A 441,044-nucleotide genomic window follows, 5' to 3' on the forward strand; every position below is an offset into this window, starting at 1 on the left:
TCCCTTTCCCTTATGGGGTACCCAAGAGCTACACAGACTCCTATCAGTAGGAGAAAATAACAGAGGCCAACCCGAGAATTTTGAGAAGCAAAGCAGCAAGTAAGCCTGATCTTTATTGATCTGTTGCAACAGGGTCCTCACTCACCACATGAAGGAGGGAGGAGGAACCCAGAACAATGGTGTGCAAGCCCTTCTAGAGACTTTTGAAATTGCCCACCTTGTAGCTCAAGACCCCCCCCCCCCAAAAAAAAACACATCATACATACATCACAGCAGAATTCCTGTCTGGCAAGAAACCTGTTAATGGGTTTACCTGGACAGCCTGACCATTCTTTTGATGAATACTTAATTCCTGAGTCCAAGTCACAGGCTCACCCTATTCACCCATAAATGTGCCCTTAAGGCAGGATTTGTAAGCACAGAGACAATGGGGAGGCTTTTCCCATTTCCATCCAAACTGCAGAGGAATATTTGAGGTCACTGAAAGAGTAAAAATGGCTGTTTCCTGTACTGTTTTCAGACATGTGGTTTGTGCGGACAGGCGGAGACCCCCCCCCCCCCGACCCTGGGCGACACCCACATGGAATAATGACTCAAGACATGTTATGGGATTAAAATTTGGCCTCAACTTTACTAAAACTTCAGATGTACCCACCTTGGCTTAGGCATTGGGCGTTTATCCCTCCTAGTCCCTGGCCAGAGACCTGGAGAACATAAGGGTTATCCAGGATATGTGGGGATTGGGCTGGCTCTGGAGAATGTCTGTTCAAGCAGAGAGCCTGCCCCCCATTTCGCCACCGTCACAGGGGAGAGCAATGACAACCTAACAGCGTATGGCCAATGCCTCTCCTCAAAACTACCCCTTTAACAGGGAACCCTGGGATTGCCGCCGTGGGGGGGGGGATGGGTCACCACTTCATGCCCCCAGCTATATCCTCACTCTAGAAGCTCTGAAGCCGGCTGAGAACTCCCAGGTAAGTTCTGCCCACTATTGTGTGGGTTGGGTGATCCCTCCCCTTACCTGGCCAACTCTCTCCTGGCAATGCCTCCCCAGCTGGGACTGGGTAACTGGCAGAGGTAGGTAGCTCCCTCTTGGTGTACAACAGCGTATCCACGCTGCATGGGATCGGGGTGTGTGCTTGCGCACAACCTCGCAAAAGGCGCCCCCCATTTGATGTGGGCAGCGGTCATTATATATTTATGTATATAATATATAAAGAGTATTGCGGAAGAACGATGCCAATCAACATTTGATGATCTCCTTCTACCGGTCAACAATAGAAAGTGTCCTTTCATACTGCATCACGGTGTGGTACGCTGGTTTGACATCAACTGACAGGAAGTGCCTACAGAGGGTGGTGAATACAGCACAAGATATTATGGACTGTCCCGTGAATCCGCTGGATGACATTGTGGAAGAAAGTTGCCTCAGGAGAGTGAGGAAAATTCTCAGGGACGATTCACACCCTGGCCGGCACTTTCTTGATCTCCTGCCCTCAGACAGAAGATGTAGAAGCATGATTAGTTGCACCAACAGGGTAAAGAACAGCTTCTATCCGTGGGCTGTTAGGCTGCTGAATGGAAATATAACAACAGGGCAACTGACTTTCGGGTTTGGTGTGTGTGTGTGTCAGTAAACGAGGGGAATTAAGACTAAGAGAGCTGAGAGGGGGTGCTCATGTAATCTCACTGTATACAAGTTGTTGTTGTTGACCACCTGGAGGTATCCCTTGCCAGTTGCAGATACCCTAGATCTATGTCTATGGCTGGCTGCGTGTATATGTACTTATTGTTGTTGTTTAGTCATGTCCGACTCTTCGTGACCCCATGGACCAGAGCACGCCAGGCACTCCTGTCTTCCACTGCCTCCCCCAGTTTGGTCAAACTCACGTTGGTAGCTTCGAGAACACTGTCCAACCATCTCATCCTCTGTCTTCCCCTTTTCCTTGTGCCCTCAATCTTTCCCAACACCAGGGTCTTTTCCAGGGAGTCTTCTCTTCTCATGAGGTGGCCAAAGTATTGGAGCCTCAGCTTCAGGATCTGTCCTTCCAGTGAGCACTCAGGGCTGATTTCCTTCAGAATGGTTAGGTTTGATCTTCTTGCAGTCCATGGGACTCTCAGGAGTCTCCTCCAGCACCATAATTCAAAAGCATCAATTCTTTGGCGATCAGCCTTCTTTATACAAGTTGTACAAGTGACAATAAAATATTTTAATTTCAGTGTATGTGTTTGCCTGGTACATTTATGAACATTTATTTTATATCTTAGACCTTACAATTCTCATAACAGTTTTAAAAGAGAATTGGACAGATTGGTGGAGGAGAGGGCAATGGGAGGCTACTAGCCACGATGGAGGCACAGTTGGAGGCAGGAATGCTTATGAATCCCAGTTGCTGGAAACCACAGGAGCGGAGGGTGCTCTTGTGCTCGATTCATGCTTGTGGGTTTCCCACAGGCATGTGGTCAGCCCAGTGGCGTAGCGTGGGGGTGCAGGGGGGGCCAGCCGCACCGGGCGCAACATCTGGCGGGGGCGCTCTCACACTCTCTGCTCTCTGCTCTCTGCCCCTACCTGGCTCACTCACTCTCTCTCACTGCAGTGCTGGCTGTGCGAATCTGATCGGAGCCGCTGGGTCGCCGCCCACTGTGGAGGGGGTGGGTGCCAGGCGTGCAGTGCGGAGAGAGAGCGAGGGACTATCTGGGGGAGGGACAGTGCAGCGGCCGCCCAGCGCAGCGCTGAGCGCGGGAGAGAACCACACCAGACCAGCCCAGGCAGAAGCAAGAAGAAGCTGGCAGCGGCGGCAGGTTAGGGGTTAGGGGGCACAAATTACTTGCCTTGCCCCGGGTTAGGGGGCACAAATTACTTGCCTTGCCCCGGGTGCTGACAACCCACGCTACGCCACTGGGTCAGCCACTGTGAGAACAAATGCTGGGCTAGATGGTCCCACCGAATTACAACACAGGTTATTTAGGGGAATTGAATCCTAAATTATATTCCGGAAACGTGGGAGATTTCAAGGGGTCAAAAAAAATGGATGTACAGTGGTACCTCAGGTTACATATGCTTCAGGTTACAGACTCCGCTAACCCAGAAATAGTACCTCGGGTTAAGAACTTTGCTTCAGGATGAGAACAGAAATTGTGCTCCGGTGTTGTGGCAGCAGTGGGAGGCCCCATTAGCTAAAGTGGTCTTCAGGTTAAGAACAGTTTCAGGTTAAGTACGGACCTCCGGAACGCATCAAGTACTTAACCTGAGGTACCACTGTACTGTGCTATATTAGATGCAAAAAAACTTGTTTTGATGAATTGGAAGAGCCGCAAAAAGATTCCATTGAGCACATGGATTGATAATATGGACAGATTAGCTACATGTGAACGAATTGCATGTCGACGCAAATTAAGAATGGATAAATATGAAGAAATCTGGAATGAATATTTAAGCGATAAGGCAGTGGGAAGTGGGGAGAGGAGAGAGAGGTGGGAAAATAATGTTAAAAGGGTGCAGTCATAGGTATATCAGTGTATTTAAATCTGAATTGTCAAATTGTGTTATTATTGTTATTATGGTTTTTGTTGTAGTGTCTTGTATGGTTGTTGTTTGTATTGACAAATAATTAAATAAATTTTAAAACCCACAAAAAACCCACAGGCAATCTACAACCAATCGCCCCGAGTGAAGGACTCTCAGGTGCTAGCTTCTTCTTCAGCTGAGCTGTTAGGAATATAGAAAGCTGCCTTATACTGAGACAGACGGTTGGTCCAGCTAAATCAGTATTGTCCTACACTAACTGACAGCAGTTCTCCTGAGTTTCAGGCAGGGGCATTAACAGTCCGGCTTGGAGATGCTGGGGCTTGAACCCGTGACCTTCTGAATTTAAAGCAGTAGTTCTGCCATTGAGATACTTCTCATCTAGTTCCCTGTCTGAGGGTGGATCTATACACAGGGGGAAAATGCTGTAAATAAGTCAGAAATTAAATTGTTATAACAAAAGAAAAATAAAACGCTATGTAAAATTGCATAGGAAAGGTTTTTGCTCTACAGCGCTGTCAGGGGTTTAGGAGCAGAGGCACGGGCAAGGGAGGAAACAGAGAGTGAAGGGGAGGAGGCAGAAGAAAAGATGAGTGATGACGACGACCCGAGATCTCCTAGTCTTTCCAGTGAATCAGAGGATTCACAGAAAGGAGCACCAGTGGCCAGGGCAAGGGGGGAGTCTAGGGGGGCACCCCAGGAAGATAGAGCCAGAGGGGACTCAGGGGGGAGCAGCTGGAAATCGGGACCAGCGTCACCGCCAGGAAGCAGGGAAGAGGAAGGGAGCCAGGGGGGAAGCGCTGGCAGCTCACCACAGGAGGGAGGGCATGAGTCAGGAGTGGCCACACCTCCATCGGGGAGCGAAGAAACGGTTAAGAGGAAAGTGGAAGGTTGGGCGCGCGCGCCAAGTTCAAATGCAGAGAAAGGCGGCGCAGTAAGCAGCCCCGAAAGGGAACCAGGTCCTAAAGCCCGGCGCAAGGAGGCAGGAGGGTCCGGGTCAGCGTCAGAAGAATCCCGGAAGGAAGAAGCCCCGGGGGGTAGAGGGACCAAGAGGAGGACAGTCAGGCGGAAAAGGTGGAGCAAGGCTAGGATATTAAGTTGGTGCACACGGGGCGGAGACTCAGACGGAGCTTCGCCGATCTAGCTACTAGACGTAGAGTTGCGCGCAGCAGCGTGAGAATGGAAACTGTAATTCAATAAAGACTTTTACTTAATGATCGCTGGCTAGCGTGATCCTCTGTGAGCTAGGATCTTCAAGCAGCTCTGACAGTAAGCTCCGTCTCTCGATTGTGGGCATCTACAGCCTCGAGGAGGGGAGAGAAACAGGTGCCTACTAGCGAGCTCACGAACGGCAGACGATATGACGGCTGAGCAGCAGATAGAGGAACTCAGAAAAGCAGTAGCACAACTGAACGCCGAGGCTCTCGCATCCAGGAAGAGAGAGGAGGAGGCAGCTGCCGCCTGCAGGGATCTCCAGGTCAGGTTAGACGTGCTGACAAAGCAGACACCCCGGCAGGAGGGAATTGGGTTGGCGAGACGGACAGGCGGGCTGGTCTCTCACTTCGATGGGAACCTGCAACAGTATCCCAACTTTAGAGCCGACGTACTGTGCGCACTGCAACTGCTGCATAAAGACTTTAGAGATGAACAAGAGAGAGTGGGGTTCATCATGTCCCATTTGCATGGGGATGCGAAAGCATGGCTACGCAATTTATGGAGAGATAAGGATCCGGCGCTCCAGAATGCAGATGCCTTTATTAAAGCGATGGATGGGTGTTTTTTATCAAGTATTGACGTGGATCTTGCACGGAAGGAGGTGCATGGGCTGAGACAAGGGAGGGCCAGCGTCAGGCAGTATCATGCCCGCTTTTTCGCCTTGGTCAGTGCCCTGGAATGGGACAGAGATTCGGTTCCTGTAAGAGACCTCTTTTGGGAGGGGCTGCACAACTCGATTAAAGATGAGATCGCGAGGGGGGAGAGACCCCGAACCACCCAGGAGGTCGTTCAGAGGGCACTGGCAGTGGGGGTGAGGCTGGAAGACCGTCCGTGGAGCAGGGACGAAGGGCGTGGAGGGCGCGAACCAGCCAGGGGCCCCTCCTTCCTTCCCAGAGAAGCAGCGCGGGCGCAATCCACGCCTCCGCCAGGAGGAGGAGCCGAACCTATGGAGGTTGGAGGTGCAAGGGCTCAGTCAGCAACCAGAGCCCTAGCACCGGCAGCAGTGAAAGCGAAGCCTCCTAGAGGGAACAGGAAGTGTTACGTCTGTGAGGAGCCAGGGCATATGGCAAAGGAGTGTCCCCAGAGGCTCCACAAGCTTACTGCAGCCTCGGCAATGGTGACTGCAGCACCGCAGCAAGGGGGACCACAGCAGGGAAACGACGCAGTCTGGCTGGAGGAAGAGGCCCTGGGGCCCAGCCAGACGTGTTAGTGACGCAGTCCCCAGAGGTTTTACAGCCCGTGAACCCCCTCCCGCCCAAACCAGTGGTGAGGCTCACCGCATCTCTCCAGCTGCCCAATGGGATCACCACTGACGTGCCCATCACAGTTGACTCGGGCAGCAATGCGGACTTTATAGGGCAGGACTTTGTCGACAAGCACGCTATACAGTTGCTGCCGGCCACACTGCCCCTGCAGGTTGTCACGGTGGATGGCAGGGAGTTGCTAGGGGGGCAAGTGGTGAAGCAGACGCCGCCCATGGCGATGCGACTTGGAAATCACAAAGAAATCATCAGCTTCAATGTCACTCAACTATCGGATACGCCCATTGTATTGGGAATGAGTTGACTGGACAAGCACAGCCCAACGCTGGCTTGGTACCAGAGGCAGCTGATCTTCGGCTCTTCCTTTTGTGCTGAACACTGCATCGTGCCCCGGCAAGAAGGAGAGGAAGAGGAGTCACAGCTGCTGCTAGGCACGCTGCAAGCGATTCCCCACAAGTACGCAGAATTTTTGGAAGTTTTCTGCGAGAAGGAGGCGGACAGGCTGCCCCCTCACAGACCATATGACTGCAAGATTGACCTGCTGCCGGGGGTGGCGCTGCCTAAGGGGAAACTGTATTCCATGTCAGAGGACGAGCTGCAGGAACTCAAACAGTTCATAGATCATAATTTGGAGCGCGGTTTCATCCGAGAGTCCAAGGCAGCGGGGGGCAGTCCAGTATTCTTTGTTAAAAAGCGAGACACGCCCAAAAAAAGACTGGTCGTGGACTATCGCATTTTAAACAATGGGACCAAGCCGTCGGACTTCCCCATGCCCCGAATCGACGACCTCCTGGCGAAGGTGCGGAAGGGAAAAGTGTTCACCAAGTTAGACCTGCGAGGGGCGTACAACCTCATTCGTATGCGGGAGGGAGATGAGTGGAAGACGGCCATGTTCACGCCACTGGGTACCTACGAATACAGAGTTATGCCCTTTGGATTGCAAAATGGCTCCCACGTTTTTCAAGCTTTCATGCATCACGTGTTGGCGGGACTTCTCTACAAGACGTGCGTCTGTTTCTTAGATGACATCCTGATCTTTTCGGAATCGCAGCAGGAGCATGACAGACACGTCAAGGAAGTGCTGACCAGACTAAAGCAACATAGGCTCTACGCCAAGCTGGAGAAGTGCCAATTTGACGTGACGGAGGTGGATTTTCTGGGCTACAAGCTGTCTGACAAGGGGCTCGCCATGGACAGCGCCAAGGTTCGCGCGGTATTGGATTGGAAGAGTCCACGCAACCGGAAGGAGGTCCAGAGGTTTGTCGGCTTTGCGAACTTCTATCGCAAGTTTATCAAGGGCTTCGCGATGCAGACAGCGGCCATCACAGACACGCTTAGCTCCAAGAAAAAGAAGTTCGTTTGGACAGAGGAGGCGGAGCAGTCCTTTCAGGCACTCAAGCGTCTCTTCGCGTCGGAAGAGCAGCTGCTTCACGTCAACCCCAGCAGGCCAATGAGGGTGGAGACAGACGCCTCGGACAGAGCCGTGGGGGCGGTCCTGCTGCAAAAGGACCAGCAGGGGGTGTGGCGACCGGCAGCGTTTTACTCCAGGAAGCTCAGCAAGTCCGAGCAGAACTACACCATCTGGGACAGGGAGTTGCTGGCCATTCATGCAGCGTTCAAAGCGTGGAGGCACTTCCTGATCGGCGCCAAGCACACGGTGCAGGTTTGCACGGACCACAAGAATCTGGAGCACTGGCGCACGGCACAGTTCCTAAACCAGAGGCAGATACGTTGGGCTGAGTTTTTTGCGAACTTCGACTTCCGCATAGAGTATGTCCCGGGGGACACTAACATCATGGCGGACGCCCTCTCCCGTAAGCCACAGTATCTGGAGGACGCAACGCCAGCGGCCGCCATGCACATCTTCGCACCAACAGTATGGGCGTGCGCCGCGGCCACCGTGGACCTGGAGGCGGTGCGACGAGCGTTGCAGGATGACTCCTTCGCGCAAGCAAAGATGGCAGAGGTGCAAAGGGGCACGGCTGCGGCCGACGGTTTCCAGCTACGAGATGGATTGCTCATCCGTAAAGGGGCCATCTACGTGCCGGGAGACGACCTTCGCGCCAAGGTGCTGCAGCAGCTGCACGACGCGCCCACGGCCGGGCACTTTGGCAAGGAGAAGACGGTGGAATTAGTAGCCAGGGATTTCTGGTGGCCTGGAATGAGAGGGGAGGTCGCAGACTACGTGGCGAGGTGTGACACCTGCCAGAGGGCCAAACCAGTGCACAAACCGCCGGCCGGACTGTTGGAACCGCTGCAAACTCCGGTCGAACCTTGGGAAAGGGTGGCCCTGGACTTTGTCACGGATCTGCCCAGCTCGAGGGGCAAGACGGCAGTGCTGGTGGTGGTGGACCTGTTTTCCAAGATGGCGCATTTCATTCCGTGTGCTAAGGTGGCCACGGCGGAGCAAACCGCCAAACTGTTCATAGACCACGTGTTCAAGGTTCACGGTCTGCCACGGTCTATTCTGTCCGACCGGGGGCGGCAGTTCATCTCGAATTTCTGGCAGAAGCTGATGGGCTTCCTGAACGTCAAGATCAACCTGGCGTCGGCGAGACACCCGCAGACCAACGGGCAAGCGGAGCGGGTCAATGCCATCATGCAGCAGTACCTGAGATGTTATGCAAATCAACAGCCTGCGACGTGGGTGGATTACCTGCCGCTTGCCGAGTTCGCCTACAACAACACGAAGCACGTGTCCACGGGGGTCACGCCGTTCTTCGCCAACAACGGGAGGCACCCCAGAACCTTCCCGGGACTGGAAAGAATGGGGGAGGGGGAGCCGCAGACAGCAGATGCGTTCGCGTCGGAGCTGCAGGAAGTCCACGATCAGCTGAGGCGCCACCTGGAGCTGGCCAAGCACGCATACAAGGTACAAGCAGACAAGCACAGAAGGGTTGGAGAAGAGCTCCACGTGGGAGACTGGGTTTGGTTAGCAGCCCACGCAGTGCCGGCCAGGTCGTTGGCCAAGAAGAAACTAGGGCATAAACAACTGGGGCCCTACCAAGTCGAAGAGCAGGTCAACCCGGTAGCTTTCAGACTGGCACTTCCGGAGGGTTCCAGAATGCATCCGGTATTCCACAGATCGGTGCTCACTCCCTACAAGGCACCGCACAGGTTCCAGGAACCCGGAACGGCGCCGAGTCCGGTCAGAGACAGAACAGGGCACGCGGGAGTGGCACAGAAGGAGCGCATCAACGAAGTCACGGAGATTTTGGACTCCAGATGGGGGGAAGAGGGGGTAGAATACTTTCTCGCCAAGGAGGGCACCCCGGCCAGTGCGAACAGCTGGGTGCCGGGCTACGCCTTGGACGAACCTCTGCTCAAAGACGAGTTTCATGCCCTCTTCCCACATAGACCAATGCCAGCAGACTTTTTCGACGACTGGCTTTTCACGCCCACGCTTTCGGCCAGCACGTTCCGGGGGTTCGACTCGGACGAGGAACCGACACGAGACGTCCGTTCCCCGGAGGGGTCACCCTCGGGATCTGCCTCAGAACCCTTGTATTGGTGGGACGATAGGCCAGAGGAGCAGTTCCGCAGAAAGTGGCTGGAATGCTCAGGACGAGCAACGCCGCCAGGAGGAAGTGAGGGAGAGACGGACATGGACATTTTCGGGGACGACCCTGGTTTCGAGCACGGCGGCACAGAGATGGAAGCGGAGGTGACCGTCGTTGACGAGAGCAGGGAGGAAGACCCGGGAGAGTTCAGATGGAGGCCCGCCACGGGAAGCGACCGATATCCGACGTTCGTCCCTTTGCAACAGCAGCCCCCAGCTCCAGCACCGGAAGGAGGGGAGGGGGGAATGGGGGGCTTCGAGGGGGGGATGGATGTCAGGGGTTTAGGAGCAGAGGCACGGGCAAGGGAGGAAACAGAGAGCGAAGGGGAGGAGGCAGAAGAAAAGATGAGTGATGACGACGACCCGAGATCTCCTAGTCTTTCCAGTGAATCAGAGGATTCACAGAAAGGAGCACCAGTGGCCAGGGCAAGGGGGGAGTCTAGGGGGGCACCCCAGGAAGATAGAGCCAGAGGGGACTCAGGGGGGAGCAGCTGGAAATCGGGACCAGCGTCACCGCCAGGAAGCAGGGAAGAGGAAGGGAGCCAGGGGGGAAGCGCTGGCAGCTCACCACAGGAGGGAGGGCATGAGTCAGGAGTGGCCACACCTCCATCGGGGAGCGAAGAAACGGTTAAGAGGAAAGTGGAAGGTTGGGCGCGCGCGCCAAGTTCAAATGCAGAGAAAGGCGGCGCAGTAAGCAGCCCCGAAAGGGAACCAGGTCCTAAAGCCCGGCGCAAGGAGGCAGGAGGGTCCGGGTCAGCGTCAGAAGAATCCCGGAAGGAAGAAGCCCCGGGGGGTAGAGGGACCAAGAGGAGGACAGTCAGGCGGAAAAGGTGGAGCAAGGCTAGGATATTAAGTTGGTGCACACGGGGCGGAGACTCAGACGGAGCTTCGCCGATCTAGCTACTAGACGTAGAGTTGCGCGCAGCAGCGTGAGAATGGAAACTGTAATTCAATAAAGACTTTTACTTAATGATCGCTGGCTAGCGTGATCCTCTGTGAGCTAGGATCTTCAAGCAGCTCTGACAAGCGCCATCTGGTGTTGCATGTTTATAACACATTCAAAAAGCTGTTTTTTTTTACTAACGTAGCTGAGTCCTACGTGTTACTTCAAGGGAGGCGCAAGCTTTTACTCCTTCCCTCCACCATATGGATGACTGTAACAGGGAAAGAGAGTGAAACAAACGCAAACGATTTTTATCAGTGCTGACTGCAAAAAGGATTCTTATCGCCGAGCAAAAATAGTGCAAGGACTTTTATTTTGCTTTTTGAGAGAGGGGTGCTTATTGAAAGCAGGTCTGGCAGCCTCTGGCAATTGGCAATGCAAGGATATAAAATGCAGAGATTAAAAATGGCTCGCCAAAGAGGCGGCGATGCTAGGCGCAAATTTGATGGGCTCCTGTGGTTTAGCACCCTGTGGTGCTGAGAAAAATTATGGCTCCCATTTCTTTATGTGTTTAAATCATGTCCCCTTCCCCTCCCTGCTGCCGCTGCAATATGATGAAGGTTATAAAAAAAAGCATCATTGCCAGTCATGCAAGGTACATTCCACATAATTTATTAGGGTGCTTTCTGGGAGATGTTCTGAAGAGGCCAGTATCTCTGTTGAAGAGCTGCCATGCATATTCATAATCGCTTCAAAGCGGCAGATATGCAAATTGGCAGCAGAATTGCTGGCTGGTTTTTAATTAGCACGGCCAGCCGTAGATCCCAAAGGAAGCTGTGCGCGGAGCACTTGCTTTTCTCACTGCCTCCCCCCTCCCAAAGATCCATTTCTATTGGGGCGGCATGTGCTTAAATCATTTTATGATGCATCCTCAATGAAGAACTCTGCAGATGGCAGGACTGTTGGTCTTTGCACTCGCTATGGTTTGTGGGGTGGTGGGGTCAATCCAGTTTGCTTTTGAAGGGAAAACTCCCTAATTAGCACTTTCGGTAACAGCATGAGAACCAAAACACGGTCATCCTTCAAAATTTGCATGTCTCCAAATTTTGGTTCTCCAACCAAACGACTTTTACAAAAATTGTCATATGAAGGGGAAATGTGCATAGAAATGAATGTATTTGTGAAAATAACATACAAAATTGCATTCTAGTAGGGGAAATTATTGTTTTTGAGGGCGGGGGGGGGTATTGCATTACAGTGGCACCTTGGTTCTCAAACGCCTTGGTACTCAAACAACCTGGAACCCAAACACTGCAAACCCAGAAATAAGTGTTCTTCTGTTTGTGAACTTTTATCGGAAGCCAAACGTGCTCCGTTTTGAGTGTTACACCTCCAATTTGAGTGCCACACTTCCGTTTTGAGTGTTACACTGATGATTTGAGTGTAACACTTCCGTATTGATTGTTAAGCTGAGGTCTGTCTGTTTTTGCTATTTATTTTGTGTTTTTGTTTTTGCGGCTCTTTTGTTTTGTTTTTGTGACTGTTTGGAACTCAGTTCAGCTACTGATTGATTGATTGTGTGTGTGACTGCAGCACATGGCTTATTGCTTTCATTTTATGGATCAATGGTCTCATTAGACAGTAAAATTCATGTTAAATTTCTGTTTTAGGGGTTGTTTTTAAAAGTCTGGAACGGATTAATCCATCTTGCATTACTTTCTATGGGAAAGCACACCTTGGTTTTGGAACGCTTTGGTTTTAGAATGGACTTCCGGAACAGATTAAGTTTGAGAACCAAGGGGCCACTGTAGTCCAAAGTGTATGCAAAAACGTGTTTATTAGGTGACACTCACACTAAAATGCAGATGAATTTTCATGAGGATTAAAAATTTATATATATCTCAGATTGCTGCCAAAATGTGGTGCAATGAATCTCTGAGAGGCAAAATGAAAAATAGAGAACTAAAACTGACAGGCCTGCTCATCCCCTTCTGGGGCTGATAGGAGTTGTATCCAAACAACATATGGAGGGGATCACATGGGCTACAGCAATTTAAACTTTTGGGGCAGAGGGAACTTTTAGATTCACCCCCCACCAGTCTTTGCCTTCTCACCTCAATGGCAAGAAAGGAGTCTTGGATCCTGCCAGGGAACTGCCATCGGCTCAGGAGCGAGAGGGGAAAAGCCAGATGGATTACAGAGAGCCCCCAAAGATCGTGGGAAGCAGCACCTCCTCAGCGGAGGAGAGTAACCACGCCTCCAGCGTAGAGGAGCTGCAGGGCTCGGAGGAGGCGAGACAGTGCCAGGACACCTTGCCTGGGCAAAACGGGGAGGAGAGAGGTCCTCTGTTACCCACGCCCTCCCTGCGCAGTAGGCTTCCGTGCCGAGAGGGGAGGCGCAGATTGGGCGTCAAGAAACTACTCTGCTGGGGAAGGTTTAAGGACTGCCCACTCACGGATTCTGCCAGTGAATGAGCCAGCCACGGGAGAGTGGCGCTCTGCATGGTGAAGGGTTTTGGGCACCAATAACGAGGCTTTACAGCCGACCAGGGAGGCATTTACCTGATTGCTCTCGAGTAACCCCCTGATATCCTTTGCTTGCCAAATGTGTTTATCCAAAGCGCACACAGAACAAAACCGTCGACCACATGGGATGCCCCAATAATTTCAATATAGATAGTGGATATGCAGAAAACACACACAATTCAGTTATACAACTATAATTGATAGCTTGGGACCAGATATTTTTGAAAGACTACCTTCTTCGGCATGGACCCATCCACACCATTCATTTAAAGTACTATGATATCACTTTAAGCAGTCATGGCTTCCTCCTAATCATCTTAGGAAGCATAGTTTGTTAAGGGCGTTGAGAGACTCCTATCCCCCCCCCAAGCTACAATTCCCAGAGTGGCTTGGCAAGCAATCCCTCTTTCCAGGGCATGCTGAGAATTGTAGCTCAGTGAGGGAAATGGAGGGTCTCTTAACACCTCTCAGACCCCTTAGCAAACTACAGTTCCCACTTCCCATGATTATTTTGGTTCAGTCAGAAATGATATTATAGTGCTTTAAATGTTTGGTGCAGATGTGGGCTATGAGTCTGCCCACCCACTGGGCTCATCACTGAAGGCCTTTCAGAACCAGTGTTGACCCAAGACATTTTTCTGTTCTTGGAAGAGGACAAGGTGATGCCTCCTGTCCATACAGAAGGAGACTGGCCTCAGAGATGAAACTTAATTCAACACTGCTGATGATGGTACAGCATCTTCCACCTCTGCTAAGGCTTAGGGGATGCAGAGCTACCCGCTTCTCTGCCCTCCAACACCTTGCTGCTGCTCCCTGTCCCTCAGCATCTGTGGCCTAAGGTGGCTGCCTCACCCCACCCAATGGTAGGACCACCCTGTCTTGCTCTGGGCACTTTTGCCTTTAGAACAGAAGTGGGGGACCCTTTTCACATTCCATTCTGGGTAATCTTCTGGGGCAGGAGGCAAGGCGTGAATCAGGGCAGGTGGGGAGGATGTCCCTATTTTCATTGGAGAAACGTTGGAAGGTATGGGCTACTGAGGGGTGTAACTCGGTGTCAGGAGGGCTGAACTGAGGGAGGAATGATGGGAGCTCCCTCCCTGCTCCTGATCAGTATCCTGAATCTTCCCAGGAGCAGGAGGGCAGTATAGATTTGGAACAGTGGTTTGCAGAGGGGCATAGTTCAGAAGGCAGAAGCTGGGAATACTGGGTGGGGAACAGCTAGGAGAAGCAGCACTGGGAGAGAGAGGGTACCAAACTCACTGTTGCTGGAAGGCATTCATCAGCTCTCCCCAAGGTCAAGGAGGGCAGATAAGGTAGCAGCACAGAAAGCACAGTGGCTGCGAGATCAGGTTGCAAGGCGCGGAAGTGAAGTGGGTGACTAGGGAGGAAGTGGGTGGAACCCTTAATTGGGAGCACCGCTATTCCTAGGACAGGGATTCTTTGTTCTCTCTCTGTGATCATTAAAATTTCTAACTGGTAAGAGACTCCTTTCGCTTTGTTCTGCTTATCTACAGCCAAAATGGGGGAGGAAGCCGAGTCCCTGAAGCCTGACACTTGGGAGGGTGTATGGTCTGGGAAGAGTCAAGACGACTAGACAGAGATGCCTGGGAGTGGGTACATTTGGCCCCCAGGCCTGAGGTTCCCCATCTCTGCTTCAGAGGTTCGGCTGGCTTGGGACCCATGACAGAATCTTCTCAGTAGTGGTGCCAAGGTTGTGATGCTCCTTCCTCTGAGAAGCCTAGCTGGCTCCTTCTTTCTTCAGGTGCCTGAAAGTTGTTTTTCCTCCTGCTGTTGTGGTTTGTTTTGCTGAAGCTCCTAAATCTTTTAGTTTTCTGTCACCAGTGTTATTTAATTGTGTATTGAGGGCCTCGTTGCAGAAAAGGGAGTGGGTTTATAATTTATAGTTAAATATATAGAACACACCACAACTATTAAGCAGAGAGGACCCCCTATTTTGATCCCAGACTCTAAAAGAAACACAACCCCTAATTTGTCCCTATTTTGCTGGGGATGGGGGAAAAAATTCTTAGTGGGGAGACTGCTTTCCGAAAAATGTCCAGTGTAGTTGTTGGGTTTCTTCAGTCCCCACTGCTAGCTCTCCAGATTTGAAATCTCCCAAGTTCGCTAGAGGCCTTCTGACCTTAGTGCGCACGCATGTGGATACAAGCACATGAGCAGTACAGCGCCATGTAGTGTGCATGCTGCAGCTGGCAAGATTTTCTACATACAGTAATCAACCATGGAACTTGACTATTGTGGAGTAAATTAATGCAACACGCAGGAGGGAGATAAGAGCTTTGAGCCACGTACTTGGTGTCAAATGCGGCGTAGATTCCCAGTACACAAGACCAATGATCTGATACATGCATGCGTATATTCCATACAGAAAGGGTGTTCAGGTTTTTTTTCCTTCATTCTTTGACATGAATGGAGGCAGCTCTTACACCTGTAGTAAAACTGTTACTGTGAAGTTTATGATCTACATGCCACAAAATTCAGTAGTGAGAAACCACGGCCCATCACAATGGGAACAAACCTGTGCAAGCCTTGGGCTTGTGTACACTGCCCCTCTTCTCTGCCCCAAAGGAATTTTCAGTTAAAAAAAATAATTAACTGCAGGTTACTGTCACATTGGGACTCAAAACTGTGATTAATCCTAGCTACGGATTTCAGAAACAAGGAGTCTTCAGAACAAGCTGGGATGCTTCAAACAAACCACATAGGATTAGCCACGGTTTGCTGGGTTCGGCCGACGTGACAAGCCATGGTTGATAAGAAAGTGGAAGCCATCCTTCTGAGCTCCTTTGTGGCTGTGCTGGAGGAGAGGAGTGGGCAAGCGCATGAGCCATTGGCTGAAATAACCATTGAGAATGGACATCTTCCTTGGGTGCATCATGTTGTGGCGAGGTAACATGGGGCTCCCTCTTGTCGACTTGGGTCTCTATTTATTCTTTATTCCTAATCCTTTTTACTAACAAGAGCATATAAATAAACACAATGAAATACAGCTGGAAAACCTCATCTGGTAGCACTTTATAATAAATGGACATGAATTAATACTAAATTACAATGAATTTTCTATGAAATTACATATTACATTCATGCCATATCAGTATCCAAAAAAAGGGAGCTTTCCTGCCCACTGATATTCCAATACATTCCCAAGGAATTATCATCGATTCAACCCTTAATGTAAAGCGATTGATCAAACCTCTCAACTCCTCTAAGAGCCAAAAGAAGGGGCAAGCTGAAAAACTGTGCTTCGTGAGGGAAGAATTGGAAGAGACAAATAAAGCTTTAATGGGTAATCAAAACATTAAAATTGGGGGTGGGGGAATTGTTTTGTCTCGGAAGTTTGTGGTTTGTTCGGCTGACACATTGAGGAAAGGAGTGTGGACCATTTGCAAGGGTTTGCGTGTGGCAGGGCAGATTGTGCCTTGCTAGGAAGGAAGACGAACCCCTAACTTTGGAACAGTGAGGTTCATTGCAATGACAGCATAGGAAAACAACAACCCCATAACAGATTGCTAGGATAACACAGATTATAAATAAGATTATTGGGGTCCTACATCTCTGTTGAAACAGCAGCTCCCTCCTCCCAGGCAAAATACATTCATTTCAGGGACATTTGACCACCAGATAATCCAGAGGTCCACAAACTGTTGTTCACAAGCTGACAATCCAATATTTTTTTTGTACACTGGAGACATTTTCCTGAGCACAATGTACAAAACAAAATAATAAGTTAAGTGACGATAGGGGCAATGATAACTTAGGAGCTTTCTCTTGAAGCCCTCTTCAAGTGAGAGCCAGTGTGGTGTAGTGGTTAAGAGCGGTGGACTCGTAATCTGGTGAACCGGGTTCGCGTCTCCGCTCTTCCACATGCAGCTGCTGAGTCACCATGGGCTAGTCACATATCTCTGAAGTCTCTCAGCCCCATTCACCTCACAGAGTGTTTGTTGTGGGGGAGGAAGGGAAAGGAGAATGTTAGCCGCTTTGAGACTCCTTTGGGTAGTGATAAAGCGGGATATCAAATCCAAACTCTTCTTCTTCTCTTCTCTTCCATTTAGTTCTGGGAAGTGAATGGAAAGACTGAGTGCAAAAGTTAATTTTCGATTCTGAGAAATTCGCCCCTCCTAGATTATCATTTTCAACGTGGTAGGGGGCCCGTTGAAATAACATTGCCCAAGGGCTCCCCCAAACCTGGACCCAACACTGACCAGCCCCCTACGTGGTTGGAGCCAACGTACAGTTCTTTAGTAGCCATCCTGAGGTTTCTAGCCTTTCTGATTGGTCTGGGTTGCAGGGAGACTTCAACTCCCATCAGCCACAACCAGCATGGCCAATGGCCAGGAATTATGGGAGCTGTAGCCTGAAGCAACATTGGCTTCCCCCTGGTTGAGGTTGATTTGCATTGGTGCCTGCAGAAGTCACGTTGCACATGCTGTTCCATTAAGCATTCTGATTATTTCTGCCCAATGCGGCATTAGAAGTTACAGTGCATGCATTTGCCAGGGAGAAAGTCTCACTGAGCTAAGTATGTGGGGCTTACTTCTGAGAAAGAGTTTAGGATTGGTGGTGCAGGATATTGGGTATGCACTGGATGTACACTGACCACATTTCCTCCTTTCATGGAGAAACCAGCCTGTGCTCCACCCTTGCCTCCTTTTGACCTCACTGCCAATGAGTGTGATGGAATGCTCTGACCCAGGACTGGTGCAACAGTACTGCATGCACGAATCTCAAAATGCAAAGCCTCCTTGGCTACGAGTTGCGCACTCCCCCCCTGAACTGCATGTTCAAATGTCATGCTCATTGAATGATCAGACGCACCACCTTCTGGTTTGGGAGTGTCTACGCTCCCTAGGAGAAAAGTGCAATCTGCTATATGTCTCTCTGTGGCGGAAGTATCGCAGGGGCTGGCTCCATGCGCAAATTCCTTTGCTGTACCTGCTATTTGAGGAGCTTGCATGCATGTGCTTTGCATGTGTTTAGGCTGAAGTGGGTATGTGCTGCTTGATGGCGAACTCCACCAGATTTAGGCAAACTTAACAGCTGCATTTCTAGGAACGCTTGTTGGAATTAAAAACGGCTGTTTATTGACTTACGGGCCACACTCATGAGTTTTAAGCGGCAAAAAAACAGCTTCGGAGACCAACAAGGCATTCTTACGGTTAGTGCTTATATCAACTCTGCTGCTTTAAAGCTCTGCCACCACAAGGCGAGCTGTTCATGTGTGGTGGATCCCCTCTTCCCCGGGTGCCAAATGGCTTTAAAAAAAAAAGATTACTGCAGCAGGATGGAAAATACAGGACAATCCACTTTTGTGAGCTACTGTGTGCCTCGTGTGGAGGGATTTAAAGAAAAGTCTGCCCAAAGGCCGTGAGTGATGGTGGTCAATGGGGGGAAGCTATTTTTCATCTTATCCTGATCCTGAATGTATAAAATGCATCCAGCTGGATGTTGTGCCTGGGAGACCTTTTCATTTGGAGGTTCTGGAGGTGGCAGAGACACAGGTGGTAAAAGGTGACAGGTGACGAGTTCCAGGGAAATGAGATTGTGAAAGGGGCATTTATCTCACCATCTGGAGAGCAGTTCCACTAAGCTCCAGAAAACCTCTTCTTTGCTCAGAAACCTGTGAATTCTCCAAGCCACTTTTTGCTTGGCCAGTGAACCTGTAAACGTTTGGAAATCTGAGCCTGCTCATATTCAACCAATGAAATAAGCCGTAATGGTTACATCTCAATTTATGATCCTCTAAACAATTAACATAATTATTCAGGGGCATTCTCTTTTGGGGGTGGGGGTGGGGGTTGTTGACTTTGCATCCTGTAAGCAGGGAATCAAACCAGGCATGTTACTATTATGACATTTCCATTCAGAGGGCTAAAACCTTTCATTTCCCCTTCCCAAATGGTTCAGATGGCAGTGTGGTATCCATTTCTCAAATTAACCACAATGTGGCTCTCTCCACATGCCTTGGGATCTGGCGCACTGAAATCCTGAAGACTTGATATCCACTTCTTCAGAACTAACCAGGAATCTACCTGGGTCCAGCATTAAACTCTCGCTCAACGTCCAGTCGTGTGGTTGTTGTTGTTTTTTGCAAATTTGCAAACTTGTTTTTTTTTCTAATCTAGATATTTATAATCATTACAGTCTTTTAGTTTCTTTTTGTAAAAACCATCAATCTCTTCTCTCTCTCTCTCTCTTTGCATCTATAAATCTCTCATAAAAGCCGTGAAAATGAAAACAGACTTGCCTCTCAATTGCATGTCACCAAAAGGCTTTGCATTAGAACATCCATAAAACATTCAGTCGTACAGAAAACAGCTTACCCTAAAAACACTTTTTGTTGTTATTATCAAAAACAAAGGGGAAAAAAGAAGAAATGAACTGGCCACAATATGTGCCTTGTAAACGTGTCTCCTTCACTTAAATAATCACTTTGCACATTCGGCAGGTCTCTTAAATGTGCATCATTCGTGTCTGCTCCTGCAACTGAAAGCAGGTGAGCCGGACTCGGAGTAAGGGCATTGTCGTTGAATGATCTCTTTAAAGGGGTGCAGGGCTTGTACGTGAAAGTTCAGGCTCTCTTCTCAGGCCAATGATTTAGGCAAGCAGCCAGGTTTCTCAGGAGGCGTATGCTTCACCACTGATCAGGGTCCTTTACTCAAGCGAGTCACTGTGCTCCAAGCCAAGGTCGCTAACATTTGTTGTCTGGAGTTCCTCGGTCTCCTCCTCCAGCTCCTCCTCTTCCTCTTCCTCCTCCTCCTCCTCTTCCATCTCGTCGTCCTCCTCATCTTCTGTCCCGTCAAGTGAGTCATCGTGAGCTGCTGCCATCATGGCCTGCTGCATAGCAATGGTGGCGTTATCAGAGGAGAGGGATTGCAGGTTGTCCATGTTTATAGAGCCTAGAACGGAAAAGCAAACAGCTGATATGGCGCATGGGCAAAAGCTCTGCTTATGGTACCACCACCGGGGCAGTGCATTAAACTGACCTCACTGAATTGTTTGAGGATAAAATTGAGGCGAACTGTCGCCCATGCTGAAGGAAATAGGCTTTCTTCAGTCCTGTTATTTATTTATGAAAGATTTCCATACTGCCATATAATATCAGTGTTAAAACATAAAACACCATTTGAAAAATGCATATACAGTAGCACCTTGGCTTATGTTACCCTTGGGTAAGGTAAACTTCGGGTTGCGAAAGCAGCAAACCTGGAAGTGTTTCACCGTGCACGCATGCGCAGAAGTGATCTACCACACCACGCGCATGTGTAGAAGCAGTCTGTTGCTGCACGCACATGCACAGAAGTGGTCCCTCCTGTTGCAGAAACCTTGGGATCCAACCAGAGCTCCGGGATGGATCCTGTCTGCAATCGGAGGTAGCATTGTAATCAAAATAAAAAATCAACAGCTGCATAAGAAGGTCTTTAAGAGACTCCAGAATGTCAAAAGTGAGGACGCCTACCAAATCTCTGCTGGAAGAGTGTTCCACCAGCATGGGACTGTTGACTCTTGGCTTCTAGTTGAGGCAAATTGGGCCTCTGTAACTCAGGGGATAACTTACAGTGCTCCTCTGGGTGATCTTAGTGATTAAGCTGGAACATAAGGTCTCAGGCAGTTCTTAAGGTATCCTGGACCCAAGTTGTTCAGGGCTGTGAATATCAACACAAGAACCTTGGGTCTGGCCTGGTACTATACAGGCAGCCAAGTAAAGCTGTCTCATGCTGCCATCTGTTGGCATTCTGAACTAGCTGGAGCTTCCAGACCAGACCCAAGGGAAGCCCCATATAAAGCGCATAACAGCCATGCCCTGTACATGGTCTTGGGGCAGGGGAGGGTCTCTGTTCATCTTCACATCCAAGAGGCTCTGTAGCGAAGGGGGTGGTCTTTCAGAAATTTGGGATCTAAGTTGTTTAGAGCTTTAAACGCTAGCTTCAAATTATCGGAACAGCAGGAAATGAAGCGTGGGCAAAGAGGGAAAGTGCAAAATCAGAGTGTTGCATGGATCCGATTCGAAAAACGTCAGAGGCAGAGAAACCTTATATAATATATCTAAGTAGTTCACCTTTGAAATGCTCAGAGTCAACAGCAGGTATAGGCAACCTCAGCCCTGTAGATGGTTTTGGGACTACAATTCCCATCATCCCTGACCACTGGTCCTGTTCGCTATGGATCATGGGAGTTGTAGTCCCAAAACATCTGGAGGGCCAAGGTTGCCTATGCCTGGTCAACAGAATCAAAAAGCCAACTGAGGGTTGCAGCCACACATCAAATTCTTACCATCAGGGTTAGTACCGGGGTTGCCTCCTTGTTGCTGCAGTACTCCAGCCGCAATGGAGTTGGGCCAAAATCTCTGCGTAGGCCGGTGCTGGGATTTGATCTTCTTGGCTTTTGGGGCAGGATCTGGGTTGCTTGCATCAAGCATGGGCTGCAGGATACGTCGCCGGGCGTTGATAAACCTTCCCACGAGAAGGGGAAAAACCAGAATGAATGGATGCATTTATTTACGTATTTGGACTATCCGCATGTCAAGTGGCATCATTTTTTTTTTTAAAAAACAAGACTTCTACACTTCTATTTCTTGTACAACTTGGGACAAGGTTACTTGTGAGATTGCCTTACTTCATATAGGTAAAAAGGAAAAGGACCTCTCCTGGTCTGCCCCTCAGAGGACCTTAAGGCCCATGAACAACCATAGTTCAGAGGTCCTGGGCCCTAAGGAAGTCAGACTATCCTCCAGCAGGGCCAGGGTCTTTTCAGTGATGGCTCTGACCTGGTGGAATGCTCTTTCCCAGGAGACTAGGGCCCTGCAGGATTTAACTTCCTTCTGCAGGGCCTGTAAGACAGAGCTATTCCACCTGGCCTTTAATTTGAATTCAGCCTGATCTTTTATTTCCCTTCCCTTCCCTTCCCTTCCCTTCCCTTCCCTTCCCTTCCCCTCTCCTTTTATGAAGATCACCCGCTCTGAGACCCCACAGCTAATTCTCCCTTGGTCTACTCGCTGGCCCAAGTAGGACCAATTCAGCCAGCTAGCCCTGGGGATTATCTAATGCTTATTTCCCCTAAACTGATTTTTGAATTTTATTGTTATTCATGTTTTTATACTGTATTTTATGCTGCTTTTATAATTAAGTGGTTTAAATTTGTTGTTAGCCGCCCTGAGCCCGGTTTTTGAACCGGGAAAGGCGGGGTATAAATAAAAAAATATTATTAATATTATTATTATAAAAAATATGCAGGCGCTGAAAGTAGATTCACACCATCTTGAGGTGCATTTCTGCTTTCACAGAAGAAAAAAAAGGGTTTCATTTGTAAATTATCTAACATGAAATACAAAATATATTAATGCAAACAAACAAACAAACGAAGCCCAAGTCTTTTACAGCAGGGCTGAGGCAGACCTCACGCTTGTGCAATTTACTTAATTCATTTGTTTTACTAGAACCACGAGGTTCACAAATTGGAACCAGGTACAAAATAGTCTCTCACATTTCAAAAAAGCAGGGCAGGCTACTTCTGAGTACCTGCTCAACCCAGGAAAAAAATCTGACTCCCCTCCCCCACATTCTATGTTTCTTAGCCCCTTAATTTAAGGTAGGGGGGGGAGCCTTTTAGAAGCTACTATTGTTAGAAAGCCAAAAAAATCAGAAAAGCTTGTTGATCTACTGCAAATCACCCAAAGATCTATCAGGGGATCCCAAGCTACCTGCTGCCCACCACTGTTTTACACTGCAGTCCTATGCATGCTTGCTCAGAAGTAAACCCACTGAGTTCAATGAGGCTTTCTCCCAAGTAGGGATGGGTGAATCTGCCACTTTCAGTTTCTCTCCTCAATCTTAAGTTAAGTTTTCCGCATTTCCACTGCAGCTTTCAATTGTTTTTCTGTTTTTTTTATACAAGTCCTTCATTAGCATTTTATAGAACATTTCTCCTTAATATACACATTTTTGAATGAAATCTTGCCTAATTTACACGTTTTTGCAATGCAATCCTCCCTAATATAATGCATTTTTGTATGTTACTTTCACTAATACAGTGGTACCTCGCAAGACGAATGCCTCGCAAGACAAAAAACTCGCTAGACGAAAGGTTTTTCCGTTTTTGATTTGCCTCGCAAGACGAATTTCCCTATGGGCTTGTTTCGCAAGACGAAAACGTCTCGCGACTTTGTTTCCTTTGTCTAAAAACAAAGACATGTTTTGTTTATAAAGTTAATTTATTTTCCCTTCAATTTTTGAACTGCTCTTTACAGTATGTGTGACTTTAAAGAGCAGTTAATAAACTGTTGTTGTACCAAATTTGGCTTTGTTTGGCCTTTTTTTGACCATAGGAATGCATTAATTGATTTTCAATGCATTCCTATGGGATTTCGTGATTCGCAAGACGAAAAATTCGCTAGACGACAAAACTTGCGGAACGAATTAATTTCGTCTTGCGGGGCACCACTGTATATGTGTTTTTATGCTTACTTTACTCTTGTTTATGCCTTTTTGTACACATTACTTGGCTAGAGAATTGCACTGCAAAATTCAGAGGAGTGTGACTTTTGAAGGAGGACTGTGTTTTGGTCCTCACATTGTTTTGAGAAGTGTGAGTTAGGTAGTTTCTCATTAAAGTGCAAATAAAATCGAATTTCTCCCTCCTCCTAGTGTTGTGCATGCGTGTTGCCAGAAATTGATTATTTAAGCCTTCTCAGCCCATCTCAATGCAATTAAGGCCTGATCCTCATGTTTATTTTTGACCTGGAAAAATTCCCATTGAAAGGAAGGCTGCCCATCTGGTCATTTTTTACCACCTACGTGAGATTAAAAAACTTTGGTGCATGTACGTATAAACATATCTGGGATCTAGCTCCACTTCTGCAAAGTGACATTTTCTTGTTATTTTGGCCTGGACTTCTTTTCGGAATGGGCCCTCATGTGGTGAGAGCTGGAATTTAGCAAACCCTGAAAACCTGCATAAAAGTATAACTCCCTCTCTCTCTTACACACGAGCACACGCGTGTATATGAATGAAGATATTATACACAAATGCCTTACATTAAGGGACGTGCCTTGCAAAAAGGCATACATTAGGCAGAAATGTGTACCAAAATGTGCGTGTTAGGAGAAATGTGCAAGGGTGTGTTTTTGTGTGTGTGTGTGTGTGTGTGTGTGTGTGTGTGTGTGTTTTAGAAAAGATTTGCAGACTGGTGCAGAAATGGGCAAACTGAAATTAAGACAGGAAAACTGAAAAACTGAAATTGGCAGATACTTTTGTCTATGCAGTTTATTTCTAGGCATTTACCATATTTTTCACTCTATAAGTCGCACCAGACCACAAGACGCACCTAGTTTTTGGAGGAGGAAAACAAGAAAAAAATATATTCTGAATCCCAGAAGCCAGAACAGCAAGAGGGATCGCTGCACAGCGAAAGCAGCGATCCCTCTTACTGTTCTGGCTTCTGGGATAGCTGCGCAGCCTGCATTCGCTCCATAAGACGCACACACATCTCCCCTTACTTTTTTAGGAGGGAAAAAGTGAGTCTTATAGAGCAAAAAATACGGTATTTGCTGGAAGAGGGTTCCTCACTGATCGTCTCCTTCAAATGTCCTCCTGCCTCACATAAGCATACTACTCAAAAGGGGAAAAGAAACATGTGGTTGGAAACCTCAAATGTGCTTCGTCACACGCAGTTCTGCCTGAAAGTTCCCCAGGACCATGTGGGCGAATCTTGACAAAGAATGTCTTAACTACAGAAGGACCAGAGGTGACGGTCAAGGCAGGATGGGCGTCTGCTTGCTCAAAAAATGATGGGTAGCCTTGTCCATTTCAGACCCAGGTTTTAATTTTTCTAAAAAACATGAAACCTCCTTCAGCCCAAACTTCTTCTACAGGCCTATAGCCACAGGGGAGGAGGAGGGAGGCGGGGAATAACTGAGGAACTTCCAGAGACTCTGCACAGGAACCTAAAGTGTTTATAAACATGTTTAATTGTATTCAATGTTAATAAAATCATTTACAAAAAATTGCAAACACAAATAAGCCTAATACAGTAATACCTCCGTGAACATCTGCCTCGTCCAGTGTCCATTCCGGCGAATGTCCGCGGCAAACCCAGAAGTACTGGAACGGGTTACTTCCGGGTTTGCTGCTTGCACATGCGCAGAAGCACAAACCACTCAGTGCGCATGCGCAGACGCGGTGCTTTGCCCTGAGTCCTTTTCAGGTAGCAGCTGGGATCCAGAACGGATCCCAGTTGCAAAACAATATACGAATGTACTTAACCATTGTCCTGGTGACTTTGCATTCATTGCCTGGAACCCTGGGGAAATATCATTTTCTCATTTTCTAACAATTCTATCTATCGGATAGAATACTGGCTGCATAGTTTTGCATATCTCCCCACAAGTCAAAGGGTTAGAGCAAGGACAGCCAACACAGTCTCCTCCAGATATTATTGGACTACATTTCCCATAATAGTTCCCTATTCTCACTAGTCAAGCTGGGTGGGGCTGATGGGAGTTCCAGCATCTGGAAGGAACCATATTGGCGATCTCTGGGCAAGAGGCTTACTTTTTTTATATAAAAAAAGGAAAGGAAACTGGAAGCCTGGAATATCCCTGAGAGGCCAGAACTTTCTACAGCTATGGCCCTGCTCTGCTTTGACCTGCGAACAACAACAACAACTTAAGACGAGAGGATAAGACGGTAGGTCAGAGAATGGCATCATTGGTGAAGAAACCAACCTTTCTTCTTCAATTTCCAAAGAGGAGGTCGATAATTCACTCACCAGTTGTTGACTTGCAAAAGCGTGAGGTTAGTCTGTGCTGCTATCTGCCTTTTCTCGTCCTCTGTCGGGTAAGGGTGCTGAAAAAGAAGAGAGAGAGAGAGAGAGAGATAACGGTATTGTTACACCACATGCCACTGCAGGGATTATCCAGAGCTCGTCCTCTCTGCGGAGATCTGAACTGCCGCGGATATGTGCTCAGCTCGCATGGCTTGTTTTCAGAATGGTTCTCCCACTCACTGTCCTTGTGGCATTGTTTCAAGTGGAAGCGCTCCTTGTCCTGCAACCTGGGACGTTCTGCATGCAAAGCATGAGCTCCAGCAGGGAGCCAACGGTCCTTCCACTACCTTAGGGATGAGGAGCACCAGATATTGCTGGACTCAGCTCCCAACTGCCCCATCCAGCACCACCAATGGTCAACAGAAATGGAAGTTGGAGGGCCACAGTTTCCCCATCCTTGCCCTGGGCAATGTGGCCTATGTGCCAATATGGGCACCCCAGGAACTGTAGCATTTGGGGGATCAGGGAGGGCTAGCCAGATGCACTCTTCAGTGCCATGGGGCCACTCATAGAGAAGCAGCTCCCATCACTGCACAAATTAGGCCAAGCACGGGGACCTGGAGAGATCAAGGCCTAATGGAAGACCCTTGTTTTTTGCCTTAGTTCATTATGGATTTAATGTATTCTACATTCAACATGAATATGGCTTTGACTGGCCTAATGTTTAGAAAGATGCTCTTCATGTTAACTGAGTTATTTTCTGCTTTGCTCTTAGCCACTTTGGGTTTCTCTTGGGGAGAAAAAGCAGGAGATAATCAGTGAAGGAAAAAGAAAGGCTATTTATGTATGCCACTACTGTGGCCTGTGTTTTGTTATCCCAAAAATGGAAAACCAGCGAGGTCCCAGCTAAAGAAGAATGGCAACTTAGGCTGACAGAATATGTGCAGCTTGCAGACTTAACACATAGAGTAAGAGAACAAGAAGAACATATGTTTAGAGAAGATTGGAAAACATTTACTGAATATATGGGGGGGGGGGAATTGTGTACACTTGAAAACGTTGGCAGCATTACGATAAGTGTAAATAAGTTTTGATGGATGCAATAATGGCTTAGTTTTTGTAAAATATGCAGGGATTTATGATATGCAAAATGAACCATGGAAAGAGAAGAGGGGAAGTCATTGGTATTTTAAGGATGTTAAATTGTGAAGCAGAAAATTCAATAACAATTATATACAACAACAACAACAACAAAGAAATGAAATGTCACAGCTTCAAGTCTCATCTCAACCATGGAGCCACAGCAGAAGCAGCCAATATTATGCCTCTGAGATGTTGCTGGACTCCAACTCCTATCAGCCTCAGCCAATGGTCAGGGATGATGGGAGCTGTAGTCCAGCAACATCTGGAGGATGCCATGTTCCCTATCTCTGAAGCAGCGTTCCTCGGAGCATACATAGATGGTGGAGCTGGATTGGGCCCACTTGTGTCTGCTGGACCCACCCTATCCCCACACTTGCATCGATTTCTGAAATAGCCAAGTGGGGATGCTGTTTCTCAAAGGCTCTCCAACCGTGCCTTTGGAGAAGGACCACAGCTCAAGGCTAGGGCATCTGCCTTGCATGCTGAAGATCCTAGGTTCAACTCCCAGCATCTCCAGGTGGGGATGGGAGAGGCCCTGTCTGAAACTGTGCTGGAGGGATGAGTGGTCATAGGATAAGGCTTGTATGTCCACAGGCTCTTTCGGACATTACGCTGGAAATGGTTAGAGCATGGGCCAGCTAGCACACTCTGACTGCCTCTCCGCATGCATTCAGGATAATGTTTGCACAATGCTTATCTCTGAGCTTCAGGCTCTCATCTGCAATATGTGGAATTAGTATTACTATCTTAGAGGGTTGTTTCAAAGGGATTATCGAAAGGATAAGGATTATTCATGGACAATAAGGCTGTCAATGGCAACTGGTCGCAATGGCTATATATTACCTCCCGTATCAAAGGCAGCATGGTTCTGAATACTAGTTGCCTGGGGAACAAGAGTAGGGAGAGGCCCATTGCCCTCGTGTCCCACTTGGGGGCTTCCCATAGCAGCTCACTGTGGGAAAGAGGATGTTGGACTCAATGGGCCCTTGGTCGGATCCAGCTGACAGGCTCTTCTTATGTCCTTAAAGGTAAAGGGACCCTTGACCATTAGGTCCAGTCGTGGCCAACTCTGGGGTTGTGGCGCTCATCTCGCTTTATTGGCCGAGGGAGCCAGCGTACAGCTTCTGGGTCATGCGGCCAGCATAACTAAGAGCAGTGCACGGAAACGCTGTTTACCTTCCCACTGCAGTGGTACCTATTTATCTACTTGAACTTTGATGTGCTTTCGAACTGCTAGGTTGGCAGGAGCAGGGACTGAGCAATGGGAGCTCACCCCTTCACAGGGATTTGAACCGCTGACCTTCTGATCGCCAAGTCCTAGGCTCTGTGCTTTAACCCACAGCGCCACCCGCGTCCCTCTTATGTCCCTACGAGTAAGTATATGAAATACTTTGGACGCTCCAGAAATTCTGTGTCTGTAAATGGGGATGGGAAAATCTGACAATTTTCTGTTTCTCCCCGTTTTCCAGTCTTAAGCTCACCCCTTCACATTTCCACATCAGTTTGCAATTTTTTTAAAAATTGAAAGTCCTCATGAAAATTCGCTAGCATTTTACTGCAAATTTCTCCTCTCTCTCTCTCTCTCTCTCTCACACACACACACACACACACACACACGTACGTATGTATGTATGCATGCAATTTTGGAGGCAAATTTCTGCAAATTAATTTCCCCTAACTTAGTGTGTGTTTGTAACTTATTTTCACAAATACATGTATTTTTACACACACTTTATGTCAGTATATTAATTCTGTGAACATTTTGGGGTTGCAATATTCAGAGAATTTCAAAGGCTGGCTGTGTTTTGATTCTTGTATCATTTTGGAAGCTGCAAATCAGTTAAAAGTGAACTGAATCAAATTTCTCCTCCATCCTTACATATAAATGCCAGGTACTTTTTCAGATTTTTCAAATGTTTTTCTTTAAACAGGTTTGTTCTACTGTTTAAGCAGCAGAGGGCAGCAGCAACCTAGCTTAGTGATGGTAGATGAACCCTTAATTCCAATTTTGCTTGCTGTATAGCAAGCAGAACCTTGATTTACAGCTTATCACCACAAAAGCTTCTGAATCACAACAGATTTTGGTTTTTGCTGCCATTCGTGTTTCTAAGTTTTAAGCGCTATGTGTGTAAAACACACAGTGCTATTCCAATTGCGTTTCTGTGACCATGTTCAAAAAGTCAAGTTGATGGTACTATTTACTCTACATAACACTGGAGAGTAAGTATAGATGGACCCAATGACTCCCAGGCAGTCCCAGTTCTACATGGGGACAGAAGTAATTTCATCCCATCCAGATGCAATGCAGATTTTAAAGGTAAAAGTCTTTTAAAATCTGCACAAAACTGTGAAGTTAAAATAAACAAATAGGAGGTCCAGTGGTTGCCGGATTGCCTCTGTCCTCTTAACTACATGAAGGTCCCACTATCCAAATGCTCATGATAGAAAATTCACTTATCCAAATGTGAAGAATTAGTAACCAAACCTCACTATTCACACCACAGATTCAGATATACGAAGAGCTGGACCTGTGTGTAGTACTGTAAACGAATAAGCAGCCTTAAATAAGCCTTACTTTTTGTGTTTTGCTGGTTCACACTGCCGTTTCACCAGAAACCATGATGGGAGGGAAGGTGAGTAGGAGAAAGGGGAAGAGACTGGACAAATGAGAGCATTTTTTTCCTTCTTAGTTTGCCTTTTGCAAGGATTCAGGGGGCTTTCCCAGGTTCTTTTTTGTCAATTCAGGGTCAAGATGCCATGGTCAGGAACGCATTAGAAATTCCCCCATAGGAATCAATAGAAATCGTTGACTCGTTATGCAAATGTTCGCCGAGGAAACAATTTCCTGAGGGGGCACCGTGTTTGGAGTGCAAGACCTGTGTGTAATGTGCATCTCTCTCTCCAATTCTTCTTTAAAAGACCGATGCCGCCATGTGCTTCTGTCACTCTCAGAGGAAATCGTATGGAAGAATCATGGCTGGCTCTACGTATAAACAAGGATCAGCCATGATCCTCTAAGAGCAATGGAACGTCATCAAGTGAGGGGAGAGACTCCATCAGGCAAGGCCTCCTTCCACCTGCCTTGCTCTGCCCTCTGCATCTAAATGTGTATTGTATTGTTTTATATACAGCGGTGCCCCGCAAGACGAATGCCTCGCAAGACGGAAAACCCGCTAGATGAAAGGGTTTTCCGTTTTTGAGCTGCTTTGCAAGACAAATTTCCCTATGGGCTTGCTTCACAAGACGAAAACGTCTTGCGAGTGTTCTGATTTTTCCCGCCCCCCCTTTTCTAAGCCGCTAAGCCACTAATAGCCTTTTAGCCGCTAAGCCGCTAAGCCTTTAATAGCCGCTAATCCGCTAAACCGCTAATAGCGCTAAGCTGCTAAGCCGCTAATAGGGTTGCTTCGCAAGACGAAAAAACCGCTAGACGAAGAGACTCGTGGAACGGATTATTTTCGTCTTACGAGGCACCACTGTACTGCGGCTTGCTGTTGTTTTATTGATTATAGTTTAGATATTATTGTAACTGTTGAGTGGGTTTCTGTTTAACTTTTATATGTTGATATTATTATTTTATACTATTCTAATGATTGTTGAATGTTACTTTTTTGATGGAGGTTGCCCATTTTAAAGTTATGTTTTATTATCACATTTTTGTATCGAATCAGATTGTTATAAGATGTACATTTTTTGTTTCTTCAGCTTGTAAACCGCCTTGAGTATTGTAAGATGGAAAGGTATACAAATTAAAAATGATGATGATGATCAAGTCCTGTTGCTCCCAGGGCGACTAGGATTTCAAAGTGCACAGAGATGAGGATCCCTGCGCTAGATGGATGATGCACATTGGAACTTTTTTAAAAAGAAAAGAAACAGTTAAAAGGATGGAGGTAATTCTGGGACCCTGGGACCACCTTCGTTGGAATCTGCTGGACTGCAGATTCTCAACATGATCTGATCTGAGTCTGCTTTTGAATCTGAGTTCTGTGAATTCTTCTCCCATCCAACAGGATCAGCGGAGGCTGATACATCAGGGAGAATGGGGCACTGCAAACCCAGAAGTACCGGAACGGGTTACTTCCGGGTTTGCTGCTTGCGGCATGCGCAGAAGCACTAAATCACATTTTGCGCATGCGCAGAAGCACAAACCACTCGGTGCGCGTGCGCAGACGTGGTGCTTTGCCCTGAGTCCTTTTCAGCTAGCGGCTGGGCTCCAGAACGGATCCCCACCAGCCTCAGTCTGCCACTAGCCAGCTCACTGTGGGATGTAAGAATCAGGTGCAGTCAAACACAACATGGCTAGAGTAGACATGAAGGTTATCTTATCCTCTAGCCGGAACTTCCTGCTTTCCAGGACTGAGACAAAACTTCCTATGTGTAACTTGAGATGGGCGTGGCCTCTCCTGAAGTAGAAAGAACCAGAACGACAGGTTGGCGACCAACTTGTCTCTCTTGTCTCTATCGATGCCATCTTAACAACAGCACTACTAAGATGCCCCCTTGGCTCCAGGCCAAGAGAAGGAAAGGGGGGCTTTCTCCCATAAGGAGATAGTCACCACATTTAAACTAAGTTCTAACCTTTTAAGTCTGCCTTCTGGGAACCTTTGTGTGAACAGATGATTACTTGTGAGTAAACGTTTTATGCTTTACAGAAGACTGTGTAGCGTCTTATTTTAAGAGGGATTAAACAGGGAAAATACCAGGAAATATTTACAGAGACTCTAAGGAGTCTGAGCAAGCTATCTGCTGTGCGTGTGTTTAGGAAAAAGTGGAATGTTAACTCTGCTGTGTATCTGAAGAAGTGTGCATGCACACGAAAGCTCATACCAAGAACTAACTTAGTTGGTCTTTAAGGTGCTACTGGAAGGAATTTTTTTATTTTGACTATGGCAGACCAACACGGCTACCTATCTGTAACTGGAACCATGGAAGGCACCACATTGAGCCGCATGAAATGGAAGTCCATCAACCTCACCAAGAAACTTGCACAGGTACAGACTGATATCTTCTTTCTTACTAAATGCAAGAACCTGGACATTATACCCAAGGGTCTTAGAATTAAGAACCCTCTACAATCCACGTATCCCACTGAATATGCAAGAAAACTATGCAACACTTTCTCTGTGTATCTGAAGAAGTGTGCATGCACACGAAAGCTCATACCAAGAACTAACTTAGTTGGTCTTTAAGGTGCTACTGGAAGGAATTTTTTTATTCTGCTGATTTTGTTGAACTTGCAAAGACAAGTTGGGATAGGATATCCACCTACTGTTGCCCTCCCTGCTTTCGACCCCACCAGTGCCACGGGGCACCAGGTGCTACTGCACAAGATGTAGACATCTGTGTTGGAAATGGGTGCATAGCTAGGGTAGCCAACTCTGTGGCCAAGGAGGACATCTGCAGGGCACAGCTTCACCACCCCTGGTGTAAGGATTCAGGTATGAATAACCTTAAGCAGCGAGACCCCACTTTTATTCAAAGCCACCTGCCTGGCCTTGGACTTTCCCTTTTTATTTTTTAGCTCAGATGCCATTTTCAGTAAGCGACTCGTACAACACACTGGCTTATAAAGAGGCTCTCGTTTAATAAAAGCTGCTCTGGATTTAAAGCCCTCGCGAGGAGCTACAACTTCTAAGCTAAAATCTATAGCAAGTGATATTGGAGCAATTTTGCTTTCCCAAGATGGTTACCTGATGGGTTATTTCTATCTAAGCAGAGGGGGAAAGTGCTCATTGGACATTTTAAGGCATTGCAGAGAGTGATTTCGAGCTATTGTCATAGTAAACTAAACTCAAGGACTGGAAGCTGAGAACGGCGGAATTTAAGAAATAGTACAAAATGCCAAATGTAGCTTAACAGGAAAAAGTTTTCCAAGGAAACAATCTGATGGTAGCTCCTTCATTAGGTTTCACTGGGGTATTGCCCAAAGCGGGGCTTTCTTGTGGCTGTGAAATAATTTTTGATTTGCCTTTACTGTACATTTTTAACCTTTTATTGTTTTTAAATAAAACGTTTTTGGTGTTGGTTTCTTTTGAGTCATGTTATAAGCAGGGTGATCTGGTTAGAATTTGGTGCCACCTGCCAGGGCATGCAGTGGCAGCAGAGCAGGTGGCGGCGGCAGGTATCGTGGCGGCAGCAGCAGCAGCGAAAGAGGAAACGCCAGCCCTGCCAGTAGGTATGATCCTCACCTGGGAAGTGTAGTTTGTTAAGCATGCTGAGAGTGTAAAGAGACCCCTATTCTCCTCAGAGAGCTACAATCCCCAAATAATAACAATAATAATTTATTACTTATACCCCCCCCCCAAATCTGGCTGGGTTTCCCTAGCCACTCTAGGCTGCTTCCCACAAAAGATTAAAAATACATTAAAACATCAGTCATTAAAAACTTCCCTAAACAGGGCTGCCTTCAGATGTCTTCTAAACGTCAGATAGTTGTTTATTTCCTTGGCATCTGATGGGAGGGTGTTCCACAGGGCGGGCGCCACTACCAAGAAGGCCCTCTGTCTGTTTCCCTGTAGCCTTGCTTCTTGCAGTGAGGGAACCACCAGAAGGCCCTCGGAGCTGGACCTCAGTGTCCAGGCTGAATGATGGGGGTGGAGACGCTCCTTCAGGTATACTGGGCCAAGGCCATTTAGGGCTTTAAAGATCAGCACCAACACTTTGAATTGTGCTCGGAAACGTACTGGGAGCCAGTGTAGGTCTTTAAGGACCCCAAAGTTCCCTGGCCAGAAGGCTTGGTTTTTGAACCACTTTGGGAGTTGTGGGTCTGCATGCTTAATAAACTACAGTTCCCAGGCTTCTCTGGGGGAATCAATGGCTGTGGTGTGGTACTGCTTTAAATATATAGTGCAGGTGGGCCCTGAATGTTGCTCTTGTTGAACTCAGAAGGGAGGAGGGTGGGGACAAACTAGACTTAGTTAGCTCTGTCTGGCATTGGCCATGAGGGTCTCTTGCTTCCCACCCTACCAGTCCCAAGGGACACCTCCTGCTGCCGAATGAGAGGGAAGTTGCCCGACACATCAGTGGCACTTGAGCAATATCTCTGAGCTTGGGTGCCTTCTTAGATTCCCACACGCACATGCAAGACCTCTACAAACGCAAGCAGAGCTGTCCCGCCTAGGAAGAGGTTTGCTCTTCTCCCCTCGATGGTGCTGCAATTTGTTCCTTCAGGCTGCAGGGAGGACACTTGCAATAAATCCTTCTGTTTTCAAAGCACCTTTCCCATTAATTAATTAAATTGCACAGCCGGCAAATCAGGGCTGTCAATCAGTTTCCATTGATTTGGCAGGCGGAATCAGTTCGGAGTTGCCCAAGGTCAAACTCTCAATCATGGAGAGATCCCAAATAGAGAACCTCTCGCAGACCTTCTCCCTTGGAGGTGGGGATGAGGAGGAGCTATAGGTATTTTAGCTCAAAGTAAGTAAAAGACGCGGGTGGCACTGTGGTCTAAACCACAGAGCCTAGGATTTGCTGATTAGGAGGTCGGTGATTCGAATCCCCGTGACGGGGTGAGCTCCCATTGCTCGGTCCCTGCCAACTGCCAACCTAGCAGTTTGAAAGCACAGTGCAAGTAGATAAATAGGTACCGCTCCGGTGGGAAGGTAAACGGCGTTTCCGTGCGCTGCTCTGGTTCGCCAGAAGCGGCTTAGTCATGCTGGCCACATGACCCGGAAGCTGTACGCCGGCTCCCTCGGCCAATAAAGCGAGATGAGCACCGCAACCCCAGAGTCGGCCACGACTGGACCTAATGGTCAGGAGTCCCTTTACCTTTACCTTTACACTGTATTAGTAGTATTGGTTACACTGACTGGCAGTGGCTCTCTAGGGCTCCAGGCAGGAATCTTTTCACAACTTTGCCTGGAGATGCCAGAATTGAACATGGGATCTTCTAAAGCTGAAGCCCTTCCACATTTGGTAACATGGTGAGACTGCCAACGGCGGAGGAAGCCTCTCGGGCACCTGGGGGCGGTGTGCCCAGGGGCAGGGCGAACTGCCCATAGGGGCAGCATGGCCCATGCCTTCCCTATGGGTGCCGTGCTCCCCGTCTCTATGGGCGCCAAATGCCCCATCCCATCCCTATGAGTGCCGTGTGGCGCCCTTAAGGAGGGATGGGATGGGGTACATGGTGCTCTTAGGGATGGGGCGCACTGTGGGGCCTCAGCCGCCCCACAGACAGCGCACGAGCCTGCAGGCGCCGAGACGCGTGGCTCGTGCACACTGCAGGCCCCACGGTGAGTGCTGCTGGCTGATTTGTCACCCCCGTCAGGGTGGCACCCGGGGTGGAATGAACCCCCCCTTCCTATGCCCCTGGAGACTGCTACCAGTTAGGCCTGAAAACAATCCTGTTTGGCTTTCATGGAATGTTGCATTTGTGAGCTTTTTTACAGTCACACATTACCATGCAAAGTGTTTTTCTGTAAATGTCCCTTTGGGCCACCTGTCTAGCAAAACAGGAAGATGAGAGCAAGGGAGGGCAGACTCCAGGCTTGTTGTTTTTTCAACTAGAACCTTGAGATCCCTAAGTGGAGCTGGGTGCAAAAGGCCCACTCTTGGAATGAAAGACCAGGTTGCCTTTGAACAGCTGTTGAACACGGTTGAGAGGCACCTTCTCCTTCAATCTGTTGTAAGGACCAGAACGGGACTGAGGGAGGCTGGAGGGACATTGCTGCTGCCGTGAGTGTTGTTGTAACAACAACAACAACAACAATTATTATTATTATTATTATTATTATTATTATTATTATTATGGTACTTCAGGTTAAGTACTTAATTAGTTCTGGAGGTCGGTTCTTAACCTGAAACTGTTCTTAACCTGAGGTACCACTTTAGCTAATGGGGCCTCCCACTGCCACTGCCACCGCATGATTTCTGTTCTCATCCTGAAGCAAAGTTTTTAACCCGAGGTACTATTTCTGGGTTAGCGGAGTCTGTAACCTGAAGACTATGTAACCTGAAGCGTATGTAACCTGAGGTACCACTGTATTATTATTATTATTATTATTATTATTATTATTATTATTTATACCCTGCCCATCTGGCTGGGTTTCCCCAGCCACTCTGGGCGGCTCCCAGCAGAATATTACTACTACTACTACTACTACTACTACTACTACTAATAATAATAATAATGATGTGATAAAATATCAAACATTTAAAACTTCCCTGAGGAAGACTGCTTCCTGCTGCATGGCCCATTTCCACCTGGCCTAGGGGGCGGGGCCCAGACTCACCTTGAACAGCTAAAAGAGACTCCTTGGTGGCCAGAGGGACATTGCTGGAACCACTCTTGGGTTGGGGCAGCTGGGTAAAATGTTTTAAAATGTTTAAAACGGTTTTAATTTTGGTTCCTCTGTTTTGTTTTTGTTGGTTTGGGGTTGATTAAATGTTTAGTTGGGGTTGGGCTCGCTTCAGCAGCACAAATACTAAAATTGTAACAATACAGAGAAGATTAGCATGGCCCCTGCGCAAGATAAGAACATTGGCAGGATTACTGTAATAACCAGCAGTTTTATAAGAATATATATTTAAAGCAGATGAATAAATGAGTAAATTAAGTTAATTTGGAACATGCAGAAAATATAAAAAATATGGAACCGCAGGAAAAAAATTAAGGAACTGCAGAAAGAGGGGGAAGGAAGTCGAGTTTTGAAATGTTAAAACAGTTGTAAAATTATTGAAATGTATAAAACTGAAAAATAAAAATAAAAATAAAAATAAATGTTTAGTTGGGGTTGGTGGTTATTTTAATTCGGGTACAACTGTATATTGATTATTATGGTTATGATATGATCTTCTGTTGATTTATTAGCTTAATTATAGTCTGCATAAGATATTCTGGTTTTTTTTTTAAATGTTTGATTTTTAAAAATGTTTTTATATATGCTGTAAGCCACCCAGAGTGGCTGGGGAATTCCAGCCAGATGGGCGGGATATAAATAATAAAAATTATTATTATTATTGAGTTCACAGCTCTTCCACATACAAAATCCATTTCTGCTCGCCTCTCCCCTCCCCATTTCAGTGGTGGGGAATCATTTTGTTGTTGCAGTTGTTAAACAATAAGGGGTCGGACACTGTTGTGGATCTACTGTTGTGGATCACCCAGGGGATCTGCCAGTAGATCTATCTTCTGCCATCCCTTGGGCTACACCTATGAGAAATGGTTGCCGCGTGCCGTGAAACGCAGCCCATTGAACTGATGGCTAAATGAACACCCCCACACCCCCACACCCCCAAACAGAATGTGAAAAACATTTAGATTAAAAACTGCATCCTAACGACCCCCCTCTCCCCCAAAGCTTCAGGGATAATTGGGACAAGAAGCCTGGAATGCCCCAGAGTCTCTTTCTAACAGTGCTAATTGCATAAATCTGTATTAATTGCTGTGTAAAATAGTGCTCTGGAAAATCTGCCAAATGCCTTTTAATTCTTTTGCAGTTGGAGCCAACTGTTGTGAACGGATGATGGGAAAAAACAACAACAACATGCTCCTCAAGGCAGCATCCTATAGGCTATGGCACATTTACAACAATGAGTCACAGAAAGGGCGATAAGATACACATTCAGCCCACCTCTCGTATTCCATGCAAGATTGCTTGCCGTGTTGTATTTTCCTGCCTTGTATCATTTTACAGGCTCCCAAGATCCCAGCATGGCTTTCCAGGCTTCTCCTAGAACTCGTCTCAAAACATATATAAAAAAGGATGTGCCCAGCTGTGTAAGATCAGATGTAAGATCCACTCCAGTGATCTGTTTCCAGCAGTTGCCAGACAGATGCCTTTCGGAGGCTCGTGGGCGGGATAACTGTCCCCCTTGTCCAATGTCCCCAGCATCTAAAGAAGGAGCTAGGAACCTGGACCTCACCAGAAGTTGTTGGGCTCCAACTCCCACCAGTCTTGGTCACATCGCCAATGACTAGGGACAATGGGTGCTTTAGTGCATAATGAGTATTGCACCAGGACCAGGGAGACCTGGGTTCAAATGCTCATTTGATCACAAAGGTGAACTTGAGCCTGTCACTCTCTCTCTCTCTCTCTCTCTCTCTCTCAGCCTCATCGCAGGGCTGTTGTGAGAATAAAATGGAAGCAGGAAGATGGGGACCATGCATTTTGCCTTGAGGTCCTTAGGTGAAGGACAGGATATAAATAAATCACATAAGTAAAATATAAAAATAACTAATTAAAGAAATAAATGATATAATAGACCTATCCTTTTCTAAAGAACTATCTGTGGTCTAAACCACTGAGCCTCTTGGGCTTGCCGATTGGAAGGTTGGTGGTTTGATTCCCAGTGACGAAGTGAGCTCCCCTTGCTCTGTCCCTGCTCCTGCCAACCTAGCAGTTCGAAAGCATACTAGTGCAAGTAGATAAATAGGTACCAAAGCAGCAGGAAGGTAAATGGAGTTTCCATGCTCTCTGGCACTCGTCATGGTTCTCCATGTGCCAGAAGCGGTTTAGTCATGCTGGCCACATGACTGGGAAGCTGTCTGTGGACGAACGCCGGCTCCCTCAGCCTGAAAGCGAGATGAGTGCTGCAACCCCATAGTCGCCTTGCACTGGACTCAACTGTCCAGGGGTCCTTTACCTTTTATTATAATATTAATGGTGCCATTATGCATTGTGTAAAGGAGGGCATTGCACTGTAAATTGCAAACATGTTGGGTGGAAATCAACGTAGAACAAAGTGGGGTACAGACATGGGGGACAAGGTCTGCTTGCGCAATGGGATTCCCCCCTTCCTCCCGCACATTCCCTAAACCTGTTCTAGGGGTTCTCCCAACCCTCCAGAGCAGATAGTCCTACTGAGAGAGCAGAGCATGCAACAATGCCATTGAATCCTGCCTAGTGGATTATAGCTGGTGCCAGTTCTACTCAAAGTAGACACACTGAAATTAATAGACAAAACTAACTGGGGACCAATAATTTCAGTGGGCCTACTCTGAGTAGCTTAGATGGAGACATCTCATTGCTAATGAATCACACTGGCTGACCCATCCCAGGTTGTAATATAAGGAGGGACACTCTCAGCATTAATAATTGTAACTCTACTCAACTGCTCCCCCCCTTGACTTACTAACATATTTTATTTGTAATCAGTTCAGCTTTCTATTTACTTACAGCTTTGTAACTGCAACCCAGTATAAACCAGGTTTACCCCAAATACATGTGTATCACCCTTAGCTTAACTTAATGAAGCAGAATTTAATGAGCCAAATTTAAAAGTTAGGGCTGAAGCTCTTTATTCTCAAAGTGCTGAGGGTGATATTACTTGTTGGGTTGCATATATATGTCACCTGCTTCCTTTCTTACCCAGTGATTAACACATATACTAGACGAACACGGCCATTAGATTCTATGTTGTGCATTGCTTTGTTTACATAACACAGACCTTGCAAAAGGGGTGACATCCAAGGTTTAGAAACATGAACCGACATGAATCATTCTATAGCTCAAAATCAAGCTTTCTGGTGTAGAATCCAGAAAAGGTCCCTGCATGTTTCTAGTTCTCAATGAGATGTGGGAACAGAGTCTTGTAGGAAACACACAAATGAGTGAAATGAAGGGAAGTGGGCAATTCCAGCTTCAGTCCATCATTGGAGAAGAAACAGAAGGAATACTGATCCACAAGGGAGGGGGTGGGGCTGAATAACACATGAGAATGAAGAGGCCTGAACCAGTCAAAGAAGCCCAAGCCAGTAGGATACATCTACAAAAAGGCTATTATGCCCCAAAACTCCTTATGAGATTGTGGGTTGGCATATGCATGTATGTTGGTCGTTGGTTGTCTAGCAAATCGGAATATATTTTCTCTCTTGGGCACTAGGTGGCAGCTATAGCCCTAAGTATGAAAGCATGTATTGCTTCCACATAGTGGTCAGTTTCCCTCTAGCCAATAATGTTGGCAAATAGGAGGGAAAATGCAAAGCATGGCTGAGCTTTCCCTCTAGAGGAACTCTACCATTTATTGTAGAATATGAACATATTCCGTGAGTTCTAGACATAGAGAAAATTGGTGCCATTGTGCAAATTGCTCGACTCCTCTTCCTTCCCAACTTTTGCAGCAGCTGAATATAGGCTGCTTGGGACTATGTTATCTTTGGCTGATCCAGAAGCAGCAGGCAGGCGTGACACACAGAATCCTGCCCGGGGGCTTCCTATAGGCATTTGGTTGCCCCCCCGTGAGAACAAGGGGGACTTTTGGTCTGATCCAGCAGCCAGGATCTTCTTAAAGTTATTGTTTTCAACAGGCCAAGATGCAATGGAGTGAGATGTTTTGCTTTGTGCCAAAATGCCACATGGATCAAGTGAGTGATGTTTTAAACATTTTAAAATAAGGGGTAGGGATGGGGAGAAATTTGATCCAGTTCACATTTGAACCTGAATTTATCAAATCTGTGCTTTCTGAATCAACAAGGAAACCCAAACACAACCTTCCTTCAAAGTCTGAATTTTGCAATGCAGTTGTCCTATCAACCAATGCATGTATTAGGGGGAAAGTTTGCATAAAAACATAGACATCAGTGGGACTAACATACAAAAAGCATTACGTTAGGAGACACTGCTTTCAAAAATGTGCACATCAGTCGAAACTACAAATGTCAAAAACTACAAAAATCAAAATGTAAGGATTTCAAAATCCAGATCCCCAGATCTCAGTCTGTGGATGTATGAGAACTCACATCAGTCGTTCTTTCTGACATGCTCTCTGCCTTTAAGCTAAGCCTACACCAAGCCAAATGCTGCCAGTCATGTCTTGTGGTCTGTCACATGCTTGACAGCTGCCTCTGTTTCCGAAGGCCAAAGAAGGTAGTAAGATCAATAGATTGATTGAATCCCTGATAGGCTATGAGATAAAACTCACGGGTGGCATTTGATGTGGAGGATTATAAGTAGGTCTGGTTTGCTTTAGTATGTGACAACTGTTCCACTGTCAGAGGCGCTAAGCTTCCGACTGCCATTTCCTGGATTCACCGGTGGGAAAAAGTGCTGTTGTGCTCAGCTTCTGCTCTCAGGCTTCCCAAAGACACCTGGTTGGTCACTGTGAGAGCAGGATGCTGGCCATGGGACTGAGGTCCATCTATATCTATATTCAGGAAGAAACGTGCTAAGAGGAAGGCACGCTTGGCAAATCCACACCGTGATCAACTCCCGCCCGGAAACCCATGTCCCCACTGTGGAAGGATGTGTGGATCCAGAATTGGCCTCCTCAGTCACTTACGGACTCATTGTTAAAACCGTGTTTATGGAAGACAATCTTACTCGGCTACAAGTGATAGCTACAAGAGGAAGAAGATGAAGAAGAAGGAGGAGGAGGAGGAGGAGGAGGAGGAGGAGAAGGAGAAGGAGAAGAAGGAGAAGAAGTAGAAGTAAAGAAGTATTTATTCAGTAGTGACTGGTGAGGCATATGGGTTGGGCACTCCTCCTGGCTTTCCAACATAACGGGTCGCTACCACTTACCAAGAGGGAGAGGAGAGGTGTGAGGCATGGGGTGCTTGGTGCAGTTTGGCGGAACCAGTCCAACACTACCGCCATGACTTGCTGAGCGACAGTGACCTGCTGTGCTAGGAAGCCGGGATGGCAGCAGTGCCTCACATGTTCTGCCTCACTGAATGCTACAGAATCTCTCTCTCTCTCTCTCTCTCTCTCTCTCTCTCTCTCTCTCCCTCCCTCCCTCCCTCCCTCTCCCTCTCTCTCTCTCTCTCTGTGTATGTAGTATACAGTGGTACCTCAGGTTAAGAACTTAATTCGTTCTAGAGGTCCGTTCTTAACCTGAAAAGGTTCTTAACCTGAGGTACCACTTTAGCTAATGGAGCCTCCCGCTGCCACCGTGAGATTTCTGTTCTCATCCTGAAGCAAAGTTCTTAACCCGAGGTACTATTTCTGGGTTAGCGGAGTCTGTAACCTGAAGCGTCTGCAACCTGAGGTACCACTGTAAAGGTAAAGGTAAAGGGACCCCTGATCATTAGGTCCAGTCATGACCGACTCTGGGGTTGTGGCGCTCATCTCACTTTATTGGCTGAGGGAGCCGGCGAACAGCTTATGGGTCATGTGACCAGCATGACTAAGCCGCTTCTGGCGAACCAGAGCAGTGCACGGAAACGCCATTTACCTTCCCGCCGGAGCGGTACCTATTTATCTACTTGCACTTTGACGTGCTTTCGAGCTGCAAGAGCAGGGACTGAACAACGGGAGCTCACTCCATTGCGGGGATTTGAACCACGGACCTTCTGATCAGCAAGCCCTAGGCTCTGTGGTTTAACCCACAGTGCCACCCGCGTCCCTTGGTACCACTGTATCTGTATCTATATCTGGTGGGGTTTTTTTCTGGGGAAACTCAAAGGTACACAGTACCAGTACCCTTTCCCCTAGAATAAAAGCACTGGTTAACAGTAGGCCACTTACTATAACAACTTCATGCTGAGTGGTAGCACCTTCCCCCCCACCAGAAGAAAGGCACTGACTATATCTGCAAGCGCCCATAGACATGTAGCTCAGTCTTGTTAGAGATTAAGAGTGCAGAAATTGAGAGTGCTACTGTATTTACTTTTTTAAAAAGGTTTTAAAAAATGGGTATTTAGCAAAAGCCTGCCTCCTGTTGGCTGTTTCTTTCCCAAGGGTTTCTCCAAGTATTTTCTCATGGATGATTGGCTGGGAACACCCATGTGACTAGTCCAGGGAGAGATGCCCCTGGCACCTTCACAATAATGTTTTCATCGAATACTGAAGATGCACTGCTTTACCCTTTGACCCTTGAGTTGCATATGTTTAGAAGCCACCCTAATCTTGCGATTATAAATTGTTTTTTAACGTTGTATTTTAAATCATTGTGGACATGCCCTGGGACCTTAGGGTGCTGGGCAGGTAATATTTGTTTGTTTGTTTTTACCCTCACTCTGAGGGCAATTGTCTAAGTTTACCCTCAGTAACGCTGCCCCATAGTCAAACCCGATTGGCTATGTAGTGCTGTGACATTCTATTCACTGATTGGTTAGGATAAATTGCCCAAGAAAACACAGCTTTAACAGGAAACAGATGAGCACAACCGCACTGAAGTTGGGAGAGAGAGGGGGAACAAACAACAGCAAGCAGGTACACCTAAACGGGTTTCAAAAAGGTGTTTCCAGGAAATATTTTAGTCCCGCTGAAAACAAGATTTTTTGCAAACTGAAACAGGTAAACATTTGGCACATCCTAGGCCTGGGTACAAAGGTGTTTGATTCTGTGCCGCCAGATGCACCTAATGAGTCCCTTAGAGCCTGAGAAGTCTGTCATTCTTTGGTACAGCGTAGAGGAAGAAGGCCTTTCCTGCCCTGCTTGCCATTAGTATGTGCATGCTTAAGCTGCGGCGGAAAAAGCCACTGCTTGCACCTACTGTACAGCTACTAAAGCAGATCCTTAGGAATGGGCTGCTTGGCTTTTTCCTCTAATCCACAAGATAAAGAATAGTGCACAGCTTCCTGTCTGCAGTCTCTTTCTCCGGCTATTGTGAAGATGTTTGTGCTTATCCTAGATAAGCAAGCCACTTCATGGAAACCCGGGCATTGAGCACCCTTTGGACTGGCTTCTCCTTAATGGGAAAACGATCCCAAGGGGTTAATCGCTCAGACACACTTGTTAACTCCTCTCACCATAAGATGCTGGAAGAGCCAGGACCGCATGATATTCGTGGCATGCTTCGGCAGGACACCTCGTTTGTTCTTTGACTTTTTATCTTCGCTGTCAAGAAGAGAGGTCAGGTCCAGGTTAACCTACGGGGCAGGGAAAGAGAAAGGGAAGCTTAAGCAACAATGCAGGTGAAAAAGGGGGGGGGGGAGAAAAGGGAAAGAGGGCCTAGGTTGCCATGGTGACACAGATCGCAACGTCGGTCCGATTTCACGGTGGCTCTTGCGAGGCTGGAGACGCTTGCGCTATTCAGAGAGGAAGAGAGCAAAACTAACTTAGGAGGAACACTTAGAAGCTGGGGAAGAAAGGGAGATCAGTAGGCTTTTCCGCTGTGCCAAAAGTTTGAGTTAAAAATAAATAAATCTGCTTATGAATGAAGATGCAAGACTGGAAGAGCCTTGCAGGGTCAGGCCAGAAGTCCATCTAGCCCAACACCCTGTTTCATAGCACCCAACCAGATCCCTATGGAAAGCCTGCAAGCAGTTATCTGAGTGCAAGAGAGCTCTCTCTACCTGGAGATTATTGATTTGTTTGTTTCCCCCCTTATTTTTATTATGTACTTTGTGTTTTTTATATTGTATTTTTGTGTTGTGAACCACCCTGAGGTCTATGGATTGTTTAATAAATGATGATGATGATGATTCTAGCAACTGACATTCTGGGTCATACTGCTACCGACATTGGAGTAAGAACATGCTACTCATCAAATTATGACCACACACATAAATGGCATGGTTTCATCATACATTTTCATCTGCACAGTGGTTTGGACAGGGAGTGACTTATGATCTTTCTCCTCGGAAAGCACCCTTGCACCAATGCTGGAAAGGTTGTGGAAAAGCTAATACATGGAAGGAATGATTTGAGCAAAGCTCAGGAAATCTCCTCTCCAAATGCCACTTTGGGAGTCGAGGCGCAGACTTGGGGAGAATCATAAAGGAGAAAGTAACTCCAAGTTTATCAGGTAGACCCCAAGCTCCACCCACAGCTTCTCCAGGTAGTGGAGGAAAGGCTCTGGTCTGAAACCTTGCAGAGCCACTGCCAGTCAGTGTAGACTAGACTGAGCTAGATGGAGCAATAGTTTAAGGCAGCTTCCTATGTTTGTGTTTCAAGGACCCACCACCCGCTTGAGGATAAGAAAGACACATGGACACGGTATATTAGGTTAATGGGCTAAAAAAGGCCACAACTTTATTGATTACAGCATGTGGGAGGTATTGGCTTAGGCATTGGATAAAACAACAGAGCGTGACTCCACCCCCTCAGGAAGGGGTGAGTCTATCAAGGGTTAACCACCAGTGGGAGGAGCCTGTTGATGCAAATACAACTGAAAGCTCCCCCTGATGTCACCGGGGGTCGTGCCATGGCCCTAGCCACCAGCAAGGGTGTTGGACAGGATCCACGACCGCCAGATTCCTTTACCGGAACACCCATAAAGAGGAGGGGTAGGCGATGGCCACACCCTGCCCTCCAATCCACAAATATATTCCAATGCCTAACCGCCAATACCAAAAAGTTGTGACTATTTGCTACGAGGTAGGCGAAAAACCAAGTGGCCGGTGCCAATTTGCCAGTTGGATAAAAATTCCTACCAGGCCCCTTGACCAACCAAGGTGACCAACCACAGGTCCATAGCAATGTCAAGAACCAAGCTATGAACTAAAGGGAGGGTGTGTGGGTGATCCGACAAAAACCAGCAGCAGAATAAAGGGGAAGCGCTGCTGCGGTCGCATTTGGGCGGCTAAACCCCGCCCCAGAGCCTCAACCTGATTGGTTGGCCTTTTATCTAGGGCTGGATCAAGATTTTAGAGGCCCCAAGTACTGAAAAACAAATGGTGCCCACCGTATGCAATTCAAAATTTGAAAAAAATACTAAACTGAAAAATAAAATTTGATTTTTCAAAGTGACACAAAACTTACATGTATGCTGAAATGAAATAGCGCCCCCCTCTCAAGTTTCTGAATGCAAAATCCTTTCAAACAGAAATTTCTCATATATTTTTTGGGGTGCCCCTGCCTTGCTGATGTCTGAAGTGCCTACTGGTTAATATGACGCTGCTTTGGCCTTTTTGATTTCCCTGTAAGTCACTTCCCAGTAAATAGCCTTAAAATACCCTTCAATCTATTAATCAGTGTTAAAATGTAAAATTCTCAATAGGATTCTTCTTAGCAGAAGAAGGTTATTATTATTATTTTTTAAGGCTGGCAGAAAAGAAGAGGAAATGCAAAGATCTTGGGAAGCAGGGGAAGAGAAGTTTTTAATGAGGTTGCAGGAAACTGGAATCTCAACGTCAAGTTAAAAAACACACACACAGACACAGACACTTTTTTTTTTAAGGTTCTTCATAAAAACATTTCTCCTGCATGAATTAAACATCAGGATGGCAGCCCTGTGTCAGGTATAAATGATTCCCCCAGGTACCGCTTGGGATGTATTGCAAGGTCTGGGCTGAATAAATTACCCAGGCAATACAGAAATAACATTAGGAGTGCTTGTCCAGGGCTCCACCAGTGCCACAATATTCCCAGCATACTTGTATTCAACAGATCTGATCAATTTCACTCTAAGATCTGAGCTAGCAACAGCTTTTACACATTAAATAGAATTGAGATTCAGGTTTTGTTTTCCACTCCTCATCCCCGAGCTGAGAGAAAGACGAGGAATTGGGGGATATGACAGGCCTGCCAATGCCTTTTCCAATAGGTTTTTATATTATTATTATTAAGCTTTAAGTAAAAAGGGGGGAAAAGGAAAGAAAGAAAAGCTCTAATGTAGAGAGAGGACCAGAGAGATTTTAAAGGAGCTCAGAGACTGATCGGGTGCAGTTGTGGTCCCGCCAGTGCTGACTCAGTAGGAAATGTCAGTACATCAATGCCTACGCTTTTTCATTATTATTATTATTTTATATAAAAAAGATCTGAGCTTATATAGCAAGCACTGTATGATTTGCTTCTCATTAATACAAAACAGGGCGGGGGCAGAATAAGTGGGACACATTTCAATAAGTAGGTAAGGATTTTCTGCCCGCAAAACTCTGATGGAGAAACTAACTGGGAATGCTATTTCCTACTACAATAAAATCTCCATTATTCGTACCTCTGTTCTCTGAATTTTCCAATTAGCAGAGTGATTTAAGTGTCTCCCAGGATGGAGATGGATGGTAGTGTTTTCTTTGGGGGGGGCGGGGAACCCACTGAAAATTGTATTTAGGGGCATGGCTAGATTCTTAAAGCATTTAGGGAACAGGTGCACAAAAAATTGCATAACATTTGCATATACAAATTAGGAACGAACAATTTCCTTCCAGTCTCTCATTTTTTTCAAACTTAGGGTTGGTTTGCCACATTTTTGCACATTTATAAAACCCCTAGTAAAAATTGATCAGCATTTTATCACATGATTCTCTAACAGATTCATGTTTGCATGCAATCTTGCTTAACATACACATGTCTAGAAAGAAATTTCACCCAGTACGATGCATTTCTGTATGTTATTTTCACCAATATATGCATTTTTACACCCACTTTCCTGTAACATATGCATTTTTGTTCACATTTCTTCAGTTGGCGGAATTTATTGCAAAATTCGGAGAAATGTGAATTTCACAGAACATCTGCATGTTGGCTTCTGTATTGTTTTAGGATGGGTAAAATAGGTAGATGTGCATTTAAATGTGAAACAAACTGAATCCCCCCCATTCCCAATGTGAATGGATCTGTACTGATGCCACTGGAAAATTAAAGTTGCGCATGGGTGAGATCTCACCAGCATTGCACTTTGCAGTGTCCAACAGATATCTTATAAATAAAGTTGTTGTTTTTTATAAAGTAAGTTAATTTTAAAACAGGGGGTTAAGAAGCAGGAGAACTGGGGCCAACTGCAAAAGATCCTGGGGCTGAGGCCACCCACCAACATCTCCCATGGTGGTATTAGAGAAACGGCTTGGCCAGTGGTTTGTACACTTCTCCCATTATCACCTTGGGGTGGAACTACAGGTCATGTTAAAGCACAGCATTCTTGCTTCCCTTCCATAATGGGGAGTTACAAATTATACTTTGAAGGCATATGAGGCCACCATCTTGCTAAAGCTATGCAGGCCTGGGCCTAGCCAAGGTAGGTTAAAAAAGTAAAGGGCCCCTGCAGGGTTAAAGGTAAGGTAAAGGGACCCCTGACCATTAGGTCCAGTCGTGACCGACTCTGGGGTTGCGGCGCTCATTTCGCTTTATTGGCCGAGGGAGCCGGCGTACAGCTTCCGGGTCATGTGGCCAGCAGGACTAAGCCGCTTCTGGCGAACCAGAGCAGCACACGGAAACACCGTTTACCTTCCCGCCGTGGTGGCACCTATTTATCTACTTGCACTGGCCTGCTTTCGAACCCCTAGGCTGGCAGGAGCTGGGACAGAGCAATGGGAGCTTACCCCATCGCAAGGATTCGAACTGCCAACCTTCCAATTGGCAAACCCAAGAGGCTCAGTGGTTTGGACAACAGTGCCACCCGCGTACCTATCCAAGGATCCACATTCCGAAACAGCATTTTCTACATATATTCAGTGGAAGAAGATCCTCTGCCAGGAGAGGCAGCCCTGCTTTGAATGTGGCAGCTTCATACCACCCTTTATGGATCTTATGCCACATTCTCCTCTTTGAGAGGATAGATCCAGATCTGTGAAGTCTTAGACTGACTTCCGTTTTGAATGCTTCAAAACAAACCAGATCCTAAGTGATCTCCTCACCCTCTTTGGTTCCCCAGTTCTCTTAGGCAGTTGGTCTTACCTGCGCGTTCTGGATCTGAATGGCTCCCTGTGGGATTGCTTGGGTTACCACCTGGCCCTGAGACGTTACCATAGTTACAGGCTGGTAAAGGGCTCCACCTGGCAAAGAGACAGGATTTCACAGCAGAATTTTAGGAAGACAGCTGAAATCTATCGGCAGAACAGAAAAGAGAAGAAGTTTCAACCAGCCTCATGCATTTGAATCAAAAGTTCAGTGGGGGAAACCTGTATCGGAAGGGATCCCCACAGCCATCTTCACCTGAAAGATCCCATAGGCTGTCCAGTGGTCTTAGAAATCAGGACCAGCCAAAACATAATGGATCTAAAGCCATTATTTGGATTTAGTATATTTCCAGAGAGACATGAGAAAAAAATAAACAGAATCATTTCCACCCTGCTAAAGCCACAAGACTTATCTTGCAGGATCCCCCACAAGAAGGCATTTGGAGGGTAAAGACAAATGTCACAGGCAACATTTTTTTTGTTTGCTCTTTTTAGCAAACCAGTAAGAATTTGCTTCTCAATGGACACAGAAGGATTTAGGATTTAGCCTTGATGGAGAAATTGACTGAACAAATACAGGCATTTGATGGACAAACACAATCAGACTCATATATTGATTGACAGATGCTTTACACTTATTTCTTATATGAACAATACTTTGGTATAGCATTTCTCAAATCAGCCTGTTTGTTGTTGTTTTGTTCATTCTATGACAATGTGTCTTAATAGATGGCAGTGCTCAGTTTAGCTTATTGCATTTTCTGGTCTTCTTTGGAACTAAGAAACTTTATTTTGTCTGATTCACTTATGTTCTTTCTTAGAATTTTTTTTTTTTTTAAAGACAGTTTAAGGATGAAGAGAAACATAAAGGCTTTAAGGTAGGAAAGGGAAACCAGAGACCCTTCATATGGTATTGATCTCCAGCATGCATCATGATCAATGGTTAGGGATGATGTGTACTGTAGTTGAACAACATCTCGAGGGCCACAGGTTTCCTGGCTCAGGTGAAGATGAAGGGAGATGTATCATTCTAAGGCTACAGTCCTATGGACACACACACTTACTGAGCTCTGCTGAACTCAGTGGAACTAACTTCTCAGCAGACATGCATAGGATTGCACTGCTAGTGTGGTGAAAGTAATATGAACACATATCCACCGCAGACTAAGCCAGTGTAGTGTAATGGTAAGCTTGTTGGACTAGGGCCTGGGAGACCAGGGTCAAATCCCTACTTAGCCATGAAACTCATTGGGTGACCTTAGGTCAGTCGTCGTGTCTTAGCCTAACCTACCTCACATAATATACAAATACAAATCAATCAATAATAATAATAAAAATCAGGGAGGTGAATGTGTCTCTACCCCCATCATTCTGCCCAGAAACTGAGGTCCAGTGCCGAGGGCCTTCTGGCGGATCCCTCCCTGTGAGAAGCCAAGTTACAGGGAACCAGGCAGAGGGCCTTTTCGGTAGTGGCACCTGCCCTGTGGAACACCCTCCCACCAGATGTCAAAGAGAAAAACAACTACCAGACTTTTAGAAGACATCTGAAGGCAGCCCTGTTTAGGGAAGCTTTTAATGTTGAATAGATTATTGTATTTTAATATTCTGTTGGAAGCTGCCCAGAGTGGCTGGGGAAACCCAGCTAGATGGGCGGGGTATAAATAATAAATTATTATTATGATTATTAAATAATTTCCAGGACATTTAAACTGATTGATCTGAATTTGGCTTCATTTTGATAGGAACGGAGAAGAAAGTGACAACACCTTTAGACGGGGAAGGGAGACTGCAAACCACCAGAGTCCATGCTCTGGTACAAAGGAAGATGTCATGTCAAGTGAGACCATCAGTGCGTCTTGCTCAATATCATCTATCTTGACTTGCAGAAGCTCTCCAGGATTTCAGGCAGGGGTCTCAATCAGCCCTACCTGGAGATGCCAGGGATTGAACCGTAGAGCTTTTGAATGCAAAGGAGATGCTCTGCCACCAAACTAGGTGGGATGGGATGAGATGGGACTGGGAAGAATAATCTGCTGCAGATACAGGGATGCTGTGACATTTCAGCAGGAAGTGTGTGTGTGTGTGTAAATCTGATTTGGTCTCAGTGACAAAGCAAAAGGCCTGATCCCGATCCATCATTTTCATGCCGGGAAGGAATATAGCAAGAATCGAAAGTGAGGCCCCTGTGTCACTCTCCTGACAAGAGAATGCTTCTTGAATAACAATTGCTCACTAGCCCTCTTCAGATGGCAATTCAGGTAAAGTCAATGTGTGGACAAGGGAGGGGGAAGCACAAACAGAGCCTGCACAGGGTCTATCCATGTGCAAACTGGATTCTCTCTGCAATCTGTACTATCTCTTATTGCAGGGAAATAGCACACGGAGGGGACAACGGGAACGATCCCATCCCACACATTGACTTGATTTGAATCAGAGCCATTTCCAGGCCCTGGAATGCTGCCTGATACCTATCAGGCCATAGCGGCAGGGTGACACTACTTACATGGTTTCCAAATTCTGGGGTCACTGTGGGTTACCGGAAGGGAGAGGGGCAAGGCAGCAGGGAGGCTGGTGTGGTATGGGTGCAGTGGCAGAGCCAAACCACCATTCCTGCCACTGTACCTCCACTGTGCCAACCTCCTAAACCCTCCCTTGGTAACCGGCAATGACTCTGGGACTGGGAAGCCATTTTAAACTTCCCACAGTCCCACAAAGTACCTTAATGTTGCTTTAGGGTGCTGTGGAAAAAATTTAAATAGTGGGGTGGGAGGAAAGGGGGAAGAGCAGGCGATGCTCCACAAGGATGCCAGCCGCCGACAGTGGGAAGGGTCTGATTTGCCACCGGAAGACATTCTACCTGTTTGCTCACCTCATTCATCATAACACTTGAGTGCATATGGAATTCAGGGGTTTCATGGAGGCATGGTTCTAACAGACGTGCCGACATCCTCAAGAAATGGTGGAAGGAGACCAGACGAGACCATTTTCTGGGAATCTTTACTAGGACCGTTGGTCCATCTTGCTCACTACTGTCTACAGTGACTGGCAGTAAGTAGGTCTTTAGTGTTTTGGGCAGTGTAATGGGAATTGTAGTTGCTTGTGTGTAAGTCACGAACTTCTCTGAACTGCTTGTTTGGTTAAACCTTTCCCTGACTGAAGTGCTCTCCAGTGCGTCTGCTTCAGTTGCTGGCAGAATCCGTTAGTGGGTGTTTCCTAAACTTTTTCCAACATAAGAATTCCTTGACAGCCAGTCTCCTCCTAGCCTCTCTGCGCGGAAGCCTTCTGTGCAGAGTAGGCGTGCCCAGTGGTGGTCCGGCACTCTCCCCGCTGATCTCACTGGAAGAGTCCCTGAGCCTTCCCTCCAAAGTGCTCTCCTCCCCTTTCTTCTTGGTGTCACCTTGATTTCCTTCCCCCTCGGAACCTCTCTCTCTCTCCTTGCTGGTTCCCTCTCCTGCACTATTGGGGCGACTTCTCTCTCTGTTGGTCTCCGATGTCAGTTCCCTGACAGGCAGGGAGTACCTCTCCGCCCTGTATGGAAAAGCCAGGCATTGAACCTGGGACGTTCTGCATGCAAAGCAGATGCTCTACCACTGAGCTGTGGCCCTCCACTGACAGACAGAAAGTAGTAGTAGTAGTAACAACAATAATAATAATAATGATGATTTATTTATACGCCGCCCATCTGGCTGGGTTTCCCCAGCCACTCTGGACAGCTCCCAATAGAATATTAAAAACACAATAAAACATCAGATATTAAAAACTTCCCTAAACAGGGCTGCCTTCAGATGTCTTCTAAAAGTCAGATAGTTGTTTATTTCCTTGACATCTGATGGGAGGGTGTTCCACAGGGTGGCCACCAATACTGAGGAGACCCTCTGCCTGGTTCCCGGCAACCTCACTTCTCACAGTGAGGGAACCGCCAGAAGGCCCTTGGCGCTGGACATCAGTGTTTGGGCTGAACGGTGGGGGTGGATACGCTCCTTCAGGTGAATGGGCCGAGGCTGTTTAGGGCTTCAAAACCCCTCGAAATATTACAAAAAAGCCCAACAATGCATGGTGAGTGATTTGTGTGTTAGAAGTTCTGTATTTATGTGAGAGAGACATCAGAGGGGGTCTGTGGGTGAATGGTGGTGGCTTTTAAGAGGGGAATGGAGAGTGCAATGAGAGGTGTGTTTTTTTACGCAGCCAGTTTCCCCAGGTTTTCCTCACGATTATGCACAATTCAAAGCTAACTATCTGAGGGAGTTTAAAAATACCAAGCATGCAAAAGACGCGACTAACATGGTCAGACGTACGCTCCACGCCTCCCACCTGACACAACTTGTGAGTTGACTGTTGTCATGGAGATGTTCCCCTGCTGCAGTGCTGATGCAGGCACCACGATTCCTTGGGGGTTGCCGGATACTGCAGTCATTGAGTTAGGAGAATTCTGCAGCATATCCTAGAGACAGACAGAGAGATCGAAAGAGAGGAGCTTAAAACACACGGTGCCCATCACAGGCCTCTGCTGCACTTCAACTCTGAAGACACCACAGAACTCTGCGGATGAGAATGAAGAAGACGTCCGCCCCACAAACAGCTGCATTATAGATGGCATGTATAATCTGGGTGCAGCCTGGTTGGCGTTGACCGTGACAGGGTCTTCTTGGTGGTGACTCCCCATTTGTAGAATGCTCTCCCTGCTAGGTGTATCTATCTACCTTGTTTTTAAAATTCAAAGGGATTTAAAAAAAACCATTCCTGTTCACCCAGGCATTTGATGGCTGAAATATACTGTTTCTGGCAACCCTGAAGTCATTAGCTGTGAGGGTATATGATTTAAGTTTAAACGTTTTGAAATGTTATTAGTATTTTTACATGTTCTTAAATGATTTAAATACATTTTTCATTTCATTTTAAATTGCATTGTTTTGTTATTGTGATGTTTGCCCCTGTGTTACTGTGGGAGAAAATGCAAGCTAGAAATGTAATAAATATTATTACTTATTTATTTATTTACTTATCTTTGTTTGCCACTTACTACCCCCCCCCAAAAAAGTCTCAAAGCGACTTACAATTTTTTAAAAGTACAAATACCAAATTAAAATACAGTGGTACCTCGGGTTAAGTACTTAATTCATTCTGGAGGTCTGTTCTTAACCTGAAACTGTTCTTAACCTGAAGCACCACTTTAGCTAATGGGGCCTCCCACTGTCACCGCACTGCCGGAGCATGATTCCTGTTCTCATCCTGAAGCAAAGTTCTTAACCTGAAGCACTATTTCTGGGTTAGCGGAGTCTGTAACCTGAAGCATATGTAATCTGAATGTATGTAACCCGAGGTACCACTGTACATCAAAAGATTAAAAAAAACTAAAAATGCTCATCGTGCCATAACATGCAAAGGATGAATGAAAAATGAAAAGATGAACACCAATTGTGAGCAAAATGTGTGGGTAAATAAAAATGTTTTCACCTGGCACCTAAACATTGACAATGCCAGGCACATCTCTCTGGGGAAAGCATTCCACAGGCAAGGAGCCACCACTAAGAAGGCATAGCCATGCATTGACACCCTCTACAACACCCCTGGAAGGGACACACAAATAAGAGCCTCAGGTGATGAACTCATTGTCCGGGTAGGTTCATGTAGGGGCAGTCAAAAACATCTGGAGAGTACCAGGTTGGAGTAGGACTGCAGGAAGGTCTGTAATGGTTTCAGAAATCTGTAGAAATGTCCCCTGTTGATGGGGGCACAGTGATGGTTTGCATGCACATAACTCTGTGGCAGAACAAATGCTTTGCTTGCATAAGGTCCCAGATTCAGCCCTCATCCTCTCCAGTAAAAAAAAAAGCATTTCAGAACATAGCCATCCCAATTAGTCAAATCTCTGCCCTAGCAACCGGGGGCAACCAATGGGGTGTTGTGGCGATCCAAAAGGTCCCGTCCCACCACAGGGAGGCAGTTTATGGTGATCTCACCACAACACATGCCCTCCATGATGGAGGACACGATTTGCCCCATGATGGGTCATAGCTCTCTCCTTTGCCCCTTTGCTGCCCCCTTTTACTTAACCCCAAATTTCTTTCTTGGGTGATCACCTCCTTTTGCCTCATGCTTGCAGGGCCACCTCCACAAAGTTGCCTTATTTCCATTTCTATCCCTCTGAATCAAGCTGCTCCAGCAGCAAACTCATGGAAAATAAAAACCTATTGAATGAATGTGTTGCAACACATTTGTCCTTCCATTTACTGAAACAGTAAATCCGTTGTGTTTGGCGGGCCAAGCATTTCTTGTAGTTTTAAGAGCTTAGTTAAAGATGCTAGCGGTGAACAAGGTCAAATGATAATCACGAATCCAGATGCTACATTTACTATTTCGAGAGAGGAGTTAAGAAAGAAAGAGTAGAGAAATGTGCATTGAAAAGGAATCTACAGTACAGGAGGCAGATTCAGTTTAATTCCTTGAACCTAACTCCTTTTCACGCCATTAGGGGTTCCTAATTTGTGGGGAGTGAAGATTCTAATCTGAATTAGCAACCCTGAGTCGCTGAACTATGAAAAATGGTAGCTATTCCAGATTAATTAATAAGGGATAAAATATTACTGCCTTATCTACATTCCCCTAAATAGTACTTGTCCTCCATTAGGTCTTGCTGACTCCCACACTAGTTTTAAGCTGATGCAAGTCTCCAAGGTCAGGTCTGGAAACTTAAACGGAGGGCTTGCGTTTTATTTTATCACTTTCTTCCTCCAAGGAGCTCTTCCTCTCCCACAATTTATCCTCACAACAATCCTGTGAGGGAGCTTAGGCTGACAGACGGCGATTGACCCAAAGTCATTCAGCGAACTTCACGTCTTAGCAGAGATTTGAATCTGGATTTTCCAGATTTGTAGTCCAACATACTGTACTGGCTCTCACATCCTGCATCGAGGCAACCCAAATTCTGTAATGTACATAACTTATGTAAATGAGGGTCACCTGAATATATTTACATAGTGTACTTTGTTCTGCTTTTGCGAGCAATAGAAAGGAGCTATGAAGAATACCCACATTTTGGTCCTAATGGTCAGAAGACCCATTCTGGCTTTTGAAATTTAATCAGGTATTGCCTATGTCTATGTCTGCAGTCTATGTCTGCAGTTTTAAGGTCTAGCGACTCTTTCTTCTTTCTTTCTTTCTTTCTTTCTTTCTTTCTTTCTTTCTTTCTTTCTTTCTTTCTTTCAACAACACTGATATTTTCCTGAGGTTGAACAACGTGCAACAGTACCAGTTTCTGTGCTTGCATGGTGCGACCATGGAAAGCTCATGACTGATTGCAGACTGGGGTTTATTACCTGCCGATTAAGGCTTATTTCCTTGCTAAGATATTCAGCTGAAGCCCTGCTCTGGGTGTCATTGCCTTCAGAATTGAGATGCAGTGAGGCCCGTGGCTCCTGGGGACAGGGCCTTCTCTGTGGTGGCACCTGGAGTTTAGAACATGATTGTTTGGCCCCTACAGTGTTACCTTCAAGGCACTGATTAAAGTCTTCCTCCTTTATTTGCCCAAGCTTCTGGGAGTGTTTTCTGTGCATAACTTACCAGTTGTGGCTTATTTTGCAATGGATCACTTTTGTTTTATTGCCAAAAAAATGAACGAATTCCCATGCCTCACAAATAACCCAGAGATGCATTTTAAATAAAAGGACACATTCTACTCATGTAAAAACACGCTGATTCATGGACCGTCCGTGGACCAGATTTAGAAGGCGATTGGGCTGGATTCGGCCCCCGGGCCTTAGTTTGCCTACCTATGCTAACGTATCAGGTATGCAGACAGAGTTTTAAATAATGAAAGAGAAATGTTAATTGTATGCCTCACAACTGATGTAGTACACAAGGCAGTCTAAAGCCACCCCACTTCCCGTAAGCTCAGGGTCTAAAATTACTTTGGTGCACAAAGGAAGGATGAGAAAGAAAGAAAGAAAGAAAGAAAGAAAGAAAGAAAGAAAGAAAGAAAGAAAGAAAGAAAGCAAGCTAGGGAAGAGAAGGAAGAGGCAAAAAAAAAAAAAAAAAAAAAAAAGGCTCCACTGCATGACATAGGATGATATTGGCTTTTGGCTTTCATTCAAAGCTGCCTCAGAAACTTATGTTGGTTGGGAAGTCAGGATATAAATGCTTGAAAGAGAGAGAAGAAAGTTTGCCCTCCAGGAAACCAAAGCCATTACACGTGTACTGAAAGGGCAACTTTTGTGGCACATTGCTGCTTAAAAAAATGCACCCTTCTTATTCTTCTGACTTCCACTGTGTCCCCACAATATGGCACTCGTGACTCAGCTTTGAGGCTTGCTTAGTCCATTGTGCAAGCCATCTGCTCCTTTTGGCTGCCACCGGCCTTGCCGGCGAGATGCGCCTCTTGCCGAGGCGAGCTAAATATACAGCGAGAAATTCTCCTCCGTGAGCTGGCGGCACTATCGGTATACAGCTTGCAGCGTTGGGAAAGCCCCAAAGCAAATGATGCAGAATAGAATTATTCAATTATTAAAGAAGACATTCTTGTCATTGTTTGGGATAAGAGGTCACCATTCAATTAACACTTTTTTGTCGCTGATTAAATATTTGCCTTATCTGAGTAAACCCATACGGCGTGGCATTACTTTCTCAACGTCGTTGCTTGGCGCACAAGTAAACAAGCATCAAGCGCCCAGAAAAAAAACAACCACACACACACACCCAGGAAAGTCTGAGCAAACAACCCAGCACAAACACATTGGGGGCAGATTTTTAATTTATTTTTTCCCTCTGAACTTTCCATGCATATATATTTTTTTTACAGTGCTGAGATCCTGAAGAAGACTTTTATTTTCAGCCTGGCTTGCTATTCCAGACCCCCAGGAATGTTTTGCTGGTTCATCTCAGGGCCACTTGGCCCAATCCAGACCCTGCAGTTGAAAATAGGGACCTGATTGTAATTGTGACTCTCTATTTAGTACTGTTCTCAGAGCGCTGTTGGTTTTTCTAGTGCACCGGTCACCAACAGGGTGCCTGCGGGCATCAGTGCAGCCACTAGTACAACCTATAGCACCTGATAAAGTAAATATCGCCTCATAAACCCTCAATACACCAGAGACTGTTAGCTCTTCCTGCTCAGTTCTAGTTTGCACTGTCTCAGCCCTCCCCTACATTGAAGTCATTGTGCTGCACACAACGGCAACCATTTTGAGATGTGCAGCGCCCCCACGGCAGCCATTTTGTGACTGGCACCCACAGCACTCTCAAATCCCCAAATGTGCTCACCCCCTCCAAAATATTGACAACCCTTGTTCTAGCACAATGAACTGAATATTGTATCAGTTATTTAAATACAGTCATACCTCATGTTACGTTTGCTTCATGTTACGTTCTTTCAGGTTACATCCCGCAGTGACCCAGAAGTACCGGAATAGGTTACTCCCGGGTTTTGCCGCTCGCACATGCGCAGAAGCGGCAAATCACAACCCGCACATGCGCAGACGCGCCACTGCAGGTTGCGCTCTTTTCATGTTGCAAACGGGCCTCCGGGAAGGATTACGTTCGCAACCAGAGGTACCACTGTAGTCTGTGGTTTTAAGTCTTAATGATTTTCCTAAAAAAGGCTTATCGGGCACACGAGTCAGGAAGCTAGACAATAACTATTATGTCTTACTCACAAACGGTATAGCAACTGGAAATGCCTGATTCTATCAATTCGCTGCCACGTCTTTCCCCGAAGCCTCACCAAGTAATTTTATGGAATGACAACTAATGCTTTCCCTGAAATGTGACCCAGGCATTTTATGAACTTCTCATTGTATAACAGTAGAACCGTAGAACGGGCTTTATTGTCTTTAGTTTGTAATGTTTTGCATTTTATTCTACCCCACCCATAATCCCCACCCCGAAAAGACAATAGCAATGTTGTGGTACATTCACAGAAGACACTGGGTTCAATCCACACCATGTCTCGGTTGCACTGGGAAAGACTTCTGTCTGGCACCCTGGAGAGCAGCTGCTAGTTAGTGTTGGAAATATTGAGGTAGATGAACCAATGGTCTGACTCAGTACAACCCCCCTCCCCAGCTTCCTATGTTTTGTTGAGATGTGGTTTATAAACAAACGAACCAATAAATTTGGCAATGAGCTTCCATCTGATGCTGCTGTTGCGGCAAACCAATTTTGAATGCAGAAATTGCCATAGAGGGGCTTATAAATAAACTTGACTGTGTTCAACTGTTAAAATTCCCATTCTCATACCAACGCCTGAGCCGTTTATTTCGTATTGCTGAAGGATCTATTTATGGAAATATTTATATGCCACAATATCATTTAAAAAGTTTAAAGTGGTTTACAATCTAATACCTACTCTGCTCTTTACTTTCACTTTGCAGCTGTGTTCGCACCCAGATCATATATGTTGCTTCCCCGCAAGAAACATGGGTACTATAGTTCACCCCACATAGCTGCAATTCCCAGAACCCATAACAAACTACAGTTCACAGGATTCTTGCAAGGAAGCCATGTCGTTAAATGTACTTTAAAAGTATAGTGAAATGTAAAGGTAAAGGTACCCCTGCCCGTACGGGCCAGTCTTGCCAGACTCTAGGGTTGTGCGCTCATCTCACTCTATAGGCCGGGAGCCAGCGCTGTCCACAGACACTTCCGGGTCACGTGGCCAGCATGACAAGCTGCATCTGGCGAGCCAGTGCAGCACACGGAACACCATTTACCTTCCCGCTGGTAAGCGGTCCCTATTTATCTACTTGCACCTGGAGGTGCTTTCGAACTGCTAGGTTGGCAGGCGCTGGGACTGAACAACAGGAGCTCACCCCGCTGCGGGGATTCGAACTGCCGACCGTGTAATTGGCAAGTCCTAGGCGCTGAGGTTTTACCCACAGCGCCACCCGCGTCCCCTATAGTGTAGTGTAGATGGCACCTAATGAACTTTGAAGAAGCTCTTATATTTTTGTCAGAGATCCACACTTTTGAAAAATTGTTTCGGAGGAAGCCCTTCTCAATCTGAGGGCCATATTCCGTTCTGGGCAACTTTCCAGGGGCCACATGCCAGGGAAGGGCAAAGCCAGAGGCAAAAAAGGCAGAGAAATGGATGCAGATTTCATCTTTGTACAGGAAGCTATTTTCTTTACTCTCAACCCCTCCCCCCTCTATCCAGGCAAGAAAGAAGCATGATCAGAATTCAAGGACAAATTCCAGCCAGGCAAAAACACTCAAAGCACAGCTGGTGAGGGGTGTGGCTGAGGAAGGGGTGTGTCCCAGGGAGAGCCCCAAGGCCCAGATAGAGTGGTCTGATGGGGTACACTGGTCACCTGGGTTTGAGGGTCCGCATTCCTAGGAAGATTATTTATTTGTTTATATCCAGCGCTTTCCCCCCAGCCAGGACTCAGTTCCAGCACCTCTCAGGGGGGCTCCATTGCCATTATAAGAGAACAAGGGAAGCATTCATGGGGAGTCCCAGCACCTCTTTCCCCAGAAAAATAGCACTATTAAAACCCACCTTTTTCCGCAGACCAGGACTCAAGATTGGCAGTGGTGTATAAAATGGAGGAAAGCTGATTTTTTTTTCTGGTACACTTCTCTGCTCTTGCTGATTTCCTCATTTAGGAACCCCATATAAGCTCCCAAGGAACTCCAGTGTTCCCTAGGGTGCAATTTATAAACACAGGAGGTTGATTAAGACTGAGCCAAACCATCATTCCATCTAACTCAGCATCTACACATGTCAGCCACAACCTGCTGCTCTCCAGATCTTCCTTCCATCGCCACTAAAAATTGGCCATGATGGCTGGGGAGCCGTAGACAAAACCATCTAGAGGACTCCAGGTTGGAAGAGGCGTAGCATGAGAAGAGTCTGCTGGATCAGGCCATCTAGGCCAGCATCCTGTTCCCACGGGGGCCAACTGGATGCCTGTGGGAAACCAGCAAGCAGGATTTGAACACAAAAGCACCCTCCCTTCCTGTGGTTTCCAGCAACATTCAGAAGCATTGCAGTCTCCATCAATTTATCCAATACTCTTTTATAGTCATAGTTTAACTTTGCGGTATGTGAAGAAGTCCTTTCTTCTATCTGTCCTGAATCTTCCAGCCTTGACACTGGTGGCATCACCCCAGGGTTTTCCAGACTGCCAGGAATGGGACCTGGGATCTGTGGCCTAACACTCAGAATGTAGGAGGCTTTCCTCATCAAGAGCTGTTGTTGTTGTTTAGTCGTTTAGCCGTATCCGACTCTTCATGACCCCATGGACCAGAGCACGCCAGGCACTTCTGTCTTCCATTGCCTCCCGCAGTTTGGTCAAACTCATGCTGGTAGCTTCGAGAACACTATCCAACCATCTTGTCCTCTGTCGTCCCCTTCTCCTTGTGCCCTCCATCTTTCCCAACATCAGGGTCTTTTCCAGGGAGTCTTCTCTTCTCATGAGGTGGCCAAAGTATTGGAGCCTCAGCTTCAGGATCTGTCCTTCCAGTGAGCACTCAGGGCTGATTTCCTTCAGAATGAATAGGTTTGATCTTCTTGCAGTCCATGGGACTTTCAAGAGACTCCTCCAGCACCATAATTCAAAAGCATCAATTCTTCGGTGATCAGCTTTCTTTATGGTCCAGCTTTCACTTCCATACATCACTACTGGGAAAACCACAGCTTTAACTATACGGACCTTTGTTGGCAAGGTGATGTCTCTGCTTTTTAAGATGCTCATCAAGAGCTACATGAACCTTTTTAACAGATGCTGGGGTTTGAACCTGGGACATTCTGCATGCGAAGCAGGTGCACTCTCACTGAACGATGGCCCTTTCTCTGTTTGAAAATCAGTACTGTAGATGCATCACAGCAAACTCTACATCAGAGGCACTGTAAAACAAAGCCCTGTGTATTCCCAAAGTGCTCTGTTGCAGTTGTATTTCTGCGCAGCTGGAGTTTCGCTGCTGCCTTCCCCTCCTTTTCTTCTTGGCACTGCACTAAAGGCCAGTCAGGTGTTTGCCCCATGTTCCTCTCAACAGTTAAAAATATACCTCGCCAGTTGTCGTGGGAGAGATGGGAGGCAGAGTGCCTGAATGTTCGTGGGCAAGAAGTCACATGCAGACATGTGTGCTAGGGGGAAAAAAATGGTTTATCTATTTTCTTCCACTCAGGGATTTTAACTTCCAGAGGTCCTGAGGAAGGAAAAGCTCGACCCTGACAACAACTTCAGCAACTCACAGTAACAATGGTTTAGCAAGACTTCCCCCACAAATGAAAAATGGTGCACAATCATAAAATTCACACAGAAACATATCATTGTTTACTTCAACTCGCTTGTGGGAACAACTCAGAGGCCGTGAAAGAACGAGGCTAACAACAGGAAGATTTAAAGGAACTATTGGAAATGACTATGAAAAGCAGTATATATATGAGATGATCAGAGCCCCCTCCCCCCCGAACTTGAAGCATGGGAAGTCCCAATAAAAAAATTTATAATTTGGCAGAATATTTGGATTATTTGATATGTAGATGTATAATTTGGAATATTTAATGTGATTTGATTGGATTGTTAAAATGGAAAACCTAATAAAAATGATTTAATAAAAAAAGAAAAGGAAAAAAATGGTGCACAGTCGAGGCAGGGGTTTATAAGGGACAGCTAGCAGTGAACAGGGACCACCTCTTCTAAACTGATCTTCGTTTGGTGATATAACAGCATGTGACTGGAAGGAAAGGAAAGGTTGTTTTAGACAGGAGCAAATCATCCTTCTCCTGCTTGCCACAGGAAGCTGGAATCCAGCTGTGAAGTCTTGTGCAGTCTCTGGTTCTGAAATGGATTCTTTCAGTCTGGTGGAGGAGGGAAGGATGAGTGAGTGCATGGAAGCAATATATCTAATTCCCTAAAAAGGCTTGCTAGTAAAATGTTCAGGACTGGGAAATCCAGGAAGCTACTAGATGACCTTAGACAAGCCTCTCGCTCTCAGTCTATTTGCAGCATGGGAACAATATTTGTCTACCTTACTGGATCGTTGTAAGAATTACAGTCAGATAATGTATGTGGAGTGCTCTGGGGTCCCCAGGGCACTTTATAAATAATATTTATTATAGATTTCAGACTGAAGATTGTGGCTCTGCACTTGTAAACTTGACATGAAATTTCCCCCAGCCCTTCCAAAATGCACATCTTTTCAACAAAATTTATTTAGGCGTCGTGCTTACACGAACCAATATGCTGTATTCTTGCAAATAATGTGCATTCACGCAAAATTTCAGACCTTTTGCACCGCACTGTATTAAAATTCAATCACCTATTTTCTTATGCTACTTTAGATACTGAATGCCAAACTGCCGTCATTCTTCTGATCAAACACAACAATATACTATATATAGATATAAACATATATAAGCATAGATTATACCAAGTCAGAACCTTTGTCCAGTACTGACTACACTGTCTACAGGAACTGGTAGCAGCTATCCAGGATTTCTTAAAGGAAGTATTTCCCAGCCCTATATGGTGATGCTAGAGATTGGAACCTGGGACCTTCTGCTACTGCCCTTCCCTGAAATATGATGCACAAGATGCACCATATGCAGATTGTAAACAACAACAACACCCCCACCCCCACCATGAGGCAGTGCAACTGTGAGAAAAGTATGCATACAAAATACTATCAAGACTTCAATGAGGATGAGAAATTGATAATACGGAATGAACTACTATGCAGCTATACAGTCCTCTGAAATTTAAACTGCAGATTCAATTTTTCATGGAATTCAAGTGCTGAAGATGGAGACTCACAACTGCAAAATGACATTTCCACAACTGTGTTTTTACGTTTGCCCATCCTAAACCGAGACCTGCAATGTAACATCTGTACAATACTGAAAGTAAGTTGTTTCCCTTATTTGGGTGAAAGTGACGGCCAAATTCGGAGTCCAATGTGAACGCACGTACAGAGTGAATTTAAAATTCTGTGAATGAACACACTAGACAAACATGCTTATTTAAATTTTAATGGAAATCAAACATAACAAGGCTGGAATCCCAGCCTTGAATGCTCTTGTGAAGTCCCAGTCTTTCCTATAGGGAAGGATTAACCCAAGTGTGTGCCTGTGTGAGGAAGAATCAGATGTGTATTGCATATATTACACCCATATTTTGCTTTTTCAATAATGAGTAGGACTTGGAGATTAGTACAATTCCTTTCATTCAGTTATTTGAGTAGGCACCTTTAAGTGATGAATTGTCTTTGTGTTATATTCAGAGATTCATTTCCTTCAATTCAGGGATGGGGACTCCAGATGTTGCTGACATCCAACTCCCACCAGTCCCAGGTAGCATAACAAATGGTCAGGTTAACTCTGATTTTCCTTGGACAGCAGCGTTCTTTTCTTTTAGGTTGTTACCCCTTTCTGTTCAAGTTCTGCCTGCTCTTATCAGTCGCATTTCAAGCTAACATCTGCCCCTTGGGGAATACAGAAGAGGATCTAACCTAAAGATGTCAGGCTCACTTCTCTTTAGATCACGTTTACACAAAGAACTAGAAAGCTAAATTTATTTTAGGCACACCTTACCATTGCTTCAAAATTCCAAATTTTTAAACTTGGTTGCAACACCTCCTAAAGTTCTGAAGTTCAGTGGAAGAGTCAACATTATCAGAACAGAGTACCTGGGCTCATTCAATATACCGTATTTTTTGCTCTATAAGACTCACTTTTTCCCTCCTAAAAAGTAAGGGGAAATGCAGCTGCACAGCTATCCCAGAAGCCAGAACAGTAAGAGGGATTGCTGCTTTCACTGCGCAGAGATCCCTCTTGCTGTTCTGGCTTCCAAGATTCACAATATTTTTTTTCTTGTTTTCCTCCTCCAAAAACTAGGTGCATCTTGTGGTCTGGTGTGTCTTATAGAGCGAAAAACATGGTACATTGATGGATGGATAGCTGAGAAAATTCTGCCAGAGTTGGGAGAGGTGAGAGAAGAAACACCTGAAATCATTCTTTCCCTTAACAGGGATGAAGGACCTATCGCTTCCCAGATGTTGTTGGACTACAACTCCCTTCATCCCTGACCACTGGCCATGCTGTCTGGGACTGATGGGAGCCCAACAACATCTGGAGGGCCTCAAGTTTCCCATCCCTGTTTTGGAAGTTCTTGCAGCTTCTGGATCTGGCAAACTGATGCCGTGAGAGCCTGTCGACAACTCTTGTGTAGTCACAGGTAGCTAGCTCTCTATTAGAATGTAATTGATGGACAGCCAAAGAAAAGAGAATCACGAGACCTTCAAGTTCATGCTGTTTGCGTGAGCCTCCTCAATTCATATGATTCCCAACAGATGATAAAACAGCATCCTTTTTTTTGTTTTAAATGCCTGTGTAGCTTCCCCAGTGTGGAATTATTAAAGCCCCCTTCTGCTTTCTCACTTCCTTGGCATGAGGTTTCTGCTCCAGCTGGGGCTGATAAGCTGACTCCTCCATTCCTCGTAGCATCCTAGTGTGAGGCACAATGAGGTCGGGGAATAAGGGAGGGGAACGATGGCGAGAAAGAGAGCCATGATTTTCTCTTGCCTGGCAAATGGGAGGCTGTTGTTAGCCAGGCAGAACTGCAGCCATTCCTAACCAGGCTAGTTCTCTGTCTATGTATCTCTTGACTGAGATTTTCCCCAGAAGTAGCAGAAAGGATCTCCTTTTTCTCTACCATCATCTAGACTGCATCTCTCAAAATACCAAGGAACAGAGCAATCACAATGATGCAAAACACACCAGATATCATGTCAAAGGTAGGAATGGACCAATCTGTCCATTTGGGTTTCTCAGGTTCTCACTTTTCCAGTCTGAAGTCCAGTTCTCCACATTTCAACATCACACTGCATTTCTTTTCAAAAGTCCTCATCAGCCTTTCAGTGCAAATTTCTCCTAACATATACCTGTTTGTACGTAATTCTGCACTATATAGTAAAGCGATTTCCCCTAATGTAACACAACTTGGTAAGCTATTTTCACTCATATATGCATACTTCCCCCTAGTATATGGATTTTTGAGCACGTTCCTTGGCTGGAGAAGAACTGCACTCCAAACTTTGGAGACGTGCCCATTTCAAAGGATGACTACTATGTTTCAGTTTGTCTGTTGTTTTGCAAATTGCAATTTGGGTAGGTTCACCTTTAAATGAAAACTGAATAAAATCTCTCCCCCTGCCTCCGCTTCTAGTCAAAGGTAAGAGAAACAGAGAGTGAGGTGGAGGCAGCACCCGAAATTCCTGGCCCCGATCAGTAATGCAGACTATGCTTAAATGCTTCATTCCAGTGTTGTAATATTAGATCCTTTGGGACCTAATATCTTGCATGTGACAGAGTAGAGGCAGCCCAATTCTAGCGTCGCAGTGGGGAGACAAGAGCCCTAGCACCCTGGAGCCAGAATTGAGCATGGGGTTTAATATTCATCTTTTTTTCCCTCCCAGAGACGACTTATTCCTCTCTCTCTCTGTAACACGAATCTGAGTAATTAACAACTTGAGAAAAACATTAGCAAGCTGCCTTCAACAAAGCTGGCAGCAGAGTGGAATTTTTAGCCTGCTGTATCATTTTCCAGTGGGGAGCAACCTCACCATGAGCACAGATGATGACTCTTCTATTTCAAGCTGCTGGGATTAATTCTGAACCATGACGAATTTCACACTCTCACTTGCTCTCTCCCGCTCTTTCTCTCTCTCTCTCTCTCTCTTTTAGAAAACGCATACTTAATGCCAAGTTGCTGTGGAAAAATCCCTGACCGGAGTTTTCCAGTGTTCCTACCCAACTCCTGCGAGATGTAGCCCTTTTCCGGAGCCCCCTAAACGCAGTTTAGTCGGCGAGTTTAGCTGAAATCGACCCCTTTGGCTTTAAAGGAAAACCCAAGAGCATCACATTTATGAACAACCCAACCTGCACTTTGCTGATTTCATGCAATCTGTCCCCTTTGCACTGACACTGCTGACACTGACTTCATGCTCCCTGCCCCGCCCCCCACTGCCTTCAGATTAGATGCGCAGGTGGAAAATTAGAGGAAGTACAAAATGTGTCTCTTTTTCCCATGCGCACTGAGCCTGCTTTGCTTTGTTACTTCCCTAGGTGTAAAAAGTCAAGAGCAAAACAGCTGCAAAACAGGCTATGTTATACAGCAGAACACTTCCATCTTTTCAGTAATAATAGTAACAGTAATAGTAATACTGTAGTAGTAGTAGTAATAATAATAATAATTTATTATTTATACCCGGCCCACTTTGGGCGGCTTCCAACAAAATATTAAAAATACACCAAACATTAAAAACTTCCCTAAACAGGGAACATGGGATTCACTTTTAATTTTCTTCACTTCACGTGCCCTTTCTGCCTATCACTTTCCTATGCTTCTCTTTCTTTCCCTGAGTTGCAGACTCCAACTCTCTCTTTTAACAAATAGCAATTTCTAAAGAAAAGAAAAGAAAAGAAAAGAAAAGAAAAGAAAAGAAAAGAAAAGAAAAGAAAAGACACAGTGAACATGATTAGGCTACTGGAGCGACCTGCTTTAGGTTGTGTGTTGGGCGGCGGTACACAATCCAGTTTATTTATTGCAATATTTTCATTTGAAGCCCCCCATTGGGCTCATCAGTTTTTTTCCAACTTTCCTAATAGTAGAACCAGGGATCCTCCAATGAAGCTAAATTATGGGATATTCAGGACAGACAAAAGGAAGTCATTCTTCCCGCAACACAGGATTAAACCATGGAATTCACAAACACAGGACTGGAGTGATAGCCATCCACTCAGACAACTCTGAAAGGAGATTCATGGATGATCGTGATGGCTATTATGCTATTTCCAGTATCAGAGACAGACTGCACCTGAACAGCCAGGGGAACAGGAGTGGGAGAATTCCTGCTGTCCTAATTGTGGACTTCCCATATGTATCTGGTTGGCCACTGTGTGAATGGAATGCTTGAGCACGGCTACATTCACAGTTTATCCCATTTTCACAATATCTCCACTGGGACATACAAATCAGGACGAATGCTCAATAACTGTTTTTAGTGCTTTCACTTCTTCTTAAAATCCAAATAATGCTATGTGAGACGTGCATGCTATTGAGCTGAGTTTTCTTAAGATATGTACAAGTGTCCCAGTCAAAATAATTTCCAAATGAAGCTTTGGGTTTCTTGACATTTAAGAACTGCATTAAGAGATTTTAACTTTATCACAGTTCTCTCCTAAACAAATATTTCAGTTCAATTACTTTTGCATACTGGACAAACTTTTCAATATTTGTACAGTATGTAATATTAACACGTTAGTTTTCAATTACTAAATGTAAGCCCTATTCAGCTTATATCCAAGCTGGACTTTCCCTGCCCCCAGGATGAACTGCCATCAGCTGCTTTGGGGAAAGGATCCTGATGACTTTTAACATGTGAATATTGTTTATTGTAGGGACGCAGGTGGCGCTGTGGGTTAAACCACATAGCCTAGGACTTGCTGATCAGAAGGTTGGCGGTTTGAATCCCCACGGCGGGGTGAGCTCCCGTTGCTCGGTCCCTGCTCCTGCCAACCTAGAAATTTAAAAGCACATCAAAGTGCAAGTAGATAAATAGGTACCGCTCCAGCGGGAAGGTAAACAGCGTTTCCGTGCGCTGCTCTGGTTCACCAGAAGCGGCTTAGTCATGCTGGCCACATGACCCAGAAGCTGTACGCGGCTCCCTTGGCCAATAAAGCAAGATGAGCGCTGCAACCCCAGAGTCGGTCACGACTGGACCTAATGGTCAGGGGTCCCTTTACCTTTACCTATTGTTTATTGTATTTTTAAGATCTGTTATTTAGAGCTACCTGTAAACTACCTTAGAAGGATTTGTATCATGAAAAGTCAGGATATAAATAATTGTAATAAATTAAAAGTCAAATAAACATGCCTGATCAGATCTCCATTGACTGGCAGAATCCCATCCCTCAAACATATCCCAACCTGAAATTTGTACAAAACGTAACGAAAACAAAAACAACAAAAACAAGCAATTCCTCCTGAGGACCCACAGAACAGGCTTACCTGACCATTACCACAGAACCTCCAAATGTCCCTATTTTCCAGGGGCAGTCTCAGATTTACCGATAAGCATTTGTTGTTTTGCATTGTACAGTCCTTTGCCTGGGATTTTCCAAACCACTTGTAAACAAAGAAAAGAGTTCTTAGTTCAGTGCCAGAATGTCTCTCCTCGGAAAGAGTTGCTGACACATATTTTAATTTCCTTACAAGAATGTTTGTTGAACTGGTTTTAATAATATTTATTAGATAGCCGTTTTGTGTGGGTCACCACTTTTGCTATATTTTCAAATATATATTTATCGTTGGAATTTCAATTGATTCTGATGGCACTTATATGAGATCGTGATGTTAAACTGTTAGACGCCACCCTGGGTAGCACATAGGCACTAGAAGGGTTGACACTGCAGTATCTAAATAAATAAATTGTACTATTTATTGTGGGTGAGTTCTTATTTTGTCATCTGTTTATTGGGCCAGCGTATTATATTTATTTATTTGTCTGGAGTACGGATGTGTGCTTTGCGCAATAAAGAGAGTGTGATTGTGAAACGACTGTGTAGCTCAAATTGCTGAGCTGCTGGTCTCTTGGGACTGGCACGGTTTCTCATTATTCCAAGCCTTTGCTCAGCACCCATCACTGGGAGTACCTCTGAAAGGTCATGTGGTTTTGAGAGGGAGTAATTAACATTTCCTAACTTTAATGATCAAATGCCCAGTGACCTCTTCAGCGCTGGGATTTTAAATGACAGAAGCAGAGTAAAATCTAGCCAGGAAGCTGAGAAGCGATATATTGCCAGGTGTTCCAAAGCTCTCATTATTAGAAAGTTACAGAGCAACCCATACTTATGACTACTCAGATGTAAGCTGCATTGATCTCAATGGGATTTACTCACACTGCTAAGTCTATACAGGCATTCCCACCCCCTTTATATGTGATCGACTTGTGCTCGACTGCATATATGTGCAGCGCTGGGAAATGATTTAAAAACTCAAACCCAAAAATGGTGTGCGGTTGCTGGAGAGTCCTTGTGGCTCGTAGGGACACCCCAGAGCCCGAAGAGGACATCGGTGGAGACCTGAGGTGCAGCAGAGCTTTGTTTACTCTGCCCAGCCTCTCCGCCTGACAGCAGATTTGCAGGGTAGCTCAGCAGCAGTGGCTGCTTCCCTGCGCATCGCCCAGTCTCCAGCTGACCCCAGAGCTTCAATTCTAGTTGTGGATATTTTCTGATAAAGTATTTTTGGTGTGGATTGAAGAGAGAGCGGCAGAGAGGGCATTTAAAGGGAGTGTAAAGGTAAAGGTAAAGGGACCCCTGGCCATTAGGTCCAGTTGTGACCGACTCTGGGGTTGCGGCGCTCATCTCGCCAGCATACAGCTTCCGGGTCATGTGGTCAGCATGACTAAACCACTTCTGGCGAACCAGAGCAGTGCACGGAAATGCCATTTACCTTCCCGCCAGAGCGATACCTATTTATCTACTTGCACTTTGATGTGCTTTTGAGCTGCTAGGTTGACAGGAGCAGGGACCGAGCAACGGGAGCTCACCCCGTTGTGGGGATTCAAACCACCGACCTTCTGATTGGCAAGTCCTAGGCTCTGTGGTTTAACCCACAGCGCCACCTGTGTCCCAAAGGGAGTTAAGAGGGTGTGATTTCACTTACGTGCATGGGGGCCCAGAATGTAACCCAGGCTTCCTCAACCTCGGCCCTCCAGATGTTTTGAGATGACAATTACACCATCCCTGACCCCTGGTCCTGCTAGCTAGGGATCATGGGAGTTGTAGGCCAAAAACATCTGGAGGCCAAGGTTGAGGAAGCCTGATGTAACCCCTGTGTAAGTGGGGAGACTGCAGCCTTGCTTTAAAAATTATTAAGCCAGTCCTGCTGTGCTGGGGCCCTGGACCTCTGCTCCATTGTCCTTCTTTAATGGCACTACTGGTCGACTTCCACCCATTAAACTGAAGGTTGGAATAGAGCTGACAGGGGCGTACAATGGATGTACAGTGTACGCCATACATCATAACACTGAGTAAGACCCTTGGCCCATCTGGCGCAGAATTATCTAATCGTACTGGCAGTAGCTCTCTGGGGTTTCAGGCAGGGGACATACCCAGCCTTCCCTGGAGATGCTGGGGATTGAACCTGGGTAGATGCTCTACCACTGAACTATGGTCCTTCCACATGTGTAAGCAGACCTTCAAATGAATCTGATCAGGAGCAGGGATGGCACACACACAATGCCACTTTTCTCCCTCTCCGCACTGAAGGATGAGTGTTCACTGGATGGCAAAATGGTATATTCCGAGGAAGAAAACTAAGTGGAGAGGCTCAGGACCCAGAAAGGAAACAGAAAGTGCTGGGGAGAAGGCCCCAGCAGCTTGCCCTGTGAGCCCACAAAGAACTCCTATAGTTTAGCTCCAATCTGAAGCCTCCAATCGCTTTGTCCTAATGAAATGAATAGGCCTTAGCCTCTGCTCTACAGTGGTATCTCGGGTTAAGTACTTAATTCATTCTGGAGGTCCATTATTAACACGAAACTGTTCTTAACCTGAAGCACCACTTTAGCTAATGGGGCCTCCCGCTGCTGCTGCGCCGCCGGAGCACAATGTCTGTTCTCATCCTGAAGCAAAGTTCTTAACCTGAGGTACTATTTCTGGGTTAGCAGAGTCTGTAACCTGAAGCGTATATAACCCAAGGTACCACTGTATGTGAGAAATGCTCCAGAGTTTGGAATGATCCAAACAGAGGATGTCTGTGCAAAATGGGCAAATTCATATACATCACATTGGGTGATGTAATTCATTCGGTGTACAGGAGCTGAGATTTGTGAAGTGGACCTTGGGTTTTCTGTGAAATATGTCCCCAAAGACCTACATTGGCTGCCAGTAGGTTTCTGAGCACAATTTAAAGTGTTGGTGCTGACCTGTAAAGCCCTAAATAGCTTTAAACCTGAAGTATACCTTAAGGAGAATCTCCACCCCCCATCGTTCAGCCCAGACACTGAGGTCCAGCTCCGAGGGCCTTCTGGCGCTTCCCTCACTGCAAGAAGTGAGGTTGCAGGGAACCGGGCAGAGGGCCTTCTTGGTAGTGGTGCCCTCCCATCAGATGTCAAGGAAATAGGCAACTATCTGACTTTTAGAAGACATCTGAAGGCAGCCCTGTTTAGGGAAGTTTTTAATGTGTGATGTTTTATTGTGTTTTTAATATCCCGTTGGAAGCCACCCAAAGTGGCTGGTGAAATCCAGCCAGATGGGAGGGGGAATTATTATTATTATTATTATTATTATTATTATTATTATTATTAATAATAATAGTCTGTCCATCTATACATCCAATGAACAGTCTGTCGATAAGGAAGAAATCCTTCCAAAAGAAGACCACTGCTGTAGTGTAATGATGAAAGCATCAGTATATGTATATCGTGTGCCTCACCCAGGGCTCCAATTAAGCCCCTTGTATAGTTGAGACTATGCAGACTGCTTCCTTGTGGCAACAGACAGGACTAGAGTGCAGCACACTTGGAATCATGGCTAATCCAGCCCTGCGCTTTAGACATACAGACAAAATGCCTATTTATATGATGATGAAAGCTGATATTGCTAAGCAGGGGGAAAACACCTCCTACATTTCTGTAGGGACAGTAGCATCAAATATTACCGAATGGATGGAAACATCACAAGGTGGCTCAAGATATAAATCCAAGGTATTTATAGAACGGTCCTGTTGCTCCAGCACAATCATTTCTATGTAAGTCAAGAATCTTTAGCTGTGCTAAGAAGCTAAAATTCCTCCCATTATACACAGGGACAAACAAAAATTCACCTTGACACTATCCTAAATTCTGTGCATTGATCACAGATATCTAGCTGGTGCACATTACTCCTTATGAACTTTTAATGTTCTATTAGGCTAGATTAACTCTTTCATTTTATTTATTTGAGGCTCTGCTAGTCCACTCTTCATTAAATCCAGTCCAAGAGTGGGGCATAGCATAACTCCCAAACATAATAAAACCTCATTATATATAAAATGAATATAACCTTAAAAGAACAACAGCAGCACGTTCATCAAGGGCAACAATAACCTTTTAGCTGAAAGGCTCAGTGAGTGAATAAATATGTTTATAACCGGTGCCAACAATTCCACCAGGGTCTTCATATCTCCTCCTTCTCCCCATCATCTATGCCCTGAGTTTCAAACACAGCAGTTGCTGGACTAAACTAAACTGGCTTTTAAACTCAATAAGTAATCTGGGTTGCAATCCATCTTCATTAAAAGCAGTGGGGTTTATTGCCTTCACTGGGCTAGCAAATATAATAGTCAATGGTACTGTTAGTAGCATCTACCAGCATCATTGTGCAAACTTCCTGTAGGCTTGAATTTGCATGGACTGTCCAGGTCTTTCTTTCTTTCTTTCTTTCTTTCTTTCTTTCTTTCTTTCTTTCTTTCTTTCTTTCTTTCTTTCTTTCTTTCTTTCTTTCTTTCTTTCTTTCTTCCTTCCTTCCTTCCTTCCTTCCTTCCTTCCTTCCTTCCTTCCTTCCTTCCTTCCTTCCTTCCTTCCTTCCTTATTCCTCCCAGTATTTTCCAGCTGGGATGGGGAGCCAGTGGCCCTCCAAAGGTTTCTGGATTCCATCTCTCAACAACTCCACAGCCAGCATGGCCACTGGTCAAGGGATGATGGGAAATGTAGTCCAGGAAATCTGGAAGGCCACAGGTTAGCACCCAACTGGCAAATATTGATGGAATAAGGAGGGGAGGCTAGTCAAAGGATAATTTCTGTCAGTACCTAGGAAACCCAAGTGAAGTCAACTCACTGGGGAATTAGTATTACAGACTATTATAGTTTTACAAGTTTCTACCCTTCCCAAAATAAATGTTGGCAAAAGCAATTTTACATTCTGTTCCAAATCAGCTGTAATGGGCCCTAATCTTTATTAGGGCCCAGTGAAATGTCATAAAATGAGCAGGCTTTTGATTTCACCAGAAACTCTTCCTTAGACTGAACTTTAATCAATCAATCAATCAATCCAGGAAGAAAGAAGGGGGCAGGGAAAAGCATATCATGAAAAGAAAATTGATGGGCATCAAAAGTGTAGTTTGTAACAATCTTAAGAGCGAATTGGAGAAGATGCTTCTCTTATCCATACCTGAAGCACAAAGTTCATAGGAGTTCACCAACTACTATCAGCAAGCCCCTTTCCCTTGGACTGGGAGTGGAGGTCCTGCATCTGGTGTTGAGCCAAAATAAATAAATAAAAATAATTTGCATGGAAATAATGACAGGAGCCATAATTTGGATTAAACTCAGAACTAAGCATAATCTATAAAAGAGTTACTAGCTTTTTTTGTCCAGCGGGACTCTTGGGTCATTAAAAAAACTATAGGGCAAGCTAAAAATTCAGCAGGTAAAACATTTCTCCTGGTCTTGAGATGAATGGTAAAGGGAAAGCTTCAGCTGCTAAATTTCTTCTCGTCATGCAGATGTTAAAAGCACAAGAGCAATCAGTAGATAGACATGCACTGTTCACTTAAACTGGCCAATGTAGTGAAAAACTGAACTCCTTGCTTAGGAAAATGAAGTCCTCTTGTGGTGGGACTGGGCTGAGCCCTCATAGGATTCTGATAGGTTATCCACCCTCATTAGGACCAGAGGCTAATAGGAGTTGCAAATGACGGCTCTTTTTTAAAAAAAATGTATTTTTATTAAAGATTTTCTTGGTTTACAAAAGTATGTGCAATGTCTCTTTTTTCCCAAGTAACATTTTTTACAGGTCAGTTTCATTTGTTGAGACATTAGGAAGAAGAGGGGGAAAGAGGTCTAGGGGGGTGAGTGGGGGTGGAATCTGGTGGCGATGTTTCTATTATACTTAATATATGTGGGGTTTGGTGTCAGCGTCACTTGTGCAGGTTCTCTACTATTCACCTGTGTTCCTTTGGTGGTGAGAGAGGTTGGAGTTGGCCTAGTGTGTGGTTGTTTGTTTGTGATTGGCTGTGGTGATCTTTGTTTTCATGTGTGAGTGGGGTGGGTGGGTGTTTTGGATCAGGTTAGCCATATTGATTTGTATGCTGTTGGTGGATTTTTGTCATTGTCTTGTTGGGCTGTGTATGTGATAAAGGGGAGCCATACTGGGGTGAAGGCATCTTCTCCTGTTTTTCCCCATGTCAGTTTCAGTTTATTGGTTAATTTTTCTAGTAAGGCTGTTTCCCATACTATTTGGTACCATTGGTCCATGCTTACTCCTGACAGGTCTCTCCAGTGTCTGGTTATGGGGTTTCTGGCTGCTGAAAGTAGGTGGGTTATGAGTTCTTTGTGGTGTAAATGGGCATTACTGCTCTGAACTTTGTGTCTTTGGCTCACATTATCCCAATAGTGATTGCTGTACAGAAAGGCAAGCATGAACACTCTTGGAAAGCAATGCCACACCATGTTTTGGGAATCTTTTCCGACATGTGCAGGGGCCCTGCTGTGTGAGGAAATAGCACTTGACAAGTTGTTCCCTTGGCTCATGTTGCAGCTTTGGAGTGCCAGCATACGCTTATAAAGCTTAAGGTAATGTGAGAAAGCCCGTTTGGACCCTGAACATCTGTCCTAGGAATCCAAAATCCTGACGCATCTTTGAGGAAGTACAGGAATTGTAACCTTGGTGGTGGAGGTGATAGGGGGGCAGCAGTTGTACATACAGTCATACCTCAGGTTGAAGTAGCTTCAAGTTAAGTATTTTCGGGTTGCGCTCTGTGGCGACCCGGAAGTAACAGAGAGCTTTACTTCTGGGTTTCGCTGCTTGCGCATGCACTCAAAATGATGTCACACGCACGCACGGAAGCGGCGAAACGCAACCCGCACAGGCGCAGATGCGCAGTCACATCTTACGTTTACTTCAGGATGCGAACAGGGCTCCGGAACGGATCCCATTCGTATCCAGAGGTACCACTGTATTAGATTGGATGGAATCAAAATGAACAGACCCAATACTAACCTACGTCCATTAACTGCAGTAGGTATACTCTGAGTAGAACTTAGCTGGATACAACGTTATGATTTTAAAATAGAACTACAATGCATCTCATAAGAGTAAGGGACATGACCAGGGGAAGTGTATGGCAGCTCAGACTACTGCTGAGCAGCTCATTACTAACAGCTCCTCCTGCTCTCCTTTCTTAAAGGTAAAGGTAAAGGGACCCCTGACCAATAGGTCCAATCGTGGCCGACTCTGGGGTTGCGGCGCTCATTTTGCTTTATTGGCTGAGGGAGCCGAAGTACTGCTTCTGGGTCATGTGGCCAGCATGACTATGCCGCTTCTGGAGAACTAGAGCAGCGCATGGAAACGCCGTTTACCTTCATGCCGGAGCGGTACCTATTTATCTACTTGCACTTTGACGTGCTTTTGAACTGCTAGGTTGGCAGGAGCAGGGACCGAGCAATGGGAGCTCACCCCATCGCGGGGATTCGAACCACCGACCTTCTGATTGGCAAGTCCTAGGCTCTGTGGTTTAACCCACAGCGCCACCCGCGTCCCTTTGCTCTCCCTTCTTAGGCTGCTTCATCTCTAAAGCAGTATTGGGGAAGACAGCCTATCAAACAGAGAACTGTCCTCTGCAAAGTAGGACACAAGGCTACCCCAACCTCAGCTCGGGTTGCTGAGTTTACATTCCTGTTTTGCCTGCCTCCATCAAACGCCATGCAGAGAAGATGCTCCATTGCTTGTTCCTTGATTAGATGGAGGATGATGCCCCCTCTCAAACTCCAACAACACATGACCTTTGCATAAGTCGATGCTTTTAAAACTAATTTTAACGGAAACGCGTGAACTTCTCCCCCAGCAGATAGTGGAATGTGCATCCTAGCAGCCTTGCAAGGGAAGCTAAACCATTCCTTGATGGTAGAATTCCTTGTAAAAATGTCAGGTTGAGGAAAAAGGGAGCGGGGATGGGGGGGTGGGTTGTTCAGCGCCTCTCCAAGGACCCGATTATTTCCAAAGACTTGTGCTAATTTTCTGATATGATCCTCACATCTTTGTGAGGCGCTAAATCCTCATTACTTTTCCTGACCGATGCATTCTAATTAGATCAACACTTAAAAAAAAATTCACAATAGCCACAGGACGGCTTTCCATCTCATTAACTCCTCACATATTATTTTCATGAAAATTACTGATAAAAATGTGCATCTCCATTTGCTGGGACTTGGAGCCTTGTCAGCTCATATCTAACATCTCTCTCATCGCCCTGGATGCGAGGCGTTGCCATGGCGACTCGCAATAATAGAAACTAATAAATTACAAACGAGATGCTCGTTGAGCAATTATTGTTCTCCTTTATGCAAGTTTCTTGCTAATTTTGATCATAAGGGAAACTACAATAAAGCAGTGAAGGAATATTAAGTCCATTCCTAGAGAATATTTGAAAACACAGACAGGCTGCGGTGGCGGGGTATTTTTTCTTGTTTTGTTTTTAGATCAATGATTAAGTGATTTAGATATTTCAGTATATCTAAATGGGAAATAAACTTTTTAAAAAATCTCCTCGCCTCTCCTTTTTCTCTTGCCAGAAACACTTTGGCATTTGGGCACCGTTGCCTTCATGCCGTATAGATCTGTGCTGCCGAGAAAGATGGATTTTAGATTATCACCTTAGATACCCTAAGCTGCATCGAGCATCTCTGAAATAATACTCCACGGTCAGACATCATCACCTGGCAAAGGCAAATGAGTGTTTGTGTCGCGCTCTGTGCTAAGGCGAGGCGGAACTCAGGCTGGGTACCAGGCAGGTTGAGGTAATGCTAGGTGTAGGATAGATCAGGCTGAATTTAGGGGACCAGGCTGCACTCTCAAACCACAAAGCTGCAGGGAACACACAGAGTCTCAGACCTATATAGCAGCAGCACAGCTGCCTCCTGTTTGAGAGATGCACCTGAACTTATAGGTGTTGCTTTGATTAAAGGGGCTGTAGCGATCACACAGGGGCCTCAGACGTTTCACCGTCTATTGATCCCTGTGCCACCACTTTATTTCTCGCTGCCACCACCCAGGCCCTACCTGGGACAATACTGAGTCCAGTCAGGGTTAAACTGGAACATAAACTTCTGTTTATTTATTGCAGTTTAACAAGTGTGTGGTTTCATAAACAGTATCGGTCAATTACATTCGTGGGGTGCCTATCCAGACCTATAACTTCTGCTACCTGCTCTCACTCACTAAACCACCTCTCAGATATTTACTTGTCTTCCCAGCCCCTAACTGTTCCTGACTCAGCTTATTTTGCTACACTAACTCAACCTACCCACAGACTCTATCCCAATTCACTCCCACTCCAACCAACCACCCAACTCCCAAGGAACCTCTCCCTTCGTCCCTCCCAGAGCTAGTTTTATAGTCCCTCTGACTCCACCCCCTGGATCCTGATTGGGTAACTTGTTTAACTATTTCACCTCCAGCACTCTCAAATGTTAACGTCACAGGGGCCCATCCCTCTTCATTAGTCTCTTACTGACACTGAGCAGGGGGAGTCTCTGGTCGAACAGAGTCCTGCATGCAGCCTTCCAAGACAGAGGGTGGAAGTGCCACTGGCTGGGGCTGGGGGGCTGGGGGGCAGGAGGGCAGGGGGGCACAGGCTACTCAGGTAAGTAACCCTTCTGAGGTGCGACTTTTGTGCCCCTCCCCTTCTGTTTTGGAGTCTTCTTCACCTGAAGAGGCCTCCGACTCCTGGACAGTTTGGTCCATATAACTAGAAGGCTTAGAGCAGTGGTTCTCAACCTGTAGGTCCCCAGATGTTGTTGGACTATAACTCCCATCATCCCTGAGCTCTGGCCTTGCTAGCTAGGGGTGATGGGAGTTGTAGTTCAACAACATCTGGGGACCCACAAGCTGAGAACCGCTGGCTTAGAGCATGGGTAGGCAAACTAAGGTCCGGGGGCCAGATATGGCCCAATCGCCTTCTAAATCCAGCCCATGAACGGTCTGGGATTCAGCGTGTTTACATGAGTAGAATGTATCCTTTTACTTAAAATGCATCTCTGGGTTATTTGTGGGGCATAGGAATTCATTGATTCCCCCCCCCTTTCAAAATATAGTCCCCCCCCCAAGGTCTGAGGGACAGTGGACCGGCCCCCTGCTGAAAGGGTTTGCTGTAGTCTAGTCCAACCCTTTGAAATGCAGGAATATTTTAACTGTCTTAAATATTGCATTTTTAGATTTCCGTGACCCCCCTCTGGGACCTTGTAGTGAACATGTGCTTTTATTTAAAATGTGTCTCTGGGTTATTTGTGGAGCATAGGAATTCGTTCATCCCCCCCCCAAAAAAACAAACAGTCTGCCCCCCCCAAGGTCTGAGGGACAGTAGACCGGCCCCCTGCTGAAAGGGTTTGCTGTGGTCTAGTCCAACCCTTTGAAATGCAGGAATATTTTAACTGTCTTAAATATTGCATTTTTAGATTTCCGTGACCCCCTCTGGGACCTTGTAGTGAACATGTGCTTTTATTTAAAATGTGTCTCTGGGTTATTTGTGGAGCATAGGAATTCGTTCATCCCCCCCCCAAAAAAAAACAAACAGTCTGGCCCCCCACAAGGTCTGAGGGACAGTGGATCGGCCCCCTGCTGAAAAAATATGCTGACCCCTGGCTTAAAGCCAGTGCTGGATTTATGTATAAGCTAAGCAAGCTATAACTGAGGACCCCACTCTCTTGGGGCCCCCCAAAAAATTAAAGGGAAAAAACCACCTGGATGTACATTTCCAAAATATAATATAAAAAACGAATAAAATAAAACCTATATACAGCAGCAGTGATTTGTGTTGTGTAGGCTCCTATTTGTTATGTGCAAATGGCTTTAGATACCGACTAGGTCCATAAATGACCATATAGCATATATTCAACACAAAAACAGCGGCAATTAATTTGTTGTTGACAAAGGACAGCTGGACATATAAGGGCCCCATTACCTTCAGTAGCTTAGGGCCTCATCAAACCTAAATCCGGCCCTGCTTAGAGTCAAACTAATCAAGGACATTTGTCACCTAATTTGCCATTGCGTCCCATTAAAAAAAATCTGGTACACCGACTGGGACTCTGGAGGTAGAACTGTAGAGTTGGAAGGGGCTATGATAGTCATCTAGTCCAACCCTCTGCTGTGCGGGAATCTTTGGGCCCAACATGGCACTCAAATCCATGACCCGACCCTGAGATTAAGAGTCTCATGCTGTACTGTGTGGGGCTTTAACCTACCACAACCCCAGCTAATATCCACAGCTGTCAACTTTTCCCTTTTCTTGCGAGGAATCCTATTCAGAATAAGGGAATTTCCCTTTAAAAAAGGGAAACGTTGACAGATATGCTAATATCAGGTCTGGTTGGGTCCTTAACTTGAACCAGGGCTTCAGTGCGCACGTATAGCTCTGGAACGTAAATAGAGGGTTTCATCCCTCCTCTCAAAACACCCATTTTTATTCTGCTCCAAGTCCAAGGAGTTCAGGGCAAAGCATGTAGATGTCTCCCACCCTGCTTCCTCCTGGTATTAGCCTCACAACCTGTAAGGAAGGCCAGGTTGATTCTGAGAGAGCGCAACTGCCCTAAGATTTTGATCAAGTGAAAAATTTAACCTGAGTTTGCCTGGTCTTGGTCAAATGCTCTATCTACCTCAAACTCAACCTGATAAAATATATATGTTGCAAACTATTTAACTGACATGTATTTACTTGCAACACCACTTAACACGTTTTTGCTTCTGTCCATCATGCATCATGGGACACGGGTGGCATTGTGGGTTAAACCACAGAGCCTAGGACTTGCCGATGAGAAGGTCGGCAGTTCGAATCCCCGCAACGGAGTGAGCTCCCGTTGCTCGGTCCCTGCTCCTGCCAACCCAGCAGTTCAAAAGCACGTCAAAGTGCAAGTAGATAAATAGGTACTGTTCTGGCAGAAAGGTAAATGGCATTTCCGTGCGCTGCTCTGGTTTGCCAGAAGCTGCTTAGTCATGCTGGCCACATGACCTGGAAGCTGTACGCCGGCTCCCTTGGCCAATAAAGCGAGATGAGCGCCACAACCCCAGAGTCGGTCACGATTGGACCTTATGGTCAGGGGTCCCTTTACCTTTACCCTTATCAAGTTTTTAGAAAGGAGAAAAATAAGGCAGTAAATGGCGCCATTGGTGCCCTATTCAAAGTCTAAATTTTGAAGTTTGTGGCTCACACCACTGCCATATCCCCCCAAAGCTATTTATTTGGTGCTGCTCTTACACTCTATACAGCAAGTTTGGGCAGATCCTAGTGCTGGAGCGAGGGGTTGACGCATCTTATGAGTCTGGCATTGGGACTGGACTACATAAGTGCTTCAGTCTGCAGAGTTTTCTCTTGAGGAGAAATGAGAGATACTCTACTTTGGGATAGCTACATTTACAAATGAGATTCGATAGATAGATTGCTGGATGTAAGCAAGAAGGAGAAACAATGGGATATTCATGAATTGCTACTACATGTGCTTTAAAAAGTATATTCATCTCTCCAAGCTGTTTTCTCGCTGTGCTGTATTTTTTTCCAAGAGGAACGTAAGGGGTAGAAAGGAAAGTTTGTTGTGTGTTTTTTTCTGCTCCTAAAGCAGTTTTTTTCCTTGCCAGTAACACGTAACAGAGATTTATTCGTATCTCCAGGGCTGAGAAATGAAACGCTGAAAAGCAAATTTTCTGCTTTGGAATGCACAGGTATGTTTAGATTTTTTTATTTTTATTTTTTCAAAAACCTCAGGAAAATGAAGCACTTCCCCCCCTTTTTTACTGCAGTAAGACTTTTCTTTTCTTTAAAAAGATTTTTAAAAGCAGCTTTGTTTTTGCCAAGTGTGGGAGAAAGTAGCTTTATGCTGTGATCTTGCACATAATAGTCTAGGAGTACACCCACTGCAGCAGCAAATATAAGAATAAAATAAAAAAGGAAGGCAACTTTACAGCTTGATCCTATGCATGTTTACTTCGAAGTAAGACCCGCTGTGCACATAGGGGCTTACTCCCATGTAAGTGTGCACAGGTTTGCAGCCTAGGATTTTGAATTTCCGAAATGTTGCCTCAACATGCTCCCCCACATGCCACACACATGCACTTTGGCAATCTTGCGTTAAAATGCACACGCAAGGTGGAAATGTGCCACCAACCACTGTATGTATCTGGGAGAAGCTCTGTTTGCGCACCTTTTGCACAGACTTCATAGTTTCCTCAGCCACATTACTTCTAAATTACAATAATGGCATTGCGTCAATGGGAAGTAGCAGGAACAAAGACCTTTTTTTTCTGCGTTCTTTGCTATTTCTCTCAACAACCTGTTTAGAAGGAGGGGGCTTAACTGGAGAATAGACAATAGAAAGGGCAGGAAAATTTTGAGCAAGGGCCCTCAATGATGGTGATGATGATGATGCTAATAATAATAATAATAATTTATTATTTATACCCCGCCCATCTAGCTGAGTTTTCCCAGCCACTCTGGGCGGCTCCCAATCGAGTGTTAAAAACAATACAGCATGAAATATTAAAAACTTCCCTAAACAAGGCTGCCTTCAGATGTCTTTTATAAATATGATAGCTGCGTATTTCCTTGACATCTAATGGGAGGGCGTTCCACAGGGCAGGCACCACTACCGAGAAGGCCCTCTGCCTGGATCCCTGTAACCTCACTTCTAGCAATGAGGGAACCGCCAGAAGGCCCTCGGCGCTGGACCTCAGTGTCCAGGCTGAACGATGGGGGTGGAGATGCTCCTTCAGGTATACAGGACAGAGGCCGTTTAGGGCTTTAAAGGTCAGCACCAACACTTTGAATTGTGCTCGGAAACGTACTGAGAGCCAATGTAGGTCTTTCAGGACTGGTGTCATATGGTCCTGGCGGCCACTCCCAGTCACCAGTCTAGCTGCCGCATTCTGGATTAATTGCAGTTTCCGGGTCACCTTCAAAGGTAGCCCCACATAGAGCACTTTACAGTAGTCCAAGCGAGAGATAACTAGAGCATGCACCACTCTGGCGAGACAGTCCGCAGTCGAATTCAAATTGCTGATGGACTTTGTCATCATGGACATTCAAAATGTCATAGCTCTTGGCAGAAGGTCCCAGGTTTAATCCAGGAAGGGGAGTATCCCCTGCCTGAAACCCTAGACAGCAACTGCCAACCAGTGTAGACAATATTGAGCTAGGTGGACGATTAGGCTGAATTGGTATACGGCAGCTTCCGATGACCTGCTATGTTCCTAAGACCTGATGTAGTGCAGTGCCCAAGAAACTATCATATTTGTCTGGATCTCACTTCTTCTACCATGACCTACCATAATCTCCTCAACTCAGTCAACTATGCAGTACAGTGGTACCTCAGGCTACATACGCTTCAAGTTACATACATTTCAGGTTACAGACTCCGCTTACCCAGAAATATTACCTCGGGTTAAGAACTTTGCTTCAGGATGAGAACAGAAATCGTGCTCCAGCGCAGTGGCAGCGGGAGACCCCATTAGCTAAAGTGGTGCTTCAGGTTAAGAACATACCTCCAGAACGAATTAAGTACTTAACCCGAGGTACCACTGTATATGCAAAATGGGGATATTGACATTGACCAATCTTACAGAGCTGTTGTGCACATCAGAACCTGACAATGCATCCGAAGTGCTTTGAAACCTGAAAGTGTTGTATTTCTATTACTAGTCAGGGATTGGACTCAAGAGGGCGAGATGGAGGAGGAGTGGTGGAGATCACCCCTCCCTTTCTCCTGACACTGCAAGAGAAAAGGGAGACAGCCTTGATTTAAAGCAGGGCTTTGAGGAAAGTTACAGCTCAGAGAGAGAAACAAACAGAAAGGTTGTGAAGTGTTAGAAGAAGGGGTGGGGACTGCAGCAGGGCAGCCAGATGACATGTTGTCACTGGAAAGTATTTCTGATCCCCCTTCTCCCAGGCCACTCGCTAGCGGGTGGCGCTGTGGGTTAAACCACAGAGCCTAGGACTTGCCAATCAGAAGGTTGGCGGTTCAAATCCCCGCCACGGGGTGAGCTCCCGTTGCTCAGTCCCTGCTCCTGCCAACCTAGCAGTTTGAAAGCACGTCAAAGTGCAAGTAGATAAATAGGTACTGCTCTGGCGGGAAGATAAACAGCGTTTCCATGCGCTGCTCTGGTTTGCCAGAAGCAGCTTAGTCATGCTGGCCACATGACCCGGAAGCTGTCTGATGACAAACGCCGGCTCCTTCGGCCAATAAAGCAAAATGAGCGCTGCAACCCCAGAGTCCGCCACGACTGGACCTAATGGTCAGGGGTCCCTTTACCTTTACCTATCAGGATTGAAGAAAACCCATTAAAAAAGGACTCTACCTTGTTTTCTCTGCTCTTGCTGCAACTGGGGAAGGAAAAGAAGAAGAAGAAGAAGAAGAAGAAGAAGAAGAAGAAGAAGAAGAAGAAGAAGAAGAAGAAGAAGAGTAGTAGTAGTAGTAGTAGTAGTAGTAGTAGTAGTAGTTTGGATTTGATATCCCGCCTTTCACTCCCTTTAAGGAGTCTCAAAGCGGCTGACATTCTCCTTTCCCTTCCTCCCCCACAACAAACACTCTGTGAGGTGAGTGAGGCTGAGAGACTTCAGAGAAGTGTGACTGGCCCAAGGTCACCCAGCAGCTGCATGTGGAGGAGCGGAGACACGAACCCGGTTTCCCAGATTACGTGACTACCGTTCTTAACCACTACACCACACTGGCTTTCCCAAAGCCTTGGCATTACCACTCCTCTTGCTCTTCCTATTGCAACTGCCCAGGTCTCTTTCAGGAGGATATAAATGCAATGTTGCTGTTTAGTGCATCTTTCAGAGAAGGATCTGTCATTGCATTGCAGGGAGTTGGCCTACAATTCTATGATTCTTATACGAGCAGCAATACCACATTGCAGCAAGCTCAGCACCCTTCTAGCAGGCTGTGTGATTGCTCTCCATGACTGGCCAAAGCTGGAGACTGGATCTCATTAGAACCTATGGAATTTCACGGCGGAGAACTGTGTTTACAGGCTGTGAGCCAAATCAACTGGGCTGATGAGTGTGCAAAGGAACTCGCACATAGGGATGCATGAACCTGTCAATTTGGGGTCTCTCAGTTTCTCATCTTACCAATCTTAGATGTTCACATTTCTACACACTGACACACACACACACACACACATATATACACACACACAGTGGTACCTCGGGTTAAGTACTTAATTCGTTCTGGAGGTCCGTACTTAACCTGAAACTGTTCTTAACTTGAAGCACCACTTAAGCTAATGGGGCCTCCTGCTGTTGCCGCACCACCGAAGCCGAAAGCACCAGCCTGAAGATGACGAGTAAGACCTCGTCGAAACGTCGCCTAGACACCCCAACTCTTACACGGGAAGACACCCGAAGACACCAAAACCTGCATTCCTGTACCCGTGAAAATCTACGAAAGCATATATATATATATATATATATATATATATATATATATATATATATCTCCTTGTGAAAATCTGCCAACATTTTAGTGCAAATTTCTACTAATAATCTTATTTTTGTATGAATGTTCATCCTATATACGCAGTCTGCAAACTATTTTCTCCTAGCATATTGCATTTTATGTTAATTTTAATAACATATGCAATGTAATGCACACACCATCCCAGTAAATGCATTTTGTACACATTGCTTGGCTGGAGAACTGCACTGCAAAATTCAGAGGTGTGAATTTTGAAGGATGGCTGCATTCTGGTTCACATATTGATCAGAATTTTTATGGAAATGATGTAATTTCTCCCTCACCCCTATGTACATGCCTTTAAAAAACCAAAACAAAACATAAGACACTTTTTAAAGGTGAGCATATATAGTAGGATTTTGCAAAGAAGCACCAAAGCCTATGCAAAGGGCATTTGAGTGTGGCTTTTTGTGCAGCAGAGGAGCTTGCGGTTCAAAGAAACACAAGCCTAAGATTGAAACTCTGTATTTACCTTGGAACACAATGAAACACAATAGGACTTACCACTGGGTAAACATGTACACAATTGTACTGTGAACCCTGTTGACCAAATATGATAGTCTTTGCACCCCCAACATTTGTAAACGGATGTCACTGCAAATTGCATTGTGCTGATATATTTGGACACACATAAATAGCACCCCTTACGTTTTCTAGTAAGGGCGAGGCCAAATTCCTAGAGCATGCATCCCTCAGGCTAATTTCAAAGACTCTGCAGACCTCTGACAACAGCAATGTTTCCCTCCCCAGCTATGTGCAGAGGAAGGGGAAAGAGGGAAGGAGGTGTCAGAAAGAGAAAGAGAGGGGAGTTGGCAGAAAGAAAGAGAGAGAGATCCCCCCCAGCCACTTTGGACACTGTCCCAAATTGCCACTGCTCTACTTACTGCTGGCTAGGGATGTTAGGAGGCAACACTTATCATCCAGAGATCATTGCAATCAGCACTGTTTCAGTTCTGCTGCAGTTTGGCTTCTGTCAAAGTCTACGTCATTTGTTTCACTATCCACTATAACCAAAACTAATATAATAAATAATGTGATTGATTTCAATGAACGTAAATGGAAGGGAAGTGTCAAAAACAATGCAGAAAATAACATAATTATATGCGTAGTCTTTGAGGACTATAATAACCCAACTACGGAGAACACTGTAAATATTTGCTTGTGCGACATGCCCTCTTGACCTCAGACAAATGTGCAAATGGTGTCAATTTCAGCTCCCATGTCCAATGGAAATGCAAGGCAATTCTTCAAAATCTCTACTGCTGGTGTGTAGCTCATGACAAATTACCCCAAGAGAATGTGGTCCTCCTTGCCAGGGTGAGGGTGGGGTGGGGAGGGAATACTACTCCTGGTATAGAAGGAAGAGCCCCAAAATTACAATGTAAAAATAATGATAGACATTTGATAGTGCTCCTCTTTAGGACTGAATACAAGGACAGGTAACTGCATATCCACCAGATCATTCAAATTAAGCTACTGCATTTCTGGGAGCGATGATTTGAATTAAAAAGGGCTGTTTCCCACATTACATGCCTCATTAACCATACTTGTAAGCAAGTCAGAAATAAGGCAGCATTCATGGGTAGACTTATAAAAGCATCGGAGTAAACGGTACTCAGGAGCAGAGAGGTGAGTTCGAGCTTTCATAATGAGAACATTCAGGTGATACCAAGAATATCAGGATTATAGCTAATATTTGTGGAGGGACCATCAGAGCAAGTGCTTCAGTTGCAGAAGGCCCTGGGTTCAATCTTCTGTTGTTGTTCTATGAACGCATCAGATAGCAGGCGGTGGGAAAGACTTCAGGTATAATCTGACCTGATATCAATTAGATTCCCATGTTCGGCTAAAATTCTGCTAAAAGCGCTGCAGTACAGATTGCTATGGGGCTTGTCAACCTGGGAAAGTAGCCTATTTAGGAAACTCTGATTCTAAACCTCCTCTGCCTTGGGGCTAAACTGATTCCCGAGAAAGAGTTTGGGAGTAAACCCCTAGGGAAAAAACCATATCTGCTGCCTTGCAGGACATTTTCGGGAGAAAAGGCTAAGGAGCAAACCCTACACAAATCCAGACTGGAGTCCCTAAGACAGTTGGATGGTGTCTTGTATGCCTCCTTCTGGCAACTCCTGCAGCCAAGCTGGTGCCAAGCATATTGCTCTGTTTTCCTTTGGACCACATCAGCAAGGCCGGGGGGGGGGGAGGTTTTATGATCTGGGGAGCCCAGGACCTCCAGACACCCTGCCCAGGCTTGTGCCCCAGAGAGGCCGCTTTGGTGCTGCTAATGCAGCAAAAAATAAAATAAAAATAAATGCAGGAGGCAACAGTTATGAATATCCAATCTCTGCAGCCCCAGCAGGCGCTGTGATTCTGCGGTGATTTCACTTCACCTTCAGAGGCGCACTCCATTGCCTCTCGAAACAGATGCCAGCAACAACAGCTAGTACAGGGAAGTCCTGTTTAGAAGTGCTCACATGGAATGCTTTTTTCGGGGGGGGGGGGGTACGCAGGGGTATGCACACCCCTAAACATTTTGTGAATCTAAGTCTGGCCTCATTGAGGGGCAGTATTTCAATATGAGTAGGAAAATGAGAGTACCTCTAAACATCTTTTTTTAAAAAAGCAAAAAAGCACTGCTCACATGTCAAAACAACATATGAGTGAGGAGCCAGGCTCTGTTGATTAACTTAGCTTCAATCCTATGCACATCAGCTTTCTCCCCCTGACATCAGTGCATTTTCCTGAACGCGGGCACTCAGTATCTGTGGGCAGGATGGCAGGGGTGTACGCACAAACACTTCCCCCAACAGCCCTGTGCATGCTCAGTCACTGGCTATCTCGGCATTCAGCAGGATAGATCTGCAAGATAGCTCCCAACTTGTGTTCTCTTGAACATGGGTAGAACCTTCCATGCAATTGCTTGCATTTCAGCAAATATGGGTCGACGCTTCCTGCAGATGTTTCCTGCTCGATGTAGCAGCCAGGGCTTGTGTGCAGCCCCCTATCTCTGCCCAGACTTTGAGTGTTCACATGTTCAGGTGAATGCCTAAATACACCAATGCTGTATGTGTCCAGACTTTCTCTCTGCACACATCTGAGTGATAAGGGGGCAGTGCAAGCTGGTGTGCATAATGTTGGTAGTGAAGCTTTGTTCTCTGATTGCATGTTAATCCAACATGTGAGTGAGCGTTCCTTCCAAACAGAGCTCTCTATGCACAGACAAACCTTTTAAGAACAACAGCAGCCAAAGCAGAATAGGGAATGGGTCATATAATGTTGACACTGTGAAAAATCGTACTGAAACATAACAGTGCTGAATTGAAGGCTTGTGTTGCACTAATCTTTTTCAAGGGTGAGCGTTAGTCCAAGGGAATCCCCCCCCTCCATGGATGTCCCATGCTATCCCCAAATCTGTTCTGGAGGACTAGCGGAACCCCATTAACATATTTAGTGGATGCACAGAGAGAGGATAGGGGAAGAACATTCCATGGCACATGGAAAAATTGGTGTGCTGGTGGAACCTAAACTGAATACAACCAGAAATGTCACATAGTAAGAGATCACCCCCTCCAATTTAATAGTCCAAATCCCAGGGTTCACAAGCCCCATGGGACAGAGGTGGACAAACATGGGCTCTAATTCTCCCCCTTTTTTTGCTAGAACCCCCCAAACCCACCAAATAGAGCCATACACGTAGAATTCAGAAATTCTGAGCCCAGGAATTTGTTTGGGGCACCAGAACTGAAGCTACTTTGCAGTCCTTTTACTGAAATATCCATTCTACCAGCAGATCTTAATCTAACACCTGCTGACCTCAGTTATAGTTAATTCTGAGATTCTCTGCTTTTCTCCTTCTCTTTTAAAGTAACTTTGGTTTGGGAAGTTCTGCCGGAAGGCGGCTGGGTGAAGTCTCAGAAGCTGGGGATAAGGCTGGGGACTCAGTAGGATTACCTGTGATCAGGGGAAAGCGCTTCAGTGCCCCTTCCATTGACTATCAGAAACAGAATCAATCCTCAGTCATAGTTACCCAATAACACTGCTCAGACCAGGGAATGCTATTTATACAGGTTGCATAAATCAGTTTTGGCTCACCCTGGTGCAGAGTTTTAAATACCATAGCTTCATTTCTCTGATGCCTGGAAATATCCACGTTTCTCTAAGATCTTTTGCCAGTCCACAAAAGAAAAGAAACAATGAAATAAATGCTAACTTTTCTACAGTAGAAAATACAGAACAGCTTGAAGAAACCCTGAAATTCTTTAAGGAGGCATGCTACATTGAACATTTTTCAACTATTACCTGTGTGTGTAGGTTTATGGAGGACTGGTTTGGGGAGTAAGGCCCCCCGAGGTCATTCCTGAGTAGGTTGTCGCTGTGCATCTTAGTTTTGAGGCAGGTGATGTAACGATTACAAAAGTCCTTGCACAATTCATTCACTTTCTCCAGCTCCAGGAGGTGAATTCTCAGGACCTGAATGGCTTTCACCATCTAGGGATCAAGAAGAAACCCAAGAGAGCAGAGGGTCAGTCCACTGATAGAAAGCATTCACCATCACATTCAAAAGATAAGCATAGCAACCAGGGGTGCCAAAACGTATCCATTCATTGGCTGCATGAAACAGTTGGAATATTCTTATGGATTAACAAGCCTCCCGCCTGATTAATTGCCTAGCAAATGGAATTTATTTGTTTCTACAACACAAGTACTGATAGAAACTGCAAAAGACAAGACCATCTTAGAATAGGTTCCCCCTCTCATGAGCAAGATAAAATGTATCTTTTATGAAGAGGCCTATTGAGGCACCTCAGTGTATCATCTTAAACCAAAGTATATAATTTTCTTCAGAACTACAGTGGTGCCCCGCAAGACGAAATTAATTCGTTCCGCAAGTTTTGTCGTCTAGCGAATTTTTCATCTTGCGAATCACGAAATCCCATAGGAATGCATTGAAAATCAATTAATGCATTCCTATGGTCAAAAAAAGTCCAAACAAAGCCAAATTTGGTACAACAACAGTTTATTAATTGCTCTTTAAAGTCACACATACTGTAAAGAGCAGTTCAAAAATTAAGGGAAAATAAATTAACTTTATAAACAAAACATGTCTTTGTTTTTAGACAAAGGAAACAAAGTCGCGAGACGTTTTCGTCTTGCGAAGCAAGCCCATAGGGAAATTCGTCTTGTGAGGCAAATAAAAAACGGAAAAACCTTTTGTCTAGCGAGTTTTTTGTCTTGCGAGGCATTCGTCTTGCGAGGTACCACTGTATCATTTTTCATAGGCAAATTGAACTAAATAAAACTCATGGTTATTTACCAATGTTTATTTAACCCAGTGGCAGCCCTACTAGTGACCTAAACATATACTAACAAGGATTTAAAAATAATTTTATAAGTTGTGTTTCCTGGCTTATTATGTTTTGTGGTATTTTATGCATTGTGACTTGCCGTTGTTTTTACTGTTTAGTAATTCTTTATTGTAATTGATAGTAGTAAACTGTTTAATTATTGCTTGCTGATATTTAATTTTACTGTTTACTGTTACAGACAGACCTTAGGAGTCGAATGGAATCCGTTCTTGAAGTCCGTTGGACTTCCAAAAAGTTTGAAAACCAAGGCGCGGCTTCCAATTGGTTCCCAATTGCGCAGGTGTGCCGGAAACAATAGGGGAAGCCACCCTGGACGTTCGGCTTGCAAAAAAAGTTTGAAAACCAGAACACTCACTTCCGGTTTTCGGTCGTTCGGGAGCCGGAATGTTAGACTCCCAAGGAGTTCGGGAGCCAAGGTATGACTGTATTTTTAAATGGATTGCTGAATGTTGCTTTATTTGCTATAAGTTGTTTCTTTTAAAGATATTGTGAGCTTTTTTTTGTATTGAATCAGATTGCTGCTATTAATGTTTGATGTTTTATTATGTTTTTATATGTGTTGGAAGCTGCCCAGAATGGCTGGGGCAACCCAGCCAGTTGGGTGGGATATATTTTTTTTAAAAAATATTATTATTATTATTATTATTATTATTATTATTATTATTATTATTATTATTATTATTATTATTATTATTATATGATGATGATGATGATGATAAAATCAGTGAACCAGGAGTGGGGAAATCTGTGGCCATCCAGATGCCTTTGGATTCCAGCTCCCATAATCTCTAACCATTGGTCATGCTGGCTAGGGCTGATGGGAGTTGGACCCCAACATCTGAACGGCCACAGGTTATCCATACCTGCTGTAAGGTATGCAGAAAGTTTCTAGTTTCCATAGCGATTTACAATTCTGGCATATTCCTTCCTCACTGATAGTTAATGTTTGTGACTCTAGGTTTGGCGAAATGCAGCCCAGCCACACTTAAAAAGACAGTGAACTTCACAAGCTAGAACTACGTGCTTGAAACCAAGGTGAACACTCTCTCATTCATAAAATACTAGTCCACTAAAAGGTACCATGAGGGGACATGTCTAACAGTGCTTGTAAAAGTTGTCTAGTGTTTGGCAACTCTCCAGGGCGAAGGAGTTCTATGGCTGCAAGACAACCACCAAAGAATATTATTAATACTAATCATCCTTATTTATTTAAATTTAAAATAAATACATTTATGAAAAACAGACATACATGCAAGTAAACAAACATACACTCAAACAAACAAATAACAGAAAAATCAAACAAACCACCACACTATAAGATATAAGAAGATTAATATAAAGCATCATATATACTCCTGGTATTGAACACAATTATAAAATTTATAGAAAAGAAATTTAAAACTGACTTCCAATTAATCTCACTGTACTTTGTCTATCCATTACTTTCTACCACAAAGTTACATATTTCTTATATAATATTCATTCATATTCATCCAATGCCCTTTTAAAATGTGGTTTTTTTGGGGGGGGGTTATTGGGTTGTTGCTTTTATTTTGATTATATATTTTGTGGTTTTATATTTTGATTTTGTTCTGTGAACCACCCTGAGACTTCCGGGTATAGGGCGGTATATAAACTCAATAAAGAAAAAAAACCAAAAAACATACCTTTATTGTCAATCTACAGTTGGAAAGTCTCTGAGAATACAGGTGCTGCTTTCAATGAAACTCAGTTAGGATTGAATTTGGTTGGTTTGAGTCAACTCCTTGAAGGCACTCTATAGAGTGCAGCCAAGATGCGCATAGGAGCAATCTGATCCATTCTCCGCAGTAGATTGCAAACGTAGGTGCAGTCACTGAAAAGGCTATAGATTGTATCCAATGCTAGTTGTAGACCTACTGAAGTTAATCTACATGGCTAACTTAGGTTCATTAATGTCAAAGGGTCTACTCTGAGTATAACTTAGCTGCAGGTAGGTAGCCTTATTAGTCTGACGCAGTCAAAATATATATAAAAATATAAAAAATCGGTATCTGAAGAAGTGTGCATACATACGAAAGATTATACCAAGAACAAACTTAGTTGGTCTCTAAGGTGCCACAGAGGGATGCGGGTTGCGCTGTGGGTTAAATCACAGAGCCTAGGACTTGCTGATCTGTGGACACCTGGGATCTTCTGCATGTGTTCTACCAGGGAGCTGTGACCATACTTCACAATGAACTAACCCTCATAGGATGCTGCCTTATCTAGTCCAGTGCTGTCTGTTCCAGTAGCAAATCTCCATAATCTCATGCAAGGCTTGGTTTTTCCTATCACTTCGTACGAGGAACTAAACCATGGGCATTCTGCATGAAAAGCATGTCGCTTGGCCAGCAATATATGGTATTGTTTATCACTGTGTACACATGCAATAGGGACGCGGGTGGCGCTGTGGGTTAAACCACAGAGCCTAGGACTTGCCGATCAGTAGGTCGGCGGTTCAAATCCCTGCGACAGGGTGAGCTCCCGTTGCTCGGTCCCTGCTCCTGCCAACCTAGCAGTTCAAAAGCACGTCAAAGTGTAAGTAGATAAATAGGTACTGCTCCGGTGGGAAGGTAAGCAGCATTTCCGTGCGCTGCTCTGGTTCACCAGAAGCAGCTTAGTCATGCTGGCCACATGACCCGGAAGCTGTACGCCGGCTCCCTCAGCCAGTAAAGCAAGAAGAGCGCCACAACCCCAGAGTCGGCCACGACTGGCCCTAATGGTCAGGGGTCCCTTTACCTTTACCTTAAGGTGCCACTGGACATTTTTTTATAACTTAGCTGGATAGCTACAATGTTTCAAAATGGAAAGGGGGGGCATTTGAAGGGCAACAAATACTGGAAGTGATTTATAATTTCCTAATTTTAAAATAAATTTTGGAAGAATCTCAGGGGACCACAAAAGCCTCCTGGAGGATTACATGTTCAGTCATCCCTGCTTTAAACAATAGTCAGTAAGAGCAAGCCAGAATCAAACCACGGTTTCTGACTCCAGCTGGCTCCTAAACTATAGCTTTAACAAACCATGCTTCCTTTCTCGAGTTTGGACATGCTGGGAGAATTGCACTTAAATTCCAGTTTAAAACTGGAAGCAAAGATGTTTGGCATGCGAAAGAGAAGGTAGGGGAGCGGAGAGTATGCTCTTTCATGGCTCCCTTGTGTGGCAGGCAACCATGGTTTCCCATTGATCTGAACCAGGTATTGCATCCATGTTTTAAAATGGATGTTTCTGTCGTCTAAGCAGGCCAAAAACACCAGAAGCTCCATTTGCAAAACTCAGCATCTCGCTCCTGGAGTGCTTTTGGGACCCAGCTGTAAGTGTTCTATGCAAAAGCGTCCCTGATTATTCTCAGCTGGCCACTCTGCCTAACAAGGCTGGAGTGTGGAAACATGCCTGTAAGCTCTCCCATGAGCAAAGCCTTGGCCTCAGTAAAATATACCCCACAAATGTTAAAAAATTTACACATAAAACATTCCATGCATGGAACTGAGACCGTACGTTTTACAGCCCCGGCTCAAAATCTTGAATAATATATAAAATCCCAGCTATTCACCACAGGGCAATAAATCTGCTTTTTTATGTAACAAAGAGTCTTTAAATTTCAAAGCACTTTTTCAACTTGCTAATTTTAGTGGCCACCTTTACAAACTATTAGTCACAGGCTGCTCATGGGTAAGACGACTATGCAAATTAACTTGGGATGGCCCTCTAGTCTGCTAGGGAGCTTGCCATGGTACAATTAGGGAAGGCGTCCAGCACAAACAGGGACACCCCCTTTTTGCTCTTTGCCAACGGGTGTCTACCCTCAGGGAAAGAAGCAGCGGAAGCGCTGGGCAGTGATGAGGATGACCTGAAGATAAGGAGGTGTTTTTCTCTCCTAATGCACACTGAAGGCTTTCCAAATCGAATCACAAAGACAGAAGGGAGGCAGGAGGAAAGGGCACGGGTGTGTGTGTGTGTGTGTGTCTGTGTGTGTGTGTATGGGGGAATTGACAAACACAGAAAGGCAAAAGGTTAATCAGAAGCATAGCAACCCAGGATCAGATAGGGGGCAAATTCCTCTCATTCCCTGCTCTACTCTATAGAGCATTGTTGAGATTAAAGTGATGACACAGCCCCCCCCCCAAAAAAAAAACCTCCTGGGAGTCCGTTGCAGCTGCAGCTTGGATGGGGCTTGTCCCTTGAATGGGAACTGCTGAAGCACTCCTGTACGCCATTGTTCATTTTTTACAGATGACAGGAAGGAGCAAAGCGACGCAGATGGGGTGAGCTGGGATGCCTTTGGCAGGATGTAGGAGCAGTACTAGAGGGACACGGGTGGCGCTGTGGGTTAAACCACAGAGCCTAGGACTTGCCGATCAGAAGGTTGGCGGTTCAAATCTCCACAACAGGGTGAGCTCCCGTTGCTCGGTCCCAGCTACCAGTTCAACCTAGCAGTTCAAAAGCGCATCAATGTGCAAGTAGATAAATAGGTACTGATCCGGCGGGAAGGTAAACGGCGTTTCCGTGTGCTGCTCTGGTTCGCCAGAAGCGGCTTAGTCATGCTGGCCACATGACCCGGAAGCTCCCTCGGCCAATAAAGCGAGATGAGCGCCGCAACCCCAGAGTCGTCTGCAACTGGACCTAATGGTCAGGGGTCCCTTTACCTTTAGGAGAAGTACTGCTTACTGGGCCTTTCCTATGGAAACCATGATAGCATAGTTGCCATTTTGGATTTTGGACGGGGAGAGCGTGTGAGCTCATGCGCACGCATGCATGTGTGTGATTCAGTTGTATGTGTGTACATGCGTGATTCGGTAGAAAGCAGGAAATGATGACTACGGGCAGGGCTTTTTCTGGGGGGCACATAATAATAATAATAATAATAATAATAATAATAATAATAATATGGCCAAAGCTGGGCTCAGAGCAGCTAACATCATATAAATAACACAGTATACATAAAAACAGGCATCAATTAATTAAAATACATCTTCAAATTAATTCAGACAAATTAAAATCTGGACAAATTAAAATCTGCAAGGGTATGCAGTACTGGCACCCCCCTCAAAAAACCCCACTGACTACAGGCCCTTTCTGGAGCCACATCCAAGAATCACTAGCTCACGGAAACTAATATGTTGTTGTTGTTTAGTCGTTTAGTCATGTCCGACTCTTTGTGACCCCATGGACCAGAGCATGCCAGCCACTTCTGTCTTCCACTGCCTCCTGCAGTTTGGTCAAACTCATGCTGGTAGCTTCGAGAACACTATCCAACCATCTCGTCCTCTGCCGTCCCCTTCTCCTTGTGCCCTCCATCTTTCCCAACATCAGGGTCTTTTCCAGGGAGTCTTCTCTTCTCATGAGGTGGTCAAAGTATTGGAGTCTCAGCTTCAGGATCAGTCCTTCCAGTGAGCACTCAGGGCTGATTTCCTTCAGAATGGATAGGTTTGATCTTCTTGCAGTCCATGGGACTCTCAAGAGTCTCCTCCAGCACCATAATTCAAAAGCATCCATTCTTCGGCGATCAGCCTTCTTTATGGGTCCAGTTCTCACTTCCATACATCACTACTGGCAAAACCATAGCTTTAACTATACAATGGTACCTCATGTTAAGTATTTAATTCATTCCGGAGGGCTGTTCTTAACCTGAAACTGTTCTTAACCTGAAGCACCACTTTAGCTAATGGGACCTCCTGCTGCTGCCACGCCGCCGGAGCCCGATTTCTGTTCTCAACCTGAAGCAAAGTTCTTAACCCGAGGTACTATTTCTGGGTTAGCGGAATCTGTAACCTGAAGCGTCTGTAACCTGAAGCGTCTGTAACCCAAGGTACCACTGTATTATTATTACTATTATTATTATTATTAATAATAATACCCTGCCCATCTGGCAAGGCTTCCCCAGCCACTCTGGGCAACTTCTTAACCTGAAGCACTATTTCTGGGTTAGTGGAGTGTGTAACCTGAAGCGTATGTAACCTGAAGCATTTGTAACCTGAGGTACCACTGTACAGATTTTTGTGGGCAAGGTGATATCTTTGCTTTTTAAGATGCTGTCTAGCCTGAAATTACTACATGGCTAATTATAAGTGGGTCTACTCTGAGTAGAGGTTAGCTGAATGCAACCTTGGATTTTTATCTGTCTGTCTCCCAACACACACACTTCGGTCTTATTCACACCATACACTGGGACTGTACTTTGTTAAGGGTGCTGGGAATTGCAGCTCTGTGGGGGATAAACTACAGTTCCCGGGGTTATTGTGGAGGAGGCGGCTTGTGCTTTAAACGTGCTTCAAAGGTCACCCTATGCACTTATTAAGAATCCATGAAATTTCACAGGTTGAGGCAAACTAATGTGTATTCGATTCGTTGCCTCCCACTTAGGATTGACACTAATGCATTGTCAGAAAAGGAAAGGAAAAGAGGATTTGTATCACCAAAAAAAGAAAAGAAAGGTAACATCAAGTTGTATAAAATTTGTGTATGGTTTTTTTTTTTTTTTGGTAAGCGTTATTTTAATTTTAATGATTACATGGGGAAATAGTCTGACCGATAAAGTTGGAGGGAAAAAACTGAAGGACCATCTTGCCCTGAGAGGAGTGGAGAAGAAGCAGTAGTGACAGCTTTTTCTGAACAAACAGGTTGTCTCACAATTCTATTACACACACACACACACACACACACACACACACACACACTTATTGAGCAAATTGAGTGCTGGACTGGAATGAGTGCTGGTTTCAAATCAGCAATCACCATCCTTCTACCCAGGCTTCCTCAACCTCGTCCCTCCAGATGTTTTGAGACTACAATTCCCATCATCCCTGACCACTGGTCCTGCTAGCTAGGGATCATGGGAGTTGTAGGCCAAAAAACATCTGGAGCGCCGAGGTTGAGGAAGCCTGCTTCAATCTATCCTACTTCGCAGGCTTGTTGTGAGAATGAAATGCAGGCCGGAGGAACCACAAAGGCCACCCTGAGCTCCTTGGGAGGAAGGGGCAAGATAAAAATGTAATAAGTAACATAAATGAATGATAATAATAAAAGTCCTCAAGGAATGCTCTGTCAGCCTGGCGCGTCCATCCAACTATCTGCTTTCCTGAAAGTCAGCATTCAAGGGCAAAGGCACGAAGACTTGACATATACATGTGTGTGTATGTAAAATAAATCTCTCAATTATCTCAGCTCATTTGCTTGGGGTCTCTCATTTTATGTCCCTGCTTCGCTGAGCAGTATATCTGTCCGGATAAAGAGTTACAGTCCGATGGAATACGTGCGCGGGGTTGTAAAAAATACAGATGCTGAATTAATTGACTGTGTGGCACTCAGCAGCTGATTGAGTTGATAATGGCAAGATCTGACCTTTTTCTAATTTCTAATTATGTGCATCTCGCCTGTGAGGAATACATGATTCTTATTCTAATGATGCTTAATGTCGCTGGCCTTTTCATCTCCTCTTTGCCGTCAGCAGTGGTGGACAATTTACATAGGATTAGTAGCATTAAAATTTTGTAGATACAACAAACAAACTTTGGGGAAAAACCGTATTTGCTACAGCCTGTCTTAGATGGAGCCATTTCTTGCGGAATTCCGACCAAACTGTGACCCAGCGGGAAAATGAGCCAATAAGAGGAACGTGTGATAGAATGATAATGATAAAAATATCTTATACTGAGTCTGCATAACCCAGTATTGTCTGGATTCATTGATAGTTAGGGATGGAGCGATTTGGTTCACTTTGCATTTTAATATGAACCTATATAATTTGTACTTCCTGAAAAAGCACGTGAACCAAAATACTGCTATCCTTCAAAATTCACGCTTCACCAAATTTTCTGATGCAACCAAAAATTTTGTACAAAAATGCATAATACTAGTCCAGTGTTTCCCAAACGTGGGTCTCCAGCTGTTTTTGGACTACAACTCCCATCATCCCTGACCATTGGTCCTGGGAGCTAGGAATGATGGGAGTTGTAGTCCAAAACCAGCTGGCAACCCAAGTTTGGGAAACCCTGTACTTGGGTGTGTACATAAAAGTGCACATATTAATGAAATTAGCACTCAGCATTTACTATGTATGGGGAAATTGCAAAAAATTATTTATATATATATATATATATATATATATATATATATATATATATATGTGTGTGTGTGTGTGTGTGTGTGTAGTAGTAGTAGTAGTAGTGCCTCCTACTTGAGAGGTCCAGAGGGTGGCAATACGAGAACAGGGCCTTCTCTGAAGTGGCTCCCTGTCTATGGAATGCTCTCCCCAAGGAATTTCCCCTACCGCCTTCACTATACACCTTTAGGTGCCAGGCAAAAATGTTCCTTTTTAATCAGGCCTTTGGTTGATTTGATTGACATCCTATGCCCTTTTAAAATGTGTTTTTTTTTTGGGGGGGGCCTATTGGATTCTTGTTTTTATTTTGATTATATATTTTGTGGTTTTATATCTTGATTTTATTCTGTAAACCACCCTGAGACCCCCAGGTATAGGGTGATATATGAATTCATTAAATTAAAAATTAAAAAATTAAAAATGCACTAAAACAGGGATTCCCAAATTGTCACCACCTGTCATCTGCGAGCTTCATTTGGGTTGTAGAATCAGTCTTGTAGAATTGGAAGGGAACACAAGGGTAATCTATTCCACCCCCCCCCCCATATTTCAAGTCTCATGCTCTACCAGCTCAGCTATCAGTGGCATGCCTGTCGATTTGTGGTTGAAGACCAGAGACACACACCAACCACACTGAATATTCACATTGATTTTTAACAGTATTTGAGCGGCTTCTCTCATTTTTTATACAGTGGTACCTCGGGTTAAGTACTTAATTCGTTCTGGAGGTCTGTTCTTAACCTGAAGCACCACTTTAGCTAATGGGGCCTCCAGCTGCCGCTGCGCTGGAACACGATTTCTGTTCTCATCCTGAAGCAAAGTTCTTAACCTTAGGGAACCATTTCTGGGTTACTGGAGTCTGTAACCTGAAGCATCTGTAACCTGAAGCGTATGTAACCTGAGGTACCACTGTACAGGACCAAGGCCATTTAGGGCTTTAAAGGTCAGCACCAACACTTTGAATTGTGCTCAGAAACGTACTGGGAGCCAATGCAGATCTCTCAGGACCAGTGTTATGTGGTCCTGGCGGCCACTCCTGATGTTTTGTGTACATCATAATGCCCTTTTATTGCTATGGCCAATGGTTAACACAAATAAAGTTTCATTTCAAGATCCCAGGTATCTCTATCTCAGGTATCTCCAGCTAAAAGGATTAGGAAGCTGGTGATAGGACAGACCTCTGCCCTGAAGAACCACTGCCAGTCAGAATAGTTCGACGACAACTCCCTTCATCCCTGATCACTGGCCAATGTAGCTGGGGCTGATGGGAGATGGAGTCCAATAACACCTGAAGGGCCACAGGTTCCTCATCCATGTTTAGACAATCCCGGGGTGGATGTATCAGTGGAAAGCAACTTCCTATGCAGAAGCTCAAGCCACATCAGTGCGAGTCGCAGGGAATGCCATTGCAGCAAGAAACACATGAAAACAACTGAGCTATTAGTCATTTTGTGGGATCGTTTTGCTTTAAGCAAAATACCATTCCGTCTCTCAAAGCTGCTCCATATCCTAACACACTGGTGGCGATGGCTGGACGGCTGTTTACTTCTGCAGAATCAATGGTGCTCAGTAAGGAGTAAGTGTATTTCCTATACTGCTAATGCTTCGAAGCCGAAGAAATCCAGGGTTGGTGCCTATGTCTTATCTCGAATGCCCTGGTGCAATGGCTGGGCATTCCAGGGGGTGCGAGAAGATGGGATGACATGTTTTCTAGGCATGGAAATGTTCAAGCAGCAACCTGGCAGGCTGGTGCCAAGGGCTTTCTCCTATTTATTGCATTTAATTATGTCCCACAGATGTATTGCAGCGAGTTCAAGTGACGGCAAGGAATGGATCCAGCCGGCCTCATGGGAAGACGGCAGCGCCTTGCAATGCTCCTGAATTCATTGGCACAGCTTTCACTTTGACACGGAATCCCTTGGATAAATGACACGGGATGCTGATATAAGAACGGTGAACTTTAATATAATCTGTGCAAAAATAGCAGGAGGCAGTCGCAACAAGCTGGTTATACTCTGCAGACAATCTCTCAAAACAAAGGAAGACAGAAGCCCAGGCGTTTAACCCATTGTGGTCTCCTCCAAGCCCCATTCCTGTCAATTTCACCGAAGGAAGCCTCCATACCACTGTAGCCTGGAAAAAATAACAAAATAAATAAACTGTCATATGCATCAAAATGAAAAACGGGAAGCCGAGAATGAAAAAAATCACAGCTGCTTTAAAATGATCAATGTTCTCAACGCACAAGAATATTACTCACCTCCTTGTCCCAGATCTAAGGATTGTAGGTCTTCTTTCTGGTTTGCAGGAAGGGCCAAGATCCTTCTGCTCATCACGTGCTTTGGATATGAAGACAAGAGATCCGGTGGCAAAGTACCTTCAACTGAAAGTTGCTCATCGTGGGTTGAAGTTGCAAAATTGTGGAATGCTCTCATGCTGCAGTTGCTTTCAAGATTGGATCTCTACAATGCGCTCTACGTGGGGCTTCCCTTATGCTTAATCCAGAAGCTGCGTTGAGTGCAGAACGCTTGCAGCACAGTTGCTGACAGGAGTGAGACCCCATCAGCAAATAACACCTGTGCTCAGAGACCTGCTGATTTCTTACCAGGCCAAGTTCAAGGTTTTTACCACTAATATGTTGTTGTTGTTTAGTCATTTAGTCGTGTCCGACTCTTCGTGACCCCATGGACCAGAGCACGCCAGGCACTTCTGTCTTCCACTGCCTCCTGCAGTTTGGTCAAACTCATGCTGGTAGCTTTGAGAACACTGTCCAGCCATCTCGTCCTCTGTCATCCCCTTCTCCTTGTGCCCTCCATCTTTCCCAACATCAGGGTCTTTTCCAGGGAGTCTTCTCTTCTCATGAGGTGGCCAAAGTATTGGGGCCTCAGTTTCACGATCTGTCCTTCCAGTGAGCACTCAGGGCTGATTTCCTTCAGCACTCAGGGCTGATTTCCACTACTATAGGAAGCCCTTGACAGCTTGGGACCAGTTTACTTGCAACATGGACTTATCCCATCCCTCATCTCAACTGCTTTGACCTGGCACTGCTTACAGTTGCCACATACGGTAATACTTGTTCCACTGAAATCAATCTTTCAGTGTGGCAGCATCCATACTTTGAAACTCCCTGACTGTTGACAGAAGGCATGTGCCTTCACTGTGCAGTGGTACCTCGGGTTACAGACACTTCAGGTTATAGATGCTTCAGGTTCCAGACTCCGCTAACCCAGAAATAGTACCCCGGGTTAGAACTTTGCTTCAGGATGAGAACAGAAATTGTGCGGCAGCGGCACGGCGGCTCCATTAGCTAAAGTGGTACCTCAGGCTAAGAACAGTTTCAGGTTAAGAACAGACCTCCAGAACGAATTAAGTTCTTAACCTGAGGTACCACTGTACTCTTTTCGGCGCCTGCTGATAACATCTTTGTTTAGGCAAGCCTATCCATAAATGTGGAATGTTGATGTGTATTCTAATCTAGTTCTTAGCTCAACTATTTCTGAATGTTTTAAATAGTTGTTTTTGACTCCTTTTACAGATGATTCCAGAGTTTTCTTCTTGTTGAGCTTGTTGTTGTTTTACAATCAAACGGTATGTAAAATAATAAATAAGAAAACACACCTGCTGCCAACAATGCCCACTTTTAAGCAGCAGGCAAATATGTTCCTGTTCTGCCAGATTTTTGGATATTAATGTGGGATAACCTGTGGCCCCTTCTGGCATTCAGCTTTTACTGGGGTGGAGTAGAATGTTTCCCTTGCCATTGATGTTGGAAGGGCAAATACTTTTAGCTTGTCTGCATTTTACTGTTTTGTCAATTTTATGGCATTTTTGTCTTTCAAATACTTGTGCAAGTCTCCTTGTATTTGTAAGTTGCTTTGAGACTCAGTTGTAAACAGCAAATCGCCACCACCATCACCATCTTCCTAGGAGTATCTGGTTTACCACTGTGAAAAACAAGATGCTTGGCTTGATGGATCTTGATCTGACCCCGTAAGGCTCTTATGTGCTTATTATGTGTCCACTTTCACTGCCATGACACTCTGCTCTGAATGTGGACATGAGCGTGACCAAATATAAGACATCTCTCGGCTCATCCGCACTCACCTTTGCATTTATTGGTACAGGTCTGGGCTTTCCAAGGTCCATGCCTGAGAGCCTTTCTTCCTGCCTTGGTGCTCCCCCTGCAAAAGTCTGTTCTTTAGCACTGAATCAGAGTAAAGAGCTATCCGCAGAAAACCTGTTTGCTCCAACTGCTGTTTGCTCCAGTTCAGCAGCAAAGAGCAGCCTTCCCCTGCCATTCTCGAACATGGACCAGGAAAGCTTGGGCTTGTGCCTAGAATGCACAGGGCAAAAGTTGAGTGCCCTCTAGGTAACGTGAAACCTAACAGAAATTTTGAAGAGAGTCAAGAGAAAAGTTGGGGGGGGATGATAAAGAATTAAGTGCTTGGTCATATTATGCAGGTTAATGCCTTTTCCCCCTTCTTTTTTTTTGCAAACTTCCTTCTTGGTATTTATTACTATTTAAAGTCCACTTAAGATTTCTTTGTGGGGGGTTCTTCTCCTAAAGGTGGCCTAGAAGCTGAGGTGGCAAATGTGCCGTCAGACCCTAAAGAGACAGAAAGGCTGGAAGACAGGATTATACTAGACAGTTAAAGGAATTATCAGCATATTTGCAGCGCGGCTACTGAGCCGTTCACAATGCTATAACTATTCAAAGCTACGTGCTCTATTTGGGTAATAATGGGGCTGGCCAATCACAATGCATGGATTTGCAAAGAGTACCTAAGAGAGATAACTATGCACTAATTATGCAAATCAGGCAGCCATTACCTATGTGCAGGGAACATCATTACTATGCGAAGTATCCCTTTGAATGCCAGTTTCGAGGTGGCAGAGTTTTGCTTCTCCTCAGGTCCTGCTTGCAGGCTTTCCATGAGAGTCTGGCTGGCCACAGTGAGAACAGGAAGCTGGACTAGATGGGCCAATGGCCAGAGTCAGCAGGATCTGCTCATGTTATGCTCTGGGTGGCACTTTTCAAGGTATTTATCACCCATACATTCCCCTTCTTCTGTCAATGAACTCAAAGCAACATGAACAGCATTCCCAGGCAGCCTCCCAACCAGGGACTGACCAGATGCAGACCTACGAAGCTTGAGCAAGATGCCTGCATTAGGTGGGGCTGTATTTTCAAAACCAGATGCCAGAGTCTTGCCCTCGTGGCAATAATCATGCAGAAGAGACACCATTATTTACATTTTTCAGCCATAACATTTTAACTGATATCACGTTATCAACACAATCCGACGTTTACATGGGGATCTGTGTATGCAAAATTATTGTCTGTGTGTCCTTTAAATATTTCTCATATCACACCAACCACATCACCCAAGATATGTAACATTTGCTGTGGAGTGGAGGGACGCTGGGTTTGACCAAGCAGAGCTTGATATTATGAAGCTGTAATATGGAAACTTAAGAAGATGGCCGACAGTTAACGTTAGCTTTGCTAGCCAGGATTTTCTGAAACCGTGAACTATTAGCATGTAAGACAGTGGCTGTAAATACCATTTTGCTGAGGCTAGGTGATTCTTGCCATTAATTATTATTACAACACCTGTAATAAGTACAGGTTCTTGGGAGAAAAGCAATGACAAACCTAGACAGCATCTTAAAAAGCAGAGACATCACCTTGCCAACAAAGGTCTGTATAGTTAAAGCTATGGTTTTCCCAGCAGTGATGTATGGAAGTGAGAGCTGGACCATAAAGAAGGCTATTCGCTGAAGAATTGATGCTTTTGAATTATGGTGTTGGAGGAGACTCTTGAGAGTCCCATGGACTGCAAGAAGAGCAAACCTCTCCATTCTTAAGGAAATCAGCCCTGAGTGCTCACTGGAAGGACAGATCCTGAAGCTGAGGCTCCAATACTTTGGCCACCTCATGAGAAGAGAAGACTCCCTAGAAAAGACCTTGATGTTGGGAAAGACTGAGGGCACAAGGAGAAGGGGATGACAGAGGACGAGATGGTTGGACAGTGTTCTCGAAGCTACCAGCATGAGTCTGACCAAACTGCGGGAGGCAGTGGAAGACAGGAGTGCCTGGCGTGCTCTGGTCCATGGGGTCACGAAGAGTTGGATACGACTAAACAACAACAATAAGTACATATACACACAGCCAGCCATAGACATAGATCTAGGGTATCTGCAACTGGCAAGGGATACCTCCAGGTGGTCAGTATTTTGTGGAAGGGACGGAAGCACATACTGGAACTTTGGGTTTGCACAATTAAAGTGGATTAAATGGCTCTGTCACCCTGGCAACGAAGAACTGGACTTTTTGTGGTTTTGCAAAGTGATGTGTGAGATGCACTGGAGAGTGGGATGCGTGGATGGCTAACAGGAAACCAAATATACACTCTGCAAGCAAATGAAGATGAATGCACACTGCCCCGTAAACAAATCAAAATGGAGGCTCAATAAAGGCTGGAGCTCATCTAACCTCCGCATAAGCTTTGTGCAAGCAAATCAGAATGAACGCTCAATACATAGGTCATGTGGAAGAGTCCATGGTTTCACAATCCCTTTGGGCTGCGAGGCTTCCTTAATGATTCCTTGTAATATAAGGCTATTCTCCAAAGGAACTATTGGTAGAGCTAAATAAATGCCAGAGGCGTTCTCCCTTTAGGCACAGATTGGCTATTTCCTTCTCAAAAATGTCAATTCCCAAGCGTAACTATTCTCCTAACGTAACTGATCCTATCCTCCCAAGAAGGCAGCCCCCATGAATGACTCCTGGTTCTTAGAAGCAGACTCTGTTATGCAAAAACAAGACACATGCACGTTTCCTCAAATGGCCTAACTTATTCCAGCAGCCCAACCTGAGTTTCCTTGGTGTTAGCCAAGCAGCACGGTCAGAGGTTTCTCCTTTTCCAAAATGGATTAGCTCTATTAAATGTACATACTGCCTCAAACAAAACGTCTTCTCCCTAACAGAGAGCACATGTTGCGGTGGGGGCCTACAGGCCACCCCACCGTTGCTGGGCGGATGTTTGGAGAGACCCAGGCAGGGATTGGTTAAATTGGGTCTCTGGGGAGATTTTCTTGTTGCCAATTTGGAGGAGGGGACAGAGATTTTAAATGCTGGATGCCCAGCTCTTGGCTGCTTGGACCGGATCACCCGCCCACCCTCCCTGAATTGGGGGGGGGGCGTTGTTTGCTTGACCTTGCTATGCCTGCCATGGGGTTGTCTGCTTTTGAGGCAGGGGCCTGGTAGGAATTTTGTCCATTTGGCTGATTGGCTGGTGCCATTTGGTTTTTGCCTACTGCATAGCAAATCGTCACAACTTGTAAGGTTGGCGGTTAGGCATTGGTTAAAATTGGTTGGTGGAGGCGTAAGTGCCTACCCCTCCAATGGTGGTGCTGAGAGGGAATTCCGTTAAAGGAATCCAGGGGCTTGCCATCCTTTTCGTCCTAGTCCCTGGCATTGGACTTGGGCAGTGCAAGCCCCCAGGAGCATGCGGGTGAGAAGTGAGGGACTGATGCCCAGCTTCATTTCTCCCCAATATTGTTTCCCTGACTGGCTTCCGCTGGAATCCGGAAGTCAGTTCTGTCCCTGGGGCAAGGACAGATAGTCGTAACCAATGCCTAAGCAACCACTCACATGTGTGTATTTAAATAAAATTGTGGCCAAAATCATACCAAAAACCTTAAACAAAATTGATGTGTGATGTGTGAGTTATTGGGGAGTGGCTTGGGGACCTCGGCGCGCAAAAGGATTCCTAAAGCAATTTAAAGGGACAACGCACAACATTGTATATTGTGTTCAACGTTGTGGGGCCAAAGCTGTGGATCTTCTGCCCAACTAAGTTAGGTGCCCTCCTTGCTGAACTTCAGGATCACGACTAAGGCTTTCTTATTCCAGCAGGCATTTTAATGTAGTGTTCAGGTTTTATGCTCAGTTTTATGATGATTTTTTTATAGTTTTATTCTCTGTGTGGTTTATTTTTATGTACACCACTTAGAAATGCTAATGGTTAATCGCCATATAAATGCCTTAAATAAATAAATGCCTATTAAAATGAAGCAAATGTACTAAAAGTGCTCGTCCACAAAAATCACGCAATGGCATAACTAAAGCAAACTCACCCCACTCCTCTCTTTCTTTTAAACAGTTTCTTCTGCTGCTGCTGCTTTCCCATGGCGGCTGGCAGCCTCCCTCCCTTAGGGACCATCTTGCCCTGCAATGCATCTGAAGGAGGACAGTAGCATCCTTCCTCAGATGAAATGTGGGGTGAGATGACCCGTGACAGAGGACTGCTGCCTCCATGGGAACTGCGGACAAAAACTGGTTAAGGCAGGAATGGCAGAGGAGTAATGTTTAAAAGTAAGTGTCTGCGCTGCTGTCTCTAACTGCTGAAAATTAAAAATAAAAGCTCTCTGCCTCTTATAGCGCCCTCAAAAGTCATCAGAAAAGTCAACCAAAGAAATGGCAGAACCTGCCAGTTTTCTGTTTCTCTTAGTTTCTCATTTGTCCATTCTTAAGTTCTGTTCTCCACATTTTGAAACCAGTTTGCAAATTTCTCGTGAAAATTCACAAGCCTTCCGGTGCAAATTTCTCCTTGCACAAATTTGCTTATATGCAATTTTGCCTAAACTACACATTTTTGCAAAGCAATTTCCCATAATATAATGTGTTTTTCTATGTTATTTTCACCAGTGTATGCACACTTTACTGTAGTGTGCATTTTGAATCAAAAGTCTCCCTCATATCTAGTTTTCCACTACCATTTTCCCTACCCTCTCTTTTTGCCCCACCCCCACTCTACCTACCTACCCATTGATCATCTATCTACCTATCTTCCCTTGAGAATGTTCAACACTCCATGACTAACTGGTCCGGGCAAAACCATTACCAGGTTGTCGAGCTCAGGGTCATCGCTGAAGAATGGTTTGTGCTCTTGTTCTTGCTGGTGTACAAAATTCTCAATGTCGACATCAAAGCTGGCAGAAGTGATGCACTCTGAGCCTTGCGTTGCCTGCTCACATTTCTCAAACAGCAGGGTCAGGAGGGGGAAGAGAGGATGTCTAAAGAGAAAAGGGAAACACAATGTCATTTTCACAGATAAACACAATTCACTTATGCTGTGGATGAGGTCCACCATTTCCTTTATTTCCACTGCCATTGATCATGTAACCAAAACACTGTCACCTGTGCTCAAGTGAGTGGCATTAGCAGTTTTGGAGCAATCCCAAGCTTTGCAGAAGGACAAAATAATAATAATTAGAAGGAACTCCTAAGGGGGAGGGGCCGTCAAAAAACTGACCAATGAGAATTGAACATATTGGCCACACATTATTGACTGACTGTTGAAAACTGGGGTCTGGAGAGGAGAAGGGAAAGGAACATCCTTGAGAAAAGTATCTGGCAGGGGGAGTGTAAAGGCAGATGCTAGCATGGAGAACTACATACAGGGAAACTGTGATGAAGAAGAAGTCCTACTCACACATCTGGGAAATGACACTGGCTCTTTTCATACGTTTGGGGAATGGGTTGTGTGTGTGTGTGTGTGTGTGTGTGTGTGTGTGTGTGTGTGTGGCGCATGGGATTGTGTCCTCAGTCACTGCTCCTGAGCTACACACATCTATCCTCTCCAGTCTCCATGTATACAAGTTTTTTTAAAAAAGAAATTTATTTAAAAATGTTTGCATACTACCCATTCAAAGAGCCCACACAAATTAAAAACAAGCAACTAAATGCAGCCATCCAGAGAGTAATACAAAAGAAGAGAAATTAAAGCCAAACAATGAAAGAACAGCACAAGCTAAGAACAGCAGCAATACAATAGGATGCTGTGCACAAGGCTCTGTACCCTCGTTCAGGAACAATGCAAAAGGCAGTATCTCTTTACAGCTGCCCAGATGCAGAGCTTCATTTGTACTTGCACAGAAAACACAGTGATACCTCAGTTCTCGAATGTCTCCGTTGACAAACGTTTTGGAACCCGAATGCTGAAAAGGTAAAGGTAACGGGACCCCTGACCATTAGGTCCAGTCGTGGCTGACTCTGGGGTTGCGGTGCTCATCTTGCTTTATTGGCCGAGGGAGCCAGCGTACAGCTTCCGGGTCATGTGGCCAGCATGACTAAGCTGCTTCTGGCAAGCCAGAGCAACTCACAATATACATTCTATCCATATTTAACATCCATTTCTAACATATACATCTTTTAGACTTCCCTCAGCCTATCTGGCAATTTTCCATATTATCACAATTACTCACATTTCTTAAATTTATATTGCGCTTTAACAATCTTAATCTTATCATATCTTTTAAGCAACATTTCTACCAATCATTTTCACAGAGCTTCTTGAAAGCCAACAAGCGTTAATTGCTCCTCACATAAATTTTTGATATACTCTGTAAATTTATTCTAGTCCTCGATGAATCTCTGATTGCGTTGGTTCCGAATTTTTCCCGTTAATTCGTCCATTTCTGCATATTCCATCAATTTCATTCTCCATTCTTCCCTCGTCGGCATTTCTTCCTGTTTCCATTTCTGGGCCATCAAAATTGTAGCTGCTGTCACTGCATACCTAAATAACTTCGTATCCTTCTTTTTAATTTCATTCCCTAATATTCCTATCTCCACTAACTTTTTAAAGTCATGAAAGTTTGACTCCTTCCCTACAGATTCCTCCCAGGTATCAATATCAACAGAAGATATCCTTTTGGTAGTTCCACTGATCTCAGATGGTGAGAGACAGCCCAGAAGAGGGAATTATATGTGGCAACCCCTAAGTGGTGGATTTCCTTCCCCATGGATGTGCACCTCACCTAGTTTTCATCGTAAGCTAAAGACACACCTCTTTACCCTGACCTTTGACACATGCATATTTGGGGCTTGTAATCAAAGAGTTGTAGAGTTCGAAGGTACCCCAAGGATCATCTACAATGCTGGAAGCACAGCTAATATCAGTTAATAGATCACAGAATCACAGAGTTGGAAGGGACTATGAGGATCATCTAGTCCATGGGTAGGCAGCCTAAGGCCCCGGGGCTGGATCCGGCCCAATTGCCTTCTAAATCCGACCGACCGACAGTCTGGGAATCAGCGTGTTTTCACATGAGTAGAATGTGTCCTTTTATTTAAAAGGCATCTCTGGGTTATTTGTGGGGCCTGCCTGGTGTTTTTGCATGAGTAGAATGTGTCCTTTTATTTAAAATGCATCTCTGGGTTATTTGTGGGGCATACAAATTTGTTCATCTCCCCTCCCCCCCCCAAAAAATATAGTCCGCCCCCCCACAAGGTCTGAGGGACAGTGGACCAGCCCCCTGCTGAAAAAGTTTGCTGACCCCTGTAGTCTAGTCCAACCGTCTGCAATGCAGGAATATTTTAACTGTTTTAAATACAGCCATACCTCGGGTTAAATATGCTTCAGGTTGAGTGTTTTCAGGTTACGCTCCGCAGTGACCCGGAAGTAACGGAACACGTTACTTCCAGGTTTTGCCGCTTGCACATGCGCATGCGCTCAAAATGACATCATGCGCATGTGCGGGAGTGGTGAATCGTGATCCGTGCACGCACAGACGTGGGTCGTTCACATCCAAAGGTACCACTGTATTGCATTTTTAGATTGCAGTGACCCCCTCTGGGACCTTGTAGTGAACAGCAGGTAAGGAATCTTAAATAATAATATTAAGAGTAAGAGCGCCCCCTCAGCAAGCATATTCTTTCCATGATGAGTGAACAATATTGGTCAGTATTGCTGTGAATGTACAGTATATTTTTTAAAAAAAATCAACTTTAAGGACCCTAGGCTGAGTAAAATGAGCCCTGATATTGAGCAGAACGCACTGGCGAATCCCCCCCCCATCTCCCTCCCTCCCTCCCTCTCTCTCGAGCCATTCAGAATTTGGAGGAAATAAATCTCTCTACACTAATTCAGGGAAAGTTTGATCCTCGTCAGCGCAGAACAAATAAAAGGGCTGAACTGGCCTGACATTTTACTGCAGAAGAGAGGTCGTTTTCAGCCACTAATAAAAAGGATTTGACACACGCTAATAAAGAGAAATGAATTCCTCTAATGGCCTAATTTAGCACATTCAGCACTGTTCTGCCTGCAAGTGAGCCAGGAGGGGAACTGCCAGGAGAGAATGCGGACAGGGGAGGGAAGGCTGGGGAGCGGGGGGGGGGGGATCAGGATTTTAGAATACCAGTATGTGGCTCTTGCTGCCCAGTTTCCCGTAAGGAGCAACAGATAGGGATATAATGTATGCCACTCTAAATTACAGAATTAAAATACAGCAAAAAAACACACATTAAAACTGTGATGTTGTGAAAGGTAAATAAAACCACCACCCTCTTTATTTATTAACAGGGTTCTCATTTCATACGGAAAGGGGGAAAGGATGCTCTTTGAGGATTATTAGCCCAGGGGCTGTTATCCTGGCATAAAATCCCATCTATACCACAAACAAGGATGTTGAGCATGCTTGCTGATTTATTTTCTGTCATTTGCAGGTCACCATGTCATTTTATGGAATCTGAATCCCATCCCCAAGAATTATCAGGCCTCTCTGTGTTCCCATATAATTAGGGCCTGAGAAAATTGCTTTGCAGGCCAGATTTGGCTCATGGGCCACCAGTCGGCCATCACTATTTTGAATAATTTCTTATCCCAGGAAAAAAAAAACCACCACAAGAGTCGAGTCAAGAGCATTTGGCAGGGGTTGTTGACTCACCAATCACCTCTCATATACCCCTTGAACATTGCAGCAAGCCAGAGGTTTTAAATGAGGTTCAGGGACTGTTACCTCGGGATAAATGACTGTGAAACGAGGTCTGGGAATTTGTAGGCCAAATAATGAATAAACTGCGGCCGTATTGCAGCTCAGTGTCCAAGCTGAACGATGGGGGTGGAAACGCTCCTTCAGGTATACTGGGCCGTGGCCATTTAGGGCTTTAAAGGTCACCACCAACACTTTGAATGGTGCTCAGAAACGTACTGGGAACCAGTGTAGATCCTTGAGGACTGGTGTTATAAGGTAGACTCTGCACATAACATACCCTCCAACACGTCGAGGCAAAAAAAGGGATGCTCTCCCAGAAGTCAAATGGCCTGCGTAAGATCATGGCCCACAAAGACCCACATTTTGGGGGGCCAGGCTCTCACATGAGAGCACAGCACCCAAAAGCATGTGTTCTAGGGCACCATGTGAGGTCGCAGCCCTGAAAAAGTGCTTTCTGGGGTCAAGATCTGAGTGCAAAGACTGCAGCGCCCAAAATGGCTGCTGTGCTCTTGCGCAAAAAAAGGGATGTCCCCGTTTACCCAGACAGTCGAATGGTATGCGCACATGCATTCTGATGTGAACGGTCCCTCTGTTTCAATATATATGATGAGCTTTCGTGAGCTGACCTTCTCCCTCCATAGCGAAGTAATGCTAAGTGACTTGCTTTTGCCAGGGCTGTTGGGACATATTTAACATCACGTATAACGCAAATAGGGTGACCATTTACATAGAGTCCCCAAAGAGGAAATACATCATCTAAAAAAAGGACAGCCATTTGCATAAGATTTGTGTACACTAATTTGTATGTATAGGTCAGCAAACTTTTTCAGCAGGGGGCCGGTCCACTGTCCCTCAGACCTTGTGGGGGGGCGGACTATATTTTTTTTTTGGGGGGGGGGGAAATGAATGAATTATTATGCCCCACAAATAACCCAGAGGTGCATTTTAAATAAAAGGACACATTCTACTCATGTAAAAACACGCTGATTCCTGGACTGTCTGTCGGCTGGATTTAGAAGGCGATTGGGCCAGATCCGGCCCCCGGGCCTTAGTTTGTCTGCCCATGGTATAGATGCATACTTCAGAACTAGTCACTATAATTTAAATAGGAACTATGGTACATCTCCACATGCTGTATAAAACTCCTCAGCCTTGTGTCTCGGTGCTCACTGTGGATGGACAAATTCTAGATGCCTCCTGCTCTCTCTTCTTAAGGATCTTTAATTTTAAACCAGAACTGGACAGGGCAGCCCTTCGAACAGAGAACTCTTTGAGAGATCTGTCCTATGTCAAGAAAGAGACAGAGCCCTCTTACTCATGAATGTCCATGACACAACTTAAGTTCAGCACCTTTTTCTAATCCTTCCACGTAGGAGAAAGAAATGTAGATTCGGGCTTTTATTTAGTTTTTGTTTTACATGGCAGGGGAGAAACCATTTTTATGTACATTTTCTGAAGGGAAAGGGACTCAAGTCTGCTTTGCAGAGGCTAAGAAAATAATAATAATAATACTAATACTACTACTACTACTACTAATAATAATCTTCACAGCATTTCTGTTCCTGCTTTGCCCAAACCGGCAAGGAAACCTCAGCTTCTAGAATATGAAAAGGTTGCGAAGAAGAAACCGTCACGCATGACGAAACTGAAAGACATCTTGCTGAATAGCGGGGCTCTGGAAACATGTTTTGTGGAGGCAGAGCAAGGGGGAAGAAATAATTTTGCAAAGTTCTTTTTATGGGTGATAAAACTCCCGACACACTATAAACCCGAGCAGTAACTTCATAGCCACTCAACCATTTTCTTCTGAGTGACCTTGGCCGGGAAAGCCGACCTCAATTAGAGAGCCAACCAACTGTACCGTGGTCTGACTGCCGGGCAGTTCTTGCCTTCCCCCATGAGCGACCTTGGAAGCCTCTGCCGCGTGCAAGGGACTCGGCGTTTCGGCTTTTACAGCCAACGCTAACAGACAGAAAAAATAATTTAGCAGGGCATTAACTCTGATATTTAGTTCGGGAGCCGAAGTTGTCTTTCACCTACCAGTTGCTTACTTGCCCCCCTCTCTTGCAGATCCACAGGACAGCTGGATCCGCACTGCTCATTTATCACAGATTGGCACAGAGGGATCCGAGCTGCTCCTTCTTCCACTATAAAGTGTGTGTGATTTGCATGACTACCACTGATAACTGTTTACAGGCACTGCGCCGTGTGGCAAAACCAAATGAGGTTAGCAACACAGACTGAAACCTGTGTCTCAGGCCTTTTCCATACCTGGATTACTCAAAGCTTGTAGCTGCAGATACGAGGGATTACACCTGGGATGTGAAGTCTACGCTCAGCCACTGAGCTATGGTCCCTTTTATTAAAGAGCAAAATTCATCTCCCCCCCCCCCCGCCCAGTGCTTGATCCTACCTGCAAGAAGGTATTATTTATTAAACTATTTATATTCTGCTGTTTTGGGCTTCCAGTTCAACACTCATAGCAATAGTCCTGGATCCAACTTGATGAAGAACTGGTTTCTACCAAAATATTCACCGCTCAGGTTGGTGCAAAATGCAGTTCAAAGGCACAGCAGGTGCTACATATGCCTATACAGTGGTACCTCTGGTTGCGAACGGGATCCGTTCCAGACACCCATTTTCAACATGAAAAGAGTGCAAACTGAAGCGCCGTATCTGCGCAGGTGCGCAGCGCGATTTGGCGCTTGTGCCCATGTGCGAGCGGCGAAACCTGGAAGTATCCCTTTCCGGTACTTCCGGGTCGCTGCAGGAAGCAACCTGAAAAAACGTATCATGAAGCAAACGTAACGTGAGGTGTGACTGCACAAGCCAAGACCCTGGTCCAACAACAACAACATGCCCCCTGCAAACACGACTTAGCGTGGCAAATGGTTCTCTTCTGGAGACTGGTCAAGCAACCGGGCATTTCTCCAAGAAGGCTGAACTGAAGGCATGCCTGTTGACATCTGTGTGAGGTGGTGATGGAGGATGTTGGCATCTCTGTGAGCTGGGTGAGGGAGGAGGTGTTACTGCCTCATCAGAAGTGGATGGGACAGGTGAGGTAAGGTAATGACTACCTCTGAAGAGGTGGGACTGGACAGGATTTCTGACAACTCTGGAGGCAGAGTTGGTGGCCAGACAGGCAAAATGGACAAGCCAGAGCTGGCCTCTCGGAAAGCCCCAGAGGTGGAGCCCATGCCTTGCACTGCAGGGACTGATGAAGGGATGGGACAAGACAAGGAAGATCCATCCACCCCCCCCCCCCATGGGAACTTCCCCATTATCCTTTCCCTTACATTCTCCCAACCCAGGTAGAGGCCTTCCCAGCCCACTAGATGCCTCCGCAGGGTCACCTGTCAGCCCCATTCTCCCTCTCTGTCCTGGCCCAGGCAGCCCCATTCTCCTTCTCAGGGTCTACAACAGTGACAACAACAGCAACAATGGCAAACAGCTAAAGGAACAACCTTAGCTCTTATTTGGGGAGCAGTGGGGCTGAATGGTGTGCCACTATATCCAAAGCTCTGCCACTAGCACCAGTCATGGCAGAAAGCTGGTGGTGCTTTATAGAAATTTAATAAGCCTAATCTTATGCTGGCTACTGCCAGTGGAAACACCAATGTCAGTAGCCTGTCAACAGCTCATGATGCCATGTGGAGGAAAATCTTCACTGCATCCTAACAGAGCCTCTGAGTGTCCCTATTTTTCAGGGCCATCCCTGATTTAGAGAAGCCGCCCAGGTTTCTGATTTGATCCTGATTTGACTCACCATGAATGGCTCCCTTGTCCTCTTATAATGGCAATGGCACCCACCTGAGAGGTGCTAGAACTGAGTGCCGGTTAGTTCTGGCTGGAAAAAAAAAACCCTGGGTTTTTCTAAGGTGGTAGTGAGGAGGAACTAAGAGCCTTGGAAGAGTCTTGGAGGGACTTTCAGAGCCTGGGTGCCACTACTGAAAAAGTCCTGTCCTGTGTATGTGCTGCAAAGGATGAAGTAACTTGGAACAGAACATTCCCAGAGGCAGAGGTGCCAAGTTGCCCTCAGCATTGAGGGAGGCACAGCATGTGTGTGTGACATCACACGTGTTGAGTGTGTGTGACATCATGTGTGTTGAACGTGTGTGATGTCACTCATGTGCCGTCACACCGTCTGGAGGAGACCGAGCCCTCTGGAGGAGCCAGTCACTGAAGCTGCGCCATGCTCAGCTCCACACTTGGCCTCCTCCTAGCACTATCCAGTCATTGCTCTTCTGCTGTAAGCTACAAACGGAATTGCAGCTGAATTTCCGGTTATTTTGGTGTGTCCACCCTGTTATGTTCTGTCTGCTGCTATGGGTATGGCACAGCTGTGAGGATGGGGAAGTCACAGTTCGCCTCAGCAGCCATTTTAAGGCTGATTTTTACAAAGCACTTTTTAAAAAATCAATAAATTAAAGCTCTGTTGAATTTTTTAATTAAAAAAAATTGTTTTTCAGTGTTACAAACTTTTCACGCAAATCCAAAGCTCAGAAATGATTGTGACCTAGAAGCAGTGGGGGTTTTTATAGATAAAAAAGACAAAATAATATATTTTTTAATTAGCACCATGACACTTTTTCATTTAAGCACTATTGTGTGATTCTTTTTTTAATGTAACCGAAAGAAACATATTAACTCTACTCTAAAAGATGGATTACACACACAGAGATATGTATAAAATGGCGCTTACTGGAACAGGAATAGTGAAGATGTTCCAGAGGTTACAGTTCACACCTCTTGAAAACTACGGCAGAGTAGCACTAATGTGATCTATCCTTGCGGTGATTATTCCATTCTGTCTAAAAAAGAAAATGTAAGTCTTTCTGCAGGCAAGGTGGGCAGGGGAAGATGCAAGTCCCACAGGGGGCAAGCAATGGCACAACAATTTGATGCCAACTTCATGCAGATGCCCCACAGAGTGAACAAAGCATGGCAATTTCATGCTAACCTCCTAGTGCAGAACCACCTTTAGTTAATTCATCACCATCACTGTTGTTGTTTAGTTGTTTAGTCGTGTCCGACTCTTCGTGACCCCCTGGACCAGAGCACGCCAGGCACTCCTGTCTTCCACTGCCTCCCGCAGTTTGGTCAAACTCAAGCTGGTAGCTTCGAGAACACTGTCCAACCATCTCATCCTCTGTCTTCCCCTTCCCCTTGTGCCCTCCATCTTTCCCAACATCAGGGTCTTTTCCAGGGAGTCTTCTCATGAGGTGGCCAAAGTATTGGAGCCTCAGCTTCAGGATCTGTCCTTCCAGTGAGCACTCAGGCTGATTTCCTTCAGAATGGATAGGTTTGATCTTCTTGCAGTCCATGGGACTCTCAAGAGTCTCCTCCAGCACCATAATTCAAAAGCATCAATTCTTCGGCGATCAGCCTTCTTTATGGTCCAGCTCTCACTTCCATACATCACTGCTGGGAAAACCATAGCTTTTACTATACGGGCCTTTGTTGGCAAGGTGATGCTGTCTAGGTTTGTCATTGCTTTTCTCCCAAGAAGCAGGTGTCTTTTAATTTTGTGGCTGCTGTCACCATCTGCAGTGATCATGGAGCCCAAGAAAGTAAAATCTCTCACTGCCTCCATTTCTTCCCCTTCTATTTGCCAGGAGGTGATGGGACCAGTGGCCATGATCTTCGTTTTTTTGATGTTGAGCTTCAGACCATATTTTGCGCTCTCCTCTTTCACCCTCATTAAAAGGTTCTTTAATTCCTCCTCACTTTCTGCCATCAAAGTTGTGTCATCTGCAATCAGTACTAATTTCCCTAGATTCCCACTTTTCTCACATGGACACATTGTTGTTTACCTGTATTCTCCAGCTTATTTATCCGTTTGCAATTCAAATGGATATTTCTAACCTAATCTGATTTTAATAAATTTTATAGTTCTTACTTAGGGGTGGGGAGTCCTGTTTGGATGTTCCAGGAATTCATTGCTTTTGGGCTGTCGAATGATGTCTGGACACTTAAGTATGCAAAACAGCATGGGTAGCATTAAGCATGTGAAGTCCTGCGGCCTTGATTTGATCCGCCCCACCTACATAGGGCAGAATTTCCCCTCCAGCTCTCGATTTGATGGCTTTTTGTTTAGTCCAGGTAATTATCCCAGCAGTAACATTTTTCATGGCCTTTTTAATCTGCCTCACTTGTCTTCCCCCCTCCAATAGTTAGAGACCATAATACCAAAAATCTGTCATCAAGCGTGATCAAGAATTCCCAGAGTTAGCACATATAAGTGCATTTACATTACATTAAAAGTCTCTTAGATGCTCAGTGACTCATTGTTTATAAGGCCAGCAGGGACATATACAACAATTTACTCCAATCTGTTGCACACACACAAGAGTGCACACACATTTATTGGATTCAGGCCAATTTAGTTGCAATCAGATTCTACTGAAATTGATAGAATTTGGGGGTTAGAGATCTCTCAAGAAATCAAGCAGGAGTGTTTGAGAAGTTCAATACCTCCTTCAATGTCTGCAAGAACTGGGGTGAGAGTCCAGTGGCGTAGCGTGGGTTGTCAGCACCCGGGGCAAGGCAAGTAATTTGCGCCCCCTCTGCCCTAGGGGCAGAGAGCTGCGAGCGCGAGCGCCCCCCCCAGATGTTGCGCCCGGTGCAGCCGGCCCCCCTGCACCCCCACGCTACGCCACTGTGAAAGTCACAGCCCACCTGAGTTTTCTAATTTCCTCCTCCCTCCCAATACATTTTCCTTTGGTCCTGTTTCTTTTTAGATATTTTGAGCGATCTGTAAGCCCCTCGAAGCCTTTTTATTTTATTTTATGGCTGAAGAGCAGGAGAAAAATTCTTTAAATAAATATGTAAGGTGCAAATTCAAAAATAATTACTCTAATGTAGAAAGAAATACATCCCTTCACCCACTTTTATTTCTCTATTTAAGTATGATATATGTAACTAATGATAAAAATAATGGGCATTGAATAAAAAAAAAATTGAATTGTTACTGGTACAAACTATTACTTGCCTGTGTGTCCACCAGCCTAAATAACATCAGATGTTATTGTACATCATAATGCAATGGCAATAAGTCTGCCATTCCTTCTCTTTCATAACTTGGTCTACAAGTTAAAAATGATATTATTTTGTAAGCCGATGAAAATGAATTTTTATTTTTTAAATCTTTTTTTTAAAAAAAATAAATGTATAAAAAACAAATTTAAAAAGAAAGAAAGAAATCCAATGCATTTCACCACAGAGGGCAAGACTGCACTGTACAACTGAAGCACTATCATGCCATTTTAAACAATCATAGCTTCCCACCAAAAAATCCTGGAGGCTGTAGTTTGTTAAGGCTCTTGAGAGATGCTAGGAGACACCTCTTCCCCTTTCAAAGCTACAATTGCCTGTGCGGTTCAGCAATCAAATCCCCTCTTCCATAAGGGAACTGGGGGCCTATTTACTCTCAGCAGCCTTAACAAACTACACTGCCATGATTCTTCAGGGGAACCCATGGCTGTTTGAAGTGGTGCGATACTGCTTTAAATGTTTAGTGCAGTGGCTCAAGAATGGAAGCAAGAAGAATTACCGATGAAAGAAGAATGAAGGGTGAAGTTGATGGACTACGCAGAATTAGATAAATTAACAGGAAGGATTCGTAACCTGCGGGATCAGAGATTCTTAGAAGACTGGTGTAAATATATGAATTATTTGAAAAGTAATTGTGATGAACAGATTACGCTAGTAGGATTGCAAGAAGTTTTGTAAAGTGGATTATTTGAAATATTTCAAGAAAGACTATGAAGAGAATTATTAGTTAAGGATAATTATATGTAATACAGAAAGTAAGAAATGCAGAATAAGGGATAAAAACGGAAAATCATCAGAGGTGTTGACGGAAGTCCAAAATACTGTATAAGATGAGAAGTTATGTTGTATGACTGTTGGAACTGATATGTTAAAAAAATCAATAAAAATGTATATATATAAAAATAAAAATAAATATTTAGTGCGGATGGGGTCTGCGACTGAGCCGTGTAACTGTTGTTTGCTGTCCAGGTGTTGTTGTTTTTTTACAGGTGGGCAACCTCTGGTCAGGGGCAGAGGAAGGGGGTGCGGTGGGGGCGGGTCACCCTGGGTGTGACCCCTGAGGGGGGTGACAAAATGCCAGGCGGCACTCACTGCGGGGCCTGCAGCTCACCAGAGCCACGCGTCCCAGTGGCTTGGGCGCGTGCAGGCTCTGCACTGCCTAAATGGTCCACCCGCTGCCTCCCTCCCCCCCAGCTGTAGGGCGACTGAGTGGGAGGAGGCAGGCAGATTCCAGAGGCCCCACGGTGCACCCCGCCCTCGCCCTGCCCCAAGGGCAGCTCACCCTGCCCCTGGGCACACCACCCCAGGCGCCCGAGTGGCTTCCTCCGCCGCTGCTTCTAGACCCCTCCTGCTCTCATGTCTAATGGTTGTTCATATTTAAACCAGGCTTTTTCAGACAACTGTCCTGTGACAGCCCTTCAAAGGCAGGGCTGTGCTCTGAAAAGTTCACCACGTGGCCATCCGAGTGCATGGGCTACAGACCCCATAGCACCACTGCTTCCTTATAAATATAAATATGTCGCATAAATATGTCTAGAAATAAAATTATTGATTATTGCCAACAGTGTGACGCGGCAGTTAAAAAAGCCAATGCAATAGGAGTATAGCATCTAGATCAAGGGAAGTAATAGTGCCACTGTATTCTGCTCTGGTCAGACCTCACCTGGAGTACTGTGTCCAGTTCTGGGCACCACAATTCAAGAAGGACACTGACAAACTGGAACGTGTCCAGAGGAGGGCAACCAAAATGGTCAAAGGCCTGGAAACGATGCCTTATGAGGAATGGCTAAGGGAGCTGGGCATGTTTAGCCTGGAGAAGAGGAGGTTAAGGGGTGATATGATAGCCATTTTCAAATACTGTATATAAAAGGATGTCACATAGAGGAGGGAGAAAGGTTGTTTTCTGCTGCTCCAGAGAAGCGGACACGGAGCAATGGATCCAAACTACAAGAAAGAAGATTCCACCTAAACATTAGGAAGAACTTCCTGACAGTAAGAGCTGTTCGACAGTGGAATTTGCTGCCAAGGAGTGTGGTGGAGTCTCCTTCTTTGGAGGTCTTGAAGCAGAGGCTTGACAACCATATGTCAGGAGTGCTCTGATGGTGTTTCCTGCTTGGCAGGGGGTTGGACTCGATGGCCCTTGTGGTCTCTTCCAACTCTAGGATTCTATGATTATTGCCTCATAAGTATAGGAGAGGCAGAAAGAAGAGCTAATTTGTCCATGGCTAGGGGGCGCAATCTGGATGGTTCTGCCAGGGGTGCAAGATCACCTAGCTACGGCTCTGATAAGGGGTAATCAGAAGGAACCATGGAAGGGAAGTCGATGTTTAATATACTGCTTTGTTTATGTGATTACAAAAATTATAAATAAAATTTATAATAAACTTTTTTAAAAAAAATTAAAAGGAATATCCTCAATTGGAAACTTTGGAGAGCTGCTGCCAGTCAGTGTATACAATATTGAGCCAGATGGACTGGTGGTTTGATCTGGCATAAGGCCTATGTGCCTAACAGTAGTTAATCCCCATAACTCAAGGCAGAATGAGGCATCAGTATGCTGGCTGTGTCTCCATTTGCTTTTTAAACAGTCTTGCAAATATGTCCACAAAAGTTACTAGCATGAGGGATTTTCTTTTCTTTCTTTTTTAGTGGTCTACCAAGAGATCACTAACGTGTGCTGCCTCGTTCGTGGCAAGATCATCCCTCCCATCATCCCTAGCTAGCAGGACCAGTGGTCAGGGATGATGGGAATTGTAGTCCCAAAACCTCTGGAGGACCCAAGTATGCTGGTAGGGTGAGGGGGGCTGGGTTGCGGGATGAGTTTACCTTTCTGTACAGTCAGCATGGAAACCAGGCAGACGGATGGGAAAAGAATGGAGAGATCAATGCCAGCAGCCCTCTATTGTCTGCACAGAATTCACGGTTGCCAGTGCCTACTAGGAAAATGGTTAAGTCTAAGGCTGTTTAAAAATCAAGTAAAAGAGAAGTGCAGAGGACAAAGTCAGGTGGACTTTATTTGTTCAGGGACTTGTTGCCTCTGATGTCTACCCAATAATGAAAGATTTAGCATTGCGGGGTACCATATTTTCCCGTGTATAAGACAATATAATTTTCTTAGAAGCTCAATAACTCTAGGCAATCTCCCCCCAAGAAAAGCTCAACAACTTTGGGCAATTCCACCCCCCCCATTTTTTCTTGCGGTCTAGAAAAATTAGGGGCTGTCTTAACACGGAAAAATACAGTATGTTGGTTGAGGAACTGGCCTGATTAAACACTGAAGCCCCCAGTCCTAGGGATTTTGTTGACCAAGGAGCTGCTTGACAGGCCCCAATTCATTTTCAGTTATTTTGTCCCACATTTTCTGTGCAAAATGTTAGTGCAAGCTTTAAAATAATGGGACAGTTATTCCATAAAACTTTGTGCAGGTTTCGGAATAAAGGAAGGCGGCGCTTGGACCCCTCCTGTATCTTCGAAGCATCAACAAAGAACTTGTAAGCAAGGTTTTGAGGTTTGTTGCAACCTGCACGAAGAGTTTTCCGCAGAATCTTTTTCAGCGGCGAGCAACCTCAAAGCCAAAGGCTCCCAACTGAAACATTTTATTCTATTGTCTCCAAGAAAAAAAGCTGCTTTTACTAGATATTAAAGGAAAATAAAATAGAAAATGATCCCCACGCAACTGAGTGAGTTATAAATTTCAGCACTAACCATAAATCTATCAGAAAGTGCATTTCTCTGGATGTCTACGGAAAGCGTAGAGTGCACTCTGGCAGAAGAAAGCTTCCGGATATAAATGGGGGTTCCGCTAAATGTTGCAATGACTGCACATGAGTTATGACTTTCAGGCAGCATCACTTCCACAACAGCCAAAAAACAAACAAGCAGAACACTTCTGTCCATTACGGTGAAATAGATTAAACCACTGTAGACAAAAAATGTGTTATCCTCAAGCAGCTCTTTAGAGTCCAAGCTGACTCACATCACCACTAAGCACATAATAGGTGCAAACCACTTAAGAACCATCTCCCTCTCCTGTGACATAGTGGTTGCCCCACAAAGGATTTTTTGTGGGCTGCCATATATGCTCAAGCCACAATGCCGAATGCACTCTTCCCATCATCACAGCTAGGACCGCTGGTACCACAAATATGGCCAGTGAAATAGAAAGGGCCTCATTAAAAGATGCAATAGCCCCAACTGGTACGTGAACAGGGATACAGGGTAGAGCAGGCATAGGAAAACTCGGCCCTCCAGATGTTTTGGGACTACAATTCCCATCATCCCTGACCACTGGTCCTGTTAGCTAGGGATCATGGGAGTTGTAGTCCCAAAACATCTAGAGGACAAAGTTTGCCTGTGCCTGAGGTAGAGCATCTGTCTACGCCAGGAATTGGGAATCTATTCACACCCCCCCCCCACGATATTGTTGCAGTCTAACTCCTGTTAGCACCAACCAGCAAGGACAATGTTCAGGGATAGTGAGAGATATGGTTCAGGGCTGTAGGTTCCTAGTGGATTACACCCATTGGCTTTCTTTGAGAGAATAGAGCAGGCATAGGCAAACCTGGCCCTCCAGATGTTTTGGGACTACAATTCCCATCATCCCTGACCACTGGTCCTGTTAGCTAGGGATCATGGGAGTTGTAGGCCAAAAACATCTGAAGGGCCGAGTTTGCCTATGCCTGGAATAGAGCCACTAAAGCAGTGTTTCTCAACCTTGGGTCCTCAGATGTTGTTGGACTACAACTCCCATCATCCCTGAGCTCTGGCCTTGAAGCTAGGGGTGATGGGAGTTGTAGTTCAACAATATCTGGGGACCCACAGGCCAAGAAAGGCTGCACTAAAGGCTTTCTGTTCAGGCGTCGGGTTTTGGGGAATCCAATCCCTCCCAGGGTGGCAGCCAAGAATCAGATAAACAATAAAAGTTCTTACCAAGTAATTTTATTCAGTATTCACAGAGAGAGAGACGAAGGAAAGCAGTCTTCCCTAGATAATGGCGTTGATCCAAGTAAAGTCCCACCCCCTACGTCTCTCCTAGTCTACATCAGTCCTGCGTCGGCTAATCTGAGCTTTCTGTCTCTGAGCTTTCTGTTCTACTACTCTCAACTCTCACCTGGTCCTGGGAGAGGAGAGGTCAGGAATGCTTTCCAAGGACACTGAGTCTGTCAGCTGTCTCTCCCCTGGTGCTTCTTCTTCTTCTTCCTGCTGTTCCTCTCCCAGTACTTCCCAGCTTCTCTCCTCTGCAGCCTCTGAACTATGCCCTTCTGCAAACCACTGTTCTGAATCTATACTGTCCTCCTGTTTTTGGGAAGGTTCAGGAGAAGGGGTGACGGCCCCCACCATTCCTCCTCAGTCCAGCCCCTGACATCAGGTTGAAACTTTGCTTGGCTCATGATAGCCTTTCCTGGATCTCAGCTTATTCTTGCTGCTCCTGGATCCTACTGTGGTGACTTCCTTGCTCAGCTCCGACCAGCGCACTGTTGCTGCTATGAGGTATGCCAGCTCAACGAAGGAGCTCAGCTAAATGAGAACCAGGAAGTAAGAAATGAGAATTTGGCTGTCGGAATTTAAGTTTCTCTGAAGCTGCATCTCCTGGTGTGTATCTCTTCCTATCCTTAGCTGCTTCTATGGAGCACACCGCTGAGTGTACACAAATTAGACACGTACACCAGTAATGGCCTTAAGTAATCCAGAGCATTTTTCAGGCCAAGGCACCAGTTATTAAACTGCCTTTACTTTGCATTTGGGAGTTACATGGGCCCTCCTCCACGCATTTCCATAGCAACTAATGTATTTCAGATGGGAAAAGTGGCAGAAGATGGAAGAGATCAAAGGCCAACTCCGTAAGTGGCATGAACAAAACAGGAGATGGGCATAATAAAGTGTGCCACAACTGAGTTTTGCTGTTGTCTCTTGTAGGCATGGACATACTATGCACTGGTGTGTGTAAGAAAAAAGAGACAGAAATGTTCCTGATATATCACTGATACACAGCCAGATTTCACATACGTTAATATTATTTTGCAATTAGCATCACTCATTATCATTCTTGTTAAGGTAAAGGGACCCCTGACCATTAGGTCCAGTCGTGGCTGACTCTGGGGTTGTGGTGCTCATCTCGCTTTATTGGCCGAGGGAGCTGGCGTACAGCTTCTGGGTCATGTGGCCAGCATGACTAAGCTGCTTCTGGCGAACCAGAGCAGCACACGGAAACGCCGTTTACCTTCCCGCCAGAGCGGTACCTATTTATCTACTTGCACTTTAACGTGCTTTCGAACTGCTAGCTGGCAGGAGCAGGGACTGAGCAATGGGAGCTCACCCCATTGTGGGGATTCGAACCGTCGACCTTCTGATCGGCAAGTCCTAGACTCTGTGGTTTAACCCACAGTGCCACCTGCGTCCCTATTACATACATAAGAAAGTGTATATAGTTTACACCAGGAGAAAGTTATTTCTTTAAGTTCTATATGGATACTAATCAACGTCAGGGAAGTCTAAGACATTTTGCTGCACAAAATGGCACCACCTCTCATTCCACATTCACACACAGACACTTTATTTCAGTCCAAAGAACCCCAAAAACAATTTCAAAAGCAAAATAAAACAGAAATACAGGGAAAGGGTTCCAAGGTGATCGCTATGTTTCATCCGAGCATGTAAGTTTCTGTTTCTTAATGCTTCTGAGAGGAACTTAGCCCCAATCATTCTTGTTACTTTAACTATTAAAATACTGAATTTTCTGTTTCATAACAACAAAACCCACCCACCCTCCATTGTTCCTACCCACCCACCCACCCATTCAGCCACAGTCAATGTCCCACTGACCAACACAGAACAATCATGTAGACAACAACAATGAGGATTCAGGAAATCTATAGGTGCTGAACAAAAATTAGGAGCAATGGCACTAGCCCTGCTCATGGGCTTGCAGTCTAGTAGACACAGAGCAACTGGAAAAGGGGATGGAAGGAGAAGAGTAAAATAAGGACACCCAGGTACCGCTCCTTATAGAGAGGCTCTCCCAAACTGTGTTGTACTTTGGCCAGGTAGCAAACACGACACTCCTGCACGTTCCATTCAGAACCAGGCACTTTGTCCTGAAGTTTTGGATTTGTGGAAAGAGATTATCTTTCCTAACACATCAATCACCACCAACACAAACTTACTGCTATCACATTCTCCTCTTACTGCTCTCTTTTAGCTTAGGCTGGGGGATTTGGCGCATCAGCATGCAGGTGCGAGACGAGAAATTAAGTGCCACATATATTTTTCTTTTTTATCTGTCCTCTCCAAGAGGAGAGCATAAAAGATACAGCTTAAGCCTTAATTTGAATTGAATAGGGCCTTGTTAAATTTATTGACATGAAATGAAAAATCCCCAATGCGGTTTTGAACTGTCATGCTACCCAGAGGCAAGAAATTTTAATTAAAAAAACACAAAAAAACAAAAAGAATCCCCTCTAGGCACTTGGTGTGATATACAAGGCTTCGATTCAAACACACTTCTTCTTCTTCTTGCCTTGCCACCCTACCCCACCCGCCACTGTTCTATCCTGCACCCCTTTTCTCGAGCTCCTTTCTTCACATATAAAACACAAATCTGCTAATATGCAGTGTGAAATCAAAAATTACAAAAGGACTCAAAATTGCAGGCTGCCTCACTCATGCAGCTCATCTGCAGAGGGATTTTTCACATAGCGCTGGCATCGCAGGTCCCCTTCAGGAGTGTTGACATACTCAAGCACTGCGCCGACAATTGGTTGCCCATTGGCAGTCGGCCGTGGGTGCAGAAAGCAAAGAGTGATTCCCCAAAATGAGTTATCACTGGTGGTGTTCAAGCAAATGAGTATTATATGCATGCAATCAATTACCACTGCTATTATGTCACCTCTGGTGAAGGCTCTTCTCTAAGATGTTATTTTTATGCTATTCATTTTAATATTGTTTTAAGTGTGCTTTTAGAGATCGACAAGTGGGACCAGCAACAAAACGTGCTCCTCTTCCAGGTTCCAGTCAGCCATGATTTCTTCCAGGATACTAAAAGATGGAAAGGGTTTTGGCACAGCAACTAATCCTCCTTCTCCCTCCTACAGCTTTATTTCCAACTGACAACCAACTTCCTTTGCACCTGGTGGCTCTGGAGAATACCTGTTTCTCATTTGGCTGCTTTGTGGGGTGTATAGCTGTCAACTTTTCCCTTTGCTTGCGAGGAATCCTATTTGGAATAAGGGAATTTTCCTTTAAAAAAGGGAAAAGTTGACAGCTATGGTGGGGTGAGCAGTGCTGGCTCCCTTTTCCATGTTCCTACAGAATGCAATGGAGCTTACTCCCAGGATAGAGGGATGCGGGTGGCGCTGTGGTCTAAACCACAAAGCCTCTTGGGCTTGCCAATCAGAAGGTTGGCGGTTCGAATCTCCGTGACAGGGTGAGCTCCTGTTGCTCTGTCCCAGCTCCTGCCAACCTAGCAGTTCAAAAGCACACCAGTGTGAGTAGATAAAAAGGTACCACTGTGGCGGGAAGGTAAACAGCATTTCCATGCACTCTGGCACTCGTCACAGTCCTCTGTTGCACCAGAAGCAGTTTTGTCATGCTGGCCACATGACCCAGAAAGCTGTCTGTGGGCAAACACCGGCTCCCTCAGCCTGAAAGCGAGATGAGTGCCACAACCCCATAGCCGCCTTTGACTGGACTTAACCGCCAGGGTGTTCTTTACCTTTACCTACCCCCCAGGAAATTTTTAGATTTCTTTAAATCAGGAGTCAACCTTACTTTTGAGTGCTCTGAATATGTCCGACCCCTAAAACTGAAGTGGTCTGCGTTCAGCCAGCGAGAATCAAGATGCATTTGCATTGCCAAAGAAGAAACGGATCACGCAGACAGGGCCCCTGAGCCATTTTCCCTCCATCGTTCAAAACATTCATTGCCACATCACCATTCTGTTGCCTGTAATTTAACTCCAGCTCCAACAAAGAAAGCAAATCTCTTTTAAGTCCTCAGCTTGAGGCTCACCTAGTTGAACATGCACTGGAACCTGTCTTTTTCAGTCTATTGACAAAGACGGCTAAGAAGCAGCCTCTGTGCAGCATCTCGCTGACAAGATAGCCCCAGGCCAGATTCCAGTAATATCTCAGCATGCCGCTACAGGGATGGGAAGCGACATTAAAGAGCAGCCTGGCAGCAGAATCCCTCTGTACCTGTAGACAGCTCGCTTGTCAGCCTCCAGTTGTGCCTGAGGGTCGATGGGAGTGCTGGGGATAGGAGTGTTGGCGGCTGCCGAAGGTGTGTTGATGTGTACTGGCTGGGCTTTGGCCGGCTGTTGCGCTGTGGCAGTCATCTGTTAAGAAGAGGACAGGAAAGCAAGAGGTTTAAAGGCAAAAGAAATCAAATTATGCACACGCAGTTGCTTTTGGGAGAAGCAGGGAACTCCACTAGCATTTCTACAGGTCGCTTGAAAGTAGGGATGTCAGAAAGCTCGGTAGGAAATGGAAATTGCCACCATTCTCACGTTCGCCCGAGGTCAGGAATGGAAATCACGCAAGTGAATGCAACTGATATTTACTAATCATTAGGGGGGTTTTCTTTAGTTCACCAGCATTGCATAAATAACCACATTGTTTTCTGCATTGCTTTTGACATTTTCCTCCTATTCGAAATGCATTCAGTTGCATAATTATGTCAGTTTGGGCCATAGTAGCAAGACAGATAATGTACATTTTAGCAGAAGCCAAACTGTAGCAGAACAGAAACAGCGCTGGTTGCAAGAATACAGGTTGGAACAGAAAACTGATGCCTTTTTACATACTTGCTTACAAGCATATCAGAGCGTGAAAGAACAACATTTTCTGTATTCCATATGGAAATTTCAGTGCCACCAGCCTACTTTCTTCTATATGTAGCTGTTGAACTGTGTTTATGCCAAAATGATGCTGGCATTTGTGGAGTTCCAAGAATCTTTTGCAGTTCATTGATTTGTTCTTGAAACATTTTTAATCTTCTCTTTAGTCATGGATGCATGTTTGTATATAAAGGTTTTTATTAAACACTGGAAACTCAAGCCAATGCTACACATGAAGACACAGGAGATATCTGAACAGAGTGTTCTATTTTAAAAACGTATGAAAGAGGGCCTCAGAATCAGATCAGGTTTGTGACACTGAGGAAAGGGATATTTAACCCCGCACATGCCATTTCCCCAATATAACATGCTTCCCCAGAAACTGCTATTTGACCCATGGAAGGTAAATATATATAGAAAGTAGATGAGGTCAGATGGCCTAACCTGTTGCAGCTCTTATTCTATACACAATTTTTATTCGTGTTTTTACCCTTGTCTGTCTCCAACAAATTCATTGCAGTATATAAACTTCTTCCCCACTTCTTTATCTTTAGAACAATCTTACAAGTTAGGCAAGGCTGACCCAAGAACACCCTGTGAATTTCATGGCTGAGTAATTTGAATTGAGCGCTCTACCCAACCTGTGTCCTCCTGATGTCGGACTACAAATCCCATCAGCCCAGCCAACACAGCCCATGGTCAGGGATGATGGGAGTTGTAGTCCAACATTTGGAGGGCACCAGGTTAGGGAAGGCGATGCTAACCACTACACTGGTCAGCAGAATATGAACTCCTCTGCCTCTTTTTTAGCCCTTAACCCAGATCTTTTAATAGTAGCATTTATTCTCTCCACCCCACCCTCTCCACCCATCAAAGTAGAATCAAAGATGGTATCTGTTTCATGCCTTACTTTTAGTCAAACCATACATGGAATTCTCCAGCAGAACCAGCACAGAAGTGGTTTGGCTGATGGGTACTAGGCTGGGCGCTCTCTTTTTGCATGTGGCTTTTGCTAAACTATTATTGCTCCTTGGAATAAATGCAATTATCCCCATGCCTAATGGAGTCCCCTGTTAATGTGCTACAGTGCCAAGTTTAAAAGAGAAATAAAGAGCAAGGCCCCTGTGCAAATACCTCGAGTAGGTAATGTATCTGTATAAGGTTTCCTGGCAGCGAAAAGGGATTCCATGCCTCAGAAGTAGATTATGAGATCTAAATGCCCTTCATGTATTTTGCAGCAAATAGACAGAGGTCAGGCTGGTTTCAAGCTATACCAATAATGTACTAAGCCTGCCTTGGAAGAGGAGACAGGAATGTGGGCAATGCAGAGGTCTTTCCAACCTATTCTGCTCAAGAAAGTCAATGGAAAGAGACTCTGTTGGAAGAGACCAAAAGGTCACAGCTAAGAGGAGCAGGATCACAAGCCCACTGAGTTGCTTACTTTACTCTCTTCAGGATGCAGTTCTATTACAGCAGGGTGAGGAACCTCTGCCTTTCCAGAAACTATTGAACTACAACTCTCATCAGTCTCAAGAAGTATGTACAATGGTTGGGGGCTATGGGAGTTGCTGGCCAGCAATATCTGGAGGGCCACAAGTTCCTCACCTGTGCGATAACACCATGCAAAGTGAGCCCTGGAAGTCTTGTGATACTACCAATCACAAGTGCTAGGTACCTGCTAAGTTCTGGTGTGAAAGTTTATTTTTCCCCAAGATGATCATAGGACGTGCCCTGTTGGGTGGTTCAAATCAAAGCCTCAGATGGCCCAGCATATTTTAATAGTGACCAGCAAGATGTCTCTTGGAAGCCCAGAATCTGAGCATTAAATCCCTCTCTTCTTGTTGCCAGCCACTGGTATTCAAAGGCATGCTTCCTATGAACATGGGACACGGGTGGCGCTGTGGGTTAAACCACAGAGCCTAGGACTTGCTGATCAGAAGGTCGGCGTTTGAATCCCCATGACGGGGTGAGCTCCCATTGCTCAGTTCCTGCTCCTGCCAACCTAGCAGTTCGAAAGCACCTCAAAGTGCAAGTAGATAAATAGATACTGCTCCGGTGGGAAAGTAAACGGCATTTCCGTGCACTGCTCTGGTTTGCCAGAAGCGGCTTAGTCATGCTGGCCACATGACCCGGAACCAGTACACTGGCTCTCTCGGCCAGTAAAGCGAGATGAGCACCACAACCCCAGAGTCGGCCACAAATGGACCTAATGGTCGGGGTCCATTTACCTTTACCTTTACCTTTGAACATGGAGATTCAATATGGCCAATGTGAATAGGACAGAATCTCCTACATACTTACTTGGGAGCAAGCCCCACTGACAACAGTAGGGAATGCTTCCAGGCAGACAGGCCAGAGTAAGAAATCGCAGAGAATAAAGCATATGGTCTCACGTCATCCTGAAACTGGTCACTCCCAAACATAATAAATGTGGACCATTTCTAAATCAGTACATGGGAGCCCCCCTCTCTAGGTTGTGAAAAATGTATTATTTCTGACATAAGGGGAAGCTATGGAAAGGTGACCTATTTCAATGGGTTTATACTCTGCTTCTTCCTCCTAAAGGGAGCACAGGGTGGCCAGCAAATATATAATTAATGCAGGGGTGTCAACTTGAATGTGGGGGGCAGGGGGAGAGGTAAGCCCCACCCCCATTATTGATCACATGACACAGCACACACACACTATTTGAATGGACATGCCATCAACTTGGTGGGGACGACTCCCTCAAATATTTTATTGACCTCAGTCCCTAGGAGTTGGCTTCTATGAATTAAAGTAACAACAACAACAAACCCCACTTAAAAAACCAGCAGGAACATATAAAACAAGCAGAACTCAACACCAGCAAGGTCAACAGGGAAAAAATTGTACATCCCAAAGGCCTGGTGGGATAAAAAGGTCTTCACAGCACACCTAAAAGTAGCCAGATTGGGAGACAACTGAACAGAAAGCAGACAGTGGTTTCATAATCTAGAGGCCACTACCAAGCATGCAACGTGTCACCAAAGCAAAGCAAGAAGAGCCCTGGAAACAGCTGTAGTAGCACTAAGAGAAAACATCTGGGTTGATCTCTGAAGCAGCAGATTGTATGGAGAAAAGGAGTTGAAAACTTCAGAGTAAAATAAAACAAAGGGTGTGTGCACACACACACACATATATAATAGCAATGGCAACAAGCTGAGAAAGAAAGGCACAAAGGGAGGGCTCAGACTAAAACTCCGAAAAATTCATGGTGCAAATGCCTTGTGGTCTCCATTGTTGCTGGCCTGAACAAGGCTAATGAATCACTATGGGCTTCCAAAGGGCTTTGGAAATTCTAAACAGGATTTAAAGCAATTGTATTGCCTCCATTGCTGCGGACTGAATGCATTTCACAGCCAAGTGACCAGAGGTCTGTGTAATGCAAGAGATTTTGGAGCTTTTAAAGAGATGAGAGGAATGTAAAGTGAACGTTAATGCATTTTAACAAAGTACCATTGTCGCCCGTTAACGCAGCTCTGACATGAAGCCATCCAGCCTGCCTTCCCCAGGTCACTTTCTTTGGACTTAATTAAACCAGAAGGTTGATGCTAATGATTGATCAAAGCACCAGCTTGCTGACTATGACGAACTCCTGTTGGGGAACGGTCCAAGGCTGCACTGGCTCACAGCACCTCTTGAAGAAGAGGCAAATATGAGAAGGTAAAATAAAGGAAGCGTTGGTGGCAAAAGAAGAAACTACAGTACCAGTATGTCTGTTTATAACTTGTGCATTTATTTACTACATTTATACTTATCTACATATTTATTTATATTGCTACTTTTCTTGATACCATCCAGGTTGGGCTACTGCAATTCTCTCCTGGTGGGACCACTGTTAAAAAACAGTTAGGAAACTACAACTGGTCCAGAATCCATTTTAATTATTTCTAAAAGATACGCCTTGTCTTTCATCGACCAGTTGGCATTCCCATATTAGCTTACCAAAGGGTAAAAAATAAAAATAAGCTACAAATATTACAAACGGAACAGAACAGGGTAAAAACTGACAGTGGCTTGGATTAAGGAACTTGAGTCTTCACCTGACATGGAAATGACAGGAAATGGGGGACAAGAGACATGATGTTCTGGTCCTCCATTCGCTTTCATTTCCATGATAAAGCGGGTTCTCCTTCATGGAGAGCACGTGTTGCGGTGGGAGCAACCATGACATCCCCTGTTGCTGGGCGGGTTAGTTTGGACAGCCATGAATTTGATTGGACACCTTCAATTGTCGCTGGGGAAAATTTATTGTTGCATTTTATTTGATTGATGGGGGTGCTATATATGTTCCCTGCGCGCAGCGGTGAGCTTCCTCTTTTCGCTGCGCACATCGGATTACCTGCTCACCCTCCCTTTATTTAGGGTTTGTTCGCTCTGACCTTGCTATGCCTGTCATGGGGTCATCTGCTTTGGGGCAGGGGCCTGGTAGGAATTTTACCATTTGGCTGATTGGCTGGCGCCATTTGGGTTTTGCCTACTTTGTAGCAAACCGTCACAACTTGTAAGGTTGCAGTTAGGCATTGGTTAATTTTTGGTTGGTGGAGGGGATGTGGTTGGCTGTGCCTGCCCCTCCAATGCTGCTGCTGCAAGGGTATTCCATTAAAGAAATCCAGGGGCTCGCCATGCTTTTGTCCGAATCCCTGGCAAAGGGCTAGGGCCAAGCAAGAGCCTATGAGAGCATTTGGGGAGAGGTGAGAGTCTGGTGCCCAGCTTTATTCTCTCCACAAAATTGTTTACCCTTACTGACTTCCGCAGGGGTGCAGTTGTCAGTTCTGTTCCTACCACCAAGTGGGAACAGATAGTCACTAACCAATGCCTAAGCAACCACTCACATACTGTAATTCAATAAAGTTGTGACCAAAATTATGCCAAAAACCCAAACAAAAATGATGTGTGAACCGTGTTTTTATTCAGGGGTATCTTGGGGGTCCTGGACACGCAACATGAGAAATGAGCATCAGCAGAAACATCAAAATGTATGCCTCATATATTTAATCAGGATAAGGTTTGTATCACCCAGACTCTCACTAGTCTCTCACTAGCATGAAAACACCTAAGTCAGTTTGGGGTATACTGCTTACTGCAGTATACAGATGATTCCACCCTTCTCAGTTTTACAGCTGTACCAGATTTATGTAGTCTTTACTGTCCTAGAGCGAAATACCAAGACACAAAATCAGAAAATAAGAGGCAGCAAAACAGTCTTCTTGTTCATCTGACTGACAACAATCAAGTGCAGTTTCACTGCATGTACTCTGATCACCGGGGTTCATCCGCAACACGCTTGGAAAGATATTGCATCTTTAATGTATGCGCTCACTTTTCAGGACTTTATTCCCTAAACTTCAAGGACAAAATAGCAGGGAAAGAACTTCCATTAGAGATGCTTTAATTTATTATAAAGCAACATATGAAGTGCAGGATTTTTATGCAGATTCCCAATTTTCAAAAGACAGATTCTCCTGTGTATTTGGAGAGATTATGCTCAATATTACTGGCCCCTAGCAGAACCAGAAGATTATTAAAGCAGTTTCTCTGTCCTCAAAGGATGTTTTTCCCATTGCTTCCTCTTTATTTTCATAAAATCCAGCCCTTTTATGACAGTCAGTTCTGTTGCCTTTGAAAAGCCCCATCAAGCAGCCTTTTATATGGTGGGGGCAGGGGGAGGGAATATTTATGCTAAGCTACTGGAATAGGAAGTCTACTTTTGCCTTCTGTCCGGGCTTTTCTCTAAAAAATGGTGCTTTCACACAAGGAACCCTTTCAGCAAAATCACAAACAGGTATGTTTCAGGAGAATCTAAATACCTTCCCAGGTGGGATGAGCGCCCACAATAACATCAGACATAAGACCTGTTTGGTGGGTTAAAGGCCGGGCAGAGAGTTTCTGCAATTCCCCAGCTGAGAGGTGGTTTGGGGCCCCTGGAGGTCTGAAGATTTGCATCTCAGATCCAAACTACGGCGTCTGGAATAAGGTGATGCTTCGTATGTACAAAATGTTTTTTTAAAAAAACTTACAGTTTGTTTGATATGTTGTAAACCCCTTTGGGCACAATTTTGTGGCACACAACTAAACAGGCTATGATGATGGTATGCTACAGAAGTGTGAAATCCGTAGGCCCATGGTACATTAGGAACCTCAATGGTCACTTAGTCCAACCTGAACCCAGAGGCAAGTTCATTATTCTTAAACACTCATAGGAAGTTCTCTCTTACAGGCCAGATAACATCTTTCAAACTAGGGCTATGCAAGGTCCCCCTGATTTGGTTTGGCGCCTGGTCCAGCATTTGTGATTAGGTCTCAGTTTGGGTTGGATCAATCTAGGGTGGTGGTGATGGGGCAATGCAGAAGAGACCTAACTCCTATTACATCAGGGTAAAAGGCTGTGGTGGCCCTTGGGAGTTTAAGGATGGCTCCAGACCACCAGTTTATTGAGCAATCATCCTGATTTGCTTGTACAAAGCTTGAACAAGTTAGACTGCCCAGGCTTTATTGAGCATTTATTCTAGTTAGTTTGCAGGGTGTTTTATATATATAACAGTGGACATTCAGAGGTGGATTTATGGCAGTCTGACCAGTTCTGCTGCACTGGGAGCTGGCTCTAGGGGGCGCTGCAGGGTGTTGAAACTGTGACGCAGTTAACTGAGCAGAATAGAAGCCAGGGGGTGTCGTGGGCGGATTCTGGCTCTGCACAGGGTGCCACTACAATTTGAAAGCCTGAAATCCTCATTTGCTCATGCAACATTTACACATCTTCCTGCTAATAGTTCATTACTCCTGCATTTTTCAGTGTGTTTCTCAGTCAATACCTAAACTCTGAAAAACCACTTTAAAAGGTTGGGGTGGACAGGGTGGCAGAGTGATTTAATCCACTTTTAACCGTGCAAACCTAAATTTCTGGTATGCACTGCCACAAATTTCTGTCTCCATTTCTGGTATGTAAGTAAAACTAAAAAGGTAAAGGACCTCTGGATGGTTAAGTCAAAGGCGACTATGGGGTTGTGGCACTCATCTTGCCTTCAGGCCGAGGAAGCCGGCATTTGTCCGCAGACAGCTTTCCGGGTCATGTGGCCAGCAGGACTAAACTGCTTTTGGAGCAACGGAACACTGTGACGGAAACCAGAATGCACAGAAACACGGTTTACATTCCCGCCGCAGCGGTACCTATTTATCTACTCGCACTGGTGTGCTTCCGAACTGCTAGGTTAGCAGGGGCTGGGACAGAGCCACAGGAGCTCACCCCATCACGGGGATTCAAACTGCTGACCTTCCAATCGGCAAGCCCAAGAGGCTCAGTGGTTTAGACCACAGCGCCACTCACATCCTTTTTTTCTGGTATGCGCTGGTATCCCTGCCACAAAACACTGATCAGAGGCAACCGTAGCTTCCCAAGGAAACTACAGGGAGGGAATGCAGGGAGAGAGTTCAAGGTGCTTGGCCAGGAAAGTATTTTGCGGATCAGGGTCGCTGGGAGGGATGGGGGGAAAAGCAACTGGAATCTGAACTGTTTCTGTGTTTGGGCATGGTGGTCATTCCTGATGGATTCGGGCAAGAGCGTCGGGGTTCTATTTCATTTTTAGCATCTTCTACTATTGCCCTTCTTTGCACAAGTAAAAAAATTCAAACAGACTTTGGTGGGAAAGTGTGACAGTATGATGAAGCTCTTCTAGTGTCAGAATCCACACACCCCCTCCGAAACTCCCAGTAGGAATGAACAGTTAACTACATTTCCCCGCTGCCTCTTCCGTCTCCAGTTTCAGCTGCCTAAGCAGGAAAGAAGTCACACTCAAGGAACAGCTAATGGGAAATGGAGCTGTGTTTTATAAAACACCACGTCTATTCAACTTAGTTCGTTGGAGTCGGGGGTGGGGGGGTGGGAAGAGAAGTGAAAGAAGGAACCAAGAGGAGCAGCGAAGCGAACAAACGATGACACAGAAGTTCCAAGAGCCATAAAAACCCCACCAAGGTATCATTTGTGCAAAGTGACCTTTCTCACCAGAGGGACACATTTAAGAGATGAGGATAAAGAGGCCCGTGTGACTTTGAAAGAGGCTCATAACGCAAAGATTTCACTCCAGCCCAGAAATCCTCTACGAGGTGGCAAAGTGGCCTTCGCAATGCAGGGAGCTGCACCTTGCCACATATCTCAGAAAGCCAGAAGCGAAACAAATGGGCTCTCGCGTTCACACTCTCTGTGTGTGCACAGAACAATTGCATTCCTTTTTCCACTCCTGCACCTACCCAGGGTCAAAGCCACTTCCTCTCGTATGTTGTCAGTGCTTGGAAGGAACTAGTTCGGTTTAGTGACATTTGGAAATATGTGAACTACACCTGAAAGTAGGTCTCATGACTGCCGGGTGAATAAAATGTGAATTAACTTCATTTTGGGGTATTCTAGCTGAAGGTGAAGGTGAACTAGAAATCATTCAAAGTTCTACCTCAAAATGAACTTAATTCACTCACTTCACTAACGTGGTTTTCTTTCTTCTTCTTTTTAAATGCTTTAGACTCTTTGGACCTTTAAGCCTAAAGATAATACTCAGAGGAGGCCGTTTGTATTAAAGGACACAACTAAGTTCCACTCATTTCAATGGGGCTACTGTGAGTAGAATTTGGTTGACTACAACCAATACTATCTAAAAGCAGTCAAGCTACTTTCACACCTGAGACAATAAATCCCACAAGCATGTTCCCTGACATTAAAAACTAACTAACCATTTCCTGCCCTTTTATGACACCCCAGATCGGGCATAGGCAAACTCCGGCCCTCCAGATGTTTGGGACTACAATTCCCATCATCCCTAGCTAACAGGACCAGTGGTAAGGGATGATGGGAATTGCAGTCCCAAACATCTGGAGGGCCAGAGTTTGCCTATGCCTGCCCTAGATCATTTGCCTGAGAAGGCTTCCTTATTCTGCCTAATGGTTAGAGCTGGCCCTGCTGCTGCACATTGAGTGAGGCACAGGTGAGGCTGATATGGCTGCTCTAGCACCCAGAAGCTCTTGCAAAAGGGATCAGAAAGAGCTTGGTAGGAGGCTGGCCAACAGTTCATATTATATTATATTATATTATATTATATTATATTATATTATTTTATTTTATTTTATTTTATTTTATTTTATTTTATTTTATTATTTTTATCTAGTACTGTACACATTTATTGCACAGGTTGCTCAGGTAGTATACATGCCTGCTCCTCCAATTTTATCCTTACAATAATCCTGTGAAGTAGGTTAGGCTGAGAGATGGCAACTGACCCAAAGTCAATTGCCAGTGAACCTCATGGCCAAGTGTGATTCAATCCCAGGTCTCCCCATGCCAAGTCCAATGCTCTAACCACTACGCCACAATAGCTTTGACTAACAGGTTCTCAGAGAATCGGGACAAGTGATCCCTAGAAGGAAATTATGCTTTTGCTTTTCTAGGATCTCTTATGAGCAAACACTCCCTTGGTTTTTAAAAACAATGGAAAGGCAGGGTCGGGAGAAGGCTTGCAAAGTTTGCCTTGTTATGGGGACATGGCTGTTATAAGCATGCTCATTTGCGAAATGTGGGGAGGCCGTGTGCCACTGAGAAGAAGAAGAAGAGTTTGGATTTGATATCCCGCTTTATCACTACCCTAAGGAATCTCAAAGCGGCTAACATTCTCCTTTCCCTTCCTCCCTCACAACAAACATTCTGTGAGGTGAGTGAGGCTGAGAGGCTTCTGTATTAAGTTTTTGGTTTTCGAACGTTTCGGAACTTGAACGGTCTTCCAGAACGGATTACGTTCGGAAACCGAGGTACCACTGTATTAAATTCTGTTCTCCACATTTTGTAGCAATTTGCTATAATTACTGCCTTAAAAGCCTCCTGAAAATTCATCACCATTTTAGTGCAAATTTCTCCTAATAAACACATCTTTATATGCAAAAAAAAGGGGGGGGGGAAGACGTGTGACTAGCCCAAGGTCACCCAGCAGCTGCATGTGGAGGAGCGGGGAAGTGAACCCAGTTCACCAGATTACGAGTCCACCGCTCTTAACCACTACACCACACTGGCTCACAAACTGGGCAATGAAATTTACAGCATATCAGATAGGGTTCCCAATTGTTCCTCTGCATGTGCTGCTCGCCTTTGACGCCATTTAAATTTGGCACCAAATGCCAGACGTGCTGATCAGGAGCCCTCAAGCCAGTGTGGTGTAGTGGTTAAGAGTGGTGGACTCGTAATTTGGTGAACCGGGTTCGATTCCCCGCTCCTCCACATGCAGCTGCTGGGTGACCTTGGGCCAGTCACACTTCTTTGAAGTCTCTGAGCCTCACTCACCTCACAGAGTGTTTGTTGTGGGGGAGGAAGGGAAAGGAGAATGTTAGTCGCTTTGAGACTCCTTCGGGTAGTGATAAAGCGGGATATCAAATCCAAACTCTTCTTCTTCTTCTCAAGTGGATCTGACCCTGGCAGCGTGGCTTCCATTCGGCACCAAATTTACATGGCACTGAGTTGCAAGGGAATGATCAGGGAAGCCGAGATTCTCAATGTGCAGTATTTTTGTCACATTATTTGTCCTGGAGGCTAGAGGTGCCCCATCAATGTCTTGTCCCCATGTGGACTCAGGATAAGCTAATAAGAATTACTGCCCAGTTACTCGCCTTCTAGGCATGTCTTCTCAGGAGTCACTCCCATTGAGCCCAATGGGATTTACAAATGACTGCTGTTCCAAGATTTGCAGCCTTCATTTACTTATTTGACAGGAATACTACTGTTCCTTCCCAATATGTACTGCTAATTCATAAAAGTAAACAAAGTATGAGCAAAAACAGGTCTTCTTTTAAAAACCTAAACATATATTTGACATCCCGTTTCTGTTTTTGTATTAAAAGAAGATTTTTGTTCATATAATAATAATAATAATAATAATAATAATAATAATAATAATTTATTTATACCCCACCCATCTGGCTGGGCTTCCCCAGCCACTCTGGAGGGCTGCCAAAAAAATATTAAAATACAATAATGCATCAAACATTAAAAGCTTCCCTAAACATTAACTTCCATTTGGAGAAGGTAAAAAAACACACCTCAGGACTCTTTTTTTATGTTTACCTCAAACCACCTCAGCATTTCAAATGCCAAAAAATTATGCAATATCTAGGGTTTTTACCCACTTAACTAAATATTAGTTGATAATCCTCCCCCCCCCATGATGACCCTTGTATGGGACCATAACTTCAACAATAGGGTGCCCTCTGGCAGTAATGAAGGAAGTGTAAAATCATTAAAAATGGGGGCGGGGGGGGGGAGCCACCATTCATCTTTAGAAGGAAAAACCATATTTGATGGTTCCTTTTTACCAGCTCTCTCCTGGGCCACTGTCCCTGAACTTCTGAGGGCAGTGGAACTACCAATCTGATCTTAACACGCAAGAGGTTCTGTAGGAAATGAGGCGGTCTTTCAGATGTTTGGGACGTAACAGCTTTGCTCCAAGGTACATAAATAAATGTGTGTTTGTGAGATGAGATGGCTTGGTTGTAGAGATGATTGCTTGCTTGGTGTGCTATTTTTATAACTTTGCAAAAAACAAAAACAAAACCCAAATCAATAAAAATGTAAAATGCAAAAAGAAAGAGAAGAAATGTGAAACGATCAGCATGGAACAAACTTTTCTGAAATGGATAACTATAGATAACTTTTATTTAGGCTAATTTCAGGAATCTTTAAGGAACCACTTAAATAATAAGTGAGCATCTGACAAAAGCGAACCTGTCAGTTAAAAGCTTCCATGAGGATTCCAAGTGCGTCAGGGCTATTAATATATACTTCTGTCCAAATCTGCAAAGCATCAGAGGACATGGCTAAAATCCAAAGGCAGAATTATGCAGAGAACAGGACTTTTACAAAAAATGCACAGAGACTGGATGCTCAAATGCAGTCGCTTTGTGGCTTCAGCAGACGTGTGCATTCACAAAGGAAGAGATCAATAGCATTTCATTGCCGTCCCAACCAGCAAAAATCCCTACAGATCAGAGGGCAGAAAAAGATGTCAAAAAGCTGGAAGCTCATTCCAATACAGTGGCGTAGCGTGGGGGGTGCCAGGGGTGCCGGCCGCACCGGGCGCAACATCTGGGGGGGCGCGAGTCCAGAGGGAAGGGACAAGTTCCTTCCTCCGCCGGGCTCCCCGCCGCCACCGCCAGCCTTGCGCCCTAGTGCGCGCGCCCCCCGCCGTCGCTGTGGCTGCGCTCCGCTCACTGCTCGCAGGAGGAGCAGCCGCTGCAGCAGCGCCGACGCCGCCACCGACGCCTGGCCGGGCACGGGCAGCCTCTGCACCCTGCCGCCGCCGCCATCCCCTCGGCCCAGCCACAGGCGGCGGCTGCTTCTGCCTCCATCCTCCTCTGGGCAAGCAGCGTTGTTTGCGCGGCAGCGCCAGCGGCAACTCGCAGGTTAGGGGTTGGGGGGGGCGCAGATTACTTGCCTTGCCCCGGGTTAGGGGGCGCAAATTACTTGCGTTGCCCCGGGTGCTGACAACTCACGCTACGCCGCTGTTCCAATAACACTATCTCTGCGGCTGATGCTTTCTTCCCAAGCACTCCTCTGTTAAGACTCTCACAGAACAACTTGTGCCTGCAACTTTGCCTGCCAAAGCCCAGGCCATTTTCAGAATTTCTGGGGTTGGGGTTAGGAGAAAGCCCCTCTTTCAAAGATTGGATTCATCTTTAGGAGATAGAATTCCCTAAGGGAACAACACTGATCCATGTTTCAGCACTGCTTCCGGGGGCATTCTTGGGGAGGGGTATGGTGGCTGGCCCCATAACTCTGTCCTCATGGAGTGTTCTGTCCAAACAAATAGCAAACTAGCCACTGCTTTTATGTGGCAAAAGAGTGCTTTTATTGCTGTAAAGAAGAAGATATCTTGGAACACTTCAACTTTAATGGTACCCCTCCGCACACCTGGAAGTTCTGAAAATTTGCTCGCTCCCACCCCCATTTGCTGATGTTCGCGGGGGAAGTGAATGGTCCCATTAAATTAGGGGAGGCTTTGGCTCAGCCATATTTTTATGGTAGATCTCTACCCTGAGAAACACCGACAATTGAAGGAAAGGGATTTTCTGGCCTAGGAGACATTTCCCAGAGGAGGTGCTGAGCCATGAGTTACAACGGTCAGGGAAAACCCACAGAGCAGCAGCCCAGGAGTTAAATCAGAATGAGGGATGGATGGTTGCTTAGTAGCAGGAGGTGCCAGAAAAACAGCTTCCTGAAACCATGGAGAAAGAGGTGGGAAAGCCACTTCCTAAAACTGTGAAGGCACTTCCTGCAACCCTGGAAGGCTACTGCCAGTCAGCATCCCCATTCTCGGCCCTCCAGGTGCTTTTGGGACCACTGGTCCTGATAGCTAGGGATGATAGGAGTTGTAGTCCCAAAACATCTAGAGGGCCGAGTTTGCCTATGCCTGGATAATACTGAGCTAGATGAACCAAAACATCCACTCATTATCCTATGTTGCTAGAAGCACATTTTGAAAACTGACCTGCTACTTCTCAGGACATTAATTACTTTGGTAATAATGAGATGATACATGAGATCTACAGGGAGTGACTGTGTTTCCATCAACCCTACCCAGGAGCCCAGTGCAATTAGTTATATCATACTTTCATCAAGTTCCAACCATGTCCTAAGGTTTTCCAGCGTGGTGAAAAATATTCTGCAGCACCACTGCCAAGCTGCAACAGCTTCTGGAAGTTGGCTAATGAGGACGTAGGAAAATACCTGCATGGCCAAATCAAGACTGCAGTGTGCAGCAAAGTAATGTCATGGCTACGTCAGGGTGTACCCCGAAATTCAGTCCTGCTGATTGACCCACCTTCAGAAGCATGTGAATCAACCATCAGGGGGCTTTCAAAGAAACTAAGCCACATTTCTCCAGAGGGATCACATTTCTTAACAACTTGAAATGCTTTCCAGCGATACGGATATCGCCGTAGATCCGGACTCTAAAGCCCTACTGCTGAAACATCAGTGCTGCTGTTTGGCAAATCCTTGGCCAACCCAGAAACGAGTGTTTGGAGCGCTGATCACTTTCTCCTGGGACATGAAAGCGCTTGGCACCATGACTAGCCATGGGGCCTCCTTTCAGCAGCTGTGATTTGTTAATCCACAGTATAATGTGAATTAAATTAGGCTCTTCACACTTAACTAACCCTCAATCTGCATTCTTTTGTAACTCCTGAGGTTTCCGATGCAGCTAACAGCTAATCCCTTCAGCCCTAAACTTCTCCCAGCTGCTGGCTCATAGCTGTTATGGAGGGATTCCAACAATTCAGGGCCAGTAAACTTAATCCTAAAGCTGTTAGGCTCTTCTAAAATAACGAGACCCACCAATTTAAAGCTGTTAGCCTTAATTAACAGGAAAGGAGGCATTCAGGTTACGTGCCGAAGCACAGGGCTTAGCCAGAAAGCCATGCTGCCTTGCTTATTCCCCAGCTTCCTTGTGCTCTCTGGCCATGGCGATACTATTGTTAGGATCTTACAGATTATAGTATAGAAAATTCTGGCACTTCCATTCAGTGTTAGGATGGGCAGGCCAAGAGGATGTGACAGCTTTGCTCAGTTGGCATTAAGAGATGGGGGATAGTTTCAGTTCACAAGGCAACTTGATCTAATTTACACTTTCAAAAAAATAAGAATTGCAAATCAAAACGAACCTGAAATTCGCATTCTCTGAATTTTGTAATGCACTTGTCTAGCTACACAGTGAGCCCCAAAATGCATGCATATAAAGAGTGCATATAAATGCATATATCTGTGGATATGACATACAGAAGTGCATTGTATTAGGGGAAATGGATTTGCAAAAGTGTGCCTATTAAGCAAAATTGCATACAGAAATTAGGAGAAAGTTGCACCAAAATGCTGGTGAATTCTCATGAAGATCTAAATAAAAAATAAAAAATTGCAAACTGGTATGGAACTGTGGAGGACTTAAGAATGGAAAAAATAACAGAGAAACCAAAATTGGCAGTAATCATGATTGCCGAACACCCAGGATTTCAAAATGTACAGGAACTTCAAAGTTGTTAGTGTTCTTGACTAAGTGCCTTTGTGGGGGGAGCAGGGCTCTGTTGCAATGGGTACCATTGCTAACATGCTATCTTCATATTGACATTTTGAGTCCAGCTGTGCATGGGCAGCACTGATAGTTATGTACCTCTATTTATAGCACACATATGTACAAGAACAATATTGGCCGAAGCACCCATTGTGAGGGATGAATGAAATAGTCTTGATATGGCCTGTGCCTCTTGCAGATGAGTAGACCGGAACACAAGGAATCCAGGAACATAAGGAGATGCCTTACATTCAGGCTATTGGGCTATCTAGTTCAGTACTGTCTACACTGACTGGTGATGGCTCTGTAGAGTTTCAGGCAGCAATCCCTCCCAATCTCACCTGGAGATGCCGGGGATTGAACCTGGGACCTCCTGCATGCAAGGCAGATGATCTACCACTGAGCTATGGCCCTTCCATGGATGGTCTACAAGGCCAGACTAAGTTGTCTGTGGGCTACTTGGGTACATGTCTATGCCTGACCTGGACACATTTCTCTCTGGAAATGGAAAGATGCTACCTTTGCAGCACCACATATATTTCCATACTGTCCTTCCTACTCATGAATCAACTCATTGGTTAATCTAGCTCATTCTTGCTACCTTTGACTGGTAATGGGGTTCTCCAAGGCCTCAGGGAGGGGTCTTTCCTTGCCCTGCTATTTAAATTTTTCTAACTAGAAGATTAATATTTTCTAACTGGGATCTTCTACAATCAAAGCATGTGCTCTGCTAATGAGCTACATATACATTTATGCTTAAAGGGCAATAAGGGTTGCTTGCTACAACAGGGTAAAGAATACATATCAATGGTAGGTATCAGGTAATTAACGGATGCAAATATATCACCCATCCCCCGCCCTGCCCTTCATGCATAATAGTAGAATGCAGGGATACCTGGTGAAATTGATTAGAGGGATCATTAGCAGCAAGAGTTAATTGGAGCAATCAGATTTGGAGGCAATATGCACGCAAAAGGGATGGAATATCGCCACTGCAGCCTTGCTTGCAAGCTTCCAGAGGCATCAACTGGCCACTATTTTGTGCCAAATACTAGGATAGATGCACCTTGGTTCAATCTCACAAGCAATTCTCATGCTGATGCGGCCAATTTCTAGGCCTCACCCAGAATTTCTAGACATGGTTCAGTGCCAGATCCACTAAACTAGAAAACCTGCGTTCTGTTCCTAAACGCTCCTAGACTAGCGAGTGTGAAAAGGAAGTTTGACACATGGCGACCTGGGAGCCTCTTCTTCACGTGACATCATGTCTTCTTCTTCTTTGGCGATCATGCATAGCCGAGTAAGACTGTCTTCCATAAACACGGTTTCAACAGTGGGTCCATAAGTGACTGTGGAGGCCAATTCTGGATCCACATGTCCTTCCACAGTGAGGACAGCTACACAGCGGGAACTGAGCATGGTGAGGGTTTGCCAAGCGTGCCTTCCTTACATGTTTCTCCCTTTCATTCTGAGTGTGATGGCCTGGGATTCCAAGTCTGAGAGTAAACCGGAGGAATCCCAGCCAGCACAGGAGTCCCCGCCTCCAGGGCCGGCTGAACTGGGGCAAGGCCTAGATGCTGAGGAGCCTGCACCTGTGCCAGATCCTCAGGGGCAGGCACCAGGTGAAACCATTCTGGCCCCAGAGGTGCTGGAGGACTCAGTGTCTACAGGTGAGCCTCCCCCGGGGCCCAGTAACCCTTCGGCCTCTCCTGAACTGCAGAGGCTTAGAGCAGAGAGGCGAAGGGAACTGGTCTCTCCCAGGAGGAGTGCTCGCCTTAAGGCCAGGAGAGGCGGGGCTCCTGGGGGCCGGGACCGCCCCCGGCCTTAGAAGAAGATAAAGGTCAGGCAGCCCGGTCCCAGGTTGCGGGAGCAACGTCGTTGTGGAGTACCTGCTTTTACCCAGACCTAGATCTGCACTCCCAGTGTGCCTGTTCCTCGCCCGGCTTCCTGCTTCTGACTCTCCGGTGTTCCTGTTCCTTGCCCGGCTGCCCGCTTCTGCCCTACCAGTGTTCCTGTTACCCGCCTGGCTCCCTGCTTCTGCTCTACCAGTGTTCCTGTTACCCACCTGGCTTCCTGCTGCTGCCCTACCAGCGTTCCTGTTCCCCCGCCCGGCTCCCTGTTTCGGACCTCGCGTCTCATCTAGTGATCGTCTACCCTGCTAGTGACTCTGGACTGAACCTTGGCTACGGTATTAGTACCTTTCCCCCCCGGGACCAGCACACTGAGTCTGAACATCTTCATAGTCCATGTATTCCATGCCTGAGACCATGCTATTTAAACAGGTTCTGGAGCTCAGGGCTGACTGCGGACTCCATCTTGCTAAAAGCTTGAGGACTTATTTATTTACAATGTATGTCTAACCTGCCCTTCATTTACAGTCTAGGTGAAAGGGGCATGCGTCTGTGTGCAAACGGATAAGCTGGGGATGTTGTGTGTATGTGTGCCTGAGTGAAAGGAACCGCGGGGGGTGGGCATGCTTACTTGTGGTTTGGGCTCCAGCCATTGCTGGCATGCCACCCACAACACGTCAAGACAAAAACACCCCCACAAAGTAATTTTAGAATTTTGGAATGTGATCTGAAAAACAACCCAATGTAAGGAAGGAGCCCTTCAGAGCAACTTAAAAGGCTACTCAAAATGTGTAACCAATATGCTGAGAGTATTTCAGTGTTCTTAATCTACAAAAATGTATATGGCTGCCTCTAAGGATGGATTAGGTTATTAACTTTTTTTTTTAGGTTTATTGGACTGAGAGCACAAAGTCAGCTCAGCATTTCCAACAGTCTCATATATGCACGGTAATCGTCTTGGTTCCTGTTTATCCCAGTTTTGTCTCAGTCAGGCCTTTTTCTTCCTGGGTGTTTTTTAATTGCCTTGGTCCTAGGGCTATAAATCCAGGGAGAAGGGAACAATTTCCAGAATGCCAAGCAGCGCTTTCAGCTCATAAAAAGGGGATTTGCCAGCCGCAGCCAGATTAACAATGGTATGGGAAGGGCCACATGCTGGGTGACTTCTGCAAAAGGATCAGACCATTGCTAACATCATTGTCACCCTCCCTCATTCGTTAAAAAAGTATTGACCATAGGAATTATTGCATTAGCACATTTGCTCGACAGAAATGTTTAGAGAGGGCCTCGTGCACGTGTACAATAATGGTGCGAGAGACACAGGGCTGTGGTGATCAGAAGAAGGGTAGGCAGTGGTGGCTTGTGCCCACAGACACTGGTGGAGCAGAAGGCAGAGAGCCCAGCAGTTGGTGGAACCAAAGCCAATGGCAGGGAGGGCTAACTAATGCTACTTTTGCCTTCCGCCTCACTGCTGAGTTCTACAACAGCAGCACAGAGACTACAGCAGAGGAAGCTGACAGCCAGGGCCACCCCCTGTAATATATAAGAAAGAAGCTAGGCAGCTGGGGACTGCCTGGAATTGGTGGAACAGCACCCCATTTGCCCTAGAGCAGTGGTTCTCAACCTGTTGGTCCCAAGATGTTGGATTACAAGTCCCATCATCCCTGACCACTGGTCATGCTGGCTAGGAATGATGGGAGTTGTAGTCCAACAACATCTGGGGACCCACAGGTTGAGAAACACTGCCCTAGAGGACCACCCACCACTGAGGACAGGGAATCGGTGGACCTGCATAGGTTGTCGAGCTACCACTGTCCATTGGCTATGCTGGCTGATGATGATTTGAGTTGGGTGTCCAACCACAACTGGGGTGCTACAGGTTCCCCATCCCCAAATTAAAAAATCAGGACCAAACTAGATGTGATGTGGTCATGTAGTTTGGCCTCTTTTTTGTTTGTTAATTTAACAAATAGGCAATGCAGGCCCCCTCCCCCAAGAGCCAGAATGGGACCATGGCTTCAAGGGGGGAGGGATTTAACCCTTTGCACATGTCATGGTCCCAATCAGAATCGCCCACTCCATGCTGGTGATTCACAACGAAGGGAAAGCTCTTGTTGTCAACAATGGGACTTTTCCTTATATTGCAAATCCTGGTTTGTTCTTGCTAACCATTGTCGCTAGAGTTTTGATGACGTGAGATACTATGGCTTGTTTAGAACCAGAAGTTCAAGCTGTCAATCACCTCTGTGAGGGAGACTGCGTTAGTCTGAGGCTATTGTAAACCATAATGGATAGTGTTGTAGGTATGATTATGATGGAGTGAAATTTTGCTCAATGGTTTTTTCAATGGTTAAGATTGCAGAAAAAAATCCATAATTGTAATGTAACACAGATATACTTTTTCTGGCATCTTAAAACACAACTTACAGTTGTTTTCAGCTTCTCTGCAATCTTTCCCACTTGCACTCCCACCCGCAAATGAAAGCTGAGATTCGCCTAATTTTAGCAGCTGGTGCGTTCTGAAAAAAATATCTAGAATCAAGAGAATTGGAAAGACTGCATAAATATGAAATATCCCTGGTATGAGAACTTGATCATGCAAGCTCAATATTTGCTTTCCTTTCCCTAAACAAAACAAAAATAATTCAACTCTCTGCAATGAGTTTGAGAAGTATAGGCTGGGGACACCTATTTTTCCATGGTGAAAAATATCTTGGTAAGTATTTTCTGTGATTTACAAGAATTGAGGCCTCTTTATGTGGCCAGTTATACTTGGATTAAAATAACTGGATTCATTTTTGACTGTGTTTTGTCTACGCCAGCTTTTTCAAACCTGGTGGTTTCCAGATGTTTTGGACCCCAACTCCTACCAGTTACAGGAAGCACGCCCAATTGGTCAGAGGGGATTGGAGTTGTAGTCCAACAACATCTGGAGGGCACAGTTTGTAGAACACTTGTCTACACAAACACAGGAATATAGGAACATGGGAAGCTGCCTTATATTGAGTCAGGTCATTGGTCTATCCTGACTGGTATGGCTCTCTGAGGTTTCAGAAAGGAGCCTTTCTCAGTCTTACCTGGAGATGCCAGGGATTGAATCTGGGGAGTTCTGCAAGCAGAGCATGGGATCTGCTGCTGAATATTGTGTCACCTCTGACAAAAACAGGTAGAAACACAAAAGAAAGAGTGAAGGGGCTTAATGCATGAGTATAAGGCTTCTGCACATCTCTTATTAATAAGCTGAGATATGATCATCTGAACTGGGCCTAGTGAGCATGGAGAGATCTGGTTTTACCATGTTCCAGAGACTCTGAACTTGAAAGAGACCCAGAATTACCCTAAGACTCTTGTTAGAATTCCTGCTCTGTGATTGCAGTCATGGGATTGTTTATCACATGATGGTATATGTTTTGACTCCACAAAGTGGGAAGTGACAGAGACACGATGTTTGTGTTACTGTGTTCCGTGAAGTGGGACAATTGTCCTTTGTTTTGTTTCTCTTTGCTGTCTGATGCTAGAGAAAGAGGGAGCCATGTTGCAGTGCTCCGTGTGTGTTTATATGTAAATAAACGTAGATTAGCCAAAATGCTGAGTTGCTGAGGTCTGTTACACATGATACGCAAACTCTGAGGATCCCTAAGTGTGCCGGTGTCTGTTGGCATCGGTCACTGTGATGTTTGGGCAGAAGAAAGCTTTTGAAGCTCCCGAACGAAAGACCAGGAGGGAGGGAACATGCCAGTTGGGCATGTGTCTCTGCCAGGGTCCTACTCGAGTGTAGGGCGAGCTCCTGACCTTGGCCTCTGAGTAAAAGAATAACAAGGGCTTAAAAGTCACTGGCTCAAATGTTAGTAGCCTAAGGGCTTCACCAGGATCTACTGGGTGTCGCGCAGGTACGTGTCCCAGTCACTGAGAGTCTACAGCTGTCTTTTATAGGCTTGTATCTTTTACAGTTCTCCAAGGAGAGCATTAACTTGGGAATGCAGCAGTGTCTCCTTTCAGCTGGCCAGTCTCCAGCTCCCCTCCTCTGAGCTGTTTCCTCTCAGGCAATGTAAATGCCAACCTAAGAAAGCTTTCCTGCTCATGCCAAGGTCTGGAAAGAAACTGCTTCTGGGGTTCCAAGGCAGGACTTACAAAAAAGGGAGCAAGAAAGTGTGGCTGGCAGTTTCGCAGAGTCGGGGGTGGGGATGGGAGGAATTAATTGCCTTTGAGTCTCTCTCAAGCTATTTGTGAAGGTGTGTGAATATTGTTCATGTGGGGCAGACTGCCTCAGAGCGAACGTAGGTACTATTTTGGTTTTTGCGGAATGTTCAGAACCATTATGTACATTTGATTCATTCGCTGATTTTGTCTATACAGTGGTACCTCAGGTTACAAACGTTTCAGGTTACAATCACTTCGGGTTACAAACTCCGCTAACCCGGAAGTAGTACCTTGGGTTGTGAACTCTGCCTCAGGATGAGAACGGAAATCATGCGCTGGCGGTGCGGCAGCAGTGGAAGGCCCCAATAGCAAAAGTGCGCCTCAGATTAAGAACAGTTTTGGGTTAAGAACAGACCTCCGGAACAAATTAAGTTTGTAACCCGAGGTACCACTGTATTATGATCATTTTATTATTTTCATTGCTTTAAAGTCCGGGTTGTTTTTTTAAAAAAATTCAGGATTTTTTGTACCATCAAGGTTTTTTAATATAAAAAATCAAGCAATATATAAATCAATGGGGCCTTCAACAAAATGTTGTAGAACAGAGGACTCCTGTTCAGGGTTCCAGACATCCAACAATGCCTCTTCTAAGACCACACATGCCGTTCCCACTCTGCCAATAGCTGGTCAGCAGTCCACACTTACTAAGTATGCTTCGTATTCATTGGGATGCTTTGCAGTCTCTCCCTTAGGTCCCCCCCTTTTAGGTCACCAAAAGCTTTGGGTTCCTCCAAGCTAGCTGCTGATATCCGTCCCCTGCTGGGTGCCGATTTGGCTCCATAAGGATCTGCATTTGCAGAGCTGAGTTCACTATTTGTATACACTGGTGGTGGAAGGGGGCGGGGGGAAGGCACCCCCCCGGCACCACAATCCCGGTGGGGTGCCATTGCGGCTGCCCCCCCCCGCGCTGGGCACCACGCCCCCTCAGGCAGCACACCACGCCCCCAGGACACGCACGCCCCTGTGGGTGGCACGCCACACCCCCGGGATGCACACCTGCCATGCCCCCACTTTCGCTCCGCCACTGTTTGTATAATAGTAGTAATAATAATAATTTTTTATTATCCCGCCCTCCCCAGCCAAAGCCGGGCTCAGAGCGGCTAACAACAGTAAAGTAATACAGCATTCTAAAATCAATTCATTCTAAAATCAGTTCAAAATCAAATTGATGGCAACCATTGGGCTAGATTTCTGTGAGGATTACCAAAGGAGGGGGTCAGGCTGTGCCTTGAACAAAGGCCTGGTGGAACAGCTCTGTCTTGTAGGCCCTGAGGAAAGATGCCAAGTCCCGCAGGGCCCTAGTCTCTTGTGACAGAGCGTTCCACCAGATCGGAGCCACAGCCAAAAAAGCCCTGGCTCTGGTTCAGGCCAGCCTAACCTCCCTGTGGCCTGGGACCAACAAGATGTTTTTGTTTGAAGACCATAAGGTCCTCCATTGGACATACCAGGAGAGGCGGTCCCGTAGGTATGAGGGTCCTAGGTCTATAGAGATCTGGTTCTTCTAAATGCTTAGCAAGGTTTAGAGATACCACTGAACTCCTCTGTGTCGATTTTGTGTAAGCTGCCTTGTGTATCTTTGTATAAAGGTGGGCCATAAACTGATAAGTCACCATCCTCTAGCGGGGATGTTTACAGAATTCTCCACAGCTCAATTTCTCTCCAGAGTCGAGCTTTCAAATACAGTGGTGCCCCGCAAGACGAATGCCTCGCAAGACGGAAAACTTGCTAGACGAAAGAGTTTTCCGTTTTGGAGGTGCTTCGCAAAACGAATCTCCTATGGACTTGCTTCGCAAGACGACAATGTCTTGCGAGTTCCTGCGGGTTTTTTCCTCCCCCCCCCCTTTTCTAAGCCGCTAAGCTGCTTATCAGCTGATCCGATAAGCCGATAAGCCGCTAAAAGCCGCTAATAGCGCTAATAGCGCTAATAGCGCTAATCCGCTAATCCATCAATGGGCTTGCTTCACAAGACGAAAAAACCGCTAGACGAAAAGAATCACAGAACAGATTCTTTTCATCTTGCGAGGCACCACTGTAACCTCATTTCGTTTACTGACCCATCTTACTTTTGCTTCGATTGCTAGTCTTTCTCGGGGCTCTTGCATATGTGCCTCATATTTTGGCTTCAGTTGCCTCCAGCTCATTCTCAACTCCCCTCTCCTTTCCACCTCAGCCACTTGTGAGCAGCGACAAACCATAACACATGGACACCCATGAAAGATTGGGTTGCTGCAATGCACCCTATATTTGGGACTTACCTTGTGCTTGATCTGAATTTTGCAGTTAGTGCAGAATGCTACAGCTTGATTGCTGACAGGAGTGAGGCCTGTCGGCTTATAACCCCCCCCCCCTTTGATCATAATTCTGCACTAGTTGCTAATTTGCTACTGGGCCAAATTCCAGGTATTACTGTTAGCATATGAAGTCCTGAACAAACTGGGACCAGTTTATTGCCTTACCCACATATTCCCATTCAACCGTTTCCATTGGTGGAACTGCCACATAATATCCATTCTACCCATTGTAAGAACTTGATCTCTTAATGTGGCAACCCCCTAATATTAATATGAAGCAATAATCTTTGCTGTACAGGCGTACCTTGGTTCTCAAACTTAATCCGTTCCAGGAGTCCGTTTGACTCCTGAAACTGTTCAAAAACCAAGGTGTGGCTTCCGATTGGCTGCAGGAGCTTCCTGCAGCCAATCAGAAGCCTCATTGGACTTTCGGGTTCTGAAAAACGTTTGCAAAACGGAACACTTACTTCCAGGTTTGCGGTGTTCAGGAGCCAAAACGTATGAGTATCAAGGCATTCAAGAACGAAGGTATGACTGTACTGTTTTTGATGCTTGCTAAAAACATTTTTGTCTAGACAAGCCTACCTAGATGTTCAGAAAGTTGATGTGAGGTTTTAATGTGTTTTTACTTCATTGCTGCTTTTAATTTTCTGAAACTTTCAAGGTAGTCAATTTGATTATTTGATTACTTTCAAGGTAGTCAATTTGATAATTTGATTGCTTTACCTTTTTTCCCTAAACCGCTTTGAGGTTGCTGTTTTTTCCCCTTACAATCAAGCAGCATATAAATTTTACAAAACAAACAGTAAGATGGGAGCAGGGCCTAGTTTTTGGAGAGAATGTGGAAATGCTAGACAGAAGGCTCCATAAAGGGAAGCTTCCTCGAAGGAGTCGTTTATATTGCCGGGCTAAAATAGCTGCTTCACTCTCTTACCCTCATGCTACATGTTTTGCATTCACACTGTGGATGTGGGAAAGGCAAAAGCCAATTTAAGCCTCATGTGTGAAAACTGCCTTAACAGTCTTTCAGTGCCAGTTTATATGGATCAAAAAATAGGGAAGATGTTGAATTCTCTAGTACTAAAAATTTGCAGCAGATTATTATTTTTTTTGAGTGCGAGAAGTGGGGTCCGCTTTGGAAAGAGTCCTGTTCCAATCGGGAACCCCAACTTTAGGGAACCCCAACTGCTTCTGCAAAGTCTGAATAAATTTTATGAGTTTCTCCCTGTTGTACTGTTTTATGATGTTGATGTTTTAAAGGTAAAGGTAAAGGGACCCCTGACCATTAGGTCCAGTCGTGGACGACTCTGGGGTTGCGGTGCTCATCTCGCTTTATTGCCCCAGGGAGCCGGCGTACAGCTTCCGGGTCATGTGGCCAGCATGACTAAGCTGCTTCTGGTGAACCAGAGCAGCACACGGAAACACCATTTACCTTCCTGCTGGAGTGGTACCTATTTATCTACTTGTACTTTCATGTGCTTTCGAACTGCTAGGTGGGCAGGAGCAGGGACCAAGCAACAGGAGCTCACCCAGTCGCGGGGATTCGAACCACCGACCTTCTGATCAGCAAGTCCTAGGCTCTGTGGTTTAACCCACAGCGCCACCCGCGTCCCTTATCTGATGTTTCATCTGCCTACAATTTTAATTTGGTAGAGTTCTTAATACTTGGGCACTCATGTTATTTTCTGTACACTCCCTGTGACCACGAGGAGAAGGGCATTATGTAAATATTTATAAGAATCAAATCAAAACAAAACAGGTTGCATGAGCTTATGAAGACTGCGCTAAGGCTTTCTGAGCCCTGCAAAAATGATGACAACGATATTGTCAACAACCTAAATGAGTATGTACTACATTTAGGTCCCCACCCCCAGGACTTCACAATCTACAACTGTAGCAAAGCAGAATTGATTTATTCTAGGGGGTCTGTAACATATTTTTTAAAAAATAAAACCCACCAGGTCCCTTATCTGTAATAAAAGTGAGGGTGCTATCATCTGTTTATTGACTAAATGTGGAGTTTTTAATCAATCAATTAAACTATTTCAGGGCAATAATTTTGGAGAATAAAAGCATGTTTTCATTGTTCTTTGATGCTGAGTGCATATATCTGAAAAGGCTCCCTGTGTGAGTGTAATGGTATATTGCCTCTTCTATGGCAGTGCCTTCTATCTGCATTCTTACATTATTATATTTAAAACAATTATTAGGTTGTGTGTATATATATACATACATACATATACATACACACACATCTATCATCTATCTATCTATCTATCTATCTATCTATCTATCTATCTATCTATCATCTATCTATCCATCATCTAATCTATCATCTCTCTATCTCTCTATCTCTATCTATATGTATGTATGTAGCCCAATTAATTAGGGATTCCGTTTAGTGGCCTTTTAATCATAGAATTGTAGAGATGGAAGGTTTCTAATCAATTGAATTGATCAAATCTAATCAATCGCCACTCTACAAAAACCCCCAGAGGTAAACACTGCCTGCAAATGTGATATCTGATCAATGAAAGTTGCAAATGTGCCATTAGCTAGGGATGCAAAGATCAGTCTATTTCAAGTCATGTCAGTTTCACATGTATTCATTCATAAATTTGTTTTGTTCTATTTCCACATAAATCAGTAATTTAAAGAACGTACAAAAAGTGTATTAAAATATGCACCTGATCACAAAAATACTATTTAAATACCCTAGTTTTCCTTGGGGAGGGCAGCTAGCTTGGGCTTTGTGCATCCTATCACATTTATTTCTAACTCATTTTTATTTGTGTTTCGGGCAGAGTATTATATTGCAAAAATTTAGGGATGGGAAAATTCCAAAGGACAGACCTGGATCAAAAAGGGGGGGGGGTTGGGGAGAGAGAGAGAGAATGTGTGTGTTCTGGGCAGCAGCGATGGCGCGGGGTGGCAAAGCCATATTCTGCATGGAATAGAGAGGAGAGAGGCATGTTGAAGCACATGCTCAGTGACCCCTTGTGTCCCAACTGGGTTCCCCTTATCAAAAGAAGTGGGTAGACTCAATTTTACTTCATGGTGGTGCTGTGAGTTAAACCACAGAGCCTAGGACTTGCCGATCAGAAGGTCAGCGGTTCGAATCCCCGCGACGGGGTGAGCTCCCATTGCTCAGTCCCTGCTCCTGCCAACCTAGCCGTTCGAAAGCACGTCAAAGTGCAAGTAGATAAATAGGTACCGCTCTGGCGGGAAGGTAAATGGTGTTTCCATGCACTGCTCTGGTTCACCAGAAGCGGCTTAGTCATGCTGGCCACATGACCCGGAAGCTGTACACCGGCTCCCTCGGCCAATAAAGCGAGATGAGTGCCGTAACCCCAGAGTCAGTCACGACTGGACCTAATGGTCAGGGGTCCCTTTACCCTTTACCTTAACCCATTTTGATGTGCAGGATCTTCTCATGAAAGCCCCTATAGGCAAACACTCAGGAGGAATTCACAGTCACCCCCGCCCCGGCAGAGGCGGATTTAGGGGAGCACAATTGGTTTGCTTGCACTGGGCATGGAGCCTTGGGGGCACAGTGGGGTATGGCACAACTATGACTTAGAAAGGAGTGCAAGAGGTGGGGGTGCTGAATTTTGGTGTTACACAAGGCACCCCTGAAATTTGAGACCCCAAGGTCTACTGCTGCCCCAAGAAGAGCCCAAAACTTTCAGGCAGCTGTTCATCTACTTTGTATATAAATTTATATATGGTGCCTGCTCAGGGCCAGATTTAGCTTTGATGAGGGCTTCAGCTACTGAAGGTAATGGGGCCCTTTATAAGTTCAGCTGTCCTTTGTCAACAACAAATTGTTGCTGGTTTTGTGTTGAATATATGCTATATGGTAAGTTATGGACCTAATAGTTATCTAAAGCCATTTGCACATAACAAAATATGTATTTTATCAAAGTAATGGTTGAACTGAAATACAATTAACAAGAACTATATTAATAGTGAAAAACAATTAAGAAGAAGTATATTTTGGGGGGCACCCCAAGAGAGTGGGGCCCTAAGCTATAGCTTGTTTAGCTTATACGTAAATCTGGCATTGCACCCTCTCTCTCTCTCTCTCTCTCTCTCTCTCTCTCTCTCTCTCTCTCTCTCTCTCTCTCTCACACACACACACACACAGACACACACAACAAACAACAAATAGCCATTTTAGTAGGATCCAGTAGGTTAGCAAAGCAAAGGGTGATGCAGCTGTCAGCATGCCAGACTTTGGCTGGGTGAGACCTGGGTTCACATCTCTGATGTTTAGTGGGTAATCTGTGGCCAGGCATTATCTGAGCATAGCCCACACTGCAAGGCTATTATTAGGAGGGAGAAGTGAAATGCCCACACCTGTGTATACCACCATGAGCTCAGGTGCTCTAGCAAATAATGCTATTGCTACTGTTCTGAAGAAAAAAGGAAGACCTGGAGCTGTGATCCCATTGCATCCTTCCTCTGCTACACTGCTGCTTAATGGTCTTCCTTCTTTCGCCAAATTTTTATTAGGCATTACAAATATAGCCATCATAAGACATTGATATATACATTTTAAAAATATATACAAGTTTTTAAAATACAGTGGTACCTCGGGTTACATATGCTTCAGGTTACATATGCTTCAGGTTACAGACTCTGCTAACCCAGAAATAGTGCTTCAAGTTAAGAACTTTGCTTCAGGGTGAGAACAGAAATTGTGCTCCGGCGGCGCGGTGGCAGCGGGAGGCCCCATTAGCTAAAGTGGTACCTCAGGTTAAGAACAGTTTCAGGTTAAGAATGGACCTCCGGAACGAATTAAGTACTTAACCCGAGGTACCACTATATATACAAAGCAAGAGCCATATAAAAATGCAATGATGGCGATGTTCATTGAGGTTTCTTCCTGCCATTCACCACTCTAAGAGATACTATTGACAAAAACTCAGTGGCCCTTGCAGTTACTTCCGGGTTAATGTCAGAGAGATAGAATCTAATATTTTCAATGGTCTTATGGGGGTTATGAATATCACTTCACTTACTGAAATCAAAAACAAAGTTCAGGTAAGATAAAATATATAGAAAACCTCTAAAAAAATATAGAAAACTCAAGCACTGCATTAGAATATTAACAATCTGAAAATTTATCCCCTAAGCTGGCTAACTCACCACATCATCTAGGCAGACTAACCCACTGGGTGAATTCTCCCTGACCAGCTTACATATAATTCCCCCCTCCCCATTTTACCATTTTAACAAGAAGAGCAGTTGGGCTGAAACATGTTTAGCTTTCAACAAATCTCATTGTCATCTATTGGTCCTATTAGGTCCTATTAGGTTGTTGATCAGGCACTGACCCACCTGATCAAGTCAGTTTGTTTTTGTATTTCAATAATTTTGCCTATATCTTAATATTCTTATTTTGGATTAAAGTTGCACTTAACTTTTCTATATAATTTACAAGCATTCTATATCTTTTATTCTCCAGCTTTGGCATCAGCATATTCTTGAGTGCAAAAATATCAGAAAGAACTATTGCCTTTTGCAGTCTCGTATGTAATATATAACTACGTTATTATTAGTTTTAATGCACACTTAGAAGTGACAGAGATGAACAAGCCCTTGCAAAGGTGAATGAGATTTGGTTTCTCAAGTAATTGAAAGGTTTCTAAAACTCCTATCTATTAATCCACTTGTGTAAGTAGATAATAAATGTGTGGGTCATGTTTTCCTTTTATCTGTTCACCACCCTCTGCTATGAACAGAAACACAAAAGATGGTGGACTATTCTATTCAGAACATGGACCCTTATAGGTAAGCACCATTCTGAAATTAAGAGAATTTCCTCCTGCTGAAATTCCTGAATAAGCATAACACTCCTGAAAAAGTGGAGTGTTGTTTAAAGAGTGCTTAAGCACTCCATTTCGCGCTGCTGGTGGGGAGGGACTTTGCCTTTATTGGATGAACTTGGCAATTGGCATTCACAAGAGCAGACCTAGCCAGAAAAGCAAAGCAGAACTCCTTCGACGCTGAGCGATGATACTTGACACACACTTCGCTCCAAATCACAAGATGATAACCTCCTCCTTCTTTCCCTAGTACAGTTTCACTTGGCATTTGGCAGTAATAGAGTTACAAAGAGATTTTATGCTAGTGCCGAGTGTCTGATTCCATCCCAACCTCCTACAAAGTTGCCAACCCTTTGCAAGTGGCAAAATTGGGAGGCGGCCATTTTGGCAAAACTGGGGGAAGCCAGAAGCAATGTCTATTCAGGCACTGTGGCTGGTGGTAGGCGTTGGGTTTCCTCCCGGCTCATGGAACCCTTACAGGAAGCCCTGCTCTCACACTGAACGGCTTCCAAGTGATGCCATGCAATGCCCACTTCCAAATCCAATCAGAGTGAAGGCAATTATTCCTGCCTCACTGCCAACCCCAAGACAGGAGTCCCACAGCCTACATCCAGTCCTCAAGGTCTCTCTATCAGGTCCTGGGGATGCTATGAGTGGAATAGCTCAATCAGTAAAGCATGAGACTCTTAATCTCAGGGTTGCGGGTTTGGGCCCCATGTTGGGCAAAGCATTCCTGCATTACAGGAAGTTGGACTAGATGACGCTCGTGCTCCCTTCCAACTCTGTGATTCTATGATTCCCAGGCCACACCCCTTTCCCATCGGCCATACCATCTCTCACTAGGCCACACACCCCTTGAGTGCTTTTGCCATTCTGGAATGTGCTATAATGCCTCTTCCTTACCTGGAATAAGAATTCAGAAATGTGCATTTGTGTGTGTGTGTGTGTGTGTGTGTGTGTGTGTGTGTACATCTTTTCTGTGACGAATTTTATTAAGACAGCATCTTGGAGGCCTTATGCTTAGAGCAGAATGGCAGGATACAAATATACATGTAAATAAATGCATGCATGCAGTACACACACAGAGAGAGACACACCCCACTTTTTCTGCTCTTTTCCTCCGCTGAAAAGCTGAAAAGTTGCTGTTGGAATGTTTTAAAGGGGCAGCAGGAGGTGAGGGGAAGAGTTTAACAGCACACTCACCTGTTGGGTTTCTTGATAAGGGGGAGGGGGCACAGTCTGTGTGGCCATCATTGTCAGAGCTGGCGCTGGGGAGACATGTTGCATCCTGGGGTTGATTCACATCTAGAACCTGTTGGTGGGAGAAAGTTCAACTTGGGTTAAGGAACCGCAGGAGGAAGAGGACAGAACGAAGCATGACACACATGCAAAAAGCTCAGGAAGACAACCGACAACCAGTGGTGCCGTGAGGTAATGACTGAAGAGTCTGAAGGGGCTCTCTTTGTGTAGTAACATGTATGGTGAATATGATAAATTGTGTCTGAGTGCCCTCCTGCTCTCTCTGCTGAGTAGGAACCCTGTAAATCTGCCCAAAAGACCTGTCCTGAGTGCCCCACTCTCAGCCACACCAAATTAACCCATCATGAAACATCAGAGGAAGAAGAAAGCACAATGTCAACATCTGCTTGTGGCTCTTAGGAGCAGCTGACCCTTGAAAGGTATGCAAAACTCAAACAGCAAATGCTCTCTGCATGAGGACATGCCTACAGGTAACAGCCCAAATTTAATCTAATTTAAAATATTTCTTCTGCAGGCACACATTTATTCAGCGATTCTCTGCCAACCATTCCATCATAACCACACACACACAATGAGATGGAGCTGCACTGATGGGTCTGAAATGGCCAGAATGGCATGGGGAGAGGATGCCCGCAAAGAGGAGCCTTCATAGAATGGTGCCCATAGAACATGTCCAGCAATGCCTCTGATGTTGCCATGCCCTGGAGAACATCTTCCTCATACCTCCATGCATTAGTTGGAAGGCCTGACAGTGAACACTCATGTCAAGGGCAAAGGTAAAGGTAAAGGGACCCCTGACTGTTAAGTCCAGTCACGAACGCTCATCTTGCTTTATTGGCCGAGGGAGCTGGTGTATAGCTTCCGGGTCATGTGGCCAGCATGACTAAGCCACTTCTGGCAAACCAGAGCAGTGCATGGAAACAGTGTTTACCTTTCCGCCAGAGCGGTACCTATTTATCTACTTGCACTTTGACGTGCTTTCGAATTGCTAGGTTGGCAGGAGCAGGGACTGAGCAACGGGAGTTTACCCAGTCGTGGGGATTCGAACCACCGACCTTCCGATCGGCAAGTCCTAGGCTCAGTGGTTTAGACCACAGTGCCACCCATGTCCCTTTTCATGTCAGGGGTAGGGGTAGGCTAGTTTCTCATTTAGCCAGCGTGGTGTAGTAGTTAAGAGCAGTGGACTCGGAATCTAGTGAACCGGGTTCGCGTCTCCGCTCCTCCACATGCAGCTGCTGGGTCACCTTGGGCCAGTCACACTTCTCTGAAGTCTCTTAGCCTCTCTCACCTTACAAAGTGTTTGTTTTGGGGGAGGAAGGGAAAGGAGATTGTTAGCTGCTTTGAGACTCCTTAAGGGGAGTGAAAGGCGGGGTATCAAGTCCAAACTCCTCTTCTTTCACACAGAAACCAAATATTTTTTCATCTCATCTGGATCAGAACAAATTCAACATTCCCAAAGATAAATCCACACTTGATGTCTTGATTACAGGTTAAGTTTTCACACCACATGAGCCAGATCTCTAGTGGTGCAGCAATAAAACTGCTAGCACATTTGTAAAGCTAAGCAGTGTCTGGTATGGTTTCAAATTGGATGGGAGACCATGTGAAGAGATTCCTGCATCTCTGGGTGCTGGACTAGATGATCCTTGGGGTCCCTACCCAACTCTACAATTCTGTGGTTCTACCTCAAACACAAGGCTATTCAGCAAAATCAGTTTGCTTGTTCAGCTGTGACTCCCTGAGTGTGTACCATGTAAGCAAGTGAAAAACATCCCAAAATATTTGGATGAGACCCACAAATTACTCATTCTGATCCTTTTTCAGCAGAATGATGGCAGAATAAAATATCAGGTCTTTATTGTCTTTCATCAACAAAGAAGAATTCTCACTGGCTTCCAAGGTCTGTTCTAATTAATATCTAGGGTACCAAAACTCTTCAGATTATTCCCTCAAGATTCCGTGTTAAATTATCTACTCTTGCTGACTCAAAGTTTAATTTTAGCTGGCGTAGCTCTATGCCCTCTTTTGTTAAAAGTGGTGAAAGGTTCCTTATTTCCACACAGTCTCAGTCATGAATCCAGAACCTGAGCATGTTCATACATTCAGGGCAAACACATGTGGGCTTCAAGTGGAGACCCAGCCCCATAATGTCCTCATGCACATAAGCTCTACTTCAGACCTTCTGCATTTGGCACTAAGCTTTGAAGGGGGATTCTAAGTGAGGAATGAGGAACCCTGGTAACAGAGGGTTCCAGATCATGGGATGGATTCTAGACACATCCACAATCCACCTTCACATTGAATGCAAAGGTTCTGAGTGGAGACAGCATTTGTGTGGATGTTGGCGGATGTTGACGAGCTGACCTCGGTGCCTGTTCAGTCTCCTTGTCCAGGTGCTATTACATCCTGGCTTCTTTCTTAGGGCATTTGATCTTTAATCTGGATTTGGACTAGGCAGTCTTCCAAGCAGAAGACTCCTTCAAACACAGGACATTTGGCTACCCTGTGGCACCACGATTCATGGGTGGCATTCTGCTTACCTGTTTCTGTTCTGATAATGGGAAGCAAGCTGCACTAATGTATAGATGGAGAAAGAACTAATGCAGGATCAAGCCCTGGCAGATGTGGACTTCAGGGCTCAGGAAACTTGATGGCTAAATAAACCCTCCTTGTTAAAGGCAGTATGACTCTGAACACCACTTGTGGAGGGAAGCAGCAAGAGAGGGCTGGCATTCATTCCTTGCTTCCCAGAGGGCATCTAGTTGGCTAACTACAAGGAATAGGATGCTGGATGAGATGGACCTATGGTGTGATCTAGTAGAGGTTGGCCCATATGGGAAAATGGGGCACTGTACCACCAACCTCAGCCTGCCCTCAGCCACCCCCCGCAGGCCTGCCTTCTTAATTACACTGAGTCTAGAACAGCGGTTCTCAACCTATGAGTCCTCAGACTACAACTCCCATCATCCCTGACCACTGGTCATGCTGGGGACCCACAGGTTGAGAAACACTGGTCTAGAGGTTGGCACGTTCGTACTTCCTCATCAGACCTTGCTGCTTCTTGCTTCTCATGACCTTGGACCCTCGGCTATCATAGAATCATAGAGTTGGAAGAGACCACAAGGGCCATCGAGTTCCAACCCCCTGCCAAGCATCTTGACCCCCCAGATCATCTGACTACGCGAATTGAGATATTCCTGACCTTAGGACTGGACTGGACCTTGTATATGGACTCTGCCTCCTAGCAAGTACCCCCCTGAGTCTTGGCTCGCTGGCTTTTCCCTCCACTAAGCTCCACCATGGCTGGCAGCAACCGAAGGAGACTGGAAACCCTGCTTAAGAAAGCTGGAGCCAGCTGGTTCTCATCAGGAGCAAGAAGACTGATAAACAGCAGGTGGAGTCACTTCGCCTTCTGCTCTTTCAGGCTGCTGCTCAGCAGGTGAAGCCGACTTCTGTCCCAGGACACCCTGCTTGCCATTGGCTCTGACTCCACCTTCTGCTGACCTGCCCACCTGCCAGCCTACCAATCCCAAATGGCACTAGGCATCACTGGAGTGAGCTAGCAGGGCTCCTCTTAAATTCCTTATAGTGCAACTTCTCCTGACATGCCTGATCCTCACATGACTTGCGAATTGTGTTTCTTATTTTAAAAATGGGAGTTGGATCTTCTATTTTTGGGCTGCTATTTTTGACCTCCCCTCCTCCCACGGAATACTGAAGTTTTCATAGCTTTGGTGTTGTTTTATGCCTTAGATGACGGAATGGTTTTGATTATTATTAATAAAGTACATTTTGAAAACAGGCTTGAAAAACAATGGGCTCATTAGAGAAGCATTCATTAGATCTTGTTGACATTAAACCCATTAGACCAATTAACATTCCATTAAATGGCACTGAGCCTTCCTCAGAGCACCAATGAGTTAATCTCTGCATCATGATAATTGCTCTGTGAGCATCTGAGAGGTGTATCCTCAAACAACGAAATTAACGACAGGCCCTCCCCCCTGAGAAAAATAAACCAGGACTAATTGTGAAGCCTCAAGACACTCAGGGTAGGCAAAACAACAGATCCACACCATCTCCCTAGCAGTGGAGCAAATGTTTGCTTAAATCAATGACTGTATCATGTGTGAATGTTGCATTCTCCTCCGCTTAGAGCCATGCTGGTTGAGGCAGATGGGAACTAGGAGTCCCACAACATCTGCAGAGCAATCTCTAATTTACAGGATCCAAAGTTTGTAGGAACATACAAGTTTGTGGGAACATGCAAGCAGGGGAGGTGGGGGGTTGGCCTTCAGAAGAAGAAGAAAAAATTACAATTATTCTGAGCAAAACCAGTAAAGTGTTGTGGCATCCTATATTCTTATTTAGGGTGGTACCACTCAAGGAAGCTTACAACAATCATCTAAAAATTACAATATCATATGAGCAAGTCAACCCCCCCCCCAGCATTGTCTGCTTCATAAAATAGAAGATTGCTGGAGGGAGGATGGAGCCAGCCACACATCATGGAGCAAGCTGCTCCATTAGCTGGATGCAGCCACCAAAAAGGCCCTGTCTCTAATCCCACCCAGCCATGGTTCCATCTTTGGCTGGACATGGAGAAGGGTTTCTGCTTCTCATCTTAAGAAGTGGACAGGGTGCTATGAAAGGAAGTGATCCCTATGGTATTCTGGACTTAAGACATCTAGGGCTTTAAAGGTAATCCCCAAAACTTTGAACTGTACTCAGAAGCAAGCACAACTTTTGCAGGGTCGGTGTAACATAATCCCAAGGGCAGGCACCCACCAGCATCTTTGCAGCTACATCCCGGACCTAAAAAATGAGGACATTTATTGTGGCACAAGGTTCCATGAACTAGAGTCCTCTTCATCATACGCATGAAGTTTAGTGCATCTACTGAAGTGGACTCTGGCTCCATGTAAGCTTATGCCATAGTAAATTTATTAGGATTGTATGCAAAGAAGTTTTAAGTCAGTCATTCTGTTAGTTCTCTCATCCCTCCCAGTTTCTCCCAGTTACACTCTGGGTTTTCCACCAAGTCTCCAGAGCAGATGTGGGGAGGGCATGTGGCAAATATTTCCTTGGCACAATCATAAATCATAGGGCCAATGGAACATGGACATTGGATACCGTCCTTCGTCTTTTAAGATGCCACAAGACTCTTCCCACCCACCCTTCCCTGCAACAGATTATCATAGCTACCTCTCTGGGAATTACTCAAAGAGCAGTTCTAAATCCTGACATTATAAAAATAAAAAATAAAAAGAGGTTGAACTGTTCTTATCCAAAACAGAGTTTCATTCCAAGGTCTAATTTTATCCGTTGAGCATTTTTCTTTCTTTCTTTTCTTTTTTAAGGCACAAATTCTTTAGAGTTTAATTCATCTCTAGTTAATACAGCACTAATGAATTCTTGGCCATAAGCCCACATAGCTCTAAGTGAAGATAATGGCTATTCATATGCCGCAACTCTCAGCCGACTAAGAAGGAAGAAAGTCCCACTGAACATTGTGGTAGTTACTTCCAAGTAGGAATGTTTAGGATTTGGGCTATCAAGGGTTGGCTCCAAAGAACCCCGAGTTTGAAAAACACCCAGAAACTTCAACAGGTGCAGAACACAAGAAACCAGCTTGTTAAAAGACCAAGGGCCATGAACATATTCGACCAGTGTTGGAAGATCTCCACCAGCTTCCAGTTTGTTTTCAGGCTCAATTCAAAGTGTTGATTTGGTCATTAAAACCCCAAACAACCTTCACCTTTACAGGGAACCAGACAGAGGGCCTTCTCGGTAGTGGCGCCCACCCTTCAGATGTGAAGGAAATAAGCAGCTATCTTCTCTTTAAAAGACACCTGAAGGCAGCCCTGTTTAGGGAAATATTTAATATTTAATGCTGTATTGTTTTTAATACTTGATTGGAAGCTGCCCAGAATGGCTGGGGAAACTCAGCCAGATGGGTGGGGTATAAATAACAATAAATTATTATTATTATTATTATTATTATTATTATTATTCACCAACTTGGTCTCCTTCAGATGTATTGGACTACACTTCCCATCAGCCTCACCCAGCAAAACATTTTCCTCTGCTTCCCTTTATCAGCCACACCAATACCCTGAGTAATAGTGTGAAGGGACACAAAAGCCCAGGGGACTATGGGAGTTTGCTACTATGTGCTTATACCAATGTTTTAGAATGATAGCAAGGAGGTAAACAGCTGCAAGGACTGACAGTAGGTTTCTTACTGGGGCTTTGATGCTGGTTCCTGACACCCAGATATAAATCTAATAGCTTAAAGAAACAACCAGCCACCAAATTAGAATTTACCAAATTGTGATCAAGCTGCTGTATTGCAACTGAACAAGAAGTTCAGTTATACCTGTTTGGGGGATGAATGGAGACCATGGTTTCTTGTCCTATTAAAGCTGTTGATTCACTTAGCAATGCTAAGACGATTATGTCATCACCAATTACTGCTGTTGTGAAGGGTCACTGTGCTTATTTTGCATATAACTCCTATAATTGGATTGTCACAAACTTTTTGCATTTCATTACCATTTAATCCCAAACACTACGCTCACCTCTCTCATTTACACCTAGGTAAACCTGTCAGTTCAGGATTTCACTTCATGCATCTGCGGAAAGCTTATGCCATAATTAATTTGTTACTCTTTAGACTGCCTCAAGATTCTTTCCTGTTTTTCCCCCTTTCCTGTTTCCCTTAACCCAGCATCTCTGAAATCCCCACAGTTGCTTACTCTCCTCGAAGCCAGGAGAAGAAGTGGGAGGAAAGTTGCTCAAGGGAGCAGAGCAGCTTCTAGCTACTACGTTCAGCTTAATTGTGGAGAACCACAGGTTTCCTCTGGGGAGCGCAGATCGGTTTGGCCTTGTATGCAAATGCTTGTACACAGGCTCCCTGCTAGCTTTTGCTAAAGATGTGTTTTCTTTCCAGTTTCAGGTGCTTCTCTAATGCGGAACAGGAAAAGAAGCTTGTGCTGCCTTTCTGTCTGGGATTCAGCCTTCACCAGTTGACCCTCTAACTTATTTTATTACATAAGGTGGGGAGGACTTCACACTTGAGGGCCAAACTTGGTCCCCAGGTCTCTCTGGCTGGCCCTTGGGACTCACCCCAGGCCACACACCCTCTTTGGCCACACCCTCTCTCCCTAAGCCACACCCCTCAGCAGTCTTACATTTCTCTCTGTCCCTGCCTGTGATGGCCTGGGATTCGGACTCGGATGCTGAACCTGAGGGATCCCAGCCTGCACAGGATTCATGGCCTCCAGAACCAGCTGAGCCAGGGCTGGGGCTTGAGCCTGAAGGGTCCTCACCTGTGCTGGATCCTCAGGTGCAGGCACCAGCTGAGTCTGCTCTGGCTCTTGAGGTGATGGAGGACCCATTGCCTGCAGGTGCTCCACTCTCAGCCCCATCAGAGGAAGCTGAGGTTGCCTCTGGGTCCGGTAACCCTCCAGCCTCTCCTGAGCTGCAAAGGCTCAGGGCAGAGAGGCAGAGGGAACTAAGTTCCCGCAGGAGGAGTGCTCGCCTCCAGGTCAGGAGAGGCGAGTCACCAGAGGATCAGGGCTGCCCTATGCCTCGGGGCAGATAAAAGCTGGCCAGCCCCAGTCCCAAGTTGCGGGAGCAACATTGTTGGTTGCTAGTTCCTGCCTGAACCCTGTCCTGCTTTCCTGCCTGAGCTCCTGACCCGCCCTGGCTCCCTGCTTGCAAGCCTGTTCCTGACTTCACCCGACTCCCTGTCCTGCACCCAGCTTCAGCTACTACGGACTGCCTCCACGTTGCAGCTTTGACCACGGACCGGACTTGGACCTCGCTTCTTGGGTAACCCACAGGACCACCACACTGCCCACCACTGCCATGTGGCCCCCAGGATGCTGCTCAGAAGGGAATGTGGCCCTCGTGCCGAAAAACACCCCCCACTTGTTGTATCACTAGAGGTCAGCTTTTAATATGAAATGAAGGCATTAAATGCCGATGCCAATTGAACAGTCAAAGCAGATGCAGAAAACCGGTGGCATTCAAGTTATTGTGGGATCACAGTTCCCATCATCCCTGACCATGCTGGTTGAGGCTGATGGGAGTTGGAGTCCAACAACGTTGGGAGGGTCACAGGTTCTGCCCGCTACTGAAAGTGTACAATCCCAGAGTTAGTCACATCAAATAACCAGAATAACTCTGTATTTTCCAGTTTAAATTCCGATGGTCTTACATGGAGGAATTCCTCGCCCTATATTGTAAGATATTTGGCCTCTTTAGTCTTTTTTAAATATAATTTGCGGGGCGGGTTTATGAACATGCCCTGTCTATAGGAGATGCCCTTGAACGTCTCCTCAGTCTTTTTAGGCAAGGGTCAATAAAACCATGTGGTGATGAGGGGGATTAGCTAACAGCTTTGTAACACCTTGAACCTTCTGAGTTCCTTTACTTGAGCCTTTTAAACTATGATTTTTGAACTTTCTTTTTTTCCTAGGTACTAATTTTCTCACCTTGAGTTCTACCTGCCTCTTGTTCAAACCTTCCGCACAGGAAAATTGCAAAGGCTGACATATTGATGGTTGAATTTTATGTGAACCGCCTTAGGAAGAGTTTTATTGTCAGAGGGCGGTACAGATATTTATTAAATCGATCAATATTGCATTTTTATTTCTGTGAAAGGCTTTGTCTCCTGATTTATTTTAAGCAGTTGGATTAGGTCAGTTTTATTTGTTTCATGGATTGATCAATAGTTTTCATTTATTTACCTACTGATATGGCTACTTGTAATTGTTCCTATTATGCTTTTTGAACTGTTATATTTATTATCGTTCATCTGATGTTTTTGGAACCACTTCAGGCATGCAAATAAAAGGATATATTGAAGAAACATCTACTGTCCAGGATCTTTTGTAGAATTAAAAACAACAACAACAACATTAAGAACATTTGTATTGTTTTATGGTATTTTCTGCTCTGCATTGATATATTTTACATGATATATACCTATTTTTTAATGATTAAAATATAAAGAAATAAAAAGAGCCCTGCCAGATCAGAGTAAAAGTCTATCTAGTTCAGTACATTGTGTCCCATAACTAGCTAAGCAGATGTCTCTGGGAAGTCCAAAAGGAGGTAGAGATGGAGAAATGTTTTAATTTCAGTTTCTTCCAGTTTCTCACTTTTCGATCTTAAATTCAGTTCTTCACATTTCCACAGCAAAATGCAGTTAAAAAGCAACACAAAGTTCCTCACTAAAATTTGTCAGCATTTTAGCATGCGTTCCTCCTGTTGAACACACCATTGTATGCTTTCAACATCTGTACTCATTCCTGCAAGCAATTCTCCATAATCTTAGGCATTTTTGTATGTACAGTGGTACCTAGGTTTACAAACTTAATCCATTCCGGAAGTCTGTTCTTAAACCAAAGCCATTCTTAAACAGAGGCGCGCTTTCCCTAATGAGGCCTCCCACCACTGGTGCCCTTCCACTGTTTGGCTTCCATTCGTAGACCAAGGTAAAGTTCGCTAACTGGAACACTACTTCCGGTTTTGTGGAGTTCTTATACTGAATAGTTCGTAAACAGGGCTGTTCTTAAACCGAGGTACCACTGTATATGCATGTTGGTACACACTACATGTTGGGATGCGGGTGGCACTGTGGGTTAAATCACAGAGCCTAGGGCTTGCCGATCAGAAGATCGGCAGTTCGAATCCCCACAACGGGGTGAGCTCCTGTTGCTCGGTCCCTGCTCCTGCCAACCTAGCAGTTTGAAAGCACATCAAAGTGCAAGTAGATAAATAGGTATCGTTCCGGCGGGAAGGTAAACGGCGTTTCTGTGCGCTGCTCTGGTTCGCCAGAAGCAGCTTAGTCATGCTGGCCACATGACCCGGAAGCTGTATGCCGGCTCCCTCGGCCAATAAAGGGAGATGAGTGCCGCAACCCCAGAATCGGTCATGACTGGACCTAATGGTCAGGGGTCCCTTTACCTTTACACACTGCTTGGTTTGAGAACTGCATTGCAAAATGTGGAGGAATGCAAATTTCGAAGGATAGTTCATGTTTCACTTTGTGCATTGGTTCGAGAAGAGCGAATTTGGTAGTTTCTCATTAATAATAAAAAAACCATAATTCGCCCCCGCAACCCTAAAACCAGGGCAGGGGCAACAGTTCTCTCCCACTTGTGATCAGTTGCAACTGGCATTCAGTAGCATACTGTCTCTGATACTAGAATATTGTATGCTGGTCTCTGGGAAATCTAGAAAGGCTTTATCATCACTAAGTGAACTTTTCAAATATCTTGCTCTTTAGAACTCTAGAAGAATAACTTGTAACTCAAGTCGTTTTTGGAAAGCAAGGAGCAGAACTCCCCTCCAGCAATTTGGTGCTCCCCCCAATCTTCTTATGCTTTGTAAGTGGGGAGGGATGCGATCCTGACAAAGAAGAGGAATGTGACACCTGCATTATACCTTCAAAGCACGGTGATATCATTTTTAAACAGTCATGGCTTGCTCCCAAAAGAATATTGGGAGCTGTAGTTTGTTCAAGGTTCTGAGAGTTGTTAGGGGACCCGTATTCCCTTCACAGAGCTACAATTCCCAGAGTGGTTTAATAATCAGTCCCAGGGAACTCTGTGAGGGTCCTCTTAACAACCCCAAGCATCTTTAACTAATTACTGGTGACTGGGAGTGGCTGCCGAGACCACATAACACCAGTCCTGAAAGACCTACCTTGGCTTCCAGTACGTTTCCGAGCAGAATTCAAAGTGTTGGCGATGACCTTTAAAGCCCTAAACAGCCTCAGTCCAGTATACCTGAAGGAGCGTCTCCACCCCCATCGTCCAGCCCGGGCACTGAGGTCCAGCGCCAAGGGCCTTCTGGCGGTTCCCTCACTGAGAGAAGTGAGGCTACAGGGAACCAGGCAGAGGGCCTTCTCGGTAGTGACACCCACCCTGTGGTACGCCCTCCCACCAGATGTCATGGAAATAAACAACTATCGGACTTTTAGAAGACATCTGAAGGCAGCCCTGTTTAGGGAAGCTTCTAATATTTGATGAATTATTGTATTTTAATATTTTGAGTGGCAGGGGAAACCCAGCCAGATGGGTGGGGTATAAATAAATTATTATTATTATTATTATTATTATTATTATTATTATTATTGTTATTGTTATTGTTATTGTTATTGTTATTGTTATTGTTATTGTTATTGTTATTGTTATTGTTATTGTTATTGTTATTGTTATTGTTATTGTTATTATTTATTATTTATTATTACAGCTCTAGGATACTTTGGGGAGAAGCCATGGCTGCTTAAAGGGTTATAATAGTGCTTAAGATGTATAGTGGAGATGGAGCTCAAGAAAACCAAGCAAAAAACCAAACCAAACCAAAAAATATTTATGTGGAAAGAGGAAGCTAAAAGCCAGACTACTATTATTTCTTATCTACTTGGTTATACATTACACAGGCAGGGAAATGAAGCTGCAGAGGAAGCCAATATCAAATGAAAGAGAACGGGGGTTGGATGGATGTTTCTGGGGACAGAAATCTATAAGTTAATGCAACGGATAGAATTCTACATTCCTTTGGGTTCTCTTATTGGTGCATTGTGAAAAATAGAGGAAAAACCAATTTCCTTGCATGGAGAGAACCCCTTTTCCCTGCAGAATCTTGCAGTAAAATTTAGTTTTCAGCTGAATAGGCTCCAATGTATACATCTCTTCAAGGGTAATATTGAGCAATACCATTTGTTTTACCACCATGAATGTTGTTGCCTGCATTCTGAATACTGACATAAACAGAAGAAAGCAAAATGTCGCTTGGCTGCGTGTCAGAGAAATATTTCTCATCAGGTGCAGCACAGGATACCTACCCTCCCCAGAAATATCCACTTGGGATATAAAATGGCATTTAGGAAGCAAGTAAAAACTATTTTATTTCCCCAGAGCTTTTGGATAGCAACTTCTCTGTGTTCTGTTACCTTTGACTGTGACCTGTTTAACTTTTTTTCACTGTTTTCTGCTTTCACCATAGTATGGATTGTTCCAGAGATTGCTGATTTGTATGGATCTTTTCAGAATTTGTCATCTGCTGCTTGGTTTTGAAGATCCTGGAAAGGTTTTAGACAAATCGCCACCCTTTATTAGTAAATTCGGTGCCCTGATGGCAACAGAAAGGTATTTTGTTCACAGTTGCCACACAACACCTGTTCTGCAGTTGCAAGGAATTGGTTGTTCATCGTGGCATCACTCACTCTTCCTTCACAGTTGAATTAAATAGAAAATTGTCCAGTAGCACCTAAGAGATCAACTAAGTTTGTTCTGGGTATAAGCTTTCGTGTGCTTGCACACTTCTTCAGATACACTGAAACAGAAGTCACCAGACCCTTATATATAGCGGGAGGGTGGAGTGGGGTTTTTCTATCTATAGATTTGAAGAAATTGCTGAATTACAACTTATTACTAAACTGAAAACTATGGAGAGACCTGGTCTGAATTGGATTCTTGTCTCGTTACATATGCTAAAGCTATTTTTGACCATCTGCATACTACCCCTTGCTTTTCCCCGTAGGACTAATTGCAGTCATTAACCGTCGTCAACAGCTTTACCATACCCATTGAGTCAATCACCCATCTCCCACTACCCTCCTGAGAAATACCCCACCTCACCCTCCCACTATATCTAAGGGTCTGGTGACTTCTGTTTCAGTGTGTCTGAAGAAGTGTGCATGCACACGAAAGCTTATACCCAGAGCAAACTTAGTTGGTCTCTAAAGTGCTACTGGACAATTTTTTATTTATTTCGACTGTGTCAAACCAACACGGCTACCTACCTGAATCTTCCTCCACAGTTACTGGTTGTGGCATGCTGTGCATTGTGTGATGTCTTGTTGCTTATGTGCAAGTGCTTAAACACATGTGCACAAAGAAAAAGTGCACCTGTGGATTTAACTTCTATGGAGGGAGCTGAATTCAAGACAGAAACCTCCAGTAACTCACCCTAACAAAATTTTAATAAGGCAACCCCCCAAGATAAAAAAAAACCGGAAGAGAAAAGGGACCATGTTATATTTTTGCTTTTTGCACTGGGAGCTGTCCCTGGTAAATAGGAGTACCTGGAATCTTTGGATCACAGGTGTACATGGTTAGGATGGGATTGTACATTAGATAGCTTTGCGTGTTGCATAGGTCACTTCCAAAAAGGAGAGGATCCCTTTTGTGTTTCATCGCCAAGGATACAACTGATGGAAAATATTTGAAAACAAACCCAACCCTTCCACTGAGCGGATGATGCTAGATTTCTCATGGGACGTGTTAAGTCCTCCGACTCCCTCCAGGATTAAACCTCTCAGCTAAGGCTGGTGCATTCAAGGACTGGTTGCAAAGCATCATAACAGCTAATCTCATGTGGGAAAGGAGAGACAGCTCAGTGCTTCAACAGTTTAGACATGTGGGTTAGATACACTACGTCAGAAATATCAGGGCAGTTCTGTGGACAGGGCTTTTAGTTTGTGGAGCGACCTCTGCTTCTTGCACACCATGGTGTGCCTTTAGAAGAAGAAGAGTTTGGATTTGATATCCCGCCTTTCACTCCCTTTAAGGAGTCTCAAAGCGGCTAACATTCTCCTTTCCCTTCCTCCCCCACAACAAACACTCTGTGAGGTGAGTGGGGCTGAGAGACTTCAGAGAAGTGTGACTGGCCCAAGGTCACCCAGCAGCTGCATGTGGAGGAGTGGAGACGCGAACCCGGTTCCCCAGATTATGAGACTACTGCTCTTAACCACTACACCACACTGGCTTTACTAGGGATGGGGTAGAAATTAGGTTCAGTTTGCATTTAAAGGTAAACCTTTAAGTGGGGATGCCATTTTGTGGTTCACCTTGGGTGCCAAAATGTCTTGAGCCAGCCCTTGTTCTCCCTTGTAGAACTCAGTAGGGAGGAAGACAGGAAAAAAAACTGCAATGAGTTGGCTCTGCCTGTCATTCACTCTGGCTCCACCTATCGTCAGCTCTGGCTCCTCCTACCAGTCTCGATGAAAGTTTGCCACTGCTGCATGACCGTCTGCAGCAATAGTAGGAAGCTTAATGGTGATAAAAATACTGCCCTGTTCTTGGCCTTCTGCATCCTACTTCGGTCCATCTTCATGCCCACAATGTGTTTAAATTTTGATAGGTTTATCATCAATGTGGGTGGGCAGAAGTCAGTAAACCTATACAGATGTGCAGAAGAACAGATGTTGAGGTTGAAGATGTTGATTCCCTGTCCTGAGGAACCAAATAGCCACAGACAGGATGAAATAATGACCTTCCACCTCAGGTTTTGGGTTTTTTTGTTTTGTATATTCCAGAGGGTGGCAGTATGGCACATTATTTAATTGTCTCGTGTACCATAAATGTGTTCCCTAAATCACAGCCCCTAAACACCCCAAGCTACTAAATCACAGGGCCTCGTGTCATAGGATTTACAGCTCTGGGTGTTTTTAGAGAATTGAACTTATAGTCAAATATAAAAACAAATAAAAATGAGAGACAGCTGTTGCTGATAACGCTATATTTATCTTTGGGACACAAATTCGCTTTGCTGCAATAAATATGCCAGGAAACAGCATTCTGTTTGCTAGAAAGATTTGGACAGCTCTTTCTCACTGAGAACCTTCAGCTATGAATCTTGAAATAATGGTGTAAAGCTGTCACCAATTTCATGTGGCTCCATGGATGTATCTGAAGAAAAAATACACATGATGAGTTCTGCAAAATCCATGAAGGGCTGAGAAGGGGTGGGGGAGAGGAAGAGACAAATAAACTGGACCAATCCAAGCCGCACATGGCTGAAGTAGAGCAAAACAGAAGGGATTCATCCTGCAACTATGGTCACAACTGCACCATACATTCAAAGCACTGGTATACTACCTCAACAGTCATGGCTTCCCCCAAATCATTCTGCGAGATATAGTTTGCTAAGGGTGAAGGGAATGGTTGCTCTGTGGGGGAGTAAACTACAGTTCCCAGGATTTTCACGACTGTTGAAGTGGTATGCATGTACATTAAATGTATGGATGTGACCTGAGGGTTGAACTGAGGGAATCTAGAGCATGGACATACTGAAAGGCAGGTGGAGAAGAACTTTGTGTGATGTCAGGATGTGGCTTTTGGTCAGTGATCCTTTGGCATCCATCTGTCTTGACAGACAATGGAGTGTGCCTCTGGGGGTGAAGTTAAACCACTCTGTCACAGCCTAGGACCCTCGTACCTATGGGATCGCCTCTCCCGGTATGCCCTATGGAGGACCTTAAGGTCCATAAATAGCAACACCCTAGTGGTCCCGGGCCCTAAGGAAGTTAGATTAGCCTCAGCCAGAGCCAGGGCCTTTTCAACACTGACTCCGGGCTGGTGGAACGCTCTGTCTCATGAGACCAGGGCCCTGCAGGATCTGATTTCTTTACACAGGGCCTGTAAGACATAGTTGTTCCACCTAGCCTTCGGCTTGGAAACAATTTAATTCCCTCCCCCTCTTCCTTTTTGTCCTTCCCCCTCCTGGAATGGAACTCCTATTTGGGGACTTCCCTGGCTTTTTTCTGGCCTATGTAGGACCAGTCTGGAAAGTTAGCCTTGGTGAAGACTTGACGTTTTCATCCCCCAAAAAGTTTTTGATTTGAGTCTCTATTGAAATGAGGCTGTATTTTAATATTTTAATGTTTTAATGTTGTATTTTAATCTTGTTTTTAAGTTGTATTTCAATCAATTTGTTTTTATATCGGGTGTTAGCTGCCCTGAGCCCGGTCTTGGCTGGGGAGGGCGGGGTATAAATAAAATTTGTATTATTATTATTATTATTATTATTATTATTATTATTATTATTATTATCAGTACCGAAGGACCTCCCTAGGGCACAAGCCTGTATGGAGCTCCTAGGCTGCCCAGATGACAAGACCCCCCTCTTGGCCTCACTGGTGTGGTCTCCAAAGAAAAGCAGAGCAAAATATTTGGCACCAGCTTGGCTGAAGGAGTTGCCAAGACTTGCCTTTTCTTCTCCTGAAGACATCCCACAAGGCAGCATGTATTAATACTGGGATAATGTCCCTATTTTCACCTGAGTAAAGATGGAGGGTTTGGGAATAAGAACGCTCACTTTATGCTAATTATTATATGCACTAATTCGCACAGTCGCATGCACGCTCAGATTGGAGGCCCAAGTTGCTCTGTACCAGGGTCTCCAGGTGTTTCTGGACAACAACTCCTATCATCCCTGACCATTGGCCCAGCAACATGTGGACCACCACAGGTTCTCCACTCCAGTCTGGAATTCACCAGCCCAACATGCCCTAGCCTTGATCAGAAAGACCAGGACGCATCTGTCATTAGCCAGAAAGTAAAAGCCAGGAGGAGAACAGAAGCAACATTCACGACAGAAACAGACCAATCTTGGCTTTATCCCTTTAGCTCATAATGCAGAAAAATCTAAAGTACATCTGGCAACTGGCCGAGCCCAGCTCTCATAACTGATGATTGTTCACGTTTAGCCAAAAGTGACCTCTAGAGATCCTTACCCAGAACTTTAATTCATCTGCAGGAATGGCAGCACTGAGAGAAACGAGTCTCATACCCATTTTGTGTTTAGTTCCTGTTGATTAACGGCATGACTTCATACAACAGTGAGGGGGGAAGTAAAAAATGCCCAGTTGGAATATTAGCTGCTGAATCACTCCAAAAGAAAATACAGCTGAGAGGGCTGGCTGCAGATGCCTGTGAACGGCATCTATTTGTAATGCATGCCACTCCAAGTGGTACAATTATTGATACCGGTAGGTTTCATTCATTCCCCTTCTCATTTGTGTCTACATCCAAACACACCGAGGGCAGGATTCCAGGCAGTGGTGGAGCATATGCCCGCACTGCCCAAGGCGGGCACGCTCCTGAGGGGCACGGGGCACAGAGGGTGCCCTCCCAGGCGTGGGATAGCCGATCAGGTGCATGGTGCGACAAGCGCCCCTTGCAGCCGAGGGCAGAGAGAGCCGCCCACAGGGTGGAGCGAGCTACCGATGGCAGACATTCAGTTTGCCGCCGACCCGCAACTGTCAAATGTCACCCCCCTCAGTGAAGATACCCGGGGAGGGCCACCCCCCTCCGATTCCAGGGCTTCACTCAGCAGGGTGAACAGGACAACTCTCAAATGCAACAGAGCTGCCTTTACCACCTTTACGGACATTAAAATCTTAAGGAGCTCCCCAGAGTCTGTAATTACCTAACTGCATTACTGCATAGGCTGCCTCTGCCTGAAAAAGTTAGGCAGGTGGCAACTACAAAAAAGGGCCTTTTTGGTGGTGGTGACCCACATATGGAAGACTCTCCTTGGAGAGGTTCATCTGCACCTTTCTCTGCTAAGTTTTAGGTGCCAAGTTAAGGGCCTTTTTTAGTGAAGCAATATAAGAAGAAGAAGAAGAGCTTGGATTTGATATCCCGCTTTATCACTACCCTAAGGAGTCTCAAAGCGGCTAACATTCTCCTTTCCCTTCCTCCCCCACAACAAACACTCTGTGAGGTGAGTGAGGCTGAGAGACTTCAGAGAAGTGTGACTAGCCCAAGGTGACCCAGCAGCTGCATGTGGAGGAGCAGAGACGCGAACCCAGTTCCCCAGATTACGAGTCTATTGCTCTTAACCACTACACCACACTGGCTCTCATCAATACTGATGTTCAATACTCAGAATCTATTTCCAGATTCTTACTGGTTCTTATATTTTATTATGATTATTTTATTAACTTCTTGTTGCTGCTTTTTTATTTTTTTCTGTTCCTTCCCCTATTTGATTTGATTAGATAAAGTATTTGACGGTACATTGTTAAGTATATGTAGTGTTTTTTAATTGATATTTTCCCATTGTGAGCCACTGAATGTGTCAGGCTCCATCCAAATAATTGTGTGTTGGGTTTGCTTAAACCTTTGTCCAAATGAACAGAAGTTGGGTTTGGGGTCTGTGGGAGGGAGGATCATGATTCCTCCCTTCATACATTCAGTGGGAACAAATGCATTGTGTAAAACAATCTGGAAGCTAACTTGAATCAAGGCTTCAGGAAGAAGGACGGTGGTGGTAGTAGAGAAGGTCCTACCAAAACACTGAGGAAATTACTCCTAAATCTGATTTGGGGAGGGATTGTAGAGCACACTGGAGATCCCTGATTCAAACTCTGACATCTCCAATGAAAAGACTTGGGTATCAGGCAACTAGAAAAGTCATCTGTCTGAGACTTTGAACAGTCACCACGAGTAAGGGTAGGCTGGGGTGTGGAACCTGTGGCCCTCCGAGGTTTTTGGACTATAACGTCCATTATCCCTGACCCTGACCATTGGCCAAGCTTGGTGGGACTGAGAGGAGCTGCTCCAGCAACCTCTGGAGGACTATAAGTTCTCCATCCCTGGGACAGAAAATACTGGTCTTAGTAGACTAATAGCCTAATCTAGTTTACATTGTGTACAATGAACTCCTATATACAACAGAAAGCCCCAATGTGCTCAGTGCAATTTACTCCCATGTAAGAGTGCACGCAAGGGACGCGGGTGGCGCTGTGAGTTAAACCATAGAGCCTAGGACTTGCCGATCAGAAGGTCGGCGGTTCGAATCCCCGCGACGGGGTGAGCTCCCGTTGCTCGGTCCCTGCTCCTGCCAACCTAGCAGTTTGAAAGCACATCAAAGTGCAAGTAGATAAAGAGGTACTGCTCCGGCGGGAAGGTAAATGGTGTTTCCGTGTGCTGCTCTGGTTCGCCAGAAGCAGCTTAGTCATGCTGGCCACATGACCTGGAAGCTGTACGCCAGCTCCCTCAGCCAGTAAAGCAAGATGAGCGCCGCAACCCCAGAGTCGGCCACGACTGGACCTAATGGTCAGGGGTCCCTTTACCTTAAGAGTGCACGCGTGTGTGCGCACACACACATATATCCCACCAATGCTCACAGATCTGGAGGCAGGAAAACTAAACAGAGGCAGAGATGCACAACTCTGTGGGTCTCTCTCTAGCAGGTGTGAGAATCCTTTGGCCCACCAGATGTTTAAATGTTACTGAACTACAACTCCCACCAGCCCTAGCAATGACCAGGGATGATGGGAGTTGTAGTTCAGCAACAGCTGGAGAGCCAAAGGTTCCTCACCCCTGCCAAGTAGGGTGAGCAGGTGAAAAGGAGGGCAGGGCTCCAGCTCCTATAACAGTTGTTGTAATAATTGTAGGGGTTACTCGTGCGCAAGTTGGTGCCACTCCTGGCTAGTTTGCCTTGTTAAACCTTTTCTGTCTGGACAGCCCTATACTTCGTGGCTGTTCAGTCGCTGGCAGAATCCGTCAGTGGGCGTTTCTTAACCCTTTTCCAGCATAAAAGTTGTTTGACTCCAAGTCTCCTCCTACTCTCCCTGCGCGGAAGTCTTCTGCGCAGGGTGGGCGTGGGTAGCGGAGGACCCGTGCTCTCCCCGCTGATCTCCGGCGAGGAGTCCTGGAGCCCCCTTGCCGATTCCCCCATCTGCCCCCCTTTATCCCTGGTGTTACGCTGATTTCCTTCCCCAGCTGGTGAGCCGCCTCTCCCCCTGCTGGGCCCTTCTCCAGCATCGTTTGAGAGCCTCGCCTCCGCCTCTGGCTCCGATGTCAGTTCCCTGACAGTTGTGTAGGGCAGAGCCCTGTTCTCTTTTTACCTGGTCACCCTACCCACAAAAGACAGTGAAAAGCAAGGGGCTGCCTCATTCAGCTGCATCAAACACTGCAATAAGAGCAAGAGAAGCAGCCCACACATCTTCCAGCTTTCTTATGGTGGGGAGAGGTTAGCGGGTGATTTAGAAGGTCACTTCCTTGCTGGGTCTCAAGATGCAGAAACAAAAGCCCAAGGGAGCACATACAAAAGATGATGGGTGGTGGGGAGGGAAATGCCATGCGCCCCATGCCACGCACCCCCACTGGAAGGAACTACCACCCCCTACTATGAAAAGCAAAGACTCTACCGTATCTGCATGCCCATATCCTTCCCTTCCTTGTTCATAAAATCCACATAAAGTATTGAACAGCTGAAACGCCAATTTAATTCTGCACCATAGTATCTCTCCATTCACGCTTCCTACTTAATCCTTTTCATCTAGCTGCTCGTAACTTCTTGATCTTCAAATCAATTCCGTAAATAGCGGCTGAATATTTCATTATTTCCTTGCCTGGGTTTCCTGCATTTTGATGGCAAAATTCACCACCTTCTGTAGCGCTTGCATAACGCTACCTGGTTCAGCTCCTTCATACAATTTAAGATGGACTCACAACCGATTCCAATTGATTCATCATCTCCTGGGCCTGCTCTTATTCATTTCTTTTGGCACTTGGCTGCCTAGCATACCAAAAAAACATGCCAATGTTTTGTTTTGTTCTGTTTAGGGTTTTCATGAGAACTACCACCTAGTGACCTTCCTGCCTGAGCAAGGATTTGCAACCTTATTCAAACCACTCAGTTCAGTACCCTGGAGCAAATCCCTTGAGGTCTTTTCCAAATGGGCAGTCTAGAGGTATCTGAAACAGAAGCTTTGAGTGGGAGAAAGAGAAGGTACTGTCTGAAGGGTAACAATTACAAATCAGCCACTTTCTCCCTTCCAAAGGAGCTAATCGCAAACCAATCTTTAAAAATAGATTGCTCCAGGGATATCTCTATAATATAAACACTGGGATTTTTTCCTTTTTTTTCTTTTGAACACCACAGCAACAGGCAAGGATATCTTTAGCAGACAAAGTTAATGTACCTTGAACACCAGCATTAAACAACGTTGTTTTTATCTGTAAGTGGAAGCAGAATTTTAAAGTTTACAAGGATTCTAAAGTTCATCGATGGGGTAGTGTGTTCCAAAATAAACAGGGGGGAAAGGGAAAAGGCATTCACTTTGAATATTATATAAAGGCCATGGAAATATTCAGTGATGGTTCTGCGGCCAGACATTGATGGAAAAATTGCTGTGTGTCTACCATGAGGAACTGTGAGACAGGAAGTGAGTGGTTATAACAAAGGCTGGGAATTTGTGATCCTCCAGATGTTGGACTACAATTCCCATCATCCTTGACCATTGGTCATGCTGTCTAAGACTGATGGGAATTGTAGTCCAAGAACAGTTGGAGGGGCAGAGGCTCGCCACCCCTGGATTATTAAGGAGAAATTAGGGTCCTCAAAAAAAAAAAAAAGGAGTTTATTTTCCATAGGAATGGTGACACAATATGAGAGAACCGAACTGGTACAAAAGCAACGGCCCAATGGTAGAGCATCTGCTTTGAACACAGAAGGTTCCAGGTTCAATCCATAGCATCTCCAGGTAGGGCTGGGTCCTGTATACCTGAAGGAGCGTCTCCACCCCCATCGTTCAGCCCGGACACTGAGATCCAGCGCCGAGGGTCTTCTGGCAGTTCCCTCATTGTGAGAAGTGAGGCTACAGGGAACCAGACAGAGGGCCTTCTCAGTAGTGGTGCCTGCCCTGTGGAACACCCTCCCATCAGATGTCAAAGAGATAGACAACTGCCTGACATTCAGAAGACATCTTAAGGCAGTTCAGCGAAGTTTTTAATATTTAATGCTGTACTGTTTTTAACACTTGACTGGGAGCCGCCCAGAGTGGCTGGGGAAACTCAGCAGATGGGTGGGGTATAAATAATAAATTATTATAATATTATTATTATATAACCCTGGAGAGCTGCTGCCAACCAGTGTAGACAATACAGATCTAGATGGACCAATGGTCTGACTCAGAATAATGGTTCTCTATGTTTCTATGAAGGTCAAAAACCCACTCAGTCATAAAAGCTCAGCCACTTGGTCTCTCAGCCCAACCCAGGCTTCCTCAAACTCGGCCCTCCAGATGTTTTGAGACTACAATTTCCATCATCCCTGACCACTGGTCCTGCTAGCTAAGGATCATGGGAGTTGTAGGTCAAAAACATCTGGAGGGCCAAGTTTGAGGAAGCTTGGCCTAACCTATTCAACATTTTTTATGGGAAATAAATTCAAAGCATCCTGAATCGCACCCTGAGCTCCTTGGAGGAAGGGAGGAATTAATAATAAAAATAAAAATAGTAGCATAGAAAAGGGAATTTCAATCTTTTCACAGTTTGATTTACAGCCATCTCACCCTCAAGGCATTTTGTGTTACGTAGGGTTGCCATATTTCAAACAGTGAGAATCTGGACAGAAAGGTTACTGAGCTTTTTTGAGCAAAGTTGTTGAGCTTTATTGGCAAAATAACGTAAAGCTATTTTTAATTTATTTTTTGGAAAATCAGCAAAAAAAACCAAAACAAAAAAAACAGCACTGCCAACATGGGCTGCCATACATCTGGATTTCCTGGACATTTTTCATGATTTTCACCCAGACATTGCCGCTGGCTACAGGTGTTCCAGATATTCTGGACATATGGCAACCCTAACGTCTCGGTCTCTGTGCACTCTCTCCTTGTAGGATCTCTGTCTCCAACTGAACCCTCAATGGCTACCCTTTGCTTTCTGTCATATATGAACTCACTGGCTGTACCCAGATTTTTGACCATCTGCACAATGGTATTGGGCCCCTGATCCTTTGTTATCCTGTGATATTTGTTGAGAGCTTGGTTTTTCTGATCGCTTCTGCTCAGTGCTATTTTACTAGAAAAAGAGGTGCCAGAACTCAACTCTTTCTCTTAGAATGGCAATAGCACCTACCTGAGAGGTGCTGGAACTCACCTGAGATATTCCAGAACCCACCTAAAAGGTGCCAGAACTGGTTCTGGTGAGATCCCCCTGAAAAAAGCGCTGCTTCTGCATATAGTTACCCTTTCTGTACATATCATTATGGATGTGGGTGGCGCTCTGGTCTAAACCACTGAGCCTCTTGTGCTTGCTGATCAGAAGGTCGGCATTTTGAATCCACGTGACGGGGTGAGCTCCCATTGCTCTGTCCCAGCTCCTGTCAATCTAGCATTTCTAAAGCACACCGGTGCAAGTAGATAAATAGGTACTGCTGTGACGGGAAGGTAAACGACATTTCTGTGTGCTCTGGCTTCCGTCATGGTATCCCATTGTGCCAGAAGTGGTTAGGTCCTGCTGGCCACATGACCCGGAAAGCTGTCTGTGGACAAACGCTGGCTCTCTCGGCCTGAAGCAAGATGAGCGCCGTACTGGACTTTTGACTGGACTTAACCGTCCAGGGGTCCTTTACCTTTTTACCTATCATTATATCTTTAACCAAAGGACAGGGTCCCCAACTTTGGGGGGGGGGGCAGCCTGAAACATTCTGAATTTTGAAAAGTGCAGTGGGCACCAGTCACAAAATGGCTGCTATGTGGGTGTGGCATAACACAAAATGGCTGCTATGGGGGACATAGCGTGATAAAAAAATGTCTGTCCAATCTAAATGAGCAGGAAAAGAGGCAGGACCACAAAATGGCATGCTGCTCTACAATCTATGGGAAAAGGATACTTACACCAGTCACCTCACTGAAGGTCATCTCTGACTAATGTATATTCAGAGTACACTCGTTAAAACTAGTGGACCTAAGTGAGCCATGTCTATTGTTTTCAATGAGTCTCCTCAGAGTAGGACTAGCACTAACTATAACCCTCAGCTCCATGATCAAAGAAAGGCAGGATACAAATGAGTAATGAAAGTAATGAAAAGCAATAGCATATCATATATTTTCTCTGGTACGTAATAGCAAACCAGAGAGTGAAAAAGATACTGGTCTAATAGATGCTTTTGAAAGTAAATACGGTACTCATCTCACTAGAAAGAAGGACAGCACGAACCTGCTATTTCCCCAGGACTTGTAACCATCTAAATGCAGTTAGCAAAGAAGAGCTATTTATGAGGTGCAAAAAAGGTTCTGTAGATTCTGACAAAAGATCATTTGCACAGATCCTTTGACTTCCTGGTAACTCTTTTGCAGTTATAATGCAGACTCCAAATCTGAATGAGATACCTGGTGTACCATGAACAAATGAGTCCTCTGGGGTTCTTTTGGCGGGGACGGGGCTAGCAAAACTGTTTTCCCTTCCACATCACCATTTATTTATTTATTCAAAAAACCCAAACTCTTGGAAACTACAGACACCCCTGTTCACAGCTACTTAAACAGCCTTTCCGAATTGTGCAGAGGAATTAGCAGTGACAACACTCAACTCTTTTGCTAGTTTGCAGCTCTCACTAAGAAAAATGTCACTTTAAAAAATGGACACTCTCTCTCTTTTAAGGGAATCTAATTGGAATGTACTCCTATAAGCAGAAATCTATGTATCAAGAGCCTAAATGGCAAGGCAATATAAAGTGGGCAGGGAATCATTGAAACCCTGTCTCTAGTCTTGTGACAGACACCTAAGGAAACAGTGTACAGAGTTTTCCAAACGAGCACTTCAATTTAAGCACAAACTGTCAGCCATATAGTGATTCTTATCCAAGTCACAGTGACATGCAGTTGGAATGCCTCTGAAATCCACGCCATAGGGAAACTGGAATAAATGAGATTGAATCCTAAGATTCTCCTCTTACTTTTGCTGGAATTGCTGCAGCATTCTTAAGGGTAACTCATTATGGCTCTGGTGATCAACAACCAGTTTTTCCACGTACAACACTTAGGCTTGTATGTAGCATTCAGGTCATAAGCTTAAACGTTTAATACATTTTATCCTACATTTCTGCCATGGGGATCAAGCCAGGGAACAGCAGATGTAACTGCAAGCATCATACTCTCCAGATGTTATTGGATTCCAGTTTTCATCAGCCCTCTCCTATTGCAAATTGCCCCCAAAGAACTCTATTTAGGGGCTGTGCATATGCTCAGAGCATAATATCACATCATTTTGGACTGGTTGTACATGACTACTATCTAAATAAAAAAGAAATAATTCCCGGGAAAATAAGGAAGGTGATTATGAACAAAATTGGACCCGAACTCCCAAATAATGTAAATTTACTGGACATAGAATTGGTAATATTAATTTATGGAATTAATATGAACAATTGCAAATAGACAAAGGATGAAACCACTAAACTCAAAACAAAACATAACCCATTGTGTTTTCGTTGATTCTACACCCATGGGTTGGCTGTTTGTGGTTAAAAAACAAAACAAAACAATGAATAAAAACAGAGATATTAAGACAAGGAGCTTTGTTCACAGGATCAAAATACAGGTGGACTGAATACAGGGAGTGAGATGGGAATAATGCAAAAATATTTCCACTCTGCACTTCTGTAATACGTGGAACCCCTAAATGCATTAAGGATGCATTCATAAAAGTGCATTTATTTCATAAAATGTATATACCGCTTGGCTGCCAAAACAAAACAAAACCCTCAAAGTGGTTTATAAAAAGATAAAACAGTAAGATTGAGAAAAAAAAATCATAACCATACTTTAAAAACATCCATCCATGAATATTTATTTTATTCCCACCCACCCACCCCGATGGATTCAGACTTTGTGAAAAGAAGTAGATGAAGGCTTGGAAGAGGACCTACAATATCTCTGTATGGGTCACAGGAGGTGAAAGGAAGAACAAAGGTCTACAAATCAAGGAACAGGACAGGAAGATGGGTGGACCTTCAAGAAGAGAGGAGGAAGAATGCCTAGAACAGCCTTCACCAACCTGGTGCCCTCCAGATGCTTCCATCTACAGCTCCCATCACCTCCAGCCAATAGGGGCTCATAGGGATTGCCTCTGGAGGGCGGCGTGTTGGGGAAGGTTGGCCTAAAGACAGAAGGGAGAGTGGGGCTGAATTGTGCATTTTCACTGGAAATCGTGTGTGTTCTGCGAAGCAGTCTTCCAGCGGAGGGGGTGGGTATTGAATGCTTTTGTATTTTTCTTAAAGCATCATGCTTTTTAAAAACTAATCAGTTAAATTGTTAAAAACCACAGGAAGAGATTTCTTCCTGGAGCCATAATACCCTTAGAGTGTCTTCAAATTACTTCTTTCAGTGGAGAAGGAGACCGATTTACATTTGAGTATTTTCCACCCTAACAGATCTTTTCTATTTTGTTTTTCCTAAGCCAACATTGGGGGGGGGGACCCATAAAGCCTACTGTGTTTGTGTGTGTGTGTGTGTGATGGGACAAACAGGACCTATATCATATTGCTGCACCCACACATCACAATTCAGGTGTTGGGGGTTATCTTATTGCAGGGCCCCACTAAAAATAACTTTGAAAAGGCATCCTTTAAAATGGAAATACGTCCGCTCCCCATCAATTCCGTATGCAAAGTAGCTTTTTGTTGGTTGGTGGGACTTACGGAAATCAATCTGCTCCACTGTTGTGTATGTGATACGATGGAAAATGCCGTGCTTTCTATGGAGTCTTCTCCGGGAGCCGCTTGTCCTTTGAAACTCTCCCCTCTGCCCTTTCTCTGCCAGTTACACAAAAGCTGCTTCTTCCAGCCACAGCAGAGCCACCTGAGAGGAGACAGATAAAACCATCAGTTGCGAAGAAAGAGGTGCTTCCTTTAGGAGAAACGATTTCCAAAGACAACCACCCCTGATAAGCAGCAGAAGCCAAAATCAGCCGGGATCTTCGGAAACAGCCATTGGCCATGGGAACCTACCTGATCTCAACTAACATCAGATATATATAGATGTATATATAGACATGGTTTATCCATTTGTTTTCCTGAGATTAAACCACAGCAACCATGACTTATGCAAATAGGCTTCAGGGCACACAGCAGCCTTGCAAAAATGCCACATCCCCTCCGCTGTTCTCATTGACCAAGAAAAGACCCTATTTTGCTTCTCCCTAAAAACCAAAAGCAAAACACGATCTCTATTCCCCACCCCCTTTGGGAATGCGTTATAAAAATTTTGATAGTGCAAGTTGCTAGAGGCGTCATTTTTTTGCAGAATTCAGCTCTGCACTATACTGAATGTATCTTAAGAGTCCGATTTCATCTCTGATACTCGCCTGGTTGGTTTAGATAGGCACAATAAGAAAAAAAGGGGGGTGAGGAAATGAATCATTGAAAAAGATATGCATTCAAGTTGCAGGTGACAGTTTACGTATAGACACACATTTAGAAATGACTACTATATTTTAAGGGATGCGGGTGGTGCTGTGGTCTAAACCACAGAGCTTAGGGCTTGCTGATCAGAAGGTCGGTGGTTTGAATCCCCGCAATGGGATGAGCTCCTGTTGCTTTTGAACTGCTCCTGCCAACCTAGCAGTTCAAAAGCACGCCAAAAGTGCAAGTAGAAAAATAGGTACCGCTCTGGCGGGAAGGTAAATGGCATTTCCGTGTGCTGAAGCGGCTTAGTCATGCTGGCCTCATGACCCGGAAACTGTACGCTGGCTCCCTCGGCCAATAAAGCGAGATGAGCGCCGCAACCCCAGAGTCGGCCACGACTAGACCTAATGGTCAGGGGTCCCTTTACCTTTACCATATTTTAAACAGAAATGTTTACAGGGAACCCCCAATTTGTGCAGGGGTTGTGTTCCAGGTCATTGTGTGCGACAGCAGTGCACATATGCCCACCTTGTTATGTCTCTTTTCCGGCAAATTCCAAGTCACTGTGATGTGTGTGCACATGGTTGTGCATCAGTTGGATGCAGGGGCGTCTTGCCCATAGAGGCTAGTGGTGCGGGGTGCCAGGGCGCCAAGTTCTGGAGGGCGCCAGGGAAGAGGCGGAGGCTGGATGTGGCGCCTCCTGGCATCAGCTCGCTGCTCTGGCCCACCTCCGCCATGCCGTGCTGAAGCAGCGCTGGTCCCGGAGCCTCCGTTTGCCATGGCCACCATGGCACCAAGCGGCCAGCTGAGCTGGGAAGTGCCACGTCCAGCCCCTGCGTCTCCCCCACTGGAGGAGCCGCTCTCCAGCCACTGCCAGCCTCCTCCAGCCTCACTGGCAGCGCCGTCCTCCCTAAAAAAAGGTCAAAAACTCTGGGAAACGGGGAGAGGGGTGCCGGAGGGAGCTTTGCACCATGGCGCTGGATATGCTTAAGACGGCCCTGGGTGGATGTGTGTAAATTGGTCGTAGCCTGTAATAAATCTCACCTTTGCGGGGAAGACTGACCAGTGGACTCCCACGTCTGCTCAGTCTGCTGCCCAGAAACTAAGTGATGGGCATCTTCAAAGCCCCCTTCTGCTCTCCCTTCTTAAAGGTCTTTATTTTTAAACCAGAAATGAACCAGGCAGCCCTTCAAATGAAGGACCCTTTCAAACAGGGGGCTGTTCTCTGACACCTAGCTGAGTATGGTCTATAGCAGTGGTTCCCAAACGTATATACAGTGGTACCTCGGGTTAAGCACTTAATTCATTCTGGAGGTCCATTCTTAACCTGAAACTGTTCTTAACCTGAAGCACCACTTTAGCTAATGGGGCCTTCCACTGCCGCCGTGCCACCAGAGCACGATTTCTGTTCTCATCCTGAAGCAGAGTTCTTAACCCGAGGTACTATTTCTGGGTTAGCGGAGTCTGTAACCTGAAGCGTCTGTAACCTGAGGTACCACTGTAGTAGTAGTAGTAGTAGTAGTAGTAATAATAATAATAATAATAATAATAATAATAATAATAATTTATTTATACCCCACCCATTTGGCTGGGTTCCCAGTTGCCAGGAATTCAACCAGGGACTTCCTGCGTGCAAAGCATGTATTTTACAACCCTTCGCTACAAGTTTGCTATAGCAATCCGCAGAAACCTGAAACTTAATTGTCATTCCAACACCCTGAAAAGCAATTTTAGCTGTTATGTTTTGCATGTGTAGGATTGCCTGGAGAGAATATGCTCTCCCAGATCTTACTCCTATTTCTCCCTGTCTTTCAGTTTTCTTGAACTTCAGTATTGTTTGATGGCTGTGGCCCAAAGAGCTACGGCAGCCAGGCATGCCCGAGTCTGAATTTTGCATTTGCATTTGTTTTCTTTGGATGTTTACACACTGGCTGTTTTCTCTGGAACCGACATTATTTCTTCACTCTGTTATTACAGAGAATCCAGATGATACTGCTGCCACAACATTGCATACCCCTGCTGTCCTCCAAGATTAAGTCTGCAGTGATTTCCTTTCAACAGGGCCTCAACCAGCCTTTCTCCTGTAGAATGGCAGAGCACTGCTGATGTACCTGGCCCTTGATGATTTAGGTCTGCTTTTCTGCACATTTGCCCTTGTTTTTCTTAAGGCAGTTGTCTGTATTGGCAAAACCTAGTTGGTGTTTCGCAACTTTCTGACTAGTTGCAGGACCTTAGCCAGACCTAGCAGAGTAAACGCAGAATCCACAGAAGCAATTGGCGACTTGGCTGCAGACAGGATAGACGAAGCAGGAACCAGGAACTTGTAGTTGGGTGTTTATTATATACAGTGGACTATTTACAGGAACAGAACACGGATCTTTTGCTAGCTCTCTCTGACACGACTCACAACTCCTACACTGACACAGAACTACTGAACTCTGAAATACGGAACTAACACATTCCAGTTAGTAGGCCATTAATTATCACTCCCTTGAAAGAGCTTGACCAATCAGGGAGCTGTCTGCATGTCTCTGTTATCACCAGGCAGACTTACTCCTTCAGATTGCCTTCTGGCTGTCTGCCAAACCTTAATTGACTCTGTGTGAGTACACAGTTTCCCAACAGTCTGAACATGTGACTGCTCGAAGTGTGGATGTGGGCAGAGGCACCCACTCACACCCACATTCTCATGCTTGTCCTCCCTGCCTGGTCAGTCCCAACCTCCTCATGTTGCCCAGGGAAGATCTGCATGGGGCTTCTTCTCACACCTGTCTGAATGCAAATAGAACCCTCTGTACAATCCCCACAAGCAGGCTTTCCTCACGTTACATGGAGAAGTCAGGCACTGAGCAGGGACACACACTTGAAGACATTGGGGGCAGGGCTTGCAGGCATGCCTCTTCCCTGTCCACTGCTAGCAAAATCACTCAAACAACATAGACCGAGTCCAGAGATAAAGGAAAACCTGACCACACTTTACTGAGGAATCTGAACAAAAACAGTATATAATTTGAGGAGGAAGTAACAGGTTTTGCCTTTCTTCAGATCTTGTCCACAGCAATAAGGCATGCAATCAAACATCCAGAGGAAAACTCCCTTAAAACTACACAGCCAATCAGAGCATGTGACCATCATGCCACCGAAAGGGAACCCTTTCAAAGAGGTTAAGATTTCACAGATCAGGTTTTCAAAAGAAGGAGAGGAGAAGAGAGGAGATTCAGTGCTCTACTTGTTCCTTCCTAAATAACAACTGTGTAGTTATGGAAGCAAGCAAACGGAAACTGACAGTTCTAGGTTCTAGTCTCTGAATCAGCTGCCGTTTTTCAGCCATCATTTAAAAATATTTCAGCTTGTTAACTCTGACGGTCAAGAGACGTGCATCAGATTGTCCACAATATCAGACAAACACCTTTTTGACAAGGTACTGAAAAGCCCCAGACTCCTTTACTCAAACAAAGTACTGTGAGAAGCACAAAAAGCAGTCTATAGAGTGAAAAGAGTGCAATTAAAATGGCCTTTAAAGAACTGATATCAAGGCGTTACTTGTTTAGCTCTATTGACTAACCAAAGCTTACTGTCAGAACTTGAAGCTTGCACACTTAGTTCAGGAGTGCTAGCAGGTTGAAAACCCAAGCCTGTTCCTCTGTTCCACCCTGCTTGTATTTCAGCAGCCCCAAACAGCTACAAAGTTTTAGCAGGGCAAAGGTACACCCAGACAAGCAGATAGTATGGTGCAATATGTACTAATTCATGTGCCTCCTTCCTCTCACGTGCTCTAATTTCCCTTTACTTCCAATTTAGCAGCCATTTGCCATTATATTCAAGCCAGACAACCTAGGTCTGCACCAAACAGAGCTTATCCACAAGCCACAGTGTGCAGTCATGATTTGTGGACAAACTATGCTACAGACAAATCATAGTTTGCTCAGCTTGGATATAATTGGCAAACAATTGTAAATGAATAAATATCAAATCGATTCAATATTTGTTAGCATAGTTTATGATTTTAGAATGTTATTATGTTTATTGTACCTACTCCATTAGGGGACACGGGTGGCGCTGTGGGTTAAACCACAGAGCCTAGGACTTGCTGATCAGAAGGTCAGCGGTTCGAATCCCCGTGACGGGGTGAGCTCCCGTCGCTCGGTCCCTGCTCCTGCCAACCTAGCAGTTCGAAAGCACATCAAAGTGCAAATAGATAAATAGGTACCGCTCCAGCGAGAAGGTAAACAGCTTTTCCGTGTGCTGCTCTGGTTCGCCAGAAGCAGCTTAGTCATGCTGGCCACATGACCCGGAAGCTGTCTGCAGACAAACGCCGGCTCCCTCGGCCAATAAAGTGAGATGAGCGCCGCAACCCCAGAGTCGGTCACGACTGGACCTAATGGTCAGGGGTCCCTTTACCTTTACCTTACTCCATTATATCCACCTATCAATATTTTAATGAGTTGGTAGACTTTAAATTTTTGAATAAACAATGAATAAATAAAATGGAAAGTGAGAAGAAATGAGAGCACACAATGGGCCGAGGCAACACCAAGCTTTGCCAATATAATACTAACCAACCAACCAACCAACCTGTAGCCTGAAACCTCTAGAGACAACCATGTTGGTTACCGATGATCCATGACCCTGTATCAGTTTCTTAGGAGCAATGACTTTCCTGGCTCCATAACTGCATTCCCAAGTCTTTCCTCTTTGGATGCACAGATGCGAATGGCCCTTGCTGTGGAAAGTTCAGTCTTCAAGAAATATGCTGCAGCCAGACTGCATTGCAAGGGCATCCTGAATTTACGCTGCTACAGCTGTATGGCATTCGAGCAACTGGGGATTAATAAAACACATTCTGGAACAGAAGAGAGCATCTCAGGTGACACTGCCGCCCCTGACATTCTCGAGCCTGGGGGAAATAACCAGATTTTCTCTCTATAATTAATGCTCCACCTTGTTTTCATTTTCCCTACGACCGCCCAAAGAAAGCTTTCAGGTTGAAATATCCCACCTAATCTCATTTTCTCTGCCACTAAGCCATACCTTGAAGTGTAAGTGCAACAATTTATATGACAGGGGAAGAAGAGAGAAGGCAAAACGAAAAGGGAAGGAGGGAATGAGGAAACTACGGCCCGTGTCAAGCTGCCTGAATTTACAGCGTTGCTCTTCTCCTTGCCTTGTGCTGCTGCAGACCATGTAGGAAGGCCATATCCTCAAACATTTGACAGATTGGGGAGGTGGGGGAAGGATTGTGTGCTTTACACTAAGGGAACAAGAAGCGCTTTGCAGTATGGTAGTGAAAATCGAAAATGAGAGAGCCACTTGAACTAGTTGGAAACCCTGCCCAATGCTTTTTGAAATGCTATCTGCAAAATACGCACTTACCTCTTAGATTCAACAAAGCACATTTAACTGAAGCATAAAGCTATAGCTGTCTATAGCATATAAAGAGAAATATGAAATGAAAAATTTAAGGTCTTATACATATAATAGTAAAAGGTAAAGGGACCCCTGACCATTAGGTCCAGTCGTGACCGACTCTGGGGTTGCAGTGCTCATCTCGCTCTATAGGCCGAGGGAGCTGCCGTTTGTCCGCAGACAGCTTACAGGTCATGTGGCCAGCATGACTAAGCCGCTTCTGGCGAACCAGAGCAGCGCACGGAAACACCGTTTACCTTCCTGCCGGAGCGGTACCTATTTATCTACTTTGATGTACTTTCGAACTGCTAGGTTGGCAGGAGCAGGGACCGAGCAATGGGAGCTCACCCCTTCATGGGGATTCGAACTGCCGACCTTCTGATCAGCAAGTCCTAGGCTCTGTGGTTTAACCCACGGCGCTACCCGCGTCCCTCCATACATATAATAAATGTTCATAAATGTACCAACCAAGCACATACATCAATATGTGGACTACATGTCTGGAGCAGCACAGGAAGACCGCCCTGAAACCATTTTGACTCCCAAACTGACTAAATGTTTTCTCTGCAAAGAGGGAGGGGGTGTGGGGACCTTCCCATTGTCTCAGGAATTGGGAAATCACCATTTCAAAGGAATGGTCAGACTACCAGGAAAGGCATTATCAGATAACCTGGCAGACAGGAAAAGCAACATTCAAATTTCTGTTGTAGACCACCTTTTCTGTGATGTAGGTATGATGTTTGTGTGTGGGGGTGGTCTTGGGTTACACCCCTTCTGTGATGTATGTATGGTGTATGGAGGGGTGGTCTTGAGCTCCAGGGAAGGCAATTTATATAAGGGCAGGCACACCTTGGTTCTGGGTCCTCCTTCTTTCCTGCATGTGAGGAACACCCTGTTGCAACAGATCAGTAAAGATCAGGCTTACTAGCTGCTTTGCTTCTCAATATTCTCTGGTTGGCCTCTGTTATTTTCTCCGACCGATGGAGAACCTACAAAGGACTCTATAAGGGCTCTTGTGTCCCCCATAAGGGAATAAGGGCAGATTTTGTTTATTACAGATAAGACACATTTCCCCAGTCCTAAATTCAGTTCTACGCATTTCTACGTCATTTTGAGATTCAAAAAAGTATATATTATTTTACACACATTTTTGTATGCAATTTTGTTCAACATACACATTTTTGCAAAGCTTTTTATTTTTTTCCTGTTTTTGTTAAGTTGCATAATATCGGCATTTCGATACACATTACTTGGCTGGATAACTGCATTATAAAATCGGGAGAAGTGCAGACTCTGAAGGACTGGCTGCGCTTTGGTCTGGGCACTGTTTTGCAAAGTGCAAATTAGGCTGATTGAAATGCAAATGAATTTCTCCCCCACCCCGAAGCCCACCCCACTTCACTGTGAAAAAATGGAGCAGCGCTGCACCCAATACTTTAGGAAATGCAAGGAAAGCGAGAGAACCTGGGTAGATTTGGCCCCAGAAGGTAAGCCCTGGCCTATGGGATGGATCATTAGGGTAAGTGAGAGTTGATCCCTTCTTTCCTGCGAGGGTGTTATGAGTCCCTAGAGAGCTTTCTCTCTCTTGAAAAAGACTATATTGGAGGCACTTCAGCTTGAAACTTTAGTTCAGCACAGAAAGTCTGAATAGATTTATGATTAACCTGTTCTCCCTCCAGCCAACTGGCCCGCAGGCTACAGAATGGTCAGTGGCGCAGCTATCAAGCTGTCTCTCCCCAGATGCCTAATTAACAGAGAGGGCTGGCTCTATTGGAGCACCATGGGAGGTAAGTGAGTCTGCAAACTGGGGGCGGAGGGAGAGGCTGAATTGGCTAATAAATGAGCTCCAGCTCAAACTCCTATCAAACTGCCTCGGTTTGCATACTGATCCCTTGCGACACATACGCCCACCCTCCAAAACAAGAAAACTCAGAAAGTCTGTTGCAATGAAGGAAATAGAAGGAACTTGTGTGAATGGAATATGCCAATATCACGAGGAAGATGTGAACAAATCAAAGATAACGAAAGGCAGGGGCGTCTTACCTACAGAGGCTAGTGGTGCGAGGCGCCAGGGCGCCAAGTTCTGGAGGGTGCCAGGGAAGAGGCGAAGGCTGGATGCGTTGCCACCCGGCATCAGCTCGCTGCCTTCACCCACCTACGGCATGCCGCGCTGAAGCAGTGCTGCGCCCTGAGCCTCCGTTTGCTGAGGCCACTGTGGCCGAAGTGGCCAGCTGAGCTGGGAGGCGCCATGTCCAGCCCCCGCCTCTTCCCTGCCGGAGAAGCTGCCCTTGTGCCCACCTCCTCCAGCCCCGCACTTCCTAAAAAAAGGCGGACAACTCTGGGAAACAGGTTGGGGGGGAGAGGGAGCTTTGCACCACGGCACTGGATATGCTTAAGACAACCCTGACGAAAGGTCCCTTACCTGAGTGTCTGGGGGTGCTAGGACTGGGAGCCTACATTATGCCATTGCAGCTGTCCTACGTGGCAAGCTATCAGAATAGCACCTTATGGCTGGACTGGGAGAACCACAATCCTCGAGGCCCATTGCGGCCCCCCAGACCTCTCTGCCTGGCCCCAGGCTCCTCCTCCTCCTCAGCCACACCCCTCCTCCTCACTGGCTCTGCTTTGCACCTTTCTTGACTGTTTTTGCCGGGCTAGAATAGTGCCCTTGAACTCCAACAATGCCTCCTGCTTGCCTGGATCAAGAGGGACGTGTGTGGGTCTGTGCAGAAACTAGACTACAGTACAAGGAAAATTTTTACTTTTGCTGCCCAGACTCTGTCCCCACCCCCCACTGTGTGGCCCCCAGAAGGTTGCCCAGAAGAGAATGGGGACCTTGGTCTGTAAAAGGCTCCACAGCAATGTGTAGGGGGCTCTTCCTGGCAGAGCCACACCAATATTTATTTGAATCCTTTTTTCTTTTCTTTTTTTGACAAAATTTCTGAGATTTTCCTTTACTTTCACAAACCTTGAGGGGGAAAAAACCCACTTTTAAAATAATAAGAATACTTCAACTTTTCTCCCCTATTTTTCCATTCCCACCCACAACTCATGCAAGCCCTGAAACTATAGGTAATAGGTAAAGGTAAAGGACCCCTGGACGGTTCAGTCCAGTCAAAGGTCAAAGGTGACTATGGAGTTGCAGCGCTCATCTCACTTTCAGGCCGAGGGAGGCAGCGTTTGTCCACAGACAGCTTTCCAGTTCATGTGGCCAGAATAACTAAACTGCTTCTGGTGCAATGGAACACTGTGATGGAAGCCAGAGTGCATGGAAACACTGTTTACCTTCCCACTGCAGCGGTACCTATTTATCGACTTTAAGGTTACCAGACGTCCCTGTTTCCCAGGGACAGTCCCCGGATTTACAAATCAGTCCCCTGACAAAACCCTATCATTCCTACTGAAGTTGAAAAGTGTCCCCGGATTCATTGAAAAAACCCTGGTAACCTTACTTGCACTGGAGTGCTTCCGAACTGCTACATTGGCAGGAGCAGGGACAGAGCAACGGGAGCTCACCCCGTCACAGGGATTCGAACCACCAACCTTCTGATTCGCAAGCCCAAGAGGCTCAGCGGTTTAGACCACAGCGCCACCTGAAACTATACTAAGCCCAGGGCACTGGGAAGGATGCTTTGCACATGAAATGTCCCAGATTCTAACCAGTCATAAGGATCAGGTGCAGCCGGTCATGAGAAACACCTTCTAGAAAACTGCAGCCAGTCACAATAGGCAATAGATGAGATGGACAACATGTCTGACTTTATATCAGACTATTATATGTCCGTTCCCCATCACTTAGTACAAAAACCATTGCTGTTAGCACAAAGCAGATCCTAGCAGACCAGAGGAGGCCTCAATCCTGCTTGCTTCCAGGAACGCTGGGAGACACAATGCATGCACTTTTAGGTACAGTGGTACCTCTGGTTAAGTACTTAATTCGTTCTGGAGGTCCATTCTTAACCTGAAACTGTTCTTAACCTGAAGCACCACTTTAGCTAATGGGGCCTCCTGCTGCCGCCGCGCTGCTAGAGCATGATTTCTGTTCTCATCCTGAAGCAAAGTTCTTAACCTGAAGTACTATTTCTGGGTTAGCAGAGTCTGTAACCTGAAGTGTATGTAGCCTGAAGCGTATGTAACCTGAGGTACCACTGTAGTTGGTGCTTTTGTGCACGTGTATGGGAGCGGAAGTGTCTGGCCATGTGCGGGTCACCTCTGTGCGCTATGAATGTGAATCAGTGTGCATACCTAGGAGTGTGTGCGTGTAAAGATGATATGAAACAACCGTGATTAGATTTAACGCCGGTTGCTCAATGTGAAATCTGGCTTGCTGGCTGCACCGGGCCAATAAATAATAGAAAGTCACTGTGCCCTGTAGAAGCTGCCCACATACTGTTTGGCCTCAGGCAAAAGGAAAGGAAATTCAGCACCCACAAGGTCTAGAACAGTGGGATTAATAACACATCAATTTTAATGCGGATTCCTTCCCCCTGCTTCATAAACAGCAAAGTGAATGTTTGAGCATCTCAGCAGGGGGTTAATGAGGACTCTGATTAGTTATTCAGATTTCCTTACACTGCCTCAATCCATCCTACTAGAGGGGGAGGAGAGGAGGATGTAAAAAAGAAGCTCTTAAAAAAAGAAAAGCCAGCAACAACACACACACACACACACACACAACCACAGTAAATACATTTCCTCCCCACTCCTGTTTCTCCAAGCCAGCTCCAGCTACACTTTGCAGATTCAATACTATGTTTCTCTTGGTGGTTTAAACTTTTCAGAGAGCATGGAGAGAGAGAGTCCTTACTGTATTATTCCTACCCGTCTTTCTTGCCCCACCAAAGAATGAGAGCTAACAATTAAAACCATAATGAAGTATGGGGATTAACATCACTTGAAACTGTGCCTCTTACAAGGCAGCCGACCCTCTGCTCAGCTTCTTTATTGGAAAATTAACCCTCCGACAGCCCTTTGACGTACGTCTGGACGGTCTTCAATTATAATTTTTGTAAAACAGTAAATGGTTGGGATAGCTGCAAGCAGTGCTGTTTTTTTCTGGGGGTACACAGGGGTACGCATACCCCTAAACATTTTGTGAATCTAAGTTTGGCCACACTGAGGGGCATTATTTCAATTTGAGTAGGAAAATGAGAGTACCCCTAAACATTTTCTTTAGAAAAAAAGCACTGTCTGCAGGTGAAAGGCAGTGTGTAGTGTGTGTGTGTGTGTGTGTGTGTGCGCGCGCGCGCGCGCCCAAGGTTAGGAACCCCAAGCAGAATATGTAGCAGTAGTTCAAGGTGCATTTTAAAGAAGGGGGGAAATGAAATTAGAATCACAGCATACAGGAAATAGGCTTTTACAGAAATATCAGCCAAGGTACTTGCTCCTTTTCACCAGGAAGTTTATTTCCTGGCACTCTAACTTTATGATGAATGGCTGTCTCTCTTCCCTGCATCTTTTCATTTCTCCCAGATAGGGATAAGTGAATATGCCAGTTTTGGTTTTTCTCGGTTTCTGCTTTTTCAGTTTTTGCCATGTTTTTCAGGAAGAAAGTCTGCTTGAAAATTTATCAGCATTTTACTGCCGATTTATTATTTATTCATCTGTTACGTTCATATCCCACCTTTTCCTCCAAGGACTTAGAAGTGGCATGCATGCTTCTCTTCCTCCTCATTTAATTCCCACAAGAACACTATGAGGTAGTGTTAGGGATTGATTAGCTGCTTGTGCGTAAAAACGTGCTCCCTCCGAGTTTGTGCGACCCCACAAACCTCCGTGTGTGACGGAGCTCCTCAGACATGTCTGCTCTAGTCACTAGTAGAGTCCGACAGTGGCTGTCTGCGGAAGCGTTTCTAGCAAAGGAGCTCCTTAACGGAAACGCGTCTCCTGGACTCACGGCGTGACAGTTTCCGGCGAGGTGTGGGTCTCCCTATGGGAGACTCAGATACCTCCCCACTGTTCTCGCTGGAAGCGTCCCTGAGCCCTCCCTCCTGCTCGCATTCCCTCAGAGACCCACTCCTCCCCCTGCTGGTCCCTGCTTCAGCTGTTGAGTCTCTTTCTTCCTCCCTGAGCCCCTCCACCACCTGATGCTCCGATGGCAGTTCCCTGACAGGTAGGTTTGACTGAGAAGCAGTAACTGGACCCACAGAATTTCATAGCCAAGCAGGGATTCAAAATTCTGGTCTCCCAGGTCCTCGTGTGGCACTCAAATCATTACACTACACTGGCCCTCAATGTCTGCTAATATCTTTGTGTGGAATTTTGCCTTTTTGTACATATTATATGGCTGGAGAACTACATTGCAAAATTTGGAGAACCGCAGGTTTGAAAGGATGACTGTATTTTTGTTCATGTATTGTTTAATGAAAAAGTTTCTGCTAATGTAAAGGTAAAGGTAAACGGACCCCTGACCATTAGGTCCAGTTGTGACCGACTCTGGGGTTGCGGCGCTCATCTCGCTTTATTGGCTGAGGAAGCCGGCGTACAGCTTCCGGGTCATGTGGCCAGCATGACTAAGCCGCTTCTGGCGAACCAGAGCAGCACACAGAAACGCCTTCCCGCCGGAGCGGTACCTATTTATCTACTTGCACTTTGACGTGCTTCCGAACTGCTAGGTTGGCAGGAGCAGTGACTGAGCAACGGGAGCTCACCCCTTCGTGGGGATTCGAACCACTGACCTTCTGATCAGCAAGTCCTAGGCTCTGTGGTTTAACCCACAGCACCACCCGCGTCCCTTCTGCTAATGTACACATCTTCAAATGCAATTTTGCCAAATATCCACATTGATGCAGAACAACTAAGCATAATGTATCTTTGTATGTTATTTTCATCAATATGTGCATTTTTGTAAACATTACTTAGCTGGAGAATGGCATTGAAAAATTCAGAGAATTTTGAACGGGGGGGGGGGTTGATTCTTGCATTGTAAGAATTAGGCCTTTTCACTGCCGAACACAAACTGAATCAAATCTACCCCATATCCCTAATCTCAATATGTGCTCAACAACCTACAAAAGGAGCTGCTTTATATCAGGTCGGCTTAGAAGTCCACATACCTGGTCTGCTGCAAACAGATTTTATTGGCGCATAGGATACAAGATCAATAGGCGCTACTGTTTGTAGAGGACTAAGGCAGGGACTGAGAAGGGAGAAGGGTCTCAGCACTGTAGGCCTGGCTGCTGTCAATGCTATCAAGACTGAGCAGACAGAGCTGGTTTTGTGATATGGCTGACAAACCGAGAGCTTCATTTTATGACCTGAATTTGATTGTTGCCAGGAGGAGTGCTTGTTCCTGTCTGTGACCCGGCGAGAAGCTATGCTTTGAAATGAGCTAGAAGGGGGTGGGGGAAGCTAAACACTCAAGTTCAGCAAAACAAAAATAAAACAGGAGATCAGTGGGTAGCACCTAAGATATCCCAGCTTCTTTCTCAAGACAAGAAATTGGCTTGGGATAATTGGGTTCCAAATCAAGGCTAGTGCTTCTGTCCCCTTTTCTGACGCTCCTTTCACGCCACGGGACCTGTGGCATTATGAGACTGTGGCTTTTGGAATGACATACCTGCACGGCAAGTTAAATTTCATGCAGACCGGTGGGCGTGGTGTGACATAACAACAAACACCATCGGTCAACATTGCTGCCACTCCCAACCCTTTCTGTGCATGTCTCATTCTGTCCCTCCACCGATTCTCCCTTCAGAACAGAAGGAAAGAAATTCCACCATTGGCACTCTTTGTTTGTTGTTGTTTAGTTGTTTAGTCATTTAGGTGCGTCCGACTCTTCGTGACCCCATGGACCAGAGCACGCCAGGCACTCCTGTCTTCCACTGCCTCCCACAGTTTGGTCAAACTCATGTTAGCAGCTTCGAGAACACTGTCCAACCATCTCGTCCTCTGTCGTCCGCTTCTCCTTGTGCCCTCCATCTTTCCCAACATCAGGGTCTTTTCCAGGGAGTCTTCTCTTCTCATGAGGTGGCCAAAGTATTGGAGCCTCAGCTTCAGGATCTGTCCTTCCAGTGAGCACTCAGGGCTGATTTCCTTAAGAATGGAGAGGTTTGGTTTTCTTGCAGTCCATGGGACTCTCAAGAGTCTCCTCCAGCACCATAATTCAAAAGCATAAATTCTTCGGTGATCAGCCTTCTTTATGGTCCAGCTCTCACTTCCATACATCACTACTGGGAAAACCACAGCTTTAACTATACTTTAACTATAAGCTTTATTTTAAGCTTTAACTATATATTGGCATTCTTACTCTCGTCATTAACATTTCTCCAGATCCCCTTCCATCTCGAGAAATGCGATGGGGTGCTTTAGGGCATTTTTAGTCAATGTTCCACTAGTGACTGTGGGTTGGCCACCCACAACCTGCACATTCAAATTGCTGGTCCCTGTACAAGTCACAGCTGTGATTGATGTGCTAAAGATGATGATGACATTGCTATATGTGCTCATGGTCTTTCTAAACTAAGGATAGGAGACATGTGGTCCTGAACTACAATTCACATTGGTCCTAACTACTGGCCATACTGGCCAAGGCAGATGGGAATCCTGGTCCAGCAACTCCTGAAGGGTAACAGCCTCCCTGTTTCTGCTCTAACCACAGGTCCCCCATTCCTGCTCTCATGAGAAAAAGAGGGAGCACAACTTCCTTGAAGTGTCCTATGCTGCACCAGCACAGTTTGGAACACCTGGAAACGTATATATATATATATATATATATATATATATATATATATATATAGTGGTGCCCCGCAAGACGAATGCCTCGCAAGATGGAAAACTCGCTAGACGAAAGAGTTTTCCGTTTTGGAGGTGCTTCACTAGACGAATTTCCTATGGGCTTGCTTCGCAAGACGACAATGTCTTGCGAGTTCCTGCGGGTTTTCCCCCCTCCCCCCCTTTTCTAAGCCGCTAAGCCGCTTATCAGCTGATCCGATAAGCCGATAAGCCACTAAAAGCCGCTAAAAGCCGCTAATAGCGCTAATCCGCTAATCTGTCAATGGGCTTGCTTTGCAAGACGAAAAAAACGCTAGACGAAGAGAATCACAGAACGGATTCTTTTCGTCTTGCGAGGCACCACTGTATATTCCAAAAAATAAATAAATGGTGAAATCCAGCTGCTCCTGCTTGTTTCAGCTGAACTGATTGACAGCAGCCCAAGTAATGCAACAAGCGAGAAATGCTCTTTGACTTAAGACACATGTTAACCCAGGATGAACATGGTTTTTGCAGCTGTTGTACATAAGGCGCCATCAAAAGAAACTTCACCCCCGACTTTGAAAGCAAGTCCTGAGATCCTGCCACCTTTCACAGATGAAGAGGACCTGTAATTTTGTCCCTAAGCTAGGGATGAAGGAGAAATTCAGTTCAGAAATTCACTTCCACTTGCCCCATAATAAAAATAATACTAATAATACTAATAATAATTTATTATTTATACCCCGCCCATCTGGCTGGGTTTCCCCAGCCACTCTGAGCGGCTTCCAACAAAATATTAAAATACAGTGGTCTGTTAAACATTAAAAGCTTCCCTAAACAGGGCTGCCTTCAGATGTCTTCTAAAAGTTTGGGTCCAAGAGGGTTCTCCTGCTTTCCAGGCAGGAGTCTGAGCAGTTCTGCCTTTGCCCTGCTATTTTCCTCTGGTAAACCTGCTCTTTAGCGCTAAATTCGAACAAAGGGCAATCAGTGAAAAATCCAACCACTGTTTCTTCCTATTCAGCACTATACTTCAAAATTCACACTTCTGATTTTGCGGCGCAGTTCTCAAACAAAGCAATGTGCACAAAAATGCATATATTAGGGAGGAGTGTGCATAAAAAAATACATATGAATGAAAAATAACATACAGAAATGGATTATATATGGGAATTCTGTTTGCAAACGTGCGTAGTGTAGTCAAGACTGCTGATAAAAATAGGTTTATTAGGAGAAAATGAAACTAAAATGCTGGTGGATTTTCCAGGGGATTTCAAATTGCTGCAGAAATTTGGAGAACTGAATTTAAGACTTGAAAATTGAGAAACCGGGGGAACTGAAATGGGCAACTCATTCCATCCCTACCCTGAGCTCACACTTGAGGATCACTGGTCAAGTTCGCTCCCTCCAGATCTCCCACCATTGATAACTTCATTGTACCTCTTTTGATTCTGCATTCAAACACCTCAGTAATAGCTTGATTTAAAAGTCAAGAGGTTGCTGGTTCTCTTTGTTGAAATATACAGTGGTACCCCGGGTTACATACGCTTCAGGTTACAGACTCCATTAACCCAGAAATAGTACCTCAGGTTAAGAACTTTGCTTCAGGATGGGAACAGAAATCGTGCAGAGGTGACACAGCGGCAGCAGGAGGCCCCATTAGCTAAAGTGGTGCTTCAGGTTAAGAACAGTTTCAAGTTAAGAACAGACCTTCAAAATGAATTAAGTTCTTAATCCGAGGTACCACTGTATGGTAGAAAGACAGGAACTCCATGCAGCCATGGACAACTTTCTAATACAGTGGTACCTCGGGTTAAGTACTTAATTCGTTCCGGAGGTCCGTTCTTAACCTGAAACTGTTCTTAACCTGAAGCACCACTTTAGCTAATGAAGCCTCCTGCTGCTGCCACGCTGCTGGAGCACGATTTCTGTTCTCATCCTGAAGGAAAGTTCTTAACCCGAGGTACTATCTCTGGGTTAGTGGAGTCTATAACCTGAAGCATATGTAACCTGAAACATATGTAACCCGAGGTACCACTGTACATAGAAGGAGCTGAGGACAGCACCTCCAGGCTCCACTTCTGATGACATATACCCCACCACCTATACCCCCAATGACCCCATTCCCACCCAGATCTACCTCTTTGACCTCCATGCTTTCAGCAAAGGACCCCATCTTCTCTCTCTCGTGTGGTTGAGAGCCATGTGCAATTGGGAGCAAGTGGCAGGTGCCATAGTGACCACCTGTGGCATGGAGATAGAGTGCCTATGAGCATTGTGGATATTCTCACCACCTCTTCCTTCCCAGTCCTTTTTTTGCGTTACTATGTGAATTTTACAGCCAAGGAACTTTCTCAAGCTTTCCCCTTCAATGTAATCGGGAAGTCATTTATTCCTCCATAACATTTGCTTGAAGGAACGTTAGAGCTGAATTATAGCTAGGACCATTATCGCACAATAACTGTCTGGGAAATGTTAATGCCTGGATCATGCAGAATGCCATATTACAGTTTTTATGGTGGACATAACATTTTTATGAACTTTTTCGCGGGTAAGACCACCATTTACTATGGAGAAGAGCACCAACCATGGGTTCATTAGCTTGGGCATAAACTTCACGAGAGCCTTGGGGCACCTTGCTGGAGACCTCCCAAAAGCACCGAAGACCTCCCCATCCTTTGTTTTGCAAGTGTGACAAACATACATGTCAAGGCTGGTGAGGGGGAATTGCCAAAGAATACACGATAACATAGAAAGCTGCCTTATACTGAATCAAACTATTGGTCCATCTATCTCAGTTTTGTCTACACTGACTTTCAGCGGCTCCCCATGGTATCAGACCTGGGACATTCCCAGTCCTACTTGGAGATGCCAGGGATGGAACATGGGACCATTTGCATGCAAGATGGATGCTCTACCATTGAGCTTTGACTTTCCCCAGGGAGGTATATCTACAGCTCCCATGTCTGTAGATACAATAGAGAACAAATATCTGCTTTTATGTCACAGCTGTTATACTGCAAGCTCCATTCCTGTAGCAACCTGACTTTGCAAGGAATGGAAAGGGTACTATAAGGAAGGACATTTAAAATATCTCTGAAACAGCCAGCATCTTCTGCTGAACTTTGGGGTCTCCCTCCAGAGAAGTCTGGATGATTATTTTAAAGTGCTTCTCATTCCGCTCTGCAAAAAACTCTTTCGAAGTAGCCATATTTTATACAGACTTTCATAAAAAAAGTCTAATAAAGATGGTGTTTAGTATTTTATATCCTCGCACAAAAATAATGATCTTGGATCTTTGCTCCCCAATGCAGAGATGTTTTAAATGGGTTTATGTCTCTCACCTCTGGAATAATTCTTTCCTTTTTTAAAAAAGAAAGGCTGAATTTATGGCTTTGTTCTTTATCTGCCCCCAGCTTCCATTAAGTGTCATAACTATTCCATTATAGGCAAGCGGGGTCTTCTTACTTGCACCTGCATGTGGGGGTTACATCATTTCATTATTCTTCTAGACAGAGTGCTGCTTAACCCCTGACACTGCTAGTAAAATCTGGAAGCCTAACATCAGTTTACCGTAGTTAGGGCTGACAAGTGTCAGTGCAACACACCCAGGGGTGGAGGGAAAAGGCAGCAGAAATGACCCGGCAGCTCCCTCTAGATGGGCAAAATTACTTTTAGAATATTCACAGTGACATTAGACAATACAGCCACACATTTCCATGTCACGCCTCTCACCACCGAGCACAGCACAAGTGCAAAAGTTAACGACAGAAAATGCCACGTGGAAAGCGATGTGTTGCCATTTGCAAGCCCAGCTCCCGATTTCAGCTTTAAAAACCAACTAAGACATTATCAAAAGAGAGGACATAGAACTAATTCGACCGTACAGGAAAAGCATGGAGGACCGTCTTGGTAAAAGAAGAAGAGTTTGGATTTGATATCTCGCTTTATCACTGCCCGAAGGAGTCTCAAAGCGGCTAACATTCTCCTTTCCCTTCCTCCCCCACAACGAACACTCTGTGAGGTGAGTGGGGCTGAGAGACTTCAGAGAAGTGTGATTAGCCCAAGGTCACCCAGCAGCTGCATGTGGAGGAGCGGAGATGCGAACCCGGTTCACCAGATTACGAGTCTATCACTCTTAACCACTACACCACACTGGTAGAGTTCAGACTGTAAGGGAGTAGGAGGAAGTGCACACCTGAACACAGCAGTCATGTGAAAAACTCCCTGCACATAGAAAGATAGCATGTGGGGGTGATTTTCAACCTCCTCCATGGGCTATTCATCTTCAAGGAGGTTCATGGTATGGGTGGGCCTCAGACACATAATATACAACCTGCAGTCTGGACTGTGATAGTTCCAGAAAAGATTGGACCACTTGTTTTTCTGCACAATAGAGCGGGCTTTTACAGATAAGAACATGGGAAGAGGGCTGCTGGATCAGGCCAGTGATCCATCTAGTCCAGGTTCGAGTTCTCAATGTCCAATCAGAAGCCTATGGGACACCTAAAAGTAGGACCGAGGTGCAACACTACTCTCCCCGTGGACAGATTACGACATATCCAAAGCTTGTTCCCTATACACAGACATAGGACTTAGTGTCGCTTCACAGTTGTTGTTGTTGTTATCATCTTCAAAGTTGTGTTGTGAGTATAAGCTGAGTAGCCGAATGCAGAAGGGCAGTGCTTCAGTGGCTGCGGCAACCGCCTCATGTATATGTAACTCTTTACCAATATATGTAACTCTTTACAACAGCAAAATCTCTTATTTTGGCTGCTGATCCCTTATTTTCGAGGCTGCTGGTCCCTTATTTTCAAATCTGTAGGTTGACAGCTATGTCACCTAAAGTTGGGACATACTAACAAGCCACTCCTCTACAGCATGCCACGTCCCATTTTTACCACCACCCACAAATTTATCAATCAAATTCCTCCCCTCCCTTGCAGAGCCATAGCTAGGTGATCTTGCGCCCCTGGCAGAACCATCCGATTGTGCCCCCATAGCCAGGGACAAATTGGCTTTTCTTTCTGCCTCTCCTCCACCCCCCCCTGCACCCATTCAATTCCTCACACACTTCACCTTGCAATGAATTCTTTTCTGTAACGAATTCTGATTCAAGGAAGCCACAACAGAGAGAGGACACCAAGATGGGGAAGGCTGACCTAGATGATGGTATACAGCCATACCTCTTGTTACGTTCAGTTCAGGTTACGTCCTTTCAGGTTGCGTCTCGCGGTGATCCGGAAGTACCGGAAAGGGTTACTTCTGGGTTTCGCTGCTCGTGCATGCACAGACACTCAAAATGACGTCACACGCATGTGCAGAAGCGGTGAATCGCAACCTATGCACGTGCAGATGCGAGTTGCATTCTGCTCATGTTGCGAATGGGGCTCTGGAACAGATCCTGTTCACAACAAGAGGTACCAGTGTGGTGTAGTGGTTAAGAGCGGTAGTCACGTAATCTGGGAAGCCGGGTTCGTGTCTCCGCTCCTCCACATGCAGCTGCTGGGTGACCTTGGGCCAGTCACACTTCTGTGAAGTCTCTCAGCCCCACTCACCTCACAGAGTGTTTGTTGTGGGGGAGGAAGGGAAAGGAGAATGTTAGCCGCTTTGAGACTCCTGAAGGGGAGTGAAAGGCGGGATATCAAATCCAAACTCTTCTTCTTCTTCTTCTACCACTGTATAGGCGTCTCTCCACTTACGCACGGGTTACGTTCCGGGCCCCTGTCTGCATAAGTGAAATCACACAACCCCCAGTTAATGGGCATTGGCATTCAAATAGGGTGTGCACGCGCCGTCTCGATTATACAGGGTGGTGTTTACCTGACCCCCCCATATATTTTATTGACGTTGGCACCCTTGAAGGAGGGTGTGCGAGAGGAGAGAGAGAGAAAAGTGACTCCAGAGTATGCAGGCTTTGAAGTTGGCGACTCCCTCCCCCCCCCAGCACCCCGAGAGGCAGTGAGGTGGGCTGGGCAGTGTCAGGGGCTGAGGCTGGTGTACCTTCCCAGACCTGACCCCAAGCGAGATCTGGGAGAGGCAGAGCTAGAGCCTCACAGCCAAATGGTATGGGGCACTGGGGCACGTGCAGGCTCCTCTGCCAGGCTGCCAGGAGAGCCAAGGAGGAAGGCGGGCACCTGGGAGGGCCAAGGGAGCAGCTGCCACCTAGTGCACCCTCTTCCCTGCCCTGCTTGGCTGTGGGCAGGAAGTGCTGGCTGGACAGGGCAAACAGCGGAGGGTCTCGACAGCCGATTTTGCGCCCCCCTGCCTGTGCCCCTGGCAGGGGCCCAGCGCACCACCCCAGTTATAGCCTTGCTCCCCTGTCCCCGATTCCATGGTGGCTCGGACTAGACCTTTCAGTGCAATGGCACCTGACTTGTGGAACACACCTCAACCCACTGAAGTCAGACAGGTCTCAATATTGTAACCGTTACATCAGATGCTTCGAAACCCTTACAGTGGTGCCTCTACTTATGAACACAATCCGTTTCGGGGTGCCGTTTGCACCCTGAAAAGTCCGTAAGTAGAGTGCTGCTACTGTGTGTGCACGAAGCATGCAGATTGCTTCTGCGTGTGCTGCGAACCCGGAAGTAAACACTTCTGGGTTTGGCACGTTCGTAACCTGAAAAGCCACAATGTGAAGCAAACATAACACGAGGTATGACTGTATTGTGATTTTTTTACAGGCTTTCCCAAATCAATGGCTTGATTTCGCTGAATTCGCTGGAGAATTGCTCTACTGTTTTGATGCAGTTGATTGTCATTGCATGATATTTTGTAAAGTTTAGAGGTTTACAAATATTCCAAATAAATAACCCTCCCAAAAATACAATAAGTTGATTCACTAGCAATTTCCTGCCCTTTCCTGACACCCCAAGGGGTTTTAGGTGGGTGCCTCACTCTCCCCCGTAATAGGGATTGCCTAAAGGGTTTTCGAGGCAAGACCTCACAAAGCACCATGTTAACACAAGCAAGAGCTATGGTTGGAAACCTGTAACCATCCAAGTTCTGGACTGAAGGGTAATAACTCTGCCTTTGCTGGACACACCAAAGCCACTTCTGTGCTGGCAAGGAGGTGGGGTTGTGGGCTTCATGCCCCTCAGCCCCCGCGATAGCAAGGGAATCCCCGTCCACCTCATACCCTGGGCCAGCCAATCGGCTGGCTCCGGGGGTGGGGCCTCGGCTATTTAACCCGGCTGCAGCCGACAAGGTTTTCCCTCCCATCCCACCCTTTAGGCTAGGTTCCCTGACGTTGCTATGAACTACGGTTGGTCGCTGCCAAGGGGCCTGGTGGGGGTACAGTCCTATTGTTGTGCAAATGAAGGGGGGAAGGAGCGCCATCACCTTCCCCCAAACAAGGGTAGTCTGGTAAAGGATTCCGGGGGGCGTAGCCTTGTCCTAAGCCTAAGGAGGTGTGGGCCCATGGCATGCCCCCACGCGGTGACACTGGGGGCAGGTTCTAGTTGATGTGCCTCAGCCGGTTAGTAGTTAGGACCAATGCCTAAGGCCAATACCGCTCAATTCCTGTAATAAATAAAGTTGTGGCCTAATTTGACCCATTAACCTGAATTCTTGTGTCCTGTGTCTTTATTTCTTTGGGTGGAGGCGGGAACTCGCCACGCAACCAGGCATTTTTGGCATGGGCTCTGCAGCAACCTCACTTGCTTGACTAGAAGAAGGAATGCCGTAGGTTTTGGAGACAGGGAGCCTTTGCCTTTGCCGAGTTTGTCAGGAAGAGAAATCAGCCCCTGCATTATGTCTTCATTTGCTGAACTGAAATCCACTAAGTCCTTAAAATGAAGATGTATTGCTGAAGCATTTTACACTAGACATTTGTTATTTCCCTAAAGAATGTGAATGACGGTGCACCTGCTCCTAAGCAGCTCAGGACCTGTTCTCCTCCCTCCCGCTGCAAGCAGACTGCTTTTCAGACTCCCTCTCTGATACTAAAGAGATGCTGTAAAAAGAGAGAGACTCTTTTCCTTGGGACCACTTCCATATGCTTCGCTTCAGTTTTAAACTGCATGTTAATTGTTCTGAATTAACAGCTCCAGCTGGAAAAAGCAAACAAGCAATTTGCAAACCTTAAGATAACACCCAACTTGTCTGGTGTGATTTAAGTTCCAGGGGAAAGCTACCCTTCTTGGGTGGGTGGAGCTCAAAGACCGTCAGGGTTTTTCTAGGCCTTTTAGACCTGGAAGATATCCTCAGACATGAAAACGTGAGAAAGGGAGATAAATTAGAAGAAATCACACAATCTCATCAGCACACAAACTCTTAAGGGTCTCATAAGAGCACAAGTCCTGCTAGATCAGATTGGCCTCTTGCCTCCCACAGTAGCCACTGAGAAGAACACAAGGAGGACGTGAACTTTAGGAAGAGCCTTCTTGTATCAGGCCAAAGGCTCATCTTGTACCAAGATGGCCAACCAACGTCTATAGGAAGCCTGCAAGCAGGACATGAATGCAACAGCATGAGGGGTTCGAATCCTGATTAAGTAAAGAACCATGTGTGATGTTAACATATGAGAGTGCTGGAGGTGAAATAGTTAAACAGGTTACCCAATCAGAACCCAGGGGGGTGGAGTCAGAGGGACTATAAAACCAGCTCTGGGAGGGGCGAAGGGGGGAGTTTGTTGGGATTTGGGTGGTTGGTTGGAGTGGGAGTGAATTGGGATAGAGTCTGTGGGTAGGTTGAGTTAGTGTAGCGAAATAAGCTGAGTCAGGAATAGTTAGGGGCTAGGCAGACAAGTAAATATCTGAGAGGTGGTTTAGCGAGTGAGAGCAGGTAGCGGACGTTATAGGTCTAGACAGGCACCCCATGATTGTAATTGACTGATACCGTTTTTGAAACCACACACTTGTTAAACTGCAATAAATAAACAGAAGTTTATGTTCCAATTTAACCCTGACTAGACTCAGTATTGCACCAGGTAGGGCTTGGGTGGTGGCAGCGAGAAATAAAGTGGTGGCACAGGGATCAATAGACGGTGAAACGTCCGGGGACCCTGTGTGATCGCCACACCATGGTTAGCCATAACCATGGCTAAGACCATGATTAGCCACAAACATGGTTACGGTTGGTGCTGATACACAACTCTTAAGCACAATTAATGCAAGAGGGGAAAATTAACTCTGGGAAGGCAGCATAGCTGGGTAGAGGATGTGCACCTCCAATTTGGTGTTTTTGTTGTTGTTGCTGCTGTATGCTGCAACAGGACATTAATGCAGGAATAGTGCACCAATGTTAGATTTATACTGGCTTAACACTCACACATTATCTGGAGGAGCACCCATGCACTAAAGTGCAATAAAAGTGGGGCAAACGCCCACCTCCCCTGGAACATCTGTGGTATAAAAAGTTACAGGATTTCAGCAGGAAGTCACAGGACATGCATTTATTGGAAATTAGACCGCCCCAAGATGTTTGCGGAAGCAAACATTATTGAAGGTGGGATTCTGCACTACCACTCCAATTCCTTCTTGATGACAAATCATCACGAATGCACAATGAAGAGGCCTTATGTCTTAACAAGCTCCCAGATACCCAGAGAAATTAGGCACCTCTGCTCTGCAAATCTGATACAGAGCAGCAGCTCCCTTACCTTATAGGAGTACAGTGGTACCTCGGGTTACATACGCTTCAGGTTACAGACTCCACTAACCGAGAAATAGGACCTCGGGTTAAGAACTTTGCTTCAGGATGAGAACAGAAATCGTGCTCCGGTGGCGCGGCAGCAGCAGGAGGCCCCATTAGCTAAAGTAGTGCTTCAGGTTAAGAACAGTTTCAGGTTAAGAACGGACCTCTGGAACGAATTAAGTACTTAACCCGAGGTACCACTGTACCTGTTTGTGCTCACTTAAGCCAGGAATGGGGAAACTGTGGTCCTCTAGATATTGCTTGACTGCAACCTTCAGCCCCAGCCTGAATTCCCAAGGGTCACAGATGATGTCCAGCAACATCAGGAGAGCCTCAGCTTTTCCATCCCTGACTTTGGCTGCAAGCCTAATCTCACTTACCTGGGAGCAAACCCTACAAAAATTTAACAGGACTTACTTCTGGGTAGAAACAGCTAGGAGTACACCACAAAACTGGTAGCACTAAACCTGAAACTTCTTACTCCCCAAGGAAATGGGAAGAATAGTATATGATCTCATTCAGGGCCGGATTTAGGTTTGATGAGGCCCTGTGCTACTGAAGGTAATGGGGCCCTTTATATGTCCAGCTGTCCTTTGTCAACAACAAATTGTCGCTGTTTTTGTGTGTTGAATATATGCTATATGGTAATTTATGCACCAAACAGGTATCTAAAGCCATTTGCACATAACAAAATAACCAGTCCATGCAGAATGTAGGCACCCTATACATAGAAATGAGCATACCAGTAATATTTTAGGGAGCAGGCTAGCAGGTGGGGCCCATGACTTACATCACAGGAGCCTACACTACACAAAACACTGTTGCTGTATGTAGGTTTTATTTGATTTGGGGTTTTTTTATCTTATATTTTGGAAATGTACATCCAGGTTTTTTTTCCTTTAAGTTTTTTTGGGGCCCCCAAGAGAGTGGGGCCCTAAGCTATAGCTTTTTGAGCTTATTTGCAAATCTGACACTGATCTCATTACATATGAAAAGTTGTCTATAAACAGTAACTGGAATTCCTTCCCACAGTAGATAGGAATGGGCACCACCAGCCTGGATGGCTTTAGAAGGAGATTAGCCAGATTTATGGGGGATAAGGCTACCAGTGGCTACTGGCCACAATGGCTGTGTTCTGCTAATAATAATAATAATAATAATAATAATAATAAATAATTTATTATTGGCTGGGTTTCCCCAGACACTCTGGGCGGCTTCCAACATAATGTTAAAATATTAAACATTAAAAGCTTCCCTAAACAGGGCCGCCTTCACATGTCTTCTAAAAGTCTGGTAGTTGTTCTTCTCTTTGACATCTGGTGGGAGGACGTTCCACAGGGCAGGCGCCACTACCGAGATGTCCCTCTGCCTGGTTCCCTGTAACTTGGCTTCTCGCAGGGAGCGAACCGCCAGAAGGCCCTTGGCGCTGGACCTCAGTGTCCGGACAGAACGATGGGAGTGGAGACGCTCCTTCAGGTATACTGGGCGGAGGCTGTTTAGGGCTTTAAAGGTCAGCACCAACACTTTGAATTGTGCTTGGAAGTGTACTGGGAGCCAGTGTAGGTCTTTCAAGACCAGTGTTATGTGGTCTCGGCGGCCGCTCCCAGTCTCCAGTCTAGCTGTGGGCTTTTTGCAGGCATCTGGTTGGCCAGTGTGAGAACAGGATGCTGAAGGACCAATGGCCTGTTCCAGCCAGCTCTTCTTATGCTGGACCTTTCGGAAGCTTTAAAGGCCACAAATAACCTGGCTGAAATTCAGGCGCAAATCTATCCGAACCAGCAGATTCCTCAGCATGCCCTGTGGCACAGACTAATCCCCCTCGGTGGAGAATTACAAGGACTTCGTTTTTCGGAAGATATCAGCAATCAGATATCTTATCTAATGCCACCTCAATTATTCAAATAATCCCAGCTTCTAAACTTGGGCACTGTTTAGGGAAAGTGGGTCCCTATTAAGTTGCAGCCATTTCCCCATCACGTCCAGCGTTCTGAACTTCACGTCTGATTACAAAATTTGCATTCAATTTAATTTTTTCCCCATCTGGAGTAAATGAATAATCTGAGTACCTACCTCAGCCTTAATTACATTTGTTAAATTAAGAACTGGAATATGAGAAATTTAAATGCAGGCAGTTCTGCCGCCAGACAAATGGCAGGCTCGGCCAGCGCCAGTGCCTGCCTATGTCTTCTGTTCCAATTTCTTTCCCATCTCTCTATAAGCCATGCATCAAAAAAATTACAACTGAAAAACAAAACAAAAAAAATCCTTTATAAATGATGGAAAAATAGATGATCTTTTGACATTTTTCAGCGCTGCTTGAAAGAGAATGCGATAAAACGTAATAAATTCATATACTTCCGCCTGTTTCTTGGCTTTGGCGGCTAGAATTTCCATCTCTTTATGCAGGATTCCTGGGGTGCAGAAATCCTTGATAATGCCAAACAATTCAACACTTTATTTTCTCTTTGCTCTGCACAACACAAAATATAGACCTCAAGCTGCCAGCTGCTGGAAGTGAAACCAGATGCCATATTACTTTTGCACGTGGAAAAATCCTTGAAGCTCAGGAATGATAAGAGAACCCAGGACACACAACACACACACACACACAAACAGGGGGGTGGGGAGAGAGAGATTGGCACTTCTGCCCTGGGCCCTGGATCGCCTAATCCTCCCCACTTTACAAAACTTGATTTTTTAATTTTATTTTTATTTTTAAAAAGCTGTGAGCTGTATCCAACTAAACAAGTGCTTTGGGCCCCACGTTCCCCCTGTGCACCCCTTAAATATGTTATGGGTTTCCCTCCAAAGCAGATGGGGGGGGACAGGGTACATGGAGAGAGAAGAGGGAGGTACCTTGCATGCTGCAGCCCAAAGTGCTTGAGCTAGAGGAATTGTTTTGTTGGATACTGCCCTTTGCTTACACAGCTGCTGAACGCAGTGCTGGTGAGACCCTAGCCACCCAGCTTTTTAATCTGACCAGAGGCCTGAATTTACATCTATCCCAATGGTGGGGAACCTCCAGCCCACAGGCCTCATAAGTTTGGTCCACCAGGCTTTTCGAACCACACCCACCTTTCAGGCGTGGCAAAGTTCAAGCCTAAAACTAAATTAGGGTCGGCAAAAAGCAAAAATCCGGACAGAAAAGTTGTTGAGTGTTTTTTTGGCAGTTGTTGAGCTTATATGGGGGGCTTTGGGGGGGGGAATTCGCCAAAAAAATCAACACTTCTGATATGAGTTGCCATACGCCTGGGTTTCCCCTAACATTTTAACCAATTTTATGAAATTCCACCTGGACGCTACTTTCGACGGACGTATGAAACCCTAAACTAAATGTTCACAAGTCTTCTTTTGTAGCGGCACGGCTTCATATCTAGAAGTGCACTCTGTTGTCTCTTGAGACAGACGGATGCCTGCAAACTTTTTTTAGCTGTATTCTTGGAATCCCACCTCGGCTCACAAGGCCATCTACAGCAGGAATGTGGGAATGTTCAGGGAGGCAGGAGAGGATACATTGTTTATTAATATCCTCCCTAACTTTCACTAGCAAGTTCCTTTACTTAGCAGAGTTTCATATGCCCCCTTTAAACGCACAGCGGAAAACTGGTTGCAAGCTTGTGTAAGCCTCTGACTATTAGGTTCCTGGTAAGTTCCACAGTGGGCGGCGCTGTGGGTTAAACCACAGAGCCTAGGACTTGCCGATCAGAAGGTTGGCAGTTTGAATCCCCGTGACAGGGTGAGCTCCCGTTGCTCGGTCCCTGCTCCTGCCAACCTAGCAGTTTGAAAGCACGTCAAAGTGCAAGTAGATAAATAGGTACTACACTGGCGGGAAGGTAAATGGTGTTTCCGTGCGCTGCTCTGTTTCGCCAGAAGCGGCTTAGTCATGCTGGTCACATGACCCGGAAGCTGTACGCTGGCTCCCTCGGCCAATAAAGTGAGATGAGCGCCGCAACCCCAGAGTCGGCCATGACTAGACCTAATGGTCAGGGGTCCCTTTACCTTTAAGTTGCCTTATATCCTTCTTAAAAGAATAAACACACCACAATCTTGTGTAAAGTACATAAAAGTAGTTTACTTGCATTCTGTTCACAGTTGGATCCCAGGAGGCAGACTTAGTTATAAAGTATGTACATGCAGATCTATACCATATGGGGATAATCCCAGTGTCCTCTGTTGACTGCAAACCAACAGAGCATTTCTAGCTAAAAGGCTGCTCCAACGACAGAGGAAGTCAAAGAGGAAGAGTGTGCAGTGTGCCTTGTCCTTTTGTTACCTGGACAGGTAAGGTCATGCCCACCTCTAGTCACATGCAAAGGAAGTATGTCCCAGCCAGAAGGAAACAGGAAGTTTTTGACCAAACATTCCCCCACATGTCCACTCTAGGAAAACAAGGAATGTTGTACTTGACTGAAGAAGAAGTTTGGATTTGATATCCCGCTTTATCACTACCCGAAGGAGTCTCAAAGCGGCTAACATTCTCCTTTCTCTTCCTCCCCCACAACGAACACTCTGTGAGGTGAGTGAGGCTGAGAGACTTCAGAGAAGTGGGACTAGCCCAAGGTCACCCAGCAGCTGCATGTGGAGGAGCGGAGGCGCGAACCCGGTTCGCCAGATTACGAGTCTACTGCTCTTAACCATTAGACCACACTGGCTCTCTTATGTATCACATCCCTCCAGACATTGCTGGACTACAGCTCCCATAAGCCCTGACCATTGGCCCTGATGCCTGGGGCTGATGGGAGTTGGAGTCCAACAAAATCTGGAAGGTACCACATCAGCCACCCTGGTTTACAAAGAATATAAAAGAGTGGACCTTTCCAATGGCGTGCTTTCAAGGGTGCAAAGGCAGAGTGAAGGCAGGAAGCTCAGAATATTTCTTTCTTCCATGAATGCCATGGTCTGTCTATGAACATATTGTGCTCATTTTTTCTCTCCCCTTTTCGAAGAGCATGGAATTTGATTTATCGTCAGGGAAAAAAGAACCTGAGAAACAAGCAAGTGGACACATCCAGCATTTAGATTTACAGCCCAACGCTCCCATCTGCACCAACAGTAAATCGCCTCTATTGGTACATGGATTCTGGCAGAAAGAACGAAACCTGCCGCGTCGTAATCACCTGCATCAGGCTGGAGGAGCCTGTCATTATAACTTCAATCCCCCAGTCCTCCTGATTTACATGTATAAATAATCCTACTCACTGACATTCACCCTAGAGACTAATAATAGATTTTCTGTGGGAGCAGACTCAGAAAACATAAAATAAGAATGACACACACAGCAAGCTAGGGTAAGGAGACGGTGACAAAAGCCCAGGAGCAGCCCAGAGGGATGCGGAGGAAGAAATGAATGGGCAACGGCACACGTGCTCAGCACATACAGCCCATATGCAACATTTATTGGTCGTTTCAGCTGTGCTGGACACTTGCACCCAGGGAGAAAGTCCTCTTTAAGTGGCAAGTGATGGTGTTAAGGCTGGTATGCTAAGATGGTGGAGGATCCAACTCAGTTTTACCTATGAATAGACTCACTGAAATTCATGGACATAACTTATTCATTTTCAACGAGTCTGCTCTCAGTAGCAGACCCTCCAAGTGTCCCTATTTTCCAGGGAAAGTCCCGGATTTAAAGAAGCCGTCCCAGTTTCTGATTTGATGTTGGAATGTCCCCCCTTTCCCCTATTTTCATCAGAGAAATGTTCGAGCGTATGGAATAGAACGTCCCTATTTTCACTGGAGAAATGTTGGAAGGGATGTCTCTGTTTACATTGGAGAAATGTTGGAGGATATGGAATAGGATGCCCCTATTTTCATCAGAGAAATGTTGGTGGGTTATGGAGTTACGACTAGTATTGGCTGCAACCGATGGAAACTATGGGTCTGAAACGGAGATCAGAGAAAGTCAACTTTTCCTTCCAGATGATTCAGTAATATGTTATCAACATGGTTTTCCTGGCACAAGTTATGTGTTGAGAGTTTGTGATGGTGGGGAGTATGGATCTAGAAGTTCAGAAAGGAATTGAATGCAAACATGGTTCAAACATGGAACTTCATTCATCACTGGGAGACTCTGCTCCTGGGATTTTCTGGCAGGAGAAATGAATTCACAGGATGCTATTGTGCCAAGTTCCACTCAAGTGGCATAAGGTGCAACCTGCCCCAGGTTGTCTGGAAAGAGCCTTCTGATAATAGTCCTTTTGGGCACCCAGGAGCCAAGGGCCCTTAACTGCAAGGTGTAACAATCAAACAACAACCCAGCAGAGAATAAGAAGCACTTTCTGTGCTTGCCTGAGAGGAAGCAGCAGCTGAGAGCGTAAAAGCTCTTCCAGGGGCTGCTGAGGCTAGAACTAGGAACCTTCTGGTGTGCAGGAGCATCATGTAGTGAGCTATCAGAAATGCAGCCTGGAGCATCTACACAGGAGGCTGAGCCTTCCATTGGGCCCTCCTGGATGCAAAGTGTGAGCAAAATCACTTACAGTGGTACCTCGGGTTACAGACGCTTCAGGTTACATACGCTTCAGGTTACAGACTCTGCTAACCCAGAAATAGTACCTCGGGTTAAGAACTTTGCTTCAGGATGAGAACAGAAATCGTGCTCTGTTGGCAGCGGGAGGCCCCATTAGCTGAAGTGGACCTCAGGTTAAGAAGAGTTTCAGGTTAAGAACGGACCTCCGGAACGAATTAAGTTCTTAACCCGAGGTACCACTGTATATAACACAGACACAGTCTCTGATAACACAAAAAAGTCCCGATAACACTTTGCCGAACAAACTGAACAAAAACAGTGTCTCCTTTGGGGAGAAAAGAAAAGAGAGCTTTTATCTTTCAGTTCAGGCCTTGCACTGAGAAGGAAGACATGCAACCAAATATACAGAGGGAAGTTCCCTCAGAACTACATTGCCAATCAGAACGTGTGCTACTTCACTGAAGATCATGACGCTCGGCCTGGTTGCTAAGCAACACTTCCATCTTTCCCCCTCTTGGCTAGTTGATGCTCACACTAAACAGAATTAACCCTTAATTTGCAAACTGGATGATCCTTGCTGCTCTACTTGCAAGGTAAAACACCTCGTGTTTGGGTTGGGATCTTGTCTGGGCAACAAGGTATTTTGGGCTGTCTTGTACTTCTTCTGTAGGTTCCTCAGCACCAAATCCCTGTCTCGGTCCTTGGATCACCTCTGGAAGCTGTCTGAGGAGAGTATCTGTCTCCTCTTTTGAGAATCCTTGGAGATCTGGGGTTATCTCTACAAGGGCTCTAAGTATTCTTAGTTGTGGCCTTATGAAAACTGATGCTGGCCTAAGAAGAAGAAGGAGAATCAACTGATGCTAGTGTGGGTGTTCATGATGTTTCAGAGCAATTTTTTCTCCCTCATACAGTCAAGGGATGTATCTTCAAATATCAACCCACACACTGACTGGCCTTATCTTTTCTGTTTTCTGAGACACCCTTTCCTTAAAGAGTAATCCCCATCACCACTGCTCCAATAATGCTGGTACATTTCCAAATTTGGAAGCGCTCATCTCCTGAAGCTTAAAATCTTTCTGAAGTTCCATTAAAACTTTTTAATGCAAAAAAAAGGGAACAAATTTTGCCTGCTGAGTGAGACCCAAGCTTCACGTGGTTCCTTTCTGTTTTGTTGTGGATTAACAGTTATTCTGCCAGCGGATAAATCGTCATGTTTTAGCAATGAGGTCCCTAGTGAGCCTGTTTAAAAATTAATTAGCAGTACGCAACAACATATTTGCAATGAATAGTAATTTTTTTTCTATGATCCCCTTTACCCAATCACCATTCTTCCAAATCATTGTTAGTATTTCCAGGGCCTGTATATATTTCTGCAAGGAAGCACCACAATGGTTCCTCTGTACATTAATGGTTGAGAACGTTGGATCAGCCCAGTACAGCTAGTTACTACTCTGACCTCCTAAGAGAGTGTGCAGATCATTTCAATAAGACAACTGGTACAATTTATGGCTAACGTGACATTAGCTCTGATCAAGCTTGCTGCATAAAATGGTAACTAAGCAAAAAACAGTAGGGAAGGCAGAGAAGAGGGAAGCTGTTTCCCCAACTGTACAACTTTTCTACGGTTATCTGGTGAAAGGGACAAGACCAGAACCCTATTCAGATGACTGGCTCACAAGGTATATCAACATTCTAGTGGGAATGGGCCAACTAGCCAGGCCTTTGATACCAAACACTCTGACTTGGCCTACCTGCTGACATTAATATGCAGAGTACAAAAGTTGCATGTACAGCTGTACCCATGAAATCATCCGGACGAAGCGGAACCCTGATCACATACCCTCCAACATTTCTCAGATGAAAATAGGGATATAATCATAATAATTTTATTCTTTATACCCCGCCCATCTGACTGAGTTGCCCCAGCCACTCTTGGCGTCTTCCGACATATATTTTAAAAATAATAAAACATTAAACAACTTCGTTAGATAGGCCTGCCATCAGATGTCTTCTAAAGGTTGTATGGTTACTTATCGCCTTGGCTCAGGAATTGCATAAGTCCATGCCCTCTAATATGATGAAAATAAGACGTCCTACCATACCCTCCAACATTTCTGTGATGTAAATATGGACATCCAAAGGAAAAGTGGTACATTCCAGGATCAAATCAGAAAGGAACGACTTCTGTAAATCCAGGACAGACCCTGGAAAATAGGGACACTTGGAGCGTCTGTTCAAATAAGGGCTTCCTTTTTGCAGATGTTCATGTGTCGGAAGCATGGTGAGACAGAGTGGGCAATCTGCTAGCTGATGTAGTCCCATTTATGTGCTGGTAGAATGTATGAATAGAGCTCTGATCACAGTTGCTTGTAGTCTAGTCAATTGCACTCTCAGAGGAGAAAGTTCAAGGCCTTTAGGAATACCTCCCCATTCAAGAAAAACAAACACCATTACCTGTACTGCTGGATAAGTGTTTAATGGTTATTGTATTCATATTTGTTAAAAAACCAATACAATTGGGCTACTCTCGAATATAGTTTCTTTGGACCTCTTGTAGGGTGGACTAAACTCGGCTCCAATTTTATGAAATATCCTATTATCCTGGAGACTATTAAAGCACCTATAAAAATTTGGATGAATATAAATAAAAATAATAAGGATGACCCCTATCAGAATGAGAAATTAACAATATGGGCCAACCCAAAATTAAAAATTGGAGATCAAGTAATAATTTGGCAAAATTGGGTGGAAAAAAGGTATTTTGACATTGAATCAATTAATTGATGAAAATTACAAATTTGTGGAATATAAGACTTTGCAAGTAAAGTATGGATTAACCAGTGAAACACAATGACAATACATCCAATTGAAACATATGCTGGAAAGGCAGTTTGGCCCTGACCCTACAGCAGCATCAGAAACACCCATGCTGCTACAAGATTTAATCACACCAGCATGATTTGATCACTATTAAAAACTGATGTCTGTCTCAGCAGTTCTGTTCATACATTCTGATGACTAGTCTAGGTTGCATCCTAAGTTACAGTGGTGCCTCGCAAGACGAAATTAATCCGTTCCGCGAGTCTCTTCGTCTAGTGGTTTTTTCGTCTTGCGAAGCAACCCTATTAGCGGCTTAGCGGATTAGCGCTATTAGCAGTTTAGCGGCTATTAAAGGCTTAGTGGCTATTAAAGGCTTAGCAGATTAGCGGCTAAAAGGCTATTAGTGGCTTAGCGGCTTAGAAAAAGGGGGGGGGGAGCGAAAAAAAATCAGAACACTTGCAAGACGTTTTCGTCTTGCAAAGCAAGCCCATAGGGAAAATCGTCTTGCGAAGCAGCTCAAAAACGGAAAACCCTTTCGTCTAGCGGGTTTTCCGTCTTGCGAGGCATTCATCTTGCGGGGCACCACTGTACATCCTAAACACCAAGGCAGCCTATAAAACTAGTTTTGATGGGGAAACCTGTAAAGAAATTAAAAACTGAACACATCAAAGCTATATAATACTGGCTCCAAGTTTCTAAAAAGTAATCCATATAAAACTTAAGTAAATCAAAACTTGACTTTGGAAATGACTCCTCTGCATTTACATCTTTCCAACGTTCCCATTGGATATGCATAGCACACATTTTATTACTCTGTGTGCAAAATAGGGCAGTGCATAAATCCAAACAAAATAAAGCTTTGCTAAGGAGATCATTGTGGTCCTCATTTTGCCCTGCTCTACTGGACCTGTTCCATGGGGCAATCGGTTAGATCCAACTGCTTCCTGCCTTCCTTTGTGTCAACTCAAAGCAGGCCTGCCAAAACACAGGATCAGGCCAACTTAGGCATGAATCAGGTTTGCAGTGCCAGCCCTGTAGAGTCATCTGGAGTGCCAGAGGATAGGGGCCCAATGATGCAATACAAGCTACCGCATGGGTAGGAACGCAGGATGGATTTATTTATTTCACAAAATGTTCATCCTGCTTGACTGTGGATTGGGGCCTCTCCACCTCCTCACCCTTCAAGGACTCTACAAGACAGCAAGATGGGCCTTAACTTGATTACCGTATTTTTCGCTCCATAAGATGCACTTTTCCCCTCCTAAAAAGTAAGGGAAAATGTGTGTGTGTCTTGTGGAGCGAATGCAAGCAGGAGACTCTGCTCAGCGCTCCCTTTAAAGAGCCACGTGGAGCGTGTGTGTGGCTCTTGGGGGTTTTTCCCCGAGGAGGGAGAAGGGCAGTGACGAGCTGCCCTTCTCCCTCCTCGGGGAAAAGCCTGCAAGTGGCGCAAACACGCTCCATGCAGCTCGTGAAAGGGAGCGCAGAACAGTCTGGGATGCATACTGGCTCTGCTCAGCGCTCCCTTTAAAGAATATTTTTTTTCTTGCATTCCCCCTCTAAAAACTAGGTGCGTCTTATGGTCAGGTGCGTCTTATGGCCAGGTGTGTCTTATGGAGTGGAAAATACGGTAAATTACAGGCATAAATAACTGTTGCTTCCGACCAAATCATAACATAGATTTATATCCTGCTCTACTCCAAGGAGCTTGGAGGGCTGCGCATGATTTTTGCACACACCCCACAGCAGCCGCCAATTTCCCATTTTGTGGTGCAGATTAGGCTGAGGAAAAGGGTGAACATATGAAGCTGCCTTCTACTGAGTATGACAATTGAATTATCTAACTGAGTGGAAATGGCTCTTCAAGGTTTTAGAAAGTAGCCTTTCCTACCAGGGGCGCCGACTTGGGCCCTAGACTGTGGGTGCTCAGTGGTTTGCACAATGTGACATGACGTTATGATGTCACGTCACACATTGTGCAGGCTGCTTGGCCTCTGCCCACTGGTGCCGCTTTCTGACACCCTGGAGGAGGTGGGGTCTCTGCCTCTGCCGCAGAACCTCTGTTGAGGCCTGCTGCAGCCGCACCCCAGGGGGCCACAGTGGGCCCCAACAGAGGCCCTGTGGTGAAGGCGAAGGCCCTGGCCCAGTCTTCACTGTAGCTCTGGAGAGTCGGCGTTAAGGCAGTGGCAGTGCAGGCCGGGAAAATTTTGTGGGTGCCCAGAAAACTGGAGTTGGCGCCACTGTTTTCCACTCCGATTTTGGAGGTGCCACGGACACTGGCAAACCAGCCAACAGTGGTACCTCGGGTTAAGTACTTAATTCGTTCCGGAGGTCCATTCTTAACCTGAAACTGTTCTTAACCTGAAGCACCACTTTAGCTCCTGGGGCCTCCTGCTGCGGCCGCCACGCCGGAGCACGATTTCTGTTCTCATCCTGAAGCAATGTTCTTAACCTGAGGTACTATTTCTGGGTTAGCGGAGTCTGTAACCTGAAGCATATGTAACCTGAAGCGTATGTAACCCAAGGTATCACTGTACTTACATCTTTAGCATCCGCCCTTGCCCGCTTTTGGATTGGAATCTCAACGGAGTAACTCAGTAGCAGAATTAAGCGCTTACCAAAAATGTCCATTTAACTCCCAACACCAATATTTAAAGCCGTTTCATTTTAAAAAAGAAAAGAAAATCTCTTGCTGCTGCTGGCAAGAACATATGACCACAACTAGCTTACACATTCTAGTAGCAACTAAATCCATCAAAGTGTCGGGTGTTAGCTAAGAAGGACAATGAGGTGAAAGGAAAAACATTTCCTACTCAGTAACATTCACGTAGGTGAAATGGATGGTGGAGAATTCTTGGGGACATCTGGAAAGCATTAATTTTATGGTATGTTTCATATCACAGGCAGGTACTTTGAACTGAAAGCTGGTAGCAATCCTGCGTCCCCCCCTGGGTGGGCTGCAGTTCGCTCTTTCAATCTACACTGCATCAACATGATAAAGGGGTTAGGGACATGGCAATGACATATTCCAAACACAGCTTTCTGCCTCTGGGGAGAGAAGTAAAAAAAACAAAACACAAACAAATTACAAACAGCAGCAGTAAACAAAAAGAAAGTATTTAAGCCTTTCAGATTCCTCCCTCTCCACTGTGCGCATCACACCATTAACAGTTCCATCAGACATTGTAAATGACTTGGATAAATTAAAGGGCTTAGCAGCTGCTAAGAGCAAAACCACTGAAGATTCGTTTGTTTTGTGAATAAGTCAGTAAGGAATTCAAAGTGTATCTATAAGAACACAAGACCCACCTTCTTTGTGCAGTCTTCTGTGTATCTTCTGTTTCTGATATTGGCTCACAAGCAGGACATGAAAGCTAACAACCCTCACGCGCTCTCTGCTCCCCCAAGCAGAGGTACACAGAGCATGAATCTGAGGTCTCCATGGAGAGGTCATGGTTAACAGTCATTGGATACAGGCTCTTTGGGGCTGGCACAAGACATTTCGCTGTCTGGAGGGGAGTACAAGATGGCGCCCTCCTCCACTCTGCATATGGAAGCCAATTGGGCCGGCAGCTGAATCATACTTTGGTCACATCCACCACATATGCCTACAGCACTTTTCATGCCACAGTCACAGCTTCCCCCAATAAATCCTGGGAACTGTAGTTTGGTAAGAGTACTGTGAATTGTCACTCTGTGAGGGGTCTCCTAACAATGCTTGGCACCCTCAATAACCTACAGTTCCCAGGATTCTATGGAAGATGCCTGGCTGTTAAAGTGGTATACATGGGTGTCTGGGGCTGGACTGAGGAGGAATGGTGGGAGCCACCGCCCCCTTCTCCTGAACCTTCCCAAGGGCAGGAGGACAGTATTGATTTAGAACAGTGGTTTGCAGAGGGGCATAGTCCAGAGGGGAGAAGCTGGGAAATACTGGGTGAGGAACAGCTAGAAGAGGGCACACCAGGAGAGAGACAGCTGGCAGATTCAGTGTCTGTGGACAGCATTCCTGGACCCCCCCCCCCGCCTAGGACTAGACGGGCTCTGAGAGTGATAGAACAGAAAGCGCATAGGCAACAAGCTCAGGTTACCTGACGTAGGAGTGACGTAGATCAAGGGGAACAGAGGGGGTAAACCTTAACAGGGAGCAACACCATTTTTAGAGGGATATGCATTCCTTTGTCCCTCGCTGTGATTATTAAAGAAACTCTGGTAAGAACACTCTTTTTGTTTGATCTTCTTAATCACTGCCACCGGGGTAGGGATCTAATTCCCCGAAGTCTGACAGTGGGTTTCAAATGTATGTATACCTCCAGTGTTGGCAGTGGGGCAACTCCTCCAGCACACCTAGGAGCAGGACACTAGCTTGAGAGAGGTAGTGAAGGTTGCTGCCACACAGAGTTCTGTTCTACAGATCCAGCACCTGCCAACTAAGGCAGCTGTCACACTATGTCTAACGGAAGGGCTATCCGAGGCCTGTCCCTCCCTATAAGTTTGTTTCTTTTTCTTTCAAAATCATCTATGCTAGTGGTCATTCATGCATACTCAAATAAATAAATAAATAAATAAATCCCTTTTAAAGATGTATGCAAAACAACCAATTCATTAACACTTATGATTGATAAGGATATATTTAAGTTATTACAGCTTAAATTTAACCTCAAAATATAATGTAAAATAATACAAACAAGACGGAAGAGGCATACGTACACATAAATCGGTTTGAGTGTCTATGTCTTTGTCATAAGCAGGAAAAGGTGGGTGTTTCATTATGAAGAAGAAATTTTGTGCACATATGTACATATAAATGTAAATATAAAAAATTAAAATAAAAAGGAAGAAATCTGGTCGACTTCCCTGCGACCTAGGAGTCTCACAGAGCAATTTCATTCATGTCTACTTAGAAGTAAGTCCCACCGAGTTCACTAGGACTTACTCCCTGGTAAGTTCACATATGTAGGATTGCAGCCTGATTTCCATAAATGTCACAAGAAAGAAGAAAAAGGTAAAATGAGAAACAAGAACACAGTGGGGGCTGATGGTTTGTACTGAAGACATGATTGCCTCCTTTAGGGTCACTGATATTTCCAAACAGCAGGGACTTGGATGCCTGTAGATATATATTCTTGCAGAGAGGGCACAAGACAAGGAGCTAGGAAGATCAGCTTTAGAGCAAGCAGTGAGGAAGATAAGCTGCTAAAACATCTGGAAAGTGGGGGAGGGGAACACTTGGGAACGTTCGACTTGAAGGATTTACTGGAAGCCTCATTATGGCCAATAGGGAAAATCCTCGGGGTTTCCTTAAATGTACACATGGTTATTGCTTGCCACGAAAAGATTTATTTCCCAAGAAGACGCTATAGAAAACTGATGAGAGATCCTGCTCTGAAGGTCATTAGACACACACACACTTCTCAGAAGGCTTGACAAGAATCTCCAGTATCACAAGAGCATACATCTGCAATCTAAATTTAATCTTCCAAGTTGTATGGCCGACTGAGGCGATGGCAAGGCCAGTGTGGGAGCTGTACTTCGCAAGAGGAAGAGATGAGCAAAATCCCAGACAACCCGTTACTTTTGGACATATGTACCACAGCGTTTCTTGCAGGCATAGATATTAAAGGAGTGGAGGTGGTGCAAGAAAAATAAAGTTGTAGTGGGGAGGTGTTGTGGAAACGGAGACTCTTCACCCTTGGCAAAGATGGTACCATTGTTGAAAGAGAGGGAGAAGGCATTTAACTTCAGATTTAATTAAAGCAACACTTGCACCCTTCTTGTTTCTTGTAATGAAATTCTTGAATGCAGTGCATTCACTTTCAGTTTCTTCTCATACGCTCAGTCTTTCAACCAATATACTTATTTGCTCGCTCACGCAGTCTGGCAGAAGACAACTTATTTTAGATGAGCAAGAACACTGAACAGTTGTTCTGTTTGAAAAGAGCCAGAGATTGATTCCTACTTTGTTCATTCTTAGGAAACATACCACTCAAAGAATGCAAGTTTCTAAGCAAACTTTCTGTCTCAAAGCGTTTGTGACTCAACCAGAGGCCATGCTGGGGAAACTGGCTTGGTGTACGGAGTAGAGGGATCGTCTCTGCAGTTTGTTAGGTGTCTTTGGTTATCTCCTAATCTACCTCACAGGGCTGTTGTAAGGCTCAACAACAACAGCAACAATTCAATGTATATCCCACCATTCCTCTTGAAGAAGCCCAGCTTGGCAAACACAGCAGCAACAAAGCAAGCATTCTGAAAACAGTCAAAGCATCCTAAAAGTAGTTGAAAACATTATCTCATCCAGTGATCCCAGGGTTGACAGGAACAGTATTGTTCAACCGTCAAACGCCCAAGTAAACAGGAATGTTTTTAAATTCTTCCTTAAAAAAATCAGTAACAACAGAGACAGGCACACCTCGCCATGGAGGGTTTTTCACAAATAGGAAACCACCACCGAAAAGGACCTGTCATGATTCAACAGTAGCCAAGCAGCCTTTGGTGAGAGCCGGTTGCGACATAAACATAAATAAGGGACACATGTCGCTCTTAAATTCAATGGAAATGCTAGCAGCCTACTCAGCAGGTGAGATGATAAAGCATAATGGAATACTGAAAGTGATATAAAAGGTTTAATTACTATTGATTCTATAGTGCCAACAATGTATTGTGCCTTATAGAGTACAAGACAACTCTGTGCCCCAAAGAGCTTGCAATTAGCTTTTCATGCAGTGACAGAGATGGAGGCATGAAGCTTCTTGTGTTTTTGCACAGTACTGACCTCCTTGTCGCTTCCCTCTCTGGATAAGCAACAGTGACCCATGTGCTGTGAAACTAGGATACAGCCTCTGCTCCACCCAGCCACAATCCACTTCTGAAGGCAGCATAGCTTTCCTCCCATGGTGAACTCCTCCCAATGAAACCACTGCAAGCAGTCAGTTGATCCGGTATGGTGAATGAACATGATGCATTTAGGTTAGCTGAACTGCATCCAATGAAGAACATGAACACAGGCTGGCTGCACAAAACACATCCTATGAAAGCAATACATACACGGCTGACAAAATGTGATGAATTAAAACTACATTTCTGTTCAGTCAATAAACAGAAATGCAGCCATCCTTTGAAACTTACAGTTCTCTGAATTTTGCAAAGCAGTTCTCCAGCCATCTAAACAAATACTAGGGTGGAGTGTAGGTATAAATGATAAATTAGTCAAAATAACAAACAGGAATGTGTATATTGGCAAAAATTCACACTAAAATGTTGGTAGAATTTTCATAAATACTTTTTTTAATGCAAACTGATGTGAAAATAAGGTGGACTGAACTTAAGATTGGAAAATAATCAAAACTTGGGACAAAATCAGAATCGGCAGATTTGCAAATCCCTCCTTTTAGACTGCATGTGTTGTGTCACTTGCTAAGTGAAGTTTTCGATGTAATAAGCCAACCTCTGCTGGCATGTAGAACAAAAAGCAGCAATCTGTGTACTTTAGGAACTCCTCTTGTACTTTACAAGACGTCTGGCCTATAAAGTCCCACGCTTGGCCATTAATGATGTGTTAAAATATTTATATTAGCAAGGTCTAAACTTTAAAAGGTTTTTGCCTACCCTGATCAAGCCTATTGTCTAACAGCCAGAGCACATGTCAAAAACATAATACGGAGATCCGAAGGGAACGGCCTCCGTGCAGTGAATTAGCCCTGCTACGTTCATCTTATGGTACCTGACGCACAGCATTTTCCAGGACAGCATCAACCAACTGGTTGTGATAGTGTAGAAATGTTGACATGATAGGTGCTAGAAGATATGGCTCCAGGGATGGTGAGTTATCACGTCACCAGCTGTCTCTGCGCTGCATCCAACTAACTTCTACTCACAGCACAACCATAGGAATTAATGGACCTAAGTTAGCCATGCCTATTTATTTTAGTAGGTCTACTCTCTGAGCAAAACTAGTGCTGGCTATAGCCTGCTGTGTGATTTCTCTAAGCCGCACTCCAACTCTAATTCCTGGTTCTCCCCTGTGCCTTCACAATAAATAATTCCTTTGTAGTTTTGTACCCCTTTGCCTTACCTCACATTTCAAAATTTGGCCTATAAAATCCTGTCCAATTTCAGCATTTCAGAAGCTTTCATTCCTGATTTTACTGGCTCCTCTTACACAAGAGCTGTTTTACATTGAATTCCAGATGTATAAAAGATGTAAAATATTTCTAAATTATTCACATGGCATTTAAATATGAATCTGCTACCACTGCAAAATTATGAGAAATAGAGGAGCTTGTATTAAAGAACCATCACCTCCATTTCGCCTTTTTCCCTCTTTTTATTTGAAAGGAAAATCATTTTGCATTTGATTGCATTAAGTGACTATGGAGAAAGGGCAAACAGAGAAAACTACACGAACCAAAAGCCACTAAACTCACATCCCAAGCATTGCTACCAAAATAGCCCTGCGTAGTCCATCAACCTGCATCTTCTACAATAGCTGATGAACTTTGCCACCAACACATGGTAATGCTTTGTGCTGGTGAACACGCCACTTGGGAAAGCCACTTACTGGCTCCTCTGATGGACCCGTCCAACAGTAAAAGCCTTTGGGGAACAAGTGGTCATAGAGATTAATGTCATCGCAGAAGACAGAGTGGCTCTAGATCCTAGGTTATGCTTATTCTCTGTATTTGATAGGAGAAAATGCTGGTACTGTTTGCAGACCCATAATTATTTATTTGATGGTAGCAGCACGCCTAGATATTTCACAGGGATGGAAAACTGTTCCATCAATTACTTTAGATAAACTGGCATACACAAGCTTTATTTATAGCAACTTCTGAGAAACTTACTATTTGTGCATGTTAAAGAGGGCAAGGAGCACTATTTAGCAGAGTGGTGGAATTTTATGTTGCATATGAATAATCAACCTTTCCGCTTTCTTATACCTTCCAAATACAAAATTATTCAGAGAAATTAGTAATGTCTGTGCATTTTTATATAATTATAAACTTAATTTGATTTTGGCTATTGTTCATTCTGATCTTATATTTTCCTCATGTGTATTCAAAGAGTATGTGTTTGTATTTTGCTTTGTCATAAATTTTAAGTAAGAAACAGCAGTAGAAATTGTGGATAACCAGTGAAGCTGAATGTTTGAAAATTCAGTGCAGTGTAAGTGCATTTAACTCTAGTGAATTCAGCTTTACACACCTGGCTGAAAAGAAGTTAAAATGAAAAAGGGTCAGTCATCCCAGGGGAGGGGGCTAGTTGGCAATCCCACCCCCCACTGCACTCACCTGGGAAGAGTATTTGGAAGTGCACAAGAAGATTGTGCAGTGGCCCTGGGAAAGTATGTTTTGACTATATGGGGATTTTGGCTTTATGAACTGTCCCCAGAACATAACCCCTGTGTAAGCTAAGACTTGACTGTACAGACAAAAGAAGTGCTTCTTCATGAAGCACATAGTTAAACTACAGAACTCACTCCCAAAGGAGGCAGTGATGGCTGCCAACAGAGAAGGCTTTAAAGAGTAGATGAATTCGTGGAGAATAAGGTTGTCAATAGCCACTAGCCATGATGGTTAGGCTCTACATTCATGGTCAGAGGCTGTAATGCTTCTGAATAGCAGGTCCTGGATGTTAGAATTCCTGCTCCGTGATTGCAGTCATGGGATTGTTGTCCATCACATGATGGTGTATGTTTTCATTCCACAGAGTGGGAAGTGACGGAAACAGGATGTTTGTGTTACTGTGTTCCGTGAAGTGGGACTATTGTCCTTTGCTCTTTCTCTTTGCTGTCTGATGCTAGAGAGAGAGGGAGCCATGTTACAGTGCTGTATGTGTGTTTATACGTAAATAAACGTAGATTAGCCAAAATGCTGAGTTGCTGAGGTCTGTTACGCAAGCTGCGAAGACTCTGTGGATCGGTCGCTGTGATGTTCAGGCAAAAGAAAGCTTTTGAAGCTCCCGAACAATCGACAAGGAGGGAGGGAACATGCCAGTTGGGCATGTGTCTCTGCCACGGTCCTACTCAAGAGCAGGACAAGCTCCTGACACTGGAAGCCATAGGAGGGGATGGTGCCTTTGTGCTCAGGTCCTGCTTGCAGGTTTCCCACAGGCATCTGGCTGGCCACTATTAAAGGTAAAGGGACCCCTGACCATTAGGTCCAGTTGTGGACGACTCTGGGGTTGCGGTGCTCATCTCGTTTTATTGGCCGAGGGAGCCGGCGTTTGTCCGCAGACAGTCATGTGGCCAGCATGACTAAGATGCTTCTGGCGAACCAGAGCAGCACACAGAAACGCTATTTACCTTCCCGCCGGAGCGGTACCTATTTCTCTACTTGCACTTTGACATGCTTTCGAACTGCTAGGTTGGCAGGAGCAGGGACCGAGCAACGGGAGCTCACCCCGTTGCGGGGATTCGAACCGCCGACCTTCTGATAGGCAAGTCCTAGGCTCTGTGGTTTAACCCACAGCGCCACCCGCATCCCCTGTTATAAAAGCACTAATATAATTTCATGGAATACCAAGGGAATACCAACCTGGATTCTCAAGATCTCTCACAGAGAAAGAGGCGGAGCTAACCATACATAATCTGTGAGTTGTGGGTACAGGTCAGGAGCTGGACTCACACTTCCAACAGCCCTCCACATATCAAACTCTCTTCTTTTAAAAGCATTGGAAGCAGCACAATCTGTTTGTGCTGCCTGCCACGGGTAAACAGCCTCAGATGGAACTTGTGATTGCCTAGACACAGGAGCTAAGGGAGCAAAATAATACTTGGTGGAGCAAAAATGTTAAGAGCCCTGCAGGATTAGACCAAATCTCAGGCTGGTGTTATCTGATCTGTACATCTTTGGTTTCAGCTTCCTACCAGCGGCTCAAGTTAGTAAGCGACTGGGAAGTCTGAACTGTTTGGAAGCTTGACAGCAACTCTAGGGAGAGCCTTACGCTCCACCCTGGGGTTTGTTAGTGAAGGGATGCATTTGCACCAAGGAATATTAATAGGACAAAAACAAGTGGTTGGAAACTTTTGGATAGGTATGTTTAGTGCTACATGAAATCCTATACCTTGTGATGTTCAATGCGATGCGTCTTTGAAATTAGCAATGGAGGGGAGTCTGTTTAAGGGCAGCAGTGAGAATGTCTAAAGCCATCAGATTAGGTACAACAGTCACTAGAAGTTCTCTCTTTGTGTGTGTACATACACACATATAAACACAACCTCATCTTCTGTCCAGCAGACCACAGCATGGTATACAATATCAACCAAAAAATGCATCACATAAAACGCAAGATAAAATGAAGAATGTTAAAATGTTGCACTTATCATAGTGTTGTGAGCTTAAGGGGGGATGTAGGCTGTGTGCCAAGACCAGGGGTCAGCAAACTTTTTCAGCAGGGGGCCGGTCCACTGTCCCTCAGACCTTGTGGGGGGGGCGGACTATATTTTTTTTGGGGGGGGATGAATGAATTCCTATGCCCCACAAATAACCCAGAGATGCATTTTAAATAAAAGGACACATTCTACTCATGTAAAAACACGCTGATTCCAGGACCATCCACGGGCGGGATTTAGAAGGCAATTGGGCCAGGCCTTAGTTTGCCTACCCATGGCCAAGACACTTCTAGCCCCTGAATCCAGCACGTGTTAAAATATAAGTCTGATGAAGTGATCGCCGGAGTGATGGGCCATTAAGGGGAACAAAGGAAAGGGGCTCTGTCTTTGACGGCAAATGGCCAACTTGTGACAGTTAGAAAGAAAAAGACAAAGCTGAGAGCAGAGCAAGCTGGAGAAAAAGTCAGAGCAATGTTTGATATCTGTTTGAATCCAAGGCTGTAGCTACAGGAGGAACAAGACCCTTTTGGGGGTGTTAATGCCTTGGACCCCTCCATCATAGGCTCAGGTATATATGTGTGTAAATAAACCATATTTCATAAAGACACCACAGTCTCTGCTGTGCCTCATTCCAAAAGGAAACACGAACCCTGGGTAATCAACCCCTGGAATCTCACACACCTTGGAAATTAGGGTGGCATGCAACAAAATCATAATATACAGCATCATCATAACAACTCAGCATTCTGACACCCATTGTTCTGTATAAAAAATATTATACAGATTTGATTAGTTAAAACATTTCAGCTTCTGCCCTCTTCAGTAAAAGAGCCAGGGTTTCAAATGAAAGCCATGGGACACGACAGTGGTGGGTTCACAACAGTGTGGGGTCCCTCTACACACTGAAATGTGTAGCAATGTTGCCTAGTGTCACCCACTGCTGCTTCCATATTTCCCTGGTGTCTGCACAGACATAATGGTATGGCTTCTCCGTACAAGGCTGGATCCTCTCTAGTAAGGTGCTTCCTCTTGCGTAGGAGCTCTGACCACATACTGCAGGTTGCTACAGGGAGAAATTGTGCTGGGTCTATCTAGAGGCTACCTTCTGCCCCACCACCTCATCACCCCTACCTGAGATTCTTATAAGGAGAAACCATAGCTGTCAGCTTTTCCCTTTTCTTGCAAGGAATCCGATTTGGAATAAGGGAATTTCCCTTTAAAAAAGGGAAACGTTGACAGCTATGAGAGGAACTGCTCCTGCAATCTCTGATATTTTGCTGGGTACTCCCTTTTGGCAGAAATGTGAATGCATTTTAGATTTTGTTTTAATTTTTCCTACACTATTTTTTTAAAAAATTTTTTTGCCTGAATTATCCTTTGTATTATTCCTTGTGAGGTGCCTTGAGGGCCTTTTTGGCTAAAAGGCAGTGAAGAAATGAACTTTTGACATAACATATAGAAGTAGAATGGCTTTCAATATCCAAAGGGTGTGCAAATGTCAAAGGAGTGTGGTTATGGCAGCAGCCCAGATGACAGTGGTGGGTGACTGCATGGACCCCGGAACTCCCCCCCCTCCCAGGTTCATTCAACATGTGTGAAACCCCCTCTAGTTTTATGAGCACCCAGGATGGAATGATTCTAAGGAACATGGCATGTGCAAAAGGAGAGCTCTTTTCTTAAAAATCTGAAGCTAGGTTTTGTTTTGTTTTGCTTTTAAGAGTTTTGTCTCCTACATTAAATCCCTGTGCTTTTAGGTCTTGGATCTCTAGGCCAAAATTAGCAGGGGTCCTCTCTGCTCTTTTTCAAACATCTTCTAAAAACTGTATTTTTCAGACAGGACTTTCAAACCTGAGATGCTTTGCTGTGCTTTTTAGGTTGTATACTGCCTTGAGATGTTTTATATTAAAGTGCAGTTGATAAATATTTAAACAGATTGATAGATCCAGAAGTTTTCCTTTCTAATAATATTGTATATAACAGATTTATATCCCACCCTTCAAAGATTCCAGGGTATTTTAGGGCGGGAGAGAGAGGAATCCAACAATTCAATGGAAAAAGCTCCCGAAAGCAGCAGAAAAGCTCAATTTTGAAAAGTTATAAAAGGCCTGGGGGAAATTAAAGGCCTTTGCTTAGCACCAAAATTAAGAGAATGAAGGTGTCGCTCCAAATACAAACATTTTTGCAATGTACTTTCTGCAAATATAATGGATTTTTGTAAGTTGCATTTACTAATATTATGCTTTCTGTAAAATTCCCTTTATGAGTTTTTACAATTAAGCAGTGTATAAATTTCATGAAATAAAAACAAATAAATAGCATATGCCATTCTATGCACATTTTACTCTGGTATATATATTTGCACACAAAATTCGGCTGGAAAACTTCACCGCAAAATTCAGAGAAGGGTGAATTTCCATGAATGGCTGTGTTTCAAATTGTGCATTGTTTTGGAAAGTGCAAATTAAGTAGCTCTGCCTTTAAATGCAAGCTGAATCGAAATTCTCTGCCATCCCTACTCAGAAATGGACTGGAGGTCAGTGCATCTCTTGCAGCAGAGTTAAATGTATTTCTGGGTATCTCAGTATCTCAGTCGGTTAGAGTGTGGTACTGATAATGAGTGAGAGCTGGACCATAAAGAAGGCTGGTCACCGAAGAATTGATGCTTTTGAATTATGGTTCTGGAGGAGACTCTTGAGAGTCTCATGGACTGCAAGAAGATCAAACCTCTCCATTCTGAAGGAAATCAGCCCTGAGTGCTCACTGGAAGGACAGATCCTGAAGCTGAGACTCCAATACTTTGGCCGCCTCATGAGAAGAGAAGACTCCCTGGTAAAGACCCTGGTGTTGGGAAAGATGGAGGGCACAAGGAGAAGGGGACGACAGAGGACGAGATGGTTGGATAGTGTAGCTACCAGCATGAGTTTGACTAAACTGCGGGAGGCAGTGGGAGACAGAAGTGCCTGGCGTGCTCTGGTCCATGGGGTCACGAAGAGTTGGACACAACTAAACGACTAAACAACAACAACAACTGATAATGCCAAGGTTGCAGGTTCAATACCCATAAGGGAAAGTTGTACATTCCTGAATTGCAGAGGGTTGGACTAGATGATCCTTGCGGGACCCTTCCAACTCATGATTTTATGATTCCACAACACCCAGTCCCAGCTGGCGTTCCAGCAGCTGCATTCTGTACAGAAGCATAATCTCTGTTGTAGAATGGCTAAGCTGTGGCCGTCCAGATGCTGCTACAACTACAACTCCCATCATCCCTGGCCACTGGCCATGCTGTTGAGAGTTGATGGGAGCTGATCTATTGGGGTGAAAACAGGAGCCAAGCAAGAACATGTCATTGCTCCCGAATTGTTCTCATCCATTTCTGCTCTGTTCAGCTCAGTGTTTCTCTAGGCACAATCTGGGAATGGAAACCCAATACAAGCTAGATGAGGCAAGAAAAGTGAAACATAAAATCCTGATAAATCAGAGCACAGCTTGATGCTCGCTAATTACCCAGTAATACTATTTATATGCTGCTGGCACTCTCAGAAATGAAGCTTCTACTAAGGGAGGTCCACATCAATATTAATGCCATCACTCTCATGTTAATACCCTGAATCGCAGAGAGACAAAGACGCACGTTCAGGCAAAATGAAGAGGGAGGGGGGAAGAAAGCGGGGGAGAAAAGGAATACTTCCAAGTTCAGAGGATCTAAAAAAACAAAAAATACAAAAGCCAGGGAGATAGAGAGAAGAAAGAAATTCATGCAAAAAAGAAAGGACAAAGCAAGGTGTGTAACAAACAATTGTAATTAACCCTCTCCACCCAAGCAGCTTTTGGGGAATTTATTTATTAACAAAGATATTTATATACCACCATTCAAATAAAAAATCAGAGCAGCTCACAACAATGATAAAGTCGCACCTCGGAAGTCGAACGGAATCCGTTCCGGAAGTCCGTTCAATTTCCAAAACATTCAGAAACCAAAGTGCGGCTTCTGATTGGCTGCAGGAAGCTGCTGCAGTTCCCTCTGTTTGAGAAACTGGGTTTGGGGGATGTGTTTTTGGGATGCCTCTTGCTACACCCCACATATGCCCCAAAAGGGAAATACGCCTTCAGCTTCAGACCTACTATTTTATACATAATCCCACTGATGAAAATTTTATCATTTGATTTACTGAGCCACTAAAACTTAAACCACCAGTCAACTAAGTTTACTTGTACAGTGGTGCCCCGCAAGACAAATGCCTCGCAAGACGGAAAACTCGCTAGACGAAAGAGTTTTCCATTTTGGAGGTGCTTCGCAAAACGAATCTCCTATGGGCTTGCTTCACAAGACGAAAATGTCTTGCGAGTTCCTGCGGGGTTTTTTTCCTCCCCCCTTTTTCTAAGCCGCTAAGCCGCTTATCAGCTGATCCGATCAGCTGATAAGCCGCTAAAAGCCGCTAATAGCGCTAATCCGCTAATCCGTCAATGGGCTTGCTTCGCAAGACGAAAAAACCACTAGACGAAGAGAATCACAGAACGGATTCTTTTCGTCTTGCGAGGCACCACTGTAATGCCCCATATATTGTGTGCAGTGATGCCGACTTCGCACAAATTGATTTTTTTCTTCTTCTCCTTTTTGCTAAGCTACAGGAGCAATGTGAGGAAGTGAGGTTGTGGCTGGGATAGGGAAGGATTGACTTTCCCTCCCTACATGTTGTGATCTTAATACCACCACCCCTTGCTGCAGTTGCTATTAATCTAAGGAAAAGAAAGACATGTAGCCGCGTGGATTAAGTGCAATGTACAGTTTCACCCTGGGACACGGGTGGCGCTGTGGGTTAATCCACAAAGCCCAGGACTTGCCGATCAGAAGGTCGGCAGTTTGAATCCCTGCAACGGGGTGAGCTCCCGTTGCTTGGTCCCTGCTCCTGCCAACCTAGCAGTTTGAAAGCACGTCAAAGTGCAAGTAGATAAATAGGTACCACTCCGGCGGGAAGGTAAACGGTGTTTCCGTGCACTGCTCTGGTTCGCCAGAAGCAGCTTAGTCATGCTGGCCACATGACCTGGAAGCTGTACGCCGGCTCCCTTGGCCAGTAAAGTGAGATGAGCGCCACAACCCCAGAGTCGGTCACCACTGGACCTAATGGTCATGGGTCCCTTTACCTTTACCTTACAGTTTCACCCTAAGGTTTCTTTAATCTGGTGACAGCCCTGTTTCATTCTTCTTGATTCTCTCTTTTCTGTTTGCTGCCTCTCTTCCTGTTTTATTTTGATGAGTTATTTTCTGAACTTGCAAGATACCCCCCTCCCTCTCTTTGCTTTCCATGAAATGCAATGGAACTCCTGCTAGCTCAAGTGTTTTTTGTATGAGGTCTCCTGTTGTCACTGGAAATGATAAGCATTTTTGCTCTCTCCCTGATTTTTCCTGCATCATCAACAACTATTTGTTCCAAGTATGCTAAATATTCTGATTAAATGTCAGGTTTCAGGGTTACTTTTGTAGCTAAACATGGGGGGGGGAGAGAGACTGCAATTCAACCCCAAAAGAGGGGGACAGTATCACTTCCCACCCCCACCCCCAGCCAAAACATTAAACTCACAAAGTACTGGAAAAATGGTATTATTTATAAAAAGTACTTGCAATTGTCTACTGGGTATGCCCAATGCATTTGAGAATAGCACTCTTCACAAAAATAAAATAAAAACATATTTTTGTTCAGGAGACAAGAAGTGACTGCTGTTTCTCTTGATGACTCGGATTAAAAGACTCGGATGCAGGCTGTTCTGGTGGATGCGCTTGCAGGGAGAAATACAGCTTGTGAACCAAGCTCTTCCCAGAGACAGGGAGAACTTCCTGCTTCCACAATTCCAGCTGTGTTTTTTCAACTACAGGCAGTTATGGGAACAACTGCTGTGAAGCAGCAGCTGTTTCCTAAGGGGGTCTTGGTTCACACACTAAGGTTCTCCACACTAATAATAATAATAATAATAATAATAATAATAATAATAATAATAATTTATTTATATCCCGCCCATCTGGCTGGGTTTCCCCAGCCACTCTGGGTGGCTTCCAACAAAATATTAAAGTACAATAGTCTATTAAACATTAAAAACTTCCCTGAACAGGATTGCCTTCAGATGTCTTCTGAAGTCTGGTAGTTGTTTTTCTTTTTGACATCTGGTGGGAGGGTGTTCCACAGGGTGGGTGCCACTACCGAGAAGGCCCTCTGCCTGGTTCCCTGTAACTTGGCTTCTCACAGCGAGGGAACTACCAGAATGCCCTTGGCACTGGACCTCAGTGTCTGGGCAGAACGATGGGGTTGGAGACGCTCCTTCAGGTATACTGGACTAAGGCCATTTAGGGCTTTAAAGGTCAGCACCAACACTTTGAATTGTGCTCAGAAACGTACGGACATCTGTGCATTGTGCAAAACTGGCCCACAACTCAAGACTTGGGGAATACCAAAAGTTGCCAAGACAAAAAGGAAATTCTCAATTGGTTTGCACAGTACACGATCCATAATCTTCTGTAGCAGGACAGGGTAAACGGGACGTCTCTGGCCCCAGTTAGCTATCTCAGCTATGCAACGGTCCATTTTTCAACCTGTCACCACTCTGTGCCTGAAGCGGATGGGAACAGAGATGAGGAGAGGAAAACTTATTTAACTCCACACAGTTTAAGAGCTTCTCTTCCCCCTCTGAGGCAAAGCTGCATTCCTGCTCTTCTAGGTAAATTGCATTCCCAAAACAAGCTTTGAAACCAATTCAAGCACAAACAGGAACTTCTTTGCAACTGGATTTTCTGAAGTAGCAGCCCGTGTGGTATCACTTCAACCCCCCTGCCACCCCCTCCTGCAAGAACATCATAGTTGTGTCAGACAAATGCAATTTGGATGGTCACCGTGGGGTTAAAGGCTCGAACGACATACAGCCTCTAAAAGTTTTGGTTTTTTTCTGCTTCTGCATTAACAAGAAGCTTTCCTCCATGTCCTGTTTACTTGACAGCAGAGATTACAAGATGGAAACACAGCCTGACCCATCGCTAGAGTGGTTTTAAGAGCCAAAATAATGTAAACAGGCAGAATACCAGGCTGCTCTGTGCAAGCAAGAAGTTCTCTCTCAATCGACAGCTATTTTTGGTTCCAGCTGTTCTCACTGGTTACAATTTAGAGACACCCCACTTCGATTTGGGTGTGTGAGAATTAGGAAGAAATGGTCAACAAATCTTCAGGGCAGATTTTTAAAAAATACAGCAAGCAAATCAGCAAGTGTGTAGGAAAGCCGCTGTCAGGTTATTCCATCATGCACCCAGATTGTGGATCCACCATCAGAAGTGCTTGAGGAATTCTATTTTTGCAAATCTGAATATGATCGGCTCTGATCCATATCTTCCAGGGATTTCACATTTCTCTGAACATTATATAGAACTTACCAACTCAAAAATGCATTTATAAATACAAATTTTGAGGGGAAAATGCATCTAGAAAAGTGCATTTTTGGAGAAAATATGTTTAAAATGCATATTTAAAGACTTATGCACATTTTTTTTCATTGCTTTCTAAATTGGAGATTGATACGGAAATGGGATGGAATGAACTTCTAAGAGAAGACATGTAAAGGTGGCACAGACTGGAAACATAGTGACTCATTCATCCCTTGGTAAGTTTCCTGTGGTGTTCTGAATACGGATGGGGAGAAATTCGATTCAGTTCACAGTTACAGGCAAACCTAACCCAATTCACACTTTCTGAAACAATATATGGACTTCAACACAGCCATCCTCGTCATCTTGCAATGCAGTTCTCCAGCCAAAAATGTATTATATAAAACGGAATTGCTTTGCAAAATTCCCACTAAAATGTTGCTGAATTTTCACAATGACTTTTAAAAAAAGAAGAAATAAAAATAATCATCATAACTGCAAACTCATGTGGGAAGGCGGAAAAATGTATCTCAAATACTACCTCCTTCCCTACAAACCTTCTAGGGTGCTAAGCAAAGGGGGCCTCTCTTGGTAATTCCTCTGGACAGTTATCCAAACTGACAGATTGGTTAAATGCTAGACATTTAATCAGTTCAACCATCTTTAACTGATTGATAGCCTTCTATCAATCCAAGTCCATAAAACCACACCTATTAGTACAGGGTCACATGACCATCTGAGACCATTGCATCAGTATTTTTTTCTAGTATGCGTGCTTGTGGCGTTTGCCTCCTAGGTGGGTCATAAGGACAGGGTTAAATGAGTGTGAAGTGATTGGCCAGTGGGAACCCAAGGGGAGGAGTTAGAGTTAGAGTTGGTGCTGTTAGAAAGCCAGTTGAGAGTTGGGAGGTAGAGAAGGAAGAGGGAGGATAAGTTTGTGGGTTGGTCAAGTTGTGTTGTGAGAGAGTGAGAGGAACTGTTAGGTGGAGTCAGATAGATAGCTGGGATAATCAGTTTGAAGTTGTTAGGAACGTATAGGTCAGTAAAGAAACTAAGATTAAGAAACTGACAAGAAAAATTAACTGAAACCATAAACTTGTTCATGCTTATAAAATAAACTTGATTATTTGTTAATGTTAACAACTGTCTGGACTCCATGTGTACCCGAGAGAAATGGGTTGGTGGCAGTGAGGAGGCAATCACAGTGGTGGCACAGAGATCAATAGATCGTCAAACGTCCGGGGACCCTGTGTGATCGCCACAGTGCTGCTCTGACATAGGCTGAGTCAGTCACCTATGAGTTCCCCAGCAAGCTGAGATCCGATCGTCTAGCCCTGCACCGTCACACTTGTAGGCTTTCAGACCTTGGTGGAAGGCCAGTCTCTGTCTCAGTATATGGCAAATGTCTTTGATCCCATACATTCTGCCCACAATGTCACAGGTGGTGGAAGTCAATGCAGGTTGACCAATAATGGAAGCTGCCTTAGGGTCAATGGGCTGGATTAGAGGAGGCATCAAAACTGTTTCACCTGCCTATTTTTCACAAGATCCATTTGCCCTTGATCCAAAGAGAGCCTAGATTCTCTCTGTAGCTTGTAATAAATACGTTTGCATATGAGAAAGTATCTCACAGCACCATTTTTCCAGCTTATGGGAGCAAGAATAGAAATACACAGTTCTGTGAACCGCCCTAAGACCTCCAGGTATATGGGGGTATATAAATTCAAGAAATAATAATAATAGTAATTTTTTCACATCAACTCTTCTACTGTTCACTGGAGTGGCAGTGATTTTTTAAAAATAGTAGTAGTAGTACTGTAGTAATAGTAGTAGCAGTAACAACAACAACAACAATAATAATACAGTGGTGCCCTGCAAGACGAATGCCTCGCAAGACGGAAAACTCGCTAGACGAAAGAGTTTTCCGTTTTGGAGGTGCTTCGCAAAACGAATCTCCTATGGGCTTGCTTCGCAAGACGACAATGCCTTGCGAGTCCCTGCGGGGTTTTTTTCCTCCCCCCTTTTTCTAAGCCGCTAAACCGCTTATCAGCTGATCCGATCAGCAGATAAGCCGCTAAAAGCCGCTAATAGCGCTAATAGCGCTAATCCGTCAATGGGCTTGCGTCACAAGACGAAAAAACCGCTAGACGAAGAGAATCACAGAACGGATTCTTTTCGTCTTGCGAGGCACCACTGTAATAATATTCCCCTGCTAGCTTTGGCTTCTGCTAGTTCAGGTGTAAGAAGTACCTTCTGGAAGAAGCTGAATGCATGTTATTTACTTATTAAATAAGCACCTGCATTCTTCCCCTCCACCATAAGGTGTTCAAGGTGCCTCACCATGACAATTCGGAACAACAGACATAGGAATAATATAGTGCAATAAAACAATCAATTCTTTAAAACTCTACAATAAAATGAATGCTTTCTTAAGCCATCAAGATGTATGGTGATGTTATACTATACTATCCCTCTTCCCCCACCACTGTATTTATAGCATGTTTTAATTTTTGCATTTTAAAAAGGCTCCTGTCTGTCCTGAGTCTAACAGTAATTAAACACACACACAATTCAGCACATAATTTTACATCCTGTCTGCAGATTGTTCAAGCAGAGATTGTAACACCATAAAACTCGAAGAGGTATTCTCACAGTTTGAAAAATTGAAAGAGGACTTCACATCAGTCTCTTTATGTATATCTCCTGGTTCTTAATTAGGAGTATTCTTAACTGGGGTGCTAAAAATGGCTAAGTTGTTAGCCCAGCTACAAATGGTAAGAGCAGGGTCTTTCTGAGTTATTAGTTCAATAAAATTGGTTAATGATGGTTCTATTACATTTAACTCCTCAGCACATTAACAAAAAAATCTCAAGACAGTATTTAAAGTAGCACAAAAAGTCAAGATATTTACAAGTCACTGCCTAACCAGAAAGCAGCAGGGAGTTTTGCTCAGACAAAAGCATTGCGATGTGGGGAGAAATCAGGGTGGTGTCAAGGTGTTCAACAATATGAACCTGTGCGAATTTGGGTCCATGGTACCTGAAGGACCACCTGAGCCATTATATCCCAGCTCAATCGCTGAAATCATCTGTAGAAGCACCATTGTCCCTAGTCCTACAGAGGTCTGAGAGGCCACAGCTAGAAGCCAGGCTTTGAGTGTTGCATGTTCCAATCTTTCAGCAGAAACACAGCAGCCATCCTTGCTTTTGGCTTTCCCATGTCTTTTGGCAGAACTTTAGATGCCAGCAGGCTTTTTGCAGCTGTTTAATTTTTATTGTTATTATTTTAATGGCTATTTGCAGAGTTTTGCATCTCGCTTTCAGGCCAAGGGAGACGGCATTTGTCCACAGACAGCTTTCCAGGTCATGTGGCCAGCATGACTAAACCACTTCTGGCGCAACAGAAACCAGAGAGCATGGAAACACAATTTACCTTCCAGCTGCAGCGGTACCTATTTATCTACTTGCACTGGCGTGCTTTCAAACTGCTAGGTTGGCAGGAGCTGGGACAGAGCAACGGGAGCTCACCTCATCGCGGGCATTTGAACCGCCAACCTTCTGATTGGCAAGCCCAAGGGGCTCAGTGGTTTAGACCACAGCGCACCTGCGTCCCTGGTTGTTGCCAATGCTAGTCCTACTCAGAGTAAACCCAGTGAAGTTAACGGACATGACTAACTTAGGTTTATTCTTTTCAGTGGATCTACTTCGAGTAGAACTTAGTTGGATATAATCCTATGTCCTGCTTTCTTGCCTAACAACATGTTATGTGTTATAGATACCATGACAAATCATAGCTAGGTCGCCTTTCCCTAAGCCAGACCCTACCTCAAGGAGAGGAATATTAAGCAGATGGTACTGCTTCTTCAGAAGGGACGTGGATGGCGCTGTGGGTTAAACCACAGAGCCTAGGACTTGCTGATCAGAAGATTGGTGGTTCTAATCCCTGCAACGGGGTGAGCTCCCGTTGCTCGGTCCCAGCTCCTGCCAACCTAGCAGTTCGAAAGCACGTCAAAGTGCAAGTAGATAAATAGGCACCGCTCCAGCAGGAAGGTAAACGGCGTTTCCGTGCGCTGCTCTGGTTCGCCAGAAGAGGCTTAGTCATGCTGGCCACATGATCCGGAAACGGTACGCCGGCAGCCTCGGCGAATAAAGCGAGATGAGTGCTTCAACCCCAGAGTCGGCCACAACTGGTCAGAGGTCCCTTTACCTTTACCTTTACTGCTTCTTCAAGCAGGTATTCATTCATTCATTCATTGTACTCATAGCATATCCTTCATCAATTGAACCACAGAAGGTTGCTACTATTCCTCCTCAACACTGAACACAATGAGCATCCCCTCGCCACACACACTTTTTACGACTTGCTTCATTGCCATCTCACCTCACGCAATCCCTATTCAAGTTTTATGTCTACTTGCATTCAGAAAACGCTTGGAGGAAAAGGAGAGCTGTGCACATCACTCATGCTCTCCATGTCACCAGTGGCCCCACTTCCAGGAGATTCACGGTGAGTTCAGCTGAGATCAGGGAGCAGTCAGGGGACACAGACAGCTGGAATCCTTGCTTTTAGCATTATACGGAAAAATAATCATAAATTTAGTGAGTATCTACCTACCATAGATTTTTCATGAACGCAACTCCTTTTGGGAAAATGAGTGGTATAATTGATATAGTAAATATAATTGATTCATATAGCTTGGTATGCTAAGCTTGGGAAAGTTCGTCTGAACAGAATAACTATTAAATGCTTTCTTGAGTCAATTGAAAATCCATACCTAGAGAGTACTTTTTAATGGGTTCTTCTCCGGCTGGCAAGAGGTAGCATGTGCGGTCCCTCAGCACTCTGTTGTGCTCCAGATGCTGTTCAACGTGTTCAGTGATGAAAACGTAGAGAGAAGTCCCATGAAGTTTGAAAAGTTTGACAATGCTGGTTCGGACGGAGGACAGTTGGATTGGCAATGATTAGAACTCAAGCCAAGCTTCATCAGTGGGCAAACTGATCTGAAAAACATCAAGATAGCAATTAAAGGTTTACAATGGAGAAGAGGAAGAAGAAGAAGAAGAAGAAGAAGAAGAAGAAGAAGAAGAAGAAGAAGAAGAAGAAGAACAACAACAACAACAACAACTAAATAAATATAGTGGAGGAAATAATAGTTCAAATATATTCCTACGGCAATGGTTAGTGAATGTAAATTTGACCATTTGAAGGCTTTATTTCCGATTCTTATAGAAATGTTGTATTATCTCACTACATACCCACAGAGCCTATGAGCTGCCCCCTTGGCAGGCCCATGCAGATCTTACCTGAGTCCCAAGACGGGGCTCTTGTTAGCCAGTTTAGGCCAGTTAAGCCTTCCAAAGTCTTGGACAAGTGTACCTGGTTGCTCACCCCCCTGTACGGGCCGGCTCCTTGGCCATGTGGTGGTGAGGTCGGTTACTTTTCTCTCTCTTAAGAAGTACACAGTGCTGTAGGAGGAAGTTGGAAAACAGATATTGTCTTCCACTTCTTCTTTCAGCTCTATGTGCTTTTCAAGGCTCAGATTAATTCTACTGGATCAAACTTTTACCCAAATCCACTGGGAAAGCGAAGTTTTCACTCTCTGTTGGGGGGCAGCTGAACTGGGGAACAGGTGAGAGAAGTGATCAGAGGTGGAGGTTTTGCTCAAAAATCTGAATGTGCCCATAGGCCTTGGCTATCCCTACTGACTCAGACTACTGATTCAGAAGAAGCCCCGAAGACATTATTATATTAAGATAATTATGGCCTTTCACATAATAAATGTACTGGTGCTGACCTTTAAAGCCCTAAACAGGCTCGGCCCAGTATACCTGGAGGAACATCTCCACCCCCATCATTCATCCCAGACACTGAGGTCCTCCTCTGAGGGCCTTCTGGCCATGGCTGTCAACGTTTCCCTTTTTTAAAGGGAAATTCCCTTATTCCGAATAGGATTCCTCGCAAGAAAATGGAAAAGTTGACAGCTATGCTTCTGGCAGTTCGCTCCTTGTGAGAAGCGAGGTTACAGGGAACCAAGCAGAGGGCCTTCTCGGTAGTAGTGCACGCCCTGTGGAACGCCCTCCCTCAGATGTCAAGGAAATAAACATCTATTTGACTTTAGAAGGCATCTGAAGACAGGGAGGTTTTTAATGTTTGAGGTTTTATTGTTTTTCAATATTTTATTGGAAGCCGCCCAGAGTAGATGGGCAACATCATTATGTCTCAGGCAATAGCTTCTTCACTACAGCCTTTAAGTTTCATTCTCACTGCACCCACAGCCTCTGACATTCTCTGATGGAAATTGGGACGTCCTTAGGAAAAGCGGGACATTCCAGGGTCAAATCAAACTGGGACAGCTTCTGTAAATCCAGGACTGTCCCTGGAAAATAGGGACACTTGGAGGGTCTCCTGCCTCTTCCCATATTTTTCTCTCACACTGCATTTGGGTTGCATCCATACCCTACATTTAAAGCACTCTCATAGAACTGCATGCAGCCAGGGCTTCCGGCACAGAATCACTGGAACTGTAGTTTGTGGAATACTCTTCCGGGGGTGGCTCACCTGGGGCCTTCGTTGATTATCTTCAGGCACCAGGCAAAAAACCCATTCCACTTCTCCCACGATTTCGTTGGGGAGATGTTGTTTTTGTTTGTTACTATGTTAAGCGTTAAGGGACGCAGGTGGCTCTGTGGGTTAAACCACAGAGCCTAGGGCTTGCCGATCAGAAGGTCACGGTCCGAATCCCCGTGACGGGGTGAGCTCCTGTTGCTCGGTCCCTGCTTTTCCCACCTAGCAGTTCAAAAGCACATCAAAGTGCAAACAGATAAATAGGTACTGCTCCAGCGGGAAGGTAAACGGCGTTTCTGTGCGCTGCTCTGGTTCGCCAGAAGTGGCTTAGTCATGCTGGCCACATGACCCGGAAGCTGTACGCTGGCTCCATTGGCCAATAAAGTGAGATGAGCGCTACAAGCCCAGAGTTGTCCACAACTGGACTTAATGGTCAGGGGTCTCTTTACCTTTATGTTATGCATTTTTGTGAGTTTTTTTATTGTAAACTGCCCTGTGATCTTCGGATGAAGATTGTTATGGAAATTTAGTAAATTATGATGATTATAGCAACAACAATCATTTACGAAGGCTTCTGAGAGTTGTTTAGAGACCCCCCCCCACTCCCCCCACAGAGCTACCGTTTCCAAAATTGCTTATCTAACCGTCCCTCTTCCCAGGGAACTCGGAGAATTGAAACTCTGTAAGGGGTACAGGGATCTGGCAACTCAGCCCCCATAGCAAACTACAGTTCCCAGGATTCTGTGAGGGGTAATAAAGTGGTACAAGAATGCTTTAAATGTTTGGTGTGGATGTGGCCTTGGCCTACTCTCCTTGAAAGGTGGAAGAGCATCAGCTCACCCTGGAAGCAATGGAGGGGTACAAGTAAGTCAGGAGTTACACATATCAAAGCCATAGTTTAAAATCTGCATTGGGAATATGGCAATTATCTGCTCTCACCACATTTCTCAGCCCTGACTGAGGTTTAATTAAAACCAAGTTAAACACACACACACACACACACACACACACACTATCTCTATTTCAGATATCACCCGACTGCATACCGTTCCTATTTTGAAAAGGGGAAATAAAGCTTTTATCACAGAGTTTTTAATTTACTGAGAGAGCCTTCCAGTTCAGCTGGATATTATTCGCTCATAATATTTCCTTTAAAGAAATATATATATAAATTAGCTAATCCCCCATAATCTCCTTGAGTTGCACCTAAAACACAGTTTCTTCCAAGTGACCTTTTTGAGAAAGGCTGTTTCTATGGCAACGGCATTGTTCGATTCAGTCAGGAGGAAAAAAAATCTGGTATGGGGGGGGGGAACACACTTAATTTTGCTGCTTTTGATGCCACATTTAATGCTGACAACATGCCAATGAGGCCAAACCATACCCTCTTCTGTGTTTTCGGAGCCATTTTGGATGGAAAAGCAATGACCCAGCGCAGAAAATGTCGATCTCCCTCCACATTTTACAGGTGTGTGTGGGGAGACCTGTGTGTTTAACAGAGGGGGCCATTATTACTACTCGGACTGACCTCTTGCATAAGACAGCTCATAAAAAACTCAAGCTGTAATTATTGAGGTAAGGCGATAACTTTTGGTTCAACTACTGCAGATCTCTGGGGACAAAATCAGAGAATGTATAAATACACAGGGTTTTCCGGCATACCCAGGCAAACTTTATTGCTCACAGCCAAAGGCCACCACAATCCAATATAGTTTTCCACTACTCTGGGAATTTGGTTCTTCGTGTGTGTGTGTGTGTGTGTGTGTGTGTGTTCAGAACCACATTTTCTTAGGTAGCAGGCAAAGCTTAATGATCTGGTCTCACTTTCCTTTTGCTCAAAAACTGAAAGGGAAACCAAGTCAGAATGGCCTTGAGATTCCAAACCCTTGTACTGCTCTCATTATCACTATTTTCCAGGGTTTCCATCACCTACCTAAAGATCCTGCTGCACAGGAACACTTGAAAGATTGAATATGCAGCATTATCTTTCAGTAGACTATGGAGAGTTTTGGGGAATTTTGCAAATTCTAAGGATTTGGGGGATTCTAGTGTTAACTGATCTGACCTGCACCTTCCAAACTAAAGTGCAGATCAGAATGTATTGAATCCTTCAGTTTCTGCACGTCTCTGAATTTTGCAACGCAGTTCTCAGAACACAGGATGTCACAATATGCATATTTTAGGGTAAGATACATTTGAAATGCCTGCACCGATATAAATTCAGAGATCTTCATTTTGAAAAACTGCAGATGAATGCAGGAACAGACTTAGAAACAAATACCTTGGAAGTGACACCTTGCCTAGTACTGCAAAGCTCTGCCACTCTGCCTACAGATTCCTCTGGCTCCACCAACTGGGAAGCAATTGCAGTGCTATGGTAGCTGCATGAGAATAGTCTTGTAGCAAGCAGAAAGCAGGCCACGACTGAAATAAACTCTTATTTCTACTAACCTTAACCTCCGTTTTATCTTGGCTAGAAAGACGAGAGAGGGAGGGAGGCTGGGTCTACAAGTGAGGCAGAAAAAGGTGGAAGAACAGACTGCAACACCTCAAAGTGCAGGGATGTTTGTGGGGTACACCATTTTGAGCACCCCCATGCGAAAGAAATCCCTTGCACACAGAGGAAACTTCGATTCAGCTTTAAACAGTTGTGTTTTCAAATGGCCTCCACCTTTCCGCTGAAGGAAATCACATAGATCAGCAGCTAGGGATATATATATATCCCTGTTTGCAAACCGATCAAGGCTAACCACATCACGGACAGGCTGATATAGCATGTTGTGACTAATTATGTATAATCTCTCTCTTTTTTAAAAAGTATTTATACTTTTCAGGTTTATACAATTCACTGATTTTACAACCATTTTGACATTTCAAAACTTGACTTCCTTCCCCCTCTTCCTGCCGTTCCTTAAATTTATTTTTAATATCTTCTTCATATCCTAATTAACTTAATTTGCTCATTTATTCATCTTCTGTAAATATACACTCTTATGAAACTGCAGGTTATTACAATAATCCTGTCAATGTTTTTATCTGTTTACAATTTATCTGTGAATATTCACTAAACCATTTCCATTCTTTTATAAAAAGTTTGTTATCTTGATTTCTTATTCTTCTGGTAAGTTCCACCATTTCTGCATATTCCATAAGTTTTTGTATCCATTCTTCCTTTGCTGGGACTACTTCTTCTTTCCATTGTTGGGCAAGTAATGTTCTTGCTGCTGTAGTCTCATACATGAATGAATTTCTGTACAGTGTGGCTAGTTCTGTATGTAGAAAGTAACCTCTAAGCCCAGAGGTCACCCCACTGCCACAACCACACAGAAATGGGAAGAAGTGAGGAAAACTTGGCTTACCAAAAAGTAACACTCAGTTACTATGTTGTTGGCACATCATACTGTAGTAGGGTTGCCATATTTCAAACAGTAAAACCAGGACACCCTGAAAGCTATGGAGCTTTTTTAAGCTATGTGGACACCAGGCCAACTTAGCATGTTGTGACAAACTTCAGGTATATGGTTGCCTCTAGTCACAGGGGTCAACCATGTATTTCCCTGTTGCCACAGCCACTCAAATATCAGAGGAAGTGAGAGAAGCTTGTTTTATCAAATAGTAACATTTGGTTTCCTATTATAGCTTACTCAGTTTTACTTGTCTTATACAAAGGTGAATTATAACCAAATTAAAAGCATATTTTTTTAAAAAAAACCCAGTAATAATTAAGCATCCAAACAAGAAAGTGATAGATAAAAAAAGGTAAAGGTAAAGGACCCCTGGATGGTTAAGTCCAGTCAAAGGTGACTATGGGGTTGCAGTGCTCATCTCGCTTTCAGGCCGAGGGAGCTGGTGTTTGTCCACAGACAGCTTTCCGGGTCATGTGGCCAGCAGGACTAAACCGCTTCTGGCACAACGGGACACTGTGAGGGAAACCAGAGTGCAAAGAAATGCCATTTACCTTCCTACCATAGCGATACCTATTTAACTACTTGCACTGGCGTGCTTTCGAACTGCTAGGTTGGCAGAAGCTGGGACAGAGCAACAGGATCTCGCCCCGTGATGGGGATTCGAACCGCCGACCTTCTGATCGGCAAGTCGAAGAGGCTCAGAGGTTTATACCACAGTGCCACCCGCATGCCCTTTTAATACAGTGATAACAGGATCCTGGACTAGACGAGCCACTGGCTTCGAACTATCTTCAAAGGCAGCCCCATGTATAGCACATTGCAGTAATCTAACCCGGAAGTTACCACAGCACCGATCACCAGAGCCAGGTTATCTCTAGGCAGCCTGCAAAGCTGGTGGAAAGCAATCGTGTGCAGAACAGACTGAGGCCTGCTCAACCAGCTGGGGGATCAATAATAATAATAATAATAATAATAATAATAATAATAATAATAATTTATTATTTATACCCCATCTGGCTGGGCCTCCCCAGCCACTCTGGGCGGCTTCCAACAGAACACTAAAATACAATAACCTATTAAACATTAAAAGCTTCCCTAAACAGGGCTGCCTTCAGATGTCTTCTAAAAGTCTGGTAGTTGTTTTTCTCTTTGACATCTGGTGGGAGGGCATTCCACAGGGCGGGTGCCACTACCAAGAAGGCCCTCTGCCTGGTTCCCTGTAGCTTCACTTCTCACAGTGGGGGAACAGCCAGAAGGCCCGCAGCACTGGACCTCAGTGTCCGGTCAGAATGATGGGGGTGGAGACGCTCCTTCAAGTATACTGGACCGAGGCCATTTAGGGCTTTAAAAGTCAGCACTGACACTTTGAATTGTGCTCGGAAACGTACTGGGAGCCAGTGTAGGTCTTTCAAGACCAGTGTTATGTGGTCTCGGCGGCCACTCCCAGTCACTAGTCTAGCTGCCGTATTCTGGATTAGTCGTAGTTTCCGGGTCACCTTCAAAGGTAGCCCCACATAGAGTGCATTGCAGTAGTCCAAGCGAGAGATAACCAGAGCATGCACTGCTCTGGCAAGACAGTCCCCAGGCAGGTAGGGTCTCAGCCTGCGTACCAGATGGAGCTGATAAACTAATATCATATCTGTCTTGTCTAGGCTGAGCTTCCGTTTATTGACCCTCATCCAATCCATTCCTACGACCAGGCACTCCCACCAGTTCCGTACATCCACCTTTTCATTTGAAGAACAGAGCTGTGTGTCATCAGCATACTGACACACTCCAAAGTTCTGGATGGGCCCAATCAGCAGTTTCATGCAGATTGTGTTTACTGTTTTCAGATGCTACAGAAAACCACCGCTGTGCTCTGTATGTGGTTAGAGCTATCACACACAGGACATTTTTTATGTAGTGACATTTTTGGTAGTTGTCTGTCATATAACCTACTTACTTGGAGTGGGTTGGGGCGGAATAATACTCTTAGCTTCCTTACACAGCAAAGTGGAGCAATAGTCTAGCTATACACAACTTTCTTTCTGCTCCTAGATATTAACCTCTTTACGTGGTGGCTGATTGCAATTGGCAATTTTTGTCGCAGCATCGCAACAGGAGCCTCGCGTAACAGCCCCTTCTTCCTTTCGTGGAAGATAATCACCATGACTAAATATGACCTATATTTTTCCTCCCCTTCCAAATATTCACCCTTGAGAGAATGCTGAACCAAAATGCATGTTGCTCCACTGGACTTTGTTTAGCAAATAAATTCCAATTGCTTTCCCTAGGGAGACTTTCCCTTTCGAACTTGGCCAGCAATGGTTTCAGTTTTTTATCGGGGTAATATCAGAAGATTAAGCAGCTCTCATCCTGAATCCCATTTCTATCACACACCCACACCCACACAGTCTCTCTCTCTCTCTCTCTTTCTCTCTCTCCCCACATACGCTATTTCTAGGCAGGAGTAAGGAATTTGTTAAAATCCTGAACGCCACATCATGAGCTGTAGGAAATCCATCTTATTTGCATATTTTAGCTGCATGTAATCAACATAATTTGGATATCATTTTCACGGAAAGGTGGCAGATGATAGCTGGTGGACACCTCACAATTGTTCTACAAAATGCATTCTGTGAAATTGCGGTGAACCCATTTGAGCCCCTGACATCCCCATGGAAGCTACCGCTATTTTTATTTATTATAATTGCTAGTCGTTTATTAATCACCTTCCACACAAGCATCTCAACTGCACAATAAAACAGCTAAAAACTGTTAAAGGAACATAAAAAAATCAGATCTGTTTAACACACACACACACACACACACACACACACACCCAAAATACACACCCTCGGCAGAGATCCCTTCACTCAGCTGGGAAAGCCTTTTGCAGGGGTCAGCAAACTTTTCCAGCAGGGGCCAGTCCATTGTCCTGCAGACCTTGTGGGGGGCCGGACTATATTTTTGGGGGGGAAATGAACGAATTCCTATGCCCCACAAATAACCCAGAGATGCATTTAAAATAAAAGGACATGTTATACTCATGTAAAAACACTCTGATTCCAGGACCGTCTGCGGGCCTGATTGCGAAGGCGATTGGGCCGCATCCGGCCCCCGGGCCTTAGTTTGCCTACCCATGGCCTTTTGGAACAAAAATGTCTTCAGTCGCTTATGGAAAGTTCAGATTGCGGGCCCCAGTCATACATTGGCAGGAATGCTATTCCAGAGAACAAGGGCTCCACTGAGTCGGTAGAGCATGAGATTCTTAATTCCAGGGTTGTGTGTTCAATCAACCACTTTTGGCAAAAAACGCCTGCGTTGCAGAGGGTTGGATTAGATGACCCTCGTGGCTCCTTCCAGCTATGATTCTAAGAAAGCCCTGCTCTGAGTTACTATGCAACTTGCTGGAGAAGTCCTCCTGCAGACCCAATAGTGACCTAGTGGGCACGTAAGCAGTCTCTCGTGTAACCTGGTCTTGAGCTGTATAGGGCCTTTAGTACCAAGACTATTAATACACTGCTTAATAACCAACATTTCTTACCAGTGTATGCAGAGATTACACAAAGCACACAGAGGATAATGATCAATTAAAATGAATCAGGAAAACAGAAAGCTTATTTACAATTCCTGCTGAAATAGAAAGGTCTTCGCCAAGTGCCTGAAGTTCAACAGAGAGGGCATCTCTCTGACCTCTGGCAAGAGGAAGTTTCACAAAACTGGACCCACAATACCGACTTCTGGGGAATACGAACTGTGGATCTGAGCCATAGTGGATCACTAACAGATCACCCTAAGGATCTCAGTGATAGGGCAGGGATATAAGGAATGGACCGGTCCATAAGGTATCCTAGACCCAAGTTGTTAAAGGTCTCATTAATTTATACAAGAACTTTAAACTTGGCATGGTAACATAAGGGCAACATATCTATTTCTTAGCATCTGACACATATTATAGTTTCACTCCTATGAGAGTAGCTGAATATATAAACTGCTTTGACAGTTAAGGTTTCTGTAGACCAGGGGTCAGCAACCCGTGACTCCGGAGCCGCATGTGGCTCTTTTACGCCTTTGCCGCGGCTCCGGGGCAGATACTAGCGAGGGGCAGAGGTGCATTGTGCGCCCCGACACTCCCCACTGTGGCGGGCGCTGTACTGGCTGTGACGTCGCATGGGGACGGTGCGTGCGTTAGTCACGCACCATCCCGACGTCACCTTCCCGCCCACCCGCCCGCTACATTGTAAGGGGCATGTACGCTGGTCACTGCATTGAAAGGGGGCATGTACGCTGGTCACTGTTTTGAAGGGGAGTGAAGAACACACACACACAAAAAGGTAACTTGTTAATTTAACGTTTATTTCTATGAGGAGGAGTAATTCTGAGGGGTCAAACAAAGAAATAATAAAAAAGTGACAAAAAGTTATTTTTATAATGACGAGTTTTGCGGCTCCCAGCTTTTTTTTCTTCGGAAACGGGTCCAAGTGGCTCTTTTTGTCTTAAAGGTTGCAGACCCCTGCTGTAGATGTTTCTCTCTTTCTCACACATATGTTGATAATACAATTCAAACAAATAGGCAGCATTTTATTTATTTTAGGTGAGGCTCAGTTATAACAATTCTGCTTCAGAAAATGACAACACGGGAGGCAGCAGTTACAAGTTACTGGTCTCTGCAGCCACAGCAGGTGCTGTGATACTCTACCAGTTTGACTTCACCCCTGGAGGCACACTCCATTGTCTCTCAGACAGATGGATGCTAACAACATATATTTATTTATACTCTGCCTTCTTCCCTGACAGGAGTCTCAAGGTGGCTTACAGATAGAAATAAGAACAGCTAAACACATCCACACAGATCTATTAAAACCATACAAATAATTACAATAAAAACGGCATGGAACCAGTTCTTTCATTAAAAGTAGTCAGTTCCCAAAAGCCTGACTTAAACTTTTAATCAGCTGCATGCAACACTGGTTAAGGACCTTCATGACCCATTGACACCAAACTCATGGATTCAAAAATAGGATCCAGAATCTACGATATATATTTTGGGAAGTTATTTGTCTATTTGCCATGCATTTGAACACCTCTCGTTATATGGCAACCAAATTTTGAGAGCAAGGAGTAGGTGGTTTTCTATGTTTGGATGCAAGTGGGTGTCGTTTTGAATAAAGATGGTGGAGTGAATCTTTCAAAACCGCACTGATTTTATTCAAATTTTGCATGATGGTTCCTGAGATCAAGTTTGGATACAACTGGGCACAGGTTTGAATCAAGATGGTAGACTTCACCTTCCAAAACTTCATTGCTTTGGATCACTGATTTCAAAACTGCACTGATCTTTCGGTTTCTTTGAGTCCCCAAGAAACACCAGGTACAAGGGCTGCCAGTGATCTATTTGCATGTCTTACAGGAACAAACAAACAATGAAGTCGGGTATGAATGGGTGCAATCACTACCTTGCCACCCACACAGCAATTCTGAAGTAGGGAAAGCTCTTAGCAGCCAAGCAACTTCAGCAAGATTGTCGTGATTATAAAACGTAATAAAAATGAAGAGTGGGAGGAATAATCATATCTGGATGGACAAGGCACCCTTTATTTCCTTTGTCTGTGTACTGTCTTTATTTTTCAGGGACAGCTTCTGTTCCTGAAACCTGTCCGCTGCCACTGATAAATTGCTCGCTCCATTTTGACTTTCGGATTAATGCCTTGTTAAATCATTGCTCATGTGTGTCTCTAGAGCTGTCGTTCAGGATTCAGCTGTCTCTTTCAGAGACTCTATACATTAAATTTATGTATTGTTATTTATTATAGTAATTTATTTCCCACCTCCTTTCAGGGCACAAACCTTTCCAAGGCACCTCACAACAAAAAAGAAAACAATGAATACCATTGAAATAATATCAAATCATCAAACTTTTGAACTGAGCAAACTTTTTTTTTTTTTTTAAAAAAAGCAGGAATTATTCCAAAAGGGCATTGCAAAAAAGAAAAACATTTGGCGGTCTTTGAAAAAAATGGGAGAAGAAGAAGAAGAAGAGTTTGGATTTGATATCCTGCCTTTCACTCCCTTCAAGAAGTCTCAAAGTGGCTAACATTCTCCTTTCCCTTCCTCCCCCACAACAAACACTCTGTGAGGTGAGTGGGGCTGAGAGACTTCAGAGAAATGTGACTGGCCCAAGGTCACCCAGCAGCTGCATGTGGAGGAGTGGAGACACGAACCCGGTTCCCCAGATTACGAGACTACCGCTCTTAAACACTACACCACACTGGCTCTCCAAGAAGGAGCAGGGACATGACAGAACTATCGGGGAAGAGAGCGGTACAAGGTTTTTTTGTACTGAGCTGAATAGGATCCAAAATGCAGCAGTCTGATTGGTCCTAGAACAATAGGAAACAGAATGCAGCAGTCTGATTGTTCCTAGAACAATAGGATCCAGAATGCAGCAGTCTGATTGGTCCTAGAACAATACAATCCAGGATGCAGCAGTCTGATTGGTCCACAGGAGCCACTCAATCCAGCTCCAGGTGGAAGTGAATCCGCAACCTGATTGGCCTACAGGAGAATTCCAGAATTAGCCAATCACGTGGGGCCCATTGTGTAAATAATGTATTTAAAGCAGACATTCTGGGGAAAATTCCATTTCTCCTCACCACTATGAGCTGAATAAAGAGAATGAAATCCACTCTCAACTCCGAGTATATTTCACAAACCTGGGGCCATCACTGAAATAGCCTGTCCTTAGCACCCTGCAGTCTATTTGTACCAACTGGTGAGCCGGAGGGTCCCTTTTTATTGCACATTCATGATGATTTGTGCTAATGATGCTATTGGGGCAGTCGTTCGTGATCCTTCTTTCAATAGTATTTATGCCTGCAAAAGTTTTGGGGCAATCATACTGTTTCATTTCCAATTAGTGCATCTCCTGTAACTTACTGCTGAAATCCCATAACTTTTCATCCCACAAATGTTCTAGGGTTGTGTTTTTGACCTAGTTTTGTTGTGCTCTAGCTTCTCTAGGCAGTAATAATAGGGTAGCATTGGAGAAGCTTCATATAACAACTAATAAAGCAGAATAAATCAGCCACCAAAAACACGTTACAGAATACAGCTGCAATAAAAGAGTTTCCTGGATAAACCTTAAAGCCGGGGTAGGCACATACGGGGTCAGACAGTACTTCAAATGACCTGGCCCTAGACAAGGATAGGGAACCGGTGGCCCTCCAGGCAGCTGAGGAATGGAAAGGGAGATGTTTAAAAGAGCCATTTCCCCCCCTTTCAGTGCCTCTACCTTTTTGATGTATTCAAACAACAGCAGAAGTAAAGAGTAAAGAAGTGGCTGAGGAACACTGAGACAAAAAATGTGGTTTTAAACAATGGCTCAGATTTGAGTAAACACTGAGGATTTTTTAAATAAACAAAACTAGTTTTAACATGGATAAATAGCAGAGATGGGAAGAGATTAAGGCACCTTACTCAAAACCTTTTGCCATTTCCCTCTAAGTTCTCTCCAGCCTTGCTTTACTCAAACTCCTGTCATTGTTTTAAACCACAATTGTATTATTATTATTATTATTATTATTATTATTATTATTATTATTATTATTACCCTGCCCACCTGGCTGGGTTTGTTCAGCCACTCTGGGTGGCTTACAGCATATCTAAAAACATAATAAAAACATCAAGCATTAAGAACCTCCCAATACAGGACTGGGACGTGGGTGGTGCTGTGGGTTAAATCACAGAGCCTAGGACTTGCCGATCAGAAGGTCGGCGGTTTGAATCCCCACGACGGGGTGAGCTCCCGTTGCTCGGTCCCTGCTCCTGCCAACCTAGCAGTTCGAAAGGATGTCAAAGTGCAAGTAGATAAATAGGTATCACTCTGGTGGGAAGGTAAACGGCATTTCCATGCGCTGCTCTGGTTTGCCAGAAGCGGCTTAGTCATGCTGGCCACATGATCCGAAAGCTGTACGCCGGCTCCCTCGGCCAATAAAGCGAGATGAGCACTGCAACCCCAGAGTCGGTCACGACTGGACCTAGTGATCAGGGGTCCCTTTACCTTTAATATAGGACTGCCTTCAGATCTCTTCCAAAAGTTGTGTAATTCTCTTATCTCCTTGATATCTGAAGGGAGGACGTTCCACTACTGCTTCTGTGCAACCTTCCTTTTATTTTGGTCCCTAAGCTGACTTCATGCAAATCCAGGATTCTGATATTACACTACAAATCGCGCAGTATGAGCTGTGCAACAACAGCCTTACATTTTGATGTATGTAAGGAAGATATATTAGGACCCTCCCTATTCTTTTGGTTGTGAATTCTTTTAACTTATTTTAATACAGCTGCCCATGGACTTTATGGTGAAAGGCAGGTAAGAAATCCAATAAACAACAGCAGCATTGTGGATGCAATTTTATGGAACTCCCAGCTGAGGTTTAAACAGACTGTACAAGCTGATGACATAGAAGAAGAAGAAGAAGGAGAAGAAGAAGAAGAAGGAGAAGAAGAATTCTGTCAGCCGTTTTAGCCGAATTCTTATTTTATAGTTTTAATTCATATTTATTTTAATTGTATTGAGTTTTTTCTTTGTACACTACTTAGAGGTGATTGCAATTAAGTGGTATGCATCTTGCCTAAATAAATAAGGAAATAAAACGCATTTAGATAATTGCAGCCATATTTGCATATCCCTCTTATAAGCAGTTTCTTTATTTGCCAATAGGTGGCAAAAGTACAGAATCATGTAATTTCAAAACGAGGTCACTTAAAACAGGGGTCAGCAAACATTTTCAGCAGGGTCTGCTGTCCCTCAGACCTTGTGGGGGCCTGGGCTATATTTTGGAGGGGGAAATGAATGAATTCCTATGCCCAACAAATAACCCAGAGAGCACACTTTCTACTCATGTAAAAACACCAGGCAGGCCCCACAAATAACCCAGAGATGCATTTTAAATAAAAGGCCACATTCTTCTCATGTAAAAACACGTTGATTCCCAGACCATCTGCGGGCCAGATTTAGAAGGCGATTGGACCAGATTTGGTCCCCGGGCCTTAGTTTGCCTACCATTGCTTTAGAAAGTACCACTATCCCTATTCAGGCTTTCATTGTTCTTGAATGAAGGCCATTGCAGGTGGGAGAGTGAGTGCATGATGCCAAGCCCTGCACTCTGAAGCATGGCTGCATCTCCTTTCATTTAAAGCTCCCAGGTTGCCTTTGTCAGTAGAAGAGATAATTGTGTAGGAATGACTGCTGAGAAGAGGACAGACAGAAGAAACACCATGGCGCATTTGGTTCAGCACAATCGGATGCCTTCATCTGCCCCGGCTGCAACAAAACATGTCTCTCAGGTCATTTCTCTACAGCCACAGCAGGCGCTGTAACTCTTCAGCGATTTCACTTCACCCCAAAAGGCACACTCCTACATTGTCCCCCCAAGACAGACAGATGGCAACAACCCATGAGACAAAGTGTGTAGTTCTAAAGCAGGGAACGCCCTGTACTTATGGAAGCTTTCCACTTCATAACTTTGCCTTCCATAAAAGGAGCCTTCCTGCGTCAACTGCAAGGCCTAACTCACCCAACATCCTGTTTTTACAGTGTTCAGCATCTGCCTATGATGAACTATGCTGAGCTGGCTAAATTGGCATACAAATTGTGGTACAAGGACAACTGTGACTTTAAGGAAGATTGGGAGCTTTTTACAAGTTACCTAAAAAGACAACAAAATGAACTGGACTCCTTGGCAGGTTTTGAATAAGCACCCACAAATTTATTAGGCAAACATATGATAGACAAAATAAAGATATGTACAATTTTATAATATGCAGAGAGCGATATGTGCAAAGAAATCAGAGAGGGGAGCTGAGGGAAGTCTTTGGTGGGAGGGAGAGGGAGGGATGGGGGAAGGGGGGAAATAATGTAATTGATTAAATGGACTGATAATTTGTTATGTTGAAATTGCTTAATAAAAATATTTAAAAAGAGAGAGAATGTTAAGTGCCACCCCAACAGGACTACTGGGCCTCTGACATGTTTGACCCTGTCCCTACATTATCACGATCTTGGAAAATGTGGAGTTGGGGCCACACATCTGCCAAGCACTCACTCTACTTGTGAGGCCCATCAAAGTCTATCATGACATATACCTCTGGCAGTGGAGACAGAATGTAGCCATTGTGGCTAGTAGCCAACGCATGGAGGGCTGAAAAAAGAAGAAGGGGTGTGTATTCAGAGGGTGTGGGGTTTGGCAATGTGCCCCACTCTCCTTCATGAAAATGTCAACATGCATTGGAAGCCTGAAAGGGGCTAAAGTTTAAAACAAGCTGAAGAATTCTAAAATGTGGTGTTTATGGTTTATATTCAGAGGTTACATGGATGTTGGAAAGGGCAGACTAGAGAAACCTGGCCAGAAATGTTGGCTGGGAACTAGCTCGTTCTAATCCTGAGCAAAAATAAAAACAAAATCAAATAGCTGGATGTTCTGGGCTGGAGTACATATCTGTGTGTTTTGTTGTGAGAACACCATAAGTTTTGTGAGAACACCATAAATAAAGATTGTTCACTGCCAAGAAAATAAGACGTCTTCGCACCCACCCACATCCAACAGCAGAAAGCCCTCAAATATTTATTGGAGAGGAACTTGCAGGAGAGAATTGAGCAAAGAGTGGCGAGACTGATGGACACTTCACTTGTTAGGTTTCAGCTGTGTAGAAAAATAGGTTCAGCAGACACCTGAATGCTTTAGATGTATATTGATAGGTTCATATGGTCAACTGGGATGGGAATTTTCTCCCCAGCTAGAGACAAGGAGTAGAACCCTGAACATAGTGATGCTTTGTAATTGTCTAAAGCAGTGTTTCCCAAACTTGGGTCTCTAGTTGGTTTTGGACTACAACTCCCATCATCCCTAGCTAGCAGGACCAGTGGTCAGGGATGATGGGAAATGTAGTCCAAAAACAGCTGGAGACCCAAGTTTGGGAAACCTTGGTCTAAAGAATGAATTGGCTGGCGATGGGATGAACAGAAACTGGAGATTGGAGTCTCCTCTTTGTAAGTGAAAAGGAAGGATACTGATTTGGGAGGAGAGGAGGCGGAACACAGAATTCTTACAGGGCAGTGCTATAATCACCCCAACTGCAAAACCAAAATGCTTGTTTACAAAGCTATTGTACTACCAACCTTACTGTATGCTTGTGAAACATGGACCACTTATAAACGCCATCTCCAACTCCTCGAAGGATTCCACCAACGGTGTTTCCAAAAAAAATTACACATCACTTGGGAAGACAGGTGAACTAATGCCAGTGTACTGGAAGAAGCAAATATCACCAGTGCCAAAGCAATGGTTCTTCAACATCAGCTTCGTTGGACTGGTCATGTGCGAATGCCTGATTATCGTCTTCCAAAGCAACTACTCTATTCCGAACTTAAAAATGGAAAGTGTAATGCTAGAGGTCAACAAAAGAGGTTTAAAGATTCTCTCAAGGCAAATCTTTAAAAATGTAGTATAAACACCAACAAGTGGGACACATTGGCCTGCGAGCACTCCAGTTAGAGAACAGCCTTTACCAAAGGTGTCATGTGCTTTGAAGACGCTCAAACTCAGGATGAAAGGGAGAAACGTGCTAAGAGGAAGGCACGCTTGGCAAACCCTCACTGTGATCAACTCCTGCCTGGAAACCTATGTCCCCACTGAAGAAGGATGCTTGGATCCAGAATTGGCCTCCACAGTCACTTACGGACTCACTGTTAAGACCATGTTCATGGAAGACAATCTTACTCAGCTATGAGGGATCGCCAAAGAAGAAGAAGCAGCTTGTAGAAAAAGAGAGGGAAATTAGACCAGCCCATGCCTCCCAGGCTGCCCATCCAGCTGCAATCTAAAAGAAAGGTTTTGTTTTAAGAAGGGTTGTATCCAATATAGACTGACTCAGAATAGACCCAGTGAAAATAGTAGACCTGGCTAATTTACATCCATTAATTTCAATGGGTCTACTGTGAACATAAATTAGTTGCATATGACTTCACTACTTTTGAGTTTGCTTTATTTCCCATCACCCACCACCACCTTTCCTCTGAAGACACATAGGATGGCAAGGATCGTTCTTCCGTCCACCATGCTATTCTCATAACAACACTGTGAGGTAAGTTAGTCTGACAGATAGCGACAGGCCCCAGGTTAGCTAGTGATCTTCACAGCTGCGTGGGGATTTCAAGTCAAGTCTCCCTCGTTCTAAATTCTAACCACTGTGCCACAGTGTGATTTGGGGGTCTTCCTGACATTTGACCCCTGGCCACTAGTTTCAACCTATTTTTCAAGCTGCTGTCAAAACTGACACAAGGCTAATTTTGAGCTTCTGGGCGTTAAAAAAAAAAATCATTTACATTTATGTCTCCTCGTTCAACCAAAATCTCTTCATTCACTCTGGCAGCCCAGTGCAAAACTGCAAGCATATGCCTCCCCACCTTCTTCTTCTTCACTTCCCCTACTTTAAGGGTTAAGAGGAAATTCAAAATATACGCCCCCTAGACCTTGCTAACCCAGCGCTCCCCAAGACACATACCCATCGGCTGAGCTAACTCTCCAACTCGGCCTGAGGAGGGGAATTGTTCTGAGAAAGTAGCCCATTGCCTGGTTGCTATGGAGACCGACATACCACAGTTCTGACCCTTGAGAGGTTTAGCACTTGCCTCAGCAGGGTTGCCAGCAGCTGGACTGCAGCTGTTACAGGGTACGGTCAGGCACACTGTGTGAGAGGAAGACCCTCCTGCTGCCGGTCCAGGGAGCAGCCGATGCAGTATTACCGAGCTGAAGAGAACCTCCTTTGATGGAGATGAAGGGATGAATGTTTATGGGCCAGCGCTTGTTGTCAAAAGCGCAAAGCGACATGCACGAGGCACGGCACCCTCGATTGCGCATCAAAGAGCTTAGCAACCGCATACACAAATGGCTGATGGCAGGGCGCTCCGGGAATGGCAGAGCCCGTGATAATGTGGGAGGCAGAGGGTGTTGGTCCTTGTTATAAGTGCAGCCATTCACTTCTTATGGCCTTGATAGGTAGGAATCATCAAAGAGGGAGCTGAAAGGACTCTCAAAACACACACACACAAACACGGCAGCTGTTAACAAGAGACCCTTTGTATCCCTAGCTAGAGATGTGCGTCTTTTTGACAGGCGCCCCTTGCAGGTCACAGCAAAGATGCTATCGCTTTTGCTGTCCGCAGTACAATATCTAAATAAGACCCCCCCTCCCAGTACCTTCTGCAAAGCCACAGCTCGACAAGACATCACCTAATGCTCTTGAAGAGTTGCAAATTGTTGGGGGGGGGGAGAAAACCCTGCCTCTAGGTTTTATTTCAGGCAGATCTTTATTAAATTTAATGATCCTGATTTCAGAAGAAAGGGAGGGGGGACTGTTTTAAGTAGAAAATTGTTCCATGTTGGACACCGTGGAGCCATTTTAGAGAGGGGGAAATGATTAAAATTTGTTTCACCTAGCCATTTTCTGTCATCCCATAATCCTTTGCTCTCCCCAAGTGGTCTTAGATATACAGCGCCAAAGAGGCTCTGTGTATAAATGGAGAGCAGTGGGGCTCTGGTCAGGCTAATCTGTGCTGGGATTTTAAATAAATACACTAAATGCAAGGAGACGGGAGACAGGTTTTGCACAAGATCACCGTATCAGTGTCATCAATCAGCAACTGTGAGGAGTACAGAAGAGCATTCATTCCGCTGCATTTGTCTTACCCATTCATTTACTCCTGCATATAAAGCTTTCCAGTTTTACTGCGTGGTGAGTTGACTGTTACTCTCCAAGTCTTCCTTTCCCCCAGCAACAAATAAAATGGGGGCCCGTCCAAACTGTCGCCAGCAAATTCAACTACATGCCAGCAAATTTGGGTTGCAAAATAAAAGTCGATGTGGTGCTTTTGCACAACAAGCCCACTCTTCCTCTACCCCGGATTGGAACTTTTTTGATAAGAAAAGTGATGAGGGGGGAAACACACTGCAAAAGCACTGCAAACCAAATTTGCATTTTTGTGCGAATTTTTCATAATGGACACATCTTTGTATGCAATTTTGCCAAATAAGCACAACTTTTGCAAGCCGTTTTCTGTAACACAATGCATATTTGTATGATATTTGCATTGATATGAGCATTTTTATGCACACCTTACCCCAGTATATGCATTTGGGTACACATTACTTGGATGGAGATCTACATTGCAAAATTCAGAGGTGCCCGTGAAGGCTGCCTGTGTTTTAGTTCTAATACTGGTTTGAAAAGTGTGAATTAAGTAGATGCCCCTGTAATTGCAAACTGAATCAAATTTCTCTCACATCCCTAATGGCAATGCCCCTACTGTCTCCCCTCCATTTTGCACTTGCTTGCTTCTTTGTGGGCTTATACAGCGTCTGTGGTAGCAGCTCCCACAATGTAATGGGCAAGGAACTGCTCAGTTCTCGGGCCAATACAACGTCAACATTGCCAGAGCCATGTCAAGGGCAGTCCACTCATAAGTGAGCATCATAGAGAGGCTAGTGACTGCCTTATTCCTTAATACTTGCAGGCAAGTGGGCTTACCCAGCCACACTAAGGAAACCAAAAAAATACTGAGATTTCAGAGAACAAAAACTCCTGATAGCCTTTACTTAGAAAACGGGAAGCCAATGATGTTACTAGCTGCAAGTACCCCAGGTTTCATGAAGGCCATTAGCCTCAAGCAATCTGGCTCTATGAATAACAGAGCATTGCTTTGGCAATAAAATAAAGGGCCTTCTCCACAGTTCAGTATTTTATGGTGCTGTGGTCTAATCCACAGAGCCTAGGACTTGCCAATCAGAAGGTCGGCAGTTCGACTCCCTGCGACGGGGTGAGCTCCTGTTGCTCGGTCCCTGCTCCTGCCAACCTAGCAGTTTGAAAGCACGTCAAAGTGCAAGAAGAGTTTGGATTTGATATCCCGCCTTTCACTCCCCTTCAGGAGTCTCAAAGCGGCTAACATTCTCCTTTCCCTTCCTCCCCCACAACAAACACTCTGTGAGGTGAGTGGGGCTGAGAGACTTCAAAGAAGTGTGACTGGCCCAAGGTCACCCAGCAGCTGCATGCGGAGGAGCGGAGACGCGAACCCGGTTCCCCAGATTACGTGACTACCGCTCTTAACCACTACACCACACTGGCAAGTAGATAAATAGGTACCGCTCTGGTGGGAAGGTAAACGCCGTTTCTGTGCGCTGCTCTGGTTCACCAGAAGTGGCTTAGTCACGCTGGCCACACGACCCGGAAACTGTATGCCGGTTCCCTCAGCCAGTATAGCGAGATGAGTCGTCCGCAACTGGACCTAATGGTCAGGGGTCCCTTTACCTCTAGTTACGAACTTAATTCATTCCGGAGGTCCGTTCTTAACCTGAAACTGTTCTTAACTAGAGGCGTGCTTTCGCTAATGGGGCCTCTTACTGCTGCTGTGCCGCCGGCACACGATTTCCGTTCTTATCCTGGGGCAAAGTTCTCAACTCGAGGTAACTCTTCCAGGTTAGCGGAGTTTGTAACCTGAAGCATTTGTAACCTGAGGTGTTTGTAACTCGAGGTACCACTGTTTTCTGAATTGAGCACAGTTCACAGCAGGTTACAAAATGGCTTCCTACTGGCTCGGCTTGTTGACTTTTGTTCTATGTTAAACAGTCCAATGCAAGGTGGGCAAACATCTAGGATCTTTCACAGGGTAGTAGAGGTAAGATTAGGCTGGCAGCTGCAGCAGCTCACCATCAGGTGGCCATGGGCCCAAGGGTAGGGGCACCAAGAGCAACCACAATAGTCAGGGCCAGCTCAGACATTTTGCCTCCTGAGGCAAAGATGGCAGCCTTCCCCATTCCATGCACAGAAGCTGACCAGGCTGGAGGCTGAATTCCACTTCACTACTGGAAAAATAGGACAGTGCCTCCCCCCACACCTGAGGGCAGCTGGCTATCTTAGGGTGTACAGAGAAGAGTGCATGGTACACACACAACCAAAGTTTGCTTCTGTTCCCCACTTCCCATGTTCTGTTCCTCAAAGTGGCTGCCTCACTCTGCCCAATGACTGAACCGGCCCTGCGGATCACAGAGGCAAAATGCTCTTGATTTCCCCACCAGTCCCACAGAACACCATCCTCATTTGCCTCCAAAGTCATTCCCCTCTGAAGTGAATAACACAGAAGAATCTTCTTTTCAAGATCTGTTATTTTGCCACAAAAGGTTTCACCTTCCCATTACTGGGAGAATGCCCTGTATTCTTCTCTCTGAGCTGCAGCAAAAATCAAAGAGCTTCCCAACTCTGTGCCCAGCTGACAAAGACTATTCCTCTATTGCATAAATCAGGAGGTTTTCTCTCTTCACAGTGATCCTCATTAAGGAGGAAGGAGAACAGAAAATATAGTGCCTTTTACCAGTCTAAACTGTACAATCATGTCACCCACAGAGTTTTAACTGGACCTGTTTTTCCCGATCTTCGGCAATAAAAACAACCCAATAAAATGAACATGAAAATATATTCATTAGGATTTATAATGCTCATTAAAGCTGCCTGTGTGGAAACTGGAATCCAGAGAAGTAAGAGAAAATGCAAATTATACCACATGAGGGGGAAAAGGGGGATATTTCTCTAATCGTCCAATCAAATGCCAGCCCAATTATCTGTGGCCAGCCCAATGGGTTAAAATTATACTGTTCATCCTTGGACACAGTGAGGAGTCTAAAAAAAGTGTTTCATTTTAATAAAAATGAGATCTGGACGCTGCAGAAACCAGCTTCACTAATGACGTGTTTACACAGAAGACAACAATTTCTATTTAATGGTGATTACTACCAAGAACAAATTAAACTTCCTGAAGTATATGGGTTAGAGATAATGGGAATGGGGGGGGGTGAAGGTTGCAGATTGTGTGTAAAAGTGTGTATACATGCAGATACCCAAAACTCAACATTTGCGTACAGCCTATGTGTGTGCATGATTATAAAAGGCTGAGGATGTGTCCACACTAAGGATGGGGAGAAGTTTTGTTTGGCTCACAGTTTCATGTGAATCTTACCCAATTCACACTTCTGAAAACAGCACACAAGTCAAAACACAGATATCCTTCAGATGTGTGCATAAAAACACAAGTATTTGTTAACAAACAAAAATGTATAGCATTATGGGTGGAATGCTTGCAAAATATGGGGCAGTATATAATACAAGTCATAAGCACAAGGATTTTTTGTTTCTACAACAGGACGTTCTTCATCTGCTCCCTTGCATACCCTATGCCCTCCCTAAATCTGCTCCAGAGGGTAGAGTGGAACCCCTAGAACAGTTTTGGGGGGCATGCTGGGGAAAGAGAGGGGGCAGAATCCTATTGTGCTACTGGAAATGCTTGTGCCGATTGGATACATTACTCAACACTGCTTTGGACGAAACCCAGAAAACTGCATACAATATATATATAGAGAGAGAGAGAGAGAGAGAGAGAGAGAGAGACTCTCCTCCCTGAAAGAGAGAGGGGAGTGGTTGTGGGCAGCTGTGAACAGAATGTAAAAGTGGGGCAGGGGAGCAGCAGGATTCATGAATACAGTGGTACCTCGGGTTACATACGCTTCAGGTTACAGACTCTGCTAACCCAGAAATAGTACCTCGGGTTAAGAACTTTGCTTAGGATGAGAACATAAATCGGCACGGCAGCAGCAGGAGGCCCCATTAGCTAAAGTGGTGCTTCAGGTTAAGAACAGTTTCAGATTAAGAACGGACCTCCGGAACGAATTAAGTACGTAACCCGAGGTACCACTGTATCCCTGATCCTGAATTTCCACAGGTGAATGTTCAGCTTGGTCCTAGATATAACAGTTGGCTAGCAGTCAGATTGTTGGCTCCTTGTGTCAGCTTTGCAGGGTACATCTGTATTCAACTACTTGGCTACTTTTTGCATGTGCTACAAATGGTGCACATCCCCTGGGCTGCTGCACCACTATATTTTAAAAGGGAAAGCAGAAATCAGGAAAGGGGTGAAGTGACTACCTACATGCAAATAAACTGCAACATGCAGATCAGATTGCTGCTATTAATGTTTGATGTTTTATTATTATTTTAATGCATGTTGGAAGCCACCCAGAGTGGCTGGGGCAACCCAGCCAGATGGGCAGGGTATGAATAAATTATTATTATTATATTATGCACAGAACCTGGATATCACATTCAAAGGACTTTGTGGCCAGAAACTTGAATGGCTTTAAAGGGAGATTAGATTCAAAAGTAGTCTTCATTGCTGTGTACTACAGCTGGTGGCGCTGCGATCTAAACCACTGAGCCTCTTGGGCTTGCTGATCAGAGGGTCGGCTGTTCGAATCCCCGTGACGGCGTGAGCTCCTGTTGCTCAGTCCCTGTTCCTGTGAACCTAGCAGTTCAAAAGCACGTCAAAGTGCAAGTAGATGAATAGGTACCACTCCAGCAGGAAGGTAAATGGCATTTCCATGCGCTGCTCTGGTTCACCAGAAGCGGCTTAGTCATGTTGGCCACACGACCCAGAAGCTGTACGCCGGCTCCCTCAGCCAGTAAAGCGAGATGAGCACTGCAACCCCAGAGTCATCCACGACTGGACCTAATGGTTAGGGGTCCCTTTACCTTTACCTCCAGTATCACAGGGGTACGGCACTGAATACCAGTTGTTGGGGGACATGAGGAAGGAGAGAAGCTATCTGAGCTCCTCACGGGTATCTGGCTGGCCAATGTGATAACAGGCTGCTGAACTAAGATGGTACTTCAGTCTGACACAGTGGAGCTCCTCCTGATTTTTTGTCTACCTGGATACAAAACATTGTGTGAGAAACCACCCTAGGTATATTGTCTGGGTATGCCAACTACAATATTATTTCCTGAAAGGACATGATAATCTTTACAGATAATTTATATTTCCGCTACCCCAATAATTTGAGGTGGGGTATTAAGTTATGCTGTCGGGCTTAGGTGTGTCACTTACCTTACCTTGGAAGGAAACAGGTAATCAAGCCTTTCTTCTCCCTCAGTCTACCTGAGAAGCTCAGCTGCATGGCTCTCACAAGCTTCCCTTGAGTTCTTATACCAATAATCTAGGAATTTTTACCACTTTCAACTAAACTGAGTTTTACCACCTATGCAACTTTTCTGAAGCACATGAAGCTGACCTTTGAAGAGTTTGTAAGTAAACAATTTTTTTACTTAACAAACATGGTATTTTTCCTATGCTGTGCTAATATGAAAACTTTGGAAAGACGCTTTTTAATGGAACATTCTGAAACTCATTTGGAGGGGCAAATGTTTTAAAGCTCTAACAGCCTATATTTCCATGCTCTGCTTTGCTGCATATTTGGTGACTTTAAATCTCTGCTGGAGTTCTCTCACCAGAGTAAAGGTAAAAGTAAAGGGACCCCTGACCATTAGGTCCAGTCGTGGCCGACTCTGGGGTTGCAGCGCTCATCTCGCTTTACTGGCCAAGGGAGCCAGCGTACAGCTTCCGGGTCATGTGGCCAGCATGACTAAGCCACTTCTGGCGAACCAGAGCAGCGCACGGAAACGCAGTTTACCTTCCCGCCAGAGCAGTACCTATTTATCTACTTGCACTTTGACGTGCTTTCAAACTGCTAGGTTGGCAGGAGCAGGGACCGAGCAACGATAGCTCACCCCGTTGCAGGGATTCGAACCGCCGACTTTCTGATCAGCAAGTCCTAGGCTCTGTGGTTTAACCCACATCGCCACCTGCATCCTCTCACCAGAGTACTTGCCCCAAATTGGATCTTGACAACCAGGAATTCTCCTTTCTATATATCTTTTTCCACCAACGGAGGGTGATAAAAACAGGGAACATGGCACGCTGGATAAGAGTGTCTTGCTAGTTGATCCCCACTTTTCCTTAGGTGGTTGCCATCACCTAAGGGAAGTGAGTGCCCCAATCGGGCTTCTGTCTCTCTCCAAAATGCAGTGGCTTAACTTCAGAAAGGGGCAGGGCAGAAATTCAAATCAGTTAGCATTTAAAGGTGAACTTACACAATTCAAACTTTCCAAAGCAATATGTGAACCAAAGCAGAACAATTCTTCAAACTTTGCATTACTCTGCATTATGCAATGCAATTATCCAGTCAAGCAGTATGTACAAAAATGCATATGCTGGGGCAAACTGTGCACAGAAATGCGTATATTGGTGAAAGCAGCATACAAAATTTGGAAATTGCTTTGCAAAAATGCATAAATCTGGCAAAATTGCACACAAAACCATGCATATTAGGGAAAATGTGCATGAAAATGAGTGTGAATTTTTGGGATTACTTTTTTAAACCAATCACAAACTGATGTGGAAATGTGAAAAACTGAATTTAAGAATAAAAAAAATCAGAAACTGAGAACAACTGAAATTGACAGATTTGCCAATCCCAAACTGCAGGTGAGCAGTTGTTTGGCCAGTGCTGATGGTTCTAGCTTTCAGCAATCCTCACTTTTATTTCCATTCCCCTAAATCAAGTCTTTCTGTGGCTGCACAGAGTTTTGTTTTATTTTCAGAGTCATAAGATTCAATAATAAGCTCTCTCAGGCCACATCTGTTTTGCCTCTGAAAGAGAGAGGATGTGCGGATGAACAAACAAAACAAAACGAATTCCAAGGTATATATTATATTTCAGATGATGAACAGTTTGGACGCATCATTTTAATTTTACTAACATTTTGAACAGCCTTCCAACACCTGGTATGTGTCAGATGTTAAGACTGTAACTCCAATCATGCCTGACCGTTGGCCATGCTAGCTGGATCTGGTGGGAGTTGGCCTTCAACCACATCTGGAGAGCCAGAGGTTGGGGAAAGGCTGATACAGAATAACAGGAATGCTGTTGACCTATCTAGTTTAACTTCGAAATGTATGGTCCTGGTGGTTTTCTTTTCTGAAAATATTTCAAGGGTTGGCTGATCCAAGTCCAGTTTAAAGATAAAGAACCAGAAGACAAGAAAACACAAGAACGTGGGAAACCAGGTTATACCATCGCTCCATCTAGTTTAGTATTGCCTACACTGACTACCAGAATCTCTATGGGATTTCTGCATGTCTCTTCCAGCCCTAAGTAGAGATTCAAGGGATTGAACCTGGGACCTTCTGCATGCAGGGGCCTTGAATCACCAGTCAGCACCTGGAAAGTGGACCAGACCTTCACCACAGGTTGCTTGGTCACATCCTTCCACACAGTGGGTGGCACTGTGGTCTAATCCACTGAGCCTCTTGGGCTTGCCAATCAGAAAGTTGGCGGCTCGAATCCCCACGACGGGGTGAGCTCCCGTTGCTCTGTCCCAGCTCCTGCCAACCTAGCAGTTCGAAAGCACGCCAGTGCAAGTAGATAAATAGATACCGCTGCAGTGGGAAGGTAAGCGGTGTTTCTGTGTACTCTGGTTTCCATCACAGTGTCCTGTTGTGTCAGGAGTGGTTTAGTCATGCTGGCCGCATGACCCGGAAAAGCTGTCTTTGGACAAATGCCGGCTCCCTTGGCCTGAAAGTGAGATGATCGCTGCAACCCCATAGTCGCCTTTGACTGGACTTAACCATCCAGGGGTCCTTTACCTTTACCCTTACTATGGTGAGATTTACTTTATTGCTATTTAAATCATCAGTCATTTCTAAATTTGCATATCTATATGTTGTTGTTTAGTCGTTTAGTCATGTCCGACTCTTCATGACCCCATGGACCAGAGCACGCCAGGCACTCCTATCTTCCACTGCCTCCCGCAGTTTGGTCAAACTCATGCTGGTAGCTTCGAGAACACTGTCCAACCATCTCTTCCTCTGTCGTCCCCTTCTCCTTGTGCCCTCCGTCTTTCCCAACATCAGGGTCTTTACCAGGGAGTCTTCTCTTCTCATGAGGTGGCCAAAGTATTGGAGCCTCAGCTTCAGGATCTGTCCTTCCAGTGAGCACTCAGGGCTGATTTCCTTCAGAATGGATAGGTTTGATCTTCTTGCTCTGTCTTCTTGATCTATCTATATAAGCATGTGCAAAAATTATGGAAATTTGTGTCCTAGTTTTGTCCTTCTTTTTTGGGTGATGCAATTCTTTCTCAGTGATCGGTAAGTGGCTGCCCTAATATTATATGTGTCTCAGCCCCACACAACTCGGAGCCTGGACACTTAAAGGAGCATCTCTCCTCATATGTGCAAGCCCACACTCTGAGATCTACCGGGGAGGCTCTGCTGATAGTGCCATCTATAAGTGGGGCTTGGGCCATGGTTGGCTCATGGCAGGGCCTTTTTGGTTATGGCACCCTGATTGTGGAATTCACTCTCCTTGGAGATACATTCACCCACACTGTTAGCTTCCTTTAGGTTATTAACTGAAGGCATATTTGCTCTGCTTGACCCTTTGTGGTTCATAAGATGGTCGGTTGTTCCTATAGTCGCTGCTGGTTTTTATGATAATTGTATTTGTAAAGAGTTTATGATGAACATTTTATTCTATGTTTTAATTTTGAATTATGCACCCCACTGGGAATTTCAGCTGAAGGGCAGATTAAAAGCACAAGAATAACTAGAAATCATAAATAATGATATGAGATTATCGTTTCACACCACTGGAAAAACTTTGCACTTTGTGATCTGTCTCACCAAGTCCCTGCTGCGAACAGAACACAAATGACCTGCATACCCTCATGAATGAAGATGAACTGAAATAAATCTCTGCTCTTAACTTTCAGGTAAACTAGATTTCCGGTATTGGAAGATCATTGGAGTAATATGCAAAATACATTTCCTCTTCCCACTTCAGTGGCTCCATAGTGACAAATCAGTCCATAGGCAAGGAACCCCTGGGGTAGCATTAGTTTCAAGAGACAAAGTCGAAGAAGGAAGTGCATTTAGAAGAAGATGACATATGGAATGAACAGGTCTGGAGTGCAAGACACAAGCCATGCCTGGCATAATTTTTGCTTTGTTGCGATCCAGTATTCACAGTGACTTATTTGACAGTTTTCTCTTCTTTGTTGTGCAACTTGGGTGATCAAAAGAAACTCAAAAATTTCTTTTGCTTTTGCAATAAAGAATTAAAACACACATAAAAATATCTATTCCGCCCCCCCCGCCAGTTTGATCCCAAAACCAAGCACACTAGAGCCCTAGACACATATGCAGAGAGTGGGGGGAGACACACACACAAAGTCAATATTCAGCCTTAATATCTCTTCTTTTGTAAAGAAGAACAATCAATCATTTGCAAAAGCAAGCCCAGATACTAACAGTACCCAACGCAGGGATTTAAACTCAAAGGCACATCACCGCACAATGTCTATGAAGATTTAATAATAGTAAAATTAAAATTGTAACTGAAGCATAATGAAGAATTTATTGCAAACAGGCGTGCAAACTCCAAGATTAGCCTCTGTGGAATAGCGATTGGTTCAGAGCAACAGTAAACAATGCACAGAAATGCAACTTAATTATCCTCGCTGACTCAAAAACACACAACCAGATGCACAGGCGAACCCTTCGAAGGAGACAGAAGCAAGTGGGAAAGGGGGTAAGGAACACAGGCCGTTTTATTTCATGACTCCATGGGGGGAAGTCCATTAAAGACCTGAGTTAAGTTTTGTTCTGTGGTTGATGCTGTGGAGGCTGGTCTGTTACGGCAAATGGGACAAACTGCGTGTTCGGACCCAGAAACCTCCCTCCTTAAATAAATTCACACAAGACTCAAATTTTTGGTTTGGTTTTTGGCAGAATTTAGGCCACAACTTTATTGTTTACATAGGCTCTGGTTTGACTAGTCCCCTGCCATGCAGGTAGCGCTGACCCAGGGTTCCAGCATAGGTCAGCCGAGGGTGAATACCTGGATAAGCAGAAAGCTGGGAACAGGCTCACTCTGCCACCCAAATGTCCCCCTGGACTCAGGCACGGGCACAACCCCCCTCTTAGGGGTTGACCAAACCATCAAGTCCCAGATTCCTTTAACAGAATACCCTTCACATAGGGATTGGGAGAGCGTTCTCCCATCCCTATCACCTGAACCAGAGCCTACCCGCAACCTTACAAGTTGTGACGATTTGTTACGTGGCAGGCGAAACCCAAATAGCAACAGCCAATCAGCCAAGTGGTGAAAATTCCTGCCGTGCCCCTGTCCCAACGACACACGACACACGACGGCATAGCAAGGTCAAGCGCAAAGCCCTAAAAGTAGGGAGAGGTGGGCGGGTGTTCCAAATGCATGCGCCGAAAAAGGAAGCTCTGGGTTTTGTGCATGGGCATAAATAGGTCCCTCGAACCGTTTGGACTGTGTCCCATTGGCCAGATTGCACCCAGCTTTGAGGGACCCACCAATCGGGTGTCGTGGCTGACCAATCGTACCCACCCACAACACAGGGTGTCAGTTGTCCAAGTCTCACCACAATACATGCCCTCTTTAAGGGAGGACCCAATTTGTCCCACCAACTTTAGTCTGCACTCAGCCAACTCCCACCTGCCTGTCGTCTGACTTATAACCCGTCAGTGGGTGGCTCTGCCCCACTTATGGCTGGCCTCCCCCCACCCCACCTGACCTATAGGGCCCCAGTTGCAACTTGGCTAATGCAATATAAGGGTCCCTCCCTTGTCTTCTGAGGGGTATTTCAAGCTGATTCACCCAGGATGCTGACTGCCATGTCTTCATAATATTTACTTGGCTTTCCTATAGGGTGTCCTTATGTCCTACTTTATAGGTGAAAATCCTGTATCTGGAGGGCTGTCCACTTCCAGCTTAAGGACGAAGAACCATAAAATGGAAGAGCAAAAGCCTTGAAGTTGCCCATCAGCAAGTTAGCACCTGAAGAGAAGATTTCCCCCCACTGTGTTTCTTTGTAAATCTGAGTCATTGTTTCAAAATTAGCATCTATACTAATAAATTAAGATACACAAATGTATGCATTTTTTTAAAAAAAAATCAAATGTAAAAATGGCACACTATGAATTAAACATGCAATTATAGTTTACACTTTCACCCTAAAAATCTATATTTGGGTTTGTATAATTCCAATCAAACATTATAACCATGAATTCTCAATTCTACCCTCAATATTCCCTGGGGTACCAAGTGTGGGAGAACAGCTGTACCAGAAAGGGATTGCAAGTTATGACATATGGTCACATCCTGACAGCATTTTAAAATTGTTTTTGTTATCGGTCGTGGTGAAGTTACCACTAGCTGCTCCGAGCAGCTGAAAAAAATTAAAGATAAGACAATCCTCTGACCACCTTGTAAGTGTCACCAGTTGCATTCCCATACCCAAATGTGACCACTTTGTAGATTATGCAGAAAAGAAAGATCTCCTGCTTGGGCATTGTGAGAACAGCATGGTGAACTAGGTGGGCCACTGGTCTGATCCAGACAGACTCTCCTTATGCTCTTACTAATCCAAATATCTACATTGCAATCCTTGCAAGGATCTGGGGTCGAATGGATAGCAATGCAGAGCAAACCAAAATCATCTAGTACATGGGTAGGCAAACTAAGGCCCGGAGGCCGGATCCATCCCAATCGCCTTCTCAATCCGGCCCAGGACGGTCTGGGAATCAGTGTGTTTTTACATGAGTAGAATGTGTCCTTTTATTTAAAATGCATCTCTGAGTTATTTGTGGGGCATAGGATTTCATCCATCCCCCCCCTAAAAAAAATATAGTCCGGCCCCCCACAAGGTCTGAGGGACAGTGGACCGGCCCCCTGCTGAAAAAGTTTGCTGACCCCTGACCCAACTTTCTTGCAGAAATAGGATGGAACTGTTTAATGTTTTATGGAAAACACCTATTATTTGTCTGTTGTGTGAGTTAAGGCAGCCTTCCCTTTCTCTCTCTCTCTCTCTCTCTCTCTCTCTCACACACACACACACACACACACACACATTTAGGGAGTTACTGGCTGCTGTCAAGAGGCTGAAATAGATTTCCTTTTGAACCCATCTAATTCTGGGATTCAAATCAAAATGAAAACAAATGCTGTTTTGGGGAATGTGTTTGTGCATGGGGAATTAGCTATTTTAAAGAGCTGGGGATAGACTGATCATTCTATTTTCAGCCCAAAGACTCCATCCAATTCTGGAATTTAAATCAGAATGGGAACAAGTTATTTTGGGGGGATATGCTGTGGGGAATTAGTTATTTTAAAAAGCTAGGGATGGACAGAACAGTCTACAGTGGTACCTCGGGTTAAGAACTTAATTCGTTCCTGAGGTGCGTTCTTAACCTGAAACTGTTCTTAACCTGAAGCACCACTTTAGCTAATGGGGCCTCCTGCTGCCGCACTGCCGCCGCACATTTTCTGTTCTCATCCTGAAGCAAAGTTCTTAACTCGAGTCTGTAACCCGAAGTGTCTGTAACCTGGAGCGTATGTAACCTGAGGTACCACTCTATTTCCAGTCTGTGTCAATGTCACATGATTTAACTCATAAGTCTGTACCAGGCTAATCTGCTCCACTAGCTGCTGTACCAATATTCAGTCCACCAAGATGACATTTGATGCCGTTGTCTCATTCTTTCAATTTCATTCTTTTTAAAATAATTTTTTATTCAGTTTTACAATTTTTATATTTAACACAATCATCAATGTCACAAAGAAGAATATGTAAATCCCAATATCCCCACCCTACCCCATCCCTCCCATGGCTTCCCTCAACCTCCTCTTCTGGTTCTCTAAATATTTGCTTTCCTGCTTATTTTATTCTATCTTAATTTTGTAATCTTTTAAATATCTATTCTTATATTATCGTTTTTATACCACATCTTTTCAAGTTACATCTTACATTTTGTTGTCCTCCCAATTGTTGCACCTTAACTTTTTCACTTGTTTGCTTAATTGTAAGTGTTTACTCAAACCTTGCTAGTGAGTCCACTTCTTTACAATATTTCTGTATGTACGTAATAAATGGTTCCCATTCTTTTTTAAAGTCTCTATTGTCCTTGTCTTTAACTTTTCCCGTGAGTTTTGCCATTTCCGCATATTCCATCAGTTCTGCATTCCTTCAATTTCAGAGAGCAAGGGATGCTGGAGCACAAACTGTGCCTCTAAGCAGGTAAAGGGATCTTCAGGTTTAAGGAATGAGGAAGAACATGGCTTCATTTGTCACACTCTATTCTGCAGTTCTGAAGCATCCATTTTCCAAGGAAGAGGATCAACAGGAAAGAGATTCAGAAACTTGAGTTCATGCCTGCTCACTGTAAAACTGCCTTTGCATCGGAACAGCAGACAGCCAAAAAGGTAGATTTAAATATCAGATCATTCACTTAGAATTATTTAGAATTAAAAATGCAACTACATGTGCTATTTAACTTTTAAATTCGATAACACTCCTTTTCACAACCCCTCAGAAGAAGGAATGAGAGGGAAAGATTAAGATGCTTTTTGCATGGGTGGGTGAGAAATTGTGTTTTGGGAATTCACTAAAATGTTCCAAAACATTTCCTGGTTTTCATTAACACTTTCTGCACAAAGTTTAGTCTACAATACATAATGCTTAAAAGAATTCTTCGCTCCGAGAAACAGACTTTTTAAAGTGCTGCCAGTTAGGACTGTTTTCTCATCGCATATTTCAGAGGTAAGTCCTTGCGCTGGGAAACCTGAAGCACGGATTTAGAGATTGAGGCAGCGGAAAGGTTTTAGTAAGAGAAGAGCAACACCAATATATCACTTGTACAATTCTGCTGCTGGTGGCTTCACTCTTGTGTAGCACAAAAGCAGGGTCCACTGGGTGACTTCCAGTTGCAAAAGTTGTGGGACAAACCCTTGAGCAACCACTAGCAATATTATACTCCATGACATTGCAGGTAAGCTTGTGTGCTATTGCTGGCACTAATCCTCACACAACAGTGGCAAAACTCTCCAATACCTTTGGACTAATACTACATCGAATCTCACCCATTGCACCCACCAACCCAATACAGGAGCACTGAAAACTGCTGTAGCGTTGTGGTCAAGACCACATGCAATCTGGGATGGAGGAAGGGGTGTGTGGTGGGTGAGGGCCACTCCGGGTGTCGCCACTGAGGGGAGGTGACAAAATGCAGGGCGGAACTCACCGCGGGACTGGCAGCGTGCCCAAGCCATGCGTCACTCCTGGGAGAGACACGGTAGCTTGGGTGCACACAATCTCCATGCTGCCTGAATGGTCTGCCCGCTGCCTCCCTCCAGCTGTAGGGCGGCTGAGTGGGAGGAGGCAGGCAGACTCTGGAGGCCCCACGGTGCGCCCTGCCCCTATGGGTGGCTCGCCCTGCCCTCGCCCCACCCCTATGGGTGGCTTACCTCGCCCCGGGCATGCTGCCCCAGGCGCCCGGCAGCTTCCTCCACCGCTGTGTGCAATGAAACAGACTCACAGTGGTCTTTCACAGGAAACTGAGCTACGTCAAGGCATTCCATGGATGCTTTTGGCCCAAATTATGGTCTACTCTGACCAGCAATGGCTCTCCAGAGTTTCGGACTGATCAATTCTTTTAGCTGGAACTGCCAGGGACTGAGCTGCTTGTAAAGCATATCTTCTACCACTGAGCCAGAACCCCAGCTCATGAAAAATGTGAATTACCCTGAACAGCGACTGCAGTACACAACTGATTGTCTTTCAGTGGATCAAACTGCAAGGTTTTTAGCAGGGGCAATTAGAATAAGATCTATTATTTTGTTATTGATGTAAACCTCCAAAATGTATATTGTATAGTTAAGTTTTTACCTCTATCTCCAGTGCATTTTACTTTATTTTATTGCTATGACTAGTGGCTGGCACAAATAAAGATTCTTCTGATTCTGGATCAAAACACATGGCTGCAAAGAGGCCTGATTAAGAAGCAGCATCAAATACAGCGTACCCTCCAACATCTTGAGTCCTAAAACTGGGCTGCGCATCTTCCCGCCCTTGCTCCTGTGTGAGCCATGGAACCCACAAGAGCAGTGGCGTAGCGTGGGTTGTCAGCACCCGGGGCAAGGCAAGTAATTTGCGCCCCCTAACCGGTGGATTTGCGCCCCCTAACCGGTGTATTTGCGCCCCCTAACCCTAACCCCCAGATGTTGCGCCCGGTGCGGCCGGCCCCCCCTGCACCCCCACGCTACGCCACTGCACAAGAGATCATGGAGCCCAAAAGATGTGCTTTTTAAAGGGCTGTGCTTGTTTTCTAAGCACCAGCCGAAGAACAATGATCTAACTTACTCATTGGTTGTTGTGACCAGGACGAACACCTACACCATGCATTTGAAGCACATGGCTTGCCTCAAAGAGTCCTGGGAAATGTAGTTCGTTAAGTGTGCTAGAAACTGTCGATCTGCAAAGAGTAAACTACAGTCTAGCATTCTTTGGAGGGGAAGGCATGACTGTTAAAGTGCTCGAAATTTGCTTTAAATGTACGGCGTTGATGGGACAAGTAGAAGTGCCACAAAAATGATTATGTTTTACTAGCAGGAGATAATCAGGCTCTGATCTTGGCAAAGCTTTTCTTAAAGAGCTGCTTTTTGAATAAAGTAAGTTAGGAGAGTGATAGGCAAAAGTGTTTTAAAAATAATGATAATGCCCATTATTTTCCTTGTGCTGTTAATCTCCACAACAGCAGGGGCAGAATCCTTATTATCGCAAAGAAAAGGTATCTGCCAGGCAATAACAGGGTAAAAAATAGTCAGCAGAAAGTTGCTTTGCTTTTAATTCTGCACCTTTCTTCCAGACTTTGATGAAGAAAAAATAGGTGCATACTAGAAAGCTATATTTGCCAGCCTGTGGAGAAATAATTATCTGCTCTGGAGACAGGGATGGATGGATCAGTCTAAATCCAGTCCGTGCCAACTTTGCACAGGACCAATACAAAGGCTGTTCTATCCTGCTCACCCTTGCATGCGAGGTTTAAACATTTTAAAGATAAAGATTTAACATTTTAATTGTTTAAATAAAAATGCATTTTCGATTCATTTCATTTCTTTTTAAGCGCTTGCATGTTTGAGATGGTCTGCCTTTTAAAGGATTTCCTAGCCTCTTGGAGCAGCTAGAGAGCATTGCAGGTTGAAAGGGAGCCACGGATGTCTCTTGGGGGCTCTGGGGCAACTGGGGGCCAGGGGAGAGGAAGAAATACAATTCAGTTCACATTTAAAGCTGTACCTACTCCTATCTCTGTTTCTCATTTTTCCAATCTTACATTCAGTTTTCCACATTTCTACATCCGTTTGCCATAAAAAACCATGTGCATTTTTTGTGCAAATTTCTCCCACTGTTCACATTTTTATAGCCACTTTTGCCTGATGTATACATACTTTTGCAAAGCTATTTCCCCTAATTTGATGCATTTTGTTATTATGTTGTTTTTCCACTAATACACACATTTATGTGAATAAAGGTAAAGGTAAAGGGACCTCTGACCATTAGGTCCAGTCATGACCGACTTTGGGGTTGCGGCGCTCATCTTGCTTTATTGGCCAAGGGAGCTGGCGTACAGCTTCCGGGTCATGTGGCCAGCATGACTAAGCCACTTCTGGAGAACCAGATCAGCGCATGGAAACGCCGTTTACCTTCCTGCCTGAGTGGTACCTATTTATCTACTTGCACTTTGACGTGCTTTTGAACTGCTAGGTTGGCAGGAGCAGGGACCAAGTAACGGGAACTCACCCCGTCGCAGGGATTTGAACTGCTGACCTTCTGTGGTTTAACCCACAGCGCCACCCGCGTCCCTATTTATGTGACTACTTTATTATTATTATTTTCCATTTATATGCCACTTACTCTCTAAAAGATCTCAAAGCAGTTTACATACACACAAATACAATAAAACCATGTCAAATGTTTCACATAACAAAAGACATGAAAATATCCATCAGCATAATATAAAGTAAATAAAATCAGAGAGCACTGCAAAACAGTATACTATAAAATTTCAAACTGTGCAACATACAACCATCCAATCTCACTCACTATCCATTTCACAAACACAACAGCCATTCTCTACCACAAACAATATTACAACCCAATGACCATGGGACACTGCCAGGCAAATAAGACACACTCCTACTATCCGAAGTACCAATGGACTCATGGCCCACCCCTGCTGAGAGGGGCCCAGATCTATACCAGAGCAGGCTCTCACCCATCACCACCATAGAAGCCTTTTTGTACATATTACAAAAACTAAATTGCAAAATTCGGCTAAGTGTTAATTTCAAAGAGTGGTTGTCTTTCAGTTCTCATAAGGTTTTGGAAAGCACAAAATTGGTAGGTTTGCCTTTACATGAGAACCAAATCAAATTTCTCCTCCACCCTGCACTGGACAAAGGGCAGAGCACGAAGCAGGAGAATAATGCTAATTTAAGAAAATTGTTTATTATTAACACAAAACGTCATGCAGCATATATAAAAAAAGAAATTAGTGCCAATAAGTACACCATGCCACAAAAATAACACTCATCTTAACAAAGTACACAACTTGAACCACAAGCACTCAATCTAGTAATTAACTCAAGACTTTAAAAAAGGAGCTCTTTGGGGGGAAAAATCAAAGGAAATAATAATAATTTTAATGGTGCTTGCTTTCCAGCATCCGCTCTTCAGAAGTGCCCTGAATTTGACACTTACAGGCCATTCTCCCGGGCTGAGAATATGACTCAGAGAGGAAGGGAACCGATGGATGCAAGACTCTGATAAATTGGTGGACCAAGAGCAACAGGCGTGGGAGAAGGGAATGTGATTCTTCTCCCATTCACTATCCATACCCAGTTCCAGCCTCTGCGCAAACAGGGGGAAATCCAAGAGAATTGCATGACCCCAGGAGAACCTAGAGCTTGGTGGGGCTTGCAAATCAATTGGCATAATAACACTGTCTCCACTCCAAATCAAGATCTTGAGACATTAAATTATCTTGTGCAGACATCTGGAATTGTTGTGGGCATTCTAAACCCGGTTCACTTCCGAAAACCAGGCGCTGTTGGCTGCATTCAAGGAAAAGTGGCCTTCTGTTCTGTTCTAAAATGTTCTGACACTCTGGGATTTGTTTTGCTTCTGTGCTACAAGAAAAGCTTATTACGACTATCGGAAGCGCCATAGCTGGGCGATGGGAGAGAGAAGCCTGATCAGCAGCCTAGACAGAAAGCCTTTCCTGCACGCATCCCAAGCGTGCTTCAGGTGCTTTTGCTAAGTTTTGTGTAGTTCAGAAAGGCACTCGGCAAAATAGCCTCTATTTACACCACACTGGATGTTCAAAGCAAACATCTGAAGCTGGCAAAGTTGCTTTGAGATACAGTGGTACCTTGGTTTACAACCATAATCCGTTCCGGAGGTCCGTTTGTATTTTTTTTTTTTTTATAATAATTTTTTTATTTGCTTTTTTCCAGGGTAAAAATACAACATCAATGACACTACAAAAGCAGTTTTTACAGAAAAGAGAAAAAGTTATAAAAAGAAAAAAGAAAGAAAGAAAAAGAGATTCACTTTTTCAAATCAGTTTTCATAATCAACCAGACTTCCCCGCGTCCCCCGTCCCCTGCTTTCTTTACAATAAAATAAACAGCAAATTAATACCTTATTTCAGTTGTTTTTGTGTTTTCATTTAGTTATATTATCCATGATTTATGCATTTCTAAATCTTAAACTTAAATTCTCTCATTTACCAATTTCAATACTGAGGCATATTTTTCCAAAGTACTTAGCAAACTGTCAACATTCATATAACTTATAGTGTTTTTGTAAATAGTCCTTAAATTTTTTCCAGTCCTCTTCCACTGCCTCTTCTCCCAGATCTCGGATTCTGCCTGTCATTTCGGCTAATTCCATGTAGTCGATCAGCTGCGAATGCCATTCTTCCAGCGTGGGTAACTCCTGTGTCTTCCAATATTTGGCTATAAGAATTCTTGCTGCTGTGGTTGCATATAAAAAGAAGGTTCTATCTTTTTTTGGCACTCTCTGGCCCACAATGCCCAGGAGGAAGGCCTCTGGTTTCTTGTGAAAGGTGTATTTCAGCACCTTTTTCAATTCGTTATAAATCATTTCCCAAAAAGCCTTCACCCTCGGGCATGTCCACCAGAGGTGAAAGAAAGTTCCTTCAACCTCCTTACATTTCCAACATTTATTGTCAGACAAATGATATATCTTTGCAAGCTTGACTGGGGTCATGTACCACCTGTATACCATTTTCATAATGTTTTCCTTTAAGGCACTACATGCCGTGAATTTCATACTGGTGGTCCACAACCTTTCCCAGTCTTCAGACATAATGTTGTACCCTATGTCCTGTGCCCATTTTATCATTGCTGATTTGACTATCTCATCTTGGGTATTCCACTTAAGCAGCAAGTTATACATTCTTGAAAGCACTTTCGTCTTAGGTTCAAGTAGTTCTGTTTCTAATTTTGATTTTTCCACCTGGAAACCAATTCTTTTATCTTTTTTAAAAATCTCTAAGATTTGGGCATAGTGAAACCAGTCTCGCACCTTTCCTCTCAATTTTTCAAAACTCTGCAACCTCCAGGTATCACCATCTCTTTCAATTATCTCACAATATTTCAACCAGCCACTCTCCATATTACGTAATTTTATAGCCTTAGCCTCAACCGGTGATAACCACCTCGGGGTCTTACTTTCAAGTAAGTCCTTGTATTTAGTCCAGACAATAAATAGAGCTTTCCTGACAATATGGTTTTTAAACAGTTTATGAGACTTTGCCTTGTCATACCAAAGATATGCATGCCACCCAAAAGCATTGCTAAACCCTTCCAGATCTAGGACATCTGTGTTTTCTAGCAGGAACCAATCTTTCATCCAGCAGAGAGATGCAGCTTCATAATACAGTCTTAGATCCGGCAGGGCAAACCCCCCTCTTTCTTTTGCATCTGTTAAAATCTTAAATTTTATTCGGGGCTTTTTGCCCTGCCAGACAAACTTCGTGATATCTCTCTGCCACTTTCCAAAACATTCCACCCTGTCCACAATCTGAAGGGTTTGAAACAAAAACAGCATTCTTGGCAATACATTCATTTTTACTGCAGCAATTCTTCCTGTCAAGGTAAGTTTCAATCTTGACCAAATTTCCAAATCCTTTTTAATTTCTGACCAGCATTTTTCATAATTATCCTTAAACAAATTCAAGTTTCTCCCAGTCAAGTTAACCCCCAGGTATTTCACTTTTGTAACCACATTTAATTCTGTTTCCTTCTGAAACCCCTCTATTTCTAAAGATGTCAGGTTTTTTGCTAAAACCTTAGTTTTTTGTTTGTTCAACTTGAATCCCGCCACCCGACCAAACTCAGAAATTAGTTCTAGAGCTCTTTTTGTACTGGTTTCTGGCTCCTGTAGTGTCAAAACCAAATCGTCTGCGAAAGCCTTAAGTTTATATTGCTTTTCTCCGACCTGTATTCCTTCCACCAGCTGATCCCTCCTAATCAAGTTCAGCAACACCTCCAGGACAGAAATAAATAGCAAGGGTGATAAGGGGCACCCCTGTCGTGTCCCTTTTTCAATTTTGAACTCCTCTGTCACCACGCTGTTTACTATCAATTTGGCCTTTTGTTCTGAATAAATTGCTTCAATACCGTTTTGAAACGCCCTTCCCACTCCCATCCCTTCCAAGTTTTTCTTCATAAATTTCCAAGATATATTATCAAAGGCCTTCTCCGCATCTATAAAGATCAAAACTGCTTTCGTATTCATATTTGTCTGTAGTAACTCCAAAACATCTATAATGTTCCTAGTGTTGTCAGACAAATGCCTACCAGGGAGAAAGCCTGCTTGGTCCTTATGAATTACTTCATTCAAAACTTTTTTCAGTCTATTTGCTAAGATATCAGCAAAAATTTTATAATCCACATTTAGGAGTGAGATGGGACGATAATTTTTAAGTTGGGTCTTTTCAGATTCCAATTTTGGTATCAGGGTGATGAATGCTTCTTTCCACGATTCTGGTGCCCCCTTCCCTTCCATAATCTGATTGCAAACCTCCATTAATGGCTGTATCAAATAATCCATCAATGTCTTATAGTATTTGGAGGTAAGCCCGTCTGGGCCTGGGGACCGGAGGTCCGTTTGTAAACCAAAACAGGTTTTAACCCAAGGTGTGCTTTCGCCAATGGGGCCTCCCAAAAAAATTTGTTCGTAATAAAAAAAAGGGGGGTTGTAATCCGAAAAAAGGTTGCAAACCAGGACACGCACTTCTGGGTTTGATGTGTTTGTAATCCAAAACGTATGCAAACATAGGTACCACTGTGTATAATCTTACTTGCTGCTCAGCTGCTCCTTTGTTGGTCCAGCTGCCATTTGCTTTTCGAGATGTGTTTACACCATGAGAAGAGAACTGTTCTCAAGCCACTTTCAAGGGGAAGAGCCATAACTCACCTACAGATCCTAGAGTTAATCCTTGGCATCTCCAGGCATGACTGGCAAAGATCTCTGCATGAAAACCTGGAGAACCACCAGCTAGTTCAGCTGGCCCTGTCATTATATACTTTTAGGCGCCAGGCAAAAATGCTCTTCCTTAACCAGGCCCTTGGCTGATTGACATCCAATGTCCTTTTAAATATGTTGAGGAGTGGAGAGGGGTTATTGGGTTGTTCTTGTTCTTATTTTTATTATGTGTTTTGTGTTTTTATATTGTGAACCACCCTGGGACCTGCGGGTATGGGGCAGTAAAGGTAAAGGGACCCCTGACCATTAGGTCCAGTCGTGACTGACTCTGGGGTTGCGGCGCTCATCTTGCTTTATTGGCCGAGGGAGGCGGCATACAGCTTCCGGGTCATGTGGCCAGCATGACTAAGCCGCTTCTGGCGAACCAGAGCAGCACATGGAAACGGCGTTTACCTTCCCACTGGAGCGGTACCTATTTATCTACTTGTACTTTGGCGTGCTTTCAAACTGCTAGGTTGGAAGGAGCAGGGACCGAGCAACGGAAGCTCACCCGGTCGCAGGGATTTGAACCGCCGACCTTCTGATCGGCAAGTCCTAGGCTCTGTGGTTTAACCCACAGCGCCACCCGCAACCCTTGGGGCAGTATACAAATATAATTAATAATAAGCCTTTCCTAAGCCTTTTCTTTCACTGCTTCTCCATCTCCCTGCCTTTCCGCTCCTTTTTCCGGCCCAACTCCTTATCCCTTCCCCCTGAGAGCCTGGGATCACCACTGATTCATGGACCCTCTCCACTCATCTCAGGTGAAGTCCAAAGCCTTTTAAATATGCGAGAATCCTTTCAGGCTTCAGCCAAATCCAGCCTTCATTTCCACACTCAGAAGCACAATTGTCAACATACAACACAGGAACATGGTCCAACCACTCACAATGCCCCATGATGCTTAAGCCCTGGGTTCTCACAAATAACAAAAAGGACCCTGAAATAAAGACTGATTCCTACCTCGCTTGGTCTATCTGCAAGTCGGCTGCAAATTGGTAACCCAAGTCCCACTGAATAAAAGCTAATGACTTCTCTGACTTGATGACCAACTAGCCATTTTCTATTGGATTCTCAAGCAACATAACCCCAAATAGCTCTTTGTGCATTTTCCTTGCAAGCAAAGTGGCTTGACAGCTGTAGAGCTTTCAAAACAGCTTTCAAATTACACCTGCATGGATTGGTGCAAGCCTCGCGAAGGTGACCCACTTGATAGTTTTTTCTCTTTCGCACCTAGAATGTGTCTAAAGGATGACAACTCTAGCGGCCAAAAGAGGTTTAATCGAAATAGAGAAAACAGGGGCAATGACTTAGCAGAGACAGGTAACAGAAAGTATGAGCCATGCCTAGTATAATTTCAGGCACCGTGTGTGATGTTAACCTGTTAACACTTCATTCCACACATAGCTTTACAGATCATTTTGTAGGATGTCTCTGAACACCTCATAATCTGATAATGGAATAAAGAGAAAAGGTGAAATGGAACTGCAGAGGCAGCCAAAAGACACAATTAGGGGTTTAAAATAAACCTGTCCATACACAATTATACATATCTCTCCAATCCTGATGCTAATATAAATAGCATAATATTCCATAAGGGTGCCAGCCCTAGTTCTTCAGGAGCCTATTAGGAGTTCAGGAAAGTTGTGCTGCTGCTGCATGACACATCATGAATCAAACCAGTCCACATTATGAGTTTTATCATGCAAAAAAGAAACCCACCAAACTTGAACATTAAAAAATGGTGGAGGGCATGTTGAGGGCGGGCCAAAAGAAAGCAGGTCCACATGAACCCCATTAACTTCAAAGCAAGTTAACAAAAAAGGAAGCAGAATAGAAACTAGCAATAGGGGAGAAATCCATTCAGTTCACATTATAAGGCAAAACTACCTGATATGCACTTCCCAAGCTAACGTGCAAACCAAACACACAGCTATCCTCCGAAATCTGCACTTCGGTGAATTTTTCAGTGCATCAGGAGCCAAAAGAAGTAGAAAAATGCATATGTTGGGGAAAACAATATACAAAAATGTATTATATTAATGGAAATACAAGGGACGCGGGTGGCACTGTGGGTTAAACCACAGAGCCTAGGACTTGCCAATCAGAAGGTCAGCAGTTCGAATCCCTGTGACGGGGTGAGCTCCCGTTGCTCAGTCCCAGCTCCTGCCAACCTAGCAGTTCAAAAGCACCTCAAAGTGCAAGTAGATAAATAGGTACCACTCCGGCGTGAAGGTAAAGAGCGTTTCCGTGCACTGCTCTGGTTCGCCAGAAGCGGCTTAGTCCTGCTGGCCACATGACCCGGAAGCTGTACGCCGGCTCCCTCGGCCAATAAAGCGAGATGAGCGCCGCAACCCAGAGTCGGTCACGACTGGACCTAATGGTCAGGAGTCCCTTTACCTTTTAATGGAAATACACACATACAAACATGCACAAGTTTAAATGCAGGGTTCGTTTGTTTAAAAAAAGTATGGCAACTGATGCGTAAATTGGGCAATCTGTAATTAAGATTGGTAAAAATTAGAAACCAAGACTGAAATTGGCAGATGTGTCTATCCCTAGCCCAGGGCCAACCAAGGGCAGCCCATCCTTAATGGAAACTGTGACCGGTTCATGACTGATCTCCCCTCTGTGTACTTCTAGTTTAGCCCAGCGCAGATGACAATTCTGGGGATCAGCTCTGCATGCAAGGAGTCACTAGTCCCACCCAGGGGCGATTCTACTATGAAACTAATGAAGCTTAAGCTTCAGGGTCCCTAATCCCGGAGGGACTCCAAAAGTGACTTTAGTCTACATTGCTTAAAAACGTTGGGTCCCGTAGACCCAATCTGAGTTGCACAACTCAAGTTGATTATTTCTGGTTACAGATAGGTAGCCGTGTTGGTCTGCCATAGTCAAAATAAAAAAATTCCTTCCAGTAGCACCTTAAAGACCAACTAAGTTAGTTCTTGGTATGAGCTTTCGTGTGCATGCACACTTGGTATCTGAAGAAGTGTGCATGCACACGAAAGCTCATACCAAGAAAGAAAAAGGCAGGTGAAAAATGGCAGCCAAAAAACTAAGCCACTTTTCACCTTCTCACCCCTTGCCTTTTCCTGTAAGACCTATTGCAGTCGTTAAGAGTCGTCAACAGGCTCATCTCAGCTATCTGCCAATCTCCCATTCCCACCACCCTTCTGAGTAATACCCCTCCCCACCTTCTCACTATATAGAAGGATCTGGCAACTTCTGTTTCAGTGTATCTGAAGAAGTCTGCATGCACACGAAAGCTCATACCAAGAACTAACTTAGTTGGTCTTTAAGGTGCTACTGGAAGGAATTTTTTTATTTTGACTATGGCAGACCAACACGGCTACCTATCTGTAACTAGTTTCATATGATTATTTATTTTTTAAAGGGAGCTGGACCAGAGAGGGCTATCATCTGTAAAGAAGGTAACATGGCCACCCCAAACTCACATCTGCCCCAATCAGCATGGCAAATGGTCCAACAGTATCTGGAGGACTATAGATTCAAAAGACTGTGCTGATTGAACCGTATGTTGCAAATTGACGTAGCCGCGAGCACCCACATGTGCGATCAGAGAACAGCACACTCACAGAAACAGTTGGCAGGTGCTGTACCTGAAACTATCTCTGGCCCAGTTCACAAAGATATTACGCAAACCCATTTTCAGAGAGGGACATTGGGGGAAGGAGCCGCTTGAAAAATCTAAGCAGGCTTCAAGAGAGACTGTAGCTCATTGGCAGAACACATCCAAAGTATTCACAAGGTCCCAGGTTCAAGCAGACAGGGCTTGAAAACACCATTGACTGAAACTCAGGAAAGCTATTGTCAGTCACAGTAGACAATATTGAGGTAGAGGGGCCATTGGTGTGCATTAAGGCCACTTTCCATGTTAGTGGCTACGTTAAAACTTGCAGAATTTCAGTTCAGATCAGTTTTAGTTCCCCATTAGGCAGAGGCAAACAAGAGTGTTGCAAAAATCCAGTGCATAAAATGATTAATAACAGAGCCCAAATTCAACAAATAAATATTTCTGAACCTGTAGACTTTTCTTCGTTATTGAGATTGAAATCACACTGGGGAGGGATGTGCTGAACTTCTGTGATCAGCTGTGCTGCTAATTCTTTATGTACTCCCTTTCCCCTTTGATCAGTGCACTAGATACAGATGGGGATCTATCAGGAAGAATCCATTTGGTCTGATGGTTTTTTAAAAAAACAAAATCTTGCCCCTTCATTTTGCAGTTGCAGAAACAGCCCATGCTTCTTTCCTTCTTCTTTTTTTGCCATTCTTGAGCAGAAACTCTGCCCCTAGGCCTCCAGTGGAATCCCAGTTACACCAGCAATGACCTTAGGGTGAATGTGATTCAAGTTTCACATGCCAAAGCTGCACATGAAACAGAACCAGGAATACTTGCTCTTCAGACATCGCCAAGAGTGATGCTCTGAAATGTTAATAGCGTAATTCCAGCAGGGATGCAACCATTATGGTGGTTAATGGTTAATGCTTGTGCGTAGTGACCTGGGTGGGCTCACAGTACCTTAAGACCAGTATACTAGTGCAACAGTAATGGCGTCCCATACCTGGACATGTTTTTGGCAGTGGAACAGCTCATGGAAGATAATCTTTCCAATGAAACTAGGTGGGGGCACCTCTTGTGTACACGCGAAGCCTCCGTCTTCACACCAAGCTCACCCTTATTTTCACACGGTCCTTCACAATTTCACACTTTCCTGAACTTGCTACTGCTGCCTGTGCTGATTTACTCTGCATACCCTTGTTCTGCAATGGCTTTTGTAACATGTGTTACAAAACTGATTAAGTGGTTATGACGCTATTTTAAAAAAAAAAAAAATCCCTGAAAAAATAACAACCCCATGCATTTCGGCATTCTGTGGATTTCTGTTTTAAAGAGTAAGAATGTTAAAGAGAATTTGGGATGGCACAATAAATCTAACTGTGTTTGGTATCTTCAATTCACACATGGGGATAAGGGACAGAAGCAACTGCAGGGCAGATGTGGGCAGATTTCAGCTGTGTCACATCTTTTTTTGTTTTTTGCTATACAGCGGTACCTTGGGTTACATACACTTCAGGTTACATACGCTTCAGGTTACAGACTCTGCTAACCCAGAAATAGTGCTTCAGGTTAAGAACTTTGCTTCGGGATGAGAACAGAAATTGTGCTCCGGCGGCGCGGCAGCAGCAGGAAGCTCCATTAGCTAAAGTGGTGCTTCAGGTTAAGAACAGTTTCAGGTTAAGTACGGACCTCCAGAACGAATTAAGTACTTAACCCGAGGTACCACTGTAACCCCAATATTTTATTTTACAGCTTTACATTTACATTTCATTGTTCTTCTAACATGGCAATTCATGGGGTCCCCAGGGTGTTCCCGTCCAGGCTCTGAGCCAGATGTGCAAAACCTTTGGCCCTTCAGATGTTGATGAACTACAACTCCCACAATGGTCAAGGATTATGGGAATTGAAATTCAATAACATCTGGAGAGCCAGAGGTTCCTAACACCAGCTCTGACCAGGTCCAAACAACATAAACTTAGAATTAAGTAACAGAAGACTCTGGCCACATTCAGAGCTTGGGGGTTGTTTTTCAGTACAACAACTGAACTGAGCTCACAGTCCTTTCACACAGAAGTCCACTCCTGGTTAGCTTTCGTCATTTCTACAGCCTAATTTAGGTAGAAATTATTGGGTATTTTGTTACTGCTGTTGCTCTTTTAAAACAATTGAGAGTCAGAAATCCTTACTGCAAATCACCTCGAGATCTACCTGTAGTTCCTGGTCTTGCTACTGCTACAAATGGACTACATACGTATGTCAATTCTGATTTCTCTGTTTCTTCTGGTCTTAAATTCATTTCTACACATTTCTGCATCAGTTTGCAGTTTTTATTTTATTTTTCAAAGGCCTCATGAAAAATTGCCCACATTTTCACTGCAAATTTCTCATCACAAACACATTTCTGCATGCAGTTTTGAGTGCTATATGCATTTATGCGTAGCACGTTTCCCTAAGATAATGCATATTTGCATGTTAGTTTCACTAGAATATGTGTGTTTGTGTGCGCGCATTCATATGCACACTGCTCCTAACATTTCTGTTGAGTTGCAGAAGCCACCACAAAATTCAGAGAAGTGCGAATTTCAAGGCATGTCTGCGTTTCGGTTCACAAAGTGCCAATTGGGTCATTTCTCATTAAAATGCAAAAACTGAATTTGTTCCCTGTCCCTTCCTTCTGCCTATCCCTCCTTCAGAGCTCTGTACGCTCCTTCTAAGAGGTTACCTACAGCCGAAAAGCTGTTGATAAAAATGACCGAAAACAAAAGAAAGAAAGCCATACATACATCTTAAGTTCCTTAAAACCAGTTTGGATTTAATCCACCGCCGCAGTGCAAACTCAGAGGTGGTGTGCACATGAAATGCTTAGTGCTGGAGGTCCGTTCGCATTATCTCCGGCATATTCTGTATAAATAATCCTACCAGGCAGCTGCCAAGAGAACTGAACGAGCCAGAGACCGATTAAAAACGCTAATGCCAAGCACCGTGCCCTCACCCGGGGGTGCGGAAAGGGGGCAGACATATGCTCTACTGTATCTAAGCCATCCCCAAACAGAAGGAATCCTAACATTCTTGAGCAAGGACCTGAAGCAGTCTCGCCTGCGCCTTCCTTACATTCCAGCCAGGGCATGCTTGCTATGCAAAAACGCATGTATACATGCGCGCAAACTCACACATGCACAAAAGAAAGCATCTCCTGCGACTAAAAGTTGCTCCCTACAGAAGGAGGGGGGGGAGCGCGTTGTGAGAGAGAAGAAAAGAAGCTGTTTAAATGTCTCCTTTCCAAGCTAGCCCCACAGAGCCAGAGCTGAGAATACATTAGCCTTTAATGAAGTGAAACTCTCATCTTGCTGGAGACACCTCATTTAGCGCAATTGTTTCAGAGCCATTACAGAAAGACAATTACAAGGAAGCGGCGAGAGTAATTGGAAATGCTGGCAGGAGTTGGGCGAAATGATAATAAATAAAAATATTCACCCTAATAAGCTTCCAGGAGGGGGTGGGCTGAAGAAAATCAACATAATTAGAACTGAACCTTGGCAAGGAAAAACAGACAGCAGGGTGGCAAGTGTTCAACGTGTACAGGAAAGAGGAGGGGGAAGAGGGGGGAAAGTAAAATGAACTCGATTATTTACTTGATCTTCAGATCTCAGCATTAGGATGACCTCTGGAGAAGCGGCCTGCCATAAGGAAGAGGAGGAGGAGGAGGAGGAGGGAGCCGCTGTCTGCACAGGAAAGTTCCAAGATGCCAAAAATGATTACAAAGAACTCCCTTGAAAAAGCCCAGTCACAAATCAGCTTTGCAGCTGCCTACATTTGTAGCTTGAAAAACGAGAAATGCACCATTATTCAGCATTCGCCAAATCTCTTGGGGGGAAAGAACACACCAAACACAAAGACTTTATCCCTATCCAAACAGTCTCCCGTTTCCAACTGAGAAAGCAAAACGTGTCCCCTCAACTTAAGCCGGCGCAGGACAAACAAACCCCAAACCCAACAATATGGAATTCCTCAAGTTTAGACCTAAAACCCACACCATAATAAGGATACATTGTAAAGCAAGACATTAGATCAATAATGTGTTGCATGTGTGCATATGTAAAAAAAAAGTGGGCCCTGGGTTCCGTCCATGGATAGGCACCTGTCACTTTGGGTTTCTCTCTTATTCAAATTTCCCAAACATATGTTTAGTTCTCCACATTTCTGCCTTAATCTGTGATTGTGTGTGCATGTGCGTAAAAGTCCTCATGAAAATTCAACAGCAAATTACTCTTAATATACAGTCGTACCTCCATTTACATAACCCTCTGGTTACGTAAACTTCAGGATGCGCATGAAGCAAACCCGATCGTATTTTACCGGGTTTTGGCATGCACACATGCGCAGAAGCAGTCCTCAGGTTGCAGAAACCTCAGGATCCAACCAGACCTACAGAACGGATCCTGTCCGCAACCGGAGGTACCACTGTACAGGTATTTGTATGTTGTTTTGCTGAATATATGCGTTTTTGCAAAGCGATTTCCTTAATATACAGTAGTACCTCTGGATACGAACGGGATCCGTTCCAGAGCCCCGTTCGCATCCTGAAGTAAACGTAAGATGTGACTGCGTGTCTGTGTCACGTTTCGCCACTTCTGCGCGTGACATCATTTTGAGCATCTGTGCACGTATGAGCGGCAAAACCCGGAAGTAACTTGCTCCATTACTTCCGGGTCGCCGCGGAGCGCAATCCAAAAATACTTAACTTGAAGCTACTTCAACCCAAAGTATGACTGCAATGCATTTTAATATTTTCACTAATATGCATTGTATGGTGTGGTTTTTTTAATCAATGTGTGGATTTTTACGCACCTGTTCCCCTGACATATACATTTTTGTTACTTGGCTAGGCAACTGCATTGCTAAATTCTGAGAAGAGTGAATTTCAAAATATGGCTGTTTTGGTTTTCAACATGACCAATAAATGGAACCTAGGGTCAGGGCTGTCTGGGATCTCAGATACGTCCCAAAGAACTGAACATACACACATAAATGGACTATGTCAGGTTACATGACTGTGACAAAATCCAGTCTCTGAGAAGTCAAATGGGAAATCTGCACATCTGTGCAGGCAAAGGACACAATACATACTTCCTATGCCAAGGTACACACTTCCTATGCCAAATACATACTTCTTAGACAGCATCTTAAAAAGTAGAGACATCACCTTACCAACAAAGGTCCGTATAGTAAAACTATGGTTTTCCCAGTAGTGATGTATGGAAGTGAGAGCTGGACCATAAAGAAGGCTGATTGCCGAAGAATTGATGCTTTTGAATTATGGTGCTGGAGGAGACTCTTGAGAATCTCATAGACTACAAGAAGATCAAACCTATCCATTCTGAAGGAAATAAGCCCTGAGTGCTCACTGGAAGGACAGATCCTGAAGCTGAGGCTCCAATACTTTGGCCACCTCATGAGAAGAGAAGACTCGCTGGAAAAGACCCTGATGTTGGGAAAGATGGAGGGCACAAGGAGAAGGGGACGACAGAGGACGAGATGGTTGGACAGTGTTCTCGAAGCTACCAGCATGAGTTTGATCAAACTGCGGGAGGCAGTGGAAGACAGGAGTGCCTGGCGTGCTCTGGTCCAGGGGGTCACGAAGAGTCGGACACGACTAAACAACTAAACAACAACAACATGCCAAGGTTCCCCCTGACTATACAAACCTTCGTTCTGTGCATTCCTTGCACACCTACCAACTAGTTAGTCTAGCCCTTTGGGGGGGGGAGGGAGAGAGAGTTATGTTAGGTGTCAACACAGGCTAACTTTGGTATAAGCTGGGGTTGAGAGACTCAGCACCTCTTGACAAAATGGGTGCCACTCTCCTCAGAGTCCTCAGCTATTCAATGGGCTTCAGGGCGCAATGCATGGCTAGGTAGGTAAGATGCTACTAGGGATCATTAGGAAAGGAATTGAAAATAAAACTGCCAATACCATCATGTTGTTTAACAAATCTATGGTGTGGCCACATCTGGGAGAGTGTGTACGGTTTTGGCCACCTCATCTCAAAAAGGATGCTGTAGAGTTGGAAAAGGTTCAGAAAAGGGCAACGCAAATGATGGAGGGGGTGGAGAGACCCCCATGAGGAAATATTGCAGTGTTGGGGTTTTAGTTGAGAGTAAAGATGAGTAAGAAGTAACATGATTTAAGCTTATAAAATCACGCATAGCATGGAGAAAGACAGAGAAAACTTCTACCTCTCTCACAACAATAGAACTTGTGGATATCCAGTGAAGCTAAATTTTGGAAGATTTGTGACAGATAAAATAAAGTACTTATTCACACCACACAAGGTTGAACTGCGGAACTCTCTCCCACAGTGATAGCCATAAACTTGGACAGCTTCAAAAGAGAATTAGACAATTTTTTATGGAGGAAAAGGCTATCAACAGCTACTAGCTATGATGGCTATGTTCTGCTTCCTCTGTCAGAGGCACTGAGCCTCTAAACACCAGTTGCTAAGAATCACATATGGACAGAGTGCTATGGCGTTCATGTCCAGTTTGCAAGTTTCCCACAGGAATCTGGTCAGCCTCTGTAAGATGGTGCACTAGACAGGCTACGGGCCTGATCCAATAGGCTTGGCTTACGTTATGTTCACCTTCAGAATTAGTCAATACAGTGGTACCTCGGGTTAAGAACTTAATTCGTTCCGGAAGTCCGTTCTTAACCTGAAACTGTTCTTAACCTGAAGCACCACTTTAGCTAATGGGGCCTCCTGCTGCTGCCATGCCGCCGGAGCACGATTTCTGTTCTCATCGTGAAGCAAAGTTCTTAACCCGAGGTACTATTTCTGGGTTAGCGGAGTCTGTAACCTGAAGCGTCTGTAACCTGAAGCGTATTTAACCCGAGGTACCACTGTATTTATGACCACCACTGAGGTTTTGCCTGCAGTGAAATTGAAAAGGTAAATTTGGGGATTGGTCCTCAGGTGAAACATCAAAGTAAATTTGAGGAATTTCTACAAGAGTCTAATTCATTATTTTTTTTTTCAGTCACTTGGCTAAAGTTACACCCCACTTTTTCACAAAATGGTGCTCAAGGTGCCCCAAAACTGTAAAATACAAAGCATAAGAACAGGTAGGTAAAACAGCAATTTAAAAATCGATAAAATTGATAGCTGCCAGTTGACCAAGCTGCAACATTTACAGTGTCCAAAAGACTAGAGAATACCAGAGGTATACTTAAGAACAATTTGTTATTTTTGTAGTGTGTATTATTTATTATTATTTATATATAAATCTCTACCTTTCTAATACACCTGTAGAGCACAAAGCGCTTTACCTAAATTAAAGTCGCAGCATAAAAAATGTACTAACAATATAAATAATTACAAAATAAAAGTATAACGACAATGCCAGCAAACTCACCAAGGGCAGGCACAGCAGGTAGAACCTACAGTTTCCCACTAAAACCAACTTAGCCTGACAAATTATAAGCCTAAAAGCACAGCTTCTCAATTCAGGACATGGTGATTTTATTTTATTTTATTTTATGGACTCTCCAGACAAAACCAGAACAGGCAATTCCGCCGCACAAGAAGTCAGAAGGGAATGATCCACATGTTGGATGCCCCTCAGGGTTGTAGCCAAGGCTACTCAGCATAGACCCCATTGCAAATCATGGTGACTAACTTTGGTGCATTCATTTCAGTGGGTCTACTTTGAGCAGAGCTTGGTTGGAAACAAGCCAGAATGACAAAGATGACAATATCTTTTAAATGGTGTGCCGTTGTAGTTAGCCACCCTGGGCCTTTGTGAGAAGTAGGATGAGATATAAGAAAATGTTAAGAATAATCTCCATCCACCTATTTTCTGCCACTGTGCAGTTACACTTCGGGGCAGAGGAGAAATTAGATTCAAGTGGCATTTCTCAATGTTGTGCCTTTTGTTCTGTCAATCACCACTCCACTTGCACTGCATTCTGCAGCCTCCCCAGGTGCCTACATGTCCAAATAACCCTATGACATCTTTGGCTGAGCTTTTGTGTAAGTTTGGGAAGGTGGAGAAGGGAGAAGCGACTACCATGTGCATGGCAGCTGATTGCTAGAATTTTAATAAAAGTGAAGCCTTTTTTTTTTTTTACTTTAAAAGAAATTGGTGCAGAAAAGTGTTTTCTTAGAGGTAAAAGGAAGAACTTCCCTAAAAAACCCCAAAAAACTAGCTTAAACACTTGGTAACCAGCCTCCCTTCTTTCCTGTGCTTCACTGAAAGCCCAAAGGGAGATGTCATGAGGCGGCTCCTTCCACTTTTCAGTTCGGCAAGTGCAGGCAGTTAAGGAGGCTGTCAGGCATGGGAGAGATGGATGGTGCTAAACACACACAACTCTTGGGCACACAACTTACCAATGAAAAGCTAAGCTCCTCAACACCACATTCCATGAACTTGAAAAGGAATTCTAGAGTGCCCTGTAAGTGAGGCAGAAAAGTGGAAGCCTATTTTGCAGGGGAATAAAACTTCAGGAACTTGGAGGACAAGTTGCAACATGAGTACCATCACTTCACATGCCAAGGAGTCTTTCCAATGGAACTATTTGGTTCCACTGGATTTAGATTTTTAAAAAATGTTGTTTTCTTCCCAGTGTTATTTTTCTAAAAAGCTGCAAAGTGTGCAATCCTATGTCTGCCTACTCAGAAGTAAGCTCTCAGGTAAATGTGTACATGCAACCAAGCCTCCCCACCCCCAGCCAGAACTTGCTGGAACTCAGTTCCGGCACCTCTCAGCTGGGCGCCATTGCCATTATAAGAGAACAAGGGAGGTGTTCATGGTGAGTTCTGGCCCCTCTTTTTCTAGAAAAATAGCACTGATTGCAGCCATAACCTTTCGTACAACACCGGAATCCAGCATGCCAGAGCTTGGCAAGTCTACATTTGGTGAACAAGCCGTGTGTGTTTGTGTATTTGCTGCTAGTTATACAAACAGAATCCAAAGTCCGGCCCCTCTCGTCTTTCCACACTCCTGCCTACGAAACACAGCTACCGAGCTTCCACGATGAATGGAAATTTGTTCAGTTCCCCCCACCCCAGTGATGCCAACCTCCAGGAAGTAATACAAACAGCTCTGAGGGAGCACAGAGCACCTTGGAAAGATCAAGCCCTCTTCACCCCTCCCTGCCAACAGCGCATAACCTTGACTGTTGTTCGGCATTCCTAAGTTTAACCCTTGAATGGAGGGTATGTTTGGGAACATTCTATGACAGCCTAGGCAATGACTAAGGAAGGTTCTCAGTGACTTACTTGGAGGCGACAGCTGGCCTGTCAGGTTTTATGGAGCCCACTTTTCAGAGGATGTTAGTCAGATCCTGTTTCATTTGCCCTGGCTCCCCAGTTCCATTTCTGGGCATAGTTTGAAGTGTTGGGACTTGCCTAGAAAGGCCAAAATGGTACAGGACCAAGATATCTGAAAAAACCACCTCTTTACATCTTCTTTGGCAATTACTCGTAGCTGAGTAAGATTGTCTTCCATAAACACGGTTTTAACAATGAGTCCATAAGTGATGGTGGAGACCAGTTCTGGATCCACACATACTACCACAGTTGGGACATTGGTTTCCGGGCGGGAGCTGATCACGGTGTGGATTTGCCAAGCGTGCCTTCCTCCTAGCACATTTCTCCCTTGTGTCCCGATTTTGAGTGTCTTCAAACCCCAAGACACCTTTGGTAAAGGCTGTTCTCCAACTGTAGCGCTCACTGGCCAGTGTTTCCCAGTTATCAGTGTTTATACTACATTTTTAAAGATTTGCCTTGAGACAATCTTTAAACCTCTTTTGTTGACCACCAGCATTATGCTTTCCATTTTTAAGTTCGGAATAGAGTAGTTGCTTTGGAAGACAAACATCAGGCATCCGCACAACATGACCAGTTCTCATAAATCATGCTCAACCACTGTGTTCAACATCTGAAGTGTTGCTCTATGACCCACCTGTTCAGGTGCAATGCTAAGCCAAACCATGGCTCAGCTCCCATTAGGACAGCAGCAGGAGGGAGGGAGGGAAGGAGGGAGGGAGGGAGGGAAAGTGGCTACAATTTCAGCAGCAGGCACTCATGTGCTGTGAATTAACCACAGTTAAGCCATAGTTAAAGTGATGTGTGAACCAGGCCTTTGTGTGTTACAGCTGTCCAGTGTTATCCCACAGCTGTCTCTTCGTTTCTTTTTTTGTATTGTATTGGAACAGATTTTATTATATATCAATTTTATTGCAAGCCACACGGGCCCATTTTAGGAACAAATAATGCCACACATTTTTTCTTGTTGTTTAGTCGTTAAGTCGTGTCCGACTCTTCGTGACCCCATGGACCAGAGCACGCCAGGCACTCCTGTCTTCAACTGCCTCCCGCAGTTTGGTCAGACTCATGTTTGTAGCTTCGAGAACACTGTCCAACCAATTTTTTTCTTACAAATTAAAAAAGAAGACACATCATATAAACATTACTTAAATGTTTTTACTGCCAGGTAAGGTGCAATGTGGGACGCGGGTGGCACTGTGGGTTAAACCACAGAGCCTAGGACTTGCCGATCAGAAGGTTGGCGGTTTGAATCCCCATGACGTTGTGAGCTCCCGTTGCTCGGTCCCTGCTCCTGCCAACCTAGCAGTTCGAAAGCACATCAGAGTGCAAGTAGATAAATAGGTACCGCTCCAGTGGGAAGGTAAACGGCATTTCTGTGCACTGCTCTGGTTTGCCAGAAGCGGCTTAGTCATGCTGGCCACATGACCTGGAAGCTGTACGCCAGCTCCCTTGGCCAATAAAGCGAGATGAGCGCCGCAACCCCAGAGTTGGTCATGACTGGACCTAATGATCAGAAGTCCCTTTACCTTTACCTTTATAAGGTGCAATGTGGGAGAGAGGTTTGTGGGGTTTTCTGCCTCAAGTGCCAAAATAACTTGGGTACTCTGCACTTTGACTAGGGGCCGGGGGCAACAGAGGTGCCAATTGCTGCTCTGCCACAGGCAGCAAAATGCCTTGGGTTGACTCTGAATTTACTACAGGCAAATCTGTCAATTTCAGTTTCTCATTTTTCCAGTCTAAAATTCAGTTCTCTCTCTCTCATTCTCTCTCTCTCTCTGTGTACATGGGTGTGTTTAAATTCATCAGTGGTTTAGTGTGATTTCCCCTAACATGCATACATATGTCTGTATGTAATATTGCCTAATATACTCATTTGTGCAGAGCAGTTCCCCATACAATGCAGTTTTTATGCTATTTTCACGAACAGACACATTTCTTCACATACTTTACCAAAGCATATGCATTTTGGTAGACATTACTATCCTGGAGAGAGACCTGCATTGCAAAATATGGAAAAGTGTGGGTTTCGAAGGCTGTGTTTCTGTTCTCGTATTGTTTCAGGAAGGGCAAATTTCATAGGTTTGCTTTTAAATATGGACTGAGTTGAATTTCTCCCCATACAAGTCTGAATCTGCCTTGAGCCCAGCTAGAAACTGAAAGGAAAAGATAAACAATGCTTTATTTTGAAAGCACCACACTTAAAATCCAAACAAAAAAACTTTTATGGGGAACCCAAGGACAATAGGCATTGTCTTAGCTTTCTCCCCTCAAGTAATAGCGCTCTACTAGGACCTACTGGAGAAATGGAAAGAAAACACAGTGGAAGCACACGGAGGGCTGGCTTTCCATAGCATTGATAGCCTGTGGGCAGCAGAGGCAGGGAACAGCTGGAACAGAGTGCACAGTTGTTCTGTCCCACCTCTCACAACAGATGTTGCTGCAGGGCGCTGATGTTCAGGAATGCACAATGAGAGAAGGCTCACACTACTGGAACCTGGATTAAAAAGCGGAAAGTGAATTTTGGGAGTCACAAAACGCCCAGAACAAGAGCTACTAAAAATAAGGCTTGGAAAATGGACACGCTCTGTGCCTGCTGGCTGGAAGCACTAGAGAATGTATCCACCTCTCTTGCCAGAACAAGGGATTTTGCCTCTCTCTGCAAAAGGCACAGCAGCTAGATGCCCAAAGCAACGGTGACAACAACGATGAAAAGACCAACCTCCAACAACTGTGTTTGTACCCGATGGGGAAAATCTAGATCCATGAAACAAAAACTGTTTACACTCATGCATGGCCCAGTGTCAAGCTAAAGATTTCTCTAAAAGCTCTCATGAACCTCACACTTCTCCCCTTCTTGATAGAAATTGCAGCAGGGGGTTTCCTATTGATTTGTTCTCTTAAGTGCTATCCCCAATTACTCCTCAATACAAGGGGAGTGAAAACTGCATAAAGAAGCAGCAAAATTGAACTTAATTAACATTTTAGCTGTTCTTGTCTTTTTGATCAATGGACTGGTTGCCAAAAGCAAGTTTTGTTGGACCACCCTGATGCGGCTCAGGGGTGTGCACATGTGTGTTTATAATATAAAAATAATAAAATATAGCCCAACTGCCCCTATTGTTCTGAGTTGTGGGTGCCAGATTTCCCTATATTCCTGGATTTGGTTAGAATTTAATCAGTGCTTGGAGAGTTAAATTGGAAGTCAGACTCTCAATAGAGTCAGCTTCCCATGCTCAGGAGATCACCTGAGAGATGGGCCATGAACAGAGAACAAAGACAGGGAGATGAGACATCAGTCAAGCAAAGACAGTGTGATGGGTGTGTGGGATGTGAAACACTTAGCAGTCAAGTACAACATTCCTAGAATGGACAGGCTAGGGGATGCTTTGTACCAGCCAGGAGAAAATGTCCTGTTTCCTCCTGAGCTGGGACAAACTTCCTCTGCATGTGACTAGAGGTGGGTGTGGCCTAATCTGGGTCGGGGAGCACACCTTCTTCTGTTCCTTCTTCTATATTTTGTTTTTCTATGTGTTTTTCTACGTGTCAGCAGTCACTTGGGACTAACTCCCTTATGGGATAGTTCCACATGTATATATACTTTTGTAACCTAAGTCTGCCTTCAGGGATCCAACTGTGAACTAAATGAATGTGAGTAAATTACTTTTATATAGACTTTAATAAGATTGCCGTGTCTATTCTTTTTAAGAGGGACAAGAAGGGATCTTACCAGGAATCTTATAGAGAGAGGCTCAGATGAGCCTGCAACAAGCAAGCCGCTGTACGTTTAAAGGGGAATGTTTAAACTCTGCTAAGATATGGAACTTGCTAACACAAGTTAGGAAGGATATCATTAAACAACATATCCTCTCCTGCCTCCCTGAACGTTCCCACAGGGTGGAGCAAATCTGCCCTGAGCGTTGAATCAGCAGCGATAAAGCAGATTAGAGTTTAAGATTGCAGTGATATTGTAATATGTTAATTGCAGCAAGCTGTACAGAGGGACAGAGGGCCATGGCTGATTTCTGTTAGGATCCAAGACTGACGCCATGGAAGAAGCAAGAACGTCTTGCTGTGAGCCCCTCCATTGTGGCTCAGGTGTGCAAATAAACCATATATCATAAAGATACCACAGTCTCCACTGTGCCTCATTTCCAAAGGACACACGAACCCTGGAACCCCTGGAATCTCACACCACTCAGAGATTGGGGTGGTGTGTAATAGGATTATTCTGCTATGTGTCCCTCATGAATCCCTCTGTTTTCTCCCTATTTTTATTTATTTATTAGCTTTTTTAAAAGTTCCATTGCTAGTTTGCCTAGTATTGTTCATCTTCAGGGTTCTATTCCATCATCGGGGTCTCTAGAATTAGCATCTGCACAGCAGACACTTCCTCAGGGTGCTCTTCTGGCTACTTGTTTAGGTACGGCCCTTCACTCCAAGCCAGCTCCAAGGCTCGCTGGCCAAATTCCACTGGAAAGCTGTTGAGACCATTTCCTGAGCCATTTTTAAGTGATTCGTCCATGTGCAGCACAATCCAAACCATGTCTACTCAAAGGTTAAACCTATTGTATTCAATGGGACTACTCCCAGGTAAGGGTGGGGGCTGGGAGCCTTAGTAACTGAAGAGCATTTCTCTCTGAACATGACAAGTGGCCTGGACCACTCCACCTATTTATCCTTGAACAGTTTATCATTGGTACAACACATGGGTTCAAATATAATACTATTCCAAATGAGAATTTTCCTGAGGGCTCATGATGAGATGTGCAGAGTCATAATAAGACGGGATATTCCTGGGATACTATTGAGAAGTATCAATAGCCTGGCTACAGAAGCTTTCACTCATCTTGAAGGAGAGGAACAAAATCCCTACTTCGCTAGCTACTGAAGAGAAACTTATGTGTCTTTGTGCAGAAGTCATGTTTCATAATGCAGACACACTGTGGCCCTCCAGATAGGTCCATCACCCAACATACAAGTTTATATGTATGCATGCATGCACAAAAAGAAAAATGAACCTCCTTGTGTGCAATCATGAAGATACACAGTGGTGATGATGCTTTGACTTGTATTTCTGCCTTTGGAAATCCAAGTTCTTCCCATGGATAGGAGGAGAGAAATATGACCCCTGAATTCTTCTCTGGCTCAGATGTTAATGTGAGCCATTTAGAGGTGGGAAAATCTGTCAATTTCAGTTTCTCATTTTCCCAGCCTTTCAATTCAGCACACCTGATCTCTGCATCTATTTGCATTTTTTCCTTTACGGTGTGCATGGAAGCTCATGTGCATTTCTCCCAATGTATTCGCTTCTGTCTGCAATTTTGCCCAACACACACATTTTTCTCAAACATTTTCTCCTCGCAGGGTGCAGCTTCATATGTTATTCTCACTGATATATGCATTTTGTACACACTTTTGGGTTGGAGAACTGGACAAGTGCAAATTTTGAAGAGTTCCCCCACTCCCACCCCCAGGTTTCTTATTGATTCAGAAAACTGGAATCAGGTAGGTTTATATTAAAACGTGAGTGCAGAAATGGCTTGCTATCTAGATGTCCTTTATGGGCACTTTGTGGGACTGAAGATGGCTTGGCAAGAAGACTTGGGTTTGGAAATATCCTATTCTTCTTGAGATACATTTCGGAGGAAGCCACCCTTCAAGTAAACTTCAGCTGTACTTGGGGAATCCTATCTTAAGTTGCCTCATAGATGGCACCAATAAAGTTGAGTTATATCAACAATCACCCATCTCCTAATTGTTGGAGGGGTTGTCTGCATGCACATTCCATTACAGATTTAATAAACACTCAAGACGTAACCAGCTGTATGTTTGAAAAATCAATGTGTACTATTCATTGTATTGAATTGTAGATTTCAACAGAAGTAGCTCATAAGGTTCAACGAAAAAAGGAGAAGACCCAGTGGATCAGTTCATTCTCTAATCAGTTTAAGCCAAAGGTCCGTATATAAACTGATTAGAGAATGAACTGATCCACTGGGTCATCATCATCAACCTTTTATTCGACCGTCAGTCAGAAAAAAGTACATTTGTCAATACACAGTTAAAACTCAAATAAGATTTTAGAACTTAGCCAACACCAAAATGGGCTAAACAGATAGCCCCATAGATCCACTGGGTCTTCTACTATTTTCGTTGAATTTTATGAGCTACTTCTGTTGAAATCTACAATTCAATACAATGAATAGTATATATTATTTTTTCAAACGTACAGCCGGTTACGTCTTGTGTGTTTATTGAATATGTTTCACGTAACCAGAGGTTTGTTGTTGTTTTGTGCATTCCATTGCAGAGGCATAAATCCTTGCACCAATGATACTGTCAATGGGACTGCCAAGCCTGAACTTCGGTGGGGCAGAAGGGCAGGTTGGACACAGCTCGTAAAAGGCTCAGGAATTCCAACCCACCCCTAAAGCCCAAATTTACAACCATTGCTTCTTTGAACAAGCATGGAAGGTGCTTTCTTCTCCCCTTTCCCTTGCCAGAGGCAGTAGAAATCTCAGGCCATTTCCAGGCACCAAACACCTGGAGTAAATGCTGTCCTCACCAGCTTGTATCCCTGCAAAGCCACGATGGCAGATCCTTGCACTGAGTGGGGCTTGGGAAGCTGGACGCCTCTTAGCATCTCAGTGACAGCAGGCAGAGAATCGGTTTCAGAGGATTAGGAGAATTACTTATTGCAGCAGGATTCTGGACAAATGTTAGGCGCATTAGCAGGCAACCAAAGCAACTGGCCTATCCAAAACTCCTTGAACGCGGAGAGCCTTGGCTCTTGATGAGAGGGGATGAGGAGTTATGTTTAGCTCCTGGAAAACGTGCTGTTTGTGAGGTTGCTTAGGGAGAGAAATCTGAAATGCTATATATCTCTCTATAAATATTCCAGAAAAAAGGCTTGGTGGGGGAGAGCCCTGCTTGCTCACAATCCCAGAGCAGCAAGATTTATTCCATGTGTTTTCCTAAAGTGGACTTTGCTTTCTCCTCCCCTGCTTTCTAATTATGAAAACAGACTTGGCACTATCGAATTATAATAATAAATAAAACCCAAGGCTGTTGACCAATTAATATTAGATCAGTTAAACTTTTGAGTTTAAGGTTGTAAATTCAAACTGACTTACTATGGAGTAATTGCCACAGAACACAATGAGGATGTCTTGAGAGCAGAAATGTCAATTTCAGTTCCTAATTTTTCCAAATTTAAGTTCAGGGCCTCCCATTTCTATACCAGTTTGCATTTTCTTTCTTTAAACAGTCCACATGAAAATTCATATGCATTTTTGAGTATATCTTTCCTAATGTATGCAAATATACCTAATATACACCTCTTTGCAAGCTATTTCCTCTAATGTGATGCAGTTTTATCTGTTAATTAAAATAACATATGTGTTCTTATGCACACTTTGGGGTTCGACAGCTGAAATCACAGAATTTAGAGATGTGCACACTCTGAAGGATTACTGTTTTTTGGTTCAGGAAAAGTGAATTAATTAGGTTTGCACTAAAAAGAAAACTAAGCCAATTTCTCCCCCACCCTTACTTTAGACTAAACATGTATAATATTGAGTTGCTTGTCAATGAACATTTGCGCACGAGTAAAGGCAATACTTGGGCAATAAAAGCATACATTTTTTTGCTATCAGAAGTCACATCTTAGGTAATAATTTGCACCATACATTTAGAGAACATTTAAAGCACGCAGATGTCCCCAAAGAATCTTGGGAACTGTAGTTTACCCCTGAGATGTACAATTCACAGTACCCTTAAACTACAGGTCCCACAATTCTTTGGGAGAATCCATGCACTTTAAAGGCCTGTTGTGGATATGACCTTAGAGGCATGCCCTCCTTCACATGTAAGGAAAGCATATTTTCCAAGACAGTGCTTGCTATATACCTCTTTATAAAGCGTGTTCTCCTTCATGGAGAGCACATGTTGCGATGGGGTCTAACAGGACACCCCCTCTTGGTTACTGGGCAGGACCGTTTGCATGTCCATGACTGTGATTGGGCTAATTTGGGTTACTGGGGAGGTTTTGATGTTACCATTTAAGAGGGTTGGCCTGAAGGTTATGTATACTGGGCACACAGTTTTTTCAGTCTCTTTTGCTGCGTGCATCAGATCACCCGCCCACCGTCCCTAATTTAGAGCTGTTGCGTTTGACCTTGCCATGCCTGTCATGGGGTCGTCTGCTTTTGGGGCAGGGGCCTGTTGGGAATTTTGTCCATTTGGCAGATTGGCTGGTGCCATTTGGTTTTTGCCTACTGCGTAGCAAATCGTCACAACTTGTAAGGTTGCGGTTAGGCATTGGTTAAAATTTGGTTGGTGGAGGGGTAAGGGTTGGCTGTGCCTGCCGCTCCAGTGCTGCTGCAAGGGAATTCCATTAAAGGAATCCAGGGGTTTGCCATGCTTTTGTCTGTATCCCTGGCAAGGGGCTAGGGTCGTGCAAGCCCCTGGGAGCATGCGGGGAGGGGTGACGGCATGGTGCCCAGCCCGATTCTCTCCCCAATATTGTTTTCCCTTACTGGCTTTCGCTGGAATCCGGAAGTCAGTTCTGTCCCAGGGCGAGGACAAATAGTCGTAACCAATGCCTAAGCAACCACTCACATTATGTATTTTAATAAAGTTGTGGCCAAAATTATTCCAAAAACCTTAAACAAAAATTCTGTGTGAATTGTGATTTATTTAGGGGGGTGGCTTGGGGACCTCGACATGCAACTACTTGAATTAAAAAAAAAAAAGTTTCTTAAAAAAATTACCTGTCCAATTGATTATAACTATATAATTGCTGGGAGCTTTCTAGAAATAAAATGGCTCTGAGGTACCTCCCCATAAACGCTGATGAAGCAGAACATCTGATTTTGAGGTTGTGATCTGGTCATCAATTCAGTACAACCCTAGTTGTATGATTTCCACTCTCTACCCCCCATGAACTACTAGACTCAACATTATCTGTTGGTTGGGACAAGGGCTCTTGCACTAGAGGATGGGTGGGTTTTAATGTTGGGTAGCAGTGGGAGCTTAGGGTGAAACAGACTGCACAATCTACTGCGCAACAAAGGTACCAGCAAACTGCTGCCGAATTCTCTTGCGCAACAGTGCCCCACTAGAGCAAGACATTTCACTGGGGGGAACAAGTATAACGCTACGTGACTTCAATTTAATTCCACCATGGGTACAACCCACTATTTATCTCCCACGCAAACATATGCAGATTGAAATGGATTCCCCAGATTGTGTGACAGTCATCTCATGCACATACCACAACACACACAAAAGATATTTGCCTGTTGAACCACTCCGCTATATTGCTGGCATTGATGAATATAACCTGAAGAGTTAGTGCTAACAACTGTAACCCATAGGCAAAGGTAAAGGTAAAGGACCTCTGGATGGTTAAGTCCAGTCAAAGGCAACTATGGGGCTGCGGCGATCATCTCGCTTTCAGGCCGAGGGAGCCGGCGTTTGTCCACAGACAGCTTTCTGGGTCATGTGGCCAGCAGGACTAAACCGCTTCTGGAGCAATGGAACACTGTGATGGAAACCAGAGCACACGGAAACGCCATTTACCTTCCCACCACAGTGGTACCTATTTATCTACTTGCACTCACGTGCTTTCAAACTGCTGCATTGGCAGGAGCTGGGACAGAGCAACAGGAACTCACTCCGTCGTGGGGATTCAAACCACCGACCTTCCGATCGGCAAGCCCAAGAGGCCCACTGAGCCAGCTCCTGCCAACCTAGCAGTTCGAAAGCAGGCCAGTGCAAGTAGATGTTTCGTTGTGCCAGAATCAGTTTAGTCCTGCTGGCCACATGACCCGGAAATCTGTCTGTGGACAAATGCCGGCTCCCTCGGCCTGAAAGCGAGATGAGCGCCGCAACCCCATATTCACCTTTGACTGGACTTAACTGTCCAGGGGTCCTTTACCTTGTAACCCATACTACCCTGATCAATGCCCAATAGTTCTCCCCATTCCTTTCCCCGCTTTGGAGAACGCAGATTTTTCTTTTTCTTTTTAAGCATGCTTGCAGCTGAGATAAATAGCTAGCATGAATACTTGGCTTTGTTGCTGTGAGAGCAGGGGTCTCATTCCGGGGACCGCAGCCTCCTTGTTTTAAATGAAGACAACCAGCCGCACAAAATGTAGCTAAATTCTTTGCTTGTCTAATAAAAGCAGCTCTGCCCATGTCCAGGCTCTACAAAATACCTTCAAAAAACACATCTTAAGCTGTCCCAACAGGTGGCCAGAAACCCAACACTTGGAGACTTCGGGCCTTATTGAATCTGTGTTAGTGAGAAACATCTGGCGGGAAGCCCAGAATGCTGCCCAGGATGGTGGGGGGTGAGAGGCCAGGGCAGAGCTCCGGCACCAGTTCAGGACTTGTGGAACAGAACAAACAAACAAGGCAGCCAATCAGAGAGTAGCAGCTCCCGCTTCCTGCGCTGGCCCAGAGCAATGGCATCCGTGACCCTGACTCCACAGGAAGCAAGGATGGAAGGCCTGGATAATTGGGGTGTCTTTGGGGAATTCCCTTGGCAGCTCATTGTCTCTACACTTGCAGCAAATCTGCAAGACAGAGAGAGAGAGAAAAGATGGGGAAAGGGATGTCGGACTTGAGAAAAAGAAGGAAAATCAACAGAGAAGGAACAGTCACCGTTTAGACACAAACCCATCATAATTCATCAGGAGGAAATATTCGCTGGATATCCAGCAAAAGAGAACAATTTCTCATTGCAGCAGGACAGCAACTGGGGACAGAATAACCAATTATATTGGGTTGCAAATCACGGTGCCAAAGTTAGTCGTGTACATTGATTTCAAAGGATCTGCTCTGAATAGGACTAACACCAGGCGCTGTTGGAAAGCCTGCAAGCATGACCCACGCACACTGGCACTCTCCTTGCTTGTGACAGATGAACATTTGGACTGATTCAGTAAATATTTAGAGAGCACAAAGGTGGCGTAGCATAGTTGTTAGGAGACTGAGGTACAAACCATGAAGTTTCCAATTCAAATTTCACCTCCATCATGAACTCTCTTGATGATCCTAAGCAAATCACAGAGTCTTTGTCTCAGGTAGGCCTACATTTGCAATAGTAAGACTGGCTTGCCTGGCAAGGACCGTTGGAAGGATTATAGCTAGATTGTGAAGTGCGAAGTGCTTTCAAACACCTGAAAGCATGATTCAAATGCTAAGTGTTATTATTAGGTAGTGTTGTGTATGTTTTCTCCAGTGCGTCATGCAAAAAGTGCCATTTTTAGCATACACCCGTATGGGCAGAGATAATGGGCTTCAGTATCAGAGTGAGTAAGCTGGCATGCCAGCAGCCCAGTTAAGTACTGCTACTGGTTATGATCCACTCATATGATCCAAAATGTGGCAGCTGGAGGAGTGAGTTGGCATCTGCAAAGACTAGGCTGAAGGATTGCCTACATATGGTTCTGCCAGGGGTGTCCAAAATGGTTTCCTCCAGAGAATCACAGAATCGTAGACTTGGAAGGGACAATGAGGATCATCTAGACCAGTGGTTCTCAAGCTGTGGGTCCCCAGATGTTGATGGACTACAACTCTCATCATCCCTGAGCTCTGGCCTTGCTAGCTAGGGGTGATGGGAGTTGTAGTTCAACAACATCTGGGGACCCACAGGTTGAGAAAGACTGATCTAGACCAAGCCACTGCAATGCAGGAATCTTTCGCCCAGCATGGAGCTCAAACCCATAGCGCTGGCATTAAGAACCTCATCTCCGAGATGTTGAGAGTTGTAGTCAACAGCGTATGGAGAGCACCCCATTGGTCCATGTCATCAGCTCTTAGGATGGAGAACGCAAACTTGCATGGGAGGAAGTGTCATATGAGATGTTAGGGGTTTTCTTCCCATGAAGGATTCTAAGGCGGTGTTGAATGTACGGCTCATTTCAGCACTAATGAAAGATCTCTTTTACAGTGAGCCAACTCTCATGTCACTCACCTTGCAAGTGAAGTATCGCTGAACAGATTTAAAAGGAGGATGGCATAAGGAGTGCAGCAGGTGAGAGTGGCAGAACTTATATAGAGTCAAGCTACAGTTCATTAACCTGTTAGCTATGATTTACATCGCCACAAATTACTACATCCCATATCAAGGATTCATCACCCACAGCAGCAGGAGCTTGTGGTTGAACATAAATATTGTTAACTGCTGAAGTAGCCAACTTCATTGAGACATCACAGAGTAAACACACTCCATGGGTTTGGTTTTTTTTCTTTTTCCTTTGCCTCCTCAGCTCACACATAACACAGGTCAGATTCACACAATATTTTTTCTCTCCCGCAATATGGTAATTCCTATCCTAGGCCCCAGAACCTCTACGATCACCTTTGGGGAAAGATCCATCTGCCATTACGGCTTTCTGAACAGTTCCAACATATGTTGGGAATGCAGGCTTGGCAAGCACCAGAAATCAGGTTCCCCAAGCAGGTGTTGTTAGCTTGAGATCAAAACACGAGTTACGCCATTCGTAAGTCTGCACAGCCAGTATGTAATTAAAAAATTAAATAACATTATGTAGCAGGCAAAAATTGCCATGTAAATAGACCCATCCAGGTCAGAAAGGCATATATGTTGTTTGAATAGCTTAGCAGTGTTGGTCTGCCATAGTCGAAACAAAATAAAAAATTACTTCCAGTAGCACATTAGACTAAGTTTGTTATTGGTATGAGCTTTTGTGTGCATGCACACTTCTGGTATCTGAAGAAGTGTGCATGCACATGAAAGCTCTTACCAGTAACAAACTTAGTTGACCTCTAGGGTGCTACTGGAAGGAATTTACTTATATACAGACTCTCCAAGTGTCCCTATTTTCCAGGGACGGTCCCAGATTTACAGAAGCTGTCCTAGTTTCTGAGCTGATCCTGGAATGTCCCGCTTTTCCTTAAGATATCCCTATTTTATCAGAGATATGTTGAAGGGTATGGAATTATCCAACCCCCAAGCCATCTGAAGTCAGCCCTGTATCGGGAAGTTTTTAAATGTTTAATGTTCTATTATGCTTTTATGTTTTTATATATGTTGGAAGCTGCCCAGAATGGCTGGGGCAACCTAGTCATATGGGTGGGGTATTAATTGTAAAATTGTTGTTATCGTCATCATCATTGAATAGGATGTCCCTATTTTCATCAGATAAATGTTGGAGGGTATGTATATATGACAAAACAATGTCCAAGACTCAACTGCGCTGAATAAATAAACAGAGTCTTTATTACTGCAGTTGTCTCTATGCTGTGCTGCCCTTGAACAGAACCCAGAATCTGTGTCTGATCCAGAACGCAGCTGCCAGTTATTGAGCAGGGCAGCACACAGAGCGTATTACTCTAGCTCTGAAACAACTTCACCCGCTCCCATAGATTTCCAGTTCCAAGTCAAAAAGGTTGGTTTTGATTGCACTGAGCATCAGCACCCAGCATGGTTGGGCAGGTCTGATGCCAACATTAAAAAAGTAAAGGTTATAGCCAATGCTAGTCCAGCTCAGAATAGGATAGGTCCCGTCAGTTCACCACCACCACCAATTTCCCTTCGAATGAGAAAACAGGATGTCCAATGAAAGATGGCCTTAAGAAAGCCAGTGCACACAAAGCTTTACATGTGGGCATCTATGGAAGCAGGTAAACTTCTCTGATCCAAAACCACAAGTAAGGTAAAGGTAAAGGGACCCCTGACCGTTAGGTCCAGTCGTGGCCGACTCTGGGGTTGCGGCGCTCATCTCACTTTATTGGCCGAGGGAGCCGGCGTACAGCTTCCGGGTCATGTGGCCAGCATGACTAAGCCACTTCTGGCAAACCAGAGCAGCGTACGGAAATGCCGTTTACCTTCACGCCGGAGCGGTTCCTATTTATCTACTTGCACTTTGACGTGCTTTCGAACTGCTAGGTTGGCAGGAGCAGGGACGGAGCAAGGGGAGCTCACCCCGTTGCGGGGATTCGAACCACCAACCTTCTGATCGGCAAGTCCTAGGCTCTGTGGTTTAACCCACAGCACCACCCGCGTCCCTAAACCACAAGTGCCACACACCAAAAGGGTCATAGGAGCATGGGAATCTGCCTCCTGCAAGGCCATGTCACCTGTCCATACCACAGACTGGCACCAGCTCCGCAGCATCAACTCTCAGAAGAACGCAAACAAGAGGCCCGCTGGATCAGGCCAAAAGCCAATATCTAGTCCAGAATCCTGTTCTTACAGTGGCCCACCAGTTGCCTCTGCGAAGCCCATAAGCAGGACATGAGGACAACAGCACTCTCCCACTTGCGATTCCCCAGCAACTGCTCTTCAGAAGCCTCCTGCTTCAGAAACTGAAAGTAGAATATATCTCTCTTGGATAGCAGCCACCGACAGCCTTATCTTCAAGAGAAAATGCCCCAAACTGTGAGGATCTAAGAATGACAGAACCTGGAGTTGGTTCTATTTCCCTGCCTCTCTATATATGGGAGCGTCGCTCCACATCTTTGGCCCAGAGCCCAGAGTCAAAGCCAACTGGCAATCCATCATCGTGCAAAGCTTTTGGCGTTTACATTCCAGCTAGCCCTGGTTGAACACAGGAAACATTTATCTGAGAGTAGTTAATTATTCGGGGGGGGGGTGCCAAAACCTACAGCAAAACATTCAGGCGATTGCGGTCCCTGTGTCTCGCAAACAATCCTGAGTGCCGACAAATTTCCAGCATCATTTCGAGTTTGTGCTGTGATTCTGGTGGCTAAATCACTTGGCAACTGGTGCCGGTTTTGGCTTGCAGCTGCGTTATGTGTGAGAGCGGTTATAGCAAGGCCTCTATTTGCAGGGACACTCTGCCGTACAGAAGGAGGGGGGGCGACGGCAAACATTTGCAGGGGGATAAACAGCTGCTGCTACCTGATTTAGCAGCAAACACGCAGGAACAGCAGGAAGGCACTCCAAAAACTGTCTGGCTTTAAAGCCTGCTGCAAGGCAGGCAATGTTATTCGACAGCCACCCTCGCTCACATACAACAAAGCATCTTTTCAGGGGTTTCTATAGCTAATTAATTTCCAAAGCAGTGTTTGGAGACAAGAATTCCTGGCTCCCCGCACCCCACTTCTGTAGCAGAGTGGAAAGGTTTATTTAGCCAGCAGTGGGGAAAGGATTCACAAACATTTCCCCTATCCCTGCAGGGAGAGTCACACCAACCAAAAGGATATTTAATTAGCAAAATCTCGTTAGGCAAACGAAATTATCCGTAAGACAATCCTCCTCTGGACAGGGGGTATGATTAAACAAAGCCATTAATTGAAAAAGTGGCTTCAGTAGCTCACTGATTTCATTCATCCTCTGTGCTGGCTCGATTTTACCTCTTCAGGGTTGAGTTGAGTCGACTCTTTTTCTGAGTTTAATGCAAAGGGTTCTCTCCAAGCTTTCAGAAACATGGGGGAAGAGAGGGGGGGGGAGAGAAAATAAATCAGGCCTTCAGATTTTTACATCTCATCAGCAGGTCCTCCTTGCCAGATTTCAGTTAAAGTGGCTTGATTGCATAATGCATATTTGCATAATGTAAATTGCAATCTACTATCACAGGAGATAAGAGATGTAGAACAGCCATTTAAAAGAAAAAGAAAGAAAGAAACAAAAAGAAAGCCACTCCACAAAAATCCTAGATTTAGCAGGCAGATTAGAAGCTGGGGGGGGGGGGGGAATATATAAAACAAGTGAACTGAGAGTGCCATTAGGCGAAGCTGATTAAACGAACGGAGTTCTGGCTATGTCCACACAAGCATACAAATTTCCCAGGGGTTCTTTAATCACAAAGGTAGTTTAACTCTGAAAGAGTTTCATTTCAGCTTGGCTCCACCCTTAGAATCCAGAAGGTGCTAAAACTAGATTAGGCAACTTGTTATCCGGATGGTCAGAGAAGATATCCCATATGCTCAAATTACCAGAAGTTCACAGAAGAAAGGGCCCGTTTACAGAGAGCTGCGCTGCGAGAAAGAGAAGATGCAGTCCATTCAAAGCGACAGGGCGCTGTTAGACAACAGAAGATCAGCTGGTGGTTTTGAACCAAGGAATCACAAACAGCAGGTCCAAATATGGCTTCTGTTTACGGCCTTTCTTTCTTTCTTTCTTTCTTTCAAAGAACAGGAGTGTCTGCTCCATATTGCAAGCTGCTGTTTGTATTACTGTTATGAAAGAGGAGCAAAAAGAAGTTCCACTTTATTACCCAGACATCATGTGCATCCCTTTAAAATTGCTCCTGCCTGTTTTTTCTGTGGGTCTGTCTAGGGTTAGGGGAGAAATTATGTTCACATTCAAAGGGGATCTTTTTGTACTTTCCTTTTTTTAAAAAATAATTTTTCATTAACAGGCCAATCACATCACATTATCCATATCACATTAATTCCAAATTATACAGCCAAATTTTAAATTTTGTTGGGGGCACCCATACATCAAGCTCCACACAAGTCCAAAACAGCTTTACTTATCTTACTGCATTAATTAGACAGTTCTGTCCAGTTTGATCCGGATAGTCCTTTATTACTTCCTTTCTCTTCTTGTTGTTATCATAAATTCCTTTCTTTGCGATCTCTGATGATTTTAACAAGCAGGTTAAAAGCTGGCATTCTATGTGGATTTTGTACTTTTCCAAAAATCATATCGGTCAGGGACAGCCTCTGTACAACGCTTCCATAAACAAAATTAATCTCCGATCTGTCCTTTATTTTTCTCAGGCTTACCAAATAAATCAAATGAGTCTGGGGGCTCTGTCAGGTCAAACTTGCATTCCAACATTCCTTCTCATTCGAACAATCCTGATTCTCCTCCCCCAGTCCTTCTTCCTCCGGCAAGCCTGTCTTGGCGAGACGCCATTTTTTAACTGCGTCATAAAAATTTTCCTCTTTTCTCACCCTTCTCCAGTCTTCTTTCCTGTTATAATCCATCCCACATAGTTCTTAAAATCCTGCCTATGATTCATAAAAACGCGACGATCTTGTTTCTATCTGGGGTGAAGGGTTATTAATGTCACATCGTACAGAGAAAAAAAGAGTTTTTTTCCTCCACCCCCCCTTTGTTCCAAACATACAGTCTCCTTGTGGTAATTCATCAGAATATTTACTTATCCGTCCGTCACTCCTGGTTGCCGAGATCCATTAATCAGCAGTCTTATCGGTCGAGCTTTACTTGATGTATGTGCTTTCAGCTTCATTTCCAATTGTATGTTTCCAATTATAATTCCAAGCTGAAGCAACCAGCACGCGCTGATTGGAATTGGCGTCAGGAAGATCTGACTTCACCGAGGGCCTGTGCCAAGTGTTCAGCACCCCCATCTCTCGTTTCAGGGGGTGCATTGTGAACACCGCTGGCAGGACAGTGCCCCCCACATCCTGAGGGGGATTAGGAAGGCTGCATACTTCCCATAGCAGCCCCCTAGTACCTCGTATGGGTCAGAGAGATGTTATTGTCGGCCATCTTCCAACGCGCCACCTGGTGCCCCCCCTTTTGTACTTTCCAAAGCAATTCACGAACCAAGAGATACCCATCCTGAGAAAATGAGACTTCTCCAAACTTTGCAATGCTCTTCTAGAGCAAAAATGTTCTAACATAACACTTTTCTTTGGACCAACTTGCCAGCAATTTGATGCTTCGGGCAGTGTGAGCTGGCTACTGATGTGCAGATTTGGGGTGGTTGCACCTGTGCCCATCTTGAGGGGACAGGTGATGCTGAGTACACTGTGGGCAGTGGCAAAAAAAACTCCTTTGGCAGCAATGACAGAGGTGCCAACAGCTAGGTTATCAAGGAAAGAACAGGAATATAATTGATATACTAGACTATCTTGAAATCAGGAATGAAAAGCAAGCAGCATTGGTGTTTGTAGATGCAGAGAAGGCCTTTGATAATGTGTCATGGACCTTTATGGAAAAAAACTATGGAGGTGTTGAATTTTGGAGAATAATTTCAAAGGGGAATTTGATGCAATTTAGACAGACCAGTAGGCTATGTTGATAGTGAACAATTAAATATCGGAAAAGTGTAAAATCACAAAAGGGACAAGACAAGGATGTCTCCTGTCGGCATTATTGTTTATTTTGGTATTAGAGACTCTGGCGAGGAATATACTCTCTAAGAGGGTTTGCTGATTTTTTAAAGCACTATTTTTCTGGTGATTTGGTGCACAGGTCAGCTTTATTTGGCTGCTGTTGCTGCTGCTTCATAGAAGCAGGCGAACTGGACTCTACCCATCCTGAGTGTGTGTTTCAGGATGGGGAGGGAAAAGCCAGACATGCTTCAGGCACCAGGCTGAGCAGCGATGGGTCAACGCCCATGGGACTCACCTTGAGAAAGAGAGGGAGAGGAGACACCACGGGGATTATACCTTTGATGTCTCCCCTTCTGTGAAGCCACTGGCAGCCAAGGTCCACAGCCACATGAAAATGGCAGATGGATGGCAGAAGGACCCTGAATGTTAAGATCTCCCAGAGTGAGAGACTGAAAGACAGTGGGAGAAGAAAGGAAAGCTCCCAGATGTGAGCTGGGAGGTTCTGGCATTTTCTTTGGTGGTGGGAATTAAGAGGTTCTTTTGAATAGAAAGAAGATTGCTGTATTGGTGTACTGTTTTTGAACTTTAGAGACCCTGCTGCTGATTTTATCTTCCCTTATTTTTTAGGCTGTTGCCCTTAGGTATGTATTATGTTTTACAGTAGCACCTGGGATACATATGTAATAGCATGCTGTGAGATGCTGTGTTTCAGACCCTCCAAGTGTCCCTATTTTCCACGGACAGTCCCGGATTTACAAAAGCCATCCCAGTTTCTGATTTGATCCTGGAATGTCCCACTTTTCCTTGGGATGCTCCTATTTTCATCAGTGAAATGTTGCAGGGTATTGAGTTATCCAATCCCCAAGCCATCTGAAGGCAGCCCTGTATAGGGAAGTTTTTTAATGTTTAATGTTCTATTAAATGTTCTATTATGGTAGCTGCCCAGAGTGACTGGTGCAACTGTCAGATGGGCAAGGTATAAATAGCAAAAATATTATTAAAAACTAGGATGTCCCTATTTTCACTGGAGAAATGTTGGAGAGTATGTGTGTTTTATACTGTATTTGTATGTATATAACTGTTCTGTTGTGGTGGTTTTTTATATTGTATAGATGTTATATTATGAATTGACCTATATTATTTGTTATATTCCATGATGTAAGCTGCCCTGTGTTTGTTTGTTTTTGTTTGTTTTTTAAATGAAGGGTGATATATAAATGGAACAAATAAATAAATAATTAATACAGTGTGCTTTTAAAATGCGTGTATTAGTGAAAACAGCAGGCAAAGATAAGGGAAAGCTGTTCTGCAAACATGTGCCCATTAGGCAAAATTGCAAAGAAAAAAATTGCACCAAAATGCTGATGAATTATCACGAGATTAAAAAACAAAACAAAACCAATAATCACAAATAGCTGCAGAAATGAGGAGAGCTCAACTGGAAAAATGAAAACAAAAATGGACAATTGGGAGTGGCGGGAAGACAACAGGATTCAAGATGGACAAATAATCTGGACCTTGCGTTTGTTTCCCTATGAATGCGTCCCAGGAATATCATTCTCCTGTTTTGCCTTTTAGAGAGATTTAGAGAGAGAGAGATTTTGCCTTTTAGAGAGATTCAGGAAATGCTTTATATTGGCATCATCAAGACAGATGTTCAGAGCCCCACTCAAGAGAATGAGGAGAAGAAAACCACATGCGCACCCTGCGAATGCAACAGAACTGGCTCAATACATTCCCATCTGAATAGCACCCCCCATAACACCACGGAGGCCAGAGTCTGAAATTCCCTGAATGCGCTACTGACATCTTTTTAGAAAGTCAAACAGGAGGCAGATGAATCACGCCTTATTCTCCCCGGTGGACACACATGTAAATTAGGACTGTCAACCAATTAATCTTCCTTAATTAATCATATGAACTTTTATTTATCCAGTCAGTCAGTATATAAGCTGCCCTTCTTTAACAGGCAGATCATTCTGAATACAATAAACTCAGAAAACAAAAACGCAGAACTTTAAAATCGCAGAAGCCACACAAGAAGCTGCTCTATAGTTGATTAAATCAAACAAGGTGAATAAATAAAATGTGATCAAATCAGAATACAACTGAATGAGATTAAAAACAACAACAGTGTATTGGATCCAGCTCTGCCCAATTTTGGCCACTCCATCCACAGCATTGACTTGCATGTGTCACGGCCAACAATGTGCAGCAGAGTCACTCAACCCTCCAGAGGGGCTTTTTGGAACGGCTTTGCAGGACCCCTCTGATCTGATCCCAGATCCAGGCCCTAAATCAGGGGCCTTATTGTCATGGATGGGTTGGACTCTGAGGAATGGTAGGAGGAACCAGCTGGGGAACCACTAAGGGAAGAGTGCTCAGAGCCCAGGGATTGGTGGTGGGACAATGATGAGTAGGACAAGAGGCAGAAGAATGGAAAGAGGAGGTGTTGGAGCAGGACTTAGTGAGCAGGGAGAGTCTGTGGCAGAGAGAGGACCAGAAGCAGAAGCAGAAGCTGAAGCTGAAGCAGGGAGGCCAAGAGGCAGAGATGAGCCAGACTGGTGAAGAGTCATGGGTGTCCCCCCCTCCTGCTGCAACAAGCTTCCCTGTTCTCTGGTCTCCTAGAACCAGAAGAGGCACGAAAAGGGCAGAGGAGAGATTGGCTGCACAAAGACACAGTCTCTGACTGCTTGGGGTGGGGGAAGAAACCCTGTAGAGCAGTGTTCCCCAACCTTGGGCCTCCAGCTGTTTTTGGACTACAATTCCCATCATCCTTGACCCCTGGTCTTGCTAGCGAGGGATGATGGGAGTTGTAGTCCAAAAACAGCTGGAGGCCCAAGGTTGGGGAACACTGCTGTAGAGGACTTCGTTCTCAACAACTGCTTCATGGGGGCAAGACCTACCAGAGATGTGCTCTAATGTGCTCATTAGACCTGACACTCCACCAAGACTGTGCATTTCATGTTTTCGCTAATAAAGAGTTACCGTATTTTTCGCACTATAGGACGCACTTTTTCCCCTCCAAAAATGAAGGGGAAATGTGTGTGCGTCCTATGGTGCGAATGCAGGCTTTTGCTGAAGCCTGGAGAGCGAGAGGGGTCCGTGCGCACCGACCCCTCTCGCTCTCCAGGCTTCAGGAAGCTATCCCAAGTCTTGCAAGCCCGGCGGGATGTCCCGCGGGCTCGCAAGGCTTGCGGGCAGCAGCCTGCACCCAAAAGCTGGGGACAGCGGGGAGGCGCAGAGCCGCCACCCCGCTATTCCCCGACCTGATCTGGAGGCTGGCGGGGGGAGAAGCAAGCCTGCTTCTCCCCCCCCAGCCCCACAAGCTCGGGGGATAGGGGGATGGCGAAGCGCCGCCATCCCGCTATTCCCCAACCTGATCTGGAGGCTGGGGGTGGGAGAAGCAAGCCTGCTTCTCCCCCCCACCAGCCCCACAACCTCCAGGCTTCAGGAGAGCCCCACCGCCAGCCCCACAAGCTCGGGGGACAGCGGGAGAGGTGCAGCGCGCCCTTCCCGCTGTCCCCCGACTTGGCTAGAAGGCTGGCGGGGGGAGAAGCCTGCTCCTCCCCGTCGCCAGCCCCGCAAACTCGCGGGACAGCGGGAGAGGCACAGCGCGCCTTTGCCACTGTCCCCCGACTTGTCTAGAAGGCTGGCGGGGGGAGAAGCCTGCTCCTCCCCGTCGCCAGCCCTGCAAACTCGGGAGACAGCGGCAGGGGCGCAGCGCGCCCTTCCCGCTGTCCCCCGACTTGGTTAGAAGGCTGGCCCAGCCCCGCAAACTCGGGGGACAGCGGGAGAGGCGCAGTGCGCCATCCCGCTGTCTCCCGACATGGTTTGGAGGCTGGCGGAAGACTTCCTCCTCCCCCAGCCCCGCAAGCTCCCAGAGCGATGCCAAAGCTGTGCGCAGCTTCGGCATGGCTCTGGGTCCCGTTCTGGGGGAGGGGGAAGCTCGGGCTTCCCCGCCCCAGCCCCGCGCCTGGTGGGGGGGGAATAATTTTTTTTTGCCTTTATTCCCCCCCCCCAAAAAAATCTAGGTGCGTCCTATGGACCGTTGCGTCCAATAGTCCGAAAAATACGGTAACTCCAACATGCACTGTGTGATTTACTGCTGGCTCACTCCTGGCACTCGTGCAGTGTTTGATTCAACATGCTGTTAGGAAGGGTTTGAGAAGGAGACCAATGCAGACAGTCTGCATGGGTGCCCTCCACCGTCTCCTGGCCACCCAGCTAACCCTCTTTTGACAGCCCTGGATAGACCTGATCTAACCTGAGGTGATCTGGGGCTGCCTCAACCCACTCTGGCCAGATCCTGGGTTGAACTTAATGAGCCCAATTCAGTTCAGGATCCAGCATTTGGCTGGAGCCAATGCAGAGCCTTACTTTTTAGTGGGTACAGGGAACTACATAGGCAGATGGGGTGGAAATATTCTATTCAGCGAGTGGCCTTTTGCATGCACAAATTTGGATTCAGCACTGTATGTAAAGATCTAAGAGAATTTCCTTCAGTTTGCATTGTAAGTGAACCAACCTAATTCACACCTCCCAGACTAATACACAAATCACCACGTAATTATCCCTGGATTTCACACCTCTCCAAGGTTTGCAATACACTTCACAGCTCAAAAAGCATACAGAAATGCAATAGAAAATGTGTATTTTAGGATAAAATGCATTTAGAAATGTGTACACTGAAATAAACCACATGTTTAAATATGTTTTTAAATATTATTTTTGATAGTTTTTTTTTTTAAAAAAAAAACCCACACAGACTAATGCACAAGCGGGATGCAGGAAACTTATGAATCAATAAATGTGGAAGTGGCACATACAGTGGTACCTCTGGTTGCGAACGGGATCCGTTCCAGAGGCCCATTCGCAACATGAGCAGAACACAACCTGCCTCTGCGTGTCTGCGCATGCACGGGTAGCGATTTGCCGCTTCTGCGCATGCGCGTGACGTCAACCACAATGCAAATGCATGCATGTGAATACTAAGGCAGCAGATGCAATTCACAGCTTGGCATTTTAGACAGAGGCAGCAGGTAAGGGTTCAATCTGAACTGCTGATGCTGTTTTGTAGGTCAATCAAGTCTTTTTCTTCCCTGGCAGATCTTTGAACCGAAAGAACAAAGCCCTCTCGGCTCTTAAAATCAGCACAGGGAGGGCTATTGCAAAATAAACGAGCACAAGCTATAGCAGGCAAAGTGCCTTCAGTAATGTGTAATTGTGAGGCTAGGGAGCAGCTCTCCGGCAGCAAATTCTTGGTGTGAAAACAGAGGTATGACAAGTACATAAGAGCATCCTTCTTTTCATCTGTGAGATGCTGCAGGCTATGATATTTCACATTAATTACTCAGATTCTAAGCACCTATTAAACTGTAGCATTAATGCGGATTTCATAAAGAGGAGGAAAAATAACAATTCCTCTTAAATGCAGGATGCTATTTATAGCTGCTGTCTTGGGGACCTTCAGATGTAATCAATAACAAAGAATAACACAAAAAATTGCAGTCGGGGTTGTCGCCCATGAGCCATACAGTCACGCTAAAAGAGAACATTGTCCCTGCTCAGTTTTTTGAATGCCTAAATATTCTACCTTGATGTTGTATCCGTAATATTTGAATTTGCTTTCCTAGGAATGCAAGGCAAATACTGTTCTGCAAAGATTTACTGGACAATGCAGCTCTCACACTGCATTATTAAAACTGCAAATAGATAATTTTAAGCCAGCAGGAACAAAGACTGGCCTGAGGACTGCAAATCATATAAAGTGCCATATAATTATTTCTTATATTATAGTACACTACTTATACAGCTGTCTTAAAAGCAGAAGAAACACAGTGGAACTGTTCTAACCGTTACGTACTGAAGAGTCACCGAAGTTAAAAAAAGTTAACTGTGGGAAACCTCTAGGCTTTAGTGTGAAAGGCACAAAGTGATATTTTATTCTGAATGTCCAATTCCCTATAGAGCTAGACATTGCTCTGTCTTCTAAGCTTAACACTTTAAGGGAACAAAGGTCTACATCCAACTTCCTTTCAAGTTCCTTTGATTTATACTGTAGTCTCCTGTGAATGGATTTGATGTACACAAGCTGGGTCTCCTCTGCTATGATATATGCCTCTTTTGCTAGGTGAATCCTAGTAAGGTAAAAGGTCAAGGACCGCTGGAGCGGTACCTATTTATCTACTTGCATTGGTGTGCTTTCGAACTGCTAGGTTGGCAGGAGCTGAGACAGAGCAATGGGAGCTCACCCCGTCGCAGGGATTTGAACCGCCAACCTTCTGATCAGCAAGCTCAAGAGACTCAGTGGTTTAGACCACAGCGCCAACCGTGTGAATTTAGTAATGAATCCTAGTAAAGAAGCATCCAACCTGGTGCCTTCCATATGTTGCTGAACTACAACTCCCATAATCCCTGACCATTAGCCACACCAGCTGGGGCTGATGAGAGATGGAGTCCAACAACATCTGGAGGACACTAGTTTGCCTACCTCTGCTGTAGTGCCAGAATACCATGAAGTGTACAGCCTGTCATTTGACATTCTGTAAAATGCTATAGCATATTATGATAGCATATAATTGAATCACTGCTAAGTTTAAGGTTGAGTGCTGATATTTATGAAGCTGAAACTGCATATCCACACCTAACAGAGAGGTGTCAGCAGGCATGGTTTGCAGAAGCATAAAAGCAAACCTTCAGGGAAATATCCCTGATTTGCGGAATGGATGGAAGAAATTGTAGCCTGGTGAGGACTGAGCATGCTCAGTGGGTGTGGAAGACTGAATTGTTTGGGGGAAAATAACCAGGGGGGGAGGGGGAATGGAAGTAGCTGGTAAAGTGGGGTGCACAGCTGTAGCAGACCAAGGGGTTCCCAAACATCTGGCAGGCAAGCTGGCAGGACTCTCTAGCTAAGAGAGAAAGCAAGGAGCACAGGAGGATGAAAGAAAGTGAAAGAGGAAGAGTTAAATACTCTCTTTCTCTGTTGTTCTTTGATCCATTTCTCCTCCAATTGAAACGAACGAGAGGATGGAGAAGACACACGTAGATATAACGAGGGTAGAGAAAACCATATCATTGCCTAGAGATAGGTCATTCCCTGTTTCACACTCAGAAACTATTTTTTAAAACATCCCCGGGGACTGTAGTGGGAGCTGCCCACAGGACACCAATGAAGAAATCCTAAAATTCCACATAGCTGAGAATGGGTACTAGCATGCCCTTCCTCCCCTAACCTCACCGAAACAAATAGCTGTGAAGAGAAGATCTTCCACACATTCCAATTCTTCAGCATGAATTAAAAATAGTAAGAATCCTGCTAATGCAAATTTCAAAGCCAGGTCTGCCCATACTGCAGTCTGGAATGAATGGTGACTTAGAGAGAATAGCTTATGGAGGCCCAACATTGAAAGCTTCAGGTCAGGCTCTGAGTGGCTTACAACAAAGCCACTTCCGAGCTAGCAAGGAGGTGGGGTTGCGGGCTTCACGCCCCTTCCCCACGCTCGCGGGGGCTGGCTCCAGCCCACACGATAGCAGGGAATCCTCGGACACGTCATACCCCGAGCCAGCCAATTGGCTGGCTCGGGGGGCGTGGCCTCTCCTACTTAGGTCTGGTGCGGCTGAGGGCCTCCCTCTTTCCCACGCCACAGCTGACCTGGTTTTCCCTCCCTTCCCAACTTTTAGGCTAGGTTCTTTGACATTGCTATGGACTTCGGTTGGTCGCCGTCAAGGGGCCTGGTAGGAATTTTTCCAACTGGCAGATTGGCACCAGACACTTGGTTTTCGCCTACCTCGTAGCAAACCGTCACAACTCCACGGTATTGGCGGTTAGGCATTGGTGGGGGTACTGTTTATTGCTAAGCAGATGAAGGGGGGGAAGGAGCGCCATTACCTTCCCCCAAACAAAAGAGTAGTCTGGTAAAGGCCTTGTCCTAAGCCTATGGAGGTGTGGGCCCACGGCACGCCCCCACGCAGTGACCCCGGGGGGAGATCCTAGTTGACGTGCCTCAGCAGGACTCCTCCCACTGGTGGTTCACCCTCACCGGCCTTCAGGCTGGTTAGTAGTTAGGACCAATGCCTAAGCCAATACCGCTCAATTCCTGTAATCAATAAAGTTGTGGCCTAATTTGACCCATTAACTCGAATTCTTGTGTCCCGTGTCTTTATTTCTATGGGGGGAGGCGGGAACTCGCCACGCAACAATGTAGCTTTGTCCAAAGGCTTAGTACCTCTAGTACAGGTTCAAGTAATGCGCGCATAGCAGATTTTTAGCAACACACTCTGTGTGTGTGTGTCTGGGAGAGGGGCTTAGAGTGTGATCTTTAGCAGGCAGTGCAAGCATGTTCCTATTTCCACCTGTGAGATGCTGGAAGGCACTCACTGGCAAGTTTTGTCCAGATGCTTCCACACATCAGGAAGTCCTCCACTAAAACAAAAGCCAACTCCTGTTTGACGTTCATGTGTTTGAGAGAGACTGGGATCTGCACTGCCAGCAAATAAACTCTGGAACTTTAAAAGAGTTCAGTACATTAATTCTCATCTTCCACAGTGACTGGCCTCCTTGGAAGAGGAACTCAAGTGAGACGTGATGTCCTGAGATGTAACTTCTCTCCCTCTCTCCCTCTCTCTCTCACACACACACACTCACACACCAAGTAATTAAAACAAAATCCATCCCAATTAAGCCCCCATAGACCTCCTGTAAAGAGGACTCTGTTGGAACTCTAGCTAGCAATTGCACGCACACATGCCTGCACACACACAGATTCACACAGTTCCTGGAACTTTCCTGCCAAACTCGAGGGAGAACTGTTCTCTTTGGTTTATGAACTGTATCTAAGCATGCTGGACTGGAGATGCATAAATGGCCAAGATACAGCTCCATTCTTTGTCCTTCGCTGTGTCATAAAACCACATTAAGACCACACTATCGTCTTTAAGTTCGAAAGACATTTTAAGGATGTGATTCCATAGGGAGTCCAATCTGCGTCAGGGATGTCTCATTGCTGGTGGTGGTGAGGAACCCCTGCAAGACAAAGGAACTGGTATTCGGACATGATCTCCCTCGCACCACAAGCAATTCTGCCTATTGTTTACATCAGGGTGGCTAAACTGTGACTCTCCAGATGTGGCTTGACAACATCTCCCATTAACCCTCACCATTGGTTAGGCTTTGATAGGAGCTGGAGTCCAACAACATCTGGAGAATGACAGGTTGGACATCCTGGCTAGTTTACATGATGTGTAACCAAGTGACACAAAATAGAATTGAGTCAAGAACCCCTAATCTTGTTATGGATTGCATATCTCTCAAAACCCCTTTGCCTCTGACTCATCCTTGAACATACAAGAGACCATTCAGGATTGTTATTCCAGAGTAACTGACGGAGTAAGTAGACCTTAATTCTCAACTGAGAACTACTGGTCTGAGCAAGTATTTCATGGAATCAAAGAACTGTAGAGTTGGAAGGGACCCCAAGTGTCATCTAGTTCAACCCCCCTGCAATGAAGGAATCTCAGCTAAAGCATCCATGACAGATGGCTATCCAACCCCAGCTTTTAAAACTCCCAAGGTAGGAGAATCCACAACTTCCTGAGGGAGACCGTCCCATTGTCAAACAGCTCTTACTGTCAGAAATACTTCATTCATTCTGCAGTTTCTTTGTTTTCAATCCCTGTAACCTGCTATTTATTATTATTATTTTGTTAAGGAAAAGGTGGCAACTAATTCGTTTTTCCCTAAGCTACACAAATGCCTCAGGGCAAAAAGAGTGAAACAGAATGGCCTCCCTTCACAAAGCAGTATAAGTTAAATCGGTGTCAGCTACAATACTTAATGCACTGAGGAGAGAGAAAAAAGCCTCAGGCCAGCAGATCAGTCAAGGATACTAATGGTCTGTATCAACAGTCTACGTTTAGGATTGAAGTATATGTTAAATTGCCACAGACAACTGTGTTTATTTTATAACCTCGACACAGAAATGAGACTGGACAGAATGCAGGTTTGAAGATTATATCCGAAATTAGAATGTTATTCTTTTAAGCTGTGTCTCATTTCATAGAAACATTGGAAGAGTCCTGCCGGATTAGGTCAAAGGTTCATTTGGTCCAGTATTCTTTTCTCATATTGGCCAACCAGATGTGTGTGGGAATCAACATACGGCATATACTGTATCTATTGACATTAAAGATTTGTGGGAGGGTTGTCCGGTTTCTTATGTACACACCTGGGGAGAAAAACAGGCTGAATGAGAAATTCTTATAACCCTCGTTGAATTTAACTTGAGGAAAGTGTTCCATGTAGGGCTGTGCCAAATTTTAATCAAGCTCGGGGATGAAAGGGCCATTTTGGAGGTCCCAAAATGTTTGCTGAAAGAACCTCCAGGCTTTAGCCCTTTCAACTTGCTTCTCTCCTTTTTCTTAACTCTCCAGTGTGGTGTAGTGGTTAAGAGCGGTAGCCTTGCAATCTGGTGAACTGGGTTCGCGTCTCCGCTCCTCCACATGCAGCTGCTGGGTGACCTTGGGCCAGTCACACTTCTTTGAAGTCTCTCAGCCCCATTCACCTCACAGAGTGTTTGTTGTGGAGGAGGAAGGGAAAGGAGAATGTTAGCCGTTTTGAGACTCCTTAAAGGGAGTGAAAGGCGGGATATCAAATCCAAACTCTTCTTCTTCTTCTTCCCAGCAGTCGCTCTGTGCAATTTTCTTCTGCTTCAAAGAAGGTACTTATTGCTGGCTACAGGATCCAGCTAATCAGGAATCAAACAGCCTGCATGATGACATCACAGCACCATGTGTTTGGCAGGTGATAGCAGTTAGGTGATTAAGAGGGAGATTTTTGAGTGATTGGGTTGATGGGGTGTTTGTGTGTAGATGGATACGTTGGGTGTTTGGGAGCAGAACGAGGTGAGGGGTATTGGATGAGTAGCAGGTACTGTATTATTTTCGTAGATGTAAAACAGAAGTTGTATATGATGTGCATTTGTGGAATGAGTGTTGTATATTACAAGTCAGGATGTGCTTTGGCAAGAAAGGATCTCAGACTCTTCATATGTTTTGAAAAGGTGCTGTAATGTCTTTAAATTTGGTTCTTCCACACTGCATCGCATTGCAGTTTCTGTTATATTGTAGTTTTTAAGTTTCCATGTTTGCTATATATTGAGCCATGTCATCAGCTGGTGTTGGTCCACTGTGCTTCAGCAGTGCCACAGGCTGATAGCATCCATGCCACGCCGCATTGAGGCAGTAATTGATGCAAAAGGGGCCCAAACCAAGTACTGAGCATATATGCATGCTTCTACTTCTCAGAGGTCCAGTATTGCTCTATTTTCAGTCCTTGTTTTGCTGATTTCATTTAATATTCTAATTTTCTGAGATTATTAAATTGGGGTTTTCACCAGCTGTACGCCATGATCATCACAATTATAACAAATAAAGGCTTGACATATCTTGCTTTGCATGTCATGAGTCTATCTCATATATTAATTTCACCTTTTAAGTTGAATTACTGAAATAAATGAACTTTTCCATGATATTCTAATTTTCCGAGTTTCACCTGTATACATATTGTTATTTTGTAAGCCACTTACTGCCTTAGCCTTAAGCAGCATCTATGCGTGAGAAATAAATAAATGTAGCCAATCGATGAAGGCTGTGGTATGGTGTCACAAAGCCAACTCGGAGTAAGGGCAATGTTCCCCAGCTTTGCTTTTATATCTCCAAACTATAACCAGAAAGGAAGGGCTTCATTTCATAGAAGGTTTTCAGCTCAATTCCTATTTCAGCTGAGCCCTAATTCCATGTTGATCCACATCCTGGGAGCAACCGTTTCTTATTTCAGATATTGCAAACTAAGGGTTATACAGGAAGCATCTCCCAAAGTATGGATGAACAGCAGAAACGTAGCACAGAGGAAATAATGAATCATTATGAATAATGATGTCATGCTCATTCTTTTAGATTCTTTCAGCTCTTAAAAAAAATCCAAAGTGAATGAAATATGAATTTAAATGATCACAGATAGGAGAAAGTAATATTGCTAGTTTTACTTATCATGCAATTAATATGAAATCAAAAGCAAAATAGGCATGTAATACTCCTAGCTAGCTGCTGTGGAACTCAACATGTGAGCAAATTCAAAGAAAAACAGATGGATCTGTTGTTTCATGACATCTGAGAACATCGCTTCCAGTATGGAAAACATGGTACCCAAGAATTCAACATGAAAGGGGGCTATTTCGCCTAGCCTCATTCCATCCACTGTCAGTCTGTTATTGCAAAATGGAAGCCTAGCCTTTTGTGGATGTGAAGAGGCTGCAATTGAACATCCCAGTGAGATTGTTTCTTGTGCCAGAAGCCCTACGCTTCCTTCAACCCTTGGTACAGGTGACCCAGTCAAAGAGCCAGTTGGGAAATATGGAAATATGGATTATGCACATGGAGGGAGGAAATCAAGGCTTACTTGAAGACTGCAGAATGAGACAATACAGTATATCTTCAGATGGTCAGCTCTACACAGACTATGTGCTTCAAAAAGATGTCTGAAGGGGTTGGTGGCTGCTGTAGTTCAATGACATTTGCAGGCCATGGGTTCCCAATACATTTCTTAGTAGATAGGTGGAATGCAATTTAACCAGAGACAATAAATAAACCATGACCAGATCAGGGACCTCTTTTCAAAGGATTTTAATTTATATTAAATCCAGCAGATGCTTACCACTGAAGCATATGAAAATGCATCAAAATAGATTTCTTGTTTTAAACCAATTCCACTGAAAATTTCAGCATCCAAATGGAAGCAGATCATCACACAAGAGCCCCCAAGAGGAGGAGAAAAAACCTATAAGGGTAACATTAAATGAAAGAAAGCCTTAAATGTCAAAGATTTTTCAAGTTTCCTGTCTTTTATTGGACTGGCCTATTGACTCAGAAAACCCAGCAAAGATTATTAACTCAGGCAGAAGAAGAGGAGAGAAAAAGGTATGACTAGCTCAAGGGGGAGATACAGATGGGGAGATGAATTTTTTGAAGTGGACAAAGTGAATGGGTAAGCAGGGGAGCTTGCTAGACTGGCAAATTCCACTCCAAGCGATGGGCGTTGCAACAAGGAGTGGGGTTGATCAATCTGTTCAGTTTCTGTTAATTGGTTCTCGTGGGAAACTTGCAGATTCTAGCTTCACCAATTAACTCAAGCTGGTGTCAATTTACTCTTGGCAGAAAGCCCAGGTCTGCTTGACCTAGAAACTACTCACTCTGATTGGTTAACGAGCAGCACTCTGCTCTGTTATCTAGGGATTGCTAGCACAGTTTGGGGTGAGGTGTGTTAGGAGTTAGAAGTGCTGTGTATGGTTTTGAGAGAGAGAAAGAGAGGATTTATTTTGCTTTTATTTGTATGCAGAAACTCTGCTGGTTTTATTTTTTCCTTTTAATAAATCCTGTAAATAGTTATTCTGAGTCTAGCTGACTAGTCATTACTGCCGCAACTAGCTTCTTTGCTGTGCAGGAAAACTCTGCTACGTTTGGGCTAAAGCCAATAGGGCTATGCCTGACACTCCAAAGCTCCATGAGGTTATGGGCATTGTGCTGCCAGCCTGAGTTGCGGTGGTGTCAGCATCAACGGCGTTGGTTCCAGTAGTTCCAGAAGTTGTTGTTCTCTGGCTGGTTCCTGACCGTGGTGAGCTGGTGACGCAGCGGACACAAGGACAACAGCTGCAGCGTGTGAGTGCTGGGTGCTGTGGTTCCTGTTTTCTCTCTCGGTGGTCGTGAGTAGCTGGTTCCGGGTTCCAGGGACATCGCTCTCAAGATGGCCTCACAACCAGTTCAGATGGCTTTTGAGCGTCTGAATGACTCTAATTACTTGCTGTGGTCGGAACGCATGCAGGCAGTGCTGCAGAGGGATCGTCTCTGGCAAGTGGTGAGTAAGTTTCCTACGAAGCCTGATGATGAAGATCTCGATAAAGACCAAAGAGCAAGGGCCACAATTGTCTTGGGGCTGGAAGATTCCCAGTTGCCGTATGTGAGGGGAATCAAGACAGCTAGAGGTGTGTGGCAAGCACTTAAAGAACTCCATGTGCGTGAGACAGCGGTTTCCAAGCTGTTCATTCGCAAGGCATTGTACAAGGCAATGTTACAGCCTGGGGTTACAATGCAGGAACACCTACACAGTTTACAGTTAAAGTTTTCTGCGCTACAGGAAAGAGACTGTGCATTAGACCAGCACGAGAAGGTGGCTATTATTTTGAGTTCTCTCCCGGAAAGCTGGGACAATTTAGTTTTGTCTCTAGAAGGCATACAGGAGCGTGATTTATCAGTCAGTTACGTTACTGGGCGTTTGATTGAAGAATGGCAGAAGAGGCAAGAAAGGTCGTTGGCTGCAGAGACTTCTATTGGCGGGCGGTTTGGAAGGAGTTCTCATGTCGTGCCGGAGGTGAAGCAAAAGCAGCGTACTGGTGAGGAGTCAGCGTTTGCTGTTAGGCGTTGTTTCCGATGTGGGTCTTCAGCGCATCTAAAACGACAATGTCCGGAGTTGGTCAAGTCTCAGTTGCCGGTGCAGGAGCAGAGACGAGATCAGCAGCAGCAGCAGCAGCAGCAGCAGCAGCAGCAGCAGCAGCGTAAAAAGAAATTCTTCAAACAAAAACAGTCGGCTCAGCTGGTGACCGGCGAGGTCAAGATTGCTGATGAGAAACAAGCGGTCTGGGTGGTCGATTCGGGAGCATCTCGCCACATCGTGAATTCAGATGAATTGTTTGTTTCCAAGAACTCAGCACAGCGCAGCCAGGTGGCTCTAGCAGATGGAAGTACTTCCGAAGTGATTTCAGGGGGTGCAGTTTTTGTTCCTTGTCTTCGTGAATGCCTGCAAAATGTACTTTGTGTGCCGTCATTAAGGAGCAATCTGATGTCTGTAGATTGTTTGCTGAAAGCTGGGTTTAAAGTGTATTTTGAAGGAGACAGTTGCATTATTAAGAAGGCTGGTGAGATTTTAGGCACTGCTAAGTCAGAGGGAGGCTTGTTTTGGCTTAAAGCAGGATCTCAAGTTGCAGCAGTAGTCAGTAAATCTCAGCCTGCAGTGAATAACAAAGCTATACATGACAACTGTGTGCACTTATTGCATAGGAAAATGGGGCATGCCTGCTGGAAAAGTGTACTAAAAATGTCTGAATTGGCTGATGGGGGTAATTTAAAGAGTTGTAACAAGTACCTTGATTGTAATGTTTGTAAAAAGGTTAAAACCCACAGAGTCTCTTACCCCAGAAGTGACAGAGTTAGTGAGTCACCGCTACAGCTGGTTCACATGGACGTAATTGGTCCATTTGCTGTAAGCAGGGGTGGATCGCGCTTTTCACTAACAATTGTGGATGACGCCACGCGTTATTCTTGGGTTTTTCCCATGAAGAATAAGGGTGACGTGTTCACTAAGTTTAAAGGCTGGGTGGCATCTGTGGAAAGATTTCTGTCCATTAAACTTAAAAGGATTCAGACGGACAGAGGTGGCGAATTTATGTCAAATGCCTTTAGAGATTGGTTACAAAAGCGTGGCATTGGGCATAGAAAAACGAACGTTTTTTCCCCAGAGGAGAATGGCGTTGCAGAGCGAAAAAACAGATCTTTACAAGATATGATGTTTGCCATGCTTGATGATGCTGATTTGCCCATGTCTTATTGGGGGGAGAGCATGCTCACCGCGTGTTATCTCCAAAACAGGCTCTTTCACCAAACAATAGGTACAACCCCGTACTTTAAATTGTTTCAGAAAAAACCTAAAATTGACCACTTGCATGTGTTTGGATCAAAAGCCTGGGTATTAATTCCGAAACAAATGAGGAAGAAGGGAGATCCTAAGACCAAACAGTTAGTGTTTGTGGGTTACCAGGAGCTGGGAAAAGGTTTCCGCTTTGCTGAAGGGACAAATGGCATTGTGATCTCCAGGAATGCCAGTTTTTGTGAACATAGTGGCTGGGAGAGACTACATGCCAATACTGAGGTTTGGTTTGAACCTTCCCAGGAGCTTCATGACTCTGAAGGTAAACACAGAGAATCAGAGTCTGAGGGGGAGGAAAGTTCAGATAAGAGCTCTCAAGAAAGTGGAAGACCAGTTGCTAAGCAACAAAAGAGAGGTCGTAGTTCTGAGGAGGAAAGTGGGTCAGAAGAAAAATTTTCTCCCAGAAGATCTAAAAGACAAAACAAAGGAGTGCCTCCGGTGCGTTTTTCTCCAGATACTGCAAATGTGTTTAGTGTAATTGCAGAGCCCAAGAGTTTTCAGGAGGTGTTAAAGTTACCAAAAGAGGAGGCAGAGCTCTGGAAACAGGCAATGGAGGAAGAGATGTCCTCTCTGAATGAGCACAAGGTTTTTACACCAGTAGCAGCGCCTGAGGGGGCAAAGATTGTAGGCTGCAGGTGGGTGTACAAACTTAAACCTCTGGTGACAGGAGAGTACAAATACAAAGCTCGTTTAGTGGCTCAAGGATATTCTCAGAGGCCTGGAAAAGATTATGACGAAACTTTTTCCCCTACTGCTAAGGGGGACAGTGTAAGGCTGATTCTAACGCTTGGAGCAAAGAGAAAACTCCTGTTAAACCATTTTGACATTCAGACTGCATATTTACATGCATCAATATCAGAAGACCTGTATCTAGCCGAACCGCCTGGTTATGAGACAGGTTCCAATAGAGTGTTAAAATTAAACAAAGCTCTATATGGTCTCAAACAGGCTGCAAGATCTTGGAACAAATGTTTCCATGAGGCCTTAGTGTCATTTGGTTTCAAGCAGAGTACAGCTGACAATTGTGTTTATGTACGTGGTACAGGCAGTGATCAAGAGTTTTGTCTGATTTATGTAGATGATGTATTGTATGCCTGCAAAACAGATAAACAAACTAAAAGGTTTGCCAAGCAATTGTCCAGTAAGTTCAAAGTGAAGGACTTAGGCCCGGTTAGGACATATCTAGGGTTGGAAGTGTGCTGGGCCCAAGATGGCAGCTGCCTAATTAGTCAGCAGAACAAAGTTAAACAACTACTGACTACATACAGGATGCAGGATTGCAAAGGGGCAGCGGTGCCTATGGATCCAGGTTTCATAAAAACACTTCATATAGATGAGAGTCCTGAATTTGAACACCCTGATGTATATCACTCTGTAATTGGAAGTTTATTGTATATAGCACAATGGTCCAGACCTGATATTAGCTATGCAGTAGGCATATTAAGTAGATTGGTCTCAAAACCCACACTAAATGCCTGGAAAGGGGTAAAACAAGTTCTGAGGTATCTCAAGCAGACAATTGGCTATATGTTACAATTAAATTCTTCCGAGGATGAAATGTTGAGTTGCTACTGTGATAGTGACTGGGGAAATTTGCCAGATAGAAAATCTGTCACAGGACTAGTCATAATGGTCGGTGGAGCTTTAATCAGCTGGCGGTCACGCAAGCAAGACATTGTAAGTGTGTCATCAACGGAATCAGAGTACGCCGCATTGAGTGAATTGTGCAACGAGGTGATTTATTTCAAGCATTTGTTAACAGATTTAAATGTGAATTGTGGAGAACCAGTACAAGTTTACATTGATAATCAAGCTTGTATAACCTTAAGTAAAACAGAGGGTTTCAAATCGCGTTCCAAACATATCTCTGTAAAATACCAAAATGTACGTTGCTGTGTACAAGACAATGTAATCACCTGTACTTATGTATCAAGTGAAGAAAATGTAGCAGATGTGTTAACTAAACCATTGGCAAAGATAAAGAACAAGCGAATGTGCAAGGGTTTAGGTTTGCTGGAAAAATGATCTCCTACATAGGTGTATTTGGTGTTAATTGTTCAGCAGAATCTGTGAGGGGGTGTTCAGTTTCTGTTAATTGGTTCTCGTGGGAAACTTGCAGATTCTAGCTTCACCAATTAACTCAAGCTGGTGTCAATTTACTCTTGGCAGAAAGCCCAGGTCTGCTTGACCTAGAAACTACTCACTCTGATTGGTTAACGAGCAGCACTCTGCTCTGTTATCTAGGGATTGCTAGCACAGTTTGGGGTGAGGTGTGTTAGGAGTTAGAAGTGCTGTGTATGGTTTTGAGAGAGAGAAAGAGAGGATTTATTTTGCTTTTATTTGTATGCAGAAACTCTGCTGGTTTTATTTTTTCCTTTTAATAAATCCTGTAAATAGTTATTCTGAGTCTAGCTGACTAGTCATTACTGCCGCAACTAGCTTCTTTGCTGTGCAGGAAAACTCTGCTACGTTTGGGCTAAAGCCAATAGGGCTATGCCTGACACTCCAAAGCTCCATGACAATCTACTTCTACTCCAGGTCAATTTTGTTTGTGTTCGTTTATTTGTTATTTATTTTTTAATCTATGCAAAGATCTGGAAGAAGAAGAAGAAGAGTTTGGATTTGATATCCCGCTTTATCACTACCCTAAGGAGTCTCAAAGCGGCCAACAATCTCCTTTCCCCTCTTCCCCCACAACAACCACTCTGTGAGGTGAGTGGGGCTGAGAGACTTCAGAGAAGTGTGACTAGTCCAAGGTCACCCAGCAGCTGCATGTGGAGGAGTGGGGAATCAAACCCAGTTCACCAGATTACGAGTCCACTGCTCTTAACCACTACACCACACTGGCCAAGGGTTTCTCACTCCTGCTTTAGACTGTGCTTGATGTTTCTCTGGGCTGCTCCACATGTGACTTGTCAACAAGCCAATCTTTGGCCCCAAATGGCAACCTGTCTTGGCTCCCTAATGAGCATCCCTGTATGATCCCTGTGATTCAAACATGGGGTTCAGCTCGTTCAACTTTAGATATTAAGATATGACAAACCCAACAACACTTGCATGTATATCTGAATAAGTAATGTGCACGGACTCTCTCAAAAGAGAAGGAATCACTTTTAGAAAATAATGCTACCTATCCATAAGGAGGAACAAGGCCCTCTGTTTCAAATTCATTATTAATTACCGTATTTTTCGCTCTGTAAGACGCACCAGACCACAAGACGCACCTAGTTTTTGGAGGAGGAAAACAAGAAAAAAAAATCTGAATCTCAGAAGCCAGAACAGCAAGAGGGGTCGCTGCGCAGTGAAAGCAGTGATCCCTCTTGCTGTTCTGGCTTCTGGGATAGCTGCGCAGCCTGCATTCGCTCCATAAGACGCACACACATTTCCCCTTACTTTTTAGGAGGGAAAAAGTAAGTCTTATAGAGCAAAAAATATGGTACTTATTTCTTTAGAAAAAAGTTATAGATCGCTTAGTCAGAGGAATCTCCAAGCTTTGCAGGGGCAAACTAGGCTGGTCAAAGACCCAGTTTGGCACCCCCCCCCCATGTGCATTTGTGTACACACACACACACACACACACACACACACACACACACAGGCTAGAAGCCTCAATGGCACCCCTCTGGAGGCTTCACCTGGGGCAAAAAACATGGCCAACCCCCCTTGTAGCTCAAAAAGTTTATGCATCAATGAGACACAGATATCAGCAAAACCTTTAAAACAAAAAACAAAACAAAAAAGATAACTGAGTCATAACTAGGCTTGCTGGAATTAAAAGAAGTTTATGCAGGAATCTAGTGAGGGCACGGCCTAATATCAATACACAGGCTGCTCCCCAGACTATGATACTGACTCCTTGCAAATGCAGAGCATACATTACATAGCATTTTTAAAAGTGCTAGTTCCACAGACTGAAGTGGTCAGATAGGCGATGTGGCGTTTGCCCATTCCTTGTGATTATGTTTGTACAGGGGGATGGAAATGGTTAATATAGATTGACCAATGAGAAAGCTCAGAGGCGGAGCCTACCTGGTTTTGAGGCTCAGCCCAGGGTTTACCCGCGGGAGATAGAGGAGTAAGAGTCAGAGTCAGACAGAGGCAGTAAAAGTCAAACGTAGTGGTTGTGACAGTTAGAGTGAGAGACCGGGATAGAACTGAGGGAGAAGAGTGTGACAGTGTGAGATAGTGCCACATCAAGTTAAGGGCGCGCATTTGAGAAACCGTTCTGAACCTATTTAAAACTTGTTTGTTCTGCAATAAACTTTAATCTTCATTGTCGACTTTACAACCTGACTGAGACTCAGGATTTCACCAGAAGAAACCTGGTTGGTGGCAGCGGAAGAATAAAGCAGTGGTGTGCAGGTCAATAGTCCATGAAATGACCAGGGGCTCTATACGAACACCACAGGCACCTATGGGATAAGGTGATATCGATATCGAGGCAAAAAGACTACTCAGATAAATAAATGAACCTTTAGGTCCAGTCATGACTGACTCTGGGGTTGTGGCGCTCATCTTGCTTTACTGGCCGAGGGAGCCAGCATACAGCTTCTGGGTCATGTGGCCAGCATGACTAAGCCACTTCTGGCGAAACAGAGCAGCACACGGAAACGCCATTTACCTTCCCACCAGAGTGGTACCTATTGATCTACATGTACTTCGTGCTTTCGAACTGCTAGGTTGGCAGGAGCAGGGACCAAACAATGGGAGCTCACCCCGTCATGGGGATTCGAACCGCTGACCTTCTGATCGGCAAGCCCTAGGCTCTGTGGTTTAACCCACAGCGCCACCCACATACTTCGTCACAAAGTGAGCATAGGGAATGCATGCTTTGGGAATAGAGAGAAGGAAGCAGAAAGGAAAAGTGGTGCAGGGCCATGAGCAGCACCTCTGAGAAGCCAGTGCCATAGTTTGTTTGTTTGTTTGTTTGTTAAACTTCTTGTCTCACTCTTCCTCCCAAATAAGCTAAAGTAGGATTAGGCTCCATCCTCCATCAGGCATCAGGAAAGAGCCATTCCACCAGGTGATAACAGCAAGAGCAAAGAGAAGCAGGGCCACTCCATCATTCAAGTGAAGAGATGTTTGCCTCCTGCTTCTCCTTGAACTGTTTTCCATTCCAACTGGTTTTGATAAGAACTTTGTGGCAAAGAACTAAGGCCCGAGTTTGTTCTCCTCCTCCTTCCTAATGCCTATCATTTTTGTGCCACGCCCTTTAGAATTTAAGCTTGGGGGGCAGGGACTGTCTCAATGCTGATTTTTTTTTTAAACCACTGTTGGGAGCTCAAGAGTGGGGCAGAAATGCTTTAAATAGCAAATAAATAGCACCACCACCTCTCTCCCAAAGTCAAAGTAAGCACAAACGTTTCTGCTTGGTACTCATCATCTGCTTTTCACACGGGTTCTATTGACAGATCCTCCTCACTGTTGCGGCACGGGGAAAAATGAGGCAGCCGAGGTTTATTGCTGCAGGCAGATGTGTGCCCTTTTGAGATCAAAAAGGGAAATTCTGCAGTAGCAACTGAAGGATGACTCGTGTGAGGAAACAAAAACAGGGTGGAAATCAAGACAACCCCACACTTCGCAGCCCTCAGGCTGTCCTGCTGTTCACAGATTCCATGGTCACAAGCCTTCCTACATCAGCCAGGCTGCCTTTTGTCTTAGTGGCTTTAAATTTCAGTGTGGGGACCAGAGGGAACGGGTGGGAGAGAGTGTCAGATTATGCACAAGGTAGCCCTTTTGATTTTGCAATGTGACATTCTGTCGCTACTCCTATGGTCCCCTAACTGCTGTCAGCTACAGAAATTTGCGCTGGGGTGGGAATGGGACCACTGCCTAGGTCTTGGGAAGCCACTTGTTCTACTGTTGCCTTTTCTTCCATATCTTTCCATTCATATCTGCAGAATAACAAAAAAGATCACATTCTTACTGAGGATTTGCCTGAGGCTTTCAATCAGGGATACGAGAGATAATTCAGTGCGATTCACATTTTCATCCTCAGGCTCCTAATTTGCAGTTCGTGAAACAATACACAAACCAAAACACAGCTATCCTTTGAAAATTCTCACTTTTGTTGCCATACAGTTCTCCCACCAAATAATGTGTCTGAAAATGACTGTTTCGGGGGGGGGGGGGATGAACATGAAAATGTGTAACTAGTGAAAAGAGTACAGGAAAAAGCATTATATTAGAGAAACAGCTTACCCAAAAAGCTTACCCAAAAAGTTTATACATCGAGGGGTGGGGGGTGGATTGCTCTAAAGTGCCAATGAATCCGATGAAGAATTGTGGAGAACTGAACATAAGCTGGAAAAATGAAAAACACTGAAATTGACAAAATGTCATGGACTGGCTGGATGCAGAGGAGCGGTGGAAGGTAGCAGCTGGGGAACTCCCAAGAGAAGAAGGCTCAGAGTCAGAGGATTGATGGTGGGGCGACAATGAGTGGTCAGAGGGAGAAGAGGGGGGACTGGGAGGTGGAGGTGTGGGAAACTGAAGAGCTAACAGGGTTTAGTGAGCAGGAAGAGGCTGTGGCAGAGAGCAGTGCAGAAGCAGAGGCAGAAGCAGAGACAGAGACAGAGTGGAGGCAAGCTGCTGAAGAAGCCAAGGAGTCCAGAACACAGAGAGGAATGAAGAGGGCAGAGCAAAGAGAGACAAGACAACAGAGTCTTAGCTACTTAGGAAGGACCCAGGGGAGGAGAAGGCTGAGGCAACTGTGGGAAGGCGAGCACCTTCAGTCCTTGCAACTGCCTCCCTGAAGCAAGACCTACTGGGAAGGGTTGCTGTGACTACTAGGACTGAGCTCTTTTTTGTTTCTTTGAATAGTCAACATCACTGACACTGGGTGCTTTTTTGCTGACCTGTCCTTGACTCCAGCTCCTTACAGAGAGTCATCCATTCTTATTTTCAAAGCACCATCCATTTTCATATTGAACTCAAGAGTTTCCAAGTGGGATTGGTTACCCTAGGGTGTGTCTAACGTGCCTGAAGCTCATGGGGTTTGCATGCAAGTGGCTTCTCTGCATAATTAGGAATTGTGAATCTGTCAATTTTGTTTTCTTTCAGTTTCTCATTTTTCCACTCTGAAGTTCAGTTCTTACATAAATTTGCAGGGGGTTTTTTTAGCCCACATGAAAATTTGTCAGCATTTTTGTGCAAATTTATCCAGGTATACACACTTTTGCTATGCAATTCTGCCTAATATACAAATTTTTGCAAAGCAATTCCCTCTATTATAATGCATTTTTATATGTTACTTTCACTAATGTATGGACATTTCACCATAATTTATGCATTTTGTACACTTTGCTTGGCTGGAAAACTGGATTGCAAAACTCGAATAAGTGCAAAACTCTGAAGACAGTCCACATATTGTTTCAGAAAATGTGAATTTGGCAAGTTCCCTTTAAATGTGAACTGAATCAAATTTCTCACCATCCACACTCGTAATGCACAGAGATGCGCAGGCAAAGGGATCATTTCCAAAACACACTACAAGAAAGAACAGAAAGGCAAGGTTCTTCTCATTACTCTGACCCCCTAACACACTCCTTGGCCAACCTCAAAGCCTTTTGTCCATCTTTAAGGCTGTCCTGACCTTTGGCATCTGTACTCCATGGAGATGATCAAAGGGTCAGATTCACGGGTTCGTAAAATTGCAGAACGTGACAGGCGGAGTTTGCAAACAGCTGGTCAAGCTTATGGAGCTGTTATTGCAAAGGGGTGGGATGAGGGGGCCTGGCTTTCAAAGCTCGCAGAGAAATGTGCTCTCAGTTTACCCTGATCAAAAACAAAGAACAAAGAAAAGCAGAAGATACACACAAACAGAAAGGGTACCAATGCCTCTCAGGAGAGAAGGAAGAAGAAGAAGAAGAAAGGATTCTCTCTCTAGATACATTGGTTCTTCTATCACACACATCTATTGCCTGCGGAATAAAAACAGAAAGCTCTGGAAAAGCGTCACAGCCTTGCAGATGCTGAAGACCACTGCTTTATAGCTCAGTTGGTTAGAGCATGGTGCTGATAACACCAAGGTCACAGGTTCGATCGCCATACAGGACAGCTGCATATTCCTTAACTGAAGGGAACTGGACTAGATGATTCTCAAGGGTCCCTTCCAACTCTATGTTTCTATGATCATGGCCAGAATCCTACGTCATGCAGGCAACTTATTTATCATTCAAGAAGTATCCGGCTTCTTATTGGGGTCCTCTGCTGAACAAGCAGATTTATTTATCTATGTATTCATTCATAATAGTATTTCTGTTACCTCCATATCGTGAAATAGCATGGGCGTTAACCATGTCAAGAGGGACACGGGTGGCGCTGTGGGTTAAACCACAGAGCCTAGGACTTGCCGATCACAAGGTTGGTGGTTCGAATCCCCATGACGGGGTGAGATCCCATTGCTCGGTCCCTGCTCCTGCCAACCTAGCAGTTCGAAAGCACATCAAGTACAAGTAGATAAATAGGTACCGCTCCAGCGGGAAGGTAAACGGCATTTCCGTGCACTGCTCTGGTTCACCAGAAGCGGCTTAGTCATGCTGGCCACATGACCTGGAAGCTGTACACCGGCTCCCTCGGCCAATAAAGCGAGATGAGCGCTGCAACCCCAGAGTCGGCCACGACTAATGGTCAGGGGTCCCTTTACCTTTCCTTTACTTAACCATGTCGAAACGTAAACCGCCATTTTAAAAAGGCAAATAAAACTCAGGTAACAACATTAGTGCAACAGGAAGATCCCATTGCCCTGGACTCTGTGTCAGCAATGGGAAATTGCCATTCATGGGTCTGGTTCAAACATACATGTAATGTGACCAACACACACATACCCCACAGCAATGCCTCTGGAACAATGATAGGTCAACAGACAACATCATTCCAAGCAAGACAGTGTGGGGAAGGTTGTGGGGTCTGCTGGGCTCCCGCTGCTTTTTCTGAACCCCTACCCCCAATTTCTAGAATCTCCCCCCCCCCTCAATATTCCTGGATTTCTCTCTCCCTTGACTCTCCTGTACCCTTCTCCCACCATGCCCCGCCAGCTCCAAATCTGAATTTAGTGGCCAAAGTAAATCTTCATCTTGATCTCTAGTATTCATATAAAACAAGTGAACAGTCACGGATAATGGGAAAAGATTCACATTGGTCATTGTGTAACCTCACTCTGCATCCAGAGAAGTGAAGAGATATGTCTTAGTTTGGATCGTACACTGGGAATGGGGCATGGAAATGAGTGGTGAAACAGGCTCCCTGTGTGAGAAGAAGGTCTGCACAGCCACAACTTTAAATCACCAGCTTCCAAATGCAAACACTGATCTCTGCAAGCCATACGAGGTCAAGGATGAGAACGCGCCTTGCTCAGCCAACTGCATGATGCTATGTGGTATCAGGTTAGCTGTTCTTATGATTTATTCAAATAGTCATCACAGTCTATTTTTGCATGGGAGTGATGATATCCGCTGATAACAATTAATCACATATACATGTAGATTAGTTAGGAGCCAGAGCATTGCTAAAATGGTGCCGGAAGCCTGCAGTCAAAGAATTGGCTGGTGGGTTCCATTCAATATGTAAAATGCAAGCCCAGCCACCGCTCTTCAGTTCTAGAGTTGCTGTAGTTACAGTAGAGGTAAAGCAAACAGTTTCCAGATGGAAAAATAAAGCCTTCTATGTTGTCCCAAAGGCTGTAGGCAACCTTTGGGACAACAATGGCACTGCCTCCATTATTCACAACAGAGCTCTCCTCTTAAGCATCTGCCTCTGCCGCCATCTTGATTACCTCCCCACCACCTCTAGAGTTGCCGCTTTTAACAGCAGCCTGATGGAGGCGATGCTTTTCCTGGAATGGAGGTACTATTTATTGATTTGTGCAATTTATATCCTGCCCTTTGGCCCAAAGGAGTCCAGGGCAGAAGACGTGGCAGTGATAAAACATTAAAAAGAATCTACAAAAATGTTAAAACGTTCTTTTAAAAAGCTTACCCCCACCAGGGATCTCTGGGTTGCTGGGAACAATGCTTTTTCAGCCATCAAATACCTGCATAAACAGGAATGTTTCTCCTGAAAGTCTATAATAGGGGAGACAGCTGCACCTCAGTAGGGAAGGCACTGTACAAGCAGGGAACCACCACGGAAAAGGGCACAATGCCAACTGGGCAAGGTCTCACCTGCCGATTGTAGGGTACAAGATGGGAAAGGAGCTCTTTTAGGTACAAAGTGGGGAAGCAGGCAGCTGCTTAGTCCATCTGTTGACCAGAAGGAGTCAGAGCCAAGAATCTAAGCAAGGGGTCAGAGACAAGGAACACATTAGAGCCATGAAGGCTTCTGTTGCTCAGGCAAGGTCTTAGTCCAAACAGGAAGTCCTTTATAGCTCTTCCTGTCCAGGAAGGCCCAATGGCCACCTTAGGTGGACAGGGCCAGCCCAGACACTGACAGTACTTCACTGCCTGGGAAGATGCTCCAATTGGCTCCAAAGTTCTCGGTTTTAGCCCTGGCAGCTCCTGGCAGTCAACCCATTATTCTCTCAGCCTACTATTTCTTCACTCATTCCTCATTTCTCTTCTCCATCCCAGTCCCATTTATCAACTTTGGGTGGTTTTAATCTCCACCAAACAGACAACCTTCCCTTGCCTCTACAAAATCTAGGGAGGATTATTGTCCCTGACTGGGTTCACAGTACAAGCATAGGTTTTCCTTAATCCCTTTACTTGTTGACTTGTGACACATAATTTAACAATATAAGAATCCTCTTGGATCAGACCAAAGACCCATCTAGTCTAGCATCCTGTATCCAGTGCCAAACAGATGCCAATGGGAAGACAGAAAGCACCAGATGAGAGCAATAGTCCTCTCCCACTGTTATTCTCAAGCAGCTAATACTTGTTTTATGTTCTTCATTTCCCTCCAATGATCTCCCCATCCACCCCATGCTGCAAAAAATAAATAAATCACAGAGCACATGCTTTTGTTATACAGATTGATTGGTTTACTCAAGCAATGGCAGGTCCTCACTTCAGTTTAATACTTTAGCTGATCAGCTTGGTTGCCTCTCATGTCTTTTCCAGCTAGACAAATCTACGGTTCTCCTGGCTAAGCTAGTTTTCTGTGTAAATCAATCACTGATGGGAAGAGGAAGCAAGGGGACTAGGAATAGAGGCAGAACTGGCTTTGCTCAACCAAGAGAACTGGCAAAGTCTCAATGCTTCTGTAAGCTCTGCCAAATGCACAGAACTTTCACCATAAGCTAACAGACGACAACTGGCATTAACAGTATAATGAGCACCAAAATCAATTACAGGCAGCGCAAACAGGCAGTCCGTGGCCCTAGGGCTCTCAGCCTAATTTCAAAAGCCTTCCACAAGTGATCTGTCCAGACCTTTGGCAACAGCCATTTCCCTCTCCCAAGAGCCTACTGGGTGTGGAGAAAGGGAGAAAGAGAGAAAAGTGGGTGACGCTCCCCACCAGACTCTGCTGTACACACTTATTCAGGAAACACTGAGTCCAGGAAAAACATGGGCATAAAAGCCATAGTCCATCTCTCCATTTAAACAAAGGAGGACAAGGGACAAGGTGCCTGCAAACATTATACTCCAATATGTGCACCAACCTTTCAATATGTGCACCAACAACCAATATGTGCTTATACTCCAATATGTTCAGCAACCTTTCCAGATCATTGTTGTACATCAGGAGTGGCTAACCCATAGCTCTCCAGGTGTTCCTGAATCACAACTCCATCACCCTCGGGTCAGGAATGATGGGAGCTGGAGACTGACAACATCTGGAGGGCAAGAGATTAGTCACCCCTGTAGAACTAATTGCACACAGAAAACATTGTTGGCTGTAACACAGGCTCAATGAAGACTAGTTAAAATGCATCACACTGTATCCCTTTTTCTTCGAATTGGGGTGTATTATTTCAGTAAGTTTCCAGAACAGCAACTACAACATTGTGGGTGCCTCCTTATGGGCTCTGTAACCTCTGTCAAATGCAGGATAAAATGCCAATCGAGTTACTTACCATTCAGCGAACTCTGGAACAGATCAGCTGGAAAGGCAGATAGCTCAGGATCCAGTTCCAGAAGGTACCTATTAATATAATAAAGTATATTGTTTAAGGGATGGACAAATTCGTCCATTTTGGTTTCTCTGTGTTTCTCATGTTTTCAGTCTGCAGCTTGGTATCGTACATTTCTGCGTCAGTTTGCTAAATTTTCAATTACAAGTCCCAATGAAAATTGATTATTTTTTCCAAATATTCATTGCATTTCCATCCAGTAACTCTGGGCAACTCTCTCTCTCTCTCTCTCTCTCTCTCTCTCTCTCTCTCTCTCTCTCTCTCTCCCTCCCTCTCCCTCTCTCTCTCTCTCTCTCTCTCTCTCTCTCTGAACCAATAATACAAAAATAATACAAACATATGGAAATCTAAAATACAGTGTAAAACCAGTAATGAAACATCAATACAAAAAACATATTTTTAAGCACTAAAAAATACTGGCCTTGCAGTGTAAATAGGTCTTCAATTTGGTTGAAAAGTTCTGAACAAGAGCCATTTGGATGGATTTACACAGTTAAGGAAGCCCAGTACAATAACCTTGCTATTGACTTCCCATTAAGATGAGTACCACCACAGAACCATTTATTTCTCTATGGCCCACAAGCGGTCTGGGACCAGGGTATCTGAACAGACACGAGACAAATTCTGTTGTATCTTTTGTCCTCTTTTGGCGATGCATTCCCTCTTTCTTGGAAATGTGCAAATGGCCAACCCAGCCCTGACTATGGCGTGATCCCATAGCTCCTGACTCCTGGCTCCACCCCAGGCTGCTGCCCTCATCTCAGCCCAGACACTGGTAATATAAAGTAAGATACATGGCCAGTTTTCTCTCCATTTACAAGTAGAAGAATTTCAGCTTGAAACTGCAGCTGGTATCAAAAAAAGAAAAAAGAAAATGTGTGTTGTTATTATGAAAACAAAGTGCATTCATTCTTTACATTTCATGTTTCAGTCCCTGTCCCAATAGCTTTGAAAGTAAAAAAATATTTTTATAGCCACATTTGCTACAGTGGACTTTGGTCTTTATGGACTTTGGACTCTTCATGACCAAACTGCGGGAGGCAGTGGAAGACACAAGTGCCTGGCGTGCTCTGGTCCAGGGGGTCATGAAGAGTCGGACACGACTAAACGACTAAACAACAAACTGTAGAATCATAGAAATGGGAGGGGATCAAGGGTCATCTAGTCCAACCCCCTGCAATGCAGGAATTTCCAGGTTGCCCATATGGGAATGGAACCCACAACCTTGGCGTTATCAGCACCACACGCTAACCAAATGTGCTAACTGACATTACTACGTTAAATTCATTGTGACTATGCAAAAGTTGTGCTGCCCCTGCTGCCACCCACATCCAGTTGTAGGCAAAACATTAACCGAGGCTTTAATTCAAAATTATGTGGGCTATTTTGTAGAGCTATAAATTTGTCCCCAAGAACAAAAACATCAAATGGTAAGTTGTTGTTTAGTCATTTAGTCGTGTCCGACTCTTCGTGACCCCATAGACCAGAGCACACGAGGCACTCCTGTCTTCCACTGCCTCCTGCAGTTTGGTCAAACTCATGCTGGTAGCTTTGAGAACACTGTCCAACCATCTCATCCTCTGTCGTCCCCTTCTCCTTGTGCCCTCAATCTTTCCCAACATCAGGGTCTTTTCCAGGGAGTCTTCTCTTCAAAGTATTGGAGCCTCAGCTTCAGGATCTGTCCTTCCAGTGAGCACTAAGGGCTGATTTCCTTCAGAATGGTTAGATTTGATCTTCTTGAAGTCCATGGGACTCTCAAGAGTCTCCTCCAGCACCATAATTCAAAAGCATCAATTCTTCAGCCATCTTTATGGTCCAGCACTCACTTCCATACATCACTACTGAGAAAACCATAGCTTTAACTATATGGGCCTTTGTCAGCAAGGTGATGTATCTGCTTTTTAAGATGCTGTCTGGGTTTGTCATTGCTTTTCTCCCAAGAAGCAGGCATCTTTTAATTTCATAACTGCTGTCACCATCTGCAGTGATCATGGAGCCCAAGAAAGTAAAATCTCTCACTGCCTCCATTTCTTCCCCTTCAATTTGCCAGGAGGTGATGGAACCAGATGGTAAGTATCATTCTTAAAAGAGGCGCACCCCCCCCCTTCTCTCCATCATAGAATCATAGAATTGTAGAGTTGGAAGGAACCCCAAAGACCATCTATTCCAAGCTCAGCTCAAGCATCCGTGCCTCTTTCTAAGCATGCACAAGTTATTTAAAAACAGGGGTGCAGACCTGTGGGCCACCAGACACTTCTGGACTCCTAGCAACCCTGTCCATTGGCCATGCTGGCTGGGCCTGAAGGAGTCCAGCAAATTCTGAAGGGTCACAGATTTCTCTCCCCCCCCCCATCCTAGAAGCAATGAATGCATGCTTTGACATCTGAGCCACTCATTTTAATCCCATGCAAATGTATGCAGATATATCTGATTAATAAACTAACACTCGGATGATTAATTGACTAGATGTAATCATGTGACAGTCCTGTTATTTTGCATTTGGGTATGTATATCTTGTGCTGCAATTGCCTGTGCCCTTAAGTACACAAAAGAAGGGAAACGAATTGAGCCCCAGCTCTGGCACATCTCTAAAAGGGGAAAAACAGAACAGACATGCACCACTCATAACTCAAATTGCATTTTGGATTTGAAAAACCAAATAGAAAATGTTTTGTAGAAAGGAGCCTTCTATCTGCAAAGGGACACAAATTGATCTGCACACACTCTCCTCTGCCAGCCCCATAGCATCTCATGGTCACAAAGCACTCACAAAACCACCCCTCTTTTCCCCAGACCTGCTTCTCAGTGACCCATTGTTCATAGCAACGCTTTAAACAGCTCATATTTTGTTAATTGTACAAGCCTAATGGAGGAATGTATTGGCAAGAAGGGGTAATAGCCATCAGGCCAGCAATAAAACAAAATTAATGGTCCATGGGAAGAAATCATGTCCACTTAATATCAGCTTTGAAACTCTAATAAAATAATGTGATACCAATGGCAGCTTCTCCCTCACACATATGCGCACCCCGAGCATGCAGATTGCTTACACCACGTTAAATCACTCATATAAAGCAGACCCCGTTCGGCTGAAGCCCACAAGATCCTCCCGGGAACATAGCAGACCGGAAACATTTAGCGTAAGGCTCATTACCGACATGCACAGCTGTAGCAACACCCACAAGATCCAGCCTAGAGGCAACACAGGAAAAAAACACACCAGGAATAGAGGATGAGGTCTTCATCAGTGCTCTCTAGTCCTTTAGCAAAAAACAACCCATTAGTATATCGCCTGGAAACCCAACTCCACAACGGGCAGGTCTGATGGGCAAGCATCTCTCTCTCTCCATCATTAGTGATGGATGAATCCGTCCATTTCACTTTCTCTCGATTTCTCATTTTGCCAAACTTATGTTTCACACTTCTACACCAGTTTGCTAATCTCTTTTTTAAAAAACAAGAAACCGTCACAAATATTTGTTAGCATTTTGGTGCACATTTTCCCCAATCTACATATTTGCAATTTTGCTTTAAATACATATTTTTGCAAGCTGTTTCCCATAAATAACGCATTATATTATTTTGTTATTTTTATGCGCACTCTCCCCTAACACGGCACATTTTTGAGCAAATTTTGTTGCTGCTGGAGAACTGCATTGTGAAATTCGTAGGAGGGAGAATTCCGAAGGAGAATTGCACACCTTGGGCCAAAGTGTGACCCAACTAACACGTTATGCTTGGTGCAATACTTTAGCTCCAATGTTTGGTGATGTAAGAGAACTTTGCAGCAATTCTGCCTCTCCGGATTTCTAGTCAAATGTGAATGTGATGGCGGGGAGAGGGAATCATTCCACTTCCTACAGGGTCACATGCACATCAAATTAGCATTAAATTAGCACGGCAAAGCTTGGAAAGATCGTGTGATCACCACCCATCATGGTCATTGTGATTGCTTTCTATAGTTAGAAGCTTTGCAGAGACATGGCACAGACTGTACCTGAAGTTCATGGGCCATTTGGCCTGTTTGTTGAGAATAATGACAAACGATAGAAGCACATGCATTACTCATGTGTTTGCTTTTCATCTGCAAGCCACTCCTTTGTGGGGGTATGCATTTGTTAACATAAAAATAGCCTTCTGGATGAGGCCAGTGGCTCATCTGCTCCAGTATCCTGGTCACACAGTGGCTGACCAGATCCCCATGTGAAGCCCAAAAGCGGTACCTGAGTGCAACAGGACTCCACATGCCCAAGATATTTCTATATGCACCGCCTCAGAGAACACAGGAAGCTGCCTTATTTATACCTTGTTAGAACATTGCCCTTTGAACCATAATACTACAGAATTAGCAGTGGCAACAGCAGCTTGGTATCAGCCAGATGTCATGCCACCTGCTCCCTGGTCATTTTTCTACGTTTCCGAGCACAATTCAAAGTGTTTGTGTTGACCTTTAAAGCCCTAAACGGCCTCGGCCCAGTATACCTGAAGGAGAGTCTCCACCCCCATCATCCAGCCCAGACACTGAGGTCCAGCGCCGAGGGCCTTCTGGCGGTTCCCTCATTGCGAGAAGCAAAGCTACAGGGAACCAGGCAGAGGGCCTTCTAGGTAGTGGCGCCCGCCCTGTGGAATGCCCTCCCACCAGATGACAAAGAGATAAACAACTACCTGACATTCAGAAGACATATTAAGGCAGCCCTGTTCAGGGAAGTTTTCAATGTGTGACATCTTAGTGTATTTTTGGTCTTTGTGGAAGCCGCCCAGAGTGGCTGGGGAAACCCAGCCAGATGGGCGGGGTACAAATAATTAATTATTATTATTATTATTATTATGGCTATGCCAGGGATTGAACCTGGGAGCTTTGGCATGCAACGCATATGTTCGGCCATCTTAGGCTCTCGTCACAAAAGTCCTGCTGGGTCTGAGAAACAATCCATCTGCTCCAGCATACTGTTTCCAACCGCCGTCAACCAAACACCTCTGGGAAGTCCACAAACAAGCGGCGGGGAGAGGAAAATCCAATTTCCTGCTCAATTCCGATTCCCTGTGCTATTTGGGGCCAGAGTGCCTAGGGTTGCCATATTTCAGAAAGTGAAAATCCGAACACAAAAGTTGCTGAGCCGTTTGTGTCAGGGGGTGGACTGAGGAGGAATGGTGGGGGCTGCCACCCCCTTCTCCTGAACCTTCCCGAGAACAGGAGGACAGTATAGATTCAGAACAGTGGTTTGCAGAAGGGCATAGTTCAGAGGCTGCAGAGGGGAGAAGCTGGGAAGTATTGGGAGAGGAGCAGCAGGAAGAAGAAGCACCAGGGGAGAGACAGCTGACAGACTCAAGGTCCTTGGAAAGCATTCCTGAACCCTCCTCTCCCAGGACCAGGCGGGCACTGAGGGTAGTAGAGCAGAGAGCTCAGTGGCAGAAGGCTCAGATTAGCCAACGCAGGATTTGCGTAGAATAGGGGAGATGATGGGCAGGGTGGGACTTCACTTGGAGCAACACCATTTCTAGAGAGAAACCGCATTCCTTTGTCTCCTGCTGTGATTACTGAATAAACTAATTGGCAAGATTATTATTTTTTTATCTGCTTTTTTGCTGCCACCGGGGGAGGGATCTGATCCCCCAAAGCCTGACAGTTTGTTGTCCTCTTCTCCTTGTGCCCTCCATCTTTCCCAACATCAGGGTCTTTTCCAGGGAGTCTTCTCTTCTCATGAGGTGGCCAAAGTATTGGAGCCTCAGCTTCAGAATCTGTCCTTCCAGTGAGCACTCAGGGCTGATTTCCTTCAGAATGGATAGGTTTGATCTTCTTGCAGTCCATGGGACTCTCAAGAGTCTCCTCCGGCACCATAATTCAAAAGCATCAATTCTTTGGCGATCAGCCTTCTTTATGGTCCAGCTTTCACTTCCATATATCACTACTGGGAAAACCACAGCTTTTACTATACGGACCTTTGTTGGCAAGGTGATGTCTCTACTTTTTAAAATGCCTCTACTTTTTAAAATGTCTCTGCTTTTTAAAATGATAGGTTTCCCTATTGCATCTGGTCAAAAACATTTTTTAAACGACAACAACAAAACACCACCCAAACTTCGGAACTGGAAGCAGGATGGGCACACACACCACAGAGAGCAATCAGCCTTTCAAACTGCCTCTAAGCCTGGGGAGAAAAACGATCCGCCTTCAGTAAAAGATACCATATCTAACACATAGGCAGCCAAATGATTCCCCCCCCCCCTCCTTGATAAGAAACCCTTCTTAACCTGGCTCTTCAGTGATAGGGAACATTAATTTATGCAGAGGGTTTTATCGAGCCTATATGGTGATAATGATTAACATTCCTGAGAAGGTTGCAGCAAAACCTAGCAAGGGGGAAGGCAATTACTTTGATTTCAATGGAAAGTTTGCATCTTAGAGAGAAGGCTGGTTGCAGCCCTCTCCACGACGCTGTAGCTTTTCATCTGCACGTTATTTTATATATATATAAAACACTCCAATTTGAAGTAGTACAGGTAGGTCCAAGGTAGACTGTGCCACACACTTTTCTGCAAGTTTGCATCGATACATAGGGTGGTATGCAATGCTAGTCCTACACAGAGTAGACCCATTGAAGTTAAGAGACACGACTAACTTAGGTTCATTCATTTCAGTGGCTCTACTCTGAATAGGACATAGCTGAATACCCCCTTACACCTTTATGTTGTGACTGAGATGCTTACAGGGCAATACTATGTGTGTCTACTCACTGGTAAGTCTCATTCAAGTCAATGAGACTGACTCACAAATAAGTGCATACAGAATTTCAATGTTAAAAGAGATGTGATTTGTAAGGAGTGATATTACTATGAAGAAAAACAACTTGTTTGTAACCATCTAATCTGAAATGGCATCCTTGCTCACCAGATACCAGGCTGCCTGAGGCTATGATCCCAATCACCTATAATTACATTGTAGAATAGATTCAGATTACAAACGTTATCTGCAAAATAGTATTATAAACAAGTGGACTTGAGTGTGGCACCCACAGCAGATGTCTATCGAGTGCAGAAGGATTTCTGCTCACACGCAAACGAAGCTCCTATTCAAATGGCAATTCCATCATGCAGGCACCTCCAGGTCTTGCAAGGAGATGGGTGCGATTGTAATAATCTCCCTTAGATAACTCAGACAATCTCAGTTATTACAATGTTATAAATAACCCTTCCCTACAATCTGTTGCTTTGTGGTGGGTGTCACAGAAGCTGGTTCGATGACTGGCCAATAGTAGAGAGTAGTTTATATGGGCAAATTGGGTAATGCCCAACCAACCAGCCATTCTCCCCCTGCCTGCCTTCTTACCATAATTCAAGCAATCAAGGGCAATTTCATCAAAACTGGCAGATAAAAGATTGACTGTTCACCAAACATGGTCAGCATCCTGTAGCCTTCCAGATGTTCTTGGATTCCAGCTCCCAGCAGCCCCATGGTTATCAGGGTTGACGGCAGCTGTAGCAACATCTGGAAAGCTGTAGATTCCCCATTCCTGCCATACAATCAACAGTTGGTTCAAAAATCTGGTGCAAGTACATTTTAAACTGCATTTCTGCCTTCCACGCCTGCACAGCGCAGTTAGTTGGAAGCTCAAATGGGCTTTAGGTGGCTTTTATGAAATCTGTCCTTGCGGATTCAAATGTTGTTGTTGTTATTGTGTTCTTTTTTTATACCCTGCCCTTCTGGCCGGGTTTCCCCATCCATTCTGGCCAGCTTCCAGCACATATAAAAACATAATAAAACTTTAAACATTAAAAACTTCCCAATACAGGGCTGCGTTCAGATGTCTTCTCCTGTGTAGCTCCTTATCTCCTGGACGTCTGATGAGAGGGTGTTCCTCCCTAACTACCTAGGGTGACTCTGAGTAGAATACAGTGGTACCTCGGGTTAAGTACTTAATTCGTTCCAGAAGTCCGTTCTTAACCTGAAACTGTTCTTAACCTCCCACTGCTGCTGTGCCACCGGAGCATGATTTCTTTCTTTTTTTCTTTTTTTTAAATGATATTTATTGGAGGTTTAAAAATTACAGAAAAAATGAAAAAAGCAGTAAAAAGTTAAACAAAACAGAACAATACCTTACTACACATCAAAAATAAAAACAAAAAACAAAAAGCCATACAGGAAAACAACAAGAAAAAACAAAAACATTTTTAAAAAACACATCCAATATTTACGTATCTTTACCTTTCATTTACTTGTTTCATCGACCTCCTCACACCTCCCTTTTTTGTATTCTAGTTCAATTAACTATTTCAGCAAATCCTTTCCATCTTTCTCAATTTTTGTTCTATAAATTATCTTAACACAATCTAACCTTAAATTTTCCACTTTGGTCCATTAACAATCTATTTTTACTTAATTCTTTATATAGCTTCATTCCAACATCTTTCTAACATTCATTGATTTTACAATATTTCTTTAAGTAGTCTTTAAATTTCTTCCAGTCTTCTTCCACCGACTCTTCTCCCTGGTCTCGGATTCTGCCAGTCATTTCCGCCAATTCCATGTAGTCCATCAGCTTCATCTGCCATTCTTCCCGGGTGGGTAGATCTTGTGTCTTCCAATGCTTTGCGATAAGTATTCTTGCTGCTGTTGTAGCATACATAAAAAAAGTTCTATCCTTCTTTGGCACCAATTGGCCGACCATGCCCAGGAGAAAGGCCTCTGGTTTCTTCAGGAATGTATATTTAAATACCTTTTTCATTTCATTATAAATCATCTCCCAGAAATTCTTAATCCTTGGGCACGTCCACCAAAGGTGAAGAATGTCCCTTCAGTCTCATTACATTTCCAGCATTTATTATCGGGCAAATGGTAAATTTTTGCTAGCTTGACTGGTGTTATGTACCACCTGTAAATCATTTTCATTAGATTCTCTTTTAAGGCATTACATGCCGTAAACTTCATACCTGTGGTCCATAACTGTTCCCAGTCAGCCATCATAATGTTATGTCCAACATCTTGTGCCCATTTAATCATAGCAGATTTCACCGTTTCATCCTGAGTATTCCATTTCAACAGCAAGTTATACATTCTTGACAGATTCTTAACTTTGGGGTCTAACAATTCTGTTTCCAATTTTGATTTTCCCACCTGGAAGCATAGTTTTTTGTCCACATTATATGCCTCCATTATTTGATAATAATGGAGCCAGTCTCGCACTCTGTTTTTTAATTTTTCAAAACTCTGCAGTTTTAATCTGTCTCCCTCTTGTTCCAGAATTTCCCAATACTTTGGCCATTTGGCCTCCATATTGAGTTTTTTCTGAGCCTTTGCTTCCATTGGTGACAGCCATCTTGGGGTTTTATTTTCTAGCAGATCCTTATATCTTATCCAGACATTAAACAGTGCTTTTCTGACAATATGGTTTCTAAACGCTTTGTGTGCTTTAACCTTATCATACCACAGATATGCATGCCAACCAAATACATTGTTGAAGCCTTCCAAATCCAACACATCAGTGTTTTCAAGAAGCATCCATTCTCTCAGCCAACAAAAGGCGGCTGATTCATAATAAAGTTTAAGGTCTGGCAGGGCAAATCCACCTCTTTCTTTAGCATCAGTTAATATCTTAAATTTTATTCGAGGCTTCTTGCCCTGCCAGACAAATCTAGAGATGTCTCTCTGCCACTTCTTGAAACAGTCCATTTTGTCCAAAATTTGCAATGTTTGAAACAGAAACAACATCCTTGGCAATACGTTCATTTTTATCACAGCAATTTGGCCTAACAGTGATAACTTCAAGTTTGACCATATTTCTAAGTCCTTTTTCACTTCAGTCCAACATTTTTCATAGTTATCCTTAAATAAATTCACGTTCTTAGCAGTCATGTTAACCCCTAAATATTTCACTTTCTTAACCAGTGTTAATCCTGTCTCCTTCTGAAACGTATCTCTCTCAATCACAGTTAGATTTTTCTCTAAAACCTTAGTTTTCATCTTGCACCGGAGCACGATTTCTGTTCTCATCCTGAAGCAAAGTTCTTAACCTGAAGCACAATTTCTGGGTTAGCGAAGTCTGTAACCTGAAGTGTATGTAACCTGAAGCGTATGTAACCTGAGGTACCACTGTACCATCTCTCCACCTAATATCTCAGAGGACTGATGCAAGGTTGCAGCAGGATAGCCCTTTGTGCACCACCCTAAATAACATTAGTACCTTAATGAATGCTCACCTAATCCAGCATCTTGGGAGCAGCCTTCATACAGTTGTCAAAGGAAAGGCAACATTTGGTGTGATCCTTCAGAAATGCTGAGCCAGAGCCCCAGAAACTGCTTTGCTTGAAGGCAGCAGGAGGGAAAGCTGTTTGTTGTTCTTGGTACTGTTATACTGAATTTGCGATTTTAATGTTTAATATTGCATTTTGGTTGCTTTTCCTTGCAAGGGTCTTTGAATATTATTTTAATAAAATTGGTGTTGTTATAAAAACTGGGGAGGGGGAATCACATTCACTATATTACACACTTGCTGTTTTTCATTGCAAACTCCTCTGGATATTATTTTAACCGAAAAGCAAGCAACAAATATTAACTACTGCCACTCTAGCAGCAGGGTGATCTGAGTTTAAGCAGAACTTAGAAAAAGTTCTCCCTGTCCATAAAAAAGGAACAATACAAAAAATATTAGCTTGAATTAAAGTGTACTAGAACACTTTTACTGTACCAGGCATCCCCCAGGAACACTAAAGGTAAAGGGTAAAGGGTCCAGTCATGGCCGACTCTGGGGTTGCGGCGCTCATCTCGCTTTATTGGCCGAGGGAGCCGGCGTACAGCTTCCGGGTCATGTGGCCAGAATGACTAAGCCACTTCTGGCAAACCAGAGCAGAGCACGGAAACGCCGTTTACCTTCCCGCCAGAGCGGTACCTATTTATCTACTTGCACTTTGATGTGCTTTCGAACTGCTAGGTTGGCAGGAGCAGGAACCGAGCAATGGGAGCTCACCCCGTCATGGGGATTCGAACCGCCAACCTTGTGATCGGCAAGTCCTAGGCTCTGTGGTTTAACCCACAGCGCCACCCGCGTCCCTTCCAGAAATACTAAGAAACTAAAAAAACACCATGCAGTTTTGCCAGGTTCAGTCCACCTGCTTGATTCAAAATGGCATCCAATTGTATCCAAACACAGATGAAACCTGCTCCTTGAACTCAGGAGCCAACATGCAAGATTTAGTCACGATATCTTGCAAAGTGTCCGAAGGCAGAGCAAACAAATAAATTTCCAAAATACATAATAGATGTGGGACACATCAAGATGGCTGCTCCCTAGATTTTCAGTTGGCACTGCAGCCTGCAGCCAGAAAAACAAGATACCTTTCCCAGTTGACATGTAACAATCATTCATTGCTTTTATTACGCGAGCCAGATCACTTAAAATGCAAGACACTGGAAACAATCGCATTATTTCTCCTCCTGCTAAAACCGAGACACATTTAGAACCCACATCTCAACTCAAAAGAATCGGGACAGATTTCCCAAATGGCTACTCAGACCTGATATTACCTAAATTGTTTCCGTCTGTCAACCCAATGGCAGTGAATTATTCAACTCGCAAAAGATGCATGCAGCTACCCTAGAATGCTGGATCAAAGGACCCCAGACATTAGGGAAAGATGCGCTCCAAAATCAAGATGGAGGAGGGATTAGTTTTAAACAGATTTATACGGGGAATTTGGCAGTCCCCGCCCAACTGAGCTTTTCCAGCATCAGTCAACCTTTCGCATCAGGCTTCTCACTGTATGTCCAAGCTTCTCATGCGCTGCTGCTTGGTGTGTTTTTTAAAAGCTGAAATAATTATAAAAAATTTATTCTATATTTTTACATACATTATATTATCTCCTTCCAATTTTTTAATTCCCCGCACAGTTTTTCCTTCCCCTCCCTTCCCACCCCACCCCCCATACCCATTGGAAAGGTTCAAACAATTGTCCTCAGCCACGGGCATAAAAGCTGAAATAATTATACACAAAATGACATGGAAAAAATACATATATATATATATATATATATATATGAAAGAGTCAAGCCCCCACATTGCACTATATTTTTGCAGCAAAATTTTGTAAGCATTACTACCTAAGTATATTTATACAGTTACACAGCCTTGCTGTACGTATCTGGTTATGTGCTGGTTATTTTGGGACTCCTGGAGTGCCGATGAGTATAATGTACATATAATGCTATATGTACAGCAATGCGTGAAAAATATATACATTAATGCACATAGTGTGGCAATTTTATTTTTAGCAAAACTGGGAGGGGAATAACTCACCTCTCTCCAAAACCAAGGAGTGAGAATGGAATTAGAAATAAAGAAAAAATCTGCGAGGGTTATGCTTGACACGAGATTTTCAGAAAATGATATCCCTAGTTCCAATGTAGGTATTCATTTCTACCGATGATTAATTGCAACATTCCTCATACACTGCTGACACTTATGGCATCAGTGATGAGCACATTAGTGAACAATTTGTTTTCCCTTCCTTCCTGCTTCCATCAAAGTCCGTTAGTCATTCATGTTCAAGCAAACAGCTCAGGGAACAAAAGCTTTTATTGTCATGGGAAAAGGTTGAGGAGGTTGTTTCTGAGGTCAGAAAAGAGGGAGAGAGAGAGAGATCCAACAGTCAAGGTGTTCCCACTAGGGAGGGGGAGAGAAATTAGATTCAATTCGCATTTAAAGGTGCAACACCTTAGTTCACACTTTCTGAAACTTGAGAACTGGAACATGAGAAACTCCTTTGAATTTCACACTTAGGCAAATGTTGTGATGCAGTTCTCCAATCAAATAACGGTCACAAAGATTCATATATTGGGGGGGGGTGCATAAAGATGAATATATTAGTGAAAATAATGTACAAAACTGCATTACAGTAGTCAAAACTGCATGCAAAAATGTGTTTTATTGGGAGAAATTCACACTCGAACACTGAGGAATTTTCATGAGCATTTTTTTTCTGTTGCAAATTGTTACAGAAATGTGGGGGACTGACTTAAAGACTTGAAAAATGAGAAAATGAGAGCACCAAACTTGACAGATACATCCATCCCAACTCCCTGCACCTTTGGTTGTTGTTGTTTTTTAATTTAGAAAAATTCAGACCATATCAGTGTCCATGTGATGTTAGGGTTTCCTGCCTCACTGTGTATCATTCTACACTGTCTATCTCAGTGGCGCTCCACATGTTTCAGAGGGGAGAATTGAAGGTGGCTTTGGAGAGACAAGGATGGCTGTAGCGGGCACACTCATAAAATCATAGAATCATAACCATAATAATGCATTATTTGTATACTGCCCATCTGACTAGGTTGCCCCAGCCACTCTGGGCAGCTTCCAACATCTGATGGGATGGCATTGCACAAGGTGAGCATGACTAACCTATTGGGTTGTATCCAATGCCAGCCCAACTCAGAGGAGACGTGCCAAAGTTAATGGGCATTAATTTCAGTGGGTCTTCTCTAAATAGAACTAATGCTGGTTACAAGGTCTGGGTAGCTCAGTTGTTTAGAACAGCCATAGGCAAACTCCAGCCCTCCAGATGTTTGGGACTACAATTCCCATCATCCCTAGCTAACAGGACCAGTGGTTAGGGATGATGGGAATTGTAGTCCCAAACATCTGGAGGGCCAGAGTTTGCCTATGCCTGGGTTAAAGCATGGTGCTGATAAGGCCAAGGTTGCAGGTTCGATCCCAGTATGGGACAGCTGCATATTTCTCCATTACAGGGGCATGGACTAGATGATCTGCTAGATCCCCTCCAACTGTACAATGCTATGATTCTGTGATTCTACAACCTGCTGTCTCCAGCTGACAAATCAAATCAAATCAAATCCCTTTATTGGCATCACAGTATAGAACATTTCAAGTCACTGGGATAATTAAAAGGACATGGGTGAAGCTGTCGAAGGTCATAAGGTCACACTGGGATCGCGTGCACTTAGATATTCTGCTTCACCCTGTCTTGTTCCCCGAAAGGATGGATCATTGGGAAAGTTTAGGGAAGTTTTTAATATTTAAGGCTGTACTTTTTTTAACACTTGATTGGAAGCCACCCAGAGTGGCTGAGGAAACTCAGCCAGATGGGCGCGGTATAAATAATAAATTATTATTATTATTATTATTATTATTATTATTATTATTAACCTTTCAGGTAAGATTGTGGCTAAAAAGGAGGCTACTAAAGCAGTGATAGGGACGCGGGTGGTGCTGTGGGTTAAACCACAGAGCCTAGGACTTGCCAATCAGAAGGTCGGCAGTTCGAATCCCTGCGATGGGGTGAGCTCTCGTTGCTCGGTCCCTGCTCCTGCCAACCTAGCAGTTCAAAAGCACATCAAAGTGCAAGTAGATAAATAGGTACCGCTCCAGCGGGAAGGTAAACGGCGTTTCCGTGCGCTGCTCTGGTTCGCCAGAAGTGGCTTAGTCATGCTGGCCACATGACCTGGAAGCTGTATGCCGGCTCCCTCGGCCAATAAAGCGAGATGAGCGCCACAACCCTAGAGTCGGTCACAACTGGACCTAATGGTCAGGGGTCCCTTCACCTTCAAAGCAGTGATATCTTTTTCCCAATCTGCCAGGAGAAACCTTATTTGGCTTCTGGGATTTATAGGCCAGAAGCCCAACATTTTGCTCAGCATCAGTTGGCGAGGTCTGCTATGTGAAGAGCAATCTAAGAGAATGTGGTCCATTGAATCAAGTACTCCTTGATATGGAGCATGTGAGAATCTGCCTTTGGTCACTGCAGAAGGGAAAGCATTTAATCTCATGAGCATAAAGGCTCTTCGGTGGGAGGGGAGTAGTAGTTCCTTTAGATATTTGGCACAGGTTCCGTAGGGTGTTGTAATACCCAAAGCCTCTGGAGAACAGGATCTTGGAGTATGAGGGAACAAGCGCTGTCTTTCGTGGTTGTAGAGCCGCTGCTTGATTATTTGGAATATGTAACTTTCATCACATACTTCAAGGCTCTTGGGAGCAATGCCTAAACTATGAATTTTATCTTGAATTGCTGTATACCAGGCATGTCCAACAGGTCAATCGTGATCTACTGGTTGGTTGCAGGGTGTCCCTGGTCGACTGGATGATCCTGAGCTCAACAACAACAATGGGTAGATCACTGCCAGTTTTCTTTTATAGTGGGAGTAGATCGCAGTCTCTTGGGAATTGGACATGCTTGCTCTATACCATGGGTAGGCAAAATAAGGCCCAGGGGCCGGATCCGACCCAATCACCTTCTAAATCCGGCCTGCGGACGGTCCAGGAATCAGTGTGTTTTTACATGAGTAGAATATGTCTTTTTATTTAAAATGCGCCTCTGGGTTATTTGTGGGGCCTGCCTGGTGTTTTTACATGAGTAGAATGTGTGCTTTTATTTAAAGTGAATCTCTGGGTTATTTGTGGGGCATAGGAATTTGTTCATTATTTTTTTCCCCCAAAATATAGTCTGGCCCCCCACAAGGTCTGAGGGACAGTGGCCCGGCCCCCTGCTGAAAAAGTTTGCTGACCCCTACCATCTACAGTAGAAGAAATGCGGTATAGAGGTTAAGAAGGAGTTAGATGTTGTTCTAAAGTGGACTTTCAGCCAGGCTTTGATTGCAGTTCAGCTGACAATATATATTACATTGCAGCCTAGGGAGTGTAGGCATATTTCATCATCATCTGACACAGGATTAGGGAGCCTTTAGTCCTCTAGTTGCTGTTGGGCTCTGGCTCCCATCAGCCACAGCCAGCATGGGCAATGGTCAGGAATGCTGGGAGTTGTAGTCCAACAACAGCTGGAAGGGCATAGGCTCCCCACGTCTGACTTAGAGCACAACCAATCAGGAGAGCTGCTGCTTTGATCCCTTTCCGCTCACTGTGCCACTAGAACAACTTGTAAATAGCTCAAGACAGGCAGTTCCTGCCAAATATATACCAGATAATGCCAAGAGAATGATAAGAAGGCCTTACTGTAAATGGAAGCAGATGGAAGTTAATTTTACAGGGCCTAACCAGGTGCTTGCTTTCTCAGAGAGATTTCATTGCGACACTCGAAAATAGTTATTTTAGGATAGGCAGCTGGGATATCATTGCACTATCTGTCCCTTTAGGTTTCAGATGACATCATTCGGCACTGCGCTTAAATCCAGCCCTTCCCCTGTATCAAATTTTTAAAAATGCCTTGGCTTAAAAAAAAAAAACCTCCACTACAAATGTAGTATTATGAGGCAAGAGCAGCAGCCAAATAATTAAAGATACAGTGGTACCTCGGGTTAAGAACTTAATTCATTCTGGAGGTCCGTTCTTAACCTGAAACTGTTCTTAACCTGAGGTACTGCTTTAGCTAATGGGGCCTCCCGCTGCTGCCATGCGATTTCTGTTCTCATCCTGAAGCAAAGTTCTTAACCCGAGGTACTATTTCTGGGTTAGTGGAATCTGTAACCTGAAGCGTCTGTAAGCTGAAGCATCTGTAACCCGAGGTACCACTGTATGTCATTTGGCCTGGATATTTAAGAAATGGAAAACAGAGTTTCTCATGCTGCATTTGACTGTAAGTGCTCTGCAAACACTTGCTAATAAGGCCAAAGTCATCTGAGAGCTCTTTCACATCCCATGTTGATCACTGTGATGAGCTTTAGGTGGGGCTGCACCAGGCAGGTTGTTCAGAGGAGCAACATGCTACTCTGCTGCTGAGACAGCTGCACTGGTTGCCCATTAGTTATCGGGCCAGAATCAAAATTCTTGTGTGAATTCACAAAGCCCTGAACAACTGAGGGCCAAAGCAATTTAAGGACCCCCAAATTCCTTATGCTCCACCTCGGTCACTGAGACCCTCTGATTGTCTCTATAATTTCCTGCGCAACCAGCCGGGAGCCATTGACAGCATCCTGACAGGGTGCAAGCCAGGTGCCCCCATACAGGAAACCCCTTCCTGCCTGCTGCCGGGGGTCTCTGGGCCCTGGAGCCCAGTCTGGCCTAGCCTTGCCACTGGCACGCATTGGTGGCTGGTCCCATTGGGACTGGTAAGGCAGAAAGCAGAGGGACCAATAGTTGGCAGAGCCAACTAGTTCCAGTTTTGTCCCCATCCTGCTCCTGGCTGAGTCCCACAAGGGCAACACTGAGACTAAGGAGGAGGAAGCTGGCAAGCAATGGCACCCCCTGGGCTGCTTGCAAGCAGGAAGACCATCAGGTGGAGGTGGCAGTGCCACACTCACCCTAATAGACCAGCTACCACAGCTGACTTCCATCCCATTTATTCGTTAAGTGACTTGCCCAGTTGCGCTCTGCGGCTGAGACCCATGGGGATGAATTCATATTGAACCATTTCTCCAAAGAGCTCAAGGTGGGGTACATGGCTGTCCCACTTCTCATTCAATCCCCACATCAATTCTGTGAGGTAGGTTAGGCTGAGAGTGAATGTCTGGCCTAAGGTCACCCAGATAGAAAGGGAAATGGTGTTGACCCCTCCCCTCTTTCTTATGGTTTTTAAAAAATCTTGAAGCCAGAGTTGGATAGGAAGTCCTTCAAGTAGAGAACACCTTGAAAGAGAACTGTCCCCTGGCAGCCATAGAAGTGGGAAACTATCTTCTCTAGAGTAGGATACAAGGCTTCTCAAAGAAAAAGACAGGATGGATAAAAGGTAAAGGTTCCCCTGCCCGTACGGGCCAGCCGTGTCCGATTCTAGCGTTGCGCGCTCATCTCGCTCAAGAGGCCGGGAGCTGGCACCGTCCGAAGACACTTCCGGGTCACATGGCCAGTGTGACGAAGCTGCAGCTGGCGAGCCAGCACCAGCGCCACACACGGAAACGCCGTTTACCTTCCCGCTATAAAGTGGTACCTATTTATCTACTTGCACTTAGGGGTGCTTTCGAACTGCTAGGTGCGCAGGAGCTGGGACCGAACGACGGGAGCTCACCCCACCGCGGGGATTCGAACCGCTGACCTTATGATCAGCAAGTCCTAGGCACTGAGGTTTTACCCACAGTGCCACCCGCGTCTGAAGGCAGAAATCTGGGCCTTTTCAGCAAGCAATTTAACCAATTACAAGGAATTGCAGACCAATCAACTCTGAATCCAGGCTCCTCAGCGTGGGTTTTCAAAATCCCACTTCTAAACATCTAATTATTTTGCATCCCCAGCACTCAAGACTTTATCACATTCTCTCTCTCTCTTCTACCAAACAACTTATTCCTAAGATGAAATACCAAACTCCCTCTCCCTAACCCTGACCTGTAACCTCATCCTGGGAAACTCATCAGCGCATTTCTTCTGAAATGTTTTCAAACCGAACTTCTGAAGTACTGTTTTTGTCAAGTCTTTTTAGCCTTCAAAAGTTATTTCCAACATAAAATGTAAAGTACAGTGAAGGGAATTCTAAAGGAAGAATATTCAAGATGTGTACGAGACATAAATCTCTTAACCCTCATTCAAAACAAGTCGCTCTTTTCTCCTAGAAAGCGGGGGGTGGGTAGTTCAATCTTCGTTGCCACCCAAATCCAGTTTGGAGATTTCACATGTTGTCCACCGCGAGTGACAGCACAGTCAGATGAGGAGTGGGTGGGGGCAGGGTTGGGGGGTTGGTAGCTGATAAACCTACATACCCAAAACTGAAAATGAGGACACATAGTTTACAAGTTCGGGAAGTCTACTTCTTTTCGTGAGAATGCATTTTATTTTCTTATTCTATTGGACACCACCCTGAGACAACTGTTGAAGGACAGCATGGAATTCTTCTAAATAAAAGCATTTGACAAACTCTTGAGTCGATCACTGACCCATTTCACGACTGTATTATAACTGGGGGGGTTTGTGGCATGAAATCACACATGGCAGGACTGCCCAACCAGAGGTTGGGTACCATTCAACTGGATCTTCCTGATTTTCATATAGGTCAGGGTAGAGAGCATGTGCTCCTCAAATGTTACAGCTCCCTTCATCCCTGACCATGGGCTGGGGGTGATGGGATTTGGATTGATCAATATGGCTCCAACCTTCCCTCAAAGTCCTGTCCAGCTGTAGCAAAAGTGGCAGTCAAGAGAGTGGCTTAGTAGCTCTGCCTCATCACACCAGCTGCTGCCGCCATCAACCCTCAGCCTTGGACAGCAGAGTGAGCAGGCACCCAGATCGCCAGATCACGGTCTCCCCCACAATGAAACACATTGTACTCCTATTTAAATCCTAGCAACTCTTTCTAAATTTGCATCTGTACATATGAACCAGGTAGAGAAGGTGACAAAGTTTGTCAAAAGCAAGCAGAAAAGCTCGTTGATGGAATTGAAAAATTCGCGCCCCCAAAAATATCCCACCTCACATCCAGCTGCTCATGAACAGTCGTCCATACTGATCATGGGATAGACTTTTCACCCTGAACTTCTCATCACTGTTCTTGATCTCCAAGCTTATGACTCTGCTTGGCTCATTGTTTTTTTGCAATGGCTTCAGCTACACAAATAAACAATATTCATATCGCTTGACTCACTGTCATTGTTGTTGTGGTTCCTATACAATCTGATGTGCTTAAATGTGTAGTGGAACTGCTTGTTCATTCTGCGCCCTACACTGGAACCTTTTTTTTAAAAAAAAAAACCAACTCCAGATTCTCTCCACTCCTGATGGGATTTTCAGCAATCAGCAGGATGCATTGCCAAAAGCAGAAAAGAGAGGGTATAATATCTTATTTCTGAAAAATGCCATGATGTCATGCATTTATTACATTTACAACAATGCACACTTTTCTGCTTTAATCCCGTGCTGAATTATAAATGTTTTGAATGTTAAAAATATTTTCCAGAAAATATTCACTGATTAATTGAATACACTTTGTTTTTTAGAAAGCAGATTTTTTTAAAGGTGAAGAATAATCAAATGCTTGCTTATTTTTAGTATTTTATTACTATTATTATATATTTTGTATTTGTACATAAAATGTGAAGGTAGCTAGATTTTTCCAAGTGCGCCATTAATATTTTTTCAGTGCAGCATGGTAAACTAACAATTATGTTAGATTAGCATTAAATCTGGCTGACAATTCACATGGCGCTGGTTATTTACCCGTATTTAGACAACAGTTAAGAAATTAGATGTCTGCTTATCAAAACGGGGTGGAGCAGGGGCAGAGACTGGGGACAGTGTGTGCCATTGGTACTTCAGGTAATCATATTGAAGACGAAAAGGCTAAGTTGAAGAAAATATAATGCTGTTTGTTTAGACATCTATCTCCTGCTACCTGCCAGGGGCTGGGCAGAGGAGAAGGAGGAATGGTGGAGACTGCCTCCCCCATCCTGACCCTTCCAGGGAGGAGGAAGAGGATTTGCAACCGTGGTTTGCGGGAGGCCACAGCTCAGAGGCAGATGAGGTGGAAAGTTGGGGGGAAATGAGTGAGGAGGAGAAGGAGGAGGAGTGACAGCTGACGGACACGGTGTCATTAGAAAGCATTCCAGACCCTACCCCCAGAACCCGGTGAGTCTTGAAAGTAGGAGAGCAAAGAGCTCAAAGACAGAGGGCAGGTAGCAGCACCCATAGAGGAGAGGATGAGAATGAGGAATGAGGAAGTGGGAGAGACGGGGGGTGCAGATTCACTTGGGACAACGCCATTATCCTTAAGGCTGGGTTCTATAGCCCCTCTCTGTAAATATTGAATAAAAAAGGAGGGTAAGAAACCTTTCCTTGTCTTTATACTTTCCTGGGCAAGCAGCTGGGAGCTGCTGACAGCATCCTGACCCTACCAAAGAGAAGATTCCCTAGTGAGGTGGCTGGTTAAGGCAAAGGTGACTGGAAAGGGGAATGAAAATAATAAATGTGGAATATCAAATGGGTGGTGGTAGTGAAACAAAACTGTTTATTTTGTGGAAGGGATATTAACAGCGTTAAAGCAACTATCGTATTGTAGAATATACAAAATAGGAAGAGCTTAAAAACAGGCCATTCTTCCCTGTGCTCATTTCTGTGTGCCCTAGGGGCAGATGTTCTGCACTGGAGTCGACATTTTCGAGCTACAGCTCAACACAGTCGGCTCGGCAGGCAAAAACTCAACAGCAAAGCCAAGTTCATGATCAAGCCAGGCCTGTGCTGCTAAAGAAGACAGAGAATCAGCACAAATCAAGCACAGACATAGCAGCAAGCACCATCTCTCAAACCAGCACGTTATAATGTATGCAAATTTCCCGACATTTATGCTGATGAGTAAGTGGCCAGCCTATTAAGGGGGAGTAATGAGTAATCAAAGATTGGTGCTGATAAAAGTTTGCAAGCAGTTGCACATTGAGCAGGGCCCTTTACATCCCACACCTTCAGCCTCTGCATGTTGCACCCACCAAAATAATAACAATAAAAATTCAGGCAGGAGGGAACATAGGAACCTGCTTTATACAGAGTCAGACACTTGGTCTATCTAGGTCAGTATTGTCCACACTGACTGGCAGTGGCTCTCTGGTATTTCTGGAGATACTGGGGATTGAACCTGGAATGTTTTGCATTCAAAGCAGATGCTCAACCACTGAGCTTTGGTCCTTCCCCAAAGCAATGTGTGACATTTCCACCAGTGACAGACCACAAGGACTACATGCTCTGATGCACTCAGCCGAAAGTGACACCCCACATTTGATACAGAGAGTTTTGAAGATTGATTTTCAGCTGAAACCAGAACTTTTCCTGCTGGGATTTATGGATATACAGTTAGAAAAGGACTATGGAACTTTGTTACGATATATGATTATGGCTGCGAGACTTTTACTGTATACGCAACAAAGATGGAAGGGCACATGGCTAGTAAAACGAACCGACTTAGCCAAGATGGTGAAATCAACACGTTTAATCAGAGAAAAGTCACTGTTAACATTTGTTAAAAGATTTGAAACCTCTCATAGACTTTTTGCGTGAAAAAGAAAATGAAATAACGACATCTGGATTTGAGGATTGAAGATAATGTTTGTTTATAGAAAGGGGCTTTGTGGTGTGTTGTATTGATTGGACGAAGTGAATATTGTTTTTATATAGCAGACAAATGAAGAATTAGAAGTTCTTTACTTTCTGAATTTATTTTTCTATCTTTCCCTTTAAACCTATTGTCTATTCTTCTTTTTATTTCTTTTTCCTACTCTAATGCCCCCCTTATGTTTTTATGGTATCTATATAAAAGTCTTGGTTTGATTTAAAAAAGGGGAAAGATAATAGGTTTTGTATTTTTCTCTATAAACCTTAATTTAAAAAATTAACAAAAGTGACACCCCACCAATAAAGTGGACATGATTGATGGCACATTCCACTGGGACATATATTCAACATGCCCTCCTCAGTGGGAATATGATGCCTCCCCTCCATCTTTCTCATCTCCTGCCCAAGGAAAGCTTTGGGGTCCTTGGGAGCAAGGGGATGGGAAGAAGGCAGCAGTGGAGATGAAAGTAGGCACTTCAAAATGCCTGCGGATGTTTTGTCTTCACTTGGGACAGGCGTGAAAATAAAAAACCCCAAGGCCCTTTCTGGGCCAATGAAAGGTAGCTTGTACACCCCCTAAAAACATTAGTGCAAAGTCATATCCATTTATGTTTCAGCTTTAAAAAGAAAAACTTTGAAGAAAGGGCTGAGCATTAGCAGAATGTCTCTCAAGATTGCACCACCCTGTAAGCAAGGCCACCTCTGAGCCCTCCATCAGCTTCACTTCAGCTTTCATTGATTTGCCTGGCTATTTTCTTCTCTCGTGGAAAATGTGTGTGCAAGTCACATCCTCTCACAAAATGTTGGGGGAGAGAAAGGAAAGGAAACAGCCAACTAGCTGGAGAGAATTCGCTTTCAAAAGGGCTGTGCGTGTCATAATCAACACGTATGCAAACTGTGCAAAAAAATAATAGCTGAGCTGTACAGCCATACATGTAGCATTCGACAAGCGTGCAGTATGTGAATACCATACCATAGCTGAGCTGTACAGATCAGCAAGTGTATACACCCTTTCACATAAAAACATGTACCTGTGCAGAGATAGCTTGTTGTACTGGTGTTCAGTATAACATGTGAACAAGCCTAGAGCTGCTAGGCTTGTTCACTTCTGCGAAGTGAACTTTTTCTGGGATGACAGAACTGTTCTTTAGCCTATGGCCCAGAATTTGTCAGGATTCCTGGCGCCAAGCCACAGAGCCTAGGGCTTGCTGATCAGAAGTTCAGCGGTTCGAATCCCCGCAATGGGGTGAGCTCCCATTGCTCGGTCCCTGCTCCTGCCAACCTAGCCATTCAAAAGCACATCAAAGTGCAAGCAGATAAATAGGTACCACTCTGGCGGGAAGGTAAGCGGCGTTTCCGTGTGCTGCTCTGGTTCGCCAGAAGCGGCTTAGTCATGCTGGCCACATGACTTGGAAGCTATATGCCAGCTCCCTCGGCCAATAAAGCGAGATGAGCGCCACAACCCCAGAGTCGTTCATGACTGGACCTAATGGTCAGGGGTCCCTTTACCTTTACCTTTAAGAGCAACGGTAAACAAAGAGCCCAGTTATGTGGAACTACTTACTGCAGAGCTACCCACAATGCTTTCTACAAACTAAAGCTCAGATTCCTAACTAAAGCCAATTACTAGGGGTCAGTCTGAACCAACACTACATCTGAAATATAATAATAATAATAATAATAATAATAATAATAATAATAATAATAATAATAATAATAATTGTATACTGCCTATGATCCCTAGATCTCAGGGTGGTTCACAACATAAAAATATGATATAAAAACACAAAGTACACGATAGAAACAAGAACCAAAAACACAAACCAATACCCCCACCCTATCCCACAAGAATAATAAATGTCTGAACTACTGTCCAGGCTATCCAGACTCTAGGAGGTCCCAGTCTCTAAAAAGGGAACAGGAGCAATTTCCTTGCAGTGGGATGCAAATTCCCCTATATTATGGATAGGGCTTGCCAAGACATTTTGATGCTAATGGTGCCACCTCTCCTAAAGTCAAGGTGCAGAGTCAAGGCCAGGCCAGCTATTCTGGCACCAAAGGCAGAAAAACTCACAAGTGACTCCCCACTTTCTTGGCAGTAAATCTACAACTTTGCAATCATGCTGTCTCCAGTTTGACTTTATCCACATTCTTTCTCCCAATATATACCCTGAAACAAACCGTAAAAAGGATAGGGGTCGGGTCTGGTGATGCAGCTGCTGCCAGAACAACAACTGTTTGCTGTCCTTTCACAGCTTTGAAAAATCAGTTCCCTGAGTCACATTTCTCTGAATTTTGTGCGCAGTTCACCAGCATGAATAGAAGTGCATATATTAGAGGGGAATGTGCATAAAAGTGTATTTGCGAAAATAACAAACAAAAGTGCACTATTTTAGGGGAAATTTCTTGCAAAAATGTGTACATTAGTCAAAAATGCATGGGAAATGTGTTTCTCGGGGGAAATTCACACTAAAATGTGAATGAATCTTCATGAAGATTTTTTTTTTAAATTGTAGATTGCTGCAAAATGTAGAGAATTGAATTTAAGATGGGGAAAAAGAGAGACTGAGAGGACATCCTTAGCTCTGAAGGTCCGATAGGGACAGATTTGGCCACTGGGCCTGAGACTCCCACTCCTAATCTACCTACATGATGAACATCTGAACAGAGTTATAATTTGGCTCCAGTAATTTGGCTGTCCCCGTTCACTGGCTCAACATCGAAATATGTGATGACTGACCTCTAGTCTTCCATGAAACCATTGGATTGCTTCCTCCTCAGTTGGAGTCCTAATTTGCTGCCCTAATTTGTTCATTATTAATAAATCTTAAAACTTTTGAATGTAATTCCCTTCTGTAGCTATTTCAACAGCACAAAAACGAAAATCCATCACTAATCAAGCAGCATACAGCATATCCTAGACTTTTAAAAGACCCTTTGTGGTGTTAAATTCAAAGCGTAAAATCTGAATATCACCAAGCAAAATATATTTGTCCGCCAAAACTCCTACTGACTGCGGAACGCCTGTTTGTACTCAAACCTCTCCCCACCCCCGTAAGTTTCCTCTTATGTCAGTTGCAGGTATAATTGCTTCCCACAAGTCTAGAGTGCAAAAATCAAACCGGCTCTGGAGGAAAGTCCATCTCTCTTCTGGCAACACAGCAAAAATGCTGAGTTAGACGCTTGCCAACAAATACCACTAATTAAACTGTTAAATGCTGGAGTTTTTAGACCGCAATATACTACATTACTCAAGTAATTTGATGGAGAAATGGCAGTTTATGTTATCAACCTGAAACTGACCATGGACTCACGCAATGAATCTGGTTAGAGGTTTGTGTTTGGAGGGGAGGGGAAAGGACGAGATCACTTGGAACAGGAAACATTAAGGTACATCAGAGCAGGCAGTTGCAGAGAGCACAATATGATGGTCGGGATGAAAGAGAAATTCAATTTGCTTTGTTTTTAAAGGTGATCCTAGCTAATTTGGACTTTCCAAAATGATGTGCAGAGCAAAACACAGCCATCCTTCGAAAGCCACGCTTCTTGAAACTGCAGTGCAGTTTTCCAGCCAGGTAATGTGCGCAGAAAAATGCATGACGTGGTGAAAAGCAGGCTAAAAAAGCCTGTATTTGTAAAAATAACATTAAAATATTATTTATATTACAGAAAATTGCTTTGCAAAAGTGTGCTTTTTAGGCAAAATTGCTTACAGATGTGTATATTTGCAGAAATTTGCTGATGAATTTTCATGAGAGCTCTTTTTATAAAAAAAGGGGGAATTATATGGAAATGTGGAGAACTGAAATTAAGATTGGGGAAAAGAAAAACAGAGAGAAACACCTTCACCCATCCCCTAACTGATGATCTGGGGTGGTGGCAGGAATTTGGTCCAGAGAGGGAAGTATAGACTGAATTGCGTGAGAATGGGTTTAAGAGATAGTTAGTTCTGATAACTCTGATCCAAAACTTGTGTTTACTGCCAGCTTGTTTGCATTGTTCCTCAAAACACTGCCTGTTGATAGCTCTGTGTAATTCTCAGAGAAACCCACCTTCACATGATTTTTTTCAGTGCCTACTGCAACACCCACCCAGTACGGTTAGCAACTGTAAGGCTGGTGTCTTACAAAGCTGCATTTGTAAATGGCATTTCCATGCGCTCTGGTTTCCATCACCGTGTCCCGTTGCGCCAGTAGCAGTTTAGTCATGCTGGCCACACGACCCGGAAAGCTGTTTGCAAACAAACACCGGCTCCCTTGGCCTGAAAGCGAGATGAGCGCAGCAACCCCATAGTCGCCTTTGACTGGACTTAATCGTCCAGGGGTCCTTTGACTTTTTACCTATTTGGGACTGCAAAAATCCCAGGTCACACCTTTCACAACTCCTCCACTTTCGATAAAGGTAAAGGTAAAGGATTTGAACTCCCAACCTTCTGATCAGCAAGCCCAACAGGCTCAGTGGTTTAGACCACAGCACCACCCGCATCCCTTCCACTTTCGGAGGACAGCTGAGAGGGCTTGTGCAAGAGAAAGTATGATGCAAACCAGCCTTAAGTGATATTTAAAAGCTGTCCTTCCTAGGCACACAAACTCTGGGGAGGAAGCCCCATTGAGCTTAGTGGGACTGGCGTCTGAATAAACATGTCTGGGATTTTACAGTAAGAGTTTTGGAGGTTTTCACAATTCACATTATAAAGGAAAACATAAAAAACTGCAAACACTTACATTCCCCCCCCCCCCTGTTCTTTAAATCAGAGTTGGCAGGTCCAAAAACACTGAGAACCTGGACCATCCATCCTCTCTCCTTTTTTTAAAGGGAGTAATAAAGACAGACAACATGTGCTCACCATACACAAAAAAACTGGCAGCATCAAATGTGTATGGGTAGCAGCTACCGCTCTCTGTTTACTGTCTTGCTATAGGGAAGGGACCATGGTACTGGGGTTGAACACATGCCTGGGATGCAGAAATGCCCCAGGATTCAATCCCTGTTATCTTCAGCTAAAAGGGGATCTGAGATAGGAGGGCTGGGAAGGATCTCTGCATGAGACCTTGAAGCGCTCCTGCTGGAATGAAGCTGTAAATAGTTGGCGAGATGACGCGATGCAAGGATGGGGGAGGAATCTATTTCAAACAGGAATTTGGCTGTTCTGACCCGATCGAGCTATTCTTGCATCAGACCACTGCTTGTAGCAATTCCCTGGTGATGCAGCAATAAAACTGTTAGCACATTTGCTAAAGCTAAGCAGGGTCTGGTATGATTCCAAATTGGATGGGGGAGACTGTGCGTTGAGATCCCTGCATTGCAGGGGGTTGGACTAGATGACCCTTGGGATCCAACTCTACAATTATATATGATTCGATTTAAGTGTCCGCTTATGTCCCTACTGCTTGCTAAATGTCATTTTTGAAAAGTTCAACTAGCAATAATAAGAGTTATATATGGCCGGCTCCAGTGCTAAATTTACGTATCAGCTAAACAAGCTATAGCTTAGGGCCCCACTCTCTTGGGCCCCCCAAAAAAATTTAAAGGAAAGAAAAACCTGGATGTACATTTCCAAAATATAAGATAAAAAATAAAGAAAATAAAACCTACATACAGCAACAGTGTTTTGTGTTGTGTAGGCTCCTAGGATGTAAGTAATGGGCCCCACCTGCTATCCTGCTCCCTAAAATATCACTGGTTTGCTCATTTCTATATATAGGGTGCCTACATTAGGCATGGGACGCAGGTGGCGCTGTGGTCTAAACCACTGAACCTCTTGGGCTTGCCGATCAGAAGGTCGGCAGTTCGAATCCCTGCGATGGGGTGAGCTCCCGTTGCTCTGTCCCTGCTCCTGCCAACCTAGCAGTTCGAAAGCACGTCAAAGTGCAAGTAGATAAATAGGTACTGCTCTGGCAGGAAGGTAAATGGTGTTTCCATGCGCTGCTCTGGTTTGGTGTTCTGTTGTGCCAGAAGCGGCTTAGTCATGCTGGCCACATGGCCTGGAAAAACTGTCTGCGGACAAACACTGGCTCCCTCGGCCTGTAAAGCAAGATGAACACCACAGCCCCAGAGTCGTCTGCAACTGGACTTAACTGTCAGGGCTCCTTTACCTTTACCTTTTTACATTTGGCATAGACTGGTTGCATGGCAACATGTGCAAATGGCTTTAGATACCTATTAGGTCCATATATATTCAACACAAAAAAACAGCGGCAATTTGTTGTTGACAAAGGACAGCTGGGCATATAAAGGGCCCCATTACCTTCAGCAGCTTAAAGGTAAAGAGACCCCTGACCATTAGGTCCAGTCGTGGCCGACTCTGGGGTTGTGGCGCTCATCTCGCTTTACTGGCCGAGGGAGCTGGCGTACAGCTTCCGGGTCATGTGGCCAGCATGACTAAGCTGCTTCTGGCGAACCAGAGCAGCGCACGGAAACACTGTTTACCTTCCCGCTATAAAGCGGTACCTATTTATCTACTTGCACTTTGATGTGCTTTTGAACTGCTAGGTTGGCAGGAGCAGGGACCAAGCAACAGGAGCTCACCCCATCACGGGGATTCGAACCACCAACCTTCTGATCGGCAAGTCCTAGGCTCTGTGGTTTAACCCACAGCACCACCTAAATCCGGCCCTGGCCAGGTCCCATATAGTCCATGTATAAAAGAGTCAAGCCTATGCTGTATTTCTGCAGCACATTTAAGACCAAAAGGGTGATATCCAACTAAGTTCTACAATGCAGGGTGCATTGCTACAGCGGCCCTGATAGACAGTTGTCCAGCCTCTGCTTAAACACCTTGCATCCAAGGAGACTGGACCACCTCCCAAGGCAGTCTGCTCCCCTATCAAACATCTCTTAATATTAGGGAGTTTTCTGTCATGTTTGGCCAGGATATGCTACGCTGCCATTTCTAGTCCTCTTTCTCTGCAGCAACAACCCGCACCATCTTTTGCGTGGCAGCTCTCTCAGCGATAAAGTGAAGGTATATTTTATACCATTTAGCTCCACTTAGTTGTAGCTGCTGGAGTGTTTCAAGGAATGTTTGATAATCCTGATGCTAACGGACAAGGAAGCAGAAATTGCTGCGGTTTGCCTGCTCGTCTGCGGTCAAGAATGGAAATCAGTCAAGCAAATACTATTGGTATGCATTCACATCGCTGTTGTTTTTTCTAAGTCTGCAAAGGATATGTAATTAATGACTTTCTAAGAATTGTTTTGATATTTCTCTTAGATTGAAATGAACATACACAAACAGTTATGTAGGCTCACACATTTATGAAACAATACGTGAACTGAATCACAGCCATCCTTTGGAATTTGCACTTCTCTGAATTTCGCAGCGCAGTTCCCCAGCCAAGCAATATGCAGAAAACTCCATATATTAGAGTGTGCATACAAACGCCTATATTCATGAGAAGAACATGCTAAATGCATTATATTAGGTGGAAGTGATTTGCAAAAATGTGTATATTAGGAGGAACTTTCAGATTAATTTTCATAAGGGCTTTTTTAAGCAAAAAAATTACATTGGTGTGGAAATGCAAAGAGCAGGTTGGGAAAATGAGAAACTTAGAGAAACTTAAATATGCACGTCCCTAGGTACAAGCAGCTGTGCCTCAAATAAATCTCACAAGGGGGAATTCAACACACTACCCTTACATCTGCAATAGGAGCATTAAAATAATATTACTGACCCACCTTACAGGGCTGTTATAAGATTGCACACACAAGAGATTCTAGGTGAACATTTGAAAGCACTCACGCAAATATTACAACTTGCTACCTGCTACTATTTCCGTTGCAATACTTCCTGCTTAGGTTTTATACATTGATACGTTGGTCTGCCTCTTAAATCTTGAGCTACCGGATTGGATTGGTGGTATTAAAAATCCCTAAACGTTTTTGTTTTAAAACCAATGAAAAATGCATACACAAAATGCTGGTGGAGGTGTGTGGAATCCCCAAGCACAGATCTGCTATGCATTCTGATCTGGCCTTGCAGTTAGACCTTTTCCTTTCCTTTCTTTCTTTTAAAGGAAGCTTCTAAACATCACGTTTTATTCCCTGTGGGCAAGGATGGCTGAGGAATTCTTCTCCTGTTCAATGGATTGGTAACAGAAAAGGTCAATTGGAGCCTTGGTTTTCTGCAGTCTCCAGTCCCCCTAAGGAAGTGGTTTTAAAGTGGTGTCTGAGATATGCGCACATGCCATGCCATCCCTGGGAGGATTTTTAGTGAACTTGGCGCCAGCGCTGCCTCCTTAGGATGCTTGACGCTTAGGAAGAAAGGGAGTGGTAGGGGGTAAATGGGATCTGCAGGATGCTGTGCCGTGCTGTGCTTGGTGGGAGGGGGGCAGATTTAATCAGAGGGGAAACTTTCATGTTAGGCACTTCTCCTCTCACAACAGGAAATGTGTATCCAGCAGCAGCTGGGACCCTGTAGCCCTGATAGGTAGGAAGGCAGGGAGCCCAACAGTAGGTGGCGCCAGAGCAAATAACAGGTAGAGCCAATTGATTCTAGTCTTGTCAGTATCCTCCTCCTGGTTGAGTTCCACAAGGGCAATGCTGAGACTAAGAAGGAGGAAGCTGACAGGCAGGGCCACCCCCTGGGCTGGTTGTAAATAGGAAGTGAGACAGATGAGAAGCTGGCTGAAGGCAGGCTAAGGTTGTGGGGGAAGTTGACTCATTTGCCTTAATGGACCAGCCTTCACTGTAAAAGGTAAAGGGACCCCTAACCATTAGGTCCAGTTGGCAACAACTCTGGAGTTGCGGTGCTCATCTTGCTTTATTGGCCGAGGTAGCCAGCGTACAGCTTCCGGGTCATGTGGCCAGCATGACTAAGCCGCTTCTGGCAAACCAGAGCAGATCACGGAAACGCCATTTACCTTCCCGCCAGAGCGTTACCTATTTATCTACTTGCGCACTTTGACGTGCTCTTGAACTGCTAGGTTGGCAGGAGCAGGGACCGAGCAACAGAAGCTCACCCCGTCGTGGGGATTCGAACTGCCGACCTTCCGATCGGCAAGCCCTAGGCTCTGTGGTTTAACCCACAGTGCCACCCGCGTCCTCAGCCTTCGCTGTAGTTATCACTTTTATACTAAGCGAATGTAGAGTTTTGTAATGTGGTCAAAAGCCAGCAGATTAGTAAAGATACTGCAATGGGGAGATTCAGGAAAACCAAGAGATGGTACTTTCTAAGAACACGAGAAGAGTTCTGCTAGATTAGGTCAAAGGCCCATCTAATCCAGAAGCAAGACATTAATGAAACAGACTCTTCTGAACTGCAAATCCCCACAACTAGTATTCAGAGGCATACTGCCTCCGACAGTGGACAGCTCAAGTACGCAATGCACCATCACATGATTCAGTGGTGGTCACCTACTCAGCTGTCTTTAAAGGAGGGCTAGACAAATTCATGAGGCAGGGAGCTAGCAACAGCTAGAAGCCACAAGAACTGTGAACTACCTCCAATATCATAGGCCTCTGAATAACAGCTGGCAGGGAATGTGAGCCTTATCCTCTCTGACTATTGGCCACGGTAATGGCTGGGGCTGATGGGAGTTGTAGTTCAACAACAGCTGATCCAGTGTGCAGGTGGCAAACTTCCTGCCTTGAAGAAAGGCCTGCTGTTAGCCTCTGTTCATGCTCCAGTGCTTGCTCAGCCAAAGGAATTAAAAAACTTAAGTACTACTGTCCTTTAAATCTTAAAAATATATATCTTCCCATCAGTTATAGTCATAAAGTCCTCCTAACATACTTCGAATGCAAAGTTGCAAAATTCAGTTCTCGAGAAAGGAAGTGAAGGGGTGCGGGCAAGTAATCTTAGACTCTTGCCTTGATGGTTTTCTGTGTGTCCTCTTCACCCCTTTCTAGCTAGCAATGTTTATTACTTCAATCTGGTAATATACTGCATTTGGGGGGGGTCCTGTTGCTCGTTTTGCTGAGCAGCCCCCTGGACATCTGACCCGAAGTCCTGCCCTGACAACACCACTGAGAGAAGGATGAGGTCCTTATCAGGTATAGATGGTTGATAACCTTGCACTGAACCACAGAGCTCAATAGACACCATCAACCAGTACATCCATACAGAGAAAAGTAAGTGTTCGGGCTACAGGTACAACTGGAAGCAATGCAAAACTACAGCTGCTCATTGAACCAGGAAGCTGGTGGTCAACAAGGCAAGTCATGTTACACATCTGACAGCTTTCTAGTTCTCCTTAAATGTGAGACATTGAGATTCCTCCTTGGCTACCTGAGTCCCCAAGATCACATGGGGAAATATCAACGTGCTTGACGTGGGCAGTAAATGTAGTATAAACATAGACAATTGGAGAACAGCCTTTACCAAAGGTGTAATGGGCTTTAAAGATGCTCAAACTCAGGACAAAAGGGAGAAACATGCTAAGAGGAAGGCACGCTTGGCAAACCCTCACCATGATCAACTCCTGCCCGGAAACCTATGTCCCCACTATGGAAGGATGTGTGGATCCAAAATTGGCCTCCACAGTCACTTACAGACTCACTGTTAAAACTGTGTTCATGGAATGCAATATTACTTGGCTACGAGTGATCGCCTAAGAAGAAGACCCACTGGTACACAGCCACTAGGTTTTCATTAATTGGAATGAATAAAGAAACAGAAACAGAAGTTTGTATCCAACTAACTTTTACCCAGAGTAGATCCATTAGAATTAATGGATGTAAATTACACATGACTGTTAATCTAACATTCTCTGTCCACTAGTGTAAGAATTCTGCTTATGTAGTCTCTTGCACAATAATGTCCAGCCGCCACCAAACATTTTGCCAGTGAAACAAACACAAGTGACCTTAACTTAGTGCTACATTGGAAACAACCAGGTGGGTCAACTCTGAGTAGAACTAACATTGGACACAACCCTCATTAAGAGCATACAGTTCTTTTAAGTGTAGAATGTGGGCTGTCAGCCCACAGACTTGGGGAGAAGAGGCCATTGAGAAAAGCACAGCAATTTATAGAGAGAGATTGACATACCATTTTGGACTGTTTGACATGTGAAGATAGAGCAGCTTGCACTTCCAAATTTATCTTCCAGATCAGGAGCGTGCACATGTAGAACAATCAATAACTTTGCCACCTGTGAAGAAAAGATGGAATAAGACCTCTCTTTAATAATAATAATAATAATAATAATAATAATTGGAACCCCCAATAAGGCTACCATTGGGTTTGAATCCAATGGAGACAATTCCAAAAAATCATCATAAGAACACACAGCTAAAAGTTAAGCTCAAGGTGCTCTTGCCTTGATGTAAACCAGAGATTCATATGCAAGCTGCTATCTATACCGTCAACCTATTTGTCTATCTAGTGAAGATCTGTTGACTCTAAGTAGTGCTGACTCTCTACAGTCTTGGGCAGAGAGCGTTTCCTCATTGCTTGCTCCCTGAACATTTCTAACTGGAGATGGTGAGGACTGAACCTGGGACCTTTTGTGGAATTATAGGGACAGAACTATCTAAACTGTAAAGGAATTTATTCATATATGTGGCTACAGCAGCAAGAATTTGCCCAAAACTGGAAAGAAGAAGTCGTCCTGACAAAAGAAGAATGGATACAAAAACTTATGGAACAGGCAGAAATGGTGAAACTTACAGGAAAAATGAGAAATCAAGATAAACTTTTTATAAAAGAATGGAAATGGTTTGTTGAATATTTACAAACTGTAAACAGATAAGAACATTAGCAAGATTATTGTAATAAGCTGCAGTTTTATAAGAGTATACATCGAAAGCCAACAAATAAATGATTAAGTTAATTTGGAATATGCGGAAAATATAAAAAATAAAATTAAGGTACTGCAGAAAGAGGGGGAAGGAAGTCGAGTTTCAAAATGTTAAAATGATTGTAAAATTACTGAAATGTATAAAATTGAAAATCATAATTTTTATTTTTATTTTAAGAACCTGGGAACTTCTGAATACAATCCACATGCTCAACCCTTCCCTATCACTCTACAGCAACAAGAGCTCATAGGTACAATGGACATCTTTCAACAGAATTTTATGGCCATTGTGTGATCCAGGTTCTACAGGCAGGATCCAGGGAGCCCCATGAACGTGCAGAAGGTACATCTACTTGTGTTGGGAAGCACACAAAGGAGTTCCACCATTTTTTCTGAAGTCTTCCCACCCCTCAGAAACAGCTGTTCTAGAGCCATCCATGATAGGAAAGCTTCATCACTCAAGTAGAATTTGGCTCCTGATTCTCTGAATCTGTGTTCAAATTTCTTTTATTTCATTCCATCTATTTGGTTTTTTTTTAAAAAAAAAAAACCTGAACAACTTGTATATGCTGCTTGATTGTAATCAAACCTCAAAGCGGTTTACAAGAGAGAACAAAGCAATCAATTTATCGATAAAAAGGATTAAAAACGAGTATTTAAAACATTCAATGAATAATTTAAATCGGCAATAAGCTAAAACCAGATCAAAACACATGACAGCTTCTTTGCGTCTGGATAGGCTTCCCTAAGAAAAAACAGTTTTTAGCAGGTGCCAGAAAGAGTGCAGTGAAAGCACATCCCTGATATCAATAGGAAGGGAGTTCCAACATCTCAAAGCAACATTTAGTACACCTCAAAGCAATTTCAGACTAAATTATTTATTTATTTATTTATACCCTGCCCATCTGGCTGAGTTTCCCCAGGCACTCTGGGCGGCTCCCAATCAAGTGTTAAAAACAATACCGCGTTAAATATTAAAAACTTCCCTAAACAGGGCTGCCTTCAGATGTCTTTTAAAGATAGGATAACTGCTTATTTCCTTCACATCTGAAGGGAGGGCGTTCCACAGGGTGGGCGCCACTACCGAGAAGCCCCTCTGTCTGGTTCCCTGTAACCTCACTTCTCGCAATGAGGGAACCGCCAGAAGGCCCTCAGCGCTGGATCTCAGTGTCCAGGCTGAACGATGGGGGTGGAGACGCTTCTTCAGGTATTCAGAATAAATTCAACAATAAAAAGCAATGTCATATATTTGCCTGTGCCGTGTGCCCCTTACCCAGCCTGCCCCACTTCCCACCCACAACCACTGCAATTGAGGGCCCCCCTGCTTTCTCCAGCTGCTCTCCTCCCAGACACAACTTCCCTCTGTTTGGTGGTAAGGCGCTTTTGGTTGTCCTGGGCAAGAAAAAGCGACTGACAAATTTCAAATCCAAGACAGACACAGACTGGGATAAACATCTCCACTTAAAAACCTTGTTGGGAAAAAACTGAAGGTCTTCAGTAGAGGCCCCAAACAGAGCCAAGAATAGACAATCCTCTAGTGAGGGCCATGCCCTCTGTTGCTGTAAACGTGCTAATGCCCTGCACGTTTAAGGAATAGTTGTCCTAAAGCAGGGGTGGGGAATTAGTCCATGGGCCAATCTTAGCCCACCAGGCCATTTTCCCCAAGCTACACCCACCCACCCATCAGCTGTCATCACTGGTGGTGGAGCCAAGCAGCTCATTGCAATCACCTCCCAATCACCTGTGGGATGTGAAACACAAGAGCAGTCAAGTACAACATTCCTAGAGTGAACATGTTTACACATGGGGAGGGATGTTTGTCCAGCCAGCAGGTAAACTTCCTGTTTCCTTCTGGGCTGGGACAGACTTCCTTTGCATGTGACTAGAGGTGGGTGTGGCCTCACCTGTGCAGGTAATGACAAAAGCACAGGGCAGGGCAGCCATCTCTCTCTCTTTCACCACATGCATCGAAGAAACAACATCTACTGAGTGAAAGATGCCCTCTTGGCTCCCAGCCAAGAGAGAACAAAGGGACTGTCTTCTTAAGAGATAGATTCCAAGTGTATGTTACTTCATTAAGCTAAGTCTGCCTTCTGGGATCTGATTGTGAACAGAATGTGAGTAAACTCTTTTTATACTTTTGTAAAGGATTGTGTCGTCTCTTCTATTTTATGAGGGAATAAGGGGGAAATACCAGAACAGTTATTATAGAGGCTTTAGCGAGCCTGAGCTCACGCTGCCATTGCAAACTTAAAATAAAGGGGAATGTGTTACTCTGCTGAAATTGGGGAACTTGTTAACACAAGTTGGATAAGGATATAATCAGACAATATATCGTCTCCTGCATCCCTGAACATTCCCACAAAACCCAGGTAGCACAACCAATCACGAATTTTCAGTAGCCCTGGTCTATTTCACCCATTGACTGAGAAGCACGGCAACATCAGTGTAGACTCATGAAAGTTTAGCGTCAGGAGTCCGCATTATTGGGCATGGGCCAAAGCTTACACCCCAGCAGGGGACCTCTAGAGTCTGCCCACGGCAGCTGCTCACCTGCCTTCTTCAGATACATAGCAGCTGTTTAGAAGCTGGAACATTTTAGGCAATTTATACCTAAAATTTAAGAAGTTAAGTAAGAGAAGGGACTGGTTTCAGAAAGTTAAAAAAAACCAGTTTGTTTGTTTTTGTCCTATCGGCCTTAAATGTCATTACTGACTTGAACCAAGACTTTTAGCACATACCTATGCCTTGATTTAAGTGTGAGTCATTGCGTAATGAAACAGACGCACAAACACAACACTACCATGACTGGGGACTCCAGCAAGCTCAAGCTGGAAGAGCTGAGAGGAGGGGGCAAATATTAGATGGTTGATTATGGAATACAGTGGTACCTCGGGTTACAAACACCTCGGGTTACAAACACTTTGGGTTACAGACTCCGCTAACCCAGAAGTAGTACCTCGGGTTAACAACTTTACCTCAGGATGAGAAAAGCTAAAGTGGTACCTCAGGTTAAGAACAGTTTCAGGTTAAAAATGGACCTCCGGAACGAATTAAATTCGTAACCAGAGGTACCACTGTACACTTTGGGATAGATCAGGGTCTTTGGTGGGTACTTCAAAACACTTGTGGGGGCAACAGGTCCACCACACAATTTTGCATATGCTAATTTATAATTTCTTCCAGGAAATTAAGATGCTGAGTGACAGAGGTCTCATAGCACTGCAAACAGAAGCCCTATAAGCTAAGGAAAAAAAGGGGAAGAAGCACAAGGAGATACGGGGTTCGCCAGACTAGTTCCAGCACTGGCGACTTCAAGGATAGATTGCTGCAATGCTCTCCATGTGGGGCTTCCATTGCATTTGATCCAGAGGCTGCACAATGATGTAGAGCGGTTGTGGTTGTTGACAGGAGAGAGACCTTGTCATGTCATGTAACACCTGTGCTCTGAGATCTGCATTGGTTGCTGATTTGCCACCTAGTCAAGTTCAAGGTGTTACTATTTAGTCTATAAAACTCTTAACAACTTGGGATCAGTTTACCTGCAAGGTCACCTTTCCCCATATATGCCCACTCAACCAAGCACTGTGATCTGCAGAACTGCTACTGTTCTGCAGGTGCCATATAATATCTGTTCTGCATTTGAAGAAACCGATCTTTCTGTGTGACAGCACTGAAACATTGGAACTCCCGGCCTATTGACATCAGGCAACTGCCTTCCTTCTACTATTTTTGGTGCTTGCTTAAAACTTTGTTTTGTTCGGGCAAGTCCATTCAGACATGCAGATGTTAAAGGTAAACGTAAAGGGACCCCTGACCATTAGGTCCAGTTGTGACCGACTCTGGGGTTGCGGCGCTCATCTCGCTTTATTGGCCGAGGGAGCCGGCATACAGCTTCCGGGTCATGTGGCCAGCATGACTAAGCCGCTTCTGGCGAACCAGAGCAGCGCACAGAAACACCGTTTACCTTCCTGCCGGAGAGGTACCTATTTATCTACTTGCACTTTGACGTGCTTTGAACTGCTAGGTTGGCAGGAGCAGGGACCGAGCAACGGGAGCTCACCCCATTGTGGGGATTCGAACCGCTAACCTTCTGATCGGCAAGTCCTAGGCTCAGTGTTTTAGATCACAGCGCCACCCGTGTTACGTGTGTTTTCATCTTTTAAATGTCTTAATACCTTTTTTCAATCTATACTTTCTAATGTTTCATTTTATACCATTGTAAACTGTTTTGAGCTGTTTTGCTTTGTTGTTACAACCAAACAGTGTCTAAATTTAGTAAGATAAATATTAATTAAAGGACAATCCCCCTAACGCCAGATCACAAGAGGACATCAAGTATCTAATGAGTCCTGCAGGTCCCACATTTGTAACACAACTATCTCAAAACCCTAAGAAAAACATGCATTTATTACATGAGCGCCCATCCTCCTTTCCCCCCCTCGCCACTAAACTGATTAATTAAATTAATACAAAGACTGTCTTGTTGGGCACTCTCGTCTCTCTGCTTTTCTGCTCCTTTTTTTTTTTTTTTTAAGCCAGCCAGGCAAACAGGAAACAAAGGGTTTAATTCTGTCTGGTTTCATGAAGGGTGCTGTATGTCATGGCCAGGTGCTGGAACCCAGCCAGCTTCTTGGACCAGGAGCAACAAGGCTGTTAGACAGACCCCCTCAGCTCCACTCCCAAATTAAAAAATAAATATATCCAACCAGGCACACACACGCAATCAGCAAGAGAAGGCAGCCTGAGAACCAGCTCCAAATACCAGCACAGTAGGGAACTGGCAGAGCGAGCGCAGAGAAATATTAAGAGAGCATTTGAAGGCAAACAAGCAAACGGCAAAAAGCAAAATAACTCGAAAGGGAAGAATGTGGAGTCTGTGCCCTGCGCTAATCCAGGATCAGAATGGTATCTGCCATCCATTCAGTGACACATCACATCTGCTAAGCACGTTGAAAACGGCACCTCACTTTATTAAACAGTCAGGCTGTTGGCTCAAATTTGCCTCCAGGAGGGCCTAACCTGAAAGCCAATTTGACGACACTGAAATAACTCGCATTCACAACTGATCACCCTGCCCCTCCAAATGGAGAGTTAAAAATCGAGACAAGTGTCCCATTTTATTTGGGACCACCACATCTCTGCATCATCTATGGTAATTTGTAAAAAGGCGAGATGTAAAGCAGGGTGGGGAGGCTTTCTTAGAACTGATAAAAACTTAAGAAGGTTCTTTGAAATACAGTGGTACCTCGGAAGTCAAACAGAATCCATTCTGGAAGTCCGTTTGACTTCCAAAACGTTCGGAAACCAAGGCGCGGCTTCTGATTGGCTGCAGGAAGCCGCAGAAGTTGCGTCGAACATTCGGATTCCAAAGAACGTTCACAAACCAGAACACTCACTTCCAGGTTTGCGGCATTCGGGAGCCAAAATGCCTAAGTACCAAGGCGTTTGGGATCCAAGGTACGACTATAATTTCAAACAGTAGTTTTTTAAAAAAATGTTTGATGTTGTATTATGTTTTTATATGTTTTTTATGATGTTAGCTGCTCTGCTGGGGAGGGTGGGATACAAATAAATTATTATTATTATTATTATTATTATTATTATTATTATTATTATTACTACTACTACTACTACTACTATTACTATTATTATTAGTGTTGGAAGCTTCCCAGAGTGGCTGCAGCAACCCAGCAAGATGGGCAGGATATAAATAATCAAAATGTTGTTGCTGTTGTTGCTGCTGCTAATTCATAAACTTTTTGGCATGGCAACACACAACTCCGCATTCATTTGTCATGGTGTCAAATTGCATTATTGCCACAAGTGTCAGTGCAGCCTTATAATATGCCAACAAAACAAAAAGTTGTTAGTGGCATCCATCGTACCAGGATTCTTTTGGTTTTACTTATAAAAGCCCATGATCCACCTGCACAGGTTTTGTGATCCACTTGCAGGTTGCAAAACACTCACTGACCTAGGCAAGTCAGAAAGGGAGTATCTGTGGGTCCTACTTCGCAGACCTCTGTTTGAGGGACTCTCCTTCTTAAATATAAAGAGTCTTGAGGGAGAGCAAGAGAGGCACCAGCAGCGAGTATCTGGACAGCAGACCAGTGGCGTAGCGTGGGGGGTGCCAGGGGTGCCAGCCGCACCGGGCGCAACATTTGGGGGGGGGCGCGTTTGGCCAGCCCTCCTCGAGGAAGCAGGAACCCCACTGTCCTCGGACCTCCTCCGAAGGCTGGCGGTGGGGCGGAGAGACCTCCTCCCGCCGCCAGCCTTCGGAAGGCTGCTCCAAAGGCTGGCGGTGGGGCGGAGAGACCTTCTCCCCGCGCCAGCCTTCGGATGGCTGTCCTGAAGACTTGTGGTGGGAGCAGTGGCATAGCGTGGGGGTGCAGGGGGGCCTGCTGCACCTGGCGCAACATCTGGGGGGCGCGGAAGAGACTCGAGTGCTAAAATCCACGGGTTAGGGGGCGCAAATTACTTGCCTTGCCCCGGGTTAGGGGGCGTAAATTACTTGCCTTGCTGAGAACCCACGCTACACCACTGCAGCAGACTGAACACTAAAGTGTAGATACAGAGGAATTAATCAGTGAAAATGGGATACACAAATGCATTGCCTTAGGGTTCATTGGTTTGCAAAAATGTGTACAGGAAACTCCCCATGTACACGGGGGTTACTTTCCGAGGCACCGCGTGCAGATGTAAAATTGTGTATAATCGCAACACCCATTGAAAAAGCCTTCAAGCACCACGTTTCCCCCTCCCGCCCCAGTCCACCCCTTTTTGTGACGTTTCTGGGTTACTGCTGAGTTTGGCGCCATGTGCGCATGTGCAGTCGTGCACATATTAGTTGCGCCTAAATCAGTTTTATATTAGACAAAGGTACCTAAACATGGGGCTGCCCTCGGCGATGACTCCGAAACTGCATTTGACAGAAAATGAAGCGTTCAGATTACTGGCTGGCGTTCTGTTTAGTTCTTACAACCCTTGCATTAAGGAAGCTGCACTGGTTCTCAGTGAATTTCCAGGTCCAATTCAAGGTGTTTGTGTTGGTGTTCAAAGCCCTAAATGTCTCTGGCCCCAATATCTGAAAGGCTGTCTCCTTCCCTACAGACTCTGCCAGGTGCTAAGATCAACAGAAGGGGCCCTCTTGTAGTTCCTCTGCCCCCACAGGCTTACCTGGGGCAGGAAAGGGCCTTCTCTGTGGCACATCCTGAGTTGTCAGCTCAGAAGTGTGTCTGTCACCTTTATTATACAACTGAAGTTGCACCTCTTTACCCTGGCTTCTGACACTTGAAGGGCATATTTGTGGGACCCACAGTTGTGTGTTCAGACCCATGGACCTCCCTCCTAAATAAAGATACATTTGACTCAAATTTTAGTTTTGGTTTTTGGCAGAATTTAGGCCACAACTTTATTGATTGCAGAAAGGTGAGTGGTTGCATAGGCTCTGGTTCAACTAGCTCCCTGCACCCTTGCAGGTATCGCTGACCCAGAGCTCTATCATAGGTCAGCCAGGGTGAACACCTGAGGCAGGTGAAAAGCCTGGGAGCAGACTCTATTCACTCCCCAGATGTTCCCCTGGACTCAGGCATGGGCACAACCCCTTTTCAGGGGTTGGCCAAACCAAGTTGAGTCCCTGGATTCCTTTAACGGAATACCCTTCACACAGGGATGGCGAGACCGTTCTCCCATCCCTATCACATGAACCAGAGCCTATCTGCAACCTTACAAGCTGTGATTAATTGCTACTGGGCAGGCGAAACCCAAACGGCAACAGCCAATCAGCCAAGTGGGGAAATTCCTGCCATGCCCCTGTCCCAATGACAGATAACACATGACGGCATAGCAAGGTCAAGCGCAAAAGGCCCTAAAATTAGGGAGAGGTGGGCGGGTGTTCCGATGCCCAAGCCGAAAGAGGAAGCTCTGGGTCACGTGCATGGGTATATATAGGCCCCTCAATCCGTTTAGACTGCAACCCCATTGGCCAGATTGAAACCCAGCATTGAGGGACCTACCAATCGGATGTTGTGGCTACCCAATGCACCCACCCACAACCAAGAGGTCAGTCTCCAGATCCCACCGCAACACGTGCCCTCTTTTAGAGAGGACACAATTTGAAAGACGTTTTAAATTGTTTTTAATATGGTCTTTCACTGTTGCAACCTGCCCTGAGATCTTCGGGTGAAGGGCATGTAATTAATAATCAAAATAATGTGTACATGAGGAGAAATGCTCGCTAAAAATGCTAATGAATGCTCATGGGGAGTTTATAAATAAATCAATAAATGAATCACGAAGCAATGTGGAAGTGTGGAGAACTGAACACAGGACTGGGGAAAACGAGGTGCTGAGGGAAACCAAAACTGAAAGACTGGCCCATCCCTTGTCTAGGTACATAAACACAGAAGACAATGAAGTCCTTATAAGTTATATATTTTCATGACCTAAAAGGTCTCCTCTGCTCTTGTCACCACTACAGGTGGGAAACAGACGGCACGCAGACCTTAAGAAAAAGTGTTTGAGGGAGGGGGAAAGTCCTAGACCCACCCAAGGACATAAACACAATCAATGACTGCATTGTCAAGCCTGGCGCAGCAACCGACTCTTACCGCCACACAGTTCTCCAGGCAGAAGTCAGAAAGCGCAAATTTAGGCTGTGATTTGATACAAATGGACAAAGTGGCAGGTACCTGCAGATAGCAGCAGGCATATCCTTGTATGTTTGTCAGTATGAAGAAGGAAAGCGAGGGAAGGGTACATTTATATCAGGAGAGAACGGCTTCCCATCATGTGGTAAGCACAGAGTGAGCTAGTCCCACTAAAGGATTTCGAAAGCTGTATCTTCTGATGGCGGTGGGGCACAGCCATTGACACTTGTGAAGTGCAAACCTTTTCCTTTCACAAGGTTGCTTATGAAAGGGCCAAACTAGATGGGATGCTAAACACACGAAGTTGTACCCAATGTTGGTCCAGCTCAGAGTAGACCCACTGAAATCGGTGGACATAACTTAGATGTTTTATTTTTCAACAGGTCTCCTCTGAGTAGAATTTGGTTGCATATAAGCAATTGGATCATATCCACCTAGCTTCTACTCAAAGCAGACCACTGAAATTAAAGGACATAAGTTAGGGCCAAGATTATCCAAACCACCTGCCATGTATTCAGTTCAACTCTGTTCAGTTTATACATTGCTTCATACAGCCAGAAGGAATCCACAAAGTGATTTACAGCAACAGCAACATACACACACAATAAATATCCCTTAAAACCAAACAAATATACGGAAATGCTGTGGCAACCAGGGGTGCCAACTTGAATAAAATATTGGGGGGGGGCAGGTAAGCCCTGCCTCGCATAATCGATCACATGATGTAGCCCACACACACAATTTGAATGGGAATGCCCATCAACTTTGTGGAGACCCAGCCACCTCCAATCTTTTATTATGGGTGCTGAAGCCCCCGCAGCCCCTAGGAGTTGGCTCCTATGGTAGCAACAAATATTCACCCAACGCAAAATAACCATCCCACCCACATGAAAAAATATCAACCAAAAGCCAGGCCATTATAAAGCTGCCCTAATGCCCAAGTGAGTGTGTGGGGTCAGGATGACAAAATTGGGGCTAGGCGAGCCTCTCCTTGGAGATGATTTTTTAATAGGGGCTAACTCAGAAAAAAATGGGAGGTGGGTGGCGCTGTGGTCTAAACCACTAAGCCTAGGACTTGCCAATCAGAAGGTCGGCGGTTTGAATCCCCGTGATGGGGTGAGCTCCCGTTGTTCGGTCCCAGCTCCTGCCCACTTAGCAGTTCAAAAGCACGTCAAGTGCAAGTAGATAAATAGGTACCGCTCCGGTGGGAAGGTAAATGGCGTTTCTGTGCGCTGCTCTAGTTCGCCAGAAGCTGCTTAGTCATGCTGGCCACATGACCCGGAAGCTGTCTGCTGACAAACACTGGCTCCCTCAGCCTACAGAGCAAGATGAGCGCACAACCCCAGAGCCGTCCACAACTGGACCTAACAGTCAGAGGTACCTTTACCTTTAACTCAGAAAAGACCCATTCTCTTCTTTCTACCCTCCAAACATCTATTGAATTGGAAAACACAGTACAGTGGTACCTCGGGTTAAGAACTTAATTCGTTCTGGAGGTCCTTTCTTAACCTGAAGTACCACTTTAGCTAATGGGGCCTCCCACCACCACTGCACGATTTCTGTTCTCATCCTGAAGCAAAGTTCTTAACCCAAGGTACTATGTCTGGGTTAGCAGAGTCTGTAACCTGAAGCATATGTAACCCTGGGTACCACTGTATAGGGCCTCAGATATTGGTCCCAGTGCTTATATAGGGAACGGTGTCGAGGTCCTGAGCCATGCAAGGTGTTACAGGTCAAAACCAGCCTTTTGAATTGTGTCTGGGATTTTTTAGGGCTTTTGGAACACCTCTGCCACACTTAAAATGTGACCACGCTGAGAGATTGCTGGTGTAGCTGGATTCAAGCATGCAAGAACAATGAAGAAGAAAAAATGTAAGGGGGGATGGAAATCCCACATAAAATCGCTCAGCAAAAGACAAGAGCAGATAGCCTCCTGCATTACAGGCGCAACGTCTCAGCAACTCACATAAGGAGCTGACTTTGTTTTCACTTCTAAAAATAAAGAGGTTGGCAACTCACAAGAAGATCAAACTGGGACAGTCTTTCTTCTCGCTAACTCGAAGTGCCGAACAGCTCCCCTCCCCTACCGAGACAGCTTCCCAACAGAATCTCAGCAATTGACTTAAGCCTAAAATGAAAAGGCCCCCCAACTGCAAGAGGCAGCATGTGTACAGTATTCATCTCTGTTCTATTTGCGGTAATAGGCCTGCCCTCCAAAGAGAGAAGGGGGGGGGGAGAGAGAGAGAGAGAGAGAGAGTGAGTCGGAGGCTGCTTCGTGCCAAATTTTGCAACAATACGACCGGCTCTGCGAATGGGGAACTCCCACTTGAGCTGAGCCTTCCAAACTCGCGGCACGCAGGGACCTCAACTTGACAAGTGAAGATCATAGACCAGAGATTATGCACTAAGCCCCTCTAAGGGTACAATTAATTCTGAGTGAAAAGGCTTCTGTAATTCACACAGAGATAACAGCAGATTTCCCCAGTAATATCAGCCTGGAAAATTCGGTCTCTGTATAACAAAATCCAAACATAAATTGTTGCAGGAAAACAATAAGATGACCTACCTTGAGATCACCTTGGCTCCCTTCCAGGTGTTCTACCAGCAATGCTACTAAGCCAGATTGTTCACTTAACTACCCCCTAGTGAAATAGGTTTATTTGGTGCTTTTAGCATACATATTCCCATAGGAGTCTCCATCCCAGCAGTTTTGAGATGTTTGGCTTCGGGGCGGGGGGTGGATGTGAGGAGGGGTGAAGAGAGAAAAGGTAAATCGGTGCTTTGACTGCTTCCCTGTCTAGAAAGAGATATTTGAAGCTATCAACACTGGAGGATGGAGAGGAATTATTCAGCATGATACAAAGCTGTGTGCACCATCTGGGAGGCAGAAAAGAAGAGGATGGAGTTCGCATCACAAAATACAGTATTTGGTAGCAAGGAGCTTTTCTGAATGGTCTATTATTAGATAGTGGGATTTCCACCCAAGGGAAATGGGGGGAACCCTATTGCTAAAGAAATAGAAAGCCAAGGTCCGCTTACTGAGTTACTTCACAATAATAAAAAGCTTCAATAGATGATATCCATTGTTTTCCGGTCCAGCTGGGTGCCAGCTCCAGTGCCTTCCACAAAATGGGCCATGTGAGCTTCTAAGGTCTTGCAGTCCCATCTTTTCCTTGGACCCAAGTGAGGGAGGGGACCCATGCAAGTATTCTAGCATCACAATTCCACTGATTCCAATTATTGCTATACTCAATTTGCATAGCTGATTCCTGATCTCGTTAGCCGCACAGAAATGGCTGGTTCTGGCATAAGATTTCACATACAGGGGATCATACCCGGGACTCCTAGAATGTACGCCAGGATGTTATTGTCTTTGGAATGGTCATCCATGGACTTTCCTCAAAAACAATCCCGTGAATCGATTGTTCCATTGTTGATTTTAACACAGAATCAACACACAGGGTTGGGTTACATCTATTTGCTCTGCTCACAAATTTATCAAAGGCCTTTCTAGTACAAGATGCTCAAGGAACGGACAAATATTCCAACGACAATGAACAATCAAGTATCTTTAAAAGGCTGTATGGTGAAACACTCAGACATTACGTAATCACATGTCTACATTTATATGGGGTGTGTGGGTTGTTAGGGGAGAGGTAGTGCAACTGATGAGGGAATGTTGTGCTCCTTCTGGGGTAGTTTTCCACCTTTAGTCCCCACTCTGCACTCAGCTCTGACCTTGGGCTCCTAAATGCTGTCAGCACACGAGAGCCTCCACACCCTGGGAAACAGCTGTGACTGGCCGGCTAAACCAGGTGAGGGTAGCTGATGGGTCTGAAACTCTCAGTGAGTTTGGAACTTCCCCTGCATGCAAAGACAAGCTCTGGCAGAATGAGTGGACAAGACCAATAGTGTGTCCAACGGTCAAGAACGTGGTTTCTGCATGTGCTGTAGAGGGAAGTGGGGGCCGATGGGGCTCGTCAACTTGGGAAGGTGGCCCATCTAGGAGAAGGAAAACTCTGCTCTTAAACCAGGGGTCAGCAAACTTTTTCAGCAGGGGGCCGGTCCACTGTTGGTCAGATCTTGTGGGGGGCCGGACTATAGGGGGGGGGGAATGAACAAATTCCTATGCCCCACAAATAACCCAAAGATGCATTTTAAATAAAAGGACACATTCTACTCATGTAGACATGCTGATTCCCAGCCCGTCTGTGGGCTGGATTTACAAGGCGATTGAGCCAGATCCGGCCCCCGGGCCTTAGTTTGCCTACCCATGTCTTAAACCTCTTCTGCCTTGAGGAATATCTTCAGAAGAAGAAAGGGCTAAGGAGTAAATCCTACACGAATCCAGAGAGGGGTTCCTAAAATAGGATGTTGTCTTGCACCATCTTGCATCTTTGGACTAGTAGGGTAAACAAACAAACCCCTGTGTTGCAAAATGTGACTCAGCAATATCGAAAGCAACACGATGGCCAGAAACAATTACAGTATAGAAAACTTGATGGAATAAAGCAAAACATCAGAACTATCAAACTGAAGTCTCTGAAAGTCCTTGAAGAAGTTGTGATGCCAGACTTTACCCGGTGGAGATCAAGCTTTTTAAAGCCTTGTATAATTCTTTGGACCAGAACAGTGGGGGGGGGGGTCTTGTCATCTGGACAGCCCAGGACCTCCACACACACTGCCCAGATTTGTGCCTCAGGGAGGTCACTTCACATGCTGCTAAGGCAGTGGTTTGACTTCACCCCCAGAGGCACACTCCATTGTCTCTCGAAACAGATGGATGCAACCAGCAGCAACAACCCCCTTTTTATTTAGCAATTATACCCAAACCTACAACCTGGAGGACAAGGAAAGGTAGTGTGATAAAGATACCACAGTAGTGGACTTGGATCTGGGGTCAAAAATAGGCTTCTCTGTGAAGCTAACCAGGGAGCCTTAGGCAAATCGTGATTTACCAGCCTAACCTATCTCACAAGGTTGCTACAAGGGTAAGAGTGGAATACTAAAAGCTATTCTAAATTCTACAAAGGAAAAATGGGTTACAAAAGAGGATGAGTGATTTCATAAAGTCAAATCAAAAGCTGGTTTGTTTGGTTTTTTTAAAAAAAGTTGAGTGTGTATTTTAAATTGAAATCTGAAACACTGCTTTTCAAATATTTTAGATTTCTACATTAATGTGAAATTTTAAGAGACATTTTTTTAAGAAATAAGAAAAGGCCTTGTTTACCTAGTTCATGCAATCACAATAAGTATTAACTTATTGGAATCAAGTGTTTGTGCTTCTTTATTTTTACCAGTTATAGATCCAACAACATTCATCTTGGGAATGCTGTAAAAATATTCACATTTTAAAAGGGAAGAATATGAATTCAAATTCATTTTTGAACAGCATGTTTTAGATGGGTTCCCCACCCCACCCCAAGTTTGCTTAAGAACTGGCTAAACAGGGTCACGGAAAGGCATTGCAATCCTATGTACATTCATGCGTAAATAGGGATGGGGGGGATTCAATTCAGTTTGCACCTACAAATTTGCACTTTCTGAAACACTATGCGATCCAAAAGCTAGCCATTCTTCAAATTTTCCACATCTCCAGCCAGGTAATGTGCATAAAAATGCATATACTAGGGTAAAATCTACCTAAAAATGTGCATGTTGGTGAACAATAACATACCAAAATGCATTATATTAGGGGAAATTGCTTTGCAAAAAAAAAATTAAAAATGTAGGCATTAGGCAAATTGCATACAATTTAGAGTTTATGACACTAAAAAGCTGAGAAATTTTAATGAGGATTTGTTTTTATTAAAAATTGTAAATTGCTGCAGAAATGTGGAAAACTGGATTTATGATTGCGGAAATGAGGAACAGAGAGAAGTGAAATTGTCAGTTCTGTTCATTCCCACTCATAAGCAGGCTGACTGTGTTCAATGGGGAAGGTCGGCGGTTCGAATCCCAGCTATGGAGTGAGCTCCCGTTGCTCTGTCCCAGCTCCTGCCAACCAAGCAGTTCAAAAGCACGCCAGGGTTAAATAGGTACCACTGTGGTGAGAAGGTAAATGGCATTTCTGTGCACTCTGGTTTCTGTTACGGTGTTCCGTTGCACCAGAAGCGGTTTAGTCCTGCTGGCCACAGGACCCGGAAAGCTACCTGTGGACAAACACTGGCTCCCTCGGCCTGAAAGTGAGATGAGCGCCACAACCCCATCGTTGTCTTTGACTGGACTAAACCGTCCAGGAGTCCTTTACCTTTTTTGCCTTTACTAGAAAGTGTATTTAGGGTAGCAGCCTTAATTCAAGGAGAGAGCTAGGGAGACTACTACCTAGGAAACTGCAAGAACCTCATCTATGGTATTCAAAAGACAGTGGGCAGGATTGTAGGAAAAGACCTGCCAATGAAATTAAAGAACTTATTTATGTATGCAACAACGGTGGCAAGAGTCTTGATAGCACAAGGATGGAAGAGTGAGGAAATCCCAACAAAAGAACAGTGGCAAGGGAAATTGATAGACTATGCGGAACTGGCAAAACTGACATACAAACTGCGAGACAAGGACAACTGTGGCTTTAAAGAATGGGAACTTTTTACAAATTACTATAAAAAACCCACAAAATGAATTGGACTCCTTTGCAGATTTTGAATAAACATACACAAATTTATTATTCTTAACATAATAGATAGATAATTTAAGGATTTTTACAATTTTATAATATGCAGAGAATAATATGTGTTGAAAAACCAGAGAGAGGAGCTGAGGGAAGTCTGGGGGCCGGGGACTGCAGGAGGGAGGGTATAGGGGAGGGGGGAAAATGGGAGGGGGATGAAGATGATATGTTTTTGATAATTTGTAATGTGGAAATTCTTAATAAAAACTATTTAAAAAACAAAAGAGTGGGGCAAAGTACTATTACTGCATTGGACTGGATTCCAAAGAGCAGTTCTTAGCAAGGGACGACAGCCACAGGCACAGGAGTCCATTCAACACTGTAAAAGGCAGGTCCTGTAGTCAGGGGTGGTGCCCTTCAGGTGTCATTTGATTACAATTTCCATCAGCCCCACCCCCAGCCAGTGGTCAAGAAGGATGGGATCTGTAGTCCAGCCACATCTGGAAGGCACAGCTTTGGGTACCCCAATTCTTTGGCACTCCTCATGCTTCCGCCTCTTCAAGCAGCCATGACTAATAATAATAATAATAAATAATAATTTATTATTTATACCCTGCCCATCTGGCTGGGCTTCCCCAGCCACTCTGGGCGGCTTCCAAAAAAACATTAAAATACTATAATACATCAAACACTAAAAGCTTCCCTAAACAGGGCTGCCTTCAGATGTCTTCTAAAAGTCTGGTAGTTGTTGTTCTGTTTGACATCTGGTGGGAGGGCGTTCCACAGGGCGGGTGCCACTACCGAGAAGGCCCTCTCCCAACAAAAGGTTACCCACACTTTCATACAATAAATGGCCTTGTGGGCAGAAATAGGTGTGGGATACGGAAGACACGCTGAGTTCAAATCCCGCTTGACGCTATTACTTGACACAGTCAAGCAGAATAAGCTTTTGGCGCCAGCCGGCGGATCGCTCCCTCAGGCCTCTCCATCCAGCCTCTCTTGAAAAAGGGCAATGAGCAGTTCTCAAAACTTCATTCACAAAGCAGACAAACAACAACACCGGGAATCTTCTCTGCCTGGAAGGCAGGCCAAGCACAAGCCAAACTTGGGAAGAAAGTTTTATTTAATTTTCACCTGCAAGAATTAGCTTGGAATAAAAGAACTAAAAATGGTGAGTTGTTTCATCCCAGCATTCACCACAGAGGGAGGGTCCCGTAAATATAGAGCAGGCAGTGTTGAAAATTCTCTTTTTGACTTCCTAAAAGGAGAGGAAGTGGTCCCAGGACTTCCAGAATGCTTTATGCAGGCGGAAAGTCGGAACGCGTGTTTTGCATCTGAACGGTCTGAGGTTCAGTCCGTGTCACAGGCAGAACTGAGCTAGACTGACCAGTGGTCTGCCTCTGTATGAGGCTAATTCCCACGTTGCTGTTAGGTTGCTTGTGCAATTAAAGATGTCAGCAGCCAGCATTCTTCCAAAGGCTCCTACCTGTTCCACAATCTGTCATCTGAAAGACGCAACTAAACTGTACACATGCAACACAAAAAGATAGCCGAGTGTCTCTTAAGGAGCAAAAAGATGTAATAAATGCCAATCACGTTTGTTACCCGGAGACAGTGAAGCACAGAGAGATTCCTAGAGTAAAATAAACACGTCAGGTTAATTAAATTAAGATTTACTCCCATCAGTTTTTCTTCCGTTCCCGATTCTCTTACCCATCCCATCATTAAACGACAGCTCAGATTCTTACATGGAAAAATAACCCAACAATACAGTTTTATTAAGTCTTGCTCTCCCCCTTGTCAAGCGGCTTGGATTTATCGCCCCTTCGCTTAGCTCCAAATAGCTTTTGCATTCACTTTGCACTAAACATTTGCCAGAAGTACCCTTTTCGCCTCACAAACACATTTCAAAAGTGCATTTGAAATGCTATTTTTAAAAACGTTTCTAAATGCCCCAGCAAACAAAATGCCTTTCAAGACCAGCCCACGAACGAAGCTCACGAACGGGGGAAACTGCTCAGCTGACAAAACACGCCACTTAATTTTTTATGCTGCTAAATTAATTGCCGCAGTTAGAGATGCTGGATCTGTCACTAAGATATAAGGAAACCAATTTCTCCACAAATGCATTAAAAGACCTTTCCGGGGCACTTTTCTGCACAAATGAAATCACACTGGCAAAAAGATGTAACAAAACAAATGGGGGGGGGAGAGAAGACGGTGAAATGGAACTTGTTAATATGTTGTACCATCAGGTTTCCCCCTCCCCATCCCTGCTTTTTCGTTGTCTGCAGAAGAATAAATGGGGGGTTGCTAATGAAATACAACCCACTTTTTAAATGTAATATGCCAGTGGTAGGGAACACGAGGGCCGAGGGCCAAATATGGCTCTCTAGGCCTCTTCTATCAGGCCCTTGAGGGCCACACCCCTCTCTAGGCCACATCTCTCACTGGCTTTGTGCGACACACAATCTTCTCACACCTTTGTTGTTGTTGTTTAGTTGTTTAGTCATGTCCGACTCTTCGTGACCCCATGGACCAGAACACGCCAGGCACTCCTGTCTTCCACTGCCTCCCGCAGTTTGGTCAAACTCATGTTGGTAGCTTCGAGAACACTGTCCAACCATCTCGTCCTCTGTCATCCCCTTCTCCTTGTGCTCTCCATCTTTCCTAACATCAGGGTCTTTTCCAGGGATTCTTCTCTTTTCATGAGGTGGCCAAAGTATTGGAGCCTCAGCTTCACGATCTGTCCTTCCAGTCAGCCTTCACGGCTGATTTCCTTAAGAATGGAGAGGTTTGATCTTCTTGCAGTCCATGGGACTCTCAAGAGTCTCCTCCAGCACCATAATTCAAAAGCATCAATTCTTCGGCAATCAGCCTTCTTTATGGTCCAGCTCTCACTTCCATACATCACTACTAGGAAAACCATAGCTTTAACTATACGGACCTTTGTCAGCAAGGTGATGTCTCTGCTTTTTAAGATGCTGTCTAGGTTTGTCATCGCTTTTCTCCCAAGAAGCAGGCATCTTTTAATTTCGTGACTGCTGTCACCATCTGCAGTGATCACGCTTTTACCTGGTTGGAATGGATCCTTGATCTGTGATAATACCTCTAGTCTGCCTGGATGGAAAATGGGGTGTGGGACTCACTTTTGCCACAACTACCATTGGCACATGGCCCTCAGAAGGTTGCCTACAAGGAAATATTGCCCTTGTGTCGGAAACTGTTCCCTGATCTAGATGAATGGCACAGTAAAACTGGAGGGCACAGGGCTGTGTTTCAAGTAGGGATGTTGACGAATTCTGAGAAAAGCAGAAACAGGAGTGGAAATGGCCAACATACGTGCATTCATCCTATGTCTGTAACAGGAAATCAATCTAGCAAATGCAAGCGGTATTTCTGTTATTGTTGCATTAAGTTGGCAAACCATTATCTCCTCCACCCCATCCCATTAGCATTGTGCTTCCTTTCCACTGAAACAAATAGGGTGAAATAATGCAGTGATAGTGTAATTTATGTAATTCATATAACAAAATGCATAAGTTACGTCATTTTGTCACAGCAGACAGCAAGATGGATAATGCCATTTCTGGTGGAAGACGAACTGCAGTGGAACAGAAACAACGTCGTGTGTGACAAACACAGGTTAGAATGGAAAACGATCCCAAGAGTAGGGTTGGAAAAAAGAGACCCCAAAATTGTTGGGCCACAATTTTTCAATTGACTTGTCTTTTGCCTCCCCCGGATGTCAATTCGGCCTTTGAAATCCTGGCAATGTCAGAGGAAATCCAAACATATGGAAGCCTTACCCAAGAGACTTACAGTTCTTGTGAAATGGATGAGCAATGGACCTAGGCAGGGCTGGATAGGAAAAATAAGAAGCATAGATGGGGAGGTCAAGGAGTTCCCTGTGAAGAGGGATTGCTTGTTAAGCCACTCTGGGAATTGCAGCTTTGTGAGGGGATTAGGGACTTTCTAGTAACTTTCAGCACCCTTAACAAACTAGATATCCCTAAGATGTACAAATTGGAATCTGATGTATTTTGGAAATGTGAAGAAGCAGAAGGAACATTCTTCCATATGTGGTGAGCATGCACAATAGTTAAAGAGTAATGGGAAATGATATATAATGAGATATTTTAAAAACAACAACAACAAGAGGATCAAATATAAAAAGATGAATGGAAAAACTTTGTGGACTATTTGAAAAATAATTGTAAAAATGTGAAAACGTTAGCAGGATTAAGGTAAATTCAACAGTATAATATAAACTAAAGGAACAATAAAAGGAAAGGAGAACTTATTTGGATATATAAGAATATGCAGGAATGATGGGGAAATCAAAGGAACCAGGGAAGGCAAAGAAGGGAAGTCGTAAATGATTGTTTTATTATAAAGTAAGATATGAATGAGGGCATTGTTGATTTCAATGTGCATGTGGTGTTGGAAATTGTAATAATGAAAAAATATTTTTAAAAACTTTTTAAAAAACTAGTTTCCCAGGATTCTTTGGGGGAAGCCATAATTGTTCAAAATGGCACAATACTGCTTTAAAGGTATGGTGTGGCTGAGGCCTTAATCTCAGAAGCACGGAGAGATCCTACAAGCTGTGATGCCCGTGTTCTGCCTCTATTGTCGGAGGCAGTGATGCCATACTCTCCAACATTCCTCAGATGAAAATAGGGCCACATTTTGATCTTTGCCCCCCCCCTTCTGCCCCTCGCTGCTTCCATTTTGGCCTGTTTATTGTGCTTTCATTTTAATAATAATAATAATAATAATAATAATGCACAAAAATTTGCATTTAAATTCATTTTGTACTCATGTTCCCACAAAACACACATTTCTGTCTGCATTGCAAAATTTGGAGAAGGATGCAATCTGATGGGTAACCGTGTCCCAATCTGCATGTAAGCCTGGGAACTGCAGATGGGGTCTGTTCACTCTGAAACATACACTGAGCAAAATTCTCCTCCTTTCCAACTTGGAACTATGCAAATGATAAACAATAATCCTCTCCTCCCAGCAACAATTTCTGCACAGTCCCTGTTAACCAGAAAGCAACATCCAAGTGGGGAAACAAATTAACAGCTTGAAACAATTAATATATATATATATAAACTTCTCCACAAAAAGATACAAAGCGACTTCACAGAGTTTTATATGCCGCATAAATTAGGACACGATGTTTTTCATTTATACAAACCGAGGTGCTTGCTTTCCCCTTTTTTCAGATTTATTGCTTAGGAGCATTAAAATGTCTAAAACAGTTTACATACACCATCACAGTGGGAATTTGCTTGGGGATAAGGAAGCTTGTAATTGCAATTCTAAAACTAGCCCTGTAAGCTTGGAGTAGTGTTTAAAAACATTTTAAGGGCTTTATAAAGCTATAAAGTGCCTTGCAACAAACCTAAAAGTAATATATCTTTAAAAAGAAAGGGAAAAGGAAACTAATCTCCCAACAAACTGCGGACATGGGATCACACGCCACTGATTATTACAATGCAAGGTTCTCATAAATGGCACAGTGGAAATGAAATATAATTTTTGAGAGGGATTAAGGAAATTATCTCCAAAATAAGGAGAGAAGAAATGAATTCTGGCAGGAGAGAGAAGGAATGACTTCTGGCTTGCTGGGTGGTTCCTAATACTATTTCTCAGAAGCTTAAGGAGACCATGGCCTGCATTCCAGCTCACTTTCTATTTAGGAGCATGCCAAGGTATCACACATCACACTTTGCAGGGGCCTTGTTATACGGAACAAATAGAAAGCAGCATAGGAAACAGCAGGCAAATTGTCACATGTGATTATCATTATTATTACATTTCTATCCCACCCTTCCTCCCAAAGGAGCCCAGGAAGGGTGGGTGGGCAAACGACAAAGGATAATAAAATAAATACATCGGAAAAACAATTCCAATACAGATGGAGACTAGGAAAGACCTTGACTTGAAGAAAAAAGATCGTTGGAAAAGGAAGGTCTTCAATGGGTGACACAAAAAGACAGCAGAGATAGCACAAGTATGATGTTCAAGGGAAGGGAATAGTTAAAGCTATGGTTTTCCCAGTAGTGATGTATGGAAGTGAGAGCTGGACCATAAAGAAGGCTGATCGCCGAAGAATGGATGCTTTTGAATTATGGTGCTGGAGGAGACTCTTGAAAGTCCCATGGACTGCAAGAAGAACAAACCTCTCCATTCTTAAGGAAATCAGCCCTGAGTGCTCACTGGAAGGACAGATCCTGAAGCTGAGGCTCCAATACTTTGGCCACCTCATGAGAAGAGAAGACTCCCTGGAAAAGACCCTGATGTTGGGAAAGACAGAGGGCACAAGGAGAAGGGGACGACAGAGGACAAGATGGTTTGACAGTGTTCTCGAAGCTACCAGCATGAGTCTGACCAAACTGCGGGAGGCAGTGGAAGACAGGAGTGCCTGGCGTGCTCTGATCCATGGGGTCACGAAGAGTCGGACACAGCTAAACGACTAAACAACAACAACAATGTTCAAGGGGAGGGAATCCCACAAGATAGGGGTATTATAGACCTGATGCCTGTCCTTGGGAGGAAAGGGACTTCCTGATCAGATGGTATCTTCAGGAGGCCCTCGCTTGCAGAGCACAGTGATGGGTTGAGTATATAAAGGGTGAGATTGTCTTTCAGGCATCCTGGTCCAAGCTGCGATGGGTGTGAGACTACACCCTTTTTGTTTCATGTAGACCACAGCTCCACCACAGGGGACTAGTACTCCAGGAACCAGCATTTCTCGGCATTGTGTCCACACAGGCTCTTTTCAGTTCCAGACATTATAAAGGAAAAGGGTAAAGGGACCTCTGACCATTAGGTCCAGTCGTGGACGACTCTGGGGTTGCAGCGCTCATGTCGCTCTGTAGGCCGAGGGAGCTGGTGTTTGTCCACAGAAAACTTCTGGGTCGTGTGGCCAGCATGACTAAGCCGCTTCTGGCAAACCAGAGCAGCTCACGGGAATGCCGCTTACCTTCCCACCAGAGCGGTACCTATTTATCTACTTGCACTTTGACGTGCTTTTGAACTGCTAGGTGGGCTGGAGCTGGGACCGAGCAACGGGAGCTCACCCCATCGTAGGGATTCAAACCGCCGACCTTCTGATCAGCAAGCCCTAGGCTCAGTGGTTTAGACCACAGCGGCACCCGCGTCCCCGCCAAAACCTATACTATCCATAAAATACTCTTCTAAATACTGTTGAGGAAACAGAAGGCAAATTGTCACATGTGGTGGCCTCACAAATAGCTTTTTTTGCTTTGTGTGTACGATTTCTCTGATGAAAATAGGGATGTCCTATTCAACAACAACAATAACAATTTTATTATTTATAGCCCGCCCATCTGACTGGGTTGCCCCAGCCATTCTGGGCAGTTTTCAACATATATAAAAACATTGAACTTAATAAAAAAAAAAAGACTTGCCTACACACGGTTGCCTTCCGGTGTCTTCTAAAGGTTGTATACTTATCTCCTTGGCTCAGGGGTTGCATAACCAACAATCTTCTGATGAAAAAAGGGACACACTAAGGAAAAGTGGGACATTCTGGGATCAAATCAGAAACCAGGACGGCTTCTGTAAATCCAGGACTGTCCCTGAAAAATAGGGACACTTGGAGGGTCTGGTATACTCCATGTATATGGAGAATACTCATGGGTCAGCATGTGCCTTGTGTTTAAATGGCCAGAGCGTCAACCCCTGATGTCTCATAAGACCCCTGTTGTGTTAGACCAAACGTCCAACAATCTGTTCTCGCAGTGACCAACTAGATGACTATGAGACTAAGCAGAACATCAGCAACCTTCTTCTCACAATTTCTCTAGTTAAAAAGAATTCTCAAGAAGCAAGGCTGGGGAAGGGAGATCTGCCCATGACACGAGACGACATCAAATATCATTTCATACTTGCATGATGCTAGGATAAAAAAATAAATTTCTAATTCCATCCCTCTCCCCAAACAACTCACCAATTTTCCTGACAGCGGGTAGATTATCTAGAAAGCCTTAAGCTCTAAATCATTTTCTCAATCCTCAAATTCTAAATTCTGCAGCCACCTCCCATGTTAATACTTTAACAGGAAATAATTATGGGCCAGTTTCCTGAATTCGCTTGATGTGATTTTAATGGCCAAAAAACATCCCCCATCTATTTTGGAGACGGATTCTCTCGAAGCTGATTGCATCCATGACAAAACACAAACCGGCTTATTTGTCAAGAGTGGTCTAAAGCAATACAGGACTTTTTATACATTGGTGATATAAATATATTATTTGGGGTGGGGAGGGGGGAGATTGGACAATTACCAGTTTTTCAAATTGGATTTAACAACTCCTGCTCCCACTCCTCTCTCTTTACAGTACAAAGCACCACATTGTAACAGAGAGAAACAGAGAGAACAGAGGCTGGCTGGCTGAGGGGGGAAATGTGTTTTTACTTACTTGTGTTTTCATAGGTTTTGCAACACCTTATTAAAGTTGAAAGCTACATGTATAAAATTACTGGTGGCACTTGCCTAATCCACTGAAGTTGTATTTCATTACAGTGCCTCCTGTACCAAAAAACGTTTTTTATTTAAAAAATCTAGTATTATTTGCCATGGCCTTTCCGCACATTGGATTTCCCCAATTTCTGCATTCCAAGAAAATATCCATCCACCACATATGCATGCTTCTCTACCTTTTCGCCAACTGCTGACAGTAAATTACAATAAAATAAACTTCTCAGCAGACCAGCTGTCGTTAAGAGAGGTTTGAAGGAGAGAGAGATTTCCCTTTAGAGCTACCTCCCCCTCCATGTTTTAATAAATCTGGTGGCCGTAAGATGGGCATTTGGGGTTCTTAGAGGCCGATATTACCAGCGAGAGACTCTACAGTGGTACCTTGGTTCTCAAACGCCTTGGTACTCAAACACCGAAAACCTGGAAGTAAGTGTTCTGGTTTTCGAACGTTTTTCGGAAGCCGAACATCTGATGCAGCGGTCGGCTATTGTTTCCAGGGCACCTGCACCAATCAAAAGCTGTGCCTTGGTTTTCGAACATTTTGGAAGTCAAACAGACATCCAGAACAGATTAAGTTCTGGAAGCTTTTGTTTTTGTTGTTTATTTTGCATTTTTGTTTTTGAGGCCTTTTCAGTTAATTTGTTTTGCGACTGCGTGGAACCCAGTTCAGCTACTGATTGATTGATTGATTGATTGATTGATTGTTGTGTGACTGCAGAAATGGATAAAAGTCCCCCATCCAAACAATGACTATCATCAGTTCAGGTAAAAAAATTAATTAATTTTTATTTTTATCATCTACATTACTGTTTTATTTAGTTTATAGTACAGTACGTTGTTTATTGCTTTCATTTTATAAATCAATGGTCTCATTAGATAGTAAAATTCATGTTAAACTGCTGTTTAAGGGGTTGCTTTTAAAAGTCTGGAACAGATTAATCCGTTTTGCATTACTTTCTATGGGAAAGCGTGCCTTGGTTTGGAACACTTTGGTTTTGGAACGGACTTCCGGAACGGATTAAGTTTGAGAACAAAGGTACCACCGTACTTCGATATCACTGTCAGAACAATAAACTGTGTTCAAGAGACAGAGAGGGAACACTGTCACAGTGACTTCAAATCTCACACCGGATGCCATGGTGTATCCGCAGGAGCCTTAGATTCAAAGCTCCTCCTCTCTCACAGAATGTCAGGGTTGTGGGGGCTGTGGAGGTCATCCAGGACAGCCCCCAAATCATGACAGGTTCTATGATGCATGCAGCTACAGGGGTTGCCAGTGTGGTGTAGTGGTTAAGAGCGGTAGTCTCGTAATCTGGGGAACCGGGTTCGCGTCTCCGCTCCTCCACATGCAGCTGCTGGGTGACCTTGGGCTAGTCACACTTCTCTGAAGTCTCTCAGCCCCACTCACCTCACAGAGTGTTTGTTGTGGGGGAGGAAGGGAAAGGAGAATGTTAGCCGCTTTGAGACTCCTTAAAGGGAGTGAAAGGTGGGATATCAAATCCAAACTCCTCCTCCTCCTCCTCCTCCTCTTCTTCTTCTTCTTCTTCTTCTTCTTCTTCTTCTTCTTCTTCATGAACTAGAGGCACATTTAGCTGTTTGAGGGAGTGCTGGGGGCGTCAGTCACAAAACAGCTGCCACAGGTGCATACCTTCCAACATTTATCCAATGAAAATAGGGGCATCCCGTTTCATAATGATAATTTTGCTATTTATACCCCACACATCTTACCGGGTTTCCCTAGCCCAGGCTTCCTCACCCTCGGCCCTGCAGATGTTTTGAGACTACAATTTCCACCATCCCTGACCACTGATCCTGCTAGCTAGGGATCATGGGAGTTGTAGGCCATAAACATCTGGAGGGCCGAGGTTGAGGAAGCCTGGACTAGCCTCTCTGGGCAGCTTCCAACATAATAAAACATTAAACATAAAAAAACACTTCCCTATACAGGATTGCCTTCATCAGATGGCTCTCGGGTCGGATAACTCCATATCCTCCAGTGAAAATAGGGACATCCTACCATACCCTCCAACATTTCTCCAAAGAAAATAGGGGTGTCCTAAGGCAAAACAGGACATTTTGGGATAGCCACTTCCGAGCTTGGGAGGAGGTGGGGTTGCGGGCCCACCCCCTCCCACTCCCAGGGGGCTGGCCTTTAGCCACTGCGAGAACGAGGGAATCCCCGGGCGTGCCCACGACCCTGCCCCCCAATTGGCGGGCTGGGGAGGCGTGGCCTAGCCCATTTAAGGCCAAGCACGCCCGGGGACCACCCTCTTTGCCCCATTCCAGCAGGCCGGTTTTCCCATCCCACCCACCCTTTAGGCTTAGCTAGGTCTGACCTTGCTATGGACTCCGGTTGGTCGCCGCAAGGGGCCTGGTAGGAATTTTTCCAACTTGGCGCACTTCCAGCCATTTGGTTTTTTCGCCTACCTCGTAGCAAACGTCACAACTTCCTCGGTATTGGCGGTTAGGCATTGGCAGGGGTAATTGTTATGCAAAATAAGGGGGGAAGGAAACGCCATCACCTTCCCCCAATGAAAAAAGGGTAGTTCGGTAAAGGACTCCGGGGGGCGTTGCCTTGTCCGAAACCTAGGGAGGTAAGGGCCTCCGGCACACCCCCGAGCGGTGACACCCGTGGGATCCTAGTTGGCGTACTTCAACAGGACTCCCACGGGCGGTGGATAACCCTTCCCAGTCTCCATGCCGGGTAGTCGATAGGAGCCAATGCCTAAGGCCAATACCTTCTAATTCCTGTAATCAATAAAGTTGTGGCCTTTTACGCCCATTAACCTTAAATAATGTGTCCGATGTTTTCATTTCACATGGGGGGAGGGGATTTGCCACACAACGAATTAGCAACCAGGACGGCTTCTCTAAATCGGGGCGTCCCTGGAAAATAGGGATACTTGGAGAGTCTGTAGGCAGGGGCACGGCAGAACATGCAGTTAGCAAGAGGACAATCATGGCGACATAACTGCTTTTGCATACAGTGGTACCTCGGGTTACAGATGCTTCAGGTTACAGACACTTCAGGTTACAGACTCCGCTTACCCAGAAATAGTACATTGGGTTAAGAACTTTGCTTCAGGATGAGAAAAGAAATCGTGTGGCGGCGGCACAGTGGCAGCAGGAGGCCCCATTAGCTAAAGTGGTGCTTCAGGTTAAGAACAGTTTCAGGTTAAGAACGGACCTCCAGAACGAATTAAGTTCTTAACCCGAGGTACCACTGTATGAGCAAAAGCTTAACCTACTGAATTTCTGTCTAGAATATAAGACAGAAGCAGGAAGCATGCATTAAAGGAGAGAGGAAAACAACTGCCTTTTAAGACCCTAATTTTTAAGACCAGCGACATCTCCTGGCTTGTAGCATTTTAAGAGACCACTGTCTGTACATCTTAAGACAAGCAGGGCCACAGTCCACTCAGAGTTAAGACCTTCAATTTCCCATTGACTTCACTGGGGAAACAGAAGCACACACAATCGTTCCTGCTGAAATCTGCGGGACTTTAGTGTGCTTCATGCTGGCTAGATTTCCCCCCGTGGCCAAATAATCTATCAAATGATTAGAAGCCGACTTTGCTCTAGCAAAGCCTTTCCTTCATCAAATCTTGAGCACAAAGGGGGTTGTTTACGATGCTTCAACTAGTCCTAATAGCAGCCTGAACTAAAGATACATATTTGGAATCAATCTATTTAGCTTAAATCTTTTAAGCTTTAAAACAGATTATCTACGAGAAACAATAGCCCAAGACATCCCACAGACTCAGAGCCAATTTACAGTACATTGTCCAATTAAGGTATTATTGCTGCAAGTAATATCCATAGAAACATAATGCAGGAATGTGTTAGGTATATGAATTGCTTCCCTGCTGGCCTGTTCGCTCTAAAATCAAATCCAGAAGCCTGCAAAGCACAGACTGGTTGGGGATTCAATTTGGGCTTTTACTCTATTTGCACATTACGGTGCCATTTGTATTCACTCACAGAGGTCATATACCCAAGCGGTCTCATGGCCAAAAACTGGAGTGGGAAACCTTTTTCAGCTCAAGGACCACTTCCCCATGAGCAGGCTTCCAGAGCCCCACATAGCAATGATGGGCAGGACCCGATGTAAAACGTGGGAACAGCAATGAAAGAGCCTCTAACCCAGGGGTCAGCAAGGTTTCCCTCACCTGGACTGGTTCATTCCAGCAGAGATGCCTCCGTGGGCCAGGTCGTGAGCGTGCGCAGCCGCAATTTCCAGCGCCTGTGCCTGAGCAAACATGCTTTCCGGTATCTGTGTCTGCGCAGATGCGATTTTCTGCTCTCCCAGACTTCCACCCTACCAGTCCCAATAGGTACTAGCCTCCAATGACTGGAGAGTCATTCTTTTGTCGCTTGGACCAGTTACTTTAGCACATTGGCACCTGCCCTGTGGAACGTATGGACCAGTGAGGTCAGACAGGCATCAACGACTGGATACATTTCATCAGATGCTGAAAATGTTCCTCTTCCGTCAGTCTTCCCCCCCCCCCCGAGATGTTTCCCAAGCATTGTTTTTAATATGATTTTATTTTTATTATTCTACACTGCTATTGCATTATTTGGATATTTGGTGGTTTATAACGCCTTCAAATAAACAAAGAACTCTGTGCAGACAATGCGGAATAAGTGATCAGTACAACTGCAACAAATGTGTTTTCATGAACCAGACTGGGTGTTGATTCCGAAGAAAGTAGGGTAGAAACTTCGGGTTCTTAACAAGTTCTTATCGAAGTAGACCCAAGTTAGTCATGCACGTTCATTTCAATAAGTCTACTTTGTGAGTGTGACTAAGGCGATTATGACCCTTAGTTTAGAATCAGGAGCAAAACGCCAGATTTATTTCTGCTGTATGGATGTAGCCATTAGAACAGTTGTAGCTAAAAAAACACACCCTCATTTCCTGATTCATTCTTCCTACACTCTGAAAACTGCTGTCCTCTCTTTCTATAATAATAATAATTATCATTATCATTATTATTTTATTTATTTATTCCATGCCCATCTGGCTGGGTTTCCCCAGCCACTCTGGGCGGATCCCAACAGAATATTAAAAATGTGATAAAACATCAAACATTTAAAACTTCCCTAAACAGAGCTGCCTTCAGATGTCTTCTAAAAGTCAGGTAGTTGTTTATATGCTTGACATCTGATGGGAGGGTGTTCCACAGGGTGGGCGCCACTACCGAGAAGGCCCTCTGCTTGTTTCCCTGTAACCTCACTTCTCACAGGGAGGGAACCAGCAGAAGACCCTCAGAGCTGGACCTCAGTGTCCGCGCTGAACGATGGGGGTGGAGATGCTCCTTCAGGTATAACCAAACCAAAGATGAGGTCAAACTAGTTGAGGTACTCTACATCATAACCTAATTCATGAAACTGTGGCTCTGTTTAAGACTAAGGCCCCTTCTGTATGATACATTTAAGGATGTAACATACTATTTCAAACAGTCATGGTTTCCCCCAAAGTATCTTAGGAACTGTAGTTTGTTAAAGGTGCTGAGAATTGCTAGGAGATCTCTATTCCCTTTATAAAGCTATGGTTCTCAGAGTGGAATAACTTTCTATCCCTCTTCCCAGAGAACTCTAGGAATTGTAGCTCTGTGGGGAGAATGCGGGCCTCTTAACAACTCTAAGGACCCTTAAGAAACTACTGTTCCCAGAATACTTTGCAAAATGCCAGTCGATTAAAGCGGTATAATACTTCTTTACATGTACAGGGGATGCTCGGGTCGCGAACGTGATCCGTGCGGAAGGCATGTTTGCAACCCGCAGCGCCGCATCTGCGCATGTGCAGGTCGCAATTCAGCGCTTCTGCACATGTGCAAAGAGCGATTTAGTGCTTCTGCACATGCGCAAGCACCGAAACCCGGAAGTAACCCATTTTGGTACTTAGGGTTTGGCGTGGTGCGCAACCCAAAAACGCACAACCTGAAGCGTCCGTAACCCGAGGTCTGACTGTATAGTGCAGATAGGGCCTAACAATCTCAGTCTGGCAAATTGTGGTTTGTCACAGGGATAGGGGACCCGTGGCCCTCAATATGACTCCAACTCCAATCAGCTCCCCGGACAGCATGGCCAATGGTCAGAGTTGAGAGGAGTTATGTGTCCAGAAACAAATGAAGTGTCATTAGGCTCCCGAACCCTAAATTAACATTTACTATACAAGTGACTGGTTTCCCACCTGGCTCAAAAATAAGAGACACAAATGAAAAGAGCGGAAAACATGAAATGGCTGAATGGCATTCTTGGAAGCATACTGCTCAGCCCAAGAGAGCCACGCATTAAACGGATTCTCCCGCTCCATGACAACAAGCTCTAGTCATCAAGTGTTGAAAAGGATGATCTCCCGAGTGAGTATAAAAATAGAAAACGTCAGGGATCAGCAGGGGGTCAACGTTCTACAGGGGGGAAAGGACCAACCTGGCTATATAATCACAGTCTTTCATGTCCTGGAGCAGAATAATTCAATCTTAGCTCTCATCCTGCGGTCTGATTTTCTTGTACAGAAAAGTTGCCGTCATCAGCAAACTATTCATAATGCTGTATTAGGAGCGCATTATGCAGCAGCAGGAATGCAATAGGCAGCGCACTTCGCTTATAACATCTGTGGTTAAAGTGGACAAAACACAATGAAAGCAGAAGGGAATAGAATTAGAGGCCTCAATTGTGTAATAGCTACTTAAATTCTGAAGGCTCTTTTTTTTAATGCCTACCTGGAAATCACACACAATAACCCTTTAGCCCCAGATTTGCAACATTCAAGCACCCTCTTGCATTTTCTAGTTCCTGAGGACACGGACTCTAATCTGGATTGTATGGTATTTCTGCCATACACGTCAGATTTCAGAAAACTTTAGAGAATATGTACAAAGTGCAATAGAAAGGATTAACTCTCTGTCCAGCTGACTGTCAGCACTGGGAAGGGGCAGATTGGTTTGAGTACTGAATCTTGTAGCAGTGAGCTCCATAAATTAAATTAAGGGTTGTACCAATGTTAGATCTACACAGAGTAGACCCATTGGAATGAATAGGCATGAGTAGCTTAGGTGCATTAATGCTAATGGGTCTACTCTGAATAGGACAAACATTGGCTACAACCCTGTTGTCAAAAAAGAAGTACTCCCTCTCTCTTGGACTGCCAAGTTTGAGTATTATTTTACTTATTTCATTTAGGATAGCTATAAATATAGTTATATTTATAACATAGTTATATAAATATAGTATAAATATAGTTATATTTATAACATACGGTACATATAAACATCATATCACAAACCATAATATAAAACACAACATTAAAAGGGAATTTTAACAGCTCCTTAAAACACTGTTCCAAACATTGCTGCTGAGAAGTCAACATCATCCTGTTATCAAACTACAAAAACCTAGATAACCAAAAACGTCTTCAATGTTTGAAGGCCAATAAGGAGGCCAACAGAAATATCTCTAGGGGGAGAGAAGAACATAAGAAGAGCCTACTGGATCAGGCCAATGGCCCGTCTGGTCCAGCATCCGATTTTCACAGTGGCTAACCAGTTGCCCGTTCCATAGTAGAACTATGCCACACAATAAGCTCCCAAGCTTCTTCTGCACTCCAGTGCAGCTGTACCAAAGATATCATTCCAGAGTTGGGAGCTGACCATGGAGAAAGCTATTACACATACACATCTCGATGGCAGCTGTGAATGGAAACAGCCAACCAATCTTAAGATCAAGTTTGCCAATAGTGAAGAAGGAGGCAAAATAATTTTGCCTGTACTTTTTCCATACCATGCGCTGATGTTTACATTCAGGTTACACTGCTCTTGAAACTTGGCAGTATTGAAGATCTTATTGACTAGGGGCATAGGATCTGTGGCCCTCCAGATATTGTGGGACTAAAACTCCCATCATTCTTGAACACGGGCTATGCTTCTTAGAGCTGATGGAAACTGAAGTCCAACAAAATCTGGAGGGTGTTAGCCACCCCTGTTGTAGACCATTACACTATTGTATTGGTTTACAGCTGCCATGCAGAAAGAACCCAAACTCAGCTTCTTCAGCACTCCAGTGCAGCAGTACCAAACACATGAATCTTCTCCTGGCAGGGGAAGGGGGATAAACTGGGTTACGGTCTCATTTAAAGACAAACCTACCTAATTCTCACTTCCCACAACAGTATGCAAGGCAAGACAAAACCATCCTTCAAATTCTTCTCTGAATTTTGCAACACAGCACTCCAGCCAGGTAAAGTGTGCAAAGATGCCTATATTAAGGGCATATTGAGCATAAAATGTCATAGGATAGTGGAAATAACATTAAGAACTACATTGTATTCAGTTAAATCGCTTGCAAACATTCAGATTAAAATATGGATGCAGTTTTCATGAGGACTTCATTTTTGAAACAAAACAAAATCCCAAACGGATGCTAGAGAAGTAAACTTTAAGACTACAAAACTGAGGAACTTGGAGAAATCAAAACTGACAGAATTTCCCATCCCTACTCTTGACCAACAAATATCTCTATGATATGGAATGCAGTGGTACCTCGGGTTACACACGCTTCAGGTTACAGACTTCGCTAACCCAGAATAGTACCTTGGGTTAAGAACTTTGCTGCAGGATGAAAACAGGAATCGTGTGGCGGCAGTGCAGCGGCAGCGGGAGGCCCCATTAGCTAAAGTGGTACCTCAGGTTAAGAACAGTTTCAGGTTAAGAACGGACCTCCAGAACGAATTACAGTAAGTTCTTAACCCGAGGTACCACTGTATTCAAATCTGGTAATGCCTACCCTCCCCCTTTCTAATCACCTCTGGTGTTTAAGCCTAACACTGAGGAATTCATGTTGCAAAAGACAATCGCTATGGACTAGAAACAGCCTCTTAAACATGAAGATTCATATTTCCCTGTATCTACAGCATCATAATAACTATACAGTGGTACCTCGGGTTAAGTACTTAATTCATTCTGGAGGTCCGTTCTTAACCTGAGGTACCACTTTAGCTAATGGGGCCTCCCGCTGCTGCCGCGCAATTTCTGTTCTCATCCTGAAGCAAAGTTCTTAACCTGAGGTACTATTTCTGGGTTAGCAGAGTCCGTAACCTGAAGTGTATGTAACCTGAGGTACCACTGTACAGATTTTGCAGTATTCCTTTTTCTGTAAGGACAGTGAGTTCTGTCATGAAGCAGGCAGAGCTGAAAAACAAAGACATCAGAAAATTATCCCCATATTCTCGAGTACATTTAGTATAGAGGCAGCAACAGCAACTGGCATCTCTCATGGAATTGTAATTGACAAATAAGGCTCACCCATGGGGATATCCGTCTAAGCTGACTTAAATGTTTGCTGACATTTTCAAGAGAGAATTCTGCTGCTTCAGACAGACAAAGAGAGAGAGAGAGAGAGAGAGAGAGAGAGAGAGAGAGAGAGAGAGAGAGAGAGAGCAGCTACATTCCTAAGATTTACAAATTCCTCTTTAAAGGAAACATCCCCAAAATGTAAATAAAAGGGAAAGAACAACATTCTCAGCTCTCTGGAAAGTCTGGAGAAATCAGAAGGTGCCAAACAGACTTGCACATTAGAAGCGAGCATACTCTCTCCTGCAAAAAGTAATTCGAATATAAAAAGGGGTTTTAGCAAGGCAATGAAGTCATCTGCTGCTGTCAGCTAAGAAGGGGTTTAAGACATTCGGAAAAACCCAGGGAAATTTTCTAAATCAACAAGAGGAACGAATACAATCGAGTTAAAGGATAAAGTTCAGTGGATTCCGAATAAAAATTTCAAGGAAAGTTAGGTACAGTAAATGTTGGTCCATAACTTGTTCACTATTGAGAAAAACACTGAAATGTTTTTCTTGTTTGTTCTGTTGTTTAATAACGTTATCTTTAACAACAGTGAAAATTTTTAAAAAATCTCTAAGTGGACAAAACATAGAAATGACCCTTCTGTTGTGGGTTACATGAGATTTGAACGTGGGTTACATGGAACTGCTGGTGTTGAAAATGCCACTCCATAGAAAAGAACTTTTTCCAGTATTTAAGTGAGGAAATAGGTATTAAATGGGGTTTTTTTGTTTTGTTTGGGCCAGCACATTATTAAAGGAATAAATGCCTTGCTTGTAGGCCATCAGAAGTGCTAGTCAGCAAACCACAAGGTTTCCATCACAATGTCAGTAATTTGTCAATGAAGCCAAAGGCATGCAACCATCCGTTCCATACATTTGAAGCATGTGGCTTCCCCCAAAGAACCCTGGGAACTGTAGTTTGTTAAGGGTCCTGGGAACTGGAGCTCTATGAAAGCTAAACTACAATTCCCAGGACTCTTTAAGGAAAGCCATGTGCTTTAAGCGTATGATATAGTTGTAACGTTTATCTACGTTTGGCAAGCCCAGTGCTGTCATGGTAAAACATGGCAGCTGCATTAATTTGATGTCCCTGGATGCTATCATAAACTTTGAGCAGCAGTAGCCAGACCTGAAACCCAGTAAAACCTAATGTCTTTTGGTTGGACATGACTTCCTGAGGGAAAGGGAGCCCATTTGGAACGGGCTGAGGGAAAATGGACAACATGGAATGCTGTGGCCCAAACCCCCCAAATCCAATTTGATACCATTCCTAAATATCATTTTTAGAGTTGTGCATACAATTTCAGTTCTAACACTCCCTGCAATTTGATGCTATGCATTTTATTGTGCCAGAAAGGGGAGGAAAAATGCATATACCAGGGCAGGGTTTCAAAGGAGAGAAAAAACAGGGACCTTCACTTTCAGTAGCACTCCCGAGAGGCATTAACTAAGCGTACAGAAGACACAAGAGTCTAATTTCATTGCTTCCAGTGGTTCAGTCTGTTAGTCTTTTAGCCACATTCCATCCTGTCCAGATCGCTGCTGGATCCTCAAAAAGCCTAGGGCACAAATCTGCATAAAAATTGCATGTGCCAATTTAGGCAGCCTTTCAGAGAGAAAGCTGCACAGCTAAGGCTAGGGAACCTTTTCCAGCCAAAGGGCTGCATCTCCTTCTTCACAAGTTCCTATGGGCCAGTGGCGGATGGGGCTAGACCATGGGTAGGCAAACTAAGGCCTGGGGGCCGGATGCGGCCCAATCGCCTTCTCAATCTGGCCCGTGGACAGTCCGGGAATCAGCGTGTTTTTACATGAGTAGAATGTGTGCTTTTATTTAAAATGCATCTCTGGGTTATTTATGGGGCATAGGAATTCATAGACTCATAGAATCATAGAATCATAGAGTTGGAAGAGACCACAAGGGCCATCGAGTTCAACCCCCTGCCAAGCAGGAAACACCATCAGAGCACTCCTGACATATGGTTGTCAAGCCTCTGCTTAAAGACCTCCAAAGAAGGAGACTCCACCACACTCCTTGGCAGCAAATTCCACTGTCGAACAGCTCTTACTGTCAGGAAGTTCTTCCTAATGTTTAGGTGGAATCTTCTTTCTTGTAGAATTCATTCATATTTTTTTTCCAGAATATAGTCTGCCCCCCCCCCAAGGCCTGAGGGACAGTGGACCGGCCCCCTGCTGAAAACGTTTGCTGACCCCTGAGTTAGACGAAAGAATGAGAGGAGCAACAGATATCATTTTTACCATTGTACAGCCAGCCATTTTTCTGCACACACCTTTCTCTATCTGCCATCCAAGCGGGCAAGCATCGCTGTAAGAGTTCAGAGGCTTGTTCCAACACCAAGAAAACACTCAAGGAGCGTCCAAAGCTGGTAAGAAATGTGACCTAGGGAATAGTTCCAAGGACCATGTAGAGAGGCCTGGGGAAGGGGCACATTAGGATGCCAGGGCAGAGGTCTCTCATCTCTGCTGAAAGCAAAAGTAAACAAGAAGCAGGAGACCCTGGGATGAGTGCAGATGACTTTCAGCTTGGATCCTCTAGCCCTGAGATGGCCAAACTTGGCCCTCCAGCTGTTTTGGGACTACAACTCCCATCATCCCTAGCTAACAGGACCAGTGGTCAGGGATGATGGGAACTGTAGTCCCAAAACAGCTGGAGGGCCAAGTTTGGCCATCATTGCTCTAGCCACTCGCTGAGACCACAGCTGATTTCCAGCACCCCTCCGCATCCACCACCACTCCCACTACCAAAACATGTATCACGTCATTTTGAATGTCTGCCACCTTTTCCAACAGAAGTGCAAATTAGTGATCCCTATATAGATGTGCGCGTGCAGACACAGAGAGATATGCCTATATTTAAACTGGCAGCCGAACGCGATTCTCCTATGTATGGAACGCACCTGCTTCTGGGGTAGAGACAGAAGCAGCATTGGATCTGCAATGGACATTCTTTCTGCTAGGCAGGTTCCACGCTGGAAACCAGACACAGAAAAAGAAAGGGAAATTTCAGAGGCTGCGAGACGATTAAAAGAGGTGAAAGCACAAAGCACCAAGGTGGGACTGGTAGACAAATGAAGGCTGAGGAAAATACCTGGGAAAGTAAAAATAGTCAAAGACAAAAATGGAATTTCATGTGAAATGATATGGGAGGACCTAACTGATAAAGATGGGAAATGATTTGGGAGGCTTTGACTCTGTTAGAGAAGAAACAAGAAGGGAGGGCAAAGGGTTTAAGACGCTGCCCTATGTGGTGGCAATGTAAAATTGTCAAAAAGGCCTGGGGAAAGACATATAAAGATTTGAAGAAAATGTGAGAAATGATTGTTGTTTTAAAAAATTGAAGTTATGATACTGAGATGTAAAGGACTTGATGGATTGTTTGAACGAAAGACTCTGTTCCGATATGCGAGACTGGATGCCAGGCCAAGACCAGCCAGTCCTCATGGAAGGAAGAAGCCTCGACCATAGAAGATAAAGAAGAAGATTGGAGATTGGCAAAATAAATGACTGAACTATGCAGGACATATTATTACAAAAAAGGACAATTGCTCAATGCATATTTCTTAAGATTTGTGTACAGACTTTTACATTAGTATAACTTCTAAAAGTCACTTGTAATAAGATGAAGGTTTTAAAATTGGATTGTTATGTATATAAGGTTTTATGGACGTGCATAAACAAGTATATTATAATGGAACCAAGAGGGGGAGTGGAGGGAAGTCAACCAAAAACATTATGGTTTAATCTGTTTATGATATTTTCCCTTTTTTCTGTTGTTGTTTTTTGTTTTGTTATTTTTGGAAAATCAATAAATTGTTATCGAAAAGGAAAAAGAAAAGAAAAGCAGGTATAAACAAGAAGATCTGCAGAAGGGACATGGAAAAGACTTAAGAGCCTCGGACATAAGATCACCAGGTTGATGGACTAGATGGAATGGACAAGAAGGACTGACAAAACCCGAGACCAGGAAGAAGAAACGTTGGATGAAGATTGGAAGAAAGTTTTTAAAAATTTATTTTGAGAATTAGTGTAAAATTAACGAGTATTAGGGAAAATGTTGGAATGAAACTATTTGGCTTTAGTAGAAATGATATAAGGAGTCATGTACAAATAAGTATTAAGTTTTAAGGTTTTTTATGGTAAGATAAGGTTAAAATAAATTAAGGTAAATTGAATGACAGAATATAGTGAAAGATGGAAAGGATTTGCTGAGTTAATTAATAGGTTAGACCGTTAAGATAAATTATATAACAAAAATTGAGAAAGATGGAAAGAATATGCTGAAACAATTAATTAAATTAGAATACAAAAAGGGAGGTGTGAGGAGGTCGATGAAACACGTAAATGAAAGATAAAGATATGGAACATTGGATGTGTGTTTTAATGTTATTGTTTGTTTTTTTGCTGTATTGTTGTGTTGTTTTTTATGCTTTTTCTTTTATGTATTGTAATGTATTGTCAATTTTTTGTTGTTTTCTTTTCTTCTTTTTTCTGTAATTCTTAAACTTCTAATAAATATCATTTTTTTAAAAAAAGGAAAAAGAAAAGAAAAAAGACCCAGGAAGAAAATGGTTAGTGCAATGGAAACAGTTAAACACTAGTTGAAGAAAGGGGCAGAAAGCCATTAGCAGTGACCATGGACAGCCTTGGTACAGTGGTACCTTGGTTTTCAAACTTAATTCATTCTGGGAGTCTGTTCGACTCCCGAAACTGTTCAGAAACCAAGGCGGAGCCTCCAATTGGCTGCAGGAGCTTCCTGCACTCAATCGGAAGCTGCACCGGATGTTTGGCTTCCAAAAAATGTTCACAAACCTGGAACACTGACTTCCGGGTTTGCAGCGTTCAGGAGCTGATTTGTTCGGGAGCCAAGCCGTTTGACTACCAAGGTACCACTGTGTTCAGTTATGTCCTAGAAGGGCGACAGCTTGAACAGCACAGAGCAGGGGAGCCAGAAGGGGTGGAAGGATGGAAAGAGGGCAGTTATTTATTCTAGATCGTCTTCTGTGTGGCGGGCATGTGACAGGTCTCCTGTTGAATCAGAGTGAAGGTTGCCATCTGCTGGATCCCTAGAGCCATTTCCAACTAGCCCAATGACTTTCCGTTCCAGGCACCTCCCCAAACCAGCCTGGGATTTACTGGATAAATGAACGCCATTGCCTCTCCTTCCAGCACAACAGTGTTTAACCTCGGAAAAGAGGGGTCCCTTATTTCTATACACCTTCATAATCAGATTCCCATGGAGTTCTGGGACCAGGGGGACAGGGAAAAAGAGTCTCTGGGACTTCCTATGGTTCCCAGTTTCCAAAGGGGACCCAGGAAGCTACCCCAACTTTGCAGAACCTCTTTCACTTTATGCAGTTCATTGTGTCTAAGGAACCACTCTCCAACTTGGAGGGTTTGGCTGAAACACACACACACACACACACACACACACACACACACGAACGAAGAAGTTTGGTCTGCATTATTTCCATATGAGCAGCCTCAGACCCACAGCCTTGGGCAGCCAAGAGGATATATATTTTCAGGACCCACCCTAGTCCTGTGACAGTAATTTCCGTTAAATTGTTTTTAATATTGAATTTTAAATTGCTGTAACCCACCCTGGAACCTTATGGTGAAAGGTAGACAAGAAATTAAATCAATAATATTTCATGCTATTGTCTTTATTTCCAAGCAAGATCAGTGTGAGGGCAATTCTATATAAGGCGGCGAAGAGCCTAAATCTGCTTCTTTATCTTTTAAAATATACTCACACAGAAAACCAGTTCCGGGTAACGCTCTTTCAAAAACAGTTTTTCATTTTTCAGATACCAGCAACCTAAACACAGGTGGCCAACCAGCAGCCAGGGAGCAGAATGTGGCCCCCAACCTCATTTTGTGCAGCCCCCAACACCTCATGAAGCTTTGCTCCAAGGAGGCTGAGCACGTGGTTCTCTCCCTTTCCATATTATCTTCACAACAACCCAGAGAGGGAGGCGAAGCTGAGAGATGTTGAACCGCCCGAGGTCACTCAATGAGCTTCTTGGCTGAGTAAGATTTCAAACCCTGATCTCCTAGATCCTAGCCCAACACTGTAAGAACTAAACCGCACTGGTTGTTCTGCGTGCGTATGGCATAGAGCACTAACATCAGAAAGGAATTGCATTCTTGCTGTCCTAGGACTACATCTTAATCATCCATTTGCTCGGACCACAATCTGTGGTCCTCCAGAAGTTATTGGACACCAACTGCCATTGGCCCCAGCCAGCAGGGCCAACTGTCAGGGTTAATGGAAGCAACATCTTGAGGACCACAGATTCTACATTGTTGACTCAGATGATTATAGGACTTGCCTCAATGACTTCTTATGCATGTTTCCAGCCCAATTCACTGACACTTACACTTTTCACAAGGGATGTTTCACACAACACTTTCATCTGCATGATTAAAAGAACCATTTTAATCATGAGAGCTAGTGTGGTGTAGTGGTTAAGAGTGGTAGACTCGTAATCTGGTGAACCGGGTTCACATGTCCGCTCCTCCACATGCAGCTGCTGGGCGACCTTGGGCCAGTCACACTTCTCTGAAGTCTCTCAGCCTCACTCACCTCACAGAGTGTTTTGTTGTGGGGGAGGAATAGAAAGGCGATTGTTAGCCGCTTTGAGACTCCTTAGGGCAGTGATAAAGCAGGATATCAAATCCAAACTCTTCTTCTTCTGTTTGGGTACACACCTGGCAAAGGTTTCTCCCAAATTCACAGATCACACAGGATTTGAAAAACATGCATTCTGCAAGTATACAGAACCAAGCAAATCCTGAACACAATGTGGACCACTCCTCCTGCCGGGCCTGCCCAACTACAGCATCTTCACAGTGCTCTCTACAACATTCACAATGTCATTTAATTAACACAGATGGAGCCCAGAGAGAAAAGAAATCCTGATAACACTTTATTGAGCAAAACTGAACAAAACCAGCATATAATAAGAAAGCAACAGGTGATTATGGCTTTCCTAAGTCTGGCTTTGCACATAGCAGGGAGACATTCAAAGAAACATACAGAGGAAAACTCCCCTCAAACAGTCAATCAGAACACGAGTTACCTCTGCAAAGATCATGCTATGCAACTCCTCCACCCCTTATTTTACCAGCCGAATGATCCCTGCTGTTGTACTTCCAAAACTATGAGCAAAATGGACAAACAGAACAAGAATTTTCATTCTCCTGTACTTCCTAACCAGCCATTCCCTCTGTTCGCACACAAGTTATACTTCAGCAGACAATCTTGGCAGCGTTCCTCAGATAGGCAGCCTCCAACCTGCTACATGCATTGGCAAGAGTGCAAGGAAAATAAGCGAACGGGGCCCAATCGCTTGCTGGATGCGGGCGAAGATTAAAGAGATGACATTTTTTCGAGCACATAGCGGTATCCTTTCCCCGCTGACATTTAATATGACCAGCTTTGAGAGCTGGGCCCAACTTTCCGTTGTATGAGTAATAACAGAAGACAGCTGCTGTCTCCTCCTGCACATGATAGTCCTGGAGCCGAGGCTTCTTGCAATAGATCACATTTTGATTTGAGCCGCGTCGCCTCCTGACATCTGCACTGCAACAGACCATTATTCTGCAGCTATTGGGAAATTCCACAGCAGCAGCAGATGGAGAGAAAAAACAACAACCATACGCTTTGCAGGGTCCAGCACATCACTCCTTGAAACTCTGCCCATCACACTTTAACATTAAATATTTAATCCGGCGAGATGTCCGGTTCTTAATGTTAATCCATTTCTTCCACCGTGCCATAGTCAAAAATTCAGCTTGCTGCATAAGTCATGGTCTTAGCACTTACGGAAGGGTAAAAAGGATGCTTTTACTGGCTGAGGAGGAAGTTTGCTTTCTTACATGCAGAAGTAGCTTCTGGCAGCTATCATATCATTAATAATGGAGGTACTGAGACACGGAGCTTGACAGCCAGGAAGCAGCAGCCTCTCCCTTGCCTTCCCCTCTGCCTTCATCAAGCAATTCTTTTCTCTTCCTTCAAAGTCTGGCGAGCAGGGAAATATAATTTTCCCAGGGTACCCGAGCTCTTAGCATGGATGTTGAGGTGCCCTAGCAAAAATGAGTCAGGGCAGTGGAATGTTTGCAAGTGTTGGACCAGGCAGGTTGGCCCATTGGGGGTGGGACACAGTGCCCCCCCAACCAGCTTTCAGACAGCTTTCCTTTGCCTGCCTTCTTACCAGTATACCTGAAGGAGCATCTCCACCCCCATTGTTCTGCCCAGACACTGAGGTCCAGCTCCGAGAGCCTTCTAGCGGTTCCCTCACTGCGAGAAGCCAAGTTACAGAGAACCAGGCAGAGGGCCTTTTCGGTAGTGGCACCCGCCCTGTGGAACGCTCTCCCACCAGATGTCAAAGAGAAAAACAACTACCCGACTTTTAGAAGACATCTTAAGGCAGCCCTGTTTAGGGAAGCTTTTAATGTTTAATAGACTATTGTATTTTAATATTCTGTTGGAAGCTTCCCAGAGTGGCTGGGGAAACCCAGCCAGATGGGTGGGATATAAATAATAAATTATTATTATATTATTATTGTTAAGTTGTGGGTGAACATATCAGACGACACTGCAGTTCTTCAAACAGCTCTTGTTTATTCACAGGGCAGAACAGAACTGAACTGCTTATATAGAGCTCCAGTACAACGCAACTGTAACAACTTTCTGTAACTATCCAATCACTGAACGTCACTTTCAATCCCTTATTTGCATATGTGGACCTGAATGAAAACTATCTACAGTATCTCCCTGCTGGCCCAGGGTGAGAACTTCAGTACATAACAATTATTTTTACTTGCGGCTGATCAAAGAGGTGGCACTGCCTGCCAGCTTCCAGCTCCTCAGCCCCAGTTAAGGATGGAGGAGAAATTCAATTCAGTCTGCATCTTAAGGCAAATTGCACCTAAGTTGCACTTTGTGAAACAATACAAGAACCAAAACACAGCCCACCTTCAAAATTCGTGGCTCTCTGAATTTTGCAATGCAAAAGTCTCCAGAGAAAGTCTCCAGAGAAGTCTCCAGCCCAGCAACATTTACACACGCACAAGCCTAAACTTGGGTAAAGTGTTTGTGAAAATACACGTATTAGCGAAACAACATACAAAAAAATGCATAACATCTGCGGAAACTGCTTCGCAGAAACACATATATTAGGCAAAAGTGCAGGCGAATGTTGCGTATTAGGAGAAATTAGTACTAAAAGGATGGTGAAGTATCATGGGAAGGTTTTTTTTTAATTAAAAAAATGGAAAGCTGATGTAGAAATAAGAAGAACCAAACTAAAGATTGGAAAAATGAAAAGCCGAGAGGAACCAAAATGGACAGATTTTTTTGTTGTTGTTAGCCACTTTGAGCCCAGCTTCAGCTGGGGAGGGCGGGATATACTTATTATTATTATTATTATTATTATTATTATTATTATTATTACTCTTTTGTTCTTGCAGAACTCAGCAAAGAGGAAAGTGGTAGAATCATAGAATGGAGGCGAAACAGTCACTGGCCCTGGCTTCACCTGCTATTGGTTTCTTTGCCTTCAGGTTTAGACTCTCCACTATGCTATGACGTTCATCGGTTGACAGGGGTCCAAGCCACTCTCTGTCTCGGCTGAAACTACCTCACAGGAGTGTTGTGCAGATAACATGGGGAGCTATGTATGGCTGCTTGACCTCCTTGGGAAAGAGGTGAGATATAAATGCAATAATAGGCAGGTGACAAAAATACATGTGCCGGGGACACCACAGACCCTGTTACACATGCGATTTCATTGGGAATTCAATGGGCCCAAACTGGGCTGGGAGAAAGTGAAGTTATTCTCAAGGGTTTTCTTTCTTTCTTTCTTTCTTTCTTTCTTTCTTTCTTTCTTTCTTTCTTTCTTTCTCTTTCTTTCTTTCTTTCTTTCTTTCTTTCTTTCTTTCTTTCTTTCTCAAATGATTAGGCTCTGCAGAATGAATTCACTTCATATTGACCCAAGGGATGTTTGCCCATTACTGGTTAATTCTATCTCTCTAGCAAAGGAGGAAGTCAATGGGTTGTATCCAATGAGAGTCATATGCTACAGCAGACCCCACTCAAATTAATAGACAGGGCTAACTTAGCCCCATTCGTTTCAATGGGTCTACTCTGAGTAGGTTGGTTGGATGCAATCCAGCATGCCCTAACTTTCTCTTGCCTTGCTAACTTCCCAACTTCTAGAGTGGAAATGAATCACAGATTAGCCATTTAAGACGAACTGCCTTAGAGAACTGGGCCACTTGCATCCCACATCACCAAAGGAAGTTGGTACGGGACCAGGTTTAATCTGCAGCCTGAGCTAATTCTCAGACTATGCAAACTAGGTACTGCCTTTATTTGCATAAAAACTACATGAATGTTTTCCAACCGCCACGTTGACATCTTTCCTGGGCATTGGCATTCCCAGTAGATAGTATCCCTGCTTTGAAAGTCTCTCTCCTCAAACACACACTGCCCCAAGGCTCTTTCCTGAACAACAGTGTTAAACGAGAGGTAACAAATAGCTGTGAATTTTGCTAAGAAGAGAATCAGATCTCTATAGTCTTGGGAGCTGCCATCTCCTTAAGTAGCTGTATGAACGGACAAATCGCTTTAGATTTGGTTTCGTTCCTTCCCCCACCTTTAATATTTCATTTATTCATTTCAGATATTTATATATCACTGCAAAGTCAGAATTTCCAAGCAGTGTACATAAACAAAAAAATGTTTTAGAAAAAACACATGCAGGAAATAAGAACAATTAAAAAATACTCCGTAAGAACAGCAAAACTGCCTTAAAATGTCTGCTGGAATAAGGAAGCTCTTTGTCATGAGTCTGTAGGTCAGAAAGGAGGGTGCTTGTCTAATCTCAGTTGGGAGGGAATTCCACAGCCTTGGGCTCACAAGACTGTAAATGTGTCTCCTAGTCAGCCATGCAGCTGTGCCCTGGGAGACGATCAACAGAGACTCCCCCAAAGATCTTAGCGATCAGGTAGAGGTACAAGGGATCAGGCAGCCCTTAAGATACCGTGGACCCAAGTTGTTAAGAGCCTTGTAAAATTAACACCAAAACCTTGATCATGGCCTGGTAACATGTGAGCAACCAGTGTGAGCTTTTAAGCACCAATGTTATGCGCTGGCGGAGTCCAGCCACAGCATTTTGGACCAGCTTTCACATTATTACCTCCCAAGGCATGCAGCAGGGAGGTTTGCGTGCTTCCAGAATTGCTCCACTTTTAATAGTACTTACTTTTTCAGAACAAACTGAAGGCCCAAACCCTGATGTTCAGCAGCTGCGAAGAGGCACCAATTCATGCCAAGTGTTTGCCTTCTGCACCTCACTCCTGTTGCTGGATCTTGGGGTCCAACAAAACACAAGGCAGATCCCACACACCTGAATTCTGCCCTACCATGGTATAGACAGGAGAGTTCAGCAGAGCTGGGACCCAGAATATCCATAAGGTGGCAACACTAAAAGCAGTGCGCCATTTGTTTGTTATTAGATTCAAAACAAAACAAAAACGCCAATCTCGCTTTTTGGAAATAAAGTGTGTCCCTTGACAAGGGGTGTCACGATGCAGGAATTTCTCATGCAACCAATTTTTAACAAGGCAATCTGTTAATTCTATAGGCCTATGCCATCAACCTCAGGGAAGAAGAACCTTAACACAAGTCACAAAAGCAAACACAGGTATTTTCTTTTCAGAGAGAGAGAGAGAGATTGCCATGCCAAGAGTGTCCTGTGTCGTCTTAAAGACCAACAGATTTATTGCTGCATAAGCTTTGATGGACAACTTCCATCAGCTGCATACCATAAAGAGATTCTTAAAGTTGGCTGTAACTTTTAAAGACAACCACAAAGGAAACAAAACCTGGCTTGGGTGCATCAATAAAACTATTTTTGAGACTACCACGACTAAAAAGGCCAGAAAGGAATCAGAATGAATACAAGGGTACTTTCAACACTTTGCAGCGTCTTCACTCTACAATGCCACAACAAATTTTAGGTATCAGCTTCTTCTTTTTCTGGTGGCACTCAGCAGTACTCAGTACCATCAGCTTTCTGCCCCCTGCCCAAATCTTGTGACAACCCTCGTGGTCTCTTCCAATTCTATGATTCAACTATTGCCTCCCCCATTCCATGCTCCCAGCTCCTAAGAAAAGGTTGTTTAGGTGGCAAGGCAAGCATCAATGATTTTATCCCCTTGCGCTTCCCAGCCATGCAACAGGACAAGGCTTCGGAGGCACCCACAGCGTAGGCGCTTGGCTGTCGCGCATGCACACCACTTTTCCACTCTTTAGCCAGTGGCAGTGGCGGTGGGTGGGCCATGGAAGGAGGGGAAAACAATAAGTCTGGGGTACGGAGGGGGAGGGAGATGAAGCCTCCGCAAGCCTGCGCATGTGCGGTCAGGCAGCGGCACAGGCACAGTGCAGGCCAGCTGCTATGAGCGGACAGGGTGGGTGGGTGGCTGGCTGGCTGGCTGCCTGGCCAGCCCATTGGGTGGCAGACATTTGGGGGGGTTCCCATGACCCCCCCCCCCGTGAAAAGGGCAGTGGCAGTAGCAGGTGGATTGCTATGAACCTGGTGAGTACTGACACCTTTTTTCCAAGAAAAAAGGCACTGGGTATCAGTAAGATGTGAGTGAGAGTGATGGAGCTGTTAGTGTTTTGGGCTAGGACCTAGGACAGGGGTCTGCAACCCGCGGCTCCGGAGCCGCATGTGGCTCTTTTACACCTTTGCCGCAGCTCCGGGGCGGATACTAGTGAGGGGAGGAGGCGCATTGTGCGCCCCGACACTCCCCACTGTGGCGGGCGCTGTACTGGCTGTGACGTCGCATGGGGGCGGTGCGTGCGTTAGTCACGCACCGTCCCGACGTCATCTTCCCGCCCGCTGTCAGATCGCGGCTCCGGAGATATATTTATTTTAAATGTCGCAGTGGTTTTGCGGCTCCCAGTTTTTTTTCCCTTCGGAAACGGGTCCAAGTGGCTCTTTTTGTCTTAAAGGTTGCAGACCCCTGACCTAGGAGATAAAGTTTCAAATCCCGACTCAGCCATTAAGTTCACTAGCTGACTTGAGCCAGGCACCATTTCTCAGCCTAACCTACCTCACAGCGTTGTTGAGAAGATGGAATGGGATGGCGGAGGGGTGTGTGCACTTCAACTGGAGCAATTTGGAGGGGAAGTAGGATACAAATGCCGTAACAATGTCAGAACTCTTTCCCGCTAAAGCATTACTGCACAAGATTGCACTTTCTCTTCTACCAATCAGGCCTGGAGCTATGCCAGGGTCATGACCAGGGGCTCAGGATCCCAGCAACAGGACCCACTAGCACTGAAGCTGGTCTCAGGTCTTCCATATGGGGCAGCTGGCTGTGTAAACCTCCATTTCAAAATTTCCAAGATGTTTTCCAATGAAACCATGTTAGGAATGTAAGAAAAGCCTTTTGAACCATCAATGGCCCAGCTACTCCAGCATCCAGTTCTCCCAGGAGCTAACCAGATGTCTATGGAAAGTTGGAAGCCTGGAAAAGAGGAGACTGAGAGGAGATATGATGGACACCTTCAAATATCTAAAGGGTTGTCACATGGAAGATGGAGCAAGCTTGTTTTCTCCTGCTCTGGAAGATTCAAGTTACAAGACAGGAGATTCCGCCTAAACATCATGAAGAACTTTCTGTTGGTAAGAGCTGTCAGATAGTAGAATGGACTTCCTCGAGAGGAAGGTATTTAATCCATCTGTCATGGATGCTTTAGTTGAGATTCCTGCATTTGAACTAGATGACACTTGGAGTCCCTTCCAATTCTCCAGTTCTTTGATTCTATGATAGCACCTAAGTGCAACAATAGTTGTGGTTCCCAGCAACTGATATTTAGGGACATATAGCCTATGACAGTGGAGGCAGAGCATAGACATTGCTCTAGGGCACGGTGAGAAAAGGGCAGATCCCAGCCCCGCTTGGAGCGCTGCTGGCAGGAAAGCTTGAAGAGGCCCAGCCCGAAGGTGTGTTGTGCCCAGTTTATAAGGACGCAGGTGGAGCTGTGGTCTAAACTTCTGAGCCTCTTGGGCTTGCCGGTCAGAAGGTTGGCAGTTCGGATCCCCAAGATGAAGTGGGCTCCCGTTGCGCTGTCCCAGCTCCTGTCAACCTAGCAGTTCGAAAGCACGCCATTACAAGTAGATAAATAGGTACCACTGCGGCGGGAAGGTAAACGACGTTTCCATGCCCTCTGGTTTCCGTCACAGTGTCCCGTTGCGCCAGAACCAGTTTAGTCCTGCTGGCCACATGACCCGGAAAGCTGTCTGTGACGAACACTGGCTCCCTCGGCCTTAAAGCGAGATGAGCGCTGCAACCCCATAGTCGTCTTTGACTGGACTTAACCATCCAGGGATCCTTTAACTTTTTTTTTACCTTTTGTGCCCAGTTATTGATGCAAGGAACACAAAGACCCATCCTTGTCATTTTCCCCTTTCTTCCCCCAAAAGAAACAAAGGGAGAAAGCCCCACTTTCCCACCCCACATTTGAAACCCAAACTGACTCTCCTGACCCTCGTTGGAGCCAGCTGCCTTCATCCACATTCCAGCCAAAAATAATAACAGAAGAGCCCAGTTTGGAGGAGAGTTAATCTAATCTTCATTGCTTCAGTTTTAAAATATCCTGCTTGGTTTTGGGTTTCTTGTTACATGGAGGGATATGTTTTTAGTGAGATAGGTCTTAGCGTAAAGGTCCTTTGTGGAAGCTTCGTGTAACCAGATCCCGAGGAAAGCCAGCTCTGTTGCAGTCCAAACAACACACACACACACACACAGAGAGAGAGAGAGAGAGAGAGAGAGAGAGAGAGAGAGAGGGACAGACATCGGCATCTCCACAAGGCAACCCTTTGCAAGCAAGCTCTGCTGAAGCCGAACTCCCGACAGCCGTAATTATGTTAATGCCTCTGCAAAAACTATTTATAAATTGTGCTTCATTGTAGAAACCTGCAAAACGTGTCAGCAGCAGCTCCCTGATTCTTCCCACCCTCAAAAAAAGTTTACTTCTGATTTGAGAGAGAGAGAGATACCTGCATAATTACATTTCTTTCTCTCTCTTTTTAAAAAGAAGAAGACGACCCCACACTCATACATTTTAAGGCGTCAAGCCAATATTTTCTAGCTTCTGCTACTATTCTGCTATCAAGGAGACTGAAAATTTTACCCCTTAGGAGAAAAGAGTTTAGGATACATTTCAGGGATGTGACATGAAATTTGCACACCTGTGCAGGCACATAGGAGGATCTTCAGTTTGCATTCTCAGGTGAATTGAACCAAATCACACTTCCTGGACAGATCACAGCCAGATCATAATGGAATTATCCTTCAGTTTTCACACTCTTCCTGAATTTCTGCAACGCAACTTTCAGTTCAAAGAGTCCCAAAATGCCTATTTTAGGTTAAAAGCGTGAAAAGACAGAGTCTCACCCTCTTATATACCTAGCGATTACCACGCTCTGCAGGAGAGGACCTCTAGATCTCATCCTATCATTAGGTATTTTTGGTTAGAGCGTGGTGCTGATAATGCCAAGGCTGCAGGTTCGATCCCTGTATGGGACAGCTGCATATTCCTACGTTGCAGCGGGTTGGACTAGATGATCCTCAAGGTCCCTCCCAACTTTATGATTCTAAGTCTTCCTTGTGTGTTGCTACTGGGATCCAATTCTCTCCTGCCATATAGAGCCAAGGGCTATGCAGAAGAGCTCTTCTCTCTCCTTTATCCTGCTGTTCCTGAACAGCAGAAACATGTGCAGGACAAAATAAATAAATTTTACAGAAATCTTCCATGTACCTGTATTCCTCAGTGAATGCAGTGGTGTCATCAGGGCAGGACTTGAGGGCAGAGGTCAAGGGTCCCATTCAGAAGAATGAAGCTGGGCTGACTTACTACACTTGAAATGATACACATTACCATCCAAAGAAGGGACCACTGAGCCCTAAAGTCTAAACGTACAGTCGTACCTTGGATCCCGAACGCCCTGGAACTCGGATGTTTTGGCTCTCGGACGCCGCAAACCCGGTTTGTGAACATTCTTTTAGAACCCAAACATCTTACGGAGCTTCCACGGCTTCTGATTGGCTGCAGGAGCTTCCTGCAGCCAATCGGAAGCCGTGATTTGGTTTTCGAACATTTTGGAAGTCAAACGGAATTCCGGAATGGATTCTGTTCGACTTCCAAGGCACGACTGTACCTTACTGCACCACTGAGAAAATTGGGGGCAGAGGAGAGAGGCTCAGCAATTGCTTACACAGGGCCCCCTCCAGGAAAGACTTTTACCACCAAGTCGTCAAGGGCGATTCCATCGATGGGCCTAAGACAGCCTTAGAATGAGAAAAGGTCACTTATCCAATGTTGCAGCTCAAAGACCATCTCCTGCAAACAGCTTGATCTAGGCAGCCATTGCTTACTCCATTAGGGAGCTGTGTCCAGCAACATGTATGCCCTCCAAGGATCCCTATTTTCGAGGGACAGTCCTGGAATTACGAAAAATTAAAATTTGATCCAGGAATATCCCTATTTCCACCACCAGTGCCACCATTGCCATGCTTAGGGAGCAGGATGAGCTGGTATCAGCAGCGGCAGAGGCCTCCCATTGCTTCTCCATGGCCACTGCCCCTGGCCTCCTCCTTTCAGCAGCTTGTCCATGGAAGTGCAGGTCAATTCTGTGTCCAGGACAGCTGTTTACCAGCTCCATCTGGTACCCAGGCTGAGACCCTACCTGCCCACAGACTGTCTTGCCAGAGTGGTGCATGCTCTAGTTATCTCCTGCTTGGACTACTGCAATGTTATCTACGTGGAGCTACCTTTGAAGGTGACTTGGAAACTACAACTAATCCAGAATGCAGCAGCGAGACTGGTGACTGGGTGTGGTTGCCAAGACCATATAACACTGCTCCTGAAAGACCTACATTGGCTCCCAGTACGTTTCCGAGCACAATTCAAAGTGTTGGTGCTGACCTTTAAAGCCCTAAACGGTCTTGGTCCTGTATACCTGAAGGAGCATCTCCACCCCCATCGTTCAACCCAGACACTGAGGTCCAGCTCTGAGGGCCTTCTGGCAGTTTCCTCCCTGCGAGAAATGAGGTTACAGGGAACCAGGCAGAGGGCCTTCTCGGTAGTGGTGCCCGCCCTGTGGAATGCCCTCCCATCAGATACCAAGGAAATAAACAACTATCTGACTTTTAGAAGGTATCTGAAGGCAGCCCTGTTTATGGAAGCTTTTAATGTTTAACAGACTATTGTATTTTAATATTTTGTTGGAAGCTGCCCAGAGTGGCTGGGGAAACCCAGCCAGATGGGTGGCATATAAATAATATATTATGTTGTTGTTGTTGTTGTTGTTGTTGTGGCTGCCAGAGAACAGGCAAGGAGGAGAGACTACTGCTGCCTCTGAAGCCTAGCCTCACATTTTGTGTCAGCTCTGAGGTGTAGACAGGGGCAGGCCCTCCATGGTCAGAAAGAAAGACGGAGTCTTGATTAATTTTAAAACAATGCTTTGTGTGTCCATGTCTAATTTTGCCCCTTTCTAAAATTTATTAAATGGTGTGTGTTTGTGTTTTTTGTAAACCTGCCAAAGAATAAAATTAAAAAAAATCAGGATTGAGGGGTTTTCTCAGGACAGTGGAAGGCGTGTGTGCTGCGGCTCATTGATGTAGTGGCGGTAAAAATGCTCTGCTAGGGAGGGCAAAAATGGAGAGTTGAGGGAGATTAGTGTGGAGGTAGTGAGAAATGTCCCTATTTCCATCTGAGGAATGTTGGAGGGTATGCAACTGAAGGGCCACAGGTTTCCCACTTCAGCTTACTCACACTGCCGAAGTTGAACCAACAGGAGAAAAAGGTTTCCTTGCTACTGTCTCGCTTTGGGCTGTAAACAATGTACAGTGGTACCTCGGGTTAAGTACTTAATTCGTTCCGGAGGTCCCTTCTTAACCTGAAACTGTTCTTAACCTGGAGCACCACTTTAGCTAATGGGGCCTCCCGCTGCCAGAGTACGATTTCTGTTCTCACCGTGAAGCAAAGTTCTTAACCCGAGGTACTATTTCTGGGTTTATGGAGTCTGTAACCTGAAGCGTCTGTAACCCGAGGTACCACTGTACCTATGAAGCCAGCAGAGCTTGCTTCTGAGTGTAGGATCCGCCTGGGAATCTAAACCCTTTAAGTTCAGCTTCCAACAGATCAACAACTTCCACAGTTTCACTTTTATGTCCCCTCCTCTTAAATACATCAGGCATCTTGTTCTTGAACACAAACTTTCGATGCATCAAGAAGCAAAGTGCCAAGTCTCTCTGCAGCACTGATGCAATTGTGTTCCTTACGAATCGAGCCTAGAATCAGAAGTCTGCAAAGCTTTTATTTGTGAATAAAAAACAAACACACACTATTCATTCTTACATACTCATTGCAAACCCATTCCTCTCTCTGCACAGAAGAGGAACCTTGAAATTAATGAACCTCAGTTGGCTCTAGTAAGTCTACTCTGAGTAGGGCAAGCACTGGACACAACGGAAAGTTTGCAGACGTACAAACAGGGAAAAACAAATAACGCATGTGTATATAAGACAGGGCATAGCCCAATGAAAATGGAGCAAGCTCGGTGGGCACAGACTGTCAGCAGCTGGGAAATGAAAACTGGAGATGGGAGGAATGGAATATCCTGGAAAGGGCATGGCTGGCTAGCTGGCACGCTGAAGAGGAGCATTCCACATTGCAACATTTTATTGCAGCACCTATTTGTATTAAGCCTCGGGAGCAGTAGCCTGCACGGGGACCGCCAGGCGCACAGGAAAGTGGCATCCTGGTTGGCATGAACGAGCGTGTGATGCAGAGAAGACAGGAGCGCTGTTGCAAGAGGGGCACAGAGGATGATGCTATGGTATAAATGAGAAGAGAGGAGAGTAGGCTGCAGAACACAAAGAGGTGGGGAAAACACTTGAAAATGCATACATCTCAACCCGGCATAAGTAATGCGAGGCTTCTAGTTTAAAAAATAAAAATAGATAAAATTAAAAACAAACAAGTATGAAACCTATGCTTCTCATCCCCCTCTAGTGGCTATTTCCTGTAGAGTAGCTAAGAAGATTATACTGGCAGCTGCAGTTATAAGTGGACCACTGTTTCTGCTCCAGGTATGTTCACAGTACCACTTAATCTGCACCCAGTTTTTGAAGGCACATTCACACACCACTAGCAACAAACCACAGAGAGTCTGCATTTTCTTTTCTTTTTTCATACTTTACAAAGTTGTTGTGGTACTTCACCAGATCTTAACCTCTTACAATGTTTGTAAGAATGGATTCCAAATATCATTGGATTTGTCCACGGCGAGTCTGCGTTTATATGCAAGTTGTTCATATGTTGCAAGTTTGTATAAGTCTTCAATCCAATCAGAGAAGGGAGCCACATTTTTATTTTCCAGTTCATCAGTATCAGTCTTTCTGCTGTGGTCAGGGCATGGAGAATCCACTCATACTGTCCTTTCGTAAGGTTCCATGTGCCTGTATTTTCTTGACAAATGTTGCTGCTTGATGCACTTTTCCTCAAAACGGCTTCAATCAGACTATTGTGTTTAATAGACTATTGTATTTTAATATTCTGTTGGAAGCCGCCCAGAGTGGCTGGGGAAACCCAGCCAGATGGGTGGGGTATAAATATATCATCATCATCATCATCAGACTAGAAAACTGGAGCGGTTATGTGAGCATACCCTAACAGCCATGGCATTTTATGTATTCGTCTTGTTCATTCATCTCTCATTTATTTATTGCATTTGTGTTCCACCGTTTCATCCAAGGAACTTGAGATGGCACCCATGGTTCTCCTCCTTATATCCTCACGACAACCCTGTGAAGTAGGTCAGGCTGAGAGGCAGTGGTTGACCCGGGGTCACCCAAGGAGCTTCTTGGCCAAGTGGGGATTTGACCCCTAATCTCCTAGGTCCTAGCTAGTCCCACGCCCTAATCACAATGCCACATCTGCATGCATGTGCAGTTGGCAACTTCAGGAAGAGGCGGGGCAGTTGGGGTTGCAGGGGTGGGGAAGCCAAAAAGGTCATGTGCGTTGGGTGAAGACAGTCTTGCCCCCTCTCTAATGTAAACATCATGCAAACGCATCTCCAAAAGCACTGGAGACGGGTAATTGCCTGGCTGTGTTTTAAGCCACTAATGTGAACATCCCCTTAGATTACATGTGAGGTCTGTGCAGAATGCTACCCTTGAATTTCATGGCCCTTCAGCTCCATATGCATGGTCAGCGCTTTTCGTTTCGAGATACAACACAGGTAAAAGCTTCACACGTGTGATGTAGGCTCTTTAGCACGAACCAGGATACAGTACCTATCCAGATGTGGGGGGGCATCAAGATGCTGGACCACAGTTCATAAATCTTCTGGACATGCTGCCTGAAGCTCATAGGAGTTGTAGTCTAACAACATCTATAAGGCCACCAATTCCCTGCCTGGGCTCTAGTCTAGCTGTTCTTAAGAGAGGAACAACTGCTTTGTTGAGCTGTCTGTAAACACAGCTCTAAGTTCTGCACAGAAAAAGGTGTGCAGAATTAATCGAGGGGCCGGAAAGACTCACCTATGAGGAAAGATGATGAACATTGGGGGATTTTGAGTTGAGGAGAAAGCAGATTCAACAAGGATGATATATCTAGAAATATGCACGGTGTAGAGAAAGCAGGTAGAAGTGAATCCAGTGAATCTGAATGATAAATTTTAGGACAGACAAAAGGGAGCATTTCTTCACACAGCATAGATCGAAATGTGGGATTTGGCCCCACGAGATCCACCGAGAGATGGCCACCAATTTGGGAAGATTTAAAAGGGGGATTAGCTTTAGCATCTAATGACTTCGTTTAGCAATGGCTACCAGACATCATGGCTGCGTATTGCCACCAGCACCAGTGGTGACATGCTTCTGAATGCCAGTGTCTGGGGTACAGCATCAGGAGAGGACTACTGTACCCACAGACACCTGCATGGTCACTGCAGGGGGACAGGCTGTTGGACTGGACAAGTCTCAGATCAGATTCAGCAGGACTTTTCCTACATTCATCTTTCCTTCATCTTCGACCTTGAATAGCACCCACTTCTCCCTAAGGTGCAACTGAGCTCATTTTCATTCCAGGCCATTAAATTCCAGAGGCTCATTAAAAGGAAGCCAGGAGCAGGCAGAAACGCTATGGGGTCTGCATGGGTTGGGCTATGTGAGCCACAAGAAGCTTCTCCACTGCCCCATAAGTTCAGGGATGCAGGCCATGGTGCCTTGTGGCTGGGATCTACCTCCACGGCCTGTGGATACTGGCTGCTAGGAATCACAAATGCAGAGAGAGGACTCTTGCACTCAGCTCCCGCTGGTTGCACTGGCTTCCTAGTGGCATCTGGCTGCCCACAGTGGGAAAGGGACGTTGCACCAAGTGGGCCTTTGGCCTCATGCAGCAGAGCTCTTCCTACGTCAGGCTTAAGTCTTGTTAAGGTGGCTACAGACAGCAAAAGGCATGGGGCAGCAATGGGGCAGGGAGGGAGCAGAGTTCAGCTTATGTTGATGAACCTTATACATCCCTCAAACAGTGGTCTACATTTCCACGTAAGAGGTCCCAGATTCAATTCTTCACATCTTCAGTGGAAAGGATCAGTGGCATCAAGGTATCTCCCCAAGACCTTTGAAGAGCTGCTCCCAGCTGGGTGGACCAATACTCTTCGCTCAGAACAAGATAGTGCCACGAGCTTCGTATCAGAGATCAATAAAGGAGCAAGAGTGTGTTGGTGCTATCTCATTGGCTCAAGGCTGTAGATCTGTTTTTGGCAGCGGCCCAGATGAAAGGATACACCAGAGTGTCTGATTTCTACTTGGGATATTTATTTATTTTTCCTGTTAAAAACTTCTAAAAATATGAAGGCTAATTTAAAGTTGAAATGGATGAAGCCAGACACTTCAGACTTACGAAGTCCAGCACTCAAGGACTCCATGAAACCTTATTTTGTAGCTCTACTTTATAATCTGATACTGAATTCTATGTTGGTTGGTTTCACTCACTCAACTCTCTCTCTCTCACACACACACACACACCTTCCACCTTCCAAAATAACTCTACAATCAGGCTAAGTTATGTCAGTCACAAACTACTCCTATTACAGTTTATTCTGACTGCAACTATGAAGTGGGGTTGGTTTGTCATAGTTAACATTTTTGGCAGGAGCTGAGTTGTGGGCAGTGGAGGGGGGGAGAGGCGGAGCTAGGAGTAGGGATGACACAAACAGATTTCAACATGCTGCAAGGAAATGATTGCAAGTCTCTCCCCTGCTGTTGATGTACATGCGTAAGAGACACAAATACTGTGCTTGTAATGAGGTTAATATAAATGTACAGCAAACAAAGGAAGGTGTAGTTACAGCTGCTTTTCACCCTCCTTGCAGTTTTCACTCGTCCAAAGATGCATTCTAGCCAAACAAGATCTGAGTCCTCCAACATCTGTTTTGTAGACTCTCTCTTGTCCACAGTGACTCCCTTAACCCTATAACTCTGCTCCATCTGCATCATCCACACACCGACCCTTTCCTTCACTTGATCTACCCTCCACTCTGGTCTGCAATGAAACTGACCAGTTTCGCTGGTGTGGAAGTCATTCCTGCTGTAGATGGATTGAAATGGAATGGAGAACTAGGTTCACCACCTTGAGCTCCTTGGAAGACAGGCAGACTGTAAGGGCAATAATAAGCATTCCATTTTTACCACTGAAGTATAGGTCATTCTAGCTTAAGAAGGCCGCTACCCAAAAGCTCTTTCCCATCCACATGTTTCCCTCCATGTTAGTTTCCATTGGTCTTTCGTTCCCCAAATGAGTTGGGGGAATTAGGGAGAATGGTCAGCAGTTCATTTCCATGGGGAACATGTGGCGCATTGTTTAGAGCAGGAGGGGGGAACCTTTGGACCTCCAGATGTTGGTGGCTCATCAGCTATAGTAAGCAAGTCAAATGGCTAGGGCAGATGAGAGATGCAGTTCACCAACATCTGGAGGGCCAAAGAATCCCCACATCTGAGTTAGAGTGTAGGACCAGGGATAAAATCCCCACTTGACCATGAAGCTCCCTGGGTGACCTTGGGCCAACTCTCAGCCCAACCTACCTCACAGGTGAGGACGATATAGGGAGAGAGGGAGACAAGAACGCCATCTTGTGTTCCTTGGAGGAAAGTTAGCATATAGATGCAATAACCAACAAGGTTGAGAAATATCCAGGTCCTAACCACATTTCTGGAGTTGAGGTCTACCCACCCACCCTCAGGTAATTCTGGGGATTGCTGTATGCATGGATAGTGCTGGGTAAATACAGATAACAGGCAGGCCTGTATCTTCAGGCTCTCACAACCTAACCAGCCTTCAAAATACAAGGTGTTTTCCTCCATAGGGCTTGTTTGAAGACCAAGGCACAACTGCCAGCAAGAGTGTGCCACTGTGCTGTAGCGGTTGAAGAGCCAGACTAAGCAGCAGCAAGATCCAGATTCAGATCCCAGCCGAGCTGTAAGAAATCAACTGTGTGACCTTGGGCCAGTCACTGTCCCTGGCCTAACCTGCTTTGCAGGGCTGCTGTGAAGCTCAAGGGGCGAGGACCTCAATGTGTAAGTCTAAGGTTAAAGAAATGACAGCTATTTGGAAGGCAGGAAAGGAACTATCCTAGATAAGGAAAGACAGGAGAGGAGGAGGAGAATGATCTGAAAGGGAGATTTTAATCTGTATGTTCCAGTCACTATACTTGGGCTTCTCTGGAAAGAAGCACCCCGAGTGTAACACTGATTATATCCCAAGGTGAAGACCAGGAAACTCAGCTTAGTTTAAAATCACCTTTATGCACAATTGGTTTAGCCTTGACGTTCCCTACCGTACTTCCCTTCTCCTTAAGTCAATTTCAAATCCTTTAAGCTAACTCAGTCTTCCCCAACGCGGTGCCCTCCAGCTGTTTTGTGCTACAACTGGAGGAGACCAGGTGAGCGAAGGCTGGAAGAGGAGTCCAGCCAAAGAGAGAAAGTGGGAGCTCTGGTCTTGGGTGTTTTTTTCCCCTTTTTCTTTTAAGTTATTATTAAAAGCCAATCTGGCAGATCTTCTGCTCTGCCCCACTGGGGGATAAACATGGTGCAATACACTCCTTTTATTTCATCACCAGCTTTGCTGCAAGTGTTTTTGTCCAATCTTTTTTGCTCCTGAACTCGGGAGGCAACTGGGTTTGGGAGTTCATCAAAGGCGGCTCCCGGACCCTTTTGGAGGTGGGGACAGACAGGGGTCTTTTGGTGGGGGATGACATACAGGCAAAAACACCCGCAGGCAGCCAGAGAAATAAGCTGGGAATAGAGGGGGGGGACAGACAGAGAAAGGAAGAATGAACGGCGCCAGCCCAACAAGCCCCCATCGGGACCACAGATCCCAAGAAACGGAGAGATGTTCTCCAAGAAAAAGAAGAGGAGCTGTTAACCGGAAAGGTTAGTCTGCTGGACCCTCTTAGAAGTTTACTAAATCGTGCCTCAAACAAACAAACAAAGTGATTTCTTTAGGTCACCACGCACCAATGAGATTTCATAACTTATTGCTATTTCTCCGGGATCTCGGCGTGCATGACCTATTGTCTTGGGAGGGGGGCGGCGTGGAAGAGAGAGACAGGAGAGAGAATCGAAGACATAACAAACGCCGAGCGAGGCAAACACGCCGAGGGTGAGAGACGCACAACTCAGAAAACGACAACACAGATTTCCAAGCCGGCCTCCGCCTTCCTGTTCCCTCTCCAGCGAGTCAAAGGGAGGGAGAAGCTAAGCCGGGACCAGAGCTCTCTCCGAAGACCCTCTCCAGATGGGGATGATCACAAGAAATATTATACACACACACACACACACACACACACACACACACACACATATATATATATATATATATATATACACACACACACACACACACACACACACACACACTGTATATAACTACATATATAATTGCATTTTTATCATCGGATCGGCATGATCACAACAACAACAATAATAAATTATATTGCTTTTTTTAAATAATAATATCACAGTGCTACTAGTTTTATTTATTTAAAATTTTTATTAACAACTTCCTGCGAAACCAACTCGCCTAGAGCCCAAACGTGGGAGCGAAATAATGTCTAAGGCAGCGGCAGCAGCGGGATCCAACCCACGTTTACCCAGAAGTAAGTCCCACCTAGTTCAAAGGGGTTTATTGCTAAGAAGCGCTGTCCTATGTGCGGGAAATAGAGCGCCACCAATTTCCTGACGGTGGGTTTTATTCGGAGGGGGATGGGGGAAATGAGACTTAAAAACAGCTTCGCGACCTTTAAAGAAAGAGATGGATGCTAGGAAGGGGTTTCTCCTTCGTTTGAGAAAACGGCCTCGAAACTCTGCCAAGTCGGCGAGCGCCCCGGAGAAAGCGTCCGCGCCCCCATCACCCCCGCCCCGGTTGCCCAGTTCAACGAGGCTCCTCGTTCCCACCGGCAGCGCGGACCGAATCGCAGCCTCGCGCAAGAGATCCGCTCGCCAACCAACTCCCTAGCCGACAGGGAGATCTTTTTGTTGCTCAGGCGGAACAGCCCGGGAGCGCGATTCTCCCTGCTCTCCGACGAGCGCCTGGCCGGAGTTTCTTCCCCGGGAGACGGGCGCCGCCCGAGGAGGCGAGAGAGACCCTGCCCAAGCCGGGCTCTGCTCCCCCGGCCCCACTCGCGTCCCCGGGCGCCTGCCGTCGTGCAAGGCTCGGGCGGGGAGGGAGCGAGCGAGCGAGCGCAGCCTGTTCTCCCCCCGCGGCGACAGCGACGCGCGCCCCTTTGTCTCTTCGGCAGACGGAGCAAGCCAGCAGGAAAGGAGAGCCGGAGAAAGTCTGCCTGAACGAGCCGCACCAGCCCGGCCTCGGTCACCGGGGCCCCCGCCCAGGTTGGCGGGGTGGTCGCCGCCCCTGACTCGGGCGCCCCTCCAGCAGAGCGCCGCCGCCGTCCCCCGCCTCCTCCCCACCTGCTCCCTCGCCAGCCAGCCAGCCGCGCGCCCTAGTCGGAGAGCCCCGGCTGTCCCCGTCGCGCAATCGGCTGGATCTCCCTTCAGCAGGCCGTGCTCACAACTCGGCCCAGGGACCCCCCAGCAGCAGATCTCCGGCCCAGCGCGAGGCCCCCTTGAAGAATCCGGCAACAAGCCCCCTCCTCCCCAGTCGCTCCGCCAAAATACGCTCCAAAACCCCCAGATAGGCCGCCGGCCGCCAAGTCTCGTGGCGCCCTGAGCAAGGGTCTCTCCCCAACACCGCCACCTCGAACTGCGTTCTCCCGGCTCCCCGAGCGAGCCAGCGGCAGCTTCCCGGGCACTCTTCCCGACTCTGCCTCCGAAGAAGAAACAGCCCCCGCCGAGGTGCATCCCAAAAGTTGGACGACGACGCGTCTCGGAAGCAGCCCGCCTCCGCCACTGCCGGCACTCGGAGCCGTCCAAAGCGCCACCGGCGAGGCTTCCCTAACCTTCTCCTGCACCGCTCGCGGCTCAAAAGTACGAAAAGGGGGGTGTCATTCTTTCCCCGCGCCCCAAGCCTATCACCTTCAAAGCCCCCACAAATTAGTCTCCCCGCACAGCCTCCAGGAGTCGGGTCTCTATCTCCTCGACCCCTCTTCTCTCCTTTCCCGACCCGTCCTCTCTCAACTTTGCGGTTCCGCCAGCCAAAAGGCAGCCCCGCAAACCTTCCGCATCTCGCGCCTCTCCTCACCCCTTCCTATCTCCGCCCCCTAGAACCCCATGCCAGTCTCTCCCCCACCCCACATTCCACCCCACTCGGCCTTGGAGGGTCCCCTTTGCGTCTCCGAACCCAGTTCTTGCGCCTTCGACAGCTTCGGGAGATCTCTGGGCGCCTGCCTCTCCCCAAAAACCCCACCGCCGCTCCACGGAGCCTCGCACCTGCAGAGGAACCCAGAAAGACGCCCGCCCGCCCGTCTCCAAACACATCCTCACGGAGTCCTTTCCACCTCTGCCCTACTCGACGGCACCGTCCCCTCCAAGCCCGCTTTGTCCCCCCACGCAAGTCGTCCTCCCTCCGTCCGTTATCACCCCCCCCCCCGCCGGCTGCTCGGTTGTCCTGCCCGTCAAAGGCTCAGAGCTCAGCCAAAGTCCCTGGCTCGGGAGTAGGAGGAGGGAGGAAAAGAGAAACCGGGGGGCGTCTCCCCGACGGCGCTGCACGGAAAGCCCCCGCGTGCCCCCTTTCCCTCCCCTGCTCGCAAGCCTGGCTCGTGGCCGGTGCCTGCTGCCCAGCCAGCTGCAAGCACAGCAGCGGGAGCAGCAGCTGCTGCTGCTGCGAGCGCAGAGCCCGCTTTGCCCGCCCCTGCGAGTCTGCGACGCGCCGCGACTCGGCTCCCTGAATGACAGCTTACCTGCATGCCAATCTTCATCAGACTGACACCGGCCTGACAGCGCAGCCTATACTCACTGCCTGGCCCTGCCGCGCGTCAGCCCGGCCCCGCCCTCGACGGGCACACCTCCTCCTGCCGCCCGCGCACCGCCCCCAGCCCGGCCCCGAGCGCTGGTGCTCGACAGGCGAAGCGCGCACCCGCGCGCACTCGCGCTCCCAGCCGGCTTGTCTCCCCCTAGCGGACTCGCTCGCCTTTCAAGCGGCCGCCTCCGCTGCTAAGAGGGAGATCCTTTCCCAGAGCTTTTTGCCTGCTGGCGTCTAGAGATGCTCTCCCAGTGGGTCCCAAAACAGGGCGTCTCTATCTCTCTACTTTGAGGGAAGGAAGGGGCCCAGTCCGGCAGGTGCGGCTTGCCGGAAGGAAATCCTTGGTAGTTCTTCTTGCTCCAGTTCTGGAGGAATGTTGCGGCTTAAAGAGTTGCCAACTTATTGGTTTCTGTGCTCTAAACTGCACAGCACTGCCTGCCGTGATTCCGGCGGATTCCTGCCTGTTGAGGTTTCTGAAAAGGGCACACAGGACTAGGAGAGACTGGATTTTAATGCTGGCTGGTTGCCCCCACCCCGCCTGTATTTTTACCGGAGAGTGAGTCCCAAGGCTGTTCTCTTTCTTCCAGTTGCTGCGAGAGGGAATGGGAAAAATAAAATAACCACTTGTTGGTAGCTTTTGTTCGTTAAATTGGCAATTATCTTGCACTCCCTTCCCTGCTTCTGTTTAAAAAGGCCACAATACTGAGGTTTTTGGGTAATATGCAAATTTATTTAAATTTAATTAACAATTAATCTGTCAGAAGGCGGAAGATCAATCAATTAAAATTCTTCAATCAGTGACAGCCCTGCTCAAATCTTTCATGATATTATTACAGTTCTTTGGAAACAGAAATAGGCTGGGATATTTTGGGAGGTAAGGGAGGAAGAAAAACAATGTGCTTTGGGGCTTTTGACCTTCCAGATAAATCAGGGCTGGGGAACCTGTGGCCCTCCAAATTTTGTTGAACTTCAACACTCATCATCCAGCCCAGCTAGGCCGATGGTCAGCCATGATGGGAGTTGTAGTCCAACAGAACGTGGAGAGCCACAGCCCCCCGCCACTGCTTTAGACCAAAAGCATAAAGAGTACATGTTTACCTGGGAGGACATGTCTGTGTACAAATTCTACCTTTGATGCACATTCGCAGCACTCCCTTTTCCTCCAGGAGTTCTGGACACTGCAGTTTGTTAAGGGTTTCTGGGAAAGGTAACTGTGGTGCCCAGAATTCGCTGAGGGAAAGAACGTGCCGAAATGTGCTTTAAAGGTGTAGTGTGTGCACAGCCCACGGCCAAATGTGAGACTGCCTCTGCACACTGAAAAGCTGCATGTAAAAGATTCCACCATGTGCTACTTTCACACTCACTGCTGTTCTGTGATAGGGAAAAAATATATCTGGTGAAATGTTGCCTTCTATGGAACCTCCTAAGAAGTACAGTGGTACCTCGGATTAAGAACTTAATTCGTTCCAGAGGTCCATTCTTAACCTGAAATGGTTCTTAACCTGAGGTACCACTTTAGCTAATGGGGCCTTCCACTGCCGCCGCCACACACTTTCTGTTCTTATCCTGAAGCAAAGTTCTTAACCTGAGGTACTATTTCTGGGTTAGCGGAGTCTGTAACCTGAAGCGTATGTAACCCAAGGTACCACTGTACAACAGCCTTCTTCATCATATGGACCCAGAAATCCCTAGGCATTCTTATTGCTTGTCTCTCTCCTTCCTACCCTTTTAACAAGAGTTTTGTATTGTATTGTATTGTATTGTATTGTATTGTATTGTATTTCAGCCATGCTTGAGGAGTTGCGGGGAAAACACAAGCAACTGTATCTTTCTTCCAGATAGATTCCACTCCTTGTGTTTCCTGCATGACCAGTGTCCTGTCTTGCAGTGTCTGGTACAAACCAGGAGTACCATGTTGCAAAACTTTGGGCTAGTGGCAAATTACCAGGAGTAGTGGCAAATTACCTCCTGAACCAGGAGTAGGATGCAGGTGGCGCTGTGGGTTAAACCACAGAGCCTAGGGCTTGCCACTCAGAAGGTCGGCGGTTCGAATCCCCACGACGGGTTGAGCTCCCATTGCTCGGTCCGTGCTCCTGTCTACCTAGCAGTTCGAAAGCATGTCAAAGTGCAAGTAGATGAATAGGTTCCGCTCCAGCAGGAAGGTAAACAGCGTTTCCATGCGCTGCTCTGGTTCGCCAGAAACAGCTTAGTCATGCTGGCCACATGACCCGGAAGCTGTATGCCGGCTCCCTCAGCCAGTAAAGCGAGATGAGCACCGCAATCCCAGAGTCGTCTGCTTCTGGACCTAATGGTCAGGGGTCCCTTTACCTTTATGAACCAAGAGTTTGTTGTTGTTTAGTCATTTAGTCGTGTCCGACTCTTCGTGACCCCATGGACCAGAGAATGCCAGGCACTTCTGTCTTCCACTGCCTCCTGCAGTTTGGTCAGACTCATGTTTGTAGCTTCAAGAACACTGTCCAACCATCTTGTCCTCTGTCGTCCCCTTCTCCTTGTGCCCTCCATCTTTCCCAACATCAGGGTCTTTTCCAGGGAGTCTTCTCTTCTCATGAGATGGCCAAAGTATTGGAGTCTCAGCTTCAGGATCTGTCCTTCCAGTGAGCACTCAGGGCTGATTTCCTTAAGAATGGATAGGTTGGATCTTCTTGCAGTCCATGGGACTCTCAAGAGTCTCCTCCAGCACCATAATTCAAAAGCATCAATTCTTCGGCAATCAGCCTTCTATGAATCAAGAGTACCATGTTGCAAAACTTTGCGCTAGTGGCAAATTACTGTTATTGTTGCTCTTACCACCACCCAAACAAAACAAAACAAAACAAAACAAGTTTTGTATAACCAACTTACTACATTCCTATGGAGACTTGTATCAGAAGCTGCCTTGTACCAAGTCAGACAATTGGGTTCATCTAGTTCAGTGCTGTCTACACTGACTGGCAGCTGCTCTTTTGCATTTCAGACAGGTTTCTCTCCCAGCCCTACCTGGAAAAGCCAGGGATTGACGCTGGGACCTCCTGCATGGAAACCTAACCACTGAGCTACAGCCCATCTTATGGAAATAAAACTATTTTGCATTCCAGCTGTCACTGCAAAATAATGTCCCTCTCATTCCCTCTCATAGGGAATCTTGATGCTTCCTTGCAAATGGCAATGGAACCAAAATGGGACAGAAAAACAAAAGGTACCAGCACACTTCCGGGTGCTCAAAATTTTGCATAAGTGTCATTTTTTAAAAAAGTAATATTCTAGAACTACCCAAAAAGGGACACAAATCCTCCCAAATCAGTATGATGTTGAATTGAGTGACTAAAGGGAAACTGAAGGGTATCTGAAGAAGTGTGCATGCACACGAAAGCTCATACCAAGAACTAACTTAGTTGGTCTTTAAGGTGCTACTGGAAGGAATTTTTTTATTTTGACTATGGCAGACCAACACGGCTACCTATCTGTAAAGGGAAACCGATGAGGGAAGTGGGGCTGTGAATTGGCATCCTTCAGCTCCTAATTATAGCATCCCAGAGGAATGGTCGGTACCCTTAAACCCTGAGAATGAGTGAAGTACTGCAGCAGTTTGTTGCAAGTTCCATTTACGAATGTCCAGATTTTTGCCTTTTGAATATACCTTATTAAAACAGTGCTAGTGCTAGTTTCTGGGGTTTTTGTCATTCATTGCCCTTTCCACAATCCCAATAAGTCCCTGAGTGGCACCTGAGGCTGTGTCTTGTTCCTAGTGCTGAAAAATCCATGCGCATGAACACCACGGCACAAAGCAGCACATAGGTCTGCCATGATTCGTGCCAGTTCTCTTCTTCATCCTGTCTGCCATGCATTTTAAAAAACCCTGTTCTTAAAACGCTTTCTAAAGATACATTCCTGTCCCCCACCCACCCACCCTTCCACTCTACATGCTCTGACAAATTGGCTGTTAAAATTCCCTCTCCCTGCCAATAGGCACAAGGGAAACTCTGCAAAGTCATCTCAGCTCTTTCATGACTCTCTTCTCCAAAAACAACCAGCTCTCCTGAAAAGCAAACATCTCTCTTAGAGCAGCAGGGCTCCTCAATGAGCATGATGGACATTTAACTGCTTCCTAAAATATTATTTCAGTTTCCCCTGGTCTTGATATTAGCGAAAAGAAGGTCACATTAACCCCACTAGGACAGCGTTGCCAAGATACCTGGCTCCTTCTTCTGCATTTAATGGGCACCTTACAACACAGCCCTATGCAAATCCCACTGTGTTTAATAAGTCCTACTCACAAGTAATTGTATGTAGCATTGCAGCCTTAGTTGCCAGCTAGTTGCTATTGCCTGTACATTTACTATAGTTGCTTTTATATACTGCATTTATCATTGCAATGCCATTTCTGTGGCTCTAGTGTTGTAGTTTTAAAACTTAGTTTTGTATTTGATTTTGTTAAGCCTCTATGGGTTTTGCACAATAGAAAAACAGACGTTTTGATGGTGATGGTTGCGTTCAAGTAGCAGATTCAGTCCTAGGAGTTCTGTTCCCTATGCAGCCAAAATCAAACCATCCAGGAACAAGAGGGAAACCCCAAAGTATGTGAAAGTACAAAACAAACACCCTTTAGGGGGAAAAGCAGCACTGGAGGCAGGCTGGAAATGCGAAAGGGTGGAATAGAGCACTCTGGAAAGGGGCATGGCTGGTGCAGACATCAGTGAATGAAGCTTTTCATCACACAGAGCTAAATGTAAGCACCTGCTCCTGTCGACGCATCAGCCTGCTGTTATTGGCCTACGGAGAAAAGACCAGTTAAAATAAAAACAAAAAACTTGGCAACTCTACTCTGGAACAACTTTTTTTAAAATCATGATCTGGAGTTGCAGCAATAGGTGGACCAGATGCAAAAAGGGACATGGGTTCTGTGCAGAAGAGATTAGCAGTGGGAAGACCAGATACAGAGCACAACAGGTATTCTGTGTAGAAGAGACCTTATATCCTCTCAGAGCTGCAGTGTTTCCCAGAGTTTCCTGGGGAAAAGGATTGATGGTTAAACTACTCTGAAAAGTGTTGCTTTGGGAGAGGGAATAAAAAGGTAACAGAACCCTGACAGTTAAGTCCAGTTGCAAACGACTCGGGGGTTATGGCGCTCATCTGACTTTACAGGCCGAGGGAGCCGGTGTTTGTCTGCAAACAGTTTTTCCGGGTCATGTGGCCAGCATGACTAAGCCGCTTCTGGTGAAAGCAGCGCAGCGCATGGAAACGCCGTTTACCTTCCCGCCGGAGTGGTACCTATTTATCTACTTGCACTTTTTGGAGTGCTTTCGAACTGCTAGGTGGGCAGGAGCTGGGACCAAGCAACGGAAGCTCACCCCGTCGTGGGGATTTGAACCGTAACCACTGAGCCTAGGGCGTGCCAATCGGAAGGTCGGCGGTTCAAATCCCCGCGATGGGGTGAGCTCCCGTTGCTCGGTCCCTGCTCCTGCCAACCTAGCAGTTCAAA

General features: G+C 44.9%; 1 protein-coding gene and 1 long non-coding RNA gene across 8 annotated transcripts; one reads left to right on the top strand and one right to left on the bottom strand.

Moving 5' to 3' along the window:
• Window positions 1–18,773: 18,773 nt before the first annotated feature.
• PKNOX2 (PBX/knotted 1 homeobox 2) lies at window positions 18,774–435,620 on the bottom strand. Of its 7 annotated transcripts, none has more exons than XM_083480587.1 (15): window positions 435,504–435,620; window positions 374,173–374,275; window positions 341,206–341,273; window positions 241,958–242,183; window positions 184,732–184,891; window positions 158,434–158,542; window positions 127,314–127,453; window positions 107,196–107,367; window positions 89,098–89,286; window positions 52,639–52,768; window positions 48,326–48,423; window positions 43,519–43,638; window positions 25,752–25,828; window positions 21,260–21,438; window positions 18,774–19,884 (listed from the first exon to the last, which is right to left on the bottom strand). In XM_083480587.1, the coding sequence occupies exons 6-15, from the start codon at window positions 158,515–158,517 to the stop codon at window positions 19,640–19,642; spliced, it is 1,434 nt and encodes a 477-aa protein (XP_083336713.1). In that variant the 5' UTR covers window positions 158,518–158,542; window positions 184,732–184,891; window positions 241,958–242,183; window positions 341,206–341,273; window positions 374,173–374,275; window positions 435,504–435,620; the 3' UTR covers window positions 18,774–19,639. The 7 variants fall into 7 exon arrangements, with proteins under 7 accessions (XP_083336713.1, XP_083336709.1, XP_083336715.1 ...); XM_083480583.1 differs by lacking the exon at window positions 435,504–435,620 and adding an exon at window positions 418,454–418,584; XM_083480589.1 differs by lacking the exon at window positions 435,504–435,620 and adding an exon at window positions 405,138–405,316.
• A 2,329-nt stretch (window positions 435,621–437,949) lies between these two features.
• Window positions 437,950–439,226, top strand: LOC310695612. Its single transcript, XR_014520181.1, has 2 exons — window positions 437,950–438,904; window positions 439,048–439,226. It is a non-coding gene; the product is annotated as an uncharacterized lncRNA (long non-coding RNA).
• The last annotated feature ends 1,818 nt before the right edge of the window (window positions 439,227–441,044 follow it).

This window comes from Podarcis liolepis (assembly GCF_965112155.1).
Source record: "Podarcis liolepis genome assembly, chromosome: 16".
In the NCBI taxonomy this organism is placed as follows: domain Eukaryota; kingdom Metazoa; phylum Chordata; class Lepidosauria; order Squamata; family Lacertidae; genus Podarcis; species Podarcis liolepis.

Bases quoted from the DNA above. Each gene is read 5' to 3' on its own strand.
- PKNOX2 (XM_083480587.1), bottom strand. From the start codon at position 158,517: ATGCAACATGTCTCCCCAGCGCCAGCTCTGACAATGATGGCCACACAG. The intron at 25,829-43,518 runs GTGAGAGGAGTT...CTTCTTTTTCAG, and splicing joins GGCTCTTCCAGCATCTTATG to CACCCTTACCCGACAGAGGA. The intron at 19,885-21,259 runs GTAAGAATTTGA...TTTCCGTTCTAG, and splicing joins CCCCGGTACTAACCCTGATG to GCTCTATAAACATGGACAAC.